General features: G+C 49.2%; 2 protein-coding genes and 1 long non-coding RNA gene across 10 annotated transcripts; 1 reads left to right on the top strand and 2 right to left on the bottom strand.

Annotated features, from left to right (window-relative positions):
* Positions 1 to 119,562: 119,562 nt before the first annotated feature.
* Positions 119,563 to 123,379, bottom strand: LOC119964346. Its single transcript, XR_005460289.1, has 2 exons — positions 121,569 to 123,379; positions 119,563 to 119,825 (listed from the first exon to the last, which is right to left on the bottom strand). It is a non-coding gene; the product is annotated as an uncharacterized LOC119964346 (long non-coding RNA).
* A 9,373-nt stretch (positions 123,380 to 132,752) lies between these two features.
* ttll7 (tubulin tyrosine ligase-like family, member 7) lies at positions 132,753 to 435,060 on the bottom strand. Of its 8 annotated transcripts, XM_038793673.1 has the most exons (23): positions 434,950 to 435,060; positions 434,636 to 434,763; positions 425,590 to 425,773; positions 314,475 to 314,668; positions 298,019 to 298,159; positions 282,439 to 282,560; positions 270,367 to 270,434; positions 261,753 to 261,911; positions 239,227 to 239,443; positions 233,570 to 233,734; positions 225,230 to 225,388; positions 221,674 to 221,768; positions 215,526 to 215,673; positions 215,359 to 215,432; positions 211,857 to 211,992; positions 206,727 to 206,813; positions 205,580 to 205,754; positions 177,466 to 177,749; positions 172,955 to 173,089; positions 163,737 to 163,817; positions 154,593 to 154,753; positions 143,557 to 143,730; positions 132,753 to 133,121 (listed from the first exon to the last, which is right to left on the bottom strand). In XM_038793673.1, exons 4-23 carry the CDS (start codon positions 314,500 to 314,502, stop codon positions 133,001 to 133,003), a joined length of 2,730 nt encoding a protein of 909 aa, XP_038649601.1. In that variant the 5' UTR covers positions 314,503 to 314,668; positions 425,590 to 425,773; positions 434,636 to 434,763; positions 434,950 to 435,060; the 3' UTR covers positions 132,753 to 133,000. The 8 variants fall into 8 exon arrangements, with proteins under 8 accessions (XP_038649601.1, XP_038649599.1, XP_038649600.1 ...); XM_038793671.1 differs by lacking the exon at positions 434,636 to 434,763; XM_038793672.1 differs by lacking the exon at positions 434,950 to 435,060 and having other exon boundaries at positions 434,636 to 434,812.
* Positions 401,352 to 402,431, top strand: LOC119964119 (foot protein 1 variant 1-like). The gene has a single exon (XM_038793424.1). It carries the CDS (start codon positions 401,352 to 401,354, stop codon positions 402,429 to 402,431), a length of 1,080 nt encoding a protein of 359 aa, XP_038649352.1.
* Positions 435,061 to 576,716: the final 141,656 nt, after the last annotated feature.

Raw genomic sequence — 576,716 nt, 5'->3', positions numbered from 1 at the left:
CAACCCCCCCACCCCCCCCCCCCCCCCCCCCCCCACCATCCTTGCCAGCATCAACCCTCTCTCCCCCACCCTCCCTGACACAAGGATCACTGGTATTGGGACATCGGGTACCCCCACCCCCCACCAATATGTCTCCCTTCAGACTCCCTCCCCCATTTCTTGCTGGAGTCAGTCCTCGGCTGGTACCAGCGTCCCCCCCCCTCCCCCACCAGGTGAGCAACACCCTTCCACAGAGTGGCCTCCTGCCCTGCCCCACTCCATACCACCCCCTTCAAAACCCACAAATATGCCCCAACATTCAAGCCCCTCGTCATATGCCCCAATCTCCGTAACGTCCCCCTTCATGACCCGCCCTCATGCCCCTCTTCATGCCACCACCTTTCAGGCACTGCTAATTCAAATGTGCAAATAAATTCATGTCCGTCACACCACCTGCTACGTGTCGGGGGCATCGCTGACTGATCTGCGATGGACGCAAATCCTGGTTAGGGGCTCTCCCACTATCCTCCCAGCATAGCGCCATCTGTGCTGGGTGCTTCACGGAGACGGGATCATCATTTATTCTACCATGTAGAGTGCATACGTAAATAGGGCTAATGGAATTTTGTTTATAGAATGAGAGTTCCCTGGGGTTAGATAATTGAGGGGTTGTGGTTATCCTTAGTCAGATGGTCATAACCCAGTTAGTGTGATCGAGATGATGTCATTAATGGGAGGAGCCAGGGGCTGAAGCAGTCAGGTGTTGAGTTTCTGTTTTAGATTTTGCTGTGAACAGAACAGGAGCTGTTGGCCAAAATGCTAGGAGGTTAAGTAGTAGTTTGACACAGGCAAGAATCTGCAGGCTGTTTCTTGAAGGATCTCTCTCTCTCAAAGCAGCTTCTCCAAGACATCTCAACACAGTAGATATTCCTGTGTTTGCTAATTGGCTTTAATAGTGGATTTTAACCTGAGATGGATCTTTTTTAATTAGAGATAAAAAAGATTGAAGTGTTTCATGATATTGTTAAAATAGTAATTATATGTTTTTTATTGTATGATGTTCAAGTTAATTTAATGCTGTGTTGGTAATTAAATTTGTTTCAATATACCATATCCCTTATTGTCGTGGAGTCACTCTTGGAGCAGAATAATAATAATCTTTATTATTGTCACAAGTAGGCTTACATTAACACTGCAATGATGTTACTGTGAAAAGCCCCTAGCTGCCTCATTCTGGCGCCTGTTCCGGTACACAGAGGGAGAATTCAGAATGTCCAATTCACCTACCAAGCACATAGAACATAGAACAGTACAGCACAGAACAGGCCCTTCGGCCCTCAATGTTGTGCCGAGCAATGATCACCCTACCCAAACCCACGTATCCACCCTATACCCGTAATCCAACAACCCCCCCCTTAACCTTACTTTTTTAGGACACTACGGGCAATTTAGCATGGCTAATCCACCTAACCCGCACATCTTTGGACTGTGGGAGGAAACCGGAGCACCCGGAGGAAACCCACGCACACAGGGGGAGGACGTGCAGACTCCACACAGACAGTGACCCAGCCGGGAATCGAACCTGGGACCCTGGAGCTGTGAAGCATTTATGCTAACCACCATGCTACCCTGCTGCCCCACATCTTTCGGAATTTGTGGGAGGAAACCAGAGCACCCAGAGGAAACCCACGCAGACACGGGGAGAACGTGCAGACTCCACTCAGACAGTGACCCAAGCCGGGAATCGAACCTGGGTCTGTGGTGCTGCTAACCACTGTGAAATAAAATAGTAGGGTTTTTGTCCAGTATCCTAGCAAATGTTGGGGTCTGGTTTGGGATCGTAATAAAATTATTTAACCTCTCTCTCTCTTAGGTGCCTCTCTAGTTTCTGCCGAAATGTACCCTTGATCTTCGTCACAAACGTGCCGTATAGTAGCACGTTCACATGCTAACCAGTCATTGGCTAAAGATATATTGTACTGTTGTGGTACCTGAATGTCTCGAGATGATTTAATAATCGCTTATTGTCACAAGTAGGCTTCAATGAAGTTACTGTGAAAAGCCCATAGTCACATATTGAATTGGGTTTGAAGTGCCGTGACTGTTATTTTGTAGTCAACCCCCGGCAGTCATTCTGCACCAGCCAACATCCCACAGAGACAGCTGACACAAATCCAACTTTGATGTATTTGAAGAGAACAGAGGCTGAGGAAGGGGGCATTGGGCAAAAATTTACTGTGGCGGCTTAAGACGTACACTGGAGGCTTCCAGTAGTAAACAGAAGGGGGATAATTGATGAAAGGCAAAGGCAGATAGATAACAGGCACAGACCGCTATACAATGGCATAGTAGCACATTGGTTAGCACTGTTGCTTCATAGCGCCAGGGCCCCGGGTCCGATTCCCGGCTTGGGTCACCGTGCGGAGTCTGCACGTTCTCCCCGTGTCTGCGTGGGTTTCCTCCCGGTGCTCTGGGTTCCTCCCACAAGTCCCAAAAGATGTGCTTGTTAGGTGAATTGGACAATCTGAATTCTCCCTCAGTGTACCTGAACAGGCGCCAGAACGTGGAGACTCAGGGATTTTCACAGTAACTTCATTGCAGTGTGAATATAAGCCTACTTGTGACAATAATAAAGATTATAGAGCAGGTCTTTAACTCCTGAACTCTCTGGTCCACACTGCCTGGCGTCCTGCTCCTAGGGTCCCGCACAAGCTCCCCATTGACCGGGATTCACACACTCCCATGTGATTGGGCCAAGCCGGTCATGTGATCAGTTGAGCCCACTGCCTTCAAGGACCCACACTACCAAAGTTGACAACCTTCCACAATTTGCCTCCAGTGTTATATTACTTTTGGTGGGAACATGTGGTTGCTCTTTGCCTTTTGATCCAGGTTGGACCCCTGAAGTGCGGAGGATTTTAGTTTAGACGGTCAGCATGGTCGGCACAGGCTTGGAGGGCCGAAAGGTCTGTTCCTGTGCTGTACTTTTCTTTCTTCTTGTTCTTTAAGTTGATAACAAAGAAACCACCAATCATTAGAATGAAATAAAACCAATCTATTGGATAACGATAAATTAAATGAAGTTCACACACACGGCTGAGCTATAACTAGTAATAAAGTAATATTGAATCCGTCCAGCAGTAATCAATAATCTAGAAGTCACTAATGATATCCTCGTGTTAACTCTCTCTAATCTAAACTACTCCTCGTGCTGTTCTCAGGCTTTGTCCTTCACTCCCAGCATTCCCTGAGGTGTGATATTTATACTGAGAACTGGTAGTGCCCTCTAGTGTTTAAATTACACTGAGATGTAAGAATTAATCCTTCACTAACTTGTCTATCGACATATCATTACATCCAGGAAATAAAGATTAAGCTCCTGGACATTGCTGTGAGCAACACCAGTGGAGCGGAAGAATCTCGACAGTATTTTTTTTATAAGTTTTTTTTTCCATTTTGTTCGGACATTTCCTGTTGCCAATTAGAAAAATAATTAGATCTTTACCTGAGCAGGTAGCCATGCAATGAGATGTTCCAGAATACATCCCCACTAATATTGGCACCCCAGGATGGGTGTGACAGCAGACAAATTCCCTCATTGAAGAGGGCAGCACGGTAGCATTGTGGATAGCGCAATCGCTTCACAGCTCCAGGGCCCCAGGTTCGATTCCGGCTTGGGTCACTGTCTGTGCAGAGTCTGCACATCCTCCCCGTGCGTGCGTGGGTTTCCTCCGGGTGCTCCGGTTTCCTCCTACAGTCCAAATATGTGCAGGTTAGGTGGATTGGCCATACTAAATTGCCCTTAGTGTCCAGAATTGCCCATAGTGTTGGGTGGGGTTACTGAGTTATGGGGATGGGGTGGAGGTGTTAACCTTGGGTAGGATGCTCTTTCCAAGAGCCGGTGCAGACTCGATGGGCCGAATGGCCTCCTTCTGCACTGTATGATATATGATATGATTTGTTTTTCTTTGGGCCTTTCTATTGGATTACAACATTCACTGAAAATAATGGGCAAGACCAATAAATACAGGGAAGATAACCGTGTGCCTTAAATGGCTCATTTCCTGTTTATATTTTCAATAAACCCCTCCAGATGTCAGGGCGCGTGGCCAAGCCCTTTCCCTCAGTTACATTCTCAAACTGTTCTTTTCCTCCTGATTAATATATTGCAGGGGTATAGAAAGGCTTTCTCTCCTTTTTTGGTTTCAATCATGTTCCATGTGTTGTTCCCAATCATTTTGTATTGCGTATTGCGTGTGGTTCTGGTCGTCGCATTACAGGAAGGATGTGGAACCATTGGAAAGGGTGCAAAGGAGGTTTACCTGGATGTTGCCTGGTATGGAGGGAAGACCTTATGAGGAAAGGCTGAGGGACTTGAGGGTGTTTTCGTTAGAGAGAAGAAGGTTAAGAGGTGACTTAATAGAGGCAACAAGATGATCAGAGGATTAGATAGGGTGGACAGTGAGAGCCTTTTTCCTCAGATGGTGAAGGCTAGCACAAGGGGACATAACTTTAAATTGAGGGGCGATAGATGTAGTACAGATGTCAGAGGTAGGTTCTTTACTCAGAGAGTAATAAGGGTGTGAAATGCCCTGCCTGCAACTGTCGTGGACTTGCCAACATTAAGGGTATTTAGGGCAGCACGGTAGCCTTGTGGATAGCACAATTGCTTCACAGCTCCAGGGTCCCATGTTCGATTCCGGCTTGGGTCACTGTCTGTGTGGAGTCTGCACATCCTCCCTGTGTGTGCGTGGGTTTCCTCCGGGTGCTCCGGTTTCCTCCCATAGTCCAAAGATGTGCAGGTTAGGTGGATTGGCCATGATAAATTGCCCTTAGTGTCCAAAATTGCCCTTAGTGTTGGGTGGGGTTACTGGGTTATGGGGAGAGGGTGGAAGTGTTGACCTTGGGTAGGGTGCTCTTTCCAAGAGCTGGTGGAGACTCGATGGGCCGAATGGCCTCCTTCTGCACTGTAAATTCTATGATAAGTGTAGATAGGCTATAGAGTGATTTCACAGGTCGGCGCAACATCGAGGGCCGAAGGGCCTGTACTGCGCTGTAATGTCCTGTGTTCTATTTTCCTGTAATAACTTTAACGCCATGAGAAGCTTTCACGTTATCCCACATAACGAATGGCAGAACGACTCCAAATTTAAATGAAAATCATCATTGATTTCCTTATTTCACAGACAGATTTTATATTTCAGGTCAGTCATGAGTGACTTACTTGATTTTTTTTTTCATGCCCGCCTTGAAGAGATTAATGAAAATGAAAAGGGTTAATTTCTGATCTACAGTGAGCAAATATTTAATTCATTAAATATCTGAATGAGCATTTATCAATGCTCTTCACCATGCAATGAGCTGAATAGAACATGTTACCAGCAAAAATAAACTTCCTTTACACCATGTCCATACCGTTAGTGCAAATGGGATTGGTGTCATATCAACAATAGAGCTGTGGCGTCAACGATGGTTCAGGGGGTAGCTCTCCTGACCCTGAATCAGGAAGTTGTGGGTTAAAGTCCCACTCCGGAGACTGAGCCTGAACTCCATGCTGATGCTGCACTGTGATCCTGATTGAGGGCAGTGCCATTATCTGGATGAGATGCCAAACTCAGGGAAGCAGTGGCTGAGCTAGTAATCCATTGTCACTTAGCCAGTAATCCAGAGACCCACCTGTATGCATCAGAAACATGGACAATATGAAATGAAATAAAAATCGCTTATTGTCACGAGTAGGCTCCAATGAAGTTACTGTGAAAAGCCCCTAGTCGCCACATTCCGGCGCCTGTGCGGGGAGGCTGTTACGGGAATCGAACCGTGCTGCTGGCCTGCTTTCAAAGCCAGCGATTTAGCTGTGTGCTAAACAGCCCCAATATACAGCTGCCACCTCAAATCCCTGGAGAGATATCACCAATACCTCCACAAAATCCTGCCAATCCACTGGCAGGATCGGTCTACCAACATGAGCCTCCTCTCCCGGGCCGTTTTCCCCAGTTTCGAGGAACATCAATGGGCAGCACGGTAGCATAGTGGTTAGCAACTGTGCTAACCACTGTGCTACCGTGCTGCCCATTTTCTTTGAGTGGGTGTAGATGTGTGTAATCCACTCACAACCCCAGGTACGTGACCTCTGTGGCCTGGAAGGTACATTTCCCATATTTAAGAAGTCTAACAACACCAGGTTAAAGTCCAACAGGTTTGTTTCGAACCACTACCTTTCGGAGCACAGCTCCTTAATCAGGACTCACTTGAGGAAGGAGCTGTTCCCGGAAAGCTAGCAATTTGAAACAAGCCTGTTGGACTTTAACCTGGTGTTGTAAGACTTCTTACCGTGCCCACCCCAATCCAACGCCGACATCTCCACTCATCTCATTTTTAAGGCAGTCTCCCGCATCTATGAAACTCTTTAATCCCGCTCCCAAACTTGGCATGTGTTCTGCGCGTGTGCTTCCAGTCGTCTAGGTGGACCATCACTTTTGGGATACGCTGAAGGTTTTCCACTGTGTGCTGGAAAATAGCGCAGGGTGAGGAGATGTTGAAATTCAGCCTTGTGTACTGAAATAGGTCCTCATGTGTATTGATCATGGTGACCCTTTGAGACTGCTCGTCTAGTTCCAACTGCGGGTCTGAAAATTCCCAGGAGAGACTAGTAAAAGTTGGAAATGAAGAATATGACTGGAACAAGGCTTGATCCATACTGGCTGGTGGGGTGGTCATCACAAAGCTCTCTCTCTCTTTCTCTCTCTCTCTTCTATATTTTAGGTGAGTCTTTACACCTTTTTATTTACATAAAAAGTTTTCAGTGTCGGTGAGGCAGCAGACATCAGGAGATGTTTTGTTGGTAGGTTAAAGTTTTATATTATTAATGCTGCGCATTTATGAATATGTTTAAAAAGCAAATAAAATGAAAGGAAGATATGTTTTATATTATTTTTTAACTTTGGTTCATCATGAGACTGTTAATTCCATTAAAAGGGGACGTTTACTGTTTAAAGTGAGTTTGAAGTCACAGAAGCCAAAAGAATGATTTTAAACTTTGGTTTGTCATGAGGCTGTTAATTCTGTTAAAGGAACTATAATGGATAGAGTATGGTGATCACTCGCTAACTGGTATGATTGTCCACCTAAGATACTCAGTGTTACTGGCCACGAGTTCTGTGGGTCTTTGGGTGGCTGATGTGTCCGATCCTAGAGCCGCATCTTCAATTACTCACTTGGAAGGCGTTCCCAAAAGGTGGGATCAGTCCTTGGACCCTAGGTCAAAGGTATTCTTTTCTCGGGCGCCTTTTCTCGGCCTCCTCTTGCCATCAGGTGTTCTCGAAGAATTGTGACTCTTCAATCAGGAGGTCCTCCATGTCTCTTCTCAGCAGAGGTCTCCCAGACATTGACATCTATGTTCCGTTTCTTGAGGTAAGCCTACAAGGCATCTTTAACGAGCTTTCTTTGTCCTCCTCTTGTTCGGGATCGGTCCTTGAGCTGGGTGAAGAAGATTTGATTGGTAGCCGGGCATCAGACATCCAAAACATTTGGGAGGCCCGTGGAGTTGGTTTCGGATGATCATGCGTTCGATAATGGTGCTATTGACTCCTTCATGGGCACTCACATTAGCACACCTGTCCTCCCAGCTGATTCAGAGCTAAATTACATTTTAATTTTGCAATGTATTTTCAGAGAAGTTGTTTTCGAGTCTCCCTGATGTAATGTTTGATGCACGATCAATCACTACTGAAGCGAGATTTTAGTCCAATTGAAGGCTTTAATGAACAAGTAGTTACCCCAACAGCTCCGGCACAGAATGACTGCTGTGGGTGAAACACAGACTCTTATGCTCCGCCTGCTGGGCGGAACCAGCAGGCAGGTTCTACCACTCATACTACAGTATAAGGTACATCCCAACTAGGTATCGTGATACCCCGAATATAGCCTACCACAATGTTCATCCTTAGAAGCCTCAGTGATTATTTCAATTGGTTGAACAAAGTTTAATTTCCCCGTGGCGTGTTTCTCTGCAGTGCGGGGCAGCAAGCTGTTGCCGAGTGGCGGGATCTTCTGGCCCTGCCGCTGTCAGTGGTATTTCCCATGAATCTACCCAAAGCCACCCGAAACCCACGAAGGGGGCGCGCGACCGAAAGATCCCACCGGTGTAAACAGTTGGGAGATTTCGTCTAAAGAAACGTTGTTCCCATTAGCTGATAGTACATGGATAAAGGGTCCAGTAGTACCATCCCAGATCAGACCCCAATAATGGATTTAGATTTATTTGGATTTAGATTTATTGCCACGTGTACCGAGGTACAGTGAAAAGAATTGTTCTGCATACAGTCCAGGTAGATCGTTCCATACATGAAAAAACATAGGACAAACACAAATACACAATGTATCCACATAAACATAGACATCGGGTGAAGCATGCGGATTGTAGTATTACTCAGTAGAGAAAATGTGTGAAGAGATCAGTTGAGTCCATATGAGGGACGTTTAGGAGTTTGGTAACAGCAGGGAAGAAGCTATTTATAAATCTGCTAATGCGCATTTTCAGAAATTTGCATCTCCTGCTGATGGGAGATTCTGGAAGAGAGAATAACCTGGTTGGGAGGGGTTTTTGGTTATGCTGCCTGCTTTCCCAAGGCAGCAGGAGATGGGGACAAAGTCAGTGGATGGGAGATGGGTTCGTGTGATAGATTGGACTGCGTTCACGGGCAGGATTCTCCCCTACCCAGCGGGGCGGGGGTTCCCGGCGCCGAGGAGTAGCATGAACCACTCTGGCATCGGGTCGCCCCATTCCACACCTTCAGGGGCTAGGTCCGCCCCAAAGTGGTTTGCGCCCCGCCGGCCGGCGGGGAAGGGGCATGGCGCCATGCCAGCCATCACCGCAGGGCCTCGGCCGGCCAGCGTAACTTGCCGCATGCGCGGGAGCGCCAGCGTGTGCTGGAGTCATCCCCGCACAAGCGCAGAGGGCTTTGTTTCCGCACCGGCAATGGCGAACCGCTACAGCCGCCAGTGCGGAAGAATAGGGTGCCCCCACGGCATAGGCCCGCTCGTGGATCGGTGGGCCCTGATCGCGGGCCAGGCCACCGTGGGGGCACCTCTCGGGGCCAGATCCCCCCGCGCCCCCTCAAGAACCCTGGAAGCCGCCCGCGCCGCCAAGTCCAATTTACGCCGGTGGGACTGACAAAGAACAGGCGGGACTTCGGCCCATCGTGGGCCGGAGAATGCGGGCGGTCCCGGGGCCCATTGAGGCATGCCGGTCCCCGCCATTCTCCAAAGCGGGTAGCGCGATTCACGCTGGGGCGATTTTTGGAGGGCCGGGGAATACGGACGACGGCGAGGGCGGAATTCACGCTGACCCCCGGCGATCCTCCGACCCAGCGGGGGTGGAGAATCCCGCCCCATGACTCTCTGTAGTTTCTTACAGTCTTGGGCCGAGCAGTTGCCACAGTAAGCTGTGATGTAGCCCAATAGGATGCTTTCTATGGTGCATCTGTAAAAATTGGTAAAAGTCAATGCGGACATGCCGAATTTCCTTAGTGTTGGTGATGCGCACACCTAGGACTTTGAAGCTGTCAACCATCTCCACCTCGGCACCATTGATGCAGACAAGGGTATGTATGATATTTTGCTTCTTGAAGACAATGACCATCTCCTATGTTTTGCTAACGCTGAGGAAGAGATTGTTGTTGTTACACCATGACACTTGGTGCTCTATCTCCCTCCTGTACTCTGACTCATCTTTGTTTGAAATCCAACCCACTATGGTCGTGTCATCAGCAAACCTGTAGATGGAGTTGGAGCCAAATTTTGCCACACAGTCATGTGTGTACAGGGAGTATAGTAGGGGGCTAAGTACGCAGCCTTCCGGGGCAATCATGGAGGAAGTGTTGTTTATCCTTACCGACTGTGGTCTATGGGTCAGGAAGTCAAGGATCCATTTGCAGAGGGAGGAGCCAAGTCCTAGATTTTAGAGTTTTGATATGAGCTTGGCTGGGATTATGGTGTTTAAGGCGGAGCTGAAATCAATGAACAGTGAGTCTGATGTAGGAGTCCTTGTTGTCGAGATGCTCCAGGGATAGGTGTAGGACCAGGGAAATAGCGTCTGCTGTGGACCGGTTGTGGCGGTATGCACATTGCAGTGGATCAAGGCATTCTGGGAGTAAGGAGTTGACATGTCTAATCATCAACCTCTTGAAGCGCTTCATCACAATCAATATCAAGGCCACTGGACGGTAGTCATTGAGGCAGGTTGCCTAGTTCTATTTTGGCACCGCTATGATGGTGGTCTTCTTGAAGCAGATGGAAACAAGTATGATCCCGGGAATGAAGAACTTGTCGTATGAGGAATGTTTGAGGACTCTGGGTCTGTACTCGTTGGAGTTTAGAAGGATGAGAGGAGATCTTATTGAATCTTACAAGATACTGCGAGGCCTGGATAGAGTGGACGTGGAGAGGATGTTTCCGCTTGTAGGAAAAACTAGAACCTGAGGACACACTCTCAGACTAAAGGGAAGATCCTTTAAAACAGAGAGGAGGAGGGATTTCTTCAGCCAGAGGGTGGCGAATCTGTGGAACTCTTTGCTGCAGAAGGCTGTGGAGGCCAAATCACTGAATATCCTTAAGACAGAGATAGATAGGTTCTTGATTAATAACGGGATCAGGGGTTATGGGGAGAAGGCAGGAGAATGGGGATGAGAAAATATCAGCCATGATTGAATGGCGGAACAGACTCGATGAGCCAAGTGGCCTAATTCTGCTCCTATGTCTTATGGGAACCTCAGAACCGAGTATGGAGAGGTTGAAGATGTCAGCGAATACACTTGCCAGTTGGTCCATGCAGGATCTGAGTACACGACCAGGGATTCTGTCAGGACCTGTTGCTTGCCGAGGGCTCACTTTCAAGAAGGCCGATCTGATTTCGGAAGCTGTGACAGTCAGTATGGGTGTGTCCAAGGCTGCAGGGGCAGTTGATAACGGTTTGTTGGTTTCCTGCTCGAAACAAGCATAGAATATATTGAGTTCGTCGGGGAGGGGTGCGCTGCTGCCGGAGATTCTACTCGGCTTCGCTTTGTAACCCGTTATGTTGTTTAAGCCACAACCGACGAGAGTCCATGTCGTTAGTCTGTGACGCTAGCTTAGTCTGGTATTGTCTCTTGGTGGCCCTGATGACTTTTTGGAGGTTGTACCTGGATTTCCTATGTCGGTCAAGGTCACCTGTCTCATCCGTCTCAGACCTGGCCTTCAGTAGGGACTGAATCTCCTGGTGAAACCATGGTTTACGGTTGGGGAACGTACGTACTAACTTCTTTTGCATGTAATCCTCTACACACTTTCTGATAAAATCTGTGACAGTGGTGGCATACTCGTTTAGGTTGGCCATTGAGTTCCTGAATATGGACCAAGCCACTGACTCCAAGCAGTCCCGAAGGAGGTCCTTAACCGGATTCTCCTGCTTAAGTTACTGCTTGCATGTCAAGAGAAGGAGCATCATTTTGTGGTCCAATTTTCCATGCGGTCGGGGATGGTGCCCTTGATGTTTGTGTAGCTGTTGTCAAGGATGTTGAGACCCCTGGTGGGATAGCTGTGTTGGTGGAATTTTAGCAGTACACTCTTGAGGTTGGCCTTGTTGAAGTCCCCGGCCACGATGAACAGGGCCTCCAGGTATCCTGTTTCATTGTTATTTATAGTGATATACCATTCATCAAGCGCTTTGTTCACTTCCGCCTGGGGTGGGATGTGGACTGCGTGATGCAGTGATGCTGGCAGAAGTGAACTCACATGGAAGGTAGTATGGGCCATACTCCACAGTTTTCCAGGTCTGGGGAGCAGTAGTTCGCCAGGGTTGCCACGTCTGAGCACCAGGAGGAATTAATGAGGAGGCATACCCTCCACCCTTCGTTTTGCCCCATAATGCCTTGCGGTTCATCCGGTGTATTGAGAAGCCGTGAGGTTGTACGGCACAGTCCGGTGAGGCGGGGGTGAGCCATGTCTGTGTGAAACAGAACTCTCAGCAATCTCTTACTTCCCTCCAGAGGTAAGTCTAGCGTCAAGCTCGTCCAGCTTGTTTTCGATCGCTTGGTCGTTTGCCAGGAGCATGCTGGAGAGAAGAGACTTGAAACCATGTTGTTTTAGTCTCACCTGCAGACCGCTGCGTTTCCCTCACTTCTTCAGTCGGTGGCTGCTTCTGGGTGGTCCTGGGATCAGATGGGAGACGTCTGACCATGTGGAAGGTAAGTGGTTGCATCTGGCGGGGTCCCGGGCGCTGGTTGCGATTCCAGTGTCGCCGAGAGGGCATGTTCACGATCCGGTCAGGCCCCGGGGTTCCGCAAGGGCAGATCTACCTTTCAGTATGTTCGGGGACTCACATGGGGTCTTTGCTGTTTTGGGGGTGTTAAATCTGGGTTTGGGTCACTGGCAGGGTCTTCCTAGGTCAGGTCGGTCTGAGTCACATGGTCGGTTCCAGCATTGGTGTTGTGGTCGGTCGTTCCTGGAATTAGGCCTTGGTGTAGGCCTGGTCTGGCCTCCATGTTGATTCTCCTCTTCTCCATCTGCTGGTAGGTTGGGAAACTGGGCGTGCCTCTCGGTCCTGGGTCTCGTGGTCGAGGGGCGGGTCGACCGTTCCAGAAGCCGGGTCGGGCGATTCAGGGACTGGGGTCGCTTCGTCGGCCGGGTCAGGTGCTCTGGGAGCTGGGTCGTTTTCCACGCACGGTCGGAGTCAGGCTTCCACTTCAGGCCTCTTCCACTTCTAGGGTGAGGTCAGCGTTGGGTCGCTGGAGGGGTCCTGCCAGGTCTGGTCACGTTGGGTCATGTGGGCCGGCTCACGGATGTCAGAGCATCTTCAGACCTGTAAGTAAACATAGTAGAGAAAGGTTAGAGATAATGTTAACTATAGATTGAAGGCTAGGATACTGAACCAAATCCTCAATATTTTATGTTAGTTTTAATACTGTCCAGAAAGAATGATTCGCTCCAGGAGTGATTGCAGGAAAAAAAATGAGGCTTTGGTATTTTTTCACAGCCAAAAAAAAAAGCTTATAATTTACACCTTAAACACTACCACTCAATTTTCTATCAAACATCAAGAAAAGAAACAGACACTCTCAATTTCCCTTACTGTGGGAGAATTGTGGACTCAGCATCAGGCAGATCACAATTCAATTCCTCTCTCCAAGGTTTCTCCACTAAAAACTCTTCTCTAAAGCTTTTTAAAATGTCTTTCTGCATCCCTTCACCTCACCCAGCAATGACATCTCCCCAGACTGAAAAACAAATGATCGCTGCAGGCTGCAAAGCACGTTAATGCCCCTTGGACTTTCCCAGTCAGACTGCAGTCCATTAGCTCAGACTGAAAAACTCATTTCTTTGTCATTTTCACCTGCTGGCTGCTAAAAGCACCCAGGCCCTGCAAAAAAGAATTATTTTTAAACAAACATGACCACTGCAGTCAAACACACTCTAACCCCAGGCTTTTAACCCTCAAAATGCAGAATACTTAGAATCCAATGTTCCAGTCGTGACACTAGATTTAAGGTTTGGGGCAAGAGATGCAGGGAAAATTTGAGGAAAGCTTATTTCCGCAGTGAGTGATAATGATCTGGAACTTATTGAGTAGCTGAAGAAAATAAATTTGCCAAGACTATGGGGGATAGAATGGGTGAATGGGAGTGATGGATGGGCTGCACAATGGAGATCCAGCACTGACTTGATGATCTGAATGGCCTCCCACTGTGACTTGATCCAATTCCCATTTGACAGTTATTATGGAGTCTGCCTCCTCTACATTGTCAAGCACGTACAGTCCAGATCACAACTTGGTTCAAATCTGGAGGAATTAAAGGCTATTCTCTCGGACGCCAGGGAGAGCAACTCGGGAGAAAGACCACAGGAATTGAAAATGTTTTAAAAAGAGAGAAGTTTTTAACAGTTTGGCTGCAAATAATAACAATCATCTAAGGTGACAAAAAAAATGACCGTTTGACTGGTAGCCAATGGTCATTCAATAACGGTACGCTGACAGGAGCTCCAGGAAACAGTCCCTCCAGAGTCGGCAAGCGTCAATATTGGGCTATGTTAGGCTTCACTATTCCTGTGCCTGCCTCTTCCCTCCCCAAATAATGGGCGGCCAATCTCTCGCTCGGACTCTGCATCCTGAGCCCACGATAAATCATCATCTCATTTTGTCCACGAAACCCCTCCCCTCCCCCCTCCCCCCAACAATCTATTTGTTCCTCTCCTTGTGTGAAATGCAGAAGCCAGATTTTGAAGGCTAATCTCGAAATGGAAACAGCTAAACGTCGCACAAATATTAACGAAGTGGCGATGAATGAAACTCGCAGAATCGAGGGGAAGCGGTTTAAAACTCGAGTTGCTGGGGTGTTCGCTCCAACACACTTTCCTCATCATGGGCGAGGAGGTAGAAAGCCAATAAAAAGCCCCAGGATAGAAAGGCATCATCTGAACTATCCTCCTTCCCCAGCCACCATTTCCCTCTCCTTTGCTGACTTTTCCCGAAAATGGGCACCCCCACTTTGGCGGGCCCTCTTAACGACGCACTAATCAGTCTGCTTCATTGTGACGCCAACATACCTTTGCTGAGAATGCAGCTAATTTGAGACTCGTAAAGCTTCAGTTATGTACAAGAGCGTTGAATATATTTCAACATGGTCTGTGCCACTGAGGCACAGCAGAACGGGGAAATAGACAAGTTCTAACACCCATAATAATCCCCTGATAAAGAAATTCCGCCTCATTAAAACTGCAATTGAAGAATTCAATATGCTTCTTGTTTGATGTGTGCATTCATTAACAGAAAAGTTTGGTTAGAAAGTTGAAGAGGCAATGGTAGCCTGGAGAATGGCGGGATTCTCCGTGGACCAGCGGGGCAGCGGGAACCACTCCGGCGTCGGGCCGCCCCGAAGGTACGGAATCCTCCGCACCTTCAGGGGCTAGGCTGGCGCTGGACAGTTTGGCGCCGCGCTCGCCGGCGTGGAAGGGCTTGGTGCCATGCTAACCAGCGCCAAAAGGCCTCCGCCAGCCGGTGTGAGTTGGCGCATACGCAGGAACACCAGCGTCTGCTGGCGTCATCCCAGCGCATGCGCAGGGGGGGGTTTTCTCCGCATCGGCCATGGCGGAGGTTGACAGCGGCCGGTGCGGAGGGAAAGAGTGCCCCCACGGCAGAGGCCCGCCCGCGGATCGGTAGGCCCTGATCGCCAGCCAGGCCACCGTGGGGGCACCCTTCCGGAACCAGATCCCCCCCGCGCCCCCTCGAGGACTCTGAAGGCCACCCGTGGAGCCAGGTCCCACCGGTAAGGACCTGTTTTGCTTTACGCCGGCGGGACCCACCGAAAACGGGCGGCCACTCGGCCCATCGCGGGCCGGAGTATCACTGGGGGGGGGGGGGCCGCTGCCAGCAGCCGCCGACTGGCGTGCCGCGATTCCTGCCCCCGCCAAAACCCCGGCGCCGGAGAATTCGGCAGGGGCGGGATTCATGCCACCCTCCCCAACGATTCTCCGACTATCCCGCCCCTGATGTGAATATTGTTTTTTGCTCGACAATAGGTTTGAGCTTTATTTTGCATAAGCTAGAGGTCACAAAATGAATGATTAATTTGTTGAGTGTTCATAAATTGGGCTCTGAGCACATTATGTATTATTCATTGGTAAAATGCCTACCATCTCCAGTCCACGTACATTATATCTTTTTGGAAGGCTGTATCTCGCACGTCAATCAGCAGCTTCCACTGAGAATAAATTAGTAGATACTGCTCCAAGAACGCCAGTAGCATTTTCTGTGCGAAAGTGGAACCATGCAAAGTTTCAAACTTTAAGCTTTCGTCTGGAGGGAGGGAAGAGTAGAACAGTGTTACATCAGGGAAGTGGGAAAACTCCAGAGGAAGCGGTTATGAATTCACCATGGATGGTTGCTCCTTTTTTTTATAGCTTACTTCAATTTTTACAGCGTTTTAAAAAAGTTGTTGAAATGAAATGAAAATCGCTTATTGTCACGAGTAGGCTTCAATGAAGTTACTGTGAAAAGCCCCTAGTCACCACATTCCGGCGCCTGTTCGGGGAGGCTATTACGGGAATTGAACCGTGTTGCTGGCCTGCTTGGTCTGCTTTCAAAGCCAGCAATTTAGCTCTGTGCTAAACAGCCCCTGCTCTTCCCCTTCACAACTTCTCTCCCATCATGCCCTTTCCCAACCCATTCTTAGTTAAATATTTATTTGAGGGAACGTAGAAACATAGGAAACAGGAAAAGGAATCGGCCATTCGGCCTCTCGAGCCTGCTCCGCTGTTCAATATGATCGCACCCCATCTTCTATCTCAACGCCATTTTCCCGCACTATTCCTATATCCCGCAATATCTTTGGTATCTAAAATTCTATCGATCTGTCTTGAACATACTCAATGGACTGAGCCCCCACAGCAGGTAGCATTGTGGATAGCACAATTGCTTCACAGCTCCAGGGTCCCAGGTTCGATTCCCGGCTTGGGTCACTGTCTGTGCGGAGTCTGCACGTTCTCCCCATGTGTGCGTGGGTTTCCTCCGGGTGCTCTGGTTTCCTCCCACAGTCCAAAGATGTGCAAGTTAGGTGGATTGGCCATGCTAAATTGCCCTTAGTGTGCCAAAATTGCCCTTAGTGTTGGGTGAGGTTACTGGGTTATGGGGATGGGGTGGAGGTGTTAACCTTGGGTAGGGTGCTTTTTCCAGGAGCCGGTGCAGACTCGATGGGCCGAATGGCCTCCTTCTGCACTGTGAATTCTATGAGCTCTCTGGGGTAGAGAATTCCAAAGATTCACCACCCTCTGACTGAAGAAATTCCCCTTCATCTGAGTCCTAAATGGCCTGCATCTTATTCTGGGACTGTGTCAGCTGGTTCTACACCATACCAGCCAGGGGAAACCCCCCCCCCCCCCCCCCCCCCCCCCCCGCCCCGCATCTATCCTGCCAAACCTCATAAGAGCTCAAACAGGGGAATAACAAAGACCCTGGGCTTTTATTAAATTGTCTCTGGGCTTATCTGAGTTAAATGAAGGGCTTGAATATTTCTCAAAAGGGAGGCATGTTGTCAAAGATTTTCATCCTGCACTCACTGGGACAAATACAAGAATGCCAAATTTCAAATGACCACAACAATTTAGATTAAAGCTTCGGCGGCATGTATCGCTTTTCAGCGATATGAATGGAAAGTTTGGTCCACCATCCTTCTTTAAGGGTTAAGCCTATTTAATTATGTTGTTTTCACAATGCCTTTCCAATTGTTTTCTGTGGTATGAAAGTAGACTGATGATTCTATTCCACCCCCTGGCACCAGTTACATGAGTATACTTGTCCTGACCTAAATCAAACATCCAGTTCGGACATGCTGTGGGCATGCCGATGTTGGACTGGGGTGAGCACAGTAAGAAGTCTTACAACACCAGGTGAAAGACCAACAGGTTTGTTTCAAATCATTAGCTTTCGGAGCACTGCTCCTTCCTCAGGTGAATTCAAGTGTTGGACTTTAACCTGGTGTTGTAAGATTTCTCACTATCCAGTTTGGAGTCATTGGGTTAGGCCCAAAGCAGACCAGGTGCAGACCCTTGGGTGCATCCCGCGCCTCTTAAGTAGAGGTGGAAACCCAAACTCCAGTGCAGGCCCCGCAGCACTCGTAATCATCATTGAATTCCGGCCCTTTTCCCTACTGTCTACAAACAACAGAAAACCTTCATTTGGAAAAGATGTTTCCAGTCCTCAGGGCACCCAAAGAGCTCAGCCAACAATGTAATTTTTTTGAAATGCCATCACTGGTTAAACATGGCAGCCAATTTGTACACAACCACCTCCCACAAACAGCCACATGATAATTACAGATTCTGGCCAGGACACTGAGGGGTGCTGATTGTTCCTTTGAAATGAAGCTGAAAAGAAATGGCCTCCTTTTAATGTCTCTTCTGAAAAACAGCACTTCTGACAGAGGTTTTTATTGACTACAATTTTTTATTGGTTTTTATTGACTACAGCTCCGCCTTCAACACCATAATCCCAGCCAAGCTCATATCAAAGCTCCAAAACCTAGGACTTGGCTCTCCACTCTGCAACTGGATCCTTGACTTTCTGACCAACAGACCACAGTCAGTAAGAATGAACACCAACACCTCCTCCACAATAGTCCTCAATACCGGTGCCCCACAAGGCTGCGCACTTAGCCCCCTACTCTACTCCCTGTACACACACGACTGCGTGGCAAAACTTGGTTCCAACTCCATCTACAAGTTTGCTGACGATACGACCATAGTGGGCCGGATCTCGAATAACGACGAGTCCGAATACAGGAGGGAAATAGAGAACCTAGTGGAGTGGTGCAGCGACAACAATCTCTCCCTTAATGCCAGCAAAACTAAAGAGCTGGTCATCGACTTCAGGAAGCAAAGTACTGTACACACTCCTGTCAGCATCAACGGAGCCGAGGTAGAGATGGTGAGCAGTTTCAAATTCCTAGGGGTGCACATCACCAAAAATCTATCCTGGTCCACTCATGCCGACGCTATCACCAAGAAAGCACAACAGCGCCTTTACTTCCTCAGGAAACTAAGGAAATTCGGCATGTCCACATTAACCCTTACCAACTTTTACAGATGCACTATAGAGAGCATTCTATCGGGCTGCATCACAGTCTGGTATGGCAACTGCTCGGCCCAGGACCGCAAGGAACTTCAGAGAGTCGTGAATACCGCCCAGTCTAATACACGAACCTGCCTCCCATCCATTGATTCCATCTACACCTCCCGCTGCCGGGGGAAAGCAGGCAGCATAATCAAGGATCTCTCCCACCCAGCTTACTCACTTTTCCAACTTCTTCCATCGGGAAGTCTGAGAACACGGACGAACAGACTCAAAAACAGTTTCTTCCCTGCTGTTACCAGACTCCTAAATGACCCTCTTATGGACTGACCTCATTAACACTACACCCTGTATGCTTCAACCGATGCCAATGCTTATGTAGTACATTGTATATATTGTGTTGCCCTATTATGTATTCTCATGTATTTTCTTGAATTCTGTTTAATTCCCTTTGATCTGTTGAGCTGCTTGCAGAAAAATACTTTTCACTGTACCTCGGTACACGTGACAATAAACAAATCCAATCCGAGCAGTACGACCTGCATTGAGGTGCCTGTTTGGTTAATCTACGGGATTACATAGGACAATGGTATATACAGCACATAAACCAGCCATCCGGCCCAAACAGTCCATGCCAGCATTTACGCTCCACACAAATGTCCTCCCATCCTTCTTTATTTTTAAAAATTAATTTACGGAATGTGTTTATTGCTGGCACGGCCCATCCCTAGGTGCCCTCACAAGGTGGTGGTGAGCTGCCTTCTTAAACCGCTGCAGTCCCTGAGGTGTAGGTACATCCACAGAGCTGTTAGGGAGAGAGTTCCAGGATTTTCACCCAGCGGCAGCGAAGGAATGGAGATATATTTCCAGGTCGGGGTGCTGAGTGGTTGGAGGGGAGCTTCCAGGATGTTGTTGGCAGGTATCTGCTGCCTTTGTCCTTCCAGATGCTAGCGGTCAGGGGCTTCGAAGTTACTGCCGAAGGAATAAGGGCGAGTTCCTGCAGTGCATCTTGTAGGTGGTACACACAGCTGCCACTGTTCACCAGTGGCGAAGGGAGTGAATGTTTGTGGTTGAGGTATCAATCAAGCAGGCTTCATAAGGCGGCAGGGTAGCACAGTGGTTAGGACTGTTGCTTCACAGCGCCAGTGTCCTAGGTTCGATTCCCGCTTGGGTCACTGTCTGTGCGGAGTCTGCACATTCTCCTCGTGTCTGCGTCAGTTTCCTTCGGCTGCTCCGGTTTCCTCCCACAAGTCCCGAAAGACATGCTTGTTAGATGAATTGGACATTCTGAATTCTCCCTCTGTGTACCCGAACAGGCGCCGGAGTGTGGCGACGAAGGGATTTTCACAGTAACTTCATTGCAGCGTTAATGTAAGCTTACGTGTGACAATAATAAAGATTATTATTAGTTTGTACTGAAGGGTGACGAGCCTCTTGTGTTGGAGCTGTGCTCAGCCAGGCAGCTGGAGTGTATTCCATCACACTCCTAACTTGTGTCTTGTCGATGGTGAAAAGCTTTGGGGAGTCATGCCATGAGTTACTCACCGCAGGATTCCTAGCCTCTGACCCAATCTTGTAGCTGAAGTATAAATATGGTGAGTCATAGCCAGTTTCTGGTCAATGGTAACCCACCAGGATGTTGATAGTGGGGGATTCAGTGATGGTAATGCCATTGAATGTCAAGGGGCAATGGTGAGATTCTCTCCTGCTAGAGATGATCATTGCCTGGCACTTGTGTGGCGTAAATGTTACTTGCCACCTCATCATAGAATCCCTACAGTGCATAAGGGGGCCATTCGGTCCATCAAGTCTGAAAGAGCACCCCACCAAGGACCACACCCACATCCCATTCCAGTAGCACTATAACCCCACCGAAACTGTGTGTCCCAGGACACTAATGGAAATTTAGCATGGCTAAGCTACCTAACCTGCATCATCTTAGAAGTGTGGGAGGAAACGGAAGCAACCAAAGGAAATCCACGCAGACACTGGGTGTATCACTCAGCCCAACCTGGATATTACCCATGTTTTGCTGCATTTGGACACTGCTGTGGGAAGACAAATGATTTGGATTTATTAACAATTATCTATTGGCACACCCAGCACTTATTCTGAGGGATTTTGGAACTATATCGTTTAGTACAGTATACTAAAGCAATTTTCATTAAAATGGCAGCTAAAAGCTTATGTGACACCATCTACAGCAGTCAGCATAAAATGTTAACAACCATGCTTTTCTAACTCGACCTAAGGACCAGACACATTTATCGGGGCTCTCGCACCAAGCAGAGAGGTTAGGGAGTGCTCCATAGAAAACTGAAGGGTAGACAACACTCACTCGGCCTGGCTGCGCATAACTTGCTTAATGTAAACTTTTAAACAGGTATGATCTAATGTAACTAATATCCTCATTTACCTAACCTACGTAACCATATTCTGTATAAATGTTGCCTGATTCTGCACATTGACAGAGTCAGCTCAGGAGGTTTATCTCTGAAGCTGGGCTCTCCAAACGTGTTGGTCAATAAACAATCATTTGGTATCTGAGACTCCTCCGATTATTTAATGGAAAAGAGTAAAACCACGACAATTGGCGCTGCGAGCAGGGTACTTGTGTTGGATAATCAGAAAGGTTCTTCAAAAAGGGTGAGTATATTTATCCATCACCCATAGTTAGTGCAGTAGGCCAGCCTGAAACAATCTGGACAAGTATCAATAAAAACCTGTGGGAGGTCGTTTCAGGGCAGTGAGAGGCAACAGGGTACTTGGTTGAGCTGTGCAGGTGGGCTTGTGGGGGCAAAGTCGCACGAGGGGTGCCTAGCCACTACCAAGTGTACCAGGGACGGACATGAGTGGTGCGTTGAAGCCGCGCAGGCATTTTGACGCGCTCTCGAGCATCAGCTAAGCCACGCCAACATACCCACAGCAACCCGATGCCAATCCAACTACCCTGCACATCTTTGGGTTATGGGGGTGAGACCCACGCAGACACGGGGAGAATGTGCAAACTCCACACGGACAGTGACCCTAGGCCAGGATCGAACCCGGGTCCTCAGCAACATGAGGCAGCAGTGCTAACCACTACTCCACCGTGCCGCCCAGCAATGTGGAAATTTTAAGCATAGCCCAGAGGGACTTGGAATAAGCCAATGAATTATATTCTGTTTGTCACATCGCCTAAATAAGGAACAAGCTATTTTACAGGTGGCAATTTGTTTGCTTGAGAATGTATTTGAGATGGTGAATCAACAAAGAATAGGCAAAGCCTTCAAATCAGCTATTAACAATTTCCTTAAATGGAACAACAAATTTAAGTTATAATAAGATTACAAGGGAATTGGGAAAACAGCAACAGCTATAATTACAGTAGGCGAGATGACAGCGAGATGATTCGCCAGCCACTGGTGTGCCTGAACAAAATGAAGAAAAAACAAATCTGTTTCTCACAATCTAAATCTCACCTCGTCACAAGTTAGGTTAAGATAATTGGGAGAGGGCAAGAAATTAAGTTCATGGCCCACGTTATCGTTCAAATGATGTGTGAGGAGGCAACAAGAGAAAGAGAGGCAAATGAACGCAAATCCTTTTGTGTGGGAATGATTCCTCATGTGTCTGTAAGTGCTGCCTGTCATAATATACACACCAGTATCTCATGGTGCAGACACACACTGATTGACACACAGCTCGACCAATCAACACACACAACACCGCAGCCAATCACCAGTTAGAGCACACTCACTATAAAGACAGAGGGCATCAGTTTTCCCGCTCATTCGGGATGCAGCCTCTAAGAAGGACAGAGCTCACAGCTTGCAGCACAGATCTTCACCATGTGCTGAGTGCATAGACTGGTCAGGATAGGTATAGGTCTTTAGTTTAATCTAACATAGTGTCGACCCACAGTTAAAGTAGTTCAACAGTTTCTAGCTTAATAAAATAGTGTTGTGCTATTTCAAGTGTTGGTAGCCTGTATGTGTTACTGCTGAGGTAAACACAGTCTCTAAGGATCCAGAGTACCCAACACATCACTGCCCGCGTCAGCGAATGAATGACTTGTTAACCACTTGCAATCTGGTCTTGTATGTCACCTAAGTTTACTCCTGGCTTGTTTAATACGTGTGTCCCGTGCTTCTTGGGACTGATGAAAGTATGATAAATGATAAATGTGTGTTCTGGGATTGTGAGTTTTCAGTGTTCTGCCTTTAAGGTCCGAGAGAAGGCTGCGCATTAATAGTTTGAAAGTTACAGCTGTGAGAATGTGTGTTGCTTTCGTCTTAAGTGAATGTTCATGGGTTTAATTTATTCTTGGTTTGGCCAAGAAAACAAGGGGATCATCAGTAAAAATGATGAAGGGGGACTGGGGCTGAGCTTGAGACCCAGAGAAACATAAGGAATATCGGATGGGATAAAGAAATGACAGGAAGCAATTAGATAAAAACATTGATTACCTTCGATATGTGTCGGTCGGGAAGATCAGAGGGAGGGCTGCTAACTCGGCAAAAGGAACAATTACAAGAGGAAAAAGAGGCATTCTGGATCAGACTTCCCCACAAAAAGAAAACGGAGTTAACTCTTTCTGATCAGCAGCTCAAACTTTTAGATTGAGGAATTTAACCAGTCCACCTCAAGCACAGTGTGGTTTGCTCAGAAAGTAGATTTGGCAGCTCAAAGTAATGCGGAGACAATCTTAAAATTAAAAAGGAAGTCAGACACATAATTTAGCGGGCTACCTTCGGGAAATAAAACATTGTTTAAGGGAAAGAAGGCAAAAAAAATAAATACTTTAATGACTGGAATCAAAAAGGGATGTTTGATTTCTGCTTTAAAAAATGTTATGAGAACTTGCCATTGGACGGCCATTGGCCATTGTCTTTCCAGACAACAGAACAGGGTAAGATGGGAACGAAGGCAGGTTTGAGAAGGTTCTAGAATAATTCTAGAATTATTGGGGTGGCACGATGGCACAGTGGTGAGCACTGCTTGCTACCCCACAACGCTAAAGACCCGGGTTCAATTCCAGCCTCGGGTGACTGTGTGAAGCTTGCGCTTTCTCCCCGTGTCTGCGTGGGTTTCCTCTGGGTGCTCCGGTTTCCTCCCACAGCCCAAAGATGTGCAGGTTAGGTCAATTGGCCATGCTATATTGCCCCTAGGTGGGGTTAGGGGGTAAGGTGGCGGATTGGGCCGAGGTAGGCTGCTCTTTCAGAGGCCGGTGCAGACTCGATGGGGTGAATGGCCTCCTTCTTCACTGCAGGGATTCTGTGAATGCTGCATGAGAGGCAGCAGGGTCACTGTTGTTTGCCTTTTAAAACAACAGTCAATTTGAAATGAAATGAAATGAAATGAAAATTGCTTATTGTCACAAGTAGGCTTCAAATGAAGTAACTGTGAAAAGCCGCTAGTCGCCAAATTCCGGCGTCTGTTCGGGGAGGCTGGTACGGGAATTGAACTGTGTTGCTGGCCTGCCTTGGTCTGCTTTAAAAGCCAGCTCTTTAGCCCTCTGCTAAACCAGCCCCTGTAATAATAATAGCTTATTGTCACGAGTAGGCTTCAATGAAGTTACTGTGAAAAGCTCCTAGTCGCCACATTCCGGCGCCAGTTTGGGGAGGCTGGTACGGGAATTGAACCCGCGCTGCTGGCATTGTTCTGTGTTACAAGCCAACTCTTTAACCCACTGTGCTAAAACAGCCCCTTATTTCTATTCAATTATTTCACTATCTAACGACATCACAAGCAAGATTTGATAATATCCCTAAGCAGGCGAGATCAGAGTTTTAAAGACAACCTTAAAAAGATGTAATTAATAAAAACTTTTGGAAAATCCAAGGCAACAGAGAAACTAACCTTCAGAGAATCTTAAATTTATCATGGAAAAAAAAAAGGACTTTCTGTTTGAAATAATTCAAAAGTCAAGGACAATTAGTAAAAATTGACCACAAGATGGACAAGTGTGAGGCTCAATGGGAAATCTGAAAGTCAACCATACTGTCATTTAAATTTGGGACAATTGTGGGATGTGAAAAAGGCTTTTAAAAATTTGTCACCTAGCAACCCGTACTCCACCCAAGTGGATGGGACTGTGCGAAATAACGAAGACCAGTGATACATGTGCTTGCGTGGACATCCAAGGAGGAGGGCACCGGAGTCACTCATCATAGCCAAAGCGCTTTACTAATCGAAATTGTTCATCGAAAATTAACATTAGCTGACTGGTGACAACTGGGGTGGTCATTTGCTTATGTTTACAGAATGTTAACAGCTGTATCCATTCTCAGGGGGACTGATGACCATAGTCACAGGAATGGGAGGTGCTCAGCATCACCTTAGGCAAAGCAACATCCGCCTCGTCCAACCACGAGTCCAGGGCCAGAGATGTTATCTCCCTTCTCTCTCCGCTGATGCTGTCAGACCTGCTGTGATTGACCAGTATTCTCTGTTTCTGTTTCTGACCTTAACAGCTTGTTCTAAGGCACAATCTACAGCAGTCAGAATAAAAAGTTAACAAACATGCTTTTCCAACTCGACGTAAGGACCAGACACATCTATCAGGTCTCACACCAAGTAGGCAGGTTCGGGAGAGATCCATAGAAAACTGAAGGGTAGATAAGGTTAGAAAGCACTCACTCTGCCGGGTGCGCACAACTTGTTTAGTGTAAAATTTACATATACATGATCTAATGTAAATGATATTCCTACATATGTAACCTAGGTAACCACATTCTGCATAGATGTCACCTGATTCTGTACGCTGACAGAGCCAGCTCCGAGGTCCATCTCTGAAGCTGGGCGCTTCCAACATGTTGGTCAATAAACAATCGTTCTGTACCTGAGAAACCTCCGATTATTTTGTGGAAGATAGAAAAACTACAACGGAAATGGAATGCTTCAGTATCTGAGGAGCTGCGAATGGTGCTGGACATTGTGCAGTCATCAGTGAACATCCCCACATTTGACCTTGTGATAAAAAGAAGGGAATCAATGAAGCAGCTGAAAGCAGTTAGGCTGACGACATCACCCTGAGGAACTCCTGGAACTTAGATGATTGACCTCCAACTAGCACAACAATTGTTGTGGAGAGTCTTCCCCGATTCCCATTGACTCCAGTTTAGCTAGGGCTCCTTGATGCCTCACTCGGTCAAATGCTGCCTTGGTGTCAAGGGCAGTCACTCTCACCTCACCTCTGGCATTCAGCTCTTTTGTCCATGTTTGAACTAAGGCTGCAATGAGGTCAGGAGCTGTGTGACCCTGGCGGATCCCAAACTGAGCATTAGTGAGCAAGTTATTGCCAAACAAGTACCACTTGTTAATACTTTTAATGAACCCATCCAAGGTAGCATTGTGGATAGCACAATCGCTTCACAGCTCCAGGGTCCCAGGTTCAATTCCGGCTTGGGTCACTGTCTGTGCAGAGTCTGCACATCCTCCCCGTATGTGCGTGGGTTTCCTCCAGGTGCTCCGGTTTCCTCCAACAGTCACAAAGATGTGCAGGTTAGGTGGATTTGCCATGATAAATTGCCCTTAGTGTCCAAAATTGCCCTTAGTGTTGGGTGGGGTTACTGGGTTATGGGGATAGGGTGGTGTTGACCTTGGGTAGGGTGCTCTTTGCCAGAGCCAGTGCAGACTCGATGGGACGAATGGCCTCCTTCTGCACTGTAAATTCTATAATCACTTTACTGATGATCAAATAGAGCAATAATTGGGTTTTTCCTGCTTCTTGTGTGCAGGGCATACCTGAGCAATATTCCACATTGCCAGGTAAATGCCAGTGTTGTAGTTGTACTGGAACAGCTTGGCTAGGGGTGCATCAAATTCTGGAGTACAAGTCTTTGCTACTATTGCCAGAATATTGCCAGGGCCCATAGCCTTTGCTGTATTCGGTGCCTTCAGTCATTTCTTGATATAACATGGGGTGAATCGAATTGGCTGAAGACTGGTATCTGTGATGCTGGGGACTTCCGGAGGAGACTGAGATGGTTCATCCACTCGGCACTTCTGGCTGAAGATTTTTGCGAATGCTTCAACTTTATCTTTTGCACTGATGTGCTGGGCTCCCCATTATCCTGAATTCTTCCTCTGTGTCCCCGAACAGGCGCCGGAGTGTGACGACTAGGGGATTTTCACAGTAGCTTGATTGCAATGTTAATGTAAGCCTACTTCTGGCACTAATAAAGATTATTATTGTTATTAAAGATGTGGATATTTGTGGAGCCTCCTCCTCCAGTGAGTTGTTAAATTGTCCACAACCACTCAGGGCTGGACGGGGCAGGGCTGCAGAGCTTAGATCTGATCCATTGGTTCTGGAAACGCTTAGTTCTGACTATTACTTGCTGCTCATGTTGTTTGGCAAATAAGTTCCCTGTTATAGATTCACCAGGTTTACACCTCATTTTTATGTATGGCTGGCATGGCCTCCTGCATTTTTCATTGAACCCAGTTTCATCCCCTGGCTTGGTGGTAATGGTAGAGCGGGGGATATGGCGGAACGTGAGGTCGCAGATTGTGGCCGAGTTCAATTCTGCCGCTGGGCTACAGCACCTCATGGATGCCCAGCTTTGAGTTGCTAGATTTGTTTGAAGTCTATCGAATTTTGCACGGTGGTCGTGCGACACAACCTCATCTATCCTCATCGAGATCATTCAGTAAAACCCTCTCTTCCCTTCCCCCTCATTTACCTACTGTGCCTCACCTTAAACGTATCAATGCTATTCGCTTCAACCAATGACATTCCTCACCTCAGGATGCACCAAAATGCCTTCCAGCCAATGAAGTATTTTGAAAGTTAGTCACTGTGTAATGTAGGACTTAAGAAGAATTGTGACGATAATGCTGAAATGAGGGCAGCACGGTGGCACAGTGGTTAGCACTGCAGCTTCACAGCATTGGTGGACCATCCTGCAACTGATCCCCCCCCCCCCACACCCCCACAACCCCAGTTGTGCCATTACTCACTTGCAGCCTGGGTCCATCAGCGACGCATAGATGCATTGTTTGCACTGATGAGCAATGGCAGGCTCTGGTTGGCCCAAGGTTTTCAGCAGTGGGTCCTCTGCCCTCTCGGGTTCCCTGATCGCCAAGGAAGGCCCACTGCTGCCCAGCCAAGGACCTAATTGGCACAGTATGCCCAAAAAGAGGAAAAGCAGGGATCATTCCAGCTCTCCAGCGGGCAGGCGCTGCCCCCATCACCTCGGATCGATTCCGACCCAAGTCTCCCCAACCTCCGGCCATCGTGAAACTAGGTTGCCAACCTTCTCGAGATTGCTGGAATTGAAAATTAACCCCCGGAAAACGAGCGCCTCGGAAGATGTTTCAGGAGCATTCTTCTTTTCATTTTCTATCGGCAATTTTGTCCATTAGTTACAAAATTATTGGAGATAGTGGAGGGCGGGTGGGGGAGAGGAGGGGGCGGGCGGTTGTCCGAGGTAAGAGGTCATGTGACATAACCTCCAGGATTATGACCAGCCAGAGTTGGCAAAAATATCTGGCATTGGGCTCGCTGCAGAAAATCCTTTCGGTATGAGCACCAATGTAATGCAGCAGCAGCCCATAATATACTCAACGGTACCAATGAAAGTGTTAAAAGCAAGCGGGAGCTTTGTCGCACTGCCTTTGAAATGTCATTGCAAGGGGTGTCATTCAGAGGCCTGAAAGGGATTAGGATGTAAAATTGCTGTAAATACCTTTCTAATTAGCTATTGTTCCTGCAAATCTGCTCTGAGTTTGAAATGAGAGATTAGCTGGAGAAATGACATGCGCTACCCAGTCATTACAATATTATTTTGCATATACCACACAGTTGTTGAGACAGGCACCTGGGTTTTGGGTCGATTTTTCATTGTGCAATTATGCACATTGCGCACTGAAATTGATCGTACAGATGTCATTGTGTAATTATTTACATCAGATATTAAAATTGGTACTGATTTGCCCCTTAATTATAACTTTAGCTGACATTCGCATCTAATTAATTAAATTATTTTTTTTTTAAAAAGAAAAATCTCAAATAATCCACCATGATAGTTCCGTGTCAGGAATTGAAAACTAAGGAGACTGTGGAGAAATCTCTAATGTTGCAATATTGGTGCATTTTAAAAACATTTTTAAACTCATCTCAAACTCTGTTGTCACATCCCAGCTTGCGCCAGAGGCCGTTTACCCCTCACCCTGACTGATCCACATGGGCGGCACGGTAGCACAGTGGTTAGAACTGTGGCTTCACAGTGCCAGAGTCCCAGGTTCGATTCCTGGTTGGGTCACTGTCTGTGCGGAGTCTGCACGTTCTACCCCTGTCGGCGTGGGTTTCCTCCGGGTGCTCCGGATTCCTCCCACAGTCCAAAGATGTGCAGGTTAGGTGGATTGGCCGTGATAAATTGCTCATAGTGTTAGGTGGGGTTTCTGTGCTCTTTCCAAGGGCCGGTGCAGACTCGATGGGCCGAATGGCCTCCTTCTGCACTGTAAGTTCTATGATTCTTTGATCTGGGTCTGGTAACGCCTGAATTTTACAATTCTCATCTCTGTTTTTATTTATCCTTTCATGCGATGTGGGCATCATTTACAATGCTAATGATGTCGCTCCCTAGTTGCCCTTGGAACGGTATCAGTGTGCAGCTTTCTTAGTGGGCTGAAGTCTACCTGGTGCAGATACACCCATTGTTCTGTTAAAGGGGGAGTTCCAGGATTTTGACCCAATGACCGTGAAGGAAAGGCGATACAGCTCCAAGTCGGGAGGGGGGGGGGGGGGGGGGGATGCTGAGGCTTAGAGGGGAACTTGCAGAGAGTGGTGTTCCCATGCATCTGTTGCTCTTGTCCTTCTCGGTGGTAGAGGTCATGGGGCTTGGAAGGTGCTGTCAGAGGAGCGCTTGCAAGTTTCCGCAGAGCATCTTGTAGATGGTGCCCACTGCTGCCAGTGTGCAATGGTGGTGGAGAGTGTTAGTGTATAAAGTGGTGGATGGGGGTGGATGGGGCGCCAATCAAGCATGTTGCCTTATCCAGGATGGTTATTTGTTTGTCATTAATTTGTTATTTGCAGCATAGAAGAAGACCAATCTGCCCATCGTGTCTGCACCGGCTCTCGAAAGAGCAACCTAGCTAGAACCATTCCCCATCCCTATCTCCGTAGCCCTCTAAATTCATCACATTTAAATATATATCCAGCTCTCTTTTGAAACATCCGATGGAATCCACCTCCACCACTCTCCCAGGCAGCGTATTCAAAATCCCAACAACTCTCTGAGTGAAGAAATTTCTCCCCATCTCACTCCGAACTCTCTTGCTGACCATTGGGAAATTGTGACCCCGAGTCACTGACTTACCAACTCCTGGAACCAGGATATCCTTCTCTACCCTGTCAAAATTGTTCATAATTTTGAACACCTCAGTAAGGTCACCTCTTAATCTACTCTGCTCCAAAAGCTGCTGTCTTGTTTGTAACTTCAGGATGGGCAGCATGGTAACACAGTGGTTAGCACAGTTGCTTCACAGCTCTATGGTCCTAGGTTTGATTCCTGGTTTGGGTCACGGTCTGTGCGGAGTCTGCACGTTCTCACCGTCTGTGCGTGGGTTTCCTCCGGGTGCTCTGGTTTCCTACCACAGTCCAAAGATGTGCAGGTTAGGTGGATTGGACTTGCTAAATTACCTTTAGTGTCCAAAAAGGTTGGGTAGGGTTAATTGGTTATGGGGATAGGGTGGATGTTGTGGACTTGGATAGGGTGCCCTTTCCAAGGGCCGGTGCTGACCCGATGGGCCGAATAGCCTCCTTCTGCACTGTAAATTCTATGATCTATGAAGGAGAACAAGCTCCAATTTCTCCAATCTTTCATTGTATCTAAAATTCCTCATTCCTGATATCATTCCAGTAAATCTCCTCCGCACTCTCTCCAAGGCTTTAACATCCTTCGTTCAATAAGGTGCCCAGAACTAAACACAATATTCCAAATGGGGACTGACCAATGATTTGGAGAGGTGTAGCATCACTTCCTTGCTTTTATACTCCATGCCTCTATTTATAAACCCAAGGTTGCTATAACCCGTAACAACTGTTTCAACTTGCCTGGCCACCTTCAGAGAGTTATGACGAGAACCTCGCAGTTCCCCCTACTCCGGGACTCCCCTCGAAGTTGTCCCATTGAGTCTGTATTGTCTCCCCAGGTTTTCTCTACCAAAATGCATTGCCTCACATTTCGCTGGTGTTAAGCTTCTTGGGTGCTGTTCGAGCTGCACTCATTCAGGGAGCAAAGAGAATTCCATCCCACTCCTGATTTGTGCTTTGCAGATGATGAACAGACTTTGGGAAGTCAGGAGGTGAGTTACTCGCCACAGAATTACCAACTTTTGACCTGCTCCTGTAACCACAATATTTATATAGCCAGTGCAGTTCAATTTCTGGTCAATGGTAACTCCCAGAATATGGAAAATGAGGGATACAGCAATGGTAATGCCATTGAATATCCTGGGGCAATGGTTAAATTCTGCCTGGTTGGAGATAGGTATTCTGTGTTACTTGTTGGGCAAAAATGTTACTCACCACTTATTAGCGCCCATATAAATGTTGTCCATGTCTTGCTGCATATGGACATTTCTGCTTCAGTATCTGAGGAGTGATGAATGGTGCTGAATATTGTGCAATCATCAGTGAACTTCCCCAGTTCTGACCTAATGATGGAGGGAAGACCATTGATGAAGCTGTTACCAGTAGCACAGTGATTAGCACTGTTGCTTCACAGCACCAGAATCCTAGGTTCAATCCCGGCTTGGGCCGCTGTGCGGAGACTGCATGTTCTCCCCATGTGTGCATGGATTCCCTCCAGGTGCTCCGGTTTCCTCCCACAAGTGCCGAAAGACGTGCTGTTCTGAATTCTCCCTCGGTGTACCTGAACAGACACTGGAATGTGGCGACTAGAGGATTTTCACAGAAACTTCATTGCAGTGTTAATGTAAGCCTGCTTGTGACAATAATAATTATTATTATTAAAGATAATTTGGCCCAGGACATCAATCTGAGGAACTCCTGCAGTGATGCCCTAGAACTGAGATGATTGGCCCCCAATGACTACAATCATCTTCTTTTGTGCCAGGTATGATCATCTTTATTAGTGTCACAAGTAGGCTTAAATTACCACTGGCACTAGGAGCCTCCAAGGTGAGTTATTTGAGTGGGACTGTAAGTGAGTGACTGGGCCAGGGGACAGATGATAATGTTGTGGCTCCACAAGGTAGATTCGAAGTGTCAGTTAATTTTAAATCCCCCTCCCAACTAATAATAATAATAATCACTTATTGTCACGAGTAGGCTTCAATTAAGTTACTGTGAAAAGCCCCTCGTCGTCACATTCCGGCGCTTGTTCGGGGAGGCTGGTACGGGAATTGAACCCGCTCTGCTGGCATCGTTCTGCATTACAAGCCAGCTGTTTAGCCCACTGTGCTAAATTAGGGCCGCAAGATCCCCTTCCCCACCACCTTTCATGTTGAAATGCCCCCTGCCCCCGATGCTACAGATAGCAAATCTGCAGCCCTTTCCCATGACCCCCATTCTCACTGGCACCACCTGCGACCACCCACACCCACCTCATCACCCCATTAGTCCCGTGTTTGAAATGTCCCTTATTTTATTCCAGAAGAGATGGTCACTCTGGTGGGAATGCACTGGCCTAATTTGATTTTAATCTTTGTAACCAGTGGCCACTCTCACACCGTTACTTCCAGCAACCCTTGCGTATTTCTTTGCCCCCTCGTATTTCTTATTTACATACTGACCATCGGCAACATCATCCAAATAAACAGCCTGGAATTTTCCCGCCACTCTGCCGTTGGTTCCCCCATGGCCGTTAAAACGCCAATTGATGTTGGTGGCACAGGAAGATCCCACCAGCAGGACGGGCTGAAAAGCTCCTGTAATGTTATGTATATATGTAGACAAATAAAGGGTCAATTATTACATCTCAGTGTAACACAACCACTAGAGGGCACCACTAGTTTCCACTATAAATATGAGAACTCAGAGGATCTTGGGTAATTCCAACCAGGAGTTTCCAGAAGTAGAAACTAGGGACCTCACGGTAGCATGGTGGTTAGCATCAATGCTTCACAGCTCCAGGGTCCCAGGTTCGATTCCCGGCTGGGTCACTGTCTGTGTGGAGTCTGCACATCCTCCCCGTGTGCGCGTGGGTTTCCTCCGGGTGCTCCGGTTTCCTCCCACAGTCCAAAGATGTGCAGGTTAGGTGGATTGGCCATGCTAAATTGCCCGTAGTGTAAGGTTAATGGGGGGATTGTTGGGTTACGGGCATACGGGTTACGTGGTTTTAAGTGGGGTGATCATTGTTCGGCACAACATCGAGGGCCGAAGGGCCTGTTCTGTGCTGTAATGGTCTATGTTCTATGTTCTAGAGTGTAAGAGAAAATGATCACAGCATAGTTCATATTAGATAGAAGCAGCACGTGTAGTTAAATTAGTTATTACTTTATTCCTTGATTACTAGTTATAGTTCTGTGAAAATGAAAATGAAATGAAAATTGCTTATTGTCACGAGTAGGCTTCAATGAAGTTACTGTGAAAAGCCCCTAGTCGCCACATTCCGGCGCCTGTCCGGGGAGGCTGGTACGGGAAACGAACCGTGCTGCTGGCCTGCTTGGTCTGCTTTAAAAGCCAGCGATTTAGCTCAGTGAGCTAAACCAGCCCCTGTGCCACTGTGCCCAGCCACACTGTGGAGTGTGCAAACCCAATATTAATCAATCGTTATTCAATAAATCAGTTTGCTTTATGTTAAAGATTGGTGGTTTCTTCAGAATCACACCATCAGACCATTCTGGAAAACAAAGGGTAATATAATAGCTCCGGCCATATCATCACTTCCACATGTACGCTGACGTCACCCAGCTCTACATCATTACCATCTATCTCAACTTCCCCGAGTGTCTCTAAATCATCAGATTGCTTGACGGACATCCCGGGGAGGCGCTGGCACAGTGGTATTGCCGCTGGTCAAGTAATCCTGAGACCCAGGGTAATCCTCTGGGGAACTGGGACTAATGTCCTTCCGGGAAGGAAATCTGGCCCACACGGGACTCCAGACCCACTGGTTGACTCTGAAATGCCCACTGAAATGGCCCCAGCACTCAGTTGCAGGCAACCGCTACAAAGAAAACAAAAAACTGAAACCAGACGGATCACCCAGCATTGACCTAACCTCCGCAAATGACAACGTGAAACCCAGCCCTGTCGACCCTGCAAAGCCCCCCTTATTGTTGGGAGAGCTGCCTGACAGACTAGTCAAGCAACAGCCTGACTTACGGAATCATATCTTAAAGACAATGCCCCAAATACAGCTATCTACCATCTCCCAATAGCGCTGTAGATGTACCTGCACCTCAAGGACTGTAGCGGTTCAAGAAGGCAGCTCACCACCACCTTCTGAAGGGAAACGAGGGATGGGCAATAAATGCTGGTCTAACCAGCGATGCCCACATCCCATAAATTAATTTTTACAAATCTCTGAATCAAGTCTGATATGTTTCTCATTCCCATTGTCCTGCCTTCTCCCCGTAACCCCTTGTGTATGGATCTGTAATTCTTTCCCTTTGGTATTGTCCTCTCTGTGGAGTTGGTTTTAGCTTATAGGAGCTAATTTCCTTAATTTCGCCACTTTGAAGTTACCTCTTCTGTACTCCATTGTTCTCCTCTAGTCACAAAGATAAAGGCTTGCCTTCCTCACTGATATACTAATTCACATCTCAAAATCTCTTCAGACAGTTTGCCCTTATCACCTCCCTGTTTAATTTAATTTAGCGTGACTTCATTTTTTAATCTTACTGCTCCTCAACTCTTCCCTCTTTCTAAATATGAAACGTCTTAATTTGAAAGATGATTTTGTTTCTCAACCGATTCTTATCAGTTCTATTTTATCAACATTAAAGGGTGTAAATCATGCATTAAATAAAATATACCCCAAAGTATTTACATTCAAGGTTCCCAATAGTCTATTTAACACTAGTGACAGTGCATCTGCAGTGATGTTCTCTCTCCCAGCCACATGAATGATTTTCAAATTAAACAGATGCAGTAACGAAGTATTTAAATGAAAGGTTCATCTAAATAAGCTGCTATTTTTATTTCAAAACCTCTCCAGATATTTTAGGGGATTATGGTCTGTATATTTAAATGTTTCTGCCAATTTACTGGCAACACAGAACATACAGCACAGAAAGAGGCCATTCGGCCTATTGAGTCTGCACTGACCCACTTAAGTCCTATCCCCGTAATCCAATACCCCTCCTAACCTTTTTGGTCACTAAGGGCAATTTATCGCCGCCAATCTACCTAACCTGCACATCTTTGGACTGTGGGAGGAAACCAGGGCACCTGGAGGAAACCCACGCAGACATAGGGAGAACATGCAGACTCCACACAGACAGTGACCCAGCGGGGAATTGAACCTGGACCCTGGCGCTGCGAAGCCACAGTGCTATCCACTTGTGCTACTCTACTGCCCATTTTAAATCTCAAAATGTTGTCATGCCAATACCAAACCTTTCAATTGTAGAACAATTCTGTCTGTAAGGATTTAATTTCTTTGAGAAATACCACACAGGCTTCTCAATTCCAAGGTCATCTTCCTGTAACAACACAGTCCCCACACCAATGTCATTAGCATCCACCACCAGTTTAAACTGTTAGTCATAACTTGGTGCGGCAAATACTGGTTCTGTTGTCAGCACAGTTTTCAAATGTAGTCTTCCTTCCAGTTAAATTTCAATTCTTCTTCAAGAATTCTGCTCGCGATGCTACCATGCTGCTAATGTTGGTCACAAACTTATGATGAAAGCCACTAATTATCAGAAATTTTAAAATCTATTTTCTTGTTGTAGGTTGTGGAAAATTCCAAATGGCCAGTATTTTTGCAACTTGTGGTGCCATGCGAACATGTGCCACGATATGTCCTTAATATGAAACTGGAGCTTTAGCAATTTTTTTAAACCAAATTCAAGACTAGATTAGCGCCTTTTAAGTGTTCAAACAGGTTTTTTTAAAGTGTGGTGGGTGTTTTCTTTCCAACTTTGACGGGACACCATTAAATTATCAATGTACACCGCGCGGTCACTCAGTCTTTGAATAACTTTCTTAGTCTTTGAAGTAGTGCGAGCATGTTCTTCATTCCCGAATGGCATATCTTTAAATTGATAAAGTCCATTTGGTGGCACAAATGCTTTAATTTCCTTTGCTCTCCCAGACAAAGGTACTTGCCAATATTCCTACGGAAGTCTACATTTGTGATGAATTTAGACTCCACAACACTTAATACAACGTGGTGTAGGAAACAAACCCCTCTTCATGATGATGTTCATTTTCTTGTGGTCCACATAAAGTCTTTGTGCTCCACCCGGCTTTGACACCATTACAGTCGGTGAACTCCAATCACCAGAACTCAGTTCAATCATGTCATTTAATTTCCTTTCATTTGTGATACCTTTGCTGAATATTAAGCTATATGGATGTTGCTTTATTGGAACTGTTCCCCCCAACATCTACATCATGCATCACGATCTCTGTTCTACAAAATTTATTCCCACAAATACATTTAGAAGATTGTAGCAACTCTCCCAATTCCTCTCGGCTCTTAGCTGCACATTTTCCCAGAACTTCCTCATTATCCGAATGAATTAGAGGAAAGTCACTCTCAGAATTTGACTCTTCCTCTTCTCTCTGCTTCATGTCTAACAAAGCCTTATGCTTGTCCTCATCTCCTCTATCGCAATACCTCTTAAGTATGTTAATGTGACATATTCTGTGAGATTTAAGTGTATCTGGTGTGTATACCAAATAATTTACTTTGCAGTTTTCTTTCAATTTGATGTGGTTCACTAAATGTAGATTTCAGTGGTTCACCCAACACAGGTAATAGCACTAGCACTTTCTCCCTTGCTACAAAACTACGAGTCTGTTACTTTCCTACCAGCCATTCCTTTCATTCCCTGCTGCGCTACCTGTAAGTGCTTCCTTGCCACCTCACAATTCAGTCTTTCTCTGAAATTTGATGTGTATTCCAAAAGTGTAGTCTCTGATTTCTTGCTTTACAATTTTTCTTGGATTAATTTCAGATGCAGGCAGCACGGTTGCGGAGTAGTTAGCACTGTTGCTTCACAGCGCCAGGGACCCGGGACCGGGATCGATTCCCGGCTTGGGTCACTGTCTGTGCAGAGTCGGCACATTCTCCCCGTGTCTGCGTGGGTTTCCTCCGGGCGCACCAGTTCGTCCCACAAAACCCAAAAGATGTCCTTGTACGGTGAATTGGACATTCTGAATTCTCCCTCAGTGTACCCGAACAGGTGCCGGAGTGTGGCGACGAGGGGCTTTTCACAGCAACTTCATTTCTTTCTTAATGTAAGCCTACTTGTGACACTAATAATGATTATTACTATTAGTATGTCCTCTATACCCATTTCCATAAACTAATTCAAAAGGACTAAGTCTTGTTGAATCATTTGGTGCATCTCTAATGGCGTGTAATAAAAATCGAATCCTTTGCCCAAATAATGAAGGCAATCTTGACTCTCTACTCTGATCATTGTTTTCAAAGTTTGATGCCACCTCGCCAATGCGACTCCGGATGGTTTATACCGTTTTATTTCCAGGCTATTTGTGACCTCTTTAAATATTCATGCCATGGAATTTGATCCCTGAACTGATTATATCTCTTTCAGTAAAGCCCTATCTCGTAAAGAACTCGGTTAATTCCACCACCACATTCTTAGCTACAATGTTTCTCAATGGTGTGGCCTCAAGAAATCTAGTGGATATATACATAATAGCCAGCAAATACTGATTTCTACTTCACGTTCTTGAAAGTGGCACAATGCAGTTGACCGCAACTCCTGTAAAAGACTCTTCGAAAGCTGGATTGGGATCAAAGGTGCTTGTTTCATTGCAGCTTGTGGTTTCCCTATTACTTGACATGTGTGGCATGTTCGACAAGATTTAACTACATCTTTCTGTTGTCCCGACCAGTAAATAAGTTTCTGTATCTTCACTTGTGTTTTCTTTAGTCCTAGATGTAAGGGTCCGTGATGTTTATTCCCTAACTATTCCTTTGTTTTCCCCTTTCTTTTATTTTTGCTGTTACATTTTTGATCCATGGATGATTTATGGACATGCGTCTTTAAAGCAACCTGCCATTTTAATTCAAGCAGAAGAAAGCGATGGCCTGTGCCTTTAATTCAAACAGTAGGATCCAGAGGCTGTTTTAGACTGCTGTTTGTAGATTGGTTGGCCTCGGTGATAAATTGGCTTGATTGATGTGGCTGGCGGCCAATTAATTGGTCCAAAGGGCTGTGCTCTGCCTGGTGACAGGAGGTGATTGGATATCATCCCTCTGGAATGTTTCTCAGAGCCATGAGGTTTCCTTTTAGTTTCACCTTTAGTTCTGGTAGCAGAGGGAAAAAATCCAGCGAATTCCTCTCCAGAAAATTACTGCCGAGCCTCTTCAAGAAAAAGATCCAGTTAATTCTCTCTCTCCAATGAGCCTGTGGGTGTCAGATTCCTTAAAACAGGGCCTGAAGGCAGGCCACGAACTTAGAGAAAAGCCTGATCAAACAGGGTCTCTGCATTACCAAGAAAACTGTGATTACCAGGCTGCAAAGGACTACAATTCCCAAGCTTACTGTGGAAAAGGCCTGTAGGGATCCATCATCTGAAGCAAAGACTCTTTTCTCTTTCATTGACGTTTTGTTCCCCCTTCCCCTTCTGTGTTTGTCTGTATTTTGTGTGTGTGTAGAGGGTGGGGTGGGGGAGAGACAAGTTACAGCAGGAATTTGGTAATTATTAATATTCAACCAACTGTATATGCTGCATATTTCATCATTAACCTTGTTATAAATAAATAGTGTTTATTTATAAATTGTATTTCAACTTGCAAACCTGGTGACTGTAACTATTGGGCATCTAAGAGAGTTTTTATAAGAATTATTGGTTAATTCAATTGTGCTGTGACTCCAGTGCACTGGGGCACACTTGCCCAGGATCGTGTAAGACCTCCTAATGCAATTTCACGAGCAATCCTTAACATTTATTTCCCACACTCAGGGGGTAATACAATTTGATGTAATGATGTAATTCTGCCCATTTATCAGCACTAATATGTGTTGAATACCATTTCCTCATTAATATTTTACATAATAACATTCAGGAATACATGGAGCTTCCAATTCCGAGTCAGCTATTTAACAGATTTGTTTAATTTGTAATCGCCACGCTGTAATTCTATCAATCTCTTTGAGCTAAACACATCTGTTTCTTTCCCTTTGCCTTTTCCATCTTCATTCAGCTGACTAAAAAGTTTATCAGATAACCTTATCCCACCTTTTTCATCCTGTACTCTTAACTCCTCCTTCTCAGCACGGTGGCATAGTGGTTAGCACAATTGCTTCACAGCTCCAGGGTTCCAGGTTCGATTCCCGGCTTGGGTCACTGTCTGTGTGGAGTCTGCGTGGGTTTCCTCCGGGTGCTCCGGTTTCCTCCCACAGTCCAAAGTTGTGCAGGTTAGGTGGATTGACCATGCTAAATTGCCCTTAGTGTCCGAAATTGCCCTCAGTGTTGGGTGGGATTACTGGGTTATGGAGATAGGGTGAGGGTGTGGGCTTGAGTAGGGTGCTCTTTCCAAGAGTCAGTGCAGACTCGATGGGTGAATGGCCTCCTTCTGCACTGTAAATTCTACAAATTCTTGTCCCACTTTATGTCCCTGTGTTCTCATTACCGCACAATCAGAATACATGCCCGGGTGGTCTGTTTGTAATTTCTCTGCAGCTTGATTTTCTACCGGATGTTGAACCAGAGTACTGGGCGGCACGGCAACACAGTGGTTAGCACTGTTGCTTCACAGCTCCAGGGTTCCAGGTTCGATTCCCGGCTTGGGTCACTGTCTGTTGGGAGTCTGCACGTTCTCCCCGTGTCTGCGTGGGTTTCTTTCGGGTGCTCAAGTTTCCTCCCACAAGTCCTGAAAGACGTGCTGTTAGGTGAATCGGACATTCACCCTCTGTGTACCCGAACAGGCACCGGAAATTTCACAGTAACTTCATTGCAGTGTTAATGTAAGCCTACTTGTGACAATAAAGATTATCATTAAGTAGACATCACTACTATATGTGATCCAACTATATCATTGTTGAGAATGAATTAAATCTCCATAATGGGCAATGTTTCTACCACTCCTACAATCACCTCTCCTGTCTTCAAACTACTCCTTAAGTTTATTTTCAATAGAGGAATTTTCTTCATCTTGCATTGAATCCTGCTCACCAGAATCTCTTCCTTCAATACCCCTTTTGAACAACAAATAAATTTAAAACAAAACATTAGAGGTTAACTTGACACTGTATCTCTTAAAATTCTAATATATTTCCCCATTTCATTCAGTAAATAGGAAACATTTTACCTCACATACAAAATGCTTAAACACATCAGCACCTGCTGTTCACCCCACCTCTGTACAAGATGTGCATATATTTTCACCCCTTCAATCAGTTCTATTGTCTGGTCCTCTCTATGTGCAAACCCTACCAGTTTCTCTTCTCCTCCCGTCTCTGAATTAATATTTCCTTTCTTAAGATTTATAACTCCAACCGGCTTGCCATTTAGCTGTCAGCATAATAAGTTGGCATGGCCCAGTTTATTCCAGGGAAAGTCTTCATCTCCGCTGCATACTCCTCATCGCGAGCCCCCAACTGCACCCTTCTCAGTGTCCTTGCCTCCTTTTATTCTCTTCTACTTTGTTTAGCCCTGAGAGCATGCCGGATTAGGGTTTATTCTTCTCAGTAAATAAAGCCTTACTTTCAAATTCTGCATGTCGCGGTCGTACCATATCCTCAAGGAGGAAATAATGAAGACTTGACACTGTCAGCCGCCTGGATCTGCACAATCCACGCTGGATCGAGGCATGACATTGTGAACAATCGGGAATTCCACAGCCAAACTTTCTCCTGCCACCGTGCTGCGGACGTAGCATGTGGAATGAAATGTCAAGGAAAAATTCTAACCAGTTTTTACTTGAAATGAAATGAAATGAAAATCGCTTATTGTCACGAGTAGGCTTCAATGAAGTTACTGTGAAAAGCCCCTAGTCGCCACATTCCGGCGCCTGTCCGGGGAGGCTGGTACGGGAATCGAACCGTGCGGCTGGCCTGCTTGGTCTGCTTTTAAAAGCCAGCGATTTAGCCTGGTGAGCTAAACCAGCCACTTTAAAGCCCCCATGGTGCTGGATTGCCGTTGCCCTTCAATGGGTAACCCATTCTTCCTCAACTAAGGAAAATAAATTTTGAGACAGAAAAACAAACTAATCTGAACCAGTTTCAGTGCTCAAGAAAATTTCCACCGGCATGTTTCATGATTTGCAGTTAGACCTTGGCAACGGGTAAATTTCACTTTCAAGCGAATATTTTATCTCCGCATTATACCATTAGCCTGATGCCCTCAGCAGCACTGAAATATGGATTGATCTAAGTTTATCTCATAAAAAAAGTTAATCCCTTTTCATTAATATTCTGCTGTGTGCTGTGCCTGTTAAGGACCCACCTGAATATGCAGAGTGTTGCCCCTTCTAATGCTCACAAATGATTCATTAACTACTAAAATCTCATGTCTTTATATATCAAATGTCAGTAATTACCCTGAGGGCTTTACTGTACAAAATATCCCCAAACCTCTTGCACTAGGAAGTCATGAATAAGTCATAGAGGGTCATTCACAAAGGAAATATCTTCTCCACATTGAGAAATTGAGGGGAAGGGCCAATGACTATTTCGGAAAGGTTGAAGAGGAGTTTTTGTTAAAGCGTGACAAGGTGAGTTAGAAATTACTGATTGAGTGGTTCTAAAAGCCTAAAGATTGTTTAAAAAGAAACAATTTCCTTTACAAAGCGCCTTTCAGGACTACAGGACATCCCAAAGTGGCTCACAGTCAATGAAGCACTACTGAGAATTACATAGACTATGCAGTATTGAATGAGGCCGAAGGGCCTGTACTGCGCTGTAATGTTCTATTGTTCTATTCGGCCCATCGTGTCTGCAATGGCCATCCAAATGAGCTACTCCTTGAGGGTTCACAACTGACATGTCACACAAACTACACAAGACTGATAGTATTCACTTAAAGACTCTTAATTTGTATTAATATGTCACACCAACTATTTTGTCACACATTCTTTCACTCAATGTATGTCACTTAACTCTTTAACTCAGTGAATGTCGCACAGACTCTTCAACCCAATATATGTTACTCATCTCATGAATCAAACTCAAGAATCACCATAACCAAACGGCTGGCTAGGCCCTTCACTAGGGATGCTTCACTGGTCTCCGAGCCAGTGACTTGGGGTCATCTTCTGTGAGTGTTGTTCCCAAGATTTTTGCTCCCGAGGCTTCAATCCCCCACTCCTTTATATGATTCTTCAGCTTTCTCGAACGTGGGATGACATATCTGCACTTCCCTCATGTGGTTGAGGTCAATCTTCCCGATGACTGGTAAACAGGACACATTTGTTTCATGTTCCCTATGCAATTGCCACCTTATTAGCTCTTTGCAACCACAGAAGTCAGATGACCCTCATTCTCAGTGTCCTGTTGTCTAATTACAATGTCTAGTTGCAATGCCTCTTCCTCCATTTCACTACAAAATTGTTATCTTTTGCTGTTGACCTTTCTTGTGGTTCACCATGGTAGGTCTTGTGCCTGGACATCCGTTGTTTCCATCATTGTACACTTTTTATAGTAGCACTTGACCGATCATGCAATCTGGCTACAGAGCAATTCCCTTGATGCATGCTCCTGTCTTCTTCTCCTGTAACCCTGCCAATTCGTCCTTCTCAGACATGATTGTTTATCTTCAACTGTAAATGTTTCTAAAAGTGTGGGAAGATTGGGTCCAGTTCCATCCTTCCGCATCTTGCTTTGTGGAGTATAACAGAAGGTAAGGGAACTAAATGTAGTTGATGAAGGCACGGTAGAGAGGCCAAATAAATATTTTTCCAAAGAAATATCTTAGGAAGGGCTATTAACGTTGGAGGAAAATTTTGGTAAATTTACGAGAAAGATATCTGCCGCCAAATGTTAAATTATGGGGTGGCACAGTGGTTAGCCCTGCTGACTCACATTTTTCAAGCACCACTTTGGAAAGTGGCATCCTCAGAATAAATGCGACGGATGTCAAGGAGCTCAGAGAAAGGGATGGACGCCTCACAGCTCCTTCGCTTCTGTCGCATTGTTCCGATGATGCCACTTTCCAAATTGGTGCTTCAATGTGTTCCATCTTCCTCAACCGTGATTTCCCACCTACAGTTGTTGGCAGCATGCGGTCCATCTCCCCGCCACTACCCTCGCCCTATCTTTACCTTTTCTCCCCTTTTCTTCCCTCTTCCCCTCTCTCACACCCATGCCCCCCCCCTCTCTCTCCCCCCACCCCCCCGCCCCCCGCCCCCACATCTACATTTTACCCTCTGATTTTAGTTTCTCTGCTGTTTGGCCTTTTACACCTTTTATTCTCTCTGGGGACTGCCATTCGTGCTCTTTTCCCTTGGTTTCTGTGGCCATGACTCATCTTTCATTCCCTCACCCTACAGTATAAATATCTCCCACTTTCTCTGTCTTTTAGATTTCACAAAGGGTCATCTGGACTCGAAACGTTAGTTTTTTTCTCTCCCCCTCCAGATGCTGCCAGACTTGCTGCAATTTTCCAGCATTTTCTCTTTTGGTTTCAGATTCCAGCATCCGCAGCAATTTGCTTTTATCTTATATTCCTCTATTTGGCTACAAGTTTACAAATAACGAGTGCATCCGAGCGGAGGATATGGAACAGTTGGAAAAGATAACTCTAGGAAAGCAAAAAAATGACGCAAAATGTTTAAGGTTCCCAACGCTGTTGAAGGAAGTAGTCAGGATGTAACAGAGTCTTTCATCAAAATCCTTAAATATTTAAATTGTACCACTTGTAGGCCTACTTTTAAAATACATAAATCATGGACAAATTAGCATGCACGAGGAAATGCATGTGGATGGACAACGGCCATCACAAGTCAGATGGATTTATATTGTGACTTTTGGGGTATGAGCAGTTCACAGCCAGCTTTGACGTGTTGTCCCTGTTATAATGTAAGGAAACACGGCAGCCAATTTCTTCACAACCAGGTCCGACAGGCAACGTGATGAATGACCGGGGAACCTGCCCTGCTGATGTTGGTTGAGGGGTTAACATTGACCAGGTCACCAAGCAAGAATCCCTCCGCTGTTGGCGGATCAGTGTCCGAGACTCCTTTACGTCTCCCCGAGAGGGCAGACGTTTCATGTCTCCCCTGGACGACCGCACCTCCAACAGGACGACAATTGCCTCTGCACAAGGCCTGTGTGACAGCCTGGAGTGTGTGCTCGGAATCTCTGGAGGGGAGCTTTTGACTCGGAAAAGAGAGTGTTTCAATGTTGACGCCAAGCTTATTTACTGTGCTGGTCTTATTGCGTGGTGTTGGGGTGTGGGGGGGGGGGAGGAGATCACAATTTATCAGACGATAATGTTCGCCATTATGTTTCTGTTGCCGACAAATGTTAGTCATGACCCATTATGCTTCTGCGATAATCCTAGCTTATCATTCATTTTTTTACCACTAGCGATGGCGCGTGATCATCGGAACATTTTGTCCGGCATTATTCACTTATAAAAGCTTTCTCCAGATAGAGTTTGAGTGAAAGGACAGAATTATAATTATACAGTGGGATGTTTTCTCCCCAGATTTCGAGCAAGGTTAGTTTCTGTGCCTGAGGGTCCTTTCTCACTTTCTGCTGCTTGTACGCAACGCACACTGATTGATTAATAGGTGCCGAAGGTCAGCTAAGAGAAAGATTAAGGTTCCAAGCTATATTTGTGGAGGCCTCATTAAAGCTGCCACTTAGCAAACAGTAGACTGCACCATAGCCTTTGGCATAATGCCGTGGCTGCCTACACCATGACGTACCTTTGCCAAAATTGCTTTCACTTCTTTTGGGGCTCTGTCCAACACCATTTGTGCGCTGCCATCGTTCTTTCAGACAACCAAGAAACTGGTCATTGCTTCGGTATCACACTGGGTCATGACTAACATTTGTCGGCAACATGACTTCCAACACCCTGTGGCTAGAAACTGAAAAGCCAATATATAGGTGACCCTAAAATACATCAAACACTGGAATCCGCATATAGCTTAGACTGTTGATCATAGAATTGTTAAAAATATTGTCATAGAATCATAGAAATTACAGTGCAGAAGGAGGCCATTCGGCCCATCGAGTCTACACTGGACCCTGAAAGAGCACCCTACCAAAGCCCACATCTCCACCCTATCCCCGTAACCCAGAAACCCCACCTAAACTAAGATTATCACAGTAGCATAATGTCGAACATTATGGTCCGATAGATTGTGATCTACCCCCATCCCCACCATACAATACGACCAGGGGCACGATTCTCCGAGCCCCACGAGGTGCGGAGAATCGGCGCCATCTGGGCCGGCGGGTTTGACGCGGCGCCCATCGCGGGCCGCTGTACGCTGCGGGGCCGCCGATTCTCCGGCACGGATGGACCCAGTGGCCGCGCGGAAAAAGCAGAGTCTCGCCGGCGCCATCCACACCTGGTCGCTGCTGGCGAGAACTCTGCGCAAAGGGTCCCCGTGGGGGGCCTCCGATGGGGTCTGGCCCGTGATCGGGGCCCACCGATCGGCGGGCCGGCCTCTCCCCCCCCCCTACTTTGTTGCGCGGCCGGCCCCTGAACTCCCACGCCATATTGCGTAGGGGCCGGTGCGCTGAAGAAGTCCCTGGCGCATGCGCGGGTTGGCGCGGTGCCCATTTGGCGCCGGGAAGGGAGGCTTCAGCGGTGTGAACCGCTCCCGCACCGTGCTGTGTGGGGACCAGAATCGGTAGTCACCGCGCCCGTTTCACGCCGTCGGGAAATGCGACGGCGTTCACGATGGCGCAAACACTTAGTCTCCATTTTGCGGAATCGCGCCCCAGTGCACGCCAGGGAAATTTAGCGTGGCCAATCCACCTAACCTGCACACCTTTGGACTGTGGGAGGAAACCGGAACACCCGGAGGAAACCCACGCACACACGGGGAGAATGTGCAGACTCCACACAGACAGTGACCCAAGCCGAGAATCGAACCCGGGTCTCTGGCGCTGTGAAGCAACAGTGCTAACCACTGTGCTACGTGGCGCCCGCTTTTTAAAGATAAATATCTGCCTTTTCCATTCTTGAGGACATAAGTCAATTTTATTCCTTTTACTTTCAGTCGCTTATCTTCGGTGCTCTTTCTAATGGGAAATGTCCTGAATACATCCAAATCATTATTTCATTTGCGGTATTTGAACCCAGATCTTGCTCTGGATCTCTGCATTGCTAGTCCAGTGACAATACCACTACGACACTGCCTCCCTTTTTGAGTATTCTGAAAGAGAGTTAATTAGTTCCTGATTATTACATCATCAGTTTCCATGTGTCCTGGGTTTTCCATGGGGATGAACAGCTCTGAAGCAAAGGATGAATAGAAAGCTAATCGCAACAGGATTGGGCCAACATTTGTATAATAATTGGCCGTTCAGAACACACCGAGAGTTTGTGTGAAGACGCAACAAGCAAACCTCTCTCCAAAAGAAATAGTTTTCTATCTGGCGACAGACTTTGGTGTTAAAGCAGATCCATGAGGGCTTCCGGTGGCGGCGATGTCCGAGTGAGCCGCACATTCGGTGGGCTCTCACTCCGGCCGGCTGGAACAGCTGTTTCCCCGCGATAGCGGGACTACGGAGGCGGCAGAAAGGCTGCCTGGAACAGAGGAGGAGAGCGGGCTGCAGAGGATGTAAGTGTGGAGGCCAGCAGGTGAGGAAGAAGGAGCGAGAGAGAGAAGGAGGAAGCTGACCTGCAGGTTAAGATGGCGGACCCACGGACCTTCCTTCCTCCAGGACAAAGGGAAAAAGAAAAAGTTTGGAGTTGCTGAGGAGGGACAGCTTGGACCCACTTCAGATGCCCAAGAGGTCAAATTGAAGGAGCTGGGCGAAGGAAAGCGGCAGCGGAGGCGCTGAGGAGCGGGCTGCGGCATATGGAACAGCGGGATTCCAGAAAGCAGAAGAAGAAGGAGAAAAAGGGACAGAGACAAGGACCGGAAGAAAATTACCTGGGACCTAAGATGGCGGACACACGGAACCCGGACTCAGCAATCCAGCTGGCGCTGGATAACATGCTCCAGGTAATGAAGTCCAGTTTTGAAGCGCTGAAGCGGGACAGCTTGGAACCAATCCAGAAAGCGGTGGATCAGCTGAACCAGAGGATGGACGCCCAGGATGTTAAAGTTAAGGAGCTGGGAGAAGCGGTGGAGGAGCAGGCGGATGCGCAAACGGTTGCAGCGCTAGAAGTGGACGGCCTGAAAGAGCGGCAGAGAAGACTGCTGGACAGAGTAGAGGAGCTGGAGAATAGAGTCCGCAGGAACAATCTGAGGATGGTCGGCCTCCCGGAGGGGGCGGAGGGAGCTGATGCTGCAGCGTTTGTAGCAGACCTGCTGAAGCAGCTGATGGGGGCTGAAGCCTTTCCGCGACCGCTGGAGCTGGAGGGGGCACACAGGGTGCAGGCAAGGCAGGGGCGGCTGGGCGGACCCCCCCGCCCGATGGTGATTAGGTTCCACAGGTTCGTGGACAAGGAGCGGGTGCTGCAGTGGGCAAAGAGCGCCAGGAGCAGCACGTGGAATAACAGTGTGCTCCGCATCTATCAGGACCTAAGCCAGGAGGTGGCTCGGCGGCGAGCAGCCTTTAAGAATGTCAAGGAGGTGCTGTTCAGGAAGCACGTGAAGTTTGGTCTGCTGTTCCCAGCTCGGCTATGGGTCACGCACCAGGGTCAACACCACTACTTTTCCGAGCCCGAAGAAGCGATGGATTTTGTGAGGGACCTGGGGATGGTCCCGAAAGGAGGCCCTAAGGACACGAGTTAGGGCCCGAGGATTTCTGTGGGGAGGAACGCCGAATGTGCCTGGACTGCTGCTCAACGGTTTGCTGGGCCAATGGGGCCAAACGGAACATTTGAGACTCTTTCCTTTGTTCATGGACATTTATGTGCTTTTTCTCTTTTTTCTATGTTTTTTCCCTTTTTTTTTTTCCTGTTTGGGCTTTTTGTGCAGCTCGCGGAAGACACTGGAGCCGGCTTGCCCCAGTGGGTGGGGAGGAGGACGGGGAAACAATGGGAATGAGACAGGAAGGCGCCGGAGTGTTGAGTCACCGGGCTAGCAGATTGGCTAGTCAAGGAAGTCAGATGGGGGGGAAAGCTATAGCCAGTAGATGGCAGGGGTGGGGGTATCGGGGGATGGGGTTAGGGGAGGGGGGGGTTGTTCTGCTGACGGGAGAGGGACTTGAAATAGGCACTGGAAAGGAGGTCGAGGGTGGAGGCAGCTATAGGGCGGGCCAGGAAGGGCGCGACGCACGGGTCAGGGGCCGGCCCGAGAAAGGCTATGGCTGACCGGCGGGGTGGGGGGGGTGCGATGTGCCCCCCGACCAGGCTGATCACCTGGAACGTCAAGGGACTGAATGGGCCGGTTAAGAGGGCGCGGGTGTTCGCGCACTTGCGGGCCCTGAGGGCGGACGTAATTATGTTGCAGGAGACACATCTGAAAGTGTCAGACCAGACCAGGCTAAGGAAGGGCTGGATTAGCCAGGTCTTCCACTCGGACTTGGACTCGAAGTCCAGAGGGGTGGCAATCATGATCAACAAGCGTGTGCAATTTGAGGCAGAGGGCATATCCGCAGACAGGGGGGGCAGATACCTGATGGTACGGGGCAGGCTGGAGGGGAGAAGAGTGGTGCTGGTGAATATATATGCCCCGAACTGGGATGACGTGGACTTCATTAAAAGAGTGCTGGGGAAGATCCCGGACTTGGATTCTCGCAGGCTAATAATGGGAGGGGACTTTAACATGGTCCTTGACCCGACTTTGGATCGGTCGTGTCCCAGAACGGGTAGGCTCTCAGCAATGGCAAGGGAGCTGAAAGGGTTTATGGAGCAAATGGGGGCAGTGGACCCCTGGAGGGAGGGACAGCCAACAGGAAGGGGCTACTCGTTCTACTCGCACGTCCACAAAGTATATTCCAGGATAGATTTCTTTGTGCTAAGCAGGGACTGTAGGGGGGAGGTAAAGAACACGGAATACTCAGCAATTACCATTTCAGACCATGCCCCGCATTGGGTGGACCTGCAGTTCGGGGGAGCGAGGTATCAACGCCCGCAATGGAGGCTAGATGTGGGACTGCTGTCGGAGGAGGGGATCTGCGAGAGGCTTCGGAAATGTATAAAAAATTACCTGCAGGTGAATGACACTGGGGAGGTCTCAGCGGCGACCGTGTGGGAGGCGCTAAAGGCAGTAGTGCGGGGGGAGCTGATTTCAATTGGGGCCCATAGAGCCAAGGCAGACCGGGCAGAGATGGATAGATTGGTCAGGGAAATGGGCCGGATAGATGAAGAGCACGCGGAGTCCCCGGGGGAGGTTTTGCTCAGGGAAAGGCAGAGGCTACAGGCGGAACTGGGGGCACTATCCACGAGCAGGGCCGTGGAACAGCTTAGGAAGGCGAGGGGAGTGGTGTACGAGTATGGGGAAAAGGCTAGCAGACTGTTAGCGCAGCAACTTAGGAGGAGGGAGGCGGCCAGGGAAATAGGTAGAGTGAGGGACGAGGGGGGGCACAAAGTGGAGGATCCGGCAGAATTGAATAGGGTATTCCGGGACTTCTATCGTAAGCTGTATACTTCGGAGCCGCCAGAAGAACCGGAGGGGATGAAAAGGTTTCTGGATGGGTTAACATTCCCAACAGTTGGGGGGGGGCGAGTGGAAGAGCTGGGGGCCCCGATTAGAGTAGAGGAGGTATTGGGGGGCCTAAAGGCCATGCAGTCGGGGAAGTCCCCGGGGCCGGATGGATACCCAGTAGAGTTTTATAGGAAGTTCTCTGAGCTGGTGGGCCCGGTCTTGGCGAGGGTTTTCAATGAGGCAAGGGACAGAGGACCCTGCCGCCGACGATGTCACAAGCCACCATATCTCTGATATTAAAGCGGGGTAAAGACCCGGAGGTGTGCGGGTCCTACAGGCCAATCTCCCTGATTAATGTAGATGCCAAGCTCCTGGCAAAGGTACTGGCGGGTAGAATGGAGGACTGTGTACCGGAGGTGATTGGGGAGGATCAAACGGGGTTCGTGAAAGGTAGGCAGCTGGCGGCCAATCTGAGGAGATTGCTCAATGTGATAATGATGCCCCCGGCGGGTAGAGAGGTGGAGGTAGTGGTGGCTATGGACGCCGAGAAGGCCTTTGACCGGGTGGAGTGGGAATATCTATGGGAGGTGCTCGGACGGTTTGGGTTCGGGGAGGGATTGGTGGATTGGATCAAATTATTATATCAGGCCCCGAGGGCCAGCGTCAGGACCAACAGAGAAGTGTCGGAGTACTTTAGGTTGTACCGAGGGACCAGGCAGGGCTGCCCGCTCTCCCCGCTGCTGTTTGCGCTGGCCATAGAGCCGCTGGCGATTGCGCTGAGAGCCGCAGAGGGTTGGAAGGGGATGGTGAGGGGCGGGGTTGAACATAGGGTTTCTCTTTATGCAGACGACCTGCTCCTGTACGTGTCGGACCCAGTGGCCGGGATGGGAACTATACTGGGAATGCTGAGGGAGTTCGGCCAGTTCTCAGGATACAAATTAAATACGGTCAAGAGTGAAATGTTTGTGGTACAGGCAAGGGGCCAGGAGAACAGATTGAGAGGGCTACCGTTTAGGTTAGTTGAGGAAAATTTCCGGTATTTGGGAATCCAGGTGGCGCGAGACTGGGGCAGGCTGCACAAGTTAAATTTGGCCAGGGTGGTGGAGCAAATGAAGGGAGAGTTTCGGAGATGGGATGCACTCCCGCTGTCGCTGGCAGGGAGGGTGCAGACTGTAAAGATGACAATCCTCCCTCGATTTTTGTTTATTTTTCAGTGCCTCCCGATCTTTATCCCACAGTCCTTCTTCAAAAGAGTTAACGGGCTGATCATGAGCTTTGTCTGGGCGGGAAAGTCTCCGCGGGTGAAGAAGGCGATGTTGGAGAGGAACCGCAGCGAGGGAGGGCTGGCGTTGCCGAGTCTGGTCAATTATTACTGGGCTGCCAACATCGCTATGATAAGGAAGTGGATGGTGGGTACGGGGTCTATTTGGGAGCGAGTGGAGGCGGCTTCGTGCAGGGGCTCCAGTTTGGAAGCCCTGGTCACGGCTCCTCTACCGCTGCCGCCGGCCAAGTACACCACCAGCCCGGTAGTGGTGGCGACCCTGCGGATATGGGGCCAGTGGAGGAGGCATGTGGGGGAGATGGGGGCGTCTGTCTGGGCGCCAATCTGCGACAACCATCGGTTTGCCCCCGGCAGTATGGATGGGGGGTTCCGAGTATGGCGGCGAGCAGGGGCGGGAAGGGTGGGTGATATGTTCCTGGAAGGGAGCTTCGCGAGTTTGAGGAGCTTGGAGGAGAAATTTGGGTTGGTAGGGGGAAATGATTTTAGATACCTACAGCTGCGGGACTTTGTTCGTAGACAGGTCCCATCTTTCCCGCGCCTCCCGCCAATGGGGATCCTAGACAGAATAGTCTCTGGGAGGGACGAAGGGGAGGGTAGAGTCTCAGGTATGTATAAGGTGCTCATGAGGGAGGAAGGGTCCCAGACAGAGGAACTGAAACTTAAATGGGAGGAGGAGCTAGGCGGGGAAATGGAGGATGGGCTGTAGGCAGAGGCCCTGAGTAGGGTAAACTCGACCGCGACATGTGCAAGGCTCGGGCTGATCCAATTTAAGGTCGTTCACCGGGCCCATATGACGGTGGCTCGGATGAGCAAATTTTTCGGGATAGAGGACAAATGCGCTAGGTGCGCGGGAGGACCAGCGAACCATGTGCACACGTTTTGGGCATGCCCTGAGCTGAGGGGGTACTGGGAGGGATTTGCGGGGGTCATGTCCCAGGTGCTAAAAACAAGGGTGGTGATGAGTCCAGGGGTGGCAATTTTTGGGGTTTCGGAAGACCCGGGCGTCCAGGGGGAGAAAGCGGCCGATGTGCTGGCCTTTGCTTCCCTGATAGCCCGGCGACGAATATTATTGGCGTGGAGGGACTCAAAGCCCCCGAAGACTGAGTGGTGGCTTGCGGACATGTCAAGTTTCCTGGGGATGGAAAAAATTAAGTTCGCCTTGAGGGGATCTGTGCAGGGGTTCACCCGGAGGTGGCAACCATTTATTGACTTCTTTGCGGGAGAGTGAGCGTCAGCAGGGGGGTGGGGGGAGGGGGGGGGGGGGGGTAGAGTAGAGTAGGAGGGAAAATATGGCGGGTAGTACGGGTGGGAGGGGAGCGGGCTTGTGCAATACGGTATGATGGAAGTATTGAAAGTACGTGGATGGTTGCACATTTTTGCCTTTTTTGCTTCCTTTCTGATGATGTCTGTAACTGTTTATAAAGCCAAAAACTACCTCAATAAAATTGTTTATTAAAAAAAAAAAAAAAAAGCAGATCCATGAGAACGGAGCAGAGAGTGTGTTACTGTGTGTGTTATACAGTTGGAAAAAGCAAAGTTTTGAAAAGATCGCACAAAACCCATTGCAGCTATTTCACTGTTGCCCGACTCCAATACACCTTTTGAAGGGATTGGTCAAGGGAGTCTCTGGGGATTCCGTATCCTCAGGGCACTTGTGAGCCAAATGAGAGAGAATTCGCAAGACGTGTAAGTTGTCTTTGGCAACCGTTTCCTTTGGATGGTATAAGGCTGCTGCAGGACATGACCCAAAGTCTGAACCAATAGAGTGAGAAGTGAGAGATCTACACAGCAGAGGCGGAGTTGGAAAGTTTGTGAAATTGCACGTGTTGCCACACTTGTAACCTCATATGGTGTCAGCCAGAATTCTTCGGCCATTCACCGGCGGCAAGGTACTCTGGTCCCACCGACAGCGCACACCCCCTGAGAGGTTTCCGGTGGGATGCGGTGGCTTGACAGCAGCGAGGGCAGAGAATCCCGTCGCCAGAAAACATTGCGCCCCTTCCCGCCGCCGAGAATCACACGCCTGGGAGACTTCCGCCTGTAATATTTGTTGTATTGACTATTTAAAGCAAATTTTATCTTTTTCATTGAAATACGCTTCACCTGCGAATTAATGCCTGAATTTTGTTTTTAAAATTTAGAGTACCCAATTCATTTTTTTCCAATTAAGGGGTAATTTAGTGTGGCCAATCCACCTAGCCTGCAGATCTTTGGGTTGTGGGGGCGAAACCCACGCAAACACGGGGAAAATGTGCAAACTCCACACAGACAGTGACCCAGAGCCGGGATCGAACCTGGGACCTCAGTGCCGTGAGACTGCAGTGCTAACCCACTGCGCCACCGTGCTGCCCTTTAATGCCTGAATTATGGTGATTATGGTCTGTTTGTTACAGTGAAAGTATTAAATGTTTTAATTCCATTGGCTTTGTGCGGATTATTTTCCTTTAAAAGTTACCGCGCTCCGTGGGGATCATGAACTTTCAAAACTTTGATAAAATATCTCACATTTGGTTGGTTATCAAAACTAAATCTCATGAAAAAAGAAGTGTCAGCAGAGATGGAAAAATTGCAGAAGGATGGAAAGCAGTGTGTTGTGGTGAAAGACTGTGCGGTTCAACGGACCCGAGGTCAGGTCTGCTGACGGCACGTTTAAAGGGACGTTTCTCGGTGGTTGCAATGACAAGAAGCATCCCACCATCCAATGGTGCTTTCCCGCTTTTTGTTTGCCTGGGGGAGTTTCTCCTTGCCAAGGTCACGCCCAGAGGGATTTCCTGCTGGTGAACTTCAGCTCGCCCGCAGGAATGGGTGCCGCTTTGTCCGGTAACCCCAACCACAGCCCCCCCCCCCCCCCCCCCACCCCAACCCCCGGCATCTCTGACTCCCCTCACTTTGGGAAGGCCCCCTGAAACCCCCACCCTCTACCTGGCAAGGCCCCCCCCCCACCCGACCCCTGGCAATGACAAGGTACCCGGGTGCCAGAGGGAATACCAGGATACTACCATATCCTGTCCCCAACTACCCGGGGGGTCTCCAATAGCTTGGGCCCCCCCCCCCCCTCCCCGCCACCAGCCCCCAAGGTTACGGCTGGGCCACGTTTGTGTCGACCAGTATCAAATGGCGACCCGGCGAGGTTCCTCAGGCACAGCCAGTGGGTCCTGTGCGCCGGGTTAATCCGCTGTTTGAAAATAAGGGATCTCCCATTTAACGCGGCGTTGGGGAAGAACTTGGTGTCTCAAAAGCTTGTTAGTTTTTGGAATTCTCTTCCGCAGAGAGATCAGCGGAGATTAGGTTGTGGAAAATCCCGCCCTCTGAAATTGACATCGGATAGAATCTTAAACTGTCTGCCATCGAAGAGGGAGGTGAAAGATCTCGTGACACTGTTTCAAAGAAGTGCAGGAAAATATCTGGTGTCCTGGTTCAATATTTACCCCTCAATCAACATCATAAAACAAGCATATTTTCTGATGATTGTCATTTGCCACTTATGGAACCTTGCTGTGCGCAAATTGGCTGCCGTGCATCACAATCATCGCAACACTTCAAAAGTAGTGCATTGGCTGTAGTTCATTGTATGGGTGGCACTGTAGCACAGTGGTTAGCACAGTTGCTTCACAGCTCCAGGGTCCCAGATTCAATTCCCGGCTTGGGTCACTGTCTGTGTGCAGTCTGCACGTTCTCCCCGTGTCTGCGTGGGTTTCCTCCGGGTGCTCCAGTTTCCTCCCACAAGTCCCGAAAGGCATGCTGTTAGGTGAATTGGACATTCTAAATTCTCCCTCAGTGTACCTGAACAGGCGCCGTAGTGTGTAGACTAGGGGATTTTCACAGTAACTTCATTGCAGTGTTAAGGACAGGACAGTTGGTCGGATTTCGCAAGCCTAGGTCAGATGGTGGGGGATGAATGTAATGCGAAATGAATCCCAGGTTCCGGTTGAGGCCGCACTCATGTGTGCGGAACTTCATGTGTGAAGTTCCGCACACATGAGTGCGGCCTCAACCAGGACCTGGGATTCATGTCGCATTACATTCACCCCCCCGCCATCTGGCCTGGGCTTGCGAAATCCTGCCAACTGTCCTGGCTTTAACCTGGGGTTACCCCTATCTCTGGATCTGTAAAGACTTAATTACCTGCAAATGCTCGCATTCAAAGCATTGTCTGGCATCTTTGAATTTGTCTCTATATGTTTCTGGAACATACCTCTTCATTCACCTGAGGAAGGAGCAGTGCTCCGATACCTAGTGTTTGAAACAAACCTGTTGGGCTTTAACCTGGTGTTGTAAGAATTCTTACTGTACTAATCCACCCAACATGCAATTCAGGAGAAATGCTTTCATCCAAAGAATGGTGAGTGTTGAATTCAATGCCACAAGGAGTAGTTGTGGTGAATAGTATAGAAAGGTTTCTGGAAAAGCTTGATAGCTCTGTGTGGGAGAGAGGAATCAAAGGATATGCTGACAGGGTAATGTGCAGAAAAGCGTGAGGCGGCTACTGTGGAGCCTAAAGACCAGCATGCACCAGATTCTATCAAAAGGCCTGTTTCTATTTGTAAATTCTATGTGAAATATGGTGAGATATTTCAAAATCATCTGTAGGAGTGACAGGCCATGATGTGGGATGAGGTTGTGTCATATGACAATGCCAAACCCAACGACATGTCTTGGATGAATCTCCTACATCTGTTGTTTTAACAAAGGTTGCCAATCTGTTGAAAACGTGGCTTCAGTGAAGAACAATGGGAGGAATTTCACTCCCTGTGCAAATGCCTCCGAACCTGGGCACAGTTTCAGCATCCTGCTTCGTTAGGATGCCGAGCCACCCTCCCACAATCACGGGTGCTCCCTTGGCTTTGAGTGGGTCATCTCTAAGTCTGTTAGTGTGTTTGGTTGTTTGAGTGGTATGATGTTGCGGGCGTTGGGGAGGGGACCCAGGGTGAAGGGGGTGGAGCGCGGGGGGGGAATCGCCTTGGTAAAGTGCACTCGATTTGAATCAGCTTTATTTCGAGACCTGTCCTTTGACCCCAGCAGCAGGAGTCACCCCGAGAGGGTGAGATGAAAGTCTCCTGTCTGACGGACATTCTGAAATGAAATTAGCTTCAGCCAGCTGAGATGCACAGCAGAGGTAAAGTCTGCAGCGTGGCCCATAGTTCAGCATTAATTGCCGCTAATTTGGCAATTTGAATCAGGAGGAAGCCATAAAGATGGCAGGTGCGAGGTGCAGAAGTTGCTAGATTGATATAGTGCACAGTGTTCCTGCGGTCTCTCTTGAGGTTGGGGTTAAAAGGCCCCAGCAGAGTAATGCGGAGGGACCTATGAACTGTAACCTCATGACCTGGGGAATGATTGATGGTGATGTGGTTTGCGAATTTTTAAAAAGCCTGTTCCTCGGGACTGACGTCCCTCATCTATCACTGTCACAGAATTCACTGAAACTATAAAAAAAAGGAGATCTAACTTTCAAATCAAAAGCAATCACTGCCTACGCTGTCAGGCTTCTCCAATTTCTACGACATTCTCTCTAGATTGAGATGTCATCTCTCTGCCTTTTACCCACACATACACCCCCCCTCCCCGCCCCCCCGCCCACACCACATTTAAATATACCACAGCAACTTATATTCATTAAGCTTCTTCAGTTGAATAAGATGTCCCTAAGGCACTTCACAGAAGCATCCTGAACTAAATGTGGAAATAAAGCACATTAGCAGATCTTAGGGCCAGAAGATGGCCAAACGTTTGATGAAAGAGTTTGGTTTTGTCGGAACATTGGATTGGATTTGTTCATTGTCACGTGTACAGAGGTACAGTGAAAAGTATTTTTCTGCGAGCCGCTCAACAGATTATTAAGTACATGAAAAAAAAAGGAAATACAAGAAAATACATAATAGGGCAACACAAGCTACACAATGTAACTACATAACATCAGCATCGGGTGAAGCATTCAGGGGTGTAGTGTCAATTAGGTCAGTCCATAAGAGGGTGGTTTAGAAGTCTGGTAACAGTAGGGAAGAAGCTGTTCTTGAGTCTGTTCGTGCGTGTCCTCAGACTTCTGTATCTCCTGTCCGATGGAAGAAGTTGGAAGAGTGAGTAAGCTGGGTGGGAGGGGGCTTTGATTATGCTGCTCGCTTTCCCCAGGCAGTGGAAGGTGTAGATGGAGTCAATGGATGAGAGGCAGGTTTGTGTGATGGACTGGGTTGTGTTCACGACTCTCTGAAGTTTCTTGCGGTCCTGGGCTGAGCAGTTGCCATACCAGGCTGTGATTCAGCCAGATAGGATGCTTCCTATGGTGCATCTGTAAAACTTGATCAGAGTTAATGTGGACATGCCGAATTTGCTTAGTTTCCTGAGGAAGAACAGGCGCTGTTGTTCTTTCTTGCTGGTAGCATTGAAGTGGGTGGACCAGAACAGATTTTTGGTGATGTGTGCCCCTAGGAATTTGAAACTGCTAACCATCTCCACCTCGGCCCCGTTGATGCTGACAGGGGTGTGTGGAGTATTTTGCTTCCTGAAGTCAATGACCAGCGGGGTGCGCTGCTGCCGGAGATACTGCTCGGCCTCGCTTTGTAGCCCATTATGTCGCTTAGTCCTTGCCACAACCGCCAAGTGTCTGTCTGTGACTCTAGCTTGGTTTGATATTCTCTCTTGGCATCTCGGATGGCTTTGCGGAGGTCGTACCTGGATTTCTTGTATAGGTCAAGGTCGTCTGACTTGAACGCCTGAGATCTGTCCTTCAGTAGGGAGTCAATCTCGCGATTGAGCCATGGTTTCCGGTTGGGAAACGTATGTACTGCTTTCTTTGGCACGCAGTCGTCCACACATTTACTGATGAAGTCTGTGACGGTGGTGGCATACTCATTGATGTTGGTCGCAGTGTTCTTAAATGTGGACCAGTCCACTGTCTCTAAGCAGTCACGTAAGAGCTCTTCTGTTTCCTCGGACCCGCACTGCACAATCTTCTTTGCTGGATTTTCCCGCTTGAGTTTCTGCTTGTATGCCGGGCGAAGGAGCACCGTCTTATGGTCTGATTTCCCAAAGTGCGGTCGGGGGATGGAATGGTAGGCGCCTTTGATTTTTGAGTAGCAGTGGTTAGAGTGTGGTCGCCCCTGGTGGGACAGGAGATGTGCTGGTGGAATTTTGGCAGTACACTCTTGAGGTTGGCCTCGTTGAAATCCCCGGCCACGATGAACAATGTGTGTTCTGTTTCATAGTTGTTTATAACTGTGTACAGTTCGTCCAACGCCTTCTTTGCTTCTGCCTGGGGTGGGATGTAGGCCGCTGTGATAATGGCTGAAGTGAACTCACGTGGAAGATAGTATGGGCGGCACTTCACGGTCAGGTATTCCAGGTCCGGGGAGCAGTAGGTCGCCAGGGGCGACACATCCAAGCATCAGGAGGAGTTGATGATGGCACAAGAACAGGAGTAGGCCATTCAGCCCCTCGAGCCCGTCCCGCCATTCAATGAGATCATGGCTGACCTGTGACCTAACTCTTTGTGGAGTGCCGTAAAGGTGGAATGGAAGCCAGCGAGGTGGAGAGGTTAAGGGAGGGTACTAATCTCAGGCTCAGGGCCAAGGCGCAGCCACTAACCGTGGAGCGGTTAAAATTGAGGATGCACAAGAGTTAGAATTAGATGAGTGCAGGTATTTCAATTTGTTGTGGGGCTGGAGAGAGACCATGACAGGGTCTGAGGGTCATGATCATACAACGGGGTGTCAGGGAGGGGGGGGGGGGGGAGGGGGGGGGGGGGGCGAGGGGTGAAATTAGCTCTCAGTCATGGCACAATCATTTTTCAAACACTTTTCTCTTAACTTTCTTCTTTCGTTATATTGGCATCATAGGCTAATACCCATCTTCCATCAACATTTATACGGGCAACGTTAGCCGAACCAGGCAAGGCCTTCCCCTACCCATCAGCCAGCCCCTGCTTTTTGCTGTCATTTCACAAAATTAACAATCAATTCAAATCAACGTTGAATTAAACACACCTGTGCCAAGCTCCCACTTGTCTGTTACCATTGAGCTTCCATGGTGCCACTGAACGTGTAGAATGAACTGCAGGAATCTGGGACCTACTTGGATGGAGACTGCAGTTATACTCTTTTCAAAGAGGTCCCATTGGGGCACTGTGACAATAATCAAATGGGAAGCACGGTAGCACAGTGGTTAGCACTGTTGCTTCATAGCACCAGGATCCCGGGTTCGATTCCAGACTTGGGTCACTGTCTGTGCGGAGTCTGCACATTCTCCCCGTGTCTGCGTGGGTTTCCTCCCACAGTCCATAGATGTGCAGGTTAGGTGGATTGGCGATGATAAATTGCCCTTAGTGACCAAAAAAGGTTAGGTGGGGTTACTGGGTTACGGGGATATATACGTAGATACATGGAAGATAGGAGCAGGAGGAGGCCTTTTGGCCCTTCGAGCCTGCTCCACCATTCATCACGATCATGGCTGATCATCCAACTCAGTAGCCTAATCCTGCTTTCTCCCCATAGCCTTTGATCCCATTCTCCCCAAGTGCTATATCCAGCCGCCTCTTGAATATATTCAAAGTTTTAACATCAACTACTTCCTGTGGTAATGAATTCCACAGGCTCACCACTCTTTGTGTGAAGAAATGTCTCCTTATCTCTGTCCGAAATGGCTTACCCTGAATCCTCAGACTTTGACCCCTGGTTCTGGACACACCCATCATTGGTAACATCTTCCCTGCATCTTTCCTGTCCAGTCCTGTTAGAATTTTATAAGTCTCTATGAGATCTCCTTCTTCTGAACTCCAGCGAGAACAATCCCGACCTAGTCAATCTCTCCTCATATGGCAGTCCCGCTATCCCTGGAATCAGTCTGGTAAACCTTCGCTGGAGGCGTGGGGTTAAGTGGGGTGCTCTTTCCAAGGGCCGGCGCAGACTCGATAGGCCGAATGGCCTCCTTCTGCACGGTAAATTCTACAATCTATGATCTATGCATTCGGGTTGGACGACCCCTTCGACTGGCCGCTGGCTTGACCTGTGGATGGCCCCCATTGGCCCGGCCCAAAGCATGCTTACAAGGAGGTCTTCCTCCCTCCTTACCCGCACACCCACCCTCCCCTCGAGCTGGAGACTATAGTTATATCGTCACTCTCCCACTGCTGCAAAGTGAAGCAGAAATAGTTAAAGAGCAGCCTTAAACTACTCATGGATAAGTGTCTATTTTTAGTAATGGGGTGTTAATCCACTTAAAGTAAACTGATGTGTAAATACTGGATGCTCCCTACAAACAGCCGGATCGGGATTACACACTCAGTGGCCAAAAGCGTCCATCCTCACTGGTGCCTCAGATTTTCCGGTGCCACTGACGGTGAATGGAGTTTTGCTGGAACACCAGATTCTCCACTCCTACTCACAACGGGTCCCTCCTTGGGTGAGAACGGAGAATCACGCCCCCTATTTGAGGGGCTTAGCCACGCCAAGCTCATATCAAAGCTCCAAACCCTAGGACTTGGCTCCTCACTCTGCAACTGGATCCTCGACTTTCCGACCCACAGACCACAATCAGTAAGAATAAGCAACAACACCTCCTCCACAATAGTCCTCAATACCAGGGCCCCAATAGGCTGCGAACTTAGCCCCCTACTCTACTCCCTGTACACACACGACTGCGTGGCAAAATTTGGTTCAAACTCCAGTTTGCTGACGATACGACCATAGTGGGCCAGATCTTGAATAACGATGAGTCAGAATACAGGAGGGAGATAGAGAACCTAGTGGAGTGGTGTAGCGACAACAATCTCTCCCTCAATGCCAGCAAAACTAAAGAGCTGGTCACTGTCTTCAGAAAGCGAAGTACTGTACACACCCCTGTCAGCATCAACGGGACCGGGGTGGAGATGGTTAGCAGTTTCAAATTCCTAGGGGTACACATCTCCAAAAATCTGTCCTGGTCCACCCACGTCAACGCTACCCCTAAGAAAGCACAACAGCGCCTATACTTCCTCAGGAAACTAAGGAAATTCGACATGTCCTCGTTAACTCTTACCAACATTTACATAGAAAGCATCCTATCTGGCTGAATCACAGCCTGGTATGGCAACTGCTCGGCCCAAGACCGCAAGAAACTTCAGAGTCGTGAACACAGCCCAGTCCATAACATGATACTGCCTCCCATCCATTGACTCCATCTACACCTCCCGCTGCCTGGGGAAAGCGGGCAGCATAATCAAAGATCCCTCCCACCCGGCTTACTCACTCTCCCAACTTCTTCCATCGGGCAGGAGATGAAGAAGTCTGAGAACACGCACAAACAGACTCAAAAACAGCTTCTTCCCCACTGTTACTCTTAAATGACACTATGGACTGACCTGATTAACAGTACACCATTGTATGCTTCACCCGATGCCAGTGTTATCTAGTTACACTGAGTACCTTGTGTTGCCCAATTATGTATTTTCTTTTTACTTCCTTTTCTTTTCATGTACTTGATGATCTGTTGAACTATTCTCATAAAAATGCTTTTCACTGTAGCTCGGTACACATGACAATAAACAAAACCAATCCAATAATGCAATACAACATCCTAGTTCATCCAACACATTGATAAGCCAACGATTGTGGAACCACCAAGAATTACTAATGCATCACTGAATGGTGACGTATCCCAATAACTACAAAGGCAACTTACATTTATATAGCACCTTTGATACAGTAAAGAAATGTCCCAAGGCACTTTGCAGGAGCATTATCGAGCAGTTCTGACATCCAGCCACATAACGGGTCAAAAGCCTAATCAAAAAGGTAGGACGGAATTTTATGGCCCTTCCCACCGGACTCAATGGACCTTTGAATGACTTGTCCGCATTTTCAACCACTGCCCCCCTGTCGTGATGGGACTGTTAAATTCCACCCGTAGGTTTTAAAGAGGATTATAAAGAGGGAGAGAGGTGGAAAGATATCGCGGAAAGTTTCTCAAGCTTCCGGTCTAGGCAGGTGACTGCAGGGCGGTCAACGGTGGCATGGTGAAAACCGGGGCTGGGCAAGAGATTAGAAGGTCTGAGTGGGTGGCATGGGGTGCTGGGGCGCCTGGCAAAAGTGACAGAACCTCAAAATCACAAGTGGTCTTTTCACCACCATGGGTCAGCTAATTAGCACTCTTTGCCGGTTGATCACACACGGGTCAAAGAGGCCCCTGAGTCCATGATCAGTAGAATGAGAGGTTAAACCAAATAGTCTGGGAGGGATTCTCCGGCCGCGCCCGCCCGGCGACCGGAGAATCCCGCCCGAGGCCAATGGACTTTTCCATTGTCCGCGTGCCGCCCGTGGCAATCTTGCGGTGGGCGAGGCGCAAGAATCCAGCCAACTGTCTTTTTATTGATTAAGGAATAAGTATTGATCAGGAGGAAAACTCCCCTGCTCTTCTTCAAAAGAGTGCCTTGGGGTCTTTTATGTTCACCTGAGAAGGAAGATAGGAGATAAGTTTAATATCATAAAGGTCTTTAGCCTGTTACTTGCCCAACATATTATGCACCGATATGGTTCGCCATCCGATCTTTGGCCAACACCTGCGGATCACTGTGATCGCCATTGTTGATTTGTCGCTCAGGCTGAAATTTTATTTATACCTGGGTCATAAAACTAACTGCACTTTGTCTTGCCGTCGAACGCACAATCTCTGCCACTGCTCCTGAGCTCTTTTCACACGAGGATTCAGACAGGGGAAGAAGTTCAGGCCCACAATGGATCCACACAGGGAGAAGATGGATCATTAGGGGCAGGAGGAGGAGGAAGAGAGAAAACTTCAGACACCACTGGAGAGAGACAAAGTACACGACCAAGGGAAAAAGAAAGATTCCGAAAGAAAAGAGCACAGTTCCAGCAGGGAGAGAGAGAAAAGTTCAGGCAAAAGAGAGAAGTTCATAAAAAGACAAAAAAACTTTGGACGTGTGAGGGCGTGGTGGAGGGGGACTGGAGTAGCCGGTCAACCTGAGGGAAAGTGAACACTTCGAAGAAAGAGAGCTTCAGATCATGTAGGAAGAGAAATCTGTGTGGACAGGAAGAAAAGGCCATAGAAAGAGAAGGCGTCTCTCTTGACCTGGAATTTCTTCTTTCTGTTGCTCCCGTGGGATTCAGCGCAGATCACCATAAATAATTTTACATTGCAGTTTATCAGGGTTCTCATCCAATGGAGTCAAAGCTGACCGCCAGGCACCTTAGTGCTCGACTAACCTGCTCCTTGACTCCATGAGTGACATGTTGGTAAATTCCAGACACACAATGGCAGACCCAGTCCACACCCAGAGAGACAAAACTGAGCAGCACCAAAGCCTGGCCACACAAGGCCACAATTCCTCTTTTCACCGTTCTGTAAACCATTGACAGAGTCCCAATCTCAGAGATTACGCATTTTAAAGTCACAACCACATCCCTATGCTGTTCGTAGCAGCAAATGAAATGAAAAAAATGAAAATCGCTTATTGTCACAAGTAGGCTTCAATGAAGTTACTGTGAAAAGCCCCTAGTCGCCACATTCCGGCGCCTGTCTGGGGAGGCTGGTACAGGAATCGAACCGTGCTGCTGGCCTGCATAGTCTGCTTTAAAAGCCAGCGATTTAGCACAGTGAGCTAAACCAGCCCCTATTGATCAGAGAGGGAAGCAGGCATCATTTGATCCCTCATGAAGAGCAATTTTAATCCCATATTCAATGTAGGTATTTCTCATTTGCCTTTGGCCAGTTTGGCAGTTCCCGAGAGCAGCAAGAGGTGATGTTGCTGACTTTTCGGGACAATCAGTCCCGAACAATGACCCTGACATTGTGATGCTACATTTCCTTCAACACTTTGGGTGATAATCTGCAAGTCCAATAATCCTGGGATGCTGCCACCTAATCATGGAAATTCAGCCAAAGCTAAGATATGAAAATCGCTTATTGTCACGAGTAGGCTTCAATGAAGTGACTGTGAAAAGCCCCTAGTCGCCACATTCCGGCGCCTGTTCGGGGCGGCTGGTACGGGAATCGAACCGTGCTGCTGGCCTGCCTTGGTCTGCTTTAAAAGCCAGCGATTTAGCCCTGTGCTATAGAATTAGATACAGCTCTTGAGGCTCAAGGGATCAAGGGAGAGGGAAGGCGGGATCAAGATATTGAAGTTGATGATCAGCCATGATCAGAATAAATGGCAGAGCAGGCTCGAAGGGCCAAATGACCTCCTCCTGCTCCTATTTTCTATGTATGCTTATACGAAAGGCCCATCAGTTCAGTGACAAAAGCCAGTTTGTTTTCTAGAAAATTCTAATTGTATTGCCCCAACCTAAATAATGAAGTCAGGGAGTTCATTTATAGTATAAACCAGGCAAGGTGAGCTGATTGGCCTGTTTCAATGCTCGAGATCCTGACAATAACCTGTGCATGTAAACCAAAGATTATTTGTAGCCCACCGCCTTTTAAACCCTTCCTTAATTATTTTGCAAGGGTTAGGCATACGTTAGAGGTAGCAATGTTCGGATTAGTTGGATATGTACACGAATTCATGCAAAATCTGTGTCAATTAACAGACCCTAACAATCACATTGAATGCATTGTTGAATACAACGCTCCTTACATAAACCAGTCCTTCAGCGACTCGCCTGATGTGGAATCAGCTGGGTTCCGCAAATCTACACCTGATGTTAGACTTGTGCTCAGGAAAACATGTCTGGAGTGAGATGACAGTGAGCTCCTTAGTGCCTGAAAGGAGTCAACATTTCATTGGGAAAGTTGCAGTCAGAAGTGATTAAGCTCCAAGTGTGTGGGTGGCTACATTGCTGCTCAGAAGTCAGCTCAAGATAATTATAATAATGAAAGTCAAAACATCGTGTCTCACTGACGGATAGATAGATAGCTGGATAGATAGATCAACACTCCATTAAATGATTCATAACGCAAGTGCTTATTTTGTTTCCCAAAGGCACACAGTCAGTCTTAAGGTAATAGGAATAAATGAGGGAATAACAAGAAGAAAGAGAATGAGCTGAGAAAAGTGAAGCAATGGACTGTGAAAAGCACACACACACACACACACAAATACACACACACAAACACAAACATACACAAACATACACACACACACAAATACACACACACACAAATACACACACACAAACACAAACATACACACACACACAAATACATACACACACACAAATACACACACACAAACACAAACATACACACACACACAAATACACACATACATACACACACACACAAATACACACACAAACACAAACATACACACACACACAAATACACACACACAAACACAAACATACACAAACATACACACAGACACAAATACACACATACATACACACACAAACATACGCACAAACACACACACCCAGCACACACACGAACATGCACACACACATACACACACCCACAGAAACATTCACACACACAGACCCACATATGCACACACACCCACACACACACATGCACACACACGCACACATACACACACCCACACGCACCCACACACACACACACATACACACACCCACAGAAACATTCACACACAGAGACACACACATACACACACAACCACACACACACACACACAAACAGGCACATACGCACACACCCACACAAACATGCACACACACACACCCACACACACATGCACACACACAAGCACACATACACACACACATGCACACACACAAGCACACATACACACACACACAGAAACATTCACACACACAGACCCACACATACACAGACACACCCACACAAACATTCACACACACACAAGCACACATACACATGCACACACAGACATGCACATACACACACAAATATACATACACACACACACACACATACATGCACACATACACACACCCACAGAAACATTCACACACACAGACCCACACACAAACAGACACACACACATACACACACCAACACAAACATGCACACACACCCACACAAACATGCACACACACACATGCACACACACACAAACGTACACACACAAACGTACACACACACATGCACACACACAAGCACACATACACACAAACATGCACACACACATGCACACCCACACAAACATGCACACACACACAAGCGCATATACACTTGCACACACACATACACGCACACACACACAAACATGCACACACACACATGCACACAAACATGCACACAAACATGCACACACACAGAGACACACACACACACACAAACATGCACACACACATGCACACATACACATGCACATACAAGCACACATATACGTGCACACATACAAACACACACACAAACATCCGCACACACACATGCACACACAAACATGCACACACACACACATGCATACACACAAACACATGCACTCATACATACAGACGCACACACATAAACACATGCACATACACACACAGATGCATATGCAAACATACATACACACACATACATACATGCACACAAACACATTCACATACATACACACATGCACGCACACACATACACAAAGCACCCACACACACATACCTACACACATATACACACACACACATATATGCACACACAAACACATAAACAAAAGCACACACATGCGCACACACATACAGGCAAACACACACACACCTATACACACAGGGGCACGCTCGCATACATACACACAGGCACACACAGACACATACGCACAGGCACACACACACACATACACACATATACACAGGCACACACATGCACATATACACACAGGCACACACATGCACATATACACACAGGTACGCACAAAAGCAATGTGTAAAAATCCAGTTTTTGGTCTTTGAAAGTAAATTTGGCTACAACGAATTGAGTAGCTCTTTCTATATAGGCAGAGTGACACCTTTAGGTTTCCAACCATGTACTGCAGCCAGTGGTCAAGGCCAAGTAACTTTAAAGCAGAAATGAATTGGTTTGTTTTTTCAATGTTTAAGAAAGAATATTTCCAGATTGCAATGGTGAGGTGTAGGACTGGGGAGGGAGGGGAACTGGAGGGGTACCCGATTAAAATCAGTCGAGAAGGTGCAGCGGCTCTCGGTGGGGGGGGGGGGGGGGGGGGAGATGCTGTAGCAATTTCTCAACACGTTATCGGCAGTCCTGTCTGGTCCTTCCACAAAGCACAGCTGCGTTCTGTGTTTTGTTTCAGTAATAGTCCGTATCTGGGTTATATTACACCGGAAGGATGTTCGTGTTTAATGAGAGCAAAATACTGCGGGTGCTGGGAATCAGAAATAGACGCAGAAAATGCTGGGAGCTTTTGGTAGCATCTGCGGGGAAAGAAACTGAGTTAATGTTTCAGGCCTGTGACCTTTCATCAGAACTCGTGTTTCACAACACCACATCCCAGAGATAATACAACAAATACCAACAAATCTGGGGTTGATGAAACTAGGTTTCAGTAAACAGAAAAGAAGTGTTTTTAATTATGTGACTAACTAGTCGTGCATCTTCATTCTGATATGGTTCTTAATTGAAGTCCGTTAGCCCTGGTTCAATGGGTGACACTCTTTCTTGCGCGGTAGAAGATTGTGGGTTCAAACCCCAGTCCAGACACTTGAGCACATTATCTAAGGCTGACACTCCAGTGCTGTACGGAGGGAGTGCTGAACTGTTGGAGGTGCCAACCTTCTGCCCTGTCCGGTAACGCCGATGGACGTACAAGAAACCCGTGGCATTATTCCAACATGGAGGAGAATGGTTCTCTCCGCTGTCCTTTAAACCACTCAATGAGGTCATTATCTCATTGCTGGTCGCGTGAGCTTGTTATGCCCAGATTGACTGCCATATTTCCTACCTCACAACAATGACTACACTTCCCAAACACCTCCAGAAACTGAACTGGACTAGTCACATTAATACTGTGGCTACCAGGGCAGGTCAGAGTCTAGGAATCCTACGGCGAGTAACTCACCTCCTGACCCCCCCCAAAGCCTGTCCACCATCTCCAAGGCACAAGTCAGGAGTGTGATGGAATACTCTCCACTTGCCTGGATGAGTGCAGCTCCAACAACACTCAAGAAGCTCCACACCATCCAGGACAAGGCAGCCCCGCTTGATTGCTCCTCCTTCCACAAACATTCAAACCCTCCACCACCGACAAACAGTGTCAGCCGTCTGCATCATCTACAAGATGCCCTGCAGAAACCCGCCAAGGTTCCTTAGGCAGCACCTTCCAAACCCACGACCACCGCCATCTAGGACAAGAGCAGCAGACACCTGGGAACCCCACCACCTGGAGGTTCCCCTCCAAGCCACTCACCACCCTGACTTGGAAATATATCGGCCGTTCCTTCACTGTCGCTGGGGCAAAATCCTGGAACTGCCTCCCTAACAGCACAGTGGGTGTACCTACACCTCAAGGACTGCCGCAGTTCAAGAAGACAATTCACCACCATCTTCTGACGGGTAACTAGTGATGGGCAATAAATGCTGGTCCCACCAGCGACGCCCACATCCCGTAAATGAATTTGAAAAAACCTCACTGGCTGAGACGCTTCTCGCAAAGTCCTGAGGTCACGCGAAGCGCTGTATAAATAAAAGCCTTTTCCTCCTTAAATATAATTCGCTTACAAGGAAGTTACGTTGCAAGTTCAATGTGCAATTAGCATTCAGGCGATAATTCAGAATAAAAAATTCCAGGTTTATGCAAACTGTTACTGGGGAAGTTTGCGGGTTTGGATGTCATGCACAGAACAGAAAAAGAAAATGCCTTTCAACAGAAGGTTGTGTGGAACCCTGACACTTGCCACAAGTTAGCAGCCTAACTAGCTCCCCGGCTGCAGAAACTCCTCCTGCTTTACATCCGGGAGAGGCGTAGAACATAGAACATAGAACGATACAGCGCAGTACAGGCCCTTCGGCCCTCGATGTTGCACCGACATGGAAAAAAAAACTAAAGGCCATCTAACCTACACTATGCCCTTATCATCCATATGCTTATCCAACAAATTTTTAAATGCCCTCAATGTTGGCAAGTTCACTACTGTTGCAGGTAGGGCATTCCACAGCCTCACCACTCTTTGCGTAAAAAACCCACCTCTGACCTCTGTCCTATATCTATTACCCCTCAATTTAAGGCTATGTCCCCTTGTGCTAGCCACCTCCATCCGCGGGAGAAGGCTCTCGCTGTCCACCCTATCTAACCCTCTGATCATTTTGTATGCCTCTATTAAGTCACCTCTTAACCTTCTTCTCTCTAACGAAAACAACCTCAAGTCCATCAGCCTTTCCTCATAAGATTTTCCCTCCATACCAGGCAACATCCTGGTAAATCTCCTCTGCACCCGTTCCAAAGCTTCCACGTCCTTCCTATAATGAGGCGACCAGAACTGTACGCAATACTCCAAATGCTGCCGTACTAGAGTTTTGTACAACTGCAACATGACCTCATGGCTCCGGAACTCAATCCCTCTACCAATAAAGGCCAACACACCATAGGCCTTCTTCACAACCCTATCAACCTGGGTGGCAACTTTCAGGGATCTATGTACATGAAAATGAAAATCGCTTATTGTCACGAGTAGGCTTCAATGAAGTTACTGTGAAAAGCCCCATGGACACCCCGTGGACACCGAGATCCCTCTGCTCATCCACACTACCAAGAATTTTACCATTAGCCAAATATTCCGCATTCCTGTTATTCTTTCCAAAGTGAATCACCTCACACTTCTCCACATTAAACTCCATTTTCCATCTCTCAGCCCAGCTCTGCAGCTTATCTATGTCCCTCTGTAACCTGCAACATCCTTCCGCACTGTCTACAACTCCACCGACTTTAGTGTCGTCTGCAAATTTACTCACCCATCCTTCTGCGCCCTCCTCTAAGTCATTTATAAAAATGACAAACAGCAACGGCCCCAGAACAGATCCTTGTGGTACGCCACTCGTAACTGAACTCCATTCTGAACATTTCCCATCAACTACCACTCTCTGTCTTCTTTCAACTAGCCAATTTCTGATCCACATCTCTAAATCACCCTCAATCCCCAGCCTCCGTATTTTCTGCAATAGCCGACCGTGGGGAACCTTATCAAACGCTTTACTGAAATCCATATACACCACATCAACTGCTCTACCCTCGTCTACCTGTTCAGTCACCTTCTCAAAGAACTCGATAAGGTTTGTGAGGCATGACCTACCCTTCACAAAACCATGCTGACTATCCCTAATCATATTATTCCTAACTAGATGATTATAAATCGTATCTTTTATAATCCTCTCCAAGACCTTACCCACCACAGACGTTAGGCTCACCAGCCTATAGTTACCGGGGTTATCTCTACTCCCCTTCTTGAACAAAGGGACCACATTTGCTATCCTCCAGTCCTCTGGCACTATTCCTGTAGCCAATGATGACCTAAAAATCAAAGCCAAAGGCTCAGCAATCTCTTCCCTGGCTTCCCAGAGAATCCTAGGATAAATCCCATCCGGCCCCGGGGACTTATCTATTTTCACCTTGTCCAGAATTGCCAACACTTCTTCCCTACGCACCTCAATGCCATCTATTCTAATAGCCTGGGTCTCAGCATTCTCCTCCACAATATTATCTTTTTCTTGAGTGAATACTGACGAAAAGTATTCATTTAGTATCTCAGACTTTTCTCTTTCTACATTCGGAGGGAATGATTCCCGGAAGGCATCTTACTGCAGTGGAATGTGTTCAAACCCGAGACTCCGTAGCAGAGGGCCTGTGATGGCTCCGACATAATTGCACAGCCCGGCACGCCTTTAGGAATCCTAATAAGTGCAAAATGTCTTCTTTCCTCTTCAGATCAGTTTGAGAAACAAACTGTGCCCATTATCCCTCATTGTTTACAAAAGAAAAGTCGTGCGGGGATATAAACGTTGGTGCCCTGACAATACAGCAGCTTTAATCTTAACATTTGGCTGTCAGTTCATCTATTGCAATGGTAAATCAGAGCTGCTGGTGAATAAATAAATCTTAAATAAACCTTTTTAAGACATAAACAGACGGCAGATTAAAAATAAGGGCGAGGAAGTGGTATTATTCAGTATTTTTGTTCACTGTTGTTTTCTTGTATATCTTCGACAGAATTGCCTTTTCCACTGAATGTATAATGCTTGTGGATCAAAAATTGCCAGTAACACGGGACACGGTGTTCCTTCTTAAACGCAGCAATGCTTGATTTGAAGATAGATCGCGCGCACAATGTTGAAACACAAGAATGCTAAAGAATGTGAATCTTTCAGCACTTCATAATCAAGGAGATTAAGGCAATGCACCTCCAATCCACTGTTAGTGAGGAAATGGCAAAGCAGAGGTAGCAGAGGAAGATATAAATCTGTTTTTCTGTCAAATTACTCTTTGTAACTGCAATGGGGATGTCAACAGGTACAAATATCTTGGTTGGACTCATTGCCACAAAACTATAACCATTGCTTGCAAGGATCAAAAGCAATATTCCTCCGTTTATTTTGGCGGGGGCGACTTTTTAAAACTAAATCCCAGTGTTGTCAGGGGGTTATTGGAATAGTGTTTTCAGGCACACTGATGTCTATTTTCCCAGGGCGATCAGCATATCCCAAATCCATTACTTCTGCCAGAATGCCGATAAGAGCAAGAGTCAGGAACAAGGATGTGATTGTGTGACCAACAGATGAATATGATTCTGTTCAAACTGTTCACTGGAGCACCAGTCGATGCCGGGGGCTCACTAAAGACCACATTGTATATTGTTGAATTTACCTCGCCCCACTCCCTGCTGTTATTTGTTTTAGCAATGAAGGGGGAAAGAAAGGACCTCTTGTATTTGCATAGCGCCTTTCATACCCAAACTCTTTAATGCAGTTAGACAGGGCCTGCTGCAGTTGTACAGGGCCTTGGGGAGGACTCACCTTGAGTATTATGTGCAGTTTTGGTCTACTAGTTTGAGGAAGGCCATTCTTGCTGTCGAGGGTGACCAACGAAGGTTGACCAGACTAATTCCTGGGATGGCAGGACTGACATGTGAAACAACCGCTTGTTTGTCTTCCCCAGGAAGTTCACCTCCGGGGTCTCGTTTCCACCTTGGCTGACGACTCCGGGACCTGTTCTTCCCCGAAGGCACGCGAGGAGCCAAAAAACGGACCCTTGGTCGAGAGGGTCTGACTACTACATGCGAACCCCAGATACACCTACGTCGAGCACCCCAACGGCAGGCAAGACACGGTTTCCCTCCGGGATCTAGCAACCGCTGGTTCCCCCCGATAGACGCCTCCCCCTCACAGTTTCCCTACGGGACCTGGCACCCACTGATGCCCCCCCTAACCCAGTCCCCCTCTCCGTCGATAGACACCGACCGCGCCCCCCTCCAGCGCCCCCCCATGCCCCAGCTATTCCCCCTGTGCCCCGACCCCCTACCCCGACCCAGACCAAAGCTCCAACCACCGTGCTCCCAGATGTACCCTCACCAAAGACGTCCGCGTCCACTGCACCACTGCCCGAGCTGAGGAGGTCGACGAGGATGATCAGGCCGCCGAAAAGAATAGACATGTGATTCCACTTCGCCCCCGATGGGCTTTGCGCTTTTTTTTATACAGGGGGTGAATGTGATGAACGGTTACTGTACCCTTAACATCATGTAGATGATGCCCCTTTCAGACCAGGCTTGGAACCCTGGGGGACTTCACCTCAGGCTCTGCCCACCAGGGAGTCGTATATAAGGGGCCGCCCTGTAGGCGGTACCCATTAAGCATCCGTCTCGGCAACAGGTTAGTTCTCTGTTTATTAAAGCCTTCTTTTACTGTTCTACTCTCTTGGGTCATTATTGAGGGTACTACAGAAAGGGAAGAACGTCGTCTCTCAGAGAGTTGTGAACTTGTGGAATTCTCTATCACAGAAAGCTGTTGGGGCCAATTCGCTGGATATATTCAAGAGGGAGCTGGACGTGGCCCTTGCGGCTAAAGGGATCAAGGAGTATGAAATGAAAATGAAATTGCTTATTGTCAAAAGTAGGCTTCAAATGAAGTTATTGTGAAAAGCCCCTAGTTACCACATTCCGGCGCCTGTTTGGGGAGGCTGGTACGGGAATTGAACCAGAAAACTGGGTACTCTACATTTCTAAAGAAAAAGAAAATGTAGTCCTATTGTAACGTAGGAAACACAGTAGCCAACCTGCACACTGCAAGCTCCCACAAGCAGCAGTGCGACAATAACCAGATACTCTGAGTTCTGTTTTGTGTTGGTAACTGAGGGATGAATAATGGCATGGATGGTCACCAACCCCCGGATTTCTTTCGACATTATGCCAAGGGAACCTTTATCTCCATTTTAAATTGGCAGACGGGAACCTTGGATTATCATCTCGCCCCAGTTATATCTCCGTGAGTGCAGCGCTCTCCATCAGTACAGAAATGAAGATGCCAACTTAATCAGCAGCATCGCACGCCATCAAGCCCATTGCTCTTTCTGTGGGATCTTCCTGCACGGAAACTGGCTTCTGCATCTTTTTTGTTTGCAGCACCAGCAACTTGCCGTTACATAGTGCCTTTGGGATAAGTAAAGAAATAGACTCAACAGCGACAACTCTTCAAACAGTCTGCTTGATCAGCTGTAAAGCACTTTGGGATGTCCCTGGCCTGTGGGACTTTTGAACTGAATGTTTTGCGAGGTCACTTCGGAAGGTATTGCTACATTGCTGTGGGTCCCAGGTCAGACTGCAAATCTCCCTTTCCTGTTTCTTGAAAACAGGCAGGTTTAGCACCTCTTAAAGTACACTAAGTAATTGCAGGTGCAGAACAACAAAATAAACAGCTGCAACACAATCCCTTGCCCACAACCTCAAGAGGTATTATGGTTCAGACAACCTAATCATGGATTGCTTGGGAATAAGTCCCTCCTCCCACAAGTCCCGAAAGACGTGCTGGTTTGGTGAATTGGACATTCTGAATTCTCCCTCATTGTACCCGAACAGGCGCTGGAATGTGGCGACTCGGGGCTTTTCACGGTAACTTCATTGCAGTGTTAATATAAGCCTACTTGTGACAGTAATAAAGACTATTATTATTATTACATTTTGGGCGGGGTGTTCAGAAACAATTGGACCCGAGCTGTGCTCGTCCAGCTAAGTCACATCTATCCCATCAATAAATAAGCCTCAATATACCTTAAACCCCCACCCAATGGAGATGGCCAAATGCCAGAGAGAGTAGAAGAAAATCGCATGAGGTTGATCTGTTGTTTCTGAGGGCTGAGGAAAGGCAGGATTGGAAGATTTTCAGTCTGCAGAGAAAGTGTCTGGCAGGTAGATTTATAGAGATGCACACAAGGTAAGGTTCTGGAGAGAAGCAAATCCAGAAAATGGCTTTAATTCAATAGAGAAAATAACAGAGAAGGTTCAAACTAGCGAAAGGTAAATGATACTTTGGAGCACTCTACCCTGTTTTGGTCTCCAAACTACAAAAGCAGAAGGGATATTGGGCTCTGGGAAAGATGCAAAATATATTTACAATATTAATGCTGAAACTCAGGGGTTATAGCTGTTGTTTGTTTGTTTGTTGGTGTCAGTTTCTTCCCAGACGTTTGACTGCCCTGGGTTACCTTCTCAGTCTGACCGGTGCTGCCCTAACACATTCTGCATAAGGCAGCAGTGTCCAGTCCATTATATATGTCATCCATTTTCTCCTCTGCTTCTCGCGCCTAGGTTTTTTTAAGACCATCGAATCACAGAATCCGTACAGTGCAGAAGGGGGCCATTCGGCCCATCGAGTCTCACCGACCCTTTGAACGGGCACTCTACCCATCTCCACTCACCCAACCAACCCTCCCTTGCCCCCATAAGCCTGCACATCCCTGGACACTAAGGGGCAATTTAGCACGTCCAATCCACCTAACCCGTACATCTTTGGACTGTGGGGGGAAACCGGAGCACCCGGAGGAAACCGACTCAGACACAGGAAGAGCGTGCAGACTCCGCACAGACAGTGGCCAAGGTCGGATTTGAACCCGGATCCCTGGCACTGTGAGACAGCAATGCTAACCACAGATCTTCGCCTTCAGTTATTGTCTCTGTATCGACTGTCTTCAGCAATGTATTGCAACTTTCTCTCCTTGATGTTACGCATTAATTTCCCATTTTCTCCAGCCATTTCCAGCACTTCCCCATTAGTCGTTCTGCCTGTGAAGGATATATGGAACATTCTTCTGTATGACCACATCTTGAATGCGTTCAGTTTATCAATTTATTTATTTATTTTTATTAATGTCATGTGAGTGTCCCTCTAAGAAAGGTTTTTGCCTTATCACATGGCTTCAGTGATGTCATTTTGTGGGCGGAGCTAAGCTGTGGCTGTGAGGTTTTTTTAGTTTCATTTTTACTTTGACTGCTGTGGACTACAGACAGAAAAAGGAAGTGTTCTGGCCTGTCCCCCTCTATTTTCATTTTAAAGAGTTGTTCCATAAAAATAACATTGATTGCAGCCACCTGCTTTGGTAACTTAAAAGATATGGGGCTGGATTTCCTGATTTGCTGACACCGGCGTGGGAACAGTGGAATTTTACGGCCAAAAAAAGGCACAATAGCTGCACCGGTCTTCCATCCGGTGGGGGGGGGGGGGGGGGGGGGGGTAGCAGCCTCACCATGTAAGGCCCCGGCCTTACCTACAGATACAGCCAGAGAATTGCCTAGTCCGTGGCCGCACATGCGCATTGTGGCGGCCTGCAGCGGCTGCACCATGCAACATGGCGCTGGCCACGTGCTTACCCTGCCTGCCACTTACTGTCCGCCAGTAACCACCCCTGGACTACCCCCACCGGAGCCCCCAGCCCCTGCCAAAAGAACCCTGCCCGCGGAACGGCTCCGCCCCAACTGAGGCGGCGCCGGACTCAGTCCGCAGCCACCACGCGGGGTCCAGGAAAAAAAATAGCATGAGTGACCCGCGCCGTTGGGAACTCAGCCCATCGGGGGCGGAGCATCGGGGTGGGCCTCAGGTGACATCCTGAGGCCGTCCATACGGCATGTGGCATACTCCCCGAGTATGCCGATTTGGAGGGGGTGGAGCATCGCAAAAGTGGCACCGCCCCCGATTTCAGTGCAAATGGGGATTCTCCGGCCGATTGCCGGACGCAATCTCAGCGTCGGAGACCAGAGATTCCCGACCATAGTTTGCTTTCCAGAAGGGTTTAAACCTGATGGTGAGACAGGGTCAGAATCGCTGGGAAAGCCAGTTTCATTCAAGTGAGAATGCAGAGTGCTGGGTTACACCCTTGAAAAAGGTGTTTTGGTTAATGTGATTTTGTTCATGAATTGGAACAGTTAAGGGGGAATTCATTAAGTGTTATACATAGATCACTGTAGCTGCGGGGTGTCTTTATGTTTGTAATTGATAAAATAATTCTTGCTGTGTATTTATCTTCATACGTTAACTAAGTTCTTTGAATAAAGCTTATTTTGATCAAAGTGTCCCGGAAGGCTGTTGAATCACACCTGACGTGAAGGCTTCCCGAACAGGCGCCGGAATGTGGTGACTAGGGGCTTTTCACAGTAACTTCACTGAAGCCTACTAGTGACAAAAAGCGATTTTCATTTCATTTCATTCTTGTGCTCATCCCAGCCAAATTCAACATAAAGGTTATAGGTCAGGTGGACTTCATAATATACCCTGGCCCATAACATTAATTTAAAAATAATAATCTTTCTTTTTGTCACAAGTAGGCTTACATTAACTCTGCAATGAAGTTACGGGATATGGGTGTTGCTGGTTAGGCCAGAATTTATTGCCCATCCCTAGTTGCCCTTCAGAAGGTAGAGGTGAGCTGACGTCTTGAACCGCTGCAGTTCTGCAACCGTACCAGCCTCCCCGAACAGGCGCCGGAATGTGGCGACTAGGGGCTTTTCACAGTAACTTCATTGAAGCCTACTCGTGACAATAAGCGATTTTCATTTTCATTTTTCTTGAGATGTAGGTACACCCAGCGGCTGTTAGGGAAGGAATTCCAGGATTTTGCCCCTGTGGGTACATCTGAGGCACATAACATGGATGACAAAATGTACCACCTCAGCAATCTTTTCCTCAGATCCACGTTCAGTTCCTTTGATGTTATACATGTCCCTCGTCCTGACAAAGATGGTATTTGTAGCTGTCAGAAAGACCTAAAGACCAGAACTATTTTCTCTGGTAAAAGTGAAGGCTGTGGGATAACCCGATAGACCTTCAGGTGATGCAATGTTTGTTAGGTGAGTTGAGGAAACCTTTCTGCCATCGGAAGGAGATTAGAACCACGGGCAAGTCGTGGAAGGTGGCTGTGAGATACATCAACATCACCTTTATTATTGTCAAAAGTAGGCTTACATTAACACTGCAATGAAGTTACCAAGTCGCCACATTCCGGCGCCTGTTCGGGTACACAGAGGGAGAATTCAGAATGTCCAATTCACCTAACTGCACGTCTTTCGGGACTTGTGGGAGGAAACCGGAGCACCCGGAGGAAACCCACACAGACACGGGGAGAACGTGCAGACTCCACACAGAAAGTGACCCAAGCCGGGATTCGAACCATGGACCCTGGTGTTGCGAAGCAACAGTGCTAACTACTGTGCTACAGTGCCACCCATTCAATGAACTACAGCCAATGCACTACTTTTGAAGTGTTGCGATGATTGTGATGCACGGCAGCCAATTTGTGCACAGCAAGGTTCCATAAGTGGCGAATGACAATCATCAGAAAATCTGCTTGTTTTATGATGTTGATTGAGGGGTAAATATTGAACCAGGACACCAGATATTTTCCTGCACTTCTTTGAAACAGTGTCACGAGATCTTTCACCTCCCTCTTCGATGGCAGACAGTTTAAGATTCTATCCGATGTCAATTTCAGAGGGCGGGATTTTCCACAACCTAATCTCCGCTGATCTCTCTGCGGAAGAGAATTCCAAAAACTAACAAGCTTTTGAGACACCAAGTTCTTCCCCAACGCCGCGTTAAATGGGAGATCCCTTATTTTCAAACAGCGGATTAACCCGGCGCACAGGACCCACTGGCTGTGCCTGAGGAACCTCGACGGGTCGCCATTTGATACTGGTCGACACAAACGTGGACCAGCCGTAACCTTGGGGGCTGGTGGCGGGAGGGGGGGGGGGTCTCCCAGGCCATTGGAGACCCCCCCCCCGGGTAGTTGGGGACAGGATATGGTAGTATCCTGGTATTCCCTCTGGCACCTGGGTACCTTGTCATTGCCAGGGGTCGGGTGGGGGGGGGGGGGGCCTTGCCAGGTAGAGGGTGGGGGTTTCAGGGGGCCTTCCCAAAGTGAGGGGAGTCAGAGATGCCGGGGGTTGGGGGGGGGGGGGGGGGGCTGTGGTTGGGGTTACCGGACAAAGCGGCACCCATTCCTGCGGGCGAGCTGAAGTTCACCAGCAGGAAATCCCTTTGGGCGTGACCTTGGCAAGGAGAAACTCCCCCAGGCAAATAAAAAGCGGGAAAGCACCATTGGATGGTGGGATGCTTCTTGTCATTGCAACCACCGAGAAACGTCCCTTTAAACGTGCCGTCAGCAGACCTGACCTCGGGTCCGTTGAACCGCACAGTCTTTCACCACAACACACTGCTTTCCATCCTTCTGCAATTTTTCCATCTCTGCTGACACTTCTTTTTTCATGAGATTTAGTTTTGATAACAAACCAAATGTGAGATATTTTATCAAAGTTTTGAAAGTTCATGATCCCCACGGAGCGCGGTAACTTTGAAAGGAAAATAATCCGCACAAAGCCAATGGAATTAAAACATTTAATACTTTCACTGTAACAAACAGACCAAAATCACCATAATTCAGGCATTAAAGGGCAGCACGGTGGCACAGTGGGTTAGCCCTGTTGCCTCACGGCGCTGAGGTCCCAGTTTCGATCCCGGCTCTGGGTCACTGTCCGTGTGGAGTTTGCACATTCTCCCCGTGTTTGCGTGGGTTTCGCCCCCACAACCCAAAGATGTGCAGGCCAGGTGGATTGGCCACACTAAATTGCCCCTTAATTGGAAAAAAATGAATTGGGTACTCTAAATTTTAAAAACAAGAAGAAACAAAGGTAGCTGAACAGATGATTTCAATCTTATTAACAAAGAACTGTTTATGAGAGGTGAAAGGGGAGGGGGTGGTTGGCAAGGAATCTAAACCGATAGTTTATCTATGCTCACTATGCTGCCTTTGGAGTAGTGGGTGGTTTGGCAGGGGAGGAATTTAATCACGTAAAAAGAGTCTCTGAATAACAAAACAAAACAGTAAAATCAAGCTATTAATAAGGACTATTATGCTGAAGTTTTAGCTGTCGTCAGCACCATTGTATGGATGTAAAAATTGGACCTTGAAGACTGAAGTTAAGAAAAGTGGAGGCTTTTGAATTCTGGAACAGAGACGTACGTTGAAAATTAGTTCGACAAGAAATCAGAATAATGAAAGGATCTTTGAACCAACACAACAAAAGAGGAACCTGGTAATGAAAGTAAAGGTGTACTTTGGGCACATTATTTCAGAATTACAGGAGAAACGACTCGGCTTGTTCGGAAGAGTCAATAGTTCAAAGAATGTGACGCAAAGCCTTTTTTTAAACAATTCCTTCTTAGTGTGTGGGAATTGTTCACAAAGCTGCCATTTATTGCCCATCTTTAGATGCCCTTGAGAAGGTGGTGAGGGGCTATCTTCTTGAACCAATTCAGTCTGTGGGTGAAGGCGCTTCCTCTTGATTGAAGGAAGGGCCCCCTAAGGACTCAGACTTTGAGACCGTTTCACACGGTCGTGCTCCGAGCACAAAATACGGAATTGCACAGGAGAGCTGGCGGTTTACAGGAACATTCGCCGGCCCTGTGCAGGATAAAAATGCTGGAATTCCTCCAGCAGCTCAGCCAGAAACTTGTGAAGAGAGAAACAGAGTTAACGGGTGGAATCTTCTCCAGCCCTGTCGTTGGGGCAGCACGGTAGCATTGTGGGTAGCACAATTGCTTCACAGCTCCAGGGTCCCAGATTCGATTCCAGCTTGGGTCACTGTCTGTGCGGAGTCTGCACATCCTCCCCCTGTGTGCGTGGGTTTCCTCCGGGTGCTCCGGTTTCCTCCCACAGTCCAAAGATGTGCAGGTTAGGTGGATTGGTCACGGTAAATTGCCCTTAGTGTCCAAAATTGCCCTTAGTGTTGGGTGGGGCTACTGGGTTATGGGGATAGGGTGGAGGTGTTGACCTCGGGTAGGGTGCTCTTTCCAAGAGCCGGTGCAGACGCGATGGGCCGAGTGGCCTCCTTCTGCACTGTAAATTCTATGAAAGGATGATAGTCATCGCGGCCGGCGGGTGGTCGGGAAATACCGCGAGCATCCATTCAGCTTGGCGGGACCAGCCAATCATATCGACACGAAGGGCTGGAGAATTCCGGCCAATATTTCAGATTGACATCATTTCATCAGAACTGGAATCAGTTTGGCCAAATTAGCTTTGACATCTTAAAGATTCGATGAGGCAGCAGGCTAATGCAAATTCATTCTTATCCAGACTACATAATGTTACTTCAGGAAGGTGATTTTGATGTTCAGAACTTTTCTTTTTAAGTCCTATATCTTCCAAGGATTGATCTGCCATCAGGCCCTTAAGTTTATTTTATGGTTTGTAATTACCCTCTCACAATTTTAGTGGTTTAATCTGTTTAAATGGGTGAATGTCACTACTAAGAGTAGAAAGAGGAAGTGTAGGCTAAACAGCTTAGTGCTTGGAAATGAGTGTCCCACAGTATAATCTGAGGGATAATGTCTTGGATGAATTCTTTAATGTTTATTGAGTAACCAAAGCGTTGAGCCAATTTTAATGCTGGATTGAAACAGCGTTAAGGATAAAACCAGGAAGCAGTCATCAGGTGATGCCAAACGTTGACTCTTGTTTATTAAATCAGGTTGATTGCAGAGTAAAGGAAGGATTGAGGGTGGCGGGGGTTCCAGAGGCCGGGAAAATATGAGTAAGGAATGGGATGCTGAGCAAGGAGTCCCGACTCCAACACAAAGTGACATCTTTTGGATGTGGTTTGTTGAAGTCAGTTGTTATTTATAAAATATTTCTGGGGAATATCATGTTTTTCTGTAAAAAAATCTGTGTGTCAGTGTGTTTGTTTATGCGTGTGTGTGTGTGTGTAAATGATTTAGTTAAGCCAGGGAAAGGTTAATAGAGACAATTTGTCTGGGAGAGTTGAGAGATAAAAGGAGTAACATTATAACAAGAGGTGACAAGGATTTATCAGTAAATAGATTGGGTCAATAACAATATTTTTTTATTGGCACAAGTAGGCTTACATTAACACTACAATGGAGTTACTGTGAAAATCCACTAGTCGTCACATTCCGCCGCCTGTTCGGGTACACTGAGGGGGAATTGAGAATGTCCAGTTCACCTAATAAGCACATCGTTCAGCACTTGTGGGAGGAAACTGGAGCACCCGGAAGAAACCCACGCAGATACGGCGAGAATGTGCTGAGTCCGCACAGACAGTGACCCAAGCTGGGAATTGAACCGGGGACTGTGGCGCTGTGACGCAACAGTGCTAACCGCTGTACTACTGTGTCACCATAATTTAGATATTTGCATTAGAAGATAGATAGGGGCTTGGTTTTTCAGCTGTTAATTTTCAAAGGGCAGGAAGGGACTTTTAGAAATGTTTCATAAATAACAGTTGAAGGTTATCAAATTATATTTGATCTGAAAGAGGGGGCAAAAGGAAAACATGAAGGGTTTTCAAATTTGGAAAAGTTGAGTTCAAAGAGGTGCTGAGGACAATGGAATCGGAGATGTAATGGTATAAAGATATTTAAAGAAATATATTGAGCTGGGTGCTGGCTGTGTGGGGGCCATATCCTGGGACCAGCTCTGTGCTGGGATAAGGTGTAAAATCTGATGTAGCTGTCCAGAAACCAGAAAGATCTTTGTTTCCGAAAGCAGTCATGCTTCTGAATTTTCTTGGATTTCCAAAACAAAGTAGAATAGAGTGAGAAGTCATGCGATGCACCTTGATTAAAGCAACAGCAGTTTTGCATTGGGTGACATTACTATATTATTAGAGTTAAATTTCTATAGGGGAGTGTTGCCCATAACGTGTTTACTTGTGTGGTCTGACCAAGTAGGTTCGTTTGGTAGAGATTTTGAAAAACTGTTTTCACTGTGCAACTTTAATCTTGCGTGCTTAAGTTTTCTTTTTCTTTTTGTAACTGAATCATTTAATTTTTAAAATCCCCCAAAGTGTTGCTGGAATTCTATGCTCCTAGGATCAGCAGGTTTCTCCTCGTTTTTGTAACACATTAGAATAAAAGGTTATGGTCGGTCAGACATGTTCCTCTCTCGGATTGGGCTTTCTCAGCATTTAATGGGTTGGATTCTCCATTGCCCGACACTGGTATTGGGTTTCCCGACTGGGCAGAGAATGGAGCGTCACCTGAAAAATGGGATTGGAGCCGGGCGCCAAACGTGTTGTGATTCCCTGCTCCCCCGCCAGCGGCAGCAGATAGTTACATGCCCCGTACCAGTGATACTCCATCCCTCACAGCCAAGTGACACGCTGGCGTGATTTGGTGCAAGCACTTGCAAGCGAGGCCCAGCCGCCATGGCCGTTGATGGGGAGCAAGGAGAAAAGCAAACCTTCGAAACTTTTCAGACTTGCTATGGTGCGCAAGCCTGGATCTTAGGGAGTAGCGGGGAACAACTTGGAGGCAAGTGTGTAGACTCAGGCTGTCCCCTTGGGAGCGGGCTACCCAAGCTGAGATCCCCATTGGTGCAATAAATTAATTTAAACCCAACCCACCCCTCAGCAGCAATTTACAGACTCCAGGCCGTTGAGACTGCTGGCTGCTCACAGAACCCTGCAAATAATCTGAGGGCTAGTGGTCATGTGGATCCCCACCCAGCCCGCCCACATGGACACCCTCATATCCCAGCAGAGGATGGGCGTGGCCATGCTCAGTCACCAGCCCACCGGGAGCAGATGACATGAGGATTAGCTGAGCTCACCCCAAACAAAGGACACATGCACTGTCGCCGCTGGAACCATCTTTTGCACACTGCCCCTCTCAGTGCGATGACCTCCCTCCTAACACTGTCAGCTAGACCACTGCTGAGGGGCACTAGATATCTCCAAGCCTTGCCTGTCCACTGCCCCCCTGATCCCACCCACCCTGCCCCCCAGCCAGCAAACGTGACCAGCTCCCTGTCACAACCTGTGTGCAGAATAGAGGCTCACATCACACTGCAGGTAAGGTCCCAACAAACGCACACATCCCTCGCTCCCCCCCCATCTGTAGGACCTGCCCCGCACATCAGTATCTTAGCTTAGACCATGCAAAGTATGATGGTCTCCACCACACAGCCAGTTGCCACCCTTCTGGTGCCAGAGCAGAAGGCTCACTCAGTGAGGTGACACACAGTAGACCTCACCGGGCCCGGGGTGGGGGACGGGGACGGGGACGGGGACGGGGGGGGGGGGGGGGGGGGGGGGGGGGGGGACGGGGGGGGGGGGGAGGGGGGGGCAGGACAGCGGCCAGTCACTGATGGGCGAAGGGATGCTGCTAAAAACTCATTTCAACCCAACCCATACCCTAGCAACAGCTTACAGACCCCTGGTGGGGGGTTTGAGAGAGAGAGTAAATGGTTAGGGCTCACTCACTGGGGATGCTGTCATACAAGGCAGACCAAACTGCAGCCCCCATGCCCTGCCACTTCTTACCGATAGTGTAAACATGTGGGAGGTTCATGTGTCATGGGCACCCTGCCCCCCCCCCCCCCTCCACCCCTGCCCACCCCAGGCTGACCTGGCCACCGCACAACACCCAGCTCCATCCCATTCTTCACACCCATAGAACATAGAACCTACAGTGCAGAAGGAGGCCATTCGACCCATCGAGTCTGCACCGATCCACTTAAGCCCTCAGTTCCACCCTATCACCATAACCCCTCCTAACCTTTTTGCTCACTAAGGGCAATTTATCATGGCCAATCCACCTAACCTGAACGTCTTTGGCCTGTGGGTGGAAACCGGAGCACCCGGAGGAAACCCACACAGAGATGGGGAGAACGTGCAGACTCTGCACAGACAGTGACCCAGCGGGGAATCGAACCTGGGACCCTGGCGCTGCGACGCCACAATGCTATCCATTTGTTCTACCGTGCTGCCCCGTCAGACAGAGGTTGGAGACAGATTTGACCGATGGTGCAAAAGCGTTTAATTGTGACTATTTACGAATGTGTGCCCTCCCCCTTACTGTATACTCTCTACTACACCTGTGCCAACTTAACTGTCATCTATCTTTCATGGCCGCCCCATTGTTCGAGGTGTTATCCCAGACAGCACAGGAGGCGGCCTGATGCTTGGCTCACCCTCTGCCCTGTGATACCCTGAGCGTTCGCCCTCTGGAGGGCCTGGGCCTGAATGGGCCTGGTCGACTTCCGGGTGTCACGGGTGACAAAGTGTCACCCTGTTCTGATGGTACTAGAGTCAAGTGGGGGGCATTCAGAAGGGCTGAGGTGTTCCAGCACCTCCCCTGCAGGAGGCGGCGGCTGAGGCTCCATCACTTCCTCCTCCCTCGGGGTGCTCAATGGCCCCCGGGCGACTCCAGGTGATGGAGGGGAGGCTGGAGGGCACTGCAGAGACCCCACTGTCCCCTGGCAAAGTCAGTCCTGGGGCCCGGCCCCCATCAGGTTCCAGATAATGACCTATTCACATGTTCCGCCGGGTCTTGGTGTGAATCTCGTCCGGGCCAGTGAAGCAGGTCGGGGGACTTGCAAAAGGTTTGACGCCCGAAGTGAATCCCATTTTTTGCCCGACGCCCGATTTCACGTGCCGTCATGAAACCCAGCACTAACTAGAAGCCTCGGAGAATCCCCCCTCACCTCACCCCAATGTGTTACAGATCAAACTTTACACCAAGACCTTATCCCTCTCTCTCTCTCTCTCTCACGCAAGTATAAAAGATCTCCTGCAATTTTCGAAGAAGACCAGAAGCGTCCCATGTGTCTCCTGGCTGAAATTTACACCTCAACTGGCAACACTGAAAATAAACCAACTGGTTGTTATGATGTGGATTTTTTGTGGGACTTTACTGTACACAGATTGGCTGCTGTGTTTCCCCATATTGCAACAGTCACAACATACTTCATTGGCTGTGAAGTCACTTTGGCCCTGCACTCTACCCTGGAACATCTAGATAACAAAGACACCTATATCAGACTCCCATTTATCGACTGCAGCTCAGCCTTCAACACCATCATTCCTACGAAACTCATCTCCAAACTCCGTGGCCTAGGCCTCGGCTCCTCCCTCTGCGACTGGATCCTGAACTTTCTAACCCCCAGACCACAATCAGTAAAGATAGGCAACAACACCTCCTCCACAATCATCCTCAACACCGGTGCCCCACAAGGCTGTGTCCTCAGCCCCCTACTATACTCCTTATACCCCTATGACTGTGTGGCCAAATTCCCCTCCAACTCGATTTCCAAATTTGCTGATGACACCACCGTAGTCGGTTGGATTTCAAACAATGACGAGACAGAGTAAGGAATGAGATAGAGAATCTGGTGAACTGGTGCGAACAAAACGAAGGAGATTATCAATGACTTCAGGAAGTGTAGTGGAGAACATGCCCCTATCTACATCAAAGCGAACGAAGTAGAAAGGGTCGAGAGCTTCAAGTTTTTATGTGTCCAGATCACCAACAGCCTGTCTTGGTCCCCCCATGCCGACATTATAGTTAAGAAAGCCCACCAACAACTCTACTTTGTCAGAAGACAGAGGAAATTTGGCATGTCAGCTGCAACCCTCACCAACGTCTACAGATACACCATAGAAAGGGTTCTTTCTGGTTGTATCACAGCTTGGTATGGAGCCTGCTTTACCCAGGACCGCAGGAAACTACAAAAGGTTGTGAATGTAGCCCAGTCCATCACGCAAACCAGCCTCCCATCCATTGACTCTATCTATAATTCCCGCTGCCTCAGAAAGACAGCCAGCATAATTAAGGACCCCACGCACCCCGGACATAGTCTCTTCCACCTCCTTCCGTCAGGAAAAAGATATTGAAGTTTGAGGTCACATACCAACCGACTCAAGGACAGCTTCTTCCCTACTGCCATCAGACTTTTGAATGGGCCTACCTCGTATTAAGTTGATCTTTTCTCTACACCTTGCTATAAATGTAACATTATATTCTGCAGTCTCTCCTTCCTTCCCTATGTACGGTATGCATTGTTTGTACAGCATGCAAGACACAATACTTTTCACTGTATACTAATACACGTGACAATAATAAATCAAATCAAATCAAACTTTGGAACATTGTGAAAGCTGTTGCTGTTTAAATGGAAATTCTTGCTGTCTGTCATCCTCCCAATTGCAGGAACCTTGGAATACTGTGAGTGCAGTGGAGGAGAAAGCCTATATAAAACGGTGATTGACAGAGGTTCCATGGAGAGATTGGTCCTATTCATAAATTAATGATAACATTTTATTTCACTCACGAGGGCAATCTATATAGCTCACAAACTATATAACTCATCATAATAAAATGCAGTATACACTGCACAATGGGGCAACCTGAAAGTCTGCGGATCTCCTTCGCTGGTAGCTACAAATTAATATTCATCATTAATTTTATCCAGGGACAGGTTCCTCTGGTGTCCTGCCCCTTTAGGTGGTCAAGTGCAGCACCAGAAATACATATATGCATATTTATGGTCACATAGATTCTACATGTTCCGTACAAAGGACAAGTTTGAGCAATGCCCACCCCCTGCTGGGTCTACTCCTGTTCTGGGAGCTGGCAGGGGCTAAATGAATCGAGGACGATGTCTTGAATCTCCTCAATCGTACAAGCAAGCGTGAAGAGATTTAGGGTTAAAACCCCGCTTGAGAGTAGAATAGAAGCTGATGCGGTCACAGCCTTGAGAGAGAGTGCTGCGTTAAACAAAACACTGCACTGAGTCCTGTTGCTGTGATTCAGGTGAGCACAGTAAGAAGTCTGACAACACCAGGTTAAAGTCCAACAGGTGTGTTTCAAACACGAGCTTTCGGAGCACTGCTCCGAAAGCTCGTGTTCGAAACAAAGCTGTTGGACTTTAACCTGGTGTTGTAAGACTTCTTACTGTGCTCACCCCAGTCCAACGCCGGCATCTCCACATCATGTGATTCAGGTGAAGGACAAAGATCCCAGGGCACTAATTAGGACAAGAGCGGAGAGTTCTCCCAGTGCTTTGGTCAACAGTGCTCCCTCAAACCAACACAACGGTCGATTGATCTAATAATTGAAGGAAAAGTATTAGCTATGGCACAGGGAGAAACCCTTGGCCATTCCTCAAATGTTATAATGAAATTCCTGTGCAGCGAAGTCAAATGTATGTTAATGGATCAGGGGAGGGTTAAAAATAATACGCAGTTCCAAATTCTGTATAATGCTGCACCTTTTCCCCTTCAAAGTTTTCAAAGCCTTTGCTGATTCCTGAGAGAGACTTTCTGATTGACCTGCGGAATGTTCCCTGCCTTATTTCTGAGATTGATGCGGTCGTCAAACAGGTAGTCCTTGCTCCTGCCGCCCAGGGGAAAGGCTGGATTTGTGACAGCTTAGACATGTCCTTGCATTGTTAAGAATTGGGCATAATTATTTTCTCCTTAACAAAGACACAGGCTTTGAAGCGGCTCCATTAACACCTGAACGGTAGCAGAAAAATCAATGCTTCCAAGGGAGTCCTGGAGCAGAATGGATTTTAAATCCAAGCGATTTGCCATCGGGGATATGCGAAAGGGCTTATATATTTTAATTGTTCGAGGTACTTTTGGGACACAGCATTGAGGATATTTTCTACATTCGAATAAAGTTCAAATAAACCAGTGATAACGCTACTAAGGCATAAATTGGCAGATTTAATCAGCAGCTCCGAAAGGGATGATTTTGTTAGCGTCCTGCAGATAGACACAGGAGATATCCTGAGTGCTTGTGAAACAAATAATTTAAGGTTCTTACGGCAGATCAGCTATTTATACCAATTCCTTTGGATACATTGTAATTAAAGCAAAAGAAATTCAGAACTTAAAATCACTTTCATAAACAAACACAGTGCAATGTGCAGGGAGACAGAATATGTATAGAAACAGACATAGCAAACAGAAGCAGGAAGAGGCCATTCAGCCCTTCGAGCCTGCTCTGCCATTCATTATGATCACGGCTGATCATCAAGTTCAATACCCTGATCCCGCCTTTCCCCCATATCCCTTGATCCCTTTAGCCCCAAGAGCTGTATCTAATTCCTTCTTGAAATTACACAATGTTTTGGCCTCAACTACTTTCTGTGGTCGTGAATTCCACAGATTCACCACTCTCTGGGTGAAGAAATTTCTCCTCATCTCAGTCCTAAAAGGTTGACCCTTTATCCTCAAACTACGACCCCTAGTTCTGGACTCCCCCACCATCAGGAACATTCTTTCTGAATCTACCCTGTCTACATTTGAGCAAATCATGGCATGCAAATGGGCCGGAGTCACCTGATTCCCGGCCTCGCTGGCGTCTGATTCGCTGGGGTTAGCAATTGCCTTCAGAGCTTGACACCTCGGAGCAGCTCTTAAGCGCTCCACTCACCACAGACTGTCATTCTAGCCAAGAAAATGGCTGTGAATAGACTAGCAGCAAGGTTCCTGGGCTTGGTTGAGGAGAGGAGGGACACCCTCTTCCCCAGGGTGAGGCAGGAACTCGAGCCCCCAATTCTGAACGAGGCCTAGTACGAGATGGCAGAGGCTGTGAGTGTTGCCAAGACGACCAGCATGCAATGACGTAAGATGATGAATGAGCTTCTTCAAGCAGCTGAGGTGAGTAACTACCTCTATTCCCCCGGTATCACTCCCATCCCTCACTCCTCGCATCTGCCTCCAATCCCTGAAAGGCCAATAACATCCCAACCCCCCCCACATCTCTCTTAAAACCCATCCTCCACAAACCCCCAGTACATGTATTGTCCTCTTTGGCCAGGAACCATGCACAAACATGCCACCTATACAAACTAAAACTCCCCTCCCAGCATCTCACTGTGTCCTTTCTGTGTCCCCAAGGATAAAGCAGGCCATGATCGCTGGGAACGCCGGACGACGGGAGGGGGCATCAAAGATATTCGGGTCACAGCCCCTCTGAGGAAAGGGCCCTGCAATTCGCAGGGGAGGTCAAGGAGGATGGTCAGAGGGCGCCTCGATTTCAGCGAACAACTGTCGCCCAGACAGATGTGGCGCTTCTGGAAAAGATGATCCCATCACTGATGCAGATGCAGAAGCAGAGCCAGAATCTACTGGAGGGGATGTCAGCAACACCTGTAAAACAGTTGGAGGATTTCACTCACCTTCAGGTGCAGGAGATGGCGTGGACAATGCGTGGCACCCAGGCCAACACTTAAAGTGTGGTGGTCACAATGGAAGGCCTGGGGTAAGACCTCAGGGCAATTATTTTGGGAAGTTCATGCTTTGGGGCACACTGTGCTGTCCATGGCTGAGGCGCAGGAGAGGAGGGCCCAGTTACAGGCGGACATGTCCCGGGCACAGATGGACATTGCAATGGCACTCCATAGCTTGGCCCATTCACAAAGAGTCATGGCTGAGGTCATCGAGAGCATTGGCCGGGCGCTGACTGACCTCAGCCAGTCACAGAGGGACAAGCCACAGTCACAGAGGGTCATAACCAAGTCAATGAAGGGCATGGCTCACTTGCTTAGGGACATGACCCAGTCACAGAGCTCCACGGCTGAGAGCATCAAAGGTAATTATCGGATTGTACAACCAATTCACCGGCCTGGGAAGGCTTTCCCTTTATTCTCAGAGATCTTTAATTTTGACATGCTGAAGGACAGTTTAAAGTGTTACAGATAGTAAGATGGGCCAAATGACCCCTATGCCAGGGAACATCCTAAATCCGAGCTCCACCAGCCCAGCACAAGCACCCCCCCCCCCCCCCCCCCGCAATCCCCTCCCCCACCTCCCATGAAGGATCATCTTTGGCACCCTGGAGGCAAGTGTAGGGTGGGTGAGGTGACATCCCTCAGGGTGCAAGGTGGCCGATTTGCACTGCCAAGGGACAGGGCCTGAGAGGGGGGGCTGGGGGGGGGGGTGTTGAGGGGGAAACTGAGGGGGGGACTGAAGCGGAGAGAGGGTATGTCTGAAGAGTGGACTTGTGGGGTGGCCTTGCCAGCGATCCAGGGAGTGGGGTGGCTGCAACAGTATTCTGAGATCAGGGCAGAGATGAACAGACAGTTCATTGAAATACAAGCCAAGAAGATTTTGCATGTCCTTTGTAGTACCAACCTCCCTGGCAAGCCCACACTGCTTCAAAGGGCTTAAAATCCCCTGAGATTCTTTGAAATGCTAAGCATTAATTCAATGTCACAGAGCAATACCTTTCACTAGCCTTTGACTGACAGCTTCATGGATTAAACACAGCTGCCAGAAGGTGTGTATATTTATCTTTCCCTTCACACTTGAATGCATCTGAGGTACCTCCCATTGATTCTACCACAATGTTTATGAAGTTTTTTGTTATGATTGGCAGTTACTAACCACTTCAGCAAAGCTAAGTGCTTCCTGCGGTTTGAAAAGAGGAAGTGAAACCATGAAACTGCTTTGAATCTGCTCTGCAGAAGCAATTAAGAGTGAAAAGGCCCCTTCAGAGTTTAACCAGCTCCGACCAGGAAGAATAATTTCTACGGGTAGCTGCCTGAGATCACCGTGCCAATAGTGATCTTCAGGTTGCCAAAGGCCAGACGGGGCAGTCGAGTGACTGGACCCCCATCCCTGGGGAGAGTCCCGGGGTCTTCCCATCGCCCACAGACTGAGCCCACCTAAACAAAAAACAGAATCATAGGAAGACCCTCCCTCTTCAGTCTTGCAGAGATAAAGGGGCAGATAATCAATGGGTTAAACCAGGGGTGGGCAAACTTTTCTGTGCAAGGGCCACATTCAGAAATTCACAATTTTAAAGGGCCGCATAGTATATTAAGTAAAATAATTACTTCACCCGGTTAGGATTCTGGGCGCCTCATATAGAACATAGAACAGTACAGCACAGAACAGGCCCTTCGGCCCTCGATGTTGTGCCGAGCAATGATCACCTTACTAAAGTCAATGTATCCACCCTATACCAGTAAGTAACCCAACAGCCCCCCCATTAACCTTAAAAAAATAATTTAAAAAAAAAAAATGTTTTTAATTTTTTTTTTAATGACTTGGTGGGCCGCATAAAGACCTTAGGCGGGCCGCATGCGGCCCGCGGGCTGTAGTTTGCCCACCCCTGGGTTAAACCCTTTGACCCCCCCCCTCAGTGTCCATTGCTCCGAGATCGGGTGTCGCTGTCAGGGCGTCAGTGCCATGGTGCCAGAGAGCAGGGCACAATTGGCAATTCCAGGAGGAGATTTATGGGTGGTGGGATAGTTGGAGGGGTGAGTGGCTGAGGGAGGGGGCTGTGCCAGGGGGCTCAGGAAGAGGGCTGAGGGAGAAGGCTGAGGGAGGGGGCTGAGGGGGTCGGGTGCACGGGGGGACATAGCCTTAAACTGAGGGGTAATAGATATAGGACAGAGGTCAGAGGTGGGTTTTTTACGCAAAGAGTGGTGAAGCCGTGGAATGCCCTACCTGCAACAGTAGTGAACTCGCCAACATTGAGGGCATTTAAAAGTTTATTGGATAAGCATATGGATGATAATGGCATAGTGTAGGTTAGATGGCCTTTAGTTTTTGACTTCCCATGTCAGTGCAACATCGTGGGCCGAAGGGCCTGTACTCCGCTGTATCGTTCTATGTTCTATGTTCTATTGGGGGGTGACCCATTGTTCCCTTGGTTGGGGGGAGGATGCCCCCCCTTATTGAGGGGCTGGGGGTGCCCCCTTTGTCAGTGGGGGCTCAACATTTGCATGGGGGGGGGGTGGGGGGGGGGGGCTGCCACTGGATGCTGCAATCAGGGCATCAATTCAAATGGTGACCCAAGACCAGGAAGGAAGTGAAATCAAGGGGCTTGCCACTGTGCATAAATTTGCACGACTAAGACATGTGAATCACTGGGTGACGCTCTTACTGTTGGCTGTGACCATTCCCGTTTCTCCGCTGGCGGGAGCACTTTGACTCCGGGATGCAGGATTCCGCCCATAGAGTTTACAGTGGGATGTACATAGGCAAAGTGGGTGGGCAAAATTTCACAATCGAAGACGGGATTCTCCCATTCCGGCGTGAATGCCCGCGCCGCCGTAAAAAATGGCGCGAACCACTCCGGCGTCGGGCCGACCGGAAGTTGCAGAATTGGGACCATGTCCAATCCACGCCGGCGGGACTGGTCAGAAATCGACGGCCGCTTGGCTCCATCGGGGCCTGGAGAATTGCCGGGGGGGCCGCTGCCAACGGCCCCCGACGGGTGTGGCGTGAACCCCGCCCCCGCCTGAAAACCAGCGCCGGAGAATACGGCAGTTGGTGTCAGAGCCGCGGGGCAGGATTCACGCCGCCCCCCGGGGATTCTCCAACCTGGTAGCGGGTCGAAGAATCCCCCCCATAACGTCTGAAAACTTGAACTTGTCAAGTCTGGCAAGACAAATGGCAAAGCAATACATTAGTTGAACGGCGAAAGATTGTAGACATTGTAGAGATTGTGTGATACTGAGGGGTATGAGCAATCATCCCAATACATGAATCACAAAACGTTGATATATGGTACAGCAATTGGTTAGGAAGGCAAATGGAATGTTGTTGTTTATTCCAAGAGGATTGAAATATAAAAGTAGGGACATTATGCTAAATGTATAGAGCGTTGGTGGGATCACATCGAGAGTACTGTGTCGAATTTTGGTCTCCTTATTTAAGAAAGGATATAATTGAATTTGAAGTTTCACAGTAACTTCATGTGAAGCCTACTTGTGACAATAAGCGATTTTCATTTTTCATTTCATTTCATTGGAAGTAGTTCAGATAAGGTTTACTCGACTGATTCCTGAAGTGAAGAGGTTATCTCATGAGAAAAGGTTGGACCTGTATTCATTGGAGTTCAGAAGGATGAGAGTTGATAGATTCTTGATTGGCAAGGGTTATGAGGGGCAGAAAATGGGGTTGAGGCCACAATCGAGCCCGCCATGGTCTATGGAAGCACGGAACCGGCTCAAGGGGTCGAATGGCCCACTCCTGCTGCTGACTCTTGTGTTTTTGTGTTCTTCGGTCGGATTTGAACTCACATCACAATAAATTGAGAGTACGGCCACAGAGTTAGAACTACCACTATGATTACACCAAAAATGCAGGAATCACTGCATGAAACGTTATTAATGTAGGATCCATGAGGTGGAGTCACATCCACAGTGCACTTCGAGAGCTCCAGGTGTCAACCCAGGGACAGTGAAGGAACGGCGCTATAGTTCCAACTCAGGATGGAGTCTGGCCAGAAGGTAAAAATGCAAGTGGTGGTGCGTTTGTTGCCCTTATCCTTCTTGGTGTTGGAGGTCGAGGGTTTGGAAGGTGCAGTCGAAGGGGCCTTGGTGAGTTGCTGCAGTGCCTCTTGTAGCTGATACTCACAGCTGCCACCATGGATCAGTGATGGAGGGAGTGAATGTTTAAGGTGGTGGATGGAGTGCCAGTTAAGTGGGTTGTTCGATCTGGATGGTGTTGAGCTTCTTGAGTGCAATTGGAGCTACACAAATCCAGTAAATGGAGAGTATTCCATCACATTTCTGACTTCTGCCTTGTAGAGAAAAGCAAATTACTGCGGATGCTGGAACCTGAAACCAAAAAAGAAAATGCTGAAATATATCAGCATGCCTGGCAGCATCTGTAGGGAGAGAAAAGAGCTAACGTTTCGAGTCCAGATGACTCCTTGAAGAGTTAGCCCTTTTCTCTCCCTACAGATGCTGCCAGACCAACTGTGATTTTCCGGCATTTTCTCTTTTGGTTTCTGCCTTGTAGATGGGGGACAAACTTTGGGGAGTCAGGAGGTGAATTACTCATTCCAGAATTCCTAGCCTCTGACCTGCTTCTGATAGCCACAGTATTAATATGGCAAGTCCAGATCAGTTTCTAGTCAATGGTAGTCCCCAGGATGTCGATCGTCAGGGATTTAGCGATGATAATGCCACTGAATGTCAAGGAAAGATGGTTACTTTCTTTCTTGTTGGGGAAGGCCATTGCACAGCACTTGTGTGACATAAACATTACTCGCCACTTATCAACACAAGCCTGAATGTTGTGCAGGACTTGCTGCACATGGAAATGGACTGCTTTAGTATCTGAGGAATTGTGAATGGACTTGAACATTGTGCAGTCATCAGCAAACATTGTGTAGCACAGTGGTTAGCACCGTTGCTTCACAGCACCAGGTTCCCAGGTACAATTCCTGCTTGGGTCACTGGCTGTGTGGAGTCTGCATGTTCTCCCTGTGTCTGTATGGGTTGCCTCTGGGTTTCCTCCGGTTTCCTCCTACTAGTCCTGAAAGGCATGCTGTTAGGTGAATTGGACATTCTGAATTCTCCCTTAGTGTACCCGAACAGGCGCCAGAGTGTGGGGACTAGGGGATTTTCACAGTAACTTCATTGCAGTGTTAATGTAAGCCTACGTGTGACAATAATAAAGATTATTATTTTTATTACTTATGATGGGGGTAAAATCATTGATGAAGATGTTTGGACCACAGGCAATATTCTGAGGAACTCAGGCAGTGATTTTCCTGAAACATTTCTTCCATCGGGCAGGAGATACAGAAGTCTGAGAACACGCACGAACAGACTCAAAAATAGCTTCTTCCCCACTGTCACCAGACTCCTAAATGACCCCCTTATGGACTGACCTCATTAACACTACACCCTGTATGCTTCATCCGATGCCAGTGCTTATGTAGTTACATTGTCTATCTTGTGTTGCACTATTATGTATTTTCTTTTATTCCCTTTTCTTCCCATGTACTTAATGGTCTGTTGAGCTGATCGCAGAAAAAAACTTTTCACTGTATCTCGGTACACGTGACAATAAACAAATCCAATCCAAAATGATTGACTTCAAAACAACCCCAACCATCTTCCCTTGAGCTTGGTATGACTCTTACCAGTGAAGAGCTTTCACCCTGATTCCCATTGACATCAGGTATGCCAGGGTTCAGTGAAATACAGCCTTGATGCTCAGGGCAGCCATTCTCACCTCACTTCTGGCATTCATCTTGTTTGTCCATGTTTGAACCAAGGCTCTAATGAGGTTGGCACAGACTGACCCTGACAGAAGCTAAATTGAGTAAGCGCTGGTAGAGAGCACTGCCAACGATACGTTCCACACTTTACTGATGATTGAGAGAAGATTGATGGGGCTGTAATTGGTAAAATTGGGTATGTGCTGTTTTTTTGTGTACAGGACGTACCTGGGCAATTTACAATGTTGCTGGCTTGATGCCAGGGTTGTAGCTGTACTGGAACAACTTGGCCGGGGGCTTTGTTAGTTCTTGAGCACAAGTTTTCGGTACTATTGCCCATAATATTGTCAGGGCCCATCGCCTTGGCTGTGTCCAGTGCCTGCAACCATTTCTTGATATCACGTGGCGTGAACTGAATCTGCTGGAGGCTGACATCGGTGATTGTGCGGACGCCAAGAAGGGGGCCGAGATAGATCATCCAATCGGTGCTGCTGGCTTGCAATGTGTTTACAAATTGGCTGTCATGTTTTCTAATATTCCAACGGTGTCAAAAAGTAATTAATTGAGTTGAAAGTGTTTGTGATGTCTGGCGATTGTGAAATTTGGCCATATAAGTGTGACTGATATGGCACAGTGGTGAACACGTGGGTTTGATCCCTGAGAAAGGTCTGGCTCAGATGGTCATTTTTCTGTTGCTAAATATTCTTTCATTATTGCAACTGTGTGTTCCCAAGGCACAAAGGAAATTCAGCTCATTAAGACCAACCGTTCAGAATTTTTCCCAAATATTAATTTAATACAATAGTTACCCTGTTGAGACTGGCAGACCTCATTAGATGACAAGTAGCACTTCCCCAGAAGCTTGATCAATTAAAAATCACTACTTCAGTAACGCCTGGTTTTATCCTATGGGAGGATGTACATACCCTACCAGTTATTTTTCATACCTCAAGCAATGGCCCAGATTCCAAATCACATGGGTTTACAAACAGAGGTCAGGTCTTAAACATCATATACACAATCCCTGGACAGAAGTGATACAAGCAGTACCAATGACCCAAACTAGTGACTCCAATCTCAATTCGCAGCATGTTCAGAGTGTAGAAAAGTCACAAAGCAATGGAAACAGCAGACCATTTTTACCATGAAAGCTGGCTTAAAAGTCCATTAATAATGGACTGTGGGTCCACAAAACCGACTTACCCACATTCGCCAGTGCGTTGTGTTCAACCCAATGTACAAGAACAGGGATGGAGTGCAGATTAACACCCATTAAGGCAGCACGGCAGCATTGTGGATAGCACAATCGCTTCACAGCTCCAGGGTCCCAGGTTCGATTCCGGTTTCGGTCCCTGTCTGTGCGGAGTCTGCACATCCTCCCCGTGTGTGCGTGGGTTTCCTCCGGGTGCTCCGGTTTCCTCCCACAGTCCAAAGATGTGCAAGTTAGGTGGATTGGACATGATAAATTGCCCTTAGTGTTGGGTGGGGTTACTGGGTTATGGGGGCAGGGTGGAGGTGTTAACCTTGGGTATGGTGCTCTTTCCAGGAGCCGGTGCAGACTCGATGGGCTGAATGGCCTCCTTCTGTACTGTAAATTCTATGAAATCTATGAAACTATTAAATTCTACATGCAATCTGAGCAACTTCTAAACCTGGAACAGAATGGAACAGGGAACACAACCAATCTTAAAAACAGTAATGGGAGAAAGGCAATAGATTCCAGAAAAAGGAAAGGCAGGCGAGAGAACAAGCAAGGCACTTTCCTGAAAAACATAAGGATCAACCCTTTATCTCACAGAGCCTCCTCTGCAATCTGCAGATAGCACTCCTCTATCCCATCCTATGGCTGAAGTTCTCCTAACCTGTGGGAAGAAAATTGTGACTAACTTCAGAAATTGAAGAAGGAAACGTGAGATTTCTGCACGAGAGCCACTCGCACCCCCAAGCCACACAACCATCCTGACTTGAAATGACGGGCCGACTATCCTGAGGCAATCACTGTCAATCTCCTGCATCTTTTATGTTAAGATGCAGCTCTGCATTTCTGATCCTGGGCTTCCAAACTGGATCTCTGAAATCGCCACAGACATCATCAGAGTATGTCAGCCAGCTCCTCCGCTGTGGGGGTCAGGTAAGCACCTCGATGCAGCGCGAGAGTGAGGACAATTAAAGAGTATTGAATGAACACTGGTGGCATTTGGTGTTCAATCATTGTCAATAGCTTTTGATCTCTAAAACATTGCACTGCTTGAGGTCTCCTGGATTCATTCTTGTTGCTAGTGGTTTTAGTGATCACGTGCACCAGGGATGGTCTTTCCTCCTCCAAATACTTTTTTACACAGGAAGACTTCATGTGCGAGCAGCCTCCCATACACATTATTACACTTATCCCCACTCCCTTCGAGGCCCTATGTAGAGACCTTGTCACAATGGAAGACTGGCCGCATGAACCCTTGTCAGGCAGGTCCATTGCCCTGGAGGATGGTGGTTTGCAGCTTTGGCTTGGCTGCCAATCACATGCATGGCCCTTGTAGGCAATGCCCACCCTCCATCACTTCTCCCATTTTCCCAAACTCTGACTGGAGCCCGCGAGCCAATGGTTCAGAGTGGGCGGCACTTGCTGGGGTCTCATTGTCAAGAGAACCCTGGGCCAGACTTGCCGCCAATGTGGCCTTCACCAAATCAGACAGTGAGGATCTCATACAGTCTCCACATTTATTAGAGTTTCCCTTCAGTTGTCCACTTGTGCTGACCTTCAGCTCCACCCACCTGAGAACGGCCTCCGCTATCTCCATGTTTTGCATTTGGACATCAAGAGGTCTGTAGCTGGCTCTGTCTCAGGGTGGTGCATGTATCTTATCACACTGTCTCCACCACTGTTTGCCCTGCCGCATCACTCACTAACCTCCCCCATTACCATCGACCCCAGCCCCACCCCTGTGACATTCGCTATCCCCTCAGTTACCCTTGAGCCTCCCCCCCCCCCCCCCCCCCATCACTATGGAACCCATTGCTTTAACCTGGACATGCTCACTCCCCTCTGAACAAACCAGTCGCTGTTTCAACGCTCATCCTAACCTTCCCCACTCTTGCAATCTACGTCACCATCCTTGACCTCCTCAATGACCCCCCCCCGCCACATTTGAATTGACCCTCCATACTCATCCCCAGACCTTGATCCTCCCACCCTCCAATGTCACACTTCCCCCTCTCACCGCCACTTTCCTCGACTATCACCAGCACCACCAGTTCTCCTCCCGGGATTCCACAGTTGGTGGAACTGACCCCTCCCTCTTAAGGAATCTGGCCCCAAACTCCTTGCCCTTTCACGCCTTGCAGCACCAGCCCCCACCTCCCCCGGGTTTCCTTATAATCTCCCCCACTCGTTTCTTCCACATGCACCATACCTATGCTCAGCTCCAGTCCATATTTTCTCACCTTATACTCCGCCTGCCAACGTTTTGCCCACTCACTTAACCTGTCGGGGTATCTTTTTAAACTTACTCTCCTTCCTATCTTGGAATGCACTTCAACTCAGACTGCAGAGGATTGAGTTTGGGTGATGCTGATAACTGCCATACTGAGAGAGCGCTGCACTGTCAAAGGCCATAAATGCAAGCCCTTCTTATGTTTCCAAGTTTGTTATATCTTACTTTTCTCTTTCTCGCCCTCCCATTCTCTGCTTCTTTACTTCTCTCCGTCCACAACCCCCCCACCACTCCCCTTAAACTAGTGCTGGCAAATGGGATTAGGTAGGCAGGCCAGGTGTTTCTCAAGTGTCGATGCAGACTCGATGGGCCAAAGGGCTTCTTGTGCACTTTATTATCCAGTGATTTGGTGATTCTGCGATTTAGGGGCATCAAATTATGTTCTCCCTCTTGAATGAAAATCATTCCTCTCCCCTCAACCAATCAGAATATATTGCAAAGCAAAGAAGTAATCACACAAGCAGACTCGCAACAAAGTAGTAGACTCCACTTGCCTGGATGAGTGCAGATCCGACAACACTGAAGACACTCAAAACCATCGAGGACAAAGCAGCCCCGCTTGATTGCTCCTTCTTCCACAAACATTCAAACCCTCCACCACCGACGAACAGTAGCAGCCGTGTGCACCACCTGCAAAATGCATTTCAGTAACTCACGAAGGTTCTGTCATAATGTCCATCCATGTATATGATGGAGTGCAGACAGGCAGTGATTGACACACAGGATGACCAGTGAGCACACAGAACACAGCAGCCAATCACCAGACAGGACACGACCACTATAATGAAATGAAATGAAAATCGCTTATTGTCACGAGTAGGCTTCAATGAAGTTACTGTGAAAAGCCCCTACTTGCCACATTCTGGCGCCTGTCCGGGGAGGCTGGTACGGGAATCAAACCGTGCTGCTGGCCTGCTTTAAAAGCCAGCGATTTAGCCCAGTGAGCTAAACCAGCCCCTGGCTAGTTTAAGCCAGAGGGCACCAGTTTTCCCGCTCTCTCGGGATCCAGCCTCTGAGACAGTCAGAGCTCGTGAGCAGCAGCTAGTACAAACACCATGTGGTAGTCAGTTAGTCTGGTCAGGTTAGCCTCAGGTCTCCAGTCAAGTCAGCATAGTGTCAACCCACAGTTAAGCATGTAATATAGTTCGATGTTAAATAAAATCGTGTTGTATCTCATCAAGTGTTGGAAGCCTGTCTCTCTCTACACTGCATCAAACGTAGTCCACATAGACCCAGCATACCCAACACATCAGGTTCCTTCCAACAACACCTTCTAAACAAATGACCACGACCATCTAGAAGGACAAGAGCAGAAAATAGCTGGGAACCAGGAGGTTCCCCTCCAGGTCACATACTACCCTGACTTGGAAATATATTGCCGTTCCTTCACTATCGCTGGGGTAACATCTGGGAACTCCCTCTCTAACAGCACAGTGGGTGTACCTACACCTGAAGGATTGCAGTGGTTCAAGAAGGCAGCTCACCGCCACCTTCTGAAGGGCAACTAGGGATGGGTAATAAATGCTGGTCGAGCCCACACCCAGGAAATGAATTTAAAAAAAGAACTGGGAGCACAATGCTAATGTATATGACATTACTGCAGATGACACAACCTAACATAAAACACACAAGCGGGTTTAGCCAACGTACGAACTAGGAGCAGGAGAAGGCCACTTGCTTCACTCAGCTTGCTCCGTCATTCTGGTTGATCTGATTGTAACGTCAACCCCACATTCCTGCCCTCAGGGTGGCACAGTGGTTAACACTGCTGCCTCACAGTGCCAGGGACCCGGTTCGATTCTCACCTTGAGTAACTGTCTGTGTGGAATTTGCACGTTCTCCCCATGTCTGGGCGGGTTTCCTCCAGGAGCTTCCATTTTTCCCCCCCACAGTACCAAGATATGCAGATTAGGTGGATTGGCCAAGCTAAAATTGCCTATTCGTGTCCAAAGGTTAAGTGGGGTTACGGACACAGGGCAAGGGCATGGACCGAAGTAGGGTGCTCTTTCAGAGGGTCAGTGCAGACTTGATGGACCGAATGGCCCCCTTCTGTACTGTAGAGAAAACTTTCCACCACCCCGACCTTGTTAATCAATAATCTATTTACCTCTGCCTTAAAAGTGTTTAAATACTTTGCTTCCACCAGATTTTGAAGGGGGTTCCAAAGCATCACGATCTTCTGAGAGAAAGATCTCGGGCGGGATTCTCTGACCTCCCCCTCCCCAGGCCAGGCCAGAGAATCACAAGGGGGCGGAGTAAATCCCACCCCCGCTGCCCCAACGCCGGCTGCCGGATTCTCCAGCGCCGATTTCTTGGCGGGGCAGGAATTGCGTCGCGCCGATCCTGCGTTGGCAGTGCCCCCCCAGCGATCCTCCGCCCCGTGATAGGCCGAGTGGCCACCCGTCCACAACCAGTCCCACCGGCGTAAATCAAACAAGGTCCTTACCGGCGGGACCTGGCTCTGCGGGCTGCCTGCGGAGTCCTCGGGAGAGCGCGGGGGGATCTGGCCCCGGGGAGGGGGGGGCCACGGTGGTCTGGCCCGCAAACGGGGCTCGCCGATCTGCGGGCGGGCCTGTGTCGTGGGGGAACTCTTACCCTTCGTACCGGCTGCTGTAAACATCCGCCACGGCAGGCACGGAGACGAACCCCCCCCCCGCGCATACGCTGGGATCCGGCCAGCACACAACGGCGCTCCTGCGCATGCACCAACTCACACCGGCCGGCGAGGGCCCTTCGGAGCCGGTTGGTGTGGCGCCAAGCCCTTCGCCGCCGGTCGGCGCCAGCCCAGCCCCTGAAGGTGCGGAGGACCCCCGCCAGTTAGGGGAGAATCCCGCCCCTCATCTCTGTCTTCAACGGGAAACCCCTCAATTTTAAACAATTCTAGATTCTCCAACAAGAGGAAGCATCCTCCCCACATCTATCTTGTCAGGACCCCTCAGGAAATTTAAAGTTTCAAACAAGTCCTCTCGTACTCTTCCAAACTCTAAGTGAATACAAACTTAACCTCAGCAACCTTTCCTCATGAGACAACATTCCTGGTATTAGTCTAATAAACCTTCACTGAACTGCTTCTAACACATTGATATCTTTCTTTAAATAAACTGTGGTTTATTTAAGATCGATCTGGCAGAAGAAGTCCGACTGCTCGCACGGCGTGGTGATGGAGCGAGAGAGTGCATCGGCCACAATGAGCTCCTTGCCCGGGGTGTAGACCAGGTGGAAATCATAGCGTCTGAGTTTGAGGAAGATACATTGCAGACGTGGCGTCATATCGTTGAGGTCCTTCTGTATGATGTGAACCAGTGGCCTGTGGTCCGTTTCGACCGTGAATTTGGGGAGTCCATGCACTTAATCATGGAATTTGTCAATCCCCGTGAGTAGGCCCAGGCACTCTTTCTCGATTTGAGCATATCGCTGCTCAGCAGGTGTCATGGCTCTAGATGCATATGCGACTGGGGCCCAGGAGGGGGATTCATCCCGCTGGAGGAGCACTGCCCCAATACCAGACTGGCTTGCGTCCATGGAGATCTTTGTCTCCTTGGCAGGGTTGAAAAACACCAGTACCGGGGCCTTGGTGAGTTTCGCCCTGAGCTCACCCCACTCTCGCTCATGAGCGGGGAGTCAATGGAAGTCGGTGGTTTTTTTTTTACAAGATTGTGGAGAGCTGTGGTGTGAGATGCTAGGTTGGGGATAAACTTCCCAAGGAAGTTGACCATGCCCAGGAAGCGGAGGACAGCCTTCTTGTCCTCCGGTGTCTTCACAGCATTGATCGCCGACACCTTGCCTGCATCTGGCTGCACACCGAACTGCGAAATATGGTCGCCAAGGAACTTTATTTCTGCTTGACCGAACGAGCATTTGGCTCTGTTGAGTCGGAGGCCATGCTCGTGGATCCTCTGGGACACTCGTTTGAGGCGATCGATGTGTTCCTGCGGAGTCGTGGACCAGACAATGATGTCATCGACATACACTTGCACCCCCTCGATGCCCTCTAGCATTTGCTCCATTATTCGGTGCAATACCTCCGAGGCGGAGATGATGCCAAAGGGCATCCGATTGTAACAATACCGACCAAACGGGGTGTTAAATGTGCAGAGCTTTCGACTGGATGCGTCCAGTTGTATCTGCCAAAACCCCTTGGAGGCAGCCAGCTTTGTGAATAACTTGGCATGAGCCATTTCGCAGGTGAGCTCTTGCGCTTAGGGATAGGGTACTGTTCCCTCATGATGTTACGGTTCAAATCTTTGGGTTTGATACAAATGCGCAGTTCCCCTGATGTTTTTTTGACACATACCATGGAGCTAACCCAGTCCGTGGGTTCCGTGACCTTCGAAATGACGCCCTGGTCCTGGAGGTCTTGCAGCTGCTGCCTGAGGCGGTCCTTAAGAGGTGCCGGCACCCGACGGGGTGCATGAACCATAGGTGTGGCATTCGGTTTCAAAAGAATCTTGTACGTGTCGGGAGTATGCCCATACCCTCGAAGACGCTGTGGTATCGTGCTATGATGTTATTTAATTGGATTTTGAAATTGGCATCTGGTGAGGCTGATGCCTCAGCGGGCGACATGGAGTGAACCCGCTGTACAAGATTCAGGATCTTGCAGGCCTGAGCACCGAGCAAGGAAGCTTTGTTGGACCATACAATTTTGAAACGCAGGGTGGCTCTTAAAGAACGATGCGAAACCGCTGGCATCAGCCACTGGCAGCAATGGCATTGCCATTGTAGTCGAGAAGCTGGCAGGCCGATGGAAGGATGTTCGGCTTGACATGGACGGTATCCAGGTCAGACTTTGAAATGAGGTTCGCTGAAGTGCCGGTGTCCAGCCTGAAGCGTATGCGAGAGTTGTTGACCGTAAGGGTGGCACACCACTCGTCGTCCGGATCAATGCTCATCACTGGGAAGGGATTTAGCCTTTTTTGCGGAAAGCCCAACCGGAATGGGGATGTGAGATCCTCGGTGTCGGGATCTGGAACCATGGTCAGAGTCGGAGTCTGCAACGGGTTGCTGCACTGACCGGACGTTCTTGAGCTGCTGCTGGGATCGATGTGAGGTGGGCAGTTGAGCAGATCTGCACAGGGCTGCGTAGTGGCCAAGCTTGCCACACTGGAGACAGCGCGAGATTTTGCGGGATATTGCCGCTTTAAGTGGGAGGAGCCACAGTTGTTGCACGTCATGGCGCCGGTGTCAGGACGCTCCATGCGCCACCGCGCATGCGCGGTAAGGTCGAACGATGTGCACACCTGCGCAGTTCGGTCCTCGGCCTCGCCGTCCCCTCGGTCGTTGCACCCATGCACAGGAGCCCGGGAAAAGCACGCGAAATGGCTGCCCTCATCCAGACTCCTTTACAGCCTGCACCCGCTCCGCATCGTGGGGGCCTTGCCACGCCGTCTCTGCCGCCTTGATATGGGAGTACCGGTTAGTAGCGTGTTCATGTAGGACGCAGGTCTCGATGGCGAGGGTGAGCTGCTTCACTTTAAGGAGCTGCTGGTGAAGGGGGTCGGAGTGGACCCCGAAAACGATCTGGTTGCGGATCATGGAGTTGGAAGTTGAGCCGTAGTTGCAGGATTGAGTAAGGATACGGAGATGGGTTAAGAAGGACTGAAAAGGTTCATCCTTACCCTGAAGCCTCTGCTGGAACACGTCGCATTCAAAACTCTCCTTGACTTTGATGGCACAGTGGCTGTCGAACTTCAGCAGGACTGTTTTGAACTTGGCCTTGTCCTCGCCTTCAGCAAAGGTGAGGGAGTTGAAAATGTGGATAGCGTGGTCCCCGGCTGTAGAGAGGAAGAGAGCGATCTTCCTGGCATCCGATGCGTCCGATGCGGCTTCGAGGTCAGTGGCTTCAAGATACAGCTGAAACTTCTGCTTAAAATCTTCCAGTTAGCACCGAGGTTGCCGGCGATGCGGAGCAGCGGGGGGGGGGGGGGGGGGGGGGGGGGGGGGGCGGACGCTGTCCATGTTACCGGATGGCTGATCGCTGGTCAAAGGCAGACTATCTCAAGGTAGGTCCGTCAAACTCTAACATCATGCACTGGTACCATGATGTGTTGGGTAAGCTGGGTCTGCGAGGACTGCGTTTACCATAGCAGTGAGAGAGACAGCCTTCCAACACTTGGAGAAATGTAACTCTATTTTATTAAACTCTTAACTGTTAAACATACTTTAACTGTGGGTTGACACTATGCTGAGTTGACTGGAGACCTGAGGCTAACCTGACCAGACTATCTTACTACCACATGGTGTTTGTTCTAGTTGTTGCTCACGGGCTCTGGCTGTCTCAGAGGCTGCGATCCCAAGAGAGCGGGAAAACGAGTGCCCTCTGGCTTTATAGTGGTTGTGTCCTGTCTGGTGATTGGCTGCTGTGTTCTGTGTGTTCATTGGTCATCCTGTGTGTCAATCAATGTCTGTCTGTGCACCATCATATACTTGTGTGTATATTATGACAGTGCTGGGGCGGAGAATCCAGTCTCCCGCATGGAATCGGGGCTGGAGCCGGTTCCCCGATACTCTGGCTCCCAAAAAGCGGTGTACTCCCTGAGTACGCCTCGCTGCTTATCGCCTACCTGTGGCCATTACTGCCTTTATCTTTTATCAGTTAATCACAAACCCTCCCCATGGAATCTTTCCTTCTCCTTGGAATGTGTTAATTCTGCACATTCCGAAATATCCCTTGAAATGTCAGCCACCGAATCTCTGTTGATCGATCCCTTCAGCACATTTGCTAGTTCACTTCCTTCCCCCATAATTGACCTTACTTAAGTTTAAAATATTAAGTTTTGGATGCACTCTTCTCTCCCTCAAACTGAATGTAAAATTCAATGATATTATGAGTGCTGCTACCCTGTGTTGCCTTCACCATGACGTTATCACTTAATCCCATCTGATTGCACAATGCCAGGACTAGCATAGCCTGTTCTCAGGTTGTTTCCAGAACGTACTGATCTAAGAAACTATCCCAAAAACATCCCATGAGCTCCTCATCTATGTTACCTTTGCCCATCTAATTGTTCCGATCTAAAGGGCGGAAAACTGTCATCGTCCCAGATGACCATAGTCCAAAGATGTGCAGATTAGGTGGATTGGCCATGATAAATTGCCCTTAGTGTTCAAAAATGCCCTTAGTGTTGGGTGGGGTTACTGGGTTATTAGGATAGGGGGAGGTGTTGACCTTGGGTAGGGTGCTCTTTCCAAGAGCTGGTGCAGACTCGATGGGCCGAATGGCCTCCTTCTGCACTGTAAATCCTATGATGACCAGAGGCTGCTTTCCCCTTTGAGGGGGAGACCTGATTGGTGATGGTTTAACCTGCAGATCACCACATCTCAGGCGAGGGGCAAGGTTGAGACGGCAGAGCCTTCGTGAATAACCTGACATGCGAATTGAACCCGCAATGTTGGCCTCGCTGAGCATCACGAACCAGCTGTCTAGCCAACTGACCTAAACCGACCTCCTTTTCCAATCTATATGGAGATTAAAATCCCCTATGGTTATTGCAGTACCTTTCCGATAAGCTCCCATTTTCTCTTCCTTTTATACACTGTCCTGTCATTTGGTTACAAATGTTGCTCGTTCTGGATGAGTGTGCTTAACACTCAATTTGGCTCTGTTTCGTTCCTTAGCTGTGGAGTCACCAGGTATCGTTAAGATACCGCCACAAGTTTCAAGGTCAAGTTCAAACCAATAAATCCATACACCAGTTAGTAAGTTCAAACAAGACACGCCTATTATAATACAGTTATCTACTAATCATGCATATAAAACTATAAGACTGGGCTAATCCTACCACTACTAGGCCAAATACTTATCTGGATAAGGGGACTGCCGGATCAGGGAACAACGGCCTCTAGCTTTGTCCTGGGTCCGCAGGCTTCCAGTAGTTATGGACTAAAGGGGGTCATAGCGTGCGTTATATGAATACTTACGTGATGACTGCTGCTGTCCAGACCTCTCCTCCTCAAGGTTCTTCTGCTGCAACTGTGTTCTGCTGGGAGGGCTGGCTGGTCAAGGAGAGGCTGGCAGAGAGAGCTGGGGTCGCGGTCTCTGTCTTATACCTCTCTCAGGGTCTCGCGCCCACCTGGGCAGACCCTCTATACACTCGCAATCGATTGGGTCTCTTCCCAATCGATTGATTTGAATTCCCCAATAACGGGGCAGTTCCTTGATCACTGGGGTGGTTCTTGGGGCTTATTGTTTTGGACTTCTCTTGGCACCGAGAAGTCTGGCCTTCCATTCAATGTATCGCTTTGCGTTAACTTATTTACATTGTACCCGGGAATCACCCGGTATCGCCTCATTAGTACGCTAACTTGTTTCTTTCACAATGCTGTCTGGTTTCTGCGGCAGTCAGAATACACAGTGCTTTTGCAAGCTGCTTGCTTTCGCAACATGTCCATTTTCCCTGCATTCTTTGTAATCTTCCATTTTGTGTTGGGCAGTGGCCACCCCAGGTGGCTACAGTTAGGAAGCCTGGACCCCATTCCCACAAGTGACTTCTTCCCTTTATCATTTCACATCCCAACCTGAGTAGGAGACAAAGAAAGAAGGATAATTGTGAAGGAATATTTGTGCATTCGTAGAGTACCTATGCGTCCCCTTTACTGAAACCCCTTTCCCTTAAAGTGGGGTCACTGTTACACATCGGCAAATTCAGCAGCCAACCCACTCACAGCAAAATCTCAGGGCCCAAATTGTTGCTGGAGGAAATGTTGAACAGGTAGAATTCCCTGCTCAGTTCCGAATAATGTCACAGAGCCTGTCTCCACCTCAGCAGGCAAGGAGGGGCTGCGGCCGAACGCCGGTCTGCCAGTCGCAATGGGAATTGGCCACCGGGACACTCCCTGCTCCTCGCTTACCCATTTTCCCATCAGGAGAAGATTCCCACTGAAAGGGGCTCACGCTGAACCCTCCGTTCACTCGGCATCCCTCATTCATCAACACTGGCTCATATCCTGCTGGGAAGGGCTCTTTGCGCAAAACACCACGCGGACGCGGCCTACTATAGTCTGGTCCCGCCATTGTGATCGGGGTTTCCTGTTTAATGCGCCACTCACCGCCGGGAAACACACGGCAGGAGTGCGCCATCGGCGGAACAGGAAAATTCCACCCATGTAGATGATCGGAAAGTTCCAGCGACTGTGACCCTCCAGTTCCGGACTCTTGAGCATTCCTGATTTTAATTGCTCCACCATTAATTGCTGTGCCTTCAGCTGCCTGGGCCCTAAACTATGGGATTCCTTCCTCAACCTTTACACCTTTCTCTTGCTTTAAGACACCCCTTGCAACCGACCTCCTGAACCAAGCTTTTGGTTATGTAATATAAGGGTATTCAGTGTGGCAAGAGTTAATGTGGGTCCGGCAAACATTATCATCCACAGTGTTATGTAGGTCATAGGTCATAGAATCCTTACAGTGCAGAAGGAGGCCATTCAACCCATTGAGTCTGCACCAACCCTCTGAAAGAGCACCCTTTCTATCCTCATGCTCCCTTTCTTTATCACTGTAGCCCCAACTAACTTTCTGGACAGGAAGGGGCTGTTTAGCGTGGCCAATCCATCTAACCAACACATCTTTGGACTGTGGGAGGAAACCGGAGCACCCGGAGGAAACCAAGTAGACATGGGGAGAACGTGCAAGCTCCATACAGGCAGTGACTCAAGGCCGGAACTAAACCCGGGCCCCTGGCGTTGTGAGGCAGCAGTGCTAAACACTGTGCCACCGTGTCACATGACAAGTGGCCTGCACACACAGCAGACATGAATCTTGCGATTCATGTAGAAGTAAGCATGGTGATAGTTCATACTCTGGGTTACAATTTGTACATATGCAAATAGTGTTACGACCGGTCGTCAGGCAAGGCACCCACAATTTGCACTCTTGGGTATGAGAGGTTGAACTGGCTCCCTTTCTTTATTCAACCTCCTGAAAATTGGTCAGAGCAAGATTAATTCAAAAAGGATGCCTTCCCTTGCAGATACCTTTTCCCAGCCCAGCATTTATGTTTTAAAATTAGTCAATTTAACAGAACTTGCCTCAATTAAAGAAAGATTGAGTTTATTAGCAACTAAATGCGAGATAAATGGGAAAGTACATGCACACCCATTCACAGAGATTAGAAATGAGAATTGAGTCCAAATAAAGTAATTGAAAAATATATATACAAATCAGTCTTTGACTTGTCCGTGAGGAGTAGATGGTGAAACATTGCAGCCGTTATGGTTCTAGTTGTGCTGACTTCCGCAGGTGAATAGTCAGTTTTGAGATTCCAGTGTTCTGCAGCTTAGATGAGAAGCAGTGTCATTGCCTTTTCAGGTCTGGCATTTCTTGGCTTATCTCAGCATTAGAGAGAGGGAGACAGTTACCTCCAAAATGTGCAAGGGTCTGCTGCTGTCTTTCCTCTTGTGTCGAACTCTGACACACCCAGCACTCGTCGGCACTGACTTGGTTTTACATCTGACCTTTATCCCAGTCTTTTCATATTCCTGAAAGGCAAAAATCTTGGGTTGCCGGTCTGGGACACTGCTCACAGGATATCATTCCTGCTGAGATGGTAATCAGCTCCCATTATCTCCACATGGGATGGCAATTAGTTTCTGTATGACTTTCATGCTCTTGACGTATCCTTGTCTGGAGACACATTGTGATTCCATCCTTTCTCTCTCTTAATATCACCCACTAGCAAACCAGCTAATGACCGAATTGACATCCTCAGCCATATTTTGCTCATATGCCCATATTTCAAACCACGGGTCTTCTTTTAGTTTCAATATTACCATACGTATTTCAAGTTTTTCCTCCATAATCATGAAAATAGATATGTTACTGATAAACAGTTACTGTTTAACCTTACAAGTCTCTGAACCTCTTTGTGAGACGCACTGAACAAACCCTAACAACGTGGGACATCTGTTATATCTCTTTATGCAGATCGCTGTGATATTTTGTGTTATAATGCTCCAGGAAAGTGACTAGAGATAGTCTATCATGTCAAAGGCAGTACATAAATACAAGTTGTTGTTGAAAGAGATATAAAGTGAGGGGACTTTGGAAAAGAAAATCTTCCCTCCAAATCTTTTTTATTTTTATTTCAATTAAGACTCGCTCTGTAGTTTTGTTCACTAGGAATTTGTTGGAACGTTCAGCCAGTCTCAGCTCCCTTTCCAAGTGCAGGCTCCAGTTTTCATTATTATAGAAGCCGGGGAACCAAAATGGCTTCATCCCAGGGAACCTGAGCATGACTATCTCCAGTGTTGGAAATTAATGCCATCGTCAGAAAAAGGTTAAATCTCAAAAGGACATTCAATTGCCTGGAATGGAGCAACTGCAACAATTGCCAATCAAAGTTCTTGGAGTTATTCAAATATTTTTAGTCAATAACTCTGAACAAAACTAAAGGGGAACTGACAAACTACATAATCTGTACCTGCCGCTTTATGAGGTGCATCATGTGTGATGCTTATTGGCATTACTTAAGGTAATAACTTAAGCTTTATCTATATTTGAATAGTGACTGCATTTTTAAAGGACTTCATTGTTAAGGGCAGCATAGTGGCACAGTGGTTAACACTGCTGCCTCACAGCACCAGGGGCCCCTGTCTGTGTGGGTTTTCACCCTGATGGTGGAAATGGCGGAGTCCTGGATGGGGGGGGGGGGGGGGGGGGGGAATGCCCCCAATTTGGTTGGTCAGCTGGAATGTAAGGGGGTTGGGTGGACCAGTGAAGAGGTCAAGAGTTTGTAATCACCTAAGGAATCTGAGTGCTGATGTGGTGTTTTTGCCGGAGACTCGCTTGCTGGTAAGAGGTCAGAGCGGAGGGGGCGGGAGGGACATGAGTTTCACCCGGGCTTTAATGGAAGGCCCCGAGGTGCGGCAATTCTGGTCAATAAATGGGTCTCCCTGTTGGCCAAAGGATTGTGGATTCTAATGGTAAGTATGTGATGACTAGTGGGTCTTTGGCGGGCACACGGGTGGTCCTGGTGAATGTCTATGCCCCCAACTGGGATGATGTTTATCTCATGGGTTTGGCTATTGCATTAAGCCCCTACAGCCAGCCTACGCATTAATGTGTTGATTTGGGGATATTTTCCTCTGGATAGGAGTATAAGGCAGGGTGCCCATTGTCGCCGTTCCTGTTCACACTACTGATAGAACCTATAGCTATAGTGCTGAGGTCTCCGGGTGCATGGAGGGGGATAAGGTGGGAGGGGGTAGCGTAGGATGTCTCTACATGCTGATGTATGTTATGGACCCAGCCTTCTCGAGCGACAAAGTTATGTAACTACTCAGCAGCTTTGGCTCCTTTTCGGGCTACAAGAGGGAGTATTCTTCCGGTTAACCGCCCGGGAAGGGATTATTGCCTTATCATTTTGCAAAGGTAGCTTTTGGTCTCTGTGTATCTGAGTGATGCATGATTGGCTCATGCCAATTTTATTGGTGAGTCGGAGGAGGTCCGATTTATAGAGGTGGGATGTCCTTCCGCTATCCCTGGCGGGCAGGCGCAATGACTAGGATGGATATTCTGCCAAGGTTCTTGGCCGGGATTCTCCCCTACCCAGCAGGGCGGAGGGTTCCGGCATGATGGAGTGGCGTGAACACTCCGGCGTCGGGCCGCCCCAAAGGTGCGGAAGTCTCCACACCTTTAGGGGCCAAGCCCTCACCTTGAGGGGCTAGGCTCATGCCGGAGTGGTTGGCACTCCGCCGGTTGGCATGGACGGCCTTTGGCGCCACGCCAGCCGGGGCCGAAGGGACTTCGCCAGCCGGCGTAAGTCCGCGCATGCGCCGGAGCGTCAGCGTCAGCTGACGTCTTCCCCGCACATGCGCAGGGGAGGGGGGTCACTTCCGCTCCACCATGGTGAAGACCATGATGAAGGCGGAAGGAAAAGAGTGCCCCCACGGCATAGACCCGCCCGCCGATCGGTGGGCCCCGATCGCGGGCCAGGGCACCGTGGGGGCACCCCCCGGGGCCAGATCGCCCCGTGCCCCCCCCCCCCCCCCCCAGGACTCCGGAGCCCGCCCGCACCGCCTGCTCCTGCCGGTAAGATAGGTGGTTTGATCCACGCCGGCGGGAGAGGGTTGACAGTGGCGGGACTTCGGCCCATCGCGGGCCGGAGAATCGCCGGGGGGGGGGGACCCGCCGACTGGCGCGGCGCGATTCCCGCCCCCGCCGAATCTCTGGTGGCGGAGAATTCTGGACATGGCGGGGGCGAGATTGATGCTAGCCCCCGGCGATTCTCCGACCCAGCGGGGTTCGGAGAATCCCGTCACTGATTTCTGATCCAATGCTTCCCCGCTTGCCTTACTTTTTTTTGCCACAGTAAACAAGTTGATGACCTCTTTTATTTGGGCGGGTAAGGCACCAAGAAGTCAGAGGGACCGGCAGTCTGGGGGCTTGGCGTTACCCAATTAGCTCCTTTATTGTTGACCGGCCAATGTTGAGAAGGAGCTGGGGTGCCTGGAGGAGTCAGACTCCATGTGGGGATGTTGGAGGCAAGTTTCTGTAAGGGTTCAAGCTTGTGAGCTTTGGTTACGGCAGAAATCCCGTTCTCCCCAGTGAGGTATTCCTCGATCCCGGTGGCGAGCTCTACATTAAGGATATGGAGGCAGTTTAGGCAGCATTACAAGCTGAGCACCATGTCATTGTTGGCCCCTATATGCGGCAACCATTTGTTTGTGCCGTCGGGTTTGGATGCGAAGTTTAAGTCATGGGAAGGAAAGAGCTTGGCGTACATTCGGGATCTGTTCATGGAGGGACGGTTTGCCAATTGAGAGGAGTTCTTGGCGAAATTACAACTGCCAGGCGTGCACGTTTTCCGATATTATAAGCTACTTGATTTCAACCATAAGGCTTGTCCTACGTTTCCCTTAGAGCCACCACCCTCCCTGCTGGGGAGAACCCTATTTTTGACGTGGTCTTGAGCAGCATTTCAAATATTTATGAGCAGATCATATCAATGGAAGCTGCTCCGCTGGAGCGGGTGACAGCAAAGTGGGAGAAGGAGCTGGGACCAAGTCTGGATAAGGGGGTGTGGAGTGAGGCCCTTTGTGAAAAATTGAAATGGAAATCGCTTATTGTCACGAGCAGGCTTCAATGAAGTTACTGTGAAAAGCCCCTAGTCGCCACATTCCGGTGCCTGTCCGGGGAGGCTGGTACGGGAATTGAACCGTGCTACTGGCCTGCTTGGTCTGCTTTAAAAGCCAGCGATTTAGCTGAGTGAGCTAAACCAGCCCCTGTAGGGTGAATTGTAGGGTGTATTGTAGGGTGAATTGTCGGGTGAATTCCACCTCCTCCTCCCCACGGCTCAGCCTGATTCAGCTCAAGGTGGTACATAGGGCTCACCTAACAAAGCCTAGGATGAGTGGGTTCTTTCATGAAGTGGGGGACAGGTGTGAGCGGTGCTCTTGTGGGCTCGCTAATCACACCCACATGTTCTGGTCGTGTCCCGGGGATGGTGAGCTTCTGGCTCTCCTTCTTTAGCAGCATGTCAGCGATTCTTAACATTGATCTGGAGCCTTGTCCGTTGGTGGCCATTTTCGGGGTGTCGAACACACTGAGGCTGCAGACCGGGATAACGGCGGATGTTCTTGCCTTTGCCTCACTGATAGCCTGGAGGCGAGTTCCCCTGGGATGGAGATCTTCCGCTCCACCTACTGCCTCAGTCTGGTTGGGAGGGGTCATGGAATTTCTATATTTGGAAAAGGTCAAGTAAAGCGTTCGGGGATCGGTGGAGGGCCTCTACCTGAGCTGGGAGCCATTCATCTCATACTTTAAAGAATTAGTCACCATCAACTATTGGGGAGGGGGGAGGGAGGGGGTGCAGCTGGTATTATTGTGGGCGTGGGCTATTTTGTTGGGCTGTTGGGAGTTACAAGGTCAGTTGTGGGTTTCTTTCATTTAAAAAAAATATATATTGTTATTATGATGCTTTATTATGTATGACCGATTTTTGGGCTGTTTGATGTTGATGTCATGCTTATCAATGAAAATTTTTCAATAAAAATATATATTTTTTAAAGGGATTTGGCAGGGGAGTGGACCGAGGTAGGGTGATCCTTCGGTGGGTCGGTGCAGGGACTTGATGGGGTGAATGGCTTCTTTCTGCACTGTAGCGTTCCTATGTAATCTGCAACACATGATCAACGGGTCACGGTCAACACTGAACAACTCCACTGTCTGCAGGTAATCTTCGGAACAGTGAGACCTGTTACCTGGGCATTTTGGGCACTTAGATGTATCATTGGGTATCGTTGTTTATTGGGCAACACTCTTGGCCTCTGAATTGTGGAGATTTTGGGTTCAAGCTCGACTTAAGGATCTGGAGCAAGAAATCCTCAGTTAATCGTCCATTGTAGTACGGAGGGAATAAGAACCTTTTCACCTCCTGGTCACAGAACATCTTACCTTGAACATGGATGACGGTTCTTCGGTTGTTGCAGAGTCATAATTCTGGAACTCCCTGTGCAATAACGTTGCAAGAGTACTGATGGAACCATCAATTCACTAGACACGTGCTTTAAGATATGAACAGTGGTTTTAATCTATTTACTACAGAGCCAGCCTGTTACCCGTTGAACTCTCGATGAGCTGACAGGCTGGCTCTGGACAAGGGTATTTATACAGCAGTCCAGGGGGAGGAGTTGTGGGCGGAGCCAAGGGTGGAGACCTGTACAAACTCCTGAACATTCCCAGAGCTACTCCCCCTAGTGGTCGGATAACACTACTGTGCTTACAATGGTATTGCTAAATACAGTGTGAATTACTAAGTTACATTCACCACAAGTACCTACATCCCAGAACCCGTAAAGGCCTTTTTGTCTGTATCCCACCTGCTCGAAGCTTCAAAATACATTCCACTAATTGCTATCTTTATCTCCTTTGATCTAATCGGCTGCTCCCACCTACTGCCTTTCATTTCACACAAGTATTTCATGGATGTGTGTGTTTTTCTGTCGAAACAGTCAGAATCGAGTGCTCACTATTTTATCTGAATTGCCAAAATGATCAAGATGCCTTCAAAACGCCTATAGCTGCCTTCGCAAATAGCAATTGACTTCTTCCGCAGTGGTTTCATTCGAAAGCGGTTCACTGTCAAACATCTCTCAAGTGGGGAACCACATCACACATATCATTGCAATGTCTTCTATATGTAGTGCATCGTTACAACACTTGATCACTGCCGAATATCATGTTCACCAATTTTGCTTCTGAGGCTTGTTCCTGCTGAGAGGTGAAGGATTTTCCATTTCAGACACACATCCTCCTCTTCCCCCCACCTTTCCTCAGCATCCGCCAATCCGAGAACAGGCACAGATTGGCTTCGACACAGAATAAAGCTCCTTTCGAACTGCATTTCAGCTCCAGTTTCAGAAGGGTGTTCCCACTAATCCAATGTGATAATGTGTGATAGTCTTTGCCCTGACCGTGATGTTGCCTTTCGCTTGCTGAATCAGGAGCTCTGCCTCCTCGCGCACATTGAGGACTGATTCAGAATTGAGAATGCCTCAAGCTCACTTAGTGTGAGGCCCTTACATTTAGCAGCAAGATGGGCACGGCGGCAGAGCGGTTAGCACTGCTGCCTCACAGCACCAGGAACCCGGGTTCCATTACGGCCTTGGGTCACTGTCTTTGTGGAGTGGAGTTTGCACATCCTCCCTGCGTTTTCCTGGGTATCCTCCACGTGCTCCGGTTTCCCCCCCCCCCCCCCCAAGTCCAAAGATGTGCAGGTGGATTGGCCATGCTAAATTGCCCCTCAGTGTCCAAAATGTGTGGGTTATGTGGAGTTAGGGCGCGAGAATGGGTCTGGGCAGGGTATTCTTTCAGAGGGTCGGGCCAACACGATGGGCCGGATGGCCTCCTTCTGCATGTAGGGATTCTATGGGTCTATCGGGAAGGGGAAGACTTATCCCGTCAGATCAGTCTGGATTCAGGACCCGAACACCCTGCTCACTGCATCATTCACTTTGTTCTCCCTTTGTCAGTCTTAATAGTGTGAATTATTCCAACTGACATCAGTCTATGCTCATCCGAACCTTTGCCACTTGCGCCTTAACTCGCTTCAAGTTTCCTTCTTTCTGACCTTCACTGGCTCCCAGTCCAACTTTAAAATCCCCATCCTGGTTTTTAAATCCTCCATGATCTCGCCACTCACTCCCTCTCTGTAATTTCCTCCAACTCCACGGGCAATTGTGCTCCTCCAATTATTTGGCCTCTTGCCCTCCAGAATTTTAATCACTCCACCCCTGGGTGCTGGACTCTCTGCTGTCAAGCTCTGAGGCTCTGGAATCCCCACCCTACACGGCCCAGCCTCTTTACCCGTCTCTCCCCTCCTTTACCACACTCCTTAGACCCGACCTCCGATGGTCAAGCTTTTGGTTATCTGACCTAATGGCCGCGGTCCAATGGTCACACTGCGCCCGAAAGGCAGCTCGCCGCTGGACAGCGGGGCCAATATAATTCTGGAGACCCCGATCCCGGGATCTACCCGGGTGGCAAGGCCTCGTGAAATCTAACGCAATCCCGCGAGACGTTGCAATGTAAATCCCACCCATTGTGGGTGGGATCGCCTTTTGGCAAATCTGCATATTAAAGCGAGACAGCGAGTCTCACTTTAATGTGCAGATTCCTGAGTAACCCGAGGCGTGGGATCAATCACCCGTGCCTTGGAGGCGTCGGGCGGGCGCTGTTCAGTACTGGTCTCCACAAATGGGGACTAGAAGGAACGGCACCCCTGCAGGTCTCCCAGGGGATGGGAGGTCCCCAGGTACATGCCCTTTGGGCAGGTTGGTGCCATGTCACTGCTGGTGCCACATGGGCACCCTGGCACTGCCGATCATTCTGGAGCTGCCCTGTCTGGGTGTTCGGGGGGGGGGGGCAGGGACCTTCCCACAATGCGGTGGACCTGGGGTGGTTGGGGGTCGCGTCGAGGGCCTCAAAGAACGGGATGCTCCTCAGTACACAAACCGGGCTATGTGTGGCCTCGGCTGCACGTTCCACGCTGAGGCTCCCTGTCCAACACAAGTCGTGTTGTACAGCCATGTGTTTATTGACGCTGCGGGCGCCGGGAAACACACGACTAAACGCGTTCTCTATCGGACTTTGTTCCCTTTTAGTTCAATCGCCCCAATATCTCCTGATGTGGTTCAGCATTTGCATTAAATAATAAATAAATAAATTAGTAACAAATTAATATAATGGGTGGGTGCCCCCACTCCCCCCCCAGGCATGCTTTATGAAGCTGGACTTCCATTGCGATCTTCCAGTCTCGACATTGTCAATGGGGTTTCCCAATCCCATGTCTTTTATTGAGACATTTGGGGCATTTCCTGACATTCAATGTGCGATAGAAATATGTTGTCGTTGGATCGGTTTGGCAGTAAAGATAAGTTCACCAGAAACCCATCTGTCACTTTGTCTTATTTTACTTTGTTTGGAGCCAAACTTAATTTCACAGTAACAAGAATTGATGTATTAAAATCTGCTAGTGCAAATGAATGAGTTTTGGCCGCAAATCATTCTCTTTAAACTCCAAATATAAACCTTCCCCCACATCTCCAGCCTTCACCTAATCCCAGCCTTTCCAACGTGAATTGGTTCTGCTCCTGATCTCCTGAGGCCCACTTGGGCGAGCTCAGGATCGGGGTCATCAACGATGCACCTCCTGGTCAAACAGCTGGATGAAAAAGACGCTCCAGGCTGACATTAGAGTAACTGGACAGCAATTAGCACATGTACAATCATACCAGGCAGGAGGAGAGAGGGGAGGAGATGAAGAGAGAGGAGGAGAGGAAAGGAGGGGGGGAGGGGGGGGGGGGAGGGGAATGTGCTGAGGGAAGAGAAGACAGATGAGGGCAGGGGACAAAGGAGAGGAGGAAAGAGAAAGGGAAGAGTGGAGAGGAAAGAACGGAGGAGGGAAGGAAAGGGAAGGGGAGAAGACATGCAAAAATAGGCTTCATTTATGGGGATAGGGTGGAGGTGTTGATCTTGTGTAGGGTGCTCTTTCCAAGAGCCGGTGCAGACTCGATGGGCTGAATGGCCTCCTTCTGCACTATAAATTCTATGATAATTACTTCTATGATAATTTATAATGTAACTATGTTTTTGCAGATAATTCCATAGGTTTGCTTTTTTCTCCAATGGGTTATTCCCTCCTTTCCTGAAACCATTAACACTCCTAGAGTCCAGGCTCCAAATCCTCTCTAGCAATAAATCCCAAGGGTCATTCATCAAGTTTGCAGGTAGCAAACTGGTAGGGGTCATTCGGTATGGAAAGGCATCACAACCCTGTCAAATGGTCAGGATTGGCTATGATGCTCTCAGCAATTGCATTAAAGGATGAATCTTATTGGGCTGAAGGCCCCCATATTCTCAGTTGTGTCCGGGATGAGACTTCCCACTCAGTCCCCATGACAACACCACCAGCTCCTGGAAACTCCAGACTGCCATGCCGGAAGGGATGAAGGCCGAGTCAAGCTCCTCCAAGTCGAACTCCAGAGCATACCGCAAGAACCCTAACACGTGGAAGAAAAAGGTGAGACTGGAAACCATTGCGCGCGAGGGTGTAATGTTCCCCTGCGCTGCCTCATTTAAAATGGCACCTCTCCTGCAATGTAGATCTGTAAAAAAGAATGGCCTGGAACTTACAAGTTGTCATCACAGAATCATGGTGGTCAAGCTCAGAAGCAGGTCATTTGAACCTTCCTGCCCTGCCATCTCTTTGAAAGAATGACCCATTCTGAACCACCAGCTCTGTGAATGTTTCCTTCCCAGGGACGCTGCGGTGGGAGCAGATTCAATCTCCAAAGAGGAAAGATTGGCAGGGTTAGGGGCAAAGGTCGTGGAGTGGCACGAGGTGAATTGCTCCTGCAGAGGGCCAGGCATGGATGACCGCAACTCCATTCCCTGGTTCTACTTGTGCGATTCCCCTTTTGGAAGCTTGAATTTCCACATTCCAGATTAAAATGCAACACAAAGGGAGCCAGGTGAAAATGTAACCCTTGCAGTGCCCGCAATGCTGTATACCTGCCACGGGCACTACGGCAGAGAATTGGAGCTTTCAAATCCTACAAAGGATTAGGCAGTGGATTGCGTCTGTCAAGTTATCCCAGAAATATTGACAAGGCTCGGCTTTCAGCTGGATGCATACAAGCAGATGAGGCAGATAACGCTCACTTCACAGTCAACTAATCGCTGGTTTGTACAACTGCTGGAGGACAGGTCAGAATGGAATCCTGTGTTGAATGTGTTCAGCCCTGTGTATGCAATGTGGTCCATTCATCTTAACCTTGGAAGCACTGAATAAGAGCATAAGAACAAAATAGGAGCCGTAGATCGTTCGGCCCCTCGAGCCTGTTCCGTCACTCAATGCGATCTTCTGCCTGAACTACACTTTGCCGTCCACTCCCCATACCCCCTGATACCGAGTGATCAAAAAAATGTGTCAAACCCAGGCTGAAATATGTTCAATGACAGGACATCCACACACCTCTGCGGTAGAGAACGCCAATGATTCATACCCCTTTGAGTGAAGTAATTTCACCTCATCTCAGTCCCAAACGATTAGCTCTTTATCCCGAGGGCTGAGCCCTCAAGTATGAGATTCCCCAGCCGGGGAGGGGGAACAATCTCCCGGGGTCTACGTCGTCGAGATTGGCTCAGTGGAGCCATTAGGATTGGCCCAACTGCCCCATCCGCTCAAGATTCTGTTATTGGTCAACCGTCCAGTCCATTTTCACTGCCTTCCTTGCAAATTGGATGATTTTTGGTTGTCAGTTTTTTAACCTGCCCACCACCATCCCAAATACTTCTAACTGATAGACAAGGCTTTCTCGGCTTCAGGACATGCTAAAGAGGGATGAATATTGGCCAGGATACCAGAGATAACCCCCCTGCGCTTCTTGAAAATAGCTGCCGTGGGCTATTCAACCCGAGAGCCCAGACAGGATCTTGGGCTGATGTCCCATCTGAAAGATCCAACAGTGGAGTCTCACATCAGCTCGGCATTGGGAGTATCAGCCTGGATCTGCTCTGTACACTTTCCCCTGCGGTATTCCCCCCCACTAACCGCTGATCCTTGATGATAAAGAACACCGCTGTTTAACCGTTGGAGAAAAAAAGTATCTGATTGTACTGTTACTGGCCCTGGCGGAGCGCCCCAAATTCCTGCCTGGAACCGCAGAAATTGATCTAAATATGTCAACCGTTCAATTGATGTTTCATTAATTTGGATCGGCGAAATTCGCACGCTGCCGTTCAAAGAGGTCGCACGGCCCTTTAACACTTGACCGCCAACATTGACGGATTCGCGGCAGCTAAAAGGTAAAGAACAGAGAGCGATGTTGAAGGGCGGATTCACCAGTCGACACAGAAAGTGCATTAAAAGAGTTGTTTTATTATACAAGGCATCAATCACATCATTGGCATTCGCTATTTTTTTTATTATTGAACAAGAAAAATGACTTTCAAAACATTGAAAACTGGTCATAAATGGCAAATTGCAGCCTAACTGGATTGCAAGTTCATATCCGTACACTGTTGCTTCTGCACAGAATACCCGGATCGTGGTGCTGGCTTACAATGGCCCCAATGTTGGCAACATGGCCAAGTACTGGTCAGGTTTCCACATCTCTATCGACTGAATGTATCAACACATGGATAAAATAAAAGCTAGGTTTAGGTATTTGTCTGCAAAATACATCTCTTTGCATTTCTATATATATATCTATATATATATATATATATATTCATAATATGATATAAAACATTCCTGCATCTTCAGCCAAGAATAGAAAATAACAGTACAATTGTTGCCAAGGGCACAGCCATGTTACTGTACAGTATTCATTAGAAGCAAAGTGCAGCGAAAAGCCTGAATGTTTCCTGGGTTGCTTGGTCCTGTTTAAATAGCCATGAGTTCAGTAGGGAAACAACAAATTTCATAGCACACTCTCAGACACAGAAAAACCGACTGACATGTATGGCTATCCTTTTCTAAAACACCGACAATAAAACACCATCAATTTGTCACATTGCCCACAATTGTGCCGTCTAATTTAAGAGATAATGCATGTTTTCAACATAAGGACATGTGTTGGCCACAGAGGCCTTGAAATCGCCTTGGGGCCTACCCAGCCATTCCTGGGAGTTCACTCATTGAGTTGTGCGGGAGTGGTGGTGGTGGTGGGGGGGGGGGGGGGGGGGGGGGGGGGGGCATAGTTTTTCTGAGGCCCCAGCTAAGGGAGTCACGAGCCAACATTATAATGATGACATGGTTAAGAGTGAATGCAGTTCTGGCTCGCCCCACAAGGGTCTTGCTGACGGGCCCATTACTGAGCTAAAACATGAGAGGCTGGTCGTTAGGATGAGGGGGCGGAGGAGGATTTGAATTGCGGACGAAGATCCCCAGGACAGGATCAGGCCAGAGGCTCCACGCGAATGGGTCAAGTTGGTGCCAGGAGATAGCGCTAGTCCTGCCCTTCCCTCTTAATCAGATGTCCTCCCAGTGTCCTCACAAACCCGTGACACTTCAAAAAAAAAAACACATCTCACTGCGTTTCTGCGTGATTGCCAGCTGTGGGTTCTGTAATGTCTTGACGCACCATGGAAAACATGGCATATCGCAATACCTGGCATTTGAACTGGACCCCTGAGGGGTTTTTTTTTAGGGGCAACATATGCAAGCTGGTCCGCCCTTTTGAGTTCAGTGAAGTGAATTGCTGACAACATGAGGTTAGTCAGAGTTAAATTGCTGGCTGGTAAGGAAAATTTGCATTTGAAGATGCTTTGGGATTTTCAGGTCCTCCTCAGAGATGAGCCTGAAATAAGCAGCTGCTTTAAAACCGTGCGACTTTAAGGTGTCATAGAACATAGAACATAGAACATAGAACAGTACAGCACAGAACAGGCCCTTCGGCCCTCAATGTTGTGCCGAGCCATGGTCACCCTACTCAAACCCACGTATCCACCCTATACCCGTAACCCAACAACCCCCCCTTAACCTTACTTTTTGTAGGACACTACGGGCAATTTAGCATGGCCAATCCACCTAACCCGCACATCTTGGACAACTCAAAATTTATAGCCTGCATAAATGCAATGAGAAAAGTAGATAAATATACACAGGTAAATGTAATAGATACAAGATAGGCATGAACATAGATTGATGAGTAGATTGAACGATAAAAGACTTGCATTACATCATCTCTTTCACAACATCAGGATATGTCAAAGTGCTTTGCAGTTGATCCAACACTGCCGAAAACTAGTCATTATTGTAATGCAGGAAAAATAGCAGCCAATTTGCAAATAGCAATGTGATAATGACGATATAATGCTTATTGAGGGATGAATATTGGCCAAGGCACTGAGGACAACTCACCTTCTCTTCTTCTGAAGTAACGCCGCAAGATCTTTCAGAGCCAGCGCAGGTTTATCATCACATCTGGAAGATGGCAACTCCGACAGTGCAGCACTCCCTCAGTTCGACACTGCTAGTGTCAGCCTTGGGCTTTCTGTGTGGCGCAAGGTGCTGGAAGAGGCCCTGAGCCCGTAATGATCTGGTCGCAAGATGGCTGCCCACCGCTGAAAGAGCTGCCGCATCTCCTGCGCAGAAACCTGCCAACAAAATGCTGCCCGTGAAAGGGCAAAGCCCAACTGGGGGTGAGCAGCATCAGCCATTGTTGCGTCACAGATCACAATAACTGGGTGATCTACCTTGTGTCGCCAGCCACCAACCCGTTACTGAAACTTCAAACAAAGCACAGCCTGGCTGGATGACTGGACACAAGCGTGCTCAATGTACAGCAGCGAATTACCAGCTCCTATTAAACTAACTGCACGGTAAACAATGCACACAGTACACCATAAAATCAAATACACAAGCGGCCTGGAAATCATCAGGAGCTCCAGCAGAGCTCACAGGACCCCTGGGCAGCCCACAATGACGCACCTTCCGCCCTTTAATGCAATGTTACATTTATTAGTGTCAAATCCAATGGTGCATTTTGATTACCCATCAATCCCCATTAGAGTGACTCCGTAAACGGTCAGATTATTTCAGTGTGCAGTGCGCATTTCATGCTTCTGTGAAGCAGGGCACACAGCTTATGATTGGCCCATTTAACAGAGCCATGCGATAATTTACTTCTCAGAACTTGGCTGAACAGGAAGCGCCGGCTAACAACAATAACAAGCCACCAATCTGTAATAGTCAGGGGCAGAGCAGAACGGCAGCCCAGCTTCCCGCAGTGCACTTAACAACAGCTTGTGATGATATAGGGTCTTTAGACATATGTCACAAAGCACTCACAGGACCATAACAAAGACTAGGCTTGAACGAAGGCCCTAATGAGGAGGCCGGATGGGTTTGGGCAGGTGAGAGCAATTGGGGATGTGCAGGAGGCCAGCGTCCGAGGAGCGCAGATATCTCAGAGGGCTGGAGGAGATCGGAGATGAAAGGCAGAGGTGAAGCTTGCCCCAAGAAGCACATCCTTCAAGGTCCAGCTCTAAGCTGCTGTGTGAAAGGAAGGAGAATTGGGGCCAGGGTTCATTTCTACGTTTTTCATGACCATGACTCCCATATCCAAAGATGTGCAGGTTGGGTGGGGTTATGGGGACAGGGCGGGACAGTGGGCCGAGATAGGGTGCTCTTTCGGAGGGTCGGTGCAGGCTTAACCTCCTTCTGCACTGTAGGGATTCCATGGACATCAGCGGCTCATGGTTGGTTCAGTTAGCAAAAGCCACAGTTGTGAATGTTGGTGGAATGCAGATGTGCCGACACAACTAAAGGAAAAGCATTTGATCAACATCCAGTAATCTGCGATTTGCACTGTGTGGGTGTGGATATTAGTGAGAACAGGGGTAGGTTCAGCCTTAATACCTTCTGTGCCTCCTCGCCGCTCCACATACAAATGAACAGTTTGGCTGTATGTCCAGCCTGTGTCCATACAGATTAGTGAGGGTTTGGAGAACCCTGTGTCGGACAAAGTCCAAGCAAAGAGCCACCGTTCACACAAACCCAGTGAGCTACACCCTACAAAGCTCAGTTACATCTCACTGCTCTCCATCACTCCTGTAAATTTGTTGACCAGATGTTCAACATTGTACATCAGCTAACCAAACTGTGATGTTCCTTAACAGATAAAAGATCAAATATTAGGGATGGATTTCCAAGACTTAACAAAAAATCTCCTCCCCACACCCCCCCCCCCCCCCCCCACCCCCCTCACAGGACATTGCAAAGAACGCAACGGCAGAAACAAACGCCCTTTCCATTACAAAACCTGATTTTGTTTTTTAATTTTTGTGCTTCAGGAACAGGTATCGACTTAATCGGAAAAGCATTTGAAACAATTGCCTAACTAATTGCATGATAGCCAGATAGAGAGAAAAATACACAGTCACCCGGCCTTGGATGACTGCGCGGAGTTTGCATGTACTCCCTGTGTCTGTGTGGGTTTCCTCTTTGTGCTCCGGTTTCCTCCCACAGTCCAAAGATGTGCAGGTTAGGTGGGCGGGCCATAATCAATGCCGGGGGGGGGGGGTTACGGTAGGACAGGGGTGTGGGCCTAGGTGGAGTGCCCTTTCGGAGGGTCAGTGCAGACTCGATGGACCAAACAGTCTCCTTCTGCACTGTGGGGATTGTATGGAATTCGACTTAAGCGAGGGTATGAAGGGTCACGGAATCTTGGGATCAGTTGTTAAGTGATGGAACATCGGAACAGGTTTGAGGGCCTGAGTGGGCTCGTCCTGCTTCTCCGTTGTCCCCTAAAAGCTGCCTCCAGAATATAAATGTAAAGCCGGTGGTTTCGGTTACAGAAACCTTCCTGCCCGCTGGCTATTCACTTTAGCAACCTTTATTCTGCTCTTATTGAAGTTGGAGTGCTGTGCCGAACCTGATCCCAGGCATTTGTTCCTCGTGGAAGCTATCGTGACAGCTTTCATCACATCAGGCAAGGCTGCAGCTAAACTATAGCCGTGTGCAGCTACAGAAGGGGTCGACATTGCTTCACCCCATAGCACCACCACCCCTCACCCCCACACACACCCAAACCATCTTCCCCGCAGTGCCCACCGCCCCCCCCCCCCCCCCCCCCCCCCCCCCAGCCACTTTGGTAATCGAAATAGCTTTTAACCCGAAAAGTAATTTCAGAGTGGCGGTTTAGTGTTTTAACAGCTTTAATAGTTTCCTGACTGCTCAATGTCTCCAGGGAAACGTAAGAAGGCTTTCCAACCCAGATATTTATCCCCCCCCCCCCCCCCCCGGTCTGGAGGTGGATAATCAAGGGGAAAAAACCCAGAGCTGCTGATGTCAGTCAGGGTGAGCTGGGAGCGTAGAAATGTATGAACTCAGGGCCACAGGGAATCAGTTATTTATGCTGGATCATTTCACTAAAACGGAGCATAATTCACGTCTTCGGGGTTTACGGAGCTTCATTTAAAGCCAAAAATGTCCTGTTTGCTACATTATACGTGGCAGAATAAAATCATCATCAGAATATTATTAACAGATCAGTGGTTAGCACTGTTGCCTCACAACGCCAGCGATCCCGGTTCCATTCTGACCTCGGGTGACTGCACGGAGTCTGCACGTTCTCCCCGTGTCTTGCGGGGGTTTCCTCCGGGTGCTCCGGTTTCCTCCCACAGTCCAAAGATGTGCAGGTCAGGTGGATTGGCCACGCTAAATTGCCCCTTAATGCCCAAAAGGTTAGGTGGGGTTAAGGTATGAGGCTAGGGCTGTGGGGCCTGGGTAGGGTGGCCTTGCAAAGGGTTGGTGGCGACTCGAGGGGCCGAATGGCCTCGTTCTGCACTGTAGGGATTCTATGAATACATGTCACTGGCACCAGACAGTTAAAAGTGCAGTTTTAATTATTAGGAGACGCCTGCGCTCCTTTATTAGTGATTGTAGAGGGAGGCAAGGCTATCTTTAAAATTTCAAAACAGGAGGAACCGGGAGAAGCTGGATACCTTTAGCAAAGGCAGTGGTTACAGATCACAGCCTCGGCCACCAGTTAAGCGTCCGTATTGTGCCTACCCCATCCCATCTCCGGAGAAGAAAAAAAGACTGGATCGTTTGTTGCGTATTATTCAACACAGCACTTGTCTGGCATTACACCAAATAAACCAAAATTGATTCCTAATAATCTGTTTGCTCTGTGGGAATCAGGGCTGCGGGGGAGGGAGGGGGTGCGTGGTAGCTCCGCAAGCAGCCACTCCGAAGGTAAAATGTGACACCTGCTGGCAGGGAGCGGTATGGCAGTGCAGAGAGAGAGAGAGAGAGAGGGAGAGGAAGGGCACTCGGCACACACCATGCATGGAGGGTTGCCAACTCTGGCTCGAGGTATTCCTGGGCATTTCATGACATAATCTTGTCCCTTCCACTCCCTCACACCGGACTGACGTGTCTACCCTCGGTGCAATGCTTCCTCACATCAGCCGTGAAGCCAAGATCTTTTTCTTCCGCAACACCCGACATTTTTAAGACAAATAAAAAGCCGCTGAAAGGTTTTTTGTACTTTGGATTGCCGCCGCAACAATCTTTCTCCCTGGTTTGCTCGCGGCAGCGTCTGAGAGATGGGGGCGGCACGTTAGTACAGTGGTTAGCGAGATTCACAGCTGGCCGCTGGGAGAATTGCTGCTCGCCGTTTGTAACGTGCCCACCGTCTCTGAAGGAGGACCTCCTTTCCTCAGCTGCCCCGCAAGATCCATCCAACATCTTCTTGGGGGGCGGCCGCAGGGAGGACGGCACCGCGCATGCGCGGGTGACATCCACGTAATTTACGCGGCGCCGCTTTTACTGCCGGCAAGGGCCGGCGCGCGTAAATGATGCGGTGCCACCCCTAGTCCCCTGGGGGTGGGAGAATAGGGGGCTGGGAGTGGCCTCCGACGCCGGAGTGAAACACTCCGGTTTTCATTCCGCCGTCGGGAATTAGTCTCCCGATGGGAGAATTGCGCACTCTATGTTTGTTTGTTCATTCCCTGCATGACTCAGGCACGATAGCAGCCGTGTGTGTATCAAGGTAGCAGCAACTCATCAAGGCGCCTTCTGAGCCCATAACCTCTACCACCCAGAGGGGCAAGGGGAGCAGACGCAAGGGAACTCCACCACTTGCAGGTTCCCCTCCAAGCCACTCACCGATCTGACTTGGAAATGTATCGCCCGTTCCTTCACTGTCACCCAGTCAAAATCCTGAAACTTCCTCCCTAACAGCGCTGTGGGTGCACCGCCATCACGGGGACTATAGTGATTCAAGAAGGCAGTTCACCACCACCTTGTCAAGGACAATTAGGGATGGGCAACAAATGTAGCGCTAACATTCCGTGAAACAATTTTAGAAAAGAGACAGGGTCAGTCAACCAAAGCAAAGGCAAATTATCACCGCAAAAAACACTATTAAGAGACAAATACATTATGACAGGGACAACATAACTTGTAGCTGTGTCATGAAACTTAAACTTCAAAGACACGTCCTCACATTGACTGTTATGGCGGACCCCAGGCAGGAACAATTCTGATGGATTATCTCCTTCTCTGGAACCCCTGGACAATATTTATCCCTCAGTCAACAAAACTCAAGGCTGTCATTCCAGTGCCGTACTGAGGGGGTGCTGCACCCTCTGGGGGTGCTGTTTTTCAGATGCACATTCAACCAAGGCCCCAATGTGGGTGGGCGAGAATGTGTGACCTTCTTCCGAAAGAGAGCAGGAGTTACCCCTAATAACAATAATCTTTATTACTGTCAGCTCACATGAACACTGCAATGAAGTGACTGGGAAAAATCGCCTCGTCGCCACATTCCGTTGCCTGTTCGGGTACACAGAGGGAGAATTCAGAATGTCCAATTCACCTAACAAAGCAATTCTTTCGGGACTTGTGGGAGGAAACTGGAGCCCCCGGAGGAAACCCATGCAGACACGGGGAGAACGTGCAGACTCGGCGCAGACAGTGACCCAAGCCGGGAATGAAATCCAGGTCCCTGGCGCTGTGAAGCAACACTGTGCCGCCCAAGGATTTACCCCTCAATTAACATTACCAAAAACATTTCTGATGAAAGGTCCATTGACCTGAAACATTAACTCTGCTTCACTCTCTACAGATGCTGCCAGACCTGCGGAGCTTTTCCACCATTTATTGGTGTTAGAAATCAAACACTCTTCATTAATGTATTGCTGTTGGGGGCCTGTTGGATGCATGCTGGCTGACTGGACTTTCCTACATTACAACAGTGACTACGCTTCAAAAAGCACTTTCTCGACTGGAAAGCACTTTGAGGTTGCCGGTGGTTGCGAAAAGACTTTTTATAAATGTAAATCTTTCTTTTCTTCTTCAACCAACATCCCTAAAAAGAGATGAATTGCCAATGCTGTTAGCAGGAACTTGCTCCGTGCAAATTAGCTGCTTGTTTCCTACAGTGTAACATTACTCTCTTCGATATGAAGCACTTTGGGATGTTCTGATGTCACGAAAGTTGCTATATAAATGCAAGTCTTCCTTTCTTTCTGTCCTGACATCCACAGGTCCGAGAAGAAAAACCTATGAATCTTGCCTCTTTTTTAAACATTCTGGGTAGTTCTTGCTGGTAACAGGAATACATCCTGCGGAATATAAGTTTGGACATTACATGGAAAAGCTGCAGCAGTGATGGGCAACCCAGGCTGGTGAGTGGGCCTCTTTCACCTCAATGGGCCGCAAGATTGAAACGGACTTGTTCACTAACTGTGACCCCCATGAGTAAGATTGAATATATTTAATACACGCTGAATATTTCATAACGAGTTATAGAAAATGCTTAATTATTCATATATTAATTGAACGATCATCAACTTCAAATGGTAAAAGCAAAATAAATATTTACACCGTGAATGCAGAGGGAGGGCACGGCTCTGACAGTCAGTGCTGAGAGCAAGCGGCGCTCACCACACTTCACTTGCCCTCGCTTTACATGCCAACCGCTTGTCACGTCAGTGAGGAAAACCCTACACGGACAAAAAACCAGCGGAATGTGGCGGCCCTGCGCCTGGGCAACGGTCAACGCGATGTCTCGTGGGCCGCACTCAGGAGCCAGGTGGGCCGCTTGTGGATCCCCCGGGCCCGCAGGTCGCCCACCGCAGGGCTACGGCGACCGCGCGCACGGCAGGATTCGTGTCGCCCAGTCAGAGAAAAACGCCGGAGGCTTGTGTACCGTGAAGACAACATGAGGCCGTGGCGGCTGCCCCTTCAGGAGAAATCAGTTCAGATATTTTTGCTCAGACAGGCCCTTAGATTCTCCGAGAGGGAAACAGTCATAAGTAGTGACAAGCTGTCAGTTTTTACAGCTGTAAAATGCAAGGTTGACTAACCTTGAAACCACAAATATCTGATTCATTTACTGAGGAATGGCCGAGCAATCGCGAGTGAGCTTCACTTTGCCTTTCAATGTCTGTTCCAGTGACACGGGGGGCACTCTCTCCACACAAGAAAAGATAAGTACCTCACCAGCACAAACAGTGTTTTATTTCAATGCATTCGAGGGTTGTGGGCGATGCTTGCTCGGCCACCATTTATTGCCCATCCCTCATTTCCCTTGTGGAGGTGGTGGTGAGCTGCCTCCTTGCTAGGCCGTCACCTGTGCGGGGAACGTCTTCCCAAAGTACGAGAATTTTTCTTGATTAAACTGAGTGGCTTGCTGAGCCGATTCAGAAGGCCTTTAAGAATTGGCCACATTGCTGTGGGTCTGGCGTCACGTACAGGTCAGGGCGGTTAAGGGTGGCAGATTTCCTTCCCTGATGGACATTAAGACAACTTGCTGAAGGAGCGAGGTGGTGTTGTCGTGGCAATATCGTGGGGCGAGTGATCCAGAGTTCCGGGTTAATGTTCTGTGGACGTGGGTTCAAATCGCACCACAGTATCTATTTCGCGTTTCATCCATGTGGTTGGTCTATGGGGAGGGGGGCAGGAGAGTGAGAATCTTTGGATAGCACTTGCAAAGAGCTGGCACAGACGTGAAGGGCCGGGTTACCCCTTCTGTGCTGTATCATATCACTGCGATGGAAGGGACAAAAAATGTCTGGTCCGTCAAGGAGTGACAGACACTGACGGAAGAACTTGTGGCCTTCGCTATGCACGATTATCAACGATCATTCTACTCTTCCACAGGCAGAGGGACTGTCCTCTGTGACCATTTTGCGGAGAAACCTTCCCATTCATTCATTGTGTCATCCTGATAGCGAAATGATGGGCGGGATTCTCCTCCCCCCCCCCCCCCCCCCACCAGGTGGGGGAATCACCGGGGCGGCGCGCGAATCGCGCCACGCCGCCCCGACGCCCACACGCGATTCTCCCACCCCGCCGAAACCAGCGCCGTGCGAATGGCGCCGGGCTGCTCGGAGAATCGCTACAAACGGCGAGCGGCGATTCTCCGGCCTAAGTGGGCCGGTGAAAAAAATGACAGTCCCGCCGGCGCCATTATAACCTGCTCTCGGGCTGGCGGGACCTGGGGCTTCAAGGGCCGGGAGCAGCCAGGGGGGTGGGGGGGGGGGGGGGGGGGGGGGAGGGGGAGGGAGGGGTATTCCAACCATTTTTATGCGGGGCGGCCTGGGGGAGGACAGGCACCGAGCATGCGCTAGTTGGCATCAGCCCAACTGCGTCTTTAACGCGGCGCCGGGTCTCTAACACCGAGCTGAGGCCCCCCCCCCCCCAATCGTGTGACGCCCCTGCTCGCCCCACGGAGGAGGGGGTGAATAGGGGTCTGGGAACGGGCGCTGACGCCGGAGTAAAACATTCCGGTTTTTATTCCGGCGTCGGCACTTAGAGAATCCCGCCCGATATTTACATCTTCGCAAATGCGCAGCTGACTGAGAAGGCTGGATTGGGCCAGGGAGCCGGGTGGGTCAGATTGCCAGCTGCAACTGATTTAGCTTCACACTGGGAAAAGGGCATTGCGTCGCGACACTGGAACATTCCCCCCCCCCCCACCCCCCCCCCCCCCTCCCCGGCATGGGTCAGCGCCGTTCGGGAGGACGGTGTGAAAAGACACCATGGAATGACAGGGCAATTTAATTCACCTGAAGACGGCAATGGTCAGAATTCTGATACCTGGCTGCATTCACCTGCGTTTGTGAAATAACCGAATCAAGAGCGACAGGCTCCCGAAGAGGTCACTGGCCGCATTTTCTGTCAGCTCCAACCAGACAAACTATAAGGTCAGACCTGTTCACCTCTCGCCAATCACCTCCAGCATTGACGGAAATGTAATCCTCACCGACAGAGTGGAGCACCAGTGGAATAAGTTAAGCAAATAAAATAATTAGCAGCACAAATTTAAAGAACTGTCTCTCAATAGCTCTTCTTTCTAAACAGAAGAAAAAACACATCTTTCCCACCACCCCCCCCTTCCCCCACCACCCTCCGCTGACCCCCATTCCCGCCCCCACCCAACCCACCATAATGTCCTGTAAACATTTGGAGTTGTAGAATGATGAGACACTGAGCTAAAAGTAAACGTGGGCTTCCTCTCTAATCGATTCACAACAATGGGCTGGATTTTACAGCTGAAACGCAGGCTAGCCGTCCCCCACCCCCACGTACGTATAAAGACCATAATGAACATCAGGTCAGCAATCCCTTCAGACGACGGCTTCCACAGAACGTGGGAGCCGTTCACCCAATTGTTCCGGGACCTGTTCGTGGCCAACAAACAAGCAGAAGAGCAGCCAGGTAGCCAAGAACGGGAAATTAGCCAAAGCATGAGAGGGAGAGATCGACCGGGAAAGGGAGGGAGGGACAGCTAAATCTAAGAGGAAGGAAAGACGAACCACAGGGCTGGGGGAGTGGGGGGGAGGGCAGAAGTGGGGAGGGGGGGGGGGCAGAGGGGAGAGACAGGGAACACTAGAGGAGAGCCAGGGAGGGGGAGGGGGGAGGCAGGGAAACGTTAACAAACTTGGCATCCACAGGAACAGAGAAAATGGGGATGACGGGAGGGCCGCAGAAGCGGAAGTGCGCACGGGACGACAACGTCAGCGAAATCCGTCCGGAAGAAGCAAGGGACAACACCACGAACGGATGCCTACATATGTGTGTAAATAACTTTGCCAAGGGTACAGAGCTGCCGCTGTTGAGCGGGGGCACAATCCCGTCTGCTGACTCGCGGGGAAAATTAACACTTCAGCAGCAGCAGCGACCCATGGGGGGGGGGGGGGGGGGGGGGGGGGGGTGAGTGCCCCGATGGGAGGGGGTGGGAGGATTGAGGCGCGTGGGGTAACGTCTAGTGGATTGCTGATGTATATTCTCTTTATGCACTAGATTAATGTGCCTTTTTGTAAAGGGCGCATGCTCTATCCTGTTTTGAATTTAGTGTTAATTTGCTAAACTGTTTATCGTTTAGAGGGTTACGTTGTTCTGTTCTATTGGCATGTTGCCCTCCTTTCTTTGTATTATTTTCCTTTTTGGAGGGTTTTGTAAACTTACTGAAAACTTTGAATAAATACTTTTTTTTAAAAAAAGGTCAGCAATCCGACATCATCACACCAGCCCCCAATATTACTGTAGGGTCGCAATCACCACTTCGTAATAACCGATGAGCAGGTGGAACGGTGGCATAGCGGTTAGCACTGTTGCTTCACCGCGCCAGGGACCTGGCTTCGATTCCAGCCTCCGATGACTGTCCGTGCGGAGTCTGCACTTTCTCCCCGTGACTGCCTGGGTTTCCTCCGGGTGCTCCGGTTTCCTCCCACAGTCCAAAGATATGCAGCTTGGGTGGATTGGCCATGATAAACTGCCCCACGGTTAGTTGGGGTTACTGGGTTGGAGGGTTGGGGGGGCGGGTGGGTGGGGTGCTCTTTCATAGAGTCGCTACCAATCCGATGGGCCAAACACCCTCCTTCTGCACTGTAGGGACTCCATGGAACTGAGCTTGTTAAAGAGCCAATCGTCTGCACCCACTCATTGCCCACTCCAATTTTTGGGTGTCGGGGCCGGGGAAGGTTTGGGGGTCCTTTCTGCCAGGTCTGACAAGGAGGTACAAGGGCGGGACAGAAGATCTGGCAATGGGATCACAGCCACATAGAGCAGCAGCTTCTGCTGGCGGTACCTGAATTCCTTCATTCACAGCTTTGAGCCTTCCGTGAGAAATAAAGAGAGATTGAGCGGGCGTGCAGCCTTTAAATTGGTAGCCGTGACCGACACCCTGCTCATAACATGACCCCCCTCCCCCACCTGACGCCTTGGTCTAGACAGCTGATTGTTCAGGGAGACCACTTTGCCCCGCTAATTGGGCAGGCACTCTTTCCCAGGGTGGAGGGGTCAGTCACCAGGGGGGCATAGGTTTGAGGTCCGTGGGGCAAAGTTTAGAGGAGATGTGTGAGGCAGGATTTTTACGCAGAGGGTGGTGAGTGCCTGGAACGCGTTGCCAGGGGAGGTTGTGGAAGTAGATACATTAACGGCGTTCAAAAGGCATCTTGACAAACACATGGATAGGATGGGTATAGAGGGATACGGCACAAGGAAGTGCTGAGGGTTTTGGTCAAGGGTGGTATCATGGTCGGTACAGGCTTGGAGGGCCGAAGGGCCTGTTCCTGTGCTGTATTGTTCTTTGTGGTTCTAATTGGCCACTCCTACGTCCCCCCCCCCGCCCCACTTCCACCCGAGGAATGCTCTACCTCCCTCACCCTGCCAAACACTGTAAAATCCACCCAATGTCGGTGCGTGTGGACCAGAGAGTAAACTGGCCCAGTTCCCTTTCCTGGTCTGAGGTGGGTTGAGATGCTTGCTTGTCATAGCGGCCCTGCCGGTATTTACAAAGCGATGAAAGTTTAAAAATACTCCTCCTGGGCAGCTCAGTACTGGTTGAGCCTCCTGGCGTACAGGCTGCGGGAGCGTGGCATCCCTGTGGAACTGCGGCTGAAGCCGGTTGGTAGTGTCTTCATGGTCAGCTGGTATCCTGGGGGAGGCAAGTACCTGGGGAGAGGCAGAGATGAGAGTCAGTCGCCCGGCAATAATATATTTGTGCATCAGTCATAGCCCCTTGCACCATCCCGTTTGTGAAGGTCTCCTTCTGATTCTCTGCAATCACCATCTTTTCCCCACATGAATACAACTTGCCTGAAATTCTCCCAGGCGTTTGTGCTACGTTGCCACATCGGAAGAGGACCAGGCCATTCAGCCCCTCAGAGCTGTTGCGCTATTCGGTAAGATCGTGTGATCTCTATATCCCAACCACATCCACGTACCTTGACGCCAGACCACCTGGCGTAGTTAAAATCAAACTCAGATTTAAAACGATTAATTAACGTAACATCTCCTGCCTTTTGAGGGAGGGCGTCCCACACTTTTACCCCTCCTTTTGGTGGAATTTAATACCCTCTCATGAGGGGAGGGGGCGAAATTAATCGGGCAGGGGGGTGCAGAGAGAATTTCATCGCCTTCCTGCCTCTGCCTCAATAAGGGCTGGTTTAGCACACTGGGCTAAATTGCTGGCTTTTAAAGCAGACCAAGGCAGCCCAGCAGCACGGTTCAATTCCCGTGCCAGCCTCCCCGAACAGGCGCCGGAATGTGGTGACTAGGGGCTTTTCACAGTAACTTCATTTGAAGCCTACTTGTGACAATAAGCGATTTTCATTTTCATTTTGATTTTCAATTAAACATGGGGTGAGAAGGCTTGTGGGCGGCCTTCCCACCAATTGAGGCCCATAACTGGGCAATAGATGTCCACTTAAGGGCCTCATTCTGCTGCCGCTTGCAGTCAAATAGCAGTGGGTAGGAGAATGGCCATGCCATTAGCCGAATAAGAAAATGCTGAGAATCACTCCCCTGCCCTTTCTTCCGACCCCCTTCCCCAACCCCAGGCAGTGGTAGCCTCTCAGTGATATCCACCCCACCTACACCGCCTATGGTCAGAGTCCCTAACCCCCCCCCCCCCCCACCCCCCCACCCCGTGAATGCATTGGCAGCAGCTGTTACCAGACTAAAGGTGATTGACTGATTGATATTTATTGTCACGTGTACCGAAGTACAGTGAAAAGTATCTTTCTGCGGCCAAGGGAACGTACACAGCACATACACAGTAGACAAAAGAATAATCGTAGAATCATGGAATTTATAGCGCAGAAGGAGGCCATTCGGCCCATCGAGTCTGCATTGGCTCTTGGAAAGAGCACCCTACCCAAGCCTCCACCCTAACCCCAATAACCCAGTAACCCCACCCAACCTTTTTGGACACTAAGGGCAATTTAGCATTACCAATCCACCATATCCCCACGTCTTTGAACTGTGGGAGGAAACCGGAGCACCCGGAGGAAACCCACGCAGACATGGGGAGAACGTGCAGACTCCGCACAGGTAGTGACCCAAGCCGGGAATCGAACCTGGGACCCTGGTGCTGTGAAGCAATTGTGCTAACCACTGATTAATCTTTCTTGATTAATAAGGGGATCAGGGGTTATCTGGAGAAGGCAGGGGAATGAGGATGAGAAAATATCAGCCATGATTGAATGGCGGAGCAGACTCAATAGGCCGATTAGCCTAATTCTGGTCCTATGTCTTATGGTCTTATGGTCACTGTGCTACCATGCTGACCAGAGTGCATTGAAAAATGTTACATCGAGAAATAGTGATAGGTTAGAGTGCTGCCTGAATGGAGGGCAGCCTGCCTCTGATTGGTCAGCAACTCGCGGGACGGGATTGCATCTAGTATTGGCACTGGAAGCAGTTTGAATTTTGCGCTCAAATTCCTGGATGGGCCCTATGCCCTCAACATTCTGACTCAGAGGCAGGAACACCAGCAATTGAGACAGGGCTGAACATCCAAATCATCTAGAATGTCATGTTACATTCGGCATGAAACACTCCCATGAATGTGACAGGTAAGTGAGAGGCCCATTTATGTATGACAGCGAGTATTTAGATTGTCGGCCTGTCAGCTTCCCAGAATTCGTTGATAGGAGTCAGGGGCTTCCATTTTGAAAACGACTCATTCTCGAAACAGCGAAGGCAACTGTTCCCTCCTGGCTCACTGAACCCTGTAACCCCAGACTAGCTTCTGGGCTCCTGATCAAAATCCTGGCTCTGCAGCTCCCCTGATCTTGCGGACCTCAAGGCCTGACTTTGCTGGATCCAGAATCTGTGAAAAAATGAACAGCAAACGCCACCAAACATATTTTCTCAAAACTGGCTTCAGCCATCGATTGTCACAAAAATGGCCGAGGGGAATGCCGGTGGTCAAGGCCGGACTATATTGGAGACCTCAATCACCCCTCCTTGTTGATTTTCAATGTTGAAAGTAAATTTAGCTTTCCCTGCCAGCTGTTTGATTGGTGTGGTGATAGGTCAAAGGTCGGGCACTTGGGTCAAATTCCAAATCAAGGAATGTCGCCAGAAAGAACTCGTCTATTTCAGACTGCTCCTGCCTTCCCAGTGCGCTTTTTACACAAAGGCGTGGCTCCAACAATTAAACGGGAATTAATGCCCTCAGGGGGGAGCGTTATGTTCTGAACCATTTTTTAAAACAAGCATTTTAAAATGTTCCAATTTCCATGGAGAATTGATGCACGGGACTTGTTTTATCTACAAGGTTACTGCCGTTCCAGGTAGGAAGCTGTTGCTTAGGTGCTGGGATAGCTCCATTCATTTTTCAGGCATGTTTGGGATTTAATCTTCAATCTCGATCCATGGGCCTCTGGAGGCTGAAGGAATTGGGTGTGCTGTATAATTTGGGCCGGGATTCTCCGGCCTCTCAGCCACGTGTTTCTTGGCGGTGGGAGATGGCACGTCGTTTGTTGACGGCGGGATTCTCTGCTCCCTTTCCCATTAAAGCCACCCCACTCCGCTGGGAAACCTTTGGGCGAAGGGGCGCTGGCGAGGGGACCAGAGAATCCCGCTGCCAGCGAACGGCTGGTGAATTCCGGCCTAGCTCACGGTGCGTCTCATCATTGACGGACGACGGCTTGAGGGTAGGAAGGGGCAAGGGGGAGAATGAGACAACTCAAGTTGCCTCCGAGATGGAGTGACCTTAACCCTAAAGTGGAGTTAAATCCTCCTCAATAACCTTTGCGACCCAAAATGTTGACTATTGTCATGTGAGAGTACCTTTAAGAAATAGGTCTTTATCAAATAGCTGTAGTGGATGTACCTTTAAGAAATGGGTGTTTATCAAATAGCTGCAGCGATGTCAGAGTGTGGGATGAGCTGGGCTGTCTGCTTTCCTTTCGTTTTGAGCTGGCAGCTATAGTGTGTGTTTAGTTTCATTTTCAGAGTTGGAGCTGCATCCAGCCAAACAAGGTGTAATTTTGATCTCTCTGCAGGTAAAGAATATCTTCAGATCGCTTGCTAATTTAAAAGTGATAACTGCTCTCAGTAGAGAATTTAAAGCTGATGTCTTTGTTAAAGAGGATTCCGGGCTAGCTCATGGTGCGTCTCATCATTGACGGATGACGGCTGGAGGGTAGGAAGGGGGAGAATGAGACAACTCAAGTTGTCTCCGAGATGGAGTGACCTTAACCCTAAAGTGGTGTTAAATCCTCCTCAATAACCTTTGCGACCCAAAATGTTGACTAGTGTCATGTGAGAGTACCTTTAAGAAGGTTGCTAGGAAAGATTAAGGGTTACTTATAGAGTGCTGTATTCTTTGGGGGGAGTATTTGAGTTGACAGTTGCTAAGATGTTTACTGTGTGTTTATAAAATGTCAACTGGATTCATAGGATAAGCATTGTTTTTTTAAAAGTACTTTAGATCTCTGTTGCATCACACTTGTAGAGTGGGCTCTTGTGCTCCCCATAACCAAAATCTATTGAACGTTATGGGTCAGATGAGCTCCATGATACACTTTGGTTCTCTAACCCCTGGCCCATAACCCTATTCTAACACATTCCTGACTGGTTGTTTGCCTTCTACTCCCCTTGAGGCAAGAGGCCATTCAAAATTCTGCTGCTTGTGCGCTTAATGGAACCAAGTCCCATTCACACATCACCCCTGTGGTTGCTGACTCCCATTAGCTGCTGGCCAAGCAATGACTCAGCTTTAAAATCCTCATTCTTGTTTTCAAATGCATCCATGGCCCCGGCCCTTCCTATCTGTGTAATCCCCTCCAACCCCACGCCCCTCTGAGATAGCGGCACATCCATAATTCTCGCCACTTGAACAGCTCTGATGTTAATCTCTCCGCCATTTGCGGCCGTCCCAGGAGCACTTTATAGTCCATGAAGTACTGCTGAAGTATAATCACTGATGTAATGTTTTAAATAAGGTCCCGGCTTCAATACAATTGTCCATTCACTGCTTTGAATACCAGAGAATCAGCATTTTTACCTCGTGTGCGGAGCACCCTTTGGGAGCAGTCAGAAGGAGGGAGATTTCCTCGGCTGACAGCGAATGCATCGCACGCCACGCTCGTGTCGTCCTCCTGCTCGTGTTATCCGAGCGCGTTGCCAGCTCTTGGTGCCAGCCCTGGCTCCAAGTGGAGAGCTCTCAATGAGGTCACGGGCGCAGAGTCCCACTGCGGGGACCTGGGCATATAATCCAGGATGACACTCCCTCCGGATGGAGTGCCACACTGCCAGCAATTGAATATGACATTAAACCAAAGCCACACCTGCCCACTCAGATCTTCCGACCGCTAAGATTAGAGAGGGCCTGAGGTGTTCTGGCCAATATTTATCCCTCAGACAAGGCCAGCAAAGCAGATTATCTCATTATTGCCACGTTGCAGTTTACGGGAGCTTGCTGTGTACAGTTTCAGTGCTGCGTTTTGCTATGTTGCAATAGTCAACACACTTCAAAAGCACTACATCAGGTGTAAAGCAGTTCGGAACACCCCGAGGTGGTGAAAAATGCTGCAGAATCAGAGAATTGCTACGACGCAGAAGGAGGCCATTCGGCCCATTGTTTCTGCACTGATTCTCTAATGAGCATGACAGCACCATCTCGCGCCCCCCGATTACCGCGGGCGCAAAGTACATTAAGGCCGCCAAAGCGTCCAAAAGCAGAATTTGTGCCAGCGTGATCTCAGTTTGAGTTAATGACCTCAGGAATGTGCATAATAGAGTGAGACTAATATGCAGATTTGCAAATGGTGACCCCGCCCACAATGGGCGGGATTTACATCGCAACATCGTACGAGATCACTTTGGATAGATCCCGGGAATGGGGTCTCCCGGCTTTTATCAACCAGGCTGCGCCGCGTTGAGCTGCTTTTTGGATGGAGCGTGACCATTGGATCACGCCCCACGTGCCAGAAAATCTGACACTGAACACCTGGCCGTGTTTCTGGAGAGGAACACCCGATTTTCAGCCAGAGCCTGACACTCTGGTAAATTTTGAGGAGATTCTGCCTGCTGGCTTGGTGCCATTCCTCCGCCCTTTCCCCGTACCCCTGCACATTGTTTCTGTTCAAGGAATCATCAAATGCCCTCTTGAATGCCTTGACTGAACCTGGCTCCACCACACCTCCAGGCGACGCATTCCACACCCCAACCGCAAGGTAGCGCACTGGTTAGCACTGTTGCTTCACAGCGCCAGGGTCCCAGGTTCGATTCCCCGCTGGGCCACTGTCTGTACGGAGCCTGCACGTTCTCCCCGTGCCTGCGTGGGTTTCCTTCGGGTGCTCCGGTTTCCTCCCACAAGTCCCGAAAGACATGCTGTTAGGCGAATTAGGCATTCTAAATTCTCCCTCTGTGTACCCAAACAGGCACCGGAATGTGGCGACAGTAACTTCATTGCAGTGTTAACGTAAGCCTACGTGTGACACTAATAAAGATTATTATTATAACCATTCAATGTGTGAAGCAGTTTTTTCTCACATCACATTTGCTTCTTTTGCAAATCACTTTAAATCTGTGATTTGAAAAACAACATTTTTGTTTCCATCTGCGAAACAAAAGGTTTTTCTTTACTGAGCCACGCAGACCAAGCTGATCGCTGGAGTTGACAACGACACCACGATTGTCATCATTATCAGCAACCTGGATCTTGCTTTCCCTGGGACAGACACAGAGGTGAGCAGGGAGTCTGGATTACCCCTGTGTTTTGACAAGGAGTAATTGGGAGAATGGGTGCAGCCTTTTCACCTGCCAACCACCAGGGAAATAAATAATTGCCATCTCTCTAATTTGCAGCTACGTTTGTGCTAAACGTTTAGAAATCAGCTGGGCAGGAATGCTTCCCACTGCACATCCTGCTGGTTTGTAAAAAAGCGACATCATTAATTTGGAAAAGCAGCTAACAAGTGGCCTGTTGTATGAAAAGATTTGTGAAAAATGTCTTTGCGGCCAATCAACAAGAGAAAACAGGGAAGGGATGACATTTCATTCCAGGATCTGTTCATTAACTGCAGCTAAAGGAAGTGATATAGATGCAAAATGCAGATAATTTATTTCAGCAAAATATGCATCTTCCGTATCGGCCCTGACTCTTCGGTCAACACCCTTACTTGAGATTTGGGATTATTGATTCCAGTCTCAAACTGGAGATTATCATAGAATTTACAGTGCAGAAGCAGGCCATTCAGCCCAGCGAGTCTGCACCGGCTCTTGGAAAGAGCACCCTACCCAAGGTCAACACCTCCACCCTATCCCCATAACCCAGTAACCCCACCCAACACTACGGGCAATTTTGGACACTAAGGGCAATATATCGTGGCCAATCCACCTAACCTGCACATCTTTGGACTGTGGGAGGAAACCGGAGCACCCGGAAGAAACCCACGTACACACTGGGAGGATGTGCAGACTCCGCACAGATAGTGACCCAAGCCGGGAATCGAACCTGGGACCCTGGAGCTGTGAAGCAATTGTGCTATCCACAATGCTACCATGTGCTCAGAATCTGAGCGCAGTGCTATGGGAGTGCTGCACAGCCTTCCAGAGGAGGCATTAAGTGGAAGGGGCCCTAAAAGATCTCAGGGACCCAGATTATGTGGACCACAAATGAGTGGGGAACGCATTCCTGCCGATACCGCCGCTTAATGTTCAGTGGGGCATTAACTGGATAAAGGTGAGACCTCCACCCTCATCTGGGGGTGGGTGGGTGGGAGGTTAAATGGGCATACGACCTGGGGAGGATGTCTCCATATGGCACAATAGACCCACCAAAGGAGGTTACCCAGGTACCCATCTCCCCCCTTGCCTAAAGGATAAGGCCATTTATCAGTCACTTGAGGGCCACAATAAGACAAGGACAGGATAGTAACCCGCAGTCTCCACTGGCCCCTGAAAAGTGAGAGATATGTCCAGGCCAGGCGGGTAGGCAGCAAGCAGGCCACGCACCCATCAGCAGCGGAGCGCAAAATTTGGCCCTTGCTTACATTCCAAAGGTGACAACTCTTCAACAAGCAATCTATTAACCTGGGGGGGGGGCGGGCGGGCGGCACTTTGGGATGTCCTGAGGGGGTTAAAGGTCCTGTGTGAATTATCTGCAGAACTTAGAGGAATTAATAGGCAGTTTCAGGAATGGTGGAGATCCAGAAATGATGCATTCTGCTTGGACTACCTGATTAGGAGGCAGTGAGGTCAAAAACCAATGAAAAGGTAAATTCCTGAAATATTGCTGATGTGCGTTCGTCAAGGCAGCTCCAACATTGTGGAAAACACAGGGAAGTGATTATAGTGTGGAAAAGGTGTAAAGATAGGGGGCTGGATTCTCCACTCCCCGACGCCAAAATCGCTTTCGGCGACGGAGCAGAGAACCCGTTTTGGCGGCAAAATCGGGAGTGGCGGCGGCTTTTGAATTCTCCGCTCCTGAAAAGTGGTGTACTCTCGGACTATGCCGCGCCGATTATCCACCGCCTCAGGACATTGCCCCGCGATGCTCCGTCCCCAACCAGCCAAGTTCCCGGCGGAGTGGGACTCTTATGGCCCCAGCCGTTCGGGAACGGCGCATGGCAGCTGCGGACTCAGTCCGGGGCCGCCACGGTCAGGGGAGGGCCGATCCGCGGGCGGGGTGGGGGGGGGGGGGGCTTCATTCGGGGTTGTGGGCACGGGGAGCCCGAGTGGCCGATGGGGGGCATTACTTTGGCATCCCAGGCAGGTCTGCAGGCTGAGTCCGCCATGGAGCATGGCGCGGCTGCTGCAGGCCACCGCCCTGCGCATGCGCGGCCTCGGAACCGGAAGTGCTGGGGGCCGTATCGGCAGCTGGAACTGCAAGCTCCGCACTGCCTCCCTGCTAGCCCCCAGCAAAACAAGGAATCTGCGACCGCTTTACACCAGTTTTCCTGGCGTAAATGACCACCGTTTTCATGGTGGCGGGGGGGGTCTTAGTCTTCAAAACGGAGAATCCAGCCCATGATATTGGACTAATAAATCAGGAAGCCTGGACTCCAGCAATTATCTCCTCATGTGATTCAGTGTCAAGTGCTGTATGAAAATCATTCCTGTGAAGCACCTCACAGACCCTTTACTATGTTTGTTTGTTTGTTTGTACACATCTGTTTGTAGGATCATAGAATCATAGAATTTACAGTGAAGAAGGTGGGCATTCGGCCTATCGAGTCTGCACCGGCCCTTGGAAAGAGCGCCCTACTTAAACCCATGCCTCCACCCTATCCCCGTAACCCAGTAATCCCACCGAGCCATTTTTGAAACGAAGGGGCAATTTAGCATGGTCAATCCACCAAACATTGGACTGTGGGAGGAAACTGGAGCACCCGGAGGAAACCTACGCAGACACGGGGAAAAACTCCACACAGACAGTCACCGAAGCCAGAATTGTACCCGGGACCCGGCACTATGAGGCAACTGTGAGGCATCAGTGCTAACCACTGTGCCGCCGTGCCGTCCCTACTTGCCTCTATTCAATTTGGGAAAGGTTCCTCTGACATTAGGGATCAATGATATTGTTGACGCCTGTATTGGCTCATGGGCTTGAATGCCCCTTATGTGTTTTAGGGACTGGAACTGGACACTGGAATCATAATTGGCTATGTCCAGCACCAAAGATACAAATATCCTTTCAACTTCACATGTAGTACAATGCCTTCATTCATAGGTGTTAACACGCATGTTCTCCTGCTGTCCTGGCTAATATTGTACCTCAACCAAAATTCTCAACAAATGATCCGGCTGTTTAGCTCATTGCTGTCTGTGGGAGTTTGCAGTGAGCAAATGTTTGCTTCTTACAATGTTAATTGTAATTGACCAGGTTAATAGATTGCTTGTTGAAGAGTTGTCACCTTTGGAATATAAGCAATCCTCTTCAAAAGGATATATTTGGTCATCAGGTGCTTTTGAGAGATTCTGAAATGCTGAAAGATGCAAGTCTTCCTTTTCTTAAATAAAAATCTCCCATTTTTATTCCTGTGTGCAGTTCTTTACATTTGCCCATGTCACCAACCAATGTTCCACCCATTTCTTGGTCATTTAATTGTGGCAGGCAATGTATCCAATGACATTTCAACTCACAGGCCTTGGCCTAATTCCGTAAATTAACCATGAACCGAGAAGGCTTGCCTCCCCTCCTTCTGGGCCCAGATCCTGCGTAATATGGGTTCTTTCGATGCCTCAATTAGGAGACCTTGAGACTCCTATAGTTAAACATGAACCATCCATTGTTAGTCTTTAACAATGTCTTTAAGGGGCTGGTTTAGCACGGGGCTAAATCGTTGGCTTTGAAAGCAGACCAAGGCAGGCCAGCATCACAGTTCAATTCCCATACCAGGCACCGGAAGGTGGCGACTAGGGGCTTTTCACAGTAACTTCATTTGAAGTCTACTTGTGACAATAAGCGATTTTCTTTTCATTTCATATTTTTTTTCATTTCATGTACAGGTCCCAGGTTGCTGTCATGCATGGTGCTGCTTCCACGTAGGTAGACTGCTTCCAGAGTGTTCTCTCTGGACTGTTGTCTCTGGGCCTATTATCGTGTGACTCTATACATCATACCATGGGTGGTACTATTCTCCAGATCCACATTAACCTTATTTTGCCGAGCATCTATCCGTTACAATTGGGTCACCCATTTATTTGACTTATGGTATCCTGCATAAATATCAAAGACAGCGTGCCAATTGTGAACTTGGCACACTCGATCAACACTGGCTGATTTAGCTTATTTTCCCATCTACTATTGGTGCTGCCTTGTCTAATAGTGATCCATCTTGGTGTCTCAGGATCATACAGTGTCAGTGTGGTGATATAACCACTGTAGTTATGTGTACTTGCAGAAGGGAGATGTATGCCTGTACCTGTAATACAGGTTCCTCCGGTAAGCCCCTGCTGGCTAGCTCCGCCCTCAGGGAGCTTGTGTATAAATATGCGTGTGAGTCACTCAGACCTTAGTCTACAGTTGCAGATGGAGGAATAGCATCGCACAGCAATAAAGCCTTGATTGTACTAGACTCTCGTCTTTGAGTATAATTGTTAGCTCTACAGTCAGCTATAAGGAGGAGTAAAGATAATTGCATCTCACCTGTTGTCTTCCCATTCGTGGCTGAAGCCAGAGAAGGACCCCTTCGAGTCAGCCGCGTATCTGTAAACCACGAGCAGGCAGTCTTTGCAAAGCTGCACCAGCCTCTGACAGCACTGCAACTCCTGAGAGGTGGATCTCTCTGCACTTCGGTTGAACATGGTTTCCCAGGAGTTCCTGTTGCCACAGAAGCAGACATCACCTATTAGTATTCCCTGCCAGATCCGGGGCGGAAGGCCGAAACGGGCCCTGAGCTTACCTTAATTTATAACCGGCTTCAGAACAAATCCTGTGTCAAACCTTACTGAGCCCCATCACATGCAGGCCACGTATCTGAGACCTAAAGACCGGCCACAATGGTGGGGGGTGTGTGTTTGTGTGTGGGGGGGAGGGGGGGGCAGAGTGGTGGGGGGGGCAAGGGGTTGGTGGGGAGCAGCACAGCCCCGGGCAATGACAGCTACGAGGAATAACATGTCACTTTTAGCTGTTGAAATCTGATGGAATAATCCAGGTCTGCACTCATTGCACTGAGCGCTTACGATGTCATTCCAGCAAACGGAAGGCACAAAAGTCTAAAATGAAGTTAATCCTGATTCTGCATCTGGGGGAAAACTAAGATGTTCCTTTTCTCTAAGCTCCTTTTTTTTATTGAAGCATGTGCAGAAATGGATTTCTGTGTCATTCCCAAACCAATTAAAAGCATTCACTTCATAAGTAGACCATCTTATTTCATTATAATGCTCTTGCCAGTACTCCCAGGGGATGGGGGGGGGGGGAGTCTGATGAAATTGTACGCTTGTCACATTTCCCTCACTGCGTTTCGAGTTTACGTTCACACGGATAAGATTACAGTATTATGATTCATAATCATCAAAATCAGCAAAGAAATGAGGAGTTTGTATTTCGCGTCAGAACAAGATTTGCACCATTTGTCACAGTGTTCCTGTGAGTACGGATTTCCAATGTTAACGTGCTCATTCTACTCAACTCTCCCCCCACCGACAGGAACTCAAGAATTACGAGCACGGGGAGGCCATACGATTGCTGCCTCTCAATCTTCCTCCCCACCCTGGCTCATAGATCATAGAATTTACAGTGCAGACGGAGGCCATTCGGCCCATCGAGTCTGCACCGGCCCTTGGAAAGAGCACCCCACTTAAGCCCGTGCCTGCACCCGTAACCTAGTAACCTTTTTTTTTTGACACTTTATCATAGCCAATCCACCTAAACTGCACATTTTTAGACTGTGAGAGGAAACCGGAGCACCCGGAGGAAACCCACGCAGACACGGGGAGAATGTACAGACTCCGCACAGACAGTGACCCAAGCCGGGAATCGAACCTGGGACCCTGGAGCTGTGAAGCAACTGTGCTAGCCACTGTGCTACCGTGCTGCCCCAACATTCGACAAGCAAAAAACAACTGCATTCTTGCCCCACCGAGCTAACTCATCTACGTGTAGGAGCCCACAGATCCATGCCATGTGGAGTGTGCTGCTCTGCCTGAAATGGTGGTGGGGGCAGATTCAGTCAGAATTTTCAAGAGGGGAAATGGCTAAGCCCTTGAAGAGAAGTCAAAATTCCAGGTTTTACAGGAAGGAGGCGTGGCTCTTCCTGTGCTGGAACCATTCTGTGATTCTGTGGCCAGGGTTTGTAAATCCGGCGCTATGAGTCGACTGTCATCAGGGCCAGAGTGGTCTCTCAGAGCAGCTTCAAGTGAAGGAGGCTCAGGGAACATTTTTACCCAATTGTATTGAGATTTTATTTGCTGCCTTTGCTTTCTGCAGGCAGATGTTTTGGCCAGGTGGAGGATGGAGGTGGTGCGATACCCAAGGTGCTGCAGACCGTAAGAAACTACAGAGATTCGTGAACACAGCCCATTCCATCACACAAACCCGCCTCCCCTCTATTGACTTTATCTATTCTTCCCACTGCCTTGGGAAAGCGGGCAGGAGAATCAAAGACCCCTCCCACCCGGCTTATTCACTCTTCCAACCTCTTCCATCGGGCAGGAGGTACAAAAGTCTGAGGACACGCACTAACAGATTCAAAAACAGCTTCTTCCCCGCTGTTACCAGACTCCTGAATGACCCTCTTATGGACTGGACTGATCTCTCCACACATCTTCTCTACTGAGTAGTACTACACTCCTGTATGCTTCATCCAATGCCTGTGTCTATGTACGTACATTGCGTATTTATGATTGCCCTATGTTTTTTTCTCATGTATGTAACGATCTGTCTGCACTGTACACAGAACAATACTTTTTACTGTACCTCGGTACATGTGACAATAAACAAATCCAATTCAATCCAATGTATGGCAGAGGCTGCTTTCCCCTGTCCACCGGTGCTCGTCTGTTTGTTCTGGTGCCTTGGCATTCTGAGATGCGAAATTGGCCGCTTCGTAAACCATAGAACCGTAGGACAGTTACAGCACAGAAGGTGGTAATTTGGCCCATCTAGTCCTTGCCAGCCCAAGGACACCCAGGTTCCCATATCTAATCCCACCTTCCTGCACCCAGTCCACAGCCCTGTAATTTAGAGCACTAGGTTTTTTTAAAAGAGTTTAGGGTCTCTGCCTCCACCTCCAACTCAGGCATCAAATTCCAGATGCCCACTATCCTCTGTGTAAAAATGTTCCTCCTCATGCATCCTCCACACCTTCTGCCACTTATCTTGAATCCATGTCCCCTAGTTCTAGAATTCTCCACCAGGAGAAACAATTTGAACCAGTCCACTCTATCTCTTCCCTTCATAATTTTGCACACCTCAATCAAGTCACCCCCCTCAGCCTTCTTTGATCCGAGGAAAATAACCTTAACCTATCCAATCTCTCCTTGTGGCTACACATTTCTAGCCCCTGGCAACATTCTAAAATGAGAAACCTCTCCCTCAGAACCCCATCTGCAGCATACAAGTCAACCGGGCGGACTTTCCAAAGTTAATAATTCCGAACAGAATAATCTGAGATCAAATCTGAAATGTGCTTGAGGGGTTATTGAATTATGATGAGCACCACTGAGCTCCATGTTGATTGAATCTCTGTTTTATGGTGGAACACAGCTGGTAAAGGGGTGAAATTGTACCGTGTGTTAATAGCAACAAACACGTTAATGGGTTTGCAATAAATGTAGCTATTTTAAAATAAGGCATTAAGACTCATTAACATAGCAGGCAAAAGAAGGTAAGTACACATTAGTGTGTTTGTTACTAATGTGGCACAGTGTGTTGTCAAACCCATATCTTTTAAGGGATAAAATCATCCATGCTGGGCTTTCTTTAAGAGTAACGTTAAACACAATAGAGGCAGAATTAACACTGGAACTGGGTGATATCCAACTCAATAAAGGGAGGGCAATATTTTTTCTGTTAGGATATTGAAGATTTCAAGTTTTATTTTGGGTCCTTATAGCCAGGCTGCACATGAAAACAAGGGGTGCGCTTTGCACTCAAAGGCAACCATGTTGACTTGAGGATTTGGCTGTTTCTCTATTCTACCCCGTTAACCACAGCCCTCCTGTAGCCAGACCAGCTGAGGAATTGCCCCAGATGAGCGGAAAACTGAATAAGCGGAATGGCAAATGAAGGTCACACGTTTTTGAGTGCTGCGTTGACATGGTGTGAGATCTGGTATCCAGAGAAGGATTCTGCACCCTGTATATACAATAATCTTTATTATTGTCACAAGTAGGCTTACATTGACACTGCAATGAAGTTACTGTGAAAATCCTCTAGACGCCACACTCCGGCGCCTGTTCGGGGACACAGAGGAAGAATTCAAAATATCCACTTCACCTAACAGCACATTTTTCGGATCTTGTGAGAGGAAACCGGAGCACCCGGAGGAAACCCCTACCGACACAGGGAGAACTTGCAGACTCCGGACAGACAGTGACCAAAGCCAGGAATCGAACCTGGGACCCTGGAGCGGTGAAGCAACAGTGCTAACCATTGTGCCACCATGCCGCCCTGTCCTTTTTTCAGTTTGCAATGAAGAGGACTGTTCTTTATGAAACCCATGAGGAACATTTCTATGAGGCTTCCTTCTTGGTGTGTTGCTGTGCCGAGGGTGGGGGGGGGGGGGGGGGGGGGGGGCTGGTGATGGAACGACACACAGGACGCAGAATTGATCCTAATCTCCCACCTGTGCTCTGAAGGCCCTCCACCTTACTCAGGCAGGTGTCTGCACTGCTCGGTATGAAAAACGCATTGCAAGATGGAATCAGAGTGGGAGCAACAATCACTTGGTTTAACTCCCCTCCCTTCCACCCAATTTCCAAATAGCTCAAATCCCACCTCTTCGTTCCAAACTAAAAAATCCCAATTCTCTCTGGTGTTCCCTTGTAGGTCAGACGTTAAGGATCAACCTCATGCTTCTGCCTTACGCTGCTTGGCGGTGTTGTTCGGCTCTAAGTGACCAGAACTGGACACGGGTCTGGAGGCGTGGGCTGACCAAGAACACTTCACAGTTTGATTTTCACTCCGTCTTTGATCCGTCTTCTACTATTTCAGTTCAGTCACCCTTCCCTCATCTGGAGAGGTTGAGTCTACTGCGACCCTTCCAGCCTGATTGTTAGTCATTATCAACCACAATTCTGGGGAGTAAGCATTTGGTCTTCCCACGAACGTTCATTACTTTACACGTGTCGACGTGAGGTTTTAGCTATCGGTGTTGCTTTATCTGTCCAACATCCTCCAGCCTTGCCGCACTTCATTTTCGTCTCTGATTTTAATCCATCATATTGGCCTCCAGTTGCTGACGCTCAATGTTCTACCTTTTCAACCCAACCTCTCTATCCAAGTTTTTGGTCACCTACTCTCCCCCTTTGGCTCACTGTCAAATTTTCACTCACGAACACTGTGGAGTGAACCATGTTTTGCTATGTTAAAGGGCTAATTGGGTAGCTTTTTCAAAGAGCTAGTACAGACATGAGGGGCCAAAGGGTCTCCTTCTGCGTTGTAATAGAACAGTACAGCACAGAACAGGCCCTTCGGCCCTCGATGCTGTGCCGAGCAATGATCACCCTACTCAAACCCACGTATCCACCCTATACCCGTAACCCAACAACCCCCCCTTAACCTTACTTTTTCGGACACTACGGGCAATTTAGCATGGCCAATCCACCTAACCCGCACATCTTTGGACTGTGGGAGGAAACCGGAGCACCCGGAGGAAACCCACGCACACGGGGAGGATGTGCAGACTCCACACAGACAGTGACCCAGCCGGGAATCGAACCTGGGACCCTGGAGCTGTGAAGCATTTATGCTAACCACCATGCTACCGTGCTGCCATCATGTTCCACGATTACCGTGTGCCAACAATGTTCCACGATTGTTGAATTCTATTTAGTGTTTCACTCAGACTTCAAGTGAAAGCAAATAAATTGGAACAACCGAACGCTCGTGTAATCTTCTCAATGTTTATTTTTACACACTCTGGGATTGCGGGGAAGCGCTGGGATAAAATTAGTTTTGCTTTAAAAGGAAATGCTTTGGACCATTTTCTTACAATTTAAACTGCCTCAAAATGCCCTTCATCTTAATGCCCATATCTGTTTACAACAAAAAAAAACTAAGTAACTCATTTCAGATGTATCGGGAGGAGCAACGAGCACTTCCCACACTCCGATCTCAAAATCCGTCAGATAAAACTGCCTCTTGCTGCAGGGGACGTCTATATGTAGGTAAACACACACACACACACTGACAGCATGATTCTTTAAAGTGCCGGTAATTATAAATTTAAACATCTGAGGGCAGATGAAATTAATCTGAGGTTTTAGGTCTCTGCTCCCAAGCCTTCAATTAATGGATTTACTTTAATGATCTTTGAGTTTTAAAAGCGGGCAGGGTAACATGATCTTGGGTGTAAAGTGCTCTGTGTCAAGATGAAGGTTCTGTTTGCTGCTATGTCTTGCTACGGAACTTGTCTTTTTCAAACTTGGCGATGTCAGCGACATGGCTCATAGTGGCTGCTTCCTTGTGCCCGGTCCATCCCAGTTCAAAATGGGATAGGGGCAGGGCAATAGTCTGCAGGCGGAGGTTAACTGGAGTTGGGCTGTACGCTTTCAAGCAGGAACTGAGGCTGTTCAAGGAGGCTGAAGTCTAATTGAAAATTGAATCACAGAATGGTTACCGTGCAGTATCTGTGCTGGCTCTCGGTAAGAACAATTTACCGAGTGCCACTCCCCTGCCTTCTCCTGTAGCCCTGCATATGCTTCCTCTTCAGATAACGATACTGCTTTACAGTGCCAGGGTCCCAGGTTCGATTCCCGGCTTGGGTCACCCTCTGTGCAGAGTCTGCACGTTCTCCCCGTGTTTGTGTGGGTTTCCTCCGGGTGCTCCGGTTTCCTCCCACAAGTCCCGAAAGATGTGCTTGATGGGTGAATTGGACATTGTGAATTCTCCCTCCATGTACCCGATCAGTTGCTGCAATGTGGCGCTTCAGGGATTTTCACACTCACTTCATTGCAGTGTTAATGTAAGCCTACTTGTGACAATAATAAAGATTATCATTATCTAATAAAGATTATTATTAATTCCCTTTTGAATCCGTCGAATGAACCTGCCTCCACCACACTCCCAGGCAGCGCATTCCCGATCCCAACCATTTGCTGTGTGAAAAGGGTTTCCTCACGTTTCTCTTACTTCTTTTGCCAATTACCCTAAATCTGTGACCTCTCGTTTTGGATCCTTCCTCTCATGGGAACAGTTTTTCTCTAACTACTCTGTCCAGACCCCTCATGAGTTTTAGTAAAACCAAATCTCCTCTCAGTTTTCTCTTCAGCAAGGAAAACATTCCCCAACTTCTCCAATCTATCACCGCAATTGAAGCTTTGCATCCCTGGATCCATTCTCATGAATCTTTTCTGCATTCTCTCAAATGCCTTCACATTGTTCCTAAAGTGTTTTACAACACCAGGTTAAAGTCCAACAGGTTTGTATGAACGGGCATCGCGCGACAATCGGCAGGCAGGAATGTTCCCTTCCAGTCGGAGAACACGTCAGCTGTCAAGGGCATTCAGCCTCGGGTAAGCGTTCTCCAAGGCGGCCTTCAGGTCGCACGACAACGCAGAATCGCCAAGCAGAAACTTATAGCCAAGTTCCGCACAATGAGTACGGCCTCAACCAGGATCTTGGATTCATGTCGCATTACATTCACCGCTCACCATCTGGCCTGGGCTTGCAAAATCCTACCAACTGTCCTGGCTTGAGGCAATTCACACCTCTTTAACCTGGGGTTACCCCTATCTCTGGATCTGTAAAGACTTAATTACCTGCAAATGCTCGCATTAAAAGTATCATCTTGCATCTTTGACTTTGTCTATATGTATGTTTCTGGAACCCACCTCTTCATTCACCTGAGGAAGGAGCAGTGCTCTGAAAGCTAGTGTTTGAAACAAACCTGTTGGACTTTAACCTGGTGTCGCAAGACTTCCTACTGTGCTCATCCCAGTCCAACACCAGCATCTCCACATCATTCCTAAAGCGCGACACCAAGAATTGGACACAATATTCCAGTAGACAGTCCAACTAGGGAAGGGGCTGCACTGGACCTGGTATTGGCGAATGAGCCCGGCCAGGTGGTAGAAGTTTCAGTAGGGGAGCATTTCGGGAACAGTGACCACAATTCAGTAAATTTTAAAGTGCTGGTGGACAAGGACAAGTGTGGTCCTAGGGTGAATGTGCTAAATTGGGGGAAGGCTAATTATAACAATATTAGGCGAGAACTGAAGAACCTAGATTGGGGAAGGATGTTTGAGGGTAAATCAACATCTGACATGTGGGAGGCTTTCAAATGTCACTTGAAAGGAATTCAGGACCGGCATGTTCCTGTGCGGAAGAAGGATAAATATGGCAAATTTCAGGAACCTTGGATAATGAGAGATATTGTAGGCCTCATCAGAAAGAAAAATAAGGCATTTGTCAGGGCTAGAAGGCTGGGAACAGACAAAGCCTGTGTGGAATATAAGAAAAGTAGGAAGGAACTTAAGCAAGGAGTCAGGAGGGCTAGAAGAGGTCACGAAAAGTCATTGACAAATAGGGTTAAGGAATATCCCAAGACTTTTTACACATACATAAAAAGCAAGAGGGTAGCCAGGGAAAGGGTTGACCCACTGAAGGATAGGCAAGGGAATCTATGTGTGGAGCCAGAGGAAATGGGCGAGGTACTAAATTCATACTTTGCATCAGTATTCACCAAAGAGAAGGAATTGGTGGATGTTGAGTCTGGAGAAGGGTGTGTGGATAGCCTGAGTCACGTTGAGATCCAAAAAGACGAGGTGTTGGGCGTCTTGAAAAATATTCAGGTAGTTAATTCCCCAGGGCCGGATGGGATCTACCCCAGAATACTGAAGGAGGCTAGAGAGGAAATTGCTGAGGCCTTGACAGAAATCTTTGGATCCTCACTGTCTTCAGGTGATGTCCCGGAGGACTGGAGAATAGCCAATGTTGTTTCTTTGTTTAAGAAGGGTAGCAAGGATAATCCAGGGAACTATAGGCCGGTGAGCCTTACGTCAGTGGTAGGGAAATTACTGGAGAGAATTCTTCGAGACAGGATCTTCTCCCATTTGGAAACAAATGGACGTATTAGTGAGAGGCAGCATGGTTTTGTGAAGGGGAGGTCGTGTCTCACTAACTTGATAGAGTTTTCGAAGAGGTCACAAAGATGATTGATGCAGGTAGGGCAGTGGATGTTGTCTATATGGACTTCAGTAAGGCCTTTGACAAGGTACCTCATGGTAGACTGGTACAAAAGGTGAAGTCACATGGGATCAGGGGTGAGCTGGCAAGAACAGAACGGGATACAGAACTGGCTAGGTCATAGAAGGCAGAGAGTAGCAATGGAAGGGTGCTTTTCTAATTGGAGGGCTGTGACTAGTGGTGTTCCGCAGGGATCAGTGCTGGGACCTTTCCTGTTCGTAGTATGTATAAATGATTTGGAGGAAAATGTAACTGGTCTGATTAGTAAGTTTGCAGATGACACAAAGATTGGTGGAATTGTGGATAGTGATGAGGACTGTCAGAGGATACAGCAGGATTTAGATTGTTTGGAGACTTGGGCCGAGAGATGGCAGATGGAGTTTATTCCGGACAAATGTGAGGTAATGCATTTTGGAAGGTCTAATGCAGATCAGGAATATGCAGTGAATGGTAGAACCCTCAAGAGCAACACAGGTGGAGAAGGTAGTCAAAAAGGCATACGGCATGCTTGCCTTCATTGGCCGGGGCATTGAGTATAAGAATTGGCAAGTCATGATGCAGGTGTGCAGAACCTTAGTCAGGCCACACTTGGAGTATAGTGTTCAATTCTGGTCGGCACACTATCAGAAGGATGTGGAGGCTTTAGAGAGGGTGCAGAAGAGATTTACCAGGATGTTACCTGGTATGGAGGGCATTAGCTATGAGGAGCGGTTAAATAAACTCGGTTTGTTCTCACTGGAAAGACAGAGGTTGAGGAGCGACCTGATAGAGGTCTACAAAATTATGAGGGGCATAGATAGATTGGATAGTCAGAGGCTTTTCCCCAGAGTAGAGGGGTCAATTACTAGGGGGCATAGGTTTAAGGTGCAAGGGGCAAGGTTTAGTGGAGATGTACGAGGCAAGTTTTGTACACATAGGGTAGTGGGTGCCTGGAACTTACTGCCGGAGGAGGTGGTGGAAGCAGGGACGATAGTGACATTTAAGGGGCATCTTTACAAATACATGATTAGGATGGGAATAGAGGGTGACGGACCCAGGAAGTGTTGAAGATTTTAGTTCAGACGGGCAGCATGGTCGGCACGGGCTTGGAGGGCCAAAGGGCCTGTTCTTTGTATTTCAGTTGAGGCTGAACTAGTATTTTACACAATTTTAACATTCTCAATCGTCCTACAGCCTAGGATACTGTTGTCCCAGGTTACATCATTCACTATTACTGGCCAGGGCTCCTCAACATACCCAGTGCACGTTGAAACATTCCTGCTTTGCTTTGCATGGACATCAGTTCAAGATGGCAGCTCATTGTCACAAGGACAATTAAGGATGGAATTAATGCTGGACTAGCCAGCCAAGCTGGCCTCTCATGAATGAGTACATGAAAAATAAAATCACCCTGATTAGGAGTGGGCTATCGCAGCACATCAGGGGCGGCATTCTCCCCTACCCGGCGTGACGGAGGTTCCCACTCAGGGGTCTGGCCTCCCCAAAGGTGGGGAATCAGCCCCGCGCCGGAGTGGTTGGCACCAGAAGACTGGCGCAAAAAGCCGGCGCCCCCGGCAGCGGGGCTGGCCGAAAGGCTTTCGCCGGTCCGCGCATGCGCCGGCAGTGACGTCAGCGGCAGCTGGCCACTGACGTCACTGCCGGCGCATGCGCGATGTGGGGTTCTCTTCCGCTTCCGCCATGGCGGCCGCGGAAGGAGAAATAGTGCACCCAGGGCATTGGCCCGGAGTCTGAGCGGGGGGCCCCGATCGCGGGCCAGGCCACCGTGGGGGCACCCCCCCGGGGATCGATCGCCCCCCCCGCCCCCCCCAGGACACCGGGGGCCTGCGCGCGCCGCTGAGCCCGCCGTTCCAGAGGTGGTTCAAACCTCGGCGGCGGGAGAGGCCTCCCAACAGTGGGACTTCGACCCATCCGGGCTGGAGAATCACCGCAGGGGCCTCTCCGATCGGAGTGGCGAGATTCCGCCGCCGCCACTTCCCGGGTGGCGGATTTTAGGCGGCCCCAGGCGATTCTCCGACCCTGCTGGGGGTCGGAGAATTTCGCCCCAGTTGTGTACAGGAAACTCGGCCTGTCCTTGAATGTAACCAAAACAAAATTCATCCATCAACTCACACCTGGTGAGCCAAATATTCCACCTCCCATATAGATATGAAGGAGACACCTTGGAATATGTTGAACACTTCTCAAATTTCGACAGCCACTCCTCTCAAAAGACCACCATAGAATCATAGAATTTACAGTGCAGAAGGAGGCCATTCGGCCCATTGAGTCCACACCGGCCCCTGAAAGAGCACCCTACCTAAGCACAGACGCTAATTAAAATTTGCGTCACCTACCCTGAATTGGAGAAACAGTTCCACAGCCCTTGCCCACGGCTCCAGAGCAAGCGGTTGAATACTCGATTGAAGATGCGGTACAGGCGGAGACTCTCGATATCGTGCACCTTCCATACTCGCTGAAAGATGGAACGAATGTTGGTCCTCACAATATCTAAAACCTGAAAGTCAATTCAGAAAAACACACAGATTAATTCCCTTGGACAGAGAATCCATGGCTAAGGGACCTTTCTGAGAAACCACGCCGGGGCTATGTAAATGCAAAGTCCTTTCTTTCTCATCATTCAGCTAATCTTGCCATTCTAACTCAGTGCTGTGATCCTTCAGTCTTTGTTGAACTGGGTAGGATGGGTTGGGACTCTGAGCTATGAACCTTAAGACTGTGTCATTGTCATTCCATCTTTGGAACAGATTGGTGGATGGTGGTGAGGAAAGTAGAAGGCCAGTTACTGGTTTTACTCAGTTAAGGTGCAGGTTGGATGCAAGGGCTGATGCCATCAGTGCATACCTCCAAAATTAGACCTCGCCAACTAGGAGGGGGAGATTTTAAAATTCTCACCCATGTTCGTATTTCTAATCTACACCCTGCCCCTTGACGACAACATTCACATGAACAATGATGATTCTCGACCTCACCCACCATCTTTCCCAACTCCCTCTGCTATTACCAAGTTATCAGATTCCTTGACCGGCATCCAATTGGATCAGCAGAAATTTCCTTCAATTGAATGTTGTGAAGCTCATCCTTGTTTTAGTCCCTGCTCCAAACTCCGTTCCTTAGCTACTCACTCCATAAAATCCCTGCAGTTGAGAAGGAGGCCATTCAGCCCATCAGGTCGGCATCAACCCTCCGAAAGAACACTCTACACAGGCCCAGTCCCCCGCCCTATCCCCATAAGCCCACCTAACCTGCACATCTTTGGACACTCAGGGGCTATCTGGCATGGCCAATCCACCTAACCTGCACATCTTTGATTTGTCGGAGGAAACTGGAGGAAAGAAACTTGTGGGCCCAACAAACCGTCACTGGGTCACTCCTTTACTGAACACCCACGACCCCTGAGCTCAGCCTGCGTTCTTCCGAGTTTTGGAACACCCCCAGCTCAATGCCATTGTTCCCGAATACTTGCTACTCACAATGATCCTTGCACTGATCCAATACCAAAGATATTGGTTCCTTAGGGAACCAATCGCTCCTGCCTGATCGAACCTCCATGTTGCACTCAATCCCTCACAAAGTAGAGGCTGTTTAGCACGGGGCTAAATCGCTGGCTTTGAAAGCAGACCAAGGCAGGCCAGCAGCACGGTTCAATTCCCGTACCAGCCTCCTCAAACTAGGGGCTTTTCACAGTAACTTCATTTGATGCCTACTTGTGACAATAAGCGATTTTCATTTCATTTCAAAGTAATCTTCTGAAACAGTGAGCTTAAACATCCTGAAGAAACTCAATGATGACTTCTACAGGATGACTGCCACTTTGTCAATATAGTTTTCAAAGCGGGCCGATTAAAGAAAATTCCAGTTTAAGGCAAAAGGCATTCATTGGTGAAAAGTCCCAAGACATTTCAAAGTGCTACACGGACAGTAAGGTCCTGCAGCGCAGTCCTTGTTGAAATGACGAAAGAGTGGCTGCCTGGATAGTGCACAGCAAGATCCCAAAAACAGCAACATGCCAACGAGCAGACGATCTGGCATTTTTGGCTGTTGCCGTTGGTTGAGAGACACACGTTGGCCGGGTTGCCTGGGGAGAACTCCCTTCGCGCTTCCTTCAAAATCGTGCCATGGGCCCCATTCGCCTGAAAGGGCTTTGATGGGACCCCAGCATAAAACAGCGTCCAAAGCATTGGGGCAGCGGCAGCTCCAGTCGACTGTTGAAAAATAATCTCATTACCTGCACAACCTTCCATGTTCCTGATGCCATTTCAGCAACACATTAATGTTTACAGGCTCCGATATAGCATCCAGATGTTGTGAGCAGGAAGCCGGGCAGTTTGAGCACAGAACCTCGTCTGCATTTCACTGAAACTGATGCCTGGTTAACATCCTTGTAAACAAAAACCTTGTAATTTACCTTTATGTAGGGGCGGGTGGGAGGTGGTGGTGGGGGGGGTGGGGGGTGGGGGGAGAGAGGAGGTACACTGAAGGGGAAGTGGATAATTGCAACATTATTCTAAAACAACATCTTAAGCTCTGACTCGTGGTGGTAAGGCCGCTCAATTAAGCAGCAGGAGCTGCTGCGTCTCCTCAAGCCTTTTGACTTGAACTGTTGTCCCTCTGAAGAGTTTGCAAGAGGAAAACATTATGTTGCACCTCCTTTAAGAAGTTACCACACCTCCATGAATGGTGCTGGTGACTAACGGAATGCTCGCATGTTTGCTGTCACATTGAATCTGTCAAGTTGCTTATTTTTTTACAGTGAGGAGTAAGTGCTTTGATGAAATGCCCCTATAATGTCTCATAACAGATTTTTCCTCATCATATACAACCCATAGAATCCCAACAGTGGAGAAGGAGGCCTCCAGCCCATTGAGTCTGCGCCGAACCCTATGAAAGAGCACCCGGAGGAAACCCACTCAGACATGGGGAGAACGTGCAGAATCCGCACAGTGACCCAAGGCCGGAATTGAACCCGAGTTCCCGGCCCTGTGAGGCAGCAGTGCTAACCACTGTGCCGCCACTGAATCTGAAGCTTTCTTTCCCCCCCCCCTCCCCCTCACAATGTGATAACACTCACAGAGGGGGGAAAACAAGGGGTTGGACCTTTGCCTTGGAGATGTGAAGCTTGAGTTGGGAAATATCCCGATTCATTTGGCTATCAGCACAGAAATGATTTGATTTGATTTATTATTGTCACATGCATTAGTATACAGTGAAAAGTATTGTTTCTTGCATGCTGTACAAACAATGCATACCGTACATGAGGAAGGAAGGAGAGACTGCAGAATATAATGTTACAGCTACAGCAAGGTGTAGAGAAAAGATCAACTTAATACGAGGTAGGTCCATTCAAAAGTCTGATGGCAGTAGGGAAGAAGCAGTTCTTGAGTCGGTTGGTGCGTAACCTCAAACTTTGGTACTTTTTCCTGACGGAAGAAGGTGGAAGAGAGTATGTCCGGAGTGCGTGGGGTCCTTAATTATGCTGGCTGCCTTTCTGAGGCAGCGGGAATTATAGATAGAGTCAATGGATAGGAAGCTGGTTTGCGTGATGGACTGGGCTACATTCACAACCTTTTGTAGTTTCCTGTGGTCCTGGGTAAAGCAGGCTCCATACCAAGCTGTGATACAACCAGAAAGAACCCTTTCTATGGTGCATCTGTAGACGTTGGTGAGGGCCATAGCTAACATGTCAAATTTCCTCAGTCTTCTGAGAAAGTAGAGTCGTTGGTGGGCTTTCTTAACTATAGTGTTGGCATGGGGGGACCACGACAGGCTGTTGGTGATCTGTACACCCATAAACGTGAAGCTCTCAACCCTTTCTACTTCATTCCCATTGATGTAGACAGGGGCATGTTCTCCACTACGCTTCCTGAAGTTGATGATAATTTCCTTCGTTTTGTTGACATTGAGGGAGAGATTATTGTCGTCGCACCAGTTCAGATTCTCTATCTCATTCCCATACTCTGTATTGTCATTGTTTGAAATACGACCCACTACGGTGGTGTCATCAACAAATTTGAAAATCGAGTTGGAGGGGAATTTGGCCACGGTCATAGGTCTGAGGACTCAGCCTTGTGGGGCACCGGTGTTGAGGATGATTGTGGAGGAGGTGTTGTTGCCTATCTTTACTGATTGTGGTCTGGGGGTTAGAAAGTTCAGAATACAGTCGCAGAGGGAGGAGCCCAGACCAAGGCCACGGAGTTTGGAGATGAGTTTTGCAGGAATGATGGTGTTGAAGGCTGAGCTGTAGTCGGTAAATTGAAGTCTGACATAGGTGCCTTTGTTATCTAGGTGTTCCAGGGTAGAGTGCAGGGCCATGGAGATGGTGTCTGCTGTGGACCTGTTTCAGCAGCAGGCAAACTGTAGTGGATCAAGGCAATCCAGGAGGCTGGAGTTGATTCGTGCCATGATTAACCTTTCGAAGCACTTCATGATGCTGGATGTCAGAGCCACAGGACGATAGTCATTAAGGCATGCTGCTTGACCTTTTTTGGTACAGGGATGATGGTTGCCTTCTTGAAGCAGATGGGGACCTCAGATTGTTGTAAAGAGAGGTTGAAGATGTCTGCGAATACCCCCGACAGCTGATCCGCGCAAGACCTGAGTGCCCGTCCGGGTACCCCATCCGGGCCAATGGCTTTCCGTGGGTTGACCTTCGAGAAGACTGCCCTGACGTCTGCAGTGGTGATCTCAGATACAAGTTCATCCGCGGCTTCTGGGGTGGTTGGTTCACTCTCGCTGACCTCTTGCTCAAAGCGGGCATAGAATACGTTGAGCTCATCAGGGAGGGGAGCGCTGGAGCCGACAATTTTACACACCTTCATCTTGTAGCCTATTATGTCTTGCAGACCTTGCCATAGACGTCGGGGATCCGTGTGGCTAGGCTGGGACTCGAGCTTGGTCCGGTACTGTTTTTTGGCATCTTTGATGGATTTCTTTAGGTCATATCTGGCTTTCTTGTAGAGGTCAAGGTCGCCTGACTTGAACGCCTCAGACCTAGACTTCAGCAAGCAGTGGATATCCCTGTTCATCCAGGGTTTCCGGTTGGGAAACACACGGATTTGCTTCTTTGGCACACAGTCTTCTACACACTTACTAATGAAGTCAGTTACTGTAGTGACGTACTCGTTCAGGCTGGTCACAGAGTTTTTAAATACTGACCAGTCCACTGACTCTAAGCAGTCCCATAGGAGATCATCCGATTCCTCAGACCAACATTGCATGACTTTCTTTGATGGATTCTCCCGCTTCAATTTTTGCTTATAAGCCAGGAGCAGGAGCACAGCCTTGTGGTCAGATTTGCCAAAGTGTGGGCGGGCGATAGAGCGGGAGGCATGTTTGATATTTGTGTAGCAGTGGTCCAGGATGTTTGGGCCTCTGGTGGAACAGGTGACGTGTTTGTGGTAACTTGGTAGTACGCTCTTGAGCTTGGCCTGATTGAAGTCCCCAGCTACAATGAACAAGGCCTCGGGATGTTTCGTTTCAAGGCTATTTGTGGTGGTGAATATTTAGTCCAGCGCGACTTTCACATTCACATGGGGTGGGATGTAAGCTGCCGTCAGGATAACGGAGCTGAACTCCCGCGGAAGGGAGAAGGGGCGGCATTTTAGCGTCAGGCATTCCAGGTCCGGGGAGCAGAAACTCGCCAGTGTTGCTACATCTAGGCACCAGGAGGTGTTGATTAGGAGGCAGACCTCACCTCCCCCTAGCCTTGCCTGAGGCCGCCGTCCGGTCCATTCGGTGGATTGAGAAGCCCTCTGGTTGTAGGGCACAGTCCGATGAAGCAGGAGTCAGCCATGTCTCCGTGAAGCAGAGCACACAGCAGTCCCTTAGTTCTCTTTGAACAATGACCATGTCTGAGATCCAGTCCAAGGCTGGGTGTGGTCGTGTCAGGCCTGCTGCCTCCGGGGCAATACAGAGGAGGATACAGCAGCTGGCAAGTGCTGAGGCAGATTTGTTAGAAGGCCTGACTAAGTTCTCTAATGATGTGGAGATGCTGGCGTTGGACTGGGGTGAGCACAGTAAGAAGTCTTACAACACCAAGTTAAAGTCCAACAGGTTTGTTTCAAACACTAGCTTTCGGAGCACTGAGGAGTATTCATCTGAGGAAGGAGCAGTGCTCCGAAAGCTAGTGTTTGAAACAAACCTGTTGGACTTCAAGCTGGTGTTGTAAGACTTCTTACTAAGTTCTCGAAGACCTTGGCCCAGTTTTAATCAGAAGCTGTTTGGCCCTCTCGCACTCCCCATCCCCCCACCTCACCACATTCCCTGCCACTTCCAAGCCCTCCCATACCCCAATGCTACCTCAAATCCACCCCCCATAACACCTCAATAGCCACTCCTGGAGTATCTACTATGGGCTAACCTCAGGAGTCATGTGGAGATGAAAACAATAAACTTTTAACAATCTGAGAAAGCTCCCCCAACTCAAACACACTTGATGCCTCAAGTGCTTAATCTGTTATAAAAACAAACAATCATGTATTCACTAACTGCCGCATAGAAAGATGATCTCTTGAAATTGTCAGTAAAAATGTAAATTCAACACCTCACCCCCACCACTGAAATTAGTGGTTTTGGAACTTTTGAAACTTAGCCAAGTAGCCATAATGACCGAAGCTGTAATAATTGCTTTTGGGAAATGACAACAATTAAGTCTGTTGAAACTGTAGGAATGGATGGTAATGGCTATTTCCTAAGCTAAACCAGATGGCCTCTCAATCAATGCACTCCCACAGTAGGTGCTTAATCTTTTTTTACTCTGTCATCTGCATTTTTAAAGGGTTGGGGTTTTAAATAACTTCAGATCATGACACTCAAACAACCTTATCTGCCCTTCAAGAGTGTGTTGTCTCCTCCATACATTCATGACTCCCACGCCATGGGTGTTAATTCCCCTTGGAACAATAAAAATGGGGTCAATTTGAACTCAGCGCTGATTTCAGTGGCCTTGCTAAGTGTGGGCTTCCCACCTGTATGAATCATGCCCCCTCCCCCTTCCCTTGCCAGCACAAATGGGGTCTTCCAGAAATGGGGGCAGGACTTCTGCACCTGGGCCCTGACTGCCATCTTTAAAGGCCTTCAGAGATGGGGTCCACTCCAAGTAATAAGATCCATCAAATCTCTCCATATGGGGCTGTGGAATTCCCAGTCTCTTTGATTATATTCTGCCCCTGTTCATGAAATTTTAATGATCTGTGTACCGGGCCCACAAGTCTCTTTTGACCTCCACTGTTTTCACCATTTCGAAAGTACACGGTTCTATCTGTTTTAGGTCCAAAGCAAATGACCTCACATTTGCCTCTATTCAAATCCATTGGCCATAGTTTTAGACATTCACCTAATCTTTCGCTCTCTCTTTGCAATATTTTGCTTCCAACTACACTGTTTACAATTCTGCCCATCTTTGTGACATCAGAAAACTTGGATATTTGGCTCTCTGTCCCATCACCTAAGTCGTTAGTAAATAAGGTGAACAATTGGAGGCCCCACCATCACAGATCTTCCCGGATCTTCCCGGGACACCACTAGTCACAACCTGCTCATTATTTCCACTCTTCGCCTCAGTGATGATCTCACTGGAATCGTGGCTGGGATTTTCCAATTCCTTGCCGGGCAATTTTCCGGAGGAGGGGGGGGGGGGGGGCGCTCAAATCCCGCCAAGCCGCTCCGGTGCCGGGCCGCCGATTCTCCGTTGAAAGCAGCCCCCGCGGCAATTCTCTGTGCTCGACGGGCCGGGTGCCCGCCGAGTCCCGCCGGCATCGTTCGCGTGTGGTCCTACCCGGTGGGACCTCTGCGACCTGGTGGGGTAGGGTGAGGGGAGTCGACTCCGGGGGGGGGGGGGGTCACCGCGGTGGCCAGGCCCGCGATTGGGGGCAACTGATCGGCGGGCGCACTCATTCTGGGGGGAGGGGGCCTATGGTCCTCCACGCCGGACCCCTGTAGAGCTCCGCCATGTTGCCCGGGGGCCGGCGCAGAGATGGTCTTGGCGCGCATGCGCGGACCCACGCCAGCCGTGTAGTGCCGGCTTTCGGCGCCGGAGCAGCACACAGCACTCCGGCGCCGTCCTAGCCCCCTAGGGAGGGTTGAATGCCTGGGCCTGGAGGCCCGTTGACGCCGGCATCGCTCGCGTCGGTTTTCACGCCGGCGTCAGCACTTGGCCGGGAGACGGCACCCTCTCCCTTCCAGGTCCCCCACCCACCAACCACCCCCTCCCCAATTTCCCGGAGGCCCCTACTTACTTGCCCTGCACTCCCTACCCTTCAAACCCCCCTCCACTCTCATTTCATGGACATGGCTTCCCTTGCCCCCTGACCCTTGGCAGTGCCGCCCTGGCACAAAGGCAGCTTGGCAGTGCCAAGCCGCTTGCGTTCCAGGGGGAGGGCCATGGAAGGCCCTGTACTTACCCTGACCACCCAGCGGTCTCCGGTGGACCTGCACTGATCGGTGCCCGGTTGTAGCCTCCCTGGGGAGGCCGAAGAATCGAGGGAGGCCAGTGTATCCCACGCAGGTAGGTCGTAAGTAGTTTTATGACCTATTTCCGTGAACGCCATTCGGTCCCGCCCATTTGGGGCAGGGCCCGGACTCCGACGTCTCTCGGGGTTTGGGTTAATCCTGTGAGGCATGGAGGTTGCCGGTTGGCCTACTGGAGGGCTCCCCCCGACACTCTCCAGCCCCGTTGGTCTCTCACCCTCTACCTAAGTGGCCTCCAACTGGTTGATGCAAGTTCCTGCATGAAATGAGCCGAAGCTGCTTCAGGCGATCGAGAATAGTGATCACTCTGAAAGGGCAAAGAAAGATCAGTGCATCATAGAGTCATAGAATTTACCGTGCAGAAGAAGGCCATTTGGCCCATCGAGTCTGCACCGGCTCTGAGAAAGAGCACCCTATGTATGCCCACACCTCCACCCTATCCGTACACCTCCACCCTATCCCCGTAACTCCACCTCACCTTTTTGGACACTATGGGCAATTTAGCGTGGCCAATCCACCTAACCTGCACGTATTTGGACTGTGGGAGGAAACCGGAGCACCCGGAGGAAACCCACGCAGACACGGGGAGAACCTGCAGACTCTGCACAGACAGTGACCCAAGCCGGGAATCGAACCTGGGACCCTGGAGCTGTGAAGCAATTGTGGTAATCTGTGTGTCAGAATGCCCAGTATCAGCTCAAAAATATTGCAGTGGTGCCTTTCTGAACCTGGCACTCAGGCATGTTTCTGAGACAGAGCAAAGAGGAATCTTCTCTCCGAACCATCGCTGTACCTGACCTGGGAGTTCTCGCTGACACTGGGTGAGACAAGTTAAAATGGTCCATTGCAAAACACCGGGATGTCTGGCTTCGATGAGCAGTAAAAGAAAAAGAAAGGATATAAATCTTTAATTCTCACGCAATACTTCTGCATTTGGTTCTGAACGAAGACAACTTCACGTAGCCCCTGACTGCAGGGCTTACCATAGCTCTGGAAGCGCGATGATCACTCACCTTACGCTGCTTTGTGGAGTCCAGTTTGACCAGCCAGTATGAAGCAACTTTAGGTTTGTGATACTTCCAGTTGTCCAGTATCTGTGAAGGGGTAGCAGGAACAAATATATGAGTCCACAAGTGAATGGAGCAAATAATGAAGAACAATACAGCACAGAAACAGGCCCTTCGGCCCTCCAAGCCTGTACCGGTCATGATACCACCCTTGGTCAAACCCGTCAGCAGCTCTGAGAGCCGTATCCCTCTATACCCATCCTATCCATGTGTTTGTCAAGGTGCCTTTTGAACGCCATTAATATATCTGCTTCCACAACCTCCCCTGGCAACACGTTCCAGGCACTCACCACCCTCTGTGTAAAAATCCTGCCTCACACATCTCCTCTAAACTTTGCTCCACGGACCTTAAATCTATGCCGCCTAGTGACTGGCCCCTCCACCCTGGGAAAAAGTACCTGCCCATCCACTCTGTCCACGCCCCTCATAATCTTGTAGACCTCTATCAGATCACCCCTCAATCTCTGTATTTCTAATGAAAACAGTCCGAGTCTATTCGGCCTCTCCGCACAGCTTACACCCTCCAGACCAGGCAACATCCTGGTAAACCTCCTCTGCACCTTCTCCAAAGCCTCCACATCCTTCTGGTGGTGGGGTAAAACATTGGGGAAAGTCAAATAGATAATCTATCTGGGAAACAGATTAGTTTCATTAGCAAAGCAATCGATAAAGTTATTGTGCCACTGAAACACTCAAGTCATAGGGCCCTCCTTTGCTTCAATCCCTCGTTGCTACTGAGTTGGCAATCGTGGCTCAGGATGTGGAACCTACGAAAAGGGCCAGGCCATTCGGCCTGTCGAGCCTGCTTTGCCATTCAATTAGATCACGGCTGATCATTTATATTATGGGCAGCGCGATAGCACAAGTGGGTAGCACTGTGGCTTCACAGCGCCAGGGTCCCGGGTTTGATTCCCCACTGGGTCACTGTCTGTGTGGAGTCTGCACGTTCTCCCCGTGCCTGCGTGGGTTTCCCGGGTGCTCCGGTTTCCTCCCACAGTCCAAAGATGTGAGGGTTAGGGGCATTGGCCTTGATAAATTGCCGTTAGTGACCAAAAAGGTTAGGAGGGGTTATTGGGTTACGGGGATAGGGTGGAAGTGAGGGCTTAAGTGGGTCGGTGCAGTCCCAATGGGCCGAATGGCCTCCTTCTGCACTCTATGTTCTGTGCCCATTTATCAGTGCTATCCCCGTAACACTTGATGTCATTAGTATCCAGAAATCTATCGACTTCTGTTTGAACATACTCACAGACTGTGCCTCCCACAGCCCTCCAGTGAATTCCAAAGATTCAACACCCTGCGGATGAAGAAACCCCTCCTAATCACAGTCTTAAATCACCTACCCCTTATTCTGACACTGTGCCCCCCTGGTTCTGGACTCACCACCCCAGGGGAAACATCTACATCCACATCCACCCTGTAACGTCCTTCTTCAAAACTCTGAAGAATACAGGACCAGTGTCCTCAATTTCTCCCCACAGGACAATCCTGCCATCCCAAGAATTAGTCAGTGAATCTCCATTGCCCTCCCTCAATGGCCAGCAAATCCTTCTTTAGATAAGGAGATCAAAGCTATACGCAATACTCCAGGTGCGGAATCACCAAGTCCCTGTATAACTGCGGCAAGACATGGTTATTCCTGTACCCAAACCCCCGTGTGCTGAAGGCCAATATACTACTTGCCTTCCTAACCTGCTTGCTGCACCTGAATGCTAGCTTTAAGTGACTGATGAACAAGGGGCTGGATTTTCTGTTTCAGTGGCTAAGTGACAGCTGAAACGGAGAATTTGCAGGCGTTTGACGACGCCAGAATTGGTGCCGAACCCTCACCGATTCCAGGGCTGGTGAGGGGCTAGCAGCGGTGCCGAAAACGGGCGGAGAATGGCCAGGTCCGTGGCCACGCATGCGCATGGCAACGACCTGCAGCGGTCCCATCATACGGCATGGCGCCGGCTGTGCGCGGACCCAACCCGCCAAATGCAAACCCACAGGCCATCCCCCCCCCCCCCCCCCCCCAGTGCCCCCCAGCCCTCGCAGAAGCCCCCTCGGTCAGCGGCATGGACGGCGGCCAAGTGTGACGGCGCTGGGCACAGTCCGCAGCCGCCACGCTGGTTTCCCGAACGCTCAGACCACACGTCAACCGCGCGGTCGGGAACTCGGCCCATCGGGGCGGAATATTGCAGGAGGTCTTTCCGATGACGCACCAACGCCATTCCAACGATGTATCTGCTTCCACTGTCCCGGCATCGCGATGACGCCATTTCGGAGGGGGCGGAGGCTCGAAAACCGGAGTCAAGCCGGCGCCACCCCCAATTTAGGCGTCAGAGGGGATTCTCCGCCCAATCGCGATATCGGCATTGGGCAACGGAAAATCCCGCCCAACAACACCCAGGCCTATTTGGACATCAACACGTTCCAACCTCTCCCGGTTTAAAATCATATTCTGCCTTTCTGTTTTCTTATAACCAGAGTAGATGACTTTACACTTACTCACATCAAATTCCATCTCTTATGATCTTGTCCATTTGCCTCCTTGCACTCACATTCCCACCAAATTTTGTGTCATCGGCAAATTTGGAAATGTTACATTTGGTACCCACATCCAAAACCTCTGTATTGATTGTGGACAGACCACTAATAACAGCCTGAGAATGGTCCATTTACTCCCACTCTCTGTTTTCTGTCATTTTACCAATTCTCAATTCATCCCAGTATATTACCCCTACTCCCATGTGCTCTAATTGTGTTTACCGACATTTTCTAGCCTTCCCCCACAGGATTCCCCGCAGCGGGGCCAGCGAGCCATTGAAATCTCTGCTCACCTCGGCGGGTCCGGAACATCCTGCCAGAGGGAAGGGCTGAGAATTCCGGCCCTTGTGTGGGACCTTATCAAAAGGCTTCTGAAAATTCAAATATGCCACATCTAATGGTTCTCCCATATCTATCCTGCTCATAATGTCCTCAAAAAATTCCAACAGGTTTATCAAACATGATTTCCCTTTCATAAATTCATATTGACTCATCCCAGTTATATCATTCATTTCCAAGTACCTAGTTATCATATTATTATGGGCCAGGGTTTAGAGAACCCCAAAGTGCATCATGGAGTTCACCTGACCCACTATTTTTAATAGATTTTGGTTATGGGGAACACAAGGGCCCACTTTACAGGTGTGATGCAACAGAGATCTAAAAGTGCCATATCCAATTTTATTCTATGAATCCAGTTGACATTTTATAAACATACAATAAACATCTTAGCAACTATCAACTCAAATACTCTCTCCAAAGAATACAGTACTCTATAAGTAACCCTTAATCATTCCTCGCAACATCCATAAGACAAATACCCTCTTTAACAAAGACATCAGGTTTAAATCATCGACTGAGAGCAGTTATCACTTTTAAATTAGCAAGTGATCTGAAGACATTCTTTTCATGCAGAGTGAGATCAGAACTACACCTTGTTTGGCTGAATGCAGCTCGAACTCTGAAAACAAAACTAAACACACACTGTAGCTGCCAGCTCCAAAACGAAAGTAAAAACAGAGACAGCCCAGCTCCACCCACACTCTGACATCACTGCAGCTATTTGACAAACACCCATTTCTTAAAGGTACATCCACTACAGCTATTTGATAAAAACCCATTTTTAAAGGTACTCTCACATGACAATATCCTTTATAATAGATTCCAACATTTTCCCTCCTACTCACATCAAACAAACAGGTCTGCTGCTCCCTGTTTTCCCACACCCTCTCTTCCGAAATAGCGCGGTTCCTTTTCTACTTTCCGATGTGCAGTAACCTTTACAGAATCTATATCCAGAACCGATACATCCTCTATCTCTATGGCCAACTCCTCAACACTCATGTAGTTCATCAGGTCCAGTTAGGGGATTTATCAAGCTCAAATCCAATTAAAGTTTTCAATGCTTCCTCTTTATTAATTTTAATTTCTTCCACTTTCTCAGTTTTCACAAACCCCTAGATTCCCTTGTATTTCTGGAAGATTTTCTGTATCTTCCTTTGTGAAGACAACACAGGAAAATTGTTTAGCATCTCCACCACTCTCCTATTCCCCACGATAAATTCTGCTATCTCCACCTTTAACGGACTCACATGTATCCTTGCTGATCGTTTCCTTTACCCACACCTAAAGCAGATTTTACCATCCACCTTTACGCCTCTCACTTCCTTGCGTTCATATTCTCTTTCCCTTTCTTTATCAGTCTCTTGTCCATTCTTTGCTGGATTCTATCTTGCTCCTAATCCTCGAGCTTACCACTGCTTCTGGCAACCTTATAAGCCACTTACGTTGACGTAATGTAGTCTTTAACTTATTTTGTTAGCTGCAGTTGATTCATCTTTGCTGTTGGGATTCCCTGTCTTCGAGGAACATAGAACTTAGAACATAGAATTTACAGTGCACTCGGTCCATCAAGTCTGCACTGGCCACTGGAAACAGCATTCTATTTAAGCCCATACCTCCACCCTATCCCTAATAACCCCAGCTAACCTTTTGGACACTAAGGGGCAACTATTGGGGGAGCTCGTAGTCTGAAAACTAACCGACCCCCGTAAGACCCATGCCGGTTATAACATCTTACTTGCACCAAACGCCGTTCCTCTATTCCCCCCCCCCCCCCCCCCCCAACACACACACACCCCTCCTCCCCCACGCCTGCTGCCATTCATTGGCTTCCAGTTATGCAACGCCTGGATTTAAAAATTCTCATCCCCACCACGTACGTAATCTCCTCAGGCCCATGTCCCTCCAAACTATTGGCGTACGCACGTCCAATCCTGGCCTCTTGCACATCCCCAAAATTATTCCCTCCACATTAATTAGTGGCCGTGCCTCCAGCTGCTCAGGGCCGAAACTCTGGGATTCCCTCCCTCCCTACCTCGATCCTGCCTCTTATCCCCTCCCTCTCTCTCTCTCTCTCTCTCCTCCATGACGAAAATCCTTCAAATCTATCTCTTTGACCAAGCTTGTGGCCACCTTACCTAATACCACTCAGTGTCCAGTTGGGCTGTTTGATGCTCCTGTACAGTGCCCGGGGGCATTTTATGAGGTTAAAGGGGCCACATAAGTACAAGTTGTTGTTGCATCACCAGGCGAGCGTTTCCACAGGAAATGTTGGGGTGTTGGGGGGGCGGGATGAATGTAAAGGTTCCACCCACAGCCAACACTAATCACGCACACAACACTCCCCCAACCCACACCACAATAATCAGGATCATAATGAAGAAAACAGTCTAATCTCCAATTTAGATACAGGTGCCACTTAGGTGGATTGGCCATGATCAGCGCGCGCGGTCACAGGGATAGGGCGGGGTAGTGGACCTAGGGAAAGTGCTTTTTTGGCGGGTTGGTGCAGAGTCAAAGGGCTAAATGGCCTCCTTCTGTACTGTAGGTATTCTATGGGTGCTTTCTGTTGTGTTCAGTATGGTATTATAAGCAAAGCCACCACAAGGTGGTGTGAGTTTGCAATGAATCGAGGGATAAAGTCAATCCAGACCACAGAACACTCCACATCCAGAAAATTACCTCCTTCAGTTATGTCAAGCATTTCTTAATGGCAACAGCGTTACACAGAATTAGATGGTTATCCTGGCCTAAAAAATCCGGTTGGCTGGGGGTCGGCGGGGGAGGAGCACATACCAGCCTCGGTGCCAACATGGTGCCCATTGGTACATCGCTTGACTCTGAGGCTGACCTCACTCAAGTCCCTGGGGTCTGGTTGAGATAGGGGCAGGGGCAGCCAAACATTGCTGAGCTTGAGGACCACATAAAATGGTCAGAAAGTCCAGCAGACGAGCTGGCAGTCCGGGTGGCCCCCAAGTCTCCCACTCCCCCATCCCAACCGCACCCACACGCCAGCCCCTGCCAGCCCCCCTGCACCGTCCCCGACTCACCCATCCACCACCACCCTTGGTGGTCGCAGCTAACATTCAGACGAGAAGTTGGAAGGTTCGTTTGGTGATGGGTTCCGCAGTCAATTTGAAAAAAAAACGATTGCCTCAGCATCACCTTGCGATGGTTGCAGAGTTAACGTTTCGAGTCCCTGTGACTCTTCTTGAGAGCTCTGAAGGACTCGAAATGTGAACTCTATTTTCTCCCGCCAGACCTGTTGGTTTGAGCTCAGCATTTTCTGTTATTTGTGGTGAGTTATTCCTGGTGAGGCTGAGTGAGTCATGTAATGGCAGCATCGTAGGATGATAAGAGTACAGCAGAAAATCGACCCATTCGGCCCATCGTGACTCCACCGGCTCTGTGAATGAGCTACCCAGTTCGACCCACTCCCCTGCCATTCCCACATAGGCCTGCAAAGTGTCTCTCTTACAAACATTCATTGAATGCCCTTTTGAAAGTTGCAATTGAATCTGCTTCCAGCCGCCTTCTGGGCAGTGCCCTCTCAATCACAACAACTCACTGATTAGGAAAGAAAATCTCATCACTCCTGTGGCCCTTTTGCCAATTATCGTGAATCCGTACCCTCTGGTTCCTAAATCTCTAGCCAGTGGAAGCTGTTCAGCCCTCTTTACTCTATCAAAACCCTTTGTAATTAACTCTCTTTAACCTTCACTGCTGTGAGAGAGAACAATCGCAGCTTCTCTTAACATTCGTAAAATTAACCAAACATTCCTGCGGTAGATCGGAATAAGTCTGGCTGAGGATTATTTATGATGCCACTTTTCTGAAGGGTCATCTTTCCTGCTGACATTTTAAGTAGTAAGACATCAAACAGGCCATCCATTGGAGCAGAAATCCTTTCGAGCAGCTATTGATTCCGGATGAAAAGATTAGACACATTTATAAATGAACAATGAAACAAAACAGTCTTTCTGTTGCAATTTAACTGGTGTTAAAAGAATGAGAGTGGCTTTTATTGAAAAGGTGCCTTTAAGATGCAAGTCCCTTGATACCAAATCTTTCATCCCCCTCGCCAGTTTGAGTTCATGAATGGAACTTACTTAGTCACAAAGAAAAAGTACTTTGCTCTGAGGGATTTTCACCAGACTGGTGTCAGGTCAGATAAAACGATCCATTTCAAAGGCTTTGGAATTTTTTTACATGGAGGTGAATCAAATTCAAATTGTTCCCAGATGTTTTTCCTCATCTCCACCGTTTCATTGTCACTAATTAAAGTCTTTAGTTGACCGAGAGTGCGACTCAATTAAACGATACTTTGCCGGGGTGGGTGTTCTCCGACAGTGTACAGCCGGGGCAGCATGGGGAAAATCAGCCAGGGTCTCGGAGGCTGACTGCTCGTCAGCGACCTCTGCTGGCATTTCTTAATGGCACACGTTAAAACTTGTTGACAAGAGGATTGGGCTGGGCTATGATGCGCATTCTTCTACCTGGGCTGGACTGGATAAATAAATGCAGCTATGAGGGACGATTGAGTAGGCTGGGGTTAATCTCCTTGGAATCGAGGAGACTGAGGAGAGATTTGATTGAGATGGACAAGATTGTGAGCGGCCTGGGTAGAGTGGATGGGGAGGGCCCGTTTACTTAGGCAGAGAGCACAGTGACTAGGGGGCATAGATTGAAAGTGATTGGGAGAAAGATTGGAAGGGAGATGAGGAAACCTTTTTTTTCACCCAGAGGGTATGGAACTCACTGCCTGAGGGGACGGTAGAGGCCGGGATCGAACCTGGGTCCTCGCCGCCGTGAGGCAGCAGTGCTAACCACTGTGCTTCTGCAGATCCAATTCCAAAAGGGTTCCAATACTGGCACTCTCCTGTATAAGGTGCCATACCCTCACCTGAACTTCCTCCTGATGGAGAGTAAAGGTTTGTACCATAATCAGACCAATAAGACACAGGAACAGCAATAGATCGTTCGGCTCCTTGAGCCGGCACTGCCATCCAATAGGATCGTGGCTGATCCGATATTCCTCACGTTCACTTTCCTGTCCTTTCCCCGTAACCCTTGATTCCCTTTACTGATCAAGAATCTCTCTATCTCAGCCTTAAATATACACAAGGACTCTGCCTCACAGCTCTCTGTGGCAAGGTGTTCCAAAGACTCACAACCCTCTGGGAGGAGACATTCCTCACCTCAGTCTGAAATGGACACCCCTTTATTCTGACGCTATGTCCTCTGGTTCGAGACTCTCCCAAGAGGGGAAACATCCTCTCAGCATTTAACCTGTCAAGTTCCTTAAGAATTGGGCACACGGTGGCGCAGCAGCTAGCACTGCTGCCTCACGGCGCCGAGGACCTGGGTTCGATCCCGGCCCCAGGTCACTGTCCGTGTGGAGTTTGCACATTCTCCCCATGTCTGCTTGGGTCTCACCCCCACAACCCTAAGATGTGTAGGGTAGGTGGATTGACCATGCTAAATTGCTCCTTAATTGGAACGAAAATAATTGGGTACTCTAAATTTCTAAGAAAAACAACGTTCCTTAAAAATCCTATGGGCGGTCGGTCCATGGCGATCTTCATTGGCAAATAGGATTAAGAAAAATTCCAAGGCTTTTTACACATATATGAAGAGCAAAAGGGTAGCCAGGGAAAGTGTTGACTCACTCAAGGACAGAGGAGGGAATCTATGTGTGGAACCAGAGGAAATGGGTGAGGTACTGAATAAGTACTTTGCATCTGTATTCACCAAAGAGATGGACTTGATGGATGATGAGTCTGGGGAACGGTGTGCAGATAGTCTGGGTTACATTGAGATCAAAAAGGAGGAGTTGGGAGTCTTGAAAAACACTGATAGACAAGTCCCGAGGACCTGATGGGATTGACCCTAGAATACTGAGAGAGGCAGAGAAGGAAATTGCTGGGACTTTAACAGAAATCTTTGTATCCTCACTGACTACAGGGGAGGTCCCAGAAGACTGGAGAATAGCTGATGTTGTTCCTTTGTTTAAGGAGAGTAGTAAGGATAATCACAGGCCAGTGAGCCTTATGTCAGTAGTAGGGAAAGTATTGGAGAGGATTCTTCGAGACAGGATTTACTCCCATTTGGAAGCAAATGGACGTATTAGCAAGGGGCAGCATGGTTTTGTGAAGGGGATGTCGTGTCTCACTAACTTGAACGAGTTTTTCAAGGAAGTGACGAGGTCGATTCAACATTATTTCAGTTAAACGTTAGTTTGCAGCGAATCCTGACACAACTGTTGATGTGCCCCAACATCCACTGAGAAGACTCACCTCATCCAGCAGAACCTCAGCCTCCTCATTCGATTTCCCTGGGAATTTGATTCTCATCGCGTTGAGGGCCACCAGCATTTCTTTGGTCATTTCTTCCCCTTGTTCCTTGGTCCTAAAATTTAGAATGGAAACGCGCTAGATGGGAAGAAAATAATCAGGATTAGGACACTTGTAACTTGTAAACAGTGCAGTTAACAAACACAAGGAGATTTGGCAAGCCATTCTCTTCTCATTGCCGCTGAGGAGTTCCAATCCTGTGGTGTGCTGCGTTTTAGTGCATTGATCGGCACAATGATGCTAAATTCTGTTAATATTGATTAAGAAAGAAATTGAGGGTCTGGACATAATACCAGAACTCTGGTGAAGCACAGGAATTAGAAGTAGGGGTAGACCAATTAGCCATTCAAACCTGGTCCACTATTCAATAATCTGATTGTGGCCCCAACTGCACTTGTCCTCCTGCAGAGGGGGGAATGCAGAGCCAGGAATTCACTGGACCACTCCACTACAGAGCAGAACCTCAGCCCACCAAACCCAGAGCCCAAGGTGGTCTGCAAACAATCACCTTTCCTTTCCAAGGGTTTGGGGTCTTTCAAATCATCCCAAGTGATTGCCAGCTCCCATCTGGCAAGGGCTCCACTCATGCATTTATTACAGTCAGCTCAACTTCCTGATCCAGGACAATGCAGTCCGCTCGATTGGCACCCCATCCGCCACCTTCACTCCCTGCTCAGCAACAGCCGTGTGTGCCACCTCCAAGATGCACCACAGCAACTCACCAAGGCCCCTTCGACAGCACCTTCTAAACCCATGACTCGACCATCTCATCGTCATAGATGTTTAAAGCATGGAAACAGGCCCTTCGGCCCAGCTTGTCCATGCCGTCCAGTTTCTATCACGAAGCTAGTCCCACTTGCCTGCATTTGGCCCATATCCCTCTTTGGGGCAGCAGGATAGCATGGTGGTTAGCATAAATGCTTCACAGCTCCAGGGTCCCAGGTTCGATTCCCGGCTGGGTCACTGTCTGTGTGGAATCTGCACGTCCTCCCCCTGTGTGCGTGGGTTTCCTCCGGGTGCTCCGGTTTCCTCCCACAGTCCAAAGATGTGCGGGTTAGGTGGATTGGCCATGCTAAATTGCCCGTAGTGTCCTAATAAAAGTAAGGTTAAGGGGGGGTTGTTGGGTTACGGGTATAGGGTGGATACGTGGGTTTGAGTAGGTTGATCATGGCTCGGCACAACATTGAGGGCCGAAGGGCCTGTTCTGTGCTGTACTGTTCTATGTTCTATGTTCTATACCAGGGGTGGGCAAACTTTTCCGTGCAAGGGCCACATTCAGAAATTCACAATTTTAAAGGGCCGCATAGTATATTAATTAATAGTCCCGGTTGTAACCAATTAGCATGCGGCATATAACTCAGCGCTTCCCCCCGGCGGCATCCTGCCTTTAGCCCTCTTTTTCTCTACTTTTCAAAAATGGCGCTTCACCCGGTTATGATTCTGGGCGCCCTCATATAGAACATAGAACAGTACAGCACAGAACAGGCCCTTCGACCCTCGATGTTGTGCCAAGCAATGATCACCCTACTCAAGTCAACGCATCCACCCTATACCAGTAACCCAGCCGCCCCCCCCCCCCCCCATTAACCTAATTTAAAAAAAAAAAATTTTTAATTTAAAAAAATTTTTTTTTTTTTTTTTAAATGACTTGATCTTGGTGGGCCGCATAAAGACCTTTGGCAGGCCGCATGCGGCCCGCGGGCTGTAGTTTGCCCACCCCTGCTCTATACCCACCCCGTCCATGTAAATGTCTAACTGATTTTTAAAAGGACAAAATTATATCCGCCTCTACCACTGCCTCTGGCAGCCTGTTCCAGATGCTCACCACCCTCTGTATGAATAAATTTCCTCTCTGGCCTCTTTTGTATCTCTCCTCTCTCACCTCAAATCTATTCCCTCTAGTTCTAGACTCCTCTACCTTTGGGACAAGATGTCGACTATCGGCCTTAGCTATGCTCCTCATTATTTTATAGACCTCTATAAGTTTGCCCCTAAGCCCCCTACGCTCCAGGGAACAATGTCCTCGAAGGACATTGGGCAGCAGATGGATGGGAACGCCTTCACTGCCTTCAGGTTTCCCTGCACGTCACACGCCATCCTGACTTGGAAATATAACGCCCTTCCTAAACTGTGAATGGATCAAAATCCTGGAATTCCCTCCCTAACAGCGCTGCGGGTGTACCTACACCACATGGACTGCAGCGGTTCAAGAAGGCGGCTCGCCGCCACCTTTCCTAGGGCAATTAGGGATGGGTAATCAATGCTGGCCTAGCCAGCAACGCATGCATCCCATGAAAGAATATTATAGAAATCCAGCACCGACCTGACCACTTAATATGGTGGCGTGATAGATCTACCCACCCCCTCCTGCCATAATTGGATATCGGCCCAAATTAGTGCCGCCAGCAGTGGAATGGGATGGGCGTAACAGATAAGAGGTAGATGGATAACTAGATAAATAACAGAGCAACGAAGGAGACCCTTCAATCCATCGTACCTGAATCAGTCCAACAAAAGCACTACTTTAATCACAGAGTCATGAGATTCTACAGCGCATACCGAGGCCATTCAGCCCATTGTGTCAAAGTTCCTGAAGAACCTGATTCCACAACAGTTTCAGTTTGCGCCTTCCAGATCTTAGCAACCCAAAGTATGGAAACATCTCTCATTACCTTTCCACTTCTTTTTCCAATTATTTGAAATCTATGAGCTCTACGATTTTGCTTTTCCTTTTCGAGAGGAAAGCCCATTCCCTTTTGGGCTGGATAAATGTTTTTCCTTCTCACTCAGAAGAATCCCTCCCTGAGAGGCTGACTGTCAATATCACCCTGTATTTCCACGTCATCGACAAAGTATTCAGACTTTCCAAAGTGCTTCCCAGCTGTGAAACTTCGACCAAACTTTGACGTTGAGCCACAGAGGGAGATAGGAGAGCAGGAATTTGGTCGAAGGTGTATTCCTTCAAGGAGAAGAGGGGAGGGAGGGAGAGAGAGAGAGAGAAGTAAGATAGAGGGAGAGAGAGAGAAATGAAGAGGTTCAGGGAGGAAATGTCTTAGCTTAAGCTTGACCCAACTGAAGGCCATCAATGGTGAAGCAATGGAAGTCTGGGGTGCTGAAGGGAGCAGAATTGGAGGAGCAGAGATACCTTGATGGGCTGCAGAGTGAGCAGAGGTTATAGAGATAGGAGAGGGGTGGGACCAGAAACGTACTGGAGAACTCCAGGATGAGAATTTTAACATTGAGATTTGCCATGTGACAGGACCTTCCAGTCAGTATGGGCAATCCATTTTATAACAAAACATAGGTCACAGGGTCATTACGGTACAGGGGAATGACAGTCAGTTCATCAGGTCTGTGACGGCTCTCTGTAGAGTAATCTGATCAGTGCCATTCCTCCAGTCTATCCCTGTATCCGTGCAAATTCATTTCCCTCAAGTGCCCATTCAATTCCGTTTAAAACCATACGTCCCTGTTTATGCCACTATAGGCAGAAAGTTCCAGGTCATATGCCACTCGCCCTATAAAACGTTCTCCTTCACATAGCGTCATAGATGTTTACAGCATGGAAACAGGCCCTTCAGCCCAGCTTGTCCATGCTGCCCACTTTCTATCACTAAGCTAGTCCCACTTATCTGCATTTGGCCCATATCCCTCTATACCCACTCTGCCCATTCAACTAACTGTTTTTTTAAAGGAAAATATTGTGCCCACCTCTACCACTGCATCTCCACTGTATCTGCTACTGCCCATCTATGTCCCCTGGTTCGTATACCATCAGCTAATGGGAGCTGTTTGTCTTTTCCTCCCTTATCCAAACCTGTCTTAATCTCCCAAATCTCCCCTCTATCGCCTTTACAACCCCCAGCTTCCCCAACCTAGCCTTGTAGCTAAACTCCCCTCATTCATGGAACCATTCTGATAAATCTCCTCTGCACCCAGTCAAAATGCCGCACATCCTCCCCAAAGCGTGGTGACCAGAACTGGACACAATACTCCTGTTGGCAGAATCATAGAATCCCTACAGTGCAGACGGAGACCATTTGGCCCATCAAGTCCGCACCGACCCTCCGAAGGTGCACCCCACCCAGGCCCTCACCCCCTCACCTTCTGGACACTACGGGGCAATTTAGCACGGCCAATCCACCTAACCTGCTTATCGTTAGACTGTGGGAGGAAACCGGAGCACCCGGAGGAAACCCACGCACACACGGGGAGAACGTGCAGACTCCACACAGGTCGTGACCCACGGCTGGAATCAAACCCGGGTCCCTGGCGCTGCGAGGCAGCAGTGCTAACCGCTCCGCCGTGTTCCAACCAAACCCCCACACAAATTATGTTTTACGCAGTCTGTACCTAAAACAACGTTCCGAGACACGTCCAACATGACGGAAGAGGAAATGAAGGGCAGGCCATCGGGACGGTGGCTAATTCCGAATTTTAGCAATCATGCTTACCGGTGCTGAATGGATGGTGCCCAGGCTGGTGGCATGGGGTATCCGCTGAGCGGTCATATTGCGATTCAGCAACTGTGGGCGTGCGTCGGAATGACATGTGGATGAGGGCACCGTGGGTTTGGCAGAAGTGGATCTGGGCCCTGCGACGCGGGAATGTAAATGCGTTGCCGAGGTAGAGATCGATCGAGGGCAGGATATAGAACGTCTGATTGGCAAAGACGTGGTTGGCAATACTGAAGGTGGTGGTTTTGTGCTTTTGGTTGGAGGTTTCGACTGTATCCTCCCTGAAAATAAATGTTAACACAAAATTAAGTGTAAAATAGCATTCAGCGGTTTATCATGACAAGATTCTCTTCATATACATTCTGCTGGTGTACCCTTCCTGCCTCAGTTATTTCGTGGCCCGTGAACATTTCCAGACCTTTCCCCAGGAGGCTCAAGGATGGGAATTGGAACTCCTGGCTGGGAAATCAGCCCAGCCTTCCGACGTTGAAGCAGAAGAAGGTCCATGCAACTGGTTCTCACTCTGTCAACCCAATTAGAACGACAAGGCCTCACTGAGTAGGCTGCAGCCTGACCTGCCCCTGCAAAACAGATAGCAGTCCAGAGGCCTAACTTTAATGCCTGAGGTAAATGTGGGGACTGCGATTCATGGGCATCAGCTGTTAGTGAATAAGGGGTTGGGGTGTAGGAAGGACCACTCCTGTTCCTCTCGTCGCGCTTGGGAAACTTTTAAGCTTACCTGGAATGGTCACTATGGCACCGAGACATGGTCATAGCTGACAGGATGACCACTATCCTATTGACACAAAAGTACCCCAACTCAGGTGGGTGCCTCATATGCCTGAAAAATGAGCCATTTTAAAATGGGAATGGATTTATGCATCTGAATCATATTCCCCCAAATTCAGCTGGTGTGTACGTGTGTGTGTTTGTATGTGTGTTTGTATATTTGTGTTTGTCTGTATGTGTGTGTTTGTATCTGTGTATGTGTGTGATTGTAAATGTGTGTATTTGTATATGTGTGTGTTTGTCTGTGTGTGTTTATATCTGTGTATGTGTGTGATTGTAAATGTGTGTATTTGCATATGTGTGTGTTTACATATATGCGTGTGTCGGTTTGCATCTGTATTTGGTGGGTTTGCATCTGTGTTTGTGTATGTATGTGTTTGTATTTGTGTGCGATATGTGTATTTCTATCTATATGTTTATATCTTTGTGCGTGTGTTTGTATCCATGGGCGGTGCATGCATTTGTATCTGTGTGTGTGTTTGTATCTGAGTGTGTGTGTTTCTATCTGTGTGTGTGTTTGTATCTGTGTGTGTGTGTGTTTGAATCTGAGTGTGTGTGTTTGTATCTGAGTGTGTGTGTTTGTATCTGTGGGCGGTGCGTGTGTTTGTATCTGTGTGTGTTTGTATCTGTGGGCGGTGCGTGTGTTTGTATGTGTGTATGTGTGTTTGTATCTGTGGGCGGTGCGTGTGTTTGTATCTGTGTGTGTGCGTTGGTGTCTGTGGGCCGTGCTATGTTTGTGTCTGTGGGCCATGCTGTGTTTGTATCTGTGTGCGGTGTATGTGTTTGTAACTGTGTTTGTATTAGTGTGGTGTTACTTGTTAGTTTGTTTGTTATTTACGGAACAGAAGGAAGCCCATCGTGTCTGCAACGGCCCCATAGGCCTCTATATTCTTCACACTCAAATACATGTCCAGCTCTCTTTTGAAAACCCCTATAGAATCCACCTCCACCACTCTCCCAGGCAACGCATTCCAAATCCCAACAACTCCCTGAGTAAAGAAATTTTGCCTCATCTCACTCCGAGTTCTCTTACTGACCATCTTGAAAGTGTGACCCCTAGTCACTGACTTACCAACCAGTGGAAACAGAATATCCTTCTTTATCCTGTCAAAATTGTTCAGAATTTTAAACACCTCTTAACCTTCTCTGCTCCAAGGACAACAAGCCCAATTTCTCCAATCTTTCCGTGTATCTACAATTCCTCATTCCTGGTATCATTCCAGTAAATCTCCTCTGCACTCTCTCCAGGGCTTTAACATCCTTCCTTAAATAAGGTGCCCAGAACTGAACACAATATTCCAAATGTGGTCTGACCAATGATTGGTAGAGGTGTAGCATCACTTCCTTGCTTTTATACTCGATGCCTCTATTTATAAACCCAAGGATGCTATAAGCCATAAGCCTTCTTAACAACTGTTTCAACTTGCCTGGCCGCCTTCAGAGAATTATGCATTTGAACCCCAAGGTGCCCCTGCTCCTGTACTCCCCTCAAGGTTGTACCATTGAGCCTCGATTGTCTCCCTATGTTTCTTCTCCCAAAATGGATTACCTCACATTTTGCTGCATTGACGTTCATCTGCCAAGTGTCTGCCCATTTGGCCAACTTGTCAATGTCCCTCTGAAGTTGCTCAGCATCATCTTCGCAATTTACTGTTCTCCCTAGCTTAATATCTTCGACAAATTTAGAGATTTTGCCCTCAACGCCCACTTCTAAATAATTTATATAAACCAGAAAAAGCAAGGCTCCCTGGGGAACACTACTTTCAACTCATCTCCAGTCTGAGAAATGCCAATCTGTACCCACCCTCTGTTTCCTATCTCTTCGCCAACTTCTAATCCAGGCGACCAAGGGCCCCTCAATCCCAAGCATTTCTAATTTGCTAATCAACCTGCCATGTGGCACCGTATCAAATGCTTTCTGAAAGTCCAAATGTACAACATCCACAGCACTACCCTCATCTACTGTCTGTCACCTCGTCAAAGAGCTCAATTAAGTTTGTCAGATATGATCTGCATTTGATAAAACCCTGGTGACTGTCTGTATCAACTTATCTATCACTAAGTGTATATTTATCTCATCCTGTATTATGGCCTCCATCAGTTTTCCCACTATTGACGTCAAGCTGACAGGTCTGTAGTTTCCTGGGTTATCCTTTACCACGTTCTTAAGCAACTGCATTACATTTGCAATCCTCCAATCCCCGGGACTAATCCTGTGTTCAGAGAGGCCTGGCAAATTTCTGTCAACAGCTCCGCAATATGCTCCCTTACCTCTCTCAGCAATTTAGGATGCATCCCATCCGGGCCTGGCAACCTCTCTACCTGAAGTGCTGCCAGCCTTTTTAGCACCTTTTCTTTATCAACGACGATACTGCTCAATTGCTCAACACCCACATTTTCAATTGGGCCATTGTCACCATCTTCTAATTTGGTAAAGACAGAGTCAAAGTACTCATTTAGTACCACTGCCGTACCCTCCGCTTCAGTGAGCAGTTTCCCCTACTTGTCCCATATCGGCCCCACTCTATCCTTCACTAATCTTTTACCATTAATATGCTTGAAGAACATTTTGCTATTTACTTTAGCACAGCCTGCAATCCTTTCCTCACGCTTCCTCTAACCTTCCTTATTCCAGCCTTAGTCTCTCTCCTGCATTTGAGATACTCGTCCTGATTTCTGTGGCTATTATTATTCCGGCCTGCATCATATGCCTCTTTTTTCTTCCTCATTTTATCATTAATATTCTTAGTCATTCAGGGTACTTAAGCTTTAGGTAGCCCGGATTTGTTTCCCATGAGTACATACCTAGTTTGTACCCTATTCATCTCTCCTTTGAAAATTTCCCATTTTTCATCCACTGTTTTATGTACCAAAATGCATTTCCAATCAACCTGCCCCAGTTCAACTTTTAGACCCATTTTCCAGTCTGGGACCTAAATCCGTGACTGATTTTTATCTTTTTCCAACTTAATATTGAACCTTATTATATTATGATCGCTATTTCCCAATGGCTCCCCATTCTGACGTTCTCCACCTGTCCTGCCTCATTTCCTGGGACCAGATCGAGCACAGCTCACTCCGTGGTAGGACTGGAAATGTACTGTTCAAGAAGGTTCTCCTGCACACACTGCAGGAATTTCTTCTGTTCCGTGCCCCACACTCTACCCGTTTCCTAGTCTACTTTAGGATAATTGAAATCCCCATCTCTACTTGCGCTGCAAGTTTCTGTAACCTGCCTACAAATGCTGTCTTGCACCTCAGCCTCACTATTTGGAGGTTTGTAGTAAATACCAAACAAGGTCACCGCACCCTTCCTGTTTCTCACACTCCAACATATAGATTCAGGAACTGCATCTGATTCGAGGCCTATGATACTATCTTTGACAATGACTGCTACATCTCCTCCCTTTCACCCACCTTGTTCCTACCAAAAGACTGATCACTCAGGTTGTTAAATATGTGTGTTTGTAACTATGTGTGTGTTTGTATCAGTGTGTGGTTTGTGTGTTTGTATCTGTGTACGTGTGTTTGTATTAGTGTGCAGTGCATGTGTTTGTATCTGTATCTGCGTGTTTGTATCAGTGTATGCTGCATGTGTTTGTAACTGTGTGTTTGCACCTGTGTGTGTTTGTATCTGTGTGTGTTTGTATCTGTGTGTGTTTTATGTGTGTGTGTTTGTATCATGTGCGGTGTTTGTGTTTGTATCTGTGTGTGTTTGTATTGTGTGCTGTGTGTGTGTTTGTATCTGTTTTTACCTGTGTGAATGATTGTATCTATGTGTGTGTTTTGTATCTGTGCATGTTTGTTTCTATCTGTATGTGTGTTTGTATCTCTGTGTGGTGTGCTTGCATCTGTGTTTTTACCTGTGTGTTTGTGTGATTGTATCTATGTGTGTGTGTTTGTATCTGTGTGCTTGTATCTGTGTGTGTTTGCATCTGTTTGTGTGTGTGTTTGTATCTGTGTGTTTGTAACTCTGTCTGTTTGTATCGTGTGCGGTGTGTGTGTTTGTATCGTGTGCGGTGTGTGTATCGTGTGCGGTGTGTGTGTTTGTATCGTGTGCGGTGTGTGTGTTTGTATCTGTGTTTTTAACCTGTGCGTACGTGTGATTTTTATCTATGTGTGTGTGTTTGTATCTGTGTATGTGTTTGTATCTGTGTGCGTGTGTTTGTATCTATGTGTGTGTTTTATCTGTGTGTTTTTGTATCTGTGTGTGTTTGTATATGTCAGTGTGTGTTTGCATCTGTGTTGTGTGCGGTGGGGGGTGGGGGTGGGGGGGGGGGTTGGTTAAAATTCCACTCAAGGTAAGAGTTACATCAAACCTGAGTAACATGTGACAGGACAAGTTATGTTTTATGTTCCCTGCCTGTTTCGACATATCACTTTACCCCAAATCACTGTGACTCTTCATCAATCTCAGTCCATGTTCGTTTGGACCCTCTCAAGCACGACACTCCAGATTGCTGAGTTATTCAAGAGCGAGAAGTCTGTTTGACAAATTAAGTCACGGGAAACGCCTAACCCGGCAAGAAGCCACTCTGAAGAAAGCGTTTGATCTGCCGAGGAGCCAAACCAGTTGATTTTCTGAAGAGAGTTGAGATGCAGTACAGTAGTCCCCCTATATAACGCGGGTGTTGGGGTCCAAGACAGCCACCCGCGTTGCATCCGAGCCGCGGATATCGACGATGGGGGTTTTAAATTTATTTAAAAATCTATGCATGCGCTTCCCATTGTGAGTCTACGGGGGGCGGCTCACACAGCCTTACCTTTGAAACTGACATGCAGCGCAGGGTGCAAGCGCGTGCGGCAGATGGGGTGCAGACAGCAAGACCTTGTAAGTTCCTGGTAAGTTTCTGTGGGTTGTTTTAATTAGATCCACGATGGGGGTTTTAAATGTATTTAAAAATCTATGCATGCGCTTCCCCGTCAGACAGGTCAGACCCCCGTAGACTCACAATGGGAAGCGCATGCATAGATTTTTTAATAAATTTAAAACCCCCATCGTGGATCTAATTAAAACCCACAGAAACTTACCAGGAACTTACAAGGTCTTGCTGTCTGCACCCCATCTGCCGCACGCGCTTGCACCCTGCGCTGCATGTCAGTTTCAAAGGCAAGGCTGTGTGAGCTGCTCCTCTCTCACTGAATCTCAGTGAGAGAGGAGCAGCCGGCAGTGTCAATTTCAGCCGGCAGTGTCAATTTCAGCGGCCGGCTCACTTTAATCCGGAGAGGGAAGCTGACAGTTGGGGTCCATAAGCCTCCCCGCCGTATATCGCGAACCACGGTATTGCGGAGCGCGGTATAACGGGGGACTACTGTATTTCCACTGCCGTTTTTTCCATCATGGGACCTGGGTGTCACTGGCAACGACGTCCCTAATTGCCCTTGAACTGCGTGTCTCACTGGGCCATTCCAGAAGCTGCTGAGAGTCAACCACATTGTCAACCACATAGGGGCTGGTTTAGCACACTGGGCTAAATCGCTGGCTTTGAAAGCAGACCCAGGCAGGCCAGCAGCACGGTTCAATTCCCGTACCAGCTTCCCCGAACAGGCACTGGAATGTGGCGACTAGGGGCTTTACACAGTAACTTAATTGAAGCCTACTCGTGACAATAAGCCATTTTCATTTTCATTTCACATCGCTGTGGGTCTGGAGTCACATGTAGGCCAGACCAGGTAAGGACGGCACATATCTTTCCCTGAAGAGTATCAGTGAGTCAGATGGGCTTTTATAACAATCAATAATATATTCATGGTCACAATTCCCCAGCCTAGCTTTCTATTCCGGATTCATTCTTTGAATTCAAATTCCACCAGCTGCTGTGGTGGGAATTAAGCACATCCCCCAGAACATGACATTGCAAACAGAAAATGGAGAAAATGTTCATCAGTACCCAGAGATTGCGTGTTTTATTTTCAAAGATGCTTTGACAACTGCCTAAAAATGGGAGCAGATAGAAACATAGAAAATAGGAGCAGGAGGAGGCCGTTCGGCGTTTCGTGTCTGCTCCTCCATTCATAGAATCAAAGTTCATTTGTGGTGGGTTAGTCAGGGAGTTTCCTGCGGGCTCTGTCGGCAAGTTTCCCACTGCTGTTCAATGACACTTAGGGCAGAATCTTCCCAAAAGGGAACAAAGGGTCTGGATTCGGCTGCCCTGCCTGCCACGATAACGGCACGGGCGAGACGTCAACAATGGAAAAATCCATTGGCCTCGGCGGGATTCTCCGGTCGCTGGCCGAATGCAGCCACAGAATCCCGCCCAAAGTCCCTGAGTGAAGGCGTTTAGCCGCGTGTTTCCCGGCACTTCGCAGTGCTGAGGAAACATGGCTACTCATGCAACTCGCTTTGACTAAGGGACCGAACGGGGAACGAGTGGCTCAGGCCCCACCAGTCCCGTTGTTTACAATGGGGGCTCTCCACTCACCGGAACTCCCTGTTGCAGCGAGAGATCGGGACACCATTTTTAAACGGCATCCCGATCTCCAAAGCTCGAAAAAGAATGCCCGACCTTCTCCCAGCCCGAACGCAACATGGGAGGGTTCCCCCCGCCCCCCCCCCCCCCCCCCCCCCCTCCCACACACCCAACACCGGCCCGATCGCACGCGCACAGAAAATGGCAGATTGGCAGTGCTAGGCTGGCACCCAGGTGGCACTGTCAGAATGGCAGGCTGTTACAGCCATGATGCCAGGCTGGCAGTGCCAGTATACCCAGGTGGCACCAGGAGTGCCAGGGAACCACCCTGCCCCAAGGGCATTCAGCTGGGGGCCTCCGATCCCCTTGGAGACCTCCACAAGTGCCGTTCGATCTGGTCCTCGTTTGTGGGGACCAGTACCAAATGGCACTCACCCAAGGCCCCCAAGGCAAAAGGATTCAATCCCAAAGCATCAGGAACTTTGGGAATCTGCAGAGTAGGGTAAGGCTTACTGCGTCGCTCTAATATGTAGATTTGTGAATAAGTGATCCCACCCATTCCCCTTGCAACGTCTCACGATATTTCATTGCATCTTGTGAGGCGTTGTGAGCCGGGTAGATCCCGGGAGCGGGGTCTCCGGCTTTAACCGCCCACGCTGCGCCGCAGCGAGATGCTTTTCCAGCGCAGCGTGGCTGGAGAATTGCGCCCTTAGTCATCTTTTTGGACACTGTGGCCCTGTTTGATTCTGACCCTTGCTTTCTCTGCTTATCACTTTTCTTTGTCCCCTTTCTGTCTTTTGTTCATGTCCGTAATTCCCCTCCCTCTGAGGTGCCCATTCCCCTGCCCTTTTAGTTCAAACCGACTCCAGCAAATACTCCTGCCGAGGAATCAGTCCCAGTCCTGCCTAGGTGTAACCCATCCAGTTTGTAATGGTCCCGCCTCCCCCAGAACTGGTCCCAAAGTCCCAGGAATCTGAAACCCTCCCCTCGCATCATCTCTTCAGCCACATATCCATTTGATATATCCTGCTCTTTCTACTCTGACTAGCACGTGGCACTGGTAATAATCCTCCAGTGACCTTTGAGGTCCGACTTCTCAACTTTCTTCCTAACTCTCTAAATTCCGCTTTTGGAACCTCATCCCAATTTTACGTACGTTGTTTGTACCAATGTGTACCACGACCACTGGATATTCACCCTCGTCCTTCAGAATGTCTTGTAGCCGCTCTGAGACATCCTTGACCCTCGCACCAGGGAGGCAACATACCATCCTGGAGTGGGTCTTGAACCTTCTGTCACGGCGGCATCATTGCTTCTTACAGATCCAGGGCTGGCTGGAGCAGTTTGCTTCCGTGAGACCTTTGAGCGTACAGAGGCTGTCACACAAATGCGTTTGACAATCCCCTGACCCCTGTGACAATCCCAGGAAAATGTTAGAAGCCATTATAAAGATGTTATAGCAGGGCACTTGGAAAAAAATCAAGGTAATTAATCAGAGTCAACATGGTTTTGGTCAAGGGAAATCATGTTTAACCAATTTATAGAATCATATAATCCCTACAGTGCAGAATGAGGCCATTTGGCCCATCGAGTCTGCACTGATTCTCCGAAAGAGCACCCTACCTAGGCCCACACCCCTAACCCTTCCCCATAACTCCGCAACCTCACCTAACCTTCTGGACACTAAGGGGCAATTTAGCGCGGCCAATTCACCTAACCTGCACATTTTTGGAAACCGGAGCACCCGGAGGAAACCCACGCAAACAGGGGGAGAACGTGCAAACTCTACACAGACAGCCGCCCAAGGCCGGAATTAAACCCGGGTCCCTGGTGCTGTGAGGCAGCAGTGCTAACCACTGTGCCACTGTGCGGCCTCCAAATTTATTGGGGTTCTTAGCAGGATTCCCAAGTGCTGTGGATGAAGGGGATCAGGTGGACGTAATTCATGTAGATTCCCAGAAGGTATTTGATTCGCTGCCGCATCAAACGTTACTGTGGAAATGTAACAAATTAGTACGGACAGAAGATTGGTTACCTCACTGACCTGTAGCCTCCTGCTTTCTGACCTTAATTAAGGAAATATATACGTGCATGAGAAGCAGTTCAGTTAAGGTTTACGAGTTACAGTTAAGGTTTAAGCTCCACTTGCCCATCAAACAGAGAATTTGGAGCCTTGGCGAGAACTGTTGCATCATTGGAAGACAGAGATGGAAGATCACCAACAAGAGGTGTGGCTGAAATCCACTCACCACTGTGGTGGGATCTGAAACCGTGTCCAAAGAATACTCATTTGGACCTCGGGATTACTATCCCACTACGTCGCCATCTCCTCGACTTGTGCAATCAGTGAAGGGCCATTCCTCAGCAACCTCGCCACTCAAACTTTCTCTGCTTCATGTAACGCCAGATATGGGTAATTATACTCATGCAAAAACTGGTTCAGTAAAAGCTTTTAAAAGGCGTATATATTTAAAAAGGAAACAATTGCAGGGCTCTGGGAAATGGCGGGGGATTGAGACTAATTAGATAGCTTTTCCAAAGGAACGGCAGAGGCAGAATGGACTGCAAGGCCTCTCGCGGCTCTGCATGGGGCGAGACAGTAGCACAGTGGTTAGCACAGTTACTTCACGGCTCCTGGGTCCCAGGTTCGATTCCCGGCTTGGGTCACTGTCTGTGCGGAGTCTGCACGATCTCCCCGTGTGTGCGTGGGTTTCCTCCGGGTGCTCCGGTTTCCTCCCACAGTCCAAAGATGTGCAGGTTAGGTGGGTTGGCCTTGCTAAATTGCCCCTTAGGTTAGTTGGGGTTGCTGGGTTGCGGGGATGGGGTGGAGGTGTGGGCTTAAGTGGGGTGCTCTTTCTAGGAGCCGGTGCAGATTCGATGGGCCGAATGGCCTCCTTCTGCACGGTATATTTTATGATCCTATTCGATGGTTTCAAACGCAGCAGGGGTGTGATTTTCTGCCACAAACACAATCGAAACGGATGCACTGTCCGCAGCACTTTGCCGAATGTTAGTGGTGGAGTTCAGGCTGCTCCATTCCAAACATCTCCACGCTTCAACGAGTAAATGATGCAGCAATGCTGGGGTCAGGACTTGATTTCCAATTCAGGCTGGAGGGAAGAGACGAAAGCCCCTCTTTGCCGGCTGGCGAAGGCGGTCCAACGTGAAACGAATTTGGCACCTCGATGTACCAAGGATGGGCCTCGAACACAAAGGCCGCCCTTAATACATCATTAAGTGGCGTCTGAATTCAGAGGTGATTGGCGTAGATAATGTGGGGGGGAGTGGGGGGGCGCGGTGGAGGAGGCACATTGCTGAGGTCACAAAGCAGACACACAAACATGAGAGCAACATTGAGGGAACATTACTACGTGCTACCCCAGCCAGGGACTGCTGGATACTGACACTTCAGGGGCGCCGAGGAAGCACTCCGGCGCCCAGTACTGAGACCTGGAATAAACACGGAAAACACAGCGCCGGGAAGAAAAAGTGCGGAGCGTTGAGATACTCGGATGTTGGTGTTGTACAAACATAAATATGATTAAAGGCTTCAGAAAACATGCACAGGGTTATTTTATATTTATTTTCTATCTATCTATAAATATATATTTAATATCTCCGGCAAAAAATATAAAGAATCCTGTTCTCAGACTTTTCACTGGCTGCAAAGCTGTTTGCTGACAAGGACTGGACAGACGTTTGTTCAGCCCGGTAACGTCTTGCGGCTCTGTCTCTAAGTACCGCTCCTAATGGATCATTTTGCTTCTGACAGGCTTCTCTCTTCCCACTCTACAGCGTTTTCCCTTACCACTACTGTTATTAACCTCTCGTTATGCCCCTTAATGCAGACCCGGGTATGACGAACCTGCCTGTGAAAGGATAAAGGGCACAAATTAAGTCTTCAGGCACACACACACACAAACACACACACACACACACACACAACATTCTGTTTCGTTTTGTTTTTGACGTATTTAAGATCCCAGACTGTCCGCCCTGCCAATTAGATTCCTGCCGTTGGGTCCGCAACTGAAGATTGCCGATAAGTGCTTAAAGTTAGAGCTGTTTAAGGATTACTTTAAACGCTTCTGTCCCCATTGTCTGTCTCACATTTGGCCTAAAAATGAGGCGGGTCAGGCTTGGGTTAATCGATTGGTGTTGGCAGGCTGCCCGAAAACAATATCCTTTCTTTGGGTTGTGTCCAAGGAATGGACCAAGAGGGGTTCAGTGGCAGACGTTTAAAGGGATATTTCAGAATACCCAGAACAGACACGTTCCAACAAGAGAAAGAAACATTCAAAGGGAAGGATCCATGATCAATAGTTAACCAAAAAGTTTAAAGATAGTATTGAACTGAAAGAAAAAGCATCGGCGGGATTCTCTGGTCCTGAGACTAAGTGTTGACGCCAGGGCAGGATTTGTGGACTTCCATGACAGCAAAACTGGCGCCGTATCTGGACCGATCCAGCGACTGTTAAGGGGCGTCGCCACATGGAACACAATCGATTTGAATGAGAAACGGTGCCTGATTCGCGACTGACACTCAGGAGGCCGACAAGCTGGAGCCGCATCGCCGCACTTCACTCCCCACACACACCATCGCAGCCAACAAGGTGGCACAGGTTGCACTGGTGCGCGTCCAACCAGCTGATGGGTCCGCTGGGGCCAGAGGGCATCTAGGGGGGTGCCCTGGGAGTGGGGGGGGGGGGGGGGGGGGGACGATACCCAAAAGACCCGTAGCCCTAACTTCACAGTGGGCAATCAGCAGCGTGCGCAGCTGCATGGCTGCCTTGCAGGCCGTGGCAATGGTGTTCCGTGCCCGTCCACCCCGACCCCACAGCCCACCTCCTGGCCACCGCCCGCTACTCCCCCCGGACCTGGCAGAACCCCCCCCAACCTGGCCAGTGGCACAACTGCCAACTATGGCGATGTTGGACACTTTCCAAACCCCCTCTCTCTCCCTCAGCAGCCAAGGCACCTGTTCCACGATTTTTAAAAGCGCAAGTGAACCTCGCCGTTTGGAGGCGGAAAATCCCGGAGGCCACACAGAATACCGGGTCAGGCCTGCTAATGATATGCCAAGGGTGTTTACTATGCTTGCGTTGTGGAACGCATTGACACCTCTGTCAGAGAATTGCGATTTGGCGTGAAATTGGCACCCGCCGCAATTTCGACGCCGTAATCGGATCTCCGCCCAATTGCGTTTCCCCATTCCAGCATCGACCAACAGAGAATCCCGTCTCATTTATTTGCGCAAAGATGGGTGACAGGTCAGAAGTTTGGCAAGAATATAAAGAACATCAAAGAATGACCAAAAGATTGATAAGAATGGAAATTTTTGAGTATAGAAAGCTAACTGGTAATATAAAGGATAGCAAGTGTTTCTATAAATATTTAAATAAGTGTTAACAAAGGGAGCATTGATTCTATAGAAAGTGTGTCTGGGTTGATTGATAATGGAAAGTAGGGCTATGGCGGATGAATCAAACAGGTTACTTGTATTGGTCTTCACTGCAGAGGACATAGGTAACATCTCCGAAGTAGCAGTAAATCAGGAAATGGAAAGGACGGAGGAACTCTGGAAAATTACAATCAGCAGGGAAGAAATGGTATTTACCAAATTGTTGGGTCTGCTGGCTGACAAATCCCCTCATCCAGATGGACTGCCCCTCAAAGCCTTTAAAGAAGTGGCTAATGCGATAGTTGATACATTAGTTTCAATTTTCCAAAATTCCCTCGCTTCTGGGGGGGGGGTTAAATGGTTAATTTGGATTTGTGAACGGCAAATCCCATTTAACCAATTTATTGGAGTTTGTGAACGGCAAATCCCATTTAACCAATTTATTGGAGTTCTTTGAAGGAGTCACCTCAGCTGTCGATAAAGGGGAACCGGTGGATGAACTGTCCTTAGATTTCCTGAAGACATTTGATAAGGTGCCACTCAAAGGTTATTACGGAAAATAAAAGGTCATGGTGTAGGGGTAACACATTGTCATGGAGTAAAGATTAGGTAGTGTCAAGACCGAAGGCAAGGACTCCACACAAGGCCAGTTGGCAGGATACAACTCAGTTTATTTATAACTAACAATACACTAAACACTCTACTCTTCTCCCCGCAGGGTCTCCCTTTCCGACTTGCTCCCAGGTCGGAGTTTATATCCCGTGGGGTTCCTCCAAACTGGGAGCGTACGGCAGCCCAGGTACTCCAGGGTGTAGGAGGGGAACCGGATCCAATGTAGGTTCTGGCCCCTTCGGGGATTGCGACTCCCCTCTACCCATTCCATGTCTTCCGGAGGTGGATCTCTCAATTGTTCGGGTAGCGGACGGGGGTCCAGAGGTGGCACAGTCGGCCCGGGAAGCTCACCGACAATGCCGTTTCAGCGAAGAGCCCTGAGGTGGGTGTGGCTCGGCTGGCAAAGGTGTCGGTGCCAATGGTGCTGGCATGCAGCCGCCTGGTGGCCCGCTGTCCATGCCGGAGCCTCCGTCGCTGTCGTTGTTGTTGCTGGGCAGACCTGTGGGCACAGCGGGTACATCGGCTTTTGGACGTCTGACAAGTGGCTGTGATAGCGAGCGGTGGTCCAACGCAGGTACCACGTCGCCTGTCTCGAAAGTGCGCAGGTGCGGGTGGCGGCCTTGGAGCGTTCTGTCGTCGGTGGATCCAGGCCCCGACGTTGATGAGGATGAGGCTGAGGCGAGCCCTGAGCAAGAGCCGCCCCCATGAGCAACTCCGCTAATGGAATCCCGGTGGTGGCATGCGGCGTTTTGATTTAGCGAAATAGAAAACGCGTCTGCCGGGACTCCCAATGAACCGGTGGTCAACTTTTCTGGCCTGCCCGCTCGGCCAGTCTGTTGGAGGCCGGGTGTACGGAGCAGTCCCTACGCGTTGGATCCCAGTCGTTGTCGTGAATGACACAAAATACTGGCTTGTGACCGCTGTCCCATTATCGGACACCTGGTTTCCGGGCAAGCCATGTGTGCTGAAAATTTGCCGTAGCTTGTCCACGGCGAGTGCACATGATCGCGGTCTAAATCCGGTGGACCTCAAGGCATTTTGAATGGGAATCCACTAATATAAGGATCGTGGTCTACTGGAACGGGCTGCCAAGTTGATGTGGACATGGGACCATGGTTTCCGGGCCACTCCTATGGGTGCACCGGGCCATGGGTGGGGCCCTCTGGTGCTCCTGGCAAGGGAAACAGTTGTGGGCCACTTGCTCACTCTCGGAATCCAAGCTGGGCCAGCAAAAGTAGCTTTGGGCCACTATCTTGATCTTGGCCATCCTCGGATGTCCACTGTGAAGGTCCTTCAACAAGGACATCCGCCCCTGCTTGGGTAGGGCCACCAGGTCCCCCACACGAGGAGGCCATTCTCTTTGCTCAGTTCTGGCAGTTCTGTGGTGGAGGCCTTTAGGTCGTTTGGTAGCGCCCTACGCTGGTCCCCATATTGGACCATGTGCCAGACCCGTGACAATTTGGGGTCCATTTGGGTCCATTCCTTGTCACCAGTAAGGTGTCCATGAAGTGGAGGGTGGCGATCACCTCCGCAGTCGCCGTGGGTGTTGGTGGCTACGTGGAGAGGGGCAGGCGGCTCAATGCATCAGTGTGTGGAATTTCCATGACTGGGCAGTGCTCCAAGCTGCATTCATAGGCTGCTAATAGCAAAGCACACCATTGGACCCCAGCAGACACGATCGACGGAATCACTCAGTCATCATTGAATAACCCCAGCAGGGGCTTGCGGTCTGTATGGGTTGTGAAAGTAGGCTTGTGGATGTACTGTTGGAAATTTCGGACCGCGTGTACGATGGGTGTCTGCGAGGGTGCAGATGTGAAAGCTATCGGCCTTTCTGAACCGTCGGCATCCGGTGTGTCAAGGCCACTCCGACACCGTACGGTGAGGCATCGCATGTTAGCAGCAAATGTTTCAACGGGTCAAAGTAGGTCAACAGTTTGTCCAATGATAGGCGGCACTTGACCTCCTGGAAGGCCTTCACATGCGAGGGGCCGCAGTCCCATCGCTGTCCTTTCTTCAACAGTTTGAAGTGGGTTGAGGAACGTGGCCATCCAGGGTAAGAACTTCCCGTAATAATTAACCAGCCGGAGCAAATAGCGGAGCTCAGTCGGGTCACGAGGGATGGGGGTCGGCTGGATCGCCCGCACCTTGTATTCTACCAGGAAGCCCCAGCGGTCCACCCGGTCACCCAAGTACGTGACCTTAGTTTCATGGAAGAAGCATCCAGCATGGAAATCGCTGGAGGACTTTGGTGAGGTTCTCCATGTGTTCCTTGTAAGATGTACCTGGAATGAGGACATTGTCTAGGTATATGGCCATCCGCTGGAATATCGCACAGGCTGAGGAAATTCCGAATGGCAACTTAATATATACTCCCAATGGGGGTTCATTGCCGCAAATTTCCCTTAACAGCCTCCCCGAACAGGTGCCGGAATGTGGCGACTAGGGGCTTTTCACAGTAACTTCATTTGAAGCCTACTCGCGACAATAAGCGACTTTCATTTTTTTTTTCATTTACGGGACCCCGGGTCCAGCACCAGCTGCCTGCATACGTGGCTCATGTCCAGTATCGTGAATGCCTTGGCCTCGCTGAGCCTGGTGTGAAGATCTTCGATGCGTGTGACCGGGTAACGGTCGAGATGGGACGCTCGGTTCACCATCATTTTAAAGTGGTCGCCGAATCATCTGGATCCATCAGGCTTTAATATGGGACCACTGGTGCGGCCCAATCTGCGAAGTGGATGGGGCAGATTATGCCCAACTGTTCTAATCGGTCGAGCTTGTGGTTGTCCTGAGGGTGGAGTGCGTACGGTACCGGGCGGTTGCAAAAATACCTGACTGAGCTTTCTTGTCTACGTTGATGGTTGCTGTAGCGCTCTTACTCGTACCTAGGCCTTCAGCAAAGAGGACCAGGGTCAGTACCACTACTGGTCCGCAGGAGTACATTTGATACACTTGCTGCCAATCCAATTGCAGATGGCGCAGCCAATCACGTCCCAGCAAGCTGGGCCCGTCGTCGTTGACAACCAACAATGGCAAGCATGCAGATTGATCCCCGTACACAATGGGCACATTAATAGTCTCTTCCATCGCTAAGGGCTCTGCAGTATACGTAACTAGCCTGATCCCCCGTGTCCCGAAGCTCCAGCATCTGGAGACCAGTTCAGATTGTGACGAACGTGCGATAGCTGACAAGGAAACTGCCGTCCCCACGTCGCGTTCCGTCTCGGTGGGGTGGCCATTGATCTGCAGTGTAATCAGGATAGGGGCAGTCCTGGAGCCTGTAACCAGTGCAGCAGCACGACGAGCTGGTCTTCAGCCTCCGTGTCATTCAGGTAGGGAGTCCGGCCTCTCGGGGGTGGGTGACGACTGCCCTGTTGCCGGGGAACGGCACTGTCACGTGACCTCTAAGAAACTCGCTCCTGGTCGTGTTATCCCCCCCCCTCCGATTTCCTTGGCCGCCTTCCTGGAATGGCAGGTAGAGGGAAGCTCCGCAGTTGATCCGAGGCAAGCCACATTGACGGTCGTGGAACCTGCTGTGGTTTCCCCAGGATCATCCCGGTGGAACGTCTGGTTACGTCTGGCCAGCATTCCTGCCCACTGCCGATGTTGAGGACCACTAGTCCCTGGAGCTCTTGGGGTCCGCACTCAGCACTCTCCCAGGAAAGCGCGATATCAACGGCTCTGTGGAGGGTCAGGGCGAGTCTCTATCAACAGTTTCCGCTGCGTCTCCGGGTCTCACAAACAAAACGGTCCCACAGGGATTCGGCTGTGGCAGCCCCAAATTCGCAGGGGGCGGCGGGACCCCTCAGGCGTTCCGGAAACTCTCCCGTTTGATTCAGTCGGGGCCTGAGAAGCCATGTGAAGCCAGTGCCTGCAGACCATGTTCGGGAGTTGTGAATTCAGGTGTCTTTCAACCAGGTCAGCCAGAGTCATGAATGGCAGCGCGTCCGGTCCGTCCGGGGAGGCGAGGTTCCTGATTAATGAGTCAGTCGGGCCATCGACAGCGGCCAGCAGTGTGACGGTCTGCCTTTTGTCGTTTGTGATGCCATTCGTTCGTAAAGAAAGTTGCACTTGCTCAACATATTGGGCTCAATTGTCAGTGACGGCGTCAAATGGTTCGGGCTTATCGATGAGTGGCATGGCGCGGCTCAGAGCAGAGGCCTCTCCAAGCTGGTGGCGAAACATCCGGCGGCCGCGGCAGCTCCACTTTATCCTCGTCGCCAGTGTTAAGTGGGAAGGCAAGGACTCCACACGAGGCCAGGTAGGCAGGATACAATTCGGGTTATTTATCACTAACAATACACTAAACAATCTACTCCCCTCCCCGCAGGGTCTCCCTTCCCGACCTGGGAGCAGGTCGGGGTTTATATCCTGTGGGGTTCCTCCAGTCAGGGGGGAGGCTCTGCCCCCCCCCCCCCCCCCCCCCCCCCCCCCCCCCGCCCCGTTACCTGGGGAGCTGAAACTCTAGGGGTAGGAGGAGAACCAGATGCAATGTAGGTTCTGGCTCCTTAGGGGGTCGTAACAACTAGTTAACAGGAAACAGAGATTTGGCATAAATTGATCCTTTTTCCTGTTGGTGTGATGTGATGAGCGGTTGTGCCATAGGGATCAGGGCTGGCGCCTCAACTTTTTACAATTCATATAAATGACTTGGAAGAAGGGACTGAGGCCTGCTTGCTAAATTTGCTGATGACAGAAAGATAGGTAGGAATGGGCAGCACGGTGGCACAGTGGGTATCAACCGCTGCCTCACAGCGCCAGGGACCAATGTTCAATTCTGGCCTTGGGTGACTGCACGTGGAGTCTGCATGTCCTCCCCGTGTCTGCGTGGGTTCCCTCCGGGTGCTCCGGTTTCCTCCCACAGTCCAAAGGTGTGCGGGTTAGGTGGATTGGCCATGCTAAATTGTCCCTTAGTGTCCAAAAGGTTAGGTGGAGTTACAGGGATAGGTTTGGAGTGGGGCCTAGGTAGGGTGGTCTTTTGGTGGGTCGGTGAAGGCCCGATGGGCCAAATGGACTCCTACTGCACTGCCGGGATTTTCTATGGTTCTCTAAAAGTAAATTGTGAAGAGGATAAAGGGATATAGGATATAGGCAGGTTCAGCGAGTGGGCAAAAGTCTGGGAAATGGAGAATAATGTGGGGAAATATGAAATTGTCCATTTTGACAGGAAGAATAAAAAAGAAGGTTGTTATTTAAATGGTGAGAGATTGCAGAGCTCTGAGGCACAGAGGGATCTGGGTGCCTTAGTGCACAAATCACATGTAGCTATTTTACAGGTAGAGCAAGTGATTCGGAACATTAATGGAATGATATTGTTTATTCAGAGGGGATTGATTCCAAATGTAGGGAGGTTGTACTTCAGTTGTACAGGCCATTGGTCAGACCTCATCTGGAGTATTTTGTTCAGTATTGGTCTCCTTATTTAAAGAAAGGTATAAATGGATTGGAAACAGCTCAGGAAGGGGCGGCATGTGGTGCAGTGGATAGCACTGGGACTGCGGCGCTGAGGACCCGGGTTCGAATCCCGGGTCATTGTCCGTGTGGAGTTTGCACATTCTCCCCAATTCTGCGTGGGTTTCACCCCCACAACCCAAAGATGTGCAGGTTAGGTGGATTGGCAACGCTAAATTGCCCCTTAATTGGAACAAAGAAATAATTGGGTATTCTAAATTTATTTTTAAAAAAGAAACAGCTCAGTGAAGATTTACTAGTCTAATTCCATGTATGGGCAGGTTACTTTATGAAGAAAATCTGGAGAGGTTAGATTTGTATCCAATAGAGTTTGGAAGGATAAGAGGTGACTTGGTCGAGTCCTTAAGATCCTGAGGGGTATTGACAGGGTGGATAGAGAGAGGATGTTTCCTCTTGTCGGAGAATCTTGAACTCGGGGTCACTGGTTAGAAATAAGAGGTCACTTGCACAGGGGAGATGGGGAGAAATTACTTCTCTCAGAGGGTCGTGGGTCTCTGGAACTCTCTTCCTCAAAAGGCAGTGGAAGCAGGGTCTTTGAATATTTTTAAGGCAGAGCCGAAAAGATACTTGATTAACGAGGGGGTGAAAGGTTATTGGGAGTGGGCAGGAACGTGAGGTTGAGGTTACAATCAGATCAGCCACGATCTTATTGTATGGTGGAGCAGGCTCGAGGGGTCAAGTGGCCTACAGTTGCGAGGTTGACAGGGGCAGGGGGCAAGGTTGACAGGGGTGGCGAGCCTGTGGAGTTTGAGTCATTTTTCCCCTTTATTCTTTCAATGGGTCACTGGCAATTGAGGCCAGTGCTTGCCGCCCATTGTTAGGCCATTTCAGAGGGCAGCTACAAGTCATTCACATCACTGAGGGTCTGGAGTCATGTTGACCACACTGGGTAAGGACGGCAGATTGCATTACTCAACCAGGTGGGATTTTACAACAATGGTTTCATGGTAACCATGAACTCCAGATTTTATAAATTGGATTTAAATTCCACCAGCTGCCGTGGCGGGGTTTGAACCCGTGTCCCCAAGAGCATTAGCTTGAGCCTTTGATTACAAGCCCAGTGAACACATTACCACTCCCTATTTACGGTCACCACGTCATTTGTAACCTTCGAGCTTTCCTCGTCACTGTCCAGACCAACTCAGTGGGAGTATTCACTCCAGTCCCGCACTGTTTGAAGTTTGTGTCTCTGGAGTTTTGACGAGGGCCTATGTTAGCGCTTCTGCCTATTCAGATGAAACACTACAATGGGAGACTCCAGACCCAGCCACCGCGGGCGGGAAATTCCCGGCCACAGTCGAGGACCTCTGGCTGGTCCGCCAAATTTTCCGTCATTCCCGTGACAATTCGTGCCCGCGAGCGGGACCATCAAATCCCAGCCTAAAACATCTTAATATGAGCAACTCAACAACATAGATTAATGGGAACAGGAATTGAACCTTCTTATTGGGTCGTCTGGGAGCTCCCTGAAACGAACTTTTGTGACCCCCCCAAAAGACAAAAAGCTTGGATACCTCTATACTAGTAGATTTGTTGTAATTGCATTAGTGTTGGCCAACCAATTTCCCGTGGAAAGGGCCCTAAAGGTTGGATGAGAAAACAGATAACAGAGGTAGTTAAACTCAAATGAAGGCAGGCTTGGTACTTGCAAGAGCAGAGGAATTTGGAGGTACAGTTTGACAGGACATAGGTCACGAAATAAAAACAATGCAATTCTAGGCTTCATTACAATAAGGATATAACATATTTGTCAAACCTTAAAACCTCAATCAGTGAGCAGAAGGCTCAGCACCAGGGCAAGGATATTGGGCCGCATTCTCCTACCAACCAGTCGCGTGTTTCTCGGTAGGAGGGGGGTCGGGGGGGGGGGGGGGGGGGGGGGGGGGGGCAGGATAATAGATACCGATCAGTCATGATCTAACTGAATACAGAAACTGGCTTGGAGAGATGAAAATGAAATGAAAATCGCTTATTGTCACGAGTAGGCTTCAATTAAGTTGCTGTGAAAAGCCCCTAGTCGCCACTTTCCGGCGCCTGTTCGGGGAGGCTGGTACGGGAATTGAACCGTGCTGCTGGCCTGCCTTGGTCTGCTTTAAAAGCCAGTGATTTAGCCCAGTGTGCTAAACCAGCCCTGGTTGTCTACCCTGGTTCCAATGTTTAAAATGTTTGCACCGTCAACATTTCAAAGTTAAATGGGAATATATCATTTCGCCCGGTTCCGTGATAACGGGCGAGATTTTCTGCTCCATCTCGTGGCTCAATGTTTTGCGACAATAAGTCAGCCTGCTATTGGCCGGTGGATCAACTTCCTGGTGCTACCACTGTCAATCCCGTTGTTTTCACCCTCCGCTGCCGGGGAACAAGCGGCAAGGGGTCGCCACCGACAGGACCAGAAGATGCCACCCACAGGAACAACCGGAATATCCCACCCAACATCCACGCTGCTGAGAGGCCATTCGGTGCATCAGGTCTAAGCCAGCTCTCCCCAGAGCCATCCTGTCCATTCCCCACCCTGATCCCTGCAAGTTTATCCCTCACAAGTCCCCAGCCAATTTCCTTTTGAATCTGTTTACACCACCCTTACTGGCAGCCAGTTCCAGTTCACCATTACTCGCTGTGTTAAACGTTTCTTCCTCACATTCCTCCTGTATCTCTTGCCCTTGTACGTTCAGCTAATGGCAGCAGTGTCTCGATGTCTTATCTAAACCTGTCATACTCCTGTAGACCTCTATCAAATCTGCTCTCAATCTCCTTTGCTCCAAGAAAAAGAAAATCCGATCTTCTTCAAGCTAACCTTGTAGCTAAAATCCTTCAACCCTGGGTCCATTCCGGTAAATCTCCTCTGCATCCTCTCAAAAACCCACACATTCTTGCTAAAGTGTCGTGACAAAAGCTGGATGCAAAACTCTTGTTGTGTCCGAACCGAAGACTTATATAGTTTCAGTGTGACCTCTCTGCTTTTGTACTCAATAGCCCATAGTTGTGAAGCCCACAATCCCATCTATTTTTCTCACCATCCTTTGAATATCTCCTGCCCCTTCAAAGATCTCTGTCCTTGGACCCTCAAGTTCCTCTGCTGATGCTCTCTTGAAAACTGAGCTATTAACTTCTGATACCTCTCCTCATCTCTTCTGCCAAAATGCAACACCCCTGCACACATCTCTGCATTAAATTCCATCTGCCACTTGTCTGCCCTTTCTGTTATTTATGGCAAAATCAATTTTACGATGTCTGAGGCAATGATTCTGTGAGAGGGAGACTTCCCCCCTTTGCTAATTTCCCATTTAGATTGTCCCCTTATTTGGGTTTTTTTTTGTTACCTCCTCTTTCAGGAATTTTTATGGGACAAACTTCCTCGCCTTTTTGCATCTATCAAGTGGGACCTATGTCGTTGGTCCTCCTGCTTGATATCAGACTGGACGGGATGGCACTGTTTAAGATGAAAGCGCTGCCTAGGTTATTGTGTCCTTTACACAGGCTGCCATTCTTGCTTTCTGCTAAAGTTAAAGCTAAAGTCCTGAAGGAAGTGAATGGAGTGCTCAGTTCTTTTATTTGGAACAAAATGAAATCTGGCTTACATCTAGCAAAACTGCAGTTTTCCAGTTCACAGAGGGTGTTAGAGGTACTGAATATTAAAATGTGTCAGCTGCTTAGCTTGGATTCAGATGAGAATGGGTCAGAGAGGACCCTTCCTCAATTTGGTTCGATATGTAAGCTGGCCAGTGTGTGTACTCCCCGTACAGGCCCTGAGGTTTCTCAGGGACTTCACAGCTGTGCCTGGCAACTGTACAAATCCTACAATCATTAACACTGGCAGAGTGTGGAGGATGGCCTGGGAGCTGGATGGGAGATCTCACTTAACTTCCGCTCTCTCTCCCGTTCAGGGCAATCCGGATTTCCCACCACATTTAATGGCTTTGATATCTGGAGGGATAGAGGTCTTTGTAGGCTAGGTGATTAGTTTAGTGGTTCTATCTCTCTAATGTTTTTAGCAACTCAGTCAATCATTTGATATCCCAAAATGCCCCCTTTTCAGGTTTTTCACTCAAAGACTTTATCCTTCATAAGACATCTCTCCATCTCATAATTATGTGCCCTTGGTGGCAAAATGCCTGTTATCCACAGAACCTAAACAATTAATCAGTGAGTTTTATGACACTTTATGTTCTAGATCCTGTGTGGAAATACTAGATTCTGCGTTCTTGGGAAAAAGACTTGGCAGTGAATACTGATGAGGAGACTTGGGGTAATATAGAGGGAAATGCCAATATAACTCATTCTGTGATCAAACGAAGAAGACACAGTTTAAAATATTACACCATTTACCTATCATGCCAAGCTTCAGGCATAGATTTGACCCCACCATATCCTCGCTGTGTCAAATTTGCAAAGCAGTCAAGGGAGACGACACACATTGTGTTTGGTCCTGTGTCAATATTAAATCCTATTGGTCTGGTGTACTTAATGAGCTTGAGAAGGTCTTTGATATGGCCTTAGAATTTGATCCTTTGTGCTTAATTCTGAGGTACCCAGATCGAAGCATAATTGACGCTAATGAGAAAAGGCTGTATAATATCCTAACATTTGCAACACGGAAGAATAGCCTCTGCTCCTGGATTAGTGGTAAATCTCCTTAAATTCAGAATTAGCATAAAATTATCATGGGATGTATCCCAATGGAATTCCTAACCTGTGGACTCTGATCCAAATCGGACATATTCTGAAAAGTATAGGGCCCCTATCTTAAATACATAGTGTGGAGATGCCGGAGTTGGACTGGGGTGAGCACAGTAAGAAGTCTCACAACACCGGGGTAACGTCTAACAGGTTTGTTTCGAATCACTAGCTTTCGGAGCACTGCTCCTTCCTCAGGTCATAGGTTCTATAATATCTGAGTGGTTTTCCATGAGCTATGTAACTCTGCCTTTAACAGAAACAGAAACTGCTGGACCATCTCAGCAGGTCTGACAACATCTGTGGAGAGAGAAGGGAGCTAACGTTTCGATGACTCTGTCAGAGTTGGAAATAGGGTCAGATTTATACTCTTGTGGGCGGAGGGGCGGTGGTGCATGAAGCAATGGGGCTGGATAGAGGATTGACACAATTGTCAGGATCAAGAAGACAAAGGGAATGTAAATGGTGGTGATAATGAGTAAGAACGGCGTGCTAATAGCGGCACATTAAGCGATCAGACAGTGTTAATGGCAGAACAGGGGTAAGCAGTGTGCCAAAGGGCAACTTGGAACAGGGAACAGACGGTCCTCGTGGGTTGGGGTGTGGGAGGGGAGACAATGATGAGGAAAATAATGGATAGAAAATAAACTGATAGAACTAAAAATGGGGTGAAGGTGGAGGAGAGAGTTGTTGAACTCAATGTTAAGTCCGAAAGGTTGTAACGTGCCTATTCAAAGATAAGGTGCAGTTCCTCCAGTTTGCACTGGGCTTCACTGGAACAGTGCAGCAGGCCAAGGACAGACATGTGGATATAAGGACAGGGCGGTGAGTTGAAATGGCAAACGACAGGAAGATCTGGGTCTTGCTTGTGGACGGAACAAAGGTGTTCTGCAAAGCAATCACCCAGCCTGCATTTAATCTCTCCATTGGGAGCAGCGCCTGCAATAGACCAAAATGAAGAGTGTTAAGACCCTTGGATGGTGAGCAGGGAGGAGGTAAAGGGGAAACTGTTGCACCTTCTGCAATTGCATGGGAAGGTGTCATACTATGAATGTGAGGTATTGGGGTGATAGAGGAGTGGACCAGGGTATCCCGGAAGGAATGGTCCCTGCGGAATGCTGACGGAGGAGTGAGGGGATGATGTGTTTGGTGGTGGCACCATGCTGGAGTTGGCAGAACTGGCGGAGGATGATTCTTTGAATGCGGAGGCTGGTGGGGTGAAAAGTGAGGAGAAAGAGGACCCTTCTCGGAGGATCTGGGAGGGGGGAGAGGGGGTGAGGGCAGAGGTGCGGGAGATGGGTCAGACACGGTTGAGATGGGTCAGACCGCAGTGGGTGGGAAGCTACAATTAAGGAAGGAGGAAGACCTGTGATCATCACCGTCTTGGGAAGTGGCATCATCGGAACAGATGCGATGGAGGCGAAGGAACTGGGAGAAGGGGATGGTGTCCCAACAGGATGTGGGGTTTGAAGAGCTGTAGTTGAGGTAACTGTGGAAGTCAGTGGGTTTGTATTAGTGGACAGTCAGTGCGTCCCTGTAAATGGAGATAGTGAGGTCAAGGAAGTAAGGGGAAGTGTCCGAGGTGGACCATATGAAGGTGATAGAGGGGCTGATTTTTTTTAAATTGCCTTTAACATGCGTTTTGCGAGGGTGAGCATCATTTTGCTGTGTTTTCCTGGCTCTATCCACTTTTCCCTCAATGTTTTTTTTGTATGAATGGAGGCGCAGGGCATAATAATGAAGCTGAATCAACTTTGTTGGTGTCCTTGTGTTTTTTTTTTTCGGTTTTCATACATGGATAAATATTCCTTGCTGTACTGGACAGGTTTGGAGGGTTTGTTGCGTTATTTGCAAAAATGGAAAAACTCTAAATAAAAAAAAATATTTTTTTTAAATCCTTGTCCTCTTTCAGACGATTGGCATCAAAAGTGGATGTTGAAAGGAATTGGGAGAGACCGGAACGAGGGACGCCATTTTTTAAAATGGTGGAACGGGGAGTTGAGGCCACAATTAGGTCAGCCATGGGCTTTGCTGAATCATGGCTCCTAATTCGTATGTTTGTCTGTTCACTGTTTGTCATACCTCCAAGTTTGGCACCGTTGGGAAATTTTGCTCTGTGTTCCTAAATCTAAATCATTTGTATGTAATCAAGTAATATTTGTGTGTCTAAGTCATAGTCGAGAGACCTGAGCACATACTGTAGGCATATTGGATTGGATTGGATTTGTTTATTATCACTTGTATGAAATGAAATGTCACAAGTAGGCTTCAATGAAGTTACTGTGAAAAGCCCCTAGTCGCCACATTCTGGCGCCTGTTTGGGGAGGCTGGTACGGGAATTGAACCATGCTGCTGGCCTGCCTTGGTCTGCTTTAAAAGCCAGCGATTTAGCCCAGTGTGCTAGACCAGCCTCCTTGTACCGAGGTGCAGTGAAAAGTATTTTTCTGCAAGCAGCTCAACAGATCATTAAGTACATGGGAAGAAAAGGGAATAAAAGAAAATACATAAGAGGGCAACATAAGATATACAATGTAACTACATAAGCACCGACATCGGAGGAAGCATACAGGGTGTAGTGTTAATGAGGTCAGTCCATAAGAGGGTCATTTAGGAGTCCGGTAACAGCGGGGAAGAAGCTGTTTTTGAGTCTGTTTGTGCGTGTTCTCAGACTTCTGTATCTCCTGCCCGATGGAAGAAGTTGGAAGAGTGAGTAAGCCGGGTGGGAGGGATCTTTGATTATGCTACCCGCTTTCCCCAGGCAGCGGGAGATGTAGATGGAGTCAATGAATGGGAGGCAGGTTCGTGTGATGGACTGGGCTGTGTTCACTCTGAAGTTTCTTGCGGTCTTGGGCCGAGCAGTTGCCATACCAGGCTGTGATGCAGCCAGATAGGATGCTTTCTATGGTGCATCTTTAAAAGTTGGTAAGGGTTAATGTGGACATGCCGAATTTCCTTAATTTCCTGAGGAAGTATAGGCGCTGTTGTGCTTTCTTGGTGGTAGCGTCGATGTGGGAGGACCAGGACAGGTTTTTGGAGATGTGCACCCCTGGAAATTTGAAACTGCTAACCATCTCCACCTCGGCCCCGTTGATGCTGACAGGGGTGTGTACAGTACTTTGCTTCCTGAAGTCAATGACCAGCTCTTTAGTTTTGCTGGCATTGAGGGAGAGATTGTTGTCGCTACACCACTCCACTAGGTTCTCTATCTCCCTCCTGTATACACGTCAGTGACACATCATTGAAGGACTGAGGAAGTGTAGCACTGCCGCAGGGTGTCAGCTTTCAGGTTTAAACAACGCCCTGTCTGCCATCTCAGGTGAATGTAAGAGGTCCCATGCTGCTATTGGAAAGAAGAGCAAGCTGTTCGCCCCGGTTTCCTGGCTAATATGTAACCCCGGGAAACGCTTCTAAATAAACAGCTAAGCTGATCATCATCCCATGGTTGTGCGTTCGGAGCTTGGCATTGGCTGTCGAGATTCCTGTATTTCAGCATTGATGACACTTAAGCACTTAATTAGCTGTAAAGTGAACAAAGAACAATACAGCACAGGAACCGGCCCTTCGGCCCTCCAAGCCTGCGCCAACCATGGTACCTGCCTAAACTAAAACCGTCTGCCCTTACGGAGTCCGTATGCTTCCATTCCCATGCGATTCATATATTTGTCTCGATGTCCCTTAAATGCCACTATCGTACCGGCTCCCACCACCTCCCCAGGCAGCACGTTCCATATATTTACCACCCTCTGTGTAAAAAAACTGCCTCGCCATCTGTTCTAAACTTTTCCCCACGCACTTTAAACCTATGTCCCCCAGTGCTTGACTCTCCTACCCGAGGAAAGAGCATCTGACTGCCCACTCTGTCCATGCCACACATAATCTTGTAGACCACCATCAGGTCGCCTCTCAACCTCCGTCGTTCCAGTGAGAACAGACCGAGTTTATCTAACCGCTTCCAAAGTGCTTTGGAACGCCCTGCAGTCGTGAAAGATGGTCTTTCTTTTCACAGAAACAAAGGAAGCAATTTACAGTCTAGAGGAGAGGAGGCAAATTTCTCGCTGTGGTCTAGAAATTCAGGCACAGTTATCATCATATTCAGGTTTGGCGGTCAGACTCCCCCGATTGGTTCAGCCAATGGCAGGCACTGGAACTGGTTGAGGCCCGAATCTCGTTTGCCAGTTCTTCCGACTAAAGGAGGAGTCATGGATGGGAGACAATCAGAGGGCACGTGGAACCAAGAGGTGTATACTTGACCAGGCCATGCCTGCAAATCGCAAAACAAAATGGATACTGCTCGATGTGACTCCGTGACCGGGCAGCACCTGCTGAACAATCCCGAGAGCGCTGAGGGCTACATTAACAATCAATTTAAGCTAATCAGCCGAGCTCCTAACGTGGCTCATTTACACTTGCTAGAAGTGACGCACATTCATACACAAGGACCCGATCTCTGCAAATAAAAGGAATATGTTCAAGCCTTGCGCCTTTTTACGAATTGGGCTTGAGGAGTCTTTAGTTCCCCATTGCTTTCTCCAGGGCAATGCCTCAGCCAATCAATACTGACCTGCCACCCAATCGGCAACCATCTTTCCTGTGGTGTAAATTTATGTCCAATTTGTCCTGATGAGTGTGAGAAGAAAAGCTTCGGCAATATGCCCCTCGTTTCAGCAATAGGAATTTTCTAAACCTTACAACATAGCTAGTGTTTATTGAAGGAAGATCTCGGTAAATACAGGCACACTGGGAAACCTACCTGATCGTTCTGGAGACTCATACTTCCTTCCTTTTCGGACATAAATAATTTTTTCATCTCTTAGCTGCTCGTCCTCCGTATCTGTATCGGAACTGCAGCTGCTGTTACCACTACTGCTACTATCATCATACTTCCTTGAAGTGGGCTCTGTTGTCTCAGGCATTGAGAACAGTTGCTGCGGGACACAGAAACAATTTTTACGTTTCACCAACAAGGCTCCTCGATGCACACAAAGACAAGGCACCACATTGTCCTGTTCTCTCTGCCTTGGTCCACACTTGGACACCAGATGACTGCTGGAGCTGGGTGGGTGGAGAGCTAAATTCAGGGAGTTTCTGGCAGAGGGGAGGGTTGGGGTGGGGCGGGGCACTGGCCAGGTGGGAGGGGAAACCCCAGGGAAGTACAACTTGCAGGGCCCCAGGGAGGCCGGTAAATAATAGAATAATAGAATTTATAGAGCAGGAGGAGGCCATTCGGCCCATCGGGTTGGCACCGGCTCTTGGAAAAAGCACCCACTTCAGCCCACACCTCCACCCCATCCCCGTAAACCAGTCACCCCACCTAACCTAAGGGCAATTTATCATGCCAATCCACCTAACCCTGCACATCTTTGGACTGTGGGAGGAAACCAGAGCACCCGGAGGAAACCCACGTAGACACGGGGAGAACGTGCAGACTCCGCACAGACAGTGTCCCAAGCCGGGAATCGAACCTGGGACCCAGGAGCTGTGAAGCAACTGTGCTAACCACTGTGCTACCATTAGGAGATAGCCCCCACCATTTCCCCACCCAAGCATCCCTCGGAATGGGACCTGACAGGTTTCAAATCTGCCACCCTCTAGCGCCCGCTGTCTGTAGCAGGGCGGACGGTGTCCCTTAATTAAGGGCCTCAATTGGCCCAAAGGTGGGTGAGCCACTTGGCACCTCTCCTGCTGTCTGGGAAGCTGTGGTGCGGCTGGGCGCTGGCAGGCAGTAGCCAGGAGAGGTGCCCTTGGCATCATGCCACCCCCAGGGAAGGGTAAAGTTCTGCCTCTGCTGTTCACATCAGTTCAGCCATTGTCAATTTGAATCAATCTGCCAACTTCGCCCAAAACTCTGTGGTGTGCCTTGCACGAGTGAGTGCCTTGCACGAGTGCTGAATTCATACCTTTGGTCCCCTCTGACGAGGCGATTTCCCCAGGAGTTTTTCATCGTCCACTTCACACTGCTCCAGAAGATCCAGGATATCTTCCTCCTTTAGAAAGATTGACATGATCTTTTCCATCATTCAGTAACAAATTAATAATCATAATCTTTATTAGTGTGACAAGTCGGCTTACATTAACACTGCAATAAAGTTACTGTGAAACAACCCCAGTCGCCACACTCCGGCGCCTGTTCGGTACACTGATGGAGAATTCAGAATGCCCAATTCACCTAACGAGCGCGTCTTTCGGGACTTGTGGGAGGAAACCGGAGCACCCGGAGGAAGCCCACACAGACACGGGGAGAACGTACAGGCTCCACACAGCGATCCAAGCCGGGAATCGAACCCGGGCCCCTAGCGCTGTGAAGCAACAGTGCTAACCACTGTGCTCCCGTGCCGCCATTCTCCCTGCCACTGACGGGCAATGGTGAGGTGGCTGAATTGGGAAGACTGGTTTTGAAGGATGAATCTAGCCACAGTCTATGTCACAGTCCCTTCTTTCTTTTCACCATCTTGTTTTGGTCAACTGCTATATTTTTAAGGTTCCCTCCATCCCCACCCCCTCAGTCAATTTTGGTCTCTCCCATTTGCTTCCTACCTTCAATGCTGAAGAGCCTAATTTCCAGCCTTAAGCCTGTTACACTTGCTGCTCAATTGTCCTCTCGGCCCCCCCCTCCTTCCTTGCTCAGATTGAAAGTTATAAGTATGTATTGGTGCCCCAACTCTCTCTGTGATGTATCCTTCCAGGCTTGCGTGGCTCCAAAGCCATTTGGTGCAATTGTAACTGCCAGAATCAAAATCTCGCCCCGAGACCTGTGCAGCAGCAATTTGAGGATGACGTGCTGCCAACGCCAGGCTATCAGATTCATATACTGATCTCAGAGCCTGAGACTGTTGCCACATCGATCAGCGGGGAAATAAATGACTGTTTCAGAAACCTGATACTAACCCATTAATTCTCCTGGCTAGGTGTCAAATCAATTAACAATATTGGAAACAAAAGGTTCAGAGCTTCCTGCCGGGATTCGGTGGGGATGGAGGGGGTGTGGGGGAGGGACCATACCCAGGAGGTACCGAAAAATGCTTTGGAGGAACCCCCCCCCACCTCCAACAATGTCCACACACATAGGAATTGCCCAGGAAGTTGAAAATTCCCATGGGTGTTTGGCCTGCGCTGGGAATCATCTGAAAATTCGATTGATTCTGGAGACGTTCCAACCCTTTCAGCAGAATTAGTAAACCAGGAATGATTCAAACCACTTCAGTTGCGAGGGTCATTTGGAGAGGTTGGGATTCTTCTCCTTGGAGAGAAGAAGGCTAAGAGGAGATTTGATAGAGAAGTTCAAATCCTTGGGGGGTGCTGAACAAGAGCAAATCGGGAGAAATTGTCCCAACCCCGGGAGCAGGATGGAGGGTGGGAGGGCACAGACTTAAGGTGAAAGAAGCACATGTGATGTGAGAATAAGCTTTTTCACACAGCGAGTGGTTGAGGTCCGGAATGCACGGCCTTCGAGCGCGATGGAGGCAGGTTCAACTGAGGCATTCAGGGGAGGGCATTAGATGATTATTTGAATCGAAACAATGTGCAGGGTTACGGGGAAAAAGGCAGGGGACTGGCACTGAGTCATAATGCTCGTTTGGTGAACCAGTACAGATATGATGGGTCAAACGGCCTCCTTCTGCACCATAATAATTCTGTGACTCTGAACTCCTGAGTAGCTACACTACCTACTCCCCTCCCTCCCTGTTCCCTCAGAGGATCCCCTGACTTCACCCCCTCCCCCCCCCCCAGTGGACCACCCGAGTATCACCCCCCCCACCCTTCTGCCCCGTCTACTTTCCTGAACCCCCCAAAATACCCCCCCCCCACCCACTCCACCATTCCTGACCTCACAAATACCCACCACCTCTGATTACCCTACCTATTCCCTCAATATGCCCCACCCCAACTATCCTCCTGACCCTTCACCCTGACTCTACCCTATCCCCCTGACTACCCTAAACTAACCCCCCCACTACCCCAAATCGCCTCCCAGACCCCAACTAATCTGACTACCCTCCCTAGCTCCAGACTAAGCTCCCAACCCCCAAACACCTTCCTCACTGCCACCCCCGACTACATATCTACCCCTGAACATAACCCACGCACCCCCTGACTACCCTCACAATCCTCCATTCACTAACAGATTCACCTTGACCCATCTTACTCTAGATCCCAACCCATTTACCGCCTCCCCCCCACCCTTTTCTGGCCCACTCTACCGCCTATGGCCCTCCCAACCACCCTAACCGCTCACCAACGTACCTCACAGACTAACTTCCTCCCCAGCTTCTCACAGTCCCTGGGATCTTTAAAGCTCCTCGCTTTCTGGCAGCTAGAGCTGTAAAAGGTAGGGTGAGTTTTCACGTCCCGCAATGCTGCTATTCTGCACAGGAGAGCCCCAGGAGCCAGCGCACTGTCCATTTCTGAGGAGGCCCAAGTCGGAAGACCGGGCGGGAAATCTTCAGCTCCCGAGAAAAGTAAGTCAAAAGGAATGCTGTGTCACTCCGACAGCAATTCCCATTCCTCGGAAGTTCTGGCCCATTATTGGAGCCAGCCACAGGAGAGCCAGCAATCAGCAAGAAAAAGTGCTGCCTGCAAAGTTAGCCTTTATTCACCAGCTTCCAGACGAAGGGAATCACTAAGCTATAATCAGGCATTGGCAACCAACGCTCAATTAGCTGGATCAGATTCCTAAAGAATGGCTGGTGTGAGCACAACTCTACTATTAGCAATTTAAATCAACCTGCCAATCTGGCCCAGGATCACAGGATAGTTTGGGCGCCTTTACTTGATAATGAAACAAGAGGAAAACCCCAATTGTATGATGGTTTTTGTGATAGTATTTGGCAATGCCTTTTTGTGGTAGATTGTGGTCTGGACTGCCAGGGAGCCTGAAGCATTTCCAGGTTGGAGCACAGAAAGAAGAATTTGGCATCAGGAGATCATTCTTATTCCAGACATTGTCCAAATCCTTTCCATTAGTTTGAATGGAAGGGCAATCAGATGGCTGATGCCAACAACTCATGAACAGTGTGAAGGCTTTGGGTTGGATGCAGAAATGATTTACAGGTATAGTTCCGGGTGATGAGGGACTTCAGTTACACAGACAGATTGGAGGAGCACTTTGAGGAAGTGACAAAGTTAATTGATGAGGGAAGGGCTGTAGATGTCATATACATGGACTTCAGTAAGGCATTTGATAACGTTTCCCATGGCAGGTTGATGGAAAAAGTGAAGTCGCATGGGGTTCAGGGTGTTCTAGCCAGATGGATAAAGAACTGGCTGGACAACAGGAGACAGAGAGTAGTGGTGGAAGGGAGTGTCTCAAAATGGAGAAAGGTGACTAGTGGTGTTCCACAGGGATCCGTGCTCGGACCACTGTTGTTTGTGATATCCATAAATGATCTGGACGAAGGTATAGGTGGTCTGATTAGCAAGTTTGCAGATGATACTAAGATTGGTGGAGTTGCAGATAGTGAGGGGGACTGTCAGAGAATACAACAAAATATATATAGATTGGAGAGTTGGGCAGAGAAATGGCAGATGGAGTTCAATCCAGGCAAATGCGAGGTGATGCATTTCGGAAGATCAAATTCAAGAGCGGACTATATGGTCAATGGAAGAGTCCTGAGGAAAATTAATGTACAGAGAGATCTGGGAGTTCAAGTCCATTGTACCCTGAAGGTGGCAGCGCAGGTTGATAGAGTGGTCAAGAAGGCATACAGCATGCTTGCCTTCATCGGACGGGATATTGAGTACAAGAGTCGGCAGGTCATGTTACAGTTCTATAGGACTTTGGTTCGGCCACATTTGGAATACTGCGTGCAGTTCTGGTCGCCACATTACCAGAAGGATGTGGATGCTTCAGAGAGGGTGCAGAGGGGGTTCACCAGGATGTTGCCTGGTATGGAGGGTGCTAGCTATGAAGAAAGGTTGAGTAGATTAGGATTGTTTTCATTGGAAAGACGGAGGTTGAGGGGGGACCTGATTCAGGTCTACAAAATTATGAGAGGTATGGACAGGGTGGATAGCAACAAGCTTTTCCCAAGAGTGGGGGTGTCAATTACAAGGGGTCACGATTTCAAGGTGAGAGGGGGAAAGTTTAAGGGAGATGTGCGTGGAAAGTTTTTTACGCAGAGGATGGTGGGTGCCTGGAACGCTTTGCCAGCGGAGGTGGTAGAGGCGGGTACGATAGCATCATTTAAGAGGCATCTAGACACATATATGAACGGGCGGGGAACAGAGGGAAGTCGATCCTTAGATAATAGGCGACAGGTTTAGATAAAGAATCTGGATCGGCGCAGGCTGAGAGGGGCGCAAGGCCTGTTCCTGTGCTGTAATTTTCTTTGTTCTTTATGGGGGAGACTGGGGCGTTACGTATGAGATCGCAGCCTGGTATGGCAACTTCTTGGCCCAAGACTGCAAGAAACTACAGAACGTTGTGAACACCGCCCAATCCATCACACGAACCTGCCTCCCATCCATTGACTCCACCTACACCTCCCGCTGCCTGGGGAAAACGGGCAGCATAATCAAAGACCCCTCCCACCCGGCTTACTCACTCTTCCAACTTCGTCCATCGGGCAGGAGATACAAAAGTCTAAGAACACGCACAAACAGATTCAAAAACGGCTGTTACCAGACTCCTAAATGACCCTCTTATGGACTGGTCTGATTAATACTACACTCCTGTATGCTTCAGCCGATGCCGGTGTGTATGTATATTCAATGTGTACCTTGTGTTGCCCTATTATGTATTTTCTTTTCATGTACAAAATGATCTGTTTGAGCTGCACGCAGAAAAATACTTTTCACTTTACCTCGGTACACGTTCCAATAAACAAATTCAATCCAATCAAATCCAAGATAGTCACTAATTAAATCCGGTAGGATAATTAGCAAAGAGGTTTCTCTTCAATTTCTTATTTGTATCTATTAGTGTTTCCACATGGTTAAGGCCCTTAGTCTGGACTCAACAACAAATGAAAGCACCTCTACCCGATTGAAAGACTGCCATCAATTCATCCCTCAGATCCGATGGTCAATACCTTCATGTGGTTCAGTGGGTTACTGAGTTCCTTCTGGAGTGAGGCTGCTCTCCCAGCCAGGAAGGTCTGGAAGGCGACACAGATGAGACTCTCGTACTTTTCCAGCAACTGCTTATCATCGGGAGGGTAGATTCGCCTGTTGTAACAGAGACGTGGAGAAAACATGATTGCTTTCAGTCATTCTTAATGATATAGAATCACAGAATGAGGCACAGAAACATACATAGAAAATAGGAGCAGGAGGAGGCCATTCGGCCCTTCGAGCCTGCTCTGCCATTCATTATGATCATGGCTGATCATCAACTTCAATACCTTGATCCCGCCTTCCCCTTTATATTTAGCCCCAAGAGCTGTATCTAATTCCTTCTTGAAATTACGCAATGTTTTGGCCTCAACTACTTTCTGTGGTAGTGAATTCCACAGATTCACTACTCGCTGGGTGAAGAAATATCTCCTCACCTCTATCCTAAAAGTTTTACCCCTTATCTCAAACTATGACCCCTGGGTTCTGGACTCTCCCACCATCGGGAACATTCTTTCTGAATCTATCCTGTCTAATCCTGTGAGAACTTTAGAAGTTTCTATGGGATCCTCTCTCACTCTTCTAAACTCCAATGAATATAATCCTAACCAATTTAGTCTCTCCTCTTATGACAGCCCCACCATCCCAGGAATCAGCCTGGTATACCTTCGCTGCACTCCCTCCACAGAAATAACATCCTTCCTCAGATAAGGACACCAAAACTGCCCACAATACTCCAGGTGTGGCCTCACCAATGCCCGATACAATTGCAGCAAAGCATCTCTATTCCTCTACTCAAATCCTCTCGCTATGAAGGCCAACATGGCATTTGCCTTCCTTGCTGCCTGTTGTACCTGTGCGATTACTTTCAGTGACTGATGCACAAGCACACCAGGATCTTCCTGAGACAGCACAGAAGATGACCATTCGGCCCACCGTGCTTGTGCCAGCTATTTGAAAGAACAATCCAATTAGCCTCCTCTAACTGCCCTTTCCCCATAAACGTGCAAATTGTTCACCAACGCTTTGAAACATTTCTGCGATGGGGACCCACAGTTACCTTTGGCTCATTTCCTGGTGTCCCTATTAATATTGGCACACTCTCATAGACCCCCCCATAAAGTGTGGCATGCTCCTCTTAGCTCACAGCACCACACCCCCCATGGTGATGGAGATAGTCCTCCGCCATTGGTGGAAGTGGACCCACACGCACAGGTTTCCCGGTGATATGGGATGGCTTCAATGGGAGATCCCGTTGACAAGCGCAGAGAGTAGAGAGTCCCTCCGCCAGCGAACAGCACGCTGCTGAGAAACACGCATCTGGGGGACCGGGGAATCTGCTCCCGTCTCTTCTCGCAGGTAGATTTAAAATATCCTATAGCACTATTTACAGGACAGCAGGGTAATGATTCCTCACTCGCGGGTATCTGATATAGAATCCCTACAGTGCAGAACGAGGTCATTTGGCCCATCGAGTCTGCACTGACCCTCTGAATGAGCACCCGACCTCCCGCCCCCGCCCTATCCCTGTAATCCCACCCAACCTGCGCATAGACAAAGAATTTACAGTGCAGAAGGAGGCCATTCGGCCCATCGAGTCTGCACCGGCTCTTGGAAAGAGCATCCTACCCAAGGTCAACACCTCCACCCTATCCCCATAACCCAGTAACCCCACCCAACACTAAGGGCAATTTTGGACACTACGGGCAATTTATCATGGCCAATCCACCTAACCTGCACATCTTTGGACTGTGGGAGGAAACCGGAGCACCCGGAGGAAACCCACGCACACACGGGGAGGATGTGCAGACTCCACACAGACACTGACCCAAGCTGGAATCGAACCTGGGACCCTGGAGCTGTGAAGCGATTGTGCTACCCACAATGCTACCGTGCTTCCCTGTCTCAGGACGCTAAAGGGGCAAAGGTCAGTCCACCTAACCTGCATATCTTTGGACAGTGGGAGGAAACCGTAGCACCCGGAGATAACCCACGCAGGCACGGGGAGAAGGTGCAAACGCCACACAGAATTTTACCCAGTAACCGAAGGAATGCTAATAGAATGTTATTGCTTATGTAAAGGAGAATGAAAGATAAAAATGGGCAGGTTACGCCTCAGTTATTCAGTTAATGGTGAGACCACATCGGGAGCACTATGCTAGTTTTGGTCTCCTTGTTTAAGGATAGATATGGATCATCGGCAGCAGTTCAGAGAAGGGTTACCAGCCTAATACCTGGAATGTGTGAGGTGTCTGATGAGAAAAGGTTGGAGAGGCTGAGCAGCACGGCAGCACAGTGGTTAGCACTGTTGCTTCACAGCTCCAGGGTCCCGGGTTCAATTCCCGGCTTGGGTCACTCTCTGTGCGGAGTCTGCACGTTCTCCCCATACCTGGGTGGGTTTCCTCCGGGTGCTCCAGTTTCCTCCCACAGTCCAAAGATGTGCCGGTTAGGTGGATTGCCCATGCTAATTTGCCCTTAGTGTCCAAAAAAGGTTAAGTGGGGTGACTGGGATTGGGTGGAGGCGTGGGCTTGAGTGGGGTGCTCTTTCCATGGGCCGGTGCGGGCTCTTTGGGCCGAACGGCCTCCTTCTGCATTGTAAATTCTATGAAGAGGTTAGGCTTTTATTCGCTGGCTTTTGGTAGAGGAAGAGGCGACTTGATTGAAATATATAAAATCCTGAAGGGTATTGACAGAATGGATGAGGAGAGGATATTTCCTCTTGTGTGAGAAGCTAGAACTAGGTGAGTCACAGTTGAAAAATAAAGGGTTGACTATTTAGGAAAGTTATGAAGAGAATTTGTTTTCTCTCCGAGGGCGGTCAGTCTCTGGAATTCCCTTCTTAAAAAGGCAGCGGAAGCAGAGTCTTTGAATGGTTTCAGACAGAGCTAGCTAGATTATTGATAAACGGGGCTTTGGCGGGGGGGGTGGGGGGGGGGGGGTTAGCAGATGTAAGCAGGAGGTTATAATCACATCAGCCACAAAATTATGAAATGAAAAAATGAAATGAAAATGAAAAAGAAAATCACTTATTGTCACGAGTAGGCTTCAATGAAGTTACTGTGAAAAGCCCCTAGTCGCCACATTCCGACGCCTGTCCGGGGAGGCTGGTCCGGGAATCGAACCGTGCTGCTGGCTTGCTTGGTCTGCTTTAAAAGCCAGCGATTTAGCCCAGTGAGCTAAACCAGCCCCTTAAACACAGGTAGAATGTGCAAACGCCACACGGACAGTGATGCAGAGCTGGGATCGAACCTGGGACCTCGGCGCCGTGAGGCAGCAGGGCTAACCCACTGCGCCATCGTGCTGCCCTCAAATTATTGAATGGCGAAATAGGCTCGAAGGACTAAGTGGCCTACTCCTGCCCCGAACCTGCATGTTCGTACATTGGTATCTATGAGCCAACAATTCCTGTCACCAAACCCTCGTAATGGAGCCTCAAGGCGTCTTTTATCACCTGTCGTATAAAGTCTTATTTTCTTTTACCTGTAGTTACCCAAATTTTGATTTTCATGCGCTTCCCTCGAAATCCGTTTGCGGACTTGCACAAGTCTCTCCTTCTAAGAGTGGGAGAAAGAAAAGGGTTTTAAAGATGAGGCGGGCAGCCAGAGAAACAACAAGGCTTCCGGCCGGGAAGGCAAGTGGCCGCTTACCAGCTCCTCTCTCCTCCTCTCCAGCGAGTGCCGCTGTTTCTCCCACTCCGAGGAGCCAGCTGACAGGCGCTTCACCGACCCGTGCCCGTACAGCCTCCTCTGAGCTTCAGCCTTCTGCTGGACCAGATTCTTCCGCCTGTCGCTGGTGCTGAAAACAGAGAAACAAACCCCCAACTGACAAAACATAGAGAACATGAGAGCAAAGCGTGTGCATCGACTCTCCACATCATCAACCCTACACATTTTCCTGGCTGGTCCAGACGAGCTCTTTGTTCGTTTCGTTGAATTAGACAATCAATAAGTGAAAATGGCTGAGTACTCAACTGGGAGGCTTTGAGCTGGAGTCATTAATCAATCTTCGCCAGCACAGATGCTCAATTAAAGTTTTAAAGAGTTCAGACATTACCGTGATAATGCGAACTAACATTCTCGACAATGATTTGATGTAGCTCCACTGATGGCCTGAGGGGGTCTGAGTAACAGTGCACTGCATTTAACCAAAGTTAATTCTCGGATGAGTTAAATGATGTTAGCTGAGGTGGTGATAAAACTGTCACAATTAGCCTCGATGCCTTTAGATCAGGGCGGCAAGATTTGATTACACTGGCGAAAAGTAGCACAGGAAAGAAAAGCATTCGCAAGTGCACGGTGCCATAGAACCCCAACAGTGCAGAAGGAGGTCGTTCGGCCCATTGAGTCTGCACCGACCCTCTGAAAGAACACCCTACATAGGCCCACTTCCCCGTCCTACCCCCCTAACCCCATAACCCGACATAACCTGCACATCTTTGAACACTAAGGGGCAATTTAGCATGGCCAGTCCACCCAACCTGCACTTCATTGGTCTGGGGGCAGCATGGTAGCGCAGTGGTGAGCACTGTTGTTTCACAGCTCCAGGGTCCCAGGTTCGATTCCCGGCTTGGATCACTGTCTGTGTGGAGTCTTCAGGTTGGAGGTTGCAGGAATGGGAGAGGTGACGCCATTGTGATGAATGTAGGAATTTCAGATGTATTGTATTAGAGGTGTTTGGTGCAGTGAAAGTTACACACCCGGGTTAGAGTGTGTTTGACTGCTGCAGTCATGTTTTAAAAGACATCCTAGTTTGAAAGGTTGGCAGAGAGGGGTGAAATTAAAGCATCGTAAAAAGCTCTGGCTAATACAGTTTTGTTTTGATTACGGGGAATTCCCTGTGGAGTTAATGAAATGTCAGCTTGGTAAGGTGATGTCGTTGCCGGGCGCAGTTATGGCATCAGGCATTTTGAGAAAGAAGTTCAGGTCAGATCTGAATGAAGCTGTGCCCAGAAGTCGAGCAGTGTTGCTCTCACTGCATTTCAGTTCAAAAGAGATTAACAGCCTTTAAAGAGGTGCCGACGTGTCTGAGACCAAGGGGGAGCTGAAACAAGCTGAGAAGCATCTTCTGAAGACAGACAGCCAGAGTTTCTGCATGAGTCTGACTGGAGTCAGATCTTGTCTTTAAAGCAGTATCACAGGATTTTTCACTTTCAAGGAACATTGGTGCAATTCTCCGTCAGCGGGATCACCCGGTCCGCCGGCAGCGCACCCACAACCCCGGGTTTCCCAGCGGTGTGGGGTGGCCAGGACGAGAAGCCCATTGGCCGGCTGCGGGAACGGGGAATCCTGTTGCCGGCGGGGGTGTGCCGCACAGGAAAACGCGGCTTGCGGACCAGCGAAACGCGCACCATCTCCATAAAGTAAGTATTCCCGGGTGCCAATGGTTTAGTAGTGGATTGTGAGCGGAGATGGGGTTTTTTTCTTGTTGTTTAAGTGGGAATAAAGAAAGCAATTATGGGACACAATATTCACTGTATTGAGTCGTATTGTTCAAGTAATTGTAAGTTATTTTCCAGTATGACAGTAAAGATATTTTAATACTGTATTAGTGATGAAGTTTGTTTTAATATGCCCCTCTGTTTCTTGGTGAAATCAATCCTGGGGCGAGGTATCATCACAGTCTTACAAAATTGAAATAAAATATTGGAGTTTCTGTCCAGTATCCTAACCACTGCTGGGCTCTGGTCTGGGATGGTAATCCATGGAGTGATTCAAATGCAAGGATAAGAATTTTGAAGTTGGGACTCTGGGACACCAGAAGCCAATGCAAGTGAAATGAAAATGAAAATCGCTTGTTGTCAACAGTAGGCTTCAATGAAGTTACTGTGAAAAGCCCCTAGTCGCCACATTCCGGCGCCTGTTCGGTGAGGCTGGTACGGGAATCGAACCGTGCTGCTGGCCTGCCTTGGTCTGCTTTAAAAGCCAGCGATTTAGCCCAGCGTGCTAAACCAGCCCCTAGTCAGCGAGGGCAGTGGGTGATTGGCACATGGGATTCAGTGGGTTGCTCAGGACGAACAAAGGCAGGGAGGGTGACGCATCGCCATTCACTGGGCAACTTCTGTGGCTGAGTAAGCAGGTTTCGTGCAAAGCTTATCCGTCACCAACCGCAACAGGTCTGTAGCAGTCGGGTATTATCCACCGGCTCTGTAATCCTACACAGTTTGACATGTTGCTCGATGAAAGAGACCACAGTACATTGGATGTAGATCAGACTTTGTATCTGTCAGCTTAGTTTCTCATCAATTACGCTAAATCCCCTATCAGACAGCAGGCTGCCTTTCATCCTTCCCATTTTGATTGTGGCATGAAGAAAGAAAAGTCACTGTGGGCCACTGTATCCGCGGTGTGCGATAATAGCTCACATAGGCTATCTGTGTAAATCAGCGACTTCTTTCTTATGGAGATGAATCACCCGCAGAGAGCTTATGCATTGTTCGTTGTGTTTGAGCTTGCGACAGAACATACAAGCAAATTTTTTTAATATCAGGAGACAAAGCCAAGAAAAAGGATTTAGAAAATACTCACTTGGTAGCACAGAACTTGAATCTTGCTGAAAAGAGGCATGTTGCCAAAGTTTTTCCATCTTGAACTCATCACGACAAATGCAAGAATGGTAAATCTCAGCTGGTCATGGCAATTTATAATGTAGGAGAAAAGCTTTGCTCCTGTGGTTAACAACAGCTGCGATTGTCTGAAATTTGCCATTCTTGCCCGAGTGGATCCATAGAATCCCTGCAGTGCAGAAGAAGGCCATTCGGCCCATCAGTTCTGCACCGACCATCTGAAAGATCACCGAACCCAGGCCCAATCTCCTCCCCGTCACCCCACCTAAACATTTTGACATTAAGGGGCAATTTAACATGGTCAATCCACCTAACCTGCACATCTTTGGACTGTGGGAAGAAACCAGAGCACCCGGAGGAAACCCATGCAGACACGGGGAGAACGTACAAAGTCCACACAAACCTGAGGACAGAATCGAATCAGGTTCCCTGGCGCTCTGAGGCAGCAGTGCTGAATACTGTGCTACCGTGCAAGCTGAGAAACCCCGACAAAATGTATCGATTTACAGCAAATTTAAGAATGGAATTTGGGAACACATATTTTCCAGAGAGAAGCAATAGATTTCTGGAATATGTTGGAATAATCATGGCGATGACGTTTTAAGTCAAATCATGTGATAATTGCCTATGGTTCTCGAGAATGAAGAGGTGGATATGGTGAGGTAGGGAGTCGATCGATTTGTTTAAAACGTGGAGGCACGTTTGGGTTCTAGTAACCTTTCTTTGTACTCCAATAACAGCATGATGACCTGTGGGATGAAAAGCTCAGATGCTACAGTGCCACTAATGGCTGGAGGGCGCAACTGAGATGTGACATGTTGACAAAGATTACTTTCTATTACAAATGTTGTCATGGGAATTCATACTGGGAAGGTTCAACCCAAATATGAAGCAGGACAACTGGGAGTAAAGTTTCATAATCAGGAAGTGTACACAGATAAATATTTTTAATACATCAGTTGTTAATATCCATCGCTTACACACTCAGGCGGTTTGAAAATAAGGTAGTTCTCTCTCACATTATTTGTCTCTCTCTCTATTTACCTCTCCTCTTTCTTGCTTTCTCCCTCTCTCTCTCTATCTATCTCTATCTATCTATTGCAGGCAAATGGGGTTAGCTTAGATGGGCTTTTTGGTTGGCATGGACCAGTTTGGGCTGAAGGGCCTGTCTCCGTGCCGTAGATTCTATGATTTCTCTGTTTCTCTCCTTTTTTCTCTCTGTCGCTCTCAATCTGTCTTTCTCAATCTCTCTGACACACAATCTCCCTCTCAATCTCTCTCTCTCGGGCGGCATAGTGGCACAGTGGTTAGCACTACTGCCTCACAGCTCCAGGGTCCCAGGTTCAATTCCGACCTCGGGAACTGTCTGTGCGGAGTTTTCACGTTCTACCCGTGTGTGCGTGGGTTTCCTCCGGGTGCTCCGGTTTCCTCCCACAGTTCAAAGATGTGCAGGTTAGGCAGATTGGCCATGCTAAATTGCCCTTAGTGTCCAAAAAAGGTTAGTTCGGGTTTCTGAGTTATGGAGATCATTTGGAGGCGTGGGCTTAAGTAGGGTGCTATTTCCAAGGGCCGGTGCAGGCTAGATGGGCTGAATGGCTTCCTTCTGCACTGTAAATTCCAGGATCCCATTCTTAGTCTCTCTCTTTGTGCCTCTGTCTGTTTCTCCAACTCAATTAATTTCTTTTCACCTTTCTCTGCTCTCTTTGTGGTGCTTTCTCTCCTCTCACTCCATCTCTCGACTTTTTGGTTTTATCTCCTCAACTTGTCTTCTCCCATCTTTTCCATCCGGGCAGGAGGAGTGGAGAATGGGACAGGTGGAGGTGCCCTGAATGGTTGGCAGCGTTTGGGGTGAGGGTGGCAAGGGAAGCGATGCCCACAGAACCCCTACCATATCTGCTTCCCCCACCCCCCCAACTTCCATTCTAACCCTTAACTACCCCTGCATCTTCCCACGCCCAACTCTCTTTCCTGCCATATCTTCACTCCCAACACTACCTGCTACCTCTTATTAGAACACAGAACAGGCCCTTCGGCCCTCGATGTTGTGCCGCGCAATGATCACCCTACTCAAACCCACATATCCAACCTATACCCGTAACCCAACAACCCCCCCCCGTTTAACCTTACTTTTACGGGCACTACGGGCAATTTAGCATGGCCAATCCACCTATCCCGCACATCTTTGGACTGTGGGAGGAAACCGGAGCACCCGGAGGAAACCCACGCACACACGGGGAGGACGTGCAGACTCCGCACAGACAGTGACCCAGCCGGGAATCGAACCTGGGACCCTGGAGCTGTGAAGCATTTATGCTAACCACTATGCTACCGTGGAGAATGGGACAAACTATCAGCTCAAATATTTCCTCCTACCTTCCTCCTGCTCAGTTTAGCTGTACCTCCTCATCCATTATGCCTCCACTCCCGTTTGCCCCTCCGGATGCAGCTGAAACTCGTTAACCCTCAACCAGTTTCCATCCGCCTCTCTTCCCCCCCTCACACACTTTACCTTCCCATCGATTACCCTCAAAATTGTTATTTGCATTCAAAACTCAACCTTTCTTTGTTTTTTAAAATAATATCAAATTACAATAAGGAAGTAACCTGTCCCCTTATCCTTCTTTATATTTCTGTCTTTCACACTGCCTGTCTCTCTCTCTCTTCCACTCTCTGAAGTATTAAAAGTGATGTGGAGATGCCGGCGCTGGACTGGGATGAGCACAGTAAGAAGTCTTACAACACCAGGTTAAAGTCCGACAGGTTTGTTTCGAACACGAGCTTTCAGAGCACTGCTCTCTATATGCGCGATCTTCCTGGAGATCCTCTCCACTTTGAGCCGGCAGTTTGCAGTGTCGATGGTAGCCATGATGTGGAGATGCTGGCGTTGGACTGGGGTGAGCACAGTAAGAAGTCTTACAACACCAGGTTAAAGTCCAACAGGTTTGTTTCAAACACTAGCTTTCGGAGCAGTGCTCCGAAGCTAGTGTTTGAAACAAACCTGTTGGACTTTAACCTGGTGTTGTAAGACTTCTTACTGTATTAAAAGTTAGAATCCTTCGCCAAAACTTTCGGACCGCGCTGGGATTTCCTGCGGCAGATGCGAGGACCCATTTAAATCCCCGTTGACTTCAGCGGCTCGGGAAGATCCCGCCCCTTGTTTCAAAAGAAAGCCAGTGACTAATTCTAATTGCCGACAATTAATTATCTGACGTCAAATTGTAATGATAGCTTACCGTATGTTGAGCAGCTTCAGTGCATGGACCAGCACTCCTTTCTTGACTTCGAAGTCGATCTTTTGATCGGTTCCAAAACTCGGGGCCCGGTTAATCTGGTCGGGGTTTGGGGCGGGGTTGGGAGGTGGGGAGAAAATATTTCAAAGCATTTTGTTGAAGGATAATACTTGAACATCTCAAGAAACATGTTTGAAACGGTTCATTCACCAATTTGTTTTGGCCAGTCTATGTCGTTTCCGCCCCCTTCCCCCTCCCCCCACCATCACAATGTTTAAATGACCCTAACCAAGGTGATGCAGAGTCATAGATAGTCATAGATATTTACAGCATAGAAACAGGCCCTTTGGCCCAGCTTGTCCATGCCTCCCAGTTTCTATCGCTTGCCTACATTTGGACCATATCCCTCTATAGAAAGGGAATGTACGAATTCTAAAGTCTCAATCTGCCTGAACGCATCATCCTGTCTTGTCAGGAATACTCTGCATTCCCTGGAAGCGGATATATCTCAGAACTCACAGCTTGCATTTACATGGCATGGTGTTCCCCAAACTGAATTCCGTCGGAGACATCTTGGTGTTCCGCAGTAGTTCTGGTCTTTATAAATTTGAAGCAAAAGCTGTCCAGCCAGCTTGTCCAATCAAAGGAAGTTTTCGCACTGCGTTAGCGACTGATCGGCTCACCAGTGCGCCTTTCAGTAGCCAATGCACTGAGAATCCAGCCCCTGATTGGACGAGCTGAAAACTGGAGTAAAGTGAGTATTCAACGCCCCAGGCAATGTCGAGGGTGAAGGAAAGCGGGCGGCGGAGTAAGGTAGGCAGCAGCGATGGAAGGGGAATCGACCATGGAGCAAGGGAGAGAGGTGTGAGAGTGTGCGTGTGCGAGAGGAGAGAGTTGATGGTGAGAGTGTGTTTGAGAGAGATAGAGAAGAGAGTGTGAATGTGTGTGAGAGAGAGGCGTGTGTGTGTCTGTGAGAGAGGGGGAGAGGGGTGATGTGGATACACGGCACCTTCCCATGCAATCGCAGAGGGAGCAATACCTGCCTCTTTACCTCCTCCCAGCTCACCATCCAAGGGCCAAAACACTCTTTTAAAGTGAGGCAGCGCTTCACGCGCCCCTCCGTCAATCTGGTCTATTGCAGTCATTGCCCCCAATGCGGTCTACTCTACATTGGAGAGACTAAATGCAGAGTGGGTGACCGCTTTGCAGAACACCTCCGGTCTGTCCACAGGCAGGACCCAGACTTTCCTGTTGCCTTTTCAACTCACCGTCCTGCCCCCATGACCACATATCCATCCTCGGCCTGCTGCAATGTTCCAGTGAAGCCCAGCACCAACTGGAGGAAAAACACCTCATCTTTTGATTAGGCACGTTCCAGCCTTCCGGACTAAACATTGAGTTCAACACCTTCAGACTGTGTACTCTCTCCTCCACCTTCACCCCGTTTTTATTTCTATCAATTTATTTTCATTTCTTCCATTGATCCATTTTTCCCTCACCATTGTCCCCCCCACCCCACTTGGGCCATCTGCTCCCTGTTCCGAGTTGCCCTTTGCTGACCTCTGTTCTGCCATTAACACATTCTGATCTCTTAATGTGCCCCTATTAGCACCCTTCTTGGTTATTATCACCATTTACATTCCCTTTGTCTTTCTATTCACTACATCTTTGTCAATCGCCACCTATCATTGGCCCTCTATCCAGCCCCACTGTCCCTCCCGCCACGACAGTATAAATCAGACTGTATTTGCAGTTCTCCAGCTTTGACAAAGAGTCATCCAGACTCGAAACATCAGCTCCCTTCTCTCTCCACAGATGTTGTCAGACCTGCTGAGATGGCTCAGCAGTTCCTGCTGTTGCTTTAAATCTGACATATTGTTCTTGACTAGCCCTTTCTATCCCACTTATTTTGTTAGATTTTCACCTACTTCACGTGGGCAGTGGTTGAGCATATTGACCGTAGACCCATTATGGAATCCATCTGCTTGTGAAATGAACACAATCAAAATCAGGGCCCTCCAAAGGGTGTGCGGTGCACCCTGTCAAATAACCGCCCAGTCAGTATAGACTGAAGGTCAGTCTCGTTACTTTCTGAACCTTTATATGTTCTGTTTGCAACAGAGGGTGTTAAATGCTGTTGAACAGAGGTGTTCAGAACCATGATGGCTTTTAATAGAGTAAATAAGGAGGAACTGTTTGCGGTGGCAGAAGGGTCAGTGAAGGAAACCCGCTATTTCTGATAGGTAAAAAGATCATTGATTAGCTATTTTGTTATTAGTATAAAAACCCAGTTCAAAAATCATTTTAAAATGGATCCCATCATAACACTGCAAAAATGAACAAACATAACCTGAGTTTGCAGAAACACATAACTTGCAAAAATAAAGCACAGCATTTGAAACATTTTGCAGTCAGGCTAGAAACAAATGCAACATTTCTACTGAGGGCCAAATCGACATTATAGTTCATATGAGCTCTCCATTGTTCAAAAGAAAGGAATTGCAGATTTCAGCACATGTCCAATGATAAGAGCAGTTTGCATTCCAATACACATTTAAGAATTCCACATGCAACATTTATATTAACTTTAAATATAAATTGCACATTGAAGACTGACAACCCAATCATCGAATCAAATGTATTGAAGACTCATCCAAAACAATCAGTATGTTACAGGGGTAGGAACAGATTGACTCAGATTGAGTGTACACGAGACTACACTTAACCACGGGTAGATTTCACAAGTCGGTGACTAGAGGACACAGATCAGAAGGTCCTCCATTCTGTTCGAGTAGAATTGTAGAATCCCTACAGGTTATTTAGGAGGCTATTCAGCCCACTGTTTCTGTACTGACCCTTTGGAAGAGCACTCCACCCAGGACCCACTGTGCCACCTTGCCGCCCCAATTCTCTAACCTACACTCCACATGGTGAAAATGCGAGATGGCAAACCTCCCTTGAACCTCCATTCTACTGCTCAAGAAAGAACAGGTTGGCTACCATGGAGTGTTCCCTCACATCCTTCCCTCAAACAATTACAATCAAAACACCAAGTGATGTTTGTAGGCTGTGGGTGTTGTGCAGCGTCAAGAGTTTCTGTGCTTCCAATAAAAACATTAAACTATGTCTCTCTGCCACCTCAGGTGGTTGACACTGTACCGATATCCACTGCACTCCGATTCATTGTGGAAAGTTTGAGATGTGGACGGTGTGAATGCCAGCATCTTTTCTCTTTCACGGCTGAAGGAAGTCGCTCAGTTAATTCCCCAATTTATCATTTGCCTGACTCTCCCATCTTGACTTGACGTATTACACGCATGGACTGGTATTGGCTCCCTTCCTGTGAGGCAGACTGTCTGTCACCCGAGAAGGTGAGGGATGAATTTCCCTCCCAATCCACTGGAAATGAAGGTACATGTTCGGGTGTCAGCTCTGGCTCAAGAACAACATCCCCCCCCCCCCCACCCTTTTAATTAGGTGGCTGTGTGATTCAGGTCCCACTTTGAAGAGTTGAGCGTAACACTTAAGCCAGTGGAGCCCTGAGGGAAAGCGCACTCACCTCCAGGAGCCAAGGTTTCAACTTCCTGTCCAAAATAATGTCAAAGCCGAGAACTTCGAAACAGACGCTGTTGCTGCCTGGGTGCTGACCAGGTCGACACATGCGGTAGGCATGCAGGATGTGAGGTTCCGCCACAATCAATGTCTTTACAACTAGGTCCTGTGAGAGAGGAACGTTCAATTAAAGGAAGAAACTGCATTTGTATAGCAACCTCAGGACGCCCCAAAGTACTTTTGAAGCTGATGTGGGACACAGTGGCCCAAATTTACACAGAGCAAGCTCCCAAAACCAGGAGCTGACGAGCAGATATATTGACATTGCCTGAGGGACATTGCCCAGGACTCCACAGAGAATTTGCCTGTTCTTCATTGAAATAGCGGTCATAGGGTCACTTACAGCCACCGGAGTTGGCCCTGGTTCGATGTCTCATCTCAAACACAACATCGCCAACGTTCCCTGGAGTGTCAGCTTAGATCTTATGGGGGAAGTGGAATCAAACAACTATCTGTCGAGCATGCTACCACTGAGCCATGACTAGCCAAGGCAAAGTGCACCAAACACTAACAAGAAAAAATGCAACAGAAAAATAATAATAATAATGTTTCTCATTATCACAAGTAGGCTTACATCAACACTGCAATGAAGTTACTGTGAAAATCTCCTCATCGCCACATTCAGGCGCCTGTTCGGCGATACAGAGGAAAAATTCAGAATGCCCAATTCACCTAAGAAGAAAGTATTTCGGGACTTGTGGGAGGAAACCGGAGCACCCGGAGGAAGCCCATGCAGACACGGGGAGAACGTGCAGACTCCGCATAGACTGTCACCCAAGCCGGGAACCGAACCCGGGTCCCTGGCGCTGTGAAGCAACAGTGCTAACCACTGTGCTACCGTGCCGCAGATGGTTTAGATACAGGCTAGGGTACGTTCCATCAAGGGGAATGGTAGAGGAGAGATGGTCTGGGCACCTTGGGTGAGGAGGGAAATAAAGAACATGATAAAACCAAGAAAAAAAGACCTCATGGTGCATGTCAGGTGAATTCTTCAAACAAGGGCCAGCTTAAACATAATTTTCAGGTGGGAAGTGAAGAGGAAAATAATACTGGCAGAGAGATGGTATGCGAATACAATGGCAGTCAACAAACCTTGACACTGAGCTGCAAAAGGAGATAGCAGGTCAGGTTAGCAAAGGCTTGGACCAAGCGGAATGTCGGAGGGAAGGCTGGTTTTCACGATCCTCCACTGGTTTGTTTGAAGGTACGGGTCGAAAATACGACCTATGTGGCACCTCCCAGCCTGCCCCTGACCTCTCAGCCATTTTATTTGGGGGGAATGGAGTCATCAGGCGGGCAGCTCGCCCTTGGATCCATTGAGGGCCTAACGGCCACATGAGTGTGTCATCCCACCCCTGCCTGCTATTTTACCCAGGGTGGTGGGGTGGAGGTGGGGTGGGTGGGAGGGGGTGCTCTCTGGCCACTGGGTGTGCAGCATGTCAGGCAAAAAGTGGGGAACCTCCTTTGAGGGGCCCTCTCTGCTCGTCAAAGGCATTCTCCCCCCCAACAAGGTCAGATCTCCCTTTTAATCCACCCCCCACCTTGCCTCTCAAATTGAGCCCAACCTCCCTCACTCCCCGTTACTGGGGCCTGGCAGCCTGGACCTGCCAATACCCCGGATGTACCTTCAGTCCAGCTGCCTCCCCTTTGTTTGTAATCCCAGCAATGGCCAGGGCTTCATCCTGCCGCTGCTAGGTGTACAGGGGCTGGATGGGCTGGCAGCTTTCCAAGGTGGGGCTTCCATTCCAAATGGGGACAGAAGTCTTGCCCGGAGCCACTTTGTGTAATTTGCCGTGTTTAATCCGGCTTCGGGGCAGCAGGTTTTCCGTGGCCGGGCATCCAGCCGACAATTCAGTCGGGGGAGGGGAGGGATGGGCGGGGCAAGAGGGCAGGAGACACGGCGCCCTGTAAAACCAAGGAGCATTACAGCACAGAAGGAGGCCATTCAGCCCATCAAGAAAAATAGAAGTGGGGATGTTTAGAGAGGGAATCCCAGAGTTAAGGGCCTAGAGAGCTGAATGCATTGCCATCAACGATGGAGTGTTAATAATTGGGGCTGGGCAAGAGGCTAACATTGGGTGAATGAAGAGATCTTGGAGGTTTGTAGAACTGGAAGAGGTGAGATGCTAGGAAGGTCGGGGAGGTGATGTGCTGACATTGAAATCAATGGGGTGTGATTTCCTTTTCACGAGGCTCATTCCCCTACCCCATGGTCATAACCATGTAACCCCACCTAACCTGCACATCCCTGGACACTAAGGGGCAATTTAAAAAAAATTTTAGAGTACCCAATTCATTTTTTTCCAATTAAGGGCAATTTAGCGTGACCAATCCACCTTGCCTGTGTAATGATATGTAGACAGGCATGTAATTAAAAGGTTAATCACAACACTTAGCTGTGACGCTACCACTAGAGGGCGCCACTAGATCCACTCTCTAACTCAGCTCCCAAAGGCTCTTGGTCCCTTTCCACACAGGGGTAGCTAGACAGCAGTAGTATAGTATAGTTAGATCACAGCCTAGACACCACGTGTAGTTCAGATACAGTTTATATAGTTATATCTCATTACTTCTAGAGTTAGTTCAGTAGAGTGTCAAACTCATTTATTAGTTTTCTTGTTACTTAATAAATTTGTTTACTTTACATCGAAGATTCATGTATTCTTCATGATCATCTGCAACCAGTAACGACAGATATTACTTCGACCAAGTAATACAACAGCCTGCACATCTTTGGGTTGTGGGGGCGAAAGCCACACAAACACGGGGAGAATGTGCAAACTCCACACGGACAGTGACCCAGAGCCAGGATTGATCCTGGGACCTCAGTGCGGTGAGACTGCAGTGCTAACCACTGCGCCACCGTGCTGCCCACAAAGGGGCAATTTTAACACGGCCAATCCCACTAAACCTGCACATCTTCGGACTGTGGGAGGAAACCGGAGCACCCGGAGGAAACCTAGGCAGACAATTCCCAAAGCCAGAATCGAACCTGGGTCCCTGGCACTGTGAGGCAGTGGTGCTAACCACTGTGCCACCATGCCACCCTCTTTACTGCTTTCAATGCAAATATATCCCTCCTTAACATAGAACAGTACAGCACAGAACAGGCCCTTCGGCCCTCAATGTTGTGCCGAGCCATGATCACCCCACTCAAACCCACGTATCCACCCTATACCTGTAACCCAACAACCCCCCCCCCCCCCCCTTAACCTTACTTTTATTAGGACACTACGGGTAATTTAGCATGGCCAATCCACCTAACCCGCACATCTTTGGGCTGTGGGAGGAAAACCGGAGCACCCGGAGGAAACCCACGCACACAGGGGGAGGACGTGCAGACTCCACACAGACTCCTTAAGCAAGGTGATCAAAACTCTTGCGGTCTCAACAATGTCGTGTACAGCTTTGGCAAGGCTTCCATTGCACTCCATCCCCCTTGCAATAATGCCAGCATCCCAATTGCAATGCAATTACTTGCTGTGCCTGCATGCTAACATTTTGTGATTCTTGTATAAAGATACCCAGACCCGTCTCTACCATGGCATTCACATCATACATTTCAATACAACACATTCCATGGTCCAATGGCCTGCCCAAACCTAGGGCGCGATTCTCCGCGAACCGGCGGGGCGGCCACTCCGGCGCTGAGGAGTGGCGTGAACCACTCCGGTGTCGTGCCGCCCCAAAGGCGCAGAATCCTCCACACCTTCAGAGGATAGGCCGGCACCGGAGTGTTTGGTGCCGTACCAGCCGGCGTGGAAGGGCATGGGCGCCACGCCAACCGGCACCGAAGGCCTCCGCCGGCCAGCACAAGATGGCACATGCGCGGGAGCACCAGCGTGTGCTGGCATCATCCCAGCGCATGCGCAGTGGGGTTCTTCTCCGCACCGGCCATGGCCGATGTTGACAGCGCCGGTGCGGAGGGAAAGAGTGCCCCCACGGCACAGGCCTGCCCGTGGATCGGTGGGCCCCGATCGCGGGACCAGGCCACCGTGGGGCATCCCCCGGGGCCAGATCCCCCCGCGCCAGCCCGAGGACTTCTGCAGGCCGTCCCTGGTGCCAGGTCCCGCCGGTAAGGACCTGCTGTGATTACGCCGGCGGGACCCACCAAAATCGGGTGGCCACTCGGCCCATTGCGTGCTGGATAATCGCTGGGGGGGGGGGGGGCCGTTGATTCCCGCCCCCGCCAAAACCCTGACGCCGGAGAATTCGGCAGCCGAAGGGGAGGGGATTCACACCGCACCCCGGCGATTCTCCAACCCGGCGGGAGTTCGAGAATTCCGCCCTTAATGTCTGAGTTTACAGGGCAGCACGGTGGCCTAGTGGTTAGCGCAACCGCCTCACGGCGCTGAGGTCCCAGGTTCGATCCCGGCTCTGGGTTACTGTCCGTGTGGAGTTTGCACATTCTCCCCGTGTCTGCGTGGGTTTCGCCCCCACAACCCAAAAATGTGCAGAGTAGGTGGATTGGCCAGGCTAAATTGCCCCTTAATTGGAAAAAATAATTGGCTAATCTAAATTTTAAAGAAAAATGTCTGAGTTTACACATGAGGGCGAAATGAACAAGGCCCACTGGCAAAAAATAGAAGCATGCCTCATCAACAGTCAATATCTGGAAGAAGGGTCAACGCTGCAGATAGGCAGCAGGAACGGCTCAATAATTTATTTAACAATGCAGTTACGAGTAAAGCTGAGGCCATCATCGGTGATCCCGCTCACTCTTTATATCATCAATTTGAAAGGCTCCCTTTGGGCCGGTGCGTTAGAATGCCTAATGCTAGGAAAAATCTATTTAAGAGGTCTTACTAAATAACATAACATAAATAAATAACTGCAAATTTAACTTGCAGTCTTTATTTATTTTAGTAAGTGCTTTAAGTGCAGTAAGTGCTTTAATGGCAGCGTGCAATGTATTATATTTGTATTGTTTAGATGTATGTTATATCTGCACAAACGTATGAATTCTTCTTGTTTTCTAACTAACGACTGGATGATTATATACTATATTGGAGATGAAGCCAAAGACAAATTTTCACTTTAGCTCTAGACAGTAGAGCTCTGTTCTGTTATATTCTATAAATCTATGGGCGGCACGGTAGGACAGTGCTTAGCACTGTTGCTTCACAGCACCAGGGTCCCGGGTTCGATTCCCGCTTGGGTCACTGTCTGTGCGGAGTCTGCACGTTCTCCCCTTGTCTGCGTGGGCTTCCTCCGGGTGCTCCGGTTTCCTCCCACAAGTCCTGAAAGACGTGCTTGTTTGGTGAATTGGACATTCTGAATTCTCCCTCTGTGTACCCGAACAGGCGCCGGAGTGTGGCGACTAGGGGATTTTCACAGTAACTTCATTGCAGTGTTAATGTAAGCCTACTTGTGTCACGAATAAAGATTATTATTATGTACATATTAAATTCACCCATATACACACATATTCCGTTACCACATGCACCTCTGATTTCCTGTCTAATGCCATTTCCAATATTTCCACCTCTACAAATGTTTTTGTTTTGCCCCTTGATGTTTCTTAACTCGACCCAGACAGATTCCACATGATCTGTGCGAATATAATTCCTCAATATTGTATCAATATCTTCTTTAATCAACAATGCAACTCCACCACCTTTTCCTTTCTGTCTGTCCTTCCTAAATGCTGAAAAGCCCTCAATGTTTAGTTCCCATTCTTGTTCACCTTGGAGCTATGGCTCTGTAATGCCAATGATATTAAATCCCTTTACTTCTATCTGCGTAACTAATTCATCCATTTTATCTCGATAGCTCTGCGCGTTCAGGTACAAACCCTTAAGGCTAGTCCTTTTAATGCACCTTGTCCCATCCCTATTATTTTCTATTATTATCTGATACAGGCCCTTCTCTGCCTATCACTTTTCTTATTCTCCTTACTGACTTTTTCTCTTAGACCACAAGACCATAAGACATAGGAGCAGAATTAGGCCACTCGGCCCAGCGAGTCTGCTCCGTCATTCAATCAAGGCTCATCCCCATTCTCCTGCCTTCTCCCCAAAACCCCTGACCCCCTTATTAATCAAGAGCCTATCTATCTCTGCCTTAAAGACCCTCAGTGATTTGGCCTCCACAGCCTTCTGCGGCAAAGAGTTCCACAGATTCACCCCCCTCTGGCTGAAGAAATTCCTCCTCATCTCTGTTTTAAAGGATTGTCCCTTTAGTCTGAGATTGTGTCCTCTGCTTCTAGTTTTTCCCACAAGTGGAAACATTCTCTCCACGTCCACTCTGTCCAGGCCTCGCAGTATCCTGTACGTTTCAATAAGATCCACCCTCATCCTTCTAAACTCCAATGAGTACAGACCCAGAGTTTTTGACTGATTCTTGATTCCCCTGTTCTGAATCCTTACATAGGTTCCCATCCCCCCTGCCATATGAGTTTAAACCCTCCCCAACCGCTCTAGCAAGTATGCCCCCAAGGACATCAGTCTCCGTCCTGCCAGGTGTAACCCGTCCAGTTTGTACAGGTCCCTCCTCCTTCAGAACGGGTCCCAATGCCCCAGCAGTCTGAAACCCTCCCACTCCCACTATCTGTTCAGCCACGTATTCATCTGATACATCCTGCTATTTCTACTCCGACTAGCACATGGCACTGGTAGTAATCCTGAGATCACTACCTATGAGGTCCGACTTCTCAACTTTCTTCCAAACTCCCTATATTCTGCTTTCAGGGCCTCATCCCTTTTTTAACTTATGTCATTGGTACTGATTTGCTCCTGGCTGTTCACCCTCTCCTTCAGAATGTCCTGTAACTGCCCGGAGACATCCTTGACCCTAGCACCAGGGAGGCAACATACCATCCTGGAGTCTTAGTTGCAGCCACAGAAACACCTATCTATTCCCTTTGCAATTTAATCCCCGAAGCAATTGCATTCCCACATTTATTCCTCCTCTCCTCTGCGGCATAACCAACCATGGTGCACTGCATTTGGCTGTTGCTGTTTTCCCCCTGAGAGGCCATTCCCCTCAACAGTATCCAAAACGGTGTATCTGTTTTTCAGGGGAATGGCCACAGGAGATTCCTGCACTGCCTGCCGAGTCCTCTTGCTCTGCCTGGTGGTCACCCATTCCCTTCCTGCCTGCGGAGTCTTAGCCTGCGGTGTGATCACCTTTCTACAGGTGCTATCCACAACACTCTCCTCCTCACGATGCTCAGTCTGGGAATCAAGAATTAAAACAATTGTGAGCAGTTTGCACAGCAGTCACGGTGAAGACATCCCAGTGGGGTTGGTGTAAATCCCTGGACTGTATTCGCTGTTAAAAGTGGAGCGAAAGCTTTGCTTCAAAGTGTAATTTGAAAAACCTGGTCTGGATCTCGGAATGCAAATTGCGAAGGGAAAGCTTAATTATGAGAGAGAATTTTAAAGCGTATTTTTGGGAGTGGAGCATGGAAACTCTCGCGTGACAGACATCTGGGAGGAATATCAAGAGACATTCACAAATATTCACTTGGAGTTCAGAGTGGAGAGTGTATTTTCCCACAGTCATCTTGTATGCTTAAAAGGGACTTTGTGTTACTGAGAGCATCGTAAATTAAGATGTACGTTATAATCTGTGTTCATCTTAAACCTGTGTGTAATTGTTAAACTAAAGGGGGAGTAAAAGAGTATTGTATCATAATCCTTTTTTTTTTCATGTTTAATAATTTTTTTTTGGTGTTGACAAACGTAATTAGCAGTCCTGTGATTCTGTTCCTCCAAGTTTTATTTTTAAAAAGTTACGGTCTTCAGAGCCAAGGTTCCACACTGTGATTGTCTCATCCAGTTATAACAACAACTGGGAAGGGCAGCACGGTGGCGCAGTGGTTAGCACTGCTGCCTCACAGCACCGAGGACCCAGGTTCGATACCAGCCTCAGGTCACTGTCCGGGTGGAGTTTGCACATTCTCCCCGAGTCTGCGTGGGTCTCACCCCCACAATCCAAAAGATGTGTAGGGTATGTGGGTTGGCCACGCTAAATTTCCCCTTAATTGGAAAATAAATGAACGACAACTGGGATCGTTACAACTGCATCACAAGACCTGCCATCCACAGTGTCCTGAGACAATTTTTATCCCTCCACCAGCTTCACAATAAAGTGATTATTCGGCCGTGATCACATTGCTGTTTGTGGGAGCTGGCTGTGCACCAATTGGCAGCCTTGTTTTCCACATTGCAACAGTGACCACCCTTCAAAAGTACTTCTTTAGCTCCAACACAGGTTGGACCATCCTGATATTGTGAAAGGTGCAAGAGATTTCTTTAAAAATCACATCAATGTGGATACATACAGAGACATCATTCCAGAATTTGGCCACATCGTAGTCGTTGGTGCGTAGGAATTCAGTGAACCACTGGATCGATCTCTTGCTGCCCCTGTCCGCCTGCTCATCCCGTTCAAAGTTCTCGTTGTGCTTGTTGACGGAATAGTTAGTCAAATGCATAAAGAGCTGGCTCTGGAAATGTTGGGTAAAAAGAAGCACACTCAGTATACACCTTTGTCCCACTTGTTGCGTGTGTAATCTTTGATAACCATGCACTGTAAATCAGCATGAAAACCAGAGCTGGAGTCCTGCGGCCTCCACATTTAAGGCAATGGCTCAAGCATAATAATAATAATAATAATAAGCATGGCAGCACAATGGTTAGCACTGTTGCTTCACAGAGCCAGGGTCCTAGGTTCGAATCCCGGCTTGGGTCACTGTCTGTGCCGAGTCTGCACGTTCTCCCCGTGTCTGCGTGGGTTTCTTCCGGGTGCTCCGGTTTCCTTCCATAAGTCCTGGAAGACGTGCTTGTTAGGTGAATTGGACAATCTGAATTCTCCCTCTGTGTACCAGAACAGGCGCTTGAGTGTGGCGACTGGGGGCTTTTCACAGTAACTTCATTGCAGTGTTAATGTAAGCCTACCTGTGACAATAAAAATTATTATTGTTATTCGTGTCGCAAGTTGGCTTATACACTGCAATGAAGTTACTGTGAAAAGCCCCTAGTCGCCACATTCCAGCACCTGTTTGGGTTCACGGAGGGAGAATTTAGAATGTCCAATTCACCTAACAAGCACGTCTTTCGGGACTTGTGGGATGAAACCGGAGCACCCAGAGGAAACCCACGCAGATACGGGGAGAACGTGCAGACTCCCAAACAGGGAATCGAACCCAGGTCCCTGGTACTGTGAGGCAACAGTGCTAACCACTGTGCCACGGTGCCGCCCATACATTACAGACTTCACAATTTCACAGGCTGGTAAAAAGACAATACCTGAAGAACTGCGGCTTCCTTTTGTAAGAACAGATGAGAGCAAGGGGTGATTTGATAGAGATGTTTAAATGGCGAAAGGGTGGATTAGAACAGACAGAAACAATGTATGCTATTGAAGGGAGCAGAACAATCAGGCACCGATATAAGATTAAATGCCACGGATGTACGGGATGTAATGTCAGGGTTATTAATTGACACAGGGACCATGTTAGCATTTACGAATAAATTAGATAAGCGTTTGCAAGGGAGAGCATAAAGGGAAATGGGAAGCGGGATGGGAGATGCATGGGATATGGATTTGCAGCTCACGTGAAGGATAAACATCAATATAGGTTGATTGGGTCCAACAACCTATTTCCATCGTTTAATTTGTATGTAATCCCTGAGCCTTATTCACTTGTCACAAAATGATGTGGCCTCCTAAAGGACCTGGAATCAATTAAGTACTAAGATGCTGGGAGCTGTACAATTTGCAGAGAGCTCATTTTGACCACAGGGGAAATTTATACATGATTAAATACTGGCCGGATAAGCAAATATGAACATTGAAAGGTAATACTCTCTTCTCCAAATCAAAAGCTCCTGGGTTCAATCTGCACTCCACAGTTTGAGTACATAATCTAGGCTGACATTTCAGTGCAACACCCAGGGAATCCTGCATTGCTGTCCCGCACATGAAACGTACGAGTGAGCCTTTGTTTTCCAATCCAGGTGGGCAGAAAAGATCTGCCTGCACGCTCAGAGGAAAAGCAAGGAGACTTTTCTTCACCAATGATGTCCTGACGCAATATTACTTCACCCAACAGCGAAACAGTCTAGCTGGTCATTTACTCACTGTTATTTGTGAGATCTTTCTCTGTGAGATAGCATTGCTGGGCTGGATTCTCCGCGGCCTTGGAGTTCCCGATGCAGCGGAGAGTCCAGTGTCGGGGGGGGGGCGGGGGGGAAATAAGATCGGTGTCCGCACTCCCATCTCCCGCTGACGTCGGGATCGAGGTTCGCGCCCCGTGCCAGCAGGAGGATGCCAGTGGGTCATTTAGACCTGTTTGAAGTGGTCCAGGAGCTGTCAATCAAAACTTGATATTTATAAACATTGTGGTTAGTTTCACAGCTGAAAACTTCAACGTTACTCAACCGTGAAGGGAGATGAATGGGACAATGCGGGGGGGGGGGGGGGGGGGGGGGGGGGGGCTGCAGCTGTCAATCACAGCCTAGTAAAATCACTGTTGAATAGAATTGAATGTTTTGCAGATCAAAGACCTGAGGGGGTTTAAACCCAGCTGACTGGTTTTCTCTATCCAGGAATTATCAGGTGCTGCTTCCTCTGGCTGAACCAACAGGTGTATTGCCCAGGTGAGTTTTAAAATGGTGATTTTTTTTTTTCATAGTGTCTGTCTAGCCTCTGTCTAGCTTCCAGACAGGAGTCCCTCTTCGGGGGGGCTTCTAGACAGGGATCTCTCTTCTGGGGCATCTGTGGGGGGGGGGGGGGTCTTTTTATTTACGCGGTCTGTAGGAGTGTCTTTTTATTTAGGGAGTCTCTCGTGGAGGGTCGATGGGGAGGGGGTCTGACAGGTTGGGTGGGCAGGTCTTTAATTGCAGGGGTGAGGGTGGCCTTCCGATGGACTTTGGGTCAACACCCTGAATGAATTACCCCCTTGACCCACCGCGAGGTCCACAGCATCAAATACACATGTGACAGGACCTGCACTGATTCTCACCTACGTGACTCCCGACCCAGAGGACCGGAGAATCACGAGGGCTCGGTGAATATGGTGCCCGGCCACGTAATTGGCCCCCCTGACGTGGGGCGCAAACCTCGATCGTGACACTAGTGGGGGGCCAGTGAATTGGAAACGGGCAGCGTCGCCATTTTGTCCCCGTGCTTGATTCTCCGCCAGATCAGGAACTCCGCTACCGATGGCATGAAGCGGAGAATTAGCCATTGCATACCCCCAGAATTTTGTTTTGTTTCTATTTCAAGTTTTGAGCACACACAGTATTTTGATTTTATTTCGCTGAGGTTAGACAGAAATAGCAGTTCACAAAAAAGGCCATTTGACCCAGCTCATCTGCGCCAGAGTTTACCCCCAACATGAGCCTCCTCCTTCTTCCGTCCTCTAGCGGACCCTGTCCATGTACCCTTCAATTCCTTTCTCCAAACGTGTTTATCAAATGTACCCTTAAATACAGCAAGTTCGCCTCAACTACTTGGGTGACTATCTGTGTGGAGTTCGCACATTCTCCCTGTATTGTGTGGGTTTTTTACATAGAATTTACAGTGCAGAAGGAGGCCATTCAGCCCATCGATTCTGCAACGGCTCTTGGAAAGAGCACCCTACACAAGGTCAACACCTCCACCCTATCCCCATAACCCAGTAACTCCACGCAACACTAAGGGCAATTTTGAACACTAAGGGCAATTTATCATGGCCAATCCACCTAACCTGCACATCTTTGGACTGTGGGAGGAAACCGGAGCACCCGGAGGAAACCCACGCACACACGGGGAGGATGCGCAGGCTCCACACAGACAGTGACCCAAGCCGGAATCGAACCTGGGACCCTGGAGCTGTGAAGCAATTGTGCTATCCACAATGCTACCGGGTTGCCTCCGGATGCTCCGGTTTCCTCCCAAGTCCAATGATGTGCATTGATGTCTGTGGATAGGTGGATTGGTATGCTAAATTGGCACTGGGTAGAGTTACAGGGATAAAGTGGGGGATTGGGTCTAGGTTAGGGATGCTCCTTCAGGGGCCGAATGGCCTGCTTCTGCACTGTAGGGGATTCTATGATTCTGTACTTCTTGTGGCAGCAGGCTCCGCGTTCTTACCACTCTCTGGGTAAGTTACTTTTGTTCCTGAGTTGCTTTGGCACTGATTCAGTGTCATTTATGTGCAAGCAGCGTAACACAGGCTGAGTGTGCAACCCGACACTCTGTCTGTTCCAGTTACAGGGAGTGGCTGTTAACCTGACCACTTGTCCTAACTCCGCGCCCTTCAACAACCTGAGGCAGAGCGAAAATAGCGAAATTCTCCCAGATTAATCAGGAGGGGAATCTATTATCCACTATCACTCAGCCACACAATTTACGCAGATTTAGTTTTGAACTCCCAGGGCAGTCTATAGAGCAAGAGTACATTTTGCAATTAAAATGTTAATTAGTTGTAGATTAAGAGGCAAGTGTATAACCTCGAGCCATCTGCTCTCACTGACATAAACAACTGCGATTATGTTTCTATTTGCGATGCAGGGAGGGATTCGCCATCTCAAATTTTGCCTGGACTTCTTGCCCATCCCTAATTGCCCTCGGACTGAGCAGCCTGCTGGTCCATTTCAGAGTTGATGTGGGTCTGGAGTCACATATGGGCTGGATCAGATAATGACGACAGATTTCCTTCTCCACAGGTCCGGCGGAACCCAAATGTTTTTTTAAAGAACTCTGGGCGGGGAAACAAGTGTTGCCCAGCGCATCCCTGATGTAGTGGACCTCCTGGGAGCCACCCTCCCCCACCCCCCCACAATGCCAGACATGCCCACCCCACCCCACCAGAAATAAAGAGACCCCCCCCTGAAACCTCCTAAATAAAGAGACCCCCCAGAGACCCCTACAAAAAGAGAACCCCCATGACCCCTAAATAAATAGACACCCTACAGACACCTAAATTAAGAGACCCCCCCCCAAAGACCCCGAATAAAGAGACCATGAGACCCCCTAAATAACCCTAAATAACCCCCTAAACCCCCTCAAGGGACCCACTAGATAGGGAGACCCCCACAGAGAATCCCTAGATAGGAAGGTTCCCCATAGAGAACCCCTAAATAGGGGAGCCCCCACAGAGACCCCCTAGATATGGAGAGACCCCACAGAGATCCCCTAAATAGGGTCACCCCCTGAATAGAGAGACTCCCCATAGAGACACCCTAGATAAGAAGAATCTCCCACAGAGGTTGTGCTGTCAATTTCCATTTAAGCACTTCAAATCGCGCAAGCGTGAAAGAGGGTGATTGGAATGCACCTAACTCTCTTTGAAGTGGTTGACGTTTGTAAACATTGTGGTCAGAGCACTGCAGACTTACTGAACCATGAAAAAGACGAATGAAGCAAGGCTCACAGCTGTGTCTGTGTGCAAGTTGTCAATCGCTGCCCAGTAAGGGAAATGAATGAATGGCTTGCAGCTCAAGGATCTGAGGAGTTCAAACACAGGTCACTGCTCTCTCTTTCCAGGAACTGGCACGTGGTGCTTCCTCTGTCCCAGCCAGCAGGTGTATTGCCCAGGTGAGTGTTACAACGGTAATTTTTTTCGAGACAGGAGTCTCTTTTCTGGGGGCGCGTTCCTGAGGGGTGCGCAGCAAACAGAGACTGGAATCGAGACTGATTATTCCCTCTGCTAGCTCAGGGAATGGTACAGTGGGGTCAAAGGATTGTACCACGACTAAACCCAGCTAAGGTCAGGAAATTCTGTGCCATCCTGGGGAAAGAGCCTGAGACTGAGGCACTCCAGATGACTGCCTTTCTGTGAAGAATTCAATGTTCCCTTAATTGTTAGCCCATACTACTCTTTTCCACAGCATCCGCACAACTGGGAACCAAGGTCCATCCCACAGACCGAGACCAGAGAGCAACCTCAGGAAATAATAACGGCCTTTATTATTTCTTTTTAATAAATTATTTAAAGTAGAATCACCTTACCAAGTTTGACTCGGTCGGAGCATGGTATTTTTCTGTGCCCATCCGGACCAGCCCGTCGTTGTAGAGGAATATGCGCAAGGGGTCACAAGAGGTCACTAGGATGTAGATCCGTAGGTCAAACTTGTAGCCTTCCAGCAGAAAGGGTTTATCGAGGTATTCCTGCACGATCAAGTGTTCTTGTGCTTGGAGTTTCTCACCACTTCTGATCAAAGAGATTCTGAAGGAGAAGCAAAGAGAACATTTAATACCCAGGCATGCAAGGCCATGGACTGAAAAGTGCTGGAAAATGGGGTTAACATCGATAGGCGTTTGATGGCAGGTGCAGACACAATGGGCCAAATGGCCTCATTCTGCCCTGTAAGACTCTCTGGCTCTATGACACAGGGGAAGACACACGTTAAGGTTGGGAAGGGAGAACTCTGATCACGTCCTTCCAAGGCGGCAGCCATTGGCGCTTTTCCCTTCGACGTGAAAATAATCTGCCCTTGGAAAGGGGAGGGACGAGGTTTCGGCGGGGGGGGGGGGGGGGGGGGGGGGGGGGGGGGGGGGGGGGGGGAGGGGGGGGGGGAGGGGGGGGGGCTAGAATCCCTACCACTCTTAACCTGCACATCTTTGGACTCTTAAGGGCACTTGGAGCTCAGGGGCGGGATTCTCTGACCCGTCGTAAACGCCGTCGCGTTTCCCGACTGCGTCAACATGGCCTCAAGATCAGCAATTCCGGCCCCAACAGGGGGCCAGCACAGCACTGGAGTGATCCACGCCGCTCCAGCTGCTGATCCCAGCGTCAATTGGGCGCCGCGGGGTCCATGCATGCGTAGTGGCACTGGCGCCAACGCGCACAGTGGCTCCCTTCTCTGCGCTGGCCCCGATGCAACATGGCGTAGGGCTGCAGGGCCCGGCGCAGAAGAAAGCCCTCAGCCCGAGAGGCCGGCCCGCCGATCGGTGGGCTCCAATCACGGGGCCAGGCCACAGCGGAGGCTCCCCCCCCCCCCCCCCCCCCCCCCCCCCCCCACCCCCCCCCCCCCCCCCACAGGCCGCCCCCAGACCCTTCCACGCCGAGGTCCCGCCGGCTAAGAGCAGGTTAGAACGGCGCCAGCGAGACTCGGGTTTTTCAATATGGCTGCTCAGCCCATCCCGGGCGGAGGATCGCCAGAGGGGCCCCACAGAGCGGCTCCCGGCCGGCGCCGCACCGACCGCACCGGCGCCAGAGCGGAGAATCGCATCCTGCCGTCGGGGCGGCGTGGCGCAATTCGCGCCGATTCTCCGGCCCAGCCCTGGGTTGAGAGAATCCTCCCCCAGGTCTTTGGATTGGAGCTTAAACCTACAACTTTGCAACTCAGGAGTAACAATCTTGCCATCAGCTGAGCTTGGGCAGCACATGGTGGCATGCGAGTGTCAACATTTTTAAAGTAGATTGGAGAAGAACACCCGAACAGCGCAGTAAGCAGATCAGCATTCTGACGGTGAACAACAAAGTAACGCTTTGGCTGTGACCTGCATTGGAGAGTAGGAGCGCAGGACAATTTTACACAATTTTACACAGCCCTTCAGTCATTCATTCACCTCATGCAATATCGTCTTACTCCTTGAGTAAGGTTTCCTCCCACAGTCCAAATATCTGCAGGTTAAGTGGATTGACCATGCTAAATTGCCCCTTAGTACCCAGGGATGTGCAGGTTAAGTTAAGGGGGTAGGGCGGGGTGAGGAGGTGAGTGGACCTAGGTCGAGGTTCTGGAGGATTGGTGCAGACTCAATGGGCCAAATGGTCTCACTCTGCACTGGAGGGATTCTGTGACCTTCTATGAAAAGCAACCGGAATTCCTGCCTCTGCAATATGTCCGTAATCTGTATGAACAGAGACGTATAATCCATAGAATCCCTGCAATGCAGAAGGAGTCCAGTCAGCCCATCGAGTCTACACTGACCCTCTGAAAGAGCACCCTACCTTGGTACCACTCCCCCCCTTCCCCTGCAGCGCAGTGACTGTTAGCTCTGAGGAGACGTTGAATAAACTTGGTTTGTTCTCACTGGAACGACGGAGGTTGAGGGGCGACCTGATAGAGGTTTGCAAAATTATGAGGGGCATAGACAGAGTGGATAGTCAGAGGCTTTTCCCAGGGTAGACGGGTCAATTACTAGGGGGCATAGGTTTAAGGTGCGAGGGGCAAGGTTCAGAAGAGATGTATGAGGCAAGTTTTTTACACAGAGGGTAGTGGGTGCCTGGAACTCGCTGCCGGAGGAGGTGGTGGAATCAGGGACGATAGTGACATTTAAGGGGCATCTTTACAAATACATGAATAGGATGGGAATAGAGGGATACGGACCCAGGAAGTGTAGAAGATTTTTGTTTAGACGAGCAGCATGGTCGGCACAGGCTTAGAGGGACGAAGGGCCTGTTCCTGTACTGGACTTTTCTTTGTTCTTTGACCCCCACCTAATGTACACATCTTTGGACACTGAGGGCAATATTTTAGAGTGGCCAATCTACCTAACCTGCGCATCTTTGGAGCACCCTGAGGAAACCCACGCAGACACGCGCAAACTCCACACAGTCACCCAAGGGCAGAATTGAACTGGGTCCCTTGTGCTGTGAGGCAGCAGTGCTAACCACTGTGCCACCGTGCTGCCCTTTTATTTGTCCTGAAACTTTCTTTGATACCAATGGGTGGCACCCCTGTCCGACTTCCGCAATTTAGCATTCTTCGTTTACCTACTCTGTATCGTTTCCCTCCCTCTAGAAAATCTCTCAGACATCAAGGTAGAAGAGCGTAGGTTTCTCCAGTCCTTCCTCATCGGACCGCTGCTCAGCGTCTGCCCGACAGTCCCTCTGCACAGCCTCCAGTGCCTGGCAATACGTCTTCCCTGCTGCATGGCTAGAACTGGATGAAGTATGAAAGGTGCAGCTCAGCACAGCACCGTAGCGTTTGATCACAACTCCCTCTGACTTCTTCCCACCTCTCTGCCCCTTGTATCCTAACTTGCATTCACCTCCCAGGCCGTATTCTCACAGGCCTACATTGACTCCCGGTCCAGCAATGGCACAATTTCTATACTCCTCATCCTTGTCACAGGATCGCTGCAGTGCAGGAATAGGCCAATCTGCCCATCGTGTCTGTGTTAACCCGCCACATGAACGATCCACCCATGTGTTGGGAAATTGGAATCATCGCTTTCGCCTCAGCTATAAGTTTTGTTTGGGTGTTTTTCTGTATTCCTGCCCACCGTAGGCACAAGGTGCAGGATGATTCAGGGAGTTTCCTCCAGCACCCATACGCATCACGCGTGAGTCTCAGAACGTCATTCGACCATGGAAAGCATTTTGACCGCCTGCCCCCGTGTACAGGCGCACGACCCAACAGGGATGGATGGGCAGCAATCAGAAAGGGAATCAAGATTGATTCCGGTGTTCAAATCCCTGCACAGCCTCGCCCCACCCCCATACCTGTCACCTCCTCCAGCTCCACCACCCTCACAGAAGACACTCCTCCAATTCTGGCCTCTTTAGTATCTCCAATTTCCATTACAGCACCATTGATGGCCATGCCTTCGGCTGCTTCGGCTCAGAGCTGTGGAATTCCTTCCCCAAACCTCCCTGTCACTCCCATCCTCCTTCAAGACCCTCTTTACAATGTACCTCTTTGAAAGTTACTGGTCACTTTTCTTAAAAATCTAGCCGGAATTCTCCGCCGTGGGGACGCTCTGCTCCTGCCGGCAGCGCACACCCACCCATGGGTTTCCCGAAGGTGTAGCCTGGCTACTTTGGGAAATCCCATTGACAAGCGGCGGGAACAGAGAATCCAGCGCTGGCGATCGGCACACCACCAAGAAACACGCGGCTTGGGAATCAGAGATCGAGCTCCTACCTACAAGACTTAGTGTATTCGATGGCCACTCCTCTGAAGCACCTCTGGTCTTATTATGTTAAAGGCACTATATGAATGTATGTTGTTGTGTTGGCGCTGCACTGTGGCGTTCTGTTGGCTCTGCTGATTATTGCTCTTATAGATGGGGGGTGCTTACTGCGGATTGCATTAGGGCTAACCAGTCGCTATCCATTTTATTTCAGTTATTCACCAAACAATTGGAAAGCACCAGGACTCCAAGACACTGCAGTGGTTCAGGAAGGTTCACCATCACAAGCCAAGAACCTCCCAGAAATGCATTCTGGCTATGGTCACCCATGCCTCAAGCACGAACTAAAAAGCAAAGGCAACCTTCGGCCGTTATTCAAAGCGAGCTTGTCGGGCTGAGCTGCAGAACCTGTGGCCACGCACGGACTGGCGAGCGTTAGAAATGGAAATGGAAATCAAGGTGTGCTTCCGAGGTTGGGGTTTAAGGTGCATAGTTGTGTCATTTAGCCATTTAACTGAAGTGTCCTTGAGGGAGGTTATGTGGTGCAGTAGGCAGTGCCTCTGAGCCCGAAGGAATAAATTCCCACCTCGAGGGCGCTTCACGTTGGCTGGGATTTCCGGTCATGCTAAAGGGGAACCCCCCCCCGCCCCCGCCCCCCAGTCCCCATATGGTGGGTTCCCCAGCGACATGAGGAGGGAGCCACGCAAAATGGCGTAGATGTGGGCAGCAGGGTGGCGCAGTGGATTAGCCCTGTTGCCTCACGGGTTCGATCCCGGCTCTGGGTCACTGTCCGTGTGGAGTTTGCACATTCTCCCCATGTCTGCGTGGGTTTCGCCCCCACAACTCAAAGATGTGCAGGCTAGGTAGATTGGCCACGCTAAATTGCCCCTTAATTGGGAAAAAATTAATTGGGTACTCAAAAAATTTTTTTTAATGGTGTAGACTTTGACTGGGCTGGAAGATCCCACCAGCGGCCAATGGTGAGCTACCTCCACTGCCAGAAAATAAGCCATGGGGGCAGCGGAAAATCCAACCCCGAGACTTGGTTGCCATGGAAGGAAGTTCTTGATGCAGCCATGCAGATTAATAATCCACCTGCAAATCCATCCAACAAGCCCATGGTGAGCAGCAAGAGTTGGAAAGTTACCTAACGTTACCTAATCAAACATGCTTCATGTGGAGGGCTGTTCAGCAAACTACAGCCACTTGTTTCTTTCTCAAAAAGAGAGATTCCTAAATGGTCCCTCCTTACAGACCTCAGCCAGGATTTTCCGTCCAGGATTTCCAGCAGCGGACGCGGTGAGATATTGGCCTCCGGCGAGATCTTCTGGTGACTTGCCCGCCCCACCGCCGGGGAATCGGCTCCAAGCGGTCGACCTTGGCTGGACAGGACGATCCCGCCAGTGGGAGGAGCTGGAAAGTCCCACCCTGCGGGTAATCACAGACAGAAAACCGCTTGAAGTTGGCACCAGTTGTCCAAAGCGATAAGTGCCAAACTCTACACCACTAAAATCCCTCAAACTGACGGGTGAAGATTTTGCAGAGCTGGAAAAAAAAAGTAATTGAATAATGTTCAGCTGCTCCCAGTGGCTGCAAGTATCCAGATGATGGTTCAGTGAGACATTAATATTGACAGAATGCTGCTGAAAGACAGCAAGCCCTAGCAACTGCAAGAAGACTGTTCCCCTGTCGTCTCTCAATAGCCTGGCAGTTATCCCAATGTGGAGAATGGCATTAATAAAACGGCTAATAAAATGGCCTAAAGTGTGAGATTTAAAGAAGAGCAAAGTACGTTTGAAGGACGGCTGCGATTTTACAACTGCAAAATAAAACATCAGCTTTGTAGAAAATCACGTCTGCCTGTGCGACTTGCCACCATCTAACTTCTGAATTCAATACCTCTTCATTCGAGTGATTTGTTAGCCTGAATTGAAACACTGTGACGAAACAATGTTAGTTGATCACAACTGAAAGAAAGGATGATTTCAAGATTTTTTTTCAGACAAAGAAAAATTACTTTGAATGAACAGTAACTGACTATGGTGCAAATGTGCCCACATGGATATCTCCTGCCCCTGAAGCAATCTCTCTCGGGATTGAGGATGGCTCGCTTCCACTCTGGTTCGAAGGATTCTGAGATGTCTGCTAAGTCCAATGAATGATCTGTAGACGCTGCCACAGGTGGGTTGGATGGATGAATTGTTTGGAGGTTGGTAACTCCCCAAGACACCTCAACTTTGTCCCTGCATATTCCTGTCAGAACCTTCCCATTGTGCTCAGCGCCTCCCCAAGTGACTCTTCTCCACGTTGGCTGGCAAACAGGCCAGGGACTCCCATGAGTCGGCGAGGATGTTTGCTTTCTTCAGTGAAGATTGAAGGACTTCCCTGGAGCGTTTCCTCCCGGGAATCATCTGCCGCGACCAATTTCCAAGTCGAGCAGTTGCTTTGGAAATCTGGTGTCAGCCATGTGACGGACATGTCCCACCCAGTGGAGGGTTGGTTTTGAGTGATTAATGCCTTGATACTGGGCGTGTTGGCTCGTGAGAAGAGCCTGCTGTTGGACCACCTGTCCTGCCATTGGATTTGGAAGATCTCGCGAAGGCACCAGTGGTGGTACCTCTCCAGTGCTTTGATGGGGCCTGCTGTAGGTTGTACGAGAGTCCGAGGCATATCGGGTAGGCGAGGATCACAGCTGCCCGGTAAACCATGACTTTAGTCTCAAGATTGAAATCCTGGCTCCCCGGTCCTCTTTTCCCCAGTCGACTTGGCACAGTGGAGGTGATGATGAATTCCAAATATATTCAGCCGCCGAAGGGCTGAGGTTTGATCCATGCTCTGTTACTTTAACTCAGCCAATCCAACCCTGAAAGTGATTGGAGTCAACACGCATTTTTCTTCTTGGGAAGCGAAAACCTAGGAAGAATGCTTGTCCAAGATCCCTACCTCGAGGTTCCTGCGGGAAAGTGAAGGCGCATGAACAGGGCTGGGACTCTGGTGTTGATTTGCTCATCAACCCACATTGTCGAGATTGAAAGAGAGACCAGGCAACAAGTTTGTAAGTTGGAAGTTGAAGGCGAATGGGAAAGTGACCAACAACAGGAGTTGGCTTGCTTTATGTCACGTTTTGACAACGGAATTCCCTCCCTATTTTACTGCCAACCTCCTCTCCTCCAGGGTCAGAGAATGTTGTCCTACAGACACCAGCTACCTCTCGGTCATCTATTCAGGTGTCTATTCTTCACCAGGCATGCCAGTGACCATGACTGGTGATACACCTCATCATCCAGCAGCAGGGTAGCATGGTGATTAGCATAAATGCTTCACAGCTCCAGGGTCCCAGGTTCGATTCCCGGCTGGGTCACTGTCTGTGTGGAGTCTGCACGTCCTCCCCCTGTGTGCGTGGGTTTCCTCCGGGTGCTCCGGTTTCCTCCCACAGTCCAAAGATGTGCGGGTTAGGTGGATTGGCCATGCTAAATTGCCCGTAGTGTCCTAATAAAAAGTAAGGTTGGGGGAGGGTTGTTGGGTTACGGGTATAGGATGGATACGTGGGTTTGAGTGGGGTGATCATGGCTCGGCACAACATTGAGGGCCGAAGGGGCTGTACTGTTCTATGTTCTATCCCTCTCTTTACCCAATCGGTATTGTGCACATACCTGCCAATCCTTGCACCATTCGACGGTTTAACCCCAAGACACTAAAACAAGAAGAAATGAACAAAGTTGCATTTATGAGGCATCTTACATGTCCTCAGGAAGTCCCAAGTGCTTCACGGCCAGTGAACTGTTTTTGAAGTACAGTCAGTCCTATCTGGTACATGAAGCTGCAATCTGTGCAGGGCAAGATCCCAAAAACAAATAAGCAGTTCCCCTGCTTTTGGTGCTAATATTTCAGGAGCACATGCCTGCCCGAGGGCAATGGGTGAACTTTTCTGCTCATCCTCAGCATCTGCCTGAGCTGTGAACTGGTCTCACTTTAATGTCTGATTCGAAAGACAGGACCTCCAACAGTGCCGCACTCCCCTCAGTACTACACTGACAAAGGTTTGGGGTTGTGGAGTAGGGTGCAAATGTGATTGCGATAAAGAATTAAGCGGGATGACGAGTAAAGGGTTAACATCAGAAGCCTACATTATGCTGATGTAATAATGAGGTCAGATCGCATGACAGTTGATCTGGATGGAGCAGTTCCAATCTCGTAACTGTTTGCTGTGAATAAACAAAGAACAAAGAGCAATACAGCACAGGAACAGATCTTACAGCCCTCCAAGCCTGTACCGATCATGATAGCATCCTTTGCCAAAACCCCCAGCACTTCCTTGTGCCGTTTCCCGCTATAAAACAATAATGGCCTTGAGAAATTACAGGTTCAAGCAACGTACTTTGAGAGAATAGACAAGACACAAAATCCTGTCTAGACTCCAACCAGACAAAAAAACAGATTCATAGCTTTAAATCTTGAACCACTGCAGCCAACGTGGCGTTGGTCCACCACAATGTGGTGCTGTTAAATTCCAGGATTTTGACGCAGAGACAGTAAAGGAACACAGTATACTTCCAAGTCAGGATGCCGTGTGGCTGGGAGGGGAATGTCCAGGTGGAGGTGTTCCCATGCACTTGCTACCCTTGTCCTTCTAGGAGGTCATGGGTTTGGAAGATGTTGTCAATGGACCCTTGGTGAGTTCCTGCAGTGCACCTTGTAGAATGGCTGCTACTGTTCATCGGTGGTGGAGGGGCTGAATGTTTGTGAATGGGGTACGAATCAAGCGGGGCTGCTTTGTTCTGGATGGTGTTGAGCTTCTTGAGTGTTGTTGGTGCCGTACTAATCCAGGCAAGTAGAGAATATTCTATTACACTCCTGACTTGTGCCTTGTAGATTGTGGACAGACTTTCGGAAGTGATTTACTCACCGCAGGGTTCCCAGCCTCTGACCTGCTCTTGCAGCCATAGTATTTATATGGCTAGTCCAGTTCAGGTTCTGATCAGTACTAACCCCCAGCATGCTTATAGTGAGAGACCCAGCAATGGTAATGCCGTTGAATGAAAAGAGACAATACGTTTGGATTCTCTCAAGTTGGAGATAGACATTGCCTGGCACTGGAGTGGTGCAAATGTTATCTGCCAATTATCTGCCCAAGCCTGAGTGTAGTCCAGGTCTTGTAACATTCGGACATGGACTGCTTCAATGCCTGAGCAAATCATGCTGAACATTGTGCAAATCATCAGCCAACATCTCCTTTGGGGATGGAGGGAAGCTCATTGATGGAACAGCTGATGATGATTGGACCTCGGAATTCCTGCAGTGATGTCCTGGAGTTGTGATGATCGGCATCCCGACAACCACAAGCATCTTCCTTTGTGCTAGATACGATCCAACCAGTGAAGAGTATTCCGTTATTCCCATTAACTCCAGTTTTAGGAGGCTACGGACCCTTCCTGTTAATCCCCTTATTTCCACTCGCTTTATTTTTTGCCGTTATCATTTTGATCCATGGATGCCTAATGGGAATGTATCTATAAGTCAACCACCTGAGAGAGTGAGGAATTCACAAAGTTGCAGCATAATAATTGTTTTCGAGCAACAGGACTCAGACTTTGTGGCACCCAAGAGATGGGGAGGGACTCAGTTCAATTGGGTGGCTGGTAGCCAATGAATTGGCCAAAAGGCCGCATTCTGCCCGGTAACAGGTGGTGATTAGATCCTACTCGAGTGGAATGATTTTCAGAGACGCGAGGAAAACAGAGTTAAGACTTGGGCACATAGGAACGAGGATTTCTCTCTCTCTCACTCTCTTTCTCTCTCGCTCTCTCTAGAAAGGCTGTGCGTTGATGTATTTCTGAACCTACAGAGAACCTGAATGAATTATTCTACCGTGAAACCAATACAGGCTGCAATCCGGATCTGAAACCTTACTTTGAAGGAAGGTCTGGGATTGTTCTCGCTGGAGTTCAGAAGAATGAGGGGGGAATCTCATAGAGACTTATAAAATTCTAACAGGACTAGACAGGGAAGATGTTCCCAATGGTGGGCGTGTCCAAAACCAGGGGTCACAGTCTCAAGATTGATGGTAAACCATCCCGGACAGAGATAAGGAGACATTTCCTCACCCAAAGAGTGGTGAGCCTGTGGAATTAATTACCACAGGAAGTGGTTGATGCTAAAATATTGAATACATTCAAGAGGCGGCTGGATATAGCACTTGGGGAGAATGGGATCAAAGGCTATGGGGAGAAAGCAGGATTAGGCTATTGAGTTGGATGATCAGCCATTATCGTGATGAATGGTGGAGCAGACTCGAAGGCCTAAAAGGCCTCCTCCGGCTCCTATCTTTTATGTATCTACGTATCTATGTAAAGACAACCATCTGAAACCAAGGCTTGTGTTACTTATTATTTCACCCCTCTCCTCCCATCTGTATTTGTCTGTTTTTATTAGTGTCACAGATAGGCTTACATTGGATTGGATTGGATTTGTTTATTGTCACGTGTACCGAGGTACAGTGAAAAGTATTTTTCTGCAAGCAGCTCAACAGATCATTCAGTACATGGGAAGAAAAGGGAATTAAACAGAATTCAAAAAAATACATGCGAATACATGTATTACATTATACATTAACACAGAATACATTAACACTACAATTAAGTTACTGTGAAAATCCCATAGTTGCCACATTCCGACACCTGTTCAGATGCACAGAGGCAGAATTCAGAATATTCACCTAACAAGCACGTCTTTCGGGACTTGTGGGAGGAAACTGGAGCACCCGGAGGAAACCCACTCAGAGAGGGGAGAACGTGTAGACGCCGCACAGACAGTGGCACAAGTGTCACAACTGGGCAATTTCACTGACGTGCACCTCTTAATAGTTCCAGTGACTGGAGCCCTTAAGTAGCAACTCTCAATCATTTTCCTCGTCTGTGCTGCTACTGGGATTCCCAGCAATGTATCAAGTGTGAGCTTCCTGTCATTATGCAACCAGCAGATTCCCCTTGCTGCCAGTGAATTAGGTTTCCTGCCCACAGTCTGAGGCTGCACAGCACCAGCTGTGGGCTCAATGGGTGGCAACCTCACTTCTGAGTCAGAAGCTGGATGGCTCAACGTCTCGTGTCAGGTAGCTGGAGTTCTAAATACTGGCTCAAACCCCAGTGCGAGACTGGGGCAGTGCCGCATTGTGGGAAGCACTGTCTTTTGGAAGAGCAGTCATGCACGGCCCAATTTTAGCCACTTGAGTAACATCTTAGACCCCACTTGGAGGCACTGTGAGCAGATCTGGTCACCACACCTTAGGAAGGAAATATTGGCCTGGGAGGGAGTACAACATCGGTTTACAAAGATTATATCTGGACTTCAGGGCTTAAGTTATGAGGAGAGATTATACAAGCTCTGTTAAGGTTAAGGGGTGATCTGATTAAAGTCTTCAATATATTGACAGGAAAAGACAGGGTAGATAAAGATAAACTATTTCCACTGATTAAAGATTCTAGAACTAGGGGGGCACAGTCTAAAAACTAGGGCTAGACAGAGACCTGTGTAGAAGTAAGCATGGAATTAGCTCATAACTGGGTGAGACCCTGTATATTGTACGCAGTTGTGTGTTATCGATAAACACGATGTTCAACAAACAAGATACAGAACCTCTTTGTGAGACCTACTGAACTTGGAACATAACCAATGCGGTCATTTTCTATTGCCTCATGTGGATCGAGGGCATGCGCACCCAATACCCACCTCCTGTGCAGCCAAATAGAGAATTCTGCTCCCTCTGAACGCCTTCCGGGCGAAGATCAGCACAAGAATGCAAAATGAAATGAAATGAAATGAAATGAAATGAAATGAAAATCGCTTATTGTCACGAGTAGGCTTCAATGAAGTTACTGTGAAAAGCCCCTAGTCGCCACATTCCGGCGCCTGTCCGGGGAGGCTGGTACGGGAATCGAACCGTGCTGCTGGCCTGCTTGGTCTGCTTTAAAAGCCAGCGATTTAGCCTGATGAGCTAAACCAGCCAACTCATTTAAATATTTTGGAGGATTGGAAGGGTCACTGGCCGCATGCCGCTAACATAGGAATCAATAACAAAGACAAATCCATTCCACGCAGTTCAGTAAGTACTTACCCCAAGCTTACTGATTTATCAGGCTCTCTGAATTTCAGCCAAATTCAGATTGTCAAGTGCATTCAGCAATCTGTTTGCAGTTCATTAAAGTCCAATTATGAAGTGCTGAGATTTTTGAAAGAATTGTGAGCCAATGGGAGATGTACTTGTTCACTGAGATGAGCCAATTTGGTTCTAAGTATATTAGTTATACTTGAGGGCAGCACAGTGATTAGCACTGTGGCTTCACAGCGCCAGGGTCCCAGGTTCGATTCCCCGCTGGGTCAATGTCTGTGTGGAGTCCGCATGTTCTCCTCGTGTCTGCGTGGGTTTCCTCCGGGTGCTCCGGTTTCCTCCCACAGCCCAAAGACGTGCGGGTTAGGTGGATTGGTCATGTTGAATTGCTCCTTAGTGTCCAAAAAGGTTAGGATGGGTTACGGGGATAAGGAGGAAGTAAGGGCTTAAATGGGCTGGTGCTGACTCGATGGGCCGAAAGGCCTCCTTCTGCACTGTTTGTTCTATGTTCTTAGAATAGAATAGAACAGTACAGGCCCTTCGGCCCTCAATGTTGTACCGAGCAATGATCACCCTACTCAAACCCACCCTATACCCGTAACTCAACAACCCCCTCCCCCCCTACTAACCTTACTTTTAGGACACTACGGGCAATTTAGCATGGCCAATCCACCTAACCCACACATCTTTGGACTGTGGGAGGAAACCGGAGCACCCGGAGGAAACCCACACAGACACGGGGAGGACGTGCAGACTCCACACAGACAGGGACCGAAGCCGGAATCGAACCTGGGACCCTGGAGCTGTGAAGCATTTATGCTAACCACCATGCTACCCTGCTGCCCCGAATTCAGCTTTAGGTTTAGCTTTAGGTTTTTGCCAGCTACCATGTCCAATTGTAATTCAGGGTAACGTGAACGTACATGTCAACACACCTGCATTAAATAAACAGAAAATGCTGGGAAAGCTCAGCAGGTCAGGCAGCATCTGTGGATGCATGATTCAGAGATAATGGCCTAAATCGTCTGATCCCGCTCGCCATGGGAATCGCCGCGAGTGAGACGGATAAACTGACGGACCCGCGAAAGGTCCGGTGAACACGGGCGGGGATTTCTGGCCCGGGGGGGGGGCGGGACTGGAACATCCACCCAACGTTTCAGGTTGACGAGCCGTGGTTCACGGGCCTGAAACATTGACCAGGATTTTCCGGACCTGCCTTGGGTCTTGGGCAGGGCATGGTCGGGGTTGGGACGGGAAGATTGTGGAGGGCCGTTAACCTGCCAGCGGCAGTGCCAGTTGGTGTCGGGGCCAGGCCTGCTAAACACTCCCAGCGTTTTCTTATTTTATTTCCGGAGGTTGTGCTTCAGTCTGTCAGGTTTGCCTCCTTGATTTTTTAAAAAATCGAGTAATTTACAGCTTCCCGCTGGTATATCGACCAGGCAAGGAAGGCATTTAAACAAAGAACATGGTGACCCCTGCCTTCCCACCCACCCTCATCCTGGTCCTCACAATACAGGGGCCTGGGATTGGTGTCCACCAGGCACCCACCCTTAGGTCCATTGACATCCTTAACTGGCCAATTAATGCGCAGTTAAGGGTCTCATTGTCCCTCTATCGAAGTGACATACGCAGTTGGGGAAGGCAGAATGAAGGAGGCAAAGAGGAGGCTTGTTTCTTCACTATCTCAGGCTAAATGGCAGGATGGCAGGGTTGGTACAACTATACCCCTCCACTGGTACCCTCCCACTTGTGCCATCCTCCTATTCTTCGAAACCCACTCACCTTACCCCCACCCCCCCCCCCCCCCTCCCAATCCCTCACTGACCAAAACCCCCTGACTCACCTCAAAGTCTAGTCACCGTGGATCTTCTTCTGGGACCTTCCTTACAAGCCAAGCAGTGGTCACTGCTGCATTCACACCTCCACTGGGACCACTCCAAGGGCAGGACTTTCTGAGGGGGGCAGAACTCTTACACTTGCCTTGTTAAGGCCGCCCCCAGTGTATTATTGCTGAGGGGCAGCCTGTTTCAAAGTGTGAATGTTGTTGGGGGGGGGGGGGAGTCTACGCGTGCCCCTCGCCCATAAGCTTCATCTTTAACTATGTTGGTCACGCTTCATACCAATAGAATAGTTCCATTGGCAGTACAGGCTTGAGGGACTGAATGTCTTATTTTTCTTCCTAAATTCCGATTGTGACGTGCTTATCTCCAGCATCATAGGGCAGAGCACCCGATAAATGTTGAGTTGCATGAACATCAAGCGCAGCAGCAATTGTTAACGTAATGACGACTATATCTGGAAGCCTTGAAGGGGAGATTGGAGTGAAAAACGTCCTTCTCAATGTAACGCTTGCGCTGAGGTTACTAAATCTCCGCCCTCACGGAGGGAAGGTCAGTAGCATCGGTCCAAACCAGAGACGGATAATACTGTACCTCAGCTGTTGGCTGGAGGACTAAACGGTCCCCCGCAGGAAGGGTCACAGGGCCTCAGGGCGAGTGGAGAGGAGATTGGCGAGGATGGTGCCAGGGGATGAGGGACTTGAATTGTGTGGAGAGAATGGGGAAGCTAGGATTGTTTTCCTCAGAGCACAGAGAGGTAATGGGAGATTTCATCGAGGTGTTCAAAGTCAGGAAGGGTTTTGGCAGAGTAAGTTAGGAGAAAGCTGACAGGAGGGTGGATAACCGGAGGGTCTCAGATTCAAGGTGACTGACAAAAGAAGCAGAGGTGAGATATGGGCAGCACGGTAGCATTGTGGTTAGCACAAATGCTTCACAGCGCCAGGGTCCCAGGTTCGATGCCCCGTTGGGTCACTGTCTGTGCGGAGTCTGCACGTTCTCCCCGTGTGTGTTTCCTCCGGGTGCTCCGGTTTCCTCCCACAGTCCAAAGATGTGTAGGTTAGGTGGATTGGCCACGCAAAATTGCCCCTTAGTGTTAGGTGGGGTTTCTGGGTTATGGGGATAGGGTGGAGGTAGGGGCTTGGGTAGGGTGCTCTTTCCAAGAGCCAGTGCAGACTCGATGGGCCGAATGGCCTCCTTCTGCACTGTAAATTCTATGAAATGAAATCTATCTATGAAATGAGGAGGATTCTTTTTTCACAATGACCAGTTATTTCTGCCTGCTCGGGCAGATTCAATGGTAACTTTCCCAAGGGAACTGGATAGATCCCAAAATGGGAAGAATATGCAGGACTACAGCGAGTAGGTGGGGGGGGGAAACAGGATTAGTCAGACTGCCCTTTCAAAGAGGCAGCACTGTCGCTAGGGGGGAGTGGAAATGTCCAATTTTCACTATTAAAACACGTTACACCTGACACATGTGAAGCCTCTGTCCCGTTAATCTTCACAGCCAGCCTGACTGCACACCCCCTCCCCATCCCTATTGCTCTCCGTTCCCCCCCATCCCCTGCACCGCTGACAGTGCCAACACAGGCCCATCACCCTGGAATGATGTGGCACACACCATTGGAGGGTGAGACAGTGTGGTCAGGGAGGGAGCAGGGCGATGGGTGGAGGAGGGGATTGGGGCGTTAGGAGGGAAGTGGGGAGATTTTGGGGGTTAGGTGGGAAATGAGGGGAATGGGGTAGGGTGGGAAATAGGGAGGGGTGGGGAGATTGGCGGGGAAGGGGAATAGGAAGGAAATGTGTGGAGGGGGAATTAGGGGAGGAAAGGAAATGAGGGAGGAGGGGAGATGGGGGGGGGGTGTTGAGCCGATGAACGCAGCCTTGTCATATGAGAATCTGTGGACAATCAGGGCCACCCTTCTCCTTCTGGTATGGCGGACCTTTGTCGCCAATTGTCCTCCATCCACTGGCTCCTCTTTGGGCTCGTCCTCCTGCCCCTCCTGGACCGCCTCCTCCTCCTCCTTCGACAAAACCGCATGTCCCTCCTCCTGCTGAGCCATGTTGTGGGGGGCACAGCAGACCACCACAGAGTGGGAGATCCTCTGGAGCGTGTACTGCAGGGCACCACCAGAGTGGACCAGCATTGGGGACCGTATTTTCAGCAGTCCAATGCACTGCTCAGTAATAGCACGGGTGGCTGCGTGGGCCTCATTATACCAGGTCTCCACGTCGGTCTCAGGCCTTTGCACTGTCGTGATTAACCATGACCTCAGTGGGTTGTCCCTTGTCCCCCATGAGCCAACCCGCCATCCTGGGGTGGTCCTCAAAGACACCGGGGATCTCTAAGTGGCCCAGGATGTAGCTACCAGGCACCCTCAATGGGTAGTGGGTACACCCGTGCATGATTCTGAGGCGGTGGTTGCACACGATCTGAACATTCAGGGAGTGGAACCCCCTTCCTGTTAATAGAGGGCACTCCCTGATCCCCAGTGCTCACAGGGTGGCATGTGTGTCATCGATCGCCCACTGGACCTGGGACATCCTGACGATGGTGCAGATGCCAGGGCATCTTAGTGGGCTTGGTCCAGATTGAAGGTGGTACAGGTGGATGCCTGGGCATACAGAGCGTCCGTCACCTCCAGGATGCACCTGTGGGCTGTAGATTGTGAAGTGCCACACAGGTCCCCACTCGAGCCCTGGAACAACTGGCATAAGAGTTGTGGGCTGTGGTGACCCTCACAGAGTGGGTGTCTTCCTCCTCCGTGAGGTGTCAAGTCCACGAGGTCATGGTACAGGTGCCACACTGTCCCTGCTGAGACACAATCTTCTGCGACACATGGGCCGGGATTCTCCCCTACCCGGTGGGGCGGGGGTCCCGGCGCAGCGGAGTGGCGCCAACCACTCCGGCATCAGGCCCGCGCCGGAGTGATTGGCGGCAAGCCGACTGGTGCCAAAACCGGCGCCAACGGCCTTTGACGCCGCCTCCCCGGCGTCGGGGCTGGCCTTCGCCGGTTCGCGCATGCGCCGGTGCATCAGCTACCGCTGACGTCACCACCGGCGCATGTGCGGTGGGGGGAGGGGTCTCTTCCGCCTCCGCCATGGTTGAGGCCGTGGTGGCGGCGGAAGAAAAAGAGTGCCCCAACAGCACTGGCCTGCCTGCCGATCGGTGGGCCCCGATCGCGGGCCTGGCCACCGTGGGGGTACCCCCTGGGGTCCGATCGCCCCGCATCCCCTCCAGGACCCGGGGGCCCGCTCGCGCCGCCGATCCCGCCGCCACTAGAGGTGGTTGAAACCACAACGGCGGGAGAGGCCTCTCAGCGGCGGGACTTCGGCCCATCGCGGGCCGGAGTATCGACGCAGAGGGCACGCCGATCGGCGCGGCGCGATTCCCGCCCCCGCCAATTCCCGGGTGGCGGAGAAGTCCGGCCACGGCGGGGGCGGGATTTTCGCCGGTCTCGGGCGATTCTCCGACCCTGCGGGGGGTCGGAGGATTTTGCCCATGGTGTCCATCAGCTCATTGAATGACAAACAGCACCTGTAACCTTGAGCCGTCGCTGGCCTCCCCTTCTGGGTCTCTCCTCAGCCTGATGGGCTTGCAAAGCTTCAGGGTGTGCGGCAGTCCCCTGCACATTAGAAATGCTGATAAGAAAAGGTGCACTATAAATGCAAGTCTTTATTTCCGTAACTTCCTGAAAACCCAACGTCCTGACACTGAAATCTTCAATTCGACTCCATTTGTACTCGACCTTTCTTGCCTGCAGAGCTCTGTGCGTTTTACAGTGCCTGATGTTATGTTGCTTGCAGGGAAGGGAATACTTTCCAGTTCAGGAAATCGGTGTCAGCTTCAAGCTGTGTTAGAGAATGAAGCTCCCTCTGCTGCCCAGTAGATGCTACTCCCTCTGAGCTGCGGCTCCAACAGAGCAGCCACTGCCATTGCAGTGTGAGATTTCTCTAGTGTGCGCATCAGCTGCGGCCTGTCAGAGTGAGCTTGTCAACAGTACCAAATTAAAGTTGATTTGGAGAGGCAGCTTTGCGTTGTCTGGGCCCCTCCGCCACTAGGAACTGAAGGAAGACCACGGAAGGCATCAATCGCCGACTTAGCCCAATTCTGTCCTCGCACCAGAACCGATGTCCTGATGGTGCCGCCCTGTTCCCATCTTCATTTACTGCCCTCCGCCCCCACTCCTTCAGCCACTAAACTAACCAATCCTAAATGCTGGCGGCACTTCTGCTGAAATCGCAAACTCCCGAAGTATGTTGGGGGACGCACCAAATAAAACAAGCAAAATGCTTTCCCCCATTATGGAGCAAGCAAAGCCTTGTTCATGTTCCCAGCTCTGTCACAATGCATGGCAATCAATTATCATTACTGAATTCCCCCACTATCAACATCCTGGGGGCGGCACGGTGGCACAGTGGTTAGCACTGCTGCCCAACATCGCCAGGGACCTGGGTTCAATTACAACCTCGGGCGTGTGTGGAGACTGTACGTTCTCCCCGTGCCTGGGCGGGTTTCCTCCGGGTGCTCCGGTTCCCTCTCAGTCCAAAGATGTGTAGATTAGGTGGATTGGCCATGATAAATTGTCCCTTAGTGTCCAGACGTTGCCGAAATTGCCCAAAGGTTAGGTAGCGTTATGGGGTTCCAAGCATACGTCGGGGGAGGAGGCTTGGGTGCGGTGGTCTTTCAGGGGGTCGGTGTAGACGTGATAGACCAAATGGCCTCCTTCTGCACTGCAGAAGGAGTTTCTATGATTGACCAACAGCTGAACTGGACTAGCCATATAAATACAATGGCTACAAGAGCAAGTCAGAGGGTAGGAATCCTGCGGTGAGTAACTCACCTCCTGACTCACCAAAACCTTTCCACCATCCACAAGACACAGGTCAGGAGTGTAATGGGATACTCTCCACTTGCCTGGATGAGTGCAGCTCCTACAACACTAAGAGGGTCGGCACCATCCAGGACAAAGCAGCCACGCTTGATTGTTATCCCTCCCAAAAATATTCACTCCCTCCATTACCGATGAACAATGGCAGCCGGGTGTACCAGCTACAAGATGCCACTGGAGGAACTCAACAATACTCCTTAGGCATCACCTTCCAAACCCACGACCACTACCCTCTAGAAGGACAAGAGCAGCAGATACCTGAAAACCCCACTACCTGGAGGTTCCCCTCCAAGTGACTCATCACCCTGACTTGGAAATATATCGGCCGTTCCTTCACTGTCGTTGGGTCAAAATCCTGGAACTCCCTCCCTAACAGCACTGTGGGTGTACCTACACCACATGGACTGCAGTGCTCCAAGGAGGCAGATCAGCACCACCTTCTCAAGGGCAATAAGGGATGGGCAATAAATGCCAGCCTAACCAGTGACGCCCACAACCCGTAAATTAATTTTAAAAATTCTAGAATCTGTGGCAGAATTGTGGGTTTGAACTTATAGGCGAGCAACATAGAGACATAACACAGAACAAGGTCCATGTGGATCAGAGAATTCTGGCCAAAATCTCTTTTTAAAACAGTTTCAAGCAAGAAAGAACAAAGAACAATACAGCACAGGTACAGGCCCTTCGGCCTCTCCAAGCCTGTGCCGACCATGGTACCTGCCGAAACTAAAACCGTCTGCACTTACAGACTCCGTATCGTTCCATTCCCACCCTATTCATACATTTGTCTAGATGCCCCTTAAATGCCGCTATCGTACCGGCTCCCACCACCTCCCCAGACAGCATGGGCGAAATTCTCCCAAAACGGGAGAAATCGTAAAACTGCCGTAAAACCCGGGCGGGTTTTACGGCAGCGCGCCCCTTCCCGACGGGGGACCGATTCTGGTCCCCCGTCGGGGCTAGCAGCCCGACGTCGGAGGCTCCGACAAGTCGGGCTTAACAAAAATCGTTAAGCCCGCTTGCCGGAGTTAGCGCCGGCTGACGCGTCATATGACGTCAGCCGCGCATGCGCAGGTGGGAAGACTCCACCCGCGCATGCGCGGGTGACGTCATCGCGTTTTTGCGTGAAACCCGCGCATGCGCGGGCCGGGTTGCCCCTCAGCCGCCCCGCGTATTGATACTGCGGGGCGGCGGAAGGACAAATAGTGCGCGGGCATCGGGCCCGCTGCCCGCGATCGGTGCCCACCGATCGCGGGCCCATGGCACCCTTGGCACGGCCGTGGTACTGCCGTGCCAATCGGTGCCATGGTTATTTTTTGCGAGTTTGTCACGACGTTTTTACGAACGGCAGGACCAGGTGTGTTTGCCGTTCGTAAAAAGGTCGTAAAGGGCTGGGACTTCGGCCCTTCTAACAGCTGAGAATCGCTGCCGGCCGTAAAAAAAACGGCGGCAGCGATTCTTGTCGGGATTTCGGCGGGGGGGGGGGAGAATAGCGGGAGGGCGTCAAAAAAGTCGGGAAGGCCCTCCCCCTATTCTCCCACCCGTCGTGGGGGGGGGAGAATTTCGCCCCCTATATTTACCACCCTGTGTAAAAAACGTGCCTCGCACATCTGTTCTAAACTTTTCCTCACGCTCTTTAAACCTTTGTCCCCTAGTACTTGACTCTCCTACCCTAGGAAAGAGCATCTGACTACCCACTCTGTCCATGCCACTCATAATCTTGTAGACCTCTATCAGGTCGCCTCTCAACATCCGTCATTCTAGTGAGAACAGACCGAGTTTATCTAACCTCTCCTCATAGCTAATGCCCTCCATACCAGGCAACATCCTAATAAACCGCTTCTGTACCTCTCCAAAGCATCCACATCCTTCCCGTAGTGTAGCGACCAGCATTGTGCACAATATTCCAAATGAGGCCTAACTAAGGTCCTGTACAGCTGCAACATGACTTGCCAATTTTTATACTCAATGCCCCGACCGATGAAGGCCAGCATGCCGTATGCCTTCTTGACCACCTAATCCTTGCAGTGATTGGTGGACATGCACGCCCAGATCTCTCTGCCTGTCATTACTCAAGAGTTCTACCATTTACTGTGTAATTCCTACATGCAGTGGACCTTTCAAAGTGCATTACCTCACATGTGTTCAGATTAAACTGCATCTGCCTTCTACTTACAGCATGACATAGTACAGAAGAAGGCCTTTTGGCCCATTGCACCTGTGTCTGCTCCTTGGAAGAACTATCCATTTAGTCCTGCCCCACACCTCCCCGCCACACCCCTCCCACCCCACTCCTTTTCCTGCACCTGGTTCCCTTTCCGGTTTCGACCCAGTTCCCTTTGGGAACATATTCTGGGAACTGGGTCAGGGTTTCAGGCTGCAATTTACCAGATAAATTCGGTCAGGCTGTGGATATTTGGAATTCTCTGCCATAGAGAGCCATAGTTGCTCAGTCATTGGCTACATTGAAGTCACAACTAGACGGATGGATATGATGGGAATTCAATGATATGGGGTCTACCCTACAGGAACATGGAGCTGCGGTCGATCAGTCACCATGGTGGAGCAGGTATTAAGGGCTGAATGGCAAAGTCCAGCTTCAGTTTCTTATCTGTTATGTTGTAAATTCAGGTGAGCAACCCACTTGATCCATTCCCATCCATAGAAACGCTGAAATGTTTGCCCACGGAATCCTGTATTTCAGAAATGACACATTCGGCAAACCCAGCACATGAGGAAATGGACTGGCAACACTTTGTAAAAAGTCTCCACTGAAAGCAGAACAAAGGAAAGTGTTCAGAGGAACGCTCGGCACAAAGCCGTCGGAATTCATGGAAACCAGGGCTAGAATTCTCCGCTCGTTGTGATTCACCTTTCCCACCGGCATCACACCCTCGCCCGCAGGTTTCCCAGAGGCGTGGGGCGGCTTCAGTGGGAAATCCCATTGACAAGCGGCGTGAGTATAGAATTCCACCACTAGTAAACGCCGCATTGTCGACAAACGCGCATCTGGAAGACCGGAGAATCAAGTTCCCGATCTCGTATCTGTCACAGTCGATGAAGGTTATCATTGCCACCGCCTGGTGTCATAATGAGATGTTGCTAAATCGCCCCCCCCCCCCCCCCCCCCCCCCCCCCCCCCACCTCCCCCTGTAAAGTGGGCTCACCTAGCCTGCCATGCTGTTCTGCATCCTAACCAGCACCAACACCATTCGACCATCCTTCGGTACGCACTAAATTACATTCAACTTCCAACCCAACACTTTCATCGCCATGTCAAAATGCTCCCATGGCCATAACAATCCTCGTCTCTGTAACCGCCTCCAGCCCTGCAATCCTCCAAAATCTCCGTACCTCTTCAACTGAGCCCTCCTTCGCACCCCAGGTTTTCATCACCCCCACCGTGAGCCACGCCTTCAGCTGCCGAGGGCCCCAAGCTATTGAATTACCCTGCCAAACCTCTCCACCTCTCTCTCTGGCTCTCCTTTCCCTGCTTTAGGATGTTCGCTAATACCTACCTGTTTGACCAGACTTTTGCTCACCTTCTGCTATATCTCCTTGTGTGACTTGGCATCTAATATGGTTTGATAACTGGTCAAGGATGCTTGAGGACTCTGGGAGCACATGCGTTGCAGCCACTCTGACCCTATATAAAGAAATCCTCTCTCATCAGTTAAAGAAAAATGCGGTAAGACAAGTATCGCCCCCGCATGCTCGGATTCTCACAGTTTGTTCGTGGCACGGTTGAACTGGTGCCGGTTGCTGACTCCTAGTCGCACTAGGGGACAGGGTTGGAAGGGCATAGGGGCGATAGGCTCCAGGAGAAAAGGCTCAACATACCCGTGACCCATGGCTCCGTTGGCTGGCTTGACGATAAAGGTCTTCTGCCGACGCTTCTTTCGCAGCTCCTTCACGCAGGTCTGAAACTGGGTGTACTCTGCGGGAAAGATCCAGGTCCTGGGGGTGAAGCAGTATTCCTGAGACTGAGTCTTGAGCATCCTGAAAAGATGAAGAAGATTAATAAAGGAAGGAGTCCCGTGGAGCTGAGGGCTGGAAGCTGAAAGCTTGTAAGTCCATGGGAGCATTTTCAACAGAAATCAATGGAAAATCAACCAAGTTGGGAAAACAGGTGTCCTCTTTCCTACAGAAAGGACAATTCATCTCCTATCTACTTCAACACCATGCAGTGGATTGTCTAGCTATAAGTGTGTGGATTTGCGCAAATACAGGGAGCTGCCTGGTTCCCATTATTCGTTTCAATAGAGGCAGATCTTCCCAAACAGGCTGGCTGCTATTCCAGACACCATTGACAATGTCACAGTCTGCTTGACGATGTGCCATTATTGTGTCAGGTTGTTTTAAGTCACATATCATTTAAGTGAACAATGGCAGTGTGTGACTGACCCAGGTTCCATCCTTATCATAGAATTTACAGTTGCGAAGGAGGCCATTCGGCCCATCGAGTCTGCACCAGCTCTTGGAAAGAGCACCCTACCCAAGGTCAACACCTCCACCCTATCCCCAAAACCCAGTAACCCCACCCAACACTAAGGGCAATTTATCATGCCAGAAGTGTAGCAGGTAAGGCAGGAATATGATGTTATTGGTATTACTGAGACTTGGTTGAGGGAAGGGCAGGATTGGCAACTGAATATCCCAGGGTAGATGCTTCAGGAGGGATAGAGAGGGAGGTAGAAGGGGGGGAGGAGTTGCATTACTCGTCAGAGGTGATATCACAGCTGTGATTAAGGAGGGCACGATGGAGGATTCGAGCACTGAGGCAATATGGGTGGAGCTAAAAAATAGGAAGGGTGCAGTAACACTGTTGGGACTTTACTACAGGCCTCCCAAAAGCGAGCATGAAGTAGAGGTACAAATATGCAGACAGATTATAGAAAAATGTCGGAGCAATAGGGTGGTTGTGATGGGAGATTTTAACTTCCCCAACATTGGAAGCTAATGGTAAAATTCTTGGTAGTGTGGATGAGCAGAGGGATCTAGGTGTCCATGTACATAGATCCCTGAAAGTTGCCACCCAGGTTGATAGGGTTGTGAAGAAGGCCTATGGTGTGTTGGCCTTTATTGGTAGAGGGATTGAGTTCCGGAGCCATGAGGTCATGTTGCAGTTGTACAAAACTCTAGTACGGCCGCATTTGGAGTATTGCATACAGTTCTGATCGCCTCATTATAGGAAGGACGTGGAAGCTTTGGAACGGGTGCAGAGGAGATTTACCAGGATGTTGCCTGGTATGGAGGGAAAATCTTATGAGGAAAGGCTGATGGACTTGAGGTTGTTTTCGTTAGAGAGAAGAAGGTTAAGAGGTGACTTAATAGAGGCATACAAAATGATCAGAGGGTTAGATAGGGTGGACAGCGAGAGCCTTCTCCCGCGGATGGAGGTGGCTAGCACGAGGGGACATAGCCGTAAATTGAGGGGTAATAGATATAGGACAGAGGTCAGAGGTGGGTTTTTTACGCAAAGAGTGGTGAGGCCGTGGAATGCCCTACCTGCAACAGTAGTGAACTCGGCATTTAAAAGTTTATTGGATAAGCATATGGATGATAAGGGCATAGTGTAGGTTAGATGGCCTTTAGTTTTTTTCCATGTCGGTGCAACCTCGAGGGCCGAAGGGCCTGTACCGCGCTGTATCGTTCTATGTTCTATGTTCTATTGTATGGGATTCGTGTAGTGTTGGAGGTGTAGATGGAGCAGAGTTTGTAAGGAGCATCCAGGAGAGATTTTTAGAGCAGTATGTAAATCGTCCAACTCGGGAGGGGGCCATACTGGACCTGGTATTGGGGAATGATCCCGGCCAGGTGGTTGATGTTTCAGTCGGTGATTACTTTGGGAATAGCGATCACAATTCCGTAAGTTTTAGAATACTCATGGACAAGGACAAGAGTGGTCCGAAAGGAAGAGTGCTAAATTGGGGAAAGGCAGAGTTTAACAAAATTCGGCAGGAGCTAGGGAATGTGGATTGGGAGCAGCTGTTTAAAGGTAAATCCACATTTGAAATGTGGGAGTCTTTTAAGGAAAGGTTGATTAGAGTGCAGGACAGACTTGTTCCTGTGAAAATGAGAGATAAAAATGGCAAGATTAGGGAACCATGGATGACGGGTGAAATTGTGAGACTAGCTAAGATGAAAAAGGAAGCATTCATAAGATCGAGGCAACTCAAAACTGATGAAGCTTTGGAGGAATATCGGGAAAGTAGGACGAATCTCAAACGCGCAATAAAGAAGGCTAAAAGGGGTCATGAAATATCTTTGGCTAACAGGGTTAAGGAAAATTCCAAAGCCTTTTATTTGTATGTAAGGAGCAAGAGGGTAACTGGAGAAAGGATTGGCCCACTCAAAGACAAAAGAGGGAATTTATGCGTGGACTCAGAGGAAATGGGTGAGATTCTTAATGAGTACTTTGCATCAGTATTCACAAAGGAGAGGGACAAGACGGATGTTGAGGCTAGGGATGGATGTTTAAATACTCTAGGTCAAGTTGTCATACGGAAGGGGAAAATTTTGGATATTCTAAAAGACATTAAGGTGGACAAGTCCCCAGGACCGGATGGGATCTATCCCAGGTTTCTGAGGGAAGCGAGGGTCGAAATAGCTGGAGCCTTAACAGATATCTTTACAGCATCCTTGAGCGTGGGTGAGGTCCCGGAGGACTGGAGAATTGCTAATGTTGTCCCTTTGTTTAAGAAGGGTAGCAGGGAAAATCCAGGGAATTATAGAACTGTGAGCTTGACGTCAGTGGTAGGCAAACTGTTGGAGAAGATACTGAGGGATAGGATCTATTCACATATGGGCGAAAATAGACTTATCAGTGATAGGCAGCATGGTTTTGTGCAGGGAAGGCCATGCCTTACAAACCTAATAGAATTCTTTGAGGAAGTGACAAAGTTAATTGATGAGGGAAGGGCTGTAGATGTCATATACATGGGGCGCGATTCTCCGCAAATGCGGCGAGTCGTAAAGGCTGCCGTGAAACTGGCCGTGTTTCATGGCAGCCTCCGCGCCCCCTCCCGGGACCCGATTCTCCCCCCAGGGCGGGGCTAGCAGTGCGGCCCCGTGAAGCTCGGCATCGTGGGCTTAGCGACCGTTGCTAAGCCCGCGCGGCGAGCGTCACGGCGGCTGACGCGCACGATGACGTCAGCCGCGCATGCACGGGTTGGACAGCTCCAACCCGCGCATGCGCGGATGACATCATCACGCATCTGCGTCAAACCCGCGCATGCGCTGGCCGTCATGCCCCTCAGCCGCCCCGCGGACTGATCCTGCGGGGCGGCGGAGGAACAAATAGTGCGCGGGTATCAAACCCGCTGCCCGCGATCGGTGCCCACTGATCACAAGTCCATGCCACCCTTGGCACGGCCGTGGTGCGGCCGTGCCCATCGGTGCCATGGTTGTCCGGGACGGCACTTTGCGGCCGTTTTCACGTACGGTGAGAGCACGTGTGTTTGCGTTTGTGAAAACGGCCGTAAAGGCCTGGGAACTCGGCCCGGAGAATCGCTGTTCGCCGTAAAAAACGGTGAGCAGAGATTCGTCTCGTGGGGCGGCCGTGGGGGGGGGGGGGGGGGGGGGGGGGGAGAATAGCGGGAGGTCGGGAAAAATGTCGGGAAGGCCCTCCCGCTATTCTCCGACCCGTGGTGGGCAGCGGAGAATCGCGCCCATGGACTTTAGTAAGGCATTTGATAAGTTTTCCCATGGCAGGTTGATGGAAAAAGTGAAGTCGTATGGGATTCAGGGTGTTCTAACCAGATGGATAAAGAACTGGCTGGGTAACAGGAGACAGAGAGTAGTGGTGGAAGGGAGTGTCTCAAAATGGAGAAGGGTGACTAGTGGTGTTCCACAGGGATCCGTGCTCGGACCACTGTTGTTTGTGATCTACAAAAATAACCTGGAGGAAGGTATAGGTGGTCTTATTGCAAGTTTGCAGATGATACAAAGATTGGTGGAGTTGCAGATAGCGAGGAGGACTGTCAGAGAATACAACAAAATATAGATAGATTAGAGAGTTGGGCAGAGAAATGGCAGATTGAGTTCAATCCAGGCAAATGCGAGGTGATGCATTTTGGAAGATCAAATTCAAGAGCGGACTATATGGTCAATGGAAGGGTCCTGGGGAAAATTGATGTACAGAGAGATCTGGGAGTTCAGGTCCATTGTACCCTGAAGGTGGCAACGCAGGTCGATAGAGTGGTCAAGAAGGCATACAGCATGCTTGCCTTCAAGGACGGGATATTGAGTATAAGAGTCGGCAGGTCATGTTACAGTTGTATAGGACTTTGGTTCGGCCACATTTGGAATACTGCGTGCAGTTCTGGTCGCCACATTACCAGAAGGATGTGGATGCTTTGGAGAGGGTGCAGAGGAGGTTCACCAGGATGTTGCCTGGTATGGAGGGGGCTAGCTATGAAGAAAGGTTGAGTAGATTAGGATTGTTTTCATTGGAAAGACGGAGGTTGAGGGGGGACCTGATTGAGGTCTACAAAATTATGAGAGGTATGGACAGGGTGGATAGCAACAAGCTTTTTCCAAGAGTGGGGGTGTCAGTTACAAGGGGTCACGATTTCAAAGTGAGAGGGGGAAAGTTTAAGGGAGATGTGCATGGAAAGTTTTTTATGCAGAGGGTGGGGTGCCTGGAACGCTTTACCAGCGGAGGTGGTAGAGGCGGGCACGATAGCATCATTTCAGAGGCATCTAGACAGGTATATGAACGGGCGGGAACATAGAGGGAAGTAGACCTTGGAAAATAGGAGACAGGTTTAGATAAAGGATCTGGATCGGCGCAGGCTGGGAGGGCCGAAGGGCCTGTTCCTGTGCTGTAATTTTCTTTGTTCTTTGTAATCCACCTAACCCGCACATCTTTGGACTGTGGGAGGAATCCGGAGCACCCGGAGGAAACCCACGCAGACACGGGGAGAACGTACAGACTCCGCACAGACAGTGACCCAAGCCGGAATCGAACCTGGGACCCTGGAGCTGTGAAGCAATTGTGCTAACCGCTATGCTACCGTGCTGCCCCTTTATCCTGTCCTTTGAGGGTTAAGGGTGCTTCCCTCAGTCCAGGAAATGGAAAGCTGCACAGGAGCCAGGATTGTTCGCTTTTCTTTATTCTTCCGTGCAAGGAACATGGGCGTCATTGGCTGGGCCAGCATTTACCAGCCATCCCTAATAACTGTTATAGGCCAGGGTTTAGAAAACTCCAAAGTATATCATGGAGTTCACCTAACCCTCGACTTTTAATAGATTTCGGTTATGGGGAGCACAAGGGCCCACTTTACAGGTGTGAATCAACAGAGATCTGAAGTACTTTTAAAACAAAACCATGTTTATTTATGAATCCAGTTAACACTTTATAAACCCACAGTAAACATCTTAACAACTATCAACACTAATAATCCCCACAGATACAATATTCTATAAGTAACCCTTCATAACTTTCCTAACAACATCCATAAGACCAAAAGACCCTTTTTACAGAAAGACAGCAGGTTTAAATTCTCTACAGAAACAGGCGTCACTTTGAAATCACCCAAACGAACATTCTTTAGCTTGTAGAGATATCCATACACATCTGCTGGCTTTCACTGCAGCTCTCCACTCTGAAAACAAAACTAAAACACACAGACACACACACCAGCGGTTTTGCTCAAAGCGAAAGTCACAGCTCAGCTCCACCCACACTCTGACATCACTGCAGCTATTTGATAAACACCCACCTCTTAAAGGTACATCCACTACAGCTATTTGATAAACACCCATTTCTTAAAGGTACTCTCACATGACATTACCCTTGACTGGTTTTGCGAGGGCGTTTTAGAGGGCCAGTTAAGAGTCATCCATATTGCAGTGGGTTTGGAGTCACATGTCGGCCAGACAGGGTAAGGGCGGCGGACTCCCTTCCTTCAAGGACATCAGTGAAGAAGCCGGGTTTTTTGCAACAATTCATATTTTCATGGTCACCTAGCTTTATCATTCCAGGGAGAGGAGGGCGGGGGGGGGGGGGGGGGGGGGGGGTTGTTGCGGGGGAAGGGAGAAATGTGTATATGTGTTTATTGAATATGCCGGGTGCTTATCTATTTCTTCTTTTTGTAGTTACTTGGGGGGGGGTTTGGTTTTGGGGGTTATTGTGTTATTTCTTTTTGTTGTTGTTAATACGGTTTTATTTTGTGTTTTTGATATGTTTTTGAAAATCTTAATAAAAATTATTTTAAAAAAAGAAAAAAAAAAGAAAGAAAGGGGCAGGGAGTTAGGATATTACAGCTACTTCCAGGTGGAGGGAGGCCAGGAAATGCGGCAAACCATTCGAAAACCCATTGACTTTGGTGGAACTGGAAAGCCCCACCGATGGGAAGGGCCGTAAAACCCCACCCTTTGTTACAGCTGAATAGAGGTTTGATTAGACAGCATCTGAAGCAGTCCATTCAGTTGGAGATACCACCCCACAACAAGGATATATTGGGCCTGCGGGGGATGCAATGCACATTCAGGGAAATGACACGTGGGCTAAAAGGGTTAAATTGTGAGAACAGGTTGGGTGGAAGAGGCCTATAGAGGAATCATAGATTCACAGAATCCCTACAGTGCAGAAGGAGGCCATTCGGCCCATTCGATCTGCACGACGCTCCGAAAGAGCGCCCCACTCACCCCATCCCATAACAGAGCCCCCCCCCCCCCGCCAGATACCCCCATATAAGAGAATCCCAACCAGAGACTCCTCATAAGAGAGACCCCCCACCAGAGATTGCCCCCCCCCGATAAGACGATAAGAGAGCCTCCCATCAGAGATGCCCCCATAAGAGAGACCCCCCCCCCTCAACTGGGGAGGGGGGGGGGGCAGAATTGCATTGCGGAGGGGGAGGGCCGTCAACGACCGGACCTCGCTAACGGGCCGCCAATTTGAGTGGCAGAATCCCTCGCAATCCCTCCAATATGTAAATTTTCACGGCAAGGGGTAGTGAATCCAGCGGGAGACTAGATTTCATCGAATTTACAGTGCAGAAGGAGGCCATTCGGCCCATCGAGTCTGCACCGGCTCTTCTCTTGAAAGAGCACCCTACCCAAGCCCACACCTCCACCCTATCCCCATAACCCATTAATCCCACTCAGCACTAAGGGCAATTTTGGACACTAAGGGCAATTTATCATGGCCGATCCACCTAACCTGCACATCTTTGGGCTGTGGGAGGAAACCGGAGCACCCGGAGGAAACCCACGCAGACACGCGGGGAGAACGTGCAGACTCCGCACAGACAGTGACCCAAGCCAGGAATCGAACCTGGGACCCTGGATTGAGAAGCAATTGTGCTGACCACCGTGCTACCGTGCTGCCCGAGAAAATGGTCTCCCAAACTGAGGGTTCAGCCCACTGTGTATGATTTTGGTCTCCTTATTTTAGGAGGGACCTTTTTGCATTGGAGGCAGCTCACGTAAGGTTTGTTAGACTGATCAACAGGTTGTCTTCTGAGGACAAGTTAAGCACGTTGGGCCTGTATTCATTGGAGCCTAGAAGAGTGAGGGGCGAAAGTTTTGAAACAGACAGGATTCCAAGGGGACTTTACAGGGTGGATCCCTTCATGTGGAAACTAGATCTAACAGGCACAGCTTCAAAATAAGGGGTCTCCCATTTAAAATGGAGGCGAGGAGAAATTTCTTCGCTCAGAAATCCTTCTCTCGCCTATTTCTCTTCCCCAGAGCGCAGTGGAGGCGAAACATATTCTAGGCTGAGTTAGACGGATGTTTGATTGACAAGAGAGTCAAGGGTTATTGGGGAGGCAGTCAGGAGAGTGGACTGAAGGCCACAATCACAGCAGCCATGAAGTTGCTGTGGAGCGAGGCCGAGGGGCCGAGTGGTCAACTCCTGTTTAATTTATGTTCCCATGTTTAAATCTGTTTGCCTGACAGTGCAGAATCATCCAATCAGAAAAGGAAGTGTCTGTTCGCAGACCAACAACACGGGAAGGTGGATCTTCATGGGGTTGGGTGTGCTGGGCAGAAGATCATGTGGATATATACCCTTCAAGAATAGATCCGGGCAGAGTTTGGAAACCGTCATCTGCACATCGCCACCTGCTGTTCAGCTGGGGAATGGTGGGCGGCACGGTGGCGCAGCGGTTAGCACTGCTGCCACATGGCACCGAGGACCCGGGTTCGATCCTGGCCCTGGGTCACTGTCTGTGTGGAGATTGCACATTCTCCCCGTGTCTGCGTGGGTCTCAACCCCACAACTCAAAGATGTGCGGGTTAGGTGGATTGGTCACACTAAATTGCCCCTCAATTGGAAGAAAAAAAAAGAATTGGGTACTTTAAATTTATTTTTAAAAAGGCGGGGGATTGGGATTTGGCCTACACTCAGGCTGTGTCCACTTCTCACACACAGCTCACTCAGTAATAAATATTCCAATTGCTGTTACGACAGGGACTTTGCCCAGCAGCCTGAGTCACTTACTTGGCCATGTTCCTTGCCAGACAATCCTTGCGACAAATCTCTCCCATTCCTGGAAAGTGGTTGATCCTCTGCAAGGAAAGGTAAAATAATTATTGCAAACAGTCTGAGTGGAAGGTTACTGAGTCAAATATTTAGCTTCTGCTTCTCCTAGCATTGAGGAGTGTAGCCAACTCCACAAATTACATTGTCACATAATGGTCTTATAAAAACCTCTTTCAATCCCAAAGGAACATGCATAGAAAATAGTAACAGGAGGAGGCCATTCAGCCCTTCGAGCCTGCTCTGCCATTCAGTATGATCATGGCTGATCATCAACTTCAATATCCTGATCCTGCCCTCCCCTCCCCATATCCCTTTAGCCCCAAGAGCGATATTTAATTTCTTCCTGAAATTAGACAATGTTTTGTCCTTGACTACTTTCTGTGGTAGCAAATTCCACAGATTCACCACTCTCTGGGTGAAGGAATTTCTCCTCACACCTCAGTTCTAATTCTTCCTATTCTTAAACTATGACCCCTAGTCTGGACTCCCCCACCATCGGGAACATTCTTTCTGAATCTACCCTGTTAGAATTGTATAAGTTTCAATGAGATACCCTCTCAATCTTCCAAACTCCAGTGAATAATAATAATCGCTTATTGTCACGAGTAGGCTTCAATGAAGTTACTGTGAAAAGCCCCTAGTCGCCACATTCCAGCGCCTGTCCGGGGAGGCTGGTACGGGAATTGAAACCGCGCTGCTGGCATTGTTCTGCATTACAAGCCAGCTAGTTAGCCCACTGTGCTAAACCAGCCTCTATGCTCCTAACCAACTTCGTCTCCCTCATATGACTGTCCCACCATCCCAGGAATCAGCCTGGTAAACGTTCTCTGCACTCCCTGCATAACAAGAACATCCTTCTTAAGATAAGGAGACCAAAACTACACACAATACTCCAGGTGTGGCCTCACCAACGCCCTATATAATTGTCATAAAATATCTCTATTCCTATTCTCAAATCCTCTCACTATGAAGACCAACATATCATTTGCCTTCTTTACTGCCTGCTGTACATGCGCACTTACTTTTAGCGATGGGTATACGAGGACACCAAGGTCTGGTGGAGTATCCATCTCTCACTTTGCACCCAATCAAATAATCAACCTTCCTGTGTTTACAACCAAAGTGTATAACTCACATTCATCCACATTATATTGCATCTGCCATGCATGTGCCCACTCACTTAGCCTGTCCAAATCCTGCTGAAGCATCTCTGCATCCTCCTCACAGCTCACCCTCCCACCCAACTTTGTATCATCTGGAGATTTGGAGATAATACATTTAGTTCCCTCTTCCAAATCATTAATTTACAATGTGAACAGTTAGGGTCTTAGTCAGATCTCTGCGGTACCCCACTAGTCACTGCCTGCCAATCAGAAAAAGACCCATTTATTCCAACGTTTTGCTTCCTGTCGGCTAACCAGCTTTCTATCCATCTCAAGACACTACCCACAACCCCATGCTCTTTAACTTTACACAGTAATCTGCTATGTGAGACCTTGTCGAAGGCCTTCTGAAAGTCTAAATAAACTACATCCACTGGTTCTCCCTGGTCAACTCTACTGGTTACATCTTCAAAGAATTCCAGAAGATTTGTCAATCCTGATTTCCCTTTCGTAAATCCATGCTGACCTTGTCTGATTACATTGCTGCTTTCCAAATGCTGTGCTATGGTATTCTTGATCATGGACTCTAGTTTTGAGAGAGTCAGATCGATTGGTTAACTGGCAACTGGTGGGCTGGCCAGAAACAGTGTTCTGCCTGACAACAGTCAGTGATTGGTTCCCGTGTGATGCTTTCTGAGAGAACTGGAACTTGGAAGTGAAAGGAACGCGCTCTCACTCTCTCTCTCCATATCTCTCCATCTCTCTCTCTCTGTCCATTTCTCTCTCTCCCTCTCCACCTCTCTCTCTCTCTCTCCATCTCTCTCTCTCTCTCTCTCCATCTCTCTCTCTCTCTCTCTCCATCTCTCTCTCTCTCTCTCTCCATCTCTCTCTCTCTCTCTCCTACTTGCTGAAGTGAAAGAACTGGCACATCCTCTGCTGTGAACTTGGAATGATGCTGAGCCAGCAGAGAAGGTAGACAAACTTGCCACAGAAAACCATCTCAAGTCTAGAAGGAACAAGTAGGCCCTTGTACGAACAGGATATGGCGCTCGACTCATCGATCGACAGTTCCAACGCGCCACAGCAAAAAACGCACCGACCTCCTTCAAACAACCGCGCAACCTCAAACAAACCATTGTTTGCAGCAAACTAACCAGCCTTCAGAACAGCAACCACGACACCACACAACCCTGCCATGGCAATCGCTGCTCGACGTGCAGAGGAAGGAGCAGTGCTCCGAAAGCTAGTGTTTGAATCAAACCTGTTGGACTTTAACCTGGTGTTGTAAGACTTCTTACTGTGCTCACCCCAGTCCAACGCCGGCATCTCCACATCATGGCTACCATCGACACCGCAAACTGCCGGCTCAAAGTGGAGAGGATCTCCAAGAAGATCACTTGACAGTATGGTCGTACAGTGGTTAGCACAGTTGCTTCACAGTGCCAGGGACACAGGGTCGATTCCCGGCTTGGGTCGCTGTCTGTGCGGAGTCTGCACGTTCTCCCCGTGTCTGCGTGGGTTTCCTCCGGGTGCTCCGGTTTCCTTCTACAAATCCCGAAAGACGTGCTTGTTAGGTGAATTGGACATTCTGAATTCTCCCTCTGTGTACCCGAACAGGCGCCGGAATGCGGCGACTAGGGGCTTTTCCACAGTAACTTCATTGCAGTGTTAATGTAAGCCTAATTGTGACAATAATAAAGATTATTATTATGATAACGAAGCTCCATGGGCTTCACGCTGCAAATGAAGGCCCGCCAGCCGATTTGCCTGGACCGCGCTCGCTAGCCAACCCCCCCCCCCCCCCCCCCCCCCCCCCCCCCCCCCCCCGCACTAACAAGGTTGAGCAGCACTTAAACAGCGCTTGCACAGCCAACCGCCAACAGAGAAGAGCTCAGAGAACGCCAAATCGGCGCATCACAGCTGTTAGCCCCACCCTCCACCAGGGCGGAGACGTGCACCTCGCTGGGCAACATTAGTGGGCAGGCCTCCGGGGCACAATCTGGTGAGCACCGCAGATACAGAGCCAGGCTATCCCAGAGCTGATGGTGACATTAGGGAGTGGCCGGGACATTCAGAGGGTGATGTCAGTGTCACTCCAGCAGATCCGTAGCCGAGTGGAGGAGTCCCAGAGGCTACGGGCGCAGGAGCTGATGCCGGCAAGGCACGGCACCGAGGCCAACACTGCGAGGGTGGCGACCGCAGTGGAGAGCCTGGTGCATGACATCTGCAACATTAGTGAAGGTGTCCAGGGCGTCACTCAGTCGGTGACGGCTCTCCGTTCCGAGGTGATCCCAGGGCCCTATGGGCACCGAGCGGAGGAGGTGGCATGGGTGCCAACCCGGACCCGTCCCACGGAGTGGGGATGGTGGCCACCAGCTCCCCCAGATCCACCCCTCTGATGAGGCCGCGTCTCAGAGTCAGCACACGGGACAGGGCGGTACCCCTGTGCCATTGACAAAGTGCATCGGGACCTTCGGGATCCAGAGCCCCCAGAAGACGCCCGCCAGGAGCATCAAAGCCCACGCGATGTGCCAAGCAGCTGGCTGCCTCCACCTCTGATATGCATCCTGGGGACACACCTAGATAGAGCCCTTGCTACCCTGTGGTAGAGCAAGGAAGGCGAAGCACGTCAGGGATCACTGAGGACACTGAGGGAGGTGGGGAGAGGAGGGGGAGGATAGGTAGGGGGTGAGGAGGGGTGAGGGGGTGGTGGGGAGAGTGGGGCATTGCTGGACTCCTGGGACACATCAAAAACCCTTCACCACAATCAGTATGACGCCTCTGTCCGCAATGCAGGCCGACCACCGAACCCTTGGCCCATCTCCCCAGGTATCCCCCCCCCCCCCACTTCCCGGGCACACAAAGTACAGGTGATAGGTCTGAGCAAGCACTCAGCAGACAAGGAGTGGTCAGACTGTGGCATAGTTTGAGGAGCATCAGTGCCCAGCTCTCTGCGGGTTATCATCACCCCCCTTTGCCCATGATAGTGACCCGCTGACGGAGCCAACACATTCCCAGCACTCTGGAGTCACACATACCCTGGGAGGGTGTAAAATGGTGGGAGGGGTGTGGGAGAGGTAGCGATGATGGACCAGGCCTTGTTCTCAGTGAAGCAGGCGGGTATGAGAGCCTCACTGACCATCCGAGCTTGCCGGACCCTCACCGCCGTCTGTTCTCCAGCCTCCGGCTGGTCCACCCCAGGACTGACCTCCAGCCCCTCAGGCCCCTCCTCATCATCCTCCTCCGCCACCTCGGAGGTGGCCACATGTTCCTCATCCCCCATCCCCAGCATGTCACCCCGCTGCTGTGCCAGGTTGTGAAGGACAAAGCAGGCCACCACGATGCGGGAGAGCCTCTAGTGGGTGTAGTGCAGGGCACCACCGGACCGATCGAGACACCGGAAGCACATTTCGAGCAGTCCGATGCACCATTCAGTGACAGCCTGAGTGGTCACGTGGGCCTCATTGCATCGGGTCTTCGCTTTGGTCACCGGCCTCCGTACTGGCATCATTACCCAGGCCCTCAGCGGGTACCCCTTGTCCCCCAAAAGCCAACCGACCATCCTTGGATGCACTCCTGGCCAGAGAGGGCCCCTTCAACGGACTATACATCAGACACCCGCACATAACATCACCTGGACCGAGCCCTGGTCGCTTCCCCATGACACTCACCCATCCTCCGACCGTGGACATGTACCCGGAGCTTTGTCCCATCCCCTGGGTGTTCGGATGCTGGCTTCTGCGTGTGTGGTGTTGCCTCCCACAGTGTCCATGCATCAAGGTGCGATTGGACATGGGTTGCCCCCGGAACGGGTACACACGATCCAGGGGTTGGCAAGATGAAGTCGCGCGCATGGTTGCCCCGACACCCAGTGGCCTGCTCCCTCCTCCTGTGGCGGCCCACCCCAGCCGAGGGTGCCCCCCCCCCATCTAAAGGTGCCCAACCGCCCCCCCCCCCCCCCCCAGCCGAGCATTGGGGCACGCCCAGCGCTTCCAGGCTCCATGCCTGCGAGAAAAGATGGCTACTCACCTCTTCGGCTCCTCGCAGAAGCCCTTCCGCCAAGTTCACGTTGGCACAAGGAAGTGCTGAGGGTTTTGGCCAAGGGTGGTGTTATGGCAGGTACAGGCTTGGAGGGCCGAAGGGCCTGTTCCTGTGCTGTGATGTTCTTTGTTATTTGAGTACTAATCAGCGCCAGCGTTAGCACTTACTGGGGAGGCTATGGAATTACGAGAGGCCGTTGGATATATGGTGGCTCCCGTTAATAGTATGCAAATAGGGCGTATGTGGGGATAATTGGTTTCTCGCCACGCTACGCCGAGATTCCAATTTCACCCGCGGGAGCGGGCCGATCGCATCGCAAACTGTTTGGCGCCTGACGCGCTTCTTGCTTTTGGCCTCTCCCATTATTCACCGGCCTCGTGCCGCTCTCACTCGCCTGCAACGAGGACAGAGAATCGCGCCATTTCCTTTCTCTTTCCAGCATCCTTTCCCCCTCTGTGCTGTATGTCTGTGTGTCCAGAGTGGGGGTAGTCAGGAAGTGCGGCGGGGGGGGGGGGGGGGGGGGGGGGGGGGGGGGGTTGGGAAGGAGGTATTAGATGGTCAGTTACATTTTCTGCCCGAATAATTATAATACTGTAGATAATAAAGGATTACTTGTGTTAAAGTTACAAACCTGGTGACTGCAGTTTATTGGCTCAACCAAGGCCTGGGGCGTTTCAAACAACATCTAATTACACCTGAGTTGCGACTTCAGGTCAAGAGGGGCTGGAATTGACCGCGCATTAGCCCCGGGGGTCGTGACAACACACAAACGCATTGATCATGGGGAGTAAACAGAAACGTGTGAATACTGTCCGTGACAGCGGTTGCAGACACTAGCTAAGGCCTAACAGCCGCAATGTGCAACCAATGATCAAACGCCGTTTATTCAAAAACATTTCGCAGGGAATTACTGACAATCACCTCCAGCATTTCAACTAAAATAACAAAGTGCCGTATCGGCAACAGAGACGCATGTTGTTAATTATTGTGACACAAATCAGGAGTTATGGACACAGCACAATTGATACACAGGCACGCTAGTTAAATGTTAACATTGTGAGGAATGAATAGGTTTGAACTGGGAACATTTTAAGCGAGGATTGGATATAATTTGCTGACGAGATTAAAGGTGAGAAAGCAAAGCAGTGCTGCCCCCAGGTGGTGGCGGACAGTAGTACAGGTCAAATTTCTCCAGCAGGCAGATTGACATCAGGGAGAGTCCCCATGCTTTCCACCCTGCACTGCTACCCAGTGGCCAGCTGCTGCGGTGCGTCGGGCAAAGGGGCAAGTGACAGGAGGCTCAGTCTTGGCTGCATGTTCCACGGCTGCTGAGGCCACCGGTGCTCATTGCAACTAATGGGGTATGTGCCACCATTGATGCCGGAAACATCCCAACGTGCCCCCCACGGAGGGGTGACTATCCAACAAAATTTGACATCGAGTCACTAAAGGAGGTGTTAAGGGAGGTGACCGAAGAACTGGGCGAAGGGGGAGCTGAAGGAGCGAATTGTGGGATTAACTCACCAAACCTCCTTCGACAACGCCTTCCAAACCAGCGATCCCCACCACCGAGAAGGGCAAGGGCACCAGATGCATGCGCACCAGCACCACCTGGAAACGCCCTCGCAAGCCACCCTCCATCCTGACCTAGAGCTACATTGCCGATACACCACATGGACTGCAGCAGTTCCAGAAGGCAGCTGATGGGGCGGCACGGTAGCACAGTGGTTAGCACTATGGCTTCACAACGCCACGGTCCCAGGATCAATTCCCGGCTTGGGTCACTGTCTGTGCTGAGTCTGCATATTCTCCCCGTGTCTGCGTGGGTTTCCTCTGGGTGCTCCAGTTTCGTCCCACAAGTCCTGAAAGACGTGCTTGTTAGGTGAATTGGACATTCTGAATTCTCCCTCAGTTTACCCGAACAGGCGCCGGAATGTGGCGACGAGGGGCTTTTCACAGTAACTTCACTGCAGTGTAAGCCTACTTGTGACACTAATAAAGATTATTATACCACCACCTTCTTTCTCAAGAGCAATTAGAATGGGAAACAAATGGCCCAACCTGCGATGGCCGCATCCCATAAACAATCTTTGTTTAAATCTCTGGAAGGGATGGTGATGGGAATTCTGGAAGATGAGGAGACCCAGGAGATGAGAAACCACATGTCCCCCACAGACTCAGGTTTGTAATGGATCAAGAAACAAAAATAGCAACGGAGAGGTGGCTGGTTGCCAAGGCGGCCGGGGGGCTGTTAAGGAACCATCATGGGCGCAAGGCAGTGAAGTGAGAAGAGGGTGGTAAGTTGTGGGTGGGGGGGGGGGGGGGGGGGGGGGGGGGGGGGGAGTGGAGAACTGATGAGATGGTGGTAGTCAATGTAACTCAGTCAAGGTGCTTTGAAGGGCAGAAACCTCCCAGACAACCTGTCTCCCTTAACCTTTCCCCAGTTTAATTACATCATTTACATACACACAGTGCACTGGATATGAATTCACATCTACATCCCCAGACGGAGGAAGCTTAATGGGGTCTGAAACCCAGCTACAACTGAATTTCTCCAAGCAAGTTACAGTGCAGATCGGGAGCCTAAGCTTACTACTGACCCAGTAATGGGGAGCCTGTGCAGGATGGGTACACAAAAAGCTTAGAGGCTGCAGAACTAAGTTAAGTTATTTCATCAATATACAGTTTAAATGTGAGACGGTGAGCTCCTCACAGCGACCCAGTTTAGCTCTATTGTGAGGATGGATGTGATTTGTTTCAAATATTTTGGGGGAACATTGTGTGATCCTGCAAAGGAAGGCTGGGTGTATGTAAATGATGTAATTAAGCTGGAGAAAGGTTAAGGGAGACAGGTTGTCTGGGAGAATTGAGCGATGAAAGGGAGTAGTGGTGTTAAATACATGCATTTGTAATGAAGCCAGGGTCACGTGAATGTATAACTAATTAAGTACGATTTGGAAATTTGAATTAGGAGATAGAGAGGGACTTGGGTTTTTTAGCTGTTAAATTTCGAAGAGGAGTAAGGCTTTTATTTTATAGCTTACTGAGGTTTCATAAGTAATCAAAGGAAGGTTAATAAGTTTATCTGATCCAAAATGGAGACAATAGGGAAAATATGACAGATTTCTACATTTTGGAAAAGTTAAGTTCAAAAGAGTGCTGAGGACAAAGGAATCGATGATGAAAGGCAAAAATGGTCCATATAGATTGGGTAAATCAAATTAACAACAATGCTGTGTGTGAATAAGATGTTTTCTAAGACCAGTATGTCGAGGAACCAACTAGGGAACCTGCTATCTTAGATTTAAGACCGTAAGGCGTACGAGCAGAAGTAGGTCATTCGGCCCATCGGACCTATCCACAATTAAATGGGAAATCTATTAAGATGGAAGTCGATACTAGTGCTGAAGTATCACTTTAACCTGAATCGTATACCATCAGAAATTGAAACCTCTATCATTGCAACCATCTGATGTGGCCTTGAGGACATATGCCAAGGATGTTGTGCATTCCACAACACAAAGCTCACCGCTTATACTGATGGTCAAAAGGAAACTACACACACAGGTCCAACTTTTGACTCCCCCTTCAACTTCAGAAATGGTCAGGCAAAAACATCAGACGTAAGTGGCTAAAAGGGATCAACAGTCCACAAGCAATTTGACCGTGGGGAACGTTTTCTTGTGGGAAATTACACCTCAGGCAAAAAACGGACTCCCGCAATTCAATCAGCCAAAACGGGTCCGATTTCATAAACTATATAATCTGACGATTAACTAATTTGGCGTTGGCACACTGGCCAATTATTGTCGGCATTAGTGAGAGTACAGAATCTTTACCAGATGTTTTCACTACAGAGAGCATGGACAGTGACATTCCCGACTTGAGGACGACTGTTGAAATTACGGAGATAGCTCCTGAGTTGGTTTTCCCAGATGTAACACCGACCAGTGTACAGGAAGACACTCCCAGTACCCCTAAGAGCCAAGTTCCTCAACATCGTGTTCTGCCAAAAGCAGACAGACATCCACCCAAGAGACTGTCTTCTTAATGTACATATGTTTCCGTAACATAACAATGTTAGTGATGGCACAACGTGTTCGATCTGTGTTGAAATGTTTGATTAAGTAAAAATTCCAGGGACGCTAGAGGAGTAAAGAAGAAGGGGTGTTTTGTATCAGAATAACACCATTGGGTGGTGTAATGTCGCGTGTTAAACAATGACGGCATTGAGTGTTTCACAGGCTTCTTGCAGTTCACCATTGTACCTGTTTGAGCAGCAGTTTGTAAATAAACCCCCTTGCACAATGTTTTACCAACTCGACAGGTGCCACCTCTGATTCTTTCTCATTGCAGCTACAACAAAGAACATAAGTGTCCTTGCACACCAGTCACTGAGAGCAAACATGCAGCTACAGCAGGCAGTGAGGGAGGCAAATTGTATGTTGGGCCTTCGTTGCAAGAGGACTTATGCACGGGGGCAGGGATGTCTTGCTGCAGGTGTACAGGGCCTTGGTGAGGGCATACCTGGCCTATCATGTGCAGTTTTTGAACTCCGTACCTATTTGCCATAGAGGGAATGCAGCGAAGGCTCACCAGACTGATTCCTGGGATGGCAGGATTGCCAGACGAGGAGAGACTGGGTTGACTGACATAACTGGCTTCCACACATAACCCTGTGGCTGTTCTAGCTTTAGGAGATTGCATAAGGATGCAAGGGTAGGTATGGTCCAGGTTTATTTCCCAGTCTGTGACTGATTAAGTAATCTTAATGAGGAGCTACTGGCATATTCCTCAACCACCCACCATGCCACTGCAGGTCCCCCCCACCCCAACCAACAGAACCCCCTCACCACCTCCACTCCATGTAACGGTGTACAGTTGACCTCAGCCCAATGAGTGGAAATTGGGTAAGGGGAAGGTGTGGCCTGACTGTGATGTAATGCCCAATGGCAATGGGCATTGCTCTTACCCCTGCAGGTTGTGGGTTCAGGTCTGGCTTCGGAGACTTGATTTCAAACTCCAGGCTAGCACTCCAGTGCGAGTGCTGCTGCACTGTTACAGCTAAATAAATACATAGAAGATAGGAGCAGGAGGAGGCCTTTTGGCCCTTCGAGTCTGCTCCGCCATTCATCACGATCATGGCTGATCATCCAACTCAATAGCCTAAACCTGCTTTCTCCCCATAGCCTTTGATCCCATTCTCCCCAAGTGCTATATCCAGCCGCCTCTTGAATATATTCAAAGTTTTAGCATCAACTACTTCCTGTGGTAATGAATTCCATAGGCTCACCACTCTTTGGGTGAAGGAATGTCTCCTTATCTCTGTCCGAAATGATTTACCCTGAATCCTCAGACTGTGACCCCTGGTTCTGGACACACCCATCATTGGTAACATCTTCCCTGTATCTACCCTGTCTAGTCCCATTGGAATATTCTAAGTCTCTATGAGATCCCCAGGTGCCATCCTTCACTTTTGATGTTCAACAGTGATCGCAACTGGCATCTCAGATGGACTTTCCTTTGTGGTTTGAAGACAACGCTTCCCCCGCCAATAGTTATCACTGAGCCAACATCGTCAAAATATATCACCTGATGACTTATCTCATTGGTGTCGGCGGTAGCTAGCTCTGCGAAACTTTGCTGCTACATCTCCCACAACAGTGACGATGCCGCAGAAATATTTCATTGACTGTAGAAGACATTGTGACGTCCTGATGTATTGAAGGCGCTGTACTAACGGAAGTCTTTCTTTCCCTCCACTACTAACCAGTCCAATAAACCTCTGATCTCCAGAGTGAGGGGGAGGTTGCTGGTTGTACCCCACTTAAATCTGCTTCCCCCACCCTTTCAGAGATTTGAGGATTATAACAGATGACGGTATAACAGAGCGAGTGCCTCGCTCGGCCATTTTAGAGGCTGTTAAGAGTTGACCACGTTGCTGAGGGTCTTGAGTCACATGTTAGGCCAGACCAGGTAAGGTGGACAGATTTCCTTCCCTGAAGGAGTAAACCAGATGGGCTTTTGAGAGCTGGCTTGGCCACCATCACTGAAAATGGTTATCAATTCCAAATTTATTCATTAATTACATTTGAATTTGGGGCAGCATGGTAGCATAGTGGTTAGCACAGTTGCTTCACAGATCCAGGGTCCCAGGTTCGATTCCCGGCTTGGGTCACTGTCTGTGCAGAGTCTGCACGTTCTCCCGGTGTCTGCGTGAGTTTCCTCCGGGTGCTCCGGTTTCCTCCCACAATCCAAAGATGTGCAGGTTAGGTGGATTGACCACGCTAAATTGCCCCTCAGTGTCCAAAAAATATTAAGTGGGGGTTACTGGGTTACGGTAGATACGTGAGCTTCAGTCGGGTGTTCTTTGTAAGGGCCAGTGCAGACTTGATGGGCCGAATGGCCTCCTTCTGCATTGTAAATTCTATGATTCTATGATTCAATTCCACCAGTTGTGTGGTGGGATTTGAACCGGTGTCCCAGAGCATCAACCTGCCCCTCTGGATTAATAACTGGTGACGTTGCCATTGTACCACCGTCTCCCCCAACAGGTGTTGTGCAAGATGGGACAAACCAGGGTCAACGTGTCAACCAAACAGCTGAGCTTCTCTCAACTCACATGTCAACCCAACAGCTGACCAAAGATCGAGAGAGGCCAGCCACCTCTTTTGAGGGTTTCCGAGGGTACACGAAGGACGCTTGCCTGGAGTTTGAAACCACATAGCTGACTCCCACTTGGACGGGAGTCAGAAAGGAGACTGGCGCCAGTCGAGCGGTGCCCCAGCAGGAATCAGCACCTCTCAGAATGGAGAAGTGAAGAGTGGAGGGTGGGAGGAAAGGCAATAAAAAATGGCAAAGCAATCTGATATCTCAGCCCCCTCACCTGATAGTTCCTCAGATCGGCAATCCTCTCCTGCTGTACAGCTGTATCATTCCAGATCAGATTGGCAGTGTCATCTTCCTCTCGCGCTCGAGCAAATCCTGCTTCCATTATCGCTAAACGCACTGCAAAATAAAATCAACAGTGGCCTCTTATTGTCAGTCAGTCAGCTGACAGCTGCACTCACTGTACCTACGCTGTCATCCAAACCAGTGACGTAGCTAATTTAAACATCTCATCCCTTCGATTGAATCTCTCCCTGACCTCCCCCAAAGAACAAAGAACAAAGAAAATTTACAGCACAGGAACAGGCCCTTCGGCCCTCCAAGCCTGCGCCGATCCAGATCCTCTATCTAAAACTGTCGCCTATTGTCTAAGGATCTGTATCCCTCTGCTCCCTGCCCATTCATGTATCTGTCTAAAGATACCCTGTGACCTCCTCCAGCCCTACAACTCTCTACGATCTCGGCACTCCTCCAGATCTGATGGGGTAGTAATTGGAGTGATTAGATTTGTCCTGCTTGGCGTGGATAAAGCAACCTCCTTGACCAGCACCCCATCCACCACCTTCCACATTCACTCCCTCCCCACCGACGCACAGTGGCACCATCGCACTGCAGGAACTCACCAATGGTCCTCCGACACCACCCTCCAAACCCTCTCCCTCCACCATCTAGAAGGCCAAGTGCAGCAGAAACATGGGAACGCCATGTTACCGTCAAAGACGCTCACCATCCTGATTTGGAAATCTATCGCCATTCCTTCACCGTTGCTGGGTTAAAATCCTGGAACTCCATCCCTAACAGCAGAGTAGGTACACCTACACTACAGGGACTGCAGGGGTTCAAGAAGCACACCAATGTAATGATATATATAATGCAAGGAGTGCAAAGGGTTAACAAGATGATGTTCATGTATCTCAACACTAGATGGCACCATAGAATAGCCATATGAGGGCGGAATTCTACTGATAATGGGGCTATGTCCCCACGCCTGCGAGAAAACGGGCATGAATCACTCTGGACTTACCTGGAAAACCAGAACTCCGGCTGCCGATACAGGGCACTGCACGTCTGGCCAGGGGATCGTGCAACATTGCGGGCCCACACAGCGGACTGGCACCGAGAATATCCCCCCCCCCCCCCCAAGATCACGCCCCCCGATCACGAACCTGGCTGTCCTGGAGGCCCCCCCCCCCCCCCTCCCCGGTGACGGAACCCCCCCCTGTTCCCCACCAGGGCATCCGCAGCTGCCACTCCAGGTGCCTGCCAGGTGGAACCATGAGTGAACCACACCGGCGGGAACTCGGCAAGTTGCCGGCAGAGAATCGCCGCGGGGGCCTCTTTCAATGACGGCAGTTCTCCAGCCCCCGAGCACGGGCCTGACGCCCAATTCTCCGCCCCCACGCGCAGAGGTTCACAGAATCCTGGCCACCGCGCCTCCTAGATTTCTGAGAGAAGGTTGACCAAAGGTGTTAGAGACGTTTCGGGGAAAGGTAGACGCGCCACATTTCTGCCTCGACCCGTCGCCGGGAGTCTCCCTTACGCCGGGATGATCAATGGGGTTTCCCATTGTGGGGCAGCCCCACACCATCGGGAAACTCCTGGTGCCGGCAAAACGGGAGAATCCCGCCGGCAGAGAATCCTGCTGACGGGTGTTAGTTATACTTCAGAGATATTATCGATTTCTGTAGCATAGATCTAATACTGTTCTTTCCTTAGCTATTACTTAGTAATATGTGTGAAGTAATTAAAGTAGTGTAAATAATCTAGCTCTGTTTGAAATACGTAGCTTGATGGTCTTTGTCAGCACTACGACTTTCAGCCACCTTGAGTGACTTCACAAGGAAGATCACAACCACTGGCCTAACGAATGACAGACACCCACATTCCAACAACAAATGGAAAAAGAGAACCAAAAACTTGGTCAGTGAGGTAGGTTTTAACCAGTGCCTGGCAGATAGAGAAATAAGTGCACATAATACAGGATATATATTACAAATCTACACGCCAGGGTTCAGTCTGTTAAAGAGATAAGAAGCTGGGTAGGACAGACCAAATAGTTTCCAAGTTGAATGTATGACTTGCACTGGGTTAGTCAATCCACAACAGCTTCAATCAATCCACCTCAGTCTGCAGGGCAGGAAGGGATGGATGTTGCTGGGTTAGACCTCTGTTGCCCTCGAGTTGGATGGTAGGAAATCAGCCAGGTGCCCCGCTGTTGACTGCTGTACGGGTGCCTCTGCAATACTGAAGCAGCTGATGTAGCCATCGTGTTGAACATTTCTCAATGGGTGAAGGAGAACATTTGCAATTGTCTCCCAGCAAGCGGTCAGGGGTTTTCTGGAGAGTGCAGGAAACTGGATCAGGGCCTCCTTTTGTTGTTCACTGCCCGGGCACTGTAACACCCGGTGATAACCGAGAGTTGGGCAGGATGAGTTGTTCACCGTCCCCCACTCCCCCCCACCCCCCCCACCCCCCCCTCCCCCCCCCACCCCCTCCCCCCCCCCCACACACCCCTCCCCCCCCCTCCCCCCCCTCCCCCCCACCCCCCTCCGCCCCACCCCACCACTCTGCTGGGGCCGGTGCACGTACAACTGTTCCTGACGCCGGCGACAAAACGGGATCACTGCGCGAAATCCAGTTTTGTCACAAGCTGCCTATTTACATCACTATCGACTGAGCGTTAGTGTTCTGACTGACAATGGGTTTATTATTAAAGGGTCTGCAACGGTCGCAAGGTAGACAAATAGCTACATCCACAGAGTTATCAAACCCAGTCCCCTCCCCACACACACGGAACACTATTTAACTTGTCACAATGTCCAATAAACCAGACCGTGAAAATAAACAAAAGAAACGAGTCTTTATAAATGCAGCCAGTGCATCATACTTTCTGCATGTGAGGTGATATGCATATGTGTATATAACTGTACAGAGCTGTATAAAGCTGGTCATCAGTGCATGTATTGACAGTTATTACTACCTCCTGCCACCAGGTGGAGGTGGACATCAATCAGGTGACTGACGAGACTCGGCAGTTAAATAATAACAACAATCTTTTTATTTTCACAAGTAGGCTTACATTAACAATGCAATCAAGTTACTGTGAAAAGCCCCTAGTCGCCACATTCCAGCGCCTGTTGCGAATATACGGAGGGAAAATTCAGAATTCTCAGCCGGTACAGGGAATTGAACCCGCGCTGCTGGGCCTTGTTCTGCGTCACAAACCAGCTGTCTAGCCCACTGAGCTAAACGAGCCCTCGCGGGACGGATAGTCGAACAGTCGCATTTGACAGTCGCTCTCAAGGAACCTCAATATCTTTGCCTGTACATAGGTCGGTTGGTTGCCTCCCCATGTGTTAATAATAAATACTTATTATTGCTGAAGCGGCTATTGGATAGATACATGGATTACAGTAGAATGATGGGGTGTAGATTAATTTGTTCTTAACCTAGGATAAAAGTTCGGCCAACATTGTGGGCCAAAGGGCCTGTTCTGTGCTGTATTTTTCTATGTTCTATGCATGTCTTCATGATCAGGGGAGCCATTAAACACAACACAGGGGACCCCTGACAGTGCAGACAGCTCACTGGATGATATTCAGACCTTAATCCCAGGGATGTTGCTTTGAATCGCACATGAGATAATGCATTTATTTTCAAGTATTTTATTCACGATGCTTTTTGATTGATTTTTAACCAGCAAAAAAAAAATTACAATGAGTTCCCCACAGTCTGGGACTTAATTGGAAGTTGGGAATCTCATTTGCTGAAATTTCTTGATCTAACCACATCATTCACTGAATTGTCAAAATCTTTTCTACGGAAGGAATAGTCAATAACTGAAGATATTGTGGGCAGAGGAACTTGCAATTGATTCAGGACTGCACTGCACAGTATTGTTAGTCTGTGTCAAGCCAACTTGTTTGTTTTAATGCAGTCAGTGAGATTGACACCACAAATGCACAGGAAATGCTCCACCTAGTGGCGTGGGACAAATAAACACAGTCTTTGTTAAATCGCAATGGGTGAGAGTGCGGGAAGGACAGGCAGATACCACAGGTCCCGGATCCCAGCAGTAACTCTGCCGCCCCCCCCCAGACCTCCGCGCATACCCCACCAGAGTTGGCAGAGTCCATGGGAAGTTATCTCATGCGCATGGGAGCAACAGATATTTATCACTTTGGCCACATTTTCTACTTGCTCCTTGCTGCTAGAAAGCCTAATGCTCAACAAATACGACAGTCAGAATACTCCCCCGCTAACCCCCCCCCCCCACCCCCCATTCTCTGACCCCCTAAGTAAGGCGGAGTAACACATTTTTTGTAAACAGTCTATCTTTGAGACTCCAAGACAATTCTCCCAGTGACACTGAAAGCAATTTATCCAACGTGGCAGGTGGCGGGCATCCAGATGGAATGAAAGAATTGCATTTGTATAGCACCTTCCACATCCTCGAGGCAGCCCAAGGAGCTTCACGGAAGATGAAGTGCTTTTGTAAGCGTCCTCACTACTGTGGTGTAGGAAATTTAGCAGTTAATCTGTGCACTGCAAGGTCCCACAGGCAGCAATGTCATTGGTGGGTAGTCTTTGTGATGTTGAATCCGATAGGACTACTGGCCGCGACTCCAGAGAGAATCCCCCCATTACTCAGTGCCGGGGGATCTTATACAACCACCTGAGTGGACAGCCAGTTTTATATCTCATCCCAAAAGACAGCGGGTGGGATTTTCCGGTCTGCCAGCCGCCTTTTCCTTGGCCGTTCGCTGGCGGCGTGATTCCATCTTCCCGCCATTTGTCAATGGGACTTCCCATTGTGAACACCCCCACGTCGCCGCGAATCCCACTGGCGGGGGTGCGCTGCCGACGGGAAAATTGCTTCCCAACGGAGAAATCCGGCCAGCATCTCTGACAGCGCAGCATTCCCTCAGCACAGCCCTGGAGTGTCAGCCCGGGCCTGTGCGCTCAGCTCTCTACGGAGTCAGGCTCAGATACACAATGTGTGGGCTCAGAGATGGGACACTGGTTGGCGGCGAATGCACACTGCCTCCTGATTATAATGGCAGCAAAGGAGACCGCTCAGCACCTGAGCAACCGGCACAGCGCAGACGGAGGACTGGCCTGGTATTACCCCTCAATCTACATCACCAAGACAAAACCCATAACCCTCCTGTTTTTGGGGAGTTCGCTGCGTGCAAATTGGTTGCTGTGCTTTCTGCATTAGAACAGCGATGACTCCTCAAAAGCGCTGGGGCTGTCCTGAGAAAGTGAAAGGCGCGATACAAACCATAGAATCTACGGATGGTTCCAGAACGGGAGAAGGCCGTTCGGCCCTTCACGTCTGTGCTGATCTCTGAGTGATCAATTTACCTCGTGCCATTCCCCCGTAGCCTTACACATTCTTCATTTTCAGATCATTCCTTCTTGAATCTCTCAACTGAGCCTGCCTCCAACATTCTCTCAGGCAGCGCATTCCAGATCTTAGCCACGTGCTGCGTAGGAATCTTTTTCACTCATGTCGCCATTCCTTCTGTCACCAACTATCTTAAATCTGCGCCCTCTCATTCTCAATCCTTCCACCAAGGTGAACAGTTTCTCCCTATCTACTCTGTCCAGGCCTCTCACGATTTTGAACACCTCTCTCAAATTTCCCCTCAACCTTCTCTTCTCCAAGGAAAACAGTCCCAACTTCTCTAGCCCATCATAGATTGGCTGCAGCACAGAAAGAGGCCGTTCAGCTCATCATGTCCGTGTCAGCTCTCGGCAAGTCCATATCAGCTCATCCCACGTCCCAACCCTTTCCCACAACCCCCCAAACCTCTCTCTTCAGGTGCCTATCCAATTAGGCCCTTCAAGCACGCTCCGCCATTCATTATGATCATGGCTGATCTTCCAACTCAATCGCCTGACCCCGCTTTGCCCCCCATATCCTTTGATCCCCTTCGCCCTCAGTGCTATATCTAACTGCTTCTTGAAAACATACAATGTTTTGGCCTCAACTACTTCCTGTGGTAACGGACTCCACAGGCCGACCACTCTGTCTGGGTGGAGAAAGTTCTCCTCATCTCTGTCCTAAATGGTCCACCCCGTATCCTCAGACTGTGACCCCTGGTTCTGGACACACCCACCATCGGGAACATCCTTCCTGCATCGACCCTGTCCAGTCCTGCTAGAATTTTATAGGTTTCTATGAGATCCTCCCTCATTCTTCTAAACTCCAGCGAGAACAATCCTAACAGATTCAATCTCTCCTCATACATCAGTCCCGCCATCCCAGGAATCAGTCTGGTAAACCTTCTCTGCACTCCCTCTCCAGCAAGAACATCCTCCCTTAGATAAGGAGACCAAAACGGCACACAATATTCCAGATGTGGCCTCACCAAGGCCCTGTATAACTTCAGCATGACATCCCAACTCCTGTACTCAAATCCTCTCGCAATGAAGGCCAACATACCACTTGCTGGCTCTTTTGCCAATTAATAAATTGGTGTCATCTGATTCTCGACCCCTCTGCCGATGGAAGCAAATGCAAGTCTTTCTTTAATTTTCAGTCGTCTGTGCTGATATTTTGGAAGTCAGTAATAAAATCTTGATTCTCGAACAACTGTAGAGGAGTGGGACATTGCTCCTAAAGGGGGCACAATCAGAGAAATCATATGTGCGGATGCTCGGTGAGCCCACTGACCAGGGTGGCACAGCTGTTAGCACTGTTGCCTCACAGCTCCAGAGTCCCTGGTTCAGTTCCAACCTTGGATAACTGTGTGGAGTTGCCACATTCTCCCCGTGTCTGTGTCGGTTTTCTTTGGGCACTACGGTTTCCTCCTACAGTCCAAAGATGCGCAGGTTAGGTGAATTGGCTGTGCTGAATTGTCCCTTCATATCCAAAGGTTAGATGAGGTTACGGGGCAATGGGGATGGGGTGGGGGAGTGGGCCGAGGGTGGGCTGTTCTTTCGGAGGTCTGGCACAGACACGATGGGCAGAATGGCCTCCTTCTGCACCGGAGGGGATCTGTGACTAGCTTCCTTGCTTTGCTATTGGACAACATTGACTAATAGAGGCCTTCCCATTGTTCTGAGGCAGCATGCCCCTTTGAGGGGCGGGTTATCGGTGGACATGTGACCCTTTCGGCCAATCTGGCCAGACCGTGCGAATCCTGAGGCTGAGCACGGGATTTCCTGGAATCTGGAGTCGTGGAGAAAGGTAGCGTTTACTTCACTCTCTGTAAATAGTTACTTACCTTAATAAACTTGGTTGTCTCCAGTCTGACAGGAGAACATAGAACATACAGTGCAGAAGGTGGCCATTCGGCCCATCGAGTCTGCACCGACCCACCTAAGCCCACACTTCCACCCTATCCCCATAATCCAATAACCCCTCTTCACCTTTTCTTTTGGACACTAAGGGCAATTTAGCGTGGCCAATCCACCTAACCTGCACATCTTTGGACTGTGGGAGGAAACCGGAGCACCCGGAGGAAACCCACGCAGACACGGGGAGGACGTGCAGACTCCACACACAGTGACCCAGCGGGGAATCAAACCTGGGACCCTGGCGCTGTGAAGCCACAGTGCTAGCCACTTGTGTTACCGTGCTGCCGAAAGTGACTGCAAGTTCCAAAGGGATCATATTGTGCAAACTGCACAATAAGGGCAGCGAGGGTGTACGACAAGACCAGCTGGGTCCACTGTTCTTCACTTCTAAATCTCAGAAGAAAAAAAAGGCAAAACCCACGTGTGGAAAACTGCTGCCAAGCAACAGCTGGTGACAGCGTCAGTGCTGCAAACAAACCTATTCACTACTCGGTGAAACAATAGCTGATCTTTCACCTCAGGCAACCGAGGACCTCTGTCACATCCATCCAGGCAGTCTGTTAGGTTACAAAGCTCTGTGCAACCTGAAAGGAAAACAAAATGTGCTGGAAACACTCAGCAGGTCAGGCAGCAAGCATGGAGAGAGAAACAGGGTTTTCGGGTGGATGAAAGATCATTGACATTGATAAAGAACAAAGGACAAAGAAAAATATAGCACAGGAACAGGCCCTTCAGCCCTCCAAACCCGTGCAGACCATGCTGCCCGACTAAACTACAATCTTCTACACTTCCTGGGTCCATATCCCTCTATTCCCAACCTATTCATGTATTTGTCAAGATGCCCCTTAAACATCGCTATCGTCCCTGCTTCCACCACCTCCTCCGGCAGTGAGTTCCAGGCACCCACTACCCTCTGTGTAAAAAACTTGCCTCGTACATGTCCTCTAAACCTTGCCCCTCGCACCTTAAACCTATGCCCCCTAGTAATTGACCCCCCTACCCTGGGGAAAAGCCTCTGACTATCCACTCTGTCTTTGCCCCTCATAATTTTGTAGACTTCTATCAGGTCGCCCCTCAACCTCCGTCGTTCCAGTGAGAACAAACCGCTCCTCATAGCTAATGCCCTCCATACCAGGAAACATCTTGGTAAATCTCTTCTGCACCCTCTCGAAAGCCTCCACATCCTTCTGGTAGTGTGGCAACCAGAATTGAACACTATACTCCAAGTGTGGCCTAACTAAGGTTCTATACAGCTGCAACATGACTTGCCAATTCTTATACTCAATGCCCCGGCCAATGAAGGCAAGCATGCCGTATGCCTTCTTGACTACCTTCTCCACCTGTGTTTCCCCTTTCAGTGGCCTGTGGACCTGTACACCTAAATCTCTCTGACTTTCTCTTTGTCAATTCTCTCTCCTCTCTCTCGCAACACACATGCTGCCTCTTCGCCTGAGTATTTCCAGCATTTGCCATGATTTTGTCGATTAGATTACCGTAGTGATCTCTGTATGTGCATGTACATAAGGGATTAATGTGTTATCAGTAGAATCAGATGATCACTAGAGGGCCGGACTAACAGGGGTATAAAAGCAAGCTCATTCTGTTCCCCGGCCTCTCTTTGGGCGTATTGTGACGAGAGGATGGGAGTATAGATTAATTCAGAGTGTTAGTGTAGATAAACATAGTTACTGGAATTAGATCTTGTTTACCTTATTGCTAGTATTAATATTAAAGTAAAGAACTCACAAAATTATTGTTTTAGTGATGCAATAAATCTGTTGTTATTACTGGATGATTTTGAGTCTTTCTCATCAAGATTCAGAAAACCTCGTCAACAATAGTATGGAGTAACATATACTACAATCAGTAGTATAACATACTACCAGAAGTGTAATAAAACAATTACCTGTGTTGCTGGCTTAGGAACCCCTCTTTTTCAGTGCACTGACTACTGATAAAGATGCTTCTCTGAGCACTAAACGTTCAGCTGACTTTTCCCCTCCCTTTTTCACTTTTGATCATTTCCCTTTGAGTTATTCTGTAACCCGTTCCATTTACTGCCCTTTGTGACCATTATTAGTGTCATCTCTGATGGGCGCAGCTTTAAATAGGGTTCATAAAGAAAGGCAGTTCTCATTAGATGATGTTACAAGGACTAGGGAACACAGGTGTAAGGTTTTGAGCAAGAGATGCAGGGTGGAGGTGAGGGTGAGCAATTTTTACACAGTGCGTGACAATGATCTGGAGCTCGCTGCCTGTGAGGGTGATGGAAGCAGAGACAATAGTTTCACTTCAGTGAAATAAACGTGCCGAGACAAGGGGACACAGTGGGGTTCAGACTGACTGGGTTGCTCTCCAGAGCTCTAGCACGGACTCAATGGGCTGAATGGCCTCCTTCTGTGCTGTAAATTAATCCCATGCCTCTGAGACTGCAGATGGCAGCGAGGGTTTTATGCAGATAAGGTTTGGCCTGTGCCAGTCAGCCTCCTGGCAGGACAGGGAGATCACTGTGGCTCGAGCCGCTACCCCCCCCCCTCACCCCCAACCCCTGCCCCACGAAGTGCAGCTCCCGGGGCGCGAGGGAGATGGAAAGTTCCATATCAGTGAGGTGGGGATGTGCTGTTCCAAGATTGCGGTTAAGCCACATTGTTGGGGGAAGAGGGATCTTCATTCTGCTCTGTCCTCCAAATGCTCGTTGTGAATCCAAGGCAAACAAAGGTCCCAGTCCCCATCACAGGCACCCCCCCCCCCCCCCCCCCCACCCCCAACATATTTTTATCCCCCCTCCCCCGCACATTTTTATCACACAATGAAAAAAATAGTGAAACCTATTCCACATGAATTGTTTTGGAACGAGTTTGAAAGAAATACTCCCAGTTTCCTGACTCCTGACAGGCCAAATGTCTGTCAGTCTGTGCTTAAGCCTGCAGACTGGTTCCCGAAGAAGAAGCTCATTCATGGTATTTAGTTACGTTGTTGAAGTGGACAGGTGAAGGACACTGTCCAATTTAGGAGTTGGAGCACTTATAAAGAGAGACTGCTGCGGGGGCTGGAGCGAATCACCAGCCCCGCAAATTACATTTTAATTTGATTTGGCAAGTTTCCTTTGGAGCTTTGATCCTGTTACAGTGCGTCTTTAAGGGACTGCCAGTTTGTTCACTTAGAACATAGAACATAGAACATACAGTGAAGAAGGAGGCCATTCAGCCCATCGAGTCTGCACCGACCCACTTTAGCCCTCACTTCCACCCTATCCCCGTAACCCAATAATCCCTCCCAAACTTTTTGGATACTAAGGGCAATTTAGCATGGCCAATCCACCTAACCTGCACATCTTTGGACTGTGGGAGGAAACCGGAGCACCCAGAGGAAACCAACGCACACACGGGGAGAAAGTGCAGACTCCACACAGTCTGTGAAGCCACAGTGCTATTCACTTGTGCTTGGTTTATTTGTTAATTAGTCCATTTTGTTTTACTGATACAACCAAAAGAGTAGAGAGAGAGACCGCTGTGGGGGCTGGAGTGCATCGTCATCCCCGGAAAATAGGTTGTAATTGGATTTATTACGTTTGTTACAGGGGCGGGTTTAGCACAGGGCTAAATTGCTGGCTTTAAAGCAGACCAAGGCAGGCCAGCAGCACGGTGCTAAACCAGCCCCAAATCAGACCTCATTGCTGCAAACTGAGAGTTTACAAAGGATCATTCCAAATCAACACCAGTGTCTCCAGTGAGCAATCCCGAGAACCAGCAGCTATGAACAAGCATCCAGACACATCGTAAATATTTTTTTTCCCCTGACATTACCTGTTACTTGGCCAAGTTTTTAATATCTTTGGTGCATGCGGCATGGGCGGCAGGATAGCACAGTGGTCAGCACTGTTGCTTCACAGTTCCAGGGTCCCAGGTTCGATTATCTGTGCAGAGTCTGCAGGTTCATTCCCGTGTCTGCGTAGGTTTCCTCCGGGTGCTCCGGTTTCCTCCCACAGTCCAAAGATGTGCAGGTTAGGTGGATTGGCCAAGCTAAATTGTCCTTCATGTGGGCAGCACGGTGGCGCAGTGGTAGCACTGCAGTCTCACGGCGCCGAGGTCCCAGGTTCGATCCCGGCTCTGAGTCGCTGTCCATGTGGAGTTTGCACTTTCTCCCCGTGTTTGCGTGGGTTTCGCCCCCACAACCCAGAGATGTGCAGGCTGGGTGGATTGAACATGCTAAATTGCCCCTTAATTGGAAAAAATGAAATGGGTAATCTAAATTTAAAGGGCAGCAGGGTAGCATGGTGGTTAGCATAAATGTTTCACAGCTCCAGGGTCCCAGGTTCGATTCCCGGCTGGGTCACTGTCTGTGTGGAGTCTGCACGTCCTCCCCGTGTGTGCGTGGGTTTCCTCCGGGTGCTCCAGTTTCCTCCCACAGTCCAAAGATGTACGGGTTAGGTGGATTGGCCATGCTAAATTGCCCGTAGTGTCCTAATAAAAGTAAGGTTAAGGGGGGGGTTGTTGGGTTACGGGTATAGGGTGGATACGTGGGTTTGAGTAGGGTGATCATGGCTCGGCACAACATTGAGGGCCGAAGGGCCTGTTCTGTGCTGTACTGTTCTATGTTCTACTGTTCTATGTTCTATGTCCAGACAGGTTAGGTGGGGTTACTGGGTTGTGAGGATAGGGTGGAAGTGTGGGCTTAAGTAGGGTGCTCTTTCCAAGGGCTGGTGCAGACCCGATGGGCCGAATGGCCTCCTTCTGCACTGTAAGTTCTATGAAATCTATGCTTGGGGTTATTGAGTGGGTGCTATTTGAACATTAGTGGACAGTTGGTCATACTTGTACATTTTAAACCTTTTGTTAGTACCTTACATTTTACCCAAGTGAGTTTTAGTAATAAAACTGTTTATATGTTAACTTAGAGAACCTGGGTGCCACGGTGATACAGTGGGTTAGCACTGCTGCCTCACAACGCCGAGATGCCAGGTTCGATTCCGGCTCTGGGTCCCTGTCCATGTGGAGTTTGCTCATTCTCCCCGTGTTTGCATGGTTTTCGCCTCCACAACCCAAAGATGTGCAGGGTAGGTGGATTGGCCACGCTAAATTGCCCCTTAATTGGAATAAATGAATTGGATACTCTAAATTTTTATTAAAAAAACTTACAGAACCTGCCTGTCTTACTTCTTGCACGAAGCTAAATACAGTTCAATACATATTATTGGCGATATCGCCTCTGTTTTACACTCAAACTCGGTTATAACCAACTCCAAAGTGGGACAAAAAGAGGAGTCAGTCCACCTCTGTTAACCTGGTCATAGACATAGAACATAGAACAGTACAGCACAGAACAGGCCCTTCGGCCCTCGATGTTGTGCCGAGCCATGATCACCCTACTCAAACCCACGTATCCACCCTATACCCGTAACCCAACAACCCCCCCCCTAAACCTTACATTTTAGGACACTACGGGCAATTTAGCATGGCCAATCCACCTAACCCGCACATCTTTGGACTGTGGGAGGAAACCGGAGCACCCGGAGGAAACCCACGTACACACGGGGAGGACGTGCAGACTCCTCACAGACAGTGACCCAGCCGGGAATCGAACCTGGGACCCTGGAGCTGTGAAGCATTAATGCTAACCACCATGCTACCGTGCTGCCATGACAGTGCATAACAGTAATTGTGTGCTTTCCGCTACAAATGGATATCACAGGAAATATTATCTCCTGGACTTCGAAGATGCTTGACAATTTCCTTTCCCTCCAGTCTCAGGGATGCAATCTGTAACCCCCATCTGTCAGCCAAGTCTCAGTTGGCAGCGCAGCATTACCTCGGATCAGCCGGATGTGGGTTCACAGTCCCACGCCACCAATGTGAGCGCAAATCTAGGGCTGACCCTCTCACTGCAGTGCCGAGCAAAGTGCCATGTGACAGTCAACCGAGGTCCTGTCTGCCCTGTCGGGTGGACATAAAGCCCCCCCCCCCGACGCACTGCTTTGAAGGAGAGCGGGCAGATTCTCCCTGATCGGCTGGATAATATTTGTCCCTCAACTAATGTTATAAAGACAGATTCTCTGGCCATTTGCTTTTTTTTTGTAGGCTGTCACTGTGCGTGAATTACCTGCCACATTGCCCACATTACGACAGTGACTACACTTCAAGTGCGATTGAGGCTAAGACATTGAATACATTCAAGAGGCGGCTAGATATGGGGCGAATGGGATCAAGGGTTATGGGGAGAAAGCAGGATTAGGCTATTGAGGGTTTTTTTTTCATTTTTTTGAAAATATTTTATTAAGGCATATATAACTTTAACAATTTTCAAGAGGGAAAAAAAACAACAGAACAAATAACACCCACCCAACCAACAACCAAACACAGCCAACGTGGCTCACATACACAGTTCCCCAGTCCCCATTTCCCACTAACTATTGCCCACCTCAACCAGGCCCCCATGCTTCCCTCTTTGCCCTTACCACCCTGCACTCCCTCCATAGCAAGAACATCCTTCCTCAGATAAGGGCACCAAAACTGCACACAATACTCCAGGTGTGACCTCACCAGTGCCCAAGACAATTGCAGCAAAACATCCCTATTCCTTCACTCAAATCCTCTCGCTATGAAGGCCAACATACCATTTGCCTTCTTTACTGCCTGCTGTACCAGCGCGCTTACTTTCAGCGACTGATGCATGAGGACACCAAGGTCTCGCTGAGTATCCGCCTCTCTCAACTTGCACCCATTCAAATAATAATCTGCCTTCCTATTTTTGCTACCAGGGTGGATAACTTCATATCTATCCGCGTTATACTGCCCCATGCATATGTCCACTCACTCAACCTGTCCAAATCCCGCCGACACATCTCTGCACCCATCCTCGTCACAGCTCACCCACCCACCCAACTTTGTATCATATTTGAATCAAACGTTTGGTCAAAGGGGTAGATAGTTAAGGAGGGGCTTAACGGAGGAAAGTATGGTTGAGAGATGGGGAGGTTTAGAGAGAGAATTCCAGAGCTGGGAGCCCAGGCCACTGAAAGTACAATCACCAGTGGTGGGGCAATTAAAATGGAGAAAGACGGATTTGGCATCGCGTGCACCCACACTTTAGGAAAGGTGGGGGAGATTTGCAAGAATGGGGCCAGGGGTGAGGAACTTTGGTAACCTGTTGAGATGGAGAGGCTGCAACTGTTCTCCATAGAGCAGAGAAGGTTTAAATTCAAAATTCTGAAAGGTTTTCTCGAATAGATAGGAGAAATGGACGGGGGTGGCAGTGACCGGGGAGCACAGGTTGAAGATAATGTGGGGAATTGGGGAGAATTATTTTTACACAGAGAACTGTTATGATCTCGAATATACTGCCTGAAAAAGTAGCAGAGGTAAACTCAATAGCCATTTTCGAAAGAGGACAGATATTTGAAAAGGAGGAACATGCCAATTTACGAGGAAAGTGCAGCCAGAATGGGACTAACTGGATCGCTCTTCCAAAGAGACAGTACAGACACCATGGGCTGAATGGCCACTTTGTGTGTTGGACAATGCTGTGAACCTATAATAACTTTACTGTTTCCAAGGAATGGAGAAAGAGTAATTCTAATGTCATGTCCGGCATTCAGTTAATTTTTCTGCTTGTTTTTCTTCAGTAATCGGCATGGTAACTCGAACACGCAACGCTCGCAAAACCCGAAACAAAACATCTACAATTAGATGTGATTCCCCCGATTGGGCAGCACTTGTTGAACAGTCCTGAGTGCGCTGAGAGCCATACAAACAATCAATTTAAACGAAGCTCAGTGATGTTTTCTAGAAGCGACATATATTGAGAAACGGGGACCTGTTCTCTGCTAATAAAAGGTGTATGTTCAAGCCTTGTGCTTTTTTGGAACGACGCAGGAACTTGAGGAGTCTATAATTTCCTGTTGTTTTCACCATGACAATGCCACGGCTAATCAGAGTTGACTTGCCAACCAATCGGACATGCTGTTAGGTGATTTGGACATTCTGAATTCTCCCTCAGTGTACCTGAACAGGCGCCGGAGTGTGGCGACTAGGGGCTTTTCACAGTAACTTCATTGCAGCATTAATGTAAGCCTACCTGGGACACTAATAAAGATTTTTTTTTGGGTTCATTTAAATTTGGTATTCCTGCATTTGTCATGATGAATGCAATGTGAAAAGCTTCAGCAACATGTCTCTCTTTCCAGCTCAATTCAAGTTCTGTTCTACCAAGTGACTGAAGACATTTTCCCAACTTGCGCATAACACAAACCTGTAAGTGAACATTTTTCTTACCGATCTGATATTTTGTGCCAAAGAAATTTGCTGTGATGGCTCCTTTCTTCTTTTTCTTCATTCTAATGTTTCTTTTCCCGACTCCGGTGTTTTTAAATGGCATCCCACTCTTCAGTGTCAGGCTGGATGTTCCTTGACCATCTAAATAAAATAAAATATACAAATACAATGGCTTCAGATGCTCATGGGGCGAGATAGGGGGGTGTCTACACTTTAGTTCACCCAATGTGTTCATATTGGAACCTCTGCCCTCGCCTCCAATAGCAGGAGTCTCCATTCAGTAGACAAAGTTCTCCCGCTGGAGTAGAATTAATGCATGGCGGGGAACTCACAAGATTCCATTGGAACCCAACATTGAGCCGCAATTCTGAGCCGGCAGCCCAATACCCAGGTCCAGCGGCTTGTCCCCGTCCCTCCACAACGTAAATCCTGCAGCAACCACCCCACCCCCCCCCCCCCTGCTGACAAGAAGGTGCATCATACCTCCCCATCACCACAGGAATAATGGGTCACCTCCCACACAGCACACACGCATGAGGGTGGCCCGACCCACCCTACTGACCCTCAATCAGACTCCGCAACAGAGACCCCATCAGATCTCTCCCATCAGAGATTGCCATCAGACCCCCCTCGCTCCCCCCCTCCCCCACATCAGAAAGCCTTGCCTGAAAGCTGAAGAGCAGTCCAGGCAGCAGGTTGAAAATTCACTACATTTTCACTTACCCTTTCCTAACATCTGCTGCCTCAGACAGAGGTGTTCAAATCAGCAGCTGTTGCTTCTCAAAAGACCAGAACACCTCAAAGGGCTTAAAATCCCTTGACTGTAGGTTAAATGCATATCTCCCATTCAATTTCACACAGCAATACATGGCATTAGCCAGTGATTGACAGTTCTATTACTCCAGAGACAACTGTTTGGTGGATTGTTCATTGATCTTTCCCTTCACGCTTGAATGCATCTCCAGTACCCTGCTTTGATGTTAACCACAATGTTTATGAACACTCTTCCTGTGATTGACAGACCGTCATCGCATCAAAGGCAGATACGTGCTTCCTACCGTGAAAAAGAGGAAGTCAAAGCACTTGATGGGGGATCTGATGGGAGAGTCTGATAGGGGGGTCTGATGGAGGGGTCTAATAGGGAGTATATGTTGGGTGTCTCAGTTCGGGGGTCTGATGGGAGATCTGATGAAGGATCTGATGGGGGTCCCTGTTGGGGTCTGATCGGGAGTCTCCGATGGTGGGTCTCCGTTGGGGGTCTGCTGGGGCTCTCTGATGGGGGGTCTCTGTTGGGGATATTATGGTGGTCTCTGGTGTGAGTCTCTGTTGGGGAGGTCTGAAGGGGGTCTCTGTTTGGGGTCTGATGAGGGTCTCTGATGAGGGGTGCCTCTGTTGGAGGTCCAATGAGGGGTTCTGATGACGGGTCTCTGTTGGGGTCTTGTTGGATGTCTGATGGGCAGGCTAGGGCAAGCAGGATTTGTGTTGTAGGGGTGGGGGGTGGGGGGGGGGCACCAATGGGCTTCTAGTGGTAGCCTACATTATACACTTGACCCACCGCAGGATCAACCGTGCCAGGGCTGCTCTTGGAAATACCAATCCACTCCCGCGTGAACCCTGTCTGAAAGGCCTGGAGTATTACGGGGGCCTGGAGAATCCGGCCTCCAGTCCACTAATCGAATGCAAATTACCCATTTGCGTGGGACATGTAGCTCACGGAGGACCGGGGCATCAAAACGGGATCAGCGCCAGCCCGACGCTCGGTTCCCTGCCGGATCAGGAACTCTGCTACCGTCGGCAAGCGGCAGAGAATCCACACCATGGACACTGAGGTGGTTTAGCACAGTGGGTTCAACAGCTGGCTTGTAATGCAGAACAAGGCAGCAGCGCGGGTTCAATTCCCGTACCGGCCTCCCTGAACAGGCACCGGACTGTGGCGACTAGGGGCTTTTCACGGTAACTTCACTGAAACCTACTTGTGACAATAAGCGATTATTATTATTATTAGAATGAACTGGTTTGGAACTTGGTTCCAGCCTGACTTTCAGGCACTGAAACATGTCTTTCTTCTCGATTGGAGGCAGCTGATATTGTGTCTGATGTGGCAACAGTTTGGCAGGAAGAATAAAGAAGGAGCTTATTATCGCAACGGTGAGAGATTGCAGAGCTCTGTGATGAAGAGGGATCTGGGTGTCCGAGTGGGAATGTGGAATTGAGACCATAATCAGATCAGCGACGATCCTATTAGATGGCAGAGCAGGCTCGAGGGGCCGAGTGGCCTCCTTATGCTCCTCATTGATATATTCATATGTACCTGCTGACTCCTAACTGTGAGCTCATCGGTTGGTGAGCTGGCAGCTACGGGGCTTGGCTGAAAGCTGGACATGAAGACAATGGTTTCAGGGTCAGGTCAGATGGGATCAGACTTGGAGGTGGCAACCTGAGGGGTAACTCAGATTAGCCAGGGGCACAGACATCTGGAAGTGCCCAGGGAGTAAAACGTTGATTCCGAAGATGTTTGCTGGTCGAAAACTGAGGATAGAGCAAATCAGTGTGCCCAGGTTCACTCAGGCATTGTCAGCCCCTCCAGCAAATATGGAAAATTGACAATGACCACGTGAGTCTGGTAACTGATCAATGCTCATGGTGCTTGATTAGTTCAGCCTGGGCGCGGACTCAGAGCAAAGTAAACAGAGGCCTCGGAAGCTACTAGAAGTTGAGTTTCTGACTGCAGAAATATTGTAAACTTCTTGTAAATAAACCTGTTGCACCATAAACCAGAGTTATCTCTCCATTGCTCTGAGATATATAGACTATCCAACAGGCATCTCTGTAATTAGGAACACAGGAAATAGGTGCATGAGTAGGCGTACCTCAAGCCGGCATTCAGTTAGGTCATGGCCGCTCTTCTACCTCAAGCCGGCAAGGTGGTTAGCACTGCTGCCTCACAGGGACCCAGGTTCAATTCCTGCCTTGGGTGACTGTCTGTGTGGACTTTGACACTTTCTCCCCGTGTCTGCTTGGGTTTCCTCCGGTTTCCACAAATGTGCAGGTTAGATGGATTGATCATGCTAAATTGCCCCTCAATGTCCAAAGATGTGTAAGGTTAGGTGGGGTTATGGGTTACAGGGATAGGGCGGTGGAGTGGGCCGAGGTAAGGGTCGGTGACGAATCGATGGGCCGAATGGCCTCCTTCTGCACTGCAGGAATTCTTTGGTGCTAATGCCATTTTCCTGGATTATCCCTTTATCCCTTGATATTTTTAATATCTAAAAACCTATCGATCTCTGTCATGAACTCAATGACTGAGCCTCAGAGTCCCTCATGTAGAGAATTCTAAAGATTCAGCACCATCTGAGTGAAGAAATTCCTTCTCATTCCAGTCCTAGATTACCTACTCCTAATTCAAAATCTGGGACCCCTGGTTCTTGAGCCACAGAGCCAGAGGAACCATCCTTCCTGCATCTACTCTTGTCAAGCCCTGTGATAATTTTGTAAGTTTCAACGAGATCGCCTCTCATTCCTCTGAACCCCAGTGAATACAGGCATAATTTCCTCAATCACTTCTCACAGGATAACTCCCCCCCCCCCCCCCCTCCCCCCAAATCCAGGAATAAGTCTGATCAACCTTCATTACAGTCCCTCTCAAGGCAAGTATATCATTCCTTAGATAAGACCATAAGACCAAGGAGCAAAATTAGGCCACTCGGCTCATCGAGTCTGCCATTCAATCACGGCTGCCAATTTTCTCATCCCCATTCTCCTGCCTTCTCCCCGTAACCCCTGATCCTCTTATTAATCAAGAACCTATCTATCTCTGTTTTAAAGACACTCAGTGATTTGGCCTCCACAGCCTTCTGCAGCAAAGAGTTCCACAGATTCACCACCCTCTGGCTGAAGAAATTCCTCCTCATCTCTGTTTTAAAGGATTGTCCCTTTAGTCTAAGACTGTGCCCTCGGGTTCTAATCTTTCCTACAAGTGGAAACATCCTCTCTATGTCCACTCTATCCAGGCCTCGCAGTATCCTGTACGTTTCAATAAGATCACCCCTCATCCTTCTAAACTCCAATAAGTATAAACCTAGAGTCCTCAACCGTTCCTCATTTGACAAGCTCTTCATTCCAGGGATCATTCTTGTGAACCTCCTCTGGACCCTTTCCAAGGCCAGCACATCCTTCCTTGGATATGGGGCCTCTCGACATGAATGCTAACATTGCCTTCCTAACTGCCAACTGAACCTGCACGTTAACCTTAAGAGGATCGTGAAAAAGGATCCCAAGTCCCTTTGTGCTTCTGATCTCCGAAGCCTTTTCTCATTTAGAAAACAGTCTATGCCTCCATTCTTCCGACCGAAGTGCGTAACCTCACACTTTTCCACATTGTATTCCATCTGCCACTTCTTTGCCCACACTCCTAGCCTGCCAAAGTCCTTCTGCCGGCCCCGTGCTTCCTCAATACTACCTGTCCCTCTGCATATCTTTGTATCATCTGCAAACTTAGCAACAGTGCCTTCAGTACCTTCTTCCAGATCGTTAATGTATATTGTGAAAAGTTGTGGTCCTAATACCGACCCATGAGGCACACCACTCGTCACCGACTGCCATCCTGAAAAAGACCCCTTTATCCCCAGTTATCCACATTTGCCTTCTTAACTTCCTGTTGCACCTGCATCCTAGGTTTTAGTGACTTGTGAACAAGGACAATCAGGATATTTGACCAATCATTATGGTGCCCTGAAGCAACAACACAATGCGATGTGGGAAATTAAATGATTCAGTGACAGCTTGTTCAACTTTGATCTTGTGGCAATGGAGCCAATATGGATTCACATCCAGGAAGAGGGTTTCGGGCACACATGATGGACTTTCCGTGCTGACGTCATTGTTGGACACTTTTGGAGGTGCTTAGACTGACAGCCGTGTGAGTTAATGTTCATAAGGGGAGGGATTCTCCGGTTGCCCAGCCGCCTGCTTCTCGGCGGCCCTCCGATTGTTGGCGGCAGGAATCCACCTGCCCGTTGCTTGTCAAAGGGATTTCCCCTCACGGGTGGGGTCACCCTGCCGGTGGATCTAGTGACAACGGCGGGAGGATTCTGGCCATGAAGACATGATGGGGAGTTAACGTACATATGATGTAATAATGGGGCATACAATCCAACTCAACGATGGTTAAAAAAAAGTTTGCATAACTATGAATTTCTTTTATTTTTTAATAAACATTTTATTGAAGCATTTTTTGGTATTATAACAACAACACAATAAACAATGTACATGAAACTATAAACATAGTGCAAAAGCCGTCTCTCTCCCTTACAGGTCCCACCTTTCTTCACCCCCTATTCTAAGCTAAACTAACCCCACCCCCGCCTCCCTCTGCTGACGATTAATTTCCTGCGAAGATGTCGATGAATGGTTGCCACCTCCGGGCGAACCCTTATAGTGACCCTCTCAAGGTGAACTTGATTTTCTCCAGACAGAGAAAGCTAGCCATGTCCGATAGCCAGGTCTCCGACTTCGGGGGCTTTGAGTCCCTCTCGGCTAATCGTATCCGTCTCCGGGCTACCAGGGAAGCAACGGCCAGAACGTCTGTCTCTTTCTCCTCCTGGATTCCCGGATCTTCCGACACCCCGAAAATCGCCACCTCTGGACTCGGTGCCACCCTTGTTTTTAACACCGTGGACATGACATCTGCAAACCCCTGCCAAAATCCACTAAGCTTCGGACATGCCCAGAACATGTGGACATGGTTCACTGATCCTCCCACACATTTTGCACACCTGTCTTCCACCCCAAAGAATCTGCTCATCTGGGCCACTGTCATGTGAGCCCGGTGAATGATCTTGAATTGTATCAGGCTGAGTCTGGCACAAGTTGCGGAAGCGATGACTCTACTCAACTCTACTCCTTCACCTACCCACCCTCTGGAAACTACCCTGTCCTGAATCCCCCTTTACGGTAGGAGCAGGAAGGTTGACACCTGTTTACGTAGGAAGTCCCGCACCTGCAGATATCTGAATTTGTTTCCCCTCGCCAACCCAAACTTCTCCTCCAGCGCCCTCATACTCAGAAAGCTCCCGTCTATAAACATATCCCCCATCCTCTCGATCCCTGCTCTCCGCCATATCCGGAAACCCCCCCATCCATCCTTCCGGGGGCAAACCGGTGATTATTACAGATTGGGGACCAGACCGATGCTCCCTCTGCTCCCACATGTCTCCTCCATTGCCCCCAGACTCTCACGGCCGCCACCACCACGGGCTGGTGGAGTGCCATGCCGGCGGGAACGGCAGAGGCGCAGTTACCAACACCTCCAGACTGGTGCCCTTGCATGAAGCTGCCTCCATACGCTCCCATGCCGACCCCTCCCCCACCACCCACTTCCTGATCATGGCTATATTTGCTGCCCAGTAATAGTTACTAAAATTTGTCAGCGCCAGCCCGCCCTCTCTCCGACTCTGCTCAAAACATTACCTTCCTTACCCGCGGGGTCTTGCCCGTCCAAACAAAGCCAGAGATCACTGTGTTGACCCGTTTAAAAAAGGACCGCGGAATAAAGAGGGGGAGACATTGAAACACAAACAGGAATCTCGGGAGGACCGTCACCTTCACCGTCTGCACCCTCCCAGCTAATGACAACGGGAGCGCGTCCCATCTCCGAAAATCGTCCTTCATTTGGTCTACTAGTCGGGCCAGATTTAATTTATGCAGCCGGTCCCATTCCCGCGCCACTTGAATGCCAAGGTACCTAAAGCTTCCCCCTACTAATCTAAACGGCAGCTCCCCCAATCGCCTCTCCTGTCCCCTCGCCTGGACCACAAACATCTCACTTTTCCCAATATTTAGCTTGTACCCCGAAAACCAGCCAAATTCCCACAGAATCCTCATGATTTCTTCCATCCCCTCTAATGAGTCTGACACATACAGAAGCAGGTCGTCTGCATAGAGCAAGACTCTGTGCTTCAACCCCCCACCCCCAGCCACTTCCAGCCCCTTGAGGCTCTCGGTGCAATTGGCAACAGTTCTATAGCTAGTGCGAGCAACAGTGGGGAAAGGGGGCATCCCTGTCTCGTCCTCCGGTGCCGTCTAAAATAGGCCGATGTTGTCCTATTCATCCGTACGTGCCACAGGAGCCTGATACAGCAACCTGGCCCACTCAATAAAGCCCTGCCCAAATCCGAACCGTCCCAGTACCTCCCACAGATAATCCCATTCTACCCAATCAAAAGCCTTTTCTGCATCCATTGCGATCACTACCTCCACCTCCCTGCCTTCCGGGGGCATCATGATCACATTTAACAACCTTCTTACATTGGCCACCAACTGCCTCCCCTTAACAAATCCTGTCTAGTCTTTCCCAATAACGTCCGGAACACAATCCTCAATCCTCGAGGACAAAATTCTGACCAGCAATTTGGCACCCACATTCAACAGTGATATCGGCCTGTAGGACCCACACAGCTCCGGGATCTTGTCCCACTTCAGAATCAGCAAAATCATGGCCTGTGACATCGTTGGAGGCAGCATCCATCTTTCCCATGCCTCATTGAACATCCTCATCAACATCAGCCCCAATATCCCAGAGAATGTTTTATAAAACTCCACTGGATACCCGTCCCGCCCCGGGGCTTTACCCGACTGCATGGCCTTCAGACCCTCCACTATCTCTTCCAACCCGATCGGGGCCCCCAGCCCTTCTCCCAGCTCCCCGTCCACCTTTGGAAATTCAGCCCCTCCAAGGAGTGCCTCATCCCCTCCGGCCCCGTAGGGGGTTCCGACCTATACAGCCTACTGTAGAAATCCCTAAACGCCGTGTTCATCCCTGCTGAATCTCCAATCAGGTTCCCATCTCCATCATTTACTTTCCCTATCTCCCTGGCTGCCTCCCTCCTTCTGAGCTGCTGTGCAATCATTCTGCTGGCCTTCTCTCCATACTCATAGATCGCCCCCCTCGCCTTTCTCAGCTGCTCCACCGCCCTCCCTGTGGTTAACAAGCCAAACTCCGCCTGGAGCCTCCGCCGTTCCCTTAAAGCCCTGCCTCTGGGGTCTCCGCATACCTCCTATCGATCTGTAGTATCTCCTTAGCCAGTCGGTCCATCTCTGCCCAGTCCACCGTCTCCCGATGGGCCCGTATCGAGATCATCCCCCGTCTGACCATGGCCTTCAGTGCTTCCCAGACCACCGCTGCTGAAATTTCCCCCGTGTCGTTGACCTGCAGGTAGCTCTGAATCCATTTCCTCAGCCGCTCGCACACCCCTTCGTCAGCCAAAAGTCCCACATCTAACCTCCAGTGCGGGCGCTGTCTTTACTAACCTGCAGGTCAACACAGTGCGGAGCATGGTCTGAGATTGTGATCGCCGAGTACCCCGTGTCCACCACCCCTGCCAGTAAGGCCCTGCTCAAAATGAAGAAATTGATCCGGGAGTACACTTTACGCACGTGTGAGTAGGAGATCTCCTTCACCCTCGGCTGCCCAAATTTCCATGGATCCACCCCCCCCCCCACCCCCCCCCCCCCCCCCCCCCCCCCCCACCCCCCCCCCCCCCCCCCGGCCTCCCATCTGCTCCATGAACCCTTTTAGTTCCTTTGCCATTGCCGGCACCCTGCCTGTTTTCAAGCTTGACCAGTCGAAGCCAGGGTCAGCAACTGTGTTGAAGTCCCATTCACAACCTGTGCAAATCCAGGTCCGGTATCTTCCCCAGCATCCTCTTTATAAACTCCACATCATCCCAATTTGGCGCATACACATTTACTAATACCACTTGAACCCCCTCCAGTTTCCCACTGATGAAATGCACCGACCTCCCACATCCGAGACTATTCTACCCGTCTCAAACACCACCCGCCTATTGATCAGGATCACAAATCTTCTCGTCTTTGAATCCAGTCCCCAGTGAAAGACCTGACTGACCCAGCCTTTCCTCAACCTAATCTGGTCAGTTACTCTAAGGTGCGTCTCCTGCAACATTACCACGCTGGCCTTCAGTCCCCTAAGATGCGCGAACACACGTGCCCTCTTGACCGGCCCATTTAACCCTCGAACATTCCAGGTGATCAGCCGAGTTGGAGGGCTCATTGCCCCCCCCCCCCCCTCGCCGATCAGCCATCCTCTTTTTTGGGCCCGCCTCCAGCCCATGCTCCGCGTCTCCACCGGCCCGCCCCCAGGCAGCCTCCGCCCTAAATCTCCTCTCTTGTCCCTTAGCCCAAGTCCCTCCCTCGTCAGCAGAACATTTCCCCCCCCCCCCGCCCCTAGTAACAACACCCTGTAACCCAACCCCTTTGAAAAACCAAACATATGCACACCCCCCACTGCACTTCCGTGAGCTAGCCCACCCAGCTAGCTTGGTGGCCGCCATCCCTGGGGCTGGAGAGTCTCCCTCCTAGTGTTCCCTCCCCACCCTCGCCCCCGCTCATACAAACATCCTCCAACATCAAACAATCCCCACACAATTGCCCGACAGAAAAATACCAAAATCTAAACAAGCACACCTCCATCCCCCAACAGTGCAAATGGAAACCTTAACTCACTCAGCTCTGCCACTGGTCCCAAATCAATCCAGAAGGCATTACAAACAGCTTCCAGAAAACAAAAACGAGAAACTTTTTTTTAAAGAACAGAGAAACAGAAAGAAAAAAAAAACCATGAACATTGCAGCAAAGTTCAGAAGTTCTCAGTCCACCACCAGTCCTTTCCTTTTCATGAAGTCCAGCACACCTCCTCAGGCGACTTGAAATAAAAGTGCTGTTCCTCGTACGTGACCCAGAGACGGGCCAGATACAACATTCCGAACTTCACCTTTTTCTTAAAAAGGATCGCCCTAATCTGGTTGAAGCCTGCTCTTCTCCTGGCCACCTGCACACTCAGGTCTTGGTAAACCAGCAGGATACTACTGTCCCACTTGTAGCTCAGTGTCTGCTTGGCCCACTGTAGAACATATTCCTTATCCAAGTACCTGTGGAATCTCACCACCATTGCCCTCGGGGGGGGGGGGGTCCTGTTCGCGGCTTCCTCGCGAATGCTCTGTTAGCCCTTTCCACCTCCAAGGGCCGGGAGAACGCCCCATCCCCAGGAGCTTCTCAAACATATCTGCGATGTATGCCCCAGCGTCCACTCCTTCGGACCCCTCCAGGAGCCCAACGATTCCCAAGTTCTGCCGGCGGGACCTATTCTCTCGGAACTCCACCTTCTCCAGGAGCTTCTTCTGCTGGTCCCTCAGCATCCCCACCTGCAATTCCATCGCAGTTTGATGTTCCTCCTGGTCAGCTAGCGCGTTCTCTACCTTCTGGATCGCCTGATCTGGGCCGTCCAATCTAAGCTCCAGCCGCTCAATCGACTCTTTTATCGGGTCCAAACTGTCCCGTTTCTGCTGAGCAAAGCCTTCCTGAATAAGTTGCATCAGCTGCTCCGTTGACCGCTGGGTCGACAAGCCAGAGGTCCGGTCCTCCGCCGTGCTGTCTCCGCCATGCTGTCACCTGCTGCAGCTTCACCCCAAGCCTTCTCTGTCTTTCTGTTTCTGCCTTTACGAGCACTTCTAGTCCTTCTCTCCATGGACCGATGGGGGAATTCAGTACACAATTGCCTCTGACTTCAGATTTACAGTTCAAGTCCAGTAGAAAACCGGGGGAAAAAGTCCAAAAGTCCGACCCGAGCGGGAGCCACTAAATGTGCGACTTGTTCATGCATAGCTGCCACCGGAAGTGACTGTATGAATTTCATTTGTGCTCTGTTTTTACAAAGCTGATAACTAAGTCATTGTAAATGAGCATTGGCCTTTCGTGAAGAGAAATTCCATCTAAGTTTACAATGGCCCGCCCTTTGCCCTGGTAAATGGGGGTGTTATCATGGGAGTGTCCCTTTAAGAAATGTTTTTGTCTTATCACATGGCTTCAGTGATGTCATAGTGTGGGTGAAGCTGGGCTGTGGCTCTGAGTTTTACTTTCGCTTTGGTTTGGGGGCTGTTTTGTGGCTCTGAATTTTTTTGCTTTCGTTTTCACATTTGGCTGCTGGACTCAGAAAGCGAAGAATCTTGGCCGGTCTCTCTATCTTCACTTTAACAGCTGTTCCCAGGTTACTTGACAACTTAAAAGAAATAATTGCTTTCTGGAAGGAATTCAAACCTGCTGTTTTGGAAAGGAAACAAGAGCATCCAGAACTGTTCCAATTTAACAATAAGATCCTATAAACCAGTCACCCCTTTTGAAAGGTGTGGCCCAGCACAAGTAAGAGGAGCCTCACTCTGAAAATCCCCTCAGAGCTGGAGCTCCAGGACATCCTTCTCACCCTCTCTCTTTCCCCTGCCCACCCCCCCCCCCCCCTACCCTGCGCCGCCCCCTCATTTTCCATATTGTTAAATTGGAACAGTTAAAGGGGGGAATTTATCAAGGGTTATACATAGAGTGCTGCAGCTGTGTGGGGTATTTATGTCGGTAGCTGATAAAAATGCTTACTGTGTGTGTTTATAAAAGTGTTTACACAATTTGTAGAATAAAACTTGTTTTTGATTACAAGTGCTTAAGGCCTCTGTTGAATAATAGCTGAAAGGCAGACTCTTGTGCTCATCGTAGCCAAAATCGACAAACAGTTGTAGGTCAGGTGAACTCCATGATATACTCTGGAGTTTTCTAAAACCCTGGCCCATAACAGTGTGCTGAAAGGAGCCAGTCCATGTTTTGTCAATTACACCACATTGTAATTGCAGCCCCTGGAAGATACTGTAACCAGATCTCCAGCACTTACCAAGGGCAAGAATTTAAGGATGATGAGCGATTGGTGCTCTCCGTCCCAAGACTCAGCCCTCAACGTGTAGCCCCCGATTCTCGAACATCCACACCATTTAACGCTCACTTGTGTGTTGATGTGCTGTTGGGCGGGGCTTCCACTCGCCCTTGGAAAGAAGTCCCACTCTTGGCCAATCAGGTTGGCCAACGGCTGTTCAACCTGACCAGTCACAGTGCTGCAGCGGCCAGAAGCGGTGCTGCAGCGTTCTGCCTGGGACTTGACAGGTAGGTCCCATCCCTGGAGCTGGAAAATGAGGCGGGGGGGGGGGGGGGGCAGGGGAAAGAGAGGGTGAGGAGGGTGTCCTGGAACTCCAGCTTCCCGGGGAGGGAGGATGTGACCCAGCTCTGAGGGGGCTTTCAGGGTGAGGCTCCTCTTACTTCCCCCCCCTGCGATGGGAAACAGGCACATTGTCACTTTCCCTCCCTCCCTGTACCCACTACCGACAGCTTGAGAAATTGAGGCCAAACGAGATAAGGTCCTTAAGTGGCCATTAATTGGCCACCTAAAGGCCTTAATAGATGAGTGGACGCGTCCCCTGTCAGAGGCCCTGCCCGCGCCCAAGCATGAAATTGTATCTGGGTTTGGGGGATCGGGGGCCCCGAGCGGGGAGGGGGGGGGGGGATCGGGGTCCCGGGCGAGGTGGGGGAGTCCCGTCCATTCACTTTTATACCTCCTCCCCACTGTCCCACCTCAGAACCGGCCTTGGGGGTTCACAGAGTTTTGCCCCAATATTCGTTTTTTTAATTTTAGAGTACCCAATTCATTTTTTCCAATTAAGGGGCAATTTAGCATGGCCAATCCACCTACGCTGCACATCTTTGGGTTGTGGGGGCGAAACTCATGCAAACACGGGGAGAACGTGCAAACTCCATGTTGTGTTGTGTACTCTGGGATAACACAGGCTGCAACTCGATGCAGCTTTGACCAAAATATACTCCAGATGTTGAAGTAAGTTCAATCTGATTTATTGAACCATTAGCATAATTCTCTGTGAGTTCGACTCTCCTGCTAATCTTGCTATAGTAACTCAGTCTAACTAACCAGTCTGCTCTAAGCCATGCGGTGGGTGTGATGCTTCTGATCTGCCCCTGTCCTACTCTCTAAGTGCCGCCTGTGGAAAGAGACAGAGCATGTGTGCCCTGTCCTTATATATGGGTTGTGTAATGCCCCCTTGTGGTAGTGTCACCTCTGGGTGTCTTGACTGCCCATTGGTCATGTCCTATTCTATGTGTTCATTAGCTGTATGTCTGCATGTCATGACGTCTCTGGTGCTCCCTCTAGTGTTTACTTAGTCATAGTGTATTTACATTAACCCCTTGTGTATTTACAGTGATGTATATCACCATACTCCACACGGACAGTGAGCCAGAGCCGGGATCGAACCTGGGACCTTGGCGCCGTGAAGCAACAGGGCTAACCCACTGCGCCACAGTGCTGCCCCTTTGCCCCAATATTCTAACCATGGGATGACACAGAGATAGTGAAAAAAATGAGTCCTCACTTTCATTTATTATAAGAAATCGAAGCAATGTGATTTCCCCAGAGACAGATCTTTCTACCCCTGACCAGTATTTAAAAAAACAATCTCATTCGAGTAATAACCTCAATGTAGCTCACTATTTCACAGGATTTCATGTCTCATATTGATGGGTAGTACTTTTCCCAAACTAAATGTAGAAACGCAAGTGTCACGGATGCAGGCACCATGGCCCAGATATCCTACAAATGTTCCCAATCAGTCATCCTGGATCTGCATCTAATCTTTCAGCGTAATTGATTCACTTTAAGAAGGCTGTCCTGGTATGGGTGATGGGATGTGTCCTAATTCTCATCATTCCTGCTTCCATTAGTTTTGACATGTCATTTTTTGGGCCCAGGTACAAGGCAGTTGTTAGGCCCAGAGGTAGAAGCTGCTTTTATTGAGTCCAGCAAGCATTAATACCTTCATGAGACTTAAGAAATCTTTATTTCTCCCACCAATTAATTTTCTGTGGATTCCTCTTCCTTACCTCCCCCCCTTCAGGCAAGATGGGAAATTTGTTTCCCTGGGGATTCACCTGTACATTTGCTTCCGCAAAGACGAACAGGGGAACTGGTGTGGTCGCACTGCAGACAGTCAAGACTGTCAGCTGAGGCATATGAAAAATGAAAGAAAATCGCTTATTGTCACGAGTAGGCTTCAATGAAGTTACTGTGAAAAGCCCCTAGTCGCCACATCCCGGCGCCTTTCCGGGGAGGCTGGGACGGGAATCGAACCATGCTGCTGGTCTGCTTTAAAAGCCAGCGATTTAGCTCAGTGAGCTAAACCAGCCCGTGAGCTAAACAAGCCCCTATAATCCTCTTTGCATTCAAGGAACAGAAGAGGAAGTACAGGTGTTTTCCCGCTAGCTGGAAGGAACGTGTATGCCACACCAAACTCTCCTGATCAGGCCACGATGTTAATGTTGTGTTGACTATGTTGTTAAGATACACAGGTGACAGCAATTGGTGAATTAAGTTCTTGGAGAACTTTTAAAGAGAGACTGGTCTCACAGGTGCTCAAAATAATATATCTGGTAATTGTAGACTGCTGGGATATTGGGTTAGTCGGCAGTTAAGGAGACATTTGTACGGCTGCATTCTGAAAATAAACCTATTATCTCGGAAAGCATTAGTGTCTAATTTCATACTGCACCAACTGTTTGGGTTTGTGTTAATACACGGCACTAATATTCTCATGTGCTTCCCACCACTAACATGTAACCAACTGAAGCCAAATTCTCTGTCTGCATGAGCTTGCACACTTCCCGTTCTTAGCCCCTCAAAATCCTGGGGGTTACCATTGATCAGAAACTGGACTGGACGAGCCACATTAATACTGTGGCTAACAGGGCAGGTCAAAGGCTAGGAATCCTACGGCGACTAACTCACTTCCTGACCCCCACCCCCCAAAGCCTGTCCACCATCTACAAGGCACAAGTCAGGAGTGTGATGGAATACTCTCCACTTGCCTGGATGAGCGCAGCTCCAACAACACTGAAGAAGTTTGACAACATCCAGGACAAAGCAGCCCCGCTTGATTGCTCCCCTTCCACAAACATTCAAACCCTCCACCACCGACGAACAGTGGCAGCCGTGTGTACCATCTACAAGATGCACTGCAGTAACTCACCAAGGTTCCTTAGCACCTTCCAAACCTATGAACACTACCATCTGGAAGGACAAGAGCAGCAGATACCTGGGAAGCCCACCACCTGGAGGTTCCCCTCCAAGTCACACACCATCCTGACTTGGAAATATATCGGCCGTTCCTTCACTGTCGCTGGGGCAACATCCTGGAACTCCCTCCCTAACGCACAGTGGGTGTACCTACACCTCAGGGACTGCGGCGTTTCGAGAAGGCAGCTCACCACCACCTTCTGAAGGGCAACTAGGGTTGGGCAATAAATGTCGGCCTAACCAGCGACACCCACATCCCGCAAATGAATGAAAAGAAAAAAACATCACAATTCCAGTCTAAACTTGGCTTCACCTCACTGTGATTGCTGCGTGTGCTTTATGTAGGAGCTATGAAAGTATCTATGTAGTCGCTCATTATGAGAGTTTCCGATGTAAACATGTATCCTCCCTGTAGACCCCCCCCCCCCCCCCCACTCAACCTCCCCTTCCACTCCATGTTGATGTAGTTTAGTTTACAGCCACCAGGTGGTGATGTAGCACCACTCTGTGCTCTGATGCACTTCAAGTGGGGGTGATAAGGGGTGGAGGCAGCGGGAAGTGGGGGGATGGGGGGGAGAGGATGGAATGATGGAGGGGGGGGTGGGGGCGGCGACTAGCTTTTCCAAACAGTCTCACGCAAAGCATCCACCTTGCAATGAAAGGGACACATCAGATTTTACCGGGTGCTGCATTTCCCTTTTAGATTCATCGAATGGTCACAGTGGAGGGCAGAGTTTTGGGGTGGGCGCAGCCTGAGGGTAAGGGGGCTGCTCCATTAGGACTGAAATGATCGATTTCTTCGCTCAAAGGGTTGCGAATATTTGGAAATCGCTGCTCTCTGTCGCTGAGTACATTTACGGGTGAGATAGACATGCTCCCGGGGAATCAAGCGGTATGGGGAGTGGGCAGGAAAGTAGGAATGAAACCATGACCGTACTGCATTCATTCCGGGCGTGTGTAAGCAGCTAGCAGGCCAGTCCGTACTGCCCAGCCCCTTTTGGGAGGTGAGAGTGAGCGAGCTGCCTTCCAGTAAATGCCAGTCGACGTGGCTCAAAACCTTTCAGAAGAAAAGACAGTGAAAACAGGTGTACAGCCCTCCAAACCGCTCAAAAGACACCTCTTGCGGCGAAATCAGGCCCTCGACAAACCAGAGCGAAGGCCTCTGTCTCAACAGAACTCGGTGCTGTGGTTTAACATTCAATAAAATGTAGCAGTACGGTGGCGCAGTGGATTAGCACTGTGGCCTCACGGTGCCGAGGTCCCAGGTTCGATCCCGGCTCTGGGTCACTGTTCCTGTGGAGTTTGCACATTTTCCCCGTGTTTGCGTGGGTTTCACCCCCACACCCCAAAAAAGTGCAAGCTAGGTGAATTGGCCACGCTAAAATTGCCCCTGAATTGGAAAAATGAATTGGGTATTCTAAATTTTAAAAAAAACATTCAACAAAATTAAAAGTTTATTTAAAAAATGTGCCATTTTCTCCTTACCTCCATCACTGGAGAAGGATGGCATCATTCAGTGGCAGAAGGTAATGACGGAGGCTGAATTCTCTCTCTCTCTCTCTCTCTCTCTCCCGGACTGGCTGGCAGGTTGCTGGGCTGGGATCCACCCGACGGTTTGTTCTTCGCGTTCAGTCAGCCCATTGCAGCAGACGGGAAGGCAGAAGGCGGCTCAATCTCTGCTGGAGGGAAGAAGGCCACTGATCAGTGATGCACAATTATCATCTCCACTCGCTTGCACAGAAAATAAGTCAGCCCAAGTGACAGGATGCAGGCCGTGCTCAACACTGAAAACTGCCACAGCAGTGGGTACTCCAAAGGAATCGGCGTTGGATCAATACCAACCCCTAGCCCTATTCATAGATTAAATAAACATATGTTAAAATCTGCCAATCAGGCACAGTTTTTTTTTTCTTTTATTTTCTTAAATTTAGAGTTCCCAATTCATTTTTTCCAATTAAGGGGCAATTTAGTGTGGCCAGTCCACGTAGCCTGTCCACACGGACAGTGACCCAGGACCTCAGCGCCGTGAGGCAGCAGTGCTAACCACTGTGCCACCGTGCAAACAGGGGCATTCCACCAAGTGAGGTCACCTCAGTATGGGTCGCTGATGCCCCCCCCCCCTCTTTTTAGGAGCTCCACGTTTCATTCCCAACCTTTATGAGGCCCTTCATACCCGGTCTTTCCCACCCCTCCACCCCCCCGCATCATTCCCCCTCCACGGGCCCGGCTCCCCTCACGACCCGACCCTTGGCAGTGCCACCCAGGCATCCTGACAGTGCCCTTGCCAGCCTGGCCATGCCACTCAGACACCTTGGCTGTGCTAGGGTGGTAGTGCCAAGGTGCCTGGGTGACAGAGGGAGAGCCAGGGTGCCACCCTGCCCTGCCCCAGGCCATCCAGACGTCTCCACTGGCTTGGAAAACCCCCAGGTGCCGTTCCGCCAGGTCCACGGTTGTGTGGACCAGAACTAAACAGCGCCCTGGCGAGGCCTCAATGGGGAGACTGTTAGTTCCCGGGAGCCCAGAGAACCCGGCACATGGACACTTAAAGCAGTATCTCGCCCAGCGCAGGCGAGATCAAGATCGCAACGTCTCCCGAGGTTCGATTGAATCTCACAAGACATCTTGAGTGCCATGAATCACGTGAGAGGCCTCTTGCGAGATTCAATGACCTTGCCATGCCACCAAGGCGGTAGAACAAGGCTGGTAAATTGTGCCCAAGATTTAAAAATGATATTGGAATAAAAGAAAAGAAAACGGAGATGTTGAAGAGATGTTGAGATGCAAATTAGCTTATAAGTGATGAAATCAATTGTTTACCTCAGTGATTAGAGGAAAACAATGGGGGGGGGTCGAGAAAATGTAACTTCCAAGTTGAATGGAAGCTCTAAACAGATCATATTGGGTTAATTATAGAATCCCTACAGTGCAGAAGGAGGCCATTTAGCCCATCAGGTCTGCAACGACCCTCTGAAAGAGCACTCTACCAATCCTCAACTATCCCTGTAACCTCACCTAGGGCCAATTTAGCATAGCCAATCCATATCACCTGCACATCTTTGGGTTGTAAGGGCAGCACGGTAGCATTGTGGATAGCACAATTGCTTCACAGCTCCAGGGTCCCAGGTTCGATTCCGGCTTGAGTCACTATCTGTGCGGAGTCTGCACATCCTCCCCGTGTCTGCGTGGGTTTCCTCCGGGTGCTCCGGTTTCCTCCCACAGTCCAAAGATGTGCAGGTTAGGTGGATTGGCCATGATAAATTGCCTTTAGTGTCCAAAATTGCCCTTAGTGTTGGGTGGGGTTACTGGGCTATGGGGATAGGGTGGAGGTGTTGACCTCGGGTAGGGTGCTCTTTCCAAGAGCCGGTGCAGACTCGATGGGCCGAGTGGCCTCCTTCTGCACTGTAAATTCTATGATAATCTATGAAACCGGAGCACCCGGAGAAACCCACGCAGACACGGGGAGAACGTGCAGACTCCACACAGACAGTGACCTAAGCCGGGAATCGAACCCGGGTCCCTGGCGCAGTGAGGCAGCAATGCTAGCCACTGTGCCACCGTGCAGCCCATATATCTCCAGAAGGAAATTGACACAATATTGCAAAAATCCGACTTCACAGAGCGGATAACATCAAAGGGAAAAGTTGTGTTTCCGTAGCACAGTGATTGGGGGAAAAGGAAGACAGAGACACACACAGACACAGCTACCACCAGCTACACCCAGCTGCAGAAACAGTCTCCCGAAAACATGTTATTGCTAAACAGACAGCCGGTTAAAATCAAAACTCAAACTGAGCCGATACTGCCTCCACTGCAACGGAAGATGGTTATACCAAACATGGCCGTATAACCTGTGCTTGGTAAGTATTTGCTGGATTTAGCCTGTAGAGGTATATACTAATATTTGCTGGATTTAGCCTGTAGAGGTATATAATAGTGGATGTTGTTTGGCAACAGGGAACTCAGGTGGTTGTAACTAAGGGGTAATTTCCTGTAATACTGTGTGTGTAGCCATCAGTGTACATATGTGTTATAGTGTACTATAGTCCTCTATTGTACTTTGTTCATTTTCTTTTAAGTTAATAAATATTCTTTACTAATTCTTCACATAACGACGAGAGTATTCCTCCCTGATTCACATCATTTTCTCATGGTGTACCGAAATGAAAATACACATCACTAAGAACCGGGGGTTCCAAGCTACCCTGCTGGGTTGAAGGAAACTCTCGCATTGAACATCAGCGGGGTTCTTACCAAGCATTGGGTCTCTTCTGGCGGGATTCCGAAAAGCATAATTCCTTGTCTGTGGGGGAAGTTGTGACTTTCAAATGTAACGAGAGTGAGAAAGTGTGGAACCAAGTGAGGAGATGTGTGATTAAAAATAAAATGATTGCAATCTAACTCTTGCCATGGCTAAGATTTTCCCAAGGACGGAAGACGTAGCACTGCCTGGTTTACAGAAAGTAACCAAAGGTTAGTTAACTGCATCGGCTGATAAATTGGAATGGGATTCCCTGCAGGGGTAAGGGAAAACTGAGATTATTGAAAGCATAGCGAAACATTTAAAATTGCCAGGGTTGTCTGATAAGATCAAGTTCTCCGATAAGTGAGGACGGTGAATGGGCTAAAATTCAATCACAGATACAAATGAAGTAATTTGAAATGCAGGAAAACGACGAAGAAAAATAAATAGGAATGAGAACACGTGAACTAGAGATGCAGGAGAAAGAAAGAGAAAGAGAGCGAGGTTTTCAAAAGGACATGGAAATGCGAAAACCTGACGTGAACAGCAGGCGGCTGATATGTTTCTGGATTTTGTATGTGAAGATAAAACTTTTTCATGTTTGCCGAATGGAAAAGGGAAAGTTATTAGAATTTTAAGAGATACAGGAGCAAGTTGATTTATAATGTTGTGGGTTATTTGTTGTACCGAGGATATTGAATGAAGAGGTTCTGATTAGTATTCACGGCAAGACAAAGAAAATTCCTTTGGTGAAAGTAAACTGCAGAAAAAGTGCAACCTGGGGTGTTTCCGGATTGTGTGGTTACACGATCACAGGCACATAAGATGAAATGAATATCGCTTATTGTCACGAGTAGGCTTCAATGAAGTTACTGTGAAAAGCCCCTAGTCGCCACATTCCGGCACCTGTCCGGGGAGGCTGGTACGGGAATCAAACCGTGCTGCTGGCCTGCTTGGTCTGCTTTAAAAGCCAGCGATTTAGCTCAGTGAGCTAAACCAGCCCCTGAGGCAAGATAAGGAAGAGTTAAGAGCTCAGGATGAGAAAAATGAGATACGATTATCTGATACGATCTTTAGTAAAATGAATGAAGATTGAAAAACAAAGAGAAAGAAAAGAAAGAAAGAGAAGAGAAAAGTGTTTCGCTCAAAAAGATTGATAGAATTACAGCAGGATGATTTCAAATTAAAACAAATCTATAAAGTGGCTTACTCGGAATTGGAGGCTCAGTGTATTCCAGAATGTTATTACATAAAGGATCACATATTATTGAGAAAGTGATGCCCACCCATATTCGTGCACATGACAAATGTGCAGAAATACATCAAATTGTATTACGCCCTGAGTATAGGAAAGAAATTCTAAGGATATGGATTCCATTAGGAGGACTACTGGGAATAAAGAAAACACAAGCAAAGATACAGTAACAGTTTTACTGTCTGGGATGTAGTTAAATCTTGTTGGACATTGTTATAATCTGCCTGCTTACCACTGGCTGGGACTAATGGCAATCCCACAATCCTTTGGGAGTATGAGCTTCCCCAATGAGGGGGAGACGGAGAAATCATTAGCAGATTCCCTGCATAAATAAAGCTGGCCAGTTTGGAACCAGCTAGAGTGAAGTGAGCAGCAAGGATGTTGCTGCTGCTGTTGTATATATATGTTATTGTAAATAAATGTTGTTTTTTTCTATCCCTCAACTCGTGCTGGATTCTTCGTGGCCCTCACAAAACTGGCGACGAGGGTTAAAGTGGATAGCTGTCGATGCTGCTGAAGCCACCTCCCTGGATTTTTGTTGCATACAGGTTGGAAGGTGTTTTTTTGTAACACCGTGCCTCTGTATGGGCGTTTGGATGTTTTTGATGCTGCGCTAGAAAGTTGGAACCAGAACGCACAACAGATGCGTTACTATTTCCGGGCAAACAACATCACCGAAAACGACCGCCAGGTGGTCATATTGCTCACCGCCTGCGGCCCGCATACATTTGGGGTGATTAGGAGCCTTACGTACCCAGCTGCGCCGGACACCAAGACATTTGATGAACTTGTGACCTTAGTGGGACAACATTTTAACCCAACCCCGTCCACAATAGTCCAGCGTTACCAGTTTAATACCGCTGAGAGGACCCCAGGAGAATCCCTTGCAGAGTTTCTATCCAGGTTACGCAGGATTGCGGAGTACTGTGCCTATGGTGAGACCTTGTCAGAAATGTTACTCGACCGTTTGGTTTGCGGTATTAACAATGCGGCCACTCAGAGAAAGCTGTTAGCTGAGCCAACATTGACTTTTCAACAGGCCATTCAAATAGCATTGTCCCGAGAGAGCGCAGAACGGGGAGTGCAGGAGCAACAGGGAATGGAGGTGCATGCCTTGGGGCGCAACCCCTTCCGTCCGAAAGCGTCTCCCCGCAGCCCTGTGGTACCTTGGGCGAGGCGACGTCCAGATTGACGCCACTGACCATCGGATGTTCCTCCCCAAAGGGAGCCTTCTCCAGAACCAATGGATGAGGAACCATGTCCGTGTCAGACTTGTAGGTGCCGACCCCATCGCGGATGCCGGTCCTGGGGGAGCCAGATGTGCCGTTGTTTCGACCGAAACTGGGGCCAGCCCAGGGGCCGTACCTTCCATTTGGATGAACCTGCGGTGACTACTCCCGAGGACGTGGAGACGGAGGACGACTGCCTGCAGCTGCATTGTGTGGCAGCTCCCCGTGTGGCCCCCATTAAAATGACAGTACGGGTCAATGGTCACCCGCTTGAGATGGAGTTGGACACTGGCGCAGCGGTCTCCGTGATCACCCAAAGGACATTCGACCGCATCAAGCAGGGTATACAGACCCTTACATTAACCGACACACAGGCCAGGTTGGCCACCTACACGGGGGAACCATTGGACATTGCAGGAACTATGATGACCCCTGTTGTTTATGGACGCCAGGAGGGCGTTTCCCACTTATCATGGTGCGCGGCCGCCGGCCCAGCCTGTTCGGTCGGGACTGGTTGCGCCATTTGCGGCTGCAGTGGCAGCACATCCTCCAAACAGTTTCTGGAGGGTTGACTGAGGTATTAGGACGGTACCCAGATGTATTCCAGCCCAGTTTGGGGAAAGTAAAAGGGGCCATAGCCCGTTATAAGTCGAACCAGGAGCCACGCCGCGCTATTTCCGGGCGCGCCCGGTGCCTTACGCCTTGCTCGAGAAGGTAGAAGGGGAGCTCACTCGTTTGGAGACTTTGGGTATCATCAGGCCCGTCCGCTTTGCTGACTGGGCAGCACCAATTGTACCTGTAATGAAGCCAGATGCCACAGTTCGCTTGTGCGGCGACTATAAACTTACAGTGAATACAGCTTCCCGGCTAGACCAATATCCAATGCCTCGCATAGAGAATCTCTACTGCCCCTTAATTGGAAAAAAATAATTGGGTACTCTAAATTTATTGATTGATTGATATTTATTGTCACATGTACCGAAGTACAGTGAAAAGTATTTTTCTGCGACCAAGGGAACGTACACAGTACATACTTAGTAGACAACAGAATAATCGACAGAGCACATTGACAGTGGTGTATCAACAAATAGTAATTGGTTACAGTGCAGAGCAAGGCCAAACACGAGCAGCACGGTAGCATTGTGGATAGCACAATCGCTTCACAGCTCCAGGGTCCCGGGTTCAATTCTGGCTTGGGTCACTGTCGGTGTGGAGTCTGCACATCCTCCCCGTGTGTGTGTGGGTTTCCTCCGGGTGCTCTGGTTTCCTCCCACAATCCAAAGATGTGCAGGTTAGGTGGATTGGCCATGATAAATTGCCCTTAGTGTCCAAAATTGCCCTTAGTGTTAGGTGGGGTTACTGGGTTATGGGGATAGGGTGGAGGTGTTAACCTTGGGTAGGGTGCTCTTTCCAGGAGCCGGTGCAGACTCGATGGGCTGAATGGCCTCCTTCTGCACTGTAAATTCTATGATCTATGATCATGGGGCATCATGTTTAGTGTTCTTACAGGGAACAGATCAGTCCAAAGAAGAGTCATTGAGGAGCCTAGTAACTACGGGAAAGAAGCTGTTTCTATGTCTGAATGTGTGGGTCTTCAGATTTCTGTACCTTCTGCCTGATGGAAGGGTCTGGAAGAGGGCAATGCCTGGGTGGGAGGGGTCTCTGATAATGCTGTCTGCCTTCCTGAGTCAGCAGGAGGTGTATACAGAATCACTGTGGGGGTGGCAAGCTTGTGTGATGCGTTGGGCTGAGTTCACCACACTCTGCAGTTTCTTGCGATCTTGGGCCGAGCAGTTGCCATACCAGGCTGTGATGCAGCTGGATAGGATGCTCTCTATCGCACATCTGCAGAAGTTTGTGAGATTCGATGCAGACATGCCGAATTTCTTTAGCTTCCGTAGGAAGTAGAGACGTTGTTGGGCTTTCTTGACTGTTGCATCAACGTGAGTGGACCAGGACAGACTATTGGTGATGGTGACCCCCAGAAACAAAATAGATTTCCTGAAGCCATTAAGAAACATTAAAGCCAAGAGAGCAATAGAGGAATTAACCAAGTTTTTTGTTAGATATGGCTGACTGAAAGAGACCCAATCAGATCAAGGGTCAAATTTCACGCCGGATTATGTAAAGGGTCATGAATAGGCTGGAAATAAAACAAAATAAATCATCGGCGTATCGTCCTGAGTCACAGGAAATATTGGAGAGGTGGCATCAAACTTTGAAAACAATGATGAGAACATATAGGCAAGATTACCTTCATGATTCGGACAAAAAGATTCAATTTTTACTATTTGCCATTCGGGATACAAGTAATGATTCTACAAGATTTAGTCCTTTCAAATTGGTTTACGGGTGTGAAGTTAGAGGGCCACTAAAATTAATCCAAGAAATGAAACTCGCTTATTGTCACAAGTAGGCTTCCAATGAAGTTACTGTGAAAAGCCCCTAGTCACCACATTCCGGTGCCTGTTCGGGGAGGCTGGTACGGGAATTGAACCGTGCTGCTGGCCTGCCTTGGTCGGCTTTAAAAGCCAACGATTTAGCCCTGTGCTAAACCAGCCCCTGAATGATTGTTAAGTAAGAAATTAGAGACTACACTTTTGGAATACACATCAAATTTCAGAGAAAGACTGAATGGGGCTTGTGAGGTGTCAAGAAATAATTTAAAGATAGAATTGAAGGGAATGAAAGCAATGGCTGATAGGAGAGCACTTGTAGTTTTGTAGCAAGGGAGCAGTGTTAGTGTTATTAGCTGTGTGGGGTGAACTGTTGAAAGCTAGGTTTGGTGGACATCATCAGGTTGAAAGAATGGTACGTGCCCCAGATAGACATAAAGCTCACAGAGTGTGTCACGTTAACATGCTTAAGAGGTATTGCGATAGAGGAGATGAAGACATATATGAGGTCTTGTTAGTAATGAAGCAGGGAGAAGAGGAAGGGTTAAATTCTGAGAGTGGCTCTCCTCTAATTCATTAGGGTGATGAGGAAAATTGAAACAACTGGTTGATTTATCTTCCAGATAAGAGCCGAGCAGAATCAGGAGAGTTACTGCAGCTTTACAAATGTATTTGAGGGAATAAATTGGGAAGGATAGCGATCGTGATGCATGATGTAGTTGTGGGAGAATCAGTTCCAAGAAAGCAACATTCATATCGGTGTAATCCAGCAAAGTTATCATACATACAAGAGGAAATTAAATATGTGCTTCAAAATGACATGATTGAATTGAGTTCTGGTGATTGGAGTTCACCGACTGTAATGGTGCCAAAGCCGGGTGGAGCACAAAGACTTTATGTGGACCACAAGAAAATGAACATCATCACTGAGAGGGATTTGTTTCCTACACCACGTTGCATTAAGAGTTGTAGAATCTAAATTCAGCACAAAAATAGACTTCCTGAGGAATATTGGCAAGTACCTTCATCCGAGAGGGCAAACAAAATTAAAGCATTTGTGCACCAAATGGACTTTATTAATTTAAAATTATGCCATCCAGGATGAAGAACACACTCACTACATTTCAAGAGAGTAACAAGGTTATTCAAGGACTGAGTGACCGTGCATATTTAGGGCATATCATGGGACATGTTCAGATGGGGCGGCAGGGTAGCATAGTGGTTAGCACTGTTGCTTCACAGCGCCAGGGTCCCCGGTTCAAGAGCTTTGACAAAGAGTCATCGGACTCGAAACGTTAGCTCTTTCCTCTCCCTACAGATGCTGCCAGACTTGCTGAGATTTTCCAGCATTTTTCCCTTTTGTCCCCGGTTCAATTATTGCTTGGGTCACTGTCTGTGCAGAATCTGCACGTTCTCCCCGTGTCTGCGTGGGTTTCCTCTGGGTGCTCCGGTTTCCTCCCACAAGTCCCGGCGAAGTGCTTGTTAAGTGAATTGGATATTCTGAATTCTCCCACAGTGTACCCGAACAGGTATCAGACTGTGGCGACTAGGGGATTTTCACAGTAACTTCATTGCAGTGTTATGATTTTTATTAGATGCGGAATTACAGTCTGTTTGGAATTTTCCAGAACCTACAACAATAAAATAGATTTTAAAATTCCTGGGAATGAATGGATTGTATTGTAAGTTTGTGTCAAATATTAGCAGTGTGGTAGCACCACTAACAGAACTCTTGAAGAAGAACAAGAAATGTAACTGGATGGGCGACTACTGAACTACATTCCAACATTTTCAAACTGTGTTGACAACAAAACCAGTCAGCTGCCCCAAATTATAACAAACAGTTTGGCTGTGGATGCTGGTACCATTGGTGTGGGAGCTATATGGTTGCAGGAAGATGAACTTGGTTTTGAGAAGCCTGTGGGGTATTCCTCAAGGAATCTAAATCATCATCAATGGAAGTAAAACAAATGGAAATGTCCCCACAGGACGATAGGCCAGTGTTCTTCAAAGTCAGGGGCGCAACCCCCCGGTGGGTCGTGGGCGGGTGTCGGGAGGGTCACGGAGCCATTATCCGCGGCGCTCCCGATCACGCAAATCCCCGCGCAGCAGCCAGCTTTTCATAATGCCGGCTGCAAGCGGCTGGGAACATGTAAAAAATAAAATAATTTGTACACACATGCACATTCCGCGAACATGTCAAAAATAAATTCGGCCGCATTGCACATGCGCGCACAATGATCGGCGCGCATGTGCAAATCGGGCACGCATGCGCAGTGCGGCCGCTATTTTTTTTTTACGGTTGCAGCTTTTTGTTTTACAAGTTCTGTAGTGGTTTTGACTCATTTATTCATTTATTTTATTCATTTAATTTTTTTTTCATTTATTTTATTCATTTAATTTTTTTTACAAGTTCTGGGGTGGTTTATTCATCTTTTTCATTTATTTTATTCATTTTTTTTTTACAAGTTCGGTGGGGGGGGGGGGGGGGGGGGGGGGGGGTTATTTGATAAAATTTTATAGGAAAAAATCAGAACTTTGGACAGATGGAGACTCCATACTTTCCGACACCGGAAGGCTTCACTTTCCTCCAGCAGGTTCCATTGGAGGAGCGTGTACGAGGGCCAAAGGGAACCAAAACCATTTCCTCTATTTTTGGCAGCAGCAAACCAGGTAAGAGAAAATGGTGGGTCGCGCAGGTCGGCCGGCGTGGGTCGCGAAGGTCGGCCGGCGTGGGTCGTGAAGGTCGGCCGGCGTGGGTCGCGAAGGTCGGCCGGGTTGGGTCCCGAAGGTTGGCCAGTTGGTAAAAATGGGTCCCCGGAAAAAAAGTTTGAAGAACGCTCCGATAGGCTGCTCTCCCCTTTTTGAGTGAGAGCTGACTGGCGGTGATTTAACCTGAGGGTCAGCAGACCTCAGGCGAGGGACAAGGTTGAGAACCCGGGGCCTTCCTGCATAACCTCAACAGTTTGGGAATTGAACCCGCGCAGTTGGCCCCACTCAGTCTCATGAACCAGCCATCCAGCCGACTGAGTTCGAAAAAGAGTCTTTAAGTTTGGTATTCGCACTACGATATTTTGAGATTTGTGTTGCCGGCAATTCAACAGAAACAATTATATCTATACTATAATTCTATATATAATTCTAATATAAGACAATAATCCTCTAAAATGTCTGGAGAGATTTCAAAATCAGAATACCAGATTATTTAGATGGAATTTGTTACCGTTTAATTTGAAAATAATTCATTTGGCCGTGAGGGGAAGCCTCATCACGGATGACTTATCACAAATGCAAAAGAGACAATTGGGAATTTTGTGTGCACATACTTTGGGGTATATTTTATGTTAATGCAAGTTTTTAAATCTTTGGAATGTTCAATGAGGCAGAGCGGCTCAGAAATGAAATTGCCTTTCAAATTTCATTTAAAATTTCATTTTGAAAAGGAGGGAACGTGTTAAGAATTGGGGAAAATTAAGGTTAAAAATGAAATTGGAATCAAACATAATAGGGAAATGTCTAAAGAGGCGTTGAGATGCGAATCAGCATTTCAGTGAGGAAAGCAAGTGTTTACCTCGGTGACCAAAGGAAAACAACAGGGGTCTAGAAAAGGTAGCTTTAAAGTGGAGAGATAAGGAAAGCGACAGGTATATGTGAAAAGCCGACTCCACCGGGTGGATAACATCAAAAGGGGGAAAATGGTATAACCATAGCACAATGACTGGGAAAAGAGGAAAACAGAGGCAAACACATACACAGCTATCATTAGCCACCCCCTGCTGCAGAAACAGTCTCTCGAAAATACGTCATTGTTAAACAGGCAGTCGATTAAAATCAAAACTCAACACGAGCAGATTTCACCTTCGCTGCAACTGAAGATGGTTATCCGAAACATGGCCACATAACCTGTGCGTGGCAATTATTTGCTGGATTTAACTTGTGGAGGTATATAATATTGGAACCAAGGGGTAATTTCATGTAACACTGTACGTATAGCCATAAGTGTACTCATGTGTTGCAGTGTATTTTAGTCCTTGTTGTGTTATTTTATTTTAAATTAATAAATATTCTTCTCTAATTGTTCACACAACAACTGGATTATTCTTCTCTGGTTCATATAATTTTCTCACAGTATAACAAATTGAAAATATACAGCATTAAGAACTGGGGTTCCAAGTTACCCTTCTGGGTCTCTGGATACCCTTGTATTTAACACCAGCAGCTTCTTAACACCACCAATACTGTGCAATCCCTCCCCCTAACACCGTATTTACACTTCAAGTAAGGAATGGCGATTTAGACACTCAATCATGCTCACTCTCACACACACACACATACACACAGACTCACACAAATACACACAGATACACTCTCACACAGACGCAATCATACAGATACACACTCACACACATACATAGACTCACTCGCAGACGCACACACAGATACACCCTCACACAGACACACTTATACAGATACACTCTCACACAGACACACTTATACAAATACACAGATACACTCTCACACTGACGCATTCGCACAGATACACACTCACAGAAACACTCACACAGACGCACTCACACAGATACACACTTATGCAGACACACTGATGCAGACACACACACTTATACAGACACACACAGATACATCCTCACACAGACACACTCACACAGACTCAAAGATACACACATATAGACACACGCAAACACAAACAGATACACACTCACACAAGTGTGCACACAGATATATCCTCACACAGTCACACAAACACAGACACACACACTTATACAGACACACACAGATACACACACACACAGATGCACTCACACAAATGAACCCACGCAGATACACACTCACACAGACTCAGACAAACTCACACAGACAATAATAATAATCTTTATTAGCGTCACAAGTAGGCTTACATTAACACTGCATTGAAGTTATTGTGAACATCCTCTAGTCACCACACTCCGGCGCCTGTTCGGGTACACAGAGGGAGAATTCAGAATGTCCAATTCACATAACAGCACATCTTTCGGGACTTGTGGGAGGAAACGCACGCAGAAATGGGGAGAACATGCAGACTCCGCACACACAGTGACCCAAGCCAGGAATCAAAGCCAAGTCCCTGTCGCTGTGAAGCACTGTGCTAACCACTGTGCTACCGTGCACACTCATAAAGACGTACTCACACAAATATACACTTACACAGACATACTCACATAAACACACGCACACAGATACACATACAGATACACGCTCGTAGAATCATAGAATTTACAGAAGGAGGCCATTCGGCCCATTGAGTCTGCACCGGCCCTTGGAAAGAGCACCCCACTTAAGCCCACACCTCCACCCTATTCCCGTAACCCAACCTTTTTTTTGGACTCTATGGGGCAATTTAGCATGGCCAATCTACCTAACCTGCACGTCTTTGGACTGTGGGAGGAAACCGGAGCACCCGGAGGAAACCCACGCAGACACAGGGAGAACGTGCAGACTCCGCACAGACAGTGACCCAAGCCGGGAATCGAAGCTGGGACCCTGGAGCTGTGAAGCACACACTCACATAAACACACATACTCACAGATACACACACAGACACTCTCAGATACACACACAGATACGCACTCACGCACACAGACACACACACAAATACACACGCACACAGACACACACACAGATACACACACACAGACACTCTCAGATACACACAGCTACGCACTCACGCACACAGATACGCACACACACACAGATACACACGCACACAGACACACACACAGACACACTCTCACATACACATACAGATACGCACTCACACACAGATACACGCACACACACAAAAACACTCACATAAACATACACATGCACTGATGCATACACAGATACACACACACAGACACAGTCACGTTTGCACGCAAATACACACACAGATGCACACTGACACAAATGCACACTCACACAGATGCACTCACATATACATAAACACAGATACATTCACACACACATACAGACACACACACACATACATAAATATGCACACACAATATCATCACATATATACACACACACACATACTGATGAAGTTAACCCAATTCCCATGTACCTACGTTCCTGAATTCTGAGGAATGTCCCTTGTCCCAAAACAATATCCCACTCAGTTAGTTAAAGCCAGTCAATAGTTACCACCTATGAGTCATCTTGAGATTTGGGGAGAGTTTTTCCTCCGTCCAGTGCAGTTGTTCTCTGGGGTTTGTGAACCCCGGTAGCTTTGAGACTGGAGTTCTGTGCTTTTTGGGAGAACCCTGCATGCAAGCTGTTTCCTCTCTCTCTCTCTCTCTCTATCTATCTCTCTCTCTCTCACTGTCTCCAGTTAACCCGACAATGGAGAGATTTTTTTTCCCCTTTGATGTTATTCTACCTCAGTAACCCCTTGAGCAAGACTTATAACACATTGGTGTAAACTGCATTCACATCCCTCCACTTTGAACTCGCCTTTTCTTCAGTTCTAACACCTATTTCTATGTATCATTGTTTCCCCTCCCCCATCCATCTCTGAGGTAAACACTTGTTTTCCTGCTGCGAAGCGAATTTGAATATCAAAAACCCCTTCCAACAACCGCACAATTATCAATTCCATTCTTCATTTCATGTTTTCCAAATTTTATTTTTAATCTTTATTCTGCTCAATTCTCACGTCTTCCTCTTCTCCCGAGTTCTTGACACCTCACTCACGAGGGCATCAGCATGGATTTGCCAGCAGTATACCCTTGCCTTTCACCCTCTAACCGTTACAGTGTCTTCTTTGGAACCATTAGCAAATGATAAATAAGGTGGCATGGATAAATTTCCTTGCGATAAAAGACAAATTCATCTCACTGCTCCCCCCCCCCCCCCCCCCCCCCCCCCCCCCCCCCCCCACCCCCACCCCGACCGGCCGTGCCTCCCCACCTTCTCGTTTCGGGGGATGATTTCCGAACATCTATTTTAATCATAGAATTTACAGTGCAGAAGGAGGCCATTCGGCCCATCGAGTCTGCACCAGCCCTCCGAAAGGGCACCCCACCCAATCCCACACCTCCACCCTATCCCCATAACCCAGTCACCCAACCCAACACTAAGGGCAATTTTGGACACGAAAGGCAATTTATTAGCATGACCAATCCACCTAACCTGCACATCTTTGGACTGTGGGAGGAAACCGGAGCACCCGGAGGAAACCCATGCAGACACGGGGAGAACGTGCAGACTCCGCACAGACAGTGACCCAAACCAGGAATCGAACCAGAAACCCTGGCGCTGTGAAGCAACAGTGCTAACCATTGTGTTACCATGCCGTCCAGTCAGGGGGAAAAGGATGCTGATTGGTTGACAAGTTGACTCTGATTGGCTCAGACATGCCATGAAGAAAACAATAGGGAACTATAGGCTCCCAGGTAATTCAAAGAAGGAGCAAGGCTTGAGCATATAGAACATAGAACGATACAGCGCAGTACAGGCCCTTCGGCCCTCGATGTTGCACCGACATGGAAAAAATCTAAAGGCCATCTAACCTACACTATGCCCTTATCATCCATATGCTTATCCAATAAATTTTTAAATGCCCTCAATGTTGGCGTGTTCACTACTGTTGCAGGTAGGGCATTCCACGGCCTCACCACTCTTTGCGTAAAAAACCCACCTCTGACCTCTGTCCTATATCTATTACCCCTCAATTTAAGGCTATGTCCCCTCCAAAAGGAAATTTTGAACACATCTATTAAATCTCCCCATAACCTTCCCTGCTCTAGCCAAATCACTCTTGCAGGGAGCTGGCACAGACACGATGGGCCAAATGGCCTTTGTGCTGTAACTATTCCGTGAGACAACCTAAGCTTCCCGTCTCTTCGCATATAACAAGCTCCTTTCGAATGGAAGCGCTTGACACCAAACCAGCTTTACTGGATAAATTGCAAGTTCTCTCCTGAACCTAGACTCCCACAGCAGCAGAATAAACAATCTCTTCCCGACGGTAGCTTAAGCCATAAACCACTGAGCAAGTTTATTAAAAACGGGAGCGAGGCAGTAGCAAGAGACATTGCAACCGCTTACAGTGATTTACAGGACATATCTATTCCTCCCCAAACACAAAAAATAATATCCAGAAATGTACCCTTCATTAATACTCTTCACAGTAAAACACCTGAGATCACTTCCCTTAGTGATAACATTATGTGAGATTCTTTGACATCCCTCTCTTGAATATTTTCCCTTTCTCACTCAAAAGAACTGGTGAATTGGGAATACACTCTAAACCAGGCATTGTCAAACTCGGGGGCTCTGAACTGAAATATGTGGACAAACTATGGGCAGGACTATGGGCAAACAGCAATTGAGTGAGGCAGGAAGTTTAGAGGGAATGTGAGGAAACTTCTTTCACCCAGAGGACGGTGGGAGTTTGGAACTCACTGCCGGTTATGTTGGTGGTGGCAGAGAGCATCGTTACATTTAAGACCTTCTTAGATGTGCACTTCCGCCTCCCCGGACAGGCGCCGGAATGTGGCGACTGGGGGCTTTTCACAGTAACTTCTCGTGACAATAAGCGATTTTCATTTTTCATTTCAAGGCATATAAGGCTATAGGCCCAGTGATGGAAAATGAGATAAGAATACTTAGGTGGTTGTTTTTGACTTTGCAGATGCGATGGGCCGAAGGGCCTTTTCTGTGCTGTCGACGTCTATGCCCCTGACTGAATTGATAGCTCTTCCAAAGAGCCAGCACAGGTGCTGTGGGCTGAATGGCCTCCATCCACACGGTACATTCTGTGATCTTATCAAGCAGCACGGTGGCAGGTTAAGTGGATCGGCCATGTTAAGTTGCCCCTTAGTGCCCAAGGTTTAGGTGAGGTTAAGGGGATAGGATGGAGCATTGGGCCTGGGTAGTGTGCTCCTTCAAAGGGTCGGTGCTGAGTCGATGGGTCGAATGGCCTCCTTCTGCACTGTTGGGATTCTAAGCTATTTTTGGCTTTGCTGTTTTACCAAGAACAGAGGAAATCCTTCAATAGGCAAATCCGGTAACTCTTTTTTAAGAAGCGATGAAAACATTTCCTGGCCACTCAACAATGCTGGGCTTTTGGTTTGAACATCAGACATTTTGGGCGGGATTCACCGCAATCGTCGAATTGGCCCGACGCCATCGCCCAGAACGGCGATAACCACCCCAGCGTCGGGCCAACCGGAACTTGCAGAATTCTCCGCACTTCCGGGGGCGAGGCCGGCGCCGGAGTGGTTGGCGCTGCGCCAACTGGCGGCGAAGGGACTGTGCGAGTTAGCGCATGCGCAGAACTGCCGGCGTGGTTTAGAGCATGCGCAGACCGGCTGGAGTATTCTGGCGCATGCTTAGGGGGGTGTCTTCTCCGCGCCAGCCATGGCAGAGCCCGACAGGGGCCGGCGCGGAAGGAAGGAGTGCCCCCATGGCACAGGCCCGCTTGAAGATCAGTGGGCCCCGATCGTGGGCCAGGCCACCGCAGGGGCCCACCCCCGGGGCCGGATCCCCCCGCGCCCCCCCGCCGAGGACCGCACCAACCGGCCTACCAGCTAGGTCCCGCTGTGTGGGACCATGTCCAATCCACGCCGGCGGGACTGGCCAGAAACCGACGGCCTCTCGGCCCATTGGGGCCCGGAGAATTGCCAGGCGGGCCGCTGCCAACGGCCCCTGACCAGCGCGGCATGATCCTCACCCTCGCCCGAAAACCGGCACCGGAGGATACGGCAGCCGGCATCAGAGCGGCGGGGTTCGCTCCGCCCCCCCCCCCCCCCCCCCGGGGATTCTCCAACCCGGCAGAGGGTCGGAGGATCCCGTCCAATATTGCCAGAGGTGGACTTGTGATGCCATTACTTATACTAGCCTCTTGTGCTGTGCCTCCAGTTACCTGGGCCCTGTTACCTCCCGAGACCTCTCCAGCTCTCTCAGGATGTGAGTAATAGGAGTGATCGGCCAAATCGCCCTTGAACCAGTTCCGCCATTCACTAAGAACGTGGCTGAACTTCACCTCAACTCTATTTTTCTTCCCCGAATCCTGTACCTGCTGAATCACCAAAACAAAACATTGTCAATCTCTCCCCCATTGAGACTTTCCTTCAAACCTACCTCGTTAAACAAGCTTGGAGTCAACTGCCCTGATGTCGCATGTGACTGGGAGTCAAAGTATTGCTCAGTAATCACTTCAGATGTTTCACTATGTAAATGCAAGTTGTTGTTGTAGCTACCTAGTAGGGGGTATGTGTAGATAATTCAACGACAGTTTTACCAGGCACGTTTTCCACACCGATTAAGACTTGATGGGTGGACTTTTCTGAAAAGATTGCAACGTGTCAGGTTCAGACTGAAAACTGGCACGTTTCTCACCAGGAGGCACGGCCAGGGTGGCACGGCCAGGGTGGCAAGGGGGCACTGCCAGGGTGGCAAGGGGGCACTGCCAGGGTGGCAAGGGGGCACTGCTCAGCCTTAGCCCCGGGATCGCCAGGCTCCTCTGCATCCACCCCAATTGTCAGCCAGTGGTTTCCGATTTTGAAAAAGAATCACACCCGACATCTTAAACATTCTTTTGCCTGAGACAGGGGTTATGCGTCAAAATAGACTTTCCTTTTAATGGCACAGCTGGTGTTTATTAAAATATTCAGTATCCTTAAAGAAAAATGGACCTTTAAAAAAAAAATGAAACAAAGCAGCCAATTAAATATATTCCCAAAGGCAACCGGAGCCCCTGCAATTAAAGAGCCAACCACTGTAATACCAGTAGGAAGCAGCAATAAATGCCTGTTTGCAATCCACTTAGTGCTTGACCCCAACATCCTTTACCCTTAATTACCATTCCCAGCCCCAGGCAACCAGCTACATAGTGCTATCAGGGCAAGTGACTTTACAATTAAGGAACTCAGATATATTGAGGCCATTTTGTCCCTTCAGCCAGATCTTCCATTCTATGAGGGTCAAGGCTGACGTCGGTAACTCCGTACACCATCTGCCTTTAGATCTCTGACTGACAAAATGATCTACCAATCTCAGTTTAAAAATTTACAAATCCCACTGCAACAAGTTGGAAGAGAGTTCCAATCTTTTATCACCTCCTGCGTGAAAATGTGCTTCCTAATTTTGCTTCTGAATTGGTGAATTTTTAAACCATGCCCTCCAGTCCTGGACTCCCCAACCAGCAGGAATAGTGCGCTGGATTCTCCTTTTGAGGGATTAAGTGCGGATGCCCGGACTGAATCACGGGTGTTCTACCTGCACGATAGCAGCGCTGGGCTCGGAGTGATCCTCATGGGCTAGCACTGGCCACATGTGGAACTGGTGCAATTCCGATACGTGCCGGCGAGTGAGTCGGCAGGGTCGGGATCAGCACTGGAGTGCCTGACAGGTAGGAGCTACACATAAGCACTCCACTCCCCACACACCCTCATCCCAGCCGTGAAGGTGGCACTAGTTGCAGTGGAGCACACCCCATCCCGCTGATGGGTCGGCCGAGGTCAGAGGGTACATAGGGGAATGGCCTGGGAAGGCGCCCATACCACCCCGTGGCGCTAAGTTCACAGTGGGCAGTCAGCGGCGTACGCAGCCGCATGGTTGCCATGCAGGCTGCGCCAATGGTTGTCTGTGCCCGTCCACCAAAACCCCACGGCCCACCTCCTGGCCACTCCCGCTACTCCCCCCAGCCCTGGCCCAGCCAGAGGCACAACTGTCAGCACACTATAGCGATGTCGGACACTCTCTGTGCCCCATCTCTCTCCCTCAGCGGCCACGGCACCTGTTTCCCGATTCTAAATACCACAAGTGCTCTCGGTAATCCCTCCTGGTGGAGGATTGCGGGGGGAGGGGGGGGCGGAAATTGCCGGTTGGGACCCGTTTATGATATGCCAACGGTGCTTACTGTACAACTTGCATGTCCACGCTGGCGTGCGGCGTGGAATGCACTCACACCGGATCATGGCATTCCGTCGGGCGCCTGGCCCCGGCCTTGATTTTCAGCCGATGCTGAATTCTCCGGCCGATCGTGATTAGCGATTCCGCCGTTTGGCCGAATGAGAATCCCTCCCACTTTCTCTCTGTCCACCTGGTCTTAATACCCTGGAAATAGCGACAAAATCACCCCTCAACCTTCTCAATTCCAGGGTAATTTGCATAATAAGAACAGGAAATGCTGGAAATGCTCAGCGGGTCAGGCAACATGTATGGAGAGAGGGACAGAGCGAACCCTTCCGGACACGGTGACCTTTCACCTTCTAACTTAACGTTTCATTCTACAAATTCTGCACTGCACTCCCTGCGAGGTGAATATATCCCATCCAAAGGTGTGCACTGCACACAGTGGGTGGGATTCACCGAGCCCCGTGCCGGGCCGGAGGATCACCGCAGCCGCGCCACGCCACCCCGACACCGGCACGCGATTCTCCGAGGAGCGGAGAATCGGTGCCATTTGCGCCGGCGGGTTTGGTGCGGCACCGGTCGCGGGCCGCTGTGCGAGGTCGGGCCGCCGATTCTCCGGCCTTGATGGGCCGAGCGGCCACGTGGAAACGGCAGAGTCCCGCCGGCGCCGTTCACGCCTGCTCGCAGCCAGCGGGAAATCTGTGCACAGGGTCGGGGGAGGCCTGTAGGGGGGGGGGGGGCTCCTTCATAGGGGGGGGGGCATCCGATGGGTTCCGACCTCTCCAGCCCCGGCCCTATTTTGTTACGTGGTCGGCCCCTGAACCCCCGCGCCATGTTGCGTCGGGACTGGCGCGTTGAGGAAGTCCCCTGTGCATGCGCGGGTTGGTGCGGCGCCCAGTTGACGCCAGGAAGGGAGACTGGAGCAGCGTGAACCACTCCAGCGCCATATTGGTAGTGCCCGCGCCCGTCTCGCGCCATCGGCGTGGGCACTCTGCCTCCATTTTGCAGAATCCCGCCCATTATTCCAGGTCCTGTCCAACCAGGGCTTTGCATAGTTGTCACACGGCTTTGACCCTTTTGCAATCCCGTCCTCTGGATTAGGGTTTCCCAACCCTTTATATGTCTCAGCGCACTCCTATAACTAGAGAAAGAACCTGAGGCCCGCCTCCTATTATCTCTGCCTTCTTCCCTCGCTGGGAACATGCGGCGGGATTCTCCGAGCGTCCGTGCCGAAATCGCAATCAACACGGGGCCGGAGATTGGGCATCAAACTCGAGACTGGGTCCGTCGCCACGCCTGAGATTCTCCGGTCTCCGGAGAATCGCTGCCAATCGGGCGCGCGCGGTCTATGCAGCGCCGGTCGGGGGCTATTGCAAGAGGCCCCTGCGGCGATTCACCGGGTGCAGCTGGCCGAGTTCCCCCGGCATGGTTCTCTCATGGTCCCACCCGGCGGGAACTCGGTGTGGAGGCTACGGACTCAGGGGCCGCCCTGATGGGGGTGGGGGGATCATTCACCGGGGGGGCAGGGCCTCCAGGACGGCCAGGCTACCGATCGGGGGGCCACCGATCCACGGGCACACACGATCTGGTGGGGGGGGCTATGTTTTCGGTGCTGGTCCGTGGCGAGGGTCGGACATGTCGTGCGGGGCGGGTGACGCAGGCCACCACCGTGCGCATGAGCGGACCCCCGTCCGGAACTGCAGGGCCCCATATCGGCAGCCGGAGTTGCGAGGATCACCTCGGGGCCCTACTAACCCCCTGTAAATCGGAGAATCACCCTGGACTTTCTCTGGGTGAGTCCAGAGTGATTTGCGGGCGTTTTTTCGCAGGCGTGGGGACACATCCCCATTATTGGAGAATCCCACCCTTGTTTTTTAACTCCTCCCTGCCCTCTCTCCTGTTTTTCTTTATCTTCCCCCGTCTCTCTTACTTCTCCCGAGGTTGTTGCGCCCTTTTTGAGTTTTCATTTTCTGTGTAGGCGCAATGTCATCAGCTCCACGTCCCGTTGATCACGGGCATGGCCTTGACCAACATAGACATCTAAACCAGGCACGTGCGGAGGCTCATTGCTAGCCAGGGCATGCGCCGGACGCCCGAGGTCCGTCAGATCTTGGAGACGCCAACCACGGAGTTGAAGGCAAAGGATAGTTTTAGATTAATTCCGCGAATTTTGAAACGTTTTGAATCTTTTTTCGCTTCTTCACAGGGGTCTTCACAGCAGGAGCACGCTACTTGGCAACCACCGCTTTCGATAAAGAGGCCAGGATTAGCCTCTTTGGTCAATTTCTGTTCATGTTTGCAAGATTTTTAATGATCTAATGATGAAAGGTCGCTGGCCTGAAATGTTAACAACGTTTTTCTCCTCACAGATGCTGCCCAGCCAGACCTAGATCATAGAACATAGAACAGTACAGCACAGAACAGGCCCTTCGGCCCTCGATGTTGTGCCGAGCAATGATCACCCCACTCAAACCCACGTATCCACCCTATACCCGTAACCCAACAACCCCCCCTTTAACCTTACTTTTTAGGACACTACGGGCAATTTAGCATGGCCAATCCACCTAACCCGCACATCTTTGGACTGTGGGAGGAAACCGGAGCACCCGGAGGAAACCCACGCACACACGGGGAGGACGTGCAGACTCCGCACAGACAGTGACCCAGCCGGGAATCGAACCTGGGACCCTGGAGCTGTGAAGCATTTATGCTAACCACCATGCTACCGTGCTGGCCCTGACTGCCCCTACCTGCTGTAGAATTCCAACACACTCTGCTTTTCCTTCAGGAACACGTGCTTCTCACTCAGTGCCCATTATTGAGCTCCCGTTCACCACTGTCCCAGCATCAGCCAGCAACAACAGGGCAGTGAAATGTCCGTGAATGCCAACACTCCTCTTCACACAGCTTTCAATAGGGCCATCAAAATGTAAAACCCACGACAAAAAAAAAACACTGATCCCCCATAGCAACCGAAATAAGATTAGGACCTTGGTTGGAAGACGAGAGATTAGCAAAATGCTGGAACCCCATCGCGTCGGATCAAAGGCTTTGCAAACTAACCAAAAGTGGGCAAATCCTGCCGTTCCATCTGGTGCCTTCCAAGGGTAATGCACTGTGCCAAAACAATTAGAAAGCAAATCCATCCCGAAGACAACCAGGTTACATTTCAAAACTTACATGGACTTGGGGGCAGCATGGTAGCATGGTGGTTAGCATAAATGCTTCACAGCTCCAGGGTCCCAGGTTCGATTCCCGGCTGGGTCACTGTCTGTGTGGAGTCTGCACGTCCTCCCCATGTGTGCGTGGGTTTCCTCCGGCTGCTCCGGTTTCCTCCCACAGTCCAAAGATGTGCAGGTTAGGTGGATTGGCCATGCTAAATTGCCCGCAGTGTCCTAATAGTAAGGTTAAGGGGGGGAGTTGTTGGGTTACGGGTATAGGGTGGATACGTGGGTTTGAGTAGGGTGATCATTGCTCGGCACAATATCGAGGGCCGAAGGGCCTGTTCTGTGCTGTACTGTTCTATATCTATTCTATTCTATATCTATACCTGTTTCGGAGCAGAACAAAAATGAGTCGAAGTGTCGGAAATGAAGGATCAGGTGGGATAGGTACAAAAAGTGTGGGAAATCTGAGTGTGGGCTTAAATCCACTTGCTCGACTTGAATATATTCAATGGCCCTGCCCCCACCTACCCCAGTGGAAGAGAATTTCAAGCGGAGACGACCCTCTGAGAGAAGAAATTCCACCTCATCCCCCATCTTAGACGGGAAATCCGTTGTTTTGAAACAATGTCCCCCAGTTGCTCATTCCCGCACAAGAGGGAACATCCTTTCCCCATTCACTCTGACGAGCCCCGTCAGACACTCATACAATTCAACAAGATCATCTCTCATTCTTCTGAACTCCAAGGAGTGTCGGCCCAAGCTGCTCCAACTTTCCTCATCAGCCAAACCCTTTCTTGGTCTGGACCATGAGGTCAGTTACTGGGCTAGTAATCCAGAGGCCCAGGCTAACGCTCTGGGGACACGGGTTCAACTCCCACCCCGGCAGTTGGTGGAACCTCATTTCAGTTAATAAAAGTCCAGCGTTGAAAGATTGTCTGTGTAATGGGGACAGTGAAACTACTGGATTGTCAAAAAATCTCCCTGGCTGATTAATGCCATAGCGAAGGCAATTTTCTGACCTGACCTGGTCTGACCTACACGCGACTCCAGGCCCCCAGCAACATTTGCAATGGCCGACCAAGCCACTCAGTTATATTAGAATGCTAAATCTAAAAGGAGTGGCACATGGGCGGCATGGTAGCACAGTGGTTGGCACTGTTGCTTCACAGCGCCAGGAACCCGAGTTAAATCTCCGGCTTGGTTGACTGTGCAGCGTTTGCACGTTTGCATGGGTGCTCCGGTTTCCTCCCACAAGTTCCGAAAGACGTGCTTGTCAGGTAATTTGGACATTCGGAATTCTCCCTCAGTGTACCCAAACAGGTGCCGGAATGTGGAGACTAGGGGCTTTTCACAGTAACGTCATTGCCTACTTCTGACGCGAATAAAGATTATTATTATTACATGACGAATGGGGGCAGCATGGTGGCGCAGTGGTTAGCACTGCTGCCTCATGGCACAGAGTTTCCAGGTTCGATCCCGGCCCTGGGTGACTGTCCGTGTGCAGTTTGCACATTCTCCCCGTGTCTGCGTGGGTTTCGCCCCCACAACCCAAAGATGTGCAGGGTAGGTGGATTGTCCACGCTAAATTGCCCCTTAACTGGAAAAAATGAATTGGGTACTCTGGCGTTGACAAAGAGTCACCGGACTCGAAACGTTAGCTCTTTTCTCTCCTTACAGATGCTGCCGGACCTGCTGAGATTTTCCAGCAGTTTCTCTTCCATTTCAGATTCCAGCATCCGCAGTAATTTGCTTTTATCTTTCCCTATTTAATCACTTTACAGAAATTGACAAAAAGATTGGGACATGCACCTGGGATTAAGGGTCGAACCTGAACCATCATAAATAAAAAATAACAAAATTGTTTTAAGAATCTATGAGATCGTAAATTATGGAATAAAGAAATCTTAGATTTCACAAACGTAAGATTCGCTTGACACAGCCAGTGCGGTTGTTCAGGGGTAATTAAAATGTAGGTCCTTGTTTGAAACCGAAGGCCATTCTTACAGCGAGACTAATTGTGTAAAAAGTACAGATTATGTAAATTTAGATGTTTTCTAGCAACTGCGCACCTTGTAGAGGAGCAAGTAATCATTGGCAGCAACTTCCGCACATCTGTACTAAACTACATCTGGGAAGCTGTCAGAATTTGCTGTTAATTTCAGAGAGCAACAGACGCGGATATTTTTTTACTGTCATTGCAGCTGGAATATCCTGGCCCTCAACACAAGGCAGAGTGGTAATCTGAATTCTTCACAATGCCACCCGCTTCCATACCCCCCCCCCCCCCACTCCACACCCCCCCCCCTCCCCCCCCCCCCCCCCCCCCCCCCAAAAGAGTTGTTGAGGCTGTGGGTGATTTGAACATTTCAAAGCTGAATCTGATAGATTTTTACAAAGAATAAAGAAAAGTACAGCACAGGAACAGGCCCTTCGGCCCTCCAAGCCCGTGCCGACCATGCTGCCCGTCTAAACTAAAATCTTCCACACTTCCTGGGTCGGTATCCCTCTATTCCCATCCTATTCATGTATTTGTCCAGCTGCTCCTTAAATGTCACTGTCGTCCCTGCTTCCACCACCTCCTCCGGCAGCGAGTTCCAGGCACCCACTACCCTCTGTGTAAAAAACTTGCCTCGTACATCTACTCTAAACCTCGCCCCTCGCACCTTAAACCTATGCCCCCTAGTAATTGACCCCTCTACCCTGGGGAAAAGCCTCTGACTATCCACTCTGTCTATGCCCCTCATAATTTTGTAGACCTCTATCTGGTCGCCCCTCAACCCCCGTCGTTCCAGTGAGAACAAACCGAGTTTATTCAACCCCTCCTCATAGCTAATGCCCTCCATACCAGGGAACATCCTGATAAATCTCTTCTGCACCCTCTCTAAAGCCTCCACATCCTTCTGGTAGTGTGGCGACCAGAGTTGAACACAATACTCCTAAGTGTGGCCTAACTAAGGTACTTTTAATAGGTTAAGGGTATTCAGTGTTACTGGGACCAAGGGGAGTAGATGAACATAAGGTACAGCTGAGCCCATGATCTAACTGTACTCACTGGTATTCAGAAGAATGAGGGAGGATCTCATAGAAACCTATAAAATTCTAACAGGACTGGAGAGGGTAGATGCAGGAAGGATGTTCCCGATGGTGGGTGTGTCCAGAACCAGGGGTCACAGTCTGAGGATATGGGGTAGACCATTTAGGACAGAGATGAGGAGAAATTTCTTCACCCAGAGAGTCGGCCTGTAGAATTCATTACCACAGGAAGTAGTTGAGGCCAAAACATTGTATGTTTTCAAGAAGCAGTTAGATATAGCACTGAGGGCGAAGGGGATCAAAGGATTTGGGGAAAAGCGGGAACAGGTTAATAATATTATTAATAATAATAATCTTTATTAATGTCACAAGTAGGCTTATATTAACACTGCAATGAAGTTCCTGTGAAAATCCCCTAGTCACCACATTCTGGCGCCTGTTCGGGTACACAGAGGGAGTATTTAGAATGTCCAATTCACCTAACCTGCACATCTTTCGGGATTTGTGGGAGGAAACCGGAGCACCCGGAGGAAACCCAAGCAGACACGGGGAGAACGTGCAGACTCCGCACGGGCAGTGACCCAAGCCGGGAATCGAATCTGGGACCCTGGCCCTGGGAAGCAGCAGTGCTAACCACTGTGCTGCCGTGCCGCCCTGACTTTGACGGTCAAAAGAATGGTGGAGCAGACTCAAAGGGCCGAATGACCTCCTGTTCTACTACTTTCTATCTTTCTATGGATCGTGGAACAAACTCATTGAGCTGGATGGCCCCCTTTGGTTCCTAAATTCCCCCAGAATTTTGACATGGCTAACGCACACACTAACGCGGTGAAAGAAGTGACATTCCATCTGGGGGTGGTGCCTGTTAATACCAGCACCACAGATTGGGAATAGATTGCACAAGCTCTCTGTAGACTGATCCATGCAGACAGCCATCAGCAATTGAAATTCAGCCAGTGGAAACTCCACTGAGACAGGGTTACAGGAAGGAATATTGTGCCTGTGATCCTTAAATAGTAACTGCTTTGAGAAAAAAAACCATAGTCCCTTCTTAACTGGGAACGTAGATATGACAAAGTACAAATTAAAAATTAAACTAGTAGTTCGCTTCCATTTTTGCCCCACGTTCATGACAACTAATAGAATCATGGAATGGCAACAGCACAGAGGGATGCCATTCAGCCCATCTTGTTCTGCTAGCTCTCTGCAAATAATAGCACATGTAGCACTCCCCCATCCTCTTTCCCTGGAGCCCCACAAATATTTTCTCTTCAGCTGTTTGCCTAATTTCCAATTTGAAAGCCACGATTGTATCTGCCTCCACCGCACACTCAGACAGTAAATTCCAGGTGTTAACCACTTGCTGTGTATCTCGACGAGGCTATCAAAGCAGGTCAGAGGCTGGGAAATCTGCAGCGAGGAACTCGCCTCCTGACTCCCCAAAGCCTGTCCACCATCTACAAGGCACGAGTCGGAAGTGTTATCACACACGCGCCGGGATGAGTGCGGCTCCGACAACGCTCAAGAAACTCAACCCCATCCTCGACAGAGCAGCCCGCTTGGTTGGCACCCCATCCAGCACCTTAAACATTCACTCTGTCCAACACCAACTCATCGTGGCAGCAGTGTGTTCCATCTACAAGATGCACTGCAGGAACTCGCCAAGGCTCCACCAACAATGATAAATTGCCCTTAGTGTCCAAAATAGCCCTTAGTGTTCGGTGGGGTTACTGGGTTATGGGGATAGGGTGGAGGTGTTGACCTTGGGTAGGGTGCTCTTTGCAAGAGCCGGTGCAGACTCGATGGGCCAAATGGCCTCCTTCTGCACTGTAAATTCTATGATTTCAACAGCACCTTCCAAACCCGCAACCTCTATCATCTGACCAGACAAGGGTGGCAGCTGTATGGGAACACCAGCACTTGAAGGTTCCCCTCCAAGTCATTCACCACCCCGACTTTGAAATATATCGCCGTTCCTTCACTGTCACTGGATCGAACTCCTGGAACTCCCTCCCTAACAGCACTGTGGGTGTATCTACACCACATGGACTGCAGCGGTTCAAGAAGGCAGCTCACCACCACCTTCTCAAGAGGCAATTGGGGATGAGTCTAGCCAACGATGTCCACATCCTGTGAAACTATTTTTTAAAACTCCAGTTTCGATCCTGAGTGGGTGCTGCACTGTTGGAGCTTCAGATGCATCTGATGAGGCATTGAAGCCACGCGCCAACCTTACCCTGCTCTGGTGACATTAGTGATTTGAGGAGCGGAGAAGTCACCCAATTCCCACGCCCAATCTTCCTGCCTCAACCAACTCGGCCAAAAATAAACCAGATTAGCTGCTTGTTCGTCGCATGCTGGTGATTGAGAACTAAATGCATTGACTCCATGGCAACAATTATTACACTTTCAAAGTAAGGGAATCAGAATAAATGCAAGGCATTTCTTTCTCCTCCTAGATGAGGGAAGTTAATCAAGAGCATATGCCAACTCACAATTTGGTTATCCAGCTTCTCGTACGCTTAACAACCGAACTGGTTAAATAAAATCGAGGCTTTTAAAGTAACAATTCTTCATTTCAACTTACCATTGTCCAGGGAGCAGTGATGGCTCACTGATGTAGTCCCATCAACTCAGGGGGTCCTTATGGTACTGAGCCCAGCAGAAGCCGAGCACCGATTTAGCCGTAAATACTTATTAAGTGACCCGTCAAAACAGTAAGCTCTGAATTCTGTGCTGTCGCAAATAGCCGGTGATGCTCAAAAGGTTACGGAGCCTGCTCTGCTATAAATAGTCCATGATGTTGGGTTTCGAAAGGCTCTGTACCATGCCCTCCCATTAATCACCTCTGCTGCTGCTTCTTTCAGAGGGTGGGGCTGTCACAGTTTATGTCAACACAATACTTTGAGGAGATTTGGGAGAGTAAATAAGAAGAAACTGTATCAACTGGTACGAATCGGTAACGAGAGGAGACCAGATTTCGGATCATTAGCAAAGAGGCCTGAGGGGCATCTCTCCGTGACACAGCATAGGAGACCTTCCTGAAAGACTGTCCCATTTCTCCCACTACTCTGCTCTTCCCCCCCTCCCCCCGCCTCCGTTAACCCTGCAAATCTTTCCCCTTGTCCAAATCTCTTTTGAAAGTTATGAATGTATCTTGCTCCAAGCAGCCTTTCAGGTTAAGTGTTCAAACTGCTCGAAAACATAAATGATCCACCTTCATTTTCTGGTTAGGGTGCCAATTACCGTAATTTGTAGCATATAAATCAACACGGCATATAAACTGACCCCATTCTTCTGGCCCCAAAAGACATATTGGGTGCGATTCTCTGATCCTGAGGCTGTGTTGACACCGTCGTAAACGCCATCCCGTTTCTCAACGGCGTCAGCGTGGCCTCAGGATCAGGAATTCTGACCCGACAGGAGACCCACACCGCTCCAGCTGCTGATCCCGGTGTCAACTGGGCGCCGCGGGGTCCGCACATGCGCAGTGACGCCAACACCAGCGCACGCATGCACAGTGGCTAGCTTCTCCGTGCCGGCCCGCGCAACAAGGGGCCGGCGCGGAAGACAAAAGGCCCCCAGCCCGAGAGGCCTACCCGCCGATCGGTGGGCCCCGATCGCGGGCCAGGCCACAACAGAGGCCCTCACAGGGGTCAGACACCCCCCCCCCCCCCCCCCCCCCCCCCACCCACAGGTCGCCTCCAGACCCTTCCACGCTGAGGTTCCGCCGGCTAAGAGCGAGGCGAGGACACGACGTGCGACCCTCGCCCGAATGCCCGAAGGAGGTTCGGACGAGGACCCGAACGCGCTGCAAGATATTCCCGTGCCCGCAGAACGCTGGGACCCATCCAGATCGCAAAGATGCCCCCAGAGCAACCCCTCTACCTCAAACAGCGCCCGGGACCCTGCCAGACGCAACCTCGGAAACGTAACCAGCGCCCTAGTTCCTGCCAGCAGCCTGGACCCCGCCAGACGCAACCACCTACCTTCCACAACATCACTTCTCCCAACAGATCCCAGGATCATCCAGCCGCAGCCACCGACCGAGGAAGCGAGGGAAATGCGGCGGTCTGCAGGTTAGACTGAAGCAACGCGGTTTCAAGACCCCTCTTCCCAGCATACTCCTGGCAAACGTCCAAGTGATGGAAAACAAGCTGGATGAACTTAACGCTAGACTCACCTCTCAGAGGGAAGTAAGAGACTGCTGTGTGCTCTGTTTCACAGAGGCATGGCTCACCCCCGCCTCACCGGACTGTGCCATACAACATGAAGGCTTTTCAATTCACCGGGCAGACCGCACGGCATCTTCAGGCAAAGCGAAGGGTGGAGGGGTTTGCCTCCTCATCAGCTCCTCCTGGTGCTTGGATGTGGTGACCCTGGCGACTTACTGCTATCTGGACCTGGAATACCTGACCGTAAAGTGCCGCCCATACTATCTTCCACGTGAGTTCACTTCAGCCATTATCACAGCGGTCTACATCCCACCCCAGGCAGATGTTAGGAAGGTGCTGGACGAACTGTACACAGTTATAAACAACTACAAAACAGAACACCTGGAGGCCTTGTTCATCGTGGCCGGAGACTTGAACAAGACCAACCTCAAGAGTATACTGCCAAAATTCCACCAGCACATCTCCTGTCCCACCAGGGGCAACAACACTCTTGGCCATTGCTATTCAAAAATCAAGGGCGCCTACCGTTCCATCCCCCGACCGCATTTTGGGAAATCAGACCGTAAGACGGTGCTCCTTCTCCCGGTTTACAAGCAGAAACTCAAGCGGGAGAATCCAGCTAAGAAGGTTCTGCAGTGCGGGTCCGAGGAAACAGAAGAGCTCTTACGTGACTGCTTGGAGACAGTGGACTGGTCCATATTTAAGAACTCAGTGACCAACTTAAATGAGTATGCCACCACCGTCACAGACTTCATCAGCAAATGTGTGGATGACTGCGTGCCAAAGAAAGCAGTACGTACATTCCACAACCAGAAACCATGGCTCAATCACGACATTGACCCCCTACTGAAAGACAGATCTGAGGCATTCAAGTCAGGCGACCCTGACCTATACAAGAAATCCAAGTACGACCTCCGCAAAGCCATCCGAGATGCCGAGAGAGAATATCAACCAAACTAGAGTCACAGACAGACTCTCAGCGATAGTGGCAAGGACTAAACAACATAACGGGTTACAAAGCAAAGCCGAGCAGTATCTCTGGCAGCAGCGCACCCCTCCCCGATGAACTTAATGCATTCTATGCTCGGTTCGAGCAGGTAACCAACAATCCGCTGTCGAGTGCCCCAGCAGCCCATAACTCACCCATACCGACCATCACAGCTTCCGAAGTCAGATCGGCCTTCCTGAACGTGAACCTTCAGGAGGCGATGGGCCCGGACAGGATCCCTGGTCGTGCACTCAGAGCCTGTGTGGACCAGCTGGCAGAGGTGTTCGCGGACATCTTTAACCTATCCCTACTCCACTCCGAGGTCCCCACCTGCTTCAAGAAGACCACCATCATACCAGTACCAAAGAAGAACCAGGCAACGTGTCTCAATGACTACCGTCCGGTGGCCCTGACTTCAGTCGAAATGAAGTGCTTTGAGAGGTTGGTCATGAAGTGCATCACCTCCATACTCCAGAACGCCTTGATCCACTGCAATTCGCATACCATCGCAACCGGCCCACAGCAGACGCCATTTTCCTGGCCCTACACTTATCACTAGGGCATCTCGACAACAACGACTCCTACATTAGACTCCTATTTATTGACTACAGCTCCACGTTCAACACCATAATCGCAACCAAGCTCATATCAAAGCTCCAAAACCTAGGACTTGGTTCCCCACTCTGCAACTGGATCCTCGATTATCTGATGAACAGACCACAATCAGTAAGAATGAACAACAACACCTCCTCCACAACAGTCCTCAATACCGGGGCCCCGCAAGGCTGCGTACTTTGCCCCCTACTCTACTCCCTGTACACACATGACTGCATGGCAAAATTTGGTTCCAACTCCATCTACAAGTTTCCCGATGATACGACCACAGTGGGCCGGATCTCGAATAACAACAAGTCAGAATACAGGAGGGAGATATAGAGCCTAGTGGAGTGGTGTAACGACAACAATCTCTCCCTCAATGCCAGCAAAACTAAAGAGCTGGTCATTGACTTCAGGAAGCAAAGTACTGTACCCACCCCTGTCAGCATCAACGGGGCCGAGGTGGAGATGGTAAGCAGTTTCAAATTCCTAGGGGTGCACATCTCCAAAAATCTGTCCTGGTCCACCCACGTCGACGCTACCACCAAGAAAACACAACAGCGCCTATACTTCCTCAGGAAACTACGGAAATTCGGCATGTCCACATTAACCCTTACCAACTTTTACAGATGCACCGTAGAAAGCATCCTATCGGGCTGCATCACAGCCTGATATTACAACTGCTCGGCCCAGGACCGCAAGAAACTTCAGAGAGTCGTGAACACTGCCCAGTCCATCACACAAACCTGCCTCCCATCCATTGACTCCATCTACACCTCCCGCTGCCTGGGGAAAGCGGGCAGCATAATCAAAGACCCCTCCCGCCCGGCTTACTCACTCTTCCAACTTCTTCCATCAGGCAGGAGATACAGAAGTCTGAGAACACGCACGAAGAGACTCAAAAACAGCTTCTTCCCCACTGTCACCAGACTCCTAAATTACCCTCTTACGGACTGACCTCATTAACACTACACCCATGTATGCTTCATCCGATGCCGGTGCTTATGTAGTTACATTGTGTACCTTGCGTTGCCCTATTATATATTTTCTTTTATTCCCTTTTCTTCCCATGTACTTAATGATCTGTTGAGCTGCTCGCAGAAAAATACTTTTCACTGTACCTCGGTACACGTGACAATAAACAAATCCAATCCAATCCTAAGAGCAGGTTAGAACGACGCCGGCGGGACTCGGGTTTTTTGTTATAGCCGCTCAGCCCATCCCGGGCTGAGAATCGCCGGCGGGGGAGTCCCTGTAGAGCGGCCCCTGACCGCTCTGCGGAGAATCGCGTCCCAGCGTCGTGGCTTCGTGGCACGATTCGCTCCGGTCGCGACGATTCTCCGGCTCGGCCCCAGGCTGAGAGATTCCCACCCCTTGTGCTTTATTTAAAATTCTTTTTTACAGGTTGAGGGCATCTCTGGCTGGGCCAGTATTGGTTGCCTGTCCCTAATTGTCCTTGAGAAGATGGTGGTGAGCTGCCTTCTTGAAACCTTTTCCAGTACATGTGATGTAGTTACACCCACAGTGATGTTAGGGTTCCAGGTTTTTGACCCAGCGACAGTGAAGGAACGGCAATATCTTTCCAAGTCATGATGCTGAGTGACTTGGAGGGGAATGTCCAGTTGGTGATGTTCCCATGTATCTGTTGCCCTTGTCCTTCTCGATGGTTATGATTGTGGGTCTGGGAGGTGCTGTTGAGGCAGCCTTGATGAGTTACTGCAGTGCATCTTGTAGATGGTACACAGAACTGCTCTTGTGCATCAGTGGTGAGGGAGTGAATGTTTGTGGAAGGAGGAGCAATCAAGCGGGGCTGCTTTGGCCTGGATGGTGTTGAGCTTCTTGAGTGTTGTTGGAGCTGCACTCATCCAGGCAAGTGGAGAGTATTCCATCACACTCCTGACTTGTGCCTTGTAGCCTTGTAGATGGTGAACAGGCTTTGAGCAGTCAGGGGGTGAGTGACATTGATGTCTCCCACCCAGAGTACATTCTGTGCCCTTGCCACCCTCAGCGCTTCCTCCAAGTGGTGATCAACATGGAGAAGTACTGATTCATCAGCTGATGGTGGCCGGTACGTGGTAATCAGCAGGATTGTGCATGTTTGACCTGATGCCATGAGACTTTGTGGAGTCCAGAGTCAATGTTGAGGTCTCCCAGGGCAACTCTCTCCTGACTGTGCAACACTGTGCCGCCACCTGTGCAGGAATGGTGATAGTGATGTCTGGGACACTATCTGTAAGGTATGATTCTGTGAGTATGACTATGTCAGGCTGTTGCTTAACTAGTCTGTGAGCCAGCTCTCCCAACTTTGGCACAAGCCTCCAGCTGTTAGTAAGGAGGATTTTGCAGGGTTGACAGGGCTGGGTTCTCCATTGTCATTCCCAGTGCCGAGGTCGATGATGGGTTGTCCATCCAGGTTGATACAAACGAGTGGCTTGCTCGGCCACTTCAGAGTCACCCACATTGCTGTGGATCAGACCAGGGTGGCTGATTTCCTTCCCTAAAGGTCATTGGTGAACCTTCTGGGCTTTTTAAGACAGTAGATTCCTGGTCATCATTCAAGTTTTGATTGCAGATACCTGCTGCGGTGGGATTCGAATCCGGGTCCCCAGAGCCGCCTCTGGACCACCAGCCCAGTGACAATACCACTCCATTTTCCGGCACGGAATGCAATATTCTCCTCAGAAATGCATGTGTTACTTATTGGCACCTTACGGTGAAAGGGATTGTGCAGGCAGTGCGGGCTGTGTTTGAAGTTTCCTGGGAGTTTATGACATGGCCACTCTTTCCATCAGCAGGTGACATTTCAAAATTGCGACCACACACCCTCACACCAGTGTCTCACTTTTATGCTCATTGTATCTTCGACTCCCATTTCAGCAGGAGTTTTCTGAGGCTTTTTAAAGGTCGTCTCGTCGGCCGACATGGACAGTATTTTAAATCTGCGTCCTCTGGTTCCCGGGCCTCCCTGCCGATAGGAGCAGTTTCTCCTCGTTTGCCCTGTCTCGTGAACTTTGAACTTTTTGATGAAATGAACCCACCTCCCCCCCCCACCCCCCCCCACCCCCCCACCCCCCCACCGCCCACAATCTTTTCTCTTTGAACGAGAATATTCCCAACTGTCTAGTTTCTCCATGTATTCAACGTCCTTGTCCCCAATCCCACTGCAGTAAGGTTTCTCTGCACCAATACAGATGCCGTCGCCATGTGTGGGCTTCCTGTCATCTCGTGCAGGCTAGCGTCATGGCAACATGGTGACGCCATGGCACTCTCAGAGACTCAGCACTGCTCGAGAGGCTCTGGGGGGTGGTGGAAGAGTCCACCAGTGGGGGACTCTGAGGGGTAGCTGGGCTGGTTTAGCTCACTGGGCTTAACCGCTGGCTTTTAAAGCAGGCCAGCAGCATGGTTCAATTCCCGTACCAGCCTCCCCAAACAGGCGCCGGAATGTGGCGACTAGGAGCTTTTCACAGTAACTTCATTTGAAACCTACTCGTGACAATAAGTGATTTTCATTTCATTTTCAAGAGGGTGGGAAAAGAGCATGGAAACCTGATTTATGCTACCTGTTGCACTGAGGTTGCTGCAGGCAGGGAAAGGAAAGAGCTTGCGTCCCCGCCGGCTAAAATACTAGGTCTGAATCCACCCAGGGCCGTGTCATGACCTGCTAAAAATCAGATTGTCCGGGAGACGACCAAAAGTGTGGCCACTCGAACTTCCTGCAAATCCTGAGCATCTTTCCTAAAGTGCGCTGAGCTGAACTAGATCCAAAACTCCAGCTGAGGAATAATCACTGATTTACAATTGCTGTTGTGGTGCAGTGGTGATGTCACTGGACTAGGAATCCAGAGGCCCAGGCTAATGCTCTGGGCACATGGGTTCAAATCCCACCACGACGGCTGATGGAATTTAAATCCAATTCATAAAATCTGGAATGTAACAACAAAGATAATATAGTATTGTGAAAAAGCCCCTTGTCGCCACATTGCGGTGCCTGTTCAGGTAAGCTGGTACGGGAATTGAACCCACGCTGCCGGCCTTGTTCTGCATCACCAACCAGCTGTCGAGCCCACTGAGCTAAACCAGCCCTGCTAATCTCAGTCATGGCGACCATGACAACTATCACTGAACCCATCTGGTTCACCAATGTCCTTGAGCGAAGGAAATCTGCCGTCCTTACCCAGTCTGGCCTACAGGTGACTCCAGATCCACAGCAATGTGGCAGACTTTTAATAATAATATGGGGAGTAATTGGTTTATTTAAAATTGTGTAATATGTAATTTCTGGTAGATTGTTACCGGCTCTCCTCCATCAGTGCCTCACTGGCCAACCTTTTATACACAGTTGACTGGAGAACCCCGCCCCTCAGTGGGGGGGGGGGAGCCAGTACTACGCGAGAACCACGGGGAAGATAATTATTCCCCCCACTCCCCGTAAGTCCCTTGCGAGGATATTACAAGACTCTGAACTGCCCTTTGAAATGGCCGAGCAAACCACTCAGTTCATGGACAATTAGGGATGGGCAACAACATCCCATCCTATCAAAGAATAGCATACCCAGGCTGCCCATTAATTACCCCTTCATTCACACGGGCTTCAATTCTGCCAACAGCTCTATTCACCTGTTCGTTCCTCCAAGGACAGCAGCTATGCCTGCGTCTGCTCCCCACAGATCCACTGTCTGCAATCCATTCTTGGCACCTGAATCGCGATCTGTGATTGACAGCTCGTAAAAACCATCTGCAGCTTTGATCGATTCATAATCCCTTCTGGCTTCAGAGGCTTAAGCGGATCAAAGCTGCAGATGGTTTTGAACCAGACACTGGTACAGCTGCTCTCCGTCGAGGAATGGACACGTGGAGCTGCAAGGTAAGGATTACAGCTAGAAGGCTACCCAGGGCTGGTTTAGCTCACTGGGCTAAATCACTGGCTTTTAAAGCAGACCAAGGCAGGCCAGCAGCACGGTTCGATTCCCATACCAGCCTCCCCGGACAGGCGCCGGAATGTGGCGACTAGGGGCTTTTCACAGTAACTTCATTGAAGCCTACTCGTGACAATAAGCAAGTTTCATTTTCATTTCACTGCCCCTGTCTGGACTGCTCTCTAGCTTCCAAGCAGGTGTCCTTTCTCTGGGCAGTGGGGGGGTGTCTGTGTGGAGGGGGTCTTTGTGTGTGGGGGGGGTGGGGGTTCTCTGGAGGGGGTTTGTTAGGCAGGGGTCGCCTTATTGCAGGGGTCCCTGGGGATGTTCACCCTATTGTAGGGGTTCCTGTAGGATGGTGGGGGGAGGCCATGGGGAGGGAGTCTGCTAGAAGAGGCGTGGGCAGGCCATGCATTGTTGGGGCTGCCTCAGACGGGCTCGGACAGTCTCTGCCAGCGTGGCCCGGGGGGGGGATCTCAATCATGTACTTTATAGCAGAACAATTCCTTTGGACGAAATGATAAACTGAATAAATCATATTATCTTAGTAAGTAATTTCCTTGTATTTTTCACTGCAGGTTGTTGAGCATATTCGATAGTTTTTAGCATGTGTAGGTCGCTCTGAGAGTCATTGATAACTTTGAGCATGCCGGATAGCTTTAGGCACACACGATAGATTTGAAAGCTATACCAAATTTTGATTTCAAATTCTTTTCCAAATGAGAATTATTGCTATCAAATTGTAATTGCGCGCATTGAGTACTCATTAAAGCAAAATTTATCTCTCCCCCCCTCCCGCCCCCCAGCCTAACCTTTGATTCCTCTTGTTCCGTTCTTCTGCTCTTTTTCCCTCCCTGTGTTAGTCTAGCTTGCCCAGTCCTGAGTTTTGGATTCTCCTGCTCAAATGGACACGGTTCTTTGATTTTATTGGACGGTGCACTTGCTGTAAAAGAGCCGGGAGATCTCCTGAGCTCCAGGGCTTCGCGCTGAACTCACGCAGCCAAAAACAGAAGAATTGGACATTTGCCTTCTCAGATCCAATATGGATGATCTCATTTCCCCGTGTGATGGAGGAAATAACGTGTTATATAAATGGAACCATTTAATTTCCCTTCTTGAGCACAAACATGAGTCACTGTGCACTTTGGGATGGGAGTAGGCCATTCAGCCTGCGGAGGTTATAGCCGCACTGTATCCTAACTCTGTTTACATTCCTTGATTCTTGGAACAAAAACATGTCAATGACAATTTTGGAATTTTCAATTAGCCCACGGCCTGGGGAAAGTTCCAGCACACGCACTGCTGCCATCCACCAAATCCGCGTGCCATGTTCAATAGAAAATGGCCTGGCGTATCTTTCAGAAGTAATCACTACAGCCTTCGGCCTTTCCAAGTGTTCCACAAGTTTCTAAACGGCACCGCTCACAATAAATACGCACCAGCAAGGTGATTGCTCCATTCCCCAAGTGTCATGATATGCAGCAAAAGCTGCTGGAATTATTTGGAGAAGTACCAAACCTTAGAGCTATCAAGCTTTTGAGGCATTTAAATCTCCTGCCCGTTAAATATTCTGAAAAGCAGTCTGCTGTTTAAAAATAATAGCTGCATGCATTTCACGTTATCTATTGCCATAGACCTGAGGGCTATTATAGTTGTAACATTTATGCTCCATGACTAATTTCACAACCTTTCACTCTCATAGCAGGGTAAAATAGGATAAAATAGGATTGAGCACGGCTTCGTCAAGGGTAGGTCATGACAAATGTGTTAAAATTCTTCAAAGAGATAACAAGGAAATTAGACAGAGGAGAACCAGTGGATGTGATCTATTGAGATTTCCAGAAGGGCTTTGGCAAGTTGCCGCACAGGAGGCTGTTAAATAAGTTAAGAGCCCATGGTGTTAAAGGTTAAGATACTGGCATGGGCAGAGGTCTGGCTGACTGGCAAAAGGCAGAGAGTGGGGATAAAGGGGTCTTTTTCAGGATAGCAGCCGGTGAATAGTGATGTGCCTCAGGGGTCGGTGTCGGGACCACAACCTTTCAGGATATACATTAACGAACTGGAAGAAGGAATTTGGCGCACTGTTGCTAAGTTTGCAGATAATACAAAGATATGCAGAGGGGGCAGGTAGTATTGAGGAAGCAAGGGGGCTGCAGAAGGACTTGGATAGGCCAGGAGAGTGGGCAAAGAAGTGGTAAATGGAATACAATGTGGAAAAGTACGAGGTTATGCACTTTGGTAGGAAGAATGGAGGCATGGACTATTATCTAAATGGGAAAAGGCTTCAGAAATCAGAAACACAAATGGACTTAGGAGCCCCAGTTCAAGTTCTCTTAAGGTTAATGTGCAGGTTCAGTCGGCAGTTAGGAAGGCAAAGGCAATGTTAGATTTCATGTCGAGAGGGCGAGAATACAAGATCAGGGATGTACTATTGAGGCTGTATAAGGCTCTGGTCAGACCCCATTTGGAGTATTATTTTGGGCAGTTTTGGGCCCCGTATCTAAGGAAGGATGTGCTGGCCTTGGAAAGGGTCCAGAGGAGGTTCACAAGAATGATCCCTGGAATGAAGAGCTTGTCAAATGAGGAACGATTGAGGACTCTAGGTCTGTACTTATTGGAGTTTAGAAGGATGAGGGGTGATCTTATTGAAACTTACAGGATATTGCGAGGCCTGAATAGAGTGGATGTAGAGAGGATGTTTCCACTTGTAGGAAAGATTAGAACCCGAGGGCACAGTCTTAGACTAAAGGGACAATCCTTTAAAACAGAGATGAGGAGGAATTTCTTCCGCCAGAGGCTGGTGAATCTGTGGAACTCATTGCCGCAGAAGGCTGTGGAGGCCAAATCACTGAGTGTCTTTAAGACAAGTAGATAGGTTCTTGATTAATAAGGGGATCAGGGGTTATGGGGGAAGGCAGTAGAATGGGGATGAGAAACATATCAGTGCTGATTGAATGGCGGAGCAGACTCGATGGGCCGAGTGGCCTAATTCTGCTCCTATGTCTTATGGTCTGAACAGTTCAGTGTTCGATTGACAGCTCCAAATGGTTAGAAAGATTTAGAATGAAATGTTTGTTTTCAAGGTTTAATTTATATGGACGGAATAGGGTTTTTATGAATAAGCTATTTGTTATTAAAATTTGTCATGGACATTTAGAACTGAAATTGGCACGGAGGCAAAGAGTGATGTGTGGAGAGGCATGTATTAATTGGCATAAGAACCATCAGGGGTGGGTCGGGGGCATATCCGATAATGGAGTGTGGGCATCACTAACAAGGCCAGCATTTGTTGCCCATGCCTAATTGCCCCCAAACTGAGTGGCAGATAAGAGTGAACCACATTGCTGTGGATCTGGAGTCACAGGTAGGCCAGACCAGGTAAGGACGGCAGATTTCCTTCCCTAAAGGGCATTAGTGAACCAGATGGGTTTTGAAGAAAATCGACACAATGGTTTCATAGCCATCGTTTGAGCCCGCCTTCACACCCCCCCCCCCCCCCAAGCTTCTGTGGCTGCGCACAAACCGTCTTTGGGGGCGGCCAAGCCCAACTCCCATTTATAACAATCCCACCCTCCATCCCGCAATGTTAATCCAGACATTTGGGACTTTTTTTCCCCGGTGGGGTTTGCGGAGTCGGGGGTCTTACTGACTCAGCGACCCTGACTCAAGAGCGAAGATCCGGCCCTAAATTAAGATCCCTGATTCTGTTCAGATCAATACAACGGATGGGAAAGCAGTGAGGCCTCTCAATATTCCTGCCACAGTACAGTATTGAACCCCATGTTCCACGGGTGGGACCTTGTACTGTGGTTAGCACTGCTGCCCCACAGAGCCATGGACCCACGTTCAATTCCAGCCTCGGGTCACTGTCTGTGTGGAGTTTGCACGCTCTTCCCGTATCTGCGTGGGTTTCCTCCAGGTTTCCTCCCTCAGTCCAAAGATGTACGGGTTCGGTGGATTGGCCATGATAAAATTGCCCCTTCATGTCCAGGGATGAAAGGTTGGGTGGGGTTACGGGAATAGGGTGAAGGAGTGGATCTGGACGGGATGTTCTTTCAGAGGGTCGATGCAGACTCAATGGGCCAAATGACCTCCTTTTGCACTGTAGAGATTCGATGGATTCTACATGTTCCCCTCCTGCTGACCATCTGACATCACATGTTCGAAATGTCCTGCTCCAGATTAAACTCTCCGCAGAAAGGGAAGTGCAGGAAACACTTTGAGGTATTACCAAGTGATAGAGTGTTACATTGTGCAAAGTATCGCTCGAGCAACATTCACTCCTCAACAAATGTCACCAAAAAGTAGATGAATTTCCCATTCATCCAGCACCCATGCAAGTCCCTGTTCACGATTATGTTTGGCCAACATAACAAACCATCGCACTTTAAAAGCAATTTCACTGAACAAAGAGGTGAAAGGCATTTTTATGTATGAAGTAAAGATTTTCGCTTCAATGCACAAGCAGGAAGATGATAAATAAATCAAACAGTGCCAACGTGATTTCAAAAGGCTTTGACCTTGCACTGACAGCGAAGTGAATGGAGGCTGATACAACAGCTATTCTTTCAATACCTGTGCTGGAAGTGTATGGGCGGAATTCTCCGCTCCCGGGAAAAATCGGGAGGGCCGTCGTGAACTCGGCCGAGTTTCACGACGGCCTCGGAGGCTGCTCCTCGCCCGCTACTCTCCCCTCCCGGTGGGGCTAGGAAGGCGCTCCGTAACTCTCGGCCGCGGGGGCATCGCACCAAGAATGATGCAGCCAGCGCACCTAATGACGTCAGTCGCGCATGCGCAGGTTGACCGGCTCCAACCCGCGCATGCGCGGCTGACGTCACAACGCTGATGCACGAACCCGCGCATGCGCGGTGGCCGTCTTTCCCTTCAGCCGCCCCGCAAGACGTGGCGGCTTGATCTTGCGGGGCGGCGGAGGGGAAATAGTGCGTCCGATTTGGACGTCGGCCCGACGATCGGTGGGCACCGATCGCGGGCCTGTCCCCTCCCGAGCACAGTCGTGGTGCTCTCTCCTTGCTAGGCCACCTACAAGCCCCAAACGGGCTTCTCACTCCCGTTTCACCACGGTAGCGACCAGGTGTGTTTGCCGTCACCGTGAAACGGCCGCGAACGGCAGGCCACTCGGCCCATCCGGGTCGGAGAATCGCCGTTCGCCGTGAAAAATGGCGAGCGGCGATTCTTCCAAGCAGGGGGGGCAGGGGGGGGGGGGGGGGGGGGGGAGAATCGCGGGGGGGCGCCAGGGGGGCGTGAAATTTGTCGGGGGGCCCTCCCGCGATTCTCCCACCCGGCGTGGGGAGCGGAGAATCGCGCCCCATGCCTCTGGTGGCTGACATCCTGAATGGCTCTGAGCAAATTTCCCGATGATGCAACAAAACCAACTGTTCCTGTTATTCTAATCTATTTAAACCGAACAAAACACATTAATCATGAGATATTTGTACTTGAAATAGAGCTGGCAGAGATGTAACTGAGAGTACTTGCTGAACTCAAAATGGATAATCTTTCTCGATTTGTCGTGCACTTTGCACAATAAAACCAACGCAAGGTTCAACTGGCATGGTGGTATTTTTGACCATTTGACAGCGAGTTGTTCATCTGCAGAATCAACAGTTGCCATACTGCAGCACGAGCACCTGGAATTAGCTCAAAGTGGTTCACGCAACCTCCAATTTCCATGTCGGTCTGACTTTGCAGACATCTCCAACAATTCACATCAGATGGTCAGAGCGATGAATGGTGAGTGGTTGAGGAGTGCAAACGCTGTACTCTTTGTGGGACTGGAAAAGCCAACCGTAGTTCGCAAGTTCAAACCCAGCCGGGACAAACTATGACGGCTAATTCAGTAAATGTCAATTTCTGGGTTGTCTCAAGCAAAGTAACTGAAATCTGTTGGATTGTTGCCGAAGTTGTTCACTATTGTTATGGGGCAGTGCCTTTGAGTGGATTGTGTCAGTCAGTTGTGAAGCCAATTGTTATGCAATGAGATGAATACCGACCATCTTGTGAATGTGACCCCGCCGGCAGTGCCCGCAAGTTCCCCCTTGAAGAGGGAAACGGAGAGGGGTCGGGTGGGGAGAACCAAAAGAGTGGGCAGCAAAGAAGGCTTTGAGGAGGCTCTCGAAAGCAAAGAGGGGGTTAACAAGGTGTAAAGAACTAGGGAGTTCCAGAAGGCAGGAGTGCAATGGGTGAACAAGTGGTCACCAAGCCGCAGGAACAAGGCATACAAGTAAGGAGAACCTGGTATCGGGGGAATCGGGTGTAAAAATCCCTATCGTGCAAAAGGAGGCCATTCAGCTCATCGGCTCTGCACCAACCCTCCGAAAGAGCACTCTGCCTAGTCCCTCCCCCCCCCCCCTCCCCCCATCCATCTGCACTGCCCTAACCCCATAAATAGCCTGCACATCCCTGGACACTAAGAGGCAATTCGTCACGCCCAATCTACCTAACCTGCACATCTTCCGGGACTTGTGGGAGGAAACAGGAGCACCTGGAGGAATCCCAGGCAGACACGGGGAGAACGTGCAGACTCCGCACAGTCACCCGAGGCCGGAATTGAACCCGGGTCCCTGGTGCTGTGAGGCAGCAGTGCCAAACACTGTGCCACCATGCCGGCCCCAAGGGATGATGATCATTGTGTCGGTGCATATGGAGGCACTTGCTAACTGAAGTGAGCCTCTGTATGGTGCATTACACTGTGCTGTTTATCTTCTTGCAGTGAATAGTGAGCGCAGGCATCACGCCGTTTCTCCTGGATAGATTTCAAATCCATTAGCATGTGCTGCCTGAATTACAATGTCTGCCTCATTCACTCCATTCTACTGCAATGCTAAAAGAGGAAATGGACTGAAGCCAAGAGAACACTTATTGTTGTCCAGGATTATTCGAGCTGTTGCATAGAGGACTGTAAAACCCAAATTCCATGGCTTTTTTTTAAATGGAGAAGGGGATGAGCTGATGTGCCGGAAATCGACATTGCTGAGAAAATGATTGAAGAAAAGAAAGAAAGAAAGAACTTGCATTTAAATCCTGCCTTTTCATGACCTTAGGCCATCCCAGGCATGGATGAGAGTTAGCTACTTGTGTGAAGTACCACAGAATTCCCACCTCAATACCTTCGTCAGTCAGGTTCCATTCATCATTAGGCCAGATGTAAAGATGCTAGTTCATGACTACATGGTGCACAGTTGCAGTCGCAACTTATGGGGAGGCAGTGGCCCAGTGGTATTGTCACTGAGGCCCAGGGTCATTCTCTGGGGTCCTGGGTTCGAATCCCACCATGGCAGATGGTGAAATTTGAATTTAATATCAAACAAAATCTGGAATAATAAGTCTAATGATGACCATGAAACCATTGTAAAAACCCATCTGGTGCACAAATGTCCTTCAGGGAAGAACATCTGCCGTCCTTACCTGGTCTGGCCTACGTGTGACTCCAGACCCACAGCAATGTGGTTGACTCTAGACAGCTTTCTGAAATGGCCTCGTCAGCCACTCAGTTCAAGGACAAATAGGGATGGGCAACAAATGCTGGCCCAGCCAGCGACTCCCACATCCCATAAACGAATGCAAAAAAAAAACTCAGGCAATGAGGTAGCTGAAACACCTGGATAACATAAGTGGCAAGTTGATTGCACGCCAAACAAGGGCCAGGCAATGGCCATCCCCATGTGCAGAAAATGAATCTCCTCCCCCCACTATGCCCCCCCCCCCCCCCCATCCCCCACTCACACTCCACCCCCCACCCCTGGAAAAAGGGAAACCCCCCCATGCAGATGGGGGATCCTCTCCATCGGTGGAGATGACAGTGCCCTCTTGAATTTCTCCAGCATTGCCCCCAGCAGTGCCCCCTGGCACTAATCCCCAGTCATGCCCCTCAACCCTCTGGAGCCACAGACACTTCCGCGCCCCTGGCACGGTCATCAAGACTGGTTTTCATTTTGTGACATAGTGACACGCGCCGGTGCAACATCACTCACACCTAGAACGGGAAACCTCCACTGGAGGGGGTGTGGATACAAGAGTAGGACAGACGCGGGGAATTCTGTTGCGAGTAACTCACCTCCTGACTCTCCAAATCCTGTCCGCCATCTACAAGGCACAAGTCAGGAGTGTGATGCTAAACTCCCCACTTCCCCGGACGAGTGCCGCTCCTGAAACGCAACACTTTTCAGGACAAGGTAGCCATGGCACCTCATCCACCTCCTTAAACATTCACTCACTCCAGCACTGACACGCGATGGCGGCAGGGCGTATCATCGGCAAGATACAGAAACTGGCCTTTGCCTGGATCTTTCAAATGGCTGACCAACGAGAAGGACAAGGTCAGTCGCTGGGTGGGAACACGGCCAGCTGTTAATTCCCCTCCTAGTCACTCACCGTCCTGACTTGGAAATATATCGGCCGTTCCCTCGCTGGGCCAAAATCACAAAACCTGCTTCCTAACTGCACTGTGGGTGCACCTACACCACACGGACTGCAGCGGTTCAAGATAGAAGCTCACCACCCTTTAACAAGGACAATTTGGGATGGGCAGCACATTCTCCTTTGCCAGTGACACCCACATCCCGTAAAAGAATTTAAAAAAATAAAGGATCACGTGCCTCTCTCGGAAGGGAATTCATACTGAAATCCTGGCCACTATTATCTCTCAATAACCTCACGAAACAAAAAGATCTTCTGGGCATTCTTCCATCGCTGTGTGAATATTGGCTGCTACGTTACAACAGTGTCCACATTTCATGTCACTGCCAAGCCCAACATTTAGCGAGCCAGAATCTGAAAGACACACTGTCGGTAACAACCTGAACACACCCAAGTTTTCAATATCGTCCCAATGTGTCTTCAAGAGTCAGGGTCTGCACCCAGAATGGAGGGAGGGAAAACCCAGGTATGGCGGGGGTCCTGAGAGGTCTGATCGCAGTATCCAAACTGTGGTGCAAACACTGCCTTGTACTAAAGTGATCCTTAAGGGCAGCACGGATAGCACAATTGCTTCACAGATCCAGGGTCCCAGGTTCGATTTCGACTTGGGTCACTGTCTGTGTGGAGTCTGCACATCCTCCCCGTGTCTGCGTGGGTTTCCTCCGGGTACTCCGGTTTCCTCCCACAGTCCAAAGATGTGCAGGTAGGGTGGATTGGCCATGATAAGTTGCCCTTAGTGTCCAAAATTCTATGATTAACCTAGAACAATAGTTCGGCACGACATCGTGGCCGAAGGGCCTGTGCTGTGCTGTATTTCTCTATTTCTATTTCTCTAATATCTCTTTAACTCTATGCCACAAACAGTTGCTTGAAGGTACAGAAGTTGAATATTGCTGAAAAGACTGACATGTGGGTGAAGCATTTCGTCCAGGACAAATGCAGGAATGCCAAATTTCAAACTATGATAACGATAATCAGGCGAGCTGGTAATCTGGCTCGGTTACACTTGCTTGAAGCGACATAGATTGCGACGCAGGGATCTGTTCTCGGTGAACAAAAGGAATATGTTCAATAAAAGCAAAATACTACGGGTGCTGGGAATGTGAAATATTGGGCGAGGTTCTCTGGCCTCTGGATCGTGGGAGGCAGTCCGACTCTGGCCGGCGGCAGCATCTTCCTGTCCTGTTGCCGTCAGGGGTTCTCCTTTGAATCCGCCCCATGCCTTGGGTTTGGTGTGCCATGGGCGGGAACGGAAGACCCGGCTGGCGTGAACAGCCGGAAGATCTCGCCCAATATGTTCAAGTCTTGTCCTTTTTTTAAAAATAACCTGAGAGTTTGTGGCAGAGCCTATAGTTCAGAGTCAACCTTGCCAGCCACTCAGCACCCTTTCCTGCTGTAATTGTTGTGATCATTTGAAATTTGGAATTGGGGTGGGATTTTCCCATATTTATTCAGAGTGTGAGGTTCTGACTGAAAGCCACCGTGAAGCTCTCCAGTGGCACAGCCGAGTTTTTAGACCTGATTTTCTATCATTCTGAAAAAACAAAATTAGTTGGGCGTGGTTTTCCCTGCAGTGTGGCGGGGTGGAGAGGGGTCTGGAAGAGCCGGCAAGGCTGGCTACAGTGATCGGGACACTGTTCCCCCTCACAGGCACCAGCCCTCCCCCAACACACATAAGGGGCTCCTGGGGCTCCCTAGAGGACCCTCCCCTGGCACTGCCCTCTGGTACAGGCTGGCACTGCCAGTTTGGCAGCACCAACCTCTACCAAGCTGGCAGTGCCAACCTGTACCCGGGACAGTGCCCTGGCATGCTCCCCCCCCCCCCCCCCAGGGGCTACACTAACCTTGGCATCCACGTTGCATGCCCTCGACTGCTTCCCACCTTCACAAAGTGGTTGTAAACCTAGCTCACAAATATTAAGTGGGGGGGGGGGAATCATGTTAATTACTTTAAATGCATTCAAATGTATCACATCGAGGCACTCTCCATTGGTGGGAGGAAACCTTGTTCCATCATTAGAGGGGGGCGTGGAAAATCAGGGAATGCAATCTCTCCGCCGAGAATCAGATTACCCGACTCTCTCGATATTTTGCACCTGCGTCGCCGTTCATGACTAACGCCGAACGCCGGCCCCAAATCGGCCTCCTCACGTTTGTCCTGACGCGTGCAAACTGAAAAACTTTGGCAACACGTCTCTCTTTTCAGCAATGTTCGACGCGACTATCGACCAAACCTGAATGCCGCTCGCCTTTGTTACGTCCTTGGCCATATTCACTCGCACTCTAGTGATCCACACCTTTCAGCATCTTCCAATTCAGTACATGCTCCCATTCCTCGCTTCACTGTATTAACTGGGATCTGTCACTTTACTGTCTGCTCATTCTGCTAAACTGCTGAGATTCCCATCAAATATTTTCACAGTTCTCCTTACTGTTTGTCAAACACCCCCTTTTCTGCCTTGTCAGCTAGTTTCAAGATCACACGCTGTGTCACAGTTCAAATCTGTACATGAATAAATAATACACAGACTTGCGATTTACACGGTGCCCTTCGTGACCTGAGGGAATTCCAAGAAGCTCTACAGCCAATTAAGAACTTCAGAAGTGTGGGCAACATTCACCAGAATATTTGTGTTTTTTTGTAGTTGACAGATAAATGTTGGCCAGGGTTTCAGATTGAATTACCCTGTTCCTTTTCCGAATGCAGCATGGGATCCTTCATTTTTTTATTCTTTACGGGATGTGGGGGCCACTGGCTAGACCAGAACTTGTTGCCCATCTCTGATTGTCCTTGAGAAGGTGGTGGCGAGCTGCCTTCTTGAACCGCAGCAGCCCATGTGGTGTAGGTACACCCACAGTGCTGTGAGCGAGCGAGTTCCGGGATTTTGACCCAGTGACGATGAAGGAACAGCGCTATATTTCCAAGTCAGGACAGAGAGCGGCTTGTTGGGAACCTCGAGGGAAGCCTGTCCACAATAAACAAAGCACAAGGCAGGAGCATGATGGAATGTTCTCCTTCACTTGCCTGGGCGAGTGCAGCTTCAACATGAAGCTCGACACCATCCAGGACGAAACAGCCCCCTTGATCGGCACCCCATTCGCCACCTTAAAAATTCACCCTCTCCACCACTAACACATGCATTCGCTGTACTTTTCCTTCTAAGTGGTAGAGACTACAGGTTTGGAAGGTGCTGTTGAATTTGGTGAGTTGCTGTGTGCACCTTGTAGATGTCAGATACAGTTGTCACTGTCTGCCATTGGTGGAGGTAGCGAGTCTTTAAGGTGGTCAATGGGGTGCTAATCAAGCGGGCTGCTTTGTCCTGGATGGTGTCGAGCTTCCTGAGTGTTGGGGCTGCACTCATCCAGGCAAGTGGAGAGTATCCCTTCACACATTCTTGACTTGTGCTTTGTAGATGGTGTGCAGGCTTTGGGAGCTTTGGGGACCAGGATATCTGCCTCTTCAGCCTTGTTGTTGAAGAAATAAATATTGGCTAGGATTCCAGGATGAATTGCCCTGCCCCTTTTCAGGTAGCCATGATGTGGAGATGCCACGTTGGACGGGGGTGAGCACAGTAAGAAGTCTTACAACACCAGGTTAAAGTCCAACAGGTTTGTTTCAAACACTAGATTTCGGAGCACTGCTCCTTCCTCAGATGAATGAAGAGGTCCTACCTTTTCAGGTAGTGATATGGGAGGGTTCACGTTAACTTTGGAGGGCAGAGAGGGTCTTGATTTAACAGCTTAACCTAGACACAGTCTAGTGTCCCTTCAGCATCGCACAGTGAAATCTCTGAACAGACTTCACCCCACGCGCACCCTTCTCGAAATGAGAGTGTGGCCAATTGAGCCAAGGCTGACACAGGTCATCCTCATACTAATCCTCGGAGACTACTTCCAACTCTTTCCTTATCTTCATTGGCTGGATATCCTGAGATTGTGACAGACACTGGGTGGGTCTCTCCGGTCTTCCAGCCGCGTGCATCTCACTCTGTTCTCACCGCAAGTCAATGTCAATGGGAATGCCCATTGAAGCCGCCCCACGCCACCGGGAAACCGGTGAGTCTGCGCTGCCAGCGGAACCAGAGAATCCCGCCACCAAGTCTTTTTTTAAATCTGCGCATATTCCACCAATTTTCAGACCCTGCCTTTAAATTGTTAAATCTCCTGCATTAAATTGTTTAATACATCTTAACAAGCTCCCAGGGAGGACAATTATCGAACGTTTTCTGGAAATCCATATTGCATTACATCTGCCACAATCCCTTTATCGGCCTCAAAATTAAAGTTGTCAAACAAAGTCAATGCTCGCTGTCTCTGATGCTTCCTGACCATTTCTAAAAGATTTCCAATCTGATCCCGAGTTGTAGATTTTATTGTCCTGGCCTACTACTGTTGGAGGCATTGAGCTTCGGAACAGAATCGGATGCTCTGGAATTCCAGCCCTCCGAGTAATCCACTGCAAACTCGGACCAAGAATGATAGCGATTCCTCTACCCAACCTCCCACATCCCAGTGACCATTCAGAGGTATGTCTGGGAATCCAATCAGATGTGGTCCATTGCGCCTCTGCCTACAGACAGCCAAGCTGCACCTCAGATATTACACTCGATAGGGGACACTAGAGTTGTGCCAATACAAGGCCCAGGATAACTACTTACCCCAACAGGGTATTGATCCTGTGCCAGGGTCTTGGACAGGGCTAATGGGGAGGTAAAGTACTGACCTGAATCCAGTCTGCTTCCAACAGCCCCTTGGAATTGCTATCCTTAAGGGTTTGTTTCCAACTTACATCAAACGAAGGTTCTTTACCCTTCTTCCATTTTTTCAATGGATCTTTACTTTGGCTGCCCAATCTGCATATTTCAGGAAGATTCTGGAAGGCTACGAGGTTTTTTTCCCCCTGGCTGGGGGACGTACACCAGGGGGGTGTGGAGCAAGAGAGAGTCAGCAGAAGGGGTCAACCATTTAGGAATGAGATGAGGAAAGGGGCTGAATCTCTGCAATTCTCTCTCGCGGAGTTTTGCGGATGCGCCATCGTTGAGTATATTCAAGGCTGAAATTGATTCCTGCATTTCTGGTTCTTTGGGGAATTAAGAGATATTGAGAGCAGACAGGAATGTGAAGGTGAGACAGAAGATCAGCATTGATAGTATTGAATGACAGAGCAGGTTCAAGGGGCCGAGTGGTCTACTCCTGTTCTCATTTCTTATGGTCTCATTTTAAAATGGTGGCCATGGCCCCACCTTTCTCCTCTCTGATTTACAGTGTAGGATGTATGTCACCACGACTCAATGGCCTACCCAAATTGTGTCCTGCCAACACACGTATTATTGTAAGAACACAGGCATTCTGCTCCTATGTCGTATGATTAATAAGGGGATCAGGGGTTATGGGGAGAAGGCAGGAGAATGGGGATGATAAAAATATCAGCCATGATTGAATGGCAGAGCAGACTCGATGGGCCGAGTGGCCTCATTCTGCTCCTATGTCTTATGGTCTTATGGAACAGGAAGAGACTATTCCGTCCAGCTTGGTATGGAGCCTGCTCTGCCCAAGACCGCAGGAAACTACAAAAGGTCGTGAATGTAGCCCAGTCCATCACGCAAACCAGCCTCCCATCCATTCACTCTATCTATAATTCCTGCTGCCTCAGAAAGGCAGCCAGCATAATTAAGGACCCCACGCACCCCGGACATACTCTCTTCCACCTCCTTCCGTCAGGAAAAAGATACCAAAGTTTGAGGTCACGTACCAACCGACTCAAGAACAGCTTCTTCCCTACTGCCATCAGACTTTTGAATGGACCTACCTCGTATTAAGTTGATCTTTTCTCTACACCTTCTATAACTGTAACATTAAATTCTGCAGTCTCTCCTTCCTTCCCTATGTACGGTAGGCATTGTTTGTACAGCATGCAAGAAACAATACTTTTCAGTGCATACTAATACCTGTGACAATAATAAATCAAATCAAATCAAATCAAAAGTCAGCTTTTTCTGTCATTCAGTGAGATTGCGGCTGATCTGTATGTTAACTCAGTGGTCTTCAAAGTGGGGGTCGCGACTCTCAGGTGGGTCACGAGATGTTAAAAAAATGAGTTGCCAACAGTGATTTTGCAAAGATTCCCTGAACTTTTTTCTCTGGGTCGAGGAAACATACATACTCTCTGCAGTACACAGTATGACCACATGAGGCAATAAACAGGTCTGCGCGCTCTCTACGTACAACCGGCGCCAATCTTCTTTCACTTTCTAGTAAGTTGATTCACACTCTTCCTATGCTACACGTGTAATGACAAGCTGGGTGTAACCCATGGATCATCTTGTAATCCAAAAGAGAGGGCGAGAGACACCAAGAGCTGATAAACCTACTGGCCAGGATCTCACATTTGAATCTGCAAGAGAGAACATTAGCTGCTTCGCCAAGTCCACATCAGGTCAGAGAAGCACTGATGCCAGCTATAAGCCGAGCGCCCTGACCTCCGGTGAACAGCGTGCCAATGATTGGGTCGCGTGGGTGAACTGTACAGGATTCTGTACAAAATTCTAACAGGACTAGACAGGGTAGATACAGGGAAGATGTTCCCAATGGTGGGTGTGTCCAGAACCAGGGGTCACAGCCTGAGGATTCAGGATAAACCATTTTGGACAGAGATGAGGAGACATTTCTTCACCCAAAGAGTGGCGAGCCTGTGGAATTCATTGCCACAGGAAGTAGATGAGACTAAGACATTGAATACATTCAAGATGTGGATAGATATGGCACTTGAGGCGAATGGGATCAAGGGTTATGGGGAGAAAGCAGGATTAGGCTGTTGAGTCAGATGATCAGCGGCTTGAAGGGCCGAATGGCCTCCTCCTGCTCCTATCTTCTATGTTTCTATGAAGGGAACGTTCGCAGTCCAGTCCCACAGTCTACTTTTTATAGTATACCTCAGGGCCGTTATAGCCCGAGGTGCTTTCTTTGCTAAGATATTGCTGTAGTTTTCAGTCCGTTCAAGCTCCTAACCAACTCCGTCCTTGATGCCTTTGATGCCAGTAAAGCTGTTCCACTCCCTCACCTTGGCTATTCCAGCTGGCAGGGTCCCCATCTCTGCCCCCTTCATTTTTCTCCATTCGGTCATGGGCTGTGAGCTTCACCAGCAAGGCAAGTGTTAACTGCCCACCCCCAATGGCCCTTCGGAAGTATCATCTTGCATCATTGACTTTGTCTATATACGTGTTTGTGGAACCCACCTCTTCATTCCCCTGATGAACGAGCTGCGCTCCGAAAGCGAGTGACTCCAAGCAAACCTGTGGGACTTTCACCTGGTGTTGTAAGACTTCTCACTGTGTCCATCCCAGTCCAACGCAGCATCTCCACTTCCTCAGAAAGAGGTGTTGAGCTGCTGTAATCTGTGCGGTGTAAGTACAGGCACAGTGCTCAAGGGAATGAGCTCTGGAATATTGACCCAGCTCTTGTGAAAGGACAGTGCTATAGTTCCAACGGTGCAGAGCCGACCCTATGGGCCGCACAACTGATTTAACCCACTCACCGCTACATCTGGGCCACATCAATACTGTTTACTACTTTGAGAATTTAAGATTCTCATCTTCATGTTCAAATCTATCCATGGTCTCACCTCTCTCTGTCTCCATAACTTCCTCCAGAACTATAACACCTCAAGACTTCTGCATTCATCTTTGAGCTCTTACGCATCCCCACATACCTCCCCTTACCATTAGCAGCACTAGCTAGCTATCTAGGCCCTAACTGTAGAAGTCAACTATTTCCTAATACACCTGACAGGTAAAAGATAGCTATTTAGGATAAATATTAAGCTCCAGTTTTACCCATTTTAAATTAAGGATTTCAACACTCTCATAACCTCAGGTCATCTCAAAACATACAGCTTACAATACAGCGTAACACAGCATAATTCACTTTACTAAGTTCCATTATTCTAGCAAGACAGTACAACATAAAAACAACAGAAACACAAAAGAACCTGATACATGCAAAAGCAGTAGAGGTTAAAACAAACACTTTAACTGAACTAATGAATACATTTTTCAAGGCAATGTCCAAGGACAGGGCAGGCTCCATAGTAACAGCATAGCAACGACACAGTAACATGAAGGCTCTATTGTTATAACAGCTAAGTCAGCAAAGGACCAGTTCAAACTGGTCGCGATAACAGCACAATATTGCATTCCTTAACATACACAAGTATGTAGACACAAAACAATTAAAACTAATGTTGCAAATTAACGATGGACGGCTTGCCATCAAATCAGATGTGTTTGAGTTTAATCCAAACCAATTAAGATTATATTGGGGTGTAATTAGATGGCTAAAGACAGATATGATACAATATAACTGTGAAGTTTCGGTCGGCCATTTTCAGCTGGATGATTAGCTGGATTTCTTTCTCGCTCTCTCTCTTTCATGAATCATCTATACTTTGATCTGAACTATTCACTGTCTCCCTGTCTTCATATTTCATTTTCAGACTTTGACTTCTAAAGTTATTGCGAGCTGTTTGCAAGAAAATCATTTCTGTGATTCTTTGAAAGTTTTCAATTGTCTACGAATTGCCTTTTAAATGACTTTCAATTGTAATTAATAGAAGACAAATAAAACAATTCTTATTTGCACCTGAGAAGTTTTAACTTAAATTTCTACTGAGTTCTAGTAATCGCAAAGTGCTACTAAAACCGCATGATAGATCTATTACTAACCCCGTCAACTCACGCCCTTAAGCTGTCTGCCTCTCCCCACCTCTCCCCATTGATGACCTTCATTTATACACGCCTCTGTGATCAAACTTTCTACTGTCTCCTTCCTGGGCTCTATATTAAAGTTAGCCCATCCTGACCCTTGGGACATTTTCTATTTGCCATTAAAGATGATCCATTGTCAAAGCAAGTTGTTGTTGCTGAATCTGTTGAAATAGTAACGTAAACTGCACTCGAAAACCAAGGGCTTTGCGAGGTTTCGGAGAGAATTGAAAACGTGTTGCACAAATGACAGCTCTTCCTCACGAACATATTCTCAACCCAAATAAAATGTTTTACCACCGATTCGCCTCAATAATCTTTCCACAACTAGCTGCACCATTCTTTGATGGAAAATGAATGAAGATGAATGCTATCAGATACAAATTATTCACAATATATTGCAGCAATCAGCCCCTCAATTATCCTCCAATGAAGTGTTACACAGTGGTGCAATGGAAGTTATATTGAGATATATGCAATGAACTGTATCCTGCATATAGAATTACATAGAACGTGCACATAGAACATACAGTGCAGAAGGAGGCCATTCAGCCCATCAAGTCTGCACTGACCCACTTAAGCCCTCACTTCCACCCTATCTCCGTAACCCAATAACGCCTCCTAACCTTTTTGGTCACTAAGGGCAATTTATCATGGCCAATCCACCTAACCTGTACGTCTTTGCACTGTGGGAGGAAACCGGAGCACCCGGAGGAAACCCCCCTCGGGGAGAACGTGCAGACTCCGCACAGACAGTGACCCGGTGGGGAATCGAACCTGGGACCCTGGCGCTGTGAAGCCACAGTGATAATCACTGTGCTACTGTGCAGAACAAGAAGTCACACCACCCAACAAGCAAGTGCTGGATGTTTATGGATTTATCGCCATCCTAAAAAGCCAACCCCAACTCCAAAGTGAGCACAGATGTGGCTGGGCCATTTGTCCAAAGGTGGCATTCCAACGTGGCCAATGAGCTGCGGGGGCCAAATGGGTTGCCCCGGTTCAATCACGACAAGCCCCTCCCTCCCCTTATTTATGGCTGAGATAGACAGATTTCTGATCCCTCAGGGAATCAAGGGATCTAAGGAATCAAGCGGGCAGGAAAGTAGAGCTGAGGCAGGAGATTAGCTATGATCACACTGCACGGCGGAACAGACTCGATAGGCCGAATGGTCTTCTCCTGTTCCGATTTCTTATATTGTTAGATTCTAACGGATGCCTCCGTCTTTTTTCTTCAATTGGCCAAAAAGACTGTAGCCGGTTGCTGATTGTTTCGTCTCCCAGAATATGAACTTCCAGCAGGATGCCGGAGTATCGGAAAAGGATCGGCGCTGTTTTTTTCCCCCGATGCTGGATTCTCCGTCACAACAGGAATTCTGCCACCAGCGACAGCCGATGGAGAATCCAGCCCATCCTATCACATTGAGCTTTATTTCAGAGAGATGACTATGGTTTCACTGCCAATTAAAACAGCGGGTTAGAGCCCTGCACTGCCTCCTTGAATGGAACATAAAAAAACAATGCTATTTTAGCCGCATATGAAAGGTGCGACCAAACAAGGCGCAAGAACCTTGGGAGTCGTCATTCTCAGTAACGTTTCAGTAATGTGAGTTGATGATTGTATAGGGATAAGGCACTTCTGAGATGTAAACGGCAGACTGAAGTAATTACTGATCAAGGGACAACATTTTCTGACCAATCCCACCGATGGTGAACCCCCCCCCCCCCCCCCCCCCCCCCCCGACACAGGTTCCCTGGCAATGAAGGGTGCGAACAACAGGAAAATCTGTTGACAGCAGCGGACCAGAAAAGATCTCTGCCACCGGAAAACATGTCATGGGGTGGAAAATGAAAGAACAAAGAACATTACACCAAGGGAACAGGCCCTTCGGCCAGCCAAGACTGCGCCGATCACGTGTCCTATCTCGACCATTCGCCTGTATCCTTCTATACCCTGTCTGTTCATGTGCCTATCCAGCTAGTTTGCTAAAGTATCTGCCTCAACCACCTCACTTGGCAGTGCATTCCAGGCCACCACCACCCTCTGTGTAAAAACTTTTCCCCCCCGCACATCTCCACTCACAGTCCCCCTTCACCTTGAATCTCTGCCCCCTTGTAATTGGGAAAAAGCCTCCAACTGTTCACCCCATCTACACCCCTCAAATTTTATAAACATTTATCAGGTCGCCCCTCAGCCTCCGTATCTCTAGGGAGAACAATCCCAGTTTATTCAATCTCTCCTCATAGCTAATACCCTCCATACCAGGCAGCATCCTGGTAAGCCTTTTCTGTACTCTCTCCAAAGCCTCCACATCCTTCTGGTAGTGCGGTGACCAGAATTGGACAGTTTTCCAAATGTGGCCTAACCAACGTTTTCTATAACTGTGACATAATTTGCAAACTTTTATACTCGACACCCCGTCCTATGAAGGCAAGCATGCCATATGCTTTCTTCACCACCATTTCCACCTGTGCTGCCACGTTTAAGAATCTGTGGACCTGCACGCTCTGCCAATTCAGAGCGGAAAATACAAGTTGATTTATTAAAATATGCATACTGCAATGAAGTGATCTGGTAATACAGTACCAATGGTGGAAAAGTTTCCAAAACACTTTTTCCCAGTGCCAATTACACTTACTGACAATACAACAATCTCCAGAGTATAGCAGAGGGGAAGCAAACTCACTAATGTTCTGGGCCAGGGTTTAGAGAACCCCAGAGTGTATCATGGAGTTCACCTGTCCCACAACTTTTAATAGATTGTGGTATGGGGAGCACACGGCCCACTCTACAGGTGTGGTACAGCAGAAATGGAAAAGTATTTTTTAAAGCAAAACAATGTTTATTCTATGAACTCAAGTTAATCTTTTTAAAACATACAGTGAACATCTTAGCAACCATTAATTCAAATACAATCCCCAAAGAATACAGCACTAAGTAACCCCTTAATAAATTCCCAAACAACATCCAGAAGACAAAAGACCCTTCTAACACGTAGATCAGGTTTAAATTCTCCAATGAGAGCAGTTATTTCTTTGAAATCACCCATATTAACACTCTTTAGCTTGTAGAGAGAGATCCATGCACATCTGCTGGCTTTCACTGCAGCTCTTCTCTCTGAAAACAAAATTAAAACCTCACTCTATAGCAACCTGCTGAAAAATGAAAGTAAAGCAGATAGACAGCCTAGCTCCACCCACTCTCTGAAATCACTGCAGTAATAAACACCCATTTCTTAAAGGTACACCCACTACAGTTATTCTACAAAAACACCCATTTCTTAAAGGTACCCTCACATGACACTAACCTCTTAAGTGAAGAGTTAACTGACTCGCCAGCTAGACAAGCCTAAACTCGTGTGTAATTTTACAATCATCGACCCAGATTTATGGTAGTCAGGATGGTAAAACTGACAGTATTCACCGTTATTGTTTCTCAGAACTGACAGCCACTTCTGAAGTCCATACATACGGGCTACGGGGAGAATGCTGGTAGGTGGAGTTGAAATGCCCATCAGCCATGATTGAATGGCGGAGTGGACTCGATGGGCCGAATGGCCTTACTTCCACTCCTATGTCTTATGGTCTTATGGTCTTATACAGAGTTAAACGCAAAATCCATAAGTTGTTTTCGTAAGTTGCTGATTCCCCAGAAGACGCGCTACTGAGTTCATCCCAGACTGTAATCAATTAGAAATTGAGCAGGTGACAGCACAGTGGAATTATCACTGGTCCCAGGCTATGCCCTGGGAACCCGGGGTCGAATCAATGTGGTGGAATTTAAATTCAATAAAACACCTGGAATGAAAGTCTAATGATGACCATGAAACCATTGTCGATTGTGTAAAAACCTATCTGGTTCACTAATGTCCTTAAGGGAAGGAAATCTGCCGTCCTTACCCGGTCTGGCCTACATGTGACTCCAGACCCACAGCAATGTGATTGACCTTTAATTGCCCTCTGAAATGGCCTCGCCAGCCACTCAGTTGTATTCAACTAGGACTAGGAAAATAAAAAAGAAATGAAATTGGACGGATAATCTGGCATTGGCCCAGGCAATGGAAAAGACAAAACCCTGCTAAGTCCTCCTTACTAATATGTGGGGGCCTGTGCCAAAGTTATGAGAGCTGCCTCACAGACTAGTCAAGCAGCAGCCTGACATTGTCATACTCACAGAGTCATACATTACAGACAATGTCCCAGCCACCACAATCACCATTCCTGGGTATGTCCTGTCTCACCAGCAGGACAGACCCAGCAGAGAGGGCGACACGCTGGTATACAGTCAGGGGGGAGTCGCCCTGGGAATCCTCAACATTGGCTCCAGTCCATCCCCCACTCAGCTGATTAATCAGTACTCCTCCACTTGGAGATAACACTGAGGGTCGAACAGCAGCAGAATTGTACTCAACCACAATCTGTAACCCCACCTGGCATAACCCCCATAACCCCCATGATTAATTCAACTTAAATTTCACCATTTGCTGTGGTAGGATTGAAACCCTGGTTCCTGGGCCTCTGGATTACTATTCCAGTGATAATACCATTGCACCAGCCACCTCCAAAATGGGACTTCTGCTATTTCTGCTCACCTCTCAATCTCATGTGTAAAATCATTGTAAAATGTTAATTAAAACGTAAACATTCAGTGGCGATTAATGGACTTAACGGTGGTCTAGCCTTCGAGTGGAGACCTGGCAAGAGTGCATTCAATACAAATCAAGCACTTCATTAGACAGCGATGGATCTTCCTCACACGATCAAGGATGCCCAGGGCGGAAGTCCCAGCCAATCACAGGCCCGCAACCTGCATTGCTCTACAGCACCACTGAGGAGATAGTGGACGCAGGTGGTAATGCAGCCACCCAAAGCCCAGGATCACCCAGCCAGCCAGACTACAGATAAGTGAAGGTGGGGAAATCGGGGAGAGGCGGAATCGGAAACAAGGGCGTGAGTTTGGCTCTCAGCGAGCACTTAGCGTCATTGAACAAGAAAGGGCTCCCCTCTCCAAACTGCAGCCCCCCCCCCCTCCCCCTCTCGTCGCCCTACCAATGCAATTAGGTCCTTAATTGGGTATTAATTTCCCACTGAATGACCTCAATTGGTGGCAGGGTGGGAAGGCCACTTTGCCATGGACTTCATCAGTGCAGAGGTGGGAAGGTGCTGGGGCACCCACACATATAATTAAATGCCCCCACCCTCCCTCGATGCCAAATGTGCCATAGGGGAGAGTATTAAACTCCAGCCGATGGGTGTATTTTACGTTCTGATTTCCTACCATAGAATTTACAGTGCAGAAGGAGGCCATTCTGCCCATTGAGTCTGCACCGGCCCTTGGAAAGAGCCCCCTACCCAAGCCCACACCTCCACCCTATCCCCGTGACCCAGTAACCACGCCCAAGCCAACCTTTTTGGACACTAGGGGCAGTTTATCGTGGCCAAACCAGTTAACCTGCACATTTTTTGGGGGGAAACCGGAGGAAAGCCACACAAACAGTGGGAGAACTTCCAAACTCCTCACAGACAGTGACCCAAGCCGGGAATCGAACCTGGAACCCTGGAGCTGTGCAGCAACTGTGTTAACCACTGTGATACCGTGCCCCCCCCCCACCGTTGCTACCATTCCCTAGCTGCTAACTCCATCCTTTCCCCACCAACTGTTTGAGATTGAACCAGGCTGGATGCAACCTCGGTGCGATATTTGACCGAGACGGGCCGAGCACACATCCGTAACTTCACCCAGGCCGTCTATTCCCACCGCCATAACATCTCCAACTCCACCCCTGTCTCGGCTGATCTGCCGCTGGAACCCTCATTCATGCCTTTGTCACCTCTACACTTAATCATTCCAACGCTCTCCTGGCGGGCCACCCACATTTGAACATCCGTAAACTTGAAGTCAGACCGGAAAACTCTGCTGTTCGTGACTGGTCATCCCAAAGTTTGTCCCATGGCATTGCTCCCCATTCATTTTCAGTCCCAATTTTAAAATCCCCAATAATAAGAACAGAAAATGCTGGAATGGGAGTAGAATCCAGTCCAGCAAAATCTCACATTGGCATGTTACCTGGCCGCAATTAATGATTTTGTCAGCAAGTCCAATACAACCGAGTGAGGTTGTCACTAATGGAACTCCTTGAGAAAGACGTAAGCACTTTATGACAGACACTGTGACCGCGAATCATAGAAAACCTTCCAAGTCCGGATTCAGGTGCGTTTGACAGGGTGTATCAGAACATAGAACATACAGTGCTGAAGGAGGCCATTCGGCCCATCGGGTCTGCACCAACCTACTTAAGCCCTCACTTCCACCCTATCCCCATAACCCAATAACCCCACCTAACCTTTTTTTTGGACACTAAGGGCAATTTAGCGTGACCAATCCACCAAACCTGCACATCTTTGGACTGTGGGGGGAAACCGGAGCACCCGGAGGAAACCCACACAGACACGGGGAGAACGTGCTGACTCCGCACAGACAGTGACCCAGCGGGGAATCGAACCTGGGATCCTGGCGTTGTGAAGCCACAGTGCTATCCGCTTGTGCTACCCTTTCTCGGTGGCGGCGCCCAGATTGACATCGCTATTTGTCGACACTTATCCATTTTTTGCGGTCTCAGGGAGGGGGAATGCCAGGCACTACCCTCCTCTGTACCTGACCAGCCAAGGGGCTCCAATGGCCTGCGAGACCTAGCGAGTTGCCATCATGCCATGATTGGGGAAACCAGCTAAACAGCGTCCAATTGTGGCCTCGCAGCCACAGCCATTAACTCGCAGGTGCCATCAGCAGTGGTTAGCACTGCTGCCTCATGGCGCTGAGGACCCGGGTTCAACCCTGGCTCTGGGTCACTGTCCGTGTGGAGTTTGCACATTCTCCCTGCGATTGCGTGGGTTTCGCCCCCACAACCCAAAGATGTGCAGGTTGGGTGGATTGGCCACGCTAAATTGCCCCCTTAATTGGAAAACAAATAATTGCGTACACTAAATTTATTTAAAAATAACTCGCGGGTACCAAGTAAAAAAGGCGGCAGGTGTTTAAATAAGCAGAATGACTCCTTTAAATATCATTATCTGGATCACGGCCATCGCACCGGGTGACTCGTGCGGGATTTCACACCCGGCGTGGAACCCGATTGGGGGTCGATCCGCGATTCACCCATTGCGCCCTAGTCCACGGTGGGAAAACCGCACCCGGAGTCACTGAAAGGGTTAAAACCAGTCGTGCATCTCGACTTCTTCTGGTACGGGTGCTGCAGAAGTGGAAATTGTTGTTGGAGGCTGAGCAGATTCCAAAGAGCTGACACACTAAATCAAACGTTTGAAATCCAGCGACTGAAATCATTCTGTTTCCCAAAATAGGAGCAGATTAAGGGTGTGCGATGGATGAGAAAATGATTCTGCTCGGCCTAAATGCCGTACACGGTGTATCTGATCTCTTACATAGTGTAGGTGGTAAATGGAGGCTCCCATCTACTGCAGTGTCGGAGCAAACTCAATAACATTCACACTTCAATGGGCGCAGCTTGCTCAGCACAGAGGCTTCGATCTGCCGCCTCCTGCTCCTTTCTCATCCGAATTGTAATTAAACATTAAGCACCGTATCAGCTTCCAGGCTGATTGATCTCCGAAAGGCGACAGTAATGTTTCCCATCGTTCATCCTGCTTTGGGTTTCCATTCTGAATTATTCATCTGTGCCTGATTGCACGGTGATGCTGATTCTCGGATTCAATAGGCCAATGTCCCCAGTGATGGTATTCGCACACAATTTACGAAGTATTCCAATGTTAACCAGGGAAAGATTTTTATGCAGCATCTTTCACAGTCTTTCTTCAGGACTTCCGAAACTGCTTTGCTGCCCATGAAGTATTTATTTATAAAGTTGCGGGTTCGGGTACCACCCCAGGTGACACGCTCGCGCAGCAGCTGGAGTGTCAAAGGTTTCATCTGGGTGGGGGGGTGGGGGGGAGCAACATTAAACTAAGGCTCCGTCTGCCATCTCAAGTCAACGTTAAATATCCCGTCACACCGGCTCCAATGTGGCAATGAGTAGATGGTCTGCTTTTGTGATGTGATTGAGGGATGTACATCTGGGCATCAGGGGTCCTCTCTCCCCGCCTCCCCCCCCCCCCCCCCCCCCCCCCCCCCCACCCACCCTGCGCCTTCCGGTTCTTCAAAATAGTGCCGTGGGATCATTTGCTTTGCTCACTGGGCTAAATCACTGGCTTTAAAGCAGACCAAGGCAGGCCAGCAGCACGGTTCGATTCCCGCAACAGCCTCCCCGAACAGGCGCCGGAATGTGGCGACTAGGGGCTTTTCACAGTAACTTAATTTGAAACCTACTCATGACAATAAGCGATTTTCATTTCATTTCGTTTATCTGACAGATAATGCAGCATCCCTTTGATGGGCAGGCGGGTAGCACAGTGGGTAGCACTGTTGCTTCAGAGCGCCAGGGTCCCGGGTTCGTTTCCCGCTTTGGGCCACTGTCTGTGCAGAGTCTGCACGTTCTCCCAGTGTCTGCGTGTTCCCTCCCGGTGCTCCGGTTTCCTCCCACAAATCCCGAAAGACATGCTGTTAGGTGAATGGAACATTCTGAATTCTCCCCCCGTGTACCCGAACAGGCGCCGGAATGTGGCGATTCGGGGCTTTTCACAGTAACTTCACTGCAGTGTTAATGTAAGCCTACTTGTGACAATAAAGGTTATTGGAGTGTCGGCCTGGTGTTGCTCAATCTTCAACCTCAGAAGTGTAGACTGAGCTCAATCATTTAAAGTGACAGGTTGAGAGGCCGGTTGATAAATCACATAAATTAATAAAGCATAACCTGGGTGTTATAAATCAAGGAGGTTGCAATGATCCTTTAGAAAACTCTGCTCTAGCATAAACTGGAACATTTTGTCCACCATATTTAGCACCACACTTCAGGAAAGATGTGAAGGCAACTGGAGGAAAGATTCACGAGAATCGAGAACTTCTGGGAATGGGGAACTTCAGTTTTGTAGATGAATTGGAGAAGTTGGGACCGTTTTCCTTGGCGGAGAGAGGTGTTGAGAGGGGATTTGATCGAGGTGTTCAAAATCATGAGGGGTCTGGGCAGAGGAGAAATGCAGAAACTATTCATTTTGGTGGAAGGACCCAGAACCAGGTGGCACAGATTTATGGTAATTGGCAAAAGAAGGCTGTGGAGGCCAAATCACTGAGTGTCTTTCAGACAGAGATAGATAGGTTCTTGATTAATAATGGAGCAGGGGTTATGGGGAGAAGGCAGGAGAGTGGGGATGAGAAAAATATCAGCCTTGATTGAATGGTGGAGCAGACTCGATGGGCTTAATGGCCTAATTCTGCTCCTATGCCTGATGGTCTTATGGTCTAAGCTATGGAGAGGTGAGGTGAAACTTTTTCACACAATGCGTTAGGTGGGGTTGTGGGGATAGGCCGGGGGAGTGGGCCTAAATGGGGTGCTCTTTCAGAGGGCCGGTGCAGGCTCGATGGGCCTCCTTCTGCACTGTAGGGATTCTATGGGATGGGAGTGAGTGGCTAGGATCTGGAACGTGCTGCCTGACGGCACGGTGGGGGCAGCTTCAATTGAAGCTTTCAGGAGGGAACTGAATTATCGTCTGAAGAGGAGGAACGTGCAGGATTACAGGGAGAAAGGAGGGGAATGGCACGAGGTGAAATGTTCATTCAGGCTAAAAAAGTAAACCATGTCGTAGAAAGAGCTGGGAGCTAGAGTCATAAGAGTCAAACAGTTTTACAACACAGAAAGAGGCTCTTCAGCCCATCGTGTCATCAAGCACCTATCTGTTCTAATCCCAGGTCCGTAGCCTTGTACGCTACAGCTTTTCAGGTACTCATCTAAATGCTTCTTAAATGTTGTGAGTGCTCCCGCCTCCACCACCCTTTCAGACAGTGAGTTCCAGATTCCCACCACCCTCTGTGGCAAGCTTTCTCCTCAAATCTCCTCGAAATCTCCTGCACCTTACCTTAAATCTTTGCCCCCTGGTTAGTGACCCCTCAATGAAAATGAAATGAAAATTGCTTATTGTCACGAGTAGGCTTCGAATGAAGTTACTGTGAAAAGCCCCTAGTCGCCACATTCCGGCGCCTGTTCGGGGAGGCTGTTACGGGAATCGAACCGTGCTGCTGGCCTGCCTTGGTCTGCTTTCAAAGCCAGCGATTTAGCCCAGTGAGCTAAACAGCCCCTAAACAGCCCCCAATGAAGGGGAAATGTTTCCTCCTCTCTGTTCTATCTATGTCCCTCGTAATTTAGTACACCTCGATGAGGCCCCTCCCTCGGCCTTCTCTGCTCCAGAGAAAACAACCCCAGCCTAACCAGTCTCTCTTGATCGCTGAAACGCTCCATCCCAGGCAACATCCTGGTGAATCTCCTCCACACCCTCTCCAGTGCAATCACTTCCTTTCTGTGGTGTGGCGACCTGAACTTTTTTTTTATTCGTCTTTGGATATGGGCATTGTTGGCTGGGCCAGCATTTGTTGCCCATCCCTAATTACCCTTGAACTTCATGGCTTGCTAGGCCCTCTGACAGTGCAGCACTCAGTACAGAGCCTCTGACAGTGCGGCACTCCCTTAGTACGGACCCTCTGACAGTGCGGCACTCCCTCAGTACTGACCCTCTGACAGTGCGGCACTCCCTCAGTACTGACCCTCTGACAGTGCGGCACTCCCTCAGTACTGACCCTCTGACAGTGCGGCACTCCCTCAGCACTGACCTTCTGACAGTGCAGCACTCCCTCAGTACTGACCCTCTGACAGTGCAGCACTCAGTACAGAGCCTCTGACAGTGCAGCACTCCCTCAGTACTGACCCTCTGACAGTGCGGCGCTCCGTCAGTACTGACCCTCTGACAGTGCGGCACTCCCTCAGTACTGACCCTCTGACAATGCAGCGCTCCCTCAGTACTGACCCTCTGACAGTGCAGCACTCCCTTAGTACTGACCCTGAGTGTAGCGCTCCCTCAGTACTGACCCTCTGACAGTGCAGCACTCCCTCAGTCATGACCCTCTGACAGTGCAGCAATCCCTCAGTACTGACCCTCTGACAGTGCAGCACTCCCTCAGTACTGACCCTCTGACAGTGAAGCACTCCCTCAGTACTGACCCTCTGACAGTGCAGCACTCCCTCAGTACTGACCCTCTGACAGTGCGGCGCTCCCTCAGTACTGACCCTCTGACAGTGCGGCACTCCCTCAGTACTGACCCTCTGACAGTGCAGCACTCCCTCAGTACTGATCCTCTGACAGTGCAGCGCTCCCTCAGTACTGACCCTCTGACAGTGCAGCACTCCCTCAGTACTGACCCTCTGACAGTGCAGCACTCCCTCAGTACTGACCTTCTGACAGTGCAGCATTCCCTCAGTACTGACCCTCTGACAGTGCAGCACTCCCTCCTCATCACACCGCTGCTTGTGGGAGCTTGCTGTGCGCGTATTGGCTTCTGCATTTCCTAGATTACAACCGGAGCTACCCTTTAAAGGATTTCATTGGCTGCAAAGTGCCCTGAGCCATCCAGATGTTCTGAAAGGGGCTACATAAATGCAAATTATTCCTTTATGGTCCCAATACTCCAATTCACATGCGATGTGAGCTTGGCACCGTTAGTGGCCAATCAGAGATTCACCATTAATAAATTAACCAGTTCCTGGATGTATCCATTGCGGATACTGCACAGCACAAGTGCAACCCGTGTGCTTGTAACAGCAATTCCATCTACCTATTGCTGAATCTCCCACTCGCTCACAAACTACAGTTTGCCAATTGTATATCTTTTGCACATTAATTGTTCAACCACAGGAGGGTCTTGGCTTCTGCTTCCAAAGAGCGAGCCGGCAGCACCCTCACTGTCACATGTAGCATGTGTTATAACTTGGCTTGCCTCATGCTAGGGCCAATGAAGACCCTCCATCTCTCGCCCTCCCTTCCCTCTGTCACGACACCCTGGGCTGATATGCGGTCAATTCCAGCCCCCTTGACCCGGAATCACAAAGCAGGAGAAATTAGATTTTATATAAAATACCCGAGGTCCTTGGTTGAGCCAATAAACTGCAATCACCAGGTTTGTAACTTTAACACAAGTAATGTTTTATTATGTATCGTATTATAATTAAAGACAGAAAATAATTGACTATGTAATACCCAACACCCCCTTTCTAACCTGCCCCACTCCCCACACACACACACAGTCAAACAACACCGAGGGAAAAGGGTGGTAGAAAGAGAAAGAAAATATTAATAAACATAAAAGGATAAAGGGGCCGGGATTCTCTCCCTACCCGGCGGGGCGGGGTGTCCCAGCACGTTGGAGTGGCGTGAACCATTCCGGCGTCGGGCCGCCCCAAAGTCTCCGCACCTTTCGGGGCCAAGCCCTCACATTGAGGGGCGAGGCCCGCGCCGGAATGGTTGGCACACCGCCAGCTGGCGTGAACGGCCTTTGGTGCCACGCCAGCAGGGGCTGAAAGGACTTCGCCGGCCGGCGTAAGTCCGCGCATGCGCCGGAGCGTCAGCGGCTGCTGACGTCATCCTGACGCATGCGCAGGGGAGGGGGTCTCTTCCGCCTCCGCCATGGTGAAGACCATGGCGAAGGCGGCAGAACAAGAGTGCCTCCACGGCACAGGCCCGCCTGCCGATCGGTGGGCCCCGATCGCGGGCCAGGCCACCGTGGGGACACCCCCCGGGGTCAGATCACCCCGCACCGCCCCCCCCCCCCCCCCCCCCAGGACCCCGGCGCCCGCCCGCGCCGCCAATCCCGCCGGTAAGGTAGGTGTTTTGATTCCCGCCGGCGGGAGAGGCTTGACAGCGACGGGACTTCGGCCCATCGCGGGCCGGAGAATCGCCGGGGGGGGTGGGGGGGGGCTTGCCGACCGGCGTGGCACGATTCCCGCACCCGCCGAATCTCCGGTGTCGGAGAATTCGGGGCACGGCGGGGGCGGGATTGACGCCGGTCCCCGGCGATTCTCCGACCCAGCGGGGGGTCGGAGAATCCCGCCCAGGGTCTCAGATGCAATGGGATGACTTCCAGTTAATGTCTTTCTGAAGTTCAGGGTTCCGTTTTGATACTTCTTCCTTCCAGGCTGTGGTGATATAACCACTGTAGATATGCGTACTTGCAGTAGGGGGATGTATGGCTGTACCTGTAATACAGGTTCCTCCGGTAAGCCCCTGCCGGCTAGCTCCGCCCACAGGGAGCTTGTGTATACATATACGTGTGAGTCACTGAGATCCTATTCTACAACTGCCGCTGGAGGAATAGCATCGCCCAGCAATAAAGCCTCGATTGTACATCGTTGTGTGCAATTGTTAGCGCCGCAATCTATTGCTGTGCGATGCTATTCACTCTGGATCTGGGGTTTCTGCCTTGTTAAACTTACTGTACAGGGCGTGGAATTCGACCGTTTCCGTCTGTACATTCTCCCCAACCTCTGCGCGTCACTCTTACTAGGCCTGGATTTCCAGTGCAATCTCCAGAGCCTCACCCTCAAACTCAGCGGACCCCTACCTCCCCTCACCGTTTGCGGTCTCACGACCCTCAAGGTCGAACCTCCCTCCCTCTTTGACAATCTGACCGCAGATTGCAAGCCCGTCGCCACCAGGAGCAGACGGTACAGCATCCAGGACACGGACTTCATCAGGTCCGAAGTCCAGCGGCTGCTTTGGGAGGGTATCATCGAGGCCAGCAACAGTCCTTGGAGAGCCCAGGTGGTAGTGGTTAAGACCGGGGAGAAGCACAGGATGGTTGTGGACTACAGCCAGACCATCAACCGGTACACGCAGCTCGACGCGTACCCCCTCCCTCACATTTCTGATATGGTCAATCAGATTGCACAGTACCGGGTCTTCTCTACTATTGACCTGAAATCCGCCTACCACCAGCTCCCCATCCATAAATTGGACCGTCCCTACACTGCATTCGAGGCGGACGGTCGTCTGTACCAATTTCTTAGGGTTCCCTTCGGCGTCACTAACGGGGTCTCGGTATTTCAACGAGAAATGGACCGAATGGTTGACCGGTACGGACTGCAGGCCACCTTCCCGTACCTCGACAATGTAACCATCTGCGGCCATGACCAGCAGGACCATGATGCCAACCTTTCTAAATTCCTCCACACCTTAATAGAACATAGAACAGTACAGCACAGAACATGCCCTTCGTCCCTCGATGTTGTGCCGAGCAATGATCACCCTACTCAAGTCAACGTATCCACCCTATACCAGTAACCCAACAACCCCCCCCATTAACCTTATTTTTAGGACACTAAGGGCAATTTAGCATAGCCAATCCACCTAACCCGCATATCTTTGGACTGTGGGAGGAAACCGGAGCACCCGGAGGAAACCCACGCACACACGGGGAGGACGTGCAGACTCCGCACAGACAGTGACCCAGCCGGGAATCGAACCTGGGACCCTGGAGCTGTGAAGCATTTAAGATAACCACCATGCTACCGTGCTGCCCACTCACGTACAACAAGGAGAAGTGCGTGTTCTGCACAGACTGCTTAGCCATCCTCGGCTACGTAGTCCAAACGGACGACTGGGGCCCGACCCCGACCGCACGCGCCCCCTCATGGAGCTTCCCCTCCCCCACTGCCCCAAGGCTCTCAAACGCTGCCTTGGGTTCTTTTCTTATTACGCCCAGTGGGTCCCACAATACGCGGACAAGGCCCGGCCACTTATCCAGTCCACACATTTTCCCCTCATGGCCGAGGCACAACAGGCCTTCGCCCCTATTCACTCTGACATAGCCAAGGCTGGGATGCACGCAGTAGACGAGACTCTGCCTTTCCAAGTAGAAAGCGACGCTTCAGATGTCGCACTTGCCGCCACGCTGAATCAGGCTGGCAGACCCGTAGCATTCTTTTCGCGCACCCTCCACGCCTCCGAAATTCGACACTCCTCTGTTGAAAAGGAGGCCCAGTCAATCGTTGAAGCGGTGCGGCACTGGAGGCATTACCTGGCCGGCAGGAGATTCACTCTCCTCACTGACCTGACAAGACAAAATCTTGCGGTGGAGAATCGAGCTCTCCAACTTTAACTACGAGATCTTGTATCGCCCCGGCAAGCTCAACGAGCCCCCAGACGTCCTCTCCCGAGGTACATGTGCCAGCGCACAAGTGAACCAGCTCCGTGCCTTGCACGAGAGCCTTTGCCATCTGGGGGTCACTCGCGTACCATCTGATCAAAGCCCGCAATCTGCCCTACTCCATCGAGGAAGTACGGACAGTCACCAGAGACTGCCAGATCTGTGCGGAGTGCAAGCCGCACTTCTACCGGCCAGACCGCGCGCGCCTGGTGAAAGCGTCCCGCCCCTTTGAACGCCTCAGCGTGGACTTCAAAGGGCCCCTCCCCTCCACCGACCGCAACACCTACATCCTTAGTGTGGTCGATGAATATTCTAGGTTCCCCTTCGCCATCCAATGCCCGGATATGACGTCTGCCACTGTCATCAAGGCCCTGGATTCCATTTTTGCTCTGTTCGGTTTCCCCGACTACATCCACAGTGACAGGTGATCCTCGTTCATGAGTGATGAGCTGCGTCATTTCCTGCTCAGCAGAGGTATCGCCTCCAGCAGGACGACCAGCTACAACCCCCGGGTAAACGGGCCGGTAGAGAGGGAGAACGGGACGGTATGGAGGGCCGTCCAGCTGGCCCTACGGTCCAGGAACCTCCCAGTCGCTCGCTGGCAGCAGGTCCTCCCTGACGCGCTCCATTCCATTCGGTCGCTACTGTGCACCGCAACTAACCACACACCCCACGAACGTGTTTTTGCCTTCCCTAGGAAGTCAACATCCGGGGTGTCGCTCCCGACTTGGCTCACGACTCCGGGCCCAGTCCTTCTCCGTAAGCATGTCCGGCACCACAAGGCGGAACCCCTGGTGGACAAAGTACGCCTACTCCACGCCAACCCTCAGTATGCCTACGTGGAGTTCCCCGACGCCCGCCAGGACACAGTCTCGCTCCGGGACCTGGCTCCCTCAGGTGACGATCCCATGCGCACGCCCCTTTCCCCCCCCCCCTCCTTTTCCCCGGCGCTCCCGTATTCGTCCCCACCAGGTCCATCCCTTGTCCCCATGCCCACACTGGAGGACACGGAAGATTTCGGCTCGCTCTCGGAGTCATCCCACCAGCAGCCAGCACCAACACCGCCAGCACCTGCACCATCGTTGCCATCACCGCCTGGGCCGAGGTCACCACCACAGCTACGCCGATCACAGCGGAACGCTCGACCGCCGATTCGGCTCAACCTGTAACCTGCTAACCGGATGGACTCTTGGTTTTCTTTGTTTGAACTCTTTTGTAAATATATCATCCTTTGTATTATGGTTACACGTCACCCCCGCCGGACTCATTTTTTTTACAGGGGGTGAATGTGGTGATATAACCACTTTAGATATGTGTACTTGCAGTAGGGGGATATATGGCTGTACCTGTAATACAGGTTCCTCCGGTCAGCCCCTGCCGGCTAGCTCCGCCCACAGGGAGCTTGTGTATAAATATGCATGTGAGTCACTGAGATCCTATTCTACAGCTGCCGCCGGAGGAATAGCATCACACAGCAATAAAGCTTCGATTGTACATGTCTCGAGTCTTTGTGTGCAATTGTTAGGGCCACACAGGCTTGAGATGCTTTTCTCTGGGAAGGTTGTCTACCTTCTCTGCCGACTCAGCATCATTCCAGGTTTACAGCAAAGGATGTGCCTGACACTCACTACTTTCAGGACAACAGAGCAGTTCTTCCACTTCAGCCAGCAGGAGAGAGAGAGAGAGCATTCCTTTCACCTCCAAGGTACAAACACCTCTGTCCCGTTCTCTCAGAAAGCATCGTGCAGGAACCGATCACTGACTATTGTCAGGCACAACAACGTTCCTGGCCAACACACCGTATGCCCATTAACCAATCAAACTGAGTCCCTCCAAAGCTGGTTCCTAAGATCCACTCAGTGCCGATGAGTCTGGCTTCTCCCTTCCAAAATGCAAAACTTGGGAACACAGTGTCCTGGCAAGAGGGCTGCTTAACTTTGAACCTTCTGCTTAAAGGCACATCCCAATTATGGGTCCACGGACCAAAACAATAAAAAGAAAAGAAAATACATCGGAACAAAGGAAAAACACAGGAAAGACTCTCACACCACCCTCTCCAAACACCTTAGCTATTCCCAGAATAGCCTTGAGGTGCTGCTTCTACAGGCTTTCTCCCATGTCCCAATCAAGCAACAAAAAGATTTAACCTGAACTCTTTATAACAGTGTTCTGCTTTTCTTGCAACAGGCAGAATAAAATAAAATTACACCCCGCACTTTGATTGTTCTCACTTTTTCATCAAGGATTTAGTCAAAGGGTATTTTTAGATTTTAAGTAGAAACCCTTAAACTGATGTAAACCTCCTGCCAGAGCATAATTTTCTGTCAATAAATTTAGACTGCTCACCCCTCTGAGGTGCAGATCGATCAGCACACAGCTCAGGTACTGACCTCAGTAAGCCTCCAGCCTGGAAGGGGCTGATTCTCCAAAGCAGCCCTGCACTGTATGGGGTACAACCTCTGAAGCATTCGCTGGTCCACAGTCCCTGGGAGTCTGCAGCTTCCAATTCACCGGCAAACCCTTGTCTGCAGCACCATCCGGGCTAAAGAGACCGGGGGGGGGGGGGGGGGGGGGGGGGGGGGGGGGGGGCAGACTAGCCATCCGAGCGACAGGACTGATGCACAGCGATGCATCGCCGTGTTCGATCCAAAGCCCAGAGGAATATGAGATGCCACGATCTCTAATTGGGCTGCACTCGAAAACACATGATCCCACTGATTCCGCAGAACAGTACACCCAGCTGGAGTGAATTCTGTCTCATGACCGAGGATGATTTTTTTAATAAACATATTTTCCACAAAGAAAAGGTGGTGCCTTCCTGACAAAATGTGCTTTTTTTTAAAAGCCTCTGCGTTGTTGTTTAACAAGCAAAATGAGCACTGTCAGCTAATGACATGGGATGAAATGTTAATTCAGCAGGCTGGTTTTTATTCTGGCATTGTGCATCTTTCCAGGAAAATATTTGCAGGTATCATTTCACGCAGGCTCTTTGAGTGATCCAGGCGCAAAGCGTCAGCTCCGTCCTCTCTCCGCAGATGCTGTCAGACCTGCTGACTGTCCGGCATTTTCTGCTTTTGCTTCCGATTCCAGCATCCGCAGTAATTTGCTTTTAACAGAAAAATGGCCAACTGGTCAATGCCAGTGTTTCTGATCAACACAGGTCTCCTTCAGCTCAGCAGATCCCCCAATCCTTTCACCCTCATGTGTTTATCAGTCCCAGAGGACCATAGGCTGCTCTCCCCTTTGGGAGAGAGCCCCCCATTTCCACTATGCCCTTTCCATAGGAGCAGTTTTTGCTGTTATAGCAGGTTTTATCCATTGATTTCCCTTAATACCCCTTCACTCAACTTGGACAAAAATCCAATTCGTACTTATATTTATTGGAGTAAATTTAACCTTCTTCCCCCAACATTTCCTAGACCGTGTGGTGGTGATTTAAACTGTGGAGCACCGCACCTCAGAGGCGAGGGTCAAGATTGAGATGGCAGAGCCTTCATGAATAGCCTCAGCCGGTACAGGAATTGAGCCCACCCTGTTGGCATCACCAACCAGCGTCCAGCCAATTGGGCGAACTGACCCCTATGTGCTTCATCTCAACCACCTTCCTGTTTATAGTGAGTTCCACATTCTCGGAGTAAAGAAGGTTCTCCTGAATTCTCAATTGGATTCATGGCTACCTTACATTTACGACCCTTAGGTTTGAACTTCCCCACAGGCAGAAATGTCTTCCCTGTGACCACCTTATCAAAACCCCCTCATAATTTTACAGATCTCGATTAGAGAGTCACCAGAATTGGTCCAGGACAAAAGGAGGCCTTTCAGCACTGGCTCTCTGATTGAGCGTCGCACTTGTGCCACACCCCTGCCCCCCCCCCCCCCCCCCCCCTCCCCCCCCCCCCCCCCCGGAAACCCTGCGCATTCTTTCCTTTCAGATCACAACCTAATTCCCTCTTGACAGCCTTGACTGATCCTGCCTCCACTACAGTCGCGGTCAGCGCATTCCAGAATCTCACCACTCGCTGCATAATAAATGTTCCTCCTCTCGTCTCCATTGCTTCTTATGTCAATTACCTTAAATGTGTACCCTCTCATCCTCAATCCTTTCACCAATGGGAACAGTTTTTCCCTATTTATTCTGACCAGACCATAAGACCACAATAAAATAGGATCAGGAGTAGGCTATCCGGCCCCTCGAGCCTGCTCCATAGGATCATGGCTGATCCGACATTCCTCATTTCCACTTTCCTGTCCTTTTCCCGTAACCCTTGATTCCCTTCCTGATCAAGAATCTGTCAATCTCAGCCTTTAATATACACAAGGACTCTGCCCCTACTGCTCTCTGTGGCAAAGTGTTCCAAAGACTCACAATCCTCTGGGGGAAGAAATTCCTCCTCATCTCAGTCTGAAATTGGCATCCTTTTTTTTTGTGAGGACCACGAAAAGCCCAACATGGGTTTGTGCGTCAAATGAAACATAACTTTATTTCCACTAATATTTACACAGCACCAGCAATTCGCTACTGGTCTTCTCTCTAGCCGGTACTTAACTGGTCGGCTCTGTGTATACAACAGAAATGGTTAACAACCGGCCCGTCCTGTTATCGGGGGAGCACATATTCCCCAAGATTCATTGGGCAACCTCAGCGCTATGAGGCACTGCTGCCTCACAGCACCAGGGACCCAGGTTCGATTCCGGCCTTGGGTGACTGTGCGGAGTCTGCACGTTCTCCCCACGTCTGCATGGGCTTCCTCCGGGTGCTCCGGTTTCCTCCCATGGGCCAAAGATGTGCGGGTTAGGTGGATTGGCTACGATGAATTTGCGGGGTTGTGGGGAGATGGCGGGGGAGTGGGCCTAGGTAAGGTGATCTTTCGGAGGGTCAGTGCAAACCTGGTGGCCTCCTTCTGCACTACAGGGATTCTATACATAACTGGCGGTGACATTTCCTACCTCGGGCAATCCTCTCGCTGACTTCTTTGGGGCCTGTTTCACCTTGTAGTCAAGCGCTAACCAAATTCTCCCCAAACGTCTCCTGGAGAACTGACCAACTAATGGCAAAGTAGTTTAAAAATCTCAGTCACTGTGGCTGGAGAAGAGGAGAGAGAGTTTCATAGCCCCCGCAGTACGATGCTGACATAACGCAAACAAACTGCAGCACCTCAGGAGTGGCGCTGAAAAATAACGACAGTAGAAATTATTATTAACCATTTCCCACCATGCTCAAAAGGCTTCAGTTTGTTTACGGTGATTTACAGGAAATTAGGTGACGCACAGGGAGACAAAAGGTTTTTACAATTATTGTTTGGTAAATACACAGATATTGTGCCAGCGACATAGAAGTATCTGTATTTTCACAAGTAGGCTTACATTAACACTGCAACAAAGTTACTGTGAAAATCCCCTCATCACCACATTCCGGCGCCAGTTCGGGTACACAGAGGAAGAATTCAGAATGTCCAAATTACCTAACAGCCTGGTATGGCAACTGCTCGGCCCAGGACCGCAAGGAACTTCAGAGAGTCGTGAATACCGCCCAGTCCATCACACGAACCTGCCTCCCATCCATGGATTCCATCTACACCTCCCACTGCCGGGGGAAAGCGGGCAGCATAATCAAAGACCCCTCCCGCCCGGCTTACTCACTCTTCCAACTTCTTCCATCGGGCAGGAGATACAGAAGTCTGAGAACACGCACGAAGAGACTCAAAAACAGCTTCTTCCCCACTGTCACCAGAGTCCTAAATGACCCTCTTATTGACTGACCTCATTAACACTACACCCTGTATGCTTCATCCGATGCCAATGATTATGTAGTTACATTATATATCTTGTGTTGCCCTATTATGTATTCTCATGTATTCTCATGTATTTTCTTGAATTTTGTTTAATTCCCTTTTCTTCCATGTGCTGAATGATCTGTTGAGCTGCTTGCAGAAAAATACTTTTCACTGTACCTCGGTACACGTGACAATAAACAAATCCAATCCAATCCAATCCAATCCAAAACGTCTTTCGAGACTTGGAGGAAACCGTAGCGCCCGGAGGAAACCCACGCAGACACAGAGAGAACGTGCAGACTCCGCACAGACACTGACCCAAGTCGGGAATTGGACCTGGCAAACTGGCGCTATGATGCAACAGTGCTAGCCACTGTGCTACCATGCCGCCCTAATGTGCTACCATGCCACTCAATGAGTAGATGCATAGAAAGATCAGTTCAATCTACAAATGGGCCATTCAGGAGTCTGGTAGCTTTTTGAATCTGCTGGTGCGTGTTCTCAGTGTTTTGTATCTTCTGCCCAATGGAAGAGATTGGAAGAGAGAACAGCCCAGGTGGACTATTCACCTCAACATTCTCAATATCCTCGACACCTCAACATCCACTTCCTCCACCACTAATGCAAAGTGGCGCTAATGTGTACCACTGATAAGATGCATTGCAGCAACTCATAAAGGCTCCTTGACTGCAACCAACAAACCCCCAACCTCTATCACCTAGACAGTCAAGGGCAGTGGATGAATGGGAACATCACCTCCGGGTGCTCTGGTTTCTTCCCACAGTCCAAATTGTGCATGTTAGGTAGATTGGCCATGTAAAATTTTCCCTTTGTGTCGAAAAGATATGTGGGGTTACGGGGATAGGGTGGGGGAGCATGCTTGGATAGGGTGCTCTTTCAGAGGGTTGGTGCAGACTCAATGGGCTAAATGGCCTCCTTCTGCACTGCAGGGATTCTATGATTCTAATATCACCACCTGCAGGTTCTCATCCAAGCTATTCGCCATCCTGAATTGCTAATATCTCGCCATTCCTTCACTGTCAAAATCCTGGAACTCCCTCCCTAAGTGTACTGAGGGTGTGCCTACATCACAGGGGCTGCAGCGGTTCAGGAAGGCGGCTCACCAGCACCTTCTCAAGGGTAATTAGAGATGGGCAATAAATGCTGGCCCGGGAAAGAACATAAAACGTACAACCCTACCTAACTCCATTGTGGGCGCTTCATAACCAATCAAAGTTACAGCGATAGAAGGCAATGGACGACGCCTTCAAAAGGGCAACTGGAAATGGGCAATAAATCCAGCAGTGCCCCATCTCACTAACAAATCAAAACATACATGTGTTGAAAAAATCATGTCTGCTGGTATTAGTGTAGATAGCTAGTGAGCAAATGTAGAGTCAGTGAGTTATTGAGGGATTACACACTCCCGCTTTTGCCACCCATTGCAATAATAAAATATCACACAGAAGGTGATAGCATTTCGTTACAGTGAGGAGGCAGTGGGCGGTAAGTTACATGCTGCGAAGAAACTGAATTGCTTAAAAAATATATATATATAATTAGGCTGCACAATTTGTAATGGCTTATCATTTAAAGGTGGGGCCAGTGATGCTGCATTTGGAGTTAAGGATGGGTGAGCTGTGCAGTGGAATCAGACTTCCCTCTCAAATGCACTTACAAGGTTGTTACAGTCAGCAGAAGAATTCCTCCTTCCTATTTAATCGTTGGAAATTACAGTGTCGTTACTGAGGATAGATGACAGCGCAAGAGTGCAGAGAATTTACAGAACATGAGCTTTTCTTAAAATTACTGTGGGAATGATTAATTTTTCTTTCAAAAGAAAACAAACGTTAGCTTTTAAATCGAAAATCCCCGGCTTAATCTTAAAAATAACACAGAGCAGAGCAAAACAGAGCTGTCACCAAATGTGATACAGGCAGAGGTTGTACAGTGATGGTGATAACCTGGAACCCACTGCCTGTCGGACAGCGGAAGAGGAGACAATGAATTTCTTTCTTCTTTATTTATGGGATGTGGGCGTCGCTGGCTGAGCCGACATTTATTGCCCATCCCTGAGGGCATTTAAGAGTCAACCACATTGCTGTGGGTCTGGGGGTCACATGTAGGCCAGACTAAGTGAGGAAGGCAGATTTCCTTCCCTACAGGACATTCCTTAAAGGCCTTTTGGGTGCAATGCGGGAGATCCCAGGAGATCCTTCTTCCGGGATCTACCCGACTCGCCTCGCCATCGCGATCTGAATCCAGCCCATTGTGGGCATGATTAGTATTCTGCAAATCTGCATATTATAGAGTGAGCCAGCGAGTCTCACTCTAATAAGCACTCCCCCTATCTACCCGAGGCATCTACCCCTTTGCCTCGGAGACCTCAGGGGAGCGCCGTTCGGTGCAGACGGCACGGCACTTGTGGGGGACTTCCCAGGGAATCGGAGGCCCCCACTCTGTGCAGGGTGGCACCCTGACACTGTTTAGTGGGGCTGTTTAGCTCACTGGGCTAAATCGCTGGCTTTGAAAGCAGACCCAGGCAAGCCAGCAGCACGGTTCGATTCCCGTAACAGCCTCCCCGGACAGGCGCCGGAATGTGGCGACTAGGGGCTTTTCACAGTAACTTCATTTGAAGCCTACTCGTGACAATAAGCGATTTTCATTTCATTTTTTCATTTCATTGGTGCTGCCTGGGCACCTTGGCACTGCCAGGCTGAAACTCTGGAGGTGCCACCTGAGTCCCAACTGCCTCGGTGTCAAGGTGGCACTGCCAAGATGCCCAGCTGGCAGTGCCAAGCTGCCAGGCTGGCATTTTCCCCCTGGTGGGCATCAGGCCGGGGGTGCCGTGCACGAGTGAGGTGGGGTGCAGGGTTCCCGAGTGCCAGGCAACACCCGGCTAAACGCGCTCCTCACTGGACTCTGTTCCGGGTTAGATCGTGCCGTAGATTTTTGCTCCCGATTCATTTATGTCAATATCCGTTCCCCAGTTGCAATGCTGGGCTTTGAACTCATATTTGTTATGGGCCAGGGTTTAGAGAACCCCAAAGTGTATCAATGAGTTCACCTGACCCACAACGTTTAATAGATTGTGGTATGGGGAGCACACGGCCCACTCTACAGGTGTGGTACAGCAGAAATGGTAAAGTATTTTTTAAAAGCAAAACAATGTTTATTCTATGAACTCAAGTTAACCTTTTTAAAACATACAGTGAACATCTTAGCAACCATCAATTCAAATACAACCCCCAAAGACTACAACACTAAGTAATCCTTAATAAATTCCCAAGCAACATCCGGAAGACAAAATGAAGCCTTTGTACAGAAAGACATCAGGCTTAACTTCACTACTGAGAACAGTTACCACGTTGAAATCAACAAATGGGCATTCATAAGCTTGCAGAGATTCACACACATCCTGCTGTGACTGCAGCTTCTCCACAACTAAAATGAAACCAAACCCACCCTGCAGCAAAAAGCCTAAAGCAAAAGTAAAAAGCTGACAGACAGCCCAGCACCACCCACTGTCTGACATCACTGCAGTAATAAAAACCCATTTCTTAAAGGTACTCTCACCTCAGATATTTCTATACACATCCATTTATTAACACCCATTTGTTAAAGGTACACTCACATGACATAGCACTGAATCATTAGTCCAAGCTTCTCGATCACTAAACCAATAATGTAAGCACTTCATGACCACACCTCACCTCATCTCGCAAGAGGGTTTCATTGGACTGTGATCCCTCAGAAATTCTACAGCAATTTCTTTTTCCAGTAGTTGCCCTCCGAAGAGGGGAAGAGAGAGATCGGGATCCCAATTCCCGAGTAGTGTACTGCGCAAATTCATACGGAATGCTGTCTGACAAGTCTCAATGTACACAAGAAATTCAGCAACACTTCATCCATCAATCTTTATGTTGACAAGGTTTCATCTTCTTATGTTGAGCCTGTCAGTTGGCTGCTCTGTCCCTGGCATTGTTTTATCCTCTCTGCAATTTCATATGACACTTTAACAAGCTGATCCACCAGCTGCTAAAAATAACAATCAGAACTTGCCCCTGCCAACAACCATTATCATTTTAGTCTCTTATCAGGAGAAACCGGGACTGTGCCAACATAGACATTTATTTGATGAAAGCGATTTTCCCCGATCAGTGCCCCTCCTCCACTCGTGATGCCATCAATTCTCGCCTATGGTATATTTCCCATTGTAGTGGCCTTTCCCTGAAGAACGCAGCAGGAGGTTCGCTGGAAGTAACCCATTGCAGCCCAAGGAGATACCTTTGCCCAAGCTTCCAAGACAAGCGTACTGGGAGCGGCCACTTCACTTCTTCTCAACAAACTTCTCTCCAGCAGCGAGTAAAGAGCGGCTGATGATTTCAGCGACGTCTCCATTCATAACATTAACGAAGCAGCCAATTGCGCCTTAGCAAAAGAATGGGACAGCCTCCTATCAGCTGCACTCAGTTTCTATCTCATTTAAAAAAATATTTGTTCATGGGATGTGGGCCTCGTTGTCTAGGCCAGCATCCATTGCCCATCCCTAGTTACCCCTGAGGAGATGGTGGGGAGCTGCCGGCTTGAACCGCTACAGTTCAGGCGGGGCAGGCGCACCCACAGTGCTGTTAGGGAGAGTTTTGACCGGGCGACAGGGAGGTTGATTGCATTAGAATGTGGGATCAAGTCCCACTCCAGTGACTGGAGTACAAAATCCAGCCAGATACTCCCACTGCAATACTGAAGGAAAACTGCAAGAGTCAAATTTCAAAATTTGCCAGTGGTCCCTGTAATAATTCCAGGAGGCGCGGAGCTAAAAGGCAAAGCAGGTTTATTCTCCAACACAAGGCCACAGCCACGGTATGCAAAACAAGTGTCCCAGCCCGGGGTAAATATTCAAGGTCCCACTGGTCAGCCCCTACTGGGCGTGTCTCCACCTGCTCAACATGGGAACTCATGGGCGGGAGTCTCCCGCAATCGGCGGGATGGCCCAATGCCACGCCAAGAACGGCGCGAACCACTCTGGCATCAGACCACCCGGAAGTTGCAGAATCCTCTGCACGTCCGGGGGCTAGGCCGGCGCCAGAGGGGTTGGCGCCGTGCCAACCGGCGCCGAAGGGCCGCCGTGATCCCGCGCATGCGCAAAACTGCCAGCACATTCTTGCGCATGCGCCGGCCATGGTGGAGACCTACAGGGGCTGACGTGGAAGGAAGGAGTGCCCCCACAGCACAGGCCCGCCCGCAGATCGGTGGGCCCCGATCCCGACCAGGCCACTGTGGGGGCCCGCCCCCCCGGAGCCGGATCCTCCCGTGCCCCCCCCCCCTCCGCCCGAGGACTCCAATAGACGGCCTACCAGCCAGGTCCCGCCGTGTGGGACCATGTCCATTTCACGCCGGCGGGACTGGCCGGAAACGCGCGGCCGCTCGGCCTATTGGAGCCCAGTGAACTGCCCGGGTGGGGGGGGGGGGGGGGGGGGGGTTGGAAAATCCCGCCCCATATTCCAGTAAGCCCACGGGAGGTCAATCAGCAAATTCCCCCGTGGTCTTCGTGAGGGTTATAACGGAACCAAACTTGGAGATGTGGCAGTGAGGATAACACCTGCCACATAGGCCTGGAATAGACCAAAAGAAGAACTAAGAACAAAGAAAAGTACAGCACAGGAACAGGCCCTTCGGCCCTCCAAGCCCGTGCCGACCATGCTGCCGTCTAAACTAAAATCTTCCACACTTCCTGGGTCCGTATCCCTCTACGGGATGGACAGGCGAGTGACACTTGGGAGTTAATACTGAAAGGTGTGAGTAGGGTGATGCAGGAGTAGGGAGAGACAACGTTGACTGGATGGCACAATTCTGCTGTGTGTGCAGGGACATGGGAATCTGGGTGTGCATGTGTATAGATCTTTGAAAGTGGCAGGACCTGCTGAAAGAGTAATTAGCAAAGCATATGGGATGTTGGGCTTCATAAATTGAGGTATTGGATAAACTCAGTTTGTTCTCACTGTAACGACAGATGTTGAGGGGCGACCTGATAGAAGTCCACAAAATTACGAGGGGCACAGACAGAGTGGATGGCCAGAAGCTTTGTCCCAGGGTGGAAGAGTCAATTACTAGGGGACATAGGTTTAAGATACGAGGGGCAAGGTTTAGAGGAGATATGCGAGGGGAGGTTTTTACACAGAGGGTAGTGGGTGCCTGGAACTCACTGCCGGAGGAGCGTGGTGGAAGCAGGGGCGATAGTGACGTTTAAGGGGTGTCTTGACAAATACATAAATAGGATAGGGCTAGAGAGATAGGGACCCCGGATTTCCAACAGGTCCCCCCGCCATGCCAGGGCACAGGGTGGAGAGGCTGCTCTCCAACCAATCAGGATCCGCCTTCGGGTGATCAACGAGGCGATGGCTACAACATCTGCCTCCGCACCCATTTCCAATCCCGGCTGGTCCGACACCCCGAATATGGCCTCTCGAGGGCCTGGGTCCAGTTTCATGTACACCACCTTGGAAATTACCCTAAAAACCTCCTTCCAGTAATCCTCTAGCTGTGGACAGGACCAAAACATATGAACGTGATTAGCGCCCCCCCCCCCCCCCCCCCCCCACCCCCCGCAACACTCACACACATCTTCTACTCCTTCAAAGAATCGGCTCAACCTCGCCCTCGTGAGGTGTGCTCTGTACACCACCTTCAGCTGCATCAGCCCCAACATCGTGCACAAGGTGGAGGCATTTACTCTCCGGAGCACCTCACACCAGAACCTCTCCTCCATATCCTCTCCCAACTCTTCCTCCCACTTTGCCTTGATCCCTTCCAACGGTGTCTTCTCCTCTTCCAAAATAGCCTCGTAAACTGTCGACACTACCCCCTTCTCCAGCAATGTGGAAGCCGGCTCCACCGGGAAGCTCTGTATCTCCTTTCTGGCAAAAATCTTGAACCTGCATGTATCTGAACATTTCCCCCTGCTCCAGCCCATACTTCGCGTCCAGCTCCTTCAAACCTGCAAACTGACCCCGAAGAAACAAATCTTTTTGCGTCTTAATCCCCTTCTCCTCCCGTTTCCGAAAATTTCCTACCACCTCCCTGGCTCAAATCTGTGGTTCCCCCGAATCGGCATTTCCCTTGACCCTGCCCCCAACCCGAAGTGTTGGCGAAACTGCCTCCAAATTCGCAATGAAGCTATTATTACCAGACTCCCTGAGTATTTCCCCGGGGCTATCGGGAGCGGCGCTGTTGCTAGTGCTTTCAATCCTGACCCCCTGCACAAACTCTCCTCCATTCTGACCCACTGAGAATCAACCCCTCTGACCCAGCTCCGCACCTTCTCCACATTCGCCGCCCAGTAGGAATACATCAGGTTCGGAAGACCCAAACCCCCTGCCTGCCTTCCCCTCTGTAGCAGCATCTTTCCAACTCTGGCCACCTCCCTCCCCATAGGAGCGAGGTAATCCTTTCCTCAATCTCTCTGAAAAACGCCTTTGGCAGGAAAATCGGCGGGCATTGAAAAATAAACAGAAATCACGGCAACACGTTCATTTTAACCGCCTGTACCCGACCTGCCTGTGACAGAGGGAGACCATCCCACCTTGCCAGATGAGCTTTCACTCTCCCCACCAAACTGGAAATATTGTACCTGCGGAGCCCCCCCACCCACTCCTGGGCAAACTGCACCCCCAGGTACCTAAAATGAGTATCTGCCCTATGGAATGGAAGCCCCCCCACCCCTGCCCTCACCCCCGGCCGAGACACCACAAAATACTCACTCTTGTCTAGATTTAGTTTGTACCTCGGGAAAGATCCAAACACTCGAAGCAACTCCAATATTCCCCCTGTCGACACACTCGGTTCCGACATGTATAACAGCAAGTCATCGGCATATAAGGACACCCTATGCTCCATCACCCCCCCCCCCCCCCCCCCCCCCCCCCCGCAGTATTCCTTTCCTTACCCCCGAACTTCTTAATGCGATGGCCAACGTTTCAATCACGAGTGCAAACAGCAGGGGGGACATAGGACGTCCCTGCCTAGTCCCACGGTGGAGAGAAAAGTATCTCGAGCTGATGTTATTTGTGCGGACACTCGCCCTTGGCTCCTTATATTGTAGCTTTACCCAGTTCACAAATCTTAATCCAATCTCAAACCGCTCCAGAACTGCCATCAAGTACCCCATTCTACCCGGTCAAACGCCTTCTCAGGATCCAGTGCCACAACCACCTCTGTTTCCTTCCCCTCTGCCGATGCCATAACGACGTTCAATACCCTTCTAATGTTTGAAAAGAGCTGCCTCCCTCTCACGAACCCCGTCTGATCTTCACCTATCACCTGTTTTCGGCCGGTCCCGCCGACATGGATTAGACCAGGTCCGTACCGGCAGGACCTGGCTCTGAGGGCGGTTAGCTGGGCCCTCGGGGGGGTGTGGGGGGATCCAGTAAGGGGGGGGGGCCCACGGTGGCCTGGCCCGCGATCGAGGCTCACCGATCTGCAGGCGGGCCTGTGCCGTGGGGGCACTGTTTCCCTCCGCGCCGGCCTGTGTAAAGCTCCGGCATGGCCGGCGCAGAGGAAACCCCTTCCGCATGCGCAGGAATCACGGCAGCGGTTCTGGGAACACGCTGGCGCTCCTGCGCATGCGCCAACTCATGCCGGCCGGCGGAGGCCCTTCGACGCCGGTTGGCGCAGCGCCAACCACTCCAGCGCCAGCCTAGCCCCCGAAGGTGTGGAGGATTCCGCACCTTCCGGGCTGCCCGCGCCGGAGTGGCCACTCCTTGCCACCGGTACAGCCTGCCCTACCGGAGAATCCCGGCCTTAATTCCAGATTTATATTGAATTCAAATTTCACCATCTGCCCCGGTGGGATTTGAACCCGGGTCCACAGAGCATTGCCCTGGGTCTCTGGATTACTAGTCCAGTGATAATACCACACCACTGCCTCCCCTCAATAAGGTCGCCTCACATTCTTTTAAATTCCAATGAGTACAGGCTCAACCTACTCCGGCTCTCCTGGTGGGAAAGTCTCTCCATACCAGGATTAATCTCATGAATTAAACAAATTGGGAGGAAAATAGGGACATAGGAACAGAAGGAGGCCATTTAATCCCGTGAGCCTATTCTGCGATCCAAGGGTAGCATGGTTGGCCTGTATCCATCTCCAATTACCCCACCTGCTTCCATATCTGTGGCAAACAAAGATACAATGATCTCAGCTCTGAAGTTATTAATTGGCTCGGATCTACTTCTTTTAGTACGAGTGAGGTCTACACTTCAACCATTCCTTGTTTGGGGGGAGTGTTTCCGAACTTCTTTCATCAATAATCTGGCTCCACGTTTGAGATGATGTCCCCTTTCTCCTCGACACACCAATCGCGGAAAAATATTCTCTCCACGTGCTATTAACTCTTTCAATATCTTAAAACCCTCAATCAAATCACATCTTTTATTCAAGGGAATTCAAGTCCAATTTATTTATTCACTCTTTACAATTAAATCCTTGGGGCCTCGGTGATATTTTGAGATTCATGCACCTACCGATAGATTTCATTGCCTCTCATGGACTCCGAATCCTTGAGACAAATTCCAACTGGGTAGGTGGATGGCTTTTGAATGAGTTAAAATGTGTCCCTTGTGCCTGTCACTGTTCAAATAGAGACTACTGTAGTTCAGCGAGATCGCAGAATCTCTCGTTCTTGATTACTCATATTCTGTCTCCAAGCTTATTGATGTCAGCTTTTATTGCATCATGAACCTAAAATTCTCAAAGAGAATTCTACTAGACAAGTGACCACTACATCTAATTGTACCCTTGAAATGTCTTCTGACTTCAGATTTACAAGGTGAATGAGGGAGCATTGCGTTGCTGTACCTCCATTGAGGCGCAGTCCTTCAGCACGGTAGCACAGTGGTTAGCACTGTGGCTTCACAGCCCCAGGGCCCCAGGTTCAATTCCCTGCTGGGTCACTGTCTGTGCAGAGTCTGCACATTCTCCCCGTGTCTGCGTGGGTTTCTTCCGGGTGCTCCGGTTTCCTCCCACAGTCCAAAGATGTGCAGGTTAGGTGGACTGGGCATGACAAATTGCCCTTAGTGTCCAAAAAAGGTTGGGAGGGGTTGTTGGGTTAAGGGGATGGGGTGGAAGTGAGGGATTAAGTGGTTCGGTGCAGACTTGATGGGCCGAATGGCCTCCTTCTACACTGTATGTTCTATATTCTATGTTCTAGCACACTCCTCTGGAGGTGAGTTCCTCTTCATCTCTCCTTTGTGTTGGTTAAATATTCTCAAGTCATTTTCCCTGCGTGAGCATCTGATGCCTCTGTTGGATGAGGGTAGTACATAGATTTTTATGTATAATTTACTCCTCATAGGGCAGCACGGTGGCGCAGTGGTTAGCACTGCTGCCTCACAGCGTCGAGGACCCAGGTTCGATCCCGGCCCTGGGTCACTGTCCGTGTGGAGTTTGTACATTCTCCCCGTGTCTGCTTGGGTCTCAACCCCACAACCCAAAGATGTGCAGGGTAGGTAGATTTGGCCTTTAATTGGAAAAAAAATGAATTGGGTACTCTAAATTTATTTTTTAAAATAATTTACTCCTCATAGCAATAGATTTGCAAGATTGAATTAGGGGCAGCACGGTAGCATGGTGGTTAGCATAAATGCTTCACAGCTCCAGGGTCCCAGGTTTGGTTCCCGGCTGGGTCACTGTCTGTGCGGAGTCTGCACGTCCTCCCCGTGTGTGCGTGGGTTTCCTCCGGGTGCTCCGGTTTCCTCCCACAGTCCAAAGATGTGCGGGTTAAGTGGATTGGCCACGCTAAATTGCCCGTAGTGTCCTAAAAAGTAAGGTTCGGGGGGGTTGGGTTACGGGTATAGGGTGGATACGTGGGTTTGAGTAGGGTGATCATTGCTCGGCACAACATCGAGGGCTGAAGGGCCTGTTCTGTGCTGTACTGGTCTATGTTCTATGTTCTAGATGTCACAGATGGAATAAGCATGCAGCAGTTAAAATTATACACTTAATAGCAGTGAAGACAAGAAAAATCTTTTGTGCTGAATTCTCTGCTGTTGCATTCTCCGTTGCGTCGGCAGCGCACCCAGACCCAGGGATTTCCCCTCGGCGTGGGGCTCCCCACCATGGGAAACCCCATTGGCCGGTTGACAGGACGGAGACTCCCATCCGGCGTGTTTAGGCAGTGGGCTCACGTTCCATCACTGAACTTGGTACATAAGCTGCAGATCTTCAAACCAAAGCAACTGTTACGACACCAACTCTTATCCTATCTGTTACTTTCTATAGAATCCCTTCCGGTGCAGAAAGCAGCCATTTAGCCACCACGACTGCACTGACCCTCTATCTGATGGTCCACATATTTTTGGATTGTCAAATACAAGGATATATGAGAGCCCACCTAATAATAATAATCTTTATTGTCACAAGTAGGAAGCAGGGTAGCATTGTGGATAGCACAATGGCTTCACAGCTTGAGGGTCCCAGGTTCGATTCCGGCTTGGGTCACTGTCTGTGCGGAGTCTGCACATCCTCCCCGTGTGTGCGTGGGTTTCCTCCGGGTGCTCCGGTTTCCTCCCACAGTCCAAAGATGTGCAGGTTAGGTGGATTGGCCATGCTAAATTGCCTTTAGTGTCCAAAATTGCCCTTAGTGTTGGGTGGGGTTACTGGGTTATGGGGATAGGGTGGAGGTGTTGAACTTGGGTAGGGTGCTCTTTCCAAGAGCCCGTGCAGACACGATGGGCCGAATGGCCTCCTTCTGCACTGTACATTCTATGATAAAGTAGGCTTACATTAACACTGCAGTGAAGTTACTGTGAAAAGCCCCGAGTCACCACATTCCGGCACCTGTTCAGGTACACAGAGGGAGAATTCAGAATGTCCAATTCACCTAACAAGCACATCTTTCGGGACTTGTGGGAGGAAACCGGAGCTCCCGGAGGAAACCCACCCAGACATGGGGAGAATGGGCAAGCGACACCCGGACAGTGATTCGGGACCGGAATCGAACCTGGGTCCCCAGCAACGCGAGGCATCAGTGCTAACCACTGCGCTGTGTCGTCCAGGTGAGCAGTAATTTTTTTAAAATAAATTTATAGTACCCAATTCATTTTTTTCCAATTAAGGGACAATTCAGCTTGTTCAATCCACCTAGCCTACCTGGGTAATATGGGAGCAGAGTATTGGAGCCTGGGTAATATGGGAGCAGAGTATTGGAGTCTGGGTAATATGGGAGCAGAGTATGGGAGCCTGGGTAATATGGGAGCAGAGTATTGGAGTCTGGGTAATATGGGAGCAGAGCATTGGTGTCTGGGTAATATGGGAGCAGAGTATTGGAGCCTGGGTAATATGGGAGCAGAGTATTGGAGGGGGTAATATGGGAGCAGAGTATTGGAGCCTGGGTAATATGGGAGCAGAGTATGGGAGCCTGGGTAATATGGGAGCAGAGTATTGGAGCCTGGATAATATGGGAGCAGAGTATTGGAGCCTGGGTAATATGGGAGCAGAGTATGGGAGCCTGGGTAATATGGGAGCAGAGTATTGGAGTCTGGGTAATATGGGAGCTGAGTATTGGAGTCTGGGTAATATGGGAGCAGAGTGTTGGAGTCTGGGTAATATGGGAGCAGAGTGTTGGAGTCTGGGTATTATGGGAGCAGAGTATTGGAGTCTGGGTAATATGGGAGCAGAGTATTGGTGTCTGGGTAATATGGGAGCAGAGTGTTGGAGTCTGGGTAATATGGGAGCAGGGTATTGGAGCCTGGGTAATATGGGAGCAGAGTATTGGAGCCTGGGTAATATGGGAGCAGAGTATTGGAGGGGTAATATGGGAGCAGAGTATTGGAGGTATAATATGGGAGCAGAGTATTGGAGTCTGGGTAATATGGGAGCTGAGTATTGGTGTCTGGGTAATCTGGGAGCAGAGTATTGGAGCCTGGGTAATATGGGAGCAGTGTATTGGAGTCTGGGTAATATGGGAGCAGAGTATTGGAGTCTGGGTAATATGGGAGCAGAGTATTGGAGTCTGGGTAATATGGGTGCAGAGTATTGGAGTCTGGGTAATATGGGAGCGGAGTATTGGAGTCTGGGTAATATGGGAGCTGTGTATTGGTGTCTGGGTAATATGGGAGCAGAGTATTGGAGTCTGGGTAATATGGGAGCAGAGTATTGGAGTCTGGGTAATATGGGAGCATAGTATTGGAGTCTGGGTAATATGGGAGCAGTGTATTGGTGTCTGGGTAATATGGGAGCAGAGTATTGGAGTCTGGGTAATATGGGAGCAGAGTATTGGAATCTGGGTAATATGGGAGCAGAGTATTGGAGCCTGGGTAATATGGGAGCAGAGTATTGGAGCCTGGGTAATATGGGAGCTGAGTATTGGAGTCTGGGTAATATGGGAGCAGTGTATTGGTGTCTGGGTAATATGGGAGCAGAGTATTGGTGTCTGGGTAATATGGGAGCAGAGTGTTGACAAAACTGTAAAAGTTTCAATAGGTATGTAAAGAGAAAAAGATTGATAAAAGCTAATGTAGGCCCCTTACAGTTAGAAATAGGGGGATTCATGACAGGGAACAAAAAATGGCTGAGGAACTAAATTCGTACTTTGCTTCTGTCTTCAGAAAGGGAGACATGAATAATGTACCGAAAGTTCTGAGAAACACAAGTTTCAGTGAGGATCTGAAGGAAATCAGTATTAGTAGAGAAATAGGTTTGGGGACATTAATAGGATTGTAAGCGGATAAATCTCCTGGACCTGATAATCTTCATGCCAAAGTACTGAAGGAAGTGGCCCCAGAATTAGTAGATCCATTGGTGGCATTTTCCAAAATTCTTTGGATTCTGGAATGGTTCCTACAGATTGAAGGGCAGCGAATGTAACCCCGCTATTCAAAATAGACCAGTAAGGATAAACAACACCTCCCCCATACTAGCCCTCAGTACCGGGACCCCGCGGGGCTGCGTACTTAGCACCCTACTATACTCCCTGTATACACGACTGTGTGGCAAAATGTGGCTTGAACTCCATCTACAAGTTTGCTGATGACACAACCGCAATGGGTCGGATCTCGAACAACGATGAGATGGAGTACAGGGGGGTGATCGAGAACCTAGTGGCCTGGTGCAATGACAACAATCTATCCCTCAATGCCAGCAAAACTAAGGAACTGGCCATTGACTTCAGGAAGCAAAGTATCATTGAAGTATCAGCTTCAATGGTGCCGAGGTGGAGATGGTCGACTGCTTCAAATTCCAAGGTTTGCTCATCACCGACAATCTGTCTTGGTCCACCCATGTTGACACTCCGACCAAGAAACCACCACAGCGCATATGCTTCCTGAGAAAACTAAGGAAATTCGGCATGTCCACATTGACTCACCAATTTTTCAAGATGCAACATAGAAAGCATCACAGCCTGGGACGGCAACTGCTCGGCCCAAGACCGTAAGAAACTAGAGAGAGTCATGAACACAGCCCAGTCCATCACACAAACCTGCCTCCCAACCATTGACTCCATCTATACCTCCTGTTGCCTGGGGAAAGCATGCAGCATAATCAAAGACCCCTCCCACCCGGCTTACTCACTCTTCCAACGTCTTCCATCGGGCAGGTGATACAGAAGTCTGAGAGCACGCACAAACAGATTGTAGCCACCTGGGGTGACCACTGCCCAACACAAAATGGAAGATTGCAAGGAATGCAGGGAAAATGGACATGTTGTAAAAAGCAAGCAGCTTGCAAAGCGATTGTATATTCAGACTACTGCAGAAACCAGTTTCGACTGTTGCCGAAACCAGACAGCACTATGAAAAGAAACAAGTTAACATATTAATGAGGCGATACCGGGCGATCTCCAGGCACAATAGAAACAAGTTAACACTAATCGATACATTCAATGGAAGACCAGACCTTTCAGGGCCAAAGAAGCCCAAAACAATAAGTCCCAAGAACCGCCCCAGTGATCGAGCAACTGCCCCGCTATTGGGGAATTCAAATCAATCAATTGGGAAGAGACCCAATCGATTGCGAGAGTATAGAGGGTCCGCCCAGGTGGGCGCTAGACCCTGAGAGGAGTATAAGACAGAGACCGCGACCCCAGCTCTCTCTCTCTGCCAGCCTCTCCTTGACCAGCCAGCCCTCCCAGCAGAACGCCATTGCAGCAGAAGAACCTTGAGGAGGAGAGGTCTGGACAGAAGCCGCCAACAAGTAAGTCACAATGCACGCTACGAGAGTAGACACTCCTGTCCACCTGTAGTCCATAACTACTGGAAGCCTGCGGACCCAGGACAAAGCTAGAAGCCGTTGTTCCCTGATCCGGCAGTCCCCTTATCCAGATAAGTATTTGGCCTATTAGTGGTAGGATTAGCCTAGTCTTATAGTTTTATATGCATGATTAGTAGATTATTGTAATATAATAAACGTGTCTTGTTTGAACTTACTAATTGGTGTATTTTGTTGCTTTGAACTTGACCTTGAAACTTGTGGCGGTATCTTAATGATACCTGGCGACTCCAAAGCTAAGTAACGAAACAGAGCCAAATTGAGTGTTAAGCACACTCACCCAGAACGAGCAACAAGATTCAAAAACAGCTTCTTTCCCGCTGTTATCAGACTCCTGAATGACTCATGGACTTATGGACTGAACTGATCTCTCCACACATCTTCTCTACTGAGTAGTACTACATTCATGTATGCTTCACCTGATGCCTATATCTATGTATTTACATATGAATGTCCTATATTTTTTCATGTCTGGAACAACCTACCTGGACTATACACAGAACAATATTTTTCACTGTACCTCGGTTCGCGTGTCAATAAATCAAATCCAATCCAATCCAAAAAGGGAAGTAGAAAGAAAACACAGAACTATAGATCAGTGATCGAAACATTAGCAGTAGAGAAGCTGCTAAAGTCCATGATTATACAGGATTTCATAGCACAATGAGACAAAAGCAGTGGTACAATCAGACAAAGTCAGCACAAATTTACAAAACGAAAATCAGGCTTCACATATCCACAGAAATTCTTTCAAGGTTTAACTAGTAGAGTTGACCAGGGAGAACCGGTGGATGTGATTTATTTAGACTTTCAGAAGGCTTTTGACAAGGTTTCACATCACAAATTATTGTGTACAGTTAGAGAATGGGATTGTGGGTAGTGTGTTGAGAAGGATAGAAAGCTGGTTAGCAGACAGGAAGCAAAATGTTGGAATAAATGGGTCTGTTTCTGAATGGTAGGCAGTGACTAGTGGGGTAGGGCAGGGATCTGTGCTAGGACCCCAACTGTTCACATTATATGATTTGGATGAGGGAAATAAATGTATTAGCTTCAAATTTACAAATGATACAAAGTTGGGTGGGAGGGTGAGCTGTGAGGAGGATGCAGAGATGCTTCAGCAGGATTTGGACAGGCTGAGTGAGTGGGCACATGCACGGCAGATGCAGTGTGATGTGGATAAGCGTGAGGTTATCAACTTTGGTTGTAAACACAGGAAGGCAGGTTATTTGATTGGGTGGAAAGTGAGAGATGGATACTCCACCAGCCCTTGGTGTCCTTGCGCATCAGTTGCTGAAAGTAAGCGTGCAGGTGCAGCAGACAGTAAGGAAGGCAAATGGTACGTTGGCCTCCACAGCGAGAGGATTCGAGTATAGGAATAGGGATGTTTTGCTGCAATTGTACAGGGCATTGGTGAGGTCACACCTGGAGCACTGTGTGCAGTTTTGAAATGAAATGAAAATGAAAATCGCTTATTGTCACGGGTAGGCTTCAAATGAAGTTACTGTGACAAGCCCCTAGTCGCCACATTCCGGCGCCTGTTCAGGGAGGCTGGCACGGGAATTGAACCGTGCTGCTGGCCTGCCTGGGTCTGCTTTAAAAGCTAGCGATTTAGCCCAGTGCTAAACCAGCCCCACTAGTCACTAGTCACTGCCTACCATTCAGAAAAAGACCAATTTTTTCCAGCTTTTTGGTGTTTGTGAGGAAGGATGTTATTGCTATGGAGGGAGTGCAGCAAAGGTTTACCAGGCTGATTCCTGGGACAGGACGGGACAGTCATATGAGGAGAGACCAAGCTGGATAGGATTATATTCACTGGAGTTTAGAAGCGTGAGAGGGGATCTCATAGAAACATATAAAATTCCAACAAAATTAGACAGGGTAGATTCAGAAAGAATGTTCCCAATGGGTGGGGGAGTCCTAATGAGGGGACACAGTTTGAGGATATGGGGTAGACCTTTTAGGACTGAGGTGAGGAGAAATATCTTGGCCCAGAGAGTGGTGAATCTATGGAATTCACTACCACGGAAAGTAGTTGAGGCCAAAGCGTTGTGTGATTTTGTGGGTTTCCTCCGGGTGCTCCGGTTTCCTCCCACAGTCCAAAGAGATGCGGGTTAGGTGGATTGGCCATGCTAAATTGCCCGTAGTGTCATAATAAAAAGTAAGGTTAAGGGGGGGGTTGTTGGGTTATGGGTATAGGGTGGATACGTGGGTTTGAGTGGGGTGATCATGGCTCGGCGCAACATTGAGGGCCGAAGGGCCTGTTCTGTGCTGTACTGTTCTATGTTCTACAGTCCAAAGAGATGCGGGTTAGGTGGATTGGCCATGCTAAATTGCCCGTAGTGTCATAATAAAAAGTAAGGTTAAGGGGGGGGTTGTTGGGTTATGGGTATAGGGTGGATACGTGGGTTTGAGTGGGGTGATCATGGCTCGGCGCAACATTGAGGGCCGAAGGGCCTGTTCTGTGCTGTACTGTTCTATGTTCTATGTTCTATGATTTCAAGAAGGAATTAAATATAGTTTTTGGGGCTAAAACGATCAAGGGATACGGGGAACGGCTTATTGAATTTGATGATCAGCCATGATCATAATGAATGGCGGAGCAGGCTCGAAGGGCTGAATGGCCTCCTCCTGCACTGCAGGGATTCTACGGTTCTATGGAGGTTGAATGGCCTCAACCCATTATCTGGTGCAGGATTGTTCAATAGGTGCTGACCTTCCACAGGAATGGCTACAGTGGCATTGTTTCAGACACATGCACTCATTTTAGTGAAAAACCTTTCAAAATACTGCACATGCATACATTTACTTAAAATATCTCCCACCATTTATCGGGGCACTGGAAGTAATAGCCAGAGTAGGCCCTTTATCCTCTTCAGCTGGCCCCACCATTCAACTTGGTCATAGCTTATTGTCATGGGAATGTCACTTTAAGAAATGTTTGTCTGCTCAAGTGGCTGCAGTGATGACAGAGTGTGGGTGGAGCTGGGCTGTCTGTCTGCTTTTTACTTTCGCTTTGAGAAAAAGCTTGGGTGTGTCTGTGTTTTTTGGTTTCGTTTTAGTGTTGGAGCTGCCGCCAGCCAAAGAAGGTGTAATGTTGATCTCTCTGCCATCTAAAGACTATCTCGAGATCATTTGGTGAATTCAGAGTGATAACTGCTCTCAGTATTCTCAGTCGAGAATTTAAACCTGATGTGCTTCTGTAAAAAGGATTATAGTCTTATGGATGTGAAAAGGAAAGTTTAAGGATTACTTAGAGTGTTGTATTCTTTGGGGGTTGTATTTGAATTGATGGGCGCTAAGGTGTTCACTGTATGTTTTCAAAAGATTAACTGAGTTCATAGAATAAACATTGTTTTGCTTTAAAAGTTACTTTTAAATTTCCGCTGTACCTGTAGAGTGGGCCGTGTGCTCCCCATACCACAACCTAGTAAAAGTCATGGGTCAGGTGATCTCCATGATATACTTTGGAGTTCTCTAAGCCCTGGCCCATAACATATCGTCTACCTCAACACCATTTTCCCCGTTTATCCTTCGATGTCTTTAATATTTGGAAATCTTTGTACCTGCTCAATGACTGAGACTCCACAGCCCTTTGTCGTAGAGAATTCCAAAGGTCTGCCACCCTCTGATTGAAGGAATCCCTCCTCATCCCAGTCCTAAGTAGCCTGCCCCTTATTCTGAGACTGTGTCCCCCGGTTCTCGGCCTCTCAGCCAGGGGGAAACACCCTTCCTGCGTCTACCCGATCGGGCCTCTGCTCTTCCGCTTATGATTCACCAACGAACACACGCACACAGCTTTTAAGTGCATATGTCGGACGAAAATAATGTTGAGATCCCAGTGCGGATGTCTATGACTCGTCTTGTATTTACCAATCAGACGGTGTAATTATCCACGTCTGGTCTCCCATGTGGCTTGTGGTTAAGGGTTTTGGACAACGCTGATCTAATGAGCCCAAGTACAGAGCAGAGAGCTGCCTGGAATCTGAATCAAACGAGCAACGTCATTCGAAACAGCCACTCAGTGAAAGACATGATGGTAATTTTCTGAGGCTTTGTACTAGCTCGTTATACAGAGGACGCTGGCGCTGGGGGGGAGACACCGAAGAGGGAGATGGGAATACATACTTTTTCGTCAGAGGGTTGAAGAGATGCTAATCTCTTCCCCAAAAAGCTGTGGCGATTTGGTATTTGCATTTAATCAGTAGATTGTGCAGGAGACACCGAGGAGGGAGATGGGAATACATACTTTTTCGTCAGAGGGTTGAAGAGATGCTATTCTCTTCCCCAAAAAGCAGTGGAGATTTGGTATTTGCATTTAATCAGTAGATTTCTGATCAGCAAGTGAGTCAAGGGTTATCGAGGCAGGAGGGGCAGAGGGGTGTGCAGACAGACAAGTAAAGTTGAGACCATAATCACATCAGGCGTGGTGTTATTGAACGGACGGGTAGGTTCGAAGGGGCTGAGTGGTATTCCTGCTTCAATGTTCCTAAAACCCTGCATTTCAGCGAGGCACAAGAAACGGGCAACACGGTAGCATGGTGGTTAGCACAAATGCTTCACAGCTCCAGGGTCCTAGGTTCGATTCTGGCTTGGGTCACTGTCTGTGCGGAGTCTGCACATCCTCCCCGTGTGTGCGTGGGTTTCCTCCGGGTGCTCCGGTTTCCTCCCACATTCCAAAGATGTGCAGGTTAGGTAGATTGGCCTTGATAAATTGCCCTTAGTGTTGGGTGGGGTTACTGGGTTATGGGGATAGGGTGGAGGTGTGGACCTTGGGTAGGGTGCTCTTTCCAAGAGCCGGTGCAGACTCGATGGGCCGAATGGCCTCCTTCTGCACTGCACTGTAATTTCTATGATCAGACCGGAGTTGGTGGTGTGCAGTGACCTCAAAGGGAGAGGGATTTGAAAACAAGAATCAGAATTTGTAACTATAGCTCAACCAGTGTCTGGCGGATGAGACAACAGGACCTGTTAACAGCGGGTGGGAGGTGGTGGGGCCAGCCAGGCTGAACACTGGAATAGCTGAGTCTAGAGGGATGGGTGAGGGTTTCAGCAGTAGACAAGCTGAATCAGCAGAGCGAGGGTCTAGCGGCGTTTGCAAAGGTGCAGGTAGATGGCCTGGGCCACCTGGTCAGAAGCTCAACTCGGGGCTGAATGCGGCACCCAGGTTGTGTGAGTCTGAAACTTAAACCGGAAGAACTGGAAGTCAGGAGGTATCATCGGAGAGAAAGAGAGAGACAGAGTTAACATTTCAGGTCAGTGAACAATATCCAGCATTTAATCTGCTGTATTTCCGTTTGTCGATTCACGCTCAGACAGTGGCCAGTCAAAGAGATGGAATCGCGTGGTTTTGGGGAGGGGACCAAAGGCAATGGGCTGGATTCTCCGTCTGGGAGACTATGGGATGAATTATTCGATTGCCGACGCCGAAATCGAGTTCGCCGATTGGCTGCAGAATCTGTTTTGGCGCTGAAATCGGAGGCGGTAGATGCTCCGCCCCCAACAAAGCGCCGTCATCGGTGAGTACGCCCCAAACGCCAATGGGACGCCCTCAGGACGTCACCTGAAGGCCCTCCCCCGATGCTCTGCCCCCGATGGACCGACTTCCCAACGGCATGGATCACATGGGGTCCGAGGTTTCGTCAACCTCGCGTGACGGCTGCTGACTGTGTCTAGCGCCGCCACAGGCGGGGGGGGGCGGGGAGCCGTTCCGCTGGCCGGGGGAGCTTCAGCGGGGGCTGGGGGGACTGTTGGGGGTGGCGAGCGGGGTTACAGGACGGCACTATCTGACAGGCCGGGTCTGCCCGCGGTCGGCTCCATGTTGTACTGCATGGCCGCTGCAGGTCGTCGGCATGCCCATGTGTGGCCACGGACCCGGCAATTCTCCGTCCGTATCTGCAGGGAAAGCCGGGGGGATTTACATGGCGGCTCCTAGCATCGGTACGGGAACGGCCCCGACATTTTGCTCGTAATACTAGGCACCTGCTCTGGACATATCCTCAAAATCGGAGAATCCAGCTCTATGTTCTCCCGCCGGATCTGAATTGCACCAGTTTCACAATCCCCTTGGGGTCATAAAGCGGGATGCAATGCAGTATTCCACGGCATGCAGATTTATGCATGGCATGGAATACGAGGGAATGCCAAGGGATCCCGCTATCGTGCCGCCATCTTGACCAGCCAACACTCCCCCCCCCAACAAATCGGTCAATGATTGTGAACATTGACCACATCAAAGGGAGGTAAGTGCAGTGAAATCACACTCTTGAGTGATTGGAACGCACTCAGTGCTTAGAATGCTCTTACCTCTCTTTCATGTAGTCAATGTTTACAAACATTGGGGTTTTACCATTTAGGCCACTGAACCGTAAAGGGAAATTAATGGATCAAAGATGCAGGCGGTTTGTAGAATTGTCAACCACAGTCCACTACTCTAAAGCTATGAATGGCCTACAGCTCATGAATCTGTGGGAACCAGACACAGTCACAATTGCTCTCCTTTGAGGAATGGACATGTGGAGCTGCAAGGTAAGTATTACAGCTATAATGCTTCCCACTTCCCCTGTCTCGGCTGTCTAGATTCCAGACAGGGGTCTCTTTTCTTGGGGGGGCGTAGACTGTGTGGGGGGAGGAGTTTGTAGAGGGGGTACCTTAAGGCAGGGAGTTCCTGTGGGGTGTCTCCCTCTTTCAGGGCTCCCGAGGGAGGGTTCCCTTTTACAGGGGCTGGGGGGGGGGGGATTTCCCTATTACTATGGTCCCAGTGGGGGTCCCCTGGTTACAGGGGTTCTTTGGGAACAGGGGAAATTGGATGTCTGTTAGAGGAGGTGTGGGTAGGCAGTGCATTGTTGGGGGGGGGAGAGGGGTGGTGGTGGCCCACGGATAGGGATGGTTGTTCTCTACCAGCATGGCCCTGGTGTGGCCGACCTTGCCCCTTGGTCCACCGTGAGGTCCACCACGGCAGAGCCGCGCGGGTACAGACCACAAGTGATCCGCGCCCACGTAAATGCCAGCTGCAGGGACCAGAGATAATGGGATTCCGGAGCATATGGGCGCCGGGCCTGCTAAAGAGGTGCAAATGGGTCATTCAGACCACTTTGCAATTATTTACCTCCCCCCACCGGGGCGTATCGTGGACATCGTTCACGTCACCGGCGAGGGGCTGAGATTTTTCCCCGAAGCCTGATTCTCCGTCCCATCGAGGAACACATTCTGGGTGTCCTGGGATGCAGAATCCCACCCAATGATTTTCCAATATTTAAAAATGAAAACTTGGGTCTTAATTGTTGGTTGGTGAAGATTTCTGGTCATTCACTACTGGATATTGGACACACAGGTTCCCAAACTAAGCTGCAATAAAGAGCGCTTTACATTTTATCTAAAACATTTCTTTACCTTATCTGGGCAGACACCCAAACATACATGCCTGATACCTCCCTTTCCCCAGTGCTGATAGGCTGGATTCTCCACTTTTCAGCCTATGCCCAGAGCATAAGTCGAGTCTTACGACCAAAGAGTCGGCGGAGCCTCCGCACCAATGCTCCACCCGGTGGGGGGGCTAGCAGCCTCGCCATGTGATGCTCTAACTGAAGATACGGACGGAGAATTGCCGGGGTCTTGGCCGCGCATGCGCAGGGCGGCAACCACACCGTACAACATGGCCACGCCAGCCACGCGAACCCAGCCAGCCAGATAGTGCCCCCCTGTAGCCCCCCCCCCCCTCGTCACCCCTGGTCCACACCCTACCAGACCCCCAGCCCCTGCCGAAGCCCACCCCCCACCCGGCCAGCGGAACGGCTACTCCCCCCCTCCCTGACTGTGGCGGCGCTAGACACAGTCCGCAGCCGCCAGGCGAGTTCCCCGCAAACTGTGAGCACACACGTCCCACGCCCTCGGGGACTCGGCTCGTCGGGGGCGGAGCATCGGGGGAGGGCCTCAGGTGACGTCCTGGGACCGTCCCAACGGTGTACTCAGCGCTAGCGGCGTTTTTGAGGGGGCGGAGCATCCGAAAAACGGCCCCCCGATTACGGCGTCAAAACCGATTCTCCGGCCACTGACCGAATGCGATTTCGGCGTCGGCAATCGGAGAATCCAGCTCGGTATCTATCACCTCATGAACACAAAATATCTATTCATCTTGTTTTTATAGATATATACGTTTGAGATTAATCAACCCAATTGTAGCCACCACACATGCAAGTTCCTATAAGACATAAATACAGGATAATAAATACATCCCAGCAGTATTTCTGACCTTAAAGGCGAGACCAGAGAATTATAGCTCGTCCTTGCCAAGCTACACAGGTGTCCTTTGAGTGACCTGGGCAGATGCCTGTTCTTGTCAGCTTGGATGTAGCATGTATTTTTGGGGTGACCATGAATTCGATTCAATTTGAATTTGAATTTTAAATGGTTTCTGGAACAAGCAAGGAAATAGATTCAGGGCTTGCCCTGTCCACTCTACGCATGGGCTCTGTAACTCTGAGAAAGGAATAAATATATTGTTTTAAAAGGAACAGGAATTAGACTTTGCTGCCATTTACACTGCTACTGATGTCTCAGCTGTGGCTCTGTTGGTAGGACTCCAGCCTCTGAAACGCAAAGTGCTCGATTGAATTCTGACCCATTCCAGGGTTTGTAAATAAAAGACACATCAGCTGATGCTCCAATGGAGGGCTGTACTGTCAGACGTATCTTTAGGATGAGCCCTTGAGATCCCCATTTGCTCTCGAGGGTGGATGTAAAAGATCGCGTGGTACTGTTTTAAGGTAGAGCAGTGGAGCTCTCCCCAGGGTCCTGGATTTATCTCTTAACACCGCAAAGTTCATTTGTCCCCCTTGTTCACAATGACGCCATTCACTTCCAAGGAAAGGGATAGGGCTGGATTCTCCATTATTGGGACTATGTCCCCAACGCCGGCGTCAAAACGGTGGAGTTTTACGCTAGAAAAACTTGGATTAAAGGGACACGAATTCCCAGCCCTGCAGGGGGCTAGCAGGCACCCGGAGTAGATCTCGCAGCTTTTGCTGCAGGTGCGGGCCCCGAACTTCCGGGTCGGAGGTCGCACATCCGGACGGCGGCGGCCTCCAACAGCCGCGCCGTGCTTCATGGCGGTCTTAGACCGCTGAGCTAGGCCTACAAAAGAGCCCCCCCCCCCCCCGATCGGCTGTGCGCCCGACCCTCAACCCCCACACAAGCATTCCCCACAGTCGCCGCACCAGTATCCCGACCGGCCAGAGCACATTTGTTCCACGCCGTCGGGGCTTCAGCCGGTCATGGTCGGAGAATGGCTGAGCGGGCCTCTGGCAATGGCCGCAGGTAGGACCCAGGCGGTGCGGCGCACTCACCGAGAGCACCGCTTTTCTGGGCCCGCAGAATCGGTGAACCAGACCTGGGGCGAAATTCTCCCCTACCCGGCGGGGCGGGGGATCCCGGCGTAGCGGAGTGGCGCCAAAACTGGCGCCAACGGCCTTTGGCGCTACGCCCGGCATCGGGGCCGGCCAAAAGGCCTTCGCCGGTCGGTGTGAGTCCACGCATGCACCGGAGCGTCAGCGGCCGCTGACGTCACCACCAGCGCATGCGCGGTAGGGGGGGTCTCTTCCGCCTCCGCCATGGTGGAGGCCGTGGGGCCGGCAGAAGAAAAGGTGTGCCCCCACGGCACTGGCCCGCCCGCCGATCGGTGGGCCCCGATCGCGGGCCAGGCCACCGTGGGAGCACCCCTTGGGGTCCGATCGCCCCGCGCGCGCCCCCCCCCCCCCACCCCCCCCAGGACCCCGGGGGCCCACTCGCGCCACCAATCCCGCCGGCACAGAGGTGGTTTAAACCACGTCGGCGGGAGAGGCCTGACAGCAGCGGGATTTTGGCCCATCGCAGGCCGGAGAATCACCGCGGTGGGCACGCCGATTGGCGGTGCGCGATTCCCTCTCCCGCCGATTCCCGGATGGCGGAGAATTCCGGCCAAGGCGGGGGCGGGATTTACGCCAGCCCCGGGCGATTCCCCGACCCTGTGGGGGGTCGGAGAATTCCGCTCCTGGTCCCGATTTCTTGTGGGAACATGGATTCTCCGCCTGCCGGCCGTCCGCAATTTCGGCGCGAGGGTGCGGAGAATCTAGCCCATAATATTTCAGCAAAGATGTATGCGGGAACTACAAGGTTATCCATCCTTCCCCCAACAGCCCCACCACCAATTCTTGATTGATTAATTCAATGGCACACTTCAACAAGACTAATCTATTCCTCACTCAGCATAAAACATTCCTCAAATACTTCACCGAAACGTAATGATCTCCCATTCATTTTTTAACGTGGAAACCTACCTCCGTGTTCAGCCGCTTACAAACCTTTAGCATTTATAAACAGATGTAAAGGATTGGCTGGAAAAGTGATCATAATGCAGTCAGCTTTAGCATACTTATGGAAGAGGACAAAGATAGAACAGTCATTAAAATTCTAAATTGGGATAAGGACAGTTTTTCCCCGCTGAGTCATTTCGGAAGTGGGGACTGGAAGCGGATACTTGACGGTAAATCAGTGTCAGACCAAGGGGAGACATTCAAAGGAGAGATTCAAGAGGTCCCACAAAGAGAAAGGGTGGAACGGCCAAATCCACAGCCCTCCTGGATGCCCAGGAGCTTTCAGGGTAAAGTAAGGCAGGGAAGGAAAGCTTATGTTAGATTCTCAATTCTACAGAAAACCAACAAGAGCAGAGAAAGTGGAGGGTGGATTCAGAAAGGAAATGGGAAAAGCAAAGAGAGAGCATGAAAAAACATTGGCAAGCAAAATCGAGGAGAACTCAAAAAGGTGTTTCATCAATGCATTAAGAGTAAGAGGATGACTAGGGTAAGAGTGGGGCCCATAAAACACCAAAATGGTAAGCCATGTGTAGAGGGAGAATATGTGGGTACAACTCTCCATGAATATTTTTGCATCTGTCTTCACAACAGAGTGTGCAGACATTGTCGTCAAGGAAGAGGAGGAATGTGTAACATTAGGTGTGATAAACATAGGGAGAGAGGAAATATTATGGGTGGCAAGGTGACAGAGCGGTTAGCACTGCTGCCTCACAGCTCCAGAGACCCGTGTTCAATTCCGGCCTCGGGTGACTGTGTGAAGATTGCACTTTCTCCCCGTGGGTGCGTGGGTTTCCTCCGGGTGCTCCGGTTTCCTCCCACAGTCCAAAGATGTGCAGGTTAGGTGGAAGGCCATGCTAAATTGCCCCACAGTGTCCAAAAGGTTAGATGGGGTTACTGGATTACAGGAAGCCAGGCTTAAGTAGGGTGCACTTTCCAAGGGCCGCTGCAGACTTGATGGACCAAATGGCCTCCTTCTGCACTGTAAATTCTATGAAATTAAGGGAGAGAGGGAAGATTAGATTGAGGTATACAAGGTACTAAAAGGCCTGGCGAGAGTGAATGGGAAGGGCCCATTACCCTTAGCAGACGAGTCAGTGGCCAAGGGTTTTAATTTAGATTGACAGTGATTAGAAGGATTGAGGATGAGGAAAGTGTTGTCACCCAGAGGGTTGAGGAGGTGAAGAACCCACTGCCTGAAAGGGTAGTCGAGACAGATACCCTCAGCTCATTCAGATAGGGTCTGGATCTGCACCGGAAATGCTGTTACCTCCAGGGTTACTGACCCAGTGCTGGAAAATGGGATTAGGTTGGGAGATTCGCTTTTTGGCCAGCACAGATGCAATGGGCAGAGTGGCCTCCTTCCATGCTGTAACATTTCCGACATGCTCTAACAATCTGTAAAGGAGGAATGAAATGAAATGAAATGAAAATCCTTTATTGTCACAAGTAGGCTTCAAATGAAGTTACTGTGAAAAGCCCCTAGTCGCCACATTCCGGCGCCTGTCCGGGGAGGCTGGTACGGGAATCGAACCGTGCTGCTGGCCTGCTTGGTCTGCTTTAAAAGCCAGCGATTTAGCCTTGTGAGCTAAACCAGCCCCATGCGCAGGGATGTGGAGAAAGTGGCAGTTTGTGAATTGATAACTAGGAGAGTCATCTTAGACATGATGGGCTGAATGGCCGTCTTCTGTGCTCTAACAATTCTATGATCAGCTTGCCTCACACTCATGACTGTAGAATTATAACAAGATACTACCTAACAACACCTCACAAATCCTCCCCCTCCTCTCCTGCAGGATAATGTAAATCATTTATGTAATAGGATCAGAAACTTGGGGGAATATAGTATAAAGAGCTAATGTTAAATATGCAACTGGATAGTCTACATCATCAGTGATGGGAGAGCACATGACAACCGAGTATGCTGAGAGATAGTTCCATGTGAAGCCTCGTGCTAAACCTTGCAATGTTCAATAAAAGGTAAAGTTCACCAACAGCCTTGCCTCCAGGAGTCTCGATCAGTATGACCAGTATTATCTCATCAAATACCCACAATGCGCCTTCCACCCACGCAGGCATCTTAATCTCTCAGGAAAGGCAAACGGGGGAAACATTCCTCACCAATCCCCTCCCAGAATCACAGACTCCCACAGTGCAGAAGAGGGGCTTTGGTCCATCGAGTCTGCACTGACTGACATGTGAAAAACACCTGACCTACCGACCCAATCCCATTTACCAACACTTGCCCCATAGCCTTCAATGTTATGATGTGCTAAGTGCTCATCCAGGTTTTTTTAAAGGAAGTGAGGCAGCCCGCCTCAACCACCCTCCCAAGCCGTGCATTCCAGACCGTTACTACAATCTGGGTAGAAAGGAGTTTCCTCACATCCCCCCTCAATCTCCTGCCCCTCACCTTGAACCCTGTGTCCCCTTGTGACTGACTCTTCAACTAGGGAATAGCTGCTCCCAATCCACCGTCCATGCTCCTCAATCAGCTCACCCCTCAGTCTTCTCAGTTCCAAAGAAAACAACCCAAGCCTATCCAACCTCTCTTCATAACTTAAATGTTCCATCCCAGGCAACACACTGGTGAATCTCCTCTGCACCCCCTCAAGCACAATCACATCTTTCTAAGAATGTGGCGACCAGAATTGCACACAGTACTCCAGCTGTGGCCTCACCAAAGTTGTATACAGCTCCATCATGACCTCCCTGCTTTTGTAATCTCTGCCTCGATCCATAAAGGCAAGTGTCCCATGTGCCTCTTTCACATCCCTATTAACCTGCCCTTCTGCCTTCAGAGAGAACTTCCGAGTATCGTGCCGTTCATTGAATACATCCTTGTCAGATTTCTCCCTCCGAAGTGTATCAGCTCACACTTTTCAGAGTTAAATTCCATCTGCCACTTATCTGCCCATTTGATCATCCCGTCTATATCCGCCTGTAACCCAAGACACTCAACCCCACTGTTAACCACCCGGCCGATCTTGGTGTCATCCGCAAATTGACTGATCCTGGTGATTTAAGCCAGACCTGGAGACGACATAGGGTTTCAACACCCTGAGGCAAGAGCTCATTCGTCATTAGAACATGGCCAAATGGCCAGCAGAGGGCAAAGGTCGCAAGCTGCCAACCTGAAGCCTTGAACAGCACAAGCTGAAAACATGAGTCATAAATAACTTGAATTTATATTCCATTGTTTACAAACTCAGGACGTCACAGTCAGTGAAGTACTTTTTGATGTGTTGTCACTGTTGCAATGTAGGAATGATTGTAGCCAATTTATACACAGCAGGCTCCCATGAAAGGCAATGTGAAAATGACTATTTTTGCAGTGTTGATTGAAGGAGTGGCTGAGACTCAGTGGATAACTCCAGTTTCCTCCTACAGTCCAAAGATGTGCAGGTTAGGTGGATTGGCCGTGATAAATTGCTCTTAGTGTTGGTGGGGTTACTGGGTTATGGGGATAGGGTGGAGGTGTTGACCTCGGGTAGGGTGCTCTTTGCAAGAGCCGGTGCAGACTCGATGGGCCGAGTGGCCTCCTTCTGCACTGTAAATTCTATGAAACTTGGGGGCACAACCCACGGGTGTCGGGAGGGTCACGGAGCCGTCTGTCACGGCGCTCCCAATCGCACAAATCCGCACGCAACAGCCACAGCAGGCGGCTTTTAATAGTGCCGACTGCGAGCGGCCTTCAAACTGGCCAGGAACAGATAAAAAGAATTCGGCCACACTGCGTGTGCATGCCCGATCATCTGTGCGCATGCACAAAACTATGCGCATCCAAGATCGGGCACTCATGCGCAGTGCGGCCACATTTTTTTATATGGTCGCAGCTTTTTTTTTCATGTTCGGGGGGGGGGGGGGGGGGGGGGGGGGGGGGCAAAGGGACCCAAAACCATTTCCTCCATTTTTGTCAGCAACAAACAAGAAAAGAGAAAATGGTGGGTCGCTCAGGTCAGCTGGCGTGGGTCACGAAGGTCGGCTGGCATGGGCCGCAAAGGTCGGCCGGTGTGGGTCGCGAAGGTCGGCCGGGTTGGGTCCCGAAGGTTGACTGGTTGGTAAAAATGGGTCCCCGGAAAAGAAGTTTGAGAAACACTGGCCTAGATTATTGTGGTCAAGTCTCTGGAGTGGGGCTTGAATGCACAAGCTCCTGACATAGAAGCACCGAGCCACGGGTGGCTGGGGTTGACCAGAAGCTGGTTAACGGGTGACTGAGAGAGATGAGTGATGGAGGACGGTGTTGCAGGAAAAAAATACAACCGTTCCTGAGCAATTTGATGACAGGATTGCCACAAATTGTGAGTTGTGGAATTGACGGCTGATTCGAAAATAGTCCCAATTTCCCTGCCCACTGAACCTTTGGCAGAACAAAATTGAAGCTCTTAAGCCGCAGTTGAAAATCATTTCCAGGCACAAAGTGTTTATCAGATGTGATCATGAGTCCATTTGATAAGTGGTCCTAATGGTTGTGGTTCAGTCTGTCTTTGCCTTCTGCCTTCCCCATAATGCCAGTGTTCTCACTGTGCTTTGTAAAGGCAGCCGGACTGGAGAGCACAGGGAGATCATAACCAAAGAAAAGGCAGACACAGGAAACAAAGCAAAGTCCAGAAAACTGAAGTAAAAAGAGAAAGTTCTGGATAAACTCAGCAGGTCCGGCAACTTCTGTGGAGAGAGAAACAGGGTTAACGTTTCGAGTCCGGGTGCCTCTTCTTCTGAAGAGTAATTTGAACTCTAAACCTTGGGCCTGACTTAATGGCCTTGTCGTGCCCGACGTGGTGATGCGACGCGGCCGTTGAATCTCGCGAGAGGCCTCTGCGCGATTCGTGACGCTGGAAACGCCTCGCGAGATTTAAGAAGATCTCACAAGACGTCACGATCTGGATCTAGCGCTCGCTGAACTTGATCCAGATTAACATATTTAAATGCGCCATTAGGCTCATGTAAATACATTTGCGCCGTATTCACATGGGAACGAACTCCCTCGCCTGGGAAACCTCCCCATGGTGGTGTTCAGAACTGGTTTCCACAAACGTGGACCAGGTCTAACGGGCTCTTGGGGGGTTCGCCGGATGGTCGGGCTCTGGGAAGGGTGGTACCCTGGAACTCCCGCTGGCATCTAGGCCACTTGGCACTTCCAGCACTGGAAAACATGGTGTGAACAGCGGACTGTGCAGCACATTGCTTTTCCCGCCTGAGCCGGCTATGATGAATGCGGGATGGTAGATATGTTGGATTATAAACATTTGGTAATTTGAGGGTTAGAAGCTTGGGTTGGGCCGCAGTAGTCTTGTTTTTGAAAGTACCTTGCAAGACTAGAAAGCTTTTAGGAGCCAGAGGTGAAAGTGACTGTGGTAAAAGTCTAGGCTAATGCACTGCTGACTGACTGGGGGAAGTCCCTGGGGAGTTAAAGTGTTTTCAGCCTGGGGGGTTAATTTGTTTCAGCTTGAGGGAGATAATGAGATTACTGGGTGGAGCCAAGGTAGTCAGATATTTTGAGAAAGAGTTGAGTTCTGACATGGCTAACACTGATTCCACAAGTAAGGTCTTTTGCGCACACGGTAGATGGTTGAAAAAAGAGTAATAGTATTTAAAGCAGTGCAGACTTGTCTGAGGACAAGGGGGAAGCTGAAACAAACCGGCTGAAACAGCTTTTTGAAGAGATCTAGCCAGAGTCTGCAGGGCTTCTAACAGGAGCCAAATCTGTTCTGGAAAGCAAGTATCTCTGTGCTATTGGATGTAGGAGGGATTGAGAGTAGTAGGTTTTTTTTTTCCTGGTGTTTAATTTGGAATAGAGATAGTAATTAAGGTCTGTGATAGGGTGGAGGGCAGGAGAGATTAAATCACAAAAGACCAGCAGCTGGATTCCCCGTTCCCGAGACGAAGTGTTGACGCCGGGGCAGGATTCGTGGAATTCTATGACAGCAAAGCTAGCGCTGCACCTGGTCCGATTCAGTGACTGTTAAGGGGTTAGCACCAGTGCCACGTGGAACACAATGGATTCGAATGAAAAACGGTGCGGGATTCGCAGGGTCCGTGATGGACACTGGGGAGGCTGACAAGCTGCAGCCGCAGATACACACTTCACTCTCCCCACACACTCTTCCCAGCCAACAAGGTGGCATTGGTTGCGCTGGAGCACGCCCATTCCGCTGATGGGTCGGCTGGGGCCAGAGGGAACCCATGGAAGTGCCCTGGAGGGACACCTCTACGACCTGTAGCCCTAAGTTCACAGTGGGCAGTGAGCAGTGGGTGCAGCTGCATGCATGCCACAGCAATGGTGCTCCATGTCCGTCCACCCCAACCACGCAGCCCACCCGCTGACCACCTCCGCTACTCCTCGCGCCCTGGCAGAAGCCCCCTCCCGGCCAGTGGCACGACTGTCAGCAAACTATGGCCATGTTGGACACTTTCCGTACCCCCTCTCTCTCCCTCAGCATCCAAGGCACCAGTTTCACAATTTTTAAAAGCACAAGTGACCTTCGCCATCGGGAACTCGGCCCATCGGCAGTGGCGCATCGTGGAGGCCCCGGAGAGTATCGGGTCAGGCTTGCTACTGATATGCAAATAGTTCTTGAACGCATTGACGCCACTGCCGAGTCAACGGAGAATTGCGATTTGGCCTGAAATCGGCGCCCGTCATGATGTCAGCCTTGAAACCGATTCTCCGCGCAATCGCGTTTCCCAATTCCGCCGACGGAGAATCCCAACCTGATGGTTCAAGGCCAAGGAATCGGTAAGGAGACAAGTAAAGAACAACAGCCTATAATTATATTGTTTATACAGCTTATACTTAAATGTCACATTAACATAATGTACCATCGCAAGGAAGTTGACCAGGGAAAAGATCTGCCTGCATGCTGACACTGTGAAGCAATCCGAAACATGGATGAAACTCAACCGGGACACAGCAGAAAGCTTTCGCAAGGGAAAGTCCACCAATATATACATAGCCCGTTCCTGACTGAGAATCACTCCACTTGTACATAATGCAGTTTACTGTCAGCACTTTCATCAACAGAGAAACCATTTACAACCCTCAGTGTCATCGAGCACATTTTATGGTTTCCAAAGGCATGTCATTGTCAAATCAGTTGTGTTGGCATGGTATCAGTGTCTCAGATGAATAAACTATTTAAAGCTGACGTTATTCAAAGTTCCGGTCACTGGGCTGGAGGGCACTTTGCATTACAGCTGCCATTGCAATTTTAGGACATGTGGATGAAGTTACTATTTTATACGTCCCAGTACCTGGTCTGTTAGGTCAATTGGCCATAGTAAATTGCCCCCTTGTGTCCATATCTGCAGGTTAGGTGGAGTTATGGGGATATGGCCAGCGAGTGGGCCTAGATAAGGTCTCTTTCAGTGGGTTGGCGTAGACCCAATGGGCCGAGTGCCCTCCTACTGTACTGTAGGGATTGTATGGAAAATAAAAGCATTGTGCATTAGATGGCCCTGACCTTGTGAAGGGCTATTTCCTGGTGAGGAAACAGACGGGAGATCTGTCCCCGATGTATTAAAAAACAACGGCCTGGATTTTCTCACCTCCTGCCAGAATGAATCAGAATGGGAACTTCACTCACCCATCTCACCATACCCTGACCCCAGACCCATATTCTCCAGTCAACATCCGCATCAATAGCGTCTGTGTGAAGTCTGCATGTCCTCCCCCTGTGTGCGTGGGTTTCCTCCGGGTGCTCCGGTTTCCTCCCACAGTCCAAAGATGTGCGGGTTAGGTGGATTGGCCATGATAAATTGCCCGTAGTGTCCTAATAAGTAAGGTTAAGGGGGGGGGGGGGTTGTTGGGTTACGGGTATAGGGTGGATACGTGGGTTTGAGTCGGGTGATCATGGCTCGGCACAACATTGAGGGCCGAACGGCCTGTTCTGTGCTGTACTGTTCTATGTTTGCAGCAGCGCTGGTTCGCAGTTATAGCTCCGACCTACAGAGAGAGAGAGCGCAAGAGCGGAAGAGAGAAGGAGAGAAGGCTTCTGGCACAGGGGGAAACCCTCTGTCGGCCATTTTGCTGGGGGTCCTGTTAAAGGAATAGTTGCTCTTGAGATGGTGGAGGCCAATAGTTAGAAGGAGCTTTGATGCAGATGTAGAATTACTGGATGGGGGCTGTGTCAAATGGGAGTTAAAGGAACAGATGCACACACACATAACCCTGTGTGTGGTATATGAGGTTATTCAGGAGGCCCAATTCTTGCCTCTTGCGCATCCCAATTGGTACCCATGCTTTCAACTTTGCCCCTCGCCATACCCTCCCACATTGCGTCCGGGCTGGTGGGGGGGGGGGGGGGGGGGGGGGGGGGGCGGCGTGGTGGAAAACCAGCGGTGACCACTCCGGCGTCAACAGCCCCCGAAATTAAGGAATTCTCCGAACCTTCAGGGGATAGGTGGACGCCAGAGGGGTTGGCACCGCTCCACCGGCGGCGAACGGACTGCATGAGTTCGCGCATGCACGGAATGGCCGGCGTGATCTCGCACATGCACAGCCCGGCCGGCGTATTTCCGCGCATGCGCTGGGGCTCTCTTCTCCGCGCCGTCCCCCGGGCAATCTGGAGGAGCCTTGCAGGGGCCCAGCGCGGAGGAAAGAAGTCCCCCCATGGAAGCAGCCCACCCGCAGATCGGTAGGCTCTGATCGCGGGCCAAGCCACTGTGGGGGCCCTCCCCGGGGTCGGATCCCCCCGTACCCACCCCCCCCCAGAGGACCGCCTACGGATACTCATCAGACAGGTCCCGCCGTACGTGAGGTGAGTAATTCACGCCGGCGGGACAGGCCAGAACTGGACGGCCGCTCGGCCATCGGGGCCCAGAGAATCGCCGGGGTGGGGGGAGGGGGGGGGGGGGGGGCAATTCAACGCCCCCCGACTGGCGTGGCAGGCATTCCGCCGCCGCCCAAAAAACGGCGGCAGGGAATAGGGGCAGCGGGGCAGCGGTGTTGGGGCAGCGGGGCAGGATTCGCGCCTCCCCCCGCCGATTCTCCGACCCGGCCGGAGGGGGGGGGGGGGGGGGGGGGGGGGGGGGGGGGGGGGGGGGGAGAATATCTGCCTGTATTCTCCGCCACATCAACAATCTCTCTTCCCAGGGATAATCCCAGGGTCAATCCCACAATGGAACAAGATGTCAAAGGAAATAGTCACTGCCGCAGCACTTGGAATCTTCACGAGCCATCTTTACGTTTTTCATTATCGTGACCACCGTCTCAGCAGGTCATGACTGGTTCAAGGTAGCGGTGACACCACCAGCACTGACACAGAAACACCACACACTTATTAACAACAACCACACAAAATGCGCTGAGCACTCGCGACTGTTAACTCCACTCGACCGCTCGATAACTCTAATTCACGCTCCATTGAATCTGAGATTGCCAAACCCTCAGTATCTGATTAATCAATTCACTTCATGCATTGAAACAAATTTAACGTTTAAAAAAGACCTGGCTAGTTTTGTGGAGAGACGGGAGAAACTGGGATTTTTCGCTTCCAAGCGTGGGAGGTTAACTGGAGATTTGAGATGTTTAAAATCATGAGACGATTTGACGAAGATAGAAATGAGAAGCTGTTCCCAGTGGCCGACGGGTCAGTAAAACAGATAAATTGGATCCAGAATTGGCTGAGTGGCAGGAAGCAGAGGGTGATGGTCGAGGGGTGTTTTTCTGACTGGAAGCCTGTGTCCACTGGGGTCCCACAGGGGCCCTTGCAGATTGTGGTTTATATAAATGATTTAGACATGAATGTAGGAGGGTTGATCAGTAAGTTTACGGGCGATACTTAAATTGATGGGGTGGTAAATAGTGAGGAGGATAGCCTTCGATTACAGGAGGCTATAGACAGGCTGGCAGATGGGCTGATCAGTGGCAAATGGAATTCAATCCGGATAAATGTGAGATGATGCACTTGGGCAGGACAAACAGGGCAAGGGAATACATGATAAACAGCAGGACCCTGGGAAGCACCGAGGATCAGAGGGGCCTTGGTGTGCATGTACACTAGTCGCTTAAAATAGCAGAGCAGGTGGATACTGTGGTTAAGAAGGCATATGGTGTACTTGCCTTTATTAGCCGAGGCACAGATTTAGGAGCAGGGAGGTTATGCTGGAACTGTACAAAACGTTGGTTAGGCCAAAGCTAGAGTATTGTGTGCAGGTCTGGAATCCACATTATAAGAGGGATGTGATAAGCGCTGGAAAGGGTGCAGAGATTTACCAGGATGTTGCCTGGGCTGGAGAGTTTTAGCTGTGAAGAGAGATTGGATAGACTGGGGTTGTTTTCCTTAGAGCAGAGGAGACTGAGGGAGGGATATGATTGAGATGTATGAAATTACGAGGGGCTGAGATAGAGGAGACAGGAAGAAACTTTTACCCTTGGTAGAGGAATCAATGAACAGGGGGCAGAGATTTAAGGTGAGGGGCAGGAGGTTTCGAGGGGATGTGAGGGCAACCTTTTCACCCAGAGGGTGGTGGGAGTTTGGAACTCGCTGCCTGACAGGGTGGTGGAGGCAGAGACCCTCATCACATTGAAGAATTAGTTATGGAACTAATGGGCTAATTCTTTTAAAGAGGCAGCAGTACACACTATGAGGGCCATCGCCTCTCTCTGTGATGTCATCTATTTTCATTCTTTCACGGGATGTGGGCGTCGCTGGCATGGCCACCATTTGTTGCCCATCCCTAATTGCCCCTGAACTCAGGGGCCTGCTGGGCCGTTTCAGAGGGCAGTTGAGATCACATTGCTGCGGGTCTGGATTCACATGTAGGCCACACGAGGTGAGGCTGTTGCGATTTCCTTCGCTCACGGATTATCGGTGGAACAGATGGGTGTTTACAACAATCAATGTGAGTTGCCATGGCACCATGACTGAGACTAGCTTTACATTCCAGGTTCATTCATTGAGTTTTGAATTCCACCAGCTGCTGTGGTGGGATTTGAAACCGTGCCCTCTCCGAGCAAACACTTTCACCGTCACTTTTTCACTCTCACCTTCTATCGAGGTCTTTTTCGTCAATAAATTTAACAGGTATTTTCACCAACCTGGATAGCGCCTGGCCTGAAAGCCAGGAACGAGCTTCTCAACGAAAAGGGATTATATCGAGGAGAGCTGGAACAGTACAACTTCCACTACTGCAGCTGGTTTTGGAGAGACCCTCTTTCTGCTGGTGGAGATGGAATTTCTGAAGGCTGGCAACAATAACCTCTTCAACAACCGCCTACCGAACTAAACAGGGCAAAGCAAAGGAATGTTTGACTGAAAAAAGCTGCCAACGTGCCCTGAGCCTTGCACCTCCTGCAATAAGGCAGGTCTGCTTATCAACAGCATTTTTATGACATCATCCATATTATTAACAAAATGAGCTAAAGCCAGCCTCCCCCCCCCCCCCCCCCCCACCCCCCCCCGCCCCCACCTGAGCCAATTGCCTGAAAGACCCCAGCAATGAGATGTTGCCATGACATTGTCACATTGGAATGTTTACATACCCCGTCTTCTGACTTCCAAATGTTAAAGCCAGGATAAAGCAGGCAGGTAAAAGATAAATATATCTCGAAAGCACCACCACAGAACACGTCGACTGAAGATTTTTCCAGTTGCGAGCACAGAATCAAAGGTCTACGTGGAATACTATTCTTTTGCAAATTCTGTGAAACGCACCTCAAGTTATGAAAGCAGATCTTTCAGACAGAGAATCAATCTTCAATTACTGAAGGGGCAGAATGAGCAGCAAAAGGCAATGAGATTTCCTCCTCCCATCTAATTCACCTATGGATAATATGGACATTCCCGTTCCAGCCTCCCCGAACAGGCGCCGGAGTAACTTCATTTGAAGCCTACTTGTGACAATAAGCGATTTTCATTTCATTTCATTTTTTTTTCCTGGTCTCCAGCACACCCACTTCAAAATTCTCTTTCTCATCAACAATTGGGTCCACTACCTCTTTCCTGCAATCTTTCCCAGCCTCACATCCCAGCACGGCACTCTGGGACACTCGTTAGCTTTGCTGCCTCACAGCGCCAGGGACCCCGGTTCAATTCTGGCCTCGGGTGACTGTGTGGAGTTTGCACCTTCTCCCCGTGTCTGCGTGGGTTTCCTCCGGGTGCTCCTGTTTCCTCCCACAGTCACAAATGTGTGCGGAGGTTAGGTGGATAGGTGCTAAATTGCTCCTGAGGGTCCAGGAATGTGCAGGTTAAGGGGCAGTGGGGAGTGGGTAGGGTGCAACTCAGGGACTACAGGGGTTCAAGGAGTCAGCTCGCCACCACCTTCTCAAGAGCAATTAGGAATGGGCAACAAATGACGGCCCAGCCAGAGAAGCCCACATCCCCAAAAATGAATTTTAAAAACATTAATACACACCAGCTTTCTTTCTTGCACCTAACAATGTGATTATCAATACATCAACAGGGTGGCCAAAGGGATGGTGCTTAGGAAAGGAAAGATCAACTTATTCTCACTGCTCAGCAACCCTAACCGAAAACTGTGCCTGTGAATGTCAGGTCGGAAGTGGACTCATACAGGACTCTGATATCTTTTTGAACAAAGTACTTGCTGATGTTTACTCATTTGGATAACAGTCACTTTTTAGTAAGGGGCAGCAAACACAAATTTGTTATAGACTTAGCACCTTCTCTGATGAAGTAACAGACAGAGTTGACAAAGGTAGTGCAGTACATGTTGTGAAGATGGACTTTCAAAATACATGTGAAAAAAGTTCCTTTTAACAGACTTATTCGGTGCAGCCATCTAAGATGGCCACCTGCAAAGGACCATGGGAATTATGGCCAACCCAGGATTCAGACATATACACAGCCTATGTGTATCTAAAACACAGGTAACCAGACCGGACCGAAACCCCCGCTCGTTTACATTTCAATGGCCCATTTTCCCAGGACAATAGAACTCCAATCAAGCAACCGGTACAGCCACAGACTGATCGGCGCCACTCCCCTTACTCAGAAAGCCCAACTGCCAAGGTCAATGACCGCTAAGGACCCGCCCAGCTACCAAGGCACTCGCCCATTTATTGGCCGAAATCGAACAGAGTGATCGGAGCCCTGTCGAACTATTGGGTCCAAGGTTAAGGACTGCCCCAAAGAGTGTGAAATCCCGGGGGGATAAAAGAGGACACAGCCATGTGTTCTGTCTCTCTTGCATCCAGCCTGTGACAACCCAATTGTAGCAGGGACAGCCGGATAAGTTCAAGGCCAATGATCGCTACCTGACGGATGAGCCCAGCAGAGACAGAGCCACTTTCTTCAAACCAGCCAAGTGAAATCCAGATAAAGGCCTTTAACCATTTGCATGGTGCCTGTTGCCCTGAAGTTAAGTATAGGTTATTGTAGCTGATAAGTGTAGTTTAACTCGTAATAGATATTGTGTTTGCATGTTGAGATAACTCTTGTGTATGTAAATAAACCATCTTTTGAACTAACTAACTGGTTGTGTGGTCATTTGATCGATACAAGGGAAAGGCTTGTGGTTCACCGAGAAAAATAAATAGAGCAACATCGGAAAATAGAAACAAATGGTATTGAAATGATGATGGTGATAACGAGGAGTATAGATAAGGTAGATAGTCAACATCCTTTCCCAAGCATAGAGGAGTCTAGAACTAAAGGGCACAGGTTTACGGTGAGAGGGGAGAGATACAAAAGAGACCAGAGGGGAAATGTCTTCACACAGAGGGTGGTGAGCATCTGGAACGGGCTGCCAGAGGCAGTGGAAGAGGCGGCTACGATTTTGTCTTTGAAAAATCAGTTAGACAGTTACATGGGCAGGGTGGGTATAGAGGGATACGGGCCAAATGCGGGCAAGTGGGACTAGCTTAGTGATAGAAACTGGGCGGCCTGGACCAGCTGGGCCGAAGGGCCTGTTTGCATGCTGTACACATATATCTGTACAATACTGGCTGTGGGATAAGAAGCAGAGGGCGCGGTGAACAGTTATTTTCCTGCACCCAGTGAATTATGCAGTGCTGTCTCCCAAGGCCTAGTGTAACACTAGTTTTCCTGGTGTTACATAATTGGCCAGGACCTGGGTGTTGGGAGGACAATCTCAATGTGTGCAAATGAAACAAAATGACGCAAATGGCAATTGAGCAAATCGTAAGCAGACTTCAGGATAAGACAGGTGAAGTGGGCAGACATGTGAGATGTAGCTAGTTGTGAAACTACATGGAGAGGCTGAGTAATCCAAAAGGTACTGTTTTAAGTGGAGGGTGAGGGGTGGGGTGGGGTGGGAGGGGAGGGGGGGGGGGGGGGGATGACACAAGAGCAAAGGACCTAAGGTACTTATTCATTGGGCTTTGAAGGTGGTAGGACAAGCTGACAAGGCAGTTAAGAAAGAATAGGTGTTTTTTTTTTTAAGTATGGGACACTGAATACAATCACAAGGAACTTGGACTTTTCTTTTTAATTTAAAGTACCCAAATCATTTTATTTCCACAATTAAGGGGGCAATTTAGCGTGGCCAATCCACCTACCCTGTACATCTTTGGGTTGTGAGGCTGAGATCCACGCAGACACGGGGAGAATGTGCAAACTCCACACGGACAGTGACCCAGGGCCGGGATCGAATCTGGAACCTCGGAGCCGTGAGGCAGCAGTGCTAACCACTGTGCCGCCCCGAGGAGCATGGACTCATGGGGTGGGTCTGGATGGTGGGTGTGGATCAGAGATCGCTGCCGACAGCGTGGGGTGGAATTGGGAGCTGTCTCCTGGAATGCAAAAAAGGAGGTCAGCCCTCCGCTGGAATGTTGGGCACCGTTCTGCGTGCCACAAGCTCTGAAGGATGTCAAGACCATGGGTTACGGAGGAGGGTTTTACAGGATGGTGCCAGCTACATGGAAGGTGGGATTGTTTCATTTCAGGCAGAGAAGGTTGAGAGGGAGGTCAAATAGAGGCCTAATAGAGCTGTCCTGACCCGGCTGCCTTATCTGCGACTCCAGGGTCACAGCTCTGTGAGTGACTCTTAATTGCCCACTGAAATGGTCCAGCCAGCCAAACTGCCCACTGAAATGGTCCAGCCAGCCAAACTGCCCACTGAAATGGTCCAGCCAGCCAAACTGCCCACTGAAATGGTCCAGCCAGCCAAACTGCCCACTGAAATGGTCCAGCCAGCCAAACTGCCCACTGAAATGGTCCAGCCAGCCAAACTGCCCACTGAAATGGTCCAGCCAGCCAAACTGCCCACTGAAATGGTCCAGCCGGCCAAACTGCCCACTGAAATGGTCCAGCCAGCCAAACTTCCCACTGAAATGGTCCAGCCAGCCAAACTGCCCACTGAAATGGTCCAGCCAGCTAAACTGCCCACTGAAATGGTCCAGCCAGCCAAACTGCCCACTGAAATGGTCCAGCCAGCCAAACTGCCCACTGAAATGGTCCAGCCAGCCAAACTGCCCACTGAAATGGTCCAGCCAGCCAAACTGCCCACTGAAATGGTCCAGCCAGCCAAACTGCCCACTGAAATGGTCCAGCCAGCTAAACTGCCCACTGAAATGGTCCAGCCAGCCAAACTGCCCACTGAAATGGTCCAGCCAGCCAAACTGCCCACTGAAATGGTCCAGCCAGCCAAACTGCCCACTGAAATGGTCCAGCCAGCCACTCAGTTTGAGGACAATTCGGGATGGTCAACAAATGCTGGCCTTGCCACATCCTAGAGAAGAGTAAAGAAAAATAAAACAAAATCTATCCATTTGCCAGAGGAAATCTTTTCTCCCAAGCTTCACTATCGAACCCCTCAAAGTTCTGACAACCTTTACCCTTTTTTGTCTCCTCTGCCTGAAAGCGAACGATCCCAGCTTCCAGATAACTGTCCTCACTCATGCTGTCATCCTGTTAAACCTCCTCCGCGCCCTTTCATATCCTTGACAGCCTTTCAGAAATTGCGGCACCCAGAACTGTGCACAATATCCCAGCTGGGGCCCAATGTTTAGCATGACTGCCTTCTTTTTGCATTCCAGGTTCAGGCAAACGGACAGTTCCCAAATCACCCCACGCTGTTGGCAATGATCACTGATCCACACCTACCATCCACACCCACAATGGGTCCAGGTTCCTCTGGCATCTAGGTCCTGGGGTGGGATCTGAACTCAAAGTTTCTGGCTCAGAGATAGGAACGCTACCCACTGCGCCACTTCCTTGAACTCATATATATTGTGCATCAATTAGCTCAGGCCTCAGTATGTGACACTGGAGGCCTGTTGGAGCCAGGTCCCATTCTAGGAGTCAAAGCAGGAGTGAAACTTGGAGGAAGAATAGTCAAAGATGGAGAGGAAAAAAATGGTGTATGCATTGGCATGTGAGAGTACCTTTAAGAAATGGGTGTTTATAAATGGGTGCGTATATAAATATCTGTACTGAGAGTACCTTTAAGAAATGGGTGTTTGCTACTGCAGTGATGTCAGAGAGTGGGTGGAGCTGGGCCGTCTGTCAGCTTTTTACTTTCGTTTTAGGCTGTTTGCTGCAGGGTGTATTTTAGTTTCATTTTCAGAGCTGGATAGCTGCAGTCACAGCCAGAATGTGTATGAATCTCTCTCTGTAATCTAAAGACTGTAAATCGATCCTGGTGATTTAAAACTAATAACAGTAGTGAATATAAACCTAATGTGCTTCTGGTAAAAGGTGTTTGAAGTCTTATGGATGTTAAAAAGAAAGCTCAAAGGATTACTTAGTGTTGTATTCTTTGGGGGTTGTATTTGAATTAATGGCTGCTAAGATGTTCACTGTATGTTTTAAAAAAGGTTAACTTCAATTCATAGAACAAATATTGTTTTGTTTTAAAAATACTTTTCCATTTCTGCTGTACCACACCTGTAGAGTGGGCCGTGTGCTCCCCATACCACAATCTAGTAAAAGTTGTGGGTCAGGTGAACTCCATGATATACTTTGGGGTTCTCTAAACCCTAGCCCAGAACAGTATGTTGATGATTTAAAACTGTAATACCATAAGGAATAGGAGCAGGAGGAGGCCGTTTGGCCCTTCAAGCCTGCTCCACAATTCATGGCTGTTCGTCTGCCACAATTCCACCTTCTCACACTCTCCCAAAAACCCTTTTGATGCCTTAAAATATATAATCGTATCATAGAATCACACAGTACAGAAGAGGCCCTTTGGCTCATCAAGCTGGCACCAACAAAAACAACCTACTCCAATCGACACTAATCCCAGCACGCAGCCCATAGTCCTGAATGCTGTGACATTTCAAGTGCTCATCCAAGTACATTTTAAAGATTTGAGGGTTTCTGCCTCAACTAACTCCCAGGCAGCGCATTCCAGATTCCCACCACCCTTCGGGTGAAAAACATTTTCCTCTGTAATTGGTTCTTCAACTATCCACCTTGTCCATGCACCTCAATCAGGTCCCCTCTCAGCCTTCGCTGCTCCAAAGAAAACAACCCCAGCTTATCCAGCCTCTCTTCATAGCTAAAACTCTCCAGCCCAGGCAACATCCTGGCGAATCTCCTCCGCACCCTCTCCAGTGCAATCACATCCTTCCTATAGTCCGGTGACCAGAACTGCACACAGTACTCCAGCTGTGGCCTACCCAAAGTTTTGTACAGCTCCAACATAACCTCCCTGCTCTTATAATCTATGTTATGATTGATAAAGGCAAGTGTCAGGTATGCCTTCTTAACTACCCTATTCACCTGCCCTGCCGCCTTCAGGGATCTGTGGACAAGCAGTCCAAAATCCCTCTGACCTTCTGAGCTTCCTTGTGACACAAGCAGAAAGTCTTGGCCAACCAGTAACTCTGGTTGACGCAGACAACCTGATAGTTAACTGTAAAATATATCAGTGATCAAAAATAACAGATAGCTCAATGAATTGAGGAGTCCCAAAGTCCGGGTAAATTATTGAGTCTATAGTGCTGAAGGAGGTCATTCGGCCCATCGAGTCTGCACTGGCCCTTGGAAAGAGCACCCTACTTAAGCCCATGCCTCCACCTATCCCTGTAACCCAGTAACCCCACCTAACCTTTTAGATACTAAAGGGGCAATTTAGCACAGCCTATCCACCTAACCTGCACATCTTTGAACTGTGGGAGGAAACAGGAGCACCCGGAGGAAGCCCACGCACACACGGGGAGAAAGTGCAAACTCCACTCACCACCTGAGGCTGGAATTGAACCCGAGTCCCAGGAGCTGTCAGGCAGCAGTGCTAACCACTGAGCTACCGTGTCACCACAAATGTTAATCCCTGGTTATTTCCAGTGGCTTTATTCTATATATATATATACAAAATATATGTTTTAAAACCTTAAGGATCTGGACAGAGTAGATAGGCACATTCCCCGTCGATAGAAGTGCCATGAATGCCAAGACACAGATTTAACAAACCTACGAAACAACAAAAGTTGACATGAGGAAAAACATGTCTTAGGCAGCGGGTGAACAGGGAAGAAAGAGAAGCTTGCATCTGTATAATCATTTTCACAGCCAGCAGCAACTCAGATAGCCTTACAACCAGCTGAACAGGCGCCGGAATGTGGCGACTCGGAGTTTTTCACTTCATTGCAGTGTTAATGTAAGCCTACTTGTGACACTAATAAAGATTATTATTAACCCCTTAAGTATCCTTTGCCAGCTTATCCTAGCCTAACCAGGGCTGGTTTAGCACAGGGCTAAAGAGCTGACTTTTAAAGCAGACCAAGGCAGGCCAGCAGCGCGGTTCAATTCCCGTACCAGCCTCCCCGAACAGGTGCCGGAATGTGGCGACTAGGGGCTTTTCGCAGTAACTTCATTTGAAGCCTACTTGTGACAATAAGCCATTTTCATTTCATTTAATTTTTCATGCACATCCCACACCGTCAAAGTTAGCTTTCTTTATGTTCAGGGCCCTAGTCTCAGACTTAACTGTATCACTCTCCATCTTAATGAAAAATCCTACCATATTATGGTCACTCTTCCCTAAGGATCTCACACCATCGCGTTGCAAATTAATCCTCTCTTATTGCACAATACCCTGTCTCGGGTGGCCTGCTCTCTAGTTGGTAATGGAAGCAGACCCAAGGGAGGCTTTCAAAAAGGAATGGGGATAATAAGCACCTGGAGAGGAAGAAAAAGCAGGGCTACTGGGACAGGGTGGCGGAGTGGGACCAGCCCGCTTTGCTCTTGAAGAGGGCCAGTGTGGATTCAATGGGCCAAATGGTTTTCTGTGCAGTAGCCATTCTACGATTCTGCAGTCCAATTCCAAAAACTATATATAGAAAAAGGGGGAAAATGCTGTCTTGGTGCGCAGGGGCTGTTTAGCACAGGGCTAAATCGCTGGCTTTGAAAGCAGACCAAGCAGGCCAGCAGCACGGTTCAATTCCCGTACCAGCCTCCCCGAACAGGCGCCGGAATGTGGCGAGTAGGGGCTTTTCACAGTAACTTCATTTGAAGCCTACTCCTGACAATAAGCGATTTTCATTTCATTTCATTTCGAACCTTTCCCAGTCCTGATGAGCAGTTACCAGAACCCCCCCCCCCCCCCCCCCCCCCACTTAGTTGGTCAGGTTCCAGGGACTGAAATGTGCTGGAGACATACCCCACGACTCGTGAGGCTGAAAGTGGCCCAGAAAGCAGTGGGTACAAGAAAAAAATAACCTGCTCCAGCATTCAGTGCCGTTGCCAGGTTGTCAATATCGATGTGCCCAAGGCGCTGATTTCTGGGGCGGTTTAATTCAGCGGCCAAAGCGATTGTGCCACAGAAACAAAAATCAATTCGGAAGAGGAATCAGGAGGGTTCAATGCCTTGAAGGGTTTTTATTTATTTTTTTTAAACACACACGCCCTCCGCTGTGCGGTGGAAATGACAAATGCCATTGTGCTGGCACACACGGAAGTGACAAGCCTGCCCTTTCCCCATTATGTATCATCCTGTCTCTGTTACCAAGGAAGCGGCACCTCGGAGCGGCTGAATGATACAAAAGGGAGCTGTGCTCCCTTGGAAATGGGGGGAGTGGGGACGAGGGAGCGTTCCTTCTCATAACCCTCATCGTCATTATTCATTGAGGAGAGAGCACACACACGCAGTATCCCCCCGTCCCTTTGCTACATTTAATGTTACAGTAACAACCTGCTCCTTCGATGCAAGGTTACACTCACCTTGTTCCCACAGCTCAATGAAATATTGTTGGGATTGTCTTGCCACTCCCTCTGGACAAGTTGGACCTTCCTTGGCTATTTTATTGCACAGACACACTGTGGGACATGATGCGCTTCTCTCCGGGAGGCTGCCGATCGGATACAACATGAAATGACACACAGGACATCTCAGCCTTATTGCAGGAGCCGGGCCCAGGTGACAGTGTCCGATCTGGAAACATGCGCCCCCCCCCCCCCCCCCACACACAGCCCACCACCCCCCACACCCTCATCCCCACCCCCCACACCCATCCAACCCCCCCTCCCCACCTTACCCTGGGCTCAGAGAGATGGCAGCCCCCAGACCAGCTCCTTCTCTCCCGCACACTGGCTGCTGCCGATCCGGCCGCGGTGCTGCTGCCGCGGGGGAGCCGGGGGGGGGGCGGGAGCGGGATTCCTCCTCCACAGCGCCGACCCCGCTGCAATCCAGCAGCTGCAGAGCGATCCACTCCGGGTTAGAGATCCACTCCGGGTTACTGATCCCCAATCCCACACTGATCCACTCCGGGTTAGAGATCCACTCCGGGTTACAGATACCCAATCCAACACTGATCCACTCCGGGTTACTGATCCCCAATCCCACACTGATCCACTCCGGGTTAGAGATCCACTCCAGGTTAGAGATCCACTCCGGATCACTGATTCCAAATCCCTACTCTGATCCACTCTGGGTTAGAGATCCCCAACCACACACTGATCCACTCCGGGTTAGTGATCCACTCCGCATTAGAGATCCACTCCGGGTCACTGATTCCCAATCCCTACTCTGATCCACTCCGGGTTAGAGATCCACTCTGGGTTAGTGATCCCCAATCCCACACTGATCCACTCCGGGTTAGTGATCCCCAATCCCACACTGATCCACTCCGGGTTAGTGATCCCCAATCCCACACTGATCCACTCCGGGTTAGTGATCCACTCCGGGTTAGAGATCCACTCCGGGTTACTGATCCCCAATCCCACACTGATCCACTCCGGGTTAGTGATCCACTCCGGGTTAGAGATCCACTCCGGGTCAATGATTCCCAATCCCTACTCTGATCCACTCCGGGTTAGTGATCCACTCCGGGTTAGAGATCCACTCCGGGTTACTGATCCCCAATCCCACACTGATCCACTCCGGGTTAGAGATCCACTCCGGGTTACTGATACCCAGTCCCACACTGATCCACTCCGGGTTAGTGATCCCCAATCCCACACTGATCCACTCCGGGTTAGAGATCCACTCCGGATCACTGATTCCAAATCCCTACTCTGATCCACTCCGGGTTAGAGATCCACTCTGGGTTAGTGATCCACTCCGTGTTACTGATCCCCAATCCCACACTGATCCACTCCGGGTTAGTGATCCCCAATCCCACACTGATCCACTCCGGGTTAGTGATCCCCAATCCCACACTGATCCACTCCGGGTTAGTGATCCCCAATCCCACACTGATCCACTCCGGGTTAGTGATCCCCAATCCCACACTGATCCACTCCGGGTTAGTGATCCCCAATCCCACACTGATCCACTCCGGGTTAGAGATCCACTCCGGACCACTGATTCCTAATCCCTACTCTGATCCACTCCGGGTTAGAGATCCACTCCTGGTTAGGGATCCCCAACCACACACTGATCCACTCCGGGTTAGTGATCCACTCCGCATTAGAGATCCACTCCGGGTCACTGATTCCCAATCCCTACTCTGATCCACTCGGGGTTAGTGATCCACTCCGGGTTAGAGATCCACTCTGGGTCACTGATTCCAATCCCAACTCTGATCCACTCCGGGTTAGTGATCCACTCCGGGTTAGAGATCCACTCCAGGTCACTGATTCCTAATCCCTACTCGGATCCACTCCGGGCTAGTGATCCACTCCGGGTTAGAGATCCACTCCGGGTCACTGATCCCCAATCCCACACTGATCCACTCTGGGTTGGAGACCGACTCCAGGTTAGTGATCCACTCCAGGTTACTCATCCACTCTGGGTTAGTGATCCACTCCGGGACACTGATCCACTCTGTGTGAGTGATCAACTCCGGGTTACTCATCCACTCTGGATTTCTCATCCACTCTAGGTTAGTGATCCACTTCAGGTTAGTGAACCACTCCGGATTACTCATCCACTCCGGGTCACTGACCCCTAATCCCACACTGATCCACACCAGGTTTCTGATCCACTCCAGGTTACTCACTGATCCCCAATCCCTCACTGATACCCAATCCCACACTGATCCAATCTGGGTTACTGATCCACTCCGGGTTACTGATCCCCAATCCCACACTGATCCACTCCGGGTTAGTGATCCACTCCAGGTTAGCGATCGACTCTGGATCACTGATCCACAATCCCTCACTGATCCACTCCGGGTTAGTGATCTCTCCGGGTTACTTATCCACTCTGCGTCACTGATTCCCCCATTCCGCACTGATCCACTCCGGGTCGCTGATACCCGATCTGGCACTGATCCACTCTGGGGCACTGATCCACTCGCATCACTGATCCACTCCGGGTTACTGGTCCACTCCGGGTCACACTGAACCCCAATCCCACACTGATCCAATCCGGGTTACTGATACCTGATCCCGCACTAAAACACTCGGGGTTATTGGGCGCCACAGTAGCACAGTGGTTAGCACTGTTGCTTTACAGCTCCAGAGTCCCAGGTTCGATTCCCAGTTTGGGTCACTGTCTGCGCGAAGTCTGCATGTTCTCCCCGTGTCTGCGTGGGTTTCCTCCGGGTGCTCTGGTTTCCTCACGCAAGTCCCGAAAGACGTGCTTGTTAGGTGAATTGGACATTCTGATTTCTCCCTCTGTGTACCCGAACAGGTGCCGGAGTGTGGTGACTAGGGGCTTTTCACAGTAACCTCATTGCAGTGTTAATGTAAGCCTACTTGTGACAATCAAAAGATTATTATTATTATTATTGATCCCTAATCCCACACAGATCCACTCCGGGTTATTGATCTCCGATCCCTCACTGTTCCACTCTGGGTTACTGATCCTTGATCCCACGCTGATCCACCACGGACTATTGATCCCCCATCCCGGAGAAGGTGGTGATGAACTTCTTCCTTGAACCCCTGCAGTCCCTTTGGTGTAGGTGCACCTACAGTGCTGCTAGGGATGAAGTTCTAGGGTTTTGACCCAGTGACAGTGAAGGAACGGCCAACCCATTTTCAAGTCAGAATAGTGAGTAACTTGGAGGGAAACCTGCAGCTGGTAGAGCTTCCAGGTATCTGCTGCCCTTGTCCTTGATGTTAGCAACCGTGGAGTTGGAAGGTGCTGCCTAAGGAGCCTTTGTGAGTTACTTCAGTGCATCTTGTAGATGGCACGCACTGTTGCTACTCTTCGCGGTGGTGGGGGAAGTGACTGTTTCTCATGGAGGGGATGCTTTGTCCTGGATGGCGTCTAATTTCTTCAGTGTTATTGGAGCTGCAGTCATCAAGGCAAGCGGAGAGTAATCCATTACACTCCTGACTTGTGATTTGTATATGGTGGACAGGATTCCTAGCCTCTGACCTGCTCTTGCAATCATAGTATTTATTGAATGGAATAGATTTCTACAGTATAGAATCAGTGCAGTGCAGGAGGCCATTCAGCCCATCGAGTCTGCACCCACCCTCTCTGAAAGAGCAACAAACCTCGGCCCACTCCCCCGTCCTATCCCCGTAACCCCACCTAATGTTTTGGACACTGAGGGCGATTTAGCATGGCCAATCCACCTAACCTACACATCTTTGGATTGTGGGAGGAAGCCGGAGCACCCGGAGGAAACCCATGTAGACACGGGGAGAAAGTGCAAACTCCACACAGACAGTCACTCGAGGTTGGAATCGGACCAGGGTCCCTGGTGCTGTCCGGCAGCAATGGTAACCACTATGCCACCATGCCGCCCTAACTCCCTGCGCAAGTTGGAGGGCAGTGCTCACGACTGTGCCACCATTCCGCCCCATTTATATGGCTAGTCCAGTTCAGTTTCTGGTCAATGGTGAGGATGTTAATATTGGGAAATTCAGTGATGGTAATACCACTGAATGTCAAGGGGAGATGGTTGGGTTCTCTCTTGCTGAGATGGTCATTGCATGGTATTGTGTGGCATGAATGTTACTTGCCACTTGCGAGCAAAAGCCAGGCTATTCATAGCATCATAGAATCCCTACAGTACCAAAGGAGGCCAGTCAGCCATCGGGTCAGCACCAACCCTCTGAAAGAACACCCTGCGCAAGCCCACCCCTGGCCCTATCCCCATAATGACAACCAACCTGCATATCTTTGGACACTAAGGGGCAATTTAACATTAACATTTTAAAAATAAATTTAGCGTATCCAATTATTTTTTACCAATTAAGGGGCAATTTAACGTGGCCAATCCACCTACCTTGCACATATTTGTGTAACGCAGACACGGGGAGAATGTGCAAACCCCACATGGACAGTGACCCGGGGCCAGGATCAAACCCGGGTCCTCGGCGCCGTGAGGCAGCAGTGCTAACCACTTGACTGATTTTCCACATTTGAAGAGCAAGGTTACCACAGTCCGTTAAGCAGTGGACATCTGCTGCGTGTCAGAGAAGCGGGTTTGTTTTTGCGACAGTCTGCACTGTGTGCAGGGGAAGCTTGGAGGAAAAGCGAGGAAAAAGCTGAAGGTTTCCTCACAGAAGTGTCTGCAACAGTAATCAAACTGTGTCCGAAGAGGTTGTCCATGTCTTGTGGTTTTCAAATGTCTGGAGATTATCGCGTGCGGATCCAAGGTTTACAAGGTTTGGCCACTCCGGGATGTGACAAAATAATGGGTTAGTCATTCACCATCTGATTTGGCTGGACCACATAAAACATCATTGGGCCTCGATCTCAACTGATACGTCTGGTCACTATTCCAAAATCCTCCTGGAATGCAAAAGTAGCGCCCAGCTCTTTATCTCTGTTCCAAACTGTCTTCTTAAATCGCTCTCCCCTGTCTCCTCCTTCCTCACCTCCAACTCGTGCAGAGTTCAGGCGGCACAGTGGCATCCTGGTTACCATTGCTGCCTCACAGCACCAGGAACTTGAGTTTGATTCTGGCCTCGGGTGACTATCTGTGTGGAGTTTGCACATTCTCCCCCCTGTCTGCGTGGGTTTCCTCCTGGTACTCCAGTTCCCTCCCACAGTCCAAAGACCTACAGGGTAGGTGTATTGGCTGTGTTAAATAGTCCCCTGGTGGGGATACAGGGATAGGGTGGGGGATTGGGTCTAGGTAAGGTGCTCTTTCAGAGAGCCAATGCAGACTCGATGGGCCTTTAGCCTCCTTCTGCGCTGTAGGTATTCTATGATCCTTTGACTTGCTTCATCACCAAGACTGAAGACTGAGACTCATTCGGTGATGGGGGAAATCACTGGAAACAGAGAAATATGGTTGGAGTGTGAGGAGAGTGTAGAAGAGGTAAGGGTGGATTCCACTGACAGAAGAAAGTAAATACAGCAAATAGATGCTTTGTAGCACAGAACTCAAGTATGCTGATAAAAGAGACATACTGCGAAGCTTTGCATCTTTCACTCAGCGGGGCAGAAACAAGAATACCAAATCTCAATTCAATACTGTATGAGAAAAGGATGCTGATTTGTTGACAAGTTGACTCTGATTGGTCACGGTGTGCCATGGAAAATGCACCATGGAACTATGGTCCAAATGCTTCTGTTTAATTCAAAGGAGGTGCAATGCCTGGACAGGTTCCTTTTACCTGCAGAGGACAAGGTCCTGCGGGGGAATATGTGTAGCTTCTAGAAAATGTAATTGAGTAACAATGGGAGCCTGACTGCCAATCTTAAATTGGTTGTTGGTGTAATTTTTTGCGCAGTTGGGATTGTTCAGGAAGTGCTATCCAATCGTGGAATCATATTCTTGGACATCATGTTGTGGGTTTTATCAGCCTGGGAGTATGGTCAATATTCAGTGGCCGGAAGAGACACTGCAGCAACAACCCTGGGACTAAGTGTTGGGACATGGAGGCCAGGTAAGTGGCAGGGGTCCCAGGGATTAGGATGCAAGAGGGAGGGGGGGGAGGGGATAGGGGAATGCTGGGAGGGTCATGAGGTGGGAAATTGGTTTAATGGTGGATAGGCTGGGATTGGGAGAGGCAGGTCCAGAGCTGTCAATTCTTTGAAGAGGGATTATGATAGAAGTGAGCCGCCCACACCTTCCCGCCCGAGGTTGAGGAATTTACATTTTTCTACCCCCCCCCCCCCTTGATCTATACGGCACTCTTGAGCATCAAGATTGAGCCTGAACGGGAATGGTCCTTAAATGGCCATTTAATTGGTGGGCTTCCACTCCAAGGTCTTGCCAACCCCACCAAAAAAATACAACCAGGTCGGAGTGAGCATGCCTTCGGTAAGAATCTCTTCCATGCAATTTAACTCTCACAACCCCCCCCCCCCCCCCCCCCCCCCAAACACCCGCATCCACTCCCACAGCCTCAAACCCACCGGGGTGGGAGGAGGAGAGCGTAAAATTCAGGGAAAAGTATAATGGTCATGTTCTACTCCATTATAAATTCATAGAATCCCTACAGTGCAGAAGGAGACCATTTGGCCCATTGTATCTACACCGACCCTCCGAAATATCATCCTACCGAGGCCCACTCCCCCACCCTAATCCCCATAATCCCACCGAAACGTTGGATACTAAGGGGCAAATTAGAATACTACAGCGCAGTACGGGCCCTTCGGCCCTCGATGTTGCGCCGACCTGTGAAACCATCTGAAGCCTATCTGACCTACACTATTCCATTTTCGTCCATATGTCTATCCAGTGACCACTTAAATGCCCTTAAAGTTGGCGAGTCTACTACTGTTGCAGGCAGGGCGTTCCACACCCCTACTACTCTCTGAGTAAAGAAACTGCCTCTGACATCTGTCCTATATCTATCACCCCTCAATTTAAAGCTATGTCCCCTCGTGTTGGTCATCACCATCCGAGGAAAAAGACTCTCCCTGTCCACCCTATCTAACCCTCTGACTATCTTATATGTCTCTATTAAGTCACTTCTCAGCCTTCTCCTCTCTAACGAAAACAACCTCAATTCCCTGAGCCTTTCCTCGTAAGACCTTCCCTCCATACCAGGCAACATCCTAGTAAATCTCCTCTGAACCCTTTTCAAAGCTTTCACATCCTTCCTATAATGTGGTGACCAGAACTGCACGCAGTACTCCAGGTGCGGCCGCACCAGAGTTATGTACAGCTGCAGCATGACCTTGTGGCTCCGAAACTCAATCCCCCTGCTGATAAAGGCTAGCACACCATATGCCTTCTTAACAGCCCTATTAACCTGGGTGGCAACTTTCAGGGATTTATGTACCTGGATGCCAAGATCTCTCTGTTCATCTACACTACCAAGAATCTTGCCATTAGCCCAGTACTCTGCATTCCTGTTACTCCTTCCAAAGTGAACCACCTCACACTTTTCCGCATTAAACTCCATCTGCCACCTCTCAGCCCAGCTCTGCAGCTTATCTATGTCCCTCTGTATCCTATAACATCCTTCAGCACTATCCACAACTCCACCGACCTTCGTGTCATCTGCAAATTTACTAACCCATCCTTCTACACCCTCTTCCAGGTCATTTATAAAAATGGCAAACAGCAGTGGCCCCAAAACAGATCCTTGCGGTACACCACTAGTGACTGAACTCCAGGATGAACATTTGCCATCAACCACCACCCTCTGTCTTCTTTCAGCTAGCCAATTACTGATCCAAACCGCTAAGGTCAATTCACCTAAGCTGCACATCTCTGGAGGCAGTGGCAGACTGGTATTGTTGCTGGGCTAATAATCCAGAGTAATGCTCTGGGGACCTGGGTTCAAATCCCGCCACAGAAGATGGTGGAATTTGAATTCAACAGAAAATCTGGAATTAAAAATCTAATGATGACCATGAAACTATTGTCGCTTGTCGTAAAAAACCCATCAGGTTCACTAATGTCCTTTAGGGAAGGAAACCTGTCACCCTTATCTGGTCTGGCCTACATGTGACTCCAGACCAACGGCAACGTGGTTGACTCTTAAGTGCCCTCAGGGATGGCCAATAAATGCCAGCCCAGACAGCGACACCACATCCCATCAACAAAGAAAGAAAACTAAGGGCAATTTAGCATGGCCAATCCACCTAACCTGCACGTCTGTGGACTGTGGGAGGAAACCGGAGCACCCGGAGGAAACCCACGCAGACACGGGGAGAAAGTGCAGACTCCGCACAGACAGTCACCTGAGGGCGGAATTGAACCCGAGTCCCTGGAGCTGTGGGGCAGCAATGCTAACCACTGTGCCACGTGCTGCCCACGTGTCTGCCTGTAATGAGTCTGCATTTGGCTTTGCTAATCTTTTCCTTTTTCCCCAGTGTAGTATCTCGACAGACTGATGACCGGCACGTCGATTAACGGATTAACACTTTATAAAGGCAAATAACTATTTATGTGGAGTGAGGTAAAGGCTGCCGTAATCCAATCTCCTAACTAACATGAAACCCCGGGATTCGCCCCAGGATTCGCGCGTTTGGCCTGATTGGCCCTGCGGGTCACATGACCCCCCCCTTAAAGGGACATGCTACCACAGAAGCTTTCGTAGTCTGTTTCTGTGTTATTTGCTCATTTACTTTCATATTCTTCCATATTTTTCTTTATCAGTCTCTTTGTCCTCCTTTGCTGAATTCTAAAATGCTCCCAATTCTCAGGCTTACTACCTTTTTTGGCAACTTTATAAGCTTCTTCCTTTGATATACCACAATATTGACATCTCCTGATAACCACAGTTGGATCACTTTTTCTGTTGGACTTTTGTGCTTCAATGGAATGTCAATTTGTTGTAAACCATGTACTAATTCTTTAAACGCTAGCTGATGCCAAACGACCGTCATACTTTTTAATGTAGTTTCCCAATCTACTCCAGCCCCTCACTCTTTCATAACTTCCTTTGTTTAAATTTAAGACCCTAGTTTTGGATTGAGCCACATCACTTTCAGACTTAATGTAAATTCTGTCCTATTATGGTCACTCATCCCGAAAGGCTCCTTTACCATGGGATTATTAATTATCCATTTCTCATTGCATAATACTAGATCTAAAATAGCCCGCTCCCTGGTTGCTTCTTCTACAGTTCGAGAAAACCATCTTGTTTACAATCCAGCTTTTCATCCTCCACGGTATTAGAGCTAATTAGGTTTACTCAGTCTATATGTAAATTGAAGTCCCCCATGATTACTGTATTATTCTTGTAATATTCATCACTAATTTCCTGATTTATACCCTGCCTTATATTTCCATTACTGTTTCATGGCCGATCAACACCTCCTTCCAAAGATTTCTGTCCCCTGGCCGTTTCCTAACTCCACCCAAATAGATTCTATATCTTGAGATTCCGATCTAAGGTCCTCTCTCAGTTATATACTGATCTCATCCTTTCATTATCTGCACTATCCCACCCCTTTTTCCTTTATCTATCAATCCTAAATAACGAATACATTTGAGAACTCAGTTCCCAATCTTGTCCTCGCGGATGCCCACTTGAAATGGCTTGCAGTGCGCTAGGTGCCCGTTCCTGCCTTGAGGACCACCGTGGAGAAACCATGCCAGATGTTTAGCACCCACGGGATGCCGGCGGTACTTACCACAATCAATGGGACCCTGTCCTGGATCCCACGAGGCGGCAGCAGAGGGAACTCCACCACCTGCCGCCTAACAAACGCCCTTACCTCCATGTACCTAAAGGTGTTCCCGGGGGGAGCCCGAACTTCCCTTCCAGCTCACCCAGGCTCGCAAACTTCCTGTCTATAAACAGGTCCCCCAACCTCCTGACACCTGCCCTGTGCCAACTCAGGAATCCGCCATTAATTCTCCCCGGAACAAACCGGTGGTTCCTCCGTATCGGAGACCCCATCGAGGCCCCCACCTCCCCCCTGTGCCGCCTCCACTTCCCCCATATTTTGAGGGCAGCCGCCACCACCGGACTCATGGTATACCTCGTTGGAGGGAGCGGCAGCGGCGCCGGTACCAGCGCCTCCAGGCTCGTGCCCACACAGGATGCCTTCTCCATCCTCTTCCATACTGCCCCCTCCCCCTCCATCACCCACTTACGCACCATTGCTGAATTGGCAGCCCAATAATACCCACAGAGGCTGGGCAGCGCCAGCCCCCCCCCCCCCCCCCAATCCCTGCCCTACTCCAAAAACACCCTTCTCACCCTCGGGGTCCCGTGCGCCCACACAAACCCCGTAATGCTCCTGTTAACCCGCCTGAAAAAGGCCTTCGGGATAAGGATGGGGAGGCATTGGAACAGCAACAGAAATCTCGGGAGCACCGTCATCTTGACTGACTGCACCCTACCCGCCAGAAACAGCAGCAGCATGTCCCACCTCTGAAACTCCTTCATTTGCTCCACCAGCCTTGTGAGGTTCAGCTTATGCAAGGCCCCCGAGCTCTTGTCCACCTGAAACCCCAAGTACCTGAAGCTCCTCTCCGCCCTTTTCAGTGGGAGCCTCCCAATCCCCCCCCCTCCTGGTCCCCAGGGTGTACAATGAACAGCTCGCTCTTCCCAAAGTTGAGCTTATATCCTGAGAAATCCCCAAATTCTCGGAGAATCCCCATCACCTCCGGCATTCCCCCCACCGGGTCCGCCACATACAACAATAGGTCATCCGCATAGAGCGACACTCAGTGCTCCTTCCCACCCCGGACCAGCCCCTTCCAATTCCCCGACTCCCTCAGCGCCATAGCCAGGGATTCAATTGCCAGCGCAAAAAGCAGGGGGGACAAGGGACACCCCTGCCTCGTCCCTCAGTATAGCCAAAAATACTCCGACCTCCTAATATTCGTGGGCATGCTCGCCATCGGGACCTCATATAACAGCCTCACCCACCTGACAAACCCCTCCCCAAACCCGAACCTTTCCAGCACCTCCCATAAGTACCCCCACTCAACCCTATCAAAGGGCCTTCTCCGCGTCCATCGCCACCACTATCTCCGCCTCCCCTTCTACCGCCGGCATCATTATAACGTTCAAGAGCCTCTGTATATTAGTATTCAGCTGCCTCCCCTTCACAAACCCCGTTTGATCCTCGTGGATAACCTGCGGCACACAGTCCTCTATCCTCGTGGCTAAGATCTTTGCCAACAACTAGGGGTCCACATTCAAGAGTGAGATCGGCCTGTATGACCCACACTGCAGGGGATCCTTGTCCCGCTTAAGAATCAAGGAGATCAGTGCTCGAGACATCGTCGGGGGAAAAGCCCCCCCTTCCCTTGCCTCGTTAAAGGTCCTAACCAACAGGGGGCCCAACAGATCTGCATACATCTTGTAAAATTCAACCGGGAACCCATCCGGCCCCGGCGCCTTCCCCGACTGCATGATCCCTATCCCTTTGATCAGCTCCTCCAGCTCAACTGGTGCCCCCAGACCCTCCACCTGTCCCTCCTCCACCCTCGGGAATCTCAGCCGGTCCAAACCCCCCCCCCCCCCCCCCCCCACCCCCCCCCCCCCCCCCACCCGCCCTCGGACCGATACAGTTTCTCATAAAAGTCCCTGAAGACCCCATTAATGTCTACCCCCTTTCGCACCACATTTCCTCTCCGATCCTTAACTCCACCAATCTCCCTGGCCGCATCCCGGGAGCATCCTGCTCGCCTTCTCCCCATATTCATACACCGCTCCCTCTGCCTTCCTCCACTGAGCTTCCGCCTTTCTGGTGGTCAACAAGTCGAACTCAGCCTGGAGGCTGCACCGCTCCCTCAGCAATCCCTCCTCCGGGGCCTCCGCGTATCTCCTGTCCACCCTCACCATCTCCCCCACCAGTCTCTCCCTCTCTCTCTGCTCTCTCCTCTCCCTGTGGGCTCGAATGGAGATCAACTCCCCCCAAACCACCTCCTTCAGCGCCTCCCAGACCGTCCCCACTCGGACCTCCCCATTGTCGTTGACCTCCAGATACCTCTCAATACATCTTCGAACCCGCTCCCCACCACCTCCTCGTCCGCCAGCAGCCCCACCTCCAAGCACCAAAGCGGGCGTTGGTCTCTCTCCTCCCCCAGCTCGAGGTCCACCCAGTGCGGGGCATGGTCAGAAATGGCTATCGCCGAATATTCAGCATCCTCCACCCTCGCAATCAGCGCCCTACTCATAACGAAAAAATCAATCCGGGAATAGGCCTTATGCACATGGGAGAAGTATGAAAATTCCCTGGCCCTCGGCCTCGCAAACCTCCATGGATCCACCCCTCCCATCTGGTCCATAAACCCCCTCAGCACCTTAGCCGCCGCTGGCCTCCTACCCGTCCTGGAACTGGATCGATCCAGTGGCGGATCCAGCACCGTGTTGAAATCCCCCCCCCCCCCATTATCCGGCCCCTCGCCGCCAAATCTGGAATCCGGCCCAACATGCGCCGCATGAGACCCGCATCATCCCAATTCGGGGCGTATACATTGACCAGCACCACCCGCTCCCCCTGCAGCTTGCCGCTTACCATCACGTACCTCCCGCCGCTGTCTGCCACCACATTCGACACCTCAAACGACACCCTCTTCCCCACCAGGATCACCACCCCCCCGGTTTTTTGCATCCAGCCCCGAATGAAACACTTGGCCTACCCATCCCTTCCTCAATCTAACCTGATCCGCCACCTTCAGGTGCATCTCCTGAAGCATGACCACATCCGCCTTCAGCCCCTTCAGGTGCGCAGACACGCGGGCCCGTTTGACTGGCCCATTCAGTCCCCTCGCATTCCAGTTGATCAGCCGGATCAGGGGGCCACCTGCCCCTTTCCCCGTCGACTAGCCATCACCCTTCTGTAATCCGTCACGTGCCCGCGCCCCCGCTCAGCCCGTTCCCCACAGCGACAGACCCCCATCCCGACCCCCTCTACATGCTCCAGCTCCTTCTCGGCCATTCCAGCAGCAACCCCGTACCCCCCCCCCTCTTTCCCCCCCCCAAAACCTCCCCCCCCCCAAAGCTAGGGGCCCCCCTAGCTGCGTAACCCCTTCCATTGTACTTCCGTAAGTCAGCCGACCCCTGCTGACCCCGGCTTCTCCCGCCACCCCAATGACCCTCCCCAGTGCCACACAACCATCCCCTCAGTGCCGGCACCGCCCCCTGCTCCTCCAGCGCGGGAGAAAGGCCCGCGCTTCCATCCCTAGCCCCGCCCCCTGACACAAAACGCGGGAAAAGACAGGCACATGACCCAACAGGACCGCGAACCCCACCCAAACTCTCAACCAGTAAAAAAAAATAAAAATCCAAAAATGACAAAACAGCCAAGTAAACAGATAACAGTCCCAAAAAGCAAAAAAGCAGAACAGCAAAAACATTATCCAATAGAACCGATAAAGCGAAAGAATACCAAGGAGGATAAAACCTCCGTGCTGTGTACAACGGCTCCCAGCCACCAGTCCTCAGTTCAAGTCCAGCTTCTCTGCCTGGACGAAAGTCCAGGCCCCCTCCGGGGAGTCAAAATAGAGCTGGCAGTCTTTATAAGTGACCCACAAGCGTGCCGGCTGTAACAGGCCAAACTTGACCCCCTTCTTGTGGAGCACTGCCTTCGCCCGGTTAAACCCAGCCCTTCTCTTCGCCACCTCCGCACTCCAGTCCTGGTAGATCCTGATCTCCGTATTCTCCCACTTACTATTCCTCTCCTTCGCCCAATGCAGCGCACACTCACGGTCGACAAAGCGGTGAAAACGGACCAGCACCGCCCGAGGTGGCTCACTTGGCCTGGGCTTCCGCAGCAGCACCCGATGGGCACCCTCCAGCTCCAAGGGTCCCTGGAACGACCCCGCGCCCATTAGCGAGTTCAGCATCATAGACACATAGGCCCCCAAATCCGAACCTTCCAGCCCCTCTGGGAGGCCCAGAATCCGCAGGTTCTTCCGACGGGCCCGGTTCTCCATCTCCTCCATCCTCGCTGACCACTTCTTATGGAGCGCCTCGTGGGACACCACCTTCACTGCCAGACCCAGGAGTTCGTCCTCACTCTCCGAGGCCTTTTGTCGAAGCTCTCGGATTTCCGCACCCTGAGCCGCCTGGGTCGCCATGAGCTTGTCCAGGGAGGCCTTAAACGGCTCCAGAATCTCTGCCTTCAGCTCCTTGAAGGAGCGCTGAAGCAGTTCCCGCTGCTCTTGCACCCACTGCTGCCAACCTGCTGCTTCCCCGCCCCCCCCCCGCCATCTTGCTTTTCCTGCCTCGCACCTTTCTCTGCTCCAAACCGATTTTTTGACCGCTCCGCTCCTGGTCCAGGCCATGCACCGGCGGAGAATCTTAGAGGAGGTGTTCCCACACGGGGTAAAGTCCAAACAGTACCGCTATGGGCCCTGAAAAGAGCCCAAAAGACCGAAAATAGCGGGAGCTACCGAACGTGCGGCTTAGCTCCGCATCACCTCAACCGGAAGTCCTGCCTATTCTTTCTTAACCTGCAATGTAACTACCTCCTAATTGTGCTATCCACATTGTTTTCAGCCTCAGAGATGCACCACAGTGACTCCAGCCATCACTCAACCTCCAAAACTTGGATCTCAATTTTCTGCTTCTGGTGACACTTGCTACACATGAAAATGAAAAAATGAAATGAAAAACATGTGGTTGTATAAACGACAGGAAACCTTCTGCTGAAATCTACCCGTGGTTAAGTGTAGTCTCGTATACACCTAACTAGGTAGAAATTTGCACTACACGTCTCGGATGCAAAATGAAATCTTTATTGTGTGTCTTTTGATTATAATTGAGAGTTTGAAATCTTCTTGTGGTTACAAATCAAATGTTCTCAAGAAAGCCCCTGCCAGCAGGAGACTTTGAAGAGATAATTAAACTTAGTAACTTACAACGACTTGAACTTCAAAAACACAGTACTGGTTTCTTGCTCAAAGCAAAACAGCTTGCGCAGACTTAGAGTTAGAATAGAAATATGAAAATACAAAATAAAGATAGTAGACAGCTAGGCAAATAGTATAGAGTGATTCGAGAATGAAAAATGGCTGCCCGGACCACTATCTTTAAGGAATTTGTTGTCAATCTGTTTCTGTCCCTGTAACATGCTGATTGGTTCGGATCAGTTTCCAATACATTTGATTCGATGATTGGGTTGTCAGTCTTCAATGTGCAATGTTATCTCGTTGAACTTTAAAGTTAATATAAATGCTGCATATGAAATTGTTAAATGTGAATTGGAATGCAAACTCAGCTTTTATCATTGAACTGGTATGTGCTGAACTCTGCAATTCCTTTCATTTGAACATTGGAGAGTTCATATGAATATAATGTCAATTTGATCTTCAGTAGAAATGTTGCATTTGCTTCTAGTTCGACTGCAAATGTTTCAAATGTTATGCTTTTATTTCTGCAAGCTATGTGCTTTTGCAAGCTGCGGTTATGTTTGATCATTTTGCAGTCAATAATGGGATCCATTTTTAAATGATTTTTGAACAGGGCTTTAATATTTATAACAAAATGGCTAATTAGTGATCCTTTAACCTATCAGAAATAGCAAGTTTGCTTCACCTTCATTATTGCCCACATGTCACAGGATGTGCATTCAATTCAATTCCTGCCATGCCTTTACTTCACTTTACAGCCTACTTGTTATAAACTGGAGAGGAGGAAGTAATCAGCTACACACCACTCAGCTCCATCGTCGTGTTGATGTGACTTTTATTTTTGAACTGCGTCTGTGCACCACTCCCACCAGCTGCTTTTTACACCCATCCATCTCTCGCTCCTTCCCACTGTGATGTTCTTTGATTTCTTGGTAAGGATGGCTTCGCAGTGCAGTGTCTCACAAAGAACATCAAGCTATGTTTTGAACAAAGCTAATTTATTTACACTACAACTAAATAGATTTGGCTTGCTTGCTAAGAAATGGGCAACGCAGTGGTTATCATTGCTGCTTCACAGCTCCAGGGTCCCAGGTTCGATTCCTGTCTTGGGTCACTGTCTGTGCGGAGTCTGCACGTTCTCCCCGTGTCTGCGTGGGTTTCCTCCGGGTGCTCCGGTTTCCTCCCACAAGTCCCGAAAGACGTGCTTGTGAGGTGAATTGGACATTCTGAATTCTCCCTCTGTGTACCCGAACAGGCACCGGAGTGTGGCGACTAGGGGATTTTCATAGTAACTTCATTGCAGTGTTAATGTAAGCCTACTTGTGACAATAATAAAGATTATTATTTTATAAAAGATTACAGATTGACTAAAACTATGATTCTAACGACAGAGCTCCTGATAACACGGTTATTCACTATCTCGCCAAACAACCTACTCCCCGAATCAAGGGTATCACATGATCCAGGTATATGTGCTTGATCACCATCTAGTGGTTGGATGTAGTTACAGTAAATTGTTAACATTTTATTATTCTTACAGTATACATATTGTCACACCCACCACTCTCTAAGTGAAGTCTCACGCCCTTTACCCTTTTTAAGCGCCATAGGTCTCGCCCTTTCTCAAAGTAATTAGTTTTCAACTTGTTTTTCTCAAACTGCACTGAAACATGATCTAAAGCCAGTTTAGAAAAAAGTTTCTGGAGGTCAAACAGCTGTTAACTATTAAAGTTGATAGGACTGAACCAAACGTGTTTTCGTCGGAGAAATGGTTGAAGGGAGATGTGATCTGGATGTTTAACACAATAAAGGATATGGTTCATGTAAATGTAAGCGGATTATGTCACAGATTGTGATGACAGCTGCAACATTGGCAAGCCCCAAGCAAGATAAGTGATTGGAAAATATTTTTGCGACAGAATAAGTGCAAAAGATAGTAATAATAGATTACTATTGGCAACTTAATAGATTGAGCTGAATAAAAATTAAAAATAAAACTCTCGAGGGACTTGCCCATGTTGGTATTCCAAAGCTCCTGTCTCACCCAACCTCCCACACTCAGGCTCCGTGAGACTGAAGCAGCGAAGCTACATCGGCGAGGAGTAACTGGGGCGTAGAGAGGTGTTTCATGGGGCAATTGAAAAGTAAGTGGTTCAGGTATGTCGGGGCTGGTAGGAGGGGGTTGGGGGGGGGGACAGTTGATCAGGTTCGAAGAGAGGGGAGGAGAGCGGAAGGGTGGGGGGTGACGTCGAAGAGATGGAGCTGGGGGAGGAACTGGGATCTTGGGTGGCACCACAGTGAAGGGGGTTCAAATGGAGGGGGGCATCAGTCTAGAGGCTGGTGACAGATCGGGCCAGAGTGTGGGAGGGGAGTGCCGCACGGGAGGAGAGGGAAGGTGTTCTGGTCGGACTGGATAGAAGTGGGTGGGGGTGTCGTATCGGACCAGAGAGGGGGGGTGGTGGTGTGGTGTTTAGACCAGGGAGAAAGAGGGGTGTGGTGAGTAGGTCAGCGCGAGCGGAGGAGGTGGGGGGGGGGGGGGGTCAGTCCAGAAGTGGCAGCCAGAAGGGGCAGCCAGAAGGGGCAGCCACACCAGGTTGTACCAGGAGGGAGGTTTGGGTCAAGTTGGTGGGGCGGGATGAGTCGGGTTCGGAGGGGGTTGGGTGGGATCAGATGGAGAGATGGGGGGGGGGGGGGGGGGGGGGTCAGTCCAGAGAGAGTTTGAGGGTGGGGTTGTGAGGGTACCAGTCCAGTGGTGGGGGTGAAGGGGGAGAGGGGGGGACAGAGGGTGTGGTTGGGTCAGGCCAGAGTTGGTGTGGGGGAGGTCTGGTTAGGAGGAGGTTGGGTTGGACCGGATTGAGGGGTGGGGGTTGGGTTCTGGTTAGACGATAAGGAGAGGGCAGGGGTCAGGTCAGGCCTGAGGGGCAGGGTCAGACTGGAGGGAGTGGTTGGGGGGGGGGTCTGTGCTAAGTTAAACCGGAGAGGAAGGGGGGTGTCAAGTTGAACTAGAGAGGGAGAGGGCATGGGGAGTCAGGTCAGACATGAGGTGAAAGGGGGGGGGGGGGTCACACCAGAGTGGGGAATGGTCAGGCCAGAGGGGGCGTCACATGGGTCACATCAGGAAGGTGGGGTCGAACAGGGTCGTACCAGGAGAGGGGTTGGGAGGGGGCCGGGTTGTGCCTGGGCCATAGGAGATGGGGTGTGTCAGACCGGACCAGAAACATGTGGGATGCAGGAGGGGATTGGATCCAATCTCACACCTGGGACTGTCCATTTCCCAATACAAAAGGGATCATTGAGGGGTCAATGGACATAATTTCAATCTTGATAAGCTGACCCCTCTAGCGGAGTTAGGGGGTCAGCCTCGACAATAGTTTTCCAACACAAGAGTATCAATGTGGCTGGTAACTCTTTCAAAAGCCATGGCTGTGATATTATCAGTCCTGAAACCATCATCCAGCCCCAGATAACAGATAAACATCCCTTTTGCCATCACTATGGCGATAGAAAGTCATATGACCCGATTGAAGAATTAGTGGTCGGACCAAGAATAGATTAAGGGGGGGAGAAAGCGAAAACATAATTGAAGATGTGCCATCTACATTGGGATTGTACCAGGGGCTGGTTTAGCTCACTCAGCTAAATCGCTGGCTTTGAAAGCAGACCAAGCAGGCCAGCAGCACGGTTTGATTCCCGTACCAGCCTCCCCGGACAGGCGCCGGAATGTGGCAACTAGGGGCTTTTCACAGTAACTTCATTGAAGCCTACTCGTGACAATAAGCGATTTTCATTTTCAGAGAGAAGAATGGAACTATAAAACTTGTCTCTCAGTTTATCACTGAAATGAAGGTACTGTGTATTATCTCAGCTAAGAATTCTGATTTTATTTCGATTTAGTCCAGTTGGGCTGGAGAATCAGATCAGAAAAGTCCAGCCTGTAGCTCCCACTAACTTCACTCTCTTGCTTCTTTAGCTGCATGTAGCTGCTTTGAGAGTTTGGCTCAAGTTAGAATCAGAGCTTAATGGGAAATGGAATGAGAGTTTGGTCAAGTTAAAAATCAGAGCTTGATGGGAAGTGGAATGTCAAGTTTGTGCAAAATGTGAACGTGCATTGTGAAATGAATCGCTTCTGTGAGAAGGCGTTATCACGGCCTTGGCTGTCTGGAAAGCCTGTGAACTATCCGTGGGAGTCTGTAACTACTTGTGAGAACTTCACTCCTCAGGACTTTCGATAAAGAATAGCTATACTACGAAACTTGTGAACTAACTGTATTACTAATGATGGGAAGAAATAATTACATGAAGGAGGGGTTTGATGAGCTAATTGTATGACTAATGATTGAAAGGCTTGAGGGGTTTTGTAATAATATATAGTCAACTGCAACTAAAAAAAAATTGCTTTTCACTTGCTGAACTCAGTTACACTTGTGCAGCAGCCCCGCGGTAAATAAAAGGTTCTTTGAAGTTATCTGGTGTTCGACTGATAATTACCTCCGGACAGATAATTGCCACCTCAACATTGTAAATGTTTTATAATGATCTACAGGAATGTATTGTCTGCCTCGTGTCATGGAAGCACCTGGAAGCTCCACGTCCTGTGTTTTGAAACGTTTTGAAATGCATGTGCATTTTTGGAAGTTGGCAGGACACATTGAGAGCGTGCTTGAGCTACAGAAACAGAAGTATTGAATACAAAAGCAGGGGCGTTTACGCTCAACCTACGTAAAGCTCTGGTTAGGATTCAAGCTGCAAGGATTGGATTGGATTGGATTGGATTTGTTTATTGTCACGTGTACCGAGGTACAGTGAAAAGTATTTTTCTGCAAGCAGCTCAACAGATCATTCAGTACATGGGAAGAAAAGGGAATTGAACAGAATTCAAAGAAAATACATGAGAATACATAATAGGGCAACACAAGATATACAATGTAACTACATAAGCATTGGCATCGGATGAAGCAGACAGGGTGTAGTGTTAATGAGGACAGTCCATAAAAGGGTCATTTAGGAGTCTGGTGACAGTGGGGAAGAAGCTGTTTTTGAGTCTGTTCGTCCGTGTTCTCAGACTTCTGAATCTCCTGCCCAATGGAAGAAGTTGGAAAAGTGAGTAAGCCGGGTGGGAGGGATCCTTGATTATGCTGCCTGCTTTCCCCCAGCAGCGGGAGGTGTAGATGGAATCAATGGATGGGAGGCAGGTTCGTGTGATGGACTGGGCGGTATTCACGACTCTCTGAAGTTCCTTGCGGTCCTGGGCCGAGCAGTTGCCATACCAGGCTGTGATGCAGCCCGAGATTGTTCGAGAACGCATCTAGTTCTGGTCACCACAGCTGAGAAAAAAGGTCAAGGTCCTTGAGAGGGTGAAGAGGAGATTTGCCAGGATTCTTTCAATGTATTCCTTCATGGGACATGGGCACATCTGGCATTTGTTGCCCAGCCCTACTTGCCCTTGAACTGTGTGACTTGCCACTCCATGACGGAGGCCAGTTAAGAGTCAACCACATTGTTGTGGATCTTTAGTCACATGTTGGGCCAACATGATAAGGATAGCAGATTTTCTTCCCTAAAGGACATTGATGAACCAGATGTTTTTTATAACAATCACCAATAGTTCCATGGGTCACCATTGTCAGGAAAGAGAGGTAGGTTTAAGTGATCTATATTTTTATTATGAAATATTATAAATAAGGCATAGATTCAAGTAGGTTTAATTTTCTGCATTGTGTATGAAAGAGGACAACTGTAATTAGATTGATGTTAAACAAAGGTTTGCACGGATGGAGGTTTTTGGTTTCAATTCAAATTGTGTTTCGATTGTGCCGAGAGAGTTTACGATGTGGTAAAGTAAATAAGAGATTGGAGAAAGAATGAGCTGTTGCTCAGCAACCAGGGGCCTCGTTTAGGGGAAAAAAGCTTTGTTGAGTTTGGTTTTAACTTGAAGCCAGTGTAGAAGGAGGGTTGCAGGGAGCGAGGGAGTATCTCTCAGCTTTGCTGGAAGAAACCCATACAATAGAGTAAGGGACAAGAAAGCAAGTGCCAGAAATCTAAAGAGTTCATGAAACTAGAGGAGGTGAAGAGAAGTTTCCAAGAAGTCTGAAGTTGAAAAAACAGAGGAAATTGGAATTGGAACAGGGTACTGGTCATCAAAATCATAATGTGGAGATGCCGGCGTTGGACTGGGGTGAGCACAGTAAGAAGTCTTACAACACCAGGTTAAAGTCCAACAGGTTTGTTTCAAACACGAGCTTTCGGAGCACGGCTCCTTCTTCACCTGAAGAAGGAGCCGTGCTCCGAAAGCTCGTGTTTGAAACAAACCTGTTGGACTTTAACCTGGTGTTGTAAGACTTCTTACTGTGATCAAAATCATAGACAGAGCTGAGAAGAAGTTGGCTAGTGAGAAGCCAAAGATATCTGACATGATTCCAAAGTTTGTGATATCTTACTACAGCCTGCAAAGCAATCGATAAAGTAATTGTGGAGCAATTGGTAGCTGGGTCACAGTTTGTATAACAGCTTAAAAGCATTCAAGACGAAGGAATCCTGAAAGGAAAGTTGCGAAACCTGGAAGTAGATCCTTGTTGGGAACAGTTGAGAGAAAGCACTGTTTGAGGGAAGATTCTAAAGTGTGTCTTTGGTAGTGGAGTTTGGAATCATCATATAGAAGCCAGAGACCAGTAAGGTATGTTGGCTCACGGTATATGAATCATTTGGGGGGATTTCAGGTGAAATCCACAGATCTTTGATTGGGTAGCATCGGCCATTTGGATTTTATGGGGAAGGGCCTGACCACGGTCAGCCTGTGTGTTTAAAGGGACTTTGTGTTTGCCGAGAACATCATCGCATAAGAGATATTTACCAATGCTAATTGGTAGGATGGCACAGTGGCGCAGTGGTTAGCACTGCTGCATCACGGCGCCAAGGACCCGGGTTCGATCCCAGCATGTGGCTCACTGTCAATGTGGAGTTTGCACATTCTCCCCATGTCTGCGCGGATCTCACCCCCCACAACCCAAAAAGATGTGCAGGGTAGGTAGATTGGCCACGTTAAATTGCCCCTGAATTGTAAAAAAAAATTGGGTATTCCAAATTAAAAATAAATAAATAAAATAAAAGCTAATCAGTAGCCCTAGAAACCCTGTTCCACCACGTTTTCTAGAAAAGTAAAAAGTTATGGCCTTTTGAGTGTGGGGTCCTTTCTGAGGTCTTTCCGTCCAGTTATAACACCACCATTACTGAAACTAGCTTCTCAATTCGGTCAACTTGAATTCCAGCAGTTGCCATGGTGGGATTTGAACATTTTATCACAGAGTATTAGCCCGGGCCTCCGGATTACTAGCCCAGCGACATTGGCATTCAGCCTCTGTCATCCCACGATTCCAAGGATGAGGGATTATAATTACAGGGTTAGATTGGAAAGGCTGGGGTTGTTCTCCAGGGAGCGAAGGAGATTGAGAAGAGATCTGAGGTATCAAATGAATTAGGAGCAAAAGTAGGCCATTCGGCCCCTCGGGACTGCTATTCAATAAGATCATGGCTGATCTGCCTTGGAACCTGAAGCCCATATTCCTGCGACCCCTCAGTAACCTTCACCCTCCTGGTTAATCAATAATCCACTGTTGGTCGTTCTGGGTGAGTGTGCTTAACACTCAATTTGGCTCTGTTTCTTTACTTAGCTCTGGAGTCGCCAGGTATCGTTAAGACACCGCCACAAGTTCAAGGTGAAGTTCAAAGCAATAAAACCATACACCAATTAGTAAGTTCAAACAACTGAGTTTATTATAATACAATTATAATAACTACCCATGCACACGCTAAAAGGATTAAGCTATTCCTACCGTTAAATAAACTAATACTTATCTCGAAGGAACTGCCGGGTCAGGGAACAAGGCCTCTTGCTCTGCTCTGGTCTGCAGACTTCAGGTTGATATAAGTTAAAAGGGGTCAGGAATGTCTATCTCTGGTAGCGATCGTTGTGAGACACTTACTTGCTGGCGGCTGCTGTCCGAACCCTCTCCTCTCTCTCCTTCAGGGTCTTCTTGGCAAAAGCTGGTCGAGGTGCTGGTCCACGGAGGAGTGCTGGTCAAGGAGAGAGGAGGGCTGGACGAGAAGACTGAACCATGTGTGGGACCTGTCTTTTATAGGTCCCAGGGATCCGCGCCTCTTTGGGCGGACTCCCTTACCTGCTTGGAATCGATAGGGTCTCTTCCCAATCGATATGTTTGAATCCCCCCAATACTGAGGCTGTTCCTTAGCTACTGGGTGGGCTCTCAGGCTCTTTGTTTTCGAACCCTGTTGGTGCCTGAGTGACTGGTATCCTTTACAATGTTGCAGTTGCTTCCCCATTTGTGTCCATTGTATCTGGAATCGTTCCATTAACATGCTTATTATCCCGGTGATTGCCTCATTAGTATGCGTAATGTTCGTTTCGGTGCTGTCTGCTTTCTTAGCAGACAGAATCCACACCTGCTAAGTGCAGCCTGCTGGCGCTGCAAACATTGTCCATTTTATCCTATATGCTTTGCGTTCCTCCATTTTCTATTCAGGGAAATGGCCAACTTCGGTGGCTACACCACCCAGCTCTGCTTTTAATATATTGAAAGACTCTGCTTCCAATGCCTTTTGAGGGAGGGAGTTCCAGGGGTACATTCGGGTGGCACAGTGGTTAGCACTGCTGCCTCACAGTGCCAGGGGCCCGGGTTTGATTTAGCCTCAGGTGACGGCGCGGAGTTTTCACGTTGTCTACGTGGGTTTCCTTCGGGTGATCCGGTTTCCGCCCACGGTCCAAAAATGTGCAGATTAGGTGGATGGGCCACGCTAAATTGACCGTAGTGTCCAAAAATGTGCAGGTTGGGTGGGATTACAGAGCTAGGGCGGGGGAATGAGCCAAGATAGTGTGCTCTTTCGGAGGGTCATTGTAGACTCGATGGGCCGAATGGCCTCCATCTGCGCTGTAGGGATTCTATGGAAACTTCTGAGAAAAGGATTTATCCTCATCTCGGTCTTCAATGGGCAACCCCTTATTTTTAAATGGTGACCCCCCCAGTTTTAGATTCTCAAGAGGAAACGTCCTCTCCACACCACCCTGTCAGGACCCCTCAAGGAACAAAGAACAAAGAACAAAGAAAGTACAGCACAGGAACAGGCCCTTCAGCCCTCCAAGCCTGTGCCGACCATGCTGCCTGTCTAAACTAAAATCTTCTGCACTTTCCTGGGTCCGTATCCCTCTGTTCCCATCCTATTCATATATTTGTCAAGATGCCCCTTAAATGTCACTATTGTCCCTGCTTCCACCACCTCCTCCGGCAGCGAGTTCCAGGCACCCACTATCCTCTGTGTAAAAGAACTTGCCTCGTACATCTCCTCTAGACCTTGCCCCTCGCACCTTAAACCTATGCCCCCTAGTAACTGACCTCTCTACCCTGGGGAAAAGTCTTTGACTATCCACTCTGTCTATGCCCCTCGTACTTTTGTAGATAAGTACAAAATATGACAGGCTTAGATCAGGTAAGGAAACATTCTTCGCATTAGCTGTAGGTACAAGGACGTGCACGCATAGATTTAAGATCTTGGGTAAGAGGTCCTGGAGGAATGTGAGGAAGAACCTTTTCACACACTGCATGGAAATAACCTAGAACTCACCGCCCCTGAGGGTTGTGGAAACAGAATCAATCAATGATTTCAGGAGGAAATTGAGTAGTCATTTGGTGAAAATGAACTTGGAAGGCTACAGTGAACAAGCAGGGTATTGACTGGATTACTCTGCGAGAAGCCATCGGGGACTCAATGTGAGAAATGGCCTCCTTTTGTTTCTCTGTCCAACATTATATTCCATCTGCTAGGTTTTTGCCCACTCACCTAACCTGTCTATATCCCTCTGTAGACTCTTTGTGTCATCTTCACCACTTTCTTGCCTTACCACCTATTTTTGTATCATCCACAAACTTGGTAACAGTGCATTCACTTCCCTCGTCCAAGTCATGAATATACATTGTACATAATTGTGGCCCCAGCACTGATCACTGTGGTACTCCACTAGTTACAAGTTGTTATCCTGAAGATGTCCCTCTTTCCCTGACTCTCTGCCTTCTATCAATTAGCCAATCCTCCACCCATGCTAATATACTGTCCACAACGCCATGGGCACTTATCTTATTATGTAGCCTTTTGTATGGTACGTTCTCAAACACTTTTTGGGAATCCAAGTATATTACATCCACCGGTTCCCCTTCATCTATCCTGCTTGATAAATTTGTCAGTTTCTCTTCGTGAAGCCATGCTGACTCTGCTCGATTATATCATGCATTTCTAAATGCCCTGCTATTACACCATTTATAATGAACTCGAACAATTTCCCAATGACAGATGTTAAGCTATCTGGCCTACGGTAACTTGTTTTTTTGTCTCCCTCCTTTTTAGAATGAAGGTGTTACATTGGCGGTTGTCCAATCTAGGACTTCTTTGGATTCTTGGAAGATTACAACCAGTGCTCCCACTATTTCTGTAGCTACATCCTTTAACTTTCTGTGATGCAGCCCATCAGGTCCAGGGGGCCCATTAATTTCCCTAATGATTGCTATTTTAGTTATTTCCTCCCCCTCTTCTACCCCTTGCTATTTGGAATGTTATTATTGTCTTCCACCGTGAAGACTGGAGCAAGATATTTCTTTAATTCCTCTGTCATTTCCTGATTCCCCATTATTATTTCCCCTGTCTCATTCTCTAAGGGGCCTCTGCTCACTTTGGCAATTCTCTCCTCCTTCTTAAATATTTAAGTAAGCTCTTACTGACTGCTTTTATATTACTTGTTAGTTTTTACTGATTTTGATTTGCTTTGATTTCTTGTCACATGTACCGAAGTACAGTGTAAAGTATTTTTCTGCAGCCAAGGGAATGTACACAGGACATATGTAGTAGACAAAAAAATAATCAACAGAGAACATTGACAATGGTACATCAACAAACAGTGATTGGTTACAGTGTAGAACAAGGGGCCAGACAAAGCAAATACATGAGCAAGAGCAGCATAGGGCATCGTGAATAGTGTTCTTACAGGGAACAGATCAGTCCGAGGGGGAGTCGTTGAGGAGTCTTGTAGCTGTGAGGAAGAAGCTGTTCCTATGTCTGGATGTGCGGGTTTTCAGACTTCTGCACCTTCTGCCTGATGGAAGGGTCTGGAAGAAGGCAATGCCTGGGTGGGAGGGGTCTCTGATAACGCAGTATGCCTTTCTGAGGCTGCCGGAGGTGTAGACAGAATCAATGTGGGGGTGGCAAGCTTGTGTGCTGTATTGGGCTGACTTCACCACACTCTGCAGTTCTTTGCGATCCTGGACCGAGCAGTTGCCATACCAGGCTGTGATGCAGCTGGATAGGATGCTCTCTATCGCACATCTGTAGAGGTTTGTGAGAGTCGATGCAGAGATGCCAAATTTCTTTAGCTTCCGCAGGAAATAGAGACGTTGTTGGGCTTTCTTGACTGTTGCATCAACGTGAGTGGACCAGGACAGACTGTTGGTGATGGTGACCCCCCAGGAACTTAAAGCTATCGACCATTTCCATTTCGGAGCCATTGATGCAGACGGGAGTGCATATCATAGTTCTCATAGTTTGTCGTCTCCCTCTTTATTCTTTTTTGGTCATCTTTTGTTGATTTTTGAAACTTTACCAATCCTCCGGCTCACCGCTAATTTTTTCCACTTTGTATGTTTTTCTGTTTAATACTATCCTTAATTTCCTTGGTTAACCCGGGTTGATTTATCCCCTTCCTAAAATCCTTCTTCCTCACTGGAATACATCTTTGTTGTTATTTATGAACTATTTTCAGAAATGTCTGCCATTGCTGATCAACTGTCTTTTCCGACAAACTCCTTTCCCGGTCCATTCGAGCCAACTCTGACCTCCTTTATAATTACCCTTATTTAAGTGTAACACAGTTGTTTCTGACCCACGTTTTTCACACTCAAATTGAATGATAATTTCTATCAGCTTTGATCTCCTTGTAACCACCGGCGGAATTCTCCGTTCTTGAGACTTTGGCTGGGATTCGCCATTGCCCGACACCGGTATCATAATCGGCGATCAGGCAGAGAATCCCTTTTGACGCCGAAATCGGGGACGGCTCCTGTTTTGGATGCCCCTCCCCCTCCAAAATGGCATCATCTGGAAGTACGCTGCACGCCATTAGGACGGCCTCAGGACATCACCTGAAGGCCCTCCCCCAATGTTCCACCCCCAATGGGCCGACTTCCCGACAGCGCAGGACTTGTGTGCTCAGCAGCCTTGTGTGGCGGCTGCAGACTGTGTCCAATCAGGTGGGGAGGGGGGAGCCATTTCGCTGGTCGGGGGGGTCTTCGACGGGGACTTGTGGGGGGTGGTACGGGGGGTGGCAAGGGGAGGTACAGGGAGGCACTATCTGGCTGGCCAGGTCTGCGCGCGCCCGGCACCATGTCGTACGGCGCGACCGCTGCAAGTCGTCGCCGTGCACATGCGCGGCCACCGAGCTGGCCATTCTCCGTCCGTTTTTGGCACGGGAAGCGGGAATATTACCCGGAGCCGCTGATAGCCCCTCACCAGTCCCAGGATCGGTAAGGGTTCGGCACCGATTTTGGCATCGTAAAACGCCACCGTTCCCACGCCTGCGTCAGCCGCAAAATCAGAGAATCAAGCCCAAAGTGTTGATACCAGGGCAGGATTCGCTGGCTTCAAATACACCAAAACTGCCCCCCCCCCCCCCACATGGACCCATTCAGCAACTGTGGAGGGGCTAGCACCGGCGTCACGTGGGACACAATCGAATCCAATGAGAAACGGTGCCAGATTCGGCAGGTTTGTGATTGACACTCAGGAGACTGACAAGCTGCAGCTGCACATACACACTGCCCTCCCCACACACACCATCCCAGCCAACAAGGTGGCAACGAGGAGAGTGGCAGCAAGGTTCACGGTCGCCAAGCTTGAGATGCTGCTGGACGCTGTGGAGGAGAGGCAGGTGAGCATGTATCCTGGCCAGGGAAGGAGGCTGCCAGCTGTCGTTAGCCGTGCCTGGGCACAGGTGGCAGAGCTGCTGGTGATGGGGAGGGGCTTTCTGGAGTCCCCCCCGCCCCCACTCTTAGCCCCAGTCAGAGCCCAGGTACCGAGCAGCGACGAGGACACCAACACGGACTAGAGCTATCAACCCGAGACCCAGGAAACCCCGGAGCCCGAGTCCAATGACACAGATTTCCCGTCACAGCTGCCTCCAACACCCTCCACCATCCCAGAAACACTCTCCTCGGTTGGGTACTTGAGTAAAGAGGCTCCTGGGACAACCTCTGGTGCTCACCACACACATGCCTCAGTACAGCAGGTGGAGGTAAGAACACCCGAGGGGTCGGACGGTCGGAGGGCAGGCTGACCCCGGGGACTAGGGTCCGTCCGGACGGGTGTCAGGTTTCTGGAACGGACAGTCCCATCGATTGTGGAGATGCAGTCTCAGTGCCAGGGACTATGTGAAGGGTTGTCGGCGAGCATCCAGCACCTGTGGGTGTAGTTGGAGAAGTCCAACCGCGTGCAGGAGCAGGAGGTGGTGATTGATTTATTGATTTGAATTATTGTCACGTGTACCGAGGTACAAAGGAAAAGTATTGTTCTGAGTACAGTCTGGACAGATTGTTCCGTACATGAACAGAAAGCATAGGACAAATGATAAATACACAAAGTAAATACATCGACACAGGCATCGGGTGAAGCATGTGGAGTGTAGAACTACCCAATAGAGAACATGTGTGAAGAGATCAGCTCAGTCCATATGAGGGTCATTCAAGAGCCTGGTAACAGCGGGGAAGAAGCTGTTTTTGAATCTGTTAGTGCGTGTTCTCAGACTTTTGTATCTCCTGCCCGATGGAAGAACTTGGAAGAGTGAATAACTCGGATCTTTTATTATGCTGCCCGCTTTCCCAAGTCCGCAGGAGGTGTAGACAGAGTCAATGAATGGGAGGCGGGTTTGTGTGATGAACTGGACTGTGTTCACCACCCTCTGTAGTTTCTTACAGTCTTTGGTCGAGCAGTTGCCATACCAGGCTGTGATGCAGCCAGATAGGATGCTTTCTATGATGCATCTTAAAGATTGATAAGAGTCAGTGTGGACATGCTGAATTTCCTTAGTTTCCTGAGGAAGTATAGGCGCTGTTGTGCTTTCTTGGTCATAGCTTCAACACGGGTGGACCAGGACAGATTTTTAATGATGTGCACCCCTAGGAATTTGAAGCTCTTAACCATCTCCACCTCGGCCCCATTGATGCTAACAGGGGTGTGTACAGTACTTTGCTTCCTGAAGTCAATGACCAGCTTTTTAGTTTTTCTGACATTGAGGAAGAGATTGTTGGCGTTACACCATGTCACTAGGTTCTCTATCTCCCTCCTGTACTCTGACTTATCGTTGTTTGAGACCCACTACGGTCATATCATCAACAAAGTTGTAGATGGAGTTGGAGCCAAATGTTTCCACGCAGTCGTGTGTGTACAGGGAGTATAGTAGGGGGGTAAGTACGCAGCCTTGCGGGGCTCCGGTATTGACTACAATCTTGGAGGAGGTGTTAATGTTTATCCTTGCTGATTGTGGTCTACGGGTCAGGAAGTCAAGGATAAAGTTGCAGAGGGAGGAGCCAAGTCCTAGGTTTTGGAGATTTGATATGATATGATTTGATATGGAGTTTTTCATAATGATAGATGTCAAGGCCACCGGACGGTAGGCATTGAGACACGTTGCCTGGTTCTCCTTTGGCACCGGTATGATGGTGGTCTTCTTAAAGCAGGTGGGAACCTCAGAATGGAGTAGGGAGAGGTTGAAGATATCCGCCAGTTGGTCCACGCAGGATCTGCATGCACGGCCAGGGACTCCATCAGGACCTGCTTTCCGAGGGTTCACTTTCAAGAAGGCTGATTTGACTTCGGAAGCTGTGACCGTGGGTATGGGTGTGTCCAGGGATGTTGGGCAGTTGACAACAGTTTGTTGGTTTCCTGCTTGAAATGAACAGAGAATGCATTGAGTTCATCGGGGGGATTCTGCTCAACTTTGCTTTGTAGCCTATTATGTTGTTTAAGCCTGGCCGCAACAGACAAGAGTGCGTGTCATTAGTCTGTGACTCTAGCTTAGTCAGGCATTGTCTCTTGGCATCCCTGATGACTTTGCGGAGGTCATACCTGGATTTCTTGCAATCGTCAGGGTCGCCTCAAACCTGGCCTTCAGTAGGGGGTGATTCTATCCTAAGGCATGTGACCACCTCCTAAAACAAAGCATGCTGGTAAATCTCACCCTCCCTGATGTGTTGCAGTGTCCGTAGCTCAGCCTCCAGCTCAATGATTCTGCGCTGAAGATCCACAGACACTTACTGTATTGATGAGCTCCCACAGGCTAGGCTGTAGTAATGATGGTAAGATGAGATAAATCCATCTTTTGATAGACATCAATATGATGTGTGGAATATGGGTAAAACTGGCTGTAATACAGACAAACTTCAAATTCTGTGTTTCAAAACACATGGGGCTGGATTCTCCGCCGGAGGGATGCTCCGTTTTGCCAACGGTTTCCCGACGGCGTGGGGCTGCCCCAGAACGGGAAATCCCATTGACCGGCCGGCAAAACGGAGCATCCTGCCGGCGTGCTGAACCATAAATCTGGCGCAGTGGGACGGAGAATCCAGCCAAGGACCTTCAAATGGCTGTACACGAGACAGCGACAGGTGAAGGGATACACAGCTTTATCGAATCCATCTGAGTTGCTTAAACTGACAAAGGGCAATGAGTTGAGGACAAAGCTAGCCTGCTGGGTGGACAAAAACGGTACAATGCTACCATAATGATGTCTCCCGGTTCTCCGTAAATTCCAAAGGTTTGGGACCCAGCCTATGTCTTGTAAACTATCTCTTTTTTAAAATAAATGTAGAGTAGCCAATTATATATTTATTTCCAATTAAGGGGCAATTTTAGCGTGGCCAATCCACCTACCCTGCACATCTTTGTGTTGTGGGCGTGAAACCCACTCAGACACGGGGAGAATGTGAAAACTCCACACGGACAGTGATCCCGGTCCGGGATTCGAACCCAGGTCCTCAGCGCCGCGGTCCCAGCGCTAACCACCGCACCACGTGTCGCCCTTGAAAACTATCTCGATGGGGAAATGATGAACACTTGCTGAGGCCCATCAAAAAAAAACATTTTGCACCCCATCAGCTCGAAGCACTCACATCAATTCAACCAAACGGTGGGAGGTGGCGGCCAGGATTGGAAAGGCAACACTTACCAATTTGAACTTGAAAAGGCAGCCCTCTTGGGAGTTCACTTCGGGGTTTCACTTTTCGAGTTCACCTCTTCACGAACACAGCTGGGAGCTCCTCTTAGGCCGACCCAACCAACAAAATCGTCGAACCCGAGGACCGAAGGCAGACGCCCAATGACCGGAACCAGCCAACGTTGACTGAGCTGCGATCTTGTCAGCTCCAACGACTAAAAAGTCTCTAAAATTGCTCGACTCCAGGAGTGGCGAGTAGATTCCAGAGTCCCCAGAAATCCCCAATCAGCCAGGTGTTGAGGAAGGGTGGTTGGGAATGGTGCAAGGTCGTGTAAACCTAAAAAATCCCCATGTGCCGTTACAGTCCCTTCCTTCCACAACATAGTAAGAAGTCTGACAACACACGGTTAATGTCCAGCAGGTTTGTTTCAAACACTAGATTTCGGCAGTGCTCTGAAAGCTAGTGTTTGAAAGAAATCTGTTGGACTTTAACCTGGTGTTGTAAGACTTCTTACTGTGCTCACCCCAGTCCAACGCCGGCATCTCCACATCACGGCTTCCACAATTGGTTGTGTGTGCACGTTGGCAGGTCTGGTTGATTTCATTCCCTCCTCAATAAAATGTGGCCTTTTGCGTCACCCACTCGCCTCTCTGTTCATTCTGGTGGATCTAGAACATAACTCCGAAGTCTAGAACCACGGGGATTCGGGCGCCTTGAAAACTCTTAGTCAAGTGGGTTCACTGGACAGGCATAAACAGTGACCCACTCTCTATCTCTCTCCTGCGAAGCCGTCCCAGTGTGGCACTTCCACGGTTCACCAACCACCTCCAGGAGGGAGACAAACACGTCCAAGAGTGGTAGCGGAGACCACCCCGTGTGGAGTAAAAGACCCCCTACACGACACACCACTGGATGATCTTTAACTAATTATATAATTATTTTATTCAATTACTTATTTTCTTTTCGATATTTATTAATCTTATCACAAACTCCATTTAAACCTTCGGAAAATAGACCTTGACGACTTACCCGATATTCATTAGATACTCGTCAACAGCTCATTCACCTCGTCCCCTGTACAACAGGGTGAAAAAGTAAGGAAAGCCAAGGAATAGCCCCCTCCCCTCTTCACCAAACGTCTCCACTCTGTCTGAAGCTGCACTCTGTGCTGGCCGCGCAGAGATTGCTGAATTTCTATGTTCTGTACAAAGGGGCGAGCTGACCGCAGGTATAGCACAGACTAGTTCAGGTCAGTTCCCCTAATTACTTAACCCTCAGCTGCTGCCAGCCGATAGCTTCCCTTCCCCCTGCTTGAGATTTTGAAGTTGAACGTTAATGCAGTTAAATGTTAAACACAAATACAAACAATATTAGATTTTTTAAAAGTTCATGCAGAACTTGGAACCTGACCCGAAATTCTAAACAGAACTCTAACTGTGGCAACAGCCAGGGCTGCATCGCGTGCAGCAACTAGTTAGAACCACACACTTGATTTCATTTAATTCTTTCGTGGACAGCCTTTATTGCCCATCCATAATTGCCCTTGAACTGAGTGGCTGACTCGGCCATTCGGTGGCACGGACCTTATGGCCCATCGTGCATTCAAGTGAGATTTCCAACGAAACAGAACGGGTTACCTGGACCTTTGCAGCGTTGCATGGAATAGTGTTCCTTCATTTAGCCACTTGTCTCTGTTTTTCCGCATGGCCAGAGGGCTGATTGGTGTCCAGCTAATCTGCAGACAGGTCGGGTGCCTGCTGACTATTTCTAACGAAACCAGATTGTGTTGTTTGGCGCAGATCCTTACATTTGTTTGTTTTTGTACAGACCTTACCAATAGCTTCTGTTTCTGTTTTGTCAAACCAGATGCAAGGGCTCTCTTTGGCTGTTCTTAGTTTATTTTGGGATTCTCAAGGGCAATTAGGGGTGGGCAATAAATGCAGGCACAGCCCAGCATCACCACCTTCTGGGCAGCACGGTAGCACAGTGGTTAGCACTGTGGCATCACAGTGCCAGGGTGCCCGGTTCAATTCCCGTCTTGGGTCACTGTCTGTGCAGTCTGCACTTTCTCCCCGTGTCTGCATGGGATTCCTCCGGGCGCTCCGGTTTCTTCCCACAAATCCCGAAAGACGTGCTTGTTCGGTGAATTGGACATTCTGAATTCTCCCTCTGTGTACCCGAACAGGCGCTGGAATGTGGCGACTAGGGGCTTTTCACAGTAACTTCATTGCAGTGTTAATGTAAGCCTACTTGTGACAATAAAGATTATTATTATTCTAACAGCAAACATTTTTGAAGAAGTCAGAAACCGCGGCAGCTGCTCATTATTTAGTGAAATAAGCAATATGCACAATGGTGGGAATGTCGCAGGAGTGCCATCTCCTGGTGATGCTCTGCCAGTGCTACGTGGTTGCTCATTGAGGACCATAAGCAGAATTAGGCCACCGGCCCATCCAGTCTGTTCCACCATCCAATCATGGCTGATATTTTCTCATCCCCATTCTCCTGCCTTCTCCCCATAACCCCTGATCCCCTTATTAATCAAGAACCTGTCTATCTCTGAAGGGAAAATGTTGGTGGTAGCACCGGTTTTCATTGCAGCTGGAGTCAATGGATGCGTGGTTTCCGTGTGGAAATTGAATAGTGTCAGCCAGGCAATTGAAGGCCAATTTGAGACTCAACCAGTATCAAACCCCCCCCCCCCCCCCCCCCACCAGGACCCACAGCACCGCTGAGGAAAAGGCGAGGGAGCAATGCTGAAGTGGGAGGAGGGTATCCCAACAGGCAAGAACACTGACTCCAGACAACCCGCGATTGTGGGTAGGATGAATTGCCATTCAGACATATACATTGATTATTATCTTCTCCTTTGGTGATCGCTCGCTGACGAGTATGATGGGCCACCTAAGAAAGTCTGTGTCGCTGTTCACGGGTTCTGTGGGTCCTTGCATGACTGATGAGTCCGATCCTTGAGCGACATCTTTGACCGCACACTGGGCGGATAGGATTGGTCCTCAGCCTCTCGTTCGCTGGTATTCCTTTCTCCGGCCCCTTTTCCGGGCCTTCTCTGGCCGTTGGGTGTCCTCGAAGAATTGTGTCCCTTCAATCAGGAGGTCCCTCCAAGTTGGCCTTGTCTGAGCAAGGGTCTCCCAGGCATTGGCATCTATGTTGCAGTTCTTGAGGACGAAGCAGGGAAATGGCTTGGGTGGGTAAACGTAACATAATAATAGTAAGGAGAGTGTACGGCCCACAGCAGCAGGGAGGCAGCTGAATAAAACTGTATTTTATCTAAGTTACAGTTTGCTTGGAATAGAACATACAGTGCAGAAGGAGGCCATTCGGCCCATCGAGTCTGCACCGACCCACTTAAGGCCTCACTCCCACCCTATCCCCATAGCCCCTCCTAACCTTTTTGCTCACTAAGGGCATTTTTATCATGGCCAATCCACCTAACATGCACATCTTTGGACTGTGGGAGGAAACCAGAGCACCCGGAGAAAACCCACGCAGACTCGGGGAGAACGGGCAGACTCCGCACAGACAGTGGCCCAGCGGGGAATCGAACCTGGGACCCTGGCGCTGTGAAGCCACAGAGCTATCCACTTGTGCTACTGTGCTGCCCATTAATGAAGCAAGTTAGATTTCACTGATAGCTCAGTGACCTTATTCAAGAAATGAAATGAAAATGAAAATCGCTTATTGTCACTAGTAGGCTTCAATGAAGTTACTGTGAAAAGCCCCTAGTCACCACATTCCGGCGCCTGTTCAGGGAGGCTGTTACAGGAATCAATGGCAGTATAGACAAAGCAGTTCTACGATTACTCTGTGCTAGGTTAGCTAATCCCAACCAGAACGATGATTGACCTCTGTACTGTAAGGGTGGGAACAGTAACATCGAGCAAGATTATCACCCAATAATCCTGACTGGACAGTGGAATTTTTTTAAATTCCTGGAAAGAGAGAGATGCTGCTGAGGATTTTCAGGACAAATGAAAGAATACCAAATTTCAAACATTCACAACAATTTATATTGAATTATATTCTGTTGTGGTTGTTTGAAATTTGCCATTCTTGCATTTGTTATGATGAGGGCAAGATGAAAAACTTCAGCAGCATGTACCTTTTCAGCAATATTCAAGTTCCAAACTGCCAAGTGGAAATTTTAAAGTGACACGGATGACACGGCCAAGGCCTCATTCACCTCTAGTTGCCCTGAGGTGGGCCTTCTGCTGGGCGTTGCAGCCCGAGCACTGACAGTACCCCTGCGGTGTTGTTGCAGAAGGAATTTCAGGGTATTGTCTGGGAGGTGCGAAAAGAACAAAGCTGTATGTCAGTCTGATCGGTGTATTGGAATATCGATCCGTGAATAGACGCTATGTACTTGGGAGAAGAAGGAGAACTCCTTCTTCCCTGGGTGGGTGAACCGCCGTGGGTCCACCGCCCCATTTGTTCCATGAATAGGGTGAGTCCTTTGCCATGCTGGAGGTCTTTCCTCAGTCGATGCGTATCTATGTCGGGGATTTCTGCCATGGTCTTCTTTATAAACTCTGACACGTCCCAGTGAAGAGCGTATACGTTAACGAGGACTACCGGCACCTCGTCTAGGATCCTGCTGACCATGAGGTACTGTCCCCCTGGGTCCGTGACCGTCTTTGTCGGCCTAAACATTCTCCTCTTATTTAGCAAAATGGCCTGTGCCACCCAGCCCTTCCTTGTAGTGGCCTCCTATTGATCTGCTCCCCCCCCCCCCCCCCCCCCACTCCCCTCAGCAACGTAACCTCTGCACTCGGTGGGGAGCTCCATATAAACGCCTGCTCAGCACTTGTTCCACATCCATTAGAGGGGATGGTGGGCAGGAAGCCAGCACCACTATTCACAGAGGCAGCCCTGGCCAGACTCTTGGGCGGAATACAGCAAAGGCGGGATGTCCTCTATCCACCACCGCACAGACATCCTTCCAGCAAGTGCCCCCCCCCCCCCCCCAGCTGGGAGGCAGTGGCAGCCCTAGTCAGGGCCAGCTCACTGCAGAGGAGGACAGGGCAGCAATGCCGCAAGAAGATGAATGACATTCCTCGCACGGCCAGGGTAAGTCTGCCACCCCCGGTCTCTCGCTGCACCTCCTCACACACCCCTGGGTGATCTCTCACCCAGCCACTTGGCAAGTTGCCAACACCTCTCACGAGGCCCCCTTCCCCAATCCCCTTGGTCTCCCCCTGTATCTACTCTGCTCCTCACATCCCTGCTCCCACTCACGTCCCACGCTTGCCACACCTCATCACCATCTGAACAGGCAGGACCCCCCCCCCGCCCACACTCTCCCCATCTGCCTCCCTGCAGGACAAACCTGAACATAAGAGGCACGAGTGGGCACAGCGATCCAGAGTCATGCGCGAGCTCAGATGCTTCACTCCCCACCCCCCTTTGAGGAAAGAGCCCATGAGTTGCCGGGCGGAGCAAGACCACGCCCTTGCAGAGGGTGAATTGGGGGCTGCAGACAAAAGTGGAAATGCTCAGGGCACACAGTAATTCTTCAAGCCTCACCTGGGTAAACATCCCATCATTTACCCCCCGTGATGCACTAATACCATCTCCCTTCCCTTGCCGGGCAATCAGTCGATGATGCCACGAACACGAGCATCTCCGAGCGAGACACCTCGGACACTGCCATTGACGAGGCATCACATCCGTTGCCCGCACCCTCCACCAGGGCAGATACTCACACCTCGGTGGGATGAGGTGTCGGGCGAGGCTCTGGGTCACTCCCTGGTGAGCATCTCACAGCTGAAGACCCACAGGCGGCGGAGGCAGGAACCGACACTCGGAAGGATGCCGGAGCCTAACCTCAGCTGAGTCCCCGGCCAATGACGTGCCCCTTGATCCGGTCATCCCAGAGCTACTGGAATTGCAAAGTTAGAGGGCGCCATCTAACCAAAACACACAGAGTCCATTCCGGGCGGGAATCGAGGGGTCGCTCCCTTCACTGCAAGTGGTGGGAACAGCCCCACTATCTAACGGCACTCTGTTTTATTTTGGTGACCCAGCGGACCCCCCTGCCCCCCCAAGGCTGCATTTCCTGCATTGAGGAGCCTCGCTCAGCGGAACCTGTCAATGCAGGAGTTGATCAGGACACCATTTTTAAACGGGATGTTAATCTCTCCACCCCCCCGACATGACCCCCGGACTCCCCAAATCCCCCCCCCCCCCCCCCCCCCCCCCCCGCACCCCACCTCGTCAGGGCACCCCGGGACCAATCCTCGGCTCATGCAAAATGCTAGCCTGGCACCTTGCCCCTGTCAGCCTGACAATGCCACCTGACGCAGCCGCCAGATCCTGCCCAGAGCCGTGAGAATCAGGAAAGGATGACAGCACCTCTACTTGGAGTGCAACTCTGAGAGGGTGGCGTCCACAGTGGAGACCTTGGTGGAAGTCGTACACACCGTGGCAGGATGTCCGCCCCATGGCTCAGCTCATGACCTCTGTGGCTGAGGGCATGAGCTTCACGGTGCAGGGCATCACCTGCGTGGTGTAGACACTTGTGGGCATCCGTGAGTGCCAGTGCCAGAGGATGGCGGGGCTCCCAGATCTCACTCCAGTTGTCCCTGCATCCCATGGAGGGTTGTGGGATCACCCAGGCACCTGACGGGAAGAGGATCGGCAGGATCGCCATTGTAATATCGCTGTTGTGTTAAACATCACTTTGTTCACCCATACAGATCCTCCAGCCTATCATGTCATGGCACCATCCTCCACAAACCCCCCGCACACTGGGCTCTTCATCCCTGTGGAGTGTGAGAATGGCAGCGCTTTGGCACTCCCACCTCCCACGCACTTACGTCACAGTAACGACATGCCTGCTGACCACAAACCCTCCCCCACACCCCAGCATCAACTCCCAAGTCTGCCACTCTTCTCCGGTGATAAGGAGGCCACGGGTTGACCAAGTGTAGATAGGCTGACCCACAACGGCGGTTAGATGGAGAAACACAACAGGACCCCTGACCTCGAACCCGGCTGCAGCTCACCCTGCGTCTCTAACCCCCATGATCAGCCCGTTCATGGGTCAGATTTTCTGTCAGGTTGGAATCAGCTGAGGATGTGAGGGGCGTCACTCTGTCCCCAGTGCAAGTCATCATCATTCTCCTGTAGTGTCCAGCCAATGGCTTTAGTGCCTTGCCCGTGAACTTGGGCACCATCACAAGAGCCATCACAATACCAGCACCACAGTACTGCTGAGATGTCACACCCCACGGTGGAAAAGCTCTTCACTCCCTAGTCTGCTCGTCCCTAAACTGAGTGGAGGTGAGGGCATCCCTCCCCCAGACGGACTCCGGCCATGCCCCGCCGGCCTTCCTCCTCCTCACTGCCCTCCTCGACTTCTTCCTCATCCGAGGTAATGTGGCATTCCCCCATCTCCTCCTGGTGCAAGTGGTCTCCTCTCTGCCGCGCCAGGTTACCGGTGCTGCCCGGTCCCTTGGGAAAAGTTCAGAGTGGCAGTCAATTTAAGGGCCACGGGCAGTGGATGTCCTCCCATTCCATGTGGTGCCAGCTCTTGCAGGACCTAGCAAAGGTGGTCCACCGTCTCCCGGGACACATGCAGCCTTCTGGCTCCAACCTCTGCAGGTAGAATGTCCGATATCCGAAGGCCCTTTTCCGGTAGTATCTCCTGCGAGGCTTCATCACTGGTGGTGTTGATCCCTGAACAGCTATGGGCCCAGCCTCCCCATTGTCTACAGGACGCTAGCCCTGGCCACATGCAGGGGCATCTCAATGTCTCTGCTGCTACTCATTCGCTATCTGTAGAAACGCCAGCACGACTGGCTCCATGATTCTCTAGAATCATGCACTGAGAAGAGGAGAGCACTGTGGTAGTCACCACTGATATTGTATATAGAGGATGTCAGTGTAGGTGTTTTGTGGTAAGGCCCTGTAGTACAGGTACAGGGGTAGTTCCATACCTGCTGGCTCCACCCAGTAGGCGGAGTATAAATATGTGCGGCTCCCAGTACAGCAGCCACTTCGCCAGCTGCTGCAGGAGGCCACACATCTTAGTGTAATAAAGCCTCAATTGCATCCAACTCTCGTCTTTGTGTAATTGATCGTGCATCAATTTATTACACTAAGTTTTCAGAAGATGGACCCCCGCATCAAGCCGGATCGCCTGCAGCTGGATCTGCAATCAGACAACGCCAAAAAGGACTTTGAACATTGGCTAGCCTGTTTCGAAGCTGACATCAGGTCTGCGCCAGACCCAATTCCTGAAGCTCAGTAGATTCAGATCCTCTACACGCGGCTGAGCTCCAACGTCTTTCCGCTTATCCAGGACGCGCAGAGCGACGCAGAAGCCATGGCGCTACTGAAAGAAAACTACGCTCAGCGGACTAACACGCTCTACGCCAGACACGTCCTCTCCACTCGCTGTCAGCTTCCCGGTGAGTCAGTGGAAGGTTTCTGGCGTGCCCTGATTCCCCGAGTTAGAGACTGTGACTGTCAGGCCATCACGGCCATGGAACACTCGAACTTGTTCAGGAGAGACGCTTTTGTCACAGGGATAGGGTCCGATTACATCCCACAGCGCCTCTTAGAAGGGGCCACGCTCGACCTCACAGAAACTAAAAAGCTAGCGCTCATGCTTACAGTCGCATTGCGCAACATCCAGATCTACGTCCCCGGCCACGCGGCCCACCCCTCCTGCGCATCATAGACTCTGCAGACGGCCACCCCATCGTGGATCTCACCAGTGGCCCCCCTTAGCCAACCCCACGCCTGTGCCGCGCGGCAGCCAACCAACCCCGGGGGTCCCAAATGTTACTTCTGTGGGCAGCCTAAACACCCCTGACAGAGCTGCCCGGCCCAGAGCGCCCTTTGCAAGGCCTGCGGCAAAAAGGGACACTTTGCTGCGTTGTGCCAGACCCGCGCAGTCGCCGCTATTGTTCCGACTCTCCCCATGTGCGACCAGTGGGCGCCGCTATCTTCCCCTCCTCGGACCACGTGCAGCCCGTGGGCGGCGCCATCCTGTTCTCCCCAGGATTATCGGCGCCGCCATCGTCTTCCTCACAACACGTGCGGCCGGTGGGCGCCGCCATCTTAACAGGACCCATGCCTCCCGGGCACCTCATCGCCTGCCACCATCGACGACCAGCTGCATCTCGCCTCAGTCACGATTGACCAGTCTCGCCCACACAACCTGTCAACTGCTTCCACCAACGTGAAAATCGATGGGCTGCTGGACCCCGGGAGCACCGAGAGCTTCATTCATCCCGATACGGTCAGGCGCTGCTCCCTCGCAGTACACCCCGCCAACCAGAGAATCTCCCTGGCCTCCGGGTCCCACTCTGTGGCGATCCGTGGGGGTACTGCATAGCCACTCTCACCGTCCAGGGTGTGGAGTTCAGTGGCTTCCGCTTCTACGTCCTTCCCAACCTCTGCGCTGCCCTGCTACTCGGCCTAGACTTTAAATGCAACCTCCAGAGCCTAAGACTGAAATTCGGCAGGCCCCTACCACCCCTTACCGTTTGTGGCCTCGCAACCCTTAAGGTCGACCCACCTTCCCTATTTGCAAACTTAACTCCAGATTGCAAACCCGTCGCCACCAGGAGCAGACAGTACAGCGCCCAGGACAGGACCTTCATCAGGTCCGAAGTCCAGCGACTGCTTCGGGAAGGCATTATCGAGGCCAGCAACAGCCCCTGGAGAGCCCAAGTGGCAGTGGTGAAAACTGGGGAGAAACACAGGATGGTCGTGGACTACAGCAGACCACCAACAGGTACACGCAGCCCAATGCATACCCCCTCCCTCGGATATCTGATATGGTCAATCAGATTGCACAGTGTTGTTGAAAACTCACCACTATTCTTAGAAGTCCACCTATACCAAAAAGGGCCGACATTCTAAATGGTGAACAGGGATTCTCACTCCCTGACTCCGATACAGGCTTCGGTGGGTGCTATTCAGGTCAAACTATGTTTTCAAGTTATCCCCCGGTATAACCCATATCTTCAGAGAAGATTTCATCTACTTACCACTGAGTAGCATCGATCCTGGGTCCCGCATTGCTAAGTAAGTAAAGTAGACTTAGGAATAACCACTGTTTCAGGTTAAATTAAGTTATTTTATTATTATATTTTTTCTTTTAAAAGCTGCAATCACTTTCTTTACAGAAAGGTAAAAGGATCTTGCTTCTGGATCCTTCTGGTTGGTTGAAGGGACCTTCAGGCCCAACTTGACAATCAATCTTCTTTAAAGTCTGATCCTCTTTAGATGTATTCACTGTTCTGCTTGGTTGCTATGTCCTATCTTTCCCATGTACTGAGCTATGAGAGCTGGCTCTGCTGGCTATCTCTGAGCTGACTCTGAGCTGACTCTGCCTCCTCTTTAAATTCTAGTCTTCCTTAGATGTATTAGCTGTTTTAGCTCGGCTACTTGGCTCTGTCCCTTTCCCATGACCGAGTTGACTGTAAACTGACTCTGCTTGATTCTCTTGTTCCTTATCTGCCTCTCTCTCTCTTTCTCTCTCTCTCCCTCTGGTTCTGGTAGTTCCTTCCCTGGTCTCTGGGTTTATATTCTCTTTCTAACAGTTATTAAGTTTTTATGACTTTATTGTAAAGTAACTTTTATTTCACTTGGATTGAAAAAGGTACCTTTAATCTAATTTTTTCTAACACGACTAAGCATTCATTTTGGGCATGACCTCAGCTCATAGATCTGATTACATTGTTTCCTTTGTGATGTTCAATGTTCCTTTGTGATATTCAAAAATGCTTTGGTTTCAATAGGGGTGTGAATTTTGGTTCCTGTCATTTCTATAGTTTTATTTTCCAATTGTGTCCCCAGCTCATAATATTGACTTTAATTTTGGCTTTAAATTATGTTTCTCGTAGACTGATAGTTTCCAATTTTCTTTAGTGTACCTGATATCGGCAGAACTTCACACCTAGAATTGTCACCAAATTCAACTGGACCTCATCCTTTCCTTTCCAGCTGTTTACTAAGAGAGTTAATTCCAATGAAGGTGTGAAACATTGCTTTTAGCTTTATGCTAAAATCCACTGGGTTATAACTTGAAAGGTTTACATTTATCACCTCGCTCAACTGAAACCCTCATCCATGCTTTTCCAGATGCTTACTAAGATAGTTACTTTCAATGAAGGTGTGAGCCATTGTTTTTAGCTTCATACAAAAATCCTGTTTGTTGGGAGAAGGAATCTGCATTTTATAATCCTGCTCTTTGCAGCTGCTATTAACCCTTTGTGGGATCTTTCCCTGTATCCTCTCATGTTTCTCTCAGACCAGATATTGCCAGACTTACATGTTTCAAATGACACATCTTTCCATATTTTCAATAACAACAGTACCGGGTCTTCTCAACTGTGGATCTGAAATCCGCCTACCACCAGCTCCCCATCCATAAGGCGGACCGCCCATACACTGCGTTCGAAGCACATGGCCGCCTTTACCACTTACTCAGGGTTCCCTTTGGGTCACCAACGGGGTCTCGGTTTTCCAACGGGAAATGGACCGAATGGTTGACCAGTACGGACTGCGGGCCACCTTCCCGTACCAGGACAACGTCACCATCTGCGGCCATGATCAGCAGGAGCATGACGCCAACCTTGCCAAATTTCTCCACACCGCCACTCTCCTCAACCTAACTTACAACAAGGAGAAGTGCATATTCAGCACGAACCGCTTAGCCATCCTCAGCTATGTGGTCCAGAACGGAGTTCTGGGTCCTGATCCCGACCGCATGCGCCCCCTCATGGAACTCCCCCTCCTCCACTGCCCCAAGGCCCTCAAACAATGCCTGGGGTTCTCCTCTTATTACGCCCAGTCAGTCCCAAACTATGCGGACAAGGCCCGTCCACTCATTCAATCCACTCTGTTTCCCCTGACGGCCAAGGCTCACTAGGCCTTCAACCGTATTAAGGTTGACATCGCCAAGGCCGCGATGCATGCAGTCAACGAGATGTTACCATTTCAAGTCGAGAGCGACACATCAGACGTCGCTCTAGCCGCCACGCAGGCAGGCCCGTGGCATTTTTCTCACGAACCTACCCGCCTCCAAAATTCGGCATTCCTCCGTCAAAAGAGGCCCAAGGCATTGTTGAAGCTGTGCGACATTGGAGGCATTACCTGGCCGGCAGGAGATTCACTCTCTTCACTGACCAACGGTCGGTAGCATTCATGTTTAACAACACACAGCGGGGCAAGATCAAAAACGATAAAATCTTGTGGTGGAGGATCGAGCTCTCTACCTACAACTATGAGATTTTGTATTGCCCCAGTAAGCTCAACGAGCCCCCCAATGCCCTATCCTGAGGTACATGTGCCAGCGCACAAGTGGAATGACTCCGGACTCTGCACGACAACCTCTGGCACCCGGGGGTCACACATTTTTACCATTTCATAAAGGCTCGCAATCTGCCCTACTCAATTGAGGAAATACGGACAGTCACCAGGGACAGCTAGGTCTGCGCAGAGTGCAAACCACACGTCTACCGGCCAGACCGTGCGCGCCTAGTGAAGGCCTCCCGCCCCTTTGAACGCCTCAGCGTGGACTTCAAAGGGCCCCTCCCCTCCATCGACCGTAACACGTACTCCCTCAGTGTAGTCGATGAGTATTCCAGATTCCCCTTCGCCATCCACTGCTCTGCCACGGTCATCAAGACCCTCAACACCATCTTCACTCTGTTCGGCTTCCCCGCCTACATTCACAGCGACAGGGGACCCTCATTCATGAGTGATGAGCTGCGTCAGTTCCTGCTCAATAGGGACATTGCCTCGAGCATCACGACCAGCTATAACCCCCGGGGAAACGGACAGGTGGAGAGGTAGAATGGGACGGTCTGGAGGGCCGACCAGCTGGCGCTACAGTCCAGAAATCTACCCGGCCTCCCACTGGCAGGAGGTCCTCCCCGACGCACTGCACGCCATTCACTCGCCCCTGTGCACCGCAACTAATTAAAAACCCCATGAACGTCTCTTTGCCTTCCCCAGGAAGTCCACCTCCGGGGTGTCAATCCTGACTTGGCTTGCAGCTCCAGGACCCATACTCCTCCGTAAGCACGTACGACTCCACAACACGGACCCGTTGGTTGAGAGGGTACAGCTACTTCACGCCAACCCACAGTATGCCTACGTAGCGTACCCCGATGGCCGCCAAGATAGTGTCTCCCTCAGGGACCTGGCACCAGCTGGTTCCACACACACACCCCCCCCCCCCCCCCCCCCGACCCGCCGCCACTCTCTCCTCCCCCAGCGCACCCCACCGCAGCCCCCGTTCCGGGACAATCCGTCCTCCCCTTGCCCACACCCAAGGATGAAGAGAATTTCGACATGCTCCGGAGTCACCGAAGGCCAAACCGACACCGGAATCACCGCCAGCACTGCGGCGCTCCCAGCGGCAGATCATGGTTCTGGGCCAAATGAATCTGTAACCATCCCTCTGTACATAATTTTCCCCTCCACCCCGCTGGACTCAATTTTTTTTGCTCTCTGTACTTTGAAACGTCTACCTGTATATAGTTCACCACCACCCCCGCCGGACTCAATCTTAACAGGGGGTGAATGTGGTAATCACCACTGATCTTTATTGTATATAGAGGATGTCGGTGTAGGTGTTTTGTGGTAAAGCCCTGTACTACAGGTATGGGGGTAGTTCCCTGCCTGCTGACTCCACCCAGTAGGCGGAGTATAACTATGTGTGCTCCCAGTACAGCAGCCACTTCGCCAGCTGCTGCAGGAGGCCACACATCTTAGTGTAACAAAGCCTCGATTGCACCCAACTCTCGTCTTTGTGTAATTGATCGTGCATCAAGCACCAAAGTGAGCTTTGAGGACCCTCAGCCCTCCACGTCTCTCAGACATCCACCCATGCGCTTCCCCCTTACTTAGAGCCTTTCGGCAAAGCCTCACATCCTCCCCCCTCACACCATAGCCACTTCCCCACAGTTGTCCCTCTCAACTTCACCCCGATGTGGATCCTCGAGGGTCTCAGTGGCACCTTACCACGACCATTTCTTGACGTCAGGTGAAAGGGTCGAATGACACCAGTGTCTGCATCCTCTTGGGGGACTTCAAAGATGCCCCCCGCCATGACCTTGAACAGGGGAGTGTTGATTAACATCACCATCGCGCCTTGCATCGGGGTACACATCAGTGTCATCTATGGAATGTTGTGGCTTGTATGAGCATTGGAGTTGAATGCTCGAAGCCAACGCTTCCAAAGGGTTCATAACTTGACTCAAATCAGTGGCGCTGATGTATAACTCTGCAGATTTCATTGGCATATAGAGTAGTCAAGGAAACGTGAATGTGCATCTCAGGCAAACGATTACCTCAGGAAAAGTGTGAGGCAAGAGGCAAGAGTTCGTTACTGTACTCGTGAGTTTGTTTTCTTTTCAGAAAAACTGTACTTACTTGTGAATAAATTTTAGCTCACTAAAGAAAAGAGTGTATTTGTATTAAAATCTGTTTAAAGGGCAGCACGGTAGCATGGTGGTTAGCATAAATGCTTCACAGCTCCAGGGTCCCAGGTTCGATTCCCGGCTGGGTCACTGCCTGTGTGGAGTCTGCACGTCCTCCCCGTGTGTGCGTGGGTTTCCTCCGGGTGCTCCGGTTTCCTCCCACAGTCCAAAGATGTGCGGGTTAGGTGGATTGGCCATGCTAAATTGCCCGTAGTGTAATAGTAAGGTTAAGGGGGGGGTTGTTGGATTACGGGTATAGGGTGGATACGTGGGTTTGAGTAGGGTGATCATTGCTCGGCACAACATCGAGGGCCGAAGGGCCTGTTCTGTGCTGTACTGTTCTATGTTCTATGTTCTATTTGTGTGAAGTGGTCTTTAAAAGATGGCTTGAGCAGTGAGAGCTCAGGTGTGTTTCTGTTGCGTCTTGTTTTCCCTCTGTTTGGAAAGAGCGAGTGTGTTGAATTGGTTTCTCTTCCAGTGCGTCTGCATCAAACCCCCTCTCACTTCCTCCTACACCTACTGGTATCGAGTTGAGTGGCCGACTGCAGATATCAAGTTGCTCTATCGATGGCTGACTGGCACTTGTTAATTTTCTTACGTTACTGTAGTGCCTCCCTTCAGAAGCATCCTGTCTGACTGCATCACAGCCTAGTACGGCAACTGTTCGCAGGGCCGGCTCAAGGCACCGGCAACTCGGGCTGTCGCCCGGGGCGCCATGTGCTAGGGGGCGCCAGACTCGGGTCCCGCGCATGCGCAGTTGGGCCGGCGCCAACCAGCGCATGCGCGGTGGCCGCACGCCCCCAGTGTGGCCGCACTCCCCCAGGGCGGGCCACCCCCGGTCCGTCCCCTCGCTCGGTCCGCTCCCCCGCTCGGTCCGCTCCCCCGCCCCCGCCTCGGGTCCGTCCCCCCGCCCCCCCCTCTGGTCCGCCCGCCCCGCCCCCCTCTCGGGTCCGCCCGTCCCGCCCCCCCCTCGGGTCCGCCCGTCCCGCCCCCCCTCGGGTCCATCCGTCCCGCCCCCCCCTCGGGTCCGCCCGTCCCGCCCCCCCCTCGGGTCCGCCCGCCCCGCTCCCCCCTCGGGTCCGCCCGCCCCGCCCCCCCCTCGGGTCCGCCCGCACCGCCCCCCCCCTCGGGTCCGCCCACCCCGCCCCCCCCTCGGGTCCGCCCACCCCGCCCCCCCCTCGGGTCCGCTCCCCCCCGCCCCCCCTCGGGTCCGCTCCCTCCGCCCCGCCCCCCCTCGGGTCCGCTCCCCCCGCCCCGCCCTCCCTCGGGTCCGCTCCCCCCGCCCTCCCCCCCTCAGGTCCGCTCCCCCCCCGGGTCCGCCCCCCCCTCGGCCCCGCCCCCCCCCCCTCGGCCCCGCCCCCCTCGGCCCCGCCCCCCCCCCCCCCCAAGGGCGCCGAAGTTCAGCTTGCCCGGGGCGCCAGCAACCCTAGGGCCGGTGCTGACTGTTCGGCCCAAGATCATAAGAAACTAAAGGGAGTCGTGAACAGCGCCCACTCTATCACACAAACCTGCCTCCCATCCATTGACTCCATCGACACCTCCCGCTGCCTGGGGAAAGCGAGCAGCATAATCAAAGATCCCTCCCACCCGGGTTACTCACTCTTCCAACTTCTTCCATCGGGCAGGAGATAGAAAAGTCTGAGAACACGCACGCACAGACTCAAAAACAGTTTCAGGGTTTCAGACCAGCCAGATCTATTCCTGGGGAGGAGGGCGGACGCCCTTGCCTTTGCCTCCCTGATCGCCCGCCGTAGCATCCTGTTTGGCTGGCGGTCAGCAGCACCATCCAAACCTGCAGACTGGCTGTCCAGCTAAGAATCAGGGGGAAGTAGTCAAGAAGCAGGGGACAAGAGAGGAGAAACCAGCGAGGTGGGGGGGGGGGGGGGAGGCAGGGAAATGGGAGCCGGAAGGAAGGCACGGGACACCAAAACGAGCATGACATCTCCAGGAGCGGGGAACGAGGAAAATAAAGACGGAGGACGGGAGGAGCAGCAGAAGCGGAGGCGAGCGCGAGACGGCAGCGAGATCCGTCCGGAAGAAGCAGGCGACAACAACACGAAACACAGCCAAGTATCGCACACTGTAATTATCTCCCCAGCACCCAAATGTATATTTGCCTCCCCAATCTCCCCCCCCCCCCCCCCCCCGCAAACAGTCGCCTGGTATGTTTGTGTGTGCCCATATATGTATAGATATATATGTTTCTTATCCTGTGTACATAACGGTAATTATACCTTGTTCAAAAACCCAATTTTAAAAATTTATTTTAAAAAATGATATAATTAAAACAAAGTTTGAGAAATAAGAATTGCAACGACACCTTGCCTCAGTTGTAACACAGGGATATATAAAGCACTCTGAAGAAATTATTTGGAAAATGCAGAAATTCAAAATTCTAATCCTCACCACCTGTGAAAAGCACATCCAACCACTTAATTAGACACGTGCTGTTGGTTCTGATTCACAGTAAGACTTTGTTATTTTTGAATTTCAGTTCATTTTAAATCTGGTTTTAAACACTAGAGGGAGCACCAGAGACGTCATGACATGCAGACATACAGCTAATGGGCAGCACGGTAGCATTGTGGATAGCACAAATGCTTCACAGCTCCAAGGTCCCAGGTTCGATTCCGATTCTGGCTTGGGTCACTGTCTGTGCAGAGTCTGCACATTCTCCCCGTGTGTGCGTGGGTTTCCTCCGGGTGCTCCGGTTTCCTCCCACAGTCCAAAGATGTGCAGGTTGGGTGGATTGGCCATGATAAATTGCCCTTAGTGTCCAAAATTGCCCTTAGTGTTGGGTGGGGTTACTGGGTTATGGGGATAGGGTGGAGGTGTTGACCTTGGGTAGGGTGCTCTTTCCAAGAGCCGGTGCAGACTCGATGGGCCGAATGGCCTCCTTCTGCACTGTAAATTCTATGATAATGAACACATAGAATAGGACACGACCAATGGGCAGTCAAGTCACCCAGAGGTGACACTACCACAAGGGGGCATTACACAATCCATATATAAGGACAGGGCACACATGCTCTGTCTCTTTCCACAGGCGACACTGAGAGAGTAGGACAGGGGCAGATCAGAAGCATCACACCCACCACGTGGCTTAGTGCAGGCTGGTTAGACTGAGTTACTGTAGCAAGATTAGCAGGAAAGTTGGACTCATAGAGAACTGTGCTAATGGTTCAATAAATCACATTGAACTTACTTCAAAGTCTGGAGTATCTTTTGGTCAAAGCTGCATCGAGTTGCAGCCTGTGTTATCCCAGAGTACATAACACAACAGGCTGGTACGGGAATTGAACCCACGCTGCTGGCCTTGTTCTGCATTACAAGCCAGATGTTTAGCCCACTGTGCTTCGGGAACAAACATTGGCAGCTATTGTGAAACCAGGCCGTGTGTTTTTGGTTCCTCAGGGTTTGCTAATATCAGGAGGGGCAACACACCCTGTGAAAATTTTCCTTTTCTTCTGACCACTGAATCATTTGAAAGGGCCGATTTTCTCAACTCTTCCCAACACCTTACTACTGCTCTGTGGTACTGAGCAGCTTCCTCCAATTTAAGGGATGAGATGGAGTGTGGAAATTGTCAGTACAGCTGCAATGATCAGTTCATTCCCGGTGCTCAGAAGGTTGTCCTTAGTCCTGTATAATTCTACCATCTGTCTAATGTGGTGACCCGCAAACCTTGGCGGGTATCTTGGTGGATGAGTGGAATCAGCTGGCTGTGAATTTGGAGTGTTACATGCATAGCTTCAAGTAAAGGCAATCTTGCTCAACAATTTTTATTGAATGACCCACGTGCGTGAGCTGGAAACCGGAGATAAAAACAGAAACAGCGGGAAAATGTCAGAAGGTCTGGCAGCATCTGTGGAGAGAGAAACACATCTTGACGTAAAGGACATCGCCCCCGAGTTCAACGGACATCCCATAGCTGAAGTGCAAAAGCTCAAAACTAAGCACAGAGATGACACGAAGGGGTTAATTGTCACGCACAAAGGAGGTGAGCGAATATAAACCCTGGCTCATCAGGAGAGCGAGAGAGCCTTCACCGTCATGGGCAGTGGCACAGGACAACCTCCATCATATAGCACAATGGGTTCCTGCCAAGAATGAAAGGAACATTCACACCTCAGTCAGCATTGAAGTCAGATAACCCTCGCCAAGGGAAGAGGGTCATATCGTTTTCCGTGCTGTAAACAGCAGAGGAATTGACTGAAGTGAAACAGGCATTGCTGGATGAACTCAACCGGCCTGGCTTCATCTGTGGAGAGAGAAACAAGAGTTCATTCCGGACAGGAATCGAGGGGTCGCTCCCAATGCTACATGTGCCCCGACTTTCGAACGGCACTTTGGTTTTTTTCCAGCCCTCCTCAGTACAGGAAGCGATTGGGGCGCCATTTTCAAATGGAGCCGGACGCCCTCCAATGCCCCAACTCACCTGTTGGTGGGTCCTCGAGCTCCCCGTGCCCAACCACATACCCGACAGGGCGCCCTCCCAGGCCTGGTCCCCGGCACGTGCAAAATGCCAGCTTGGCACTTTGGCAGAGTCCCTACCAGCCTGGCAGTGCCACCTGGGCACCCTGGCATCTTCAAGCTGGCACACATTTGGCACTGTCAGAGTGAATGGTTGGCAGTGCCAAGGTGCCCATGGAGCACCAGCAGTGCCAGGGTGCCACCCTGCCCTGATCGTGGCCTCCGATCGCCTGGGAGACACCTCAAAGTGTCGTTCCGCCTGTGGGAACCAGTACTAATTGGCGTTCGGCTGGGGTCCCCACGGCAGGCCGCTAGATGCCGGGTGGTCGTTCGATCTGGTTAGATCTCACGAGGTGTAACGGCCATCGGGAATCGTGGGAGGGAGGCCTCTCACGGGATCTACTGGCGTCTGGGTGGGACACGGCTGGGAAATCACACCCAGAATTAACATTTCAAATCCATCGAAACATTAACTCTGTTTCTCCCTCCACAGACCCTGCCAAACCTCCTGTATTTTTCCAACATTTTCATGTCAGATTTCCAGCATCCGTCGTTTTTTGCTTTTGGAAGAATTGTCCGTACAGTCCTATCTAGACCAGGACATGGAATAAACGAAGGCCACGAGGTGTTAAGCCCCGAACAAGGCAGTGGAATGGTAACAGGATCTCTGGCTGTGATCGTGTGATATGAATCATCATAAAAGAGGATGACATTGGGCAGCGGACACTGAAGTCGGAAGAGGCTGTGGATTGGTCGTGTCTCGTCCAGGCCTATAATCAGGACCAGTAAAAAACAGCTGTGTGGGGGATTATAAATTTCAGTTGAATCACAGAGGGTCTGTGTTCTGAGGTATTTTGTAACTTTCAGCCAACCTTGTCCAAAGATGTGCTGGTTAGAAAATAGAACATAGAACATACCAACCTACTTAAACCCTCACTTCCACCCTATCCCCGTAACCCAATAACACCTCCTAACCTTTTTGGTCACTAAGGGCAATTTATCTTGGCCAATCCACCTAACCTGCACGTCTTTGGACTGTGGGAGAAAACCGGAGCAAACCCACGCAGACAAGGGGAGAACGTGCAGACTCCGCACAGACAGTGACCCAGCGGGGAATCAAACCTGGGACCCTGGTCCTGTGAAGCCACAGTGCTATCCACTTGTGCCACCCTGCTGCCCACTGGATTGGCCATGAGAAATTGCCCCTTAGTGTCCAGGGATGTGTAGGTCAGGTGGGGTTATGAGGAGTGGGCCGAGATAGTGTCTGTGCAGATTCGATGGGCTGAATGGCCTCCTTCTGCACCGTAAGGATTTGATAGTTGTGTGGGGGTCTCCATTGTGAGGTATTGTTGTTAATTCCAGTCAAATCACAGAGGGGCGTGCACTGGGGGACAGGATTCCGTGAGTCCAACAAACAAACGAATCGGAGGTTGTGCCAAACCCTGTGTCGCGGGCATTTTGTTCTCGTAATTCCTGGAGTCCAAGAACGACACATGGAGGTAGCACGGTAGTACGGTGGTTAGCCCTTCACAGCTCCAGGGTCCCATGTTCGACTCCCGGCTTGGGTCACTGCCTGTGCGGAGTCTGCACGTTTTCCCCGTGCCTGCGTGGGTTTCCTCCGGGTGCTCCGGTTTCCTCCCACAGATGTGCAGATTAGGTGGATTGGCCATGATAAAATTGCCCTTAGTGTCCAAAGAAAAAAGGTTAGGTGGGTTTACTGGGTCACGGGGATAGGGTGGAGGCGTGGGCTTAAGCGGGGTGCTCTTTCCAAAGGCCGGTGCAGAATCGATGGGCTGAATGGCCTCCTTCTGCACTGTAAATTCTATGATTCTTCATTAGGGAAGATGGGAACACAACCTCCGACAGACATAATGTGGACTGTGCCCGACTGTGATATCTTCCACAGTTGAATTGCCTACTGGTGCTGTCCCCACTTGCACGGGGTCAACTAGCTGAGGTTCTGGAAAGCTACCAGTATCTGTGGTGCCGAAATACATCATGGGTTGGCACCTTAAGGGGCGGACAGAAATATGGATAAGAGGCTTGATTAAATGCGATGAAGCAGCGTCAAATGGCATCAGAGATTCAATACTCCATGTTGCATCAAAGGCAGTCGGCTAAGAATTCAGTGTTTCCTTGTGAAAGCTGTTCCATTATAAACAAAATCCATTCAATTACGTGTCCTTAAAGCATTCGCCTAACCTGCGAAGCCTCACATTGGCAAAGGTAATAAAAATGTAATCACCAAGAATGTCTGAGAGTGCCATTAAAAAGAGAGCAGCTAATAACTTCTGCACAGTACTTACTCATGGCAGCTGCTTGAAGTTTGAATAATTCACTTTTACATTTTTCTCAGTCTGCGCTTTGCTTTTTTTTTACATTTAGACATTTTTGAACTTGCTGCGAGATGTGACATCTGTTTCCTGACGTGCCTTCTCTGCCAAGAACACGGGTTGAAAATAGAATCCTAAGATCCTGAAATCAATTTCCTCGCTCCCTGCTCTCTAAGACACTGACTCACGCAGAGCCTTATCCAGGAGATTCGTTTTTTAAGCGCGTCTGGCCTGTTTGACTGCAGAGGGCGTCAGAACCAAACTTATATACATAGATACATAGAACATACAGTGCAGAAAGAGGCCATTCGGCCCATTGAGTCTGCACCGACCCACTTAAGCCCTCACTTCCACCCTATCCCCGTAACCCCTCCTCACCTTGTTTGGTCACTAAGGGCAATTTATCATGGCCAATCCACCTAACCCGCACGTCTCTGGACTGTGGGAGGAAACCGGAGCACCTGGAGGAAACCCACTCGGTTTTCACCCAATTCCGCACGCTAGCCGGGAGATTAATGAGTCTAAGTTGTCAAGTATTTCTGTATCGGCTAGTCGGGACTCGATTGTGCGCTTCATCCACCTCTCCCTCCAATTCATCCCCATTGCTACATCACCCTCTCAGCCGGTGGCAAAGGGACAGACCACTACTTGCTTGTCCTTTGTTGGCTGTGATATTGCTTTATCATGTTGACATGGCAAAGCCTTTTACTTTTTCACCCCATCTCGGTTCTGCATTCGATCGTTCACGTCCACGAGCTTCTTTGATGCTCACTGAACTGAGCTTGTAGGAGTTGACCTGGTATTGGTAGGAGCATTGACACATATTCTCCCGGCCAAAGGCTCAGGCCTTGGCATGTTGTCAGCCTGTTTTCTCATAGCTGCCTGGGAGATTTTCTTGAGCCACTCTCATTTGTCGCTCCCGGAACATGGTAATATAGTCTAACAGGGAGAGTTCCTCTTCCTGCTCCAGAAACATCTCCATAATTATTTTCAGAGGCCTTTGCATTTGAACCGAGTAAGTGGGTACACATGGAAGTATCCCCTCGCCCTTTATCTCAGTCATGGGGTTACACATGGAAGTATCCCCTCGCCCTTTATCTCAGTCATGGGAGTACACATGGAAGTATCCACTGATCATTGGTTTTAGGGTTTGGTGGTACTATTCTAGCGCCCTCTGTGACTGCAGGTGATAAACTGCAGACTTCAATTGGGTCATGCCCAAGTTATCCATAACTTCCTAAAATATTTGGGCCATGACATTTGATCCCTGATCCAACTGGATCTCGGTGGACAGACCATATCTGATAAAGAATTGGGTCATTTCCCGCGCCACAATTTTGGCAGATATGGTTCTCAGGGGAACAATCTGTGGGAAATGGGTAGTCAGGTCCTTAATGGTAAGGATATACCTGTGGCCCCTGCTTTGGTTTTGGGTAGGGGCTGTAGTGATCTCTGTATGTAGTAATACATGATCAAGTAACGTTAAGCAAGTACAGGTAAATGATCACTAGATGGCCACACTACCAAGACCTATAAAAAGGTTCCCCCACTCTTTCATGAAGGAGAGTGTGTTAGGAGTGTGGAGAGTACAGAAGGGAAACAGCTAGAGAGAAGAAGCTAACAGAACTTAGTATATAGCATTATCTTACTTAATAGTTCAATCTATAATTATTTGTTTGTTTATTAGTTCAGTATTGAAGTAAAAGAACTCACTAGTTTATTTAATATTGCTCATTAAATTATTTTGTCATAGGGCAGCACGGTGGCCTAGTGGTTAGCACAACCGCCTCACGGCACTGAGGTCCCAGGTTCGATCCCGGCTCTGGGTCACTGTCCGTGTGGAGTTTGCACATTCTCCCCGTGTCTGCGTGGGTTTCGCCCCCACAACCCAAAAATTTGCAGAGTAGGTGGATTGGCCACTCTAAATTGCCCCTTAATAGAAAACATAATTGGGTAATCTATTTTTATTAAAAAAAAATTATTTTATCATCACTGGAAGACTACGTCTACATTTCAACAAGTCAGCTGGACAAAAAGAGCAATACAGTAGTCCCCCGTTATACCGCGGGTGTTGGGGTCCAAGACAGCCACCCGCATTGCATCTGAGCTGCGGATAGCCTACCAAAATTTTGAAAGAGCAACTCATGGCCAGATAATGTTCTGCTGCGGGAAAGAATAATTACAAGTGAACCTATCAGGGTAGTTTCAGGTATTGTGGATGTAATAGCCTTACAATGTAAGAATGGAAGGGCGTTTTAAATAAAAAACATCAAAGTTCTTTCAAGTTTTAAATTTATAAAAAAAATACCACTCAAAAATATATACAATAATACATAAAATAGCACTTACAAGCATATTTTAAAAAATCATTTAAATCACATGAAAAAGTCTGTGAGTTTCTTCTGGCACATCCCCTTCCTCATCTTGACTTGTGCTTGCCTCTGGAGGTTCTTCAGATGTAGTATGTATATGGGGTCGAAGTCCTGTTGCTCTGTGTATTCTGTGAGCCACTTCAGGTGGGTGATGGCATCCGAGTGGCTCTTTGCTGCAACTGTGGACTGGGGTTCATCTTCTTCTGCCTCTTCTTCTGCCTCCTCTTGGACGACCTGGTCGATGATCTCCTCCTCTGTGAATGTTTCTGTGGGTGCCACCAGACTGTTCCTGGACAAATCAGGCGAACACAGCCTTCTCCAAGTTAATGTCACTAGCGGTCCTTGCCTTTTTCCTGGCAAGCCCTTCACTCTCAGAAACTGTCTCAACATAAGTTCTCAAACTGTCCTCATCTTTCTCCCACCCACGGAGGGTTGACTCTGGCACACCAGTCTCTCTGGATAATTTTGCCTTGGTTTCGCCGTTTCTAATACGGTCTATCAAATTTATCTTTTCCTTTACTGTGTAAGACTTGCGCTTAGGCATTTTGTATTTATACGCTTTAATTACAAATCATCGCAGCTATTTATCGCGGCTAATCGGGCTAATTGGAATGACAAACAAGTTCACCGGCTTAAAAAAGTGTTGTTTCAAAAAGAGTGAAAAAAGTTGGGGTCCATAAGCACCCCCGTCGTATATCGCGAACCGCGGTATTGCGGGGCGCGGTATAACGGGGGACTACTGTATATATATTACAAAATTGCCCCATACAATGGGGCTGGTTTAGCTTACCAGGCTAAATCGCTGGCTTTTAAAGCAGACCAAGCAGGCCAACAGCACGGTTCAATTCCCGTACCAGCCTCCCCGGACAGGCGCCGGAATGTGGCGACTAGAGGCTTTTCACAGTAACTTCATTGAAGCCTACTCGTGACAATAAGCGATTTTCATTTCATTTTTTCACAATCTACGAACACCTTGCTGAATGGTTCCCCAAAAGCTGACACGGGAATCATTCATACGGACCGGATTGCAGGTTGGGGTTTTCCCACAACCTGACATGTGTGGCAGTTCCGCACAACCTCACTACGTCCCTGTGGAGGTGTGGTCAGTAGAAATTCTGGCTGATGTGGGCTTGGGTTTTGCGTATACCAACATGTCCAGAATTCCGTGGGCTAGCTGTAAGCTTCCCCCAAAGTACATCAGCAGCACGGTATAGGGGAATGGTCTTGTACCCACCTTCAATCCCCTTTACCAGCACCTTGGCACCTAGTGGAGTCTCTGGCAAAAGGGTCATGTGTTTTCCCAGCAGGAGAGCCTGGCTGGCCTCTGTATCCCACAGTATTACTACAGGCTCACTCGGCTCATCCTGGAGAAGTATGGCAACCCTTCCTCTGGATATAAAACCCTGGCAACTATCAGGGATTTGTTTAACCTCATCCATGCTCTCAGTAGGGCCTCTACAGGGATTCACAGTCAGAACCATAGCCTGAAATGAAATGCCGTCTGACTGACTCCCATTCTCTGCACGGAGTGTATGAAACTGTCATTGACTCGTGAGGAGTAGATGATTGAGCATTGCAGCCATTGTAATTTGAGATCCCAGTAGCGTTAAGTTCAGTCGGCAAATAGTCAGTTTTAAAATTCCAGTAGCACTGACTTCCGCAGGCGAATAGTCGGTCTCAAGATTCTGGTGTTCTGCAGTTTGGTGGAGAGGTTTCATGTCAGCTACAGTATTTGCTAACTTGGCATACTTCAACAATCAAAGAGAGAGATAGGGATATGCCTGCAAAAAGCTTTATAATAATAATAATTTTTATTAGTGTCACAAGTAGGCTGACATTAACACAGCAATGAAGTTACTGTGAAAATCCCCTAGTCACCACATTCCGGCGCCTGTTCGGGTACACTGAGGGAGAATTCAGAATGTCCGAATTACCGAACAGCCCGTCTTTCAGGACCTGTGGGAGCAAACCCGCGCAGACGGGGAGAACGTGCAGACTCCGCACAGACAGTGACCCAAACGGGAATCGAACCTGGGACCCTGGCGCTGTGAAGCAACAGTGCTAACCACTGTTTAGCAGGGGTGCTGCTGCTGGCTGGCTTCTTATCACACACATTCTTACACTCCAGTGCTGGCTCACACATATGAACGAATACACACACATAGACAGTTGCGGCAGCTTCCCAGATGGCTTTTATCTCCATCTTTGTACAGTCCTGGAAGGCAGAACCCACAAATCCATTTGGACATTACGCAGAGGCTATCTCTTGATGAGATGATATCCATCACCCACGATCTCCCATTGTCTCCACCAGAGATGGCAATTAGTTTTTGTATGCTTTAGAAGTATCTTTGTCTGGAAACAGAGTAGGGGTCCACTGTCTCTCACAGTATCACCCCCTACAGTTCAACCAATGACTGAATTTATATCTTCAGCCATCTGTGGCTTGTATGTCCATCTTAAAAAAACTCACAGATCTTATTCAAAGTTCACTATTTCCAAACGTACTCTGATGTTTTCCCTTCTTATTCATGACAGCCCAAAGCATAACATCCTTACTTTTATGTTCCATTCCTCTCATAAAAAAGGATTGAATTCCATTACCCCTCTTAACTACATAGTGGTCTGCTGTGGATATTTAGATCCCTCTGGACCTCGGAATCCTGCAGTTGTTCTCCACCCTAAGTAATACTCTGCTTTTATATTCTTCCAGCCAAAGTGAACAACTTCACATTTTTCCAAATTATGCTCCATCTGCCTGATTTTTGCCCATTCACCCAACCTACTGTGTCCACCTGAAAATCATTATGTCTTCTTCACAACATACTTTCCTACCTTTTTTTGTGTCTCCTGCAAATTTAACTACCATGCCTTCATTCCCCTCATCCAGGTCATTATTTTAAGTTATAAAACATTGAGGCCGCGGCACAACCCCTGTGGGACTCCAATCGTCACATCCTGCCAATCACACAAAGATCCATTTATGCACTTTCTCTGTTTTCTGCCAGCCAGCCAATCTACTACCCATGCAAATATGTTAACCCTCTGCACCTTCAGCTTTTATTTTCTGCAATAACCTTTTGATGTGGCACCTTATCAAATGCCTTCTGGAAATCTAAGTACAGTACATCTACAGGCTCCCCTTTATCCACAACGCATGGTATTCTTTCAAATAATTCCAATAAATTAGTTAAACATGATTTTCCTTTCACAAAACCATGCATTTTCCCAATTAACTTGCTAAGTGCCCAGTTATAACCTCCTTAATGATCAATTCTAACACTTTCCCCATGATAGATGTCAAGCAAACTGGCTTATAGTTTCCTGTTTCCTGTCTCCCCCACTTCTCGAATAGAGGAGTTATATTTGTTACATTGTAGCCTGATGGAACCTTTCCAGAATCTAGAAAAGTTTGGAAAATTAACACCAATGCATCTACACCTCATTATGAAAAATGAAAATCGCTTATTGTCACGAGTAGGCTTCAATGAAGTTATTGTGAAAAGCCCCTAGTCGCCACATTCCGGCGCCTGTCCGGGGAGGCTGGTACAGGAATCGAACTGTGCTGCTGGCCTGCTTGGTCTGCTTTAAAAGCCAGCGATTTAGCCCAGTGAGCTAAACCAGCCCCTATTAGCCACCTATTAAGGGCCTAGGGTGAAGTGCATCAAGACCCAGAGAGTTGTCGGCCGCAGTTCCATCTGTTTTCTCAGTTCCACGTCCCTAGTGATTGCAATTTCACCAATTTCCTCTTTCCTTCCAACCTCGATTTACTGCGATGAATAAAATGTTTCTTGTATCTTTTATAGTGAATATAGAAGCAAAATATTTGCTCATTCCACCTCCCATTTACAATTTATCTATTATTAAGTCTCCTGTATCACTCGACAGAGGACCAGCACCCACTTCACTTACTCTTATACTTTTTGGACACCTGTAAAAACTCTTGCTAGCCATTTTTAATTTCCAGCTAGCTTACCCTCGTACTCTAATTTCTTTGACATAATTAGTCATTCTCTGCTGTACTTTATACCTTGACCAATCATCTGGTCTGCCAGTCAACTTCACACAATTGTGTGCTTTTTCCTTAAATTTGATCCTCTCTCTAACTTCTTTAGTTAATTAGGGATGGTGGGTCCTCCCTTTAGAATTTTTCTTTCGAGTAAGAATATACTGATTCTGAGTTTCTGAAATGCCCCCTTAAATATCTGCCTCTGTTCATCTACTCATTTATGCTCTAACCTAGTGTCCAAGTTCACTTCAGCGAGTTCAGTTTTCAGAAATACATAGTTACCCTTATTTAAGTTTAAAATATTAGCCTCAGACCCACTCTTCTCCCTTTCAAACTGGATGTAAAATTCAGCCATACCGTGGCCGCTGCTACCAAGGATGCCTTTATTTTGGGGTCCTTACTTAATCATGTCACAGAAAACAATACTATGTCTAAAATAAACTGCTCTCTGGTTAGTTTTCCGTTTGAAAGCCCATGTACATATCAACTGCACCATTTCACCGTTACTCCATCAAAGAACTTATAGATACTTTGTTTTACTATTATTATTACTTACCATTAAATAAAACAATACTCACAGCAATTTGCGAACATGAGTTTCTTTGCAAGAAGTGGAAGGTGATTATCAGGTGCTATAGCCCCACCACTGGTGATAGGATGTAATTACCGCGCGACATGTTTACATAGTTTCGATTACGAATGATAATGCAGGTATTTATAATGAAGTGTGCGCAGAAGCATGTTTCGAAAAAAGATTTACACATAGATGGAGAAAGTATTTATTTTACAAAGTTGTTGGATGACACTGTATCCCAATTTAAAAGCACTAAAATTCTCTACCATGAAGATATACTTGTCAACGCCAGGGACCCGGGTTCGATTCCCACTTTGGTCACTGTCTGTGCAGAGTCTGCAAATTCTTCCTGTCTCTGTGTGGGTTTCCTCCAGGTGCTCCAGTTTCCTCCCACAAGTCCCGAAAGACGTGCTTGTTAGGCGAATTGGACATTCTGAATTCTCCCTCTGTGTACCCAAATGTGGCGACAAGGGGCTTTTCACAGTAACATCATTGCAGCGTTAATGTAAGCCTACTTGTGACAATAATAAGGGAAGGAGGGGGGCCTTACAGGAATGCGCCCCTGTGGATTTGGGAAGAGCCCTGTCTGGAGGAGGTGGGGGGGGGGGGGGGGGGGGGGGGGGGGGGGTGCGAGTCCCTTGGTGGGAGCGATTGTAGGGTGGGGGGCTGCAGGGAGAGTCCTCTACAGCTCATGGGTCTGGGCGCAGTCTTGTGGGGATCAGTGTAAGTCTGTGCAATGGTTACCCAGAAATTAGACGAGGTTTCAATTCTTTTAACTTCTTCTGGGTAACTATTGATGTCACCCAAAGCAGAACCGTCTGAAGTTTGAAAATAAATCGCACTTTATAATGGTTTCCAGGTCAGGGCAATTGCCCAGGGGATGTTTGCACTCCTGCGATATTGCCGTGCGAACCATAACTCGTAATGTCCAAAGGCGATTCCCCAGTGCATCTTTGGAGTACCGCTCCCCGAATACAACACCCCGGAGCGCTGATGTTATTGGCCAAGATGTTTTCCCCTGGCTCGTTGGTATAAAACTGGGGACTTAATCTCAGGTTACAGATAGATATCAGTAGATATATAGGTGACTGCTGAGGCTGATCCACACTTGGAAGATTCTGCTGCAAATGGGTGGGGATGCCGCATACAATTGAGTTTTGGATGAGATGTCGCTTTATCTCTCTGCCTCTGATATGGGCTTGCTCACGAAGGAGACTGCACCGTTTTTGATTTGGGTGCACCAGATGCAGTGATCCTGGACGAGTTGCTCCAAAGATTCGAAGTCAAGATCAAAATTCCTCAGTTTTTGTTTATTCGTTCATGGGATGTGGGCGTCGCTGGCTGGGCCAATGTTTATTACCCATCCCCTGGGGCATTGAAGAGTCAAATACATTGCTGTGGGTCTGCAGTCACATGTAGGTCAGACCAGGTAAGGACGGCATATTTCCTTCCCTAAAGGACATTAGTGAACCAGATGGGTTGTTACATAAGAACATAAGAACTAGGAGCAGGAGTAGGCCATCTGGCCCCTCGAGCCTGCTCCGCCATTCAAAGAGATCATGGCTGATCTTTTGTGGACTCAGCTCCACTTTCCGGCCCGAACACCATAACCCTTAATCCCTTTATTCTTCAAAACACTATCTATCCTTACCTTAAAAACATTTAATGAAGGAGCCTCAACTGCTTCACTGGGCAATCAATTCATGGTCATCATTGAAATTTTAATTCCAGGGTTTTATTGAATTCAAATTTCACCATCTGCCCTGGTGGGATTTGAACCTGGATCCTCAGAGTGTTACTCTGGGTCTCTGGATTGCTAGTCCAGCAATAATACCACTAGTCCACTGCCTCCACTTGAAGCCTTTAGAGTGTCCTTGTCCTTTGACCAGGATGAGAGTGCACTCCACAATCAAGCTGCCCATAGAAAATCATGGCCAGGCCAACTTGATTGAGATTGTCTCAATAAGGTGCGGATGCTTGACATGCCAGCACGGATGGACACCGGTATTTTGCCCTTCCATCTGATCTTCAGAAGCTTCTGAAGGCAGCTGAGGTAAAAAATGCTTGAGCCCCCTGGCACGACCACGGTGCATAGCGCAAGTCTCACAGACACAGAGCAGAGTGAGCAATGTTCTGTTTCCTTTACTTAATACTGAACACAAACGCACCATCCACTCAAATGGGATTGGTCAACAGCCTTCTGGGCTTAATACTGAATTCAACAACTTCTGACTGCGACCTCTCTTCTCCACCTTCACCCCATTTTTATTTCTATTAATTTATTTTCATTCCTTCCATCGATCTATTTTTCCCCTCCCCCCTCCCCCCACCCCACTCCACGAGGACCGTCTGTTCCCGGCTCCTCGCTGTCCTTACCCCTCCTCTGCCATTAACACATTCTGATCTCTTAATGGTCCACTATGAGCATCCTTCTTAGCCATGATCACCCCCCCATTCACATTCCTTTTTTGTCTTTCTGTCCACGACATCTTTGTCAATCTCCACCTGTCGCTGACCCGCTATCCAACCCCACTGCTCCCAACCCCACCCCTCCAACCACTACAGTATAAACCTGGCCCTATTTCCAGTTCTCTCAAGCATTGACAAAAAGTCATCCAGACTCGAAACGTTAGCTCCCTCTTCCCTCCACGGATACTGTCAGACCTGAGATTGTCCAGCATTTTCTGTTTTTGTTGGTAATCTCCAAAGTGGCTTCTTAATTCATGAAGATTAAATAGCAATTGCGAGGAGTTCTTGAAAGCAGGTCGTATTTGGATGATGACACGCTGCAGAATATCTATCATATGTTCAGAAGACATAGGAGAATTGGGCCATTCGGCCCATCCAGTTTGCTCCACCATTCTATCTTGGCTGATATGTTCCTCATCTACCCACAATGTAACAGACCAAGAGCTGGATTGCGAAATCAGCCAGAGCATCTCCTCCCTAGAATACATGACCTATCACGTGTATTGAGATCCAGGAAGTTGAGCAGTAAGGTGAACGTCGATTTATTTATGGTCACAGAAAGTCTGCCCATGGCGATGAATATATTTTACATGTACAGTCCCATTGGGACAACCAACATGCCGGTCCCTGGCTTGGCCGGCCTTTATACGGAGTTCTATGAGCCCCAGCTGGGCAGGCCTCCGCCCTATAGCCGGGAAGGTCATATTCCAGAAGTCCCACAGGGGGATCAATCAGCATAAACCCAGGTGCCTCATTGATTTATTGCACCGTGTAAGTTTCATCATCTGCTGCTACACATAGAATCTAGCTATACCTACTTAAGGGTGGACCAGTGCTGGAGGGACTATTGTCCTATAGACTTTGAGTTTGGTCGGCAGACTTACTGCTCTTCAGCCTCAGACTCATGTCCAAAGTCTACCGAAGACTACATTTGCTTTGGAATTTCGTGTATGTGCCTCGTCACTTATGTGGACATCACGAAAGAGTGTACTGCCGGGATAAGTGAACTTATCCACTGCTACCAGTTTCTGTTCATGAACTGAAACTTTGGACTGGCTTTCCATCAGCAGGCTGGTACATTACTTCAGTTTCCTTGGTGCCGATCGGCAGGCTAAAATTGTTGCACGCTCTGGGAGCAAGTCTATGTTAAGTTGCAAGTCCAGCTGTGGACCAGAAGCTAGTGCACAGTCTTTGGCAAAGAGAAAATCGCAAAGTATCTTCTTGGAGACCTTCGACAATTTCCTGCCTGTGACAGGATCACCATCGTGGAGTAAACGAGGAACATGGCGGCGAACAACATGCTGAAGAGGACAATCAAAGGGGAATCTCACTCCTCTCCATCTCCGGCAAAATCATCGTCAGAATCTCGACCAGGATCTGCTTTGTCATGACGATGGATCACTACCCCGAATTACATAGGACATATCGAACTTTTAAATAAAACATAAGTTTTTAAAAAAGGGCATACAAGCAAAAACTGGTCAAGGATGTGGATGATACTCAGTCCCAAGAGACACAGCAGAACGTTGCACCTGTTTTTCAGACAAAGACATTTCAAATGAAGAAGCAATGCTAGAACTGAACTGTAGCCTCCTGTGGAGATAATGGAAGCTGATTACCTTCGCAGCAGGATGCTATCTCCGATGGGTTATATCCCAGACATGTTTGTGTATTTTCTCCTTCCAGGAATACACAAGAAAAGAGATTAAAAACCAATTATAACTCCAGTGACGGTGTTTTAGTCTGGTGTTCTCGTTCCACTGTGTAAGTATGAAGATCACAGCAGAAGAATGTCGACCAGGCACCCTTGCTGCTGGCAAGCAAAATGTCTCACTCTGATTGCTGGAAGCAAATCAAGTCAGCAAATCCACCATTGAAAGGGAAGAAAGACAACTCCTTTCCACTAACCTGCAGAACGAAGAATCTCCAAACCAACTGCTCAGCTGCTGAAGTCAGCACCAGAGTCATCCAACGTAACGGCCACAATGTTTCGCTATCTACTTCTCACGGACGAGCCAAAAACTGATTCACATATCTTCTTGTTAACTTTTATTTTTGGACTCGCTCCCTGGGGGAGTATTTTGAGCACGTGTTAGCCATCAGCCTGAACGGCGATGCGGGCCCAAACACCTGCCAGAGCCGGGAAACAAGATCCTTGCCGACAAGATCTCATTTCCACATTTTCCCCGCCCCTCACAGTGATGTATCAAGGCTCCCACCCAGAAAGGACTGGAACCTCAGTTCAATACATTTTAATCAATTTAAGTATCGTTAAAGGGTTTCCCGGCCATATGATCGCCCCACCCCGCCTCCCCTGCCCCCACTGAATACCTTGCCGATGTAACGTCACGTCGGAAAGGATGACTTCAGGGATATAAAAATGGGAATCAATCGAGGGGAACCTACCAGGGTGCTAAGGTACGTATAGCCCCCGGGAGGGAGGGGGGGAGGGGGACACCATCTGATCCTTCTCCCTGGCAAAGGAAAATTCTGCCCCTCATTTCTAATCTATGTTTCTGTATGTTACAACTTTCTTCGTGCATTGTAGTAACTGATCATAGATTAATGGAATCCCTACAGTGCAGAAGGAGGCCATTTGGCCCAACCAGTCTGCACTGACCCTCTGAAGGAGCATCCTACCAAGGCACACCCCTCCACCCTATCCCCGTAACCCAGTAAACCCGCTTAACCTTTTGGATACTAAGGGGTAATTTAGCGTGGCCGATCCACCTAACCTGCTCGTCTTTGGGCTCTGGGAGGAAACCGGAGCACCCGGAGGAAACCCAAGCAGACACGGGGAGAACGTGCAAACTCTGCAGTCACCGGAGGTTGGAATCGGACCCGGGTCCCTGGTGCTGTGAGGCAGGAGTGCTAACCACTGTGCCACAGGAATAAACTCACTCTTTCTTTAACTCAAGGAAGCCTGGTTCAGTTGGATCCTTTGAAAACATCAATACATTTAGACTGGAAAAAAGTATCCAGAAGGGAAGGGATCCTTTATAAATTCACTTTGTTGCGATCAACTAAAGAGGTTGAATAAAAAGGGGAGCCGGTGCATCCCTCCTCACTCGGGACCATAACCATTTGGAGGTTTCCTATCTGGAAGTATAACACACTGTGGGCGCATGCTGAGGTAGTTCCCACTGATGGGGCAGAGGGAAACAAATCAGGGATCGTGCCCAGGGACCGGTTGTAAAAGCTTCCAGGGAGTCAATGCAGTTTCAGAAAAGGTCGACAAACCACCGACATGGTGTTTGCTGTTGCACATCTCCAGGAGGAATGCCAGGAACACTTTATGACGGACCACGAGCCTTTGACACAGTCAGTATTGGGGGTCTTGGGAAGGTGGAGGAGAAACGATACTTCCTTGAGAAATCCAGCACAGTGAGTTGACAGTTCCATGACGCCACGCTCACCTGTGCACCAGCTGAGTGTTCAAAGGGGTTAGCCTATCGCACACTTTAGAACAATAAAGAGTCATATCTGCAGTCTGGTGAAGATAATCAAATGAGCAAGGAAAGGATTTTTCTTTGGTCGCAGATGACAGTTCGCCAAAACAGAATCTGAAAATCCTTTAAACAAAAAAAGTGAATGCGGGTGAGGAAGAGAAGCCAAGGGAAAAATAGACATGATCGCTGGAAGAATGTGGTACGTTTGAACAGTTGAATTATACCAACAGCATTCCAAATGCTGTCCTCAATCCCACACAGATTGTTTCCATTCTTGATTGCAAAGATTATTTTGATTCCCAGTTGAATTTGAACTTACTGCTACCTCTTGGAACTAAATAACCCAGATAAATTGATATTTTCCTGTATCATTGCAGTGTTTCTTTAGCTGTAGGGCACTTTGAGATGTCCTGGAGTCATGAAAGGCGCTATAGAAATGCAAATCTTGCTTTTAGTATTGAAACGTTGCTCAGGTCAAGAAGAGGACTCTCATGGTTCCCGCCCAAATGTCGGCTATAGGGCAGTGACTGTTTTGGTTCGATTACTGCATCTCTCAGAAATAAATCTAGATGTCACTGAGGAAATGTAATTGAGCTCCTGGCAGGAATCTGCATGATTCTTGGCAGCTATTGATTTCCTACAGTAATGAGCCTCATTTAGTCCCATTTCTAAGCCATACACGAGCATGGTGCTGACAGAGAATCAGGCCGGGCCTTTCATCCACAGTAATAGAGGTGTGGATTAAGTTATGGGGAAGGCCATTGACGGGCCGTGTAAATGGGCCCTGAGAAATAAGTCAATATTTTTCCAGAGAGAGAGAGCAGAGATTTGATGAGAATCTGGGGGGGGGGGAGGCGTTGGATTGATTAGCACAGCGCAGGCCCCACGCTCAGCCCCAGATGTGCAGAATTTATTTGGCCACATTTCAAGGACACAGACTGGAACAGGCCAAGACACATGACATCTGGAACTTGAAAACCACAACCACAGTCCAACAATTTGTATGTTAGTCTGCAGATAAAATTATGCCCAAGGCGATATCTGTTTTTGACTAAAAATAAGTCAGAGAATCCTTCATAGAAAAAAAGTGAACACGTGGGCAGTGGTATGGGAAGCCAAAGGAAAAAACAATTAATCCATGGAAGAGTGCGTATATCTGAAGATAAATTACAGCAACTCATCATTATCCAGGATGCGGATGAGCAACCGGCATAGGACGTTTAGACCATTGTGTCCAACAAACACAGTGGAGAAATCCATCTTCTGTTCTTGCCATTTATTGCAGAGCTGTCTAACAATGAGCCCTATATTATTGATCCTCAGCTTTTGGCAATAAAATGACTAAGCTTGTAGTCCAAAGAAGGTGAGTAAATCAGGCTAGCACCTATTGTTTATCACACTGGGTTGGTAGGATCTGGAACGCACAAACTAAAAGAGAGATGCACTCAGATTCCATAGGAACTTACAAAAGGTAATTGGACAAGGGACTTGAAGATGACTCATTTTCAAGCTTATGGGGGATAAGGTTTGTGTGTGTAATTAAAACGGACTGCTTGTTCAAAGAGCCAACACAGACATGGTCAATGTAATGGATGTAAGAAGTTGTTATATATTATAGTTTAGATTTTGTTGCAGTAATGTTATTAAAAACCCTGGGTTAAAGTACATGCAGGCAATGTGACTACTAAATCTGTAATTGAGGTGTCATAAAAGTGGGATCATTATTGATTAGAACCATTTGCTATTTTGCTTATAGATGGATAATAGAATATTGCTTAAGAACAAAGAACAATACATCAAAGGAACAGGCCTTTCTGCCCTCCAAGCCTATACTGGTCATGATATCACCCTTGGCCAAAACCCTCAGCACTTCCTAGTGCCATATCCTATAACAATCCTATCCATATATTTGTCAAGATGCCTTTTGAATGTTGTTAATGTATCTGCTTCCACAACCTCCCGTGGCAACGCATTCCAGGCACTCATCACCCTCTGCATAAAAAAACCTACCTCGCGCATCTCCTCTAAACTTTGCCCCACGGACCTTAAACCTAAGCCCCCTAATGACTGACGCCTCCACTCTGGGAAAGAGTGCCTGCCCATTCATTCTATCCATGCCTCTCATAATCTTCTAGACCTCTATCATGTTGCCCCTCAACCTCCTTCTTCCTAATGAAAACAGTCCGAGTCTATTCTGGTAAACCTTCTCTGCACCATCTCCAAAACCTCCACATCCTTCAGGTAGTGTGGCGACCAGAATTGTGGGCAATATTCCAAGTGCGGCCTTACCAAGGTTCTATACAACTTCAGCATGACTTGCCAATCTTTATATTCAATGCCCCGTCCTATGAAGGCAAGCATTCCGTCTGCTTTCTTGACTATCTTGTCCACTTGTGTTGCCACTTTCAAAGACCTGTGGACCTGTACGTCCAGATCTCTCTGACTTTCTATATTCCTCAGAGTCTTGCCATTTACTTATATTCCCCCTTTGTACTAGACCTACCAAAATGCATTACCTCACATTTGTCCAAATTAAACTCCATTTGCCATTTCTCTGCCCAGCTCTCCAACCTATCTATGTCCTGCTGTATCTTCTGACAATCCTCAACACTATCTGCCACTCCGCCAACCTTGGTGTCATCCGCAAACTTACTAATCAAACCGGCTACATTGTCCTCAAAATCATTTATGTACACTACAAACAACAAAGGCCCCAGCACAGATCCCTGTGGAACACCACTGGTCACAGCCTTACATTCAGAAAAACACCCTTCTACTTATATTTGGACTGTATTGGAGTTGTTTGATTGAAATATTTATTGGAATAGTGAAGGTGTAGGGCATAAGTTAAAGTTTTCCTTTTATTAAATAACTGTTTAACTGTTAATTGTAAAGCTATTTCTTTGATATTAATGCGTTTAATGTGTTTAAATTAAAGTACATTTTAACATAAAATATACCAATTGGTCAGATTCATCACATTTGGGGTGAAGTAGCCTTTCCTCTCAGTTTTACAAATTGCAAATTGTTTGGGGTTTTTTTGTCTGGTATCCTAATGAAAATTGGGGCTGGGTCTGGTATCCTAACATCAGCCAAATAACTTCTTCCTGTGCTATAGAATTCTCTAGTTCCAGAATCCTGTTCATAAACTTTTCCTTGTGATAGCATCACAGAATTGCTAGGGTGCAGACAGCGGCAACTTGGCCAAACATGTCTGCACCATCTCTCCAAACGAGCACCACAACTTAGTGCAATTCTCCTGCCTTTACCCAGTACCCCTGTGCATCCTATTGCCCTCTCACAATGCCACTTGAAGAACATCTGCCCATTTCTCAACTGCCTGAATATGTAATAGTCTCCATTTTCTCTTTAATACATTTCCAATGTAATAAGCGTCTGGTGTACACTCAGATTCTAGTTCCATATAAGCTTTCTGATACAACTGCTTTAACTCTGAATCTTTCTGCTGTAATTTCACCACGTTCATGAACTAAAGATATCTGTTTCATCCACCACCTACTCTTGTACCTTAACAATCATCTGATCAAACGTGGTTTCTGATAACTGAACTTTAGCATCCCTATCGGTGCTCCTCAAGTTCTCTTCCTCCTGTCTCAACCCATGGTTTTGTGATCTTGTCACCACACAACGAAGAAACACCCAGGATATGCTTCTTGCAACACCTCAGTTTTTGAATTTCCACTGGCTTCTTAACCGCAGTAGGCACCACTCCCACCTGTGATCCAGCTATATCATTACCCAGGATAATTGTTCCCCAGAAAAAGTAATTTTTCTAATTAGTGCAATTAGTGAAAGTAACTTTCCACTGGACTCTGTAACCTGACTTTACATAATGGCACACTAATCCACTCACCATTAATTCCACATATTACCACCTTTTCTAGCAATACTCCTTCCAAACTACATAACTCTTTATCTCTCACCATTAAAGACTGACTTACCCCTGTATCCCTTCAGATCTTAATCTCCTTACCTACTCCACTTGTACAGATGAGTAAACCTCAACATCAAAAATACAACCTTTAAAATATCTGGCACCTGATTATCCACCAACCTCTGAACCGGCTGTACATTCTGTTGCACCTCTTCCACTGGGACCATGGCTTTTCTTCCCATTTTAACAAACCCCACAGGTTTATCTTGTTTGTTTTTTAAATTTAGAGTACCACTTCTTTTTCCTATTTAGGGCCAATTTAGCATGGCCAGTCCACCTATCCTGCACATCTTTGGGTTATGAGGGTGAGGGCAGCACGGTGGCCTAGTGGTTAGCACAACCGCCTCACAGCGCTGAGGTCCAGGTTCGATCCCGGCTCTGGGTCACTGTCCGTGTGGAGTTTGCACATTCTCCCCGTGTCTGTGTGGGTTTCGCCCCCACAACCCAAAAATGTGCAGAGTAGGTGGATTGGCCACACTAAATTGCCGCTTAATTGGAAAAAATAATTGGGTAATCTAAATTTATTTTTTAAAAATTTTTTAAAAATGAGGGTAAAACCCACGCAGACACGGGGAGAATGTGCAAACTCCACCCGGACAGTGACCCAGGGCCTGGATTCGAACCCGGGTCCTCAGTGCTGTAGGCAGCGATGCTAACCACAGTGCCACATGCTGCCCTCGGCTTATCTTGTTTCAATGAGCGTGTATTTTTCTTAAGCCACCAAAATTGAGACTTCATGGCGGGATTCTCTGACGACCCCCCCCCAACCGGGTCGGAGAATCCCCAGGGAGGGGGTGTGAATCCCGCTCCGCCGCTCCGATGCCGGCTGCCGTATTCTCCGGTGCTGATTTTCGGGCGGGGCGGGGATCACGGTCGGGGGCCGTTGACAGTGGCCCCCCAGCAATTCTCCGGGCCCCGATGAGCAGAAGGGCCTTCAGTTTCTGGCCAGTCCCGCCAGCGTGGATTGGACATGGTCCCACACGGCGGGACCTGGCTGGTAAGTTGGCTGGTGCAGTCCTTGGGGGGGGGGGGCGCGGGTGGATCCGACCCCAGGTGGTCCCCACAGCGGCCTGGCCCGCGTCAGGGCCCACCAATCTGCGGGCGGGCCTGTGCCGTGGGGGCACTCCTTCCTTGCACGCCAGCCCCTGTAGGGCTCTGCCATGGCCGGCGCGGAGAAGACACCCCTCTGCACATGCGCTAGAATACACCAGCCGATCTGCGCATGCGCTGAACCACACCAGCAGTTCTCTGCATGCGCTAACTTGTGCAGTCCCTTCGGCGCCAGCTGGGGCGGAGCCAATCCATCCAGCGCCGGCCTAGCCCCCGGAAGTGTGGAGAATTCCGCAATTTCCAGTCAGCCCGACACCGGAGTGGTTCACGCCATTTTCTACGCTGGCGTCGGGCCATCAGGTGGATTCGGGAGAATCCCGCCACACGTGTCCAACTTTATTACAATGAACGCACTTAAAATTTTCTTATCTCTCTTCCATTATCATAGGTTTCTTTTTAATCTGAGGCAAACTCTCCTTGATACCACTAACTAGACCTCCTTTGCCTTGCTCGCCTGTGGATCTCTCATTTCCCCAGTTTCTATCCTTCAAAGATTTGAAGTTGATGTCGAAAACCAGACTTTGTTTTGTGCACCAATTCAAAACCATTTGCCATTTCACCTGCCAATCTAGCAGTTTTAACCCTTTGCTGTTCCACATGAGTTCTCACTATTGTGGGAAATGAATCATTAAATTCCTCCAAAACAATCATTTCCGGAAGAGTGACATATGTTTGGTTTATTTTCAATGCTCCCAACCACCGATCAAGATTATTTTGTTTCATTCTTTCAAATTCTATACATGTGGTCCCTGATTCTTTCCTGAGATTTCTAAACTTCTATCTGTAAGATTCTGCCACTGGTTTAAATGCACTTAATATGTTTTTTCTTACTTCATCATAATCCTGAGATATCTCTTCTGAGAGTGATGCGAACACCTCACCAGCTCTACCAATGTTGTTTGAACCAACATAGTCTTTGGCCAGTTCAGTTGTTTAGGCACTTTCTCAAATGAGATAAAAGAAACGCTTCCACATCTTTCTCATCAAACCTTGGCACGGCTTGGATGTATTTAAACATATCACTAATAAGCTTTTGATTAGGAAGTGTTTCTCCGAACTCTAGACCTTCCTCAATTTAATTCCAACATTTTAAGTTGATATTCTCTTTTCCTTTCCAACTCCCTCTCATATATTTCCTTTTTGTGAAGTTCAAATTCTCTCTCTTTACTCTTTTCTCTTGCCATTACCTCCTTCTCTCTCTATCTATCTCTCTTTCTGCCACTGTCACTCTCTCCTTTCCTTTCACTTCCAATTTCTTCAGTTCTATTTCTTTCTGTTTATCTTACTCCCTCGTTTCTAATTGTTTCACTCATAATTGAGTTCTAGCTAATTCCAATGATTCAGGCTGTGTCTCCGGCAAATTTAAATGCTGAATTATTGTTTGTATTATCACAAACTTCCTCACCCTTTCAGATAAAGTGAACTGCGGCTCGTCCGCCAAAACCAAAACTTTTGTTTTAGTCACCCTTTGTGAACCAGGCTGAGTAACCTCAGCCACATCCAGGAATTTGTTTACGACTGAAAAAGCCATTTCCAGTCACTCCCTATTTAAAATCCAAAACCTGTGTAGCCACCTGGGTTGTCCACTTCCCGACTTTAAAATGGAGATCCGCTAAGAATGCAGGGAGAAATGGACAGGCACAGGGAAGCAAGCAGATGCAAAGCTTCCTGTGTATCAGAACTTGCAGAAACCCAGACAGCACTGAAACTAACAACCATCTACATATTGATGAGCGATCCCCGGGTACAATTGGAAACATTTAAGATAATCGAGGCCAAGCCAGACTCCTCGGCGCCAGCGGCAACCAAGACAAAGGAAGGCCAACGGACATGTAGGAACCACCCAGCGATCAGGGAAGAGCTCCAGTATTGGGGAAATCAAATCAATCGATTGGAACATGGTCCAATCAATTGGAACCAGGTACGGGGTCCGCCCAAAAGGGCGCGAAGCCCCTGGGGACTATAAAATAGAGTCCCCAAGTTCAACTTGTTCTTCTTGGCAGTTCTCAAAGAACTGTTGACCGTGACTCTCAACTCGGAGAGACGTGCCCAGCAGCTGCACCAACCAAGTAAGTGTCCAGTCAACACACACTACGAGATAGGCGCTCCTAGCTACTAGTCCATACCAGCTGGAAGCCTGCAGACTCAGAATCGAATGAAAGGCCATTTGTTACCCTGACCCGGTGGGCCAGTTTCCAAAGCTAAGTATTGGCCTTTTAGTGTTAGAGATAGTCTAGTGAGTAGTATTTTATGCATGAGTAGCGATTGACTGTGTATATAATAAATGTGTTTTGATTTGAACCTTACTAACTGGTGTATTGAGTTATTGATCAGCACTTGAACTTGAACCTCGTGGTGGTATCATAAAGATACCTGGCGACTCTGGAACAAAGGTTATAAAACAGAGCTAATTAAGTGTAAAGCACACTTTGCAAATTAGCAACACCTGGAAGAAAGCAATCATTCCACACACACTCACTGGGTTGCATCCTCCATCAGCGGGATCGTCCGTTTCTCCGGCAGCGGTTTTCCCGACAGCATGGGGGTGCCCAACAATGGGAAGCCCCGTTAGCCAGCTGGCGTGACGGTGAATCCTGCTGCCAGCTGGAGTGCGCCGCACCCGTTTTTGAGGGTGGCGGGTTGGTGGATCCTGCCACTGTCTTTAAGTTCAATAATCGCAAGTCAATCAAGGAATTATACATTAAAATCCCGACAAAGAGCCACCAATTTTTGCACGGTCCCAGACCAGACCCCAGCAGTTGCTAGGATACCGGACAGAAACCCCAATATTTTATTTTAATTTGGTAAGACTGTGAGGAAAGGATACTTTGCTCCAGGAGAGATTTCACAAAGACATAGGGATATGGTATATTAAAATAAATGTTCGTACCAACATAGTATTAAAATATCTTTAATGTCACATTAGAAAATAACTTACAATTAGCCCTTAAACAATGCCAATCAAAATAGTGCATACAGTAATCCTTACCTGCTGTCTTTATTCCCACTCAAGCAACATGAAAAAAAGAGCAGCGCAGTGGCAGAGTGGCTTGGCACTGTTGCCTCAGGGTGCCGAGGTCCCAGGTTCAATCCCAGCTCTGGGTCACTGTCTGTGTGGAGTTTGCACGTTCTCCCCTTGTTTGCGTGGGTTTCAACCCCACAACCCAAAGATGTGCAGGTTAGGTGGATTGGCCTCGCTAAATTGCTCTTAATTGGGAAAAAAAAAATGAATTGGATACTCTAAATTTATTAAAAATTTCAGCTCTCAATCCACTTTCAAATATAATTAGAACTCAGGAATACCCACTTTACAGCGATGTCTGGATACTCTACTCTGAGAGAAGAAATCTTCGAATGCTTCAGTCGAACTGCCTCCACCACACTTCCAGGCAGTGCATTCCTGACCCCAAACACTCGTTGTGTGAAAAAGGTTTTTCTCACATCACGTTTGCTTCTTTTGCAAATCAATTTAAATATGTGCCCCTCTCGTTCTTGATCCTTTAACGAGTGGGAACCGTTTCTCCCTGTCTACTCTGCCCAGGCCCCTCATGATTTTAAATATTTCTATCAAATCCCCTCTCAGCCTTCTCCTCACCAAGAAAAAACAGTCCCAACCTCTCCAATCGATCTTCCTAACTGAAGTTTCTCATCCATGGAAACATTCTTTTAAAACTCTTCTGCAATCCCTCCAATGTGTTCATATCCTTCCTACAGTGTGGCACCCAGGCGTGTACACAATACTCCAGCTGAGGTCTAACTAGTGTCTTGTATATGCACAGCATACCCTCCTTGCCCTTGTAGTCTATGCCCCTGTTAATGAAGCCCAGAATACTGTATGCTTTATTAACTGCTCTCTCCACCTGTCCTGCCACATTCAATGATCTATGCACATGAACGTCCAGGTCCCTCTGCTCCCGCATCCCTTCAGAACTTTTGCCTTGTTCTTCCTACCAAAATGTGTCACCTCACGCTTCTCTGCATTGAACGCCATCTGCCGCCTCTCTGCCCACTCCACCACCATGTCCGTGTCCTTTTGAAGTTCCGCACTGTCCTCTTCCCAGTTTACAATAACTCCAAGCTTTGTATCATCTACAAATTTTGAAATTGTCCCCTGCACACCAAGATCGAGATCACTGATATATTTCAGGAAAAGCGAGGGTCCCAATACCGCCCGTTGGGGAACACCACTACAAACCTTCCTCCAGCCCGAAAAATATCCATTGCCCCTTACTCTCTGCTTCTGATTGCTCATCATGTGGAGATGCCGCCGTGGGATTGGGGTGGGCGCAGTAAGAAGTCTTACACAGAACATACAGTGCAGAAGGAGGCCATTCGGCCCATCGAGTCCGCACCGACCCACTTAAGCCCTCACTTCCACCCTATCCCCGTAACCCAATGACCCCCCTCATAACCTTTTTGCTCACTAAGGGCTATTTATCACGGCCAATCCACCTAACATGCACGTCTTTGGACTGTGGGAGGAAACCCACACAGACACGGGGAGAACGTGCAGACTCCGCAGAGGCAGTGACCCAGAGGGGAATCGAACCCGGGACCCTGGCGCTGTGAAGCCACAGTGCTGTCCACTTGTGCTACCGTGGAACACCAGGTTAAAATTTGTTTGGAATCACTAGCTTTCGAAGCGAAGCTCCTTCATCAGGGGAGTCACTCCGAAAGCTAGTGATTCCAAATAAACCTGTTGGACTTTGACCTGATTATTCAGCCAATTTTGTGTCCACGTTGCTGCTGTCCCTTTGATTCCATCAGCTATAAAGTTTCTCACAACTCTGTTGTGCGGCACTGTATTGAATGGTTTTCGCACGATAGGAGGGGGGCTGGGGGTTTGGATGGTGCGGCACTATTGGGAGTGGGGAGTGTACAACACATGAAACACCTTTTTGCACAACTGTTATGATGCCTCTGTCACTTTCTTTCACAATGCGGGCTGAAATCCGGACACCTTGCCCACCTCTCAGGGCATCACCCGCCACCCGCCCGCCCCTCCCCTGTGGTGCTCACCCACCCTCCGGCCGTGGACATGTCCCGGAGCTGGGTCCCATCCCCTGGGTGTTCGGATGTTGGCTGCTGGGTGTGTGGCGTTGCCTCCCGCAGTGTCCAGGCATCAAGGTGTGATTGGGATGTTAGGCAATGAATCCCACATGCTACATGGCCCGCCCAACCCGAGGGAATCCGCTTGGCATGTGCAAAGTGCTCACTTAACCACCACTGCCAATTCCTTATTAGCGCTCGCCTTCAGCCGCGCGGCCAGAGGCCTCTGCGGTCGGTGGGGGTTAGGGATGGTTGTTGGGGCAGACGGGCAGGGACAAGGGGCTGCCCCCGGTACGAGTGCACACTATCCAGGGCTTGACCCCTAGTTGCCCCCCATGCCCCTCCCACCCTCCCATGGTGGCAAACCCCCCCCGCCGTGGGTCCCCCATCCCCCACCAAACACTGGGGCAGCAAACTCCGCCCCCCCTGTGAGGGGGGACTTTGCCTGTGAGCAAAGATGGCTGCTCACCTCCCCACTCCCCACAGAAGCCCTTCCACCAGATTCACATTTTTCAAAAGGAGTACTAATCGGCACCAGCCTGATCACTTGCCGGGGAGTCCGTTGAATGACAGGAGGCCTTTGGATTTGGGGTGGCTCCTTTCAATTGTAAGAAAATAGGGTTTAAGTGGTGATTATTGGTTTCTCACCATGCTACGGCGAGATCCTGATATCGCCTGTGGGAGCCGGCCGGTTGCATCACAAACGGTTTGGCGCCTGTGTGTGTGTTTGTGAAAAGTTCTCATTTTTGGCCTCTCCCGCTATTCACCGGCCTCGTTTCGCTTGAGCGAGAATGTAACAAGGCCGGAGAATCGCGGCCTCAGTCTCCCAAATGGAGCAGCCTGGCCAATGTCTCTAATTAATGGCCCAAACTTTTACGATGCTTTAATTGCATATCTAACTCCAGTAAGCCTGGCTGACTTCCAAACCAGGACTTTTAAAACTTGGCTGCAGCCGTCAGACACCAGCCGAGGCTTTTAACCCTTACTGCACCAAATAGATATAATACAATCTGTATAACCTACATTTATCAAAGTCTTTGTGTGTATGTGTGAGGGATGAGTGCGTGCGTGAGGATGAGGGTGTTTGTGAGGGTGAGTGTGAGGGGTAAGGGTGTTTGAGGGATGAGGGTGGGTGAGAGGAATGAGGGTGAGTGTGAGGGATGAGGGTGGATATGAGGGCTGAGGGTGGGTGTGAGGGATGAGGGTGGGGGTGAGGGATGAGGGTGGATGTGAGGGATGAGGGTGAGTGTGAGGAATGAGGTTGAGTGTGAGGGATGAGGGTGGGATTGAGGGATGATGGGTGAGTGTGAGGAATTAGGGTGAGTGTGAGGGATGAGTGTGAGGGATAAGGGTGAGTGTGAGGGATGAGTGTGAGGGATGAGTGTGAGGGATGAGGGTGAGTGTAAAGGATGAATGTGAATGATGAGGGTGAGTGTGAGGGATGGTGGTGAGTGTGATGGATAAGGGTGGGGTTGAGGTATGAGGGTGAGTGTGAGGGATGAGTATGGGTCTGAGGGATGAGGGTGGGGGATGTGTGAAGGATGAGGGTGTGAGGGATGAGGGTGAGTGTGAGGGATGGTGGTGAGTGTGAGGGATGAGGGTGGGGTTGAGGGATGAGGGTGGGGTTGAGGGATGAGGGTGGGTGTGAGGGATGAGGGTGAGTGTGAGGGATGAGTGTGAGTGTGAGGGATGAGGGTGGGGGGTCAGGGATGAGGGTGAATGTGAGGGATGAAGTGAGGGTGGAGGATGAGGGTGAGAGTGAGGGATGAGGGTGAGTGTGAGGGATGAGGGTGAGTGTGAGTGTGAGGGGTGAGTGTGAGGGATGAGGGTGGGGGTCAGGGATGAGGGTGAATGTGAGGGTGGAGGATGAGGGTGAGAGTGAGGGATGAGGGTGAGTGTGAGGGATGAGGGTGAGTGTGAGGGATGAGTGTGAGGGATGAGGGTGGGGGTCAGGGATGAGGGTGAATGTGAGGGATGAGGTGAGGGTGAAGGATGAGGGTGAGAGTGAGGGATGAGGGTGAGTGTGAGGGATGAGGGTGAGTTTGAGGGATGAGAGTGGCCACACTCCTGCCATTAAAAGTAAGAACAAGTTAAGATCTAAGTATTTTTTTATTAAGAGAAGTTTTTAATTAAAATAAAGGTGCACAGATAATGGGTGTAATTTACCGGTCTCGTTGCGCGACTTAGTGTCACAACAAGGCCGCTGAATCGTGCGAGATTCGCGATGCTCAAGATGCCGTGCGCGATTCAGCTGACCCTCGTGAGTCATCGCAATCTGGATCTTGTCCGTGCTGGGTCAGATCCAGATCTGCATGTTTAAATAAGCCAAGCATTCGCCGAATTCTCCCGGTGCCCGGAACCTAACCGCCTCGCCTGAGACACCTCACCATTTAATACTGATCCACACAAAGCGGAGTCCCTGGGTGGTCAGGGACAGGGCAGGGTGGTCAGGGACAGGGCAGGGTGGTCAGGGACAGGGCAGGGTGGGCAGGGACAGGGCAGGGTGGTCAGGGACAGGGCAGGGTGGTCAGGGACAGGGCAGGGTGGCCAGGGACAGGGCAGGGTGGCCAAGGACAGGGCAGGGTGGTCAGGGACAGGGCAGGGTGGCCAGGGACAGGGCAGGGTGGCCAGGAACAGGGCAGGGTGGCCAGGGACAGGGCAGGGTGGCCAGGGACAGGGCAGGGTGGTCAGGGAGAGGGCAGGGTGGCCAAGCTGACAGAGATGCCTGAATGATAGTGCCATGGATCAGGGCCTGAGGGGGTCATGCCCATAAAAGGGGACTGAGGAGGGTATGACAGGTCAGGCGTGAAGAGCGGATATGAAGCGGCCTCACAAAGGTTGGGGGGGGGGGGGGGTGAAGGGTGGGGATCCTCAAAGAGGGGTGCACCAAAATTGGTGTTGGGGAGGCCTGAAAAGGGGAGGGCCGTCAGCGACTCCATGGAGGGGTGCCCTCATGTGTAGGTGTGTGAGGTCATTCCCATGGGTGCAGGGTGGGGGTGACATTGCCCTTGGGTGTGGGCGGTGGGGGATCCTGAAGCTCACTTAGAGATCGGGCACCCGTTCAAAATGGCGGCCCCATCTCTGAGGAGACGGTCCCGACGACGTGTTCAGCTCCCCTTTGCTGTAAAATATCTAAGTGTGGGCTTGATACGGGGACAAACTCCCAAAGAGCCCAAAAAACTGGCTAAATGTGGGTGAATATAGGGGAGGTGTGGTTTTCGTCTCCATAAGTGAATTCCAAGCATTTCAGAAATGGTTCACTTGACTGAAACCTGGGTTAAAGGGGTCATCCTTTGAGGAGAGGTTGGATATCCTGGGCCAGAATGGAGGTGGCCTTTTGAAACATATAAGATGAGGGCGTTTGACAGGGTGGATACTGAAAGGATGTTTTTCCTTCTGGCAGAGACTCGGACTGGCGGACACAGAGTAAAAATCAGGGGATCTCCCATTGAAGACGGAGATAAGGAGAACTATTTCCTCTGAGGGTCGTGCGTCTTTGGAAGATCAGTGAATATTTTCAAGGCAGAGGTCAATAGATTCATGACTGACAACGGAGTGAAAGGTTAGCGGGTGTTGGTGGGAATGTGGAGCTGAGGTCGCAATCAGATCAGCCATGATCGTACTGAATGGCGGGGTAGGCTCGAGGGGCCGAACGGCCTACCCCTGCTCCTAATTCGTACGTTCGCATACTGCATCCGCTGCTCACGCGAGGCTGTCCGCTCCACCCAAGGGTGACCGTTTACCCAACACCTCCATTCAGCGCACAAGCTTCCGATCTCCTGGCATCTAAAGTCTCCACCTTGCTCTCGCCCTGACATCTCTGTCCTCGGCACTGTTCGAATGACACTCAAAGTCGGCTCGAAGAATAACGCCTCGGGTTGGATTCTCGGCAGCAGCGGTCGGTGGTGGTGGGATTCTCTGTTCCCATGTTGATAGGAATTCCCATTGAAGACACCCCACGTCAGGTAACCCGCGGGCGGGGTGGGGCTGGGGGGGAGGGGTGGCTGCGATGCCAGCGGGATCAGGGAATCCCAATGGCCTGAGAATTCCGGCCCACCCCCACCAATTAGCCACTTTACATTCGTCTGGATTCAACATGGAGTTGGACAGTTTCAGGCCGATCATCTCCGTCTCCATTCTGCTTTCCGTTTCTCGTTAGGGTTTGATCGTGAACCAGTTTTTGGTTCAGACGACAGCTGTTCATCATTCTGCCGCCACACCTTCTCGAGGCAGAGCTTTTACCTGTTTAATAAAAAAAGAAAGCGGTGGAAAGCGCCTTTGCAAGCCTAGGCAGCATCTGTGGAGAGAGAAACAGAGTTTTTCCAAAAGGTTTATTCATATTATTAACATTTTAGCATTTAAAATGCATAACATTACAAAACCCCAACCCGCTACTTGAAATGCAGTATAAACAAACCTCATCTCTTATGGAACCCCAACCCCCCCCCAACTCCCCCCAAAGCGAATTTCACGTTTTCCAGGTACAGAACACCATTAAATCCCCCAGTCGCACCGAGGCACAGGGCGGAGAAACAAACAAGCGATCAACGGGACAAAGGCTAACACATCAGCCCCCACTCCCGCCTGTAACTCCAGCAAGTCCGACATCCCGAATATGGCCCCCAGGGGACTGGGCTCTATGTCCACGTGCGAGATCGCCGGCATGGTGCTGAAGAACAACCCCCAAAACGTCTCCAACTTGGGGGATTGGGCCTGGCCCCTCCCACACCCGCTCACATGTATCCTCCACCCCCTCAAACAGCCGGCTCATCCGCGACGTTATCAGGTGAGCTCTGTGTACCACCTTTACCTGTAGCAACCCTAGCCTCGGGCACAAGGTTGAGGCATTCACCCTCCGCAGCACCTCATACCACATCCCCTCCTCCAGTGCCATCAGAGAGATACAGAGTTAACCTTTAAAGTCCAATGCTTCTTTGGAACCGGACAAAGGGGTTTTATTTCTTTCGCTGGTCCCATCCCATTCCAACCCCGACCACCTCCAACTCTTTTGCATTGTAATCTCTCCCGCTTTCCACCCAATCGCAGGCCTTCCCTTATCTTCTTTTTCCAAATCTTCCACTTGTATTCTTTTTTTGTTTATTCTTTGCAGCAGGGTAGCATAGTGGTCAGCACTCTGGCTTCACAGCGCCAGGGACCCAGGTTCAATTCCCGGCTTGGGTTTCCTCCCAGTGCTCTGGTTTCCTCCCACAAGTCCCTAAAGACGTGCTGTTAGGTGAATTGACGTTCTGACTTCTCCCTCGGTGTACTCGAATAGGAGTATACCCGCCGGAGTGTGGTGACTAGGGGCTTTTCACAGCAACTGCATTGCAGTGTTAATGTAAGCCTACTTATGACTGTCATGATATGCACTCATGCACATACTGAGATACAGACAGGCAGTGACAGACACCCAGTACAGTCAATCAACACACAGGACAGAACACAACCAATCACCAGGCAGAACACTAGAAGGTGGTTTCCCACTATAAAACACATGAGGCATCAGCACTCTGCCTCCTTTCCACTGGTGACAACTGTAGTGACAGTCAGGGTGTATATATCAGTCAGCACCTTCTACACGTGGATCAGCGCTAGTCTGGTCTAGTTAGTTATAGTAAGCACGCTTAGGTTAGTCAAACCCACAGCGATCTGTGTGCACTGCTTAACAGGTTCAATATAATGTATCGAACGAACATCAATGTTTGGAGTCTACTTTCCAGTGCTACTGCATCCAGTTGCAATCCGTGTTACCCCACGGTGATTTATACATATTATCAACATTTTAGCATGTTTTAGCTCGGCCATTTCTGGGGGGGCAGTCAAGAGTCAACCACAGTGCTGTGTGGGTCGGGAGTCACATGTAGGCCAGACCAGGTAAGGACGGCAGATTTCCTTCCCTAAAGGGACACTAGTGAACCAGATGGGTGTTTTCTAAAAATCAGTGATAGTTTCACGTGGCCAATTTCATTAGCTTTAGAGTCCCAATTTTTATTTCAATGCCACCAACTGCCGTGGTGGGATTTGAACCCATGCTGTAGGATTATTAATCCAGTGACATTGCCATTGTGCCATCATCTCCCCGGTGTAAAGCCGATTACGTTTCGAAGCTTTTCCACGACTTTTTTTCTAAAAATGTTTTTGTTGGTCATCACATTTTTATGGTGCACGTTTCAGTTCGAAAGTTAAATTACAAGTTGCATAACCGCGCATCGTACTCAGCAAAAACAACCGAGGAAAAATTAAAATTACAAAAGAGAAAAACCAAAGAGAGGAAAGAAAACAGGAACACATAAAGAGCATGATCGATATTTACATGTACTTGCCTCCCCTCCCTCTACCCCCCCTCCCCCACCCCCTTTGGCCCATCTGCCTCTGCTGTTCTCCCCAGTGCGGCCTGAATGTGTATTAACCGGTGAATTTTTGTTGTTCGTTCTGGTTTTCCGCATGTCCTCGGGCTCATCCCCCGCGACTTTGTCCCTTGCCCCTCGCGCCTCCCCCCCCCACCCAAGCCCACTAACATTCCAGCCAAAGTCATCTCAAAGTTCCAAAACCTAGGACTTGGCTCCTCCCTCTGCAACTGGATCCTTGACTTCCTGACCCATAGACCACAGTCAGTAATGATAAACAACAAGACCTCCTCCACAATAGTCCTCAACACCGATGGCTCCTCAAGGCTGCGTACTTAGCCCCCTACTATGCTCCCTATACACAGACGACTTTGTGGAAAAAATTGGCTCCAACTCCATCTGCATGCAAGTTTGCTTTTTTCTTTAATTTAAAGTGGCCAATTCTTTTTTAGTGCTGCCCCAATCTACAAGTTTGCTGATGACACAATCGTAGTGGGTCGGATCTCAAACAATGATGAGTCAGAGTACAGACCGTGACGAAGAAGACCTTGGGCCTGTAGATTGGGAGGGATCTGAACAGGGAGAGGAACCTGGGCAGTACGTTCACTTTGATCGTCTGCACCCTCCCTGCCAGCGAGAGTGTGAGTGGGCCCCCACCCCTGCAGATACTTTTTTACTTCCTCCACCAGACTCGCCAGGTTCCATTTGTCGATTTGTGTCCAGCCGGGGGCTATATGGATCCCCAGGTAGCGGAATTTGTTTTGGGCTTGTTTGACCGGCAGTCCCTCCAGTTCTGTCCCTCCCCCTTGCAGGTTCACCGGGAAGATTTCACTTTTGCTCAGGTTGAGTTTGTAATCCGAGAAGGCTCCGAACTCCTTCATCGCCCTTTCCATCCTGGCTTGGGGGTGGGGGGTGGGGAGGAGAGGGTCGTCCGGATAGAGGGAGGCTCTGTCCCCTCTTTGGATACTTCTCCAGCTCTTCGCTGTGAGAGCGATCGCGAGTGGCTCAATTGCCAGAACGAACGGTAGCGAGGACAGCGGGCATCCCTGCCACGTGCCTCTGTGCAGCTGGGAGTATTTAGAGCTGGGCGTGTTGGTCTGTACCCACGCCATGGGAACGCTGTACAGCAGTTTCACTCAGGGTTAACCGTGGCCCAAGGCCAAACCATTCCAGTACCGCTATGTGGTGCTTCCATTCGACTCTGTCGAAAGCCTTTTCTGCGTCCAGGGAGATCATTTCTGGTGTTCTCTCCCCGGATGGGGTCATTTTCACGTTCAGCAGGCGCCTGATGTTCGATGTTAGCTGCCTGCCCCTGACAAAGCCCGTCTGCTCCCCCGCGACCACCTCTGGTACGCAGCACTCCAGCCGATTAGTTTTTCCAGTTCTGATGAAAGGTCACAGACCTGAAACGTTCCATTTCTCTCTCCTCAGATGATGCCTGTGAAACTGTGCGCAGTAATCAAGTGGCCAGGCCCGCTGCTCCGTAAGGATTGTCCTTCTAGTTTTGTGCTGGACCATTCAGGCTACACCCCGCGGATTTGAAAGTAACAAAGAATTCCAGCTGCCAAGGACATTCGGAAAGTGGTTTTCACAGTCTGCTTTCTGTGTCACTGCTCATTTCAGTCCGTGAGAGGCTGCAATTCCGCTTCTCACCCACCAGGTGGTGTTTCTGTGAACACAGCTACAGCACGGCAGCCAATTCCACTCACTCTTATGCAGAATATATTCCTGAAGATTATCTACCCAATGCTTTTTTGATGACATGAATCATTTCTTTTTTTGAAAAAGATATTTCCATTCAGAAAATGTTTTCATGATAACAAGGTAAAACAAAACAATAACATATAAGCAAACACCATTGCAAAATAAACCCACCCACATCAAACCCCAAACCCAACCCCCCCCGAAACAAAAAAACAAACCCCCTCCCCCTCGCAATTGTCAGTGACTAATTCCCTGAAGAAGGGGATGAAGAGTAGAACCATTCCCCTGACACCCCCCCCCCCCCCTCCCAAACCCCCCCCCCCTTCATGGTAACTCGACCTTCTCGAGATACAACAATTCCATCAGATCACTCAGCCAGGCCAAGGCACTGGCTGGTACCATAGGACCATAAGACATAGGAGCAGAATTAGGCCACTCGGCCCATCGAGTCTGCTCCGCCATTCAATGCATTCCATCATGGCTGATATTTTTCTCATCCCCATTCTCCTGCCTTCTCCCCATAACCCCTGATCCCCTTATTAATCAAGGACCTACCTATCTCTGTCTTAAAGACACTCGGTGATTTGGCCTCCACGGCCTTCTGCGGCAAAGAGTTCCACAGATTCACCACCCTCTGGCTGAAGAAATTCCTCCTCACCTCTGTTTTAAAGGATCGTCGCCTTAGTCTGAGATGCTGTCCTCTGCTTCTAGTTTTTCTTACAAGTGGAAACATCCTCTCCACGTCCACGCCATCCAGGCCTCGCAGTGTCCTGTAAGTTTCCGGCAGAACTCAGCTCCGGCTACTAACGAGGTGAAGGCGGGGCTGTCTGCCTTCACCCCCCGTCTGAGGCACCAGTGAGGCCGGAATACCAAAAATAGCCAGCAACGTGCACAGCTTTAGCTGTACACCCAGAATCCCCCAACATGGAGGTTTAGAAAATTATAAGTTGGCCTTGACCCCATTCACCAGACCAGAGGATTCGGAGGAAGTTTAGGCAGTCCTTTAGGCTGGCTCCATGTTGGCCCCTATTTGTGGGAACCATTTGTTTGTGCCGTCTGGCTTGGACTCGTCGTTCAATACTTGGGGGAGGGAGGTGGTGGAGAGGTTTGGAGACATGTTTATTGAAAATTTATAACTTCAAGTCGACCTTGACCTCATTCACCAGACGAACAAAGTTAAATCATAGAATCATAGAATTTACAGCGCAGAAGGAGGCCATTCGGCCCATCGAGTCTGCGCCGGCTCTTGGAAACAGCACCCTACCCAAGGTCCACACCTCCACCCTATCCCCATAACCCAGTAACCCCACCCAACACTAAGGGCAATTTTGGACACTAAGGGCAATTTAGCATGGCCAATCCACCTAACCTGCACATCTTTGTACTGTGGGAGGAAACCAGAGAAGCGAGGCCCAATCGTGGACAACCCAGATTCCCAGATAACAGAAGCTAATCCTGGCCAGACCAAACGCCAACCCCTCCACATCAGCTCCCCAACCTGGGGGGATTCACCAGAAAGTATTCACTTTTGCCCAAATCCAGCTTATACTCCGTGAAGGAGCCAAAACTCCATAAAGTAGCTGAAAATGGAGGTTGAGAAACTCACAGGTTTATAGCAAGGCCAGAACGTGTGATCCGCCACTCCCCTAGCACAGCGATCGCAGCTATCCTCCACCCAGGTCAAATGGGCCCTGTGCACCGCCTCGAACTGGATCAAGCTGGGCCTAGCACAAGAGGAGGTGGAGCTAACCCTGGGAAGAGCCTCGCTCCACGTCCCCCCTGATGGAACCATCAATTCACCAGACACGTGCTTTCAGATATGAACAGTGGTTTTAATCTACTTATTACAGAGCCACCCTGTTACCCATTGATGAACTCTCGGTGAACTGCAGGCTGACTCTGGACAAGGGTATTTATACAGCAGCACAAGGGGGAGGAGTCGTGGGCGGAGCCAAGAGTGGAGCCCTGTACAAACTCCGGTGCATTCCCAGAGCTACTCCCCCTAGTGGTCGGATAACACTACTGCGCTTACAAAGATACAGTGTGAATTACCAAGTTACATTCACCACACCCCCCCAATCACAAACCACTCCCAGCTCACCCTCCCACTTTCGCTTTACTGCCTCCCATGAAGCCTGCTCTGTTGACGGTAAATAGCCATAGGTATCGGAAATCCTCCCCTCACCCAACTCAGCCAGAGACAGGACCTTGCCCAAGAGCGAGGCCGACGGTGCCAGGGGAAACGAAGGAATCTCTTTACACAAACAGTTGTAAACCTGCAAATGCCAAAATACATGAGTTCTCAGGCGCTGGAACGTCTCCAATAACTCCTCCCTACCGGTGAACCTTCCTTCAATAAAGTAGGCCACTCGGCCCCTTGAGCAGGTTCCACCATTCAATAAGATCATGGTTGATCTGATTGTAACTGTAGTAATCCACGGGAGGCCGGAGTTCCGTCACCACACCAATATTTATTTACAATAACGATATTACAGGAGCAGCTACAAACAGTGCTGCTAGCATTCCAGTCAATTTAAGACTGGCTCACAGAGCCTACACAGGTGATTATATGGGCCCCCTCAATGAGCTATCAATGGCCAACCAATAAAGCCAATTGGAGTTCATTACAGTAACCTTAACCCCACATTCCTGCCCACCCCCGATAACCTTTCACCCCCTCGTTAATCAAGAATCTTTCCAGCTCTGCCTTAAAAATATTCAAAGTCTCTGCTTTGACTGCCTTTCTAGGAAGAGAGTTCCAGAGATTCCCACTGCTCTGAGAGAAATAATTCCTCTTCATCTCCATCTTAAATGGGCGACCCCCTATTTTTAAACAGTGACCTCTTAGTTCTCGATTCTCCCGCAAGAGGAAACATTCTCTGCACACCCACACGGTCAATACCCCTCAGGACCTTTTATGTTGCAATCAAGTCGCCTCTTATTCTTCTAAACACCAGCGGATACCAGCCCAGCCTGTCCAACGTCTCCTCATAAAACAACCCACCCATTCCAGGTATTAGTCTGGGAAGCCTTCTCTGAACTATTTGCACATTTACATCCTTCCTTAAGTAAGGAGACCAAACTGTACACAGTTCTCCAGGTGGGATCTCACCAATGCCCTGTAAAACTGCAGCATAAACTCTCCACTTTTGGATTCAATTCCCCTCACAATAAACGATAAGTCCATTAGCTTTCCCAATTACTTTCTGTAAATGCATATTTGCCTTTTGCGACTCAAGCACTAGGACACCCAGATCCCTCTGCAGCCCAGAGCCCTACAATCTCTCACCATTTAGATACTGAGGTTTTTTATTCTTTTTGCCAAAATGGACTATTCCACATTTGCATGATACTCCATTTGCCAGACCTTTTGCCATTCACCTAACCTATCTATATCCCTTTATAACGTTCTTCTGTCCTCTTCACAGCTTATTTTCCAACCTATCTTTGTCCCTTAATTTATAAAAAATATTTTCATTCAGACAAAATATTATAACTAATGAACCGTAGAATTCCTACAGTGCAGAAGGAGGCCATTCGGCCCATCGAGTCCGCACCGACCCACTGAAAGAGCGCCCACCTCCCGCCCTATCCCCATAACACCACCTGCCCTGCACATCCCTGAACACTAAGGGCAATTTATCATGGCCAATCTACCGAAGCTGCACATCTTTGGGCTGTGGGAGGAAACCGGAGCACCCGGAGGAAACCTGCGCAGACACGGGGAGAAAGTGCAAACTCCACACAGACAGTGACCGAGGCCAGAATTGAACCCGGGATCCTGGCCCTGCTAACCACTGTGCCACCATGTCAACAATATAACATAAAATGGATGCTTCAGGTTACAATATAAAAAGAACACACAATCACCAGTTGAGAACACATCCAGACCTAACGCCCCCTGAGTAATCAATTCAAAACTCCCTTAACAACTGACGGTGACTAACTCTTTGAAAAAGGAAATGAATGGCTGCCATTTTTATGCCTTCATTGACAGATCTGGTGCCCCCCGGCATCAACAAAACATTACACTGGATAATTCGACTGCGCCAGCCGCAAGGTCAACGCGGATGGGATGGGGACCATGTTGACCTCGGGCGGGATATCTGGTAGCCGGGCACTCGTGGCCGAGGAATCCCGCCCATATTGTAATCATCCACACAAACCACAAAGAGTATTTGTTTCCAAGAGACTGGGGGGAGATTTCTGCTCCCATTTTCAGGAGATGGGAACAGCGGAGGGGACAGAGAATAGCACTGGAGTCTCAAGGGGTCGCGCCCAGGCAGTGCGAGGGCAGTGGCAGGGGCAATGCCAGGGGCAGTGCTGGGGGCAGTGTCTGGGGTGTTCCATGAGGAGGGTGGGGCTCTGTGGTGGGAGGGGCCAGAGCCGGTTGGGAGGGGTTAGGGGGTTGTTGCCTTTTCTATTTTTTAAAATCGGGGCCTTTTAAAATGGATGCCCCGATATTTAAAAAAACAAAAGATCAGGGCCGGGATTCTCCCCTACCCAGCGGGGCGGTGGGTCCCGGCGTAGCGGAGTTCTCCGCACATTTGGGGGCTAGGCCTGCGCCGGAGTGGTTGGCGCCACGCTGACTGACTCCAAAACTGGTGCCAACGGCCTTTGACGCCCGCCCCCCGGCGTTGGGGTTGGCCGAAAGGCCTTCGCCAGTTCGCGCATGCGCCAGAGCGTCAGCGGCCGCTGACATCACCACCGGCGCATGTGCGGTGGGGTGGGGGGGGTGTCTCTTCCGCCTCCGCCATGGTGGAGGCCGTGGTGGCGGCGGAAGAAAAAGAGTGCCCCCACGGCACTGGCCCGCCCGCCGATCGGTGGGCCCTGATCATGGGCCTTGCCACCGTGGGGGCACCCCCCGGGGTCCAATCGCCCCGCTCCCCCCCCAGGAACCCGGGGGTCCGCTCGCGCCGCCAATCCCGCCGCCACCAGAGGTGGCTGAAACCACGTCGGCGGGATTGGCCTCTCAGCGGCGGGACTTCGGCCCATCGCAGGCCGGAGAATCGCCGCATGGGGGACGCCGATTGGCGCGGTGTGATTCACGCCCCCGCCATTTCCCGGGTGGCGGAGTCTTCCAGGGGCGGGATTTACGCCGGCCCCAGGCGATTCTCTGATCCTGCGGGGCGTCGGAGAATTCTGCCCCAGATTCTCCGCTGGGGTGATTCCCCGTTATGCCAGTGCCTGGGGTTTCCCTGTGGGGCTGTGATGCAACCATCAATTCACGCGAAACAAGGAGTTGAAGTAAACTGTGGCTTTAATCGACTCGAACAGTGGCTGCCTGCGACTGCTCTGCTACTGAGAGCCACCTACAGGGCAGCTGCTCCATATACCTCCCCTCAAGGGGAGGAGCCAAGGGCGGAGTCCACAAGGGCACCAACATGATACATTACAGGTAATACCTTACAATGGTCCATAGATGGAGCCTTCATGGGCAACAGCGTGGTACAGTTACATATATGGTGAATGGTTAATGCAATACGTTCACCACAGGCTGCCCCACAATTGGAAACCCCATTGACCGACCGGCAAAACGGAGAATCCCGCCAGCCGGTCGGAGCAGAAACGTGGTGCGGCAGGGCGGAGAATCCCACCCCATGTTGCTGCTGCATGCCTCACCAGCGTGATGTTGCGGGACCTACCCCCCCCCCCCCACTTTTCTGTGGCAAGGCGTTTAAAATTACGGCAGGAAAACCCAAAAGTGCCGTCGGCGTGCTTCCTTACATTTTTCCCGCCCAAGATGACACTTTGCCAAAAAAATTGCAAAATTCCGCCCAGCATATCATCAATCTTTCTTCCGGGGCAGCATGGTGGCACAGTGGGTAGCACTGCTGGCTACGGCGCTGAGGACCCGGATTCGAATCCTGTCTCTGGGTCACTGTCCATGTGGAGTTTGCACATTCTCCCCATGTCTGCATGGGTTTCACCCCCCCCCCCCCACAACCCAAAGATGTGCAGGTTAGGTGGATTGGCCATGCTAAATTTGCCCCTAATTGGAGAAAAATAATTGGGAACTCTAAATTTATTACAAAAAAAATCAATCGTTCTTCCCAAGGACAATGTCACAATGGAAAAGCTGTCAAAGGAAATACTGTAGTCACAGCTGTGGTGGCACTTGAAGTATTTAGATTATTTTCATCAGAAAGTTTTCATTAACAGGATGACCATCTCAGTGGGTCATGTCTGGGTTAACTCACACGACCCAGATAAAGGGCAGCACGGTAGCATTGTGGATAGCACAATTGCTTCACAGCTCCACATCCTCTGCACATCCTCCCCGTGTGTGCGTGGGTTTCCTCCGGGTGCTCCGGTTTCCTCCCACAGTCCAAAGATGTGCAGGTTAGGTGGATTGGCCGTGCTAAATTGCTCCTTCGTGTACAAAATTGCCCTTAGTGTTGGGTGGGGTTACTGGGTTTTGGGATAGGGTGGAGGTGTTGACCTTGGGTAGGGTGCTCTTTCCAAGAGCCGGTGCAGACTCGATGGGCCGAATGGCCTCCTTCAGCACTGTAAATTCTATGATAATCAATGAAATGTTGGCGGAATACGGTTATTAGTCTGAGATACCAACACAGCTAAAGCAGAAATGATCTAGTCGAGTAAAATTCTGATGAACTCTGCCTTGAACATCTTCAACGAACCAGTGTATTTATTCACAGCTCCCTCTGGGGAAGAAAATTGCAAAGAGTCATGACCATTTGAGAGAAGAAATTCCTCCTCACCTCAGTCTTCGATGGGAGAGCCTTTATTTTTAAACTGCGTCTCCCTAGATCGACATTCCCCAAGAGGGGAAACATCCTCTCAGCATCTACCCGGTCAAGCCCCCTCAGAACCTTAAATATCTCAAAAAGATCATCCCTCATTCTTCCAAACTCAACCTGTCAACCTCTCCTCTAAGACAAGGAATCAGCCTAATATTTATCACTGTGAATGTTTTATTTATGATTAGCCCCATTTTTTCTCACCATTCTATTTGTCCCATCTTTGAATTTGAATATAACCCGACCCTCATCAAAACAAAAGATGGAGAAGGGTTGGAGATCCCCATGGCGCGATTCTCCCATGCCGCGCCGTATGGGAGAATCGCCGCTCGCGCCATTCTTTCCCATGGCGCCGGTCCGACGCCGGCAGGTGATTCTCCGAGGAGCGGAGAATCGGTGCGTTTGGCGCAGTGCCAATTGCAGGCCACTGTCCGCGGCCGGGCCGCCGATTCTCCAGCCTTGATGGGCCGAGCGGCCGCACGGAAACGGCAGAGTAGTGCCGGCGCCGTTCACACCTGGTCGCTGCCAGCGGGAACTCTGCGCGACGGCTCGGGGGGTGACCTGTGGGGCAGGGAAACGCGCTCCTTCACCGGGGGGGGTGGCCTCCGATGGGGTCTGGCCCGCGCTCGGGGCCCACCAATCGGCGGGACGGCCTCTCCAGCCTCGGTCCTACTTTATTACACGGCCAGTCGCTGAATCACCACGCCATGTTGCGTCGGGCCGGCGCGCTGAAGAAGTCTCCCGTGCATGCGCGGGTTGGCGCGGCCCAACTGCGCATGTGCGGCGCCCATTTGCCGCCGGGAAGGGAGGATGGAGCAGCGTGAACCGTTCCAGCACCGTGCTGGCCTCCTGTGGGGGCCAGAATCAGTGGTCCCCGCGCCCGTTTCGCGCCGTCATGAAACGCGGCGCCGTTCACGATGGCGCGAACACTCTGTCTCCATTTCGGAGAATGGCAAGACCATTCAGCCCATCATACCAGCACCTTCTGTCACTGGACAACTTTTTCCTGGGCCATTCCAAATGTTCATTCCAATCTTTAACAGCAGCTGTTATGAATTTCTAATACGTGTTGACCCTCAGAGGTTTGTACCTCAAACCAGACAACCTCGGGACCGGGTCCATACCAGATTCCGGAAATTGCTGGCTTTTGGGAAAAAAATCGAATCCGTTCGGAGTCAAGATTCACTGAAGAGCAGAAAACGGCAGAAGCTGATCAGGAGCGGCAACTCCCCAAGCTTCTCCTAGCTCAGTCAGGTGGGGTCAAGGTTTGCAGGAAGGAGGGAAAAAAAATTCCGGTTTTTGGACACCGCCAATATTTGTTTTTTTTTTCATATTCATTCATGGGATGTGAGCATCGCTGCTGTGCCAGCATTTATTGCCCATCCCTAATTGCCCTTGAGGGGGCAGTTAAGAGTCAACCACATTGCTGTGGGTCTGGAGTCATCTGTAGGCCAGACGAGGTAAGGATGATCATAGAATTTACAGATTTACAGTGCAGTAGGAGGCCATTCAGCCCATCGAGTCCGCGCCGGCTCTTGGAAAGAGCACCCTAACTGAGGTCAACACCTCCACCCTATCCCCATAACCCAGTAACCGCACCCAACACTAAGTGTGTGTTTTGGACACTAAGGGCAATTTATCATGGCCAATCCACCTAACCTGCACATCTTTGGACTGTGGGAGGAAACCGGAGCACCCGGAGGAAACCCACGCACACACGGGGAGGATGTTCAGACTCCGCACAGACAGTGACCCAAGCCGGAATCGAACCTGGGACCCTGGAGCTGTGAAGCAATTGTGCTATCCACAATGCTACCGTGCTGCCAGATGGCAGATTTCCTTCCCTGAAGGACATGAGTGAACCAGATGGGTTTTTCCCACAATCGGCAATCGATTCATGGTCACCATTAGCCTGTTAATTCCAGATTTTTATTGAACGCAAACTTCCCCATCTGCAGTGGCAGGATTCGAACCCGGATCCCCAGCGCACTGCCCTGGGTCTCTGGTTTACTGGTCCAGTGACAATGCCACTACGTCACCGCCTTGAAGTAGTGTACCAGTAATAAATGAGGTGGGGGGGGGGGGGGGGGGGGGGGGGCTCCAATGGCCTCTTAAAGGTTGATTTAAATATCATTATCTGGATCACGCACAGCAAGTGCGTAATTCAGATCGTGCAATAGAGGCAGGAATAACAAACAAATCTAAAAATAACAATCCATATTGCGCACAAGAACCCAACGAAAGGGGAGAAATGACTGCCAGTTTTTCACTGGCACTTAACATCTGCTCAGGTGCTTGAAGAGCCTTTGAGGGCGAGAGTGAACCTTTTGCACAACAGGTGCCCAGGCATTAACTGGCACAGCCACTTGGACCTTCGAGGGCACGTCACATGGGCAGTTTAGAAAGGCTTTCGCACCGAGGTGTTATCAGTGCTGATGATCATGTATTCTTGCCCCTGAATCTTTATATGAGATTAACTGTGGTATTAGACTCTCAGTTTAATCAAAACCTTCAATGGATTGACTGCTCAATCAAACAGCTACATTATGGAAGACGTTTTATGTCAATATACTTGAGTGCAAAAGAAATCTATTCAGTAACCAGGAATATCAGTATGCAGTGAGAAATGGTTTTAAAACAGGCAGGGGCAAAGTACTGCGGATGCTGTAGTTCTTTGAAAATGGTGTACTGGGGCAGCACAGTGGCGCAATGGTTAGCACTGCTGCCTCAACCCGCCGAGGAGCCGGGTTCGATCCTGGCCCCGGGTCACTGTCCGTGTGGAGTTTGCACATTCTCCCCGCGTCTATGTGGGTCTCACCCCCACAACCCAAAGGTGTGCAGGGTAGGTGGATTGGCCACGCTAAATTGTCCCTTAAATGGAAAAAATTAATTGGATACTTAAAATTTTTTTTTAAATGTCCCTTAAAACTTATCTGTTTAAACCAGCATTTGCTTCATATGGGTCAGTATCGAACTGTGAATAATAATTGCTCCTGTGAACCACTTTGAGATGTTTCACCATGGGGAGGCAATCGCATAGTGGGATTGTCATTGGACTGGTAATCCACAGTCGTGCTCTGGGGACTCAGATTCAAATCCCACCATTGCAGATGGTGACATTGGAATTCAATAAAAATCTGGAATTAAAAGATGGTGACCATGAAACCATTGTTGATTGTCATAAGAACTCACCTGGTTCACTAATGTCCTTCAGGGAAGGAAATCTGCCGTCCTTACACGGTCTGGCCTACATGTGACTCCAGGCGCACAGTAATGCGGTTGACTCTTAAATGTCCTCAGCGATGGGCAATAATTGCTGGGCCCAGCCAGAGACGCCCACATTCCCTGAACGAACAAAAAAAAGATACTAAAATAATAAATCGCTTATTGTCACAAGTAGGCTTTAATGACCATTACTGTGAAAAAACCCTAGTCGCCGCATTCCGGCGCCTGTCCGTTACGGGAATTGAACCCGCGCTGCTGGCCTGGTTCTGCGTTACAACCCAGCCCCTATATAAATGTTGTTGTTGATTTGAACACAACTGTGTCAACCTGGAGTAGAATCACCCAAACTGCTGCGTTATCACTTCAGGAGAGGGTAAGGTTGCCCATTGTGTTCACAGGCAGACACACTTGGAGTTATCAGGCAAAACTTGGTGCTAATTTTGTGTAATGAGCTAAAATTGGGCCCAATGTTTCACCCAGGAGGCAAGGTTGTGCCCAGCAACAGCCGGTGATACGTACAAAATTTTCCAATTTGTATCGCTCTGTAATAACCCCCCAACGAGGCCTACGGGGAAACTGTAATTGATCTCGCTGTGGGGTTTGTGGAGTAGGAGCTTCATCGGTAGTGGGGCGGAGGCCCATGAAGCTGGGGCTCATAAGATTGAGCATAACAGCCGGCCAGAGCAGGGACCGGCATGTTGGTTGTGCCAACGGGGACCGTAAGTGTAAATAGTTATCACTGTGCGCAGACTTTATGTTACATTAAATAAATCCTTTGTTCTTCCTACCACTGTCTTCCTGGTCATTAAATACTCGTGATGTGGAGATGCCGGCGTTGGACTGGGGTGAGCACAGTAAGAAGTCTTACAACACCAGGTTAAAGTCCAACAGGTTTGTTTCAAACACGAGCTTTCGGAGCACGGCTCCTTCTTCAGGTGAATGGAAAGGCTTGCCTTTCCATTCACCTGAAGAAGGAGCCGTGCTCCGAAAGCTCGTGTTTGAAACAAACCTGTTGGACTTTAACCTGGTGTTGTAAGATTAAATACTCGAACTACAGAGGCCTCATTTAGCTGGGCACCTTCACCTTCCCCTGGATAAAATACAACATCAGACAGAGCCCTCCAATTCTGCTATCCGATTGATCACGTAAAGTATAGGACATGATCATGGCATTCGTGTTGTCGCACCAGCCACTCTACCATAGCTTGACCACACTTGGAGTACAGTGCACGGTTCTGGCCTCCATATTACTGAAAGAATATGGAGAGAGGATAGATTCACAATGATGGTACCAGGACTGAAGAAATATATTATCAGGAAAGGCTGTGCAGATTCAAGCTCTTTGTTCTGGAAACAAGGGGAAGTGGAATGACCTGATAGAACAGGTATCTGTTCCACCACACAATGAGATTATGAGTGACCTGTATATTGTATCTATCCATTTGCCGTTACTCCGCATCATTTTATATTTGCGTCCAGCGAAATTCTATTGTCCTCCTAGGCTGAATAGAGTTTTTTTTTTCAATTAATTAGTTTTTTTGCATGTTGGTGTTGCTGGTAAGGGCAGTATTTATTGCCAATAGCGACATGTTTCGCTGTTTATCCCTCTGTTGTTTGTCTCTCTGTTAATTTATGCTGCTACCCCTCCATTACCAGCTTTGTCTCATAGGCGGTCTGGTAGCACAATGGTTATTACTGTTGCTTCACAGCACCAGGGTCCCAAGTTCGATTCCCAGCTTGGGTCACTGTCTGTGCGGAGTCTGCACATTCTCCCCGTGTCTGCGTGGGTTTCCTCCGGGTGCTCCGGTTTCCTCCCACAAGTCCTGAAAGACGTGCTGTTAGGTGAATTGGACAGTCTGAATTCTCCCTCCGTGTACCCGAACAGGCGCCAGAGTGTAGTGACGAGGGGTGTTTCACAGTAAATTCATTGCAGTGTTAATGTAAGCCGACTTGTGACAATAATAAAGATTATTATTGTCCTAAAGGCTCGACCCAAGCCCCTAAGAGTCTCTTAGAGTCACACATCACTGCAGCAGCAGTGTGCACCATTTGCAAGATACATTGCGACAATTTACCAAGGCTCCTTCGAACCCCCATCAGCCTGAGGCACAAATGCAGGAAGCACAGGGGTGCACTACCATCTCCAAGATCCCCTCCAAGTCACTCACCATCCTGACTTGGAAAGACATCGGCGTTCCTTCACTGTCTCTGGGACAAAATCCTGGAGCATCCTCCCTAACAGCACTGTGGGTGTACCTACACCACATGGACTGCAGCAGTCAGGAAGTCAGCTCGGCATCCCCTTTTGGGAAAGAGAGATTTTTAGACTCTCGGAGAATTAAGGGATGTGGGGAGGAGGTGGGAAGATGCGAGCTGAAACTCTTGATCAGCCATGATCGGGTTGAGTGACGGACCAGGTTCGATGGCCGTATGGCCCATTACAGCTCCTATTTCTTGTATTTTGGCTTCACAGCGACAGGGTCCCAGGTTCGATTCCCGGCTTGGGTCACTGTCTGTGCGGAGTCTGCACGTTCTCCCCGTGTCTGTGTGGGTTTCCTCCGGGTGCTCCGGTTTCCTCCCACAAGTCCCGAAAAACATGCTGTTAGGTCATTTGCGCATTCTGAATTCTCCCTCAGTGTACCTGATGCCGGAGTGTGGTGACTAAGGGCTTTTCACAGTAACTTCATTGCAGTGTTAATGTAAGCCTACTTGTGACAATAATAAAGATTGTTATTATTGATTATTATAATTGATCAGATCATCGGTCCTGGCATATTATTAGTCAGAAATATACTCGTTGCCTCAAACGGTGCCAGAAAACCTCCGAAAACAAATTCATCTCTTTGCAACTTCCGTTTATCTTTTTGTTTCATCACATCTGTTTTTTGCCCTTGTCACTTCTCCTTTCCTCTGCCTCAGTAATAATTTACCTCAGAAACCGTTACACTCTCACATTGTGGTTCTCTTCCTTCTTGAACTTTTATTTTACTTCTCTCTTCCATCTCCCCTCTTTTCACTTGCGTCCTTTCACTCGGTCTCACTTTCCTCTTGATTGTTCAGAGGATCTCCAACACGGAAAGAGGCCATTCGGCCCATCACCCCAGTAGCAGCGCTTTGACAGAGCCGATCAATCAGTCCCATTCTCCATTGTCCTGCAAATGTCCCCCGCTGATGGTAGTTCCCTTTTTGTTCATCCCTTTCTAGTCTTTGATTCGCCTTTTCTATTTTCCATTTCTCCTCTTTACCCTCTTTCCTCACTTTCTCCCCTTCTTTTCAGTTCTTTCCCTTTTCCTGACCAGAATGCTGAATGACAGTCGGAAAGTGGGGACTCCTGTAAATTATAAGCTTTTATCCCCGGTCTCCTGTGCTCGCCATTCCGGATTTTAAAAAAAAACATTCACTAAGACCGTTGGCGTCGCTGGCTCGGGCAGCATTTATTACTCGCCCCTCGTTGCCCTCGGTAAGGTGGTGGTCAGCTGCCTACTTGAACGGCTGCAGACCCTGGAGTGCAGTTCCACCCACAGTGCTATTAGGCAGGGAGTTTCAGGATTTTGACCCAGTGGGAGTGAAGGAAGGGCGATGTTCCCAAGTCAGGATGGTCAGTGATTTGGAGAGGAATTTGCAGGTGGTGGTGTTCCCCCGGGTTTTTAGGTCGATGGTGGGCAAACTGCGCCCCACAGGCCACATGCAGCCCGTCAAGGCTCTAAGTACGGCCTGTTGAGTCTTGTCAATGGTGTCGCGGGCGGGCAGAGGGATTGTGAGCTCATTCAAAATATTATATTTGTTTTTGCCATTTCTATTTGATGACTCTTCTATTAATATATGAATGTTTATTTAAGCATTTTCTGTAACTTGTTCTGAAATGTTTGGTGTGTATTAAATGTATTTAATCTTATCCATGGAGTCGTGGTTAATACAAATGCCCAAATTCACTCATGCGGCCCACTCACACAAGCCTAGGTTGCCCATCACGGTTTTAGGTGATAGAGGTCGCAGCGCTGTCACAGAAACTTTGGGGAGTGTGGCAGTGCATCGTGTATATAGTATGTTAGTATCACAGCCCAACAAACAGACCTGCAAATATTTGCAGATAATAGCTTAATTGGGATAATGCTGGGGAAGGTAGAAATACCAGGAGTCTATCTACTGTTGGTGGAAAGAGGAAGCTGCTGGAACAACATTTATGAGTACATTTTGTGATTCTTTACTGAACTTCTTTTGCACACTAGGCTTTTATTTTTAGGGTTAGGTGGGCAGCTGTTTCCTCTTTCTTGGTAGAAAGTGCTGTCAAAAATGTATTCTTGGTGGCATGCGATCAGGGAGCAATGTAACAAAATTAGAAAGTAGCCATTTGGAAAGGAGCAAAGGACAGAAGTTTAACCAACGATGGGATAAAAGGGAGTATCAACTTTGTGGCCACAACAATAAGACCAAATAAATGTTAACGATATCTGTGTGCTCGGAGGTTAACATGTTAGAACTGATAGTCCTTGTATAGCAAACACGCCTCCTGAGAGTGAAGTTAGTAAAGGTGTTGTGTATGTCAAAAAGATCACAGCTGTGATTTCCAGTTTGTACTTTGCAAACCCTCCACTGTTGTCCTGAAGTCTCCAAAATTCATCTCTCGGACATTGCTGTAAACAGCCAGGGACAAAACTTCATGGGGCGATTAAATGGAAATTGTGGTATTTATTTCATTTTCTACGAACACTTTCGCTGACTAACAGTCAAGATTCATCCAACTGGGGCAGCATGGGGGCGCAGTGGTTAGCACTGCTGTCGCACTGCGCCAAGGTCCCAGGTTCGATCCAGGCTCTGGGTCACTGTCCGTGTGGAGTTTGCACATTCTCCCTGTGTTTGCGTGGGTTTCGCTCCCACAACACAAAGATGTTCAGGGTAGGTGGATTGGCCAAGCTAAATTGCCCCTTAATTGGAAAAATTAATTGGGTACTCTAAATTTGTAAAAATAAAAGATTAATACAGTTGGGGAAGTGGACGGCACGGTAGTACAACTGTTAACGCTGTTGCTTCACAGCGCCAGGATCCCAGGTTCAATTCCCGGCTTGGGTCACTGTCTGTGCGGAGTCTGCACGTTCTCCCCGTGTCTGCGTGGGTTTCCTCCGGGTGCTCCGGTTTCCACCCACAAGTCCCCACAGAAGTGCTGTTCGGTGAATTGGACATTCTGAATTCTCCCTCTGTGTACCCGAACAGGTGCCGGAATGTGGCAACTATGGGCTTTTCACAGCAACTTCATTGCAGTGTTAATGTAAGCCTACTTGTGATACTAATAACGATTATTATTATTATTAGAGGGCAGGGTTTTGAGTTGTGGGTTAAAGTCCCCGAGGTTGGGTCAAATGGGTGCTCCAACCCCGCTCTATGTTGGGAACAGTAACCCAACCTCGATTTTACCTGGAATGTCCAATTTGTAACTAGAGGGTAGACTAGATGTCCAATTAAGGATGACGCGGAGGCTCAATCGAGCCGGGTGGGGTGGGGGGAGGTGAGCCAGTAAGAGGCTCTTCAATATAGAAGGTACTGCTGCCTGATGTTGCAGGTAAGAGGCAGCAACGAGGACGTCTCCATCTTGAGGAACTTTTTCAGTACTTTTCAACTTTTGAAAAAAATAATTACCACAGCTGCTAAGCCATCACAGGTCTTTCCGCCAAGTCAGCCTGTGCCACTGCTGTGGTCAAGCAGGCAGTGGTTTTGGGAGGGTATGGGTCCTTTATAGTCGTCCTGGGGCACAGGTCCCCAGGTAATTGATCTGTAGCCAGGAAGACGGTCATCTCCAGGCACCCATCTCCAGTAATTGGCCTTTTACAAGTGACCAGCAAGAAACTGCACACCGGCCTGCCTCCAATCCCACCCCAATGTGCCCAAAGTGTCTCTTCCCTTTGCTAGTGGTCTTGGGCGAAGAGGGTGACTGGAGGACAGACCAATGGAGGACTATGGGAGTAGACAGGTTGAAGCAAGAGGTCCTGTTGAGGAGGTGGCATGGTGGTTTTGTCACTGGACTCAGAATCCCCTGACCCAGGGTAAGACTCTAGGGACCCGAGTTCGAATCCCACCACGGCAGGGGGAATTGACACTCAATAAAACATTTGGAATTAAAGGTCTAATAGTGACTACAAAACCATTGAACCATCAGGTTCACCAATGTCCTTTAGGGAAGGGCTATCTGCCCTCATTACCTGGTCTGGCCTACATGCGGCTCCAGCCCCCACACAGCAATGTGGTTGACTCCAACAAATACCCTCTGAAATGGCCGAACAAGACACTCAGATCAAGGGCAATTAGGGATGGGCAGTAAATCCTGGCCCAACCAGCCAGGCCCACATACCGTGAGCGAATAATTTTGAAAATGTGATTAATTCTCCAGGGATACACCCAGAGTTAGCGACCCAACATATAACTGACCTGACCAAGGCAGCAGAGACACTATAATGAGAAACAGGGGCTTAGTCGGGGGTTGGCTTTGTTGTCCCGAATGTTAATTAGCGAAGCTCCTCCTGTAAAATGGGTGTGTGAATGTCATCCGAAAGATAAGATTCGGTTAGCTGAGCTGTTTAATAAGCTGCTAACACTAACGTAAAGAATGAAAATGAGAGGGAATAATGATGGCATGTAAAGGCAGTGCAGCTTGAGAGAGCAGTACATGCTTTTATACAGTCGCTTAGGAACAGCTCAAAGTGCATCATATACAATGAATTACTTTGAAATGTAAGTAGCCTGCTATGTAGGAAAACAAACAGCCACTTATGTACAAGGGCGTTCAGAATGAGATCAATTGTCAATTAGTCTGCTCGCTGTTATATCAGCCGAATAAGGAATCTTGTTCAGAATACCAGCGGGACCTTTTGTCTTATTGAATCTCATGGAACAGAAAGAGGCCATTCAGCCCATCATGTCACGAACGACTGTTTGCAAGTTCCAGTCTCTACACCTTCCCCGTGGCCCTGTAAATTGTTCCCCTTTAAGTATGTGCCGTGAAATTTCCACCTGGGCCGCAGGAACAGGCAAAGGGGGGTCTCCGTTTTATGACACTCCCCCAACAATGCTATTGTGCTGCCCTCAGTACTGCGCTGGAACGTCAGCTTCCGAAGTGACCCCCAAATCGAGCACAAATCGAGTACAATCTGTTGATTTAGCGACGAGATGGCGGCCAACACAGATCACACCGACACACAGACCAATACCTTCAGGAAACAGGAAGGGTGACAACAGCAACAAAATAAAATCAAAATTGATATAGCTTTACGCATGATGAGAGTTCTTTAAAATCATAGTTTCACAGTACTGGTATAGATTTGAATACTTTACATGACCAAAATGTATATAATTGTGTGTAGTGTCCGGGAAGACCTGCAGCCCAATTCAGCGACCTCGCCATGCTTGACGCTAATCCGGTAGTGCCCAATGAATTGCCGGAGAGGGCAAAATCAAGATTCGCGTTGGGCGGAAACCATTTTGCGATTCACCTGACCCCCTCCCAGATAACACCCCAAAAATGGTGAGAATATCATTAACTCTCATTTGCATTCATTTCAATCTCATGGACGGGACTGAAGTGGAATGCAGCAGCCCCCCTCCCCCCACCCCCACCGGGAATAACTGACTCCCCAGGGGGAAGTCACTCGGGCATCGTTTAGTTCAGCTTTTGTAGCCACCTGGGGTGGCCACGTCCCGATTCCAAAATGGACAAAGAGCACAGGGAAAATTGGACAGTAATAGGAAAACAAGCAGGTACAAGGTTTGCCTGTGGATTGGAACTTGCAGCTCCCAGACAGAACTGAAACTACAAGCCATTAGCATAGTAATGAGCTATCTCCGGGGACAAAAGTGAAACATTTAGGCAATCGGTACCAGGCCAGACTCCCCGGCGATAGTGGAAACTAAAACAAAGGCAGGCCAACGGTCACCTAGGGCCCGCCCAGTGATCGAGGAACGGCCCATTTATTGGAGAGAATCAATACAAATGATTGGGACATGGTCCAATTAATTGGGGCCAAGTTCAAGGCCCGCCCAGAAAGGCGCGAAACCCTTTGGGTATAGAGAGGAGTCCCCAAAGACAGATCGCTCTCTTCTTCTTCACCTTCATCTTGGCCTTGGCTCTCAGCGACGAGAGGCTGCCAAGCACCAGCCACGTAAGTCTAAGGTCAACGCACGCTACGAGATAGGCGCTCCTAGCTACTATTCTATACCAGTTCGAAGCCAGCAGTATCAGAACCGGACAACGGCCATTGTTCCTCTGACTGAGTGGGCGCCCGAAGCTAAGTATAGGCTTTTAGTAGTAGTTTAGTGAGTAGAGTTTGTGCATGAGTAATAATTGACTGTGTGTGTAAATAAATGTGCATTGATTTCAAACTTACTAACTGGTGTACCGAGTCATTGATCAGTATTCGGTTTTGAACCTTGTGGTGGTATCAGAAAGATACCTGGCAACTCTTGAGCAAAGGTAATTAAAACAGAGCAAATTAAGGAAAGCATAACGAGCAACACTTTTCAAAAAAGTGAAGCTGGCGCGGTGGCTGCTGAGGAGAAGTGAGGAGCTGAGTAGTTATTTCCGGTGTGCAGCTCAGAGGGACTGGAACTGCTGCCCCAGTGCTGAGGGTGGGGGGGGGGGGGGGGGGGGGGGACACTCCTCGGGGGGGGTTGGGCTTGGGCAGGGGGCTCAAGCGTTCCAGGTCAGTAGTCACCCCTGGGCCAGGGGAGGGAACGGGTGGAGGGGAGGGCTTTGCATCTGTGAGGCCTTCCAGCCATCTTTAAATATTGTGGAGACACATAACAGGGACAGCTGCCTGTCTGCTCCACCAAACACGCCCAGGACAGAGGTCTGCTGCGGCGTCTATCCCGAAATTCAATTTCACTCCCTTTGACTGAGAGCAGCCTCTAGCTTCACATTCCTATTTCAAATGAGGAATTCGCCTTGAGAGTTGTGATAGCAATTCACACTCCTCAACTCTCAATTGCCTCCTCGTCGGCAAATATGTTAGAGGATGATTAGTTCACTGCATGTCCAGCAAACATTGATATCTGAACAGTGTGGCTGAACTGTAGGAGTGTCAGCACCATGGAGCCAGTTGTCAACAATCAAACACTAAAGAGCAGGGCTTCAGCACTGTGGGATCTTCTCACGACCAAAGGGTGAGTGGATGGTTGGAGGGCACCTGAGCACTGCCTCCCTGATGTCCCCTCCAAAGATCTGGGGTCTAAGGGCTCCTGGTGTGGCTGGGAATGAGTGTGCAGGGCAAGGTTTGCCAGCACAACTGGCTCGCTGGATGGCACTCTGATAGAAAGTGGGACAGATAAGGGTGGGGGAGGCTTGGGGAAGGCCGGTTGGAAGCCCTAACTGTTGTCGATCTCTTGCCTTCTGCAAATTCTTCCAGATAAGACAATGTTTGCTGGAATCGATCCCACAGGCTGCCCTTGCATTTCTTGTGGAAGCCGAGGCGGGCACACGCTGGAGATGGCAGCGACGCTAACGCAGGCTGAAGGTGGCACCACGAGTGCAGGGGGCCGCCGCACTCCCTGAAGAGCCTGCGACCCATCAGGCTGAGGAAGGGTCCAGAAGGGGCGGCCAATGATGGCTCAAGGTGTACAGGCATCACTGGTCATTCAATGAGCTAACAGACACCATGTGTCGCAGAAAACTCCTTCTCAGCAGAAAGACAGTGCGGCACCTGTGCCATGTTCTCGTGGACTTGGCATCACGTGAAGGAGAAGGAGGACAGCTGCTCCCAGTGGCCGTGAAGATCACTGCAGCCCTGAACGTTTATGCCACTGGTTCATTCCAGGGCTCGAGTGGGGACCTCTATGGCATGATAATAATATTAATCTTTAGTAGTGTCACAAGTCGGATTACATTAACACTACAATGAAGTTACTGTGAAAATCCCCGAGTCGCCACATTCCGGCGCCTGTTCGGGTACACAGAATTGAAACATCAAACCTGGCTGTCATCTTTCTGACATAACAACAGTGACTAGACTTCAAAAAGTAGTCTATCCACTCTACTGTGGATTGGGCCACCGTGGGGTTGTGCAAGATGCTATATAAATGCAAGTATTTCATTATTTCTTCTTTCTCTGCAGCATCAGAAGGATTTGACCACGTCCTGTGTCCCAAAAGACTGATTGGAGAAGCAGCAGAGCAATAACAGGCACTTGCGTTCAATCTCCATGTCTATCCCAGGAACTCCTGTAGCTGAACCTCAGTATTACTTTGCAACTTGAGCACCGAGTAACCGACAGTGACGCTTCATAATTTCCGATGGAACTCTCCATCGTTCTGAAGAGGGGCATTTATTTGATTTCCTTAAAGTTCACGGCAAGTCACCAGCTGGGAGCAGAGGAGGGAATGGAATCATGGCTTAAGTTCTGACTCACAGCTCCAAACTTTTGACAACCTGAAAAACGCCATAAAATACAGAAACATAGAAGGTACCAGCCCGTACCAGCCTCCCCGGACAGGCGCCGGAATGTGGCGACTAGGGGCTTTTCACAGTAACTTCATTGAAGCCTACTCGTGACAATAAGCAATTTTCATTTCATTTTCAGGTAGAACATATATCAGTACAGCACAGTGCAGGCCCTTCGGCCCACGATGTGTGCCGACCATTTATCCTAATCTAAGATCGACATCTCTTCAATATGGTGAAAAAACGACACGTAAAAAAGCCAGAATTTTTGTTTATCTCATATTTTCAATTTTTAAAAAAATGTTAATTTTAAAACCACTTCTGCAAAAACAGGTCATTTGCAACTTCGATTTCAAAATTTACTCCCCAAAGCTTGTCTACTGTCTACAAGGCACAAGTTAGGTGTGTGATGGAATCCTCTCCACTTGCCTAGGTGAATGCAGCTCCAAACAAACAGAAAACATAAGAGCAGAAGTAGGCCATTCGGCCCTTTGAGTTTGTTCCGCCATCCAATAAGATCATGGTGATCTGTTTGAATTTCGAGTTCTACATTCCCATCTACTCCCAATAACCTTTGATTCCTTTGCCTATTTGATTGCTTTATTGTCACATGTACCGAAGTACAATGTAAAGTATTTTTCTGCAGCCAAGGGAACATACACAATACGTACATAGTAGACAAAAAGAATAATCGACAGAGTACATTGATGAATTGTATATCGACAAGTAGTGATTGGTTACAGTGCAGAACAAGGGCCAAACAGAGCAAATACATGAGGAAGAGCAGCATAGGGCGTTGTGAATAGTGTTCTTACAGGGAACAGATCAGTCCGAGGAGTCTAGTAGCTGTGGGGAAGAAGCTGTTCCCATGTCTGGATGTGCGGGTCTTCAGACTTCCACAGAACATACAGTGCGGATGGAGGCCATTTGGCCCATCGAGTCTGCACCGACCCACTTAAGCCCTCACTTCCACCCTCACCCCGTAACCCAATAACTCCTCCTAACCTTTTTGGACACTAAGGGCAATTCAGCATGGCCAATCCACCTAACCTGCATGTCTTTGGACTGTGGGAGGAAACCGGAGCACCCGGAGGAAACCCACGCAGATACAGGGAGAACGTGCAGACTCCGCGCAGACAGTGACCCAGCGGGGAATCGAGCCTGGGACCCTGGCGCTGTGAAGCCACAGTGCTATCCACTTGTGCTACCGTGCTGCCAACTTCTGTATCTTCAGCCTGATGAAAGAGTCTGGAAGAGGGCAAAGCCTGGGTGGGAGGGGTCTCTGATAATGCTGCCTGCCTTCCTGAGGCAGTGGGAGGTGTAGACAGAATCAATGGGAGGGTGGCAAGCTTGTGTGATGTGTTGGGCTGAGTTCACCACATTCTGCAGGTTCTTGTGACCTCGACCTCTGCATTAAAACTATTCAGTGATCCCCTTCCACCACCTTCGGAGGCAGAATTCCAATGTCAATCAACCCTCTGACAGAAAATATTTCTCCTCATCTCTGTCCTGTAAGAGCAACCCCTAATTTTAAAATAGTGCCCCTAGATCTGGACTTGCCCACATTCTCCAACAACACTCAAGAAGCTTGGCACCATCCAGGACAAAGCAGCCCGCTTGATTGGCATCCCACCGACATACATTCACTCCCTCCACCGACAACGTACAGGTGTCCCATCTACAGGATGCACCACAGGAATTCACCAAGGCTCCTTAGTCAGCATCTTCTAGACCCACAACTGCTATCATTGAGCAGGTAAAGGGCAGTAGATACATGAGCTCACACCAACCTGAGTCAGCTGACAGCTCTCCAGCTCCTCCAGGCACAGCACTGAAATGGTCGGAAGAGGTACTGCAGCGCCGTGCCTGAGCCTGGGACTGCACTTCAGTTAAGTACCAGGGCTTCCTGTAGCAGGAGTGTAGGGGATGCCTCGAGGGGTTTGCAGGGGGCGAGGGGGGGGTGAAGGTGGAATCTTTGCATCAGGGGTAGGGTGTGGCCATGAAATTTATACTCCCCCACTGCCTCAGAACCAGCCGGGGCGCAGCGTAAAATTCTGGCCTTGGGCACACCGCTACCTGGACGTTTCCCTCCAAGTCATTGACCATCCTGACTGGGAAATATATCGCCGCCGTTCCTTCACTGGGTCAAAATCGTGGAACTCCCTTCCTGACAACACTGTCTGCACCGACCCACTTAAGCCCTCACTTCCACCCTCACCCCGTAACCCAATAACTCCTCCTAACCTTTTTGGACACTAAGGGCAATTCAGCATGGCCTGAGGGCAGCTCGGTAGCATGGTGGTTAGCATAAATGCTTCACAGCTCCAGGGTCCCAGGTTCGATTCCCGGCTGGGTCACTGTCTGTGTGGAGTCTGCACGTCCTCCCCCTGTGTGCGTGGGTTTCCTCCGGGTGCTCCGGTTTCCTCCCACAGTCCAAAGATGTGCGGGTTAGGTGGATTGGCCATGCTAAATTGCCCGTAGTGTCCCAAAAAGTAAGGTTAAGGGGGGGGGGGGTTGTTGGGTTACGGGTGTAGGGTGGATACGTGGGTTTGAGTAGGGTGATCATTGCTCGGCACAACATTGAGGGCCAAAGGGCCTGTTCTGTGCTGTACTGTTCTATGTTCTATGTCGCTGCGATGACGCCACATGGGCTGCTGTGGTTCAAGAAAGCAGCTCACCACCACTTTCCCAAGGGCAATTAGGGATGGGTGATCAATGCAGGCCCAGCCAGTGACACCCAGATCCCATGAATTAACAAAAATAAGTCTAGATTTTAAGGATTTTCGGGTGGTCATATGACGGTTGAGAGTTTGGCCTGTTGCCTTTTACTTGTGTTGTCCTCTGGCTCCACAAGGTTTTACTTACTATCGGATTGACTTGGAGATAGTCAGTAAACTACAGTATTCACTTATTTATATCCCAGACCTCATGGTAAGTACATTGTTCCCTGGACACAAACTGTTCTTTGTCTTGCTCCCTTGGAGTCTCTTGTTCATCTGACCCTGATGTCATGCTTAACATGAACATCATTGCCTAATTAACATAACCATTAACCTTTTACTCTACAATAATGATTTGCTCTACAGCTTTGGAGATCGATGACAAATCATTTACCAAAGTGTTCAAACACATTTCCCAGACATGCAAAATCAAGAGTCGAATGACACTGACCATTGTGGACTAGGCCTGGACTTTCAAGGCAGTGAATAACACCAGGTCCCAAATCTCAAGAAAGCACAGATACAAAAGAGACCTCAGTCCAAAGAGATAAGAAGGTTAATCATTCTCAGAATGAACATGAGGACATTTTTGAATGGAGGGAAAGGTGTACAAGGAATAAAAGAGATTGGAGAGATGGCATAGAGGTCAAGGATGGGGAAGGTCTATCGCCAAGATCCAAAACTTTTATTGTGAGCCAGAGGTAGGGCAATCTGATCGCTTTGATGAGAATCGTTCAGTTCAGAATATTTGGTCACCTTTTTTCATGGAAGAGATTGAGAATGAATTGTGCAAGGATTGCATTTTTAAATATGGGGAGGCGGTGGTGAAGTGGTATTGTCACTACACTAGTAATCCAGAGACCCTGGGTAATGTTCTGGAGTCCTGGGTTCAAATCCCTCCATGGCAGATGGTGAAATTTGAATTCAATAAGAATCTGGAATTGGGGCAGCACGGTAGCATTGTGGATAGCACAATTGCTTCACAGCTCCAGGGTCCCAGGTTCGATTCCGGCTTGGGTCACTGTCTGTGCGGAGTTTGCACATCCTCCCCGTGTGTGCGTGGGTTTGCTCCGGGTGCTCCGGTTTCCTCCCACAGTCCAAAGATGTGCAGGTTAGGTGGATTGGCCATGATAAATTGCCCTTAGTGTCCAAAATTGCCCTTAGTGTTGGGTGGGGTTACTGGGTTATGGGGATAGGGTGGACGTGTTGACCTTGCGTAGGGTGCTCTTTCCAGGAGCCGGTGCAGACACGATGGGCCGAATGGCCTCCTTCTGCACTGTAAATTCTATGATAATGTATGAAAAAGAATAATGATGAAAAAGACCCATCTGGTTCACTAATGTCCTTCAGGGAAGGAAATCTGCTGTCCTTACCTGGTCAGACCTACATGTGGCTCCAGACCCCACACAGCGATGCGGTGATTATTAACTGCCCCCTCCCTGAACTGGCCTAGCAGGCCACTCAGTCAAGGGCAATTAGGGATGGGTACAAATGTGGACCCAGTCAGCGACGCCCACATCCGCAAAAAAAAATTAATGAATTAGTTTAGTTTATGTAGCACAAACAAACGGGAGACTCTGAGACAGAGAGTGGATTGCGGTTAAATATAATACTAATTATAATAATCTTTATTATTGTCACAAGTAGGCAAACATTAACATTGCAATGAAGTTACAGTGGAAATCCCCGAGTCGCCACACTCCGACACACTGAGTGAGAATTCAGAATTCAGAGGCTGGTTTAGCACAGGGCTAACTAGCTGGCTTTTAAAGCAGACCAAGCAGGCCAGCAGTGTGTGTTCAATTCCCGTACCAGCCTCCCTGAACAGGCGCCAGAATGTGCCGACTAGGGGCTTTTCATAGTAACTTCATTTGAAGCCTACTTGTGACAATAAGCGATTTTCATTTTTTCATGTCCAAATTCACCTGACAAGCACGTCTTTCAGGAGGTTGTGGTAACATTTATCTTATCTCGGATGACTCTACAATAATGATTTGCTCTACAGCTTTGGAGATCGATGACAAATCATTTACCAAAGTGTTCAAACACATTTCCCAGACATGCAAAATCAAGAGTCGAATGACACTGACCATTGTGGACTAGGCCTGGACTTTCAAGGCAGTGAATAACACCAGGTCCCAAATCTCAAGAAAGCACAGATACAAAAGAGACCTCAGTCCAAAGAGATAAGAAGGTTAATCATTCTCAGAATGAACATGAGGACATTTTTGAATGGAGGGAAAGGTGTACAAGGAATAAAAGAGATTGGAGAGATGGCATAGAGGTCAAGGATGGGGAAGGTCTATCGCCAAGATCCAAAACTTTTATTGTGAGCCAGAGGTAGGGCAATCTGATCGCTTTGATGAGAATCGTTCAGTTCAGAATATTTGGTCACCTTTTTTCATGGAAGAGATTGAGAATGAATTGTGCAAGGATTGCATTTTTAAATATGGGGAGGCGGTGGTGAAGTGGTATTGTCACTACACTAGTAATCCAGAGACCCTGGGTAATGTTCTGGAGTCCTGGGTTCAAATCCCTCCATGGCAGATGGTGAAATTTGAATTCAATAAGAATCTGGAATTGGGGCAGCACGGTAGCATTGTGGATAGCACAATTGCTTCACAGCTCCAGGGTCCCAGGTTCGATTCTGGCTTGGGTCACTGTCTGTGCGGAGTTTGCACATCCTCCCCGTGTGTGCGTGGGTTTGCTCCGGGTGCTCCGGTTTCCTCCCACAGTCCAAAGATGTGCAGGTTAGGTGGATTGGCCATGATAAATTGCCCTTAGTGTCCAAAATTGCCCTTAGTGTTGGGTGGGGTTACTGGGTTATGGGGATAGGGTGGACGTGTTGACCTTGCGTAGGGTGCTCTTTCCAGGAGCCGGTGCAGACACGATGGGCCGAATGGCCTCCTTCTGCACTGTAAATTCTATGATAATGTATGAAAAAGAATAATGATGAAAAAGACCCATCTGGTTCACTAATGTCCTTCAGGGAAGGAAATCTGCTGTCCTTACCTGGTCAGACCTACATGTGGCTCCAGACCCCACACTGACACACTACTATGATGCCAATTGTTTTATTCACGTAAACTCAGTATGACATGCCTGTTGGGAGTATACCCTTGGCAGTAGTTTGGTTGACAGACCAACTGATGAATCACCGACTGGTGAAGGAATTGGTAGAAGCTTCCACTTCCATTGAATACAGGAAGAAAAAAGATAGAGAGAAACCCATGGAGCGGCAGTCAACCAGCTAGTTTTGAAAATGGATTCTGGCAGAACAAGGAGAAACTTGTAGGTCGCAAATCTACACCAAGTCTGAGGCAGAAAGAAGGTTGACCTGAATGTGAGATAAGATCAGGATGACCAACCATCTTTTATTTTATGGGATTGTTCTGTATTTGTGGCCAATATCGTGTGTACTGGGCTGCAAGGTGCCATTATGCTGGATTGCCCGTAATGTGGACCGTTACATTTCGTGCATGCATGGCATGTGATCTCCTCCTCTTTGCGCGCTCTCACAGCTCCCTGGCAGCGCTCCACCACCACCACAGCTCTGGCAACACCCCTCACGCCGTTAACATGGACCCCCCGCGGCAGATTGGTCCTTAATTTTCTCTGTGAGAGTTGGTCACCCTGTGTAAACCCACTAATATTCCATGTTTTCAATTATTTAACAGGTTCTTGAGTCATGTCCTGTGCTCAGTTAACATGAGATTTGATTCCAAATGAATGCTATCTGTGGAATAAAGAAGTCTAATGATCCATAAGTTTTACAGTCTTCCTCTTGGACGAAGCTTGCCCCTGGCTACTGATTGTTCTGTTACCAGAAACAGTTGCTCTTTAATTATTCCAGCAATCCCTCAGGGTTTTGAACACCTCCTCTTCACCTTCTGTGTTCCAGCTTCTCCAGTCTCAGCATGACCCTCTTCCCATTCAATATACGCAATTCCAATTGGGAGGAGGCCCTATTGTTACATTCTCGCCTTACACCATCGAATAATTAAATATTGGGCAGTGCTTGAATAGAAAACATGGGGAGCTCTATTAGGGTGGCCAGTACATCTGATCCTAAGAAAATATCTAAACCCATTTGAAAATATTAATAATCATAATGCTTATACAGGATTGAGCATTGCAGCAAGTTTCTTTAGTCAGATCAAGAGGTTAGATTAGTGGTTGAGGAAAAGCTTTGGTGACAGCGTGTAGCCTTCAATTCAAGAGCAATTGAGGTGGAAAGTTAGAGAGGACTTCCACAGGGATCCGTGCTCGGACCACTGTTGTTTGTGACCTGGAGGAAGGTATAGGTGGTCTGATTACCAAGTTTGCAGATGATACTAAGATTGGTGGAGTTGCAGATAGCGAGGAGGACTGTCAGAGAATACAACATAATATAGATAGATTGGAGAGTTTGGCAGAGAAATGGCAGATGGAGTTCAATCCAGACAAATGCGAGGTGATGCATTTTGGAAGATCAAATTCAAGAGCGGACTATATGGTCAATGGAAGGGTCTTGGGGAAAATTGATGTACAGAGGGATCTGGGAGTTCAGGTCCATTGTACCCTGAAGGTGGCAATGCAGGTCGATAGAGTGGTCAAGAAGGCATACAGCATGCTTGCCTTCATCGGAAGGGGTATTGAGTACAAGAGTTGGCAGGTCATGTTACAGTTGTATAGGACTTTGGTTCGGCCACATTTGGAATACTGCATGCATTTCTGGTCACCACATTACCAGAAGGATGTGGATGCTTTGGAGAGGGTGCAGAGGAGGTTCACCAGGATGTTGCCTGGTATGGAGGGTGCTAGCTATGAAGAAGGTTGAGTAGATTAGGATTGTTTTTGTTGGAAAGACAGAGGTTGAGGGGGGACCTGATTGAGGTCTACAAAATTATGAGAGGTATGGACAGGGTGGATAGCAACAAGCTTTTCCCAAGAGTGGGGGTGTCAGTTACAAGGGGTCACGATTTCAAGGTGAGAGGGGGAAAGTTTAAGGGAGATGTGCGTGGAAAGTTTCTTACGCAGAGGGTGGTGGGTGCCTGGAACGCTTTACCAGCGGAGGTGGTAGAGGCGGGCACGATAGCATCATTTAAGATGCATCTGGACAGATATATGAACGGGCGGAGAACAGAGGGAAGTTGACCTTGGAAAATAGGAGACAGGTTTAGATAAAGGATCTGGATCGGCGCAGGCTGGGAGGGCCGAAGGGCCTGTTCCTGTGCTGTAATTTTCTTTGTTCTTTGTTCTTTATCAAGTGTGTGTCAGTTATGGCTCAATTGAAAACACTCTTGCGGTAAAGCGTCGGGTTTTTACTGTCAAGGCCCACTCCAGGAATGGAGCATAAAAATCAAAGCTAACGTTCCCGGGCAGCACTGCCGTCTTTTGTATCAGATGCCAAACTGAGCACCTTCCAGCCCTCTCATGCGGACAAGACCATATCATGCTATTATTTCAAAGAAGAGCAGGGGATATATTGTCCCAACCAATACTTACCCCTCGATCAACATGACAAAAAAGATTATCTGGTCAGCATCACTTTGCTGTGTGTGGGAGCTTGCTGTGCTTCTAAAAATCTATTCATTTGTGGGATGTGGGTGTCGCTTGCTGAACCACCCCTAATTGCCAGGCCATTTCAGAGGATATTTATTGTCAACCACATTGCTGTGGGGTCTGGAGTCACATGTAGGCCAGACCGGGTAAGGATGGCAGATTTCCTTCCCCAAAGGACATTTAGTGAACCAGGTGGGTTTTTACGGCCAACGACAATGGTTTCATGGTCAGCATTCGACTTTTAATTCCAGATTTGTATTGAACTCAAATTTCACCAATTGCTGTGACGGGATTCAAACACAGACCCTCGGAGCATGGGCGGCACAGCGGCACAGTGGTTAACACTGTTCCTTCGCAGCGCCAGGGACCCGGGTTCGATTCCCGGCTTGGGTCACTGTCAACGCGAAGACTGCACGGTCTCGCCGTGTCTGCGTTGGTTTCCTCCAAACGCCCCGGTTTCCTCCTACAAGTTCCGAAAGACGTGCTTGTTAGATGAATTGGACATTCTGAAATCTCCCTCCGTGTACCCAAACAGGCACCGGAGTGTGGCGACTGGGGGATTTTCACAGTAACTTAATTGCAGTGTTAATGTAAGCCTACTTGTGACAGTAATAAAGATTATTATTACCCTGGATCTCTGGATTGCTAGTCTTGTGTAAATTCATTGTGCTATTGCCCCCAATTCCCCCCCCCCCCCCCCCCCCCCACCCCACATAAATTCGTTGTCATGTTTCCTGTGCTACAGCAATGATTACACCCCAAAAAATGTGCATTGTTATAAAGCACTTTGGCATATCCAAATGGACATGAAAGACACTATATAAACGGAAGTCTTTCTCTTTGAAAAGAAATGGGAGCTAACAAAGCAATGGACTACTGGAGACCAGAGAGACAGCAATTGATGCATCTTTTTTTTAAACTGATATTACGATTAGCAGCTCTCAAAGTAAATTTGTAGTTAACAGTTGTTTCAGGAGGCTTCATAAATACAAGACACCAGGTGCAAACAGAAAGATTGGAGTTTATCAGAAGTGTATGAGAATGGCAAAAATGATTAAAGTTATATGACCAGGATATAAATAAGATTGAAGCAATCCACAGACACGCTACGCCAGTCTGCATGAATCAGTCTGGGAAATACACCCGCGTCACATCGTTCATCAAAGATTTGGAATGGGAATCACTACGTCAAAGGAGAGAGTAAAGCAGACTGCCTGTGTTCTATAAAATATGGAATGGACCAGTGAATATCGACAGAAACAAGTACTTGGTGCCCTCCGTCAATGATGAAACACAAGGTCATCATCCACACAAACCACAAAGAGCAATTGTTTCCAAGACACTGCAGCAACAGTCTTCCTTAGAACATAGAACAGTACAGCACAGAACAGGCCCTTCGGCCCTCAATGTTGTGCCGAGCCATGATCACCCTACTCAAACCCACGTATCCACCCTATACCCGTAACCCAACAACCCCCCCCTTAACCTTACTTTTTTATTAGGACACTACGGGCAATTTAGCATGGCCAATCCACCTAACCCGCACATCTTTGGACTGTGGGAGGAAACCGGAGCACCCGGAGGACACCCACGCACACAGGGGGAGGACGTGCAGACTCCACACAGACAGTGACCCAGCCGGGAATCGAACCTGGGACCCTGGAGCTGTGAAGCATTTATGCTAACCACCATGCTACCCTGCTGCCCTTCTCAAGGATGATTGCATAATGGAACAAGCTGCTAAAGGAAATAGCCACAGCCTCATCACTTGGAATCTTCAAGAACAACCTTTAGATTATTCTTGTTAAAAGTTTTCATTGTTGGGACTACCATCTCAGAAGCTCGTGCCTGGTTTAACTCGCGTTACCCAGGTAAATGCAGATGTTAGCCTGTGATGCCCATGTAAATAACTGAAGGGGAAGCACCACCAGATCTGGCAGCGGGGAAAGAGCCAGGCGTGGAGATCTTCTGCCAGCCAGAATGATTTGAGCAATTTTGCAGGCAGGAAGAGGAGGGTCAGTGAAGTTAAAGTAGAAGGTAGATTACAGAGAGACTGAATTCAATTCTTGACCAGCCCAGGTAGAGAGTGTTACGTTCTGGTGCTTGGCCGGTAGGAATGATGCACAAGAGAACGTCTAGTTCTTGACTAGTTAAATGTTTATTATTCAATAAATGCATGGGTTAGATAACTATGAGAACTACATCAAAAAAATAACTAACTCTAATAAATTACCCAAGAGCTGCTGCAAATATGACTATCCATCATCACGACTACCTCCTGACCCCTCGAGGTAATAAAGTCACATGATTGTTCTCTACTGCCACCTACTGGTTGGAGGTCATGTACATTACTATTTATATGATTGCTTATGCATATCACACATCCCTTTCTTTTGGAAATGTAAACTATTTACATACATTATTTCAGTTTACTATACAATACATATGATATGCATAATGCTTTTGACTATTTACGTGTTTACAGTCCATCGCAAATTCAATCTGCCCAGCTTTCTTCTGTGTCTTCTAAGCATTGGTTGAACCTGTGAGGTTGTTTGATTTTCGTTTGGCGTTGAAGATGATTCTTGCTGTTTTCGTGGCTCTGTACATTTCAACTTGTTCTGTATCTGTACGCTGAGGTATCATTTATTCAGCTGTCCATAGATTGCCTTCAATATCATCCTGCACTTCTAAAACGATGGGCAGCACGGTAGCGCAGTGGTTAGCAAAGTTCCTTCACAGCTCCAGATTCCCAGGTTCGATTCCCGGCTCGGGTCACTGTCTGTGCGGAGTCTGCACGTTCTCCCCGCGTCTGCGTGGGTTTCCTCCGGGTGCTCCGGTTTCCTCCCACAGTCCAAAGATGTACAGGTTAGGTGGATTGGCCATGCTAAATTGCTCCTTCGCGTCCAAAAAGGTCAGGTGGGGTTACTGGTTTGCGGGGATAGGTGGAGGTGTGGGTTTAAGGTAGGGTGCTCTTTCCAAGACCGGTGCAGAGTCGATGGGCTGAATGGCCTCCTTCTACACTGTAAATTCTATGATTCTATGAAAGCAAAGGGTTGCTGAACCTTCAGCAAAGCTCTCCTGTTTCTCCTTAGAACTGTCCCGTTATCAATGATGATGATATATGATGGAGGACCTGAGGTTTGCAGTACCTTAGCACATCTTAACCATCCATTTCCATCAGGAGCTTCCACCCTGTGTCACCTTTTTGTAATGGTTGAAGCCTTCTTGAGGATTTGTCATCATACCTTTTCTGCCTCCTTTTTTTGAAATGTGAGTTTCCTCACAAGCTTTTGATTCTTTGGTCCCTTTGGAATGTATGGCAAGGTTGTTCTGAGCTGTCGATTCATCAACAATTGTGATGGTGAAAGTCCATTAATGAATGGTGCTGCTCTATAGCTAAGTAACGCGAAAAATGGATCTTCCCGGCTGTCCATAGTTTTTCTGAGTAGCTGCTTCACCATGTGGAACACCTTTTTTTCCCCCTTCCCTTTGGATTGCCGATACAGAAGACTAGAAGTAATATGTTGGCAATCATAGTTTTGTGCGAACTCCTGTCCATTCATGACTGCTAAAACATGGGCCGTTGTCACTCGTTTGAGGTATTCCATGGCAAGCAAAAATGCCTTGGGGGTGCTTGATTACACACCTAGCAGATGAGTTTGCTAGTTGTACCACTTCTGGAAAGTTGGAAAAATAGTCGATCACGAACAGGTATTCTTTTCCTGTAGACAGAACAGATTAATTCCCACTTCCTGCCATGGACAAGTAATTATTCCGCCCATTTGCATTGGTTCTTTCTGTTGTTTGTACTGAAATTCTGACAAGTTGTACATTTTTCTTTCATGACTTGAATGTCTTGGTTGATGCCTGGCCAATAAACTGTTTGCCTGGCTCTTCGCTTGCACTTTTCCATGCCTAGGTGCCCTTCATTAATCTTTTTTAGAATCATTGACCTTAAAGATTGCTGTACCACAATCCTATTCTGCCTAAGCTAAAATCCATTGGCTGCACTTTGCTTTGCTTTAACATTATAATATTTGGAACAAGATCCTTTTGACCATCGCTCAGTGATCGCTTATCTTCTGCAAGATGTCATCTTTGGTTTCATCTCTGATTAATTTTGACTTCTCATTAGATACTGGGAGGGATTCTGTTACAAGATTCACATCGACTCGTACATCCTCATTCATGTGGTGTATTTTTTTCATGTCTATACGAGACAGTGCATCAGCTACCACAAGATGTTTACCTGGTGTGTAGATGAGATTGTACCTTTGTAGCTTCATCATCATACGTGTAACCTTGGCGACACCTCATTCAGATTTTTCTTTACTATCGCCACAAGTAGTCTGTGGTCAGTTTCCACTAAGAATGTTGGTGGACCATATACGTAGTCATGGATTTTGATTTATCCATTAGTGAAACCCAAGCATTCTTTTTCAATTGGAGCATATCTACGCTCTGTGTCAGACATTGACCTGGAAGCACAGGCAATTGGAAGCCAATTTTCATCATTGCCGTGCTGCAATAAAACTGCTCCCAACCCATCTTTCGACGAGTGTCGCTATTTCTGACTTCTTTGTAGGGTCAAAAAATGTCAGCACTGGAGCTGTTGTCAGTGCTTCCTGTAATACTTGCCACCCAAGCTCATGTCTGTTAGACCATTGGAAAACAGTATCTTTCTTGATGATTTTTCTCAAGCATGAAGTTTTTGCTGCGAGATTTGGAACAGATTTTCCTCCAAAATTTATCGTACCTAGAATCCTGAGGACTCCTTATTTGTCTGTCGTAAGTGGTATGTTCAAGATCGCCTTCATCTTCTCTTGGTCAGGTTGTATACCTCTTGCAGAAAGTTTATCTCCAAAGACTGTGATATCATTGACACCAAACTGGTTTTATTCAACTTCAAACCATTCTTCTTGATGCTTCTCAGCACTTTGAGAAGCCTTTCGTCATGCTTGTTGAGCCCCAAACGATAATATTGTCAACGTTTACTCTGATGCCTAGAATTCCTTCTACGACGTGTTGTAGTCATCTAAGATGGCCACCTGCAAAGGACCATGGCAATTATGGCCAATCCAGGACTCAGACAGATAAAAAGCCTATGTGTATCTAAAACACAGGTAACCAGACCTGATCGAAACCCCTGCATTTTAATGGCCCATTTTCCCAGGACAATAGAACTCCAATCAAGCAACCGGTACAGCCACAGACTGATCGGCGCCACTTCCCTTACTCAGAAAGCCCAACTGCCAAGATCAATGACCGCTAAGGACCCACCCAGCTACCAAGGCACTCGCCCATTTATTGGCCGAAATCGAAGAGAGTGATCATAGCCCTGTCGACCTATTGGGTCCAAGGTTAAGGACCTCCCCAAAGAGCGCGAAATCCCAGAGGGATAAAAGAGGATACAGCCATGTGTTCTGTCTCGTTTGGACCCAATTGCAGCAGGAACAGCCAGATAAGTTCAAGGCCAACGATCGCTACCTGACGGATGAGCCCACCAGAGACAGAGCCACTTTCTTCAAACCAGCCAAGTGAAATCCAGATAAAGGCCTTTAACCATTTGCACAGTGCCGGTCGCCCTGAAGTTAAGTACAGGTTATTGTTGCTGATAGGTGTAGTTTAACTCGTAGTAGATATTGTGTTTGCATGTTGAGATAACTCTTGTGTATGTAAATAAACCATCTTTTGAACTAACTAACTGGTTGTGTGGTCATTTGATCAATATAAGGGAAGGCTTGTGGTTCACAAAGATAAATAGAAATACCCACAATATTGGCGACGCTGTTGGGACCGAAACAGTGCAACAGTGTTCCATTGCCCTGTGGAAAATTTCATATGCCGAAATAATACCAAATGGCATTCTGAGAAAACAATATTGCCCAAATGGAGTGTTAAAGGTGCACAGCTTTGTGCTCTCCTTATTCAACTTGAGTTGCCAAAAACCCTGTTATGCATCTAGTTTACTAAAACATGTTGCTCCTGACATCTCACACGTGATGCATTCTCTATTCGGAATAGGATAATCCCTCTCTCGATGTATAAATTGAGATCTTTGGGATCCATACAGATTCTCAGGTCGTTACTTATTTTCTGAACGCTTCACCCAAGAGTTCACCCAATCCGTTTGTTCTTCAATTCGTTTGATCACCCCCAGATTTATAATTCTCTGTTGCTCATTCTTTAGTCGTGCCTGTAATGGAGCTGGTACTCGTCTTGGTGCGTGTGTGACTGGTTGCACATTCTCTTTCAACTGTATTCAAGAAGTGAATGGTAAAGTGCCAAATCCTTGAAATATTTCAGGAAATTCTTTCAGGATTGAATCCACTGATGTACATTGCGTGGTTACAGCACAGTCTGCACTGTAGACTCTTTTAACTAACTCAAGTGCTTCACACTCCCAGTAATGATTCACGCTCAACCTCTACAATGGAAAACTTCTCTTTATGAACTTGGTTTTTTGGCTGACCTCTAGCTCATATACTCCCAGAGTATTAATTCTTTTGCCGTTGTCATCCTTCATCAGTATTGTTTTGTTTAAAACATGTGGTTTAATTTTAATTTCTTGCATGTCCGACAAACTTATAAGATTGGCCTTGGCTCCCGTGTCGAGTTTGACATTAATTAATGTTTTATTAATCATCAGAGGAACTGTCCAATTATCCCTTTGAACATTTGTTTTTGCATCATTGTTACTGCAAATCTGCTTTAAAGCGTTTTCTGCTTGCATGCTGTGACGATTCCTATCTTCACTAGAAATCATTTTTTTTTAAAAATAATTTTTATTCAAATTTTCACAAAATATCAATAACAGAAAATACTAAGAACAGAAAGAACAAACCCCCCCCCCCCCCCCCCCCCCCCCACCATGTATACAAAAAGAAGAAATAAATTAACACCCGCCATCAGCAAAGAACAAATATACACGTCCCTTCAGCCCAAAACAAAGAAACGGCCCCCCCCCCCGGGTTGCTGCTGCTGCTGGTCTTTTTTCTACCATTCTGCCAGGAAATCTAGGAATGGTTGCCACCTCCTGAAGAACCCCTGCACTGATCCCCTTAGGGCAAATTTCACCCTCTCCAATTTAATAAACTCCGCCATATCGTTGACCCAGGCCTCCACGCTTGGGAGCCTCGCATCCTTCCACTGAAGAAGAATCCTCCGCCGGGCTATTAGGGATGCAAAGGCCAGAATGCCGGTCTCTTTCGCCTCCTGCACTCCCGGCTCCTCTGCAACCCCAAATATTGCGAGCCCCCAGCCCGGTTTGACCCTGGATCCTACCACCCTCGACACCGTCCTTGCTACGCCCTTCCAAAATTCCCCCAGTGCTGGGCATGCCCAGAACATATGGGTATGGTTTGCTGGGCTCCCTGAGCACCTAATACACCTGTCCTCGCTCCCAAAGAACTGGCTCATCCTTATCCCAGTCATGTGAGCCCTATGCAGCACCTTAAACTGTATGAGGTTAAGCCTCGCACAAGAAGAGGAGGAGTTTACCCTTCCTAGGGCGTCCACCCACATCCCCTCCTCAATCTCCTCAGCCAGTTCCTCCTCCCATTTATCCTTCAGCTCCTCCACCGAGGCCTCGTCTACCTCCCGCATCACTTGGTACGTTGCCGAGATCCTCCCCTCTCCAACCCACACCCCCGAGAGCACTCTGTCCTGAACCCCACGCGGCGGCAGCCGAGGCAATTCCGCCACACCTGCCGCCTGACAAACGCCCTTACCTGCATGTACCTAAAGGTGTTCCCCGGGGGGAGCCCGAACTTCCCTTCCAGCTCACCCAAGCTTGCAAACTTCCCGTCTACAAACAGGTCCCTCAACCTCCTAACACCTGCCCTGTGCCAACTCAGGAACCCGCCATCAATTCTCCCCGGGACAAACCTGTGGTTCCCCTGTATCGGGGACCCCATCGAGGCCTCCACCTCCCCCTGTGCCGTCTCCATTGCCCCCAAATTTTGAGGGTAGCCGCCACCACCGGGCTCGTGGTATACCTCGTTGGAGGGAACAGCAGCAGCGCCGTTACCAGCGCCTCCAGGCTCGTGCCCACACAGGACGCCATCTCCATCCTCTTCCATGCTGCCCCTTCCCCGTCCATTACCCACTTATGCACCATCGCTGCGTTGGCAGCCCAATAATACCCACAGAGGTTGGGCAGCGTCAGCCCCCCCCATCCCTGCCCCGCTCCAAGAACACCCTTCTCACCCTTGAGGTCCCGTGCGCCCACACAAACCCCGTAATACTCCTGTTAACCCGCCTGAAAAAGGCCTTCGGGATAAGGATGGGGAGGCACTGGAACAGGAACAGAAATCCCGGGAGCACCGTCATCTTGACTGATTGCACCCTACCCGCCAGAGACAGCGGCAACATGTCCCATCTCTTGAGGTCCTCCTCCATTTGCTCCACCAGCCTTGTAAGATTCAGCTTATGCAAGGCCCCCCAGCTCCTGGCCACCTGGACCCCCAAGTACCTGAAGCTCCTCTCCGCCCTTTTTAGTGGGAGCCTACCAATCCCCCCCCCCCCCCCCCTTCCTGGTCCCCCAGGTGTACAACGAACAGCAGCTCGCTCTTCCCCAAGTTGAGCTTGTACCCTGAGAAATCCCCAAATTCCCTGAGAATCCTCATCACCTCCGGCATTCCCCCCACTGGGTCCGCCACATACAACAATAAGTCATCCGCATAAAGCGGCACTCGGTGTTCCTCCCCCCCCCCCCCCCCCCCCCCCACACCAGCCCCCTCCAGTTCCTCAACTCCCTCAGCGCCATGGCCAGGGGTTCAATTGCCAGAGCAAAAAGCAGGGGGGACAAGGGACACCCCTGCCTCATCCCTCGGTATAACCGAAAATACTCTGACCTCCTCCTAATCGTGGCCACACTCGCCATCGGGGCCTCATATAACAGCCTCACCCACCTGACAAACCCCTCCCCAAACCCCAACCTTTCCAGCACCTCCCATAAGTACCCCCACTCAACCCTATCAAAGGCCTTCTCCTCGTCCAACGCCACCACTATCTCCGCCTCCCCTTCTACTGCCGGCATCATTATAACATTCAAGATGTTAGTATTCAGCTGCCTCCCTTTCACGAACTCCGTTTGATCGGCACACAATCTTCGCCAACAGCTTGGCATCTACATTTAAGAGTGAGATCGGCCTGTATGACCCACACCGCAGGGGATCCTTGTCCCGCTTAAGGATCAAGGAAATCAGCGCCCGAGACATCGGCAGAGCCCCCCTTCCCTTGCTTCGTTAAAGGTCCTAACCAACAGGGGGCCAACAGGTCTGCATACATCTTATAGAATTCGACCGGGAACCCATCCGGCCCCGGCGCCTTCCCCGACTGCATGCTCCCTATCCCTTTGACCAGCTCCTCCAGCTCAACCGGCGCCCCCAGTCCCCCCGCCTGCCCCTCCTCCACCCTCGGGAATCTCAGCCGGTCCAAAAAGTGCCCATCCCCCCTCCTCCGCTGGGGATTTGGACCGATACAGTTCCTCATAAAAGTCCCTGAAGACCCCATTAATGTCTACCCCCCTCCGCACCACATTTCCTCCCCTATCCTTAACTCCACCAACCTGCCTGGCCGCATCCCGCTTGCGGGGCTGGTGCGCCAGCATCCTGCTCGCATTCTCCCCATATTCGTACACCGCGCCCTGTGCCTTCCTCCACTGAGCTTCAGCCTTTCTGGTGGTCAACAAGTCGAACTTAGCCTGGAGACTACGCCGCTCCCTCAGCAATCCTTCCTCTGGAGCCTCCGCGTATCTCCTGTCCACCCTCACCATCTCCCCCACCAGTCTCTCCCTCTCTCTCTGCTCTTTCCTCTCCCTGTGGGCTCGAATGGAGATCAACTCCCCCCTAACCACCGCCTCCCAGATCGTCCCCACTCGGACCTCCCCAGGTATCCAGGTATCTCTCGACACATCTTCGAACCCGCCCACCCACCTCCTCGTCTGCCAGCAGCCCCACCTCCAAGCGCCAAAGCGGGCGTTGGTCTCTCTCCTCCCCCAGCTCGAGGTCCACCCAGTGTGGGGCATGGTTAGAAATGGCTATCGCCGAATACTCAGCATCCTCCACCCTCGCAATCAGCACCCTACTCATAATGAAAAAATCAATCCGGGAATAGGCCTTATGCACATGGGAGAAGTATGAAAATTCCCTGGCCCTCGGCCTCGCAAACCTCCATGGATCCACCCCTCCCATCTGGTCCATAAACCCCCTCAGCACCTTAGCCGCCGCCGGCCTCCTACCTGTCCTGGATCTGGATCGATTCAGTGGCAGATCCAGCACCGTGTTGAAATCCCCCCCCCCCCCATTATCAGGCCCCCCGCGTCCAAATCTGGAATCCAACTCAACATGCGCCGCATGAAACCCGCATCGTCCCAATTCGGGGCATATACATTGACCAGCACCACCCGCTCCCCCTGTAGCTTGTTGCTTACCGTCACATACCTCCCGCCGCTGTCTGCCACCACATTCGACACCTCAAACGACACCCTCTTCCCCACCAGGATCGCCACCCCCTGATTTTTTGCATCCAGCCCCGAATGAAACACTTGGCCTACCCATCCCTTCCTCAATCTAACCTGATCCGCCACCTTCAGGTGCGTCTCCTGAAGCATGGCCACATCCGCCTTCAGTCCCTTCAGGTGCACAGACACGCGGGCCCGTTTGACCGGCCCATTCAGTCCCCTCATATTCCAGGTTATCAGCCGGATCAGGGGGCCACCTGCCCCCCCTCCCCCATCGACTAGCCATTACCCTTCCTCAGTCCCTTCACTAGAAATCATATCTATGAAGAATGTGTCGTCGAGATTTATCTCATCAATCACGTTGGTTGATTTTGGAAGTTCCGATTTGTTATTGGTGAAGCATTGTTTAGCAAAGAGATTTTTGCCTATGCATTTGGAGCCGATTTTTCCAAATGCTGGACATGCCCGTTGCAAATAGTTGTTGCCGCATCGCTTGCATAAAATGGTGGTTCCGGTCGGTCGCTTAAAATGGCTGCCACTGCTGCTGGGACCACGTTTTCTTTAAGGGTGCGTAACAACACTAATGGTGTTGGCTGCCTCTCTGATCTTTGCGCCAAAATTCTTTAGGTTTAGAGTGCTAATCTGCTGAGCAGCTAGCTTGATGGCATGGCAAATCTTAATGGCATCATCGAGCTGGAGATGATAGAATCATAGAATTTACAGTGCAAAAGGAGCCAATTCGGCCCATCGAGTCTGCACCGGCCCTTACAAAGAGCACCCCACTGAAGCCCACGTATCTACCTTATCCTGTAGCCCAGTAACCCCCACTTAACATTTTTTGGACACTAAGGGCAACTTAGCATGGCCAATCCACCTAACCCGCACATCTTTGGACTGTGGGAGGAAACCGGAGCACCCGGAGGAAACCCATGCAGACACAGGGAAAACGTGTGATGTACCATCAATTGAACGCAAGACGACTTGCTGTACAAAAGTATGGCTTTAATCAGCTAGATGTTAGCCCTGCGGTCGATTACAGTGTATGGACGACCACCGGGAGTACTGGGTATTTATATCCCGCCCTGGAGGCAGGGTTAACTCAGCCTCTCGACCAATCGGTGAGCCGTCACATGACTGGTCTCAACCAATCGGTCGAGAGGCACATGATCGACCAGGGCCAATGGTAAGCCGGTGTTCTGCACCAATGGCAGGCAGCTATGCTAATCATACCACCACATCCACCCCTTGCGGAGAAAGAAGCCGGGGCGGGGGGGGGGGGGGGGGGGGGGGGGGGGGGGGGGGGGGAGAACTGGTGGTATGAGTAGTAGTGAGAGAAGGAAAAAAAATGTTTCCTTGGCTTCCCACTGGCCCAGACATTTAACAACAGTACATACTGTCCATACAAGGTCTATGGTGGTGCTGAAAGTTAAATTGAACTCGATCAGCCTTTTTGTTGCCCGTGACGTCCTAGCAGACCGCCGCAGTGGAGTTGGTGACGTTGGTTCAGCCAATGGTGGTGGTTCCGCTGATGTCCTGGACTCCGGGAGCGATGGTCCTTGAACTGTCTCCGTAACCCGGGCTGGTGGTGGAGACGCCAAGGATGGGGGAGGGGTGGCCTGGGTGGGGCGCAGGGGGAAAAGGAACAAGGGGGGGGGTCTGTGGTGAAGGGGGGGGGAGGGCCGCACGCCGGCGGGTGCCAGGCCCCGGAGGGAGACCGTGTCCTGCCGACCGTCGGGGTACTCCACGTACGCATACTGCGGATTAACGTGGAGTAACTGGACTTGTTCCACCAACGGGTCGGACTTGTGCACCCGCACATGCTTCTGGAGCAAGATGGGTCCGGGGGCAGCCAGCCACGTCGGGAGAGGGGATCTGGAGGACGACTTCCTGGGGAAAACAAGAAGACGTTCATGAGGTGTCTGATTTGTTGTGGTACAGAGGAGTGAGCGGATAGAATGTAGGGCATCGGGGATAACCTCTTGCCATCGGGAAATCGGGAGATCTCTGGACCGGAGGGCCAGTAGTATGGTCTTCCAGATGGTACCGTTCTCCCGCTCGACCTGTCCGTTGCGCCGGGGGTTATAGCTGGTCGTCCTGCTAGAGGCAATGCCCCTGTTGAGCAGGAATTGACGCAGCTCGTCACTCACAAATGAGGACCCCCGATCGCTATGTATGTACGCGGGGTAGCCGAACAGGGAGGAAGATGGAGAAGAGGGCCTTAATGACGGTCGATGTGGTCATGTCGGGGCAGGGAATGGCGAAGGGGAAGCGGGAGTATTCATCGATCACCATCAGGAAGTAAATGTTGCGGTTGCTAGAGGGAAGGGGCCCCTTGAAGTCAATGCTGAGACGTTCGAAGGGGCGGGATGCTTTGATCAGATGCGCGCGCTCGGGGCGGTAGAGTACGGTTTGCACTCTGCGCAGATGTGGCAGTCACGGGTTACTGTCCTGACTTCCTCGATGGAGAAGGGCAGGTTGCGGGCCTTTATGAAATGGTAGAAACGGGTCACCCTGGATGGCAGAGGTCCACATGGAGGGAGCGGAGGCGGTCTATCTGCGCGCTGGCGCAGGTACCGCGAGACGGCATCAGGAGGCTCATTGAGCTTCCCAGGACGATACAAGATATCGTAGTTGTACGTGGACAACTCGATCCGCCACCGTAAGATCTTGTCGTTCTTAATCTTGCCCCTCTGTGCATTATCGAACATGAAGGCCACTGACCGTTGGTCTGTGAGGAGGGTAAACTTCCTGCCGGCCAAATAGTGCCTCCAATGTCGCACAGCTTCGACTATGGCCAGGACTTCCTTTTCCCCTGAGGAGTGGCGGAGTTCGGAAGCCTGGAGGGTTCTGGAGAAGAAGGCCACAGGGTCTGCCCGCTTGGTTCAGGGTGGCTGCCAGAGCTACTTCTGATGCGTCGCTCTCGACCTGGAAGGGGAGGGACTCGTCGATGGCGCGCATCGTGGCCTTTGCGATGTCCGCTTTGATGCGGCTAAAGGCCTGGCAAGCCTCTGACGATGGCGGGAAGGTCGTGGTTTGAATGAGGGGACGGGCCTTGTCAGCGTAGTTGGGAACCCATTGGGCACAGTACGTGAAGAAACCCAGGCAGCGTTTGAGGGATTTGAGGGTATTGGGGAGAGGGAGTTCCATCAGGGGGCGCATGCGTTCAGGGTCGAGGCCTATCACTCCGTTACGCACTACGTAGCTGAGGATGGCTAGACGGTCGGTGCTAAACACGCACTTATCCTTACTGTAAGTTAGGTTAAGGAGTTTTGCGGTTGGGAGAAATTTTCGGAGGTCGGTGTCATGGTCCTGCTGGTCGTGGCCGCAGATGGTGACATTATCGAGGTACGGGAAGGTAGCCCATAATCCGTACTTGTCGACCATTCGGTCCATCTCCCGTTGGAAGACCGAGACCCCATTTGTGACACCGAATGGAACCCTGAGGAAGTGGTAGAGGCGCCCATCAGCCTCGAACGCGGTGTACTTGCGGTCACTCACACGGATGGGGAGCTGGTGATAGGCGGACTTGAGGTTCACAGTGGAGAAGATTTTGTATTTCGCGATCTCGTTTACCATGGCGGAAATACGGGGGAGAGGATACGCGTCCAGTTGCGTGAACCGATTGATAGTCTGGCTATAGTCAATGACCATCCGGTTTTTCTCCCCAGTCCGGACCACCAGCACTTGGGCTCGCCAGGGACTGTTGCTGGCCTCGATGACCCCTTCCTTCAGCAACCTCTGGACCTCGGACTTGATGAAGGTCCGGTCCTGGGCGCTGTACCGTCTGCTCCGGGTCGCGACGGGTTTGCAATCGGGGGTGAGATTAGCAAACAAGGAGGGGGGGTCCACTTTGAGGGACGCGAGGCTGCAGACAGTGAGCGGGGTATAGGGCCGCCGAATTGGAAGGTCAAGCTCTGCAGGTTGCACTGGAAGTCCAGTCCTAGGAGTGCCGGTGCGCAAAGGTCGGGGAGGGCAAGGAGTTTATAATTTTTAAAAACCTTCCCTTGGACAGTGAGGTCCGCAATGCAGCACCCGGTGATGCGGACGGAGTGCGAACCTGAGGCTAACCCGATTTTGTGTTTTACAGGGTGGACAGGGAGCACGCAGCGTCTTACCGTGGCAAGGTGAACAAAGCTTTCCGTGCTCCTGGAGTCCAGCAGGCAGCCCGTCTCGTGGCCGTTGAGGTGGATTAGCGTTGTCGTTTTGGCGAGCGTGCGTGGACGTGACTGGTCGAGCTGCATGGCCGTGAGCCGTGGAGAAGATCCATTGTCGTAGCCGTCGTCGGCCGAGTAGGTGCTGGCAGGACCTTGTGTGCCAGTCCAGGATGGCGGTGCCCAGTATCCGCACGTGGAGTCGGGGCCCCAAGATGGCGGCGCCCAGGACCCGCACGTGGAGTCGGTGCCCCAAGATGGTGGCACCCAGGACCCGCACGTGGCGTCCGGGGCCCAAGATGGCAGCACCCGCGGGACCCTCGTGGTTGCTGGGGGCGGGGTTAGTGGTGCCGGCGGGCCGATCGGAGCGGCTGCGAGCGGGGGCAGAGAGGCGCTCAGGCCGGGCGCAGGGGCCCGGGTATGGGGGGGGGGGAAGATTGGTGCGGTGCGCTGGAAGTGCCCGGAAAGGCCTGGAGGGGGGGGATCCCCGGTCGCTGCGCGGCACAGCAGCGACCGATTTGGCCTGGCAGACCGACGAAAAATGGCCCTTCTTCCCGCAGCTCTTACAAAGGGCGGAGCGGGCCGGGCAACACGGGCGAGGGTGTTTGGCGAACCCACAGAAGTAGCAGCGGGGCCCCGCGGACTTGTCGGGGCGTCCCGCGGCGCAGGCCTGAGGGGGGTCGGGAGCGGCGGATGGCGGTGGGGAAGCGTGCCAGGAGGCCCAGGACGCTGCAGCGCGTCTGGGGACATAGGCGCGGGCGTTTAAGTCGGCGACCTCCAGGGAGGTGGAGAGAGTCCATGCCTCAGTTAGGCTGAGGTCGTCTTTTTCCAGCATCCGCTGGCGGATAGCGGCAGACTGCATCCCAGCCACGTAAGCATCTCTAATCAAAAGTTCCATGTGCTCAGTGGCTGAAACTTGGAGGCAGGTACAGTTCCTCCCTAGGACAGCGAGGGCCTGGTAAAAAATCGTCTAAGGACTCACCGGGGAGCTGTTGTCGGGCAAACACTCGGTTTACCGGCTTAAGAAACTATCCTTTCAGCTTATCCATGGCCGCGTCGTAATCTTTTTCTTCCCCTATCATCGCGAGGGCCGCCATGCCCACGCTGGAATGGAGAATATGAAGCTTCTGTGCCATGGTGGGGGGGGGGGGGGGGGGCTGCTTGCGGACGCCAGGTAACCATCGAAACACACCAGCCAATGTTTGAAGATTTCCGATGCGTTCTGAGTTTGCGGGCTGATGCGGAGGCATTCAGGCTTGATCCGGAGCTCCATGTTCAAAATTCTAGCTGATTAAATTGATGTACCATCAATTGAACGCTAGACGAGTTGCTGTACAAAAGAATGGCTTTAATCAGCTAGATGTTAGCCCTGCGGTCGATTACAGTATATGGACGACCGCCGGGAGTACTGAGTATTTATACCCCGCCCTGGAGGCGGGGTTAACTCAGCCTCTCGACCAATCGGGGAGCCGTCACATGAGTGGTCTCAACCAATCGGTCGAGAGGTACATGATCGACCAGGGCCAATGGTAAGCCGGTGTTCTGCACCAATGGCAGGCAGCTTTGCTAATCATACCACCACAACGTGCAGACTCCGCACAGACAGTGACCCAGCCGGGAATCGAACCTGGGACCCTGGAGCTGTGAAGCAACTTTGCTCACCACTGTGCTACTGTGCTGCCATTCTCCCTCATCAATCTCTCCCATTATTTGTCATTACTAATCCCAAACACGATTTTATCGTGGATCATCGACGCTTGCAAGGTCGCAAAATTACAGGTCTGAGCCTTCAACCGCAAGTCAGTTAAAACAATGTTGAACAATTCACCTGCCTGCCGTGTACAAGTGCGAGAAATATAGCGTTCGAATGTTTTGGGGTTTTTTTTCGGTGTGCGGTGCCGATTGAACTGTTTCACGACTTCATCAAAGTGTTTTTTTATCAGGTTCATTATCGAAAATGAAGGTGTTAAAGATTTCTATCACCTGTGGACCTGCTACAGTGAGCAGCAACGTTATTCGTCGTTCATCAGGCTGTGCTTGCAGACCTAGGGCTGCAACTTGAATTGCTGTTTAAAAGCGAGCCAATTCGCATCTACAATACCAGTGACTCGAAGCTGATGTGGTGTCTTCAGACCCTTCATCCTGGACTTCGATGCCGAGTAGTGCGTTGAGCGAAATTTACCCGTGGTTAGTAGAAAATTATTTTTCTTTTTTCTTCCTCTCAGTTATCTTTGTCTCTGGTCTTCTTAGATCTTCAATCCTGGTACTGTGTTACGTTCAGGTGCTTGGCCGGTAGAAATCATGCACAAGAGAACGTCTAGTTCTTGACTAGTTAAATGTTTATTATTAAATAAATGCCTGGGTTAGATAATGATGTGGAGATGCTGGTGTTGGGCTGGGGTGAGCACAGTAAGAAGTCTTACAACACCAGGTTAAAGTCCGACAGGTTTGTTTCAAATCACTAGCTTCAGAGCACTGCTCCTTCCTCAAGTCCTTCCTCACCTGAGGAAGGAGCAGTGCTCCGAAAGCTAGTGATTTGAAACAAACCTGTTGGACTTTAACCTAGTGTTGTAAGACTTCTAATTGGGTTAGATAATTATGAGAAATATATCAAAAAACTACTAACTATAATAAATTATCAAAGAGCTGCTACTATCTCAATGTGACTATCCACTCACGACTAACTCTGGACTCCTCGAGGTAACAAAGTCATGTGGTTGGAGGTTGTATACATTACTATTTATGCATATCATCACAGAGAGACGCAGAGTTAACTTTTCAAGTCAAACACGCCTTCTTCGGAACTGAAGGGGGATAGAAATGTCTGTTTTTTATGCAGCTAAGAGGGGAGGGGGCAGGGAGAACAAAATGAAAGGTGTGGGATAGGTTAGAGGTTGGAAGAGATTAAAAAAACAAAGATGTCAGAGAACAAAAGGCAAAGGGAGTGATAATGTTGCAGTAAAGGAACAAAGCATTGTTCCAGGGTGAGTGTCAATTGCAGAATAAACATTAGCTCCGTCTGCAAACAAAAGCATGAAAACCAGACGCGAACCGGCACTTGGCAAAACAAAATCAAAGTAGGGGATAGAGTCTGAAGTTGGTACTGAAGATAGGTCCGAAGTTGTTGAACTGAACGTCGGGCCCAATAGGCTGCAAAGTGCCCAATCTGAAGATGAGGTGCTGTTCCTCCGGCCTGTTTAGGGCTTCACACGACCACTGCAGTAGTCCGAGGGCCTAAATGGAGCGTGCGAGCAAGGTGGTGAATGGAAATGGCAATCGGCCAAAGGTCAGCCTGCTGCGGTGCTCCAGTAAAGCTCAACTCAAGCTCATATTGCCCAATGCCTCCTCCCTCGGGTCCCCGATTCCCCCTCACCTGAAAAGGTGGGCCGTTACCTGGTGTCCATTCTCCATCTCTGTGGGACTCCTTGCAGTTCCAACAGCGCCCCAAGTCCTGGCACTGCTAGTACTGCAAGAGCTGCCCGGGGCTTCCTCCCACTTGGGGACGGGATCCAACCTCAGCTTGTTTATGCCACCCACACGAGTGGGGAAGCCTTTTTAAAGTCAGTCAATTTCAATTTTAGATTTATTGTCACATGTACCGAGGTACAGCGAAAAGTATGATTCTACATGCAGTCCAGGCAGATTGTTCCATACATGAAAAAAAAGAGGACATACGATGAATACACAATGTAAATACATAGACATCAGGTGGTGCTACACAGTAGAGAAGATGCTTGGAGAGATGAGTTCAGTCCATAAGAGGGTCATTCAGGAGTAAAAGCAGGGAAGAAGCTATTTTTGAATCTGTTTGCGCGTGTTCTCAGACTTTTGTATCTCCTGCCCGATGGAAGAAGAGTGAGTAAACCGGGTGGGAGGGGTCTTTGATTATGCTGCCCACTTTCCCCAGGTGGATTTGTGTGATGGACTGGGCTGTGTTCACGACTCTCTGTAGTTTCTGACGGTCTTGGGCCGAGCAGTTACCAAACCAGGCTGTGATGCAGTCAGATAGGATGCTTTCTATGGTGCATCTGTAAAAATTGGTAAGAGTCAATGTGGACATGCCAAATTTCCTGAGTCTCCTGAGGAAGTATAAGCGCTGTTGTGCTTTCTTGGTCGTAGTGTCAACGGCAGTGGATCAAGACAGATTGGTGGTGATGTGCACACCTCGGAATTTGAAGCTATCAACCATCTCCACCTCGGCACCATTGATGCAGACAGGAGCGTGTACGATACTTCACTTCCTGAAGTCAATGGCCAGCTCCTTAGTTTTGCTGACATTGACTGAAGCAACTTTTTTCTCTTGCCAAATGCCCCCACTTCACCCCATAAAATGTAGCTCATGGATTTGCACTCACTGAGTTCTCTCCACTTGATCTGTATCAGGAATGTCAATTTTGGAACACATACCTGTCCATCTCTATTCAAAATGCTATGAGCTATGAATTTAAACAGGCGTATCAGCAGTTTCAACCTGCACAACTCCAGGAAACCACATTGCACTTTGAGGACGCCGAGTTCTGCAGTGGAGCCACTTCAGGACATTCATTCTAGCTTTTTAAAAATACATTAAAAAAAATAAATTTAGAGTACCCAATTCTTTTTTTTCCAGTTAAAGGGCAATTTATCGTGGCCAATTCACCTACGCTGCACATCTTTTTGGGTCGTGGGGGTGACACGGACACCAGGGAGAATGTGCAAACGCAGACACGGGGAGAATGTGCAAACTCCTCATGGGCAGTGATCCGGGGCCGGGTTCGATCCCGGGTTCTCGGTGCCATGAAGCAGCAGTGCTAACCACTGTGCCAGCGTGCAGCCCTGACATTCCTTACAACTGGTGTCAATAGAGTGCCCCAACATTCAGAAATACCTTGTTCGAGAGTCTGTATAATTGTGGCAGCATTCATTATTTCTCAACAAAAAAAAAGTCAATGAAATTTTAGATAAGGCTATAACCCAATCGACAGAAAGAAGGCTCACGCGACGAAGGAATACTATTTCGCTTCCTCTGAATTTCCTTCCTCTTTGCGCGAGGGGCAGGGTCTTAGATACCTCTGTTTGAAATAAGCACTTTTCAGACTGGAACCAAATACCCCCAAAAATGCTGGAAAATCTCAGCAGGTCTGTGGAGAGGCAACATTTCAGGTCAAGTGACCTTTTACCAGAACGAGCAGCTTTTGATTTCCAGCATCTGCTATAGTTTGCTTTTGACCTTCCCGACTGTCTTGCTTCTTGAGTCTGAGTGGGCGTTAAACCTATTACGATCCTGGACCAGACTCCAACCGTGTCTAAGATACTGGACAGAAAACCCAATATTTTATTTTAATTTTGTAAGACTGGAAGGAAAGGATACCTCGCTCCAGGAGTGATTTTACACAAAATAGGGACGTGGTATATTAAAACAACCTTTATTACTAACACAGTATTAAAATATCTCTAATATCATACGAGAAAAATAGCGTACAATTACTCTTTTAAACAATGCTAATCAATACAGTGACTCAAAAAACCCTTATCTGCTACCTTTACTTCCACTCAAACAACAGAACCATCTCAGATCTCAATCCACTTTTAAATACAGTTATCACTCAGGCATACTTGCTCAAGAGATGCTCTTTGAGATTGTTTTAAGAGCTAGACCTGTCAGAACAATGCAGAAACTCTGGCTGAAGTCTTCAGGAACTGGCTTTATAGTTTGACTTCCAACTGAACAATCTCTGCTTCTCTGCTAATCACAGTAGCACAGTGGGTAGCACTGTTGCTTCACAGCTCCAGGGTCCCAGGTTCAATTCCCGGCTCGGGTCACTGTCTGTGCGGAGTCTGCACGTTCTCCTCGTGTCTGCGTGGGGTTCCTCCGGGTTTTCCAGTTTCCTCCCACAAGTCCCGAAAGACGTGCTGTTAGGTAATTTGGACATTCTGAATTCTCCCTCTGTGCACCCGAACAGGCGGCGAAATGTGGCAACTAGGAGATTTTCAGAGTAACTTCATTGCAGTGTTAATGTGAGCCTACTTGTGACAATAAAGATTATTAATATTAAAAAATGCCTGATACTCCCACTCCTCCCATTTGTTACATCATCTACCTAACTGAACACAAAGGTCTCTAATTAAATATTCCACAGGGAACCCCCTTAAACCAACCAAAACTCCATTAGGTTAAGCTTTTATGATGCCTTAATTGCACCTCTGGCACCCAAACCTTTCAAACCAGGATTCATTAAAAACACTGCTGCAGCAATCACACACAAACTAATCCAGGCTTTTAACCCTTACTGCACCAGATTCCATCTGAAATATCCTACATTCACCACGAACAGTACCGAGTTGGTTTAAGGGGGTTCCCTGTGGAATATTTAATTAGAGACCTTTGTGTTCAGTACCGAGTAGTTTTCTGAATGGCACATTAGTTGTCTTACCATCACATTATTTTATCTGTGCTTTATTCTACTGAACCACGCTTTCTCCAGTGATAGCACTACACTACGCTAGACAGGTGTAATAAATGCAACGATTGGCGACCACCAGTTGGCTTATGAGCAACAACGGCTTTATTAACTGAAAGACTATAAACTGAGCACAATAATCTGTCTTCATTCTCAGTGCTGGGATCACCAGTGGCTGCAAAAGCCCACGCTCTGCACCGAGATCCCTGCATTTCTTTCCCATTGGTCGATCAGGTCACATGACCTTTCCGACGCACGCCTCCCCCCTAAGGGGGCATGTTATTACTATCACTCACGCTTCAAGTAAGTCCCTTGCTACATCAGACTCCTATTTATTGACGACAGTTTGCCTTCAACACCATAATCCCAGCCAAGCTCATATCAAAGTTCCAGAGGCTCCTCCCTCTGCAACTGGATCCTCGACTTTCTGACCTATAGACCACTATCAGTAAGGTTAAACAACAATACCTCAATACCGGGCCCCATGAGGCTGCGTACTTAGTCCCTCACTATACTCCCTGTACAGACACGATTGCATGGCAAAATGTGGCTCCAACTCCATCTACAAGTTTGCTGACGACACAATCGTAATGGGTTGATTTGATTTGATTTATTGTCACATGTACCGAAGTACAGTGAAAAGTGTTTTTCTGCGGCCGAGGAACGTACACAGTACGTACATAGCAGACACAAGAATAATCAACAGGGAACATTGACAAATGGTACATCGACAAACAGTGATTGGTTACAGTGCGGAACAAGGGCCAAACAAAGCAAATAAACCAAATACATGAGCAGCCACATAGGGTGTCGTGAATAGTGTTCTTACAGGGAACAGATCAGTCCGAGGGGGAGTCGTTGAGGATTCTTGTAGCTGTGGGGAAGAAGCTGTTCCTATATCTGGATGTGCGAGTCTTCAGACTTCTGTATCTTCTGCCTGATGGAAGGGTCTGGAAGAAGGCAATGCCTGAGTGGGAGGGGTCTCTGATAATGCTGTCTGCCTTCCTGAGGCAGCGGGAGGTGTCGACAGAATCAATGTGGGGGTGGCAAGTTTGTGTGATGCGTTGATCTGAGTTCACCACACTCTGCAGTTTCTTGCTATCTTGGACCGAGCAGTTGCCATACCAGGCTGTGATTGGATCTCGACAAACGATGAGTCAGAACACAGGAGGGAGATAGAGAACTTAGTGGAGTGTTGTAATGACAACAATCTCTCCCTCAATGTCAGGAAAACTAAAGAGTTGGTCATTGACCTCAGGAAGAAAAGTATCGTACACACCCCTGTCTGCAATAATGGTGCCGTGGTGGCGATGGTTGACAGCTTCAAATTCCTCGGTGTGAACATCACCAAAAATCTGTCCTGGTCCACCTATGTGAATGCGATGACCAAGAAAGCACAACAGCGCCTATACTTCCTCAGGAAACTCAGAAAATTCGGCATGTCCACATTAACTCTTAGCAACTTTTACAGATGCAGCATAGAAAGCATCCTATCTGGCTGCATCACAGCCTGGTATGGCCCAAGGCCGTAAGAAACTACAGAGAATCGTGAACATTGCCTAGTCCATCACGCGAACGTGCCTCCCATCCATTGACTCTGTCCACACCTCCCACTCGGCTGATTCACTCTTCCAACTTCTTTCTTCAGGCAGGAGATACAAAAGTATCAGAACACGCACTAACAGATTCAATAACAGCTTCTTCCCTGCTATTACCAGACTCCTAACCGACCCTCTTATGAACTGATCTGACATCTTCACACATCTTCTGTACGGAATAGTATTACACTCCGCATGCTTCACCTGATGCCCGTGTCTCTGTATTTACATTGTGTATTTTATGCTTGCCCAATGTGCTTCCTTTTCATGTACGGAATGATCTGTCTGAACTGAACGCAGAACAATACTTTTCACTCTACCTCGGTGACAATAAACAAATCCAATCCAATTATTATAAAGTACATTAATAACTTATGTAACTCTCAAAACATTAACTAGAATATAATATTTTTAACACGGTATCAGAAATGCAGTCATTATTTCTCTGGAAATAATGTACCTTAACTGGCCTGTAGAAGCAGCTTCAGATGGACCTGCTTCACTGGAACTCTATCCTGACGGCAGTACATCTGTTTTCACTGTTTCCTCAGTTCCACTGGGGGCAACGCTTTGACCTGCCACTGGCGGATCAAGTGATCCACTCGTTGGGCACGCATCACTGCTTGCTGGCACAATTGGATCAGGACCTGGCAATGGATCATGAGACCGCTCCCTTCTCCACAAATGGTCTATGTGTTTCTTCGAAAACTTGGCTTGCACTTTCACTTCTTAGGGCAGTGGGCCCGTCTTGGCCAACACGACTTCCAGGACCCAACTTGGTCTGCTTCCAGAATCCTTTACAAGAACTGGGTCATCTATCTCAAATGCTCTTCCGAATCATGGCTCCTTTTCCAACAACTCTGCCTCGTCTCCACTCTCCCCGCCAAATTTAGAACTACCAGGCTCAACCTGGTTCTCAGGGGACGGCCCATCAGCAACTTAGCAGGAGTTACACCTGCAGTGGTACGCGGGGTGCTTCTGTAGGCTAACAGAAACGGTGCTAACTTGGTTCCTAGTGACTTAGGTGATTGCTTCTTGAGGCCAGCCTTGAATGCCTGAACTGTGCGTTTAGCCAAACGATTTGATGAGGGATGATATGGCGTGGTGCAAATAATTTAATTCTGTTAAATGTCATGACCTGCATGAGTTCCACACTTGTGAATGCCGCTCCATTGTCCAAGACAAGTGCTTCTGGTGCACGATGAGTGGCGAAACAACGGTGGAGTTTCTCAACTGTGGTGTATGAAGTTGTTGACTTAATTTCAAATACCTCCATTCATTTTGACTGGATGTCCCCAGCAAAAAGAACACAGCGCCCATGAATAGGTCAACATAATCCACATGAACTCTCAAGGTCGACCCGTCCATTCTCTTGGGGTGCAAGGGAGCTGAAGCTGGCAACTTTTGGTAGAAATGGCATCGGTTACAATCGCAACTAAGCTCATCTTTCCTGAGCTGATGAGGCTTAATTTCCTCCAAAGCGTTCTCATTCTGCCATCTGTGCAGTATCATATGTTTAACCATAAATAATAGTGGGCCTCTATTATTCCAGTGTTTAATTTGCTGCGCTGTCACAGGGAAGGAGACCAGAAAGTTTAAGGTTATTACAATCTCTTATAATTCTGGAGGGTAATGGAAGTCTACTTAAGGTGCCTGCATTTGTTATGTGAGCCCCTGACCAATGATAAGAACAGCACCCAATGTGTATCCTAGGCTATTGAGTTGGATGATCAGCCATGATCGTGATGAATGGCGGAGCAGGCTCGAAGGTCCAAAAGGCCTCCTCCTGCTCTGATCTTCTATGTATCTATGTATGTATCTAGCAGAAACAATTGGTGGAATGCTTTTATCTTCTTTGAAGAGCGCAAAACGTGTTTTGTGGTCTATGATAGTGAAATGTCTCCTGGAAAATGTACTGATGAAACTTCTTAATGCCGTAGACAAGAGCCAGGCCTCCTTTTTCGATTTGGAAGTATCCACTTTCCACATCTGTTATGGTTCTTGATACATACCCAATGGGTCCCTCAGACCCGTCCTCCATTGCCTGGCATAACTCAGCTCCTACCCCCTATGGTGATGCATCGCATATAACGCATCGAAATGTACCAACAGCATGAAGACTGGAACTCCTGATCAGCTTGGTTAAAATCCTCTTCCTGGGGCTTTCCACTCCCAGCTCCCGGTGTTTCTTTAACAGCATTTGCAATGGTGCTAGCAGTGTCGATACATTCAGGATGTGTATGTATCAAGAACCAAGCCCAGGTAAGATCTGAATTCGGAGGTGTTCTTCGGTGCTGATGCCTCAGTAATTGCTTTCACTTTGCTTTTATGGGGTGTAACACCCAAGCATCCACCCGATAACCAAAGTAAACCACTCTGTTTGCTTGGAAGGTGCACTTCTCTCTTTAAGCGCTTCCCTGTCGCCTGAAGCCTCTTCAAAACTTTGTCCAAATTGAGATGTTCCTCTTCAGTGGATCCCATTATTAAAACATTGTCCAAATAAAGAACAACCCTGAGCAAACCCTACAGCAAACACTCCAAAGTCCACTGGAAGATGGCACAAGCCAATGAAACTCCAGCTGCTCAACGTTTATATTGGTATAACCCCTTGTGAGTATTTCTGGTGACATATCCTCTTGATGCACCGTCCAATTCAAACTGTTGGTAAGCGTGGCTCATGTCCTACTTGGTGTATGTCAAACCTCCAACCAACTTTGTGTAAAGATCCGCTTTTTTGGGGACGGGGTACTGATCTACTTTTGCAGCCTGATTTACCATCTACTTTAAATCTCTGCAAATGAGGATAGTCTTGTCTGGTTTGACTACTGGCACAATGAGTGCTGCCCACTTTGCAATTTTTACGCGCTTAATAATGCCCAAATCTTCCAATCATTTTAATTCAGTTTCTACTTTCTCTACTTCTGTGTAATGCTCTAAAAATGTGTAATCCTTTGATCTTTCCCAATTCCTCCTGGAACACATCTTGGTATTTTTTATGGCTTTGTGCAGCCCCCCTCTTATTTTAATAATATCTGGCCAATTTAACTTGATCTCCTGTTGTCAGTCACGCCCTATTAAACTTGGTCCTTGGCCCAACATCAGTCACAATTATTTTTATGGACTCCTTGGTATATGTAGCCAGTTTAGCTGCAGTACTCTCCAACCCAAGGGGCTGAACCCTTAATTGGAGATACCAGTAGGTCTGTTCACTACGGACAGTAGCTGACACACCCGTATCCACTTCTATCTTCAGTGGCTGGCTGTTTACTAACGATATCACTGTGATGGGGGCTACCGTTCCCGCTCTCAACAATGCTCAGGGACAAAATGTTCCACTCACTCGCTGGGCTATATTATTTACTCTGCTGGTACTGTGAAGGTCCTGCTTATTTTTACACCTGTGCCTCAGATGTCTTTTACTTCCACACACAAAGCACTCTGCTTCTCTAAATCTACACGGTTCTGGGGAGTGACTTCCTTTTCGCCAATAGCACTCTGTTATTCCTAGGCTTCCTCTGTTAGCAGAAGAAGATGAAGAAACTGAAAGGCGACGGAATTGAAGACACCGAAGTGCTGCGGCTTTTCCAGCTTCTGTGTTATTCACTCTACTTAAACCAGCGCCTTCACTCCTGGCACCACTGCTGCTTGCATTTTCCCGTCCTAACTGGTGGACCTCATATTGCCCTATGTACTTTGCAGTTCCTGGGCATCCTTCTCTGTGCTTGCTATCGCTGACGCCATTTCCAGCGACTTCTTAAAGGTTAACTCTGATTCAGCTAACAATTTTCTTTGTATAGCTGCACGGTTTACACCGCATACCAATTGGTCCCTAGCATGTCATTCAACGCTGACCCCAAATCGCGTGATTGCTCCACGATTTGTCTTAGTCTTGCTGCAAAGGATGTGATGGTACATCCTGGGCTTCTCCTGGTGGAGTTACATTTGTACCTCTGTAACATTGTTGAGAGCTCTGGGTGATAATGCCCTTTTGCCAGCTCAATGAGCTCTGCAAATGTCTTTGTGTCAGGAGGATCCGGGGAACAGTGGCAGCCGTGTTAAACTCCGGTCAAGTTATATGTCTGGGTCCCCATGCAGTCAGCAATATGACTTGCCTCCTATCCTCACCCTCTGCTTCATGGGCGTGGAAAAATATTGCAAACGCTCCACATACTGTACCAAATCCTCTGTAGGAGCGTCAAAAGCTTCAAATTTACCAAACAGAGGCTGGACTACTTTGCTCTTTTATCAGGCTGGACTCGATCGGACTTGACTTGCAACTGAACTTGCCTTCAAAACTTTTCTCAGGTGCAGTTTGAGTTGCTGTTGCTTTTCCTCATCCCCAATGTAGTAAATCGTATGATCAGCAAGCACCAGGTTTTAAAAATTAATTTACAGGACGTGGGCGTCGCTGGTTAGGCCTATCCTTGGTTGCCCTTCAGAAGGTGGTGGTGAGTTGCCTTCTTGAACTGCTGCAGTCCTTGAGATGTAAGTACATCCACTGTGCTGTTAGGGAGGGAGTTCCAGGATGTTGCCCCTGTGACAGTGAAGGAACGGAGATATATTTCCAAGTCAGTGTGGTGAGTGACTTTGAGGGGAACCTCCAGGTGGTGGGGTTCCCAGACATCTGCTGCTCTTGTCCTTGCAGATGGTACTGGCCGTGGCTTTGGAAGGTGCTGGCTAAGGAACCTTGGTGAGTTACTGGTGCATCTTGTAGATCGTACATATGGCTGCCACTGTTCGACGGTTGTGGAGGTTTTGAATGTTTGTGACCTGCCCTGGTAGCCACAGTATTAATATGGCTCGTCCAGTTCAGTTTATTTTTTGAAATAAATTTAGAGTACCCAATTGTTATTATTTTTTCCAATTAAGGGGCAATTTAGCGTGGCCAATCCACTAACCTCCACATCTTTGGGTTGTGGGGGTGAAACCCACACAGACACGGGGAGAATGTGTAAAATCCACACGGACAGTGACCCAGGGCCGGGATTCGAACCCGGGTCCTCAGTACCATAGTCTCAGTGCTAACCACTGCACCACGTGCTGCCCCCCCCCCCCCCCCCCCCCCCCCTCAGTTCAGTTTCTGGTCAATGGTAACTCCCAGGGTGTTGATTGTGGGGGATTCAGTGATGGTAATGTCATTGAATGTTAGGGGGCAGTGGTTAGATCCTCTCTTGAAGATTGCCATTGCCTGACACTGGTGTGATGCAAATTTAACTTGCCACTTGTCAGCCCAAGCCTGAATATTGTCCATGTCTTGCTACATTTAGACATAAACTGCTTCAGTGTCTGAGGAGCCGCAAATGGGGCTGCACATTGTGCAATCATCCTCAAACATCCCCACTTCTGACCTTATGATGGAAGGGAGGTCATTGCTGAAGCAGCTGAAGATGGTTAGGCCTAGGACACTACCCCGAGGAACTCCTGCAGTGATGTTCTGGAGCTGACCTGATTGACTTCTAACCACCACAACCATCTTCCTTTGTGCCAGGTATGACTCCAACCAGCAGAGAGATCCCCCCCCCCCCCCCCCCCCCCCCCCGATTCCCATTGACTCCAGCTTAGTAAGGGATCCTTGATGCCATACTCGGTCAAATGCTGCCTTGGTGTCAAGGGCAGTCACTCTCACCTCACCTCTAGCATTCAGCTCTTTTGTCCATATTTGAAACAAGACTGTAATGAGGTCAGGAGCTGAGTGACCCTGGTGGAACCCAAACCCGTGAGCAAGGTAGTGCTGAGTAAGTTGGCTGATGAACAACAAAGGATTTAACTAACAAACCACATGGAGAGCACAAACAACGATGTCTACATTCTCAACGTTGGGATCACAACTGGCTGTAAAGCCCGTGCTCTACACTGAGGTTCCCGCGCTTGGTCCCCTTTGCCCGATCGGGCCACATGAACCTTTTGATGCATGCCTCTTTACAGGGGCAAGCTACTAGAGCAGCAAACAATAGTTTTCAGAATCCCTCAGATTATGCCGGCACTTGCAGAAGTTACAGGAATTCATGGTGCCACTCCCTGAAGCCCCACATTCTTACTTTTTAGATAATGAATTCTCTCTTAAATGCCTCAATCGAACCTGCTTCCACCTCACTCTCAGGCAATGCACCCCAGATTCCAACCATCTCTACCCGTGAAATCTCTACCCTTGATTCCTCCATCAATGGGGGGCAGTCTCTTCCTATCTACTTTGTCCAGACCCCACACGATGCTGAACACTTCTATCAAATCTTGCCCCAACTCCTGTTCTTCAAGGAAAACTCCTCAAATCCATCCATGTGAGGTTCTTCATCCCTGGAATCAATCATTCCTGTTCATCTTTCCTGCAGTCTCTCCATTGCCTTTGCACACCCAACTCAATTTCCCTTGGAATACGGCTGAGATACCTCTTGAATACAGTTGGATTCCTGCAGGAAAAAACAGGCAGAATGTCCCGATCAAACAAATGTCACATTCTGAATGCCATATCTTTCATCACCCATGGACAGCAAATTTAAAAACTGTGTCCTTCTGCCCTGCACTTCTATCCTCCACCTGGAAACTAACAAGACACTTTTTATTCATCAGAACTTCCTGACCAAACCACAGGAAACTTTGTCAAGCACCTCTTGTAGAATTTAACACACAAAAACATTTGAAAGCCAGTTTGACAGAGATGATCAGAGAGGCTCAATTTAGCCAGACGATATTACTTTGCTGTTTACAGAATAGCGGTCACAAAATTGACACCCAACAAATAGAAGCAGAACAAAAGTGGTCAGCAACATTTGTCTTTAACAATTTGGCAAAAGACAACGCCAGCTGCTTTTTAAAATTGACTTTCAACTGGTCACCTGCCTATAGGTCCTCATGGAACATTGATCTTCAATTTTTAACTGCACCCAGTACATCAGTGTGGTCCACAAAGAACGAGGAAGTGATCACTGTGGACAGAACCAAAATCAGTATTGTAGGATGGAGAAAAAAATAATCCGAAGAGATGTGGGCAAAGAATAATTATAATAGAAACAGAAGCACTGGGCAACAAGGTCGCATAGTGGTTAGCACAGTTGCTTCACAGCTCCAGGGTCCCAGGTTGGATTCCTGGCTTGGGCCACTGTCTGTGTGGAGTTTGCACGTTCTCCCCATGTCTGCGTGGGTTTCCTCCGGGTGGTCCGGTTTCCTCCCACAGTCCAAAGACTTGCAGGTTTGGTGGATTGGCCATGCTAAATTGCCCTTAGTGACCAAAAAAGTTAGATGGGGTTACTGGGTTACAGGGATAGGGTGGAGGCGTGGGGCTTAAGTCAGGGTGCTCTTTCCAAGGACTGGTGCAGACTCGATGGGCTGACCTGCCTCACCTG

Source organism: Scyliorhinus canicula, chromosome 4 (assembly GCF_902713615.1).
Source record: "Scyliorhinus canicula chromosome 4, sScyCan1.1, whole genome shotgun sequence".
Lineage (NCBI taxonomy): Eukaryota > Metazoa > Chordata > Chondrichthyes > Carcharhiniformes > Scyliorhinidae > Scyliorhinus > Scyliorhinus canicula.
This window is presented reverse-complemented; position numbering and strand designations above follow the sequence as displayed.

What these genes read in the sequence shown, in the direction of transcription:
- ttll7 (XM_038793673.1), bottom strand. Translation starts at nt 314,502, where the DNA reads ATGATGCCATCCTTCTCCAGTGATGGAG. An exon ending in AACGGAGCCATGGGTCACGG is followed by an intron (nt 239,444 to 261,752) that starts GTATGTTGAGCC and finishes CTTCTCCTTCAG; the next exon opens with AATCTCTTTGATCAGAAGTG. An exon ending in CTGAAGCTGCTCAACATACG is followed by an intron (nt 215,674 to 221,673) that starts GTAAGCTATCAT and finishes CTCTGTTTTCAG; the next exon opens with CACCAGCGACAGGCGGAAGA.
- LOC119964119 (XM_038793424.1), top strand. Translation starts at nt 401,352, where the DNA reads ATGGGAGCCTGGGTAATATGGGAGCAGAGTATTGGAGCCTGGATAATA.